The following is a 542507-nucleotide window of genomic DNA, read 5'->3' as shown; positions in this document are numbered from 1 at the left end:
TGGATTTCATATCAGTGACATTACACCTTGTTCTCTCCATCAGATTCTACACAGCAGAGATTGTGTGTGGCCTCCAGTTCCTCCATGGACACAACATCGTCCACCGGTAAGAACTTCCCCACATCTTCCTGATTTTTTTTATAATAATGAAAATAATGCACCCAGCTTTCCCAGAGTTATGATGTGACTGTCCCATGTCTGCATCACTGGACACATTTACCATTCTCCTTTCTTCATGCGTCATCTTATTTCATTACAGAGACATAAAGCCAGAGAACATCATGCTGGATAAAGATGGACACATCCGCATCATAGACCTAGGGCTGGCCCAAGATGGTGTCACCTCCTCCAATAAGACCAGTGGAGTGACGGGTACACACTGTTTTATGGCCCCTGAGGTATTTGTCGGAATGGAGTATGACACAGCAGTTGACTGGTGGGGCCTGGGGATTGTAGTGTCCAGGATGTCATCAGGACGCTCCCCATTTTACTATGGCCCCATCAGGAAAGAGGCGTATAAATCCATCACCAGAGCCAAGCCATACATCCCATCTTGGCTGGACGCCGACGTGCAACATCTTATAAAAAAAACTGCTGCGTAAAAACCCTGACAAGCGGCTGGGTGTCTAGAAGAACACCAGACACCATCCATTCTTTAACAGCATTGTCTGGGAGGAACTGGAGGAGAGCACAGCCGCCATGTATACCATTCAGGGCAGCTCTGGAGAACAAATATCTGCAGTGGCCGAAGGATACAACACCACTTCACCCTGTGGCTGGATTCTCCTATATGTCACCAAGCTTAGCCCGGTAAGATCCCCCTCCTATACTGATGATGTCATCAGTCATATCTCTGCTATGTGGTAATCATCATTTTTCCTGTGGACCTGTTGATATCAGGCAAAACATAAGGTCCTATAAAATCCTGTCCCACGTCACCTATACACTGCGTGCAGAATTATTAGGAAAATGAGTATTTTGACCACATCATCCTCTTTATGCATGTTGTCTTACTCCAAGCTGTATAGGCTCGAAAGCCTACTGCCAATTAAGCATATTAGGTGATGTGCATCTCTGTAATGAGAAGGGGTGTGGTCTAATGACATCAACACCCTATATCAGGTGTGCATAATTATTAGGCAACTTCCTTTCCTTTGGCAAAATGGGTCAAAAGAAGGACTTGACAGGCTCAGAAAAGTCAAAAATAGTGAGATATCTTGCAGAGGGATGCAGCACTCTTAAAATTGCAAAGCTTCTGAAGCGTGATCATCGAACAATCAAGCGTTTCATTCAAAATAGTCAACAGGGTCGCAAGAAGCGTGTGGAAAAACCAAGGCGCAAAATAACTGCCCATGAACTGAGAAAAGTCAAGCGTGCAGCTGCCAAGAGGCCACTTGCCACCAGTTTGGCCATATTTCAGAGCTGCAACATCACTGGAGTGCCCAAAAGCACAAGGTGTGCAATACTCAGAGACATGGCCAAGGTAAGAAAGGCTGAAAGACGACCACCACTGAACAAGACACACAAGCTGAAACGTCAAGACTGGGCCAAGAAATATCTCAAGACTGATTTTTCTAAGGTTTTATGGACTGATGAAATGAGAGTGAGTCTTGATGGGCCAGATGGATGGGCCCGTGGCTGGATTGGTAAAGGGCAGAGAGCTCCAGTCCGACTCAGACGCCAGCAAGGTGGAGGTGGAGTACTGGTTTGGGCTGGTATCATCAAAGATGAGCTTGTGGGGCCTTTTCGGGTTGAGGATGGAGTCAAGCTCAACTCCCAGTCCTACTGCCAGTTTCTGGAAGACACTTTCTTCAAGCAGTGGTACAGGAAGAAGTCTGCATCCTTCAAGAAAAACATGATTTTCATGCAGGACAATGCTCCATCACACGCGTCCAAGTACTCCACAGCGTGGCTGGCAAGAAAGGGTATAAAAGAAGAAAATCTAATGACATGGCCTCCTTGTTCACCTGATCTGAACCCCATTGAGAACCTGTGGTCCATCATCAAATGTGAGATTTACAAGGAGGGAAAACAGTACACCTCTCTGAACAGTGTCTGGGAGGCTGTGGTTGCTGCTGCACGCAATGTTGATGGTGAACAGATCAAAACACTGACAGAATCCATGGATGGCAGGCTTTTGGGTGTCCTTGCAAAGAAAGGTGGCTATATTGGTCACTGATTTGTTTTTGTTTTGTTTTTGAATGTCAGAAATGTATATTTGTGAATGTTGAGATGTTATATTGGTTTCACTGGTAAAAATAAATAATTGAAATGGGTATATATTTGTTTTTTGTTAAGTTGCCTAATAATTATGCACAGTAATAGTCACCTGCACACACAGATATCCCCCTAAAATAGCTAAAACTAAAAACAAACTAAAAACTACTTCCAAAAATATTCAGCTTTGATATTAATGAGTTTTTTGGGTTCATTGAGAACATGGTTGTTGTTCAATAATAAAATTAATCCTTAAAAATACAACTTGCCTAATAATTCTGCACTCCCTGTACTGATGATATAATAAAGACATTACTTATCAGTATGTTACTCCCTGTACTGGGAGAAATATGTAATAGAAGTGACATTCTACAGTTCCAGCTAGGGAAGTCCAGGACCAGACCAGTATGCAATGATAGTAATTCCCCTGGTGTCGTCTGGTCCGTAGTTTTCTAGTCCCTCATGTACTTCGTTCTGATTGCTCCTGCTAATTACTATGTGTCCGCTTCTTCTTAGGGTGATGAAAAGATCCAAATTGTGAAGGGATCCACGACCATCTGGTGAGCACCCCCTAAACATATCTATACATATATATCTATACAACTTTACATACTTTCTATATACACAGACACCCACCACTATACCCCACTGTAACTACATTTCACATACCTTGGAGAGTTTATTAGAAAGAACATTTCGACTAAAATATCAGAAATCTTTGATTCCTACTCTCCTGGCGTATATCTGTTTTCTGATAATTCTGGTTTATAACTATTATGGTATTCATTATGGCTCTCATATTTTCATAACTCCTATAATCTCATAGTAAATCTATATTTTGGGCCTTATTCAGAGATTCACACTTTTATATTTCAGGTAGATGTCTGATTAGGATAAGTTTTTATGTTACAGTAGTCATATGTCTATATCCACAATAGGTAAAACTAACAGTTCTCTCATGTCCTGCAGGATCAGCCCGTGCCTACTGCCCAGTGCTTTGTGCCTCCTGATACACATCTCTGCTGCTGTATAACACCTCGGCTTGCCTACAACATCCTCTCTCTACCATCCTAATGCTGCTGATTTTACATATTCTTGTTGCCCTGGACCTTGACTTGGCATCCTCCAATATCTGGCTGGCATCAGACGTCATCAACTCCTGAAGACCCTCTACGCCCCAGGAGTGGCCTGTGCTTGATTCCATCTGGCATCTGGTGAGTTCAGGAAAAACAGCTGCATATTCTAGCCCTGGGGTAGATAGTAGTGATCTTACCGGAGCGGCTGTTATCCCTGAACTCACAGATTTCTTGTAACATCTCTTCACAGGCCTGGTAAGTAGCACACCTCACACACACAATACACACAGATAGATAGATAGATAGATAGATAGATAGATAGATAGATAGATAGATACACAAGTAGAGACACATAGACACAACTATAGACACACATATAGACACAAACAGATAGGACAGATAGAAATTGGCTTTGGTCCTGGGACTTGTTCTGATCGCCATATTTGGGGTCGGGAAGGAATTTTCCCCCCTTATAAAGAGGACAATTGGCTCATTCCTCAAAGGGGTTTTCGCCTTCCTCTGGATCAACAGTCTATAAATAGGTTTAGTTACATACATTTTACATTTCACACATAAACATTAAGTAAATAGCAATAAAATAGATTCACAAAATACAATTTTATATTAATATAAAATTTTTAAAAAATCAGATAGGATAGGTAGTGACTTTTGATCCTGGGACTTGTTCTGATCGCCATATTTGGGGTCGGGAAGGAATTTTCCCCCCTTATAAAGAGGACAATTGGCTCATTCCTCAAGGGGGTTTTCGCCTTCCTCTGGATCAACAGTCTATAAATAGGTTTAGTTACATACATTTTACATTTCACACATAAACATTAAGTAAATAGCAATAAAATAGATTTGCAAAATACAATTTTATATTAATATTAAATCTCAAAAAATCTGATAGGTTAGGTAGTGACTTTTGATCCTGGGATTTTTCTGGTCACCATATTTGGGGTTGGGAAGGAATTTTCCCTCCTTAAAAAGAGGACAATTGGCTCATTCCTCAAGGGGGTTTTCGCCTTCCTCTGGATCAACAGTTTATAAATAGGAAACAAAAAACAATATAATAAACCGCGCTGGCTATCCAGTGTAAAACTTCAGGTTTTGTGCTTGGAACAAGGTATATCTGTTATTAACTTGCCTTACTACCGCTGGCTGTTGAGGATTCCTTACGGAGCTTCCTGGTGCTTGTATTCAGAGGTAGTGGTGACGGCTCTGTCTTCAGGTTTCCACTTTCAAACGCGCGCGGTCCTGGCCGGTGACTCGTGCGCGTGAGGGAAACCCAGGCTGGTGATCAAGGAGGACGCTGCTTCCGTGTGACGTCACACTGAGTATGGATACTCTCTTAGACCAAAAGACTTTTGGTCTAAGAGAGTATCCATACTCAGTGTGACGTCACACGGAGGCAGCGTCCTCCTTGATCACCAGCCTGGGTTTCCCTCACGCGCACGAGTCACCGGCCGGGACCGCGCGCGTTTGAAAGTGGAAACCTAAAGACAGAGCCGTCACCACTACCTCTGAATACAAGCACCAGGAAGCTCCGTAAGGAATCCTCAACAGCCAGCGGTAGTAAGGCAAGTTAATAACAGATATACCTTGTTCCAGGCACAAAACCTGTAGTTTTACACTGGATAGCCAGCGCGGTTTATTATATTGTTTTTTTATTTCACTCACTTGTTTTAGGGTTTAGGCATTTTTCCCTATTTTTAAACCAGCAGCGGCACACTCCAAGGAGTGTTACCCAGTGCACTGTAGATTATACTCTGTTCCATTAAAGAAGGCAGCGCGGGTTCCCTTTGATAGTTTATAAATAGGTTTAGTTACATACATTTTACATATCACACTTTAATATACAGTATATAGCACTAAAATAGATTTATAATCTAAAATTTAATATTAAAATCAAATGTATAGAAATCAGATATAATGGGATTTATTCTGATCGCCATATTTGGGGTCGGGAAGGAATTTTCCCCCTTACATGAGGATAATTGGCTCATTCCTCTTAGGGGTTTTGCCTTCCTCTGGATCAAATCAGCCTTAAAATCCCACCTCCTATAACTAGTAAAAATAAAATGTTGGTTTTTGCCCCCTCCCTTACATCTGTGTGTCCGTGTCTTTATTTCCATTAGATGCGTGGTCTTCTGATAAATGTGGTTAATGTCCCCAATGTTGTATTCCCCAAAAAGTCAAGGAGACGTGCAGATTATTTGGAAAGTAATCCTATTTGAATCTGACATCCTACATCGCCTCAGAAGCTATAGGGAAAATTACAGTAATTTTAGGGAAAGGTTTTGGTCACCTTAGCATTTCTGAAGTCTTAAAGTGAATCTGTCACCACATTCCTTCATATCAACGTAAATAAATTGTTAGATGTGCACTAGTCTCCTGAGTAAACCGCTGTTGATCCCATCAGTGGCGTGTGTAAGTGCCCCATAGCAAGGATCAAACCAGGCCCCCCACACAGGACAGAAGGGTTTACTCCTAAACCCCTTTCAGTGACCATTGGGCCATTTTTTCTACTGCCTCATTTGCTAAAAGTTGTTTCTTTAGCGCAAGCATGCCCTCCAGCTGTTGCAAAAATACAACTCCCAGCATGCCCAAACAGCCTACAGCAGGGCATTGTGGGAGTTGAAGTTTTACAACAGCTGGAGGGCCGCAGGATGAGCGTGCCTGCTATAGAGGGTAGAGTCCTGACCAAGTTTTCACCCCAAGTAGAAGAGGAGATGATCCCAACTGGGCCCCCTCTTGCCCTGGGCCCCATAGCAGTCGCATGGTCTGCCGCTATGGTAGTTACGCCCCTAGATCCTATCCTGATTTCGAAGAAATTTGTCTTTTTCTCATATGCTATTTTACTGGTCTGTGGTACGAGTGTGTCACCATTGCAACTTCTAGCACTGACAGCCAGGCTCCTTACTCCTCTTCACTATTGCTTCAGCTCTGTGCCCTGGGTCACTTTCCGCCATCATCCAACTTTTTAACTCACAACCAGGTATGGACATGGTCATGTGCACCACTGCACCAATGACTGGTTTCAGTGGTGATGTGTCCCCAAGTGGCATGTGACTGCCGAGTAAGAATTTTTCATTAGGTGATCCACACCAGAGACCATGGTTAATAATTCCTGGGAAACCCTTCTAAAGAACTACACCTCCCAGTATGCCATGCGGTGCAGCTTCTCATTTTCTCTTACTCCTGTGTAGGTCACCAACTGGATATCTATCCCCGATCTGTCCCAATATCGAATATTGATTTATCTTTTTTGTCCCCCTCCAGAATTACCAATGATTAGGGTGTGGGTCACTCTATGGGGAGAGCTGACTGTCAAAGTCCTCCTGTTGGTGCCCCCCTCAGACTTCCCTGCTGATGCCCATACAGCTTACCTGTCCTAGATGTAGCATGACAGTCCTGAGTTTCGGGCACTGTCCTGCTGTTTCCAGAAGCCTACCACATGTCCTGATATGTTCCATGAAATCCCATCTGGACACCACACGGTCAGGGTGGTTTCAACGTGCCGGGACTAATTAATAAAGTAGTAGTAGGACTGGTATATAGCTGCCTGCTCTCATGAGACCACAGAACATGATGCTGTATTGTCCTGTAGTCTTCTGAGAACTGAGAGAAAGTAATAATAGCAGTTACTGTAAGGAAAAATTGGCTTGTTTTGGCACCGATCCACCAGGTACCCCCTTACTAATAATATGTAGGAGAGCGGGAGGGGAAATGGCAGTCCGGTATCCCCCTAAACAGGTAGGTCAGAGCTGCAACCTTTTAGATGCTGGCAACCTCGAATTAATGAGCTAGCATAAGTGTAGTATGAAGATATATAGCAGTCACCTTGAATCTCATACAATAATTACAGAATTAGGGTTCCTTAATACCAAGATATACAGCAAGGCCCGGACTGGTCCACAGGGGAACAGGTGGGCCCCTGAGCTAGGGAGGGCCACCAGTTCTCCACCCTTTTTAAAAGTGGCACATGGCACAGTAGATTGACTGCATTACATATGAAGAGGCAGCGTACAGAATGTCAACCAGTCTATGAATTCATATTGTAGATGCCTCAGGTGGCAGAGAAGACTTCTAGGCCCAGAGAAATGCCAGCCAGTATCCTCTTTCCCAGGGCCATGCCTTTTTGAAGTTGCTGGGGAGGCCCCTATAATCAATCACCTTGAGCATCTTGGTGCTGCCTGCCTCTGTGTGAGTGTAAGCCATGTACCGGGGTGGGCTCCCCAGGATACGAACCGGGGTGGGCTCCCTCACGAACGAGGAAAGCAACCCCAACACCAGCTTTTGCCGAAACTTTTACTTGAATGTGGCAATAAACACAACCACAAATGCTGAGAATATACAATAAGTTAACATACACCCAGCCCGAAGGCTGAGATCCTTGTGCTGCACAGCACGGCACCCTCCGATGGATGCGGGAGGAAAGAGCAGTAATTTACCTACTGGCGGGCACAACTAACCTGCCACACCTTACCTGTTATTACCCTAAAAGAACAAGAATAACTGTATGGGTGTGTGTTACGGGCTATCCTGCGGTGCAGCACAACAGCTTACAATCTTACCAAGTTCTACATTACTCCCCCTCTCTTAACTGGTCCTGTAGCACGTGCCTGAGTATTCCTTATGAGCAAAACGCCAGCCTGGCCTGAGTTTGTGGGAATTTTATCAGCTCTCCAATGTAAAATGTCACTTTAAGTTACGGAGTCCTTGCAATGAACAGTAGTAACACTTGTGGCCTGACACAAACAGAGACCCTAACTAACTATCTACAGGCCTGGTCTCAGTCCCTAGGCGCCAACACTGTAGTGAGGTGCGTGCACGATCTTACTGACCCGGGTCTGCTCTGCATCCGCTGGTGACTCTGAACAGAACAAATGCCTCTCCAACAAGCATGCGGTACCGTAGTGTATGTAGCTTTGCTCCTCAGCTCTCATCAGTGTTCCTAGATGCAATCCATGTTCCTCTGGACAGGATCAGGGTCTTGAACATGATCAGCCTCACTTAGCTGCAGCTCTGGTCACTCTCACACCTGGATGCCGTTGAATTCACTGCTCACACAGTTCCTCAGTGTCTCTCACAGCCTCACTCTAAGATGGCTGGTGCCTTCCTCTCCAGACTTGTAACTCTACCCCCTGAGAGTTACCAACATCACATGAAATGCAGTCTCTTGCTGTGCTTAGGAAACAGCGGCATCTTGTGACCAAACAGCAGAGTGTCAGTCCAGATAATTTAACTTCATTTAAACAAACACAATGTTCAGACAGTAAGAGCTGTTTCCCCATCTCACATGAGCATGTAGAATTTGCATGTAGCTGTGTATTGGGCCTCCAAAATGAATTTTACTGGTGGGTCCTAGACACCACAGTTCAACACTGCATATGGCCTCCGTGTCCCTCCACAAAGGCACTGATAGTCTGCACATGTGAGGGGATACTCTCCTCTAAAAGCAAGTCGTTTTGATTTCCATTTCCATTCTTTGACAGTTGGGAGTTATGGAAAAAATAAATGACAATCCCCCCGCAAAAAAAACTAAAAAACAACTAAGACACATTTACACTTTGCTTTTTCTGATCCTATCAGCACAGTGTGCAAATTAAGGTGTTTAATTTAGCCCCATACGCCATTTAACGTTTTGGACTCCCACCTATTGAAAAAATGGAGATCCTGTGACCCCTGCCAAGGCCAGATATAATACGGAGCAAATGAGCAAGTTCCACGTATCGAAAGGTCTCTGAATTACAGTCTATGGGAGTTAGGGGGACAGTCAAGCCAAGGCACTCACTGTTTTCATGAACCATCATCTATCAGACAAGGTGTGACAACTCCAAGTAGATATGTAACCCCCGAGCTGCAAGACAACAGTACTGACCACTGAGCCTACATGCTATGGATGTAATTGTAATAAGGTTCCTTACATAGGTACCCCCTTTTTTGAACCAGAGTGGAAAACCGCTGAAAAACTTGCTCTGGGGCATCTGGCAAGTCTATTCATCTGAATGGATGCTATGTAATACTTAATTTGCATCCCCTTCCACCTGCTGCGGCGACCAGACAGGGTAAATGTCCAGCTGATCATAACAGCAATTCCCAGGTGAAAGGGTCTGTGTGGTGAGACAACCCATTTAAAGAAGTTTTCCAGGCTTTTAATATTGATGACCTGTCCTCAGGATAGGTCATCAATATCGGATCGGCGGGGGTCCGACACCCTGCACCCCACACGTGCCATCTCCCGTCTCTCTTCCTGCTCGCTGCTGCTATGTTGACAGTAAGACAAACCCTTTTTAAGATCTTCCTAGAAATTAGAGTTGATATAATTTCCATTCTAAAATGCCCTAGTCAACCCAAGACAAATAATCCATTTTTTACTTGATCACACCAGTTACATTAGCTGTAAGTAATATTGATCTCAACCACAACTAGTCTGGAGGGCAGGGTCTATACCTGGTGAAAGAAGGGTTAAGAGTACAAATGAGCAAATTTCATATTCATGTTTCATAATACAATTCTGCTTGTTGATTTTATTGTATTGTCAATTTTTATTAATTTTATTATTGTAGGAGTCAAATTTTAGATAGGGCATATAACTTTCTGTATGGTGAACTTTTTGTATGGTGACCATTGTTCATTCATTGCTATGAACTTTTTATGTATGCTATTAATAAATTAGTGTCGCTTTACCAACTGTGTGGTCCAGGTATAAGAGTGCCCATTCTTTTTATATTACAATTGTCTTTTTGGTGGTCGGGGTACGACATCTGATTGGTGCACCTTGCCATCTTGAATCAGGGGTGAGCCGTCCTTCCCTCTGTTTACTTACTCAAATTTCATATCATGAAATTCGCTCATCCCTATTGTATGGGATCGCTCTCTCTCAGGGGATTGCAATCAAAGACATCTCGTCAGACAACGGATTTAAAGTCCAAATGATGCTTTATTTTGGCACCAGCACAAACATAAACATAATGAAATAAACTCCTGCCCGTCTGGGCTCTAACTAACACAAAGTTCTTTTCCCTGACTCACCTCTAAGCACAGCTTATACACAGGGTCTCAGGCTCAAACCCTTAGCAGGTCCGCTTATCAAACACAAGTCCAGACAGTGAAGAGATCCGGTTTCACACAGCCTCTTGGTCCCTCAGCCCTCTTGGCTGAGACCACCCAGAACCTCTGCAGGCCTCTGTTTCCAAGTCCTCTCTCCACAGACTGACACACAGAGGGTTGGTTTTATCCCACCTTGATTACAGCAGGCCTCACCTGCGATCCCCTCAGCCCTTGTATTAACAAACAAAAATAGCTCCAGCAACTATATTTGCTGAAACCAGCGCCATCTTCCTGGATGTTACTTATCTGACACCCCTTTCAGGATGTTTACTGTACACATCACCACACCACACATCACCACAAGAGCATGAAAATCTCCTATGGGCCATTTCATATATGATGTCCTGAAATCACCAGTGCGTTAGGAGCTATCAATGACATAGTTGCATTATTTTTATTTTGTAGCATTTAGTATTTTTCCAGGTATGTGTGGCTGTATGTGTATTTAGTTTTTTTTAAAGTCCTATAGAGAAGTCTATAGGAACCACGTCAAGAAAAAAACAGCACACCATTGACACCAGAAACACACCAAAAATGGCAAAAACACAACGAGAAAGCCACAAAATGTGTTAAATGTGGTGTGCGAATCTCCAATTTGCCTTGTCTCTGCTTTGCTATTTTGGTAGCTCCTGGATATGAGCAGTGTATAATGTGATGGAAAAATTATTTATTCAGCAATAGATTATTGCTGGAATAGAGTGTATGAAACAAAAATAAAAAATGGCTGAGTTAATTGCAGATAAAGTCAGTCTGTCACTGGTTGGCTAAAAACGATCATTCATTGTTAAGTTTCTGCCAAAAGATCGTCATGCACCAATTACAGGGGTATTCAAGAGGTTCAGGAAGGCAGGTTAGACACGCCCCTTCAGAAAGTGGAGCGAAATGCGCGTCCGGGTGCGCTCCCTAGAGGTTTAGGCTCGTTCCCCCTACTCCACTTTATCTGGTATTGATCCGGTATTTGTTGTTATTTGGCTGTATATGGGTTGTACTACATGCAATTGGATTTCCATGCTATTATCTCTTCACCCTTTTTTGGCTTATGTAGCCCTTGTGGTTTTTACCTGTACCATTTGGAATAGACTTCCTCTTTTGGTCTTTGAGGAGTCCTTTTATGTCTTTTCATGCAATGTGCTGTTAAGCCAAAATGATTATTTCCGAGGGGGGATTTTTTACCTTGTGTACCTACTGGGGAGCTGCTTATTCGCAGCTCTTACTGAATTGCTGCTATATATTTATTCATATCTTCAATTATTCATATATACTGTATGTTGTCTTTTATGATGTCATTTAATAAAATGTCATGATTATACATGTGTGTTGTTCTTTTTTTTTGGTAATACAAAAGATCGTCATGGTAGAAACTGTCCTTTTGTAATGATCAATTGTAATGTGTTGGGCCACCTCACGGCTATGTAAATTGCAGCAGAAAATAATCAGATGCAAATTCGCCACAGAATTTGCAAAGAATTTCAAACCAATACCAAAATAATCGTTGTTAGCACAGCGGCCTGTGCCGGCGCTGCTGCCCCTATCAGCAGGCACGGGCGCCGGGCTCCCTCTTTCCCCTCCTGCCGCCCAGATTACAAACACGGGCAGCAACTAACTTAACTCTGCTACATATGTTCCATGCCAGAGTTTCCTTCCTGCTGGAGACTTGCATTAGTGTTGAAGCTTGCATGGGTGTGTCTCTCTTAACCTAAGAGGCAACACACACACACGCCCAGGGGCGTACATGCAGGGGTCGCAGTTGCAACTGGGCCCGGCACTCCAGGGGGCCCGGTCGCCTGTGGACCCCTGGCCCCGCCCTGCAGTAGTGCTGTGCCTGCCTGTATAACCCAGGCGGCCGACCCGGGGCCCGCCGCCCAGTGTTGCGTTTCTGCGCTGCAGTGCCAGGCCAGGCCAGTCCTACCCTCCGTGAATGAGAGTCTCCTCCCCCTGATTCTCCTGGGTGCGGCGTTGCGGCGTGCCTCGTCATTTGCTGTTGGGCAGGCTATATTTCTGTAGCCTGCAACCTCTGACTGCCCAGTTGGGCTTTAACTACTACACCCAACATGTTCTGGCAGTAATAGTAAATGGATATTGGTGCAATTCTGAGCTACTAGTCTATATAATACAGAATTGCACCAATATCTATTTTCTATTACTACCAGAACATGTTGGGTGTAGTAGTTTCAGCCCAACTGGGCAGTCAGAGGTTGCAGGCTACAGAAATATAGCAGAGTTAGGCTAGGTCTACACGACGACATTTGTCGCGCAACATTTTGTTGCACCAATGTTGCGCAACAATTTTTAGAATGGTGGTCTATGGTGTCGCATTGCGACATGCTGCGACTGCGACCAAATGAGATTTTGTTGGATTTTCTGTCGTATGGCGCATGTCGCATGCGACATTTTGGCCATAGGTTTCAATGGGAATCTCGTGCGACTTCAATGCGACATACATGCGACAAACCGTTGTTTGGGTGTCTGATTTTGGCACCAGACTCAAGTTTATAAAAAGGCCACATGGGATATTCATTCTTCAGATGTCATTTTGGATTTGGAGAGGAAGCTTATGTCACATTTGTGCTTGCCAAAGGAAATTACCCCTTCAAGTGTGCCAGGTATGTTTTGTGAAGCCTTTTTTATATACAGAGTGTAAGAAACACGTTTTGTGTGAAAATATAGTGTATTTTATTAGTTATGTAATGACCAAGTAATGTATGTAATGTCAGACATATTTTTAACCATTTACAGTTCCAGGTATAGCATGTGTATTTTTGTTTCACCTATCTACTGTTTTACAAGTGAAACACACTGTGGAATCCATATTTGGCAGCCTATAAAGTTCCCATTGTGTTTCTTTACATGTATTTTTAATTTTTACCTTTGTATCTCGGACCAGCTTATGTATATGAAAATATTTCTTATACAGCTTATAAATTTGGCCCTTCATACATTTGGATTATCAAAGTTTTTGGCCTCAGTCATGTTTTATTTATCATTTTTTTTATATAGTAGTCTGTGTCTGGTTGTTTCCTAATGAGGGTGGCCAGACCTACTGTCTCTCCTCCTGCTACTTGTCCCATACGTGGCCCATTAATGTAATGTGAGCTGGTGTTTGTAATGTTATTTAATTTAGTCAGCTTTATTAACACTTACTTAACAGTGTTTTAAATGGTTCAAAACAATATATTTCTCTCAGTTTGTGATAAATAGGTTGATGTATAATAAGGTTTGTAGACAATGACTTTGATTGTGTGACTGTAATTGATGCACATTGTATTTGTAGTTATCTTGGAGTTGGCTGTCTGTGTAGTTGAGTAGTGTATGCAGTGGTGTTGAAGGTGTGTATGTAGTTGAGTAGTGTATGCAGTGGTGCTGAATGTGTGTATGTAGTTGAGTAGTGTATGCTTTTATTTATTTTTTTCAGTAAAAGTATCTGAAAGTAGTAATTTAATTTATTTTATTGCGTTAGGTTATACAAACCGGATTCCAAAAAAGTTGGGACACTATACAAATCGTGAATAAAAACTGAATGCAATGATGTGGAGGTGCCAACTTCTAATATTTTATTCAGAATAGAACATAAATCACGGAACAAAAGTTTAAACTGAGAAAATGTACAATTTTAAGGGAAAAATATGTTGAATCAGAATTTTATGGTGTCAACAAATCCCCAAAAAGTTGGGACAAGGCCATTTTCACCACTGTGTGGCATCTCCCCTTCTTCTTACAACACTCAACAGACGTCTGGGGACCGAGGAGACCAGTTTCTCAAGTTTAGAAATAGGAATGCTCTCCCATTCTTGTCTAATACAGGCCTCTAACTGTTCAATCGTCTTGGGCCTTCTTTGTTGCACCTTCCTCTTTATGATGCGCCAAATGTTCTCTATAGGTGAAAGATCTGGACTGCAGACTGGCCATTTCAGTACCCGGATCCTTCTCCTACGCAGCCATGATGTTGTGATTGATGCAGAATGTGGTCTGGCATTATATTGTTGAAAAATGCAGGGTCTTCCCTAAAAGAGATGACGTCTGGATGGGAGCATATGTTGTTCTAGAACCTGAATATATTTTTCTGCATTGATGGTGCCTTTCCAGACATGCAAGCTGCCCATGCCACACGCACTCATGCAACCCCATACCATGAGAGATGCAGGCTTCTGAACTGAGCGTTGATAACAACTTGGGTTGTCCTTGTCCTCTTTGGTCCGGATGACATGGCGTCCCAGATTTCCAAAAAGAACTTCGAATCGTGACTTGTCTGACCACAGAACAGTCTTCCATTTTGCCACACTCCATTTTAAATGATTCCTGGCCCAGTGAAAACGCCTGAGCTTGTGGATCTTGCTTAGAAATGGCTTCTTCTTTGCACTGTAGAGTTTCAGCTGGCAACGGCGGATGGCACGGTGGATTGTGTTCACTGGCAATGGTTTCTGGAAGTATTCCTGAGCCCATTCTGTGATTTCCTTTACAGCAGCATTCCTGTTTGTGGTGCAGTGTCGTTTAAGGGCCCGGAGATCACGGGCATCCAGTATGGTTTTACGGCCATGACCCTTACGCACAGAGATTGTTCCAGATTCTCAGAATCTTCGGATGATGTTATGCACAGTTGATGATGATAGATGCAAAGTCTTTGCAATTTTTCGCTGGGTAACACCTTTCTGATATTGCTCCACTATCTTTCTGCGCAACATTGTGGGAATTGGTGATCCTCTACCCATCTTGGCTTCTGAGAGACACTGCCACTCTGAGAAGCTCTTTTTATACCCAATCATGTTGCCAATTGACCTAATTAGTGTTAATTGGTCTTCCAGCTCTTCGTTATGCTCAAATTTACTTTTTCCAGCCTCTTATTGCTACTTGTCCCAACTTTTTGGGGATTTGTTGACACCGTGAAAATTGGAATCAACGTATTTTTCCTTTAAAATTATACATTTACTCGGATTAAACGTTTGATCTGTCATCTACGTTCTATTACAAATAAAATATTGACATTTGCCATCTCCACATCATTGCATTCAGTTTTTATTCACAATTTGTTTAGTGTCCTAACTTTTTTGGAATCCGGTTTGTATAAATATAACATCTATATTGTCATTATTTTCCAGAATGGCTGCGTCCCGACGCGAAATTGATGAGGAAACGGTCATTGCTGCTGTCCAGGAAAGACCATGTATATGGGACAGCAGAGATGTCAGCTATGCAGATCGTGTTAAAAGAAATAAAGCTTGGGATGAAGTTGTTACTGCAGTCTATCTGGAATGGCCATCCCTGTCATCCACCCAACAAAGTGTTAAAAGTAAGATTGACTGTAAAAATGGATTGTATAATTACAGTGTTTGCAGAGATGTATATTGTTTTTAATTCAAGGGTCTACTTAAATAGTAATCTGCCCTGGACCACATAAAGTACACATGCTGGCATGTAGTATAGTAGTGTGGTCCCAAAGGAGAAGTTATGTGACACTTTACTGTGGTCCATAAAGGGCCAATCAATGACATCCTGCTGCTATATATAGTTATGTCAAGACAAACTACATGTTCTTCATATTGTCATTTTTCTCAAACTATAGGGAAGGCAGTGCAAACCCGATGGCGATCTTTAAAGGACTGCTACACTCGGGAGTTGCGGCAAATTAGAGATGATGGAAGAAGTGGGAGTTCACCTTGTAAGAGGAAGCAATATTTTTTTTTTGAGCAACTTGATTTTTTTGAGACCAGTACTGGAACCAAGAAGGTAATTTGTGTTAAAAAATTCTACATAGTATTTCTTTGGATGTCCTATTTGTAAATCACATGTGATGGAATATGAACCGTTGATTTATATCAGGGATTGTGAGCAATAACTGGGAGTCGAGGCTGCACAGACATATAATAATGGGCCATGTAAAGATATGCAAGTGTTTTATGTTTCGAGTTGCACCTGTTTTTGCGTCACAATCAATGATGGACATCACAGCACAAACCCTGACATGTGATGTAGTATTTTTGGTTTCTGATTACTGTCATTTGCAGTTCCAGCGGAAACTTCAAGATCCACAAAGGCCCGTTCTGCAACTTCTGCTCGTGAAAGAAGGAGACGACCCAATGAGCCCAATATACCACTTTCTGGCCAGATAACCTCACTTCTCGATGAGAGTAGGGGACTAATGGATGATCTCAACTACCATTTTACTATGTTTGCCTACACTGTCCTAAAAAAGCTAGCCAAAGATCAAATGGATGCATGTCGAAAAGAGTTATGGGAGGTTGTAACCAAATATATTGCTATGTCTGAAAAAGCCACAGGAAACCAAACTAATCCAACACAAACAACTACCTTAACCCAAAACCAAATTCCAACTTCTGCACCAATCCATTACTACCCTGCACCACAAAACACCTACCAAAATACCTATGCATCCACAACAAAAGCACACAGCCAATATAATAACCCAACACCTCATGATTTCCCAACTATGCATCAACCAACATATGCTCAAAACTTCCAGAGTAACCCATATCCTAGCCAATTTCCAACATACCATGCACAGTACTCAGCACCATTACCAAACCCAATGCCACAAACATCCACCATTGTTCCACCACCCAGCATGCAAACATTTGGCCAAGCACAGCAATTTGAGGCACTCCATCCTAATCCCGCCCAACACACATCTGTGCAATCAAGCCAGCCTTGGAGTCAACCCACAACTCAAGAGACCCGTCCTGCATCCACACACTTGACAGCTGGTGGCTCACATTCAACTTCATCACTTGGCCAATCGCGGACACCATCAGCTCGAACCACACCTGAGCCAGATTTTGCACAGTTTTCTGATTAGAGTAAAAAAATAAGAAGACATTACCTGCATATCACATGCTTAGAAATGTTGCCAATGTGTTGGTTTGTGTTGCATTATGTAATTTAATGGCAATATTTCAATGGCTGACACAGCATACAATTGTGTGCATGGAAGTGTTTCATACAGGCCAAGCCCTGCTACCTAGTGGATGAGGTCAAATATTGCTATTACTTTACAGCTAGTTAGTTAAAACACTCAACTGGTTCACAGCACTCGGCATTCTTGTTACAGTTTGCAGGCAAGTTAGTCCTAAGTTTGAGTAGGAATAATTAAAGAGGATCTTTTATCTGCCAAAACATTGTGAAGTAAGTATCATGAGATATAGTGAGGCGCCCAGGCAGGGCCGGACTGGCCATAGGGCAGACCGGGCATTTGCCCGGTGGGCCGGGCCGCCTGGTGGGCCGGGCCGAACACAATCAGCTGGGCAGGAGTGGAGATGAACGCTTCCCAGTAACTATCAGGGAAGCAGCTGCTTCGGGGCCCGAGAGCAGTCACTGTACTTCGTCACCCCGGCCCCTGTCAGAGCAGCTGACTTCTCCTGCACCACTTGCACTCTGTCACTGACCTCCTGACATCAGTGACATTGCTCCGCCTCTCCCCTCCTTAGTTCTTATGATGGACAGTGGTGACCAGCATCAGGACGGCCGATGTGGGCGGAGCTATAATAGCCCCGCCCCCTTTTATGCCCGCGATTCCTGCAGCCTGAACTTTCCTGCCCACCATGCTGAACATCAGTTGGATTGTCACAACTGCACCAGTGATGTGAGTAGCAGGGGAACTGGGGTTATATTCAGAGTGCATCCATGTATGTGGAGAGTGTGTGTATGACTGCGTCCATGTATGTGGAGAGTGCATCCATGTATGTGGAGAGTGTGTGTATGACTGCGTCCATGTATGTGGAGAGTGCATCCATGTATGTGGAGAGTGTGTGTATGACTGCATCCATGTATGTGGAGACTGCGTTCATGTATGTAGAGAGTACGTGTATGACTGCGTCCATGTATGTGGAGAGTGCGTGTATGACTGCGTCCATGTATGTGGATAGTGCGTGTATGACTGCGTCCATGTATCTAGAGAGTGCGTGTATGACTGCGTCCATGTATGTGGAGAGTGCGTGTATGACTGCGTCCATGTATGTGGAGAGTGCGTGTATGACTGCGTCCATGTATCTGAAGAGTGCGTGTATGACTGCGTCCATGTATGTAGAGAGTGCGTGTATGACTGCGTCCATGTATGTGGAGAGTGCGTGTATGACTGCGTCCATGTATGTGGAGAGTGCGTGTATGACTGCGTCCATGTATCTGGAGAGTGCGTGTATGACTGCGTCCATTTTTGTGGAGAGTGCGTGTATGACTGCGTCCATGTATCTGGAGAGTGCGTGTATGACTACGTCCATGTATGTAGAGAGTGCGTGTATGACTGCGTCCATGTATGTGGAGAGTGCGTGTATGACTGCGTCCATGTATGTGGAGAGTGCGTGTATGACTGCGTCCATGTATGTGGAGAGTGCGTGTATGACTGCGTCCATGTATGTAGAGAGTGCTTGTATGACTGCGTCCATGTATGTGGAGAGTGCGTGTATGACTGCGTCCATGTATGTGGAGAGTGCGTGTATGACTGCGTCCATTTATGTGGAGAGTGCGTGTATGACTGCGTCCATGTATGTGGAGAGTGCGTGTATGACTGCGTCCATGTATGTGGAGAGTGCGTGTATGACTGCCTCCATGTATGTGGAGAGTGCGTGTATGACTGCGTCCATGTATGTGGAGAGTGCGTGTATGACTGCATCCATGTATGTGGAGAGTGCGTGTATGACTGCGTCCATGTATGTGGAGAGTGCGTGTATGACTGTGTCCATGTATGTGGAGAGTGTGTGTATGACTGCATCCATGTATGTGGAGAGTGCGTGTATGACTGCGTCCATGTATGTGGAGAGTGCGTGTATGACTGCATCCATGTATGTGGAGAGTGTGTGTATGAGTGCATCTATGTATCTGGTGAGCGCATGTATGAGTGCGTTCATGTATGTGGAGAGTGTGTGTATGACTGCGTCCATGTATGTGGAGAGTGTGTGTATGACTGCGTCCATGTATGTGGAGAGTGCGTGTATGACTGCACTATGGGGGCATCTACTGGGGGCCCTGTATACTGGCACGCATTATAGGTGGGCACTATGGAGAAGTGGGGGACAAGAGCACTATGAGGGCATTATATAGGGGCATTTAATACTGGCACCCATTTTGATGCCACTATGGGGAAGGGAGGAAAGGAGCATTATGGGGGTATCTATGTGGGGCAGTCTATAGGGGCATTTTATAGTGCCACATTATGGAGGGCACTATGGAGACGGGGAAGGAGCACTATGGGGGCATCTTCTGGGGGGACTATATGGGAGTATTTTATACTGGCACAAATTATAAGGTCACTATGGGCACCTAAGCTCAACTGGGGGCACTAAGTGTTTTTTGTAGTGGCACACAGTACGGGTCATTGGAACACATGAGGGCACTCTGGGGACATTGGCTCTACTGGGGGCACTAAGAGGAGGTATTTGTTTTTTTTACTGCCACACAACGGGGCATTTTTTGTACTGGTGCACATTATAAGGGGGGGGGGGGGTTCTACTGTCACACATTATAAAGATAATTATTACTATCGGGGCATTATGGTGGGCTTTATTACAACTGGGGGACTATGGGAGCATTATTACTTGTGGGACACAATTACTGTTGGGGGCACTGTAGGAGCACTATTACTACTAAATGCACTCTGGCAAATAAATAATTACTATAGTTGGGACTTTGGGAGCACCATTACTTTGGGGGCACCCTGGCACAGCATCAGCTTAGCACAGTTCTTTTTGCAGTATAGTTTTGGGGAGCACAGCTTCTCAGTATTGGGGGTGCATGATGAGATGTTAATTGGAGGATGATGGAAAAGTAGGAAACTAAGATGTCTGTCAAACTCTGCAGAGATGAGAGATGGCTGAAAGAAATTATCACGGCGGTCTGGTCTGAATGAAGAAGATGAAGAAAGAGAACATCTACATCAGAGGAGACGTCACTGGATATAAGAGGTATGGGGCGCTGTATGAGGCTACCTTCACATCTGCGTTAGTGATCCTGCCGGCTGTTCCAGCTGAGAATTCACTGGATCCGGCACTGCTGGATGCAGACAGAATGCCCGCCGGCCCCATTAACTATAATGGGGTACGGCAGAGATCCGGCCACAATCTGGGAAGAATGCAGAGAATCAGCGGGACATAAACCGCTGCATGCTGTGCTTTGTGTCCAGTCGATTCCTTGCATTTTCTGCTGGATTAGGTGGCCGGATCGTACTAAGACCCCTAATGTCACCTGGGGACCCCCAAAGAATCTTGTGTGTTGACTGAAGCCTTCCTATCTTACTGGTGGCTGGCCCTGCCTCTCAATTGTGCTTCCGGTTTTGGGTCCGCCCCTAGACTGCAAGGGGGTGGGGCCTGTTGGGGGTCATGTGATTGGGCTGCTCAGTCAAAAATGCCCGGGCCTATTTTTTGTCCCAGTCCGGCCCTGCGCCCAGGGATCTCACTGCACTTACTATTATCCCTGGGCGCCACTGATCCGTTCTTCTGCTATGCCCTCCAGTATGTTCGGTCCCTTGTTTATAGTAGGAGGAGACTGCCCTTGTTCTCCTGGGCGTCTCCTTCTCCTAGGCTGTAGCGCTGGCCAATCGCAGCTCAGAGATCACTGCCTGGGAGAAAAAAACTCCCAGGCTGTGAGCTCTGCACTGTGATTGGCCAGCGCTACAGCGTAGGAGAAGGAGACGCCCAGCAGAACAAGGGCAGACTCCGCCTACTATAACCAAGTCCCCTATATCTCCTCCTACTATAACCAAGTGACCAAACATACCGGAGGACACAGCGGGAGAACAGAGTGGCGCCCAGGGATAATAGTAAGTGCAGTGTGATCCCTGTGCGCCGCTGTACAGATCATGATACAATTTGTTGCCAGATGAAAGGTCCTCTTTAAGTAATGGCGCTAAATAGAGGTTCCAAACTAGATGCACCATATTTGTTCTTAAATGCAGAACGCAACGAGATATTTACAAAACTATGACCCAGAGAGTACAACCGTAAACACAAGGTCAAGGATGTGTTGAAAGGGAACCTGTCATCAACTTTATGCAGACCATACCACCACCACCATAAAGTTGAGACAGGTGAGTTGATTTCAGCGTTATGCCATTTCTAGGTTAATAAAAGTAAGTCTGGGCCACTAACAAACATCACAATCATTGCAGACTGGGCCTAGAAAAGAGTCACGGCCACCTGAGAAGAGTCATGGTCATTCATGAATTCCTGCTCTCCCTGACCACCTGCTGATGACTGACAGTCTTCTACCTAATTGTCTTCCTTTCTCTCTAGGAGAGAACTGCCAATCATCAGCAGATAGGAGAGCAGGCGATTATGAATGATCAGGACTCTTCTCAGGTAGACTGGACGATTTGTCTGGGCTGGCCTGCAATGATTAGGACGTTTGTTCTGGACAACCACTAACTTTTCTAGCTCATGAGTGACACACCGCTGAAATCTGCATTTTGGACAGTATTTTAAGCTGCCCTCAGTGAGGTCAGCATAACGGTGATGCCAGGATTCCTTTAAAGAAACATTTTGAACTAAGTCATGTTTCAAAGGTTCACTAACAAAAGTTAATAGATCTGTTAGACATACAACCACAAAGAGAAACCAAAAACGTTATTTATTTTCCTTAAAAAAAAAGAAATTAATGCACAAGTCATGCTTAGTTGACAGATAACATAATGCTTAATTGTCAACATTATTTTTGTTATTTATGAATAAATAAAATGTGTCAAAAGTGTCCACTTGTATCCCTTGGGAATAAATGCATTGGACGATTAAAAAAATAAGTCTGTGCATAATTTTTAACACTCATACACATTGCTACAGTAGCCCACAAGATGACATTAATAACAATGAATTATTAAATGGATTCAAGCTGCCAGGGTACCGAGCCTTCAGGCGACATAAAATAGGCTGCAAATTGCTCTCTAACCAACATTGATTGTCGTGTTGAATGGTAAGGCTGATGTACTAATCCTGGGAATGGATTGGTTAACGTGTCAGAATCCGCCCTTTCATCATCCAGCCGAACCAAATTATGCAATACACATGCACATTTGACTATAATCTCAGCAGTATCAACGGAAATGTTCATTGCTGTGTGAAAAATTCGCCATTTTGCTGCTAAGATCCCAAAAGCGCATTCCACCACCCTACGTGCTCGACTTAGCCGATAATTAAATACCCGCTTGACAAGAGATACATTTCTTTGAGGGTAGGGGAGCATAATATGTTGGGATAAAGCAAATGCCTCATCCCCAGCAAAAATATATGGCATTGCTGGTTCCAAAGTCCCTGGGAGAGCAGCATTTGGTGGAATGTGAAGGGAACCTTCCTGCAGTCGACTTCCAAATGCAGATAGGTTGAGAAGATTAGAGTCACTACTGCTGCCATATCCCCCTACTTCTATAACTGTAAAACAGTAGGTGCTGTCCACCAGGGCCAGAAGAACAATGGAAAAAAAATTCTTAAAATTAAGAAAACGAGAACCACTTAAAGGTGGCTTTTGAAGTCTAATGTGCTTCCCATCTAAGGCACCCAAACAATTTGGAAAATTGGTTTTGGCAAAAAAAACGGCAGCTTTGTCCAACCACATTGCTTCTGTGGGCTCCCGCATCACTTCATCTTTCATGGTCATCCAAATAGACTCAGATGTTCCTTTATTATTACCTGAACTGTGGATTTGCCACACAAATACTTAAAATGTAAAGAGGAATAACTCATTCCCGTTGCTAAATACCTGTTGGTTTAAAAAAACTGTATCAGATTTCTTTATAAAAATGCATAAATCAACATAAATTAGATATGAACATACCTCAAAGTAATACTGAGTCTCTCCTCAGGAGAAATAGGCCGCCTCATATTTGTATCTTGGCGTGTCAAATGCACACGCACATTATCCAGTAAGTAATCAAAAACCATTATGTTCATGCGATAATAGTTTTTAAATTCTCAAAATGGCCTTTACTTAATCGCTGGTAATTTAGAGGATGCACCTCTAAGCACGTCCCTTCAAAGCCCGCATCCTTCTTCTTTGCTCATAATGCAGAAGATGAGAACAGAAAATCAAAGACAAAAGAACTTCACTATCCATTTCCTAAAATAACAACACTTGCAAAGGGACTGACACTGGAGACAGGCATCATTCTTGTGCCCATGAGCTCCTCTTTTTAAACAAAGCTTAGTAGTTTGTCGCGCGACAAACTAAGCAAAAAATGTTGCGCAACAGCGTGTTGCATGCAAGCCGCAATACATTTTTGTCGCGCGACATTGGTGCAACAAAATGTCACGCGACAAATGTCGTCGTGTAGACCTAGCCTTAGGCTACTTTCACACCTGCGTTAGGTGCGGATCCGTCTGGTATCCGTTTGGCTGCAAGCAGCGTTTTGGTGTCCCCTACAGAGCGGAATGGAGGCTGAACAGAGGCAAACTGATGCATTCTGAACAGATCCTTATCCATTCAGAATGCATTGGGGCTAAACTGATCCGTTTTGGGCCGCTTGTGAGAGCCCTGAAATGGATCTTACAGGCGGACCCAGAAACGCATGTGTGAAAGTAGCCTTAGGCCCCTTTCACACGTGCGAGTATTCCGCGTGGATGCGATGCGTGAGTTGAACGCATTGCACCCGCACTGAATCCCGACCCATTCATTTCTATGGGGCTGTTCACATGAGCGGTGAATTTCATGCATCACTTGTGCGTTGCGTGGAAAATTGCAACATGCTCTATATTCAGCGTTTTTCACGCAACGCAGGCCCCATAGAAGTGAATGGGGTTGCGTGAAAATCGCAAGCATCCGCAAGCAAGTGCTAGGAGACGATCGGGATGGAGACCTGATCATTATTATTTCCCCTTATAACATGGTTATAAGGGAAAATAATAGCATTCTGAATACAGAATGCATAGTAAAATAGCGCTGGAGGGGTTAAATAAAAAAAATATATATTTAACTCACCTTAATCCACTTGATCGCGCAGCCCGGCATCTCCTTCTGTCTTCATCTTAGCTGTGTGCAGGAACAGGACCTGTGGTGACGTCACTCCGGTCATCACATGATCCATCACATGATCTTTTACCATGGTGATGGATCATGTGATGGACCATGTGATGACCGGAGTGACGTCACCACAGGTCATGTTCCTACAATCAGCAAAGAAGGAGACAGAAGGAGATGCCAGGCTGCGCGATCAAGTGGACTAAGGTTTATTATTATAATTTTTTTTAACCCCTCCAGCCCTATTTTACTTAGCATTCTGTATTCAGAATGCTATTATTTTCCCTTATAACCATGTTATAAGGTAAAATAATACAATCTACAGAACATCGATCCCAAGCCCGAACTTCTGTGAAGAAGTTCGGGTTTGGGTACCAAACATGCGCGATTTTTCTCATGGGCGTTTAAAACGCATTACAATGTTTTGCACTCGCGCGAAAAAATCGCGCATGTTCCCGAAACGCACCCGCACCTTTTCCCGCAACGCCCATGTGAAACCAGCCTTAGGCTACTTTCACACTGGCGTTTCTGGGTCCGCTTGTGAGATCTGTTTCAGGGCTCTCACAAACAGTTCAAAACGGATCAGTTTAGCCCCAATGCATTCTGAATGAATAAGGATCCGTTCAGAATGCATCAGTTTGCCTCTGTTCAGCCCCCATTCCGCTCTGGAGGCGGACACCAAAACGCTGCTTGCAGCCAAACGGATCCGTTCTGAACGGATACAAGCATTTACATTATAGGTGCGGATCCGTCTGTGCAGATTCGTTTTGGTGTCTGCCTGGCGATGCGGAGCCAAACGGATCCGTCCTGACTTACAATGTAAGTCAATGGGGACGGATCCGTTTTCACTGACACAATATGGTGCAATTGAAAATGGATCCGCCTGCCATTGACTTTTAGTGTAAGTCAAAACGGATCCGTTTGCATTATCTTTTTTTTTTTTTTATCTTGGTAATACAAACGGATCCGTTCAGAACGGATACAAGCATTTGCATTATAGGTGCGGATCCGTCTGGGCAGATACCAGATGGATCCACACCTAACGCAGGTGTGAAAGTAGCCTAACTCTGCTGCTGGTGGAGGGAGGTTTGGGGGGCGGTGACGGGGAGGGGGGCCCCATGGTTCAGTTTTGCACCGGTGCCCTATGGATTGTGTGTACGCCACTGCACACGCCCTCTGTCTCAGCAGCCTATGGCTGGATTGCAGCAGGTATTTAAAAGGCACTTCCTACTACAGGAAGTTGCCTGAGCAACCCCAGTGTCTAGTTTGCCTAGTCCCTGTGCAAAGGTGTTTATCTTGTCTGCCTTCCTGTGTACCGAATCCTGCTATTGTACTCCTGGACTTTGCTTTCTGCCGCCTGCATTTGACCTCAGACTTCGTTTATGGACTTTGCCTGTTTGCTGCTTGCCCCTGACCTCGGCTCTTGTTTGCTGACTTCGCTTGATTGCCACCTGTCCTGACCCGTACCTCCAGGCCTCATACGTCCCCTTGGTGCTTGCACCGAGCACTCTGACCCCCTGGTCAGCTGCCACTGACTTGGGGACTACTCTGGAGTGGCACCTGGCAGCTACTCTACGGCCCAAGCCTATCCCCACCATCAGGGGCTCTAGTGAATACCAGGTAGCTGCTTAGTTACGCCCCTCCGGAGTATACCCAGTCAGTAGCGCAGTGGGTCCACACCCGCTTGCATAACAGTTTGCTCAGGCCATGGACCCCGCTGATCCGAACCTGCCCAGTAACATTGAGTTACACCAGGAGTTGGCCCAGCAGCGTGAGCGTCAGGATCAAATATTGTCCTACCTACGCAATGTGAATATGCGTCTAAATGACCTGACATCTGCTAAACCAGAGTCATCAAGCTTCTCTGCCCAGGTTAATTCGGCTCCTGCTCCGTCCTCTTCCTACGTACCCGGATCTGGACCTCGTCTCTCTGCTCCTCCACGTTTCAACTGTGAGGGTCAGCAGTGCTGGGGGTTCATAAATCAATGCACCCTTCATTTTGAACTTTTGCCTCATCAATTTGCCTCGGACCGAGCCAAAGTGGCTTTTCTTATGTCACACCTTACTGGGGAGGCACTGGCCTGGATCAATCCCCTCTGGGAAAGGAACGACCCAGTCATAATGAATCTACAGGCTTTCCTAGAGGCCTTCCGCAAGGTGTTCGACGAGCCCAGACGCACCTCCTCCGCCACATTCTCCCTACTGCGGTTGAGTCAAGTGAACCAATCTGTGGGCCGGTATGCAGTCTAGTTCCGTACGCTAGCCTCTGAACTCGGCTGGAATAATGAGGCACTTGTGGCCACCTTTTGGGAGGGCCTCTGTGGGAGAATTAAAGATGAATTGGCCGGACGGGATGTTCCTTCCACCCTGGATGACCTCATCTCCCTGGCTACTCGAATTGATTTACGGTTCCATGAACGTGACAGAGAAGTGGCATGTGAGAAGAAGCCTTGTCATCTGGCATCTTCCCTTCCCCTGTCTGCAGTTCCTGAACCCATGCAGGTCGACCGAGTTAGGCTGTCTGAACAGGAACGTGATCACTGCCGTGCCAAAGGACTTTGTTTCTATTGTGGTGGTTCTGATCATGTGCTCTGTGCTTGTCCCCTGAAGCCGGGAAACTCCCAAGCCTAGGGTCCATTGGAGAGGCGGCTCTAGGTGAAGATAATTCCTCTCCACCCCTGACTCTGCCGGAAAACTTGTAGTTTGGAGATAATCGGTTCACGAAGACGGCTCTTCTGGATTCTGGATCAGCAGGAAACTTCCTGCAGCAAGTCATAGTGGATCAATATCGTATTCCAGTCCGACGCCTGTAGAGACCATTGATGGTACCATCCGTCGATGGAAGGGCTCTATCTGAGTCCGTACAATTTTGTACTGAACCTGTAAGACTACAAGTGGGAGCTCTTCATACAGAAGAGATTTCATTCCTGGTTCTTCGAAGTCTTTCTCACCCTCTCCTTTTGGGGCTTCTATGGCTCCGCACCCATGAACCTGTTCTTGATTGGAGGTCTGGAGAGGTGCTTCGTTGGGGACAGTACTGCCTTGGAAAGTGTCTTTCTCCTGTTCGGCCTGCTCGGTTACCCCGGGTACCACCAAATCTTGAAAATCTGCCTGCAGCATACCATGCCTATGCCGACGTCTTTGATAAGAAGGAGGCTGAGACGTTACCTCCACACAGGCCTTATGATTGTCCAATTGATCTCATTCCTGGTTCTTCACCTCCCCGTGGTTGCATTCATCCTCTGTCACCAGCCGAGACACAAGCTATGTCTGAGTACATCAAAGAAAATCTTGACAGAGGATTTATCCGGAAATCATCTTCTCCAGCTGGTGCTGGCTTCTTCTTTGTAAAGAAAAAAGATGGTTCTCTCCGCCCCTTCAATGCATCGATTATAGGGGCCTAAATAAAATCACTATCAAGAACAAATACCCCCTTCCCCTTATTCCAGAGATGTTTGACAGCCTTAGAGGAGCTAAAATCGTCTTCAAATTAGATCTGCATGGGGCCTGCAACTTGATCCGAATTCGTCAAGGGGACGAGTGGAAGACCGCCTTCAACACCCGTGACGGTCACTATGAATATCTGGTGATGCCGTTTGGACTAAGCAATGCTCCTGCAGTGTTCTAAGAATTCGTTAATTATATTTTCAGAGACTTGTTATATTCTTGTGTTGTGGTTTATCTAGATGATATCCTTGTCTTTTCTCCAGATTTGGCAACGCACCAGAGTCAGGTTCGCCTGGTCCTTCAAAGGCTAAAAAAAAAAATTGTCTGTATGCCAAGTTTGAAAAATGTCTCTTCGAACAAACCTCGCTTCCATTTTTGGGGTGCATAATATTTGATACTGGTCTGCAGATGGATCCTGAAAAGCTGTCTGCGATTTTGAAGTGGCCCCGTCCTTCTGGTTTAAAGGCTATTTAACGCTTCCTGGGGTTCGCTAACTACTACCGCCAGTTCGTGCCACACTTCTCTTCTTTGACAGCCCCCATCTCAGCCTTGACACGTAAAGGGGCGAATCCCAAAAATTGGACTGCTGAGGCTGAATCAGCCTTCCAAGCCTTGAAACAGGCCTTCTCTGCGGCTCCAGTACTCCATCGTCCTGATGCCAGTAAGCAATTTTTCTTGGAGGTGGATCCATTGTCTATTGGAGCTGGGGCGGTGCTTTCACAAAGATCTCCCTCAGGTAAGATGACATCATGTGGCTTCTTCTCCAGGGCCTTCTCCACTTCGGAGCGCAACTACTCGATCGGGGACAGAGAGTTGTTGGCCATAAAAATGGCATTGGAGGAATGGCGATACCTTCTGGAGGGAGCCAGTCATCCGGTAGTGATCTATACTGACCACAAGAATCTCACCTACCTACAGTCTGCACAGAGACTTAATCCACGCCAAGCTCGATGGTCCCTCTTCTTTGCTCATTTTGATTTTGTTCTTTACTTTCGTGCTGCAGATAAGAACATCAAAGCAGATGCTCTTTCAAGATCCTTTGATTCCACTGACCAGGAGGAGGAGCCCCAATTCATCATTGATCCCGCTAAAATCTTGGCCTGTCCAGTCAAGCTATCCGAAATTCCTCCTGGAAAAACCTTTGTTGCAGAATCTCTCAGAAAGCGAATCTTACTATGGGGTCATTCATCTAAAGTGGCAGGTCATCCCGGTCAGAGAAAGACCTTCAGGTTCATTGCACAGCGGTACTGGTGGCCAACCATGCGACAAGACATCCTAGAATTTGTAGCTGCTTGTCCATCCTGCGCGCAAAATAAAACTTCCAAACAGCGTCCAGCCGGCCTTCTGCTTCCCGTTCCAGTTCCTGAGGTTCCCTGGCAACAAATAGCCATGGACTTTATCACAGATCTACCCACGTCCTTCCGTTGTTCTGTAATTTGGGTAGTGGTTGACCTCTTCTCCAAAATGGCACATTTCGTCTCTCTGCCTGGTCTTCCTTCTGCTCCCCAACTGGCCAAGAAATTTATTGAACACATTTTTCGTCTCCATGGCTTTCCACTCCGTATTGTGTCCGATAGAGGCGTACAGTTCACGTCTAAATTCTGGAGAGCTTTCTGCAAGCTATTAAATGTATCTCTGGACTTCTCGTCAGCATATCATCCTCAGTCCAACGGTCAGGTGGAGCGTGTTAACCAAATTCTGACAAACTTCTTGCGCCACTTCACTAACAGTCATCACGACAACTGGGTCGAACTATTGCCTTGGGCTGAGTTCTCATACAACAATCATGTCAGCGAGTCTTCCAAGAAATCTCAATTTTTTGTTGTTTATGGCCAACAACCAAATATCCTATTCCCGGTGTCTCCTTCTTCCGGTATCCTTGCTGCAGACGCTACCTCAAGAGAGTTCTCTAAAATCTGGGAGGAAACTAGGGGGCTTCTGTGCGCATGAAAGAGTCCACGGATAAAAAACGTAGAAATTCTCAAAACTTCCGTCCTGGTGATAAAGTCTGGCTTGCTTCCAAATACATCCGGCTCAAAATACCCTCCTACAAATTGGGTCCTCGCTTCATCGATCCATTTGAAATTCTTGAACAAATCAATGATGTTTCCTACAAGCTTAAGCCTCCCTCCGGGTACCGAATTCCTTCCATGTCTCCCTGCTGAAGCCCGTCATCCTGAATAGTTTTTTCAAGAAACCGGTCTCTGCTCCTGTTGCGGTCAGTGATGAGAATGTCTATGAGGTAAAGGCCATTCTGGGAATGAAGAAGAGTAGAGGGAAAACCCTGTTTCTGGTGGATTGGAAGGGTTTTGGCCCTGAGGAGAGATCTTGAGAACCCAGGGAGAACATCAATGCCCCTCTTCTGCTGAAAAAATTCTCATCTAGGACCAGGCCTGAAGAGAGGGGGCGTAAGGCGGGGGTGGGGGGGTACTGTTAGCCCAGCGGCCAGTGCTGGCGCCGCTGCCTCTATCAGCAGGCACGGGCGCCGGGCTCCCTCTTTCCCCTCCTGCCGCCCAGCTGACAAACACGGGCAGCAACAAACTTAACTCTGCTACATATGTTCCATGCCAGAGTTTCCTTCCTGCTGGAGACTTGCATTAGTGTTGAAGCTTGCATGGGTGTGTGTCTCTTCAACTAAGAGGAAACACACACACGCCCTCTGTCTCAGCAGCCTATGGCTGGATTGCAGCAGGTATTTAAAGGCACTTCCTACTACAGGAAGTTGCCTGAGCAACCTCAGTGTCTAACTTGCCTAGTCCCTGTGCAAAGGTGTTTATCTTGTCTGCCTTCCTGTGTACCGAATCCTGCTATTGTACTCCTGGACTTTGTTTTCTGCCGCCTGCCTTTGACCTCGGACTTCGTTTATGGACTTTGCCTGTTTGCCGCTTGCCCCTGACCTCGGATCTTGTTTGCTGACTTCGCTTGATTGCCGCCTCTCCTGACCCGTACCTCCAGGCTTCGTACGTCCCCTTGGTGCTTGCACCAAGCACTCTGACCCCCTGGTCAGCTGCCACTGACTTGGGGACTACTCTGGAGTGGCACCTGGCAGCTACTCTACGGCCCAAGCCTATCCCCACCATCAGGGGCTCTAGTGAATACCAGGTAGCTGCTTAGTTACGCCCCTCCGGAGTATACCCAGTCAGTGGCGCAGTGGGTCCACACCCGCTTGCATAACAATCGTTTGGCAGGAATTTTACAAGGAATGAATGATAATTTTTAGTCAACCAGGGACAGACTGGCTAAATTATTTTGCTGATAATATGTGCTGTGGACTATCCACCCTCAATTTCATAGCGGAAGCTCGACAGTGTATCCTTCCCATGTGGACGTACCCTAAGAATTTTCAGGCTAAATTCACACAGCAAAATCCGCAGCAGAAAATCAGTGGCAGATTACCAGCTGAAAATAGGGCATTTCTGGTGGGAAATTTCTAATTTAGTGGGGGATTTAGAGGAGTATTAGATGCGTTTTAGAGGAGTATTTTGTTGAGGATTTGGTGGAGTATTTAGAAGAGGATGTAGAAAAGGATTTCGCAGCGTTTTTATTATCCAGCTCTTGGCTGGGATATAATTCAAAAGCATTTTTGGTGGCAGAAACGCAGCTAAAACCACTTCTAAAACGGCTAGCTTTTTTTCCCACTTCCTCATTGACTTCAATACAAAATCCTCTGTCAATCTGTTTCTAGGAAGTAACACGCCACTTCATAAGCGGATTACAATTTAGTGGCGGAAAAAAATGCCACTGTGTGCACATGGTGACTTTTTTTCCATTGAAGTCAATGAAAAGCTATAGATGGCGTTTTGATGTGGATTTCACAGCAGACTAAATTTGTGTGAGCTGCATTTCTCCGCCCGTGTGAGGGTCAGTTTACTTGCCTGCTTGTTTCTAATGCTTTAATCATTCTGAATAATCAGGAATAAATGTGAACGCACGCCAAAAAGATTCTGGTACAGATTTATTTATCCTATAGATGGAGTTGCCGTAGGCCTAGTTCACACTTCAGTGATATCAGTGATTTCCATCAGTGATTGTGAGCCAAAACCAGGAGTGGAGGCTACACAGAGATAAGGTATAAGGGAAAGATATGCACCTGTTCTGTGTTTCTGACACGTTTCTGGTTTTGGCTCACAATAACTGATGTAAATGACTGACTGACTGACTGAACTAGGCCTAAGCCAGTCAAGACCTGCACCAGATTTATCACAGGGGCTCAGACTGGATGATAAATCTGGTGCAGGGATAGACACTTTTGTCTAGCTCTATAACAATTATTGATTGGCTTACATTGAGACAGAATTTTACGGCAGAATTCTGACATAATTTGGGTGCAATATGTTTCTTCTTAGGTGTCCCCTTTTCACAAAGCTACACCCTTCCAGTAAGCCTCAACCCCTTTTTGAGCAAGTAAAAAATATTGGAGAATGTGCCAAAATTATACACCAATTTTCACCACTTTTTAGACAGATTCTATGTGCAGACACATTAGTAAATCTGGGCCCATGTTACCAGAAATAGTAGAATATGACAGTATCTATCCAGGTGTTGTCATTTCCATTGAGCTTTATAAATTCGGCATAAAGTATTATACGATAATCCTTAAAGGCGTAATGCTATGATTAACGTAAAAAAATTTAAAATCAGACAACATATAGTACATCACAAGCTCTAACAAAACTAGAACCAGCCCTGTACCGCACATGGATCCAAAGATCCCCCCCATTCATTTCTCCAACTGTTCTGCTAATTTCAGGCTGGTACCTCAGGGGCATGTCCTTTCACAGAGCGTGTCCTTTATGCTGTGAGACTGTGAACCGAGGAGGGACCCCCAAGATACAGCGAAGTCACAGACGAGGAAAGCGACAACACCCGAAGCATACCCATCTTTCTGCACTGGTCTTGGGTTAGGGTGTACCACCTGTCCCATGCACTCCCCCACAACCTTGTGGACCGCTATCAGCCAGAGGCGGTGCTCTTGCACCCATGCGGTGGTACTTCTCGGTGGTGGCTCCATCGGGTTGGGCATGTGGAGATCTTCAATCTCCCGTCCGGCTCTTCCAAACATGAGCATATATGGAGAGTATCAGGTGGTACTGTGTACCCTGTTGTTATAGGCCCACATCAGTTCAGGTAGGTATTCGGGCCACCGAGCCTTTTGGCTATACTCCAGAGTCCGCAGCATCTGGAGCAAGGTGCGGTTAAAGCGTTCGCACACACCGTTTCCTTGGGGGTGATACGGGGTAGTACGAGACATTTGATCCCATACAGCTGATACAGTTCATTCATTAGAGTACCCTGAAAACACGCCCCCTGGTCCGAATATATTCTCCGTTGACACCCGATTACCTGTATAAAGTGTTTGCAGACCGCTTCAGCGGCTGACTCTGCTTTCTGGTCTCTGGTAGGTACAGCCACTGCATACTTTGTGAAGTGATCTGTCATGACTAGACAGTACGAGTGTCCTGAGGTAGAGTATCCAATCTGCACATATTCAATCATGAGAAGTTCTAGCGGCACTGAAGTCCGGATGGCCTGGACAGGAGCCCGCTGTTCAGTACTCTTACTCAGCCCGCAGGGTCGACACTTAAGACATACCTCGGCCACCATGTCGGCCAGATCTGGACAGTACACCAACCTTTGGAGCCACTTGAATGTTTTGACGCTCCCAAAATGGGCTCCCTTTTCATGGGCTTCCCTGACTGCCTCTGGTCCCAATGACATGGGAATGACAATCTGTTGTTGGTACTGCAGCTCCGACTAAGTTTATGGTCCGGCACAGGAGACCCTGGGTAACGGTCAGCTTATCCCACTGCCTCAACAATTTTTGGCCCTTTCGGGTCAGATGGGCCCGCTCCTCTGGCCGAGGCCATATCTTACTCTGAACCTATTCTTTCACTTTCCACAAGTCCAGGCAGCCATTCTGGACTCTGTCCCAATCGGCCAATGTCTTTCCCAGCACCAGGGACTGGCCACCGGTACCTGCCAATACCCACTGGCCAGATCAAGAGTCAAGAAGAACTTTGCGTGGCTCAGGGCTGACAATGACTCCTCAATCCACGGAAGTGGGTAAGCATCCCGGACGGTCTCAGCATTCAGCTTCCGATAATCCACGCAGAACCGGAGACTCCCATCTTTCTTCCGCACCAAGACTACTGGAGCAGCCCAAGGACTTTGACTCTCTTGGATCACCCGGTTTTCCAACATGCTGGCTACCATATCCTTCACCTCCTGGTACATTTTTGGTGGGATTTGCCGGTAACGTTCCCTGATCGGTGCCGCATCGCCGGTAGGGATTTCGTGTTCAATGGCGGAAGCACACCTGAAGTTCTCATCATGTCGCGAGAATGCCTCTTGATATCCTCAGAGGGTGTCTTCCAGCAACTTCTGTTGTCCAGGAGTCTTGCAGTCCAGCCCTATCCGGGCCATGATCACTCGACCATTCCACTCCGCTGTCGGGGTCTCCCTTTGATGAACCTCTACAGCATAGGTCCAGGCTGATCTCCTATCAGGCTGTAGCATGAAACTCCGTCGTCGAGAGACATCCCCTTCAGACACATAGACTTTGGCCAGCAAGGTGCTTCCGGGAATGGTCAACTCACAGTCTTCAACATTGAAGCAGCATACAGGCACACACCCATCCTTAACAATGGTGAGGGCCCGGGCTACCAGCGGGCGAGTCTGCATTTCTTCTTGATAAGCAGGCTCGATCAGGACCTCCAATCTATTCAGTCGTCGTCCAGCCCCCACCGGCAGCATCAATATTTGTTCTTGTTGAGGTGGTAAGTTAAGCAGTAACTTGGCTGTAACCAACTGAGAACCAGCGGCCTCCTGTGACCGAAAAGCAAAATGACAATCCTAAAGTTTAATTATGCACCAGCATTATACAGGAAGAGCTGTTCCACAATCTCACAATGCTGGGAGAGTCACTTGTAGAGAAGGAATTGGGTGTCCTTTTAGATCGCAGATAAATAACAGCATACAATGTCAATCAGCTGCTTCTAAGGCTACCAGGATATTGTCATGTATTAAATGAGGCATGGACTTGCGGGGGACAGGGATGTAATATCACCACTTTACAAAGCGTTGGTGCCATCTTGTCTGGAATATGCACTTCAGTTCTGGGCACCAGTCCAAAGAAAGGATGCACTGCAGCTGGAAAAAGTACATAGGAGAGCGACTAAACTGATAAGGGGCATGGAGGGTCTTAGTTATGAAGAAAGATTAAAATAATTGAAGGGGTTCTCCAGGCTTTTAATATTGATGACCTATCTTCAGGATAGGTCATCAATATCAGATCAGTGGGGGTCTGATACCCGGCACCCCCGCCCACCAGCTGTAGGAGGAGACGGCGTGCGCAGTGTGCATGTGCCGTCTCCCTTCTCTCTTCCTGCTCTGACATAGACATAGCAGCAGGAGGAAGAGAGAAGGGAGACGGTGCATACACACTGCGCACGCCATCTCCTCATACAGCTGATCGGCGGGGGTGTCGGGTGTTGGACCCCCGCTGATCTGATATTGATAACCTATCCTGAGGATAGGTCATTAATATGAAAACAGCACATAACAAGAGGTACTGAGGGCACCGTCCTCCCACCTGGGAATTGAAGGAACGCAATCCTGGCCTAATCCGACCGTCCAAGAAATCGGGGTGCAGGGCTTGAACAGAATGAAATAGAGAACAAGATGCAAAGATAAGCCGCACTCACCATTCGTGTTCACGCTTCTTTATTGCAGGGCATGTTGCGGGGGCAGACTCACATGGAGTATCAATCCACAGCGACGGCCGTTTCGCGGTATGATCGCTTCCTCCGGCTGTTTGATCCACTCTGGGAATCAAGTGTGTGCTAGTTATAGCCTCATATGGGGGAGGGTCAACTGACCCATCACTCAAACACCCTTGAGGCTACACCCACTGCACACACCTGAAACACAGGTGCATTGATACATTAGTGCAAGTTTAAGTTTAAAAACAATACTGACACATGAGTGATGGGTCAGTTGACCCTCCCCCATATGAGGCTATAACTAGCACACACTTGATTCCCAGAGTGGATCAAACAGCCGGAGGAAGCGGTCATACCGCGAAACGGCCGTCGCTGTGGATTGATACTCCATGTGAGTCTGCCCCCGCAACATGCCCTGCAATAAAGAAGCGTGAACACGAATGGTGAGTGCGGCTTATCTTTGCATCTTGTTCTCTATTTCATTCTGTTCAAGCCCTGCACCCCGATTTCTTGGACGGTCGGATTAGGCCAGGATTGCGTTCCTTCAATTCCCAGGTGGGAGGACGGTGCCCTCAGTACCTCTTGTTATGTGCTGCTGTCTGCTTATTTCTCCTGAGAGAGCACGCCTGATTGTTTAGCACCTGTTTTGTTTTTGGAACCATGGCTGAAGACACGACTCCCAGTGTCACGACGGGCAGAGTGGGGGCAGACTCATATTTCTTGGAGTGCAACTCTAAGGACTTGCTTGAGTCCTGTAGTACAAGCAGGGCTGGGACAAGGTCCACCACCAACAGAGGCTGAGCTGCCCAAGTGTGCCCCCCCCCCCTTGCCTGCGCCCAGGGCCGGTGCAAGGTTTTTTACCAACACAAGCAAACTTACATTTTGGCGCCCCCTCCCACCCTCCCCCTTCAGCTCACCTGGGGGAAGGGGGGGTGCGCCAAAATGTAGGTTCGTCCCATAAGACGCACCTAGGTTTTAGAGGAGGATAATAGGAAACAATATTTTTCATTCCACCTCAGGTCAGACCAGCCATCAGACCCCAGCTCACAGGCACAGCCCCAATGCCTCAGATCAGACCCCCATGTCAGCCTTCAGCCCTCCATGTCATATTTCTCCCCATCCATGGCACAGACAGACTACAGACATTGTCTCCGGCCCATCATGTAACCCCATCTCACCCATGTCACATTTCTCCCCCTCCATTTGATTGCTCTGACACCTAAAGAATTTTTTTTTTTTTTTTAAAAACCTGTTTCTCCAGACGATCTTATGCTAAAAGTCATGGTAATAGAATCTCAAAGGTCTATAGAAGCAGGTACACTATTTTTACAAACCTTTGAGACTCTATTAACACTACTATCAACATCAGGTCATTTAGAGAAACAGCAGGTTTTTTTAATTATTTTTTTTTTAGGTGTTAAAACATAACTTTCATTTGATTGCTGTAACACCTAAAGGAAAAATCATTTTAAAAACCTGCTGTGTCTCTAGATGACCTTATGTTGATAGTAGTGTTAATAGAGCCTCAAAGGTCTGTAAAAATAGGGTAACTGCTTCTATAGACCTTTCAGACTCTATTAACACTGCTATCGACATAAGGTCATCTTGAGAAACAGCAGGTTTTTAATTTGTTTTCCTTTAGGTGTTCAAGAAATCAAATAAGTTATGTTTTAACACCTAAAGGGAAAAAATAATTTTAAAAACTTGCTCTTTCTCTAGGTGACCTTATATTTATAGTAGTGTTAATAGAGTCTCAAGGGTCTATAAAAGCAGTTACCCTATTTTTACAGACCTTTGAGACTCTATTAACACAACTATCAGCATAAGGTCACCTTCTAGAGAAACAGCAGGCTTTAAAAAAAAATCCCTTTAGGTGTTAGGGTAGATTGCAATCAAATGGACGTTATGTGTTAAGATTAGGGTCAGAAGCAGACAAGCAGGGCTTTCTTTAGCCTCTTGGCTATTAGTTTTTACATTCATAAAGCTCCACATTGAGCTTCCAGCAGCAGACAGATGCCAGGGCACTTCTGTGGTCACCTCACCTGGGCACATGGTCTTTGCTCAGCAGAGTCCTGCCATACATGCTGGGTAGATGCTAGAATGGATTTGTTAGAAGGAGGTCTGTGACGTCACTGGTCACATGCTCCTTCATGGTCACATGATCCACTGTGAGAACGCCTGCCTCCTGCTGTGTTCAGCTCCAGGGAGAAGGGGGTGTGAAAGGATGGACCAATGGCAGGGCAGCTAGCTGATACTGGCCAATCAGAAGCCTCCTGCTCCTATCTACAAGCGCAGCTTAGAGTGAACACTGGCAGGGGAGGGCGCCCGGCAGCAAGTAAGTGATAAAAAAAAAAAAAAGAGGTTTGTTTTTCCGCCCACCCCAGGCTGCACCCTGAGGCTGGAGCCTCCCCAGCCTCTGTGTCGGCCCGGCCCTGGGTACAAGGACATTAGAATACAAAGTTACACAACTCGCTGATAAAGAAGTGCGGCTCTTTTGGACCATTAACTCACTTAGGTCCTATAATGAAAGTGGACGGGTCCCACGTGGACTCCGTACCTATAAAGAGCTGGCACAATTTGAAGACGATACACTGTTTGTGAATGAATGGAAGGAGCTACATAAGGACTTCTCAATGAAAATTTTCCAAGCGGTTATGAATAGAAACGAAATGGAATATGATACAGTCAATATGGAGTTAAAAAGAGCAAAAAAAGAATTAAAATCGCGTATATCAGAGGTCCAATTTGTTGCTTTTGAGAAACGCCTTAACAGGAAACTTGTGGTAACACAGACTGAGATCAAAGAAAAAAAGAAGGATAAATTCCTACGAGACAAAGCTGACTATGATACGGGGCGTATCTTCGATTGGAATAGGAAGAGGTTCAAGAAACGCCGCCCATTCCGGAGACCCAAAAGCGACTATTGGACAACGGAGTCGGAATCTAGTGCGTCTGATGACTCAACTAATCTATCCACCAAACCCCGCAGTAATATCCCTTTAGGAGGAGAACCCGGAGAGGGGGGCGGGGAAGAAGAAAGCGTGCGCAGGTCGGCACGCAGGAAAAAACAGGTCTCATGGAGGAGTTAACAGAAGGGGACAGTGTCATTTCTTCTAACCTTGTCATTAACATCAGTGGTGTCGAGTTGCCCTCGGACTGCACCTCGGTCCTCAATTTGGGACTGGGGTTCAGTCCGACGGAACAATTCGACAGGACCACATTTGAAATTGATCTATTTAAAAATGTACGTAAGCTGTATTTAAAGAAGCATTTTAATAAGGCCTCGATCTCCCAGTATATTACAAGGGAAGGAGACAAACCTGTGGATATTCATCCTCTGGGTTACAATATCTCTGAACCCTTTAATGCACAAGAAGTAGCCTGTCTGGAATTTATGGCAGACACGGATCTAAGCCCGGACTCTGCACCACCCACCCCACATAGCAGTTTCAGAGGAGGTATTCCATCCTCTTTTTGCCCCCCTATGCCCGCCGGCTCGATAATTGATGTATTTTATAAGAGGATTCTGAGAGATACAAAGGCCTTAATATATCCAAAAGGGAAGGAGAATTTGAATAAGAGGCAACTCAATGCCATACAATGGCTGCGTAACTCAGACCTCATTATCAAGCCGGCGGACAAGGGGGGTAACGTTGTTGTTATGTCACGTGATTTTTATGCCACTGAGGCGGAAAGACAGTTGAATGATGGTTTGACATACAAGAAATTACTCTCTGATCCCATTCCCGAAATTAGGTCCAAATTGGTGGACCTGTTGCAGAGGTACATTGAGGCAGGTGTCCTCCATGGATCTACCATTGACAAATTGGTTCCTTCCTTTCCGAATAGACCCTCTTGGTATTTTCTCCCTAAGGTGCACAAGTCACTGACCCATCCCCCTGGACGTCCTATTGTGGCGGGGGTTGGGTCAGTGACTGAACCCTTATCGAGGTACCTAGATTGGTTACTGCGTCCTGTTTTATTCAGGTTTCCCACGTATCTCGGTGACACCAACGACTTCCTCCTGGCCCTTGATGGCTTCCAGTGGCAGGAGGGTTGGAGTTTGGTGTCCCTGGATGTGGTTAATCTTTACACCCGAATCCCACAACGTGGAGGTGTAAACGCAGTTCTTGAACTTATTGAACATTTGGGAAGGGACTGTCAGTTCAGTGAATTTGTAGAAGAATCACTTTTGTTCATTTTGGAAAACAATACGTTTCTCTTCAATGACGAGTGGTATAGGCAAATCTTTGGAACGGCCATGGGGACACCTGTCTCATGTACCTTTGCAAATATATTCCTGGGCAGATTTGAAGATAGGTATATATTCTCAACGTCTAACCCCACAAATACCCTGCTGCACCATGAGAGCTATCATCCACGTAGCGTAACCAAATCAGTCCCTTATGGACAGTTTTTAAGACTTAGACGTATTAACAGTCAGGATACAATATTCCTGAGACAGGCGGATGAACTGAGGAACAGATTGATCCAGCGCGGATATCCACCAGAGCAGTTAGATACAGCCCTAGAGAGGGCTAAAACCCACACACAGCAATCACTAATGAAACGCAGGAAAATAAAAAGTGGGATGGACAGTGGTGCAGAGAAGGACAGATTTGTGTTCGTGTTCAAGCATAGTCCTATGGCAGACTATATTAAGAAAACAATATTAAATAACTGGGAAATCCTAAAGGCAGAGGATGATTTGGGTGAATTCACAGTTTAAAAACCCATATTAGCCTTTAAACGATGTCGCACGTTTAGGGACATTCTGGTGCGTAGCCGTTACAGCGAGCAAAAACCACGCGATTGGTTGTCACTCGGTAAGCCGGTTGGCAACCATCGCTGTGGTGACTGCTCCCTGTGCGGATACATGTTTAGAGGCCACCATTTTTTCTTTGGAGGTCTGGAACACTGTGTGCATCAATTTATCAATTGCAGAACGACGCACGTAGTCTATGTGTTAATTTGTGTATGTGGATCCTTCTATATAGGAAAAACCAAGAGATCCTTAATGGAGAGGGTACGAGAACATCGTAACTCAATCAAAACAGGCAAGGGACGTACTCGCCTAATTGAGCATGTACGGTGCCAACATGGGGGAGATGCAAATGTCTTGCGATTTGCGGGCCTAGGAACATGTCCCCCCACCAGTTCAGGGAGGTGATAGACACCGCACCCTGCTCCAGAAGGAAGCTCGGTATATTATTAAAACGGACGCCACAGGTTGTTTAGGCTTAAACGAACGCAATGATTTGGCAGCATTCATTGAATAGGACGCTATATAAATATGATTCTCCTATGTATACACCTTAGATTATCTTTAGTCACTGTACATATATTTATACGTTTTTGTATTTATATATCATTGCATTAACTTTTGCATCCCTTTAATTTATATTTATGTACCCTTCCATGTGTGTAGATACTATTCGCAGACTATGTGTCACTTTTTGTAACTATTGTTTCATTTGTGTCAGTATTGTTTTTAAACTTAAACTTGCACTAATGTATCAATGCACCTGTGTTTCAGGTGTGTGCAGTGGGTGTAGCCTCAAGGGTGTTTGAGTGATGGGTCAGTTGACCCTCCCCCATATGAGGCTATAACTAGCACACACTTGATTCCCAAAGTGGATCAAACAGCCGGAGGAAGCGGTCATACCGCGAAACGGCCGTCGCTGTGGATTGATACTCCATGTGAGTCTGCCCCCGCAACATGCTCTGCAATAAAGAAGCGTGAACACGAATGGTAAGTGCGGCTTATCTTTGCATCTTGTTCTCCATTAATATGAAAAGCTTGGAGAACCCCCTCGTGATGAGACCTCTAGGGGGGACATACCGGTAATTAACCTATACAAATATATAAATGGGCCGTACAAAAAATATGGTGAAAAGATGTTCCATGTAAAATCACCTCAGAAGACAAGGGGGCACTGCCTCCGACTGGAGAAGAAAAAGTTCAGTCTCCAGAAGCGTCAAAGCTTCTTTACTGTAAGAATCTGTGGAATAGACACCTCAGGACGTGGTCACAGCAGGCAGGGCCGGATTAACGTAGGGGCTGATGGAGCTGCAGCTCCAGGCCCCTACCATAAAATAGGCCCATCTGCCAGACAAAAGGCCGTCGGGAGGGTTAAAGTCCTCTGTTGTACACAGCGCAGCGTCACATAGAGCACAGACAATGCAGAGACGCTCACCTCACGCTGGCAGCAGGGAGCCTGAGGGCGGGACTCGGGAGGAGTGTAATATGATCCTAGAGTGGAAGCTGCTTCTGCCAGCCCCTCCCCTCCCCGCCCACCAACCAATCAGAGCTGAGGCAAGGCAAGCACTAGCAGCTCTGAGTCGTCTGAGTAGTACAGGGAGTCTTCACAGGTCCTGTAAGGGAACTGCACAGTGTAAAGTGTAGTTCCCAGGTTAGAACAGTGCATCTGCCAGGACCTGTGATGACATCATCTTCAACATCACAGGTCCTGCAGAATCTAGCAAAGGAACTGCACCAAAAATGGTGTAGTTCCTAGGTTTGAAAGGTACATCTGACAGGACCTGTGATGACATCATCACAGGTCCTTCAACCCCTAACAGCAAGTATTAGAAGTTCACAATCAGCTCTGCATTGATCCACATACAGACTGGAATAGAGTGGTAAGAGGAGGTCCTCCACTTTTCATCATTTACCCCCCCTCCATGCCCTGTTTTTACTCATTGCTCACTCATGTATAATACTTCAGACAGGTACAGTGACCACAACCTCATGTACTTCACACACACAGTGACTATAATGCATAACTGACCACATATTTCTATAAACACTGCATCTACAGTATTATACCTTGTATGCCTCACATCTATATATATATATATATATATATATATATATATACACACCCACACTGCATATATTAAACAGTATTATAGATGCAATATGTACAGATATATAATATATATTGCAGTGTACTGATATGTGAGGTACAAGGTATAATATATGCAGTGTGTATAGATATATTGTATATACAGCAGTGTACTGATATGTTAGGTACGAGGTATAATAGATGGTGTGTACAGGTATATTGTATATACAGTATTGGATTGATATGTGAGGTACGAGCTGTAATTTATACCTCATATATCAGTACACTGCTGTATATACTATATACCTGAACACACTGCATATATTATACCACGTTCCTCACATATCAGTACACTGCTGTATACACTATACATCTGTACACACTGTATCTATTATGCCTCTTTTGTGTGCCAGGCCTGTTTTGTAATCCCAATCCGGCCCTGATGGCATAAGGCCTCTTTCACACTTGCGTTGTCCGGATCCGGCGTGTACTCCACTTGCCGGAATTACACGCCGGATCCGGAAAAACGCAAGTGTACTGAAAGCATTTGAAGACGGAACCGTCTTCCAAATGCGTTCAGTGTTACTATGGCACCCAGGACGCTATTAAAGTCCTGGTTGCCATAGTAGTAGTGGGGAGCGGGGGAGCAGCATACTTACCGTCCGTGCGGCTCCCCGGGCGCTCCAGAGTGACGTCAGAGCGCCCCATGCGCATGGATGACATGATCCATGTGATCACATGATCCATGCGCTTGGGGCGCCCTGACGTCACTCTGGAGCGCCCGGGGAGCCGCACGGACGGTAAGTATGCTGCTCCCCCGCTCCCCGCTACACTTTACCATGGCTGCCAGGACTTTAGCGTCCCGGCAGCCATGGTAACCACTCTGAAAAAGCTAAATGTCGGCTCCGGCAATGCGCCGAAACGACGTTTAGCTTAAGGCCGGATCCGGATCAATGCCTTTCAATGGGCATTAATTCCGGATCCGGCCTTGCGGCAAGTGTTCCGGATTTTTGGCCGGAGCAAAAAGCGCAGCATGCTGCGGTATTTTCTCCGGCCAAAAAACGTTCCGTTCCGGAACTGAAGACATCCTGATGCATCCTGAACGGATTTCTCTCCATTCAGAATGCATTAGGATAATCCTGATCAGGATTCTTCCGGCATAGAGCCCCGACGACGGAACTCTATGCCGGAAGACAAGAACGCAAGTGTGAAAGAGCCCTAAATTATAAAACAGCAGCGAACATAGTTTATGGAACAAAGAGAGAGGCCTGGAATGGGTAGTGGGAGGGGCTATAAAAGGGGAATGGGGGCCCAATTTAGATTCTTGCTATGGGGCCCAGTGATTTCTATGTACGCCTTTGACAGGAGCAGAGAGATAAGAGAAGTGACAAATGACACAGAGTTTAGATTACAGGTTGAATTAACCCTTTAGGATCAAATTGGCTTCTCAGGAGATAAATATGTTAAAGGCATCTCATTCAGTAGCTATATAACTAAGGGTGGGTTCACATCTCCTTTATGGATTCCGTTAAGTGGGGACTGTGGGGACTATTTTATTATCAGCCAGTGACTGTGTTACTGTAATACTGTTATCAATTCAACACATAGTTTTCCCTGTGCGTGCATTCACATTTCACTTCACTTGGTTGGTTGTACTACTGTCAGTGTCAGACTGTTGTCACTGTGGGTAACAATGCACAACAGACAACAATGCACACCACAGTGACAGCTCCTGACTCCTGTCCGGCATCAGCCTCAGCCTCCCTTCACTATCACTATAATCAATCACTCTTCCTGATCCTGACTCACTCATTAGAGAGCTGAAGAGCCGACTGAGTCAGCAGCAGCAAGTGAATAGAATAGATAGCATATGCGCATCGGCACCTAGAGTCTTCGGTTCACTTGTGAGTCAGCTCAGCAGTCAGTGACTCAGCAAGTGAACCGAAGATCCGATTCATGAATCGGTTCATTTGAATGAGCTGATTCAAATGAACCGATTCATCTGAAAGATCCGAACTTCCTATCACTACTGAGGTCATATCCGGCGGGCCGCGGCATTACAGGAACAGCACCAGCTGCTCTGACGTCCTGCCGCCGGATATACGTCACAGGATATCCGGCGGCAGGACGTCAGAGCAGCTTGTGCGGTTCCTGTAATGCCGGCCCGCCGGATATGACCTCAGTGCGCCCGCGGTTATCCCTCCTTCACGCTGCGCTGTGTACAACCTGCTCAGCAGTTTCGACCAGCACACGGCCCACAGCGCTCAGCCACACCAGCCCGTGAGACAGCAGGAGCTTCTGGAGCAGGGCAGGTATCAGATAAACTCATCCAGTTGGAAGGGAGGGCAATCATAGTGCTGTTATGATTTATGGACACAGCTCTCAGCATGCTTAGCCAGCCCTCTATATGGCTGTTTCTGAGCCTGTGACTCTCAAGAAGCACAGCCAGATAGAAGGCTGGCTAAGCATGCTGAGAGCTGTGTCCATAAATCATAACAGCACTATGAAAATTACTGACTGGCTAAGCATGCTGAGAGCTCAGTCTAAATAACATAACATATTAAAGAAATTACTGTTTCTAGCTTCTAGTCCACAGCAGCTAGAAACAGTAATTTCTTTAAAGGGATTCTGTCACCAGGTTTGACCCCTGTCAGCTAAAAATATGCTGATGTTCAGGGCGTCTTCACGATTCCTAATGTGGGCTTATAAATGTCATCTGTGGGCTTATTTAGCTAAAAAACAGCTATTACTAACCTGTCAGTCAAACAAAGAAGGTGCCCAAGGGGATGTTAATAGATGCAAGGTGCCGGCCGCACCCACCGCCGTTCGTGCCCAGCGCCGCCTTTCCTGACTTCTGCACCGCCTCCTAATCCTCTGTGCCGCCTCTAGCTCTCCCTCCATCCCCCCTCCTTCTGCTGTAAGATCTCGCGCTTGCGCACAGGGCTCTGCCTGATTCCCCCTGTGCAGACTTCTCCATTTGGCTTCTTACAGCGAAGTGCGCATGCGCCGGCACTTCGCTCAACCCCTGTATGCGCGAGATCTTACAGCAGGAGGAGGGGGGAGGGAGGGAGAGCGAGAGGCGGCGCAGAAGTCCGGAAAGGCGGCGCTGGGCACGAACGGCGGCGGGTGTGGCCGATACCTTGCATTCATTAACATCCCCTTGGGCACCTTATTTGTTTGACTGACAGGTTAGTAAAAGCAGTTTTTTAGCTAAATAAGCCCACAGATGACATTTATAAGCCCACATTAGGAATCGTGAAGACGCCCTGAACATCAGCATATTTTTAGCTGACAGGGGTGAAACCTGGTGACAGAATTCCTTTAATGTGTTATGTTATTTAGACACAGCTCTCAGCATGCTTAGCCAGCCTTCTATCTGACTGGCTAAGCATGCTGAGTGCTGTGTCCATAAATCATAACACAGCTCTATGAAAATTACTGTTTCTAGCTGCTGTTGTCCACAGTCCACAGCAGCTAGAAAACAGTAATCTTCATGTTAAATGATCACTATAGTGTCAGGAAAACAAAGCGGTTTTCCTGACACTATAGTGCCCTGAGGGTGCCCCCACCCTCAGGGTCCCCCTCCCGTGGTCCCCCTCCATGTTGCCAAGATAGACGCCAAATGAAGGGGTAGTTGCAGGAACAAAATACTTTAATGGTATCGATAAAATATATATGTAATTAAGACACTGAGTGCAGTTCCATAAAAAGGCCCAGCAAAATCCTCAGCACCAGGCCCATGATGCTCTTAATCCGGCCCTGACAGCAGGAACAGTAGACAGTTTTAAATAAAGTGTAGATTAATTATTTTCATTAAAATGCTTATGAAAGTGTGTAGAAATCTGAGTCTCACTTCCTTCTGGGATTTGCATCCCCACCTATCCCTTGGTTGAACTGGATGGACATATGTCTTTTTTTTTTGCCTTATACAAACTATGCTACTATGTTCCTATTTAACCTGAGTGTGTACGACCATCTCAGTGAGGTAGGGCAACTAAGGCTACTTTCACACTAGCGTTTTTTTGTGGATCCGTCATGGAGCTGCAAAAACGCTTCCATTACAATAATACAACCATCTGCATCCATCAGGAACGGATCCGGATGTATTATGTCTTATATAGCCAAGATGGATCCGTCATGAATACCATTGAAAGTCAATGGGGGACAGATCCGTTTTCTATTGTGTCAGAGAAAACGGATCCGTCCCTATTAACTTACATTGTGTGTCAGGACGGATGCGTCTTGCTCCGCACCACATCGCGGACAGAAAAATGCTGCTTGCAGAGTTATTCTGTCCTCTATGGGGACGCAACCAAACGGTACGGAATGCATTCTGGTGCATTCCGTTTCGTTCAGTTCAGTTTTGTCCCCATTGACAATGAATGGGGACAAAATTGAAGCGTTTTCCTCCGCTATTGAGATCCTATAACGGATCTCAATAGCAGAATTGAAAAAACGCTAGTGTGAAAGTAGCCTAATAAGGAAAAGAACAAACAGATTTACAGATATAGTAATAAGGTAATGGGTGAGCACTCTGGCACTTGGACGTAAATGTAAAATTTTATTAAATCAATTGGTTAGTACATGTACAAATTGTAAAATAAGTTAAAATAGATTAAAATATCAAGGTGCTGTTACCAACGGAGAAACAATGTAATAAAATCTAGCTCTTCAGATATACAAAGTCCAAACAATGTCCAAACAATGCAAGCTATCAGAATAGTTATTATTGGACGCGAAAATCCACTGGTTAGAGTATCAGATTTTTGATATGGACGTAGATTCCTGTCCCATATATATCAATCCGCGTCAGGAGCAGGTGAATATCCAAAATATAGTTATAGTGGTAGTTGTCTCTTTCTCAGAGTTTGCAGAGTATGAATCTCTGATATAGTCGCAACCTTGGTAGCCGTAGATGGTATTTATAACCTCATGGGTAGCTCAATATATTAGGAAGGAATATCTCTTACCTTCCTTCTTATCCAAACGAGGGTTGAGCGGTGCGGGTTGATACCAGCGTCACGCTCCCTGCTTCTCTTGCCGGCTATCCCGAACTATCGCGGGAGTTGGGGCGGGACTTGGTTTGTTCGTACCTGTTACTCTTCCGGCATGGAACAAAGCGAGATACCTCTTTGGTCTGTGATTTCTTGTTCCAGTAGTGTTTGCTTTATCTTGCAACTCCAGTATTCGTAGCGTGGCCACGCTAATAGTCACGGAGGTGCTTTTTACAGGTGTCCGATCCGGTTCAGACGCGTTTCGGGAATTGACCTTCCCTTCATCAGTGGTATCGTGACACCTGTATGCCTCAGCCTTTTATATCCAAGATAGCACCCAAAGTATGGAAAACTGGATTTCTATTTTGAAATGCGATTTTTTGCCAGCGTTTTTTTCTGCATGCGTTTTCCATGCGATTTTTTAGACACATATGCGTTTTTTGTGCTGCATATTGCTTATGTTCTTGTAAACTTGGGGTATAAGTGGATTTGTTATACGTGATTGGTTTATGGAGATATATCATTTTATAGTTTCTCACTAATGAATAAATACATTCTCTGATATCTACAGTCAGGACCATAAATATTGGGACATCGACACAATTCTAACATTTTTGGCTCTATACACCACCACAATGGATTTGAAATGAAACAAACAAGATGTGCTCTAACTGCAGACTGTCAGCTTTAATTTGAGGGTATTTACATCCAGATCAGGTGAACGATGTAGGAATTACAACAGTTTGCATATGTGCCTCCCACTTGTTAAGGGACCAAAAGTAATGGGACAGAATAATAATCATAAATCAAACTTTCAATTTTTAATACTTGGTTGCAAATCCTTTGCAGTCAACTAGAGCCTGAAGTCTGGAATGGATAGACATCACCAGACGCTGGGTTTCATCCCTGGTGATGCTCTGCCAGGCCTCTACTGCAACTGTCTTCAGTTCCTGCTTGTTCTTGGGTCATTTTCCCTTCAGTTTTGTCTTCAGCAAGTGAAATGCATGCTCAATCGGATTCAGGCCAGGTGATTGACTTGGCCATTGCATAACATTCCACTTCTTTCCCTTAAAAAACTCAGTGGTTGCTTTTGCAGTATGCTTTGGGTCATTGTCCATCTGCACTGTGAAGTGCCGTCCAATGAGTTCTGAAGCATTTGGCTGAATATGAGCAGATAATATTGCCGAAACACTTCAGAATTCATCCTGCTGCTTTTGTCAGCAGTCACATCATCAATAAATACAAGAGAACCAGTTCCATTGGCAGCCATACATGCCCACGCCATGACACTACCACCACCATGCTTCACTGATGAGGTGGTATGCTTAGGATCATGAGCAGTTCCTTTCCTTCTCCATACTCTTCTCTTCCCATCACTCTGGTACAAGTTGATCTTGGTCTTATCTGTCCATAGGATGTTGTTCCAGAACTGTGAAGGATTTTTTAGATGTTGTTTGGCAAACTCTAATCTGGCCTTCCTGTTTTTGAGGCTCACCAATGGTTTACATCTTGTGGTGAACCCTCTGTATTCACTCTGGTAAAGTCTTCTTTTGATTGTTGACTTTGACACACATACACCTACCTCCTAGAGAGTGTTCATGATCTGGCCAACTGTTGTGAAGGGTGTTTTCTTCACCAGGGAAAGAATTCTTCGGCCATCCACCCCAGTTGTTTTCCGTGGTCTTCCGGGTCTTTTGGTGTTGCTCAGCAGACCGGTGCATTCCTTATTTTTAAGAATGTTCCAAGCAGTTGTTTTGGCCACGCCTAATGCTTTTGCTATCTCTCTGATGGGTTTGTTTTGTTTTTTCAGCCTAATGATGGCTTGCTTCACTGATAGTGACAGCTCTTTGGATCTCATCTTGAGAGTTGACAGCAACAGATTCCAAATGCAAATAGCACACTTGAAATTAACTCTAGACCTTTTATCTGCTCATTGTAATTAGGATAATGAGGGGATAACACACACCTGGCCATGGAACAGCTGAGAAGCCAGTTGTCCCATTACTTTTGGTCCCTTAACAAGTGGGAGGCACATATGCAAACTGTTGTAATTCCTACACCGTTCACCTGATTTGGATGTAAATACCCTCAAATTAAAGCTAACAGTCTGCAGTTAGAGCACATCTTGTTTGTTTCATTTCAAATCCATTGTGGTGGTGTATAGAGCCAAAAATGTTAGAATTGTGTCAGTGTCCCAATATTTATGGACCTGACTGTATGTATGGATAGAATTTGGCACCTCTTATTCTAGCCATCACAGATTATACTGAATCATCTCGGACATATACATAATTGGTTAAGGTATATAATGTGAATATAAAATATATAATAAATATATAAATATAAATATAAAAATTTTAAATATATAAAACATTCAAATAATTAATATATCTTGTCGCAGCATACATTTTATGAGAATCTTGCATGGACCCCAGAGATATGGTCGATCTTCATATTATATTATGATCCAATCTTTCTTATCCCATTATAACCAATTCCACTATATCTATGGCTAATCTGCTGTCAGATGGATGTATAGTGGATGTGTAGTTGATCGACATATAGATTGGATGCTAGAGGGCTGGGGGCCCCAGTCCGAGTCCACGACGCAGTGTCGATAACCGACCAAACTGCGGCGTGTGAGTCGGATCTGGGGCACCCAGCCTACAAGAACCCAAAGATTTCAAGTTCAGCATTTAGACCCGCTGGTAGCATTGATCCGAACTCATAAATGCGTCTTGATTCTATCCTGGACATCTGTTTGATATAATTCCCTCCACGCCAGTGTATATCCACCTTCTCCAGTGCCATGAAAACCAGATTGGACGGATCCTTGTTATGAACATCTCTGTAGTGTTTTGAAAGGCAATGTTTATCATATCCCTTACGTATATTTGAGATATGTTCCGCCAGTCTGGTTTTCAAAGGTCATTTAGTACGTCCTATATACTGTCTTTTACAAGGACACTGGATCAGGTAGATAACTCAGGCGGTATTACAAGTCAGACATTCTTTCATCTCCCATTTATATATATTTTGAGTTGAGGAAATTGTTGATATTTTCCTTGGTGTTGGGGTGATCTTACATGCCATACATCTACCGCATTTAAAGAAGCCTTTCAGTTTCATCCAGGTGCCCATGATTGTATTATCTTGTTTTATTGGTTTCTTAATCGATGGGGCTATTTGGAGTCCCAGATTAGGGGCTTTGGTAAATGTTAAAGATGGCCTAGTCGGCATTAGATGACCAATCACCCGATTACTCAAAATATGGTGCCAATGAGTTTTTATAATTTTCTGCACTCTCTTATGATTATTATTAAATGGGAGTATCATTCTGGTATTAATTATACCGCTTTCTTGTCTATCTTTACTTGCTGGTTGTTTGTCTTGGAACCAAATTTGTCTATCTTTGCTTCTTTTTTTTTCTAGCGCTTCGTCCAGGATTTTTTCTGGATATTTCCTGTCTAAAAATTGATTCTTCATTTTTATAGCTTCTGTCTCAAAATCACCCTCTTGTGTACAGTTTCTTCTAATTCTGCCAAACTGGCCAAAAGGGATATTAATCAGCCAGTTTGGCAGATGACAGCTGGAAAACTGGATGAAACAGTTTTTAGATGTAGGTTTGGTAAATGTGCTACATATATATTAATTTCCTTCTTTCCTGATTTTTAGGTCTAAAAATTCAGTTTCTTTTATGATCTTGGTGGTAAACCTTAAGTTCATTAGGTTATTATTTATATCATTCAGTAATAGTTCCAGTGTCTCTCTACTGCCCTTCCAGACAAAAATGATATCGTCTATGAATCTTTGCCATAGGGCCAGATCCGCCCCGAGTTTGGGTCTAATGATGTTTTCTTCCCATTCTGCCAAAAACAAATTTGCATAACTCGGGGCGAATCTGGTCCCCATGGCGGTTCCACATTTCTGTAGATAAAACTGGCCTTCAAAATAAAAATTGTTATGGGCTAAGATGTACCCAATACCATCTATAATAAACTCTATATGTTTCTCATTTATTGTTCCATCCCTGTTTATTTGTTCTCGTACAGCTGACATCCCTTGTTGGTGGTCAATTATCGTATATAGAGATTGTATATCGAGTGTCCCCATAATCCACTCTGGTTCTACTTCCAGTTCTTCTAGTATTTGTATAATATGGGTAGTGTCTTTAATATACGAACTGGTCTTTTTCACAATTGGTTGTAGCTGTACGTCAATGTATTTTGACAGATTTGAAGATATCGAACCTATACCCGAGACAATTGGTCTACCGGGTGGTTTTATCATACATTTATGAACTTTGGGAAGACAGTAGAAGACAGGTAGTCTCCTCTGTGTCCCCAAGATAAAATCATGTTCTTGATTTGAAATGACAGCCCAGCCCTCTAGCATCAAATCAATATGTCAATCAACTACACATCCACTATACATCCATCTGACAGCAGATTAGCCATAGATATAGTGGAATTGGTTATAATGGGATAAGAAAAATTGGATCATAATATAATATGAAGATCGACCATATCTCTGGGGTCCATGCAAGATTCTCATAAAATGTATACTGCGACAAGATATATTAATTATTTGAATGTTTTATATATTTTACATTTTTATATTTATATATTTATTATATATTTTATATTCACATTATATACCTTAACCAATTATGTATATGTCCGAGATGATTCAGTATAATCTGTGATGGCTGGAATAAGAGGTGCTAAATTCTATCCATACATAGATATCAGAGAATGTATTTATTCATTAGTGAGAAACTATAAAATGATATATCTCCATAAAGCAATCACGTATAACAAATCCACTTATACCCCAAGTTTACAAGAACATAAGCAATATGCAGCACAAAAAACGCATATGTGTCTAAAAAATCGCATGGAAAACGCATGCAGAAAAAAACGCTGGCAAAAAATCGCATTTCAAAATAGAAATCCAGTTTTCCATACTTTCGGTGCTATCTTGAATATAAAAGGCGGAGGCATACAGGTGTCACGATACCACTGATGAAGGGAAGGTCAATTCCCGATACGCGTCTGGGCCGGATCGGACACCTGTAAAAAGCACCTCCGTGACTATTAGCGTGGCCATGCTACGAATACTGGAGTTGCAAGATAAAGCAAACACTACTGGAACAAGAAATCACAGACCAAAGAGGTATCTCGCTTTGTTCCATGCCGGAAGAGTAACAGGTACGGACAAACCAAGTCTCGCCCCAACTCCCGCGATAGTTCGGGATAGCCGGCAAGAGAAGCACGGAGCGTGACGCTGGTATCAACCCGCACAGCTCGACCCTCGTTTGGATAAGAAGGAAGATAAGAGATATTCCTTCCTAATATATTGACCTACCCATGAGGTTATAAATACCATCTACGGCTACCAAGGTTGCGACTATATCAGAGATTCATACTCTGTAAACTCTGAGAAAGAGACAATTACCACTATAACTATATTTTGGATATTCACCTGCTCCTGACGCGGATTGATATATATATATGGGAAAGGAATCTACGTCCATATAAAAAATCTGATACTCTAACCAGTGGATTTTCGCGTCCAATAATAACTATTCTGATAGCTTGCATTGTTTGGACATTGTTTGGACTTTGTATATCTGAAGAGCTAGATTTTATTACATTGTTTCTCCGTTGGTAACAGCACCTTGATATTTTAATCTATTTTAACTTATTTTACAATTTGTACATGTACTAACCAATTGATTTAATAAAATTTTACATTTAAGTCCAAGTGCCAGAGTGCTCACCCATTACCTTATTACTTTATTAGCTACACCTGACCAGAGGGTGGGTGTCCCTCTAATTTGGGTTAGCAGCACCTGATTCCATAATCCGCTTGGAGTGAGCCACCATATTGTAATCACAGATTTACAGATATGCTATACAGCCATTTTATTGAATAGCTCAGTAGCTATACAATTTTTTTTTACTTTATAAGTGGGGGGGGGGGGGGGGAAATGGCAGTGCATCTTATAAAGTAAATACTAATGAGCACTACCATTATTGAAATGATCATTAGTATGCTGGAGGAGGTTCAGCTCTCTCTGCAACTGCCGAGTCCTCTGCACTTTGATTGACAGGGCGAGGTGTGATCACATTTAGGCTAGGGCTGCATGGCGACATGTGTTGTGCAACTTGTAGAAAAGTTGCACAATATTTTTTATAATGATAGTCCATGATGTGCAACTGCAACATGCTGCGACTGCTACACAACAGTATTGTTATAATACAGCTTGCCAGCAGATGGCGACATTAATTAACAGACTGCTGATGGAAATGCATTTACATGTCCCTTCTATGTACAGTCGTGGCCAAAAGGTTTGAGAATGACAAAAATATTAGTTTTCACAAAGTTTGCTGCTAAACTGCTTTTAGATCTTTGTTTCAGTTGTTTCTGTGATGTAGTGAAATATAATTACACGCACTTCATACGTTTCAAAGGCTTTTATCGACAATTACATGACATTTATGCAAAGAGTCAGTATTTGCAGTGTTGGCCCTTCTTTTTCAGGACCTCTGCAACTCGACTGGGCATGCTCTTAATCAACTTCTGGGCCAATTCCTGACTGATAGCAACCCATTCTTTCATAATCACTTCTTGGAGTTTGTCAGAATTAGTGGGGTTTTGTTTGTCCACCCGCCTCTTGAGGATTGACCACAAGTTCTCAATGGGATTAATATCTGGGGAGTTTCCAGGCCATGGACCCAAAATGTCAACGTTTTTGTCCCCGAGCCACTTAGTTATCATTTTTGCCTTATGGCACGGTGCTCCATCGTGCTGGAAAATGCATTGTTCTTCACAGAACTGTTGTTGGATTGTTGGAAGAAGTTGCTGTTGGAGGGTGTTTTGGTACCATTCTTTATTCATGGCTGTGTTTTGGGGCAAAATTGTGAGTGAGCCCACTCCCTTGGATGAGAAGCAACCCCACACATGAATGGTCTCAGGATGCTTTACTGTTGGCATGACACAGGACTGATGGTAGCGCTCAACTTTTCTTCTCCGGAAAAGCCTTTTTCCAGATGCCCCAAACAATCGGAAAGAGGCTTCATTGGAGAATATGACTTTGCCCCAGTCCTCAGCAGTCCATTCACCATACTTTCTGCAGAAGATCAATCTGTCCCTGATGTTTTTTTTGGAGAGAAGTGGCTTCTTTGCTGCCCTTCTTGACACCAGGCCATCTTCCAAAAGTCTTCGCCTCACTGTGCGTGCAGATGCGCTCACACCTGCCTGCTGCCATTCCTGAGCAAGCTCTGCACTGGTGGCACTCCGATCCCGCAGCTGAATCCTCTTTAGGAGACGATCCTGGCGCTTGCTGGACTTTCTTGGACGCCCTGAAGCCTTCTTAACAAGAATTGAACCTCTTTCTTTGAAGTTCTTGATGATCTTATAAATTGTTGATTGAGGTGCAATCTTAGTAGCCACAATATCCTTGCCTGTGAAGCCATTTTTATGCAACGCAATGATGGCTGCATGCGTTTCTTTGCAGGTCACCATGGTTAACAATGGAAGAACAATGATTTCAAGCATCACCCTCCTTTAAACATGTCAAGTCTGCCATTTTAACCCAATCAGCCTGACATAATGATCTCCAGCCTTGTGCTCGTCAACATTCTCACCTGAGTTAACAAGACGATTACTGAAATGATCTCAGCAGGTCCTTTAATGACAGCAATGAAATGCAGTGGAAAGTTTTTTTTGGGATTAAGTTAATTTTCATGGCAAAGAAGGACTATGCAATTCATCTGATCACTCTTCATAACATTCTGGAGTATATTCAAATTGCTATTATAAAAACTTAAGCAGCAACTTTTCCAATTTCCAATATTTATGTAATTCTCAAAACTTTTGGCCACGACTGTACAGAAAAGCATGAAACATGGTGTCATAGGTTGAAAAAAAAAACACACGTTCACAACCTTTCTATATGTTTAGAATGCTTGGACTTCACAACAGCAGAAGTTAGATGTTGCTAAACCTATCTGTGAATATATTTATCAAAAATTATCAGGGATTTTTTTGCAGGACTATTTATTTGTAGGTTTTATTGCAACCATTTGGAGACACGTATAATTTGGTGATTAAGTTTTATGAATTTTTTTTGGTGATGGAATGTAAAAAAAAGTTAATTCTACAATAACTTATTGGTTAACTTTTATGATTTTTTGTGAAGATGAGAATAAACTGCAAATTTTCCGTAGTTTTTTGCTTATTTTCACACCATGCACCGTGCAATATGTATATGTAAAATCATTTTAAATCACAAAATTTGGGGGGAGGGGGAGAGAAAGACTTTAAAAGAGATTTTTTTTTCAGGAACCCAAATATTCAGGATGAAGGAATGTTAGAAAGTAAATTATGAAGCCTTAAGCCCCTTGCAGAAGAGCCTGGGCGGATTAGGTCCAGATGCGTTGCAGATGCATTCAGTGAAAAATGCATGATTTCGCAAGCAATTTCATTCAATTTTGCCTGCGATTGCGTTCAGTTGTTCATTTTTTATTGCGTGGGTGCAATGCACATTGATGCGTTTTTCACACGCGTGATAAAAAACTGAAAGTTTACAAACAACATCTCTTAGCAACCATCCGTGAAAAACGCATCGCATCCGCACTTGCTTGTGGATGCGATTTTCACGCAGCCCCATTCACTTCTATGGGGCCAGCGTTGTGTGAAAAAAGCTGTATATAGAACATGCTACGATTTGCACGCAATGCAGAAGTGATGCGCAAAAAACAACGCTTATGTACACAGACCCATTGAAATGAATGGGTCCGGATTCGTTGCATCACGCATTGCACCCGCACAAAATACTCGCTTGTGTGAAAGGGGCCTTACTCAATCTCCAGCTTTCTAGTGCTGCCATTCCAGTGTTCCCAGTGGCCAATGTTTCCAGGATTTGTTTCCAGATTTTCATCCCTCTAGGGATGCTTTGATGTCTGGAATACCAGAGCATTACTGCCTGTCAATGTTTAATTGCAGGCAGTCATCATTGTCTGACCTAGGGGCCCTTATTAGGCCCCTACTGCCATGAATTGCGGACCTATTCATTTCTATGGGGCCGTACTTCCGGGTCCGCATTTCCGTTCCCGAAAAAATAGAACACATCCTATTCTTGTCCGCAATTGCCGACAAGAAAAGGCATATTCTATTAGTGCCGGCGATGTGCGGCCGGCAAAATGGGGAACGCACATTGCCATGTTCGTGTTTTGCGGATCCGCAGATCCGTGGATCCACAAAACACGCTACGGAGTGTGAATGGAACCTTAGGCAATGAATGGATAAGGTAACTTGTCACCACCACCATATTATGGGGCTCTTTAATAGCTCTGCTGCTGAAATCTCATGAATCTTCCATAGATTTCTGCTTTCCAGGCATGTGTAGTGTAGTCGGGTGTTCTTGCTATGACTTTTACTGTACACTGCTCAGAGTACACCAGGCTTCACTGCGCATGCCCTGGAAGACAGCATGCGCGAGATTTCACCAGTGATTTTTCTGACGTTATACCCTGTTCAATAAGTGTGATTACAGCAGGAACTGCGTGAATATTGACAGATGACTTCTCAGTTAGTAATTATAATATGGCACGTGCATTATTAAGGCTGGGGCTATATGCCAACTATGCCAACCCATGTTGCACGTATAAAAATCATTTTGTAGCACTGACTGTATCACAATAATTGATAAAGAAACTTCAGCACAAAGAATATTTGGTGACTTAGTAGTGAAGACAAACGGCCTTCTTCAGACTAATGCCGCTGGTCAAAATAGGCAAAGGAGTAGAGGAGAAAGTGGTGAGGAGAAAGCAGCTGAAACGTCACTAACTGTTGAAGCAGCCGCTTACGAATAACATTCACTACTAAGTCACCAAATATTCTTTGTGCTGAAGTTTCTTTATCAATTAACGATGGGGTGGGAACCCTACGTTCAGCACCAAAGCAGAGTGCGACAAGGACTTAAATCACCTGTATCACAATTATGAAAGGGAACGTGGTCACGTTGCAGCCCGCAAGCTGTCCAGACCACCCAAGCCCTGCTAGATTTCTTGTGACGGCTGGTTTGCAGCAATTTGTGGGTCACAACTCAACCCAGTTCACATTGCAGAGATGCAGACTATGCCACACTGCGATCCTTGGTTGGGCATCATGTTTGGCGCCCAAAGTTGTTGCGTCACCCTATTTCTGCATTATTCCTCATTAACCAACATAACTAAAAGTTTGCTGGTAGAGTTAGTAAAAATTCCCATAATGTGACATTTTTCATTTAAAAGGTTTTTCCGAGTTGTTAAAAAGATGTATCCCAAAGGGCGGGGGGGAGGGGGGATTTTCAAAATTAAAGAACGTAAACAGCAGCTTTCCAGCACTTCCACTACAGTCTGTGTTTCCATAGTAGCCAATCACTGGCCTCAGTGGTATATGGTGCAGAACTGCAGCAACGCAGACCGCCAGGGAGACCGAGACAGGGGATGGCGGGGGAATAAATGGTAAGTACAAGTTCTTTCATTTTTTAGAACATATGCTTCGCAGCTCATGAAAAAACCCTTTCACTCGTCCGTATGATGTCTAAGGTATTAAAAGAAAGGACATTATCCTGTCCATAGGAGCTTACAGCTAGCAGAATTGTGCTGCATGAACGCTGAGTCGCAATTATTACACAACTTAATAAAAACCCTATCTAGTACAACATCAGTGCTAAGAAACATTGTATGGCTGCATGGACTCTACATAGTGCTAGCCTACATGTATTTTATGTGCTGTTTTGTCTTGTTAAAATAAAGTTGATTCAAAAGGGCCATAAAAAAGTGAAGGCCCAGGACTGTGCCCTCCCTTCCTCGCTCCCTCCTCCTCCTCCTCCTCCTCAGTCTGGGCGGTGTGAGAGGCCTCTTTGTGTCTGGCTGTGACACTGGAGCAGCAGCAGCAGGAGGAGGAGGTCTGTGTATGCGAGAGAGAAAGAGAGGGGAGGTGAGTCGGTGCCTTCCTCATCAACACTTCAGCCTCCAGCCCCCTCCTCCTTCTCCTCCTCAAGCCTCTCTCATTAGCAGGACACCCCTTTAGGTGGCTTCCCCAAGGGAGGAGTAGGGGAGCTGCTGCTTCCTTGTCTAAGGGTCCTGAGATGGCTTATTCCTTGTAAGATCCTGCACTGTGACACTCTCATCCAGCTGGAAAAACTGCAAAACCCATCCTACTGCAAGCCTGAGCAGGGCCTCATCTTGGACGGATAACTCCAAGCAAGCTGGGAATATCTTGGATTTGAGACCGGCAGCTGCCTACTCTGATGAGCTTGATTTGTTATATTTTTTGCTGGAGAATGAAATTTGGCATCTGACTTCTGCAACGACATCACGGGAGAAGATCTGCAGATCACGCAAAAGGAATTTATGGGTCATGAAGACAATCTTTTTACAGGCAGGAAGGAAGAAAATTGAGTAACGTGGAAAAGAGAAGGAAATCTTACATTACAGAGGCTGAAATCTTATATAAGGATAATATAAAGCACAAACCCAAAGGCATGAACTGCTTGAGAAATCAAAATTATTAAAAGATTAGGGATATATTTTCAGTTGGTCGTAGGTTGTCTAGATTTTATCTGAGAGGACAAAGTATCACCATAGAGGCAGAATGGTATTTATTTTTACCCCTACGAGGGGGAAGACTTGGATGTAGACTCACCAGTAGTGGTATTTTTGCTCTAGGATATGTTATTAATAGGACCTTGTTGTAAGTTTGTTAGGATGCTGTAGAAGAGTGGGAATATCATTGGTTTTCTCAGGGATTACAGCCTCCACCAAGCAGAACATCTTCCAAGGAATGAGCATTCTCCAGTGGAAGAAGAGGATCTAGTCCACTGAGGATCCTGTGTTTCAAGGCCCTCAGCCCCCCATGGATTAGCAGTTACAATCACGTTTATAGTAAAATCGGATTACACCCAGAAGACTTGGATACCCTCTAATTTTTACTTAGTCTCCATAAAATCTCCCCTAGCTGTGGGATTACCCAAATTATGGCTCCAAATCAGAGTCTGGTCCTTCTCCTCCTTGGCTTACACTCGAGTCTGCTGCTGGTCACAGCTGCCGGTAAGTGGTACATTTCTTGGCACAGGTGGACAACTTCATTGTCATATACGGTTCTAAATATATTGACCAGCCAAAAAGTAGAATGTGTTTTGGGTTTTGCTTATGGCATTATGTCATTTTTTACACTCTCATATCAACGTTCATCTTAATATTTGAAAATAAAATCAAAAATATTTAAGACTGTCTGAGAGTGTTGTAAATGGAGGATAATGATTGAATAAGGGGTTGAGAGCTCGTAGGATGTTTCACACCACGCTATGGTACATACTGTGGGTTGCATGTTGCAATAGATAGGGTGGGAGTGGCAGCCAGTGGGTACCTCAATAGCCGCACCATGTAGCAGTCATTGCAGACACGTCAGATATACGTTCAGGCGGAATGAGTCTGTACGTCGTGCTGCTTTGCTGCAGTCTTGGTTATGGATCACAGTTTTATTTCTTGTTGGAAATATACCCGTATACCTCTGTAATGGTGCCGCTTTCTACAGTGCGGTCTTTTTGTAGCATGAGGTGCCAGCGTAGAAGCTGCATGCTGCTCTGCAGTTCTAGGCCCCTCAGGTTTTATTGTGTATCGTCATCTTTAACCAAATGATTAACTACAGACAGAGCTGAGTGTACAGTGAACTGTATCAATGTGGTGAAATATTCCAGATTACTTTGACTTTTTATAGTACTGCTTTAATTTAATTAAATTTTTTTAATATACTATTTTAAATTATTTCCCATTTCTTATTTTTACACCAATGCTTTTATGTCATAATGAATACAAGATCTTACGATTTTTATTACCTGCTTTAAAGTATAGCACATTGTATGATGTAAGATAAAAGAGGTGGTAGAAGTCACAACTGCACTTTATTTTGACTACTACACCAGCATTATCTAAAAAAAAAAAACTGTGCAGATCTATCTGTATATCTATCCTATCTTGCCTTCTCTCTATTAGTTGTCTATTTAGAGCTAGTTGTCTTGCCAATAGTTATCTGTCTGTCTGACGATCCATCTAGCCATCATTCTATCTTGCTTTCTCTTTATTAGTTGTTTATCTACCTATCTCTACTAAACTGAAGAAACAACAATTGCGACATTTTTACTTACTCTGTTTACTGATCATCATACAAAATGTGATTACTATATTTTATCTATCTTTCTTTCTTTCTTTCTGTCTATTATCTATCAATCTATCTTTCTTTCTATCTATCCATCCGTCTATCTATCTAACTACACTGCTCAAAAAAATAAAGGGAACACTTAAACAACACAATGTAACTCCAAGTCAATCACACTTCTGTGAAATCAAACTGTCCACTTAGGAAGCAACACTGAGTGACAATCAATTTCCCATGCTGTTGTGCAAATGGGATAGACAACAGGTGGAAATTATAGGCAATTAACAAGACACCCCCAATAAAGGAGTGGTTCTGCAGGTGGGATCACAGACCACTTCTCAGTTCCTATGCTTCCTGGCTGATGTTTTGGTCACTTTTGAATGCTGGCGGTGCTTTCACTCTAGTGGTAGCATGAGACGGAGTCTACAACCCACACAAGTGGCTCAGGTAGTGCAGCTTATCCAGGATGGCACATCAATGTGAGCTGTGGCAAGAAGGTTTGCTGTGTCTGTCAGCGTAGTGTCCAGAGCATGGAGGCGCTACCAGGAGACAGGCCAGTACATCGGGAGACGTGGAGGAGGCCGTAGGAGGGCAACAACCCAGCAGCAGGACCGCTACCTCCGCCTTTGTGCAAGGAGGAACAGGAGGAGCACTGCCAGAGCCCTGCAAAATGACCTCTAGCTGGCCACAAATGTGCATGTGTCTGCTCAAACGGTCAGAAACTGACTCCATAAGGGTGATATGAGGGCCCGACGTCCACAGGTGGGGGTTGTGCTTACAGCCCTCCATGTGCTCGCCAGAGGTAGCCTGACTGCCATTAGGTACCGAGATGAGATCCTCAGACCCCTTGTGAGACCATATGCTGGTGCTGTTGGCCCTGGGTTCCTCCTAATGCAAGACAATGCTAGACCTCATGTGGCTGGAGTGTGTCAGCAGTTCCTGCAAGACGAAGGCATTGATGCTATGGACTGGCCCGCCCGTTCCCCAGACCTGAATCCAATTGAGCACATCTGGGACATCATGTCTCGCTCTATCCACCAACGTCACGTTGCACCACAGACTATCTAGGAGTTGGCAGATGCTTTAGTCCAGGTCTGGGAGGAGATCCCTCAGGAGACCGTCCGCCACCTCATCAGGAGCATGCACAGGCGTTGTAGGGAGGTCATACAGGCACGTGGAGGCCACACACACTACTGAGACTCATTTTGACTTGTTTTAATGACATTACATCAAAGTTGGATCAGCCTGTAGTGTGTTTTTCCACTTTAATTTTGAGGGTGACTCCAAATCCAGACCTCCATGGGTTGAAAATTTGATTTCCATTTTTTTTTTTTTGTGTGATTTTGTTGTCAGCACATTCAACTATGTAAAGAACAAAGTATTTCAGAAGAATATTTAATTAATTCAGATCTAGGATGTGTTATTTTTGTGTTCCCTTTATTTTTTTGAGCAGTGTATCTATGTGTCTATCAATCTATATTTCTGTCTATCTATCTGTCTTTCTGTCTATCTTTCCACCTATCTATCTATCTATCTATCTTTCTTTCTTTCTGTCTGTCTATCTATCTATTATCTGTCTATCAATCTATCATTCTGTCTATCTATCTCTCTGTCTATCTTTCTATCTATCTTTCTGTCTGTCTATCTAATCTTCATGTATCTATTTTTCTCATTCTTTCTCTATTCATCTATCTATCCACCTTCTATTTTACTGTCTGTTTATCTGTCCATGCATCTATATCTATCTATCTATCTATCTATTTACAAGCACAATGAGCCTTCACACACTTACCATGCAGGAGATTTTGCCCAAGTACAATTTGGATGGATCAACACTGAAATAGGTTAATTATAATGTCTGCAAGTAAATTGCACCGTTGAGTGTGAAAGAAGGCTGAATTGCATGAAATGGTCTTGATTACCATTTGAGAAGATTTACTCAGGCCAGATTACTCTGTAAAGGAAACACTTGGATGAATGAATAAACCAAATGTTTTTGCAGGAACCCCTGATTTTGTTAACCAAAAATTGCTTTAAAAAGGGTGAAACCATCTGTAGAAGGGCCGATAACATGGAATTAATTTACATCACTCAACAATATCAGTGCATAGCTGGCAAAGGCATGTTCTCCAAGCATGAGGAGCACTGAAAAGCATCCTGTGGCCTGCACCCTAAAGAGTATATGGCAGTAGAAAAGCAGGGATTTTGCACGTATATGAATAGTATATGCTTAAAGGGATTCTGTCATGACATTTTAGGCCTATAACCTAAACATATGGCCAGGTTCGTCCAAATAGCATGAATCCGAAACTGTACTTATTAAATGTGCCTGTGGCTCTATTAGCACATAAAGTAGTTTTATAACCTGTCATTCACCTACCTAAGGTGCCCAAGGGGATGTCGCTTCATACTGGGTGCCCGGCTGCAGCCATCTCCATCTGGTGCCCAACGCCGCAGTCCCAGTTGAAATCGCCGCCTTCCTCACCTCAGCCCCGCCTTCGTAATCGTCCGGTCCCTCAGGTTATGCCTAGTGCGCACGCGCGGGATCTGGCAGAAGGGCCTGGACGATTGCGGAGGCGGGGCTGAGGTGAGGAAGGCGGCGATTTCAACTGGGAAGGCGGCGCTGGGCACCAGACGGAGATGGCTGCAGCCGGGCACCCTATATAAAGCGACGTCCCCTTGGGCACCTTAGGTAGGTGAATGACAGGTTATAAAAACCTGTTTTATGTGCTAATAGAGCCACAGGCACATTTACCGTAATAAGTACAGTTTCGGATTCATGCTATTTGGACGGACCTGGCCATATGTTTAGGTTATAGGCCTAAAATGTCATGACAGAATCCCTTTAATACTTAATCAGGCTCCAATGTCTTTAAACAAGTTTGACCATAAATAGCATTGCACAGGATAAATGCTTGATCACTGGAGCCCCGACTGCTGGGTCCCCACTTGTCATTTCTCATGAAGTTAGGGTTTCCTTTGTGAATGGAACAGTAGTGAATATGCCTGACCACTGCTACATTCACTTTTAAGGGACTGACGGAGCACTGTACTCAGCTACCTCTGTCAGTCCCATAAAAATGTGGGACTCAGGGTCCCGTAAAAAAGGGCATGACAAGGTAGACTATAGGGTAGTACTACATGGACTACCAAACATTTGAGGAAGTCTAGATAGATCAGAAAAGACAAGAAGCTGAGATTCTAGTCATTAAGACATTTCAAGTCATTGAAATCCCTGAACTGCACCAAAGGAGACAGCTGTGCCCTATCATTGCACGCATCATTGGGGGCTGCCTGTCTACAGACATCTCACAACATTGAGCCTTTGAATCATTGTTCAGAGAGGAAAACCAATTTAAAGAGGACCTGTCACCACAAAATACAGTGCAATCTTCAGGCAGCATAACCTTCAGCAGGAGGAGACGAGCATATACAGATATATAGTTTTGTAGGAAAAGATTTTGTAAAACATGTATAACATTTATACATTTAAGTCTCTGCATTTTATGAGCTCGGTTCTACATGGAGGAGGTGTTATCAGTGCCTGACAGCTATCTTTCTATACACCCTTGCAGTGAACCAGCGGATCACTGCTTAAAAGCTAATTTGGTGCTAAAGGGTTAATGTATTACGTTATGCACTGTGTAATCCCAAATAGCTAAATATAGGCATGCAAATAGTTAACATCTGGCAGTTCTTAGGCATGATTGCCGTGAAGACAGACAGGCCCTGCTCCCTCTGGCTTGTTGTGACTGGGTTTTACAGATCAGTCTGGCTCGGGCCGTGGGTAAAGCTTCAGCTTATGAACCTGGAAGAAGCTAATAGCAAGGAAAGAGAATTTTTATCCAGGAAAAACACCATCCTTGTGGAGTGGGAAGCTGCCAGAGCAAGAGCAACTGGCTAGGAGAACCCCCCGGAGGAAAGAAAACAGACATCTGCAGACTATTTAGGATGACAAGGGACTGTGCATGGTAGAAAGGTTAACAGTTGTTTATGGCTATAGACTTTGCTGCTTTTTGAGAGGGTATATTGGCTCCGGGACCCACCACACTTCTATAATGGAGTGGCCGTCCGTTTGAAGGCCTGCACCCTGCTTTGGGAACTTCAGTACTGATTGTGAGAGTTTTGCACACTTGTGTTCAATTGGGAAGATTTCTAACACTTATAGAAATAAACTCAGGGACAACTACTGCCATCATTGCTGCTTTCTTACACAACCATTGAGAAAAATAAGCTCTGTGTTTTACCTCAGAACTGTGCCTATTTTTGCTATCTGCACTGTAACTCCCATCACCCTGAGTAAACTGGGCCTGGTCATTGACTCCACCATTCGTTAGCCCTCACTATACCTGACCTCCTGCCTAGCCCATCAAGGACACCCCAACTACCATCCAGCAGTAGCACCATAAATGTCCAGGTTGTGCCCCAAGGGAAGAAAGGGTGCACCCTCCATTCATTGCATGGCTCAGGAACAGCCAGGGTAAGGACTGCCATCGTGAACTGTGGGTACTACTATCACCATCATAGCCACTACCACTCCTTCCATCTTTGGCTCCCCTCTGGGTCACTTGCACCCTTTTACCATAAAGCTAAACACCTGCCCAGCTTCTCCTGCTCTATAACGTGCTATCCACAGATTGCATTGCATTTCGTGGTGACAGCTCCTCTTTAAGATTTGAATTTCTTTTTACCAAAACAGCCCTTGGTTCTTGTAATTTATGTATTGTATTGCACTGCTGTTGCTTGCTCATATATTTGCTTGTCTTTGAGTGATGTGGTCGTAATCATCTATGGATTCACTTTGTGTGCTTTCTACAACAATGAGAATTGTTCTATGCCCTGAACGTTTACATTCCCAAACTGTAAATCACGAATGGTGTTTGAATGTATGTGAAAATATCACAAATCTCTCCTTGTGTTCACTTGTATGTGCTAACAGTAGTTGGCAACTCCCCAGAAATAAATCACAGAACCCCCTGGCGACATTGTCGGTTGATTTTGCTCTTAACATTGGAACCTCCCAGTCTTCTACATCAAAGGGACGTCTTTTACCACCTCTAATAACGACACAGTCTTAATCTGCTAGGACAGTGGTGGGCAACCTTTTTTTTCAACTGAGCCAAATCTCGCCAAAACCACGATTGAAATTTATTTTGAGAGCCACATTTTTAAAACCGAAAATACATAGGATGGTACACTGTTTTTAGTTTCAATAAGTTTTTATTGAGAATATTGTGCATGCAAGTATCCACATAGGTCGGGTACTGTGGGACTCTTTGCACCGGCCCTGTCACGTGGACGTGACCAGAGCCTGTGCAAGGATTTTTTGGCAACACAAGCGAAGCTACATCTCGGTGACCCCCCCGCTCCCCCCGCCCCGCCCGCAGCTCACCTGGTCCTGGTTCTGTCTGCAGCAGCTGGCTTCTCCTCTGTGTGGTCCTGAAATCTTCGCTCTGCTTCAATCTGGTTTGAGGACTGTACTTTTCGCCCTATAAGATGCACATAGGTTTTAGAGGAGTATAATAAGAAACAATATTTTCCATTATACCTCAGGTCAGACCACCAATGTTAATCATACCTCAGATCAGCCCCCCATATCAGCCATCAGCACCCCATCCATCATGCCCATGTCAGCCGTCAGCCCCCATCCATCATGCCCCCATGTCAGCCGTCATGCCCCTATGTCAGCCGTCAGCACCCCATCCATCAGGCCCAGGTCAACCGTCAGCACCCCATCCATCATGCCCATGTCAGCCGTCAGCACCCCATCCATCATGCCCATGTCAGCCGTCAGCACCCCATCCATCATGCCCATGTCAGCCGTCAGCACCCCATCATGCCCATGTCAGCCCCCATCCATCATTACCCCCCATGTCAGCCATCAGCCCCCCATGTCAGCCATCATGCCCCCCATGTCAGCCGTCAGCACCCCATCCATCATGCACATGTCAGCTGTCAGCCCCCATCCATCATGCCCCCCATGTCAGCCGTCATGCCCCTATGTCAGCCATCAGCACCCCATGTCAGCCGTCAGCCATCAGCCCCCATGTCAGCACTCCATCCATCATGTCCATGTCAGCCGTCAGCCCCCATCCATCATGCCCCCCATGTCAGCCATCATGACCTTATGTCAGCCGTCAGCCGTCCATGTCAGCACCCCATCTATCATGCCCATGTCAGCCCCCATCCATCATTACCCCCCATGTCAGCCATCAGCCCCCCATGTCAGCCATCATGCCCCTCATGTCAGCCGTCAGCACCCCATCCATCATGCCCATGTCAGCTGTCAGCCCCCATCCATCATGCCCCCCATGTCAGCCGTCATGCCCCTATGTCAGCACCCCATGTCAGCCGTCAGCCATCAGCCCCCCATGTCAGCACTCCATGCATCATGTCCATGTCAGCCGTCAGCCCCCATCCATTATGCCCCCCATGTCAGCCATCATGACCTTATGTCAGCCGTCAGCCCCCCATCCATCATGCCCATGTCAGCCGTCAGCACCCCATCCATCATGCCCATGTCAGCCGTCAGCACCCCATCATGTCCATGTCAGCCCCCATCCATCATTACCCCCCATGTCAGCCATTAGCCCCCCATGTCAGCCATCATGCCCCCCATGTCAGCCGTCAGCACCCCATCCATCATGCCCATGTCAGCTGTCAGCCCCCATCCATCATGCCCCCCATGTCAGCCGTCATGCCCCTATGTCAGCCGTCAGCACCCCATGTCAGCCGTCAGCCATCAGCCCCCCATGTCAGCACTCCATCCATCATGCCCATGTCAACCGTCAGCCCCCATCCATCATGCCCCCCATGTCAGCCATCATGACCTTATGTCAGCCGTCAGCCCCCCATGTCAGCACCCCATCCATCATGCCCATGTCAGCCGTCAGCACCCCATCCATCATGCCCATGTCAGCCGTCAGCACCCATCCATCATTACTCCCATGTCAGCCATCATGCCCCCCATGACAGCCGTCAGCCCCCATCCATTATGCTCCCTAATGGGGGACAATGTTGGAGTCTGCACCATCGGGGGGGTGACATGATGAGGGACAATGTTGGAGTCGGTACCTGATATATCACTGGGGTCTGGCTGGAGTGGGGTCGGTCTGGTCCTGGCTCCAATCTCAGCTGGCTCTGCCTTAAGGTGTCTTCTCCAGAGTCCAGACTAGAGTCCAGCAGGGTCGGCCAAGTTCCAACAAGTCGTGCCTCAGTGTTACTCTGTGACTGTGTTCTTCTGCTGCCAGCCTGGAGGGGCAGCTTTTACAGGCCATAGCAGACAGAGCAGCTCCGCCTCCTCGCCTCCCTCCGCCGCGGCCCCACTGACAGTCAGTGACGCCTCCTTTGGCCTGAGCGCCGCACGGCACACATGTAGGCAGGGCAGCCGCAGGCTGCCGCCCCCGAGAGGAGGGAGGGGAGCGGGCGCCCGGCACACAGAACAGTGCTCCAGACTAAAAAAAATTCCTAGTAGCCATTGGCTCCTGAACTGAAAAATTTAGGAGCCAAATCAAATTTTTAGTCGCCAAATCTAAACTGAATCAAAATTTTGGTATCGTGACAACGGTACGCTGATCAGATCGGCGTAGGGTTGTTTTGAAACCAAAATTTTGATTCGCTTTCGTCACCATAAAAAAGTATTGTGATACTCAATACCGCGCAAAAAAAAAAAAACACCAAAAAAAGCTGCGTGCATTTCGCATTTTATGAAACATTCGGCCCATAATAGAACAGTCCTATGCTATTTTTTGGGGTGACAAGGTGACTAAAAAGGCTATGTAATATGTTTATTTATTTATTGTTTATATATTTTATATGTAAAATTGGGAAAGGGGGGATTTAAACTTAATATTTTAAAGTACTTTCACATTAGCGTTTTTCATTTCCGGCACTGAGTTCCGTCACAGGGGCTCTATACCGGAAAAGAACTGATCAGTTTTATCCCCATGCATTCTGAATGGAGAGTAATCCGTTCAGGATGCATCAGGATGTCTTCAGTTCAGTCATTTTGACTGATCAGGCAAAAGATAAAACCGTAGCATGCTACGGTTTTATCTCCGGCGAAAAAAAATGAAGATTTGTCTGAATGCCGGATCCGGCATTTTTCCCCATAGGAATGTATTAGTGCTGGATCCGGCATTCAAAATACTGGAATGCACCCGCACTAAATCCGGACCCATTCATTTCTATGGGGCTGTGCACATGAGCGGTGATTTTCACACATCACTTGTGCGTTGCGTGAAAATCGCAGCATGCTCTGTTGTGCGTTTTTCGCGCAACGCAGGCCCCATAGAAGTTAATGGGGCTGTGTGAAAATCGCAAGCAAGTACGATTTTCACGCATGGTTGCTAGGATGAAAGTCTATTCACTGTATTATTTTCCCTTATAACATGGTTATAAGGGAAAATAATAGCATTCTGAATACTGAAAGCATAGTAGAAGGTCAATATAATAAACATTGGTGGCGCAGTGCGCCCCCCCTCAATATAATAAACATTGGTGGTGCAGTGCGCCCCCCCTCAATATAATAAACATTGGTGGCGCAGTGCGCCCCCCTCCCATCACCCCAATATAATAAACATTGGTGGCGCAGTGCGCCCCCCCTCAATATAATAAACATTGGTGGCGCAGTGCGCCCCCCCATCACCCCAGTATAATAAACATTGGTGGCGCAGTGCGCCCCCCCAACACCCCAGTATAATAAACATTGGTGGCGCAGTGCGCCCCCCCATCACCCCAATATAATAAACATTGGTGACGCAGTGCGCCCCCCCTCAATATAATAAACATTGGTGGCGCAGTGCGCCCCCCCTCAATATAATAAACATTGGTGGCGCAGTGCGCCCCCCCTCAATATAATAAACATTGGTGGCGCAGTGGGCAGTGCCAATGAGGGTTAAAAAATAAAAAAATAATTAACTCACCTCCTCCAATTGATCGTCTCCTGTTCTTACTTCTTTCTAGTTTCTTCAGGACGCAGGACCTGTGGTGACATCACTGCTCTCATCACATGATCCATCACCATGGTAATGGGCCATGTGATGAGCTCAGTGACGTCACCACAGGTCCTGAAGAAACTAGAAAGAAGTAAGAACAGGAGACCGGCAGCTACCTGATCAACTGGAGGAGGAGAGTTAATTTTCTTTTATTATTTTTAACCCTCATTGGCACTTCCCACTGTGCCACCAACGTTTATTATACTGGGGGGGGGGGCGCACTGTGCCACCAACGTTTATTATACTGGGGGGGGGGCGCACTGTGCCACCAACGTTTCTTATACAAATACAGGAGGCGGGTGCCGATATCAAATAGCCGGCACCCGACCTCTGTGACAGGGGGCTGCGATCAGCGGCAGTTAACCCCTCAGGTACCGCACCTGAAGGGTTAACTCAACTGCAGCGGATCGCAGCTCCCTGTCATAGAGGTCGGGTGTCGGCTATTTGATTCCGGCACCCGCCTCCTGTATTTGTATTAACAGGTCAGTTTTCTTCATTGGTGGCGCAGTGGCCACAGCCCCTCCCCTCCTCCTCCCGTCTCTTCTTATTGGCAGCGGCGGGGGCAGCAGCACAGGGGGGGGGGAGAGACTCCTCCTGCGCTGCTGAGAACGATCATCTCCTGTGCCCGCCGCTGTATTGAGCAGAGCTGCGGCGGCGGGTCCAGTCGCAAATGGCTTCTGGAGCCCTGCAGAAGAGCCGCATTAAAGTGTGTAAAGAGCCGCATGTGGCTCGCGAGCCGCGGCTTGCCGACCACTGTGCTAGGACAAGCTCTGACTTTCAAAAGGAGGGCAGAGAAGCCTTCCTGTTTGCTCCTGGCGTGCTAGTAAACTTGGTGACCTCGCTACAAATCAAGGCTTGGCAAATGAGTGTGATAGACCATCACATACCTAGTGTGGTCCTTGTAGAAATATTCAGTGGGAAAAAAAACAGCACTGTGATAATTTATGTCTAAAAGGAGCAACAAGGATGAGACAGAGATGGATTAGTATATTGTAAATCCTTTGTCTGAAACGACTGCTAGACTTATATTGGATTATCTACTTCTGCTGTTTTTGTACCAGGATCTGAAGGCAATCTAATATCTATGATGATGTTTGGGCTACAGGGATCAGAAAGGCTGGATTCTAATCTATGCAATTCTTTTGTTCCTGGAAGATAAGTGCCTGTATAGGTGTTTGGTAGCCACTTATCTCCCTGCTCTACCCTGAGCTCCATGTATATGAAAATGAGGAGTCAGTGCAATAGCTATGAAACAACTGTTTGGCCAGCATCAAATGCCAATGGCCTGCTTTAGGGTGGTTTGAAAGGATCCTGGCATCCAGTTTGATTTCTTAACATTTAAGCTGGCCATACACATATCATTTCTGCTGGTCCACAGATTTCTTTGGGAGTGGCCAACCATGTATAGCGGCCTCTCGACTCTCCCCTAATGGCTGAAAAATAAGATTCAGGCATGTTGGATTTCAACTGCCTGCTCCTTTTGTTCTTGGGGAGATAAGCTGCTGCTAGAGGTGTCTGTATGTTTCCCCCCTCTCCATGTCCAGAATGCATGCATGGTCAGATGAGCCAAATTTGCCTGTGCATGGAGGAATCGGGAGAAATAGCTCCCTGTATGGCAAGACATAGGCTGGTCATACACATTCAATAGCTGTCGGGCCAAATGATAGTTATGCCAGCAGCTATCTCTACTGACTCCCTCCCGACTCCCCCATATACATACACTTTTGAATGTGTATTTAATGGGGAAAGAGGAGAAATCGATTGCCATACACTTCTAGCTGAGGCTTATCTCCTGGGAGAGCAAAAGGACCGGGTGAAAATATTCACTTCCCCGATCTTTCTCTCCCCTGACATCTATGCTTCCAGTACTCCTGGGGAGATTTTTTCACCCAAAACTTTTGTTTTTCCCTTGAGATAAGTGGTGCAATGGGTAAGTGGCCATTGTTTACCCAGATTAACACATATTAATGTGAGGAACTACCTAAACATTTTTATGTCCATGGACATGAGATGGAACCAGTGGTCACATGAAGTCCTGATAAGTCTACAAAGATTGCCAAAAATGCACAGAGACCTTGGTGCTTTTTTTATGTCTAATCAATAGAAAATTGGTTGACCATATCATAAACTTCAGATTATAACGTACTACGGCTGAACAATCCATTAGCGGAGGCAGGATGGACAAGACGAATCTGCTACATTCCTAATTTCATGATTTGTATATCACTGAGAGGTATTTGGCAGGGAACACGTGTACTAACATTCAAGTCCTCTGTCAGAAATATCCATGTATATCAGGAGACTTATACCTCCGATGGAGTGTCATAGGCCAGCCATGGGCTTCCATATATAACCCATGTATAACGCACAGTATACTGTATAAAAATACCTAATCAACTATACCTTTCTGTACAGTAAAAAAGGTATGATGACTTATACCACTGAAATGGAGGCTAATAGGACACTCTTTTGGCCTGGTCACATATCTGGTGAATGAGGGCCTATGGCTACGTTCGGTGTGTTCACATAAGGTGATGTGAACAGAGCCTTTGCCAAATACCTCTCTTTAATATTCATAGGACAGCTTTGGCTCTGTCACCTGAAGTGTTTCTCGATTATTTCTACGTTAGTAATGGGCAGCAGATAATGAAGAGCCCGCTTTATTCTACATTGTGTAATCGCCTCCCACCCTATCATGTACATTGCGTGGATAAGTAGAGCTGTAAATCTCCATGAGAACAAACTGTGTCATACTGAAGGACAGTCACCTCCGACGAGCATCCTTCAGATGTAGATGTTTTTTACAAGAGTGAAACACAACACCATCCTATGCGCCGTACTCCTTACATTTGGATTAACAATTTTTCATATCAAGGGCTCTCATAGAGCTTTGGGCTTTTAGTATTAACACCCACTTCTATCACTAATTCTGCCACAGGTTTACAGAGTGGATCCTTTAACACATGAATGTTGTGATGACGTTGTTATTTCATATTTCATTATATAAAATGAAATCAAATTATATTGTATCCTACAGTCACAAATCTTTGCATAGAGGCAACAAAATCGCCCTGAGACAGTTTTACTTATATGGTCTATAGTCTCAACTAGGGATGAGTGAACTTGTGTTTTCAAGTTCGGCGTACAAGGGTTCGGGTTATCTAAGAATTCTGTTATGGATTCTGCTACAGCGGGCCACAACTTATGGTCCGTGGTAGCGGAATCCATAACGGAATTCTTAGAAAACCCAAACCTTGTACTCCAAACTTGAAAACACAAGTTTAGCTCAACACTACTGTCAACATATAATCAAGTGTCATTCAGATAATTTTTATGTTGTATTGAAGATCATAATCTATTGGTAAATCATAATCCTATTTCAACTCTGCGTTGGCTTTTTAACCTATAATGTCACCAGTGTGAAAATGGGCACATGGGGTGACAGGTAGTCACATCAAAAGATATAAAAAAAAAAGTAAAAACAGAAATAAATATGCCAAAATAGTATGCCAAATGTATCAAGTATCACTCCATGTTTTATCCTAGATAAATGGGTTTAGACAACCGTCGAATATGTATGCGGGATACTCCCGACTCTCCAGACCAGGCGCATTGCTAGGGTCTGAAAACATCCGGGGCACAAGCCCATTGTATCACGCCCCTGTGAAGCCACGCCCCCACCCCATGAAGCCACGCCCCCATGGGCCTTTCAGCAGTCCCCCCCTTCACAGTAGTTATTAACCCTTTTCAGCAGTCCTCCCTTCACAGTAGTTATTAACCCCTTTCAGCAGTCCCCCCTTCAGTGAATGGAGGACTGCTGAAAGGGGTTAATAACTACTGTGAAGGGCCTAGCCGTCTGGGCAACCCCACAGATCATCCCCTCAGTAATCTGTATCCTGCAGTAACTGAACTATAAATCAGCGCTCATCTCATTACTATCCTGACTTAGACACTCAGCTCCAGTAACAGGCAGTGCGGGCGGCGCTTAATCACTGACGTCACGCGCCTGCGCCGCCTAGTGGGAGGAGCAGGCGCATGACGTCAGTGAGCGAGCGCCGCCCGCACTGCATGTTTCCGGAGCTGAGTGTGTAAGTTAGCAATTAGATCATAAGCGCTGTTTTAAAGTTCAGTTACTGCAGGATATGGATTAGGATGGCGGGGCTGCGCAGCGCAGGAGAGTCAGAGCGGTCGGCCCTGCCAGCCAGGGGCGTAGCTAGAACTGACTGGGCCCCACAGCAAAATTTTGTATGGGGCCCCCCCCTCCATGACTATCCTGGCATCCTATATGTGCATATGTAAGGGAGAGTTCACATCACATTTTTGCCATCCGTTTGATGTTTACGTTGGAAAATGGGATACAAAAGCGCAGCACACTACGCTTTTGTATCCTGCAAAGTCTGTTAAAAAAAAAAAATTATACATTAACGGATCATTTTTTTTGATGGTGTCAGTCTGAGTCACCTGTTAACATATACATTTAATGTATACATTACCAGGGGTCAGCAACCTTCGGCACTCCAGCTGTTGTAAAACCACAATTCCCAGCATGTTCCATTAATTTCTATAGGAGTTATGAGAAGAGCAGAGCAATAATGCATGCTGGGAGTTGTAGTTTCACAACAGCTGGAGTGCCGTAGGTTGCCTGCATTAGACGAATGGCAAAACGTGATGTGAAACCGGCCTTAGTGTGCCATGATAGTGCCAAGTACTAGAGACAGAGAAGGGAGGCTGCAATGTACAGGGCACAGTATAGTATAGGGGGTACAGTACAGGGCAAGGGGGGGGGGGACGCACAGTGCAGCATAGAGGGTACAATGCAGCATAGGGGGCACACTAAAGGGCAAGGGGGAACAGTACAGCATAGCGGGCACAATACAGGGCAGGGGGCACACACAGTGCAGCATAGGGGGCACAGTGCATTGTAGGGGGTACAGTATAAGGCAGGGGGCACACACAGTGCAGCATAGGGGGCACAGTACAGGTCAGGAGCCACACACACAGTGCAGCATAGGGCAGGGGACAGAATACAGCATGGGGTGCACAGTACAGGGCAGGGGGCAAAATACAGCATAGGGGGTACAGTACAGGGCAGGGGGTATACACAGTGCAGCATGGGGGGGTACAGTACAGGGCAGGAGGCACACACAGTGCAGTATAGGGGGTACAGTACAGGGCAGGGGGCAGAATACAGCCAAAACATGCACCTAGAAATGCTCCATTCACATGTCCTCAGGAGATGATAGAAAAGGACCTTTCATGATGTCAGGAGCACAAGATCAGTCACATGAGTGGGCGGAGTCAGGCTCCAGGCTGTGCAGGAGATTGTGTGGAAATTACTGCCAGCATAACATTCGGGGCACTGGTCAAAACATCCGGGGCTCAAGCCCCGAATGTTTTGACCTAATGACGCCCCTGCGAGTCCAGACAGTTGATATTGAGGAAGAAAAAGATCAGGTGAAATACATTTTTTCACCCAATCTTTCCAAACTCTCAGGAGCCACCACCAGAGGTGTCCTCTTTAAGTGACATAGGGGGGCACTATTTCTACTTTATACCTATTTTGTTCAAATATAATACCTTTATTCTTTGTCATTAGGTAGGTCATCTGATAATATTGTTATTGGTTTTAGACACAAAAGTTGTTTGGCCATGAGTTATTAACCTCAGTCCCCCATTTATACTCATCTTCAGCTAAGCTGAATGTTCACATCACTTTCTATGGAGAAAGCAATTAAGGTGCATTTAGACAGCCCGGGGAGCAGCCGATTGTCGGGAAGGAATGCTTCTTTCCCAACATTTGGCTGCTCGTTAAGTGAAGGTGAAGCGCTGCATTTACATGCAAAATCGCCTCCATTGCGATTACTCGTCCTCATACAGCTGCATTGATTCTGGGCAGCAGATCACTGTTTAGACTGCATGATCTGCTGCCCAGAAATGATCATTTAGGTGCCTGCACTAACCATCATTTCACCTGAAGATCGAGCGTTGTTCCTAATAATGTTTTTTTTTCAGAATTTCACAAGTTCAAACAAAGTTCCTGAAGCTTTCAGTAAAATCCCGGTATATCAACGTGCCATTATTGCTCTACTTGAACTGGTTCTACAAGAACGTTTCCAGTAAAAATAATATTGTATATATAGAACATTGTTCATTGTAATTATCATAATCCTTAATTAAGACCATTGTAGAGAACCTAACACAGTCTCATATTTGCCGATTGTACCTACTGAAGTCCCCTGAACTAGAGTTCCCTTTCACGGTGCATTTAGCATGTAGAACTTAGTACTGCATGTAAAAATGAAAAAGTCTATACACCAGTAAAGCACTGGGTAATCTTCTCCATGTTGCGGACGTGGGCAGGCAGATCCCGATGAATGACATCTCCAGCCCCTGCTTGCCTGCTCCATAGAGATGACTTGACTGTGGTAAAGTCTAATATTAGGCATGAGCACAGTCTCAGGAGGCGGTTTCAGACTACCGCTTACTCCTATGTACCATGCAGGAAAGCTGTGGTGACATCAGTCTCCCTAACTACCACTATAATTAGAGACATTAGGTTGGATAACAAGAAGGGTGTGTGACAAAAGGCAGCGAATATGACTGCAGGATCAGGCTAAATGGGGTTAATCTGCAAACAATAGTCTGCACACGAATTGGGGACACAAAACGGTCCTATATTTTCATCATGTTGCTTCATCTATTCTTTAAGATGCATTGGTAGATACACCATTTACACGCTGGAGAAACTATGCAACCTTCCACAGATGGCAATTCTCACATGCCAATATTTAGAAGTAAAATATCTGCTTTCTCTGCAGGGATACATATACACTCTTCAGTATCATTCATGTTAGCATTCAATGCGAAGAATATTAACATGAACATTGGCCACGTGGAGGCTGAAAAGGGAGACAGGAGGTTGTTAGTGTGAGTCTGGACTTCAAGACAAGTAGGTCTGAGGCTCTACTACAAGTAGCCACAGATAAGCCAATATTAGGGAAAGGAGAACCACCATTCTCACATTATATTTGTGAGGTCTGACTGTTTCATTAACTTTTAAGAACTGTCCCTCTCCATATGGAAAAACTGTGTGTACTCCTATAATTAGTCAGACTATTCTTCCCGATCTGGTCATCTTGTTAAATTTCTGTACTGTTCAGGAGATCTGACCTGAGTGTTGCCCCATTTGCAACTGGGAGTCGCCTGCACCCACACTGAACTTGGCTTATACTGGGAGAAAAAGCCATCCGCATAAGTGCCTGCCAACAGCTTGTCCCCCTCTCCCCTTTGGAATAAAGATGGGGAGTTCTAAGGAGCATAGCCGACAGCTAAGCAAGCGTTCAGACTACTACTATCTTATGTGCATGAATATCTTTAAGAGGTTTCTAGTTATAATGATTTTTAAGCAAGTACCCGCAGCCTGTCTGCTGAAACAGACGTTTCATGGTTACCTGCTCCATGTTCCTCCAGTCCTCCGTGCTGCCTCCGCTCTCCATATTCTGGTCACCGCAATGTTTATATCTAGTGGTACATTAGCATGGCCACATGCACCATTCCAGCCAATGATTGGCTTCAGCGGTGACGCGCTGCTTGTGGCCAAATCACCGCTAATGCCAATCATTGGCTGGAGCGGTGTCTGTGACCATACCCATGCACCTCCTGAATAAAACTGTGCAGGGTCCAGAAGATGGAGGCAACGTGGAGCCAGTAAGTATGAATCATCTCTATCAGTAGGCAGGATGCAGGCACTTGCTTAAAATCCAGTTATAAAGGGGTGTTCTCGTCCCATGAATTTGCCATAAATGAAATATGTCATAAATGTCTGATAAATTCGGTCACCCCTCTGGGACCCACACCTAATTCAAGTATGGGGCCTCGGCTTGTGCAAATGGAGAGGAAGACGAACATGCGCGGCTCTCTCTCCATTCACTTCTACAAGAGTTCCTAAAATAGCTGAGCAAGCTTACTTAGCTATTTTTGGAATTCCCATAGAGGTGAGTGGAGAAGGGTGCACATAAGTGGGCACCTCTCCTATTCGCAGCAATGCAAGACAGGGTTGAGATATGTGCAGTCCCAGAGATATACAGTTCAAGTTACTGCTAAATCAGAGGTTTTGGGGGGATTAGTAAACACATGCTGCAGGTCACCCAGATACGTATGAAAGCAGGAAAAATTGTGTAATGACCCATGTCTATGGGACTGATGGTGTTATTTAAACTATTTCTGAAGAAATTAAAATAGTTTCACCCTCTCAAGTGGTTCAAGTTTTTTTGTAAGTATCTGATAAGTTATTTTAGTACACCATAAAATCTTAGAGCAAAAATGAAAGTCATAAGTAGCTTGTAGATCCTGATACTATCACGACCGGCGTGCCGATCACATACGTGACGCAAAGGGAGGGAAAAGGAAGGCCCTGTCCAAGGGAGAGGGAAAGATGGTGACCCCTAACTCACCTTGAGGCTGGCACCTGACTGCCCTGACGTCCCTAGTCGGGTTTCTCACCTGTACGCCGATCACGTGTCTAAACCCTGGCTTTCCCTAAGATGAGCCCTACGTAGTGAATAGGGCGGTGGGAACACTAGTCCGCACCACTAACACTAAAGGAAAACACCAGGGAGAGGACAGACAATACTGACGAAACATATAGTCCCAGGTGGGCGACAACAAACAACCAACAGGGATCCGGAGGGTAATGCTCTGGTACGACAACCAGGGATAACAGCAACTCAGCTCCAGTGGGTCAGTATAGAAGTCCAGGCAGGAAGCTCTATATCTGGCAACCAAAGAAGTGGGAGAGGGGAATATAAGGAGGTTGGGAGTGCCGGACAAGAAACAGCTCAGGAGAAGAAGCTATGGATCCCTGAGTGAGACAAAAAGGATTGCAAGGCAAACCCAGAAAGCTACCATTAAGTAACAGCGCAATTTTTAGACATAGAGCGTGCAGCCACCCGCTGCGACTTCCTGACCCCGGGTACAACTGAGTCAGACGTGGCTCTTGACACCCTCGTGACAGATACCTTACCCACACCATGAATTACTGAAAGATGGTGGCAGATATGCAAGGTGTGCATTTAGCCAGCCATATGTGGAGGAATGTGAGAGAAATTTAGTCTGTGTTTGGGCAGAGTAAATGGATCTTTGCCAGTTGCAGGGTATTCAAATACAGACAGGTGTGACCGAGTAAGTTATATCGGCAAGGTTCCCAGCAGGTTTTGGCATCCCTTTGAAAGGTATACTTTTTCCAGATTAGAAAAAAAAAAAAAGATGCAATAGGTAACCCATCACCTTGGAAATGCAGTGTAGTCTGCAGGAGAAGCTGAGCAGATGATATATTGTTTTGTGGGAAAAGACTCAAGTATAACTAGTATTTCATTTCCTGCTCTTTCTATGCTTAGAAGTCCAGTGGGCAGTCTTATGTAGTGATTGACAGGACCACCCACTGGATTTTATCAATGCAAGCTACCTCTATTGCACCAAAATTGCATTTCTGAGCTATATCCTTACTACACACAAAGGCTGGGTATACACATTGGATTAATGTCAGTTGAACCCATCAATTTGGGCAGGATCGGCAAACCCTCTAATTAGTATAGGGGACTCCAGACTTTCCATGTTTGGCGAAAGAAGGGTCAACATGCCCAATCCTTTTGTAGACAAACCGCCAGAGGGGTCTGACAGCAGCGTACTCCCCTTTACCTATTGAAAACGCTTGCATGCTGGACTGAGCTGAGAGTTCATATCTATGGGAGGTTCATGAGGAAAGCTGAAGGCCGAATGGTCAGCCTAAGGCTATAGCTTTAGCAGTTTCCACTCAAGATCTTTTTTTGCTACAGACGATTTTATAGCATTTACATTAAATTATCATGGTGTAGTGCCTATTTCCAATAATGTTCTTGGGGTATTTTTTTCCTAGACACAGGGACAAATGGCCTATTTTCACAGACTGTCCAGGAATTTATGGACAGTTCTCAACCCTGTTTTGCATATATTGGTAACTGCTGCTATATATGACTATGTGGTAAACCATGTGGAGCAGTACAAATGTCACGATTCTATAGGGATAGTGCAGCCCTAAGCTCTACCCACTCCACTATCCCTATCTACTTGCACGGTCTGTCCTAACCGACGCTGCACAACTGGACGACAGTCCCTAGCTTAAGTAGGTGGGAGAAAACAAAAGACTAAGACAGAAACGTAAGCTACCAGGCTGGGTAGTAACCAAACAAGCAAATAACCAACCATAAGCAAAACCAGAATAAAATGGAAGCCGAGGTCAAGTACCAGGAGGTCACGTCAGTACAAAGGAATAACACAGGATCAAGGTCAAATACAAGCCGAGGTCAGGAGCCAGGAGATCACGTCAGTACAAAAGGATTACAGAGGATCGAGGTCAAAATACAAATCAAGGTCAGGAGCCAGGAGGTCACGTTAGTACAAAGGGATTACGCAGGATCAAGAGTCAAATACAAGCCGAGGTCGAGTTCACAAAATCACACAGGCAGGAAAACGCTAGTGGAGAGGTAAGACCAATCACAGGCAACTTGTGGCCAGCAAGTTGACTGTTAAATAGGCCAGACTGAATGATCACGTGACGTGGCCAGCAACACGTGACCCTGCAACACGTGACCCTGCGTCAGCCCCAGCCAAAACCCTGACCGCCGACTCATATCCGTCGGCGCTCGTTCCTGCCCCTGCTCGTTGCCTAGGGGATGGAGGATGCCGGCTGCGCTAAGGAAGTGTGCGCCGCCGGATCCTCCCCACCCCCTGGTTGCCAGGGAGATGAGGACGCAGGCCACGTCCGACGCCGGCTCCTCCTCCCTCTTTATCAGCGGGACACCGGTGATGCTGCAAGGAGGGAGCTCAGCACCGGTTCCCTGTTACAAGAAACCTGTCAAAGAAACAGATGTCACACACAGCGCAGGACAGGTTTGGGTATGGCAGCGCATAGATTTTTTTGCTTTTTGCTCTTATTGTTCTTATTTTCTGGAATTGCCCTTTCAAGATCAGCAGAGCAAATTAATAGTGTGATCAATAGAACTGCAAGCAGAAAGAATGGATTAATCTGCTCTGAACAATGAGAGGTTTCAGCCACATTGATTTATACCACCATACTAAATAAAAAAAACTCATCACGTCATTTTGCTTTTCACAGGTTACAATCAGTTTTGACTCTATAACCCAAAATTTGTCACAGTTATCCAGTGTATCATAGAAGCATACTTGGCTTAATGTGCACAAAAATGCTACAATTTTAATGTTGATCTGTAAACAAAACAGGCAGGCATTATTATAGTAAGGAAAATATTGTTTTCAATATGAACATAATAAAAAAATATAAAACAATTCTCTAATGTATTTCCATCAACAAAAATGTTCTGTCTTGCTTACTGTGGTGTCCAGGCAAGATTCCAAAATGTATGTATTATCTGCTCATCTTCTGCAGTCTGTTTGAAGCAATTTACAACAGTCTGGAGTCCTTTAATGTGACTATCCAGTCAGAAGCTTAAAGATAATACACAAGTTAATACTTACAGGGGATGATTGCCTGCTGTGTATTTTCTTCACATTTTGTTGCTTGGCTGCTTTTTTAGCTAATTTTCTTCAGGGAAGAGCTGTAATCCATGACTACAGTTTAGCTACAATGCCTCCAGGGAGTGTGAGGTAGTCTGAGACATAACTCCTGTCTTCTGATTGGTTCATGCTTCTGTTCTCTCCCCAACTCTCCCCTGACAGATGATGTTCGGGGAGAGAAGGATTGGGCGAAATGAGTATTTCCGTTTGTTCTCTGGGGAGATAAGCCGCTTCCAGAAGTGTAAGGCAGCAGCTTTCTCCCCTTTTTCCATAGGATATACATTCAGTCGAGCCGAACATGTATGTGTATAACGAAGTTGTGGGCGAGCCAGAAAAGATAGTTGTGTTCTCTCCATCTACTAACCAGATATCTCCATTTCAGTGTGTGGCACTACTATCATGCCTAGGCAGCACGCCCGCTGTCTCTGTGTTATGTTTGTCGCTGATCTTTCCTTCACCACTTATATTAAATCTCTCACCCACTTATGTCGCCTGCACCTTAAAAACATCTCTAGAATCTGACCCTTTCTCACTGTGGAAAAAACAAAAACTTTCATTGTTGCCCTGATCCATTCCTGCATCGATTACTGGAACTCATTATTAGTTGGTACCCCCTCACCAGACTTTCCCCTCTCCAAGCTATCCTTTATGCAGCAGCAGGGGTCACCTATCTGTCTAGAGGGCTACTCTGTTGCCTCTGCCCTGTGCCAGACATTGCACTGGCTGCCCCTACAGTACAGAATCCATTTTAGGCTGCTCATTCTCACCCACAAAGCTCTCCATAGTGCTGCACCCCCTACATCTCTTCTTTCATCTCTGTCTACCGCCCTTCCCGTACTCTTTACTCTGCAAACGATTTACAACTGACATCCACCATAATCCGAACCTCTCACTCCCGGCTCCAAGACTTCTCCTGAGCTGCACCAGTTCTCTGGAATGCCCTATCCCATGGGTGGCCAACCTTACAGACACAAAGAGTCAAACATATGACTACCAGGAGCCACAAGCTATACATTTACACAAGACTCACCGTATTTTTCACCCTACAAGATGTACCTAGGTTTCAACAAAGAAAAATAAGAGAAATTTTTTTTTTCATCTGATCTGAGGTCTGATAAAAATATTTTCTTCTTATTTTTCATTAGCAGAGAAAAAAAGAAAAAATATATTTTTCATCAGACCTCCGATCAGACTCCTAAATCAGATCCACAATCCTCATCTGACCTAAAATAAGATCTCCAAACCTCATCAGACCTCCAAATCAGACCCCGAAAATAAGACCCCCCAATGCTCAGATCAGACCACACTAATCAGACTCCAATTTCAGACCCTCATTGCTTAGATCCCCCCCCCCTTGCTCAGATCTGACCCCCATGCTCATACCTGACCAACCCATGCTCAAACAAGACCCCCATGCTCAGATCTGCCCCCCTATGCTCAGATCTGCCTTCCATGCTCAAATCTGAACCCTGATGCTCAGATCTTCCCCTCATGCTCAGATCTGACCCTCATGCTCAAATCAGACCCCCATTGCTCAGATCAGGATTCCCCCATGCTCAGATCAGTACCTCCCATGCACAGTTCTATAATAAATAAATAAAATCTCTTCCCTTTCCTGATCAGGCATTGGGCTCCTGCTCGGGCAGCTGCTACTCTGCAGGTCTGACACGCTCTCCATTGTGTTTTGATTACCACAACGTACGGTCATAGTGCGTGTCTCCACGTACTACGTTCTCACACTGTGTGTATCAGGACGTAGTGGAGAGTGAGCTGGAGCTGCAAAGTAGCAACAGTGCCCGATCAGGAAAAGAGATCTGAGCATGGGGTGGAGAGTGAGCCGACCTGGCTGCTTCCGGGTCTACAGCTAGAGCCGCACTTGAAGACGCAAAGAGCCACGTGCGGCTCAAGAGCCACAGGTTGGCCACCCCTGCCATATCCCAAGAAATTAAGTTAAATCACAATATATACCGTTTTAGCCGCTCCCTAAAAACACATCTTTTAAGGGAGCCTATCACATCCACTGATCTAACTCCTCTCCATGTATAGACCATTTATCATCAGTTCCTGATCTTCCACCAAACTCCACTGCACCCATGCACCCAAAATCACCACAGATATCAGCTGGTGACTGGCTCATGCAGCTTTATATCTGGTCCTCTATTTTCTCAAGATGGCCGGACCATTGTATAAAACAAGCACTTTTACATTTTGTGTCACCCTTTTCTCCTCATAGATTGTAAGCTCTTGCGAGCAGGGCCCTCAGTCCTCTTGTTCTAATTATTGACTTGTCTGTTGCTATGTTATTTATGACTGTTTGTACAGTCGTGGCCAAAAGTTTTGAGAATGACACAAATATTAGTTTTCACAAAGTTTGCTGCTAAACTGCTTTTAGATCTTTGTTTCAGTTGTTTCTGTGATGTAGTGAAATATAATTACACGCACTTCATACGTTTCAAAGGCTTTTATCGGCAATTACATGACATTTATGCAAAGAGTCAGTATTTGCAGTGTTGGCCCTTCTTTTTCAGGACCTCTGCAATTCAACTGGGCATGCTCTCAATCAACTTCTGGGCCAATTCCTGACTGATAGCAACCCATTCTTTCATAATCACTTCTTGGAGTTTGTCAGAATTAGTGGGTTTTTGTTTGTCCACCCGCCTCTTGAGGATTGACCACAAGTTCTCCATGGGATTAAGATCTGGGGAGCTTCCAGGCCATGGACCCAAAATGTCAACGTTTTGGTCCCCGAGCCACTTAGTTATCACTTTTGCCTTATGGCACAGTGCTCCATCGTGCTGGAAAATGCATTGTTCTTCACCAAACTGTTGTTGGATTGTTGGAAGACGTTGCTGTTGGAGGGTGTTTTGGTACCATTCTTTATTCATGGCTGTGTTTTTGGGCAAAATTGCGAGTGAGCCCACTCCCTTGGATGAGAAGCAACCCCACACATGAATGGTCTCAGGATGCTTTACTGTTGGCATGACACAGGACTGATGGTAGCGCTCACCTTTTCTTCTCTGGACAAGCCTTTTTCCAGATGCCCCAAACAATCGGAAAGAGGCTTCATCGGAGAATATGACTTTGCCCCAGTCCTCAGCAGTCCATTCACCAAACTTTTTGCTGAAGATCAATCTGTCCCTGATGTTTTTTTTGGAGAGAAGTGGCTTTTTTGCTGCCCTTCTTGACACCAGGCCATCTTCCAAAAGTCTTCGCCTCACTGTGCGTGCAGATGCGCTCACACCTGCCTGCTGCCATTCCTGAGCAAGCTCTGCACTGGTGGCACTCCGATCCCGCAGCTGAATCCTCTTTAGGAGACGATCCTGTCGCTTGCTGGACTTTCTTGGACGCCGTGAAGACTTCTTAACAAGAATCGAACCTCTTTCCTTGAAGTTCTTGATGATCCTATAAATTGTTGATTGAGGTGCAATCTTAGCCACAATATCCTTGCCTGTGAAGCCATTTTTATGCAACGCAATGATGACTGCACGCGTTTCTTTGCAGGTCACCATGGTTAACAATGGAAGAACAATGATTTCAAGCATCACCCTCCTTTTAACATGTCAAGTCTGCCATTTTAACCCAATCAGCCTGACATAATGATCTCCAGCCTTGTGCTCGTCAACATTCTCACCTGAGTTAACAAGACGATTACTGAAATGATCTCAGCAGGTCCTTTAATGACAGCAATGAAATGCAGTGGAAAGGTTTTTTTTGGGATTTAGTTAATTTTCATGGCAAAGAAGGACTATGCAATTCATCTGATCACTCTTCATAACATTCTGGAGTATATGCAAATTGCTATTATAAAAACTTAAGCAGCAAATTTTCCAATTTCCAATATTTATGTAATTCTCAAAACTTTTGGCCACGACTGTACATGAACCCCTGAAAAGTAAAACACTGCGGAATATGTAGGCGCTATATAAATAAAGATTATTATTATATTATAGATAGTTGTCGGCCGAACAACAGCTATTGCATGTGTATGGCCACCTTAAAGGGAATTTGTCAGCTCCAAAACACCCCCCACACAAGAGTAAGCTGAGTCCAGTTGTGTAATTTTTATTTTCATATTCACTGGTATTCTGACGCTGTGCTTCCACAAACCAACAGTAAAATGCATTGAGAAGACTCCTCTTTGAGTCCTGTCCATTATGTGTATGAGCTCAGGAGTCCTCTTAATGCATTTTACTGTTGGTTTGTGGGAGCACAGCGTGAGTATGAAGATAAATATGGTACAACTAAACTCAGCATCACTTACACTATACACCATTTACTCTAGTTTGGGGGCAGTTTCAGAGCTGACAGATTCCCTTCTGTCTTTTGTTTTGTACATGAACCCTCTGAATTGTAACGCGCTGCGGAATATGGTGGCGCTGTATAAATATTATTATTTACTTTAAGATACTAGAAAAAAATATAAACATTAAGGAATTACTAAACCTGTACTGACACAAATAGGCCCCAGTAAGGGGAACCTGAGGGGTCACTTTAATGTGTATCTGACTGAAGCACTGAGTTCAGTTGGGGCTTCCTGAAAAATGAGTGAGTTATGAACCCCCTTCCTTTTAACAGATTTGTAATACTGTGCTTAAATACTATTGCCATACAGTACCCAAATCAATGGCCAACTTACCAAACTTGCCATAATGTGGCATAAATACTAGTTTGTATTCAAGGGGTTGGCTGCTGCAAACAATTACTGGACTCAGCCATCCCATGCCATATATGCTAGCATTATTGCTGAGGCCAGGGCTTTGGCTGCAGTGGTCAAGGAACATTATTGCTGCAGGAAAAACAAACAAAGAGCCGCGGGGACTACAAGAGAATCAGAGGTGGATTTGTTAAGTGATTAATGGCTGGTTTGCTATTTACTGCAGGTACTTTTATTTATTACCAGGCTGTATTTACAACTTACGCTGCCCTAGGCACTGAGCATAGACGCATCCCATTTACCTCATTTAGGACACAGCTGTTTTGGTCCTATAAGACTGATTTTTGAACTTTTTTGCATTGCTGTGTTCTGAGAGCCATAACTAATTCTATTTTTCTGTAGATATTGCAGCACGAGGGCCCCTGCATGGCGTTGCCCTAGGCAATGGACCTACAGAGCCTAGTGGCAAATACCAACCCTGCTTATCATACTCTCGGAGAAATACAGCCCTGTTTATTATACTCTTGGAAAACCCCTTTACCTTGGACCAGGCTTTGTTGCATCTCCTCATACAATCAATGGGTTTTATAGTATCTGAAGCTATAAAAATGTCAATCAGAAAAAATTGGCACATACGGTAATAACTAGCGATGCCACATGTACAGATAAAATACACCCTCAACCACTAACCACATTTAGATGTACTAAAAACGTACGCGATTGTTTGGTTGAGTGGTCAAAATTTAGGATTTAATAATAGTAGGAAAAAAGAGGGGGTGTTAAACTTCCTCCCTAACGGAATTATAGAGGTGGGCAATGTCGTTTTTGCTTGAAACTAAATTTTGCTAATTAGGAGGCCAAGAATTTACAAACAGGGATTCTATCACATGTAAATCGCATTTGGTTTATGCGCAGTTACGTTCTTTTCTATATAAAAAAAACATACACCCTATGCAGGTCAGGTTTGGTGAGCATGTCAGATCCATAGGTTCAGGATCTGGGGCACCCAGGCTGATCTTGCATATGAGGTCCACACATGTGCGGACATTAGACAGATGCGTTTCCTGGGCCTATTACATGTTGCCCCTTTAAAAACGGGGGTGACAGACATCAGGAACTATTAAGAAAAGAAGCAGGGATAATTCTACGGACAGAGGCTATGGGACCGCTGGGTCTAAATGACAAAATCTGTGTCTTTTTGGACTGAATTCAGACACGGATCTGTGCTCTATAATAATGGGAATGTGATACATGCATTTTTAGATGAATTTTAAATCACTGCTCTTGATGTTGTTTGTAATTATGTTGTAACCATCCAAATATGTGTATACACTGTGAGGGGGTTAAAAAGTGCGGTACCAGATTCATTGTGTCGGCCAGACGAAGTGCAATGTAGCACGAAGCGGTCGGTGCCTGTGTTTCTGCACTCCATATATACCAGCTTTGTAATACAGAATTTGTACCGGATGGTGAGTGCCACGGATTCCTTGCTGCTTCTCCATATAATCCACGGGTTTTGCTTCTCTGAATCTGTAAAAACACCGCAAAACACTGAAAAAGACATATGGTCGTGTGAACGAGCCCTTAATATGGGCTCGTTCACACGACCATATGTCTTTTTCAGTGTTTTGCAGGCTGTTTTTTCCAGATCTGTTTTTCCATTTTTTTTTTCAGTAGTGTTTCCAGTTCCGTTCCGTTTTTGCGTATGGCATATACAGTATACAGTAACCACAATAGATGGTTCCGCAAATACGGAATGTATACTGAACGCAAAAAACTTTTGTGTGAACGAGCCCTAAGGTGGATGCACATTTGGAAATGGTAGAGGCCTCAAAATTATGTAATCCCCACTTGTCCCTTCCGTAATCCAAGCTTGGGGCCTATTGTAAAATATATTATGGGCCATAAGTAAAATCTAGTGATAGCAGCGTTATTATGACAGCCAGTAAAATGACAGATTGCTAGTTCTAAATATAAGCAGGCACCTGATTGGTCGCCATTGACAGCGGCACTGTTGATTTCTTGGCATTCAGTTGCATAGATGACACTCAGCATGCTGTTTTTCTTTCTCCCTAAGGCTACTGTCACACAAGCTGGATCCGGCAGGTTCAGCAAAAACACTTCCGTTACTGATAATACAACCATCTGCATCCGTTATGAACGGATCCGTTTGTATTATCTCTAACATAGCCAAGACGGATCCATCATGAACTCCATTTAAAGTCAATGGGGTACGGATTCGTTTTCTATTGTGTCAGATTGCGTTTTGCTCCGCATCCCAGGACGGAAAGCAAACCACAGCATGTTGGGGGTTGCTCTCCGGTATGGGAACGGAATGCATTTTGGAGCACTCTGTTCTGTTCAGTTACATTTTGTCCTCATTGACAATGAATGGGGACAAAACGATAGCGTTTTTTCCAGTATTGAGACCCTATGACGGATCTCAATACCAGAAAGTATTAATGTTAGTGTGAAAGTAGCCTTAGTCATGTTAGCTTCCTTACCCTGTATGGTATAATTATTCTCCGCCACAGTAAAACCTGCGTGATCTGCTCTTGTGCTTGCTACAATTAAGCAAATTAAAACATGGAAAAAATAAACCGTCTCTGCCTGACTTTCCTGTTTTGCCTTTGTAATGAAGTGCACGATGATTAGAATGACATGATGAAATGTCACCGGAGAGAGAGGCAGGTTTCCATGACAACGCCAAACGCCTTTTCTGCAGATTCACAGGAGTCTGCATCTTTGTGCAGTGAGGACTGCAACGCTGATCAGTCCTGCCATGCCAGAGAATTCAGGATACTGATGTGTGGGCAATCACTAGAGGGTTATCTCTAGATATATATACACTCACCTAAAGAATTATTAGGAACACCTGTTCTATTTCTCATTAATGCAATTATCTAGTCAACCAATCACATGGCAGTTGCGTCAATGCATTTAGAAGGGTGTTCCTGGTCAAGACAATCTCCTGAACTCCAAACTGAATGTCAGAATGGGAAAGAAAGGGTTATTTAAGCAATTTTGAGCGTGGCGTGGTTGTTGGTGCCAGACGGGCCGGTCTGAGTATTTCACAATCTGCTCAGTTACTGGGATTTTCACGCACAACCATTTCTAGGGTTTACAAAGAATGGTGTGAAAAGGGAAAAACATCCAGTATGCGGCAGTCCTGTGGGCAAAAATGCCTTGCGGATGCTAGAGGTCAGAGGAGAATGGGCCGACTGATTCAAGCTGATAGAAGAGCAACGTTGACTGTAATAACCACTTGTTACAACCGAGGTATGCACCAAAGCATTTGTGAAGCCACAACACGCACAACCTTGAGGCGGATGGGTTACAACAGCAGAAGACCCCACCGGGTACCACTCATCTCCACTACAAATAAGAAAAAGAGGCTACAATTTGCACGAGCTCACCAAAATTGGACTGTTGAAGACTGGAAAAATGTTGCCTGGTCTGATGAGTCTCGATTTCTGTTGAGACATTCAAATGGTAGAGTCCGAATTTGGCGTAAACAGAATGAGAACATGTATCCATCCTCTGATGGCTAGTTCCAGCAGGATAATGCACCATGTCACAAAGCTCAAATCATTTCAAATTGGTTTCTTGAACATGACAATGAGTTCACTGTACTAAAATGGCCCCCACAGTCACCAGATCTCAACCCAATAGAGCATCTCTGGGATGTGGTGGAACGGGAGCTTCGTGCCCTGGATGTGCATCCCTCAAATCTCCATCAACTGCAAGATGCTATCCTATCAATATGGGCCAACATTTCTAAAGAATGCTATCAGCACCTTGTTGAATCAATGCCACGTAGAATTAAGCCAGATCTGAAGGCAAAAGGGGGTCCAACACCGTATTAGTATGGTGTTCCTAATAATTCTTTAGGTGAGTGTATATAGGATTAGGTTTTGATCTTTTTAGCTGGTACCATTTGTAGAATATGTGTTGAGGATCATATAGATATATCTTCACTGTGGTGCAAGGGCAGAACTGCAATACTGGGTGACAACCACTATTAACAGTCAGGGTCCGGCCACACTGTCAGGGTTCCTGATGAAAATTAGGAGTGGATCATAAAAGGAGAGAAAGTAAAAAAGAAAAGATACCACGTCTCCTCTTTTTTGAATTCACTCCTGGTTTTTAATGTGTGGCTGTACTCTTAAAGGGGTTATCCCATGGTTAATGTAAAAAAATTAAAATCAGACGTCATATAGTATGTGACAATCCGTTTCAAACAAAGCTAGAACCAGCCCTGTACTGCACATGGATCCAGAGATCTTCTCATTCATTGATCCAATTGCTCTGCTAGATGTATATCAAGCTGGCAGCTCAGGGGGATGTCCTTTCTCACGGTGTGTGTCCTTTCTGCTGCTGGTCATTCTCCCTATCACAGCTCTGAATGTAGCTGAGAGATGGAACTGATCATGTGTGTCCACCACAGTGAGGTGGACAGAGAAATAAGAAAGGGGCAGTATACAGATACAATTTATTGAATAACTCAGTGGCTATAATATATTTTTATTTACATGCAGTTACAAAAGTATTCCGATCCAGGTGCAGAATATTTTTCATGGAAGAATCCCTATAATGTGCTCACTCAAGTTGTCACCTATATTTCAATAAGCCATCACTAGCAAATCTGCACTTTTAAGCAGAATATCATACTACTAAAATGAAGATTTCTGTGTTATTCAGGATAAGAAGAAGAAAATCCCTTTATTGTCCCTCAGTGGGGAAATTTTTGGAAAAAAGTGTAAGGGGTGGTGACCTCTATGGGCACTGAAACTGCCGCCATTAGTGGTTGGACATGAAGCATCTGATACACAACAATAATGGAGAAAAAGTCTGAAAAATATGCATTTCTCCAAGGTGGCTTATATATCATAATTTTCCATTCAAGGGGAGATAAAAGACAAAATCTTGTAATCCGATGTCTCATCAGTAATAGGGTGCTGATTGTAATGAAGGTTAAATGGAAGCCACAGTGCCACAATTAGAAGTGGTGACGGAATAGGCAATCAATACATTTGTTCTTGACTGGAGGCAATCATATACGTAATTCCATGGTGTAACTTTACAGCATTTTTTTCAGTGTCCACAGAATTTGTAAACGCTTAGGAATATTGAATGTTGCTGCATAAGGGAGAGCTAATAAAGGGCATCTGTCAGCAGATTTGTACCTATGACACTGGCTGACCTGTGACATGTGCACTTGGCAGCTGAAGGCATCTGTGTTGGTCCCATGTTCATATGTGCCCGCATTTCTGAGAAAAACGATGTTTTAATATATGCAAATGAGCCTCTAGGAGCAACGGGGGCATTTCCATTACACCTAGAAGCTCAGCTCTCTCTTCAACTGCCAAGCCCTCTCCACTTTGATTAACAGAGCCAGGCAGTGGAAACATCATCACACATGGCCCTGACTTCTTTTAAAGTTATTGAATGTGCAGAGGGTGTGACAGTTGCAGAGAGAGCTGAGCCTCTAGGAGTAATGGCAACACCCCCGTTGCTCCTAGAGGCTCCTGTTGCTCCTGAGGGTGCACGTTGGACAGTCCCTTTTTTTTCTTAGAACGGTTCCCTGACAATGGGCTGATCATCAAGTATCCGGCTAAGAGACCTTCATCAATAAGCTGTAATGTGTGCCAGAATTTTAAAAGTAGTGTTCAATTCACTTTCAGCGCCTCCACAGGGGAAATGAAGTATTACACGGTTAATACTGAAATAAAATGGACTGTCCATGTAATGCACATATGGACGGGGTCCTCCAGAGGGAGAGATGTTCTATGCAGCTGCCCTCCACTTTGGATAAAAGATGAGGAGGGGTCCTGAATGACTATTTAGTTATGTGTGAAGCATTTTTTAGCATTTTATGCCACAGTAAGTGGGAACTTTTAATGTAATTCACACAGCAAAAACTGATATCTCTCATTGTATAATATTTATTGGGCAGAAAAGTGAAAATGTTTATCCTGTGTTATCACCACTCAGTCGCAGTGTCCTTCAGCGGAAGGACGCCTCGTGTATAGCAAAATATATCGCTCTGTCATCAAGTAATGCTTTACTTTACAGTATAATGTAAGAGAAATCTGCTCAATAAAGCCTGTGGTCCTCACCATGTATTGATAACTTAAAGGGGTTATCTGAACATGGCTCTTTGTGTCTCTGTGGTCTACTTCTAGCGAAACATACTGTAAGAGGCCAGCCAGGGGAGGTTGCAGTCATAGCACAAACATGTAGCTGCTAGCATCACATGGTCACCGGTACTGCTGCTCTCGGACAGCACACTTCACAAACAGGGGGGGTATAAATGTCCCTTCAAGAGCTGGCAAAGGGGTCCATATTGTCTCACGGGTGCATGTACTGAGACAAGGGCTCAGGCATGTAGCGGTAGTTGTCCAGCCAAAATCCGGCATTTAATGCCGGAAAGTCGCATCCCTTTATAGTCAATAGAGATCTGGTGTGTGGCAGTATTCGGCTATGCCAGATACGGTAAACTCCGGCAGTCTGTTACTCTACTGGAATAGACTACAGGAGTGGCTTGCCACAGATGTGAAAGGAGCAATTAGTCATCCATTGGATCATTTGTAGGAATGATCCCCATCAACACACCAGATTAATCTGGCACACCAGGGGCACGGTTTAACAAAAACAGTGGGGTTGCTAAAAAAAAAGAAAGGGAAATTACCAGCTGAATTTCCAAGCCTTACGCTACTAGTTTCAGCAAGTAACAGTCAAATAAATCCAACCTGACAGATCGCGTTTTCGGCTGTCGGCCATCTCAAAGGATCGGTCGGCTGACCAGGGGCACAGTTTAACAAAAACAGTGGGGTTGCTAAAAAAAAAAAAAAAAAAAAAAAGGGAAATTACCAGCTGAATTTCCAAGCCTTACGCTACTAGTTTCAGCAAATGACAGTCAAATAAATTCAACCTGACAGATCGCGTTTTCGGGTGTCAGACATCTCGAAGGATCGGTTGGCCGAAATAGTCCACATCGTCTGACTTTTATCTTATACTGTGGACAGCTTTACCTGTTAGTCTTTCCGCACACAAACTGTGTAATGGTGTAATGACAGCCTGGGTCTGCTGCTTTATGGGGAGAATATAGGCTATACTAATGGCAGTCTGTATTCTGCTGATGTATTTTCACAGCCACAGCTGAGAAATTGAATTCCATGCTGCTGTCATGCTCTATTATTATATTAGCCCTAAAGGGAGCGGTTCCCTATATTAGAGTATTGCTATTTATTCAATTACTGGAGAGCTCAAATCCATTATTGCTAGGAATCTTTTTGTGTATGAGGCAAAATGCTAAATTTAAAGATTTAGGATTGAATGCAGAGCCCAGGGTAGCTGGGATTAATGTTCCGAGTTTTCTGAATCCAGTTTGGAGTATAACAAGAGAGCACAAAATGCTATAAAGAAGAAATGATAACTGCGTTGTGCCTGTCCCTGCAGTGTGTGGATCATAGGCTGTGCAAACAGAGATGTAAGTATTAGACAGCAACTGCAGTGACTAGCAATTAGGTTTACACAGGCAATGGTCAGAAGCCTGGTGGGTGTCTAGTACCATTTGTTCTGTTTTTTAAGACAGCTGAATAGTGCCAGGCTAAATGCCATTTGGTACCCCGCAGCAAGCTTCAGGTGGATGGCTTTGCAGCTTGGGTTGCTTAGGCAACATTATAATGTAATCTAATCTCTCTGCTTTTCAGAGTGTTAGCAATGTGTTGTAGTCAATTTTCACAGCAAAAATTTAGGACATTCATAAGAAGTAGTTTGCATCAGAGGACACAACTTTGTGGGTTATTCAGATTTTTTTAAATTGTTTTCAAACATTTTAAATAAAGCAAGAACAAATCCACCTCCCCAATCCCGACCTCTGCTGTAATCAAGTCCTAAATTGATCAGCTAACCAAATGCATACAGAAGCGCACTAACCAAAAAGAAGAAAAGTCACTATTTCCAGGTTGGTCCAAGTCCAAGGAACTGAGGTCTTCAGAAGGGTTGCAAATCTTAAAAAAAGTTACAACAATAAGTAGTCCATCTCGATACTTTTCCTCGATAATAGTCATCCTCCACCCAATCATGCTCTTACATAATCAACCTTCCCACCACTTTCCACACAGGAATAGTTACTTAGCCATGAACAGGAACATAGCGAGCAGGGGCAATAAAGGAGAGCCACGGATTGGATTTACGCTCTGCCTCAGCATGTCAAATATTAGACCAGAAGCCAAGTGCAAGGGGGAATGCCCAGAGGTATCTAGCCACTCGGACCAAATCTGATCGAATTTGCGAGCTGTCCCCCACCTTCAATACCTTTAATTTTAAAGTCTAACAGTCATATTGACCCTAATTATAAAAATATATAGATATAGGTATAGATATAGTTATTAAACTATATCTATACCATACCAGTATTTACTGGAGACTCCAAACTGATGGGAGACCTCAATAAGGGGAGAACTTCCAACAGAGAAGACAATTCTCCTGCACAATGGCAGTTTGACCAGTAAATCATCAAAGGTTTTTTCTGTGAAAGTTCCTGTTGGGCAAATAACCATCTTCCCATTCGCAAGTTCTGGAGAGGAGGTAACGGTACGCAATAGTAAGTCACTTTCTATTAAAAGAGCAACATATGGACCAATACCCTGGCTATCTGCTATGGGGCACTGCAAATATCATGTAATGAGGCATTGTAGCTGTTGTTATAGGGCAATGGGGCTGCTCCTGTTATAGAGTCACTGGACAGGAATTAGTGGGCTTTGGAGACCTGGTGATTTAGTAGACATTTACCAGTAAACGTGTGCAGGTTCAGAACGATTGCTTAGGTTAGGTCTCATCCAGGTCACTGTGGGCAGAGACGAAAATGGGGGTAAGCGACTCAATTAGAACATCACACGTTACCCTGATAAGTGCAGAACTCTTCTGTGGGCCTATCAAAATAACAATAGAGTATCCATACAGTTATCCCAGGTCTATACCTACTATTATCATGAGGATTAACCTTCTGATAATTCTTTAACTCATAGCAGCAGTACATTGGCAATGGATTACCTACCTATATAGGATTTTTACTTCATATTTACACTACTCCTGCTGATAAAAGATCCACAAAAGGTATGTTTGTACTGCTCTCCCCAGCACCTACATAATGCTGTTAGCAGCTTAGCATGAGCAAAACCGCTGACATACTCTCTTTAAGGGATATCCTGGGTACACATGCAGAATTCAGCCAGGATCGCAGCTGTTTACTGCATAGTCTCTTTCTGTATTGGTGTCCTGGTTGGCGTGCCAAGTTAGTGATGGATTCACAAGTGGACGAACAAGGCATTTAATGGATGGCTAGATACTACCTTGGCAAAGATTAGTATGGATGAATCCTGCTCTGCACAAGATGTCAGTAAATAATGAAGAATAGCTCATTGTGGAGCTATTTGTGGCCAAATAACGTCCATAATAAGGATCGGCTTTATTTCATTTAACACAGAACAGAATATTTATTACATGGCTAGTCAGATGCTTATCATATACAAGACATTTAAAAATGCTAACTTCCATTTTGTTCTAGTGACACGGATATAGGATATTGCTGAACACAGCAGATCTAGAGATTTTTCATTATATAGAGCCCAGCCCAACAGTTCATAGATTGTGACCTATCAGTAGATTGGGGATGGGTGGCAATTAGATCACAAGGTCAGTCTTTATTACAAAAATAAAAAGTATTCAGTTTACAGCATTGACCTAATTCTAAAAGATCCCCCAGTATGTGAGCTGCAGCTGCATACCTCCCTGTCTCCCTTTTTTATGCTTCTCCTCTCCTGTCCAGCAAAGGGAGAAGTCTCCCACTTAGGCTGCATTCACACGTCTGTGGTTTGTTGCGGACCCGCAAATTGCGGGTCCGCAACACACTAGCCCGGCACCCCCATAGAAATGCCTATTCTTGTCCGCAAGCTGCGGACAAGAATAGGACATGCTCTATCTTTTTGCGGAGCTGCGGACCCAAAGATCGGGGCCACGCACTGTGTGCTGTCCGCATCCATTCTGTCCCCATAGAGAATGAATGGGTCCGCACCCGTTCCGCAAAATTGCAGAACGGATGCGGACCCATTTTGCGGACGTGTTAATGGAGCCTAAGGCTCTGTTCACACCTGTGTCGTGGTTTCCTTCATAAATAGAAACTGTGCTGGGTTCTTCTGACCAACCCAACTCTTAATTTCATTTTACACACATAAGTTTTCTTTTATAAAAAATGTTAATGATTTGGCATCACAGAGTGTAAACCAATTCATACAGTCAATATCAGAATACATTGCAATGCTCATTTACCACATTCCCAAAGATTCTCCTTACCGATCAATGTCTGCCAATGTCCTGGATCTCCCTTCATGTCACGGATTGGCACTGCCACAACCATTAATTTGCCACCTGATGTGATTTTGCTGTTGATGAGATGTCAGCATGCGTATACAAATTTATTATATAAATGAGCCTCTAGGAGCAACGGGGGCGTTGCCGTTACACCTAGAGGCTCTGCTCTCTCTGCAACTGCCGCACCCTCTAAACTTTGAGTGACAGGGCCAGGCAGTGATCACATTATAACGACTAGTTCTCTCAATCAAAATGCAGAGGGTGCGGCCGTTGCAGAGAGAGCTGAGCCTCTAGGTGTAACAGCAACTCCCCCCATTGCTCATTTGCATATATTAAAACATAATTTTTCTCAGCAATGCGAACACATATGAACATGGGACCAACACAGATGTTGTCAGCTGACAAGCACACATAGAACAGGTCAGCCAGTGTCATCGGTACAAATCTGCTGACAGATGCCCTTTAAATTAAGAAAGTTACACAGAATCTTTTCCCCCCTCCTGCTCTATATCATGCTCTCTATTTTAGACTATATATACAATGTGACAGTTTCTCCCCCTGCTGAAACAACGCAATGATTGGTTGATGTAAATTTGGCTGACAAACAGTGAATAGTAGGAACTAATGAACCTGCATTCAGCTGCATGTGACTTTCATCGTTTGGCTGGGGCTGGGGGAGAGGGGGTTACATCTGCAGGAAATTCTCGTAAAACGTGCTTTGTAGTCTAGGCCATTAAAATGAGCAAGAGACAGAATACAATATACAGTTGGTGCATAGACAGAGAATAAGAGGCCTGACCTGACTGCAGTTATCCTCCAATCGCACATCAAGCTGCCATAAATCCTGCAGTAAAGTGGCTCATAAAGGCCCAGGCTTTCCCGTCTGTCATCAAAAATTGCTACGTGAGTCGTATGACCTTTGCGCTGATCTTGCCCTAAAAGGCTTGATTTTAAAGTGACCTTCATAATTACTAAGACATTCACTACTTCGTGCGTTAGATTTATTAAGTTGACGTTGCCAAGTTTCATCTTTTATTTTTTTTCAGAGCCTTAGGGCTCATGCACACGACCGTGTGCTGGCCGGGCCCGTGCTGCGGGCCTCAAATTGCGGTCCGCAATGCACGGGCACCAACCATGCGGACCGCGGACCTATTCACTTGAATGCGGTCCATGATCCACATCCCACGGTCCGCACCGCAAAAAAGTAGTACATGCACTACTTTTTTGCGGTGCTGAGGCACGGCCACAAACACCACGGAAGCACTCCGTAGTGCTTCCGTGGGGTTCCAATCCGTGCTTCCGCACAGCATCTCCGGGTTTGCGGACGCATTCAATTGAATAGGTCCGCTTTCCGTGATGCGGGGTGCACATGGCCACGGCGGGGCAACGGCCGTGTGCATGAGTCCTTAGGCTAAGGGTACTTTCACACTAGCGTTTTTCTTTTCCGGCGCTGAGTTCCGTCCTAAGGGCTCAAATCCGGCAAAGAACTGATCAGTTTTATCCGAATGCATTCTGAATGTAGAGTAATCTGTTCAGGATGCATCAGGATGTCTTCAGTTCAGTCTTTTTGACTGGTCAGGCTTTTCAGAAAACCTTAGCATGTTGTATTTTTACCTCCGGACAAAAATCTGGAACACTTTGACTGAACGGCGGATCCGGCCTTTTTCCCATTGACTTGCATTAACGCCGGATCCGGCACAGTGTGTTCCGTCAAACCGGATCCGGCTTTTGCATGTTAAACCCGAAAAATTAGAAAAAAAAGTTAAAGTCCATTAATGGCGGATCTGTTTTTTCCAATGCATTTTTTCATTGTGATCAAAATCCTGATCAGGATTCAAATGTAATCCGTTTTCACACGTTTTTCCGGATCCGGCGGGCAGTTCCGGTGTCGGTATTTAACGCCGGATTCAAACAACGCTAGTGTGAAAGTAGTCTAAATTCACAGTTTGCAGATCTCGCACCTCAAATCTGCAGCAAAGTGCAGCACAAGTCTGTGGGATTTTCCAATCTCTCTCACATGCAGCTGGATTTTTTAGATGAGGATTTCTTCATGCGGATCGGGTTTTCAAATCTGCAGCATGCTCATTGTCATGCAGATTGTTTGTGGATTAAATCTATGTTTAAATCAGCAAGTAAATCTGCAGTTTACCCATTGTGTTGCAGATATCCTTAGGGATTTGTTGGGGATTTCACCCGCTAAAATCTGCTTCTTTTTTTTTACACAGAAAATACACACACATACAGAACCAGCTAAGTACGGTAGATGTGATTTTCAAAATCTCAGCTGCATGCTGGGGGTCGCACATAGTTTTTTTTTCTGGTGGGGTTTTTAGGGGTTTTGGCGTCTGCTGTTTTTTTTTTTTTTTGTTTTTATGTGCATTGTTTTCTAGCCAAAATATGATGCCAGCTCCTGAAGTCTATGGGAAATATAGATTTTTTTGTAGTGGTGGGTTTTTTAATCTTGAGGTGCATTTTTTGGTTCAAAATGCAATTTTGTTGAAATCGCAGCATGATCTGATCCTTTTTTTTTTTTTTAGCAGTTTATCATAGATTTTTCTACAAAGGAAAAAAATGTCTGACAAAAAAAACGCCAAGAGAAGCTGTAAAAAACAACACCCCGAGAACTGCTTGCAAACAAAAACTCCAGAATTTTCTTTTACAAACCCAAAAAGGCTACAAAAAAGATTGTTAGCGACAGCACCCATGTGGTGAGGACATTTTTTGTACGTAAATTGACCTCTAGTGCAGATTTTGAAGTCAAAAAGTGTTTGGGCGGACTTTGAGTGCTTTCTTGGCAGTTGCAGAGAGAGCTGAGCCTCCAGGTGTAACGGCAACGCCCTAATTGCTCCTAGAGGCTAATTTCCATAAAACATCATATTTCTCAGCTATGCAGGCACATCTGAACATGGGACCAACACAGAGGCCTTCAGCTTCCAAGAGCACATGGAACAGGTCAGCCAGTTTCATAGTACAAACCTGCTGACAGATGCCTTTTAAATACACTGTAGCCATACATGTAACCACGTTTGCACGTATTCTTGTATGTTCATCAAGTCTTCAATTTTCTAGGGGATTTTTTGGGGGATCCAATATGGTACAACGTCCCTTCTGTGCTCTGTAAAGAAGCTTGATACATAATTTAAAAGCAGAGCTAGTCTGGCAAGGGCTTTCCCTGTCGCAGAAGGAAAGCAGCCTGAGGCTGAGGAACAATGGAAGGTGGTTTAGGAAGGGAATGTAAAGAGAGATTGTTGGCTGATTTCCAGCAGACAGACTGGGCTCTGTCTACTCAACCTGAGGCAAATTCGCTACACTTCTTTAACCCTTTCAGAAGCGCTGTTTTAGGCTTTGTTCTTTGCATATTATTGTATAGGTTGTCATTAGAGATGAGCGAATTGTATGTTATGAAATTCGTTCACGCTTCATTTGGTGGCAACAGCAGAATTGAGGTATGGATTCCATTACCACTGACCATAACGCAATTCTATGACCTGCATAATGAATCCGTCCAGTTTCCGTTATGCAGGAGAGGGCTCCCCTGCATAACGGAAACAGGAGGCAGCCCATAGACTTCTGTTATGACGGAATGAATAACGGAATGCCTCTAAAGGCATTCCGTTATACATTCCGTCATAGAATTGCGTTATGGTCCGTGGTAACGGAATCCATAACGCAATTCACCTTTTACCACCAAACAGAGTGTGAAAGAATTTCAAAATATGAAATTCGCTCATCTCTAGTTGTCATTGAGTTTGATTGTCATGAATTCTGCGGTATGATTTTACACTGAATAAACTCTTCTCTTTATGCTCTGGCTCTCCACCACTGATCAAAAACATACTGAAAGAATATAATTGGCATTCTGTGAGAAACTGGACCTAAGGGCTCATACACATGAACGTATTTTTTGTCTGTTACGTTTTTTTGGGGCCCGTATGCGGAACCATTCATTTCAATGGGACCACAATAAAAACGGAAATTACTCTGTGTGCGTTCCGTGTCCATATGTCCGCCTGTCCGTTCTGCAAAAACAAAAAACATGTCCTATTATTGTCTGCATTACAGACAAAGATAGGACTGTTCTATTATGGGCTGGCCTTTCCATTCTGCAAACTACAGAATGCACACGGCTGGTATCCGTGTTTTGCAGATCCGCAATTTGCGATCTAGACATCTTCACAGATGTTATCACAGATACAGATGTGTGTGCCGCAACACTGTCATGGACCAAAGATCACTGTGTAGCAATGCTGCCGCACAAGTGAATAGGGTTGCAGCACAACTCACAAGTTGCTGCAACCCTAGAATTGCAGAAAAAACAGCACTAAAGGGATAGGTCATCAGTATTTAAAGGCTATGTACACCTTCTGAGGCAAAATAAATGTATGATTGCATTTTACTCATTTTGGGCTAAAAATTATTTTTTTAATTGGTCTTAATTAAAAATATTGAGATGTTTTGTCAAAAAGGGTTAACTGTAAAAAGGAGTAGTCAATCATAACAGGAACTGTCATTTTAGTAAAACCGCCTGCAGAATGCCATAATACTGTGCCACAAAACCCCAACAAATTGCGGTCCCCAATGCATGGGCAACGTCCGTGCGGCGGCCGGGACTGATCGAGATCCATTTAACTTGAATGGGTCCGTGATCCCTCCGCACCGCAAAAAAATAGAACATGTTCAATTTTTTTGCGGTACAGAGGCACGGACAGAAACACCACGGAAGCACTCCGTAGTGCTTCCGTGGGGTTCCGTGCCTCTGTTCCGCACCACAGCTCCGGATTGCGGACCCGTTCAAGTAAACTGTTTGTTTAGCTGTGTGAATCTACTTTTTACTTTCACTTTGTCAGTCATCTAATAACCCTGATCTCTTATTTACTAAGAGGTCATAAACACTTATTTAAGCCACATTCTTATCAGTAAAGATAAGAACTGAGACTGAGCTATAATGAGTGTTTAGAATGTCAGAGAGCAGAGATAAGGAGCCCGTCAGATTAGCTGGCTGACGGAGCAGAGAGAAAATTTAGATCCCTCTATTATAGCATCTCGGCCCTGTCCAGAAAAAAGGCTTCCATATTTGTAATAAAGAAAGACCAATTTAAAAAAATTATTTTTAGCTCAAAATGAGTACAATGCAATAATAATAATAATAATAATAAAAAAATAAAATAAAAAAAACTGCCACCAAAGGTGTAAGTAGCCTTTAAGTCTCGGAAAACTTCTTTAATTCAAGGGGACTGCAGTAGCAGAGTGTGTCGGCCATAAAAATGTACTTCTAGCTAAGGCTGTTCTCCAACACCCTTGAAGGCTTGAGATGTAGCCAGAGCTGAAACAACCTGCCAAGGGACTACATGCCAATGTTGTCAGGGGATGGATGATATTTATTAAGGCCAAAAAAACCTTTTTAGCCATAAGTAGAAATATCTGTTATGGCTATGTACTGTAAAGAGATAATGGATTCTTTACATTTGTCATGAGCATTTATTTCCTGTACTGCGGGTAATATTTCCCATTTAGCTAATGCATATTTAAAAGAGTCAGTCGATGCTCAATGGCGGCGTTAATGCAGAGAGAATCATTGTCCGTTTCATATGTATTATTTAATCATACTACTGTTAAAAGATCTGCACAGAGCGCTGCGGAAATTATTCATGAGATGGCCGAGGGAAGAACACACATCATAACTCATTAGGAGATAAATGTTGTCAAAATTGGAAGCTTCAAATTGACAACATATGAATATTAAAAAGGAGTAGTCAATCATAACAGGAACTGTCATTTTGGTAAAACCGCCTGCAGAATGCCATAATACTGTGCCACAAAACCGCAGCAAAATTTGCGGTCCCCAATGCACGGGCAACGTCCGTGCGGCGGCCGGGACTGATCGAGATCCATTTAACTTGAATGGGTCCGTGATCCATCCGCACCGCCAAAAAATAGAACATGTTCTATTTTTTTGCGGTGCGGAGGCACGGACAGAAACACCACGGAAGCACTCCATAGTGTTTCCGTGGGGTTCCGTGCCTCTGTTCCACACCACAGCTCCGGATTGCGGACCCGTTCAAGTGAATGGCTCCACATCTGTGATTTGGGGAGCACCCAGCTGGTTCCCGCATATTGGGAGCCACAAAACGGCCATGTGTATGAGGCCTTAAGGTGTGTTGTATTTTCTAGGTGTTATTAATGTCTGGTGTGGCTTTTGAAAGTTGCTAATCTAATGGTTTAATAAGTCGCATTTTCTCAGAAAAGTCACATATATGTTTTAAAAAGGCACAAAATAAATAAACAGAGTCCTATTTCACACATTTGTGACAGTTTTCCATTTGTGAAAAAAATGGTTTTCATCTGTGACAATGTCCATGTTGCATCTATTTTTAAGCCCTTTGTGTGTCATCCATTTTGCGCAAAAAAAAAAGGGAAGGTGAGCCATTTGCACTGATCTGTATCCTGCTAGGCTGAAGAGAGGATTTGCAGAGTGTCCCCTAGCAATAGTCCATGAAAAATGGACTGAACACGAACGTCATCCGTGTGCGTGAGATTATCACAGACCCATAGACTTAAGTGGCCATGTTTTGTCCGGAAAACGGACCAAAGTAGTCCAGGCTGAAGCTGCTTTTCTGCAGACTAAAAGTCAGTAGAAAAGAAGAGATGACTGACTGTACCAACTGAATTAAATGGATCCGTGTGTTGCCCTTGGAGACAGCACATTTTGCATTTTGAGTGGCTTTTCTGCACCAGCTATTTAAAAATGCAACATGCACCAAAAAACTGCAAGGCAAGTCACACATGCAATTGCAGTTTTTGTTACAACTGAGATCTACAGTGCAAACTGAATTTGGGGGAAAAAAATACCAGCAGGGCCAAAAATCTCCCCACTGTGTGCAGAAACGTCATATTCTCCTGTTGACCACCAGCAAATGTCTGGCTGCTGCGCTTTTAGAAATGCCAATAAAACTGAATGCGAAACCTGGCATAGATGATGTGTATGAATCCAGCCTAGGACCTCATTCACACAGGGAGTTTTTTGATCAATACTTGTAAGCTCAAAAAAAAAGTATGATGGAAACATTTTCTCTTCTTCTGTGTTTTGGATCCATTTCAGGTTTTGTTCATAAACAAAAGCAAATATGAGAAATGATATCAATGGGTCTCAAATATATAGAATATATATTCCGGGTTTTGGTTTACCGAAATGGTGCCGTGGGAGTCTGCGTAATGTTATTGCTAACCAGTGAGCAAATAAGCAAATAAAAGGCAGTTGTAGATGCTGTAAAATATACATTAGTCAAGACCTTACACCCCCATGTCTGTTGAAAGCAGCCACTATGCAGGCATGTAATCATTTCATTCATCAGGCAAGTCTCTCACACTAAAATCCTCCAGGCTCCTTCTCACATGGCAAGATTAAAAGCTGAGCTGTGCTGGGGCACGTCCAGGAGGGCTGTCAACACCACATAACCTCTATTTGGAGAACACAGAGTCACAACAATAATTGTTCCTGACTCCTGAGGCCTTTACCTCTCTACACAGTGAGCACCGTTCAGCTTGGAGGTGTTGCTTTATTTGGCCTGCCAAAGACAGCTTTCCGAAAAACCCAACTTATCTAAAAATGTTTATTTGTATTTGAGTAAATATCTTAAAAACACAAATGGAGACATTTAGTAAGACTGGAGTATTGTAAGCCAGTCTTGGTTCCCCCCCCCCCCTGTGCTGTGCAGGTGGATGCTCCATATTTATGCAGAGACACACGCCTCTCTAATACCGGGCGCATCTTCCAGCCGCGTGGCACACTTAAATCTACGGCAGCGTCCAAGCTGCCATAGATTTAGATCTTTATTTCCGCCAGAAAACTGTTCTAAATAAAGATGAATGTGGTGTCCTGTTGAGCCAGGTTATCTTTGCCGATGGCCCACTCCTTTTTCTCGCCACTTCTGAAAAATGGTGTAACAGGGGAAATGTTGCAAAATTTCCGACGCAAATGGCGGGCAACAAAATTTGCTACCTGTTTATGCCACAAAAGTGGCTTCATTAGATTAGTAAATGTCCCCCAAAGATTTCCACCAAGAATGAAGCAAATCTCCAATAAATATAAGTAGTTTTAGGCTACATTCACACAATCGTATTTTGTTTTCATGTCCGTTCCGTTTTTTTTGCGGATTGGATGAGGACCCATTCATTTCAATGGGTCCGCAAAAAATGCGGACAGCACACCGTGTGCTGTCCTAATCCGTATGTTCGTTCTATAGTTCCGCAAAAAAGATAAAACATGTCTTATTCTTGTCCATTTTGCGGATTGGGATGGGCATTGTTACAATGGATTCGAAAAAAAAAACGATTGCAACATGGATGTCACACAGACGTCATCCGTATTTTTGGCACATCCACATTCTTTAAGAGGAGGCAGATTCTGTTGCAGACATTTTTGCGACTGAAAATCTGTTCTATTCATCTGAATGTAGCACGCAGAAATTCATGTGTTTGCCACCAAAACAACCCCATTCAGATGAATGGAAATTAATTTCAGAAATTTTTTCAATAAACTGCCACGTGTGAAGCTACCCTTTGGGCACTGCCACACGGTCAGGTTTCCTATTGCAGATTTGGAAGCCAAAACCAAGAATGAATTAAAAAGAGAAGTCATATCTGTCCTTCATACTTTCCCTCTTTTTATGATCCATTCCTGATTTTGGTTTCCAAAATTGCACCAGGAACCCTGATCATTTGGCTGTACCCTTAGTTGTTTCTTAATTAGAACTATTTGTACTCTAATTTGATCTAGATGCTTAGAGCAGATAGAGCAGACGATTTTCGGGAAGGAGGTGTTCACCCCCCGTCAATCGCCTGCTTGCTAGAGGAGGAGACTGCTGCTATTATATGTAGCGATCTCCTCCTCAGTATAGGGACGAGCGATCGCTAATGCATCTCTTGTCCCTATACTGTCTCATTGTTTGCCGGCAACAGAACGCCTATTACACAGAGCGATCTGACGCTGGCACACCAGGATTTTTTAACATGTTCAAGATCCCGATTACCCCCGCGTTTGCTCGTTCATCGGCTAACCGCCGGCAGTATTACACTGCCAGATGATCGCTAACGATAGCTACAATAATCTGTCCGAGTAATAGGGCATTTAGGCCTCTGGAACATGACACCACTGTATACAGAGGCAGATAGAGCACCTGCAGCTTATGACAGATTAGGGTGAGTTCACACTAGCTTTAGGGATTCCGTTATAACATGGTTATAACTGAAAATAACGGAATACCCAGACAGAATGCAAAATGGAAGCCTTTAAAAGGCAATCCGTTTGCTTTCTGTCCTAATAAAAGTCTATGGGAAAGCATAACGAATCCGTCTGGGTCCCTTTATGCAAGACGGAAAACAAAGTCCTGTCGACAGGACTTTGTTTTCCGTCTTGCATAACGGGACCAAGACGGATCAGTTTTGATTCCCATAGACTTCTATAAGGGCGGAAAGCAAACGGAATGCCTTTTAAGGGCTTCCATTTTGCATTCTGTCTGGGTATTCCGTTATTTTCAGTTATAACCATGTTATAACGGAATCCCTAACGCTAGTGTGAACTCACCCTAATCTGTAGGCAAAAATGCCTTTTAAAGGCTTCCGTTTTGCATTCCGTCATAAATACAAGTCTATAGGCAGAAGAACGGATCCGTCCTTCCATCTTATGGATTCCATTATTTTCTGTTATAAACATGTTATAACGGAAAGCCATAACGGAATCCTTGACGCTAGTGTGATCCCACCCTTACTTATAACTGGCAGGGGGGAAAACTTGATGCTTTACCATACATTACTGCATTCAGTAGTCAGATGATAACCCCTATATGAGCTGTAATGACAACACTTACCAAAGCTGTAATGGTTGCCGTTTCTTCCTTTTGTTTGATGGATCATGTGACGGACCATGTGATGAACGTAGTGACGTCATCAAAGGTCCTATTCTTCACAAAAGAAGACAGAAGAGATGCCAGCTGCGCGAACAAGTGGATTAAGGTGAGTTAAATTTTTTTTTATTATTTTTTAACCCCTCCAGCCCTATTGTACTATGCAATCTGTATTCAGAATGCTATTATTTCCCCTTATAACCATGTTATAAGGGAAAATAATAATGATCGGGTCCCCATCCCGATCGTCACCTAGCAACCGTGCGTGAAAATCGCACCGCATCCGCACTTGCTTGCGGATGCTTGCGATTTTCACGTAACCCCATTCATTTCTATGGGGCCTGCGTTACATGAAAAACGCACAAAGAGGAGCATGCTGCGATTTTCACGCAACGCACAAGTGATGCATGAAAATCACCGCTCGTGTGCACAGCCCCATAGAAATGAATGGGTCAGGATTCAGTGCGGGTGCAATGCGTTCAACTCACGCATTGCACCCACGCGGAATACTCGACCCGTGTGAAAGGGGCCTAACGGTAATTCATAGGGTTACTATGGGGTCCTTGGAGAGAGTGGACCCAGCACTTCTTCTAAGGAACTCCTTTATATATAAACTTGGGGGTTAGAATTGGCCCACAGTTCATGGGAATGGAGTGGAGAGGGAACACAGTGACTCAGTGGCAAGTACTGTTGCCTGGGTTTAAATCTTACCAAGGACAACATACGCTTTGGACTGTGTGTTGGATTTCCTGTGTTTGCGTGGGTTTTCTCCATTTACTACAGTTTCCTACCCCCTTAAAACATACCGATAGGTAAATTAGCTTCCTTTGAAATTCATCCTAGGGTGTGTGTGCCTGACGTAGAGGATTTAGATTTTCAGCCCAATTAGGACAGGCGCAGATGTGAGTGATTACAAACTGTGTACAGCGCTGTAGATTATGTTGCTGCTATGTAAGCTGGATTGCGGGGTGGTCGTAACCATGGAAACGAGCAGTGTAAAATGTGATGGAAAAATGAATCAAGCCAGCAAAGGAAGCAATATGGACAATCACAATACATTAGTAAGTGGCTTGTATTAACTTTCTCTACATGATAAATGCCATTTGCTGAAGTGAGACAACCCCTTTAAATTAGGTTGATGCAGATGAAGAACTTTTTTTTTGTCTGCCAAAGAAATATGATGGCACTGTGGTGTTTTTGGGGAATTAGAGATAGACAGTAAATACTCTGCCCTTTTCTGTAGCACATCATACAGGTCCAACCCCCTGCCAGAGGCTTCTGTTTGACTGTTGGATACATCAGATCGAATTTGTCATGGCACATTGCTTTGTCATCGGGGAAACAAAGACTTGGTTTTGAAGAAAAAGCACAAGACACATGGAGTTAACTTCAATATTTGTCATTTGCATTGAACTTGCGGATTCAGTCGACAAGTTGTGGCACTGAATTATGTGTCTTTTGCTCTTTTTCTTGAACATAAAGGCTATACATTGCTTCACGCTGCTACTAAATAGGAACGTCTACTACATACACAAATGGTGGTGAGCACCCAGAAGTAAGACAAGATGGATACAAATTGTGATATAAGCTTACTCTAGTATTCATTCATATCAGATGAATGTCTCATGATATACAGTTGTGTTAAAAATAATAAAAGAGTTTGAAAAAGTTAATAAAGCTTAAAATCCTTCTAATAGCTTTTATTTCCATACACACAAATGCATTGGGAACACTACACATTCTATTCCAAATCAAAACATGAAGAAAAATATATCAAATTTGTGTTGTTCCTCTAAAAAGAATTGAAGAAAAGTGAATATTAGACTGTTCAAAAAAATAGCAGTGTTTGTATTCTTCTTTACAAACTCAAACATTCACTATATAAACTGAAAAATGTTTGAAGATTTTGCTTTCCTTTGAATCACTTAACTAATATTTAGTTGTATAACCACTGTTTCTGAGAACTTCTGTACATCTGTGTTGCATGGAGTCAACAAACTTCTGGCCCCTGTGAACAGGTATTCCAGCCCAGGATGATAGGACTACATTCCACAGTTCTTCTCTTTTTCTTGATTTTTGCCTCAGAAACTGCATTTTTTATGTCACCCCACAAGTTTTCTATTGGATTAAGATCCGGGGATTGGGCTGGCCGCTCCATAATGTCAATCTTGTTGGTCTGGAACCAAGATGTTGCACGTTTACTGGTGTGTTTGGGGTCGTTGTCTTGTTGGAACACCCATTTCAAGGGCATTTCCTCTTCACCATAAGGCAGCATGACCTCTTCAAGTATTCTGATTTATTCAAACTGATCCATGATCCCTGGTATGCGATAAATAGGCCCAACACCGTAGAATGAGAAACATCCCCATATCATGATGCTTGCGCCACCATGCTTCACTGTCTTCACAGTGTACTGTGACTTGAATTCAGTGTTTGGAGGTCGTCTGACAAACTGTCTCCGGCCACTAGACCCAAAAAGAACAATCTTACTATCATCAGTCCACAAAATGTTGCGCCGTTTCTCTTTAGGCCGGTCAATGTGCTCTTTGGCAAATTGTAACCTCTTCAGCACATGTCTTATTTCAACAGTGGGACTTTGCTGGGGCTTCTTGCAGATATCTTGGCTTCACATAGGCGTCTTCTAATTGTAACAGTACTCACAGGTAGAGTTGGCCTTGCGGTTCGCCCGGCGGTCGTTTCGCGGCGAACTTTGTGAGTTCGCGATTCGCCAAACATGCGAACATATGGAGATATTCGCGCCCGCAATATTCTTTTACATTGTGAAGAACTTTGACCCATGACACATCCATCAGGTGGTACAGGACAGCCAATTGGGACGTTTTTAGCACATGGACATACGCCCTACCTTATAAATAAACCTGATCTGGGCACCATTTTACATTCAGTGTTTTGCCAGTGTACGCTAGCTAATAGAGCCACAAAAGCCGCGGCCTTCTCGCTGTTTACCGCAGGCTCAGTGACGTCACGACTAGTATCACTGGCCTGGGTGCGGCTAAACTCCATTCAAGTGAACAGAGATTAGCCCCGTCCAGACCATTGATACTAGTCGTGACGTCACCAGGCCTGCGGTAAACAGCAAGAAGGCCACGGTGCTACTGCCTTCTCAAACAGCTGATCGGCAGGAGTCCCGGGTGTCGGACCCCCGCCGATCAGATGCTGATGATCTATCCAGAGGATTGATCATCAGTTTAAAAAAACTGCAGAACCCCTATAACTTTTAATATCCAATTAAAATAATAGCCCATTAAAGACAATAAACAAACAATCAATAGCACACAGTGGTGCAGACACACATAACACACAATAGTGCAACCTCAAAATTGCTGAACCATATCAAAGGAGTATAATCTGAGGTAATTGAGCCTTGATTAGGATATAGGTAGGGATATGAGGGGATCCACGTGCTGGGTCTCTTCCCCTACAAGTCCCTACTTCAATTACTCTATCTTCTATCCCTACACAAAAACGCTCACCCCCCCAAACGGGCGACCCCCCCCCCCCCCCCCCCCAGTGTCACTCCTGACTCCTTAGATGTCCTTTCTTGTCCCTACGCCACGCCAGTTGACTGCCCAGCTTCGTCAGAGGGAAGGAAACAACCACAAGGGCCCTGGGGGAATCACAACAATATGTCAGCAGTTTATAAACAAACTAGATGTTCAACTTAGCTTCAGAGTGGAGATGATGGCTCAATTGGATGCAGAGGTATAGTCTGGAAGTCGCAATCCATTCCACCCCACAAAGGGAGGCCCTCTGTTTTCACATGCTTTATGCCATATTTATCATATCATTTATTTTTTTTTAAGTCAAAGAATTACTCCAGTAGGAAACATCAAGTAGCATTGCTATAGAAAAGTGTAAGGTTTAAAGATGCACCAAACTTAAAGAGGACCTTTCACCTTGAAAAACATTGTGAACTAAGTATGCTGCCATGGAGAGCGGCGCCCAGCGATCTCACTGCACTAACTATTATCCCCGGGCGCCGCTCAGTTCTCCCGTTCTCCCCTCCGGTATCTTCTCTCACTAAGTTATAGTAGGGGGAGTCTGCCCTTGTCCTGTGGGCGTCTCCTTCTCCTAGGCTGCAGCGCTGGCCAATCGCAGCGCACAGCTCACAGCCTGGGAGTTTTTTTCTTCCAGGCTGTGAGCTGTGCGCTGCGATTGGCCAGCACTCCAGCCTAGGAGAAGGAGACGCCCACAGGACAAGGGCAGACACCGCCTACTATAACTTAGTGAGCAAAGATACCGGAGGGGATAACGGGAGAACGGAGCGGCGCCCAGGGATAATAGTAAGTGCAGTGAGATCCCCGGGCGCCGCTCTCCATGGCAGCATTCTTAGTTCACAATGTTTTTCAAGGTGAAAGGTCCTCTTTAACAATCATTATGCGATTTTGGATACATCTGGTGCATCTTTTGCCAACTCAAAGTCAAATGAAAACTGAAATTAAAAGCTGCATCCATCATCTTGTCTGTTCTTCACACATTCGTCTACAAGATTTCTCAAGTGCATCCCCCAGCACATCAGATGTCTTCTCCAACATCCAAACCTTCAAAAGCAACCTGAAAACCTACCACCTGCAATGAGCATGATGCCACCATACAACCAGATGAGCAGCTTTTACCTTCACCCTGCTGTGTCCTTCCCCTTCCCTTTGTAGATTGTAAGCTCTCACGGGCAGGGCCGGGCCGACACAGAGGCTGGGGAGGCTCCAGCCTCAGGGCACAGGCCAGCTCCCCAGCCTCTGGGCGGCAGGCAGGCCACTGACCACGTCGCTGCTGCTGCCGCGCCTGCCGGGCTGCCGGCCGCGCTGGAGGACGGAGGGAGTAGTGAGCACTTGGCACTGACTTACGTGCTCCCTCCCCGCTCTGCCTCCTGGCTCGGCCACTCCGCTGCTCTGGTCTCTGCTCAGTCGATTGTCTGACTGGCTGCGTACAGCGCGCACTTTGACCTGACGCGCTGTACGCAGTCAGGTCACATGTGTGCCCTCTGGAGACCAGGAGCAGCGCGAGCAGCAGTAGGCAGCAGCACAGCACTGTGTCATGACCCAGCCCAGGCCCCAGCAGGGATAGAGCGTGGGAGTCTGCCCTGAAGTGAAGTAAGATAGTTCTTAAATAAAGATAATATTCTTTTCCGTCTGATCGGAGGTCTGATGGGGTTCTGGATGGGGTAAAATTACAAGGAACGCCCCGGGGTCGGGTTGGGGTAGATGTCTGATTAATAAAAAACATACATATCTAAATGACGGGGGGGCGCACTTGGGCAGCTCAGCCTCTGTTGGTGGTGGACCTTGTCCCAGCCCTGCTCATGGGCAGGGTCCTCCTCTCCTCTGTACCAGTTTATTAATAGTTTCATCTTTATCGTATTTGTATTTTTTATACTATGTATGTGTGGCCCTCTCTTGATGTCAAGTGCCATGGAATTAATGGCCCTTCCAAATAACTACTAATAGTAATATATTCCCCCCTTAATTTTCTCTTTTGGTAAAATAATAGGCAAATCAGTTATCCCATTGTATTCTATGGATTGGTGAGCCCCTGAATCAGGTGAAATAATTTTCTATATATGTATATGATTATCAAAGCTTCTATCTGTTCTTGCAAACACTGGTAGACTGAAAATTATGTACAGGCAGGTTGCTTAACTGTATGCACTGTTCTATGGCTTCTATAGAAATATCATCCAGTATATTATAATATTAATACTGCTTTGGAATCGTGCCATGATTATCGTGTTCATGAGGACGTAGTTGCTGACTCAGGTCCTGTGTGCCATTGAGGGTTGGACAACATTAACCCTTGTTAATTATATTGAACATTTAATTAACTAGCATTTCCTGTGTCTGTTTGTTCTCTTATTTCCTGCTTGTTCTAAGGTTAAATGAAGGGGTGATTTCATATGAGAAAAATCTTCTGTATTCATCTGTAAGCTGTGTTCACATCACATTTTTGTCCTAGGTTTAAGGTGGCATATATCACCATTGAGTTCCTTTGTAAAAAAAAAAGTATAGGTTAATGAATACATTTTTTACTGGGCTCTGCAGGATAGAAAACCATACTGTACTACACTTTTGCATCCTCCCCCCCCCTCAATGTATATATGTTAGACATAGGACAAAAAACGGGATGTGAACCCAGCCTTAGAATTCGAGACGCAAGGGGTACAGTATGGTTCTATAGAGTTTTATAGAAATCCATATGCTCTGCCTGTGACGCGATGTCACGTCCCTGTCCGGATCTTATTAAAAAATGACTGTCAGTTTAGAAAAATTAACCACGTCTAATCTGGGAACAGGACGTCCATATATGGTCGCTCCTGTAGCCCTTTGGAGACCACAGACTCTAATCACCCCCTGCTGAGATCACCTCACACCTTGGAGAGCTTCTAAGGACAGACCCCAGCCCATGCGTCTCCTGCCCACCTTGAAACCATGAAAGCTAAACACATGCTAGTTGGCCCTTCCTTGCAGCCTGCTCAATTTACACATCAGAAGCAGAGATAGCTGGGAGGGGGGAGCGCATAGGAGAGACATGTGAACCGTGCTCTGAGAACCCCAAAAAGCATATTGGGGCTATATGGAATTATGACCCAAAAATGTAGGTACCCTCAAAGTGCACCTCTCACCCAGAGGAACCAGGAGAGTCCAAACTTGGCAGCTCTGGGGTCTTCCCAGACTGGGAAATGGGTTACTAGTCACCTGGAGGGGAGAGAGGTGGGGTGTCACCCATAGAATCGTCCATAAATTCATGGGGGACCCCGCACAAGTGCCCGGTTTTTCATATTTATTACGCCGGCAAAGTTATGGGCCTCTTTTGTAAAATTAGGGAAAAGTGGCCTGGCCAGCAGCAGGGAGGAGCGAATAAGCCCTCCCAAACCCTCCTTCAGGAACACCCACCGTGCAGCCCTTGGCCAGCGATTGGCTGGGCCAACCCCCCTTACCCTCCCACAGAATGGGGCATAAAGGTCAGTGCGCAATGGGAGAGGGGAGCTTTTTGCCGTGTGGTCACATCGCCGATAGGCTGTCCGTTGGAACGTAAGTTTGTGCCTGGATTTTGCATAGGCAAAATCCAAGATAGTATTTCTCTTTTTATCCCTGTTTATTTTCCACATGATTCCAGCTTGCTATTGTAATATTTTTCTGTAAATTTTTGTATGCATTGTTTGTTTCACTTCTGTGTTACTTATAGTAAAAGATATTTTCATATCTTTTAAATTGTCTCTCTCTTATTGCTCTAAGCCCCACTGCAACAAAGTACTCGTACGCCCTGAAGAGACCTACCTGTTTTATAGTAGCCTGATATTAGAGACATAACTGTTTTATGACTCGATTGGGTTAGCTTGTAGCGTGATAGTGGGGCTGATCTGTGAGTGGTCCGAACCCCTATCCCTACAATTATAGAGTCGTTCACTCACGAACGTGGTGGCAGCAGAAAATAAGGGGGGTGCAGGATTGACTGTTTGGGTAATTCTGAATCTCCCCCCTGTCGCGGTCCACCCTCGGTTGGGCTTTTCCTCACGCTGGGGCGTCCTGGCGGTCAGAAGTCTGATTTAAACGGGGGTGGTCGTGACACTGCCCATTTGTTATAGAAGACTCAACTCAAGGGCTTATATCTGCTGGTGCTTATTTTTTTAGTTTAAAGGTCCTTGTAGACCTTCAAAAGCTGTGGGATGAAAGCTCAGACATTTTTCCTGACTTAACCATTTATGTTTGCTTTGGCTGAGCATTCATGTGTTGTCCATGGGGAAAGGGGGATAAATGACTGCCAAATACTTCTGATGCTGGTTTATCTCCACAAAGGATAAAAGGGTCAGGCACTGGAATTCAACATGGCAGACCCTTCCTTACCCTGGTCAGCACACCCTGATACATATAAGACAGCTGGCAGGTCGCACCAAGGCGTATGTATGCAGAAGGCCTAAAGCTGGAATCACATATACAGTGGATCTTAAAGGAATGAAAAGTAGAATTATTTAGATCTCCTTTTCCTTTGTATGTCAAACTGCACCAAAAAGTACATACCGTATGTGCAGGCAGCTTATATTATTATTAAATGTTGCAGGATGTTTAATAAATTTGGTGCCTCGTTAAGTCTGTCTTGAGATATTACTCCACTTTCTATGCCACACCTTTGCCGGTGTAAGATTGCAACAATTTTCATGACTTTAAAAAGTAAAAAATGATAAATCTGGCATAAATCAGCTCCATAGGCTAACCAAGCCCACTTTCCCATTCACTTTTCAAAATCGGAACGAGTAGTATAAAAATGCAAGATGACGCAAAAATTTGGCGCTGATAAATTCAAAAAGTTACAAAGCCCTCTTGTGACTTTTTGAAGCCAGAATTCTGGAGTGCAGGGCTTTATAAATTTATAAATTTAAATCATCTATAAAAGATATCACTGAAGAATATAGCTTTCACCCTAGTTTTAACCAGGGAACCAACAGAACACTTAGGCCTCATGCACACGACCGTTTTTTTTTGCGGTCCGCAAAACGGATTTCCGTTGTTCCGTGATCCGTGACCGTTTTTTCTTCCGTGGGTCTTCCTTGATTTTTGGAGGATCCACGGACATGAAAAGTGAAAAAAAAAACTAAGTCAAGTTTGCATTGAAAATGATAGGAAAAACGGACACGGATCACGGACGCGGATGACTATCTTGTGTGCATCCGTGAAAGTCAATGGGTCCGCGAAAAAAAAAACGGAAAATGGAAAAACGGCCGCGGATGCACACAACGGTCGTGTGCATGAGGCCTTACATGGTGCCCTTCTTTTCAACGTATTAGTTGAAGATCCACCATTTCTTGGACTCCCCTTCTGCCATCCAAGATGGCCGTACTTCTTCTCAGACTATCTGATACACACTGCACATCAGTAGTCTAAGACACTGCCTAGTGCTGGCCAACCCAAAGGCAGTAAGAGGTTTCTTGGACCAGAAAATGTAACTAAAAGGAAGAAAAGGAAGAAACAATGTTTTATACATTTCTGATTTAATGTGAATTTTTTTCTTGAACTGGAAGCTCGCTATTATGTAGTTCTGCGTTTAGTGCCAAGTTCTAGTATTCCTATGACGTCCTTGGTGCCTTTAGTGACTAATGCCCAGCAGGGGCCATCGGATTCAGAGCCACAGTGTCTAGGAGAATCAGCCTGGACTGAATGCAGGAAAAGAGTACGTTCCAGACTCGTATATGTGCGAGTTGTGTGCAAACTGTAGCCCATGGACAAGTCTGGTACAATTGGTAGGAGACTGATGTCACACCGGAGGGAAGACCGTAATCTTCACAATCTCAGTATAGAGTGACGATGAGATGTCACCCATCTCAGGCAGAACCACACCCGGACTGGCAGGGAGACAATGGCTATAGGAGAAATGTAGATGGTATGACCACTTGGTTCATTTTGTAAAGGAAATGTGTCACCAAAAATGTTATCTGGAGTTAAAACCAGATAGTAGCACATATCCTTTTTCTCTAATGTGTTTTTATTTTCTGATTGCAGATTTTTATTCTATTTTCTGAACATGATTATAGGGGCCGCCATTATGCCTGAGCTGTTAGAAAGCATTAAGAAAATTTCTTTATGCAACCCCATGGGCCATAGACACAATGGACAGAATGGGACCTCATTGACTTCTATGGGAGAGTTTTCTAAGCATGCTGTGTGCCCTGTGCAGAGGTCATTGTACAAGGAAAGAATAGATAAGCTTTGATAATCACCTATTGTGAATGGAGGATATTGTCTTATCTATACACAGAGGTGATATCATTACAGGCAGGCTTAGAATGACAGATAAGCAGATAACTGCAGTAAAGTGATCTGTACAGATCAAAAAGTGGCGTCTATTATTAGGCTTATTGGCCAGTGTGAAAACCATAGGATTTTATGGATTTTTATATAGATATTGATATGGGAAATTAAAAACAACATGACCAAAAATTCTTAAAAAATATGTTAAATATAAAAATGTAATTTAAACAATATGTAATTTTCTGACCTATGTCAAGATATGTATCTTCTGCTGATATTTGATAGATACCATCTATGCATGATTAACGATCTAAAGGGCAGATGACCACAATATTTAGTTCCAAACATCAAAACTAAAGCAGAAATCATGAATGATTATAAGATTTACTGTTTTTTAGGCTGAGTTTCTGCATTTAGGTTTTCTGATACAGTTTTTGAAGCCAAAACAAAAGGTGTGGATCAAAAAGAGGTATTTAAAAGGATACTCCTGATTTGACTTCAAAAACTTCATAAAAAATGATTGTGTAAATCTAGCCTCAAATCATGACCCGATCTCGATTAAACTTGTACTACTGTTGGTTGATTGAAGGGGTTGTCCAGGATGTTACTACTGATGGCCTATTCTCAGGACAAGCCATTAATATGTCGTTAGTGGGGGTCCAAGCAGGAACTACACAGCTCATTTCAATGGGAGCAACGCAGCAGCAACCCAGCTCCGTCCACTACAAAATGGATGGGGCTGTGTAGTTCCAGCGGTGACTTCCGGAATATATAGTCAATAGAAAAATCCTGGAAACCCCTTTAAGGTTTTCCAAGGATGTGAATCCCTTTTGTGATTGGATTGCCATGCAATTCTATATTATTAATTTTGTTGTAAAAAGTTAGATCATAACAGAATCTAAAGATTGATTGGTCGCCTTGTACAAGTAAAGGAAACTCATAGCCTAATAATGTCAATAATTGGACGAATTCTATGATGGTACATAGAGGCAAGTGCAGCCTGAGGGAGACTGTACTTGGCATATGCTTAGACAAGGTAGAGGTCACCTAATGTAAGAGTCCTATTGGACGCAAGTCATTTTCGTCCAGAAAACGATCAATTATATGGAAAAACAATATTTTCACTGTTTGGTCATCATTGTGATTTGTCTTTATGGTTATCTCTCATTACAGTTATCTGCTCATCCACGGGAATGTTATAATACCTCTTAGGCTACACACTTTCCTTAAAGCTATCTGGCAGGCTGTTCCAGGGGTCTGGCAGGCACGCGGCTCAATAGCAATCATATATTTATCACCTATCCACAGGATAGGTAAGAAATGTATGATCGCCAGGGCCCCTTGATCATTAGAATTGCTGTACTCGGCTACCACTGTCAGCCCCATAGCCACTGATTAAAGTGCTAGGGCACGACCGCTGCATTCAAACTCCGTCTCACTTCTGTCATGCAGAGAAGATCAACAGGGCTCATTCATTCAGGACCCTAGCAATCATACATTTATATTTAAAAAAAAAAGGTTTTCTGCAGGATAACCCCTTTAATGACACAGTAGCTGACAGAGGACATGTATTTTTTGTTACGTATTTATGATTATAATGATTGTGTAGTTCATGTAAAGCTTCAGTTTTTGCACATTGTTAGTGATCATTCAACCTACAGAAGTCTAATGGATTTTATTATTTTATCCTTTTCATATGAACATATGTATAATGTTACTAGCTGTCTTTCGGCAGCACAATAGTTAAAAATGAAGCTTTGCAACAGAAGAACAAGAGAACAGACTGGATGAGGGTAAAGTGACTATATTTTGTCTCCAACACCCATTAGGAATTCCGTCATAGTCAAAACACTGGCCTTAGACAGAAGTCTGCTCTCTGCAGAGACGGGTAGCAGGCAGATAGTGCTCTCCTTGTTGAAGTCCGAATGGTCCTTGAGCCTGGCAGCATTACAACCACATCTGGGAATAATTATGTCATGTGTTCAGTGAACGAGACCTCAGCAGATTTAGCTTCTTTCTGTATGTGACCAAAATGAAAGCAAATAATTGGACACAGGCATCAATATGGGCATGACACAAAAATACTCAAAAATGAGGCATGACCACTAGTTATCAGTATATTGCTGGGCCATCCCACACCTCCAAAACTGACACCTCTGATTAATTTTAGTATGTTAAATATTGAAACATCTGTATCATCTTATTTTTTGGAAAAAACTGCATATATCTACAAAAAAGTTTAGATTAGTTATAAGAACTTTCCTGTCATTTGAAGGTGAAATGTGTTTATAAAGTTATGTTGCATATATCACCTTTGTATGTACATTATACAGATGGCATTTCACCTCTTCCACGATACTACCACTGTTATTATTGGCTTGTCATAGCCCCCTATATAGAGTACAGGCATATTCCCACCGCATACCCCATATGCAGTGCAGGTTCATGCCACACCATATACAATTCAAATACATGTCCCCGATAAGTGAAAACTACAGTGTAATATTTTAAGCTTAAAGTTTTAAACTGGCAATAGTCCTGATCTCGGTGTGTCCACTCAACGTACTCTTGTCCATTGCCCTTGGTGCCACGCACTGGCATCTCTTGACCAGCCACCATCTACTAATGACTGGCAGTTCTCTCCTAGAGAGAAAGGGAGAAAACTAGGTAGAAGCCTGTCAGTCATCAGCAGGTGGGTAAGGAGAGCAGGAATTCATGAATAACCATGACTCTTCTCAGGTGGCCGGGACTCTTTTCCAGGCCCAGTCTGCAATGATTGTGATGTTGGTTCTCGGCAACCACTTACTTTTATCTTTTTAATAAAAGACCGCTGAAATCAACTCATCTGTCTCTACTTTATGCTACCAATAATTAGAGATGTCCCGAATAGTTCGCCGGCAAATAGTTCCCGGCGAACATAGCTTGTTCGCGTTCGCCACGGCGGGCGAACATATGCGATGTTCAGTCCGCCCCCTATTCGTCATCATTGAGTAAACTTTTACCCTGTACCTCACAGTCAGCAGACACATTCCAGCCAATCAGCAGCAGACCCTCCCAGACCCTCCCACCTCCTGGACAGCATCCATTTTAGATTAATTCGGAAGCTGCATTCTTAGTGAGAGGAGGGACAGTGTAGCTGCTGCTGATTTAATAGGGAAATCGATAGCTAGGCAAGTGTATTCAGTGTCCACTGCAGTCCTGAAGGACTCATCTGATCTCTGCTGTAAGGACAGCACCCCAAAAAGCCCTTTTTAGGGCTAGAACATCAGTCTGCTTTTTTTTTTTTTCCTGTGTAATCAAATAGCAGTTGCCTGCCAGTGTGTGTGTCAGGCTCACAGCCCTGCAAGTGCATAGTGTCACCAGCGTAACTCATATCTGGTGTCACATTCGATTCCATTTAAATAAAAATAAAAAATATATTTGACTGAATAAATAGCAGTCAGTTACACACGTGTTTGTGTGTTTAAGGCCCAGTGCAGTGCATAGTGTCACTTCAGCGCCATTCATATCTGGTGTCACATTCGATTCCATTTAAAGAAAAAAAACAATTTTGACTGAATAAATAGCAGTCAGTTACACACATGTTTGTGTGTTTAAGGCCCAGTGCAGTGCATAGTGTCACTTCAGCGCCATTCATATCTGGTGTCACATTCGATTTCATTTAAATAAAAAAAACTTTTTTGACTGAATAAATAGCAGTCAGTTACACACGTGTTTGTGTGTTTAAGGCCCAGTGCAGTGCATAGTGTCACTTCAGCGCAACTCATATCTTGTGTCACAGTAGCTTGCACGCATAGTACAACTTAACTAATCTAAAAAAATGACAGGCAGAGGCAGGCCACCCCGCAGGGGCAGTCGTGGTCGTGGTGCTGTGATTCCCTTTGGCCCTAGACTAATGCCCAGTGTTCAGAGGCCACGTACCCTGAACTCGAAAAGTTCTGAGGACATAGTTGACTGGCTAACACAGGACACCCAATCTTCTACAGCTTCCGCTCGTAACCTTGACGCACCATCCCCCTCCAGCTCAGCTTTGGACACCTCTCAAGTTACCACTCGCCCGCCTGCCGCCACGACCAACAATAGCACCACAGCCGCTTCACTTGATCTGTCAGAGGAGTTATTTACACATCAGTTGGAAGAAATGAGTGATGCGCAACCATTATTGCCAGAGGATGTAGATAACAGGGATATGTCTCAGTCAGGCAGCATTACACACATGGATGTACGGTGTGATGATGATGATGTTGTACCCGCTGCTGCTTCCTTTGCTGAGTTGTCAGATACAAGTGAAGCGGTTGATGATGACGATGTGTCCGTGGATGTCACGTGGGTGCCCGCTCGAACAGAAGAAGAACAGGGGGAAAGTTCTGATGGGGAGACAGAGAAGAGGAGGAGGCGAGTTGGAAGCAGGGGGAGGTCGTCGCAAGGAGCTAGTGGCACAGTCAGACAGCATGCATCGGCACCCGGGGTCAGCCAGACAGCACGCCAATCAACGCATGCTGTTGCCACCACCAGAATGCTGTCATTGGAGAGCTCAGCAGTGTGGCATTTTTTTGGTGTGTCTGCCTCTGACAACAGCGATGCCATTTGCAACCTGTGCCAAAAGAAACTGAGTCGAGGGAAGTCCAACACCCACCTAGGTACAATTGCTTTGCGAAGGCACATGATCGCACATCACAAACGCCTATGGGATCAACACATGAGTACAAGCAGCACACAAACTCAAAGCCGCCATCCTCCTCCTGGTCCAGCATCTTCAGCCACATCAACCACTGCTGTCCTCCTTGCCCCCTCTCAACCATCCGCCACTCCGTCTCTCGCCTTGAGCAGTTCCTGCTTATCTGCCCACAGTCAGGTGTCTGTCAAGGACATGTTTGAGAGTAAGAAGTCAATGTCACAAAGTCACCCCCTTGCCCGGCGTCTGACAGCTGGCTTGTCTGAACTCTTAGCCCGCCAGCTTTTACCATACAAGCTGGTGGAGTCTGAGGCGTTCCAGGGGGACGTAACGGGGATTAAACTGATAAGAATAGAACAACATAACACACCACAACTATCTGGCGGCACATTAGATTGCACGCGCAGTGCCCCAAATTTGAAGTAGGAGGACCAACCAAGCATCTTTTTCCATCTCCCCGTTCCTAAAATCGATGCCATATACACATCCCCTGATAGGGGACATAACAGGGATTAAACTGATAAGAATAGAACAACATAACACACCACAACTATCTGGCGGCACATTAGATTGCATGCGCAGTGCCCCAAATTTGAAGTAGGAGGACCGACCAAGCATCTTTTTCCATCTCCCCGTTCCTAAAATCGATGCCATATACACGTCCCCTGATAGGGGATGTAACAGGGATTAAACTGATAAGAATAGAACAACATAACACACCACAACTATCTGGCGGCACATTAGATTGCACGCGCAGTGCCCCAAATTTGAAGTAGGAGGACCGACCAAGCATCTTTTTCCATCTCCCCGTTCCTAAAATCGATGCCATATACACGTCCCCTGATAGGGGACATAACAGGGATTAAACTGATAGGAATAGTACTACTTAACACACCTTATAATAACGCAGAGAGAGGCAACGCAGAGAGAGGAGACTGAAGAAGAGGAGTCAGAGGAGGAAGGTGGCTTTGAGGAGGTGGAAGACCAACCACAGCAGGCGCCCCAGGGGGCTTGTTGTCACCTTTCGGGGACCCTTGGTGTTGTACGTGGCTGGGTGGAGGAAGAGACCTTCAATGACATCAGTGAGGACAAGGAACGGGACATGGCTAGCTTGGTATCCAACCTTGTGCAAATGGGGAGTTTGCGGTTGTGCAAATGGACTGTTTGCGGTACGTTAAACGTGGAGTTTGGTCTGTCACTGTGAAGCGGGCGTAACTCTTACACTACCTGATCGATACAACATCATACCTGATGTTTTAAAGCACGTTATTCCAAACAATTTAGGAATGTTAGGTGATTTATGCCCTTTATGGATTAAAACCAGACTCTGCGTCAACTATGTAATTTTCCATGGGAGTTTTGTCATGGATCCCCCTCCGGCATGCCACAGTCCAGGTGTTAGTCCCCTTGAAACAACTTTTCCATCACTATTGTGGCCAGAAAGAGTCCCTGTGGGTTTTAAAATTCGCCTGCCTATTGAAGTCTATGGCGGTTCGCCCGTTCGCAAACATTTGCAAAAATTCGCGAACGGAAAATTTTATGTTCGCGACATCTCTACCAATAATACGGGCAGCATGAAGTTGATGACAGGTTCCCTTTAAACCCAGTGTTCAGCACCCTATTGAATGTGAAAAACTGCCCTAATTCTATTTTGGAATGGTGAAGAAAGGTAAATTTGGAACAGGACTGAGGTTCAAAAAAGGCATTGGAAATTTGGTAGCACAATTAGTGTTTCTAGCCTGATGTGCAATATGTGCCTTGTGGCCTCGGAAGAGTTAATGTTTCCTCCTCTGCTGTGGCTGCTCTATAGACTAGAGCCAGGTTTTACCTCCTGCCTGGAATGTCTGTGTTTTGTCTAATAGTAGTGAGAAATATTCTGCCTTTCCTCCAGCCCTGCTGCCTGTCACTTGATCCCAGTTTCATAGCTTCATTTAGTAACTGGCAAGTCACATATTTTTTTCCCCAGGCATTTTTCAGTGATGTCATGATAAAAGAAAGCACTGAGTTCATGTTTTTTACAACGTGCAGTATATTAAAGAACACGTAATATGAATAGGAGCCAGAAAAAACAATTTATGGTCTTTTTAAAGGCTGTACATATGCAGTGCTACATGCATAAGGTAGGATCACACTTGGGATCATCAGCTTTGCGTCTGAACATTACTACAAGCATTAAAGGGGTTATATTTAAAAAAAAATGTTGGTGGAGTAAAATGGAAATTATCCTATTACTTGTGTTTCACCTATAAATTGAAACAGTTAACGTACATTTTTCTACAGGAATGTCATATAAAGGTCCCGAGATGCAGCGGCATGTAATGTGCATTTCATGGTACTATTTCGGGTTGTTTTTTGTCTTCACTCCACAGTATGGCTGAAGAGTAACTCTTGTTTCATTTTTTTCCTTACATGCAAGCGAAAATAAGAAACTTTGTATTATATCTCATGAGAAACATAACTATTATCAGAGTCCTCACCTGCTCCCCATCCTCTTTACTAACTCTCAATTAATTGCTTAGATCTGTCTTTCCTGAAGACAGGCTGCCTGCTCACTGAAGGATCAGTTTACATAGAAGTCTATGTAGAGGGGAGATAGGAAGAGGAAGAACAGGGAGGAGCTGCTGGAGGCTAGCAGAGGCAAAGAGGCTGTGTGCCGAAATGCGTTATATTAATGTTGATTAATTGATATGGAATAAAGAATAAAAAAAATTTCAAGCATATTAGCGGTTGCTGGGATTTTTTACCTGTTCCCCGTGGAGCCACTCTCCTTCCCGCTGCAACGCTAGGAAACAGCGAGTGGCGGCTGGATTTGTTTCAACCAAAGAGAAAAAAGACTGCTGCCAGTTTGTGACTTATGCTAGATTTATATGGCCTGACCTGGCAGGCAATTATCAGGAAGAAACCTAACCCTGCTCATCAGTGAAGCTTAAGAGCTGCATTTATATGCAGCGTTCACCTCCACTGTATGAAAATGGGTGATGGCTACTGCACAGCAGATCATTGTTCACATGTTCCACCTACCAGCTAAGAAAAAATTACAGATTGCAGATGAAAAAAAACTGCTAAAAAATAACAGAAGTACAGAAGTAAAGTGCTTATACATACTGCATATGCCAAAAGATAGCAATGAACAGTGTATATGGACTTGGTAAAAGAGGTAAAGACAGGATGGAGACCAGATGCTACATGAAAGCGCACTGTCCAAAAATGTTACAGATACTGGATAGCAGGATAAAGTAATCACACCCTCCTAATCATGTGTAACATACAGGATCCTGTAGTTGTACATGCGGGAAACACATCTAGTTGTGGAAAATATCTGGCACGCTGTTCTGGCAGAGAGCAGCCTGCCGGAGTTCACCGGATCCAGCATTGCCGGATTCTACACTTCAGCCCCAGATTCCCATTGACTATACTGTGATCCGGAGGCGATCCGGCTGCTTCCCAGCATTAATGCCAGCTTTTGGCCTGGGCAAATACCACTGCATGTAGCTGTTTAAGGCTACTTTCACACTAGCGTTCGGAGCGGGTCCGTCTGATGTTTCATCAGACGGATCCGCTCCTATAATGCAGACGTTTGCATCCGTTCAGAACGGATCCGTCTGCATTATAACTTAGAAAAGTTTCTAAGTGTGAAAGTAGCCTGAGCGGATCCGTTCAGACTTTACATTGAAAGTCAATGGGGGACGGATCCGCTTGAAGATTGAGCCACATGGTGTCATCTTCAAGCGGATCCGTCCCCATTGACTTCCATTATAAGTCTGGACGGATCCGCTCGCCTCCGTACGGCCAGGCGGACACCAGAACGCTGCAAGCAGCGTTCAGGTGTCCGCTCACTGAGCGGAGCGGAGGCTGAGCGCTGGCAGGCGGATGCATTCTCAGTGGATCCACCTCCACTGAGAATGCATTAGGGCCGGACGGCTGCGTTCAGGACCACTTGTGAGCCCCTTCAAACGGAGCTCACGAGCGGACACCTGAACGCAGGTGTGAAAGTAGCCTTAGCCAGCCAACACTTGTGCCAGAACAGCCCGCCGGATCAGATATGCAAGAGATGTGGACATGGCCGGCTCCAGGTTCATGTGGGCCCTTGGGCGATAAAGTCTCAGTGAGCCCCCTTACACAGTGATAACTCTCTGAGTACTCTTTGTGGGAAGTTGCGGATGATCATGATGATGCCTATTGTTTTTCCTGAGATAAGCAGTGGCAGAGGTAGCCTGCTATCTTCTGCCTTGTATTGAAATAGCATGCACTTTTGGCAAGTTGCCCCAGACATGTCTGCGGGTGTTGGGGCCGATTGCTGCACTCAGTAGTGATCCCCTGTCTGTTGCCATTATACTGCTTCTTGTACTGCTTGCATGAAATGCACTGCAGCCTGGCTGTTCTGGATACCAGACAGACCAGACCTCTCACCCAATATATTTGTACAATTCTGGAGTTATTTGTGGTTGCTGCCCTATTTTCAGACCAGTGCTTAAAGCCAAGTCTGTGTTCTCACGCTTTCTGAGAAATGAACGTGCTTCTGACTCACAAACATTTCTAGAAATCACCACCTCTGAGATTAACAATGAAATATTTAATATGGTACAAATTCGCAAATGGTCCTGTGTTTTGAACAAAATGGACTTAGATTGCCTTAATCAAATGTGAGAAGATTCGGTATGAGCGAAACAAGCTCTATGCCTGTGAGATTATAAGCGGGGTTGTCACTGCTTGATGGTCTTCAAAGGAAATCTCATTAAAGTCTGCATCGCTCAATACACCAACACATTGCACTAATTACCTTTAAAGGGAAATACAAACTTTTATCTACACAACACACAATAGGATCTCTAGTGTCTTAGTTTTATGCAATTTCAGCGGCAATCTGGGTGGCATTTCCATATCTGCCCATGTAAAAGAGTACGGAGCAACTAGATTGCATTTTCTATAAAATACAGTTGCACCTAGCCTCTGAATTTGGGAACATAGCACTGGAAACTGTCTCATGTTGACTATGTATGGTGGTATATTCAATGCCAGGTACAAATGTTTATTCACCCATAAAGAAAGCAAAATTTAGTAAAGGGGTTTACTAGAAAAGTATGGTAGATAATCAACTCTGTACAGACTCTACGAGGGAATACAGACTATAGACTCAGCCCAGCCGAGGGAGGTACAGGTTGGCCTATTTTACCTTCACTTGTTCCCCTTTTCTACCATTTGTGAACACTGAAGGCAGTACCTAGACACAGATCGATACACTGGGTCAATAATAGGAACAATTTTTTTTGTTCCCCATCATTGACCACTCGATAGCTGCATTTGCAGCCAACAATTATTTGCTTGTATAAATGGGCCCTAAGCTTCAAGCCAAGCTGTCATTTTCTTCCCATATGATTGGAGAGATTAGTGGAATAAGGAATCACCAATGAAAAATTAGGGTGGTATGGTGGCATGACCCAGAACTAAAAGCAGCCTCTTTTTGACAAGGGAGCAATTACTCACCGTTTCCAATTACTCACCTTTTCCAAGCTCAGGAAGTACTCCCACCTAGCTTCAGTTCTTTGAGGTGCAGTATATTTGGAAGTGTGCTCCATTAATCCACGTGTGCCCTGAGCCTCATAAGGTTGTTTCTGAGCCTGAGCAATAAGGTCCATTGGTTCCAGGCAATTTAGGTATGCATTGGTTTCTTAGGACCCTATTTCACTGACTGATGTTCGGGCAGTGCGAGCGCCAATGGATGATATACACAGGTCGATGAAAACTCAACGCGGTAGGAATGATTGCTGCCACAGGCGTTCTCCCTCCTTCTATTCATTATCAGCAGCACATCACGGATTACACAAGGAGATGTGCTGCCGATAATCGTGTATTTTTCATCCTAATGAAACATGCCCATCAGCCGACAAACGAGCGGTTACTCGTTCATCACCTAATCGATTATATGGGCCAATTATCCGGAATGCTGCTCCTGGGGTTAGCCCTAAATCTTTTAGTGGGTTCATGTCTCCAGTCGGCAATTGTTACAGATTATTACTGCTTTACTACCTTGTTTTCCAGTACTCTACCATCCTGGGTAATAAAAAAAAAATATTTGAGCTTTTTATACACACAGAATTCAGTATAAGCATTTTCCTCATGTAGAAAAGAAAGTTGCGTATTAGGTTACTTTGGACTTTGCCCATATGATTGCACAGCAGGCATCTGATCTAACATCTGCTGTATAGAAGACTTATAATAGCACATATATTAACTTTCATCATATCGTTATTACAAGTGATCTGTTACTAGAGAAACTTGATGTCTCTCATGACCTAATGTGGCTTAAAATGGAATCTATCAAACTCAGTACTGCTGTACGTTTTAATTAATCTTATACATAATTTGAACATGCAGAGCCACTTTCTGTCAGGAGTGTCAATAGAGAAGATAAGTTGTATTCATCCAGTGTATACTGACCTATCTGAGGGCAGCATAAAGTAGTGACAGAGACCCTGATTCCAGCCTGGGGTCACTTACTTTTGTTTCTTGCTGCGCTTTTTATAAGACCTTAGTTTATCTGCTGTAGCTAGAGCCATGTAGTCCTGTTATTCATGAGTAGCGGTCTCCCCTAGACCTCCCTTTCTCTCTATACTGAGCATAGGGAGAAAGCTGTCAATCAGTAATGGGTGTGGGCTCAACAGCTTACGCATAGCATTAGGAGGGCTCCAGCCTCAGCTTGCGCTGCACCAGATACAGTGGTTTTCTAAAAAGCATTCAGGGTCTTTCTTACTACTTTACGCTACCTTCAGACAGGGCACCATAAACCTGGCGACAATTTCCCTTTAACATGGCATTATACTACTTTTATCCTTAAATTCACCGTTTTAAAATGCAGTTGTTGTTTGTGTTGATACAGTGAGCCATGTCCTTCAATATGGCCTTCAGTAAGGAAACTGCCATAAGTGCAATACAAAATTTACCCCAGCGTTTCTGCACAAAGTGGTAGTAATAGTAGTAGCAGTAGTAGTAGTATCAGCAGCATCAGTGTGGAGACTCCATTAAACAACTCCACATATTTCTGCTTCCAAAACACTTTTGAGAGTGACATGGGGATGAGCCATATTGAAGTTAAAGGGAATGTCTAATTATAAAGTGAAATTTTTATTTTTTGTAACCATTTAAATACAAATCTTGATATATTACACTTTTTTTTATACTAGCCATAATAGGCCGACATTTCCATTTCACTGCACATTTCTTGTGAGCTTTGCTGTGTAGACCAGGACATACGAATAGAGACATCTCATTATCATTAAAGGGCAGAGGATTTCATTACAGCTATATTTTACTGCTGGGGGCCAAGCAATATTCTATAACATTTCGCTGTCAATTAACATCTGCTCATTGCAGCAACCATAAAACGCACACATTGTTTATACAGAAAGTACTGGAAAGAAATGGGTGTCTCCAATATGGCAGCCCCCAGGGATGGTATTAAAATCAAAACTTTAATAACTGTAACATAAAAAAAAAATAAAAAATGTTTTACCTATAATAAATGAAACTACAATTAAATTCATTAGACACTCTTTGTAATACTTATCCTAAGGCTCATATACATAAAGCAGACAATGCCTTGTTATGTGGCCTTTTAGTGTATATTTATCTAATAGGTGGAGTCAGCTAATGACGCTGTGAGATGTATATATTATTTTGGTGTCCTTGCTTTACTTATGAGCTCTACAGGCTTTACACTACAAGACACAAGAATGCACATACATAGAAACATTATCTCAGTCGGCTCTCCACAAGTGTTAACATGCCTGCTTGTCGGTTGATGCAATTAAACCATTGAAATGTACTTTTGTGTTTTACTAGAAATGCTAGGGAGTGTCTCTTGTGGAGGTGGCAAGCTATCTTACTTAGCTTTCCATAACACATGGCCTTTGCAGGGTTTTTTACAGCTATGCTTGGAAAATCCCTTTTTTTTGTGAATCTCTGTGTAGTGGCCGGTTTGTGGTGGTTATCAAAGGTACACTGGGGCCCCCCAGACCCTACATGTTGCTGCACTCTGGAGAGGATGGTAAGGTGTGGTGCACCCCAATAGGAAATAAGTCCAGAGAGTCGGGGTATGCAGTAAACCAGTGTGCTTCTTTACTGGAGGAACTCAAGTGCAAGACAACTCACGCACTGAAGTAGCTTTTCAAGTCTCTTCCCTGGCAATGATATCGAATATTATATTGGAAGGGGTGAAGCTGAAGAAGCACAGCCTAACAGAAACAATGTTGCAGTTCAAGATTGCCATAGGCTTGTATTTGGCCTCAGTACAAGTCAGTTGGAATGAACAAGCAGACAACAGTCTGACAGAGCTAAACCAGTCTGTCAAAAGTTCATAGAGTCTGGCTTTTCCCTCCAAAACTCACCTCTGCATAGTCCCTTATGACAGCAGTGGAAAATCACTAGCTTCTCAGTGCACACGCTGGAAATTCCCAAAGTTTCTTAGTGTGAAAGTGCTATGCAGTGAGTGAATTAGAATTGCTCACCATAGGAAAATAATCTGATCTTTTGCCATATACAATATCCTATATAGGGCAGAGGTCTCAAACCTTCTGTAGACTGTCAACCACTTTCAGATGTGACAGGTGAGCTACACTGAGTATTAAAGGGATTTACCAGAAGTACAATATTGATGACCTGTCTTGAGGCAGGTCTTCAGTATCACATTGGTGGGGGTCAGACTCCCAGGAATGTGACGTCACAAGAGTTCCTCTTCAATCAGTTGATCATCAGGAAGTTCCGGAAGTTGGACCCACACAAATCAGATATCAATTACCTACACTGATAACAGAAATAACAAAATGGTACTGCTCAACTCTTGTTGGAAGACAGAGAAGGACTCTTCAGTCTGGAAATTGTGCAGGTAAAGTTGTGGCATGTTTACATGAAGTGAGGATAGATCATCAATATTTTACTCCTGGAAAAAAAACCTTTAATAGGAAAAAAAAAATTCCTAAAAATAGGGGAAAAGTCTAGACTTTTTTCCCAAATTGTATGACTGTTTCCCTAATGATAGCTGCCAATGAGATGGTGTTGACCCTAGTAATAGTTTCAGTAATGCTGTAGCATGAATAGAGTTATTAAACTTTACTGCAGTGGGTGGTTTAAAGAAAATGACTCAGAAAAGCCCAAAAAATGTGGCTCATGTTACTTCCTCGCTTTCACCATCTAGCGACATATGAATGTGTTATTCGGCCTTGTCCTAATCATTATATTCTCCAGGATGCAGACTTCCTGTGTCTTAGAGCAGACATGTTAATTTTACCATTTAGATAATGCAATTCCCAGGAGACGGTCAATGTAGCAAAGTCCATGGACTCCGAAGATAAGACTAGTTCTCCTTTACCCGCTCCTAATGAACCTAATTTGCTACTGGAAAAACAGGCTGTAGCCTCAGGGACAAGAGCTTACTGTTGTTACATTGTGCCTGCAGACTGGAGGCTGTCACACTAATGAGAGAGTTATTTCGCCTGTTTTTCCAGCCTGCCCCCAAACTATTACAAGCTTAAAATAGCCGCCAATGGTCTCGAATCTTAGGGAAAGAACATGCAGGAATCCCAGTGAGGAAAAGTGGATTGTGTGTAGAGTAGAAATTGTCATATAAATGGAAACTGTCACAGCAGATTGATACATAGCTTTGTGGGGAAAAGATTCAGTGTAACTTGCCATTTTTACATTTTTATGCCGCCTCACTCTCGGTTTAGAAGTCCAGTGGGTAAATATTTTCAATAATTGACAGCTTTCTCAGTATGTACACTGGTACCAGAATAGATTACTGATAAGACTGAACTCTTAAAGGATGCAAGGATGGGGTTTAATTTTTTTGGGCAACCCGCCATTCTGCTGGACCTGCATAGTGAAGATTACTTACCTGCTTCCCAGCGCTGGCTCCCCACTCCTTCTCCAGGAGGCCTGCAATGCTCTGCTGGGCTCCATTGATGTTAACATCCAGTTTGACATCCCCGCAGCCAATCACTGGACACCTCTGTGGCCTGTAGGAGAAGTAGTGGGGAGCCAGTGCTGGGAAGCAGGTAAATCATCTTTCCTTTTCAGGTCAGACAGAATGGGAGGGGGGGGGGAAAGGTTTGCAAAAATACCCATTAAAGGGGTTATCTAATGTCATAAACAGCCCCCCCATGTGCCAGGCCCCGCACATGGAATATACTTACCCCACTCCCAGCGCCGCATCGGCGCTGCTGCTTCTCCCTGCACACGGATGAAAACATCCGGTGTCGGGATGCTAGGGAGGCTCGTCCCTGCCTGCCATTGGCTGCTCCCCCCGACCCCGGATGTTTTCATCCGTATACAGGGAGAGGCGGCGGTGCACGGACCAGAAGCAGCGCCAGGAGCGGGGTAATTATATTCCGTGTGAGGAGCCTGGCACATGGGGGGATGTTTATGACATTGGATAACCCCTTTAACGCTGAAGTCAGCAGGAATGTAATGTATGGAAATACAATTTTTACTGACTCTTTTCCCACAAAGCTATTAATCTAAAACTGCTTGTTCAGTGTGACAGGTTCCCTTAAAGGCCAGGATTACATCTGTGTTGTCAACTCTGATCTGGTCACACAAAACTATTTTTCTCCAAAAAGCTTTCCTCCAAAAAGTTATAGTGAATGGGGATCCGGCAGTCAGGGCCGTCTTTAACAAGAGGGCAAAAGGGGCAGTTGCCCCGGGCCCAGTTGCTCCTGGGGGGCCCAAGGCAGCTGCCTCTTGAGCCCTGCTAGCCACTGCCCTGGGTGTCAGGCTGTCAGCTACACAGGGGGTGCTGCCATGCCATGCCTGCCGGCACTCCAGGCAGCGTACTGTGAGAGCTGTGATTTTCTAGGACCTTAGATGACATCATCACCATGTGACCAGTAACCTAGCAATATTACTGGTCACATGGCTATGAGGTCATCAAGGTCCTACCAGGAGTGTTGCTGTAGAAGTTTGCCTTAACTGTAAACTGCAAAGGATTGGTGGCTCACTCTCTGTTCCACTATTGGGTAGGTGCACTGCCAACAGCACTCCCTATTGCTGGTAAGGTAAAGAGATAATTAGTTGGATTGGGCGTCACTCTTTATCAGGCAACACAGACAAGCTGGATGGTATATCAGATTTCTTTATATAAAACACTTAAAATGATTTACATGTTGCATAAAATTCATACACTGGACAGTATTAAAACTTAGACTAAAATACAACAATTCTGTACACTGAAAATCCTTAGGGGGGGGGGGGGGGGGGCTGTTAAGCCAAAATAGTCCAAAGGCACTTGTAGTTTTGAATTATACTTGTATCTATGAACTTGCGCCAGTTGTGAAGGACAATGTTCAAAAACAATATAATATTCAAGAGAAAGTCATTATCATCTACAGATTTAGCAATAATCAATGACTGTACTTCGTACAGAGTACTTTACCAGTCCTGTATTCGGCCCGTTTGTGCACTAGCAGATTCAGTGCGGTGCTTTACTTGTGAGCTTCCAGGACCTGTCGGTAAAGTCTATGAGGTTTACCCTTTTGCCTGGATAGCAGTGCAGTTTCTTTCACTCCTTTGACCTTCCAGGACCTGTGTGGCGTCCCACGTGATTGGCTGGGCGGTCAGGTGACTTGAGTTTCAGGCGGGGTTTTCAAAATGTTCTGTAGATATTCGTGATTCTGTTGAAAATAGATGATTCCCACGTGTTGCTTCTTGGTATTCCCTCACTGTCTTTACCATACGCGTTTCGGGGTAACAAGGCCCCTTCCTCAGTGGTGTAGACAGTGATGGCTAGTGCTCTTTTTATATCGTCCATAGTCAGCGCATTGCATATTGGGACAGCGAGGGAAACAGAAGTCCTGGATGTGGATTCCGGATTACTCTTTCATAGATCGTCATGCTTTGGTATTTTGTATAGTTTATGCAGATTTTCAAAAAACGCATATGCGATTTATTGTGCCAGCTGTAGTATCATGTATAAGGACAAATATATCCCCCATTTTAATTCAATAAAATATACATATAATATACATATTCCTAAAATCATGGATGCTTTTAGTTTCCATATCAATATATAATAAACTCTTAGTGCATTATTTATGAAATAGGTATATTAATACTAAAAATTCCACATAAATATGATTAAAAACAATAAAGACAATAAAATATACTTAAGAACAATAAAAAAGCATTAAAAAAACAAAAAACAAAAAAAAACGCACATGCGGTTTCAATGCGTTTTTTGTAAAAATGTTAAAATTTATGAAATTAGTGAGGTAGGAGACTATTTATATCGTTCTGGATGTCTTTATTTCCATGTAGTAATATATATGGTATAAACTGTAATATGAGGTAAAGTGATGTTTAAGTTTTAATACTGTTCAGTGTATGAATTTTATGCAACATGTTGTAAATCATTTTAAGTGTTATATATAAAGAAATCTGATATACCATCCAGCTTGTCTGTGTTGCCTGATAAAGAGTGACGCCCAATCCAACTAATTATCTCTTAACTGTAAACTACTGTATAGTGGGCACCAAAAAAAATTAAACTAACTTTCGTATGTATGAAAATCCAAAAAGCTTTATTGTAAATATATATAAACAGTACATACATGTATTATAAAACAGGCAGCACGAGGCGGGACACGCCGTTTTGCCAGTAGATCTGGCTTCCCCGGAAGAAGCCAGATCTACTGGCGAAACGACGTTGGGTCAGGAGTTGGCCGAGAGATCTTTGCACCATTCAGGGTATGTTTAATTGTGTTCCTTTGTGTTCCTTCCATCTTAAACCTCAGTCTCCACAATCGCCTCTGTTGCATTGTGTTTGGGGCGTTGCTGCTATGAGACTCTGAGGTATGCTCTTTCAGCTAGTATTCTTTTTCCCTGTATTTTTTTGCACTGATCTCCCGGCCTCTCCTTGGGTCCTGCTCCTCATCTGTGTGTCCCGCCTCGTGCTGCCTGTTTTATAATACATGTATGTACTTTTTATATATATTTACAATAAAGCTTTTTGGATTTTCATACATACGAAAGTTAGTTTCTTTTTTTGGGTGATTATTATGACTCCTTGGGGGTCCGATGTTTTGATATCATTCTGTCCGGTTAATATTGGTTGACTACTGTATAGTGGGGTTCTGTATAGTGTGGGGGCCTGTATACTGTGGGGGGCTGTATACTGTGGGGGCCTGTATACTGTGGGGGCCTGTATACTGTATATTGTGGGTGCTGTATATTGTGGAGTGCTATACTGCTGTACTGTATAGTGTGGGGGGCTGTATACTGTGGGTGCTATATATTGTGGAGTGCTATACTGCTGTACTGTATAGGGTGGGGGCTGTATACTGTATACTGTGGGTGCTGTATATTGTGGAGTGCTATACTGCTGTACTGTATAGTGTGGGGGCTGTATACTGTGGGGGGCTGTATACTGTATACTGTGGGTGCTGTATATTGTGGAGTGCTATACTGCTGTACTGTATACTGTGGGTGCTGTATATTGTGGAGTGCTATACTGCTGTACTGTATACTGTGGGGTCTGTATACTGTGGGGGGCTGTATACTGTATACTGTGGGTGCTGTATATTGTGGAGTGCTATACTGCTGTACTGTATAGTGTGGGGGGCTGTATAGTGTGGGGTGCTGTATTGTGTATAGTTTGGGGTGCTGTATACGGTGAGGTGCTATACTGCTCTACTGTATACTGTGAGGTGTTGTATACTGTGGGCTGCTATACTGCTCTACTATATACTGTGGGGTACTGTATAGTCTGGGGTGCTATGCTGCATACTGTGTGGTGCTGTATACTATAGGGTGCTATACTGCATACTGTGGGTTGCTGTATACTATAGGGTGCTATACTGCATACTGTGGGGTGCTGGGGTGCACTGTAACGCTAGGGTGAGCCGAGCCCTGGTCTCCTTCCTGCAGAGCGGTGCCCACTTCCAGCCTGAGCCCAGCTGCCCAGAGCACTGATCCCGAGTCATTCACTGTACTCTACCAGATGTGTGGATTTTTTGTGTGTGTGTTGTGGTAAAGGGCGTGATTGCCTGCTAGGGTGTGGGAAGGCTGGATCCAGGGGGCCCAAGTAAATTTTTGCCCAGGGTCCAATCAATATTAAAGACGGCCCTGCCGGCGGTGCATGGTGGTATCCAAGTATGCCGAATACAGTAAACTCCAGCAGTCTGTTCCTCGACTGGAACAGACTTCCAGAGCTCCCAGTGCAGATGTCAACGTGGTCTAACCCTTTCACGTAGAAGGAAGAATGTAAGACATCATGAAGATAGAACATGAAGTCTATAGCTTAGATCTTGGTATCTTTCATGCAAAACTGCCAATGGTTGTAAAATACTAGTTGGCATTTTCAGTGTGCCAGGTGTCAACGTAAAAATAAGTGGGGGATATGATTTTTTAAAATAATTTTTTATTTGAATTCGTCAGAAGTGTGAAATTTGCCCTGATAAAGACATGATAAGAAAAAAGTATTTTTTTCGCAAGAGAAACAGCACTACTTTTGCAAATGGACTGACATTGTGGCTTAACTCATTCAACGGAATAGCGCTGTGCTGCAATATCAGGAGAAGACCTGTTTCTAGAAAACAACAGTGAACTATGTTTCTGATTCTGAACAGCCCCTTTAATCTTATTGACTACACACATTTGAAAAAAATTGCATTCCAACAGGTATAACTTTTTTGTTTTTTCTTCAATGTACTTGTATGAGGTCTTATTTTTTGCAGAACAAGTTATATTTTTTAATGCACCATTTTGGGTACATGTAATGATTGAATAAAGCCAGCTGTTTTTGCTAAAACCCCCTTTGTTTATGTCAGTAAAAAGGCATATTAGTGGTCACTAAGGGGTTCAATCTTTCCATTAGCTATGCATGGGGTTATGCAGTGCATTTTGATTCATAGTCTGACAGAAAGCTACTCATGATCTCATGATGTGTGGTGCCAAGTAACTGAAGTTCGAATGAGGTTCTACTTGGGTGGCAAACCCAGCACTGCCGTGCCCATACACTTGTCTCAATGGTGCCCAAACAAATGCCAGTCGTTGGATGGTCTATAATTTGCTGTAAACAGCAGAATGCATTTTGCTGATGGTTTACAGGGAAACTACAGGAAATTTGGAATTTCCAGTAGCTCTGTAAACTATTATGGGAGCACTCCAGCAGCTACCTAGAATTATATAATATGAACTTCTAAAATATAGCATTTCAGTTGACTCCAAAGGTTGATTTTTGCTTAAATAAATCTTTAATCCACCTGCAGTTACAGTGGTGCAATGCAAACAGCCATATTTGCAAGGCATATTTCGGAAAGGGAGCACTCATGGCAGTACAGATAGATCATAGTCACCTTCTTCCTCTTCGGTTGTCTCCATATTTTGTTCCATCAATGTGGTGGAGAATATAGCTTATAGCTTCTTTCTGCCATGTATCCAAGATTTCCATACTGTACCACCAGTTTATGTAAAATGAATTATCCAAAAAGAAAGCCTTCAGGTATGAAAACCATTGTAAGGAATTTACAGTACTTTGTGGCTACAGAGGTGATTTCAGATATTGTGTGTACACATCAAAGTGAGCAGGCAACAGGTTCATTAAGATCTTGTCATGTTCCAAAATATTGTAGTTGTCATTCTGATGTTTGCTTGGAGCAAGCTGGGAAGCTGGGTAAAGCAATGCATTTTTTATGAGCATTTCATTCAGTCTACCGGATTAACTATGTCATGACCTGATAGTATTGGGTAATATTTCCAATTCATATGCTCAAAGAAGAATGGGCAAATCTGTGTCATGAAATCCAAGCTGTCAGAGACAATCAAGCTATTGTCTGCATTATTCCTCACATTGGTTTTACATGAACTGATGTGACATTTTGCTGGAATTGGTAGATATATATATATATATATATATATACACACACACACACAGTATAATTACACAGCCCCCTTCTCCCTGCCAAATTTTGGAAGCATCTTGGAGAACCCCATTAAAAACAAATTTAGCAGATCCTAAGGAATGGAGACATTCCACCAGGCTGTATTATAAATGCACAGTGAATTAGTGGTTACAACTGTTATCTTGTACATGACTATGGTCCAACATGGGATGCCATGAATGATTCTAGGGACTAGACTAGGGTCTCATGCTATGGTGCATGTATGTCATAGAATACATTCCATGTACACAATATGATCATAGTGCTGATCATAACGTTGAGGCTACTTCGATGTAATTTATTTTAATAGGGGGCACTAGAAACACTGATCTAGATCAAGTGCAAGCAATCTGTCACCAGCGACCTTCCAATAGGACTGTTTGCATAGACAGAGCTATGGTTCATCAGATTAAAACTCTGGTTTTCTTTTGTTGATCTGAGGCTCTGTTACCAAATTATGATACTTTGTCCTAATATGCAAATTAGGTCTTTGGTGCAATGAGGGCATCACCATTGCTTGTGTTGTACCCAAGCTCCGTTCCTTTCTGTGGTCAGCCCCTCCCTTGCTACTTTGCCACTGCCTGGCCCTATCAATCAAAGCAGCGAGGGAGGAGTGGTTGACCACAGAAAAGAGCAGAGATCGGGTGTAACAAGGACAATGGTGACAACTTTGTTGCACCAAAGGCTTAATTAGCATATTGGGAAAGATTGGGGGAGATTTGGATTCATGTCCTAAAGTTGACCTGGCAGTGGCCAGATTATTCAAAAGATCTAAAATCACTCTTTCCTCGGTTTCGGTGGGTAGGCTCTGTCAACTAGGCCATGACATTAAAGATGGAGTACCTGGAGAAGCTCTTCTAGGAAATAAATTTGCCCCTACTCAAGGCAGCTTCAGAATTCCTCTGTGATGCCTTTTTTAGAATGTGAGAAGTTCTGCTCCAGGGCTGTGGCCCTGTCCAACTCTGTCAGACATTCTTTATGGATCAAACAATGGCCTGGGGATATTTTATAAAAATAAAAAAATATATCATTTCTGTAACCTGCCCTTTCATCCAGGGCCATATTCGGTCCACAGTTGGACAAGATATTGATAGACCTGAATGAGAGAAAAGGAGCAAAATTTCCAGATTTAAAAGACGTTTTAGAATTTTTTACAACAAAGAAGATTTAGATCCAAAATAAAAGGCTCCCCATTCAAGAGAATGGGCAGCAATAAAAAAATCTGCTGATCTATTACGCCAATCCTCCTGTAGGCGCTGTCTACAAAAATTCTGTTGCCAGTGGGCAGCCACCTCCTCAGACACCTGGGTGGTTTCCACACCACAAGAAAGCTACTCACTAGAGTTCATTTCTCCTCCTCCGGACAAGCTCACAGTAATAAGGGTTAGGCCACCAGTGGTGCCCAGACTAATCTCACAATGCATTCAAAAGTCAGCCTTAGGGCTGTTTCACACGTGCGGATGCCGTACGTGTCATCTGCTGCGTGAAAGACAGCCAAGCCCTGCACTGGACAGTAGACACACGGAGCATTAACATGATTGATAATGCTCCGTGCTTCTCTGTGACCTTTTTACTATAAAATCACAGTGACAACTTTATCTCACTGTGATTTTGTAGTAAAAAGATCACAGAAAGGCACGGAGCATTATCAATCATGTTAATGCTCCGTGTCTCTGATATCCAGAGAGCGGCTTGGCTGTCTTTCATGCAGCGGATGACACGCACGGCATCCGCTCGTGTGAAACAGCCCTTAGAGAAAGTTTTGCCATCAGAAAGAGAAAAAGGAGTAGACTCCAAGGTGTTCCTAGTTCCCAAGCCAGTAAGAAAATGGAGGCTCATAGCTCTTACCTACCTGAACAGATTTCTGGTCAGATAAAAGTTCAAGATGGAGACAATCCGATCAGGGATGCTCCTATTATACAATGGAGATTATCTTGTAACATTACACCTAATGGATGCATATCTACACATACCAATACTTCCCCAGCATCTCAAATATATTAAGATAGCTCTACACTCAAGAACAGGTCTGCAACATCTCCAATTCAAATGTATGCCTTTTGGGATTGTGGTAGCCCCAAGAGTAACTCTATCAGTCCTGAGATGGAGAGGAGTTACTGTGGCTCCCTACCTAGACGACCGGCTACTGAGAGCATCTTCTGCAACTATACTGTCGATGTATCTGTAGATAACAATACAAGTTTTACAAGAACACGGTTTTCTGATAGATTTCAAGAAACCACACCTGACCCCCAAAAAAGAACATAAAGGTTTTTGGGCTTCATGCAGCACTCTCACAATATGTTTGTGAAACTTTCAGTAGAGAGGAGATGAAAGATTGTACGAGAAATCAGTCACCTCACCACATGCCACACGATCTCCATCAGAAAAGCAATTAGAGTGCTACGTATCCTTATATCAATCGATGCAGTCCCATGGGCCAAGGCTCACATGAGATAAGCTCCAGAGCAACATCTTGGCATTATGGAATGGTGCTCTCAAAGACCTGGACAAGATGGTGTCCATTCATTCCTCGACCTGTTAAGACCTTCAGTGGTGGTTGATTCCGTCTCATCTTCAGAGAGGTCATTGTCTGTTTCCTCAGCCCTGGACTCTCCTCACCAAGGATACCTCATCATGGGGTTAGGTTGCCCATGTTGGCAATCATTGGGTAAAGAGCATCGCAAACAAGCCCTTATCCTCAAAGATGAAGTTAAGAGCAGTAACTTTAGCTGCAAAGCATTTTCAGCATCACTTGCAGGGAAATCATGTTCAAGTTCAATCAGACACCCTTACGGCTGTCTTCTATATAAACAAACAGGGGGGTACTGGGAGTCCCCTACTGTCATTGGAATGCAAATAGCCCCCAGGGAATGTAGTCTGAACTCGGAGGTCTTCAATCAATCTGTCCAGAAGATGGAAATGCCAGACTTGGATGCCGTGGCATCAACGGAGTATGCAAAACTACAACAGTTCTGGTCTCTCCATTGGGAGAAGAAAGCATTGGCTGCAGATGGTCTATCTATCGGCTGGATGGGAAAACTGATATGTTTCCTTCCTTTAATCCCCAAGGTCAGAAGCAATAACAGTACTCCCATTCTTTTGGATCTTCTGGAAACTCCCACTGCGGCCCAATCTTCTATCTCAGAGAGGAATCCCTCATCCCAATTTGAAGATGCTCCATCTAACAGCCTGGAGGCGCAGAGGCAAGCCTTATTAGTTAGGCCTCTCTTCTGAAGTTGTCAGCATAATTCTAGCCTCCAGAAGACCTGCAACCATTAAAACCTATAATAGAGTCTGGAAGATCTTCAAGCTATGGTGTACCAGGCAATCTTGGTATCCTAAAGCTATAACCACAATTTTTCAGTTCTTACAAGAGGGTGTCAAAAAAGGCCTCAAATTCAACATTCTGAAGTTACAGTTTATAGCCATAAACACTCAGCTTCAGGGATTATTCTCCAATAACTGCCTGGTAAAGTCGTTCTTCAGAGCCCTAAAGATCGCTAATCCAGCGGTTCATCCTCCGCTTCCTTCCTTGGCAGATCAACGTCAACTTCATGGGCAGAGCTAGCGCAGGTGTCCCTTCACCAGATCTTCTTGGCGGCAACCTGTTCCTCGAATTCCACCTTCATGAAACATTATCAACTGGATCTGGGCTCTACTTTTGGCAAAACAGTGCTGGAGTTAGCATCTTCTATACCCCCCCATTCATTTTTTTGCTTTTCATATGTATTTGTGCTGCCGTAGGACGTCCAGGAAACGGAAAATTTACCCACCTGAAATTTTTGTTTCCTGTAGTCCTTAGGCAGCACAACTTTCCCTCCCTTAATAATTTAATTTATTGCTTCATTATAATACAAGGAGGCTTCACTGGTGTCAGGGTTTTATGGGTGGACCTGGAAAGTGATTGATTGATTAATTTAGTTTTTTAATTAAGCTTGTTAACCTGTCTCTTCTGGTTGCACCTAGGGGAATAAAACCATATGTATTTGCCTAAGGACTACAGGAAACGAAAATTTAAGGTGTTTAAATTTTCATTTTATATATATATATATATATATATATATATATATTGTGCGGTTTCGCTCTGGTAGTTGGGATAAGTGGGTGCAGTACAGAGGCAAAGTACAAGTTCGTAATTCAAATGTCCGGGTTTATTCACATATAAGGTCAAACAAAAAACACTCTTTGCAGGGTTGATGTTTGTTCACACCATCAAGAAAGTTCATGCATAACAAAAAACATCACCTTGTTGGTGGTTCTGCCTCCAGCAGTCTAAATGCAGTCTTTAGGTGGCCTGCTCTCCCAACCCACGGGTCTCAGCTTTTCAGCTCAGCACAGGGCTCAGATCACAACACACAGGGCGTTCCCTGCTGCTGAGCCCAGCTGCCTTTTTAAGGATAGCCAGGTGCTGTCAAAACCCGACCTGGAACGTGGGGAGTAGTGACCCACCCAGCACTTTGACTACTCCCAATAAGAGCCGTCCCGGATCAGCTATTTACAGCCATACTAAATAGCAAAAGTGTCAATCAGCATTAGCTGCCGCTGACACATGAAAATACCGGCTCTTACTTCACCGAGGCCAGGAACCTCGGTGACACATACCTACCATCAATGACGACCCATTGTACCTTCCTACTATATATATATATATATATATATATATATATATATACACACACACCCTGAGCAAAAATATAAAGGCAACACTTTCGGTTTTGCTCCCATTTTGCATGAGCTGAACTCAAAGATCTGAAACATTTTCTACATACACAAGAGACCCATTGCTCTTAAATATTGTTCACAAATCTGTCTAAATCTGTGTTAGTGAGCACTTCTCCTTTGCCGAGATAATCCATCCCACCTCACAGGTGTGGAATATCAAGGTGCTGATTTGACAGCATGAATATTGCACAGGTGTGCCTTAGACTGCCCACAATAAAAGTTTGTATCTGGCGTGACCACCATTTGCCTCACGCAGTACAACACATCTCCGTCGCATAGAATTGATCAGGTTGTTGATTGTGGTCTGTGGAATGTTGGTCCACTCCTCTTCAATAGCTGTGCGAAGTTGCAGAATATTGGGGGGAACTGGAACACGCAGTCATATATGCCGATCCAGAGCATCCCAAACATGCTCAATGGGTGACATGTTCGGTGAGTATGCTGGCCATGCAAGAACTGGGATGATTTCAGCTTCCAGGAATTGTGTACAGATCCTTGCAATATGGGGCATGCATTATCATGCTGCAACATGAGGTGATGGTCGTGGATGAATGGCACAACAATGGGCCTCAGGATCTCATCACGGTATCTCTGTGCATTCAAAATGCCATCAATAAATTGCACCTGTGTTCGTTGTCCATAGCATACGCCTGCCCATACCATAACCCCACAGCCACCATGGGCCACTCGATCCACAACGTTGACGTTAGCAAACTGCTCACCAACACTACGCGACACAGGCTGTCTGCCATCTGCCCTGAACAGTGAAAATCCGTGAACAGAATGCCTCTCCAACGTGCCAGACGCCATCGAATGTGAGCATTTGACCACACAAGTCGGTTGCGACGAGCATGCAGATGAGCTTCCCTGAGACAGTTTCTGACAGTTTGTGCAGAAATTCTTTGGTTATGCAAACCGATTGTTGCTGCAGCTGTCCGGGTGGCTGGTTTCAGACGATCATGGAGGTGAACATGCTGGATGTGGAGGTCCTGGGCTGGTGTGGTTACACGTGGTCTGCTGTTGTGAGGCTGGTTAGATGTACTGCCAAATTCTCTGAAACGCCTTTGGAGACGACTTATGGTAGAGAAATGAACATTCATTGCACGGGCAACAGCTTTGGTAGATATTCCTGCAGTCAGCATGCCAATTGCACGCTCCCTCAAACGTTGCGACATCTGTGGCACTGTGGTGTGTGATCAAACTGCACATTTCAGAGTGGCCTTTTATTGTGGGCAATCTAAGGCACACCTGTGCAATATTCATGCTGACTAATCAGCACCTTGATATGCCACACTTGTGAGGTGGGATGGATTATCTCTGTAAAGGAGAAGTGCTCACTAACACAGATTTAGACAGATTTGTGAACAATATTTGAGAGTAATGGGTCTTTTGTGTATGTAGAAAATGTTTCAGATGGGAGCAAAACCAAAAGTGTTGCGTTTATATTTTTGCTCAGTGTATATAAACCTTACCTTAACGTAAGTTTATTTTTCTTTTTTTCTGTGTTAAAGCACCAGCTGCTCCATTTCAGATTTCAAAGAATGTTGGAGAACCCCTTTAAGATTGACACTCTGACCCCTGAAAAGTTATATCCTTACGTGCCTATGGGCAAAATATTCAGCCCACAAATCTACAGACTGACTACTACAGAACAAGATGCATCTATTGACATTTGTAGAGCAAACAGAGTATTATCTCTCCAGGAATAGTTGTACTCTTATCTAGGTCACAGGTAACATGAAGGTCAAAGGTTTACAGGTCACTACACAGTAGTCTGCAGTGTAAACATTGGGGAAACCTGGAGTGCGGCAACCTGTCAAGACACAGGAACCACAATTCAACATTAAAATGAATAAAGGCAACTGGAAAGCAATATTATGTTACATGTATATGCTCTCACTCATCACTTTGCATGTCATTTTTAGTATACAGTTTATAATTTGGTGCTTCCAGTCTTTTCTGAGACACAGTCTAAAAATCTATAGAAAGCAATTGCAATAGTCAAACAATTCCAATAGTCATATTTTACTTTTAAATGACATCAATTTCAGGTACATCCTAATTCTTGCAGTATTTCAACACATTAATTTTTTCCTGTGTGTTGGTTTTTGGGAGTCTGGTTTTCCGCCTTTAGGGTCATTATGAAACTTTTGTCCATTCTAAGAATGACACTGCTGCGACTGCATCTCCCGCCCATCCCCATTATAGTCAATGGGGCCGGAGCAGACTTACGGCAGGACACATGGGCTAGCATTAGTACGGATCCGGCAGGGTGTTCCGGCAGGGTAACGCTGCCTGCTAAAGCTAATGTGAAAGAAGCCTAAATACAATAATTACGAAAAAAGGGTATAATAAAATATTATATTTTTATCTGCAAACTGATGAAAATTTTACAAAGAAATAAACTAGAAACAGATAAATATATTTGATTCAGTTGTTCATTTTACATATACAGTATAGATATAGTTCAGGACTTTAATGCTACAGTACACTGGTTTATTAAAATGTCTACAAATATTCTAGCAATGGGTCAGCATATGAGAGATATGGCCAGGCCTCCTGGGAGATATTTTCATTTTTTTTATTCCTGTAAATGACAAGTTAGGAAGATATTTTTAATGGCATCGAATATTCCATGAAAACACTTATTGATAGGAGCCAGTATTTCGCAATGACAATGTTTTCATCTTTTCAAATATTAATAACAGGGGAATATTTCACCTAGAACATATTGTAAGGCTGTTACCAGCCTGCATTTGTGGGAGGGGCGTCTGGCTACTTAGTCACCCCCCTCCGTTTCAGCCGGGCGCCCGAGTCTCACGCATCACAGCGTATCGCGCTCCTTCTTCCGACCAGTGTCCTTACTTCCGGTATACTGTGATCACGTGCCGCCGACATCCGCATCGCTACACGCCAGCCTGCCAGGTAATCGGGGCTCAGCTGGCTCCGTTCCAGCTGTGCCTCACGCCCGTCCTGGTCTCCAGCCCCCGGGGTGCGCGGTTGTGATGCCGCTCTCCCCCAGTTTGTTCCGCTCACAGAAGTGCGCGCGGCTGGGTTGGGGGAGCGGCATCCTAGCTTCAGTGATCTGCCGGTCACATGCCGGCTCAGGATGAGTTCCTTTGAATGTATAACATGCTCGTTCAGCATATACTGATTCCTGAATCTTACCTGGGAACCAGTTATGCTCCTAGGGCTTCCAGCACAGGAGGTGTTCTCAATTGTGGTTTTATGATGCAGGCAGTATTCCTGTGTCTCAGGGGGGGCGCAGTTTTATTAGTGCTCCCCACCTACAGCAGTGTTTCTGCGGGCTAAAGCACCAGCCCTTAATGCACGTGACCATTTAAACTCAGAGCAGCTATACTTAGGCTGTTCAAAAAAAAAAAAAAAAAAAAAGGCAGCATCATAATACCAGAATTTGCGGTTCAGGTGCAAGGGATGTTTTCACTTTTACTGTTTTGTGACAGCGGGTTTTGTTGTCTGTCTCGATCTGCTTCTGTTTCCTGGTCTTTTCGTTTCCAGGGTCCCTGGTTCACCCCTATTTTCAATGTTCCTGGATCGCCCAGGTTTTCAATGTTCCTGGATCGCCCAGGTTGTCAGTGTTCCTGGATCGCCCAGGTTGTCAGTGTTCCTGGATCGCCCAGGTTGTCAGTGTTCCTGGATCGCCCAGGTTATCAATGTTCCTGGATCGCCCAGGTTGTCAGTGTTCCTGGATCGCCCAGGTTGTCAGTGTTCCTGGATCGCCCAGGTTGTCAGTGTTCCTGGATCGCCCAGGTTGTCAGTGTTCCTGGATCGCCCAGGTTGTCAGTGTTCCTGGATCGCCCAGGTTGTCAGTGTTCCTGGATCGCCCAGGTTGTCTATGTTCCTGGATCGCCCAGGTTGTCAGTGTTCCTGGATCACCCAGGTTGTCTATGTTCCTGGATCGCCCAGGTTGTCAGTGTTCCTGGATCACCCAGGTTGTCTATGTTCCTGGATCACCCAGGTTGTCTATGTTCCTGGATCGCCCAGGTTGTCAGTGTTCCTGGATCGCCCAGGTTGTCTATGTTCCTGGATCGCCCAGGTTGTCAGTGTTCCTGGATCGCCCAGGTTGTCAGTGTTCCTGTTTCGCCCAGGTTGTCAGTGTTCCTGGATCGCCCAGGTTGTCAGTGTTCCTGGATCGCCCAGGTTGTCAGTGTTCCTGGATCGCCCAGGTTGTCAGTGTTCCTGGATCGCCCAGGTTGTCAGTGTTCCTGGATCGCCCAGGTTGTCAATGTTCCTGGATCGCCCAGGTTGTCAGTGTTCCTGGATCGCCCAGGTTGTCAATGTTCCTGGATCGCCCAGGTTGTCAGTGTTCCTGGATCGCCCAGGTTGTCAATGTTCCTGGATCGCCCAGGTTGTCAATGTTCCTGGTTCGCCCAGGTTTTCGTCTGCATTTTCTTAGGTTTTTACATCTATGTCGATTGTTCCTTCCTTTAGATTGGGCAGTTGTTATTTTTCCTTCGTTTCATCTAGGGATCTCGAGGCAATTCCAGGTAAGTCGGCTCAGAGACGGTCACTGGGGTAGGGTTAACTCTCAGTTTGATACTCAAGTCCGTTCTTTTTGTTAGTTCCCACTTAATCGTTTGGGGTTTTTGGAAATCAGCATTCTAAACCGTTCACATTCCCGTCAGGTAGGTTTTTCGTTGGTCACTTTTCACACAATTCAGTCTCTCACCTTCTTTCGGCCGCTACCACCGCTTCCGTCTGTGCTTCTTTTTTGTTTTCCGGTAGACATAAGTCCCCTTTCTTTCCCAGGTCGTCATGTCTCACATGTCCGATATGGAGGACAATCTCTCCATGCCAGGATCATCCGTCTCGGGGCATCTTAGCAACACGTCTCTGAGGAGTTGGACCGTGCCAAAGTTAATCGCCGAACTCAATCGCAGGGGGATTCGGCATCCCGCGACGGCCCGCAAGGCCGAATTATTCCGGCTCCTGATGACCACTCCGGGTCCGTCAGCTGAGCAGTCCGACAGCGACTCCATCCGGCTGGCTCTAGCCCAGATCCAGTCATCCATCACCGGACTTGTTAGCTCAGTCACGGACATTCAGAACAGGGTCGCGGTTTTAGAATCCAGGCCAGCAGCCTCACCGCAATCTCCAGGTTCGGCAGTCATTTCTGCCATTCCTCCGGACGTTGCAGGTAGGCCTTCTGCCACCCCCCAAATTGCTCCTTCCCATTTCGTTCCGGAGCATATTAAGAAGGATATCCTGGCAGGCAAGGACGTTAATTTAGCATCCATTTTGATTGCCTCCCAGGATATCTCCGAAAACCGGGTGATTAATTGCGGAGAGGTTTCCGTGGTCTTGAAGGCCAAGGATGCTCGGTTAAATAGGAAGCTGTCGGTTTCCGAGTTTGTCCTGGCCTTCAGTCTCTACAGGGATGTAATATGCTCCGCCCATCCCACTCGTAGGGAGGAATTGGATACTTACTTGTACCGGATTGCGGATTTGGGGCACAAGTACGGCGGCTCGGCATTTTACGATTATCATCGTTCGTTTTCTGCCAAAGCCGCTGCAGCCCTGAATCAATTCCAGTTCATGTCCAACTGGGCAGACTTGGACATGGAATTATTCTGCCGGCACTTCGCAGGTCTGAAGGCTCCCCTGTGTGCCATCTGCCAGTCCATCTTTCATTCCACGGAATGGTGCCCTAATCCGGTGCAAGATCCTCAGTCAGCGCCCACTCCAGGTCCGTCCGGGTCCTCCAGGTCTTCCTCATCATTAGATAAATTGGGTAGGCCCATTGTGTACCTTGGCAGTAGCCAGGTGTGCAATAATTTTAATGCTAAGGGCTGTGCTTTCAATGCGTGCCGGGCACTACACATCTGCTCCCTTTGTTTTCGGGCCCACCCCCGTTCCTCCTGTCCCAGGAAGTCAGCCAGGGACTCCTGACTAGCCGACCTCAACTTGGAGTTACTGGCTACACTCCTGCAGGACCACCCTGATCGTTCCTTTGTCGCCTTCTTATTGGATGGGTGCAGAGACGGGTTTCACACCGGCATTATCACGCCCCCTCAGGGCTGCTGGTTGGGCCCCAATCTGCTATCCGCCTCCAGTGACCCTGAGGCGGTGTCCACTCTCATTCAGGCAGAGGTCGACAAAGGGTTCGTCATTGGTCCTTTCCTTCAGATCCCATTCCGGTCGTGGCGCATCAACCCTATCGGTCTGGTCACGAAGTCATCTTCAAATAAAAAACGTCTCATTTATGATCTCTCCGCGCCTCATATGTCCTCCATCCCCAGTCTTAATTCACTCATTCCGTCTGAAGAATATTCCATGCAATATTCCTCAGTTGACGAAGCCATCCAGTACATTCTTCAAGCAGGTGTCGGGGCTTGGTTGGCCAAGGTAGATATTGCCGATGCCTTTAAGCTGCTTCCAATACACCCGCAGCTTTGGAAGTACTACGGCATCCAGTGGGCAGGTAAATTTTATTTTGCCAACCGGCTTACTTTTGGCTCCAAGAGCAGCCCCTGGCTTTTTGAACAGCTTGCTAAAGCTTTGCACTGGATTCTCAACCATCACGGTGGCTTATCCATGGTCGTTCACTACCTGGACGATTTTCTCCTCGTTGAAAGGCCCAGTCAGGTCCCTTCTATTCCCCATTCACTTCTGGACATTTTTTCCCGACTCCAGGTTCCCGTGGCCACGGCCAAGACTGAGGGTCCGGCCACTACAGTCACCTTCCTGGGCATTATTCTTGATACCGTTAGAATGGAAGCTAGCCTCCCCAGCGAGAAGTTGCTCAGGATTCGCTCAGCCATCTCCCGGGCAGTCCAGTCTCACTCACTGTCCAGGGCGGAGCTCCAATCCTTGCTGGGGATGCTTAATTTCGCCACCAGAATCATGCCTCAAGGTAGGGCCTTCCTTTCCAGGTTGCTATGTCTCCTGCCCTCGGCCCCGGAACAAGATTCTGTCGTCCATTTGGACAGCCAGGCCATTGCAGATCTCGACATGTGGAGCAGTTTTCTCGCTAACTGGAACGGCATTTCCTTGTTCGTTCCGCAGTGGGATTCCTCTTCCCCCATGGTTTTCTCAGACGCCGCCGGTTCCTCCGGGTTCGCTGCCATCTTCAGATCTCATTGGCTGGCTGCCGGATGGCCGCCAGAATTAGCCTCGGACTCTGCAGCTCTAAAATCTTCCCCCCTTTTGGAACTATATCCCATAGTGGCGGCTGCTCAGGCCTGGGGTCACCTCTGGTCTAACTCTTCTGTGACGTTCGTTACGGATAGCCAGACCTTGGTGGACATCGTCAACAAGGGCAGAGCCCAGTCCCTCAGGATCATGGCGTTATTACGCAAATTAGTGTGGTTATCCCTCCACCATAATTTTCACATGCGCTGCGTACACATCCCAGGCGAGCAGAATAGGGCTGCGGACGCGCTTTCCCGTGCTAACTTTGCAATTTTCTTTCAGGAAATGCCCGACGCGGATCGGTCAGGCACGCCGGTGCCTCAATTCAGCACCCTCACTCTGGTTTAAGCTCACTCTTAGAGGAGGCCAAGGGCCTGGTCGCCAAATCCTTGTCACGTAATACGGCGAGGAATTATCAGGCTGGTCTAAGGGCGTTCGATAAATTCTCTAGGAATCATCCGAGGGGTCAACTCTCCGAGATCTCCCACATCATGGCCTTCCTGGCCTATTGTCATTCGCATCTCTCCCTGTCGTATGGTACCATCAGACTTTATTTGGCCGGACTTCAACATCACGCTATGCTGGCCAATCCTCGTCACAGGTCCTATTTTTCCATCCAAGCTATTAAAGCCACCCTTCGGGGCATTCAAAAGGAAGGGAAGGGATCCGTGGGCCATAGGCAGCCAGTATCCGGCCAGTTGTTCAGGGATCTCTCCTCGTCATTGGATGGTAATCCTTTTGGGCCCTCCACTAGCCTGATTCTGAAAGCGGCTATGTATCTCGCTTTTTATGGGTTCCTCCGGCCCGGTGAGGTTCTGGCTGGTCCAAATCGGAAAAACCATCCTCTGAAGCAACATCTGTCCTGGGGCCAGGGCCACTACACTCTGCTTCTACCCTCCACCAAAACCAATCAGACGGGTCCTCCCTCTGAAATCAAGTTCTACCCGTCCTTGAACAATTGGTGCCCAGTTCACGTGCTGCACCAACTGACGGCACTCATCCAAGGTTCATTGCCCGACAGTCCACTCTTGCCGCACGCAGGCAAGCCTCTCAGCACCTCGCAATTCATAGCTTATATCCGTGCTCTCGCCCAGGGTTTAGGCTATGACCCCAAGGTAATCTCAGGGCACTCATTTCGTATAGGGGCAGCCTCCGCTGCTTCCCGTCATCGGGTGCCGGCCCACGTCATCCGGTCTATGGGGCGGTGGCGATCCTCCTGCTTTACCAGGTACATACCCAATCCCCAAACGGAGATATCCCATGCCTTTCGTTCTCTGGCTTTGTAATTTGTAAATAAAAGTGTTGTACCTACCTGTTGTTTTTTGCCCCCTTTTTCCCTCACTGGTGTACCCGCGCCCGTGGCTTCCGGCACAATTCAGCCACTATGTTCAGGGCAGGTTTCTCTGCGTACGCCGATGTTGTCCTAGCCCTGACCATAAATTGTAAGGCTGTTACCAGCCTGCATTTGTGGGAGGGGCGTCTGGCTACTTAGTCACCCCCCTCCGTTTCAGCCGGGCGCCCGAGTCTCACGCCCCTCCCTCCCGACCCCTTTTTTCTCAGGTTTCCATCAGGTATGCCCCCTTTTTCCCTCACTGGTGTACCCGCGCCCGTGGCTTCCGGCACAATTCAGCCACTATGTTCAGGGCAGGTTTCTCTGCGTACGCCGATGTTGTCCTAGCCCTGACCATAAATAGGAAAATGAAAGCCTATCTCAGTAACAAATAGCCTTATAAACCATTCCTTTCCATCCTGAACCTTTTTACCTCTTGTCTTGGTTGTTTTTCACTCTGATGGAACATTTACATATGTTAGAGGAGCAGGCAATAATCATGAAGGAACTGACTCTTCCCGATCATTGCCTGCTCATCAGAGGAGGTGAGAGCCCCATTTATATGCTGCAGTCACCTCCACTGTATGGGGGAGGAACATTCTTGATATTTTCCCTGTGTAAAGATGCTGCCAATCATCTGATGAATGAGCAAAGGCTCTTTTATTGGGAGAAAGCATCTTAGTTGCAGACATCAACATCTTAATTTCTGAGCAGCAGATCGTCCTGTGTAAACAGGGATCTGCTTCCCAGAAACAAATACAATATACACTCACCTAAAGAATTATTAGGAACACCATACTAATACGGTGTTGGACCCCCTTTTGCCTTCAGAACTGCCTTAATTCTACGTGGCATTGATTCAACAAGGTGCTGATAGCATTCTTTAGAAATGTTGGCCCATATTGATAGGATAGCATCTTGCAGTTGATGGAGATTTGAGGGATGCACATCCAGGGCATGAGGCTCCTGTTCCACCACATTCCAAAGATGCTCTATTGGGTTGAGATCTGGTGACTGTGGGGGCCATTTTAGTACAGTGAACTCATTGTCATGTTCAAGAAACCAATTTGAAATTATTCGAGCTTTGTGACATGGTGCATTATCCTGCTGGAAGTAGCCATCAGAGGATGGATGCATGTTCTCATTCTGTTTATGCCAAATTCGGACTCTACCATTTGAATGTCTCAACAGAAATCGAGACTCATCAGACCAGGCAACATTTTTCCAGTCTTCAACAGTCCAATTTTGGTGAGCTCGTGCAAATTGTAGCCTCTTTTTCTTATTTGTAGTGGAGATGAGTGGTACCCGGTGGGGTCTTCTGCTGCTGTAGCCCATCTGCCTCAAGGTTGTGCGTGTTGTGGCTTCACAAATGCTTTGCTGCATACCTCGGTTGTAACGAGTGGTTATTTCAGTCAACGTTGCTCTTCTATCAGCTTGAATCAGTCGGCCCATTCTCCTCTGACCTCTAGCATCCACAAGGCATTTTTGCCCACAGGACTGCCGCATACTGGATGTTTTTCCCTTTTCACACTATTCTTTGTAAACCCTAGAAATGGTTGTGCGTGAAAATCCCAGTAACTGAGCAGATTGTGAAATACTCAGACCGGCCCGTCTGGCACCAACAACCATGCCACACTCAAAATTGCTTAAATCACCTTTCTTTCCCATTCTGACATTCAGTTTGGAGTTCAGGAGATTGTCTTGACCAGGACCACACCCCTAAATGCATTGAAGCAACTGCCATGTGATTGGTTGACTAGATAATTGCATTAATGAAAAATAGAACAGGTGTTCCTAATAATTCTTTAGGTGAGTGTATAGAAGTACAAACGATCATAGTATCAACCACTCATCCCCATACAGCAGAGGTGATTGCTGCATGTAAATACAGCTATCAATCACTCACAATCAAGTAATTATCGGGAACAAACAGTTGCCGATAACTGTCTATACAGTTGCACTGTGTAAAGGGACCTTAAAGGGCATCTGTCAGCAGATTTGTACCTATGACACTGGCTGACCTGTTCCATGTGCACTTGGCAGCTGAAGGCAGCTGTGTTGGTCCCATGTTCATATGTGTCCGCATTGCTGAGAAAAATGAAGTTTTAATATATGCAAATGAGCCTCTAGGAGCAATGGAGGCATTACCATTACACCTACAGACTCTGCTCTTTTTCTCTGCAACTGCCGTGCCCTCTGCATTTTGGCAGTGTCAGGCAGTGTAAAAGTCATCATGTCTGGTCCTGTCAATCAAAGTGAAGACAGCGCAGCAGATGCAGAGAGAGCAGAGCCTGTAGGTGTAATGGCAACACCCCCGGTGCTCCTAAAGGCTCATTTGCATGTATTAAACCATGAGTTTTCTCAGCAATGCGAGCACATATAAACATGGCACAACCCAGATGCCTTCAGCTGCCAAGCACACATGCTTATGGTCATGCACATGGACAGCCAGTTTCATAGGTACAAATCTGCTGACAGATGCCTTTTAAAACACTTTGTACACATACTGGTATTACTAGAAACAGCATTTTCTAAAATATAGGGTAATGCCTTTTGTTGACTTGGACTTCTGCCTTATTCTGTTTGTTGAGTACAGGACAGTACATCTTGTCTATTTATCCACAGCAGAAATGTAAGGTTACTGCTTGACCTTACTGGGAAATATTTGGAATTTATACCCATTTTGGCAGAAAAGTCAAGTTTCCAGTTCAGCTAGTAGCCAGAGAAATTTGTATCATGGTTGGTGATTTGGCTACAATGTGGGGATGTGTTGATGAAAGTGGTGCATAGTACATGTCTTGTCCATTAGGACACCAACATTGTTAAAAATAAAATAAAACAAAACACATAAAATAGAAGGTCCTGTTAATATATGTGTATTTTTTCCGCTAACTAAATAATTGCTATAACTCATTTCGGATTAAAATTTGATTAAATAATAAAGCTCATATTTTCATAGGCTTCAGAATTCTCTTCTCCTGTAGTGACTCGCCATAGTAAGAACACCCAAGTATTCCAGCTTAGACATCTGTCACTGGGAGTGAAATGTAATCAGGTGACTTAGGCCTCTTTCACACGAGCGTGTCCGGATAAGGTCCGGATGCGTTGCGGCAAACCCGCGCGAGTAGGTACCCAATTGCAGTCAGTTTTGGCTGCGATTGCGTTCCGTTGTTCAGTTTTTATCGTGCGGGTGCAATGCGTTTTGCACGCGCGTGATAAAAAACTGAATGTGGTACCCAGACCCGAACTTCTTCACAGAAGTTCAGGTTTGGGTTCAAGGTTGTGTAGATTGTATTATTTTCCCTTATAACATGGTTATAAGGGAAAATAATAGCATTCTGAATACAGAATGCATAGTACAATAGGGCTGGAGGGGTTAAAAAAATATAAATAATAATTTAACTCACCTTAATCCACTTGTTCGCGCAGCCGGCATCTCTTCTGTCTTGTTCTGTGAGGAATAGGACCTTTGATGACGTCACTACGCTCATCACATGGTCCGTCACATGATCTTTTTTACCATGGTGATAGATCATGTGACGGACCATGTGATGAACGTAGTGACGACATCAAAGGTCCTATTCCTCACAAAACAAGACAGAAGAGATGCCGGCTGCGCGAACAAGTGGATTAAGGCGAGTTAAATTATTATTATTTTTTAACCCCAACCAGCTCTATTGTACTATGCATTCTGTATTCAGAATGCTATTATTTTCCCTTATAACCATGTTATAAGGGAAAATAATAAAGATCGGGTCCCCATCCCGATCGTTTCCTAGCAACCGTGCGTGAAAATCGTACCGCATCCGCACTTGCTTTCGGATGCTTGCGATTTTCACGCAGCCCCATTCACTTCTATGGGGCCTGCGTTGCGTGAAAAACGCACAAAATAGAGATTGTGGTCTGTGGAATGTTGGTCCACTCCTCTTCAATAGCTGTGCGAAGTTGCAGAATATTGGGGGGAACTGGAACACGCAGTCATATATGCCGATCCAGAGCATCCCAAACATGCTCAATGGGTGACATGTTCGGTGAGTATGCTGGCCATGCAAGAACTGGGATGATTTCAGCTTCCAGGAATTGTGTACAGATCCTTGCAATATGGGGCATGCATTATCATGCTGCAACATGAGGTGATGGTCGTGGATGAATGGCACAACAATGGGCCTCAGGATCTCATCACGGTATCTCTGTGCATTCAAAATGCCATCAATAAATTGCACCTGTGTTCGTTGTCCATAGCATACGCCTGCCCATACCATAACCCCACAGCCACCATGGGCCACTCGATCCACAACGTTGACGTTAGCAAACTGCTCACCAACACTACGCGACACAGGCTGTCTGCCATCTGCCCTGAACAGTGAAAATCCGTGAACAGAATGCCTCTCCAACGTGCCAGACGCCATCGAATGTGAGCATTTGACCACACAAGTCGGTTGCGACGAGCATGCAGATGAGCTTCCCTGAGACAGTTTCTGACAGTTTGTGCAGAAATTCTTTGGTTATGCAAACCGATTGTTGCTGCAGCTGTCCGGGTGGCTGGTTTCAGACGATCATGGAGGTGAACATGCTGGATGTGGAGGTCCTGGGCTGGTGTGGTTACACGTGGTCTGCTGTTGTGAGGCTGGTTAGATGTACTGCCAAATTCTCTGAAACGCCTTTGGAGACGACTTATGGTAGAGAAATGAACATTCATTGCACGGGCAACAGCTTTGGTAGATATTCCTGCAGTCAGCATGCCAATTGCACGCTCCCTCAAACGTTGCGACATCTGTGGCACTGTGGTGTGTGATCAAACTGCACATTTCAGAGTGGCCTTTTATTGTGGGCAATCTAAGGCACACCTGTGCAATATTCATGCTGACTAATCAGCACCTTGATATGCCACACTTGTGAGGTGGGATGGATTATCTCTGTAAAGGAGAAGTGCTCACTAACACAGATTTAGACAGATTTGTGAACAATATTTGAGAGTAATGGGTCTTTTGTGTATGTAGAAAATGTTTCAGATGGGAGCAAAACCAAAAGTGTTGCGTTTATATTTTTGCTCAGTGTATATAAACCTTACCTTAACGTAAGTTTATTTTTCTTTTTTTCTGTGTTAAAGCACCAGCTGCTCCATTTCAGATTTCAAAGAATGTTGGAGAACCCCTTTAAGATTGACACTCTGACCCCTGAAAAGTTATATCCTTACGTGCCTATGGGCAAAATATTCAGCCCACAAATCTACAGACTGACTACTACAGAACAAGATGCATCTATTGACATTTGTAGAGCAAACAGAGTATTATCTCTCCAGGAATAGTTGTACTCTTATCTAGGTCACAGGTAACATGAAGGTCAAAGGTTTACAGGTCACTACACAGTAGTCTGCAGTGTAAACATTGGGGAAACCTGGAGTGCGGCAACCTGTCAAGACACAGGAACCACAATTCAACATTAAAATGAATAAAGGCAACTGGAAAGCAATATTATGTTACATGTATATGCTCTCACTCATCACTTTGCATGTCATTTTTAGTATACAGTTTATAATTTGGTGCTTCCAGTCTTTTCTGAGACACAGTCTAAAAATCTATAGAAAGCAATTGCAATAGTCAAACAATTCCAATAGTCATATTTTACTTTTAAATGACATCAATTTCAGGTACATCCTAATTCTTGCAGTATTTCAACACATTAATTTTTTCCTGTGTGTTGGTTTTTGGGAGTCTGGTTTTCCGCCTTTAGGGTCATTATGAAACTTTTGTCCATTCTAAGAATGACACTGCTGCGACTGCATCTCCCGCCCATCCCCATTATAGTCAATGGGGCCGGAGCAGACTTACGGCAGGACACATGGGCTAGCATTAGTACGGATCCGGCAGGGTGTTCCGGCAGGGTAACGCTGCCTGCTAAAGCTAATGTGAAAGAAGCCTAAATACAATAATTACGAAAAAAGGGTATAATAAAATATTATATTTTTATCTGCAAACTGATGAAAATTTTACAAAGAAATAAACTAGAAACAGATAAATATATTTGATTCAGTTGTTCATTTTACATATACAGTATAGATATAGTTCAGGACTTTAATGCTACAGTACACTGGTTTATTAAAATGTCTACAAATATTCTAGCAATGGGTCAGCATATGAGAGATATGGCCAGGCCTCCTGGGAGATATTTTCATTTTTTTTATTCCTGTAAATGACAAGTTAGGAAGATATTTTTAATGGCATCGAATATTCCATGAAAACACTTATTGATAGGAGCCAGTATTTCGCAATGACAATGTTTTCATCTTTTCAAATATTAATAACAGGGGAATATTTCACCTAGAACATATTGTAAGGCTGTTACCAGCCTGCATTTGTGGGAGGGGCGTCTGGCTACTTAGTCACCCCCCTCCGTTTCAGCCGGGCGCCCGAGTCTCACGCATCACAGCGTATCGCGCTCCTTCTTCCGACCAGTGTCCTTACTTCCGGTATACTGTGATCACGTGCCGCCGACATCCGCATCGCTACACGCCAGCCTGCCAGGTAATCGGGGCTCAGCTGGCTCCGTTCCAGCTGTGCCTCACGCCCGTCCTGGTCTCCAGCCCCCGGGGTGCGCGGTTGTGATGCCGCTCTCCCCCAGTTTGTTCCGCTCACAGAAGTGCGCGCGGCTGGGTTGGGGGAGCGGCATCCTAGCTTCAGTGATCTGCCGGTCACATGCCGGCTCAGGATGAGTTCCTTTGAATGTATAACATGCTCGTTCAGCATATACTGATTCCTGAATCTTACCTGGGAACCAGTTATGCTCCTAGGGCTTCCAGCACAGGAGGTGTTCTCAATTGTGGTTTTATGATGCAGGCAGTATTCCTGTGTCTCAGGGGGGGCGCAGTTTTATTAGTGCTCCCCACCTACAGCAGTGTTTCTGCGGGCTAAAGCACCAGCCCTTAATGCACGTGACCATTTAAACTCAGAGCAGCTATACTTAGGCTGTTCAAAAAAAAAAAAAAAAAAAAGGCAGCATCATAATACCAGAATTTGCGGTTCAGGTGCAAGGGATGTTTTCACTTTTACTGTTTTGTGACAGCGGGTTTTGTTGTCTGTCTCGATCTGCTTCTGTTTCCTGGTCTTTTCGTTTCCAGGGTCCCTGGTTCACCCCTATTTTCAATGTTCCTGGATCGCCCAGGTTTTCAATGTTCCTGGATCGCCCAGGTTGTCAGTGTTCCTGGATCGCCCAGGTTGTCAGTGTTCCTGGATCGCCCAGGTTGTCAGTGTTCCTGGATCGCCCAGGTTATCAATGTTCCTGGATCGCCCAGGTTGTCAGTGTTCCTGGATCGCCCAGGTTGTCAGTGTTCCTGGATCGCCCAGGTTGTCAGTGTTCCTGGATCGCCCAGGTTGTCAGTGTTCCTGGATCGCCCAGGTTGTCAGTGTTCCTGGATCGCCCAGGTTGTCAGTGTTCCTGGATCGCCCAGGTTGTCTATGTTCCTGGATCGCCCAGGTTGTCAGTGTTCCTGGATCACCCAGGTTGTCTATGTTCCTGGATCGCCCAGGTTGTCAGTGTTCCTGGATCACCCAGGTTGTCTATGTTCCTGGATCACCCAGGTTGTCTATGTTCCTGGATCGCCCAGGTTGTCAGTGTTCCTGGATCGCCCAGGTTGTCTATGTTCCTGGATCGCCCAGGTTGTCAGTGTTCCTGGATCGCCCAGGTTGTCAGTGTTCCTGTTTCGCCCAGGTTGTCAGTGTTCCTGGATCGCCCAGGTTGTCAGTGTTCCTGGATCGCCCAGGTTGTCAGTGTTCCTGGATCGCCCAGGTTGTCAGTGTTCCTGGATCGCCCAGGTTGTCAGTGTTCCTGGATCGCCCAGGTTGTCAATGTTCCTGGATCGCCCAGGTTGTCAGTGTTCCTGGATCGCCCAGGTTGTCAATGTTCCTGGATCGCCCAGGTTGTCAGTGTTCCTGGATCGCCCAGGTTGTCAATGTTCCTGGATCGCCCAGGTTGTCAATGTTCCTGGTTCGCCCAGGTTTTCGTCTGCATTTTCTTAGGTTTTTACATCTATGTCGATTGTTCCTTCCTTTAGATTGGGCAGTTGTTATTTTTCCTTCGTTTCATCTAGGGATCTCGAGGCAATTCCAGGTAAGTCGGCTCAGAGACGGTCACTGGGGTAGGGTTAACTCTCAGTTTGATACTCAAGTCCGTTCTTTTTGTTAGTTCCCACTTAATCGTTTGGGGTTTTTGGAAATCAGCATTCTAAACCGTTCACATTCCCGTCAGGTAGGTTTTTCGTTGGTCACTTTTCACACAATTCAGTCTCTCACCTTCTTTCGGCCGCTACCACCGCTTCCGTCTGTGCTTCTTTTTTGTTTTCCGGTAGACATAAGTCCCCTTTCTTTCCCAGGTCGTCATGTCTCACATGTCCGATATGGAGGACAATCTCTCCATGCCAGGATCATCCGTCTCGGGGCATCTTAGCAACACGTCTCTGAGGAGTTGGACCGTGCCAAAGTTAATCGCCGAACTCAATCGCAGGGGGATTCGGCATCCCGCGACGGCCCGCAAGGCCGAATTATTCCGGCTCCTGATGACCACTCCGGGTCCGTCAGCTGAGCAGTCCGACAGCGACTCCATCCGGCTGGCTCTAGCCCAGATCCAGTCATCCATCACCGGACTTGTTAGCTCAGTCACGGACATTCAGAACAGGGTCGCGGTTTTAGAATCCAGGCCAGCAGCCTCACCGCAATCTCCAGGTTCGGCAGTCATTTCTGCCATTCCTCCGGACGTTGCAGGTAGGCCTTCTGCCACCCCCCAAATTGCTCCTTCCCATTTCGTTCCGGAGCATATTAAGAAGGATATCCTGGCAGGCAAGGACGTTAATTTAGCATCCATTTTGATTGCCTCCCAGGATATCTCCGAAAACCGGGTGATTAATTGCGGAGAGGTTTCCGTGGTCTTGAAGGCCAAGGATGCTCGGTTAAATAGGAAGCTGTCGGTTTCCGAGTTTGTCCTGGCCTTCAGTCTCTACAGGGATGTAATATGCTCCGCCCATCCCACTCGTAGGGAGGAATTGGATACTTACTTGTACCGGATTGCGGATTTGGGGCACAAGTACGGCGGCTCGGCATTTTACGATTATCATCGTTCGTTTTCTGCCAAAGCCGCTGCAGCCCTGAATCAATTCCAGTTCATGTCCAACTGGGCAGACTTGGACATGGAATTATTCTGCCGGCACTTCGCAGGTCTGAAGGCTCCCCTGTGTGCCATCTGCCAGTCCATCTTTCATTCCACGGAATGGTGCCCTAATCCGGTGCAAGATCCTCAGTCAGCGCCCACTCCAGGTCCGTCCGGGTCCTCCAGGTCTTCCTCATCATTAGATAAATTGGGTAGGCCCATTGTGTACCTTGGCAGTAGCCAGGTGTGCAATAATTTTAATGCTAAGGGCTGTGCTTTCAATGCGTGCCGGGCACTACACATCTGCTCCCTTTGTTTTCGGGCCCACCCCCGTTCCTCCTGTCCCAGGAAGTCAGCCAGGGACTCCTGACTAGCCGACCTCAACTTGGAGTTACTGGCTACACTCCTGCAGGACCACCCTGATCGTTCCTTTGTCGCCTTCTTATTGGATGGGTGCAGAGACGGGTTTCACACCGGCATTATCACGCCCCCTCAGGGCTGCTGGTTGGGCCCCAATCTGCTATCCGCCTCCAGTGACCCTGAGGCGGTGTCCACTCTCATTCAGGCAGAGGTCGACAAAGGGTTCGTCATTGGTCCTTTCCTTCAGATCCCATTCCGGTCGTGGCGCATCAACCCTATCGGTCTGGTCACGAAGTCATCTTCAAATAAAAAACGTCTCATTTATGATCTCTCCGCGCCTCATATGTCCTCCATCCCCAGTCTTAATTCACTCATTCCGTCTGAAGAATATTCCATGCAATATTCCTCAGTTGACGAAGCCATCCAGTACATTCTTCAAGCAGGTGTCGGGGCTTGGTTGGCCAAGGTAGATATTGCCGATGCCTTTAAGCTGCTTCCAATACACCCGCAGCTTTGGAAGTACTACGGCATCCAGTGGGCAGGTAAATTTTATTTTGCCAACCGGCTTACTTTTGGCTCCAAGAGCAGCCCCTGGCTTTTTGAACAGCTTGCTAAAGCTTTGCACTGGATTCTCAACCATCACGGTGGCTTATCCATGGTCGTTCACTACCTGGACGATTTTCTCCTCGTTGAAAGGCCCAGTCAGGTCCCTTCTATTCCCCATTCACTTCTGGACATTTTTTCCCGACTCCAGGTTCCCGTGGCCACGGCCAAGACTGAGGGTCCGGCCACTACAGTCACCTTCCTGGGCATTATTCTTGATACCGTTAGAATGGAAGCTAGCCTCCCCAGCGAGAAGTTGCTCAGGATTCGCTCAGCCATCTCCCGGGCAGTCCAGTCTCACTCACTGTCCAGGGCGGAGCTCCAATCCTTGCTGGGGATGCTTAATTTCGCCACCAGAATCATGCCTCAAGGTAGGGCCTTCCTTTCCAGGTTGCTATGTCTCCTGCCCTCGGCCCCGGAACAAGATTCTGTCGTCCATTTGGACAGCCAGGCCATTGCAGATCTCGACATGTGGAGCAGTTTTCTCGCTAACTGGAACGGCATTTCCTTGTTCGTTCCGCAGTGGGATTCCTCTTCCCCCATGGTTTTCTCAGACGCCGCCGGTTCCTCCGGGTTCGCTGCCATCTTCAGATCTCATTGGCTGGCTGCCGGATGGCCGCCAGAATTAGCCTCGGACTCTGCAGCTCTAAAATCTTCCCCCCTTTTGGAACTATATCCCATAGTGGCGGCTGCTCAGGCCTGGGGTCACCTCTGGTCTAACTCTTCTGTGACGTTCGTTACGGATAGCCAGACCTTGGTGGACATCGTCAACAAGGGCAGAGCCCAGTCCCTCAGGATCATGGCGTTATTACGCAAATTAGTGTGGTTATCCCTCCACCATAATTTTCACATGCGCTGCGTACACATCCCAGGCGAGCAGAATAGGGCTGCGGACGCGCTTTCCCGTGCTAACTTTGCAATTTTCTTTCAGGAAATGCCCGACGCGGATCGGTCAGGCACGCCGGTGCCTCAATTCAGCACCCTCACTCTGGTTTAAGCTCACTCTTAGAGGAGGCCAAGGGCCTGGTCGCCAAATCCTTGTCACGTAATACGGCGAGGAATTATCAGGCTGGTCTAAGGGCGTTCGATAAATTCTCTAGGAATCATCCGAGGGGTCAACTCTCCGAGATCTCCCACATCATGGCCTTCCTGGCCTATTGTCATTCGCATCTCTCCCTGTCGTATGGTACCATCAGACTTTATTTGGCCGGACTTCAACATCACGCTATGCTGGCCAATCCTCGTCACAGGTCCTATTTTTCCATCCAAGCTATTAAAGCCACCCTTCGGGGCATTCAAAAGGAAGGGAAGGGATCCGTGGGCCATAGGCAGCCAGTATCCGGCCAGTTGTTCAGGGATCTCTCCTCGTCATTGGATGGTAATCCTTTTGGGCCCTCCACTAGCCTGATTCTGAAAGCGGCTATGTATCTCGCTTTTTATGGGTTCCTCCGGCCCGGTGAGGTTCTGGCTGGTCCAAATCGGAAAAACCATCCTCTGAAGCAACATCTGTCCTGGGGCCAGGGCCACTACACTCTGCTTCTACCCTCCACCAAAACCAATCAGACGGGTCCTCCCTCTGAAATCAAGTTCTACCCGTCCTTGAACAATTGGTGCCCAGTTCACGTGCTGCACCAACTGACGGCACTCATCCAAGGTTCATTGCCCGACAGTCCACTCTTGCCGCACGCAGGCAAGCCTCTCAGCACCTCGCAATTCATAGCTTATATCCGTGCTCTCGCCCAGGGTTTAGGCTATGACCCCAAGGTAATCTCAGGGCACTCATTTCGTATAGGGGCAGCCTCCGCTGCTTCCCGTCATCGGGTGCCGGCCCACGTCATCCGGTCTATGGGGCGGTGGCGATCCTCCTGCTTTACCAGGTACATACCCAATCCCCAAACGGAGATATCCCATGCCTTTCGTTCTCTGGCTTTGTAATTTGTAAATAAAAGTGTTGTACCTACCTGTTGTTTTTTGCCCCCTTTTTCCCTCACTGGTGTACCCGCGCCCGTGGCTTCCGGCACAATTCAGCCACTATGTTCAGGGCAGGTTTCTCTGCGTACGCCGATGTTGTCCTAGCCCTGACCATAAATTGTAAGGCTGTTACCAGCCTGCATTTGTGGGAGGGGCGTCTGGCTACTTAGTCACCCCCCTCCGTTTCAGCCGGGCGCCCGAGTCTCACGCCCCTCCCTCCCGACCCCTTTTTTCTCAGGTTTCCATCAGGTATGCCCCCTTTTTCCCTCACTGGTGTACCCGCGCCCGTGGCTTCCGGCACAATTCAGCCACTATGTTCAGGGCAGGTTTCTCTGCGTACGCCGATGTTGTCCTAGCCCTGACCATAAATAGGAAAATGAAAGCCTATCTCAGTAACAAATAGCCTTATAAACCATTCCTTTCCATCCTGAACCTTTTTACCTCTTGTCTTGGTTGTTTTTCACTCTGATGGAACATTTACATATGTTAGAGGAGCAGGCAATAATCATGAAGGAACTGACTCTTCCCGATCATTGCCTGCTCATCAGAGGAGGTGAGAGCCCCATTTATATGCTGCAGTCACCTCCACTGTATGGGGGAGGAACATTCTTGATATTTTCCCTGTGTAAAGATGCTGCCAATCATCTGATGAATGAGCAAAGGCTCTTTTATTGGGAGAAAGCATCTTAGTTGCAGACATCAACATCTTAATTTCTGAGCAGCAGATCGTCCTGTGTAAACAGGGATCTGCTTCCCAGAAACAAATACAATATACACTCACCTAAAGAATTATTAGGAACACCATACTAATACGGTGTTGGACCCCCTTTTGCCTTCAGAACTGCCTTAATTCTACGTGGCATTGATTCAACAAGGTGCTGATAGCATTCTTTAGAAATGTTGGCCCATATTGATAGGATAGCATCTTGCAGTTGATGGAGATTTGAGGGATGCACATCCAGGGCATGAGGCTCCTGTTCCACCACATTCCAAAGATGCTCTATTGGGTTGAGATCTGGTGACTGTGGGGGCCATTTTAGTACAGTGAACTCATTGTCATGTTCAAGAAACCAATTTGAAATTATTCGAGCTTTGTGACATGGTGCATTATCCTGCTGGAAGTAGCCATCAGAGGATGGATGCATGTTCTCATTCTGTTTATGCCAAATTCGGACTCTACCATTTGAATGTCTCAACAGAAATCGAGACTCATCAGACCAGGCAACATTTTTCCAGTCTTCAACAGTCCAATTTTGGTGAGCTCGTGCAAATTGTAGCCTCTTTTTCTTATTTGTAGTGGAGATGAGTGGTACCCGGTGGGGTCTTCTGCTGCTGTAGCCCATCTGCCTCAAGGTTGTGCGTGTTGTGGCTTCACAAATGCTTTGCTGCATACCTCGGTTGTAACGAGTGGTTATTTCAGTCAACGTTGCTCTTCTATCAGCTTGAATCAGTCGGCCCATTCTCCTCTGACCTCTAGCATCCACAAGGCATTTTTGCCCACAGGACTGCCGCATACTGGATGTTTTTCCCTTTTCACACTATTCTTTGTAAACCCTAGAAATGGTTGTGCGTGAAAATCCCAGTAACTGAGCAGATTGTGAAATACTCAGACCGGCCCGTCTGGCACCAACAACCATGCCACACTCAAAATTGCTTAAATCACCTTTCTTTCCCATTCTGACATTCAGTTTGGAGTTCAGGAGATTGTCTTGACCAGGACCACACCCCTAAATGCATTGAAGCAACTGCCATGTGATTGGTTGACTAGATAATTGCATTAATGAAAAATAGAACAGGTGTTCCTAATAATTCTTTAGGTGAGTGTATAGAAGTACAAACGATCATAGTATCAACCACTCATCCCCATACAGCAGAGGTGATTGCTGCATGTAAATACAGCTATCAATCACTCACAATCAAGTAATTATCGGGAACAAACAGTTGCCGATAACTGTCTATACAGTTGCACTGTGTAAAGGGACCTTAAAGGGCATCTGTCAGCAGATTTGTACCTATGACACTGGCTGACCTGTTCCATGTGCACTTGGCAGCTGAAGGCAGCTGTGTTGGTCCCATGTTCATATGTGTCCGCATTGCTGAGAAAAATGAAGTTTTAATATATGCAAATGAGCCTCTAGGAGCAATGGAGGCATTACCATTACACCTACAGACTCTGCTCTTTTTCTCTGCAACTGCCGTGCCCTCTGCATTTTGGCAGTGTCAGGCAGTGTAAAAGTCATCATGTCTGGTCCTGTCAATCAAAGTGAAGACAGCGCAGCAGATGCAGAGAGAGCAGAGCCTGTAGGTGTAATGGCAACACCCCCGGTGCTCCTAAAGGCTCATTTGCATGTATTAAACCATGAGTTTTCTCAGCAATGCGAGCACATATAAACATGGCACAACCCAGATGCCTTCAGCTGCCAAGCACACATGCTTATGGTCATGCACATGGACAGCCAGTTTCATAGGTACAAATCTGCTGACAGATGCCTTTTAAAACACTTTGTACACATACTGGTATTACTAGAAACAGCATTTTCTAAAATATAGGGTAATGCCTTTTGTTGACTTGGACTTCTGCCTTATTCTGTTTGTTGAGTACAGGACAGTACATCTTGTCTATTTATCCACAGCAGAAATGTAAGGTTACTGCTTGACCTTACTGGGAAATATTTGGAATTTATACCCATTTTGGCAGAAAAGTCAAGTTTCCAGTTCAGCTAGTAGCCAGAGAAATTTGTATCATGGTTGGTGATTTGGCTACAATGTGGGGATGTGTTGATGAAAGTGGTGCATAGTACATGTCTTGTCCATTAGGACACCAACATTGTTAAAAATAAAATAAAACAAAACACATAAAATAGAAGGTCCTGTTAATATATGTGTATTTTTTCCGCTAACTAAATAATTGCTATAACTCATTTCGGATTAAAATTTGATTAAATAATAAAGCTCATATTTTCATAGGCTTCAGAATTCTCTTCTCCTGTAGTGACTCGCCATAGTAAGAACACCCAAGTATTCCAGCTTAGACATCTGTCACTGGGAGTGAAATGTAATCAGGTGACTTAGGCCTCTTTCACACGAGCGTGTCCGGATAAGGTCCGGATGCGTTGCGGCAAACCCGCGCGAGTAGGTACCCAATTGCAGTCAGTTTTGGCTGCGATTGCGTTCCGTTGTTCAGTTTTTATCGTGCGGGTGCAATGCGTTTTGCACGCGCGTGATAAAAAACTGAATGTGGTACCCAGACCCGAACTTCTTCACAGAAGTTCAGGTTTGGGTTCAAGGTTGTGTAGATTGTATTATTTTCCCTTATAACATGGTTATAAGGGAAAATAATAGCATTCTGAATACAGAATGCATAGTACAATAGGGCTGGAGGGGTTAAAAAAATATAAATAATAATTTAACTCACCTTAATCCACTTGTTCGCGCAGCCGGCATCTCTTCTGTCTTGTTCTGTGAGGAATAGGACCTTTGATGACGTCACTACGCTCATCACATGGTCCGTCACATGATCTTTTTTACCATGGTGATAGATCATGTGACGGACCATGTGATGAACGTAGTGACGACATCAAAGGTCCTATTCCTCACAAAACAAGACAGAAGAGATGCCGGCTGCGCGAACAAGTGGATTAAGGCGAGTTAAATTATTATTATTTTTTAACCCCAACCAGCTCTATTGTACTATGCATTCTGTATTCAGAATGCTATTATTTTCCCTTATAACCATGTTATAAGGGAAAATAATAAAGATCGGGTCCCCATCCCGATCGTTTCCTAGCAACCGTGCGTGAAAATCGTACCGCATCCGCACTTGCTTTCGGATGCTTGCGATTTTCACGCAGCCCCATTCACTTCTATGGGGCCTGCGTTGCGTGAAAAACGCACAAAATAGAGCTTGCTGCGATTTTCACGCAACGCACAAGTGATGCGTGAAAATCACCGCTCATGTGCACAGCCCCATAGAAATGAATGGGTCCGGATTCAGTGCGGGTGCAATGCGTTCAACTCACGCATTGCACCCGCGCGGAAAACTCGCCCGTGTGAAAGGGTCCTTAGTGTGCACAGCACAGTGTCTGACTATGGCTCACTTTATTTAAAGGATCAAGTATAAACTATTTTTTTTTATGAGGACCATGTGTCTTGTTGGACCTAGAAGTTTACATAATTGTCTCTTTCATTTTGTCTTGATGAGACATCTGCCTGTACTCCTATCTGCTGTCAGTTAGAGTCCATAGAAACTCATAGGTAGTTTATAAGTGTTGAATATCGTAACGAGCATTGCAAAATCTTTGCCTGCAAAAATGTGTAATTCAAAATCTCATGCATCACCTAATTCTCAATCATCAAACTAACCATAAAATCTTTTTTTTTTTAATAAAGGAAACATATTGTGTAAGATAAAATAAGTCATCCTCTGCGATCCTCTGCTACCTCCATTCTGAGACTTCCCAGTCCCCTGCCTCTCACTACTTCCTGGTCACTCTCAACACAGTAAAGGTGAAGCTGGGACTCACCCCAGCCAACATCAGGTAAAGCTGGGACTCACCCCAGCCAACATCAGGTGAAGCTGGGACTCACCCCAGCCAACATCAGGTGAAGCTGGGACTCACCCCAGCCAACATCAGGTGAAGCTGGGACTCACCCCAGCCAACATCAGGTGAAGCTGGGACTCACCCCAGCCAACATCAGGTGAAGCTGGGACTCAACCCAGCCAACATCAGGTGAAGCTGGGACTCACCCCAGCCAACATCAGGTGAAGCTGGGACTCACCCCAGCCAACATCAGGTGAAGCTGGGACTCACCCCAGCCAACATCAGGTGAAGCTGGGACTCAACCCAGCCAACATCAGGTGAAGCTGGGACTCACCCCATCCAACATCAGGTGAAGCTGGGACTCACCCCAGCCAACATCAGGTGAAGCTGGGACTCACCCCAGCCAACATCAGGTGAAGCTGGGACTCACCCCAGCCAACATCAGGTGAAGCTGGGACTCAACCCAGCCAACATCAGGTGAAGCTGGGACTCACCCCAGCCAACATCAGGTGAAGCTGGGACTCACCCCAGCCAACATCAGGTGAAGCTGGGACTCACCCCAGCCAACATCAGGTGAAGCTGGGACTCAACCCAGCCAACATCAGGTGAAGCTGGGACTCACCCCAGCCAACATCAGGTGAAGCTGGGACTCACCCCAGCCAACATCAGGTGAAGCTGGGTCTCGCCACAACCAACATCAGTTGAAACTGGGACTTGCCCTTGCCAACATCACTTGTTGAAGCGTGGACTGGCCCCAGCCAATGATTAGCTGAGCTGTCAGATTTCCAGTCAAGAGGGACATGGAAGAAGAGACCTGCCAGGGACCTGGGAAGCATCAGAATGGGAGTAATGGGGGATAGCTGAGGTATTACGTCTGTTACTACATTACAGCATCAAGAACCTTTTTTCTTAAATATAAAAATAATTAAATTAGTCAAACTCTTTTATACTAGTGGCTATTTCATACCCCCTGTGCTGTGACATAGTCCATAAACATTAGAGATTTGCAGACAATATAATCTTGGGTTGCTGGAAAATCTTCCCAATACCTTATGCTCGCACCTAGAGAATTAGCATGCATGTTAGAAGTTTTTTTTTTTGCGGGACTTGCCTACTGATGACCTATCCTTACGATAAGTCATCAATATCAGATCAGATAGGATTTAGTGGCGGTAACCAGACATGGCCACTCAGCCTACCGAGCTGTGTATTTCCGGTTCCTTGTTCCGGTGCCTGGCTCCAGTGCTCCAACTAGTAAAAGCAGTGGGATCCTAGGGATAGATCATCAATAAGTAAATTCTGGAAAACTGAACATGTCCAAGAAATGAGAGGGAACTTCTCTTACATTTATTGATATAGTACTTGTTTTTCAAAAGGACATATGTTTTAATAACTGTGATGCCTAACTGGGTTGACACAAAAAGGTATGCAAAAACATGCATAGCTATGTGAAAGTGTTTATTTTCTGGACTTTCATAAGCATTTTGCGGGCTCCTAACCGAGGGTCCATAAAATACGGAAGTGGTCCGTGTGCCATCTGCTTTTTTTTGCGGACCCATTGACGCATCTGTATATTCATTCTGCAAATGATAGAACATATCCTATACTCGTCCGCAAAATAGAGACCGCAAACCCACTGAAGTCAATGGGGCCACAAAAGAAATGTAGATGGCACAAGGACCGCTTTCCGTATTTGCGGATCAGTGATTTGTGGACTGCAAAATACTTACGGTCATGTGCATAAGGCCTAATTTTCAGTTAATATATGGCAACCTTATATTTTATTATAAAAATTGTAAATTAACCTGTCCTCTGGCCCTTTTCTTGCAGCTGCTCACAATGAAGAGCGTTTGTGTGCCTACAAAGATCCTAACCACTTGGAACATGGGGTCAGTGAAAACCAGATCTCCCCAGAGAATGGCACAGTGGAATGTTCTAAGGGCAATACCTGCTTTGGATTATGGGAAAAAACAAGAGATGGTGAAATCAATCTTGTCAAACAAGGTAAGTAAAATGGAATTTATTAATTTACAACTACATACTGTACATACTGGATAAAGCATCATTCACATCTGCAGTTACATGACATACATGACATATTTTATTATTAATAGTGTTATTATCAATGGCATTCTCTTTAAAAAGGCCAGAATTTTTAAAGGAATGTCACATGCAAAGAGAATGAGGAAGCAACAAACTCAGTGGTATCATAGCAAAGACTCACAGATCCTATATAGGTCTTATTATGCACACTACCGTATCTGTTTTGCGGTCTGCAAATCGTAGATCCACAAAACATGGTTCACGGTAGTGTGTGCATGCCACCATTTTTTTGAAGACTCTTCTAGAAATGTCCTATCCTTGTCGCAGAACGGACATACGGATGTGGACAGCACATGGTTTGCTCTATACAATTTTTGCATTGAAATGAATCGGTCATGTGCATGAGGCCTTCGAAAAATTTGCCCTTAGTTGATGCCTAATATCAAATTAAAGGGGTTTTCCCAGGATTTTTATAATGATGACCTATCCTCAAGATACCAGATCAGTCATCAATACCAGATCAGCCGAGGTCCAACACCCGGCACCCCCGCCGATCAGCTGGTTGAAGAGAAGGCGCGCTCCGTGCGAATGCTGCCTTCCCTTCATTGTTTACCTGCTCGCCGTTGACATTGGAGCGGTGAGAAGGTGTAATTACAAGCCATCCCATTTACTTCAATGGGATGGCTCGTTCCTATGCACTTGAATAGGAAGGAGCCATCCCATAGAAGTGAATGGAACGGCTTGTAATTACACCTGCTCACCTCTGCGATGTTAATGGTGAGCCGGTAAACAATGAAAAGAAGGCTGCGCTGGCACGGCTTTATCAACCAGCTGATGGGTGGGGGTGCCGGGTGTCGGACCCCCGCTGATCTGATATGGATTACAGCTAATTTGCTAAAGTAAAAAAAAAGTTAAAAAAAATGACTATAACACATCATTAAACAGCACACCGTTCCAGTGCGGATGATATGGTGGGCCCCAACGGTTTTGTTTACTCGTCCTGCAGTGATGATATCATATACACTGCGTGCAGAATTATTAGGCAAATGAGTATTTTGACCACATCATCCTCTTTATGCATGTTGTCTTACTCCAAGCTGTATAGGCTCGAAAGCCTACTACCAATTAAGCATATTAGGTGATGTGCATCTCTGTAATGAGAAGGGGTGTGGTCTAATGACATCAACACCCTATATTAGGTGTGCATAATTATTAGGCAACTTCCTTTCCTTTGGCAAAATGGGTCAAAAGAAGGACTTGACAGGCTCAGAAAAGTCAAAAATAGTGAGATATCTTGCAGAGGGATGCAGCACTCTTAAAATTGCAAAGCTTCTGAAGCGTGATCATCGAACAATCAAGCGTTTCATTCAAAATAGTCAACAGGGTCGCAAGAAGCGTGTGGAAAAACCAAGGCGCAAAATAACTGCCCATGAACTGAGAAAAGTCAAGCGTGCAGCTGCCAAGATGCCACTTGCCACCAGTTTGGCCATATTTCAGAGCTGCAACATCACTGAAGTGCCCAAAAGCACAAGGTGTGCAATACTCAGAGACATGGCCAAGGTAAGAAAGGCTGAAAGACGACCACCACTGAACAAGACACACAAGCTGAAACGTCAAGACTGGGCCAAGAAATATCTCAAGACTGATTTTTCTAAGGTTTTATGGACTGATGAAATGAGAGTGAGTCTTGATGGGCCAGATGGATGGGCCCGTGGCTGGATTGGTAAAGGGCAGAGAGCTCCAGTCCGACTCAGACGCCAGCAAGGTGGAGGTGGAGTACTGGTTTGGGCTGGTATCATCAAAGATGAGCTTGTGGGGCCTTTTCGGGTTGAGGATGGAGTCAAGCTTAACTCCCAGTCCTACTGCAAGTTTCTGGAAGACACCTTTTTCAAGCAGTGGTACAGGAAGAAGTCTGCATCCTTCAAGAAAAACATGATTTTCATGCAGGACAATGCTCCATCACACGCGTCCAAGTACTCCACAGCGTGGCTGGCAAGAAAGGGTATAAAAGAAGAAAATCTAATGACATGGCCTCCTTGTTCACCTGATCTGAACCCCATTGAGAACCTGTGGTCCATCATCAAATGTGAGATTTACAAGGAGGGAAAACAGTACACCTCTCTGAACAGTGTCTGGGAGGCTGTGGTTGCTGCTGCACGCAATGTTGATGGTGAACAGATCAAAACACTGACAGAATCCATGGATGGCAGGCTTTTGAGTGTCCTTGCAAAGAAAGGTGGCTATATTGGTCACTGATTTGTTTTTGTTTTGTTTTTGAATGTCAGAAATGTATATTTGTGAATGTTGAGATGTTATATTGGTTTCACTGGTAAAAATAAATAATTGAAATGGGTATATATTTGTTTTTTGTTAAGTTGCCTAATAATTATGCACAGTAATAGTCACCTGCACACACAGATATCCCCCTAAAATAGCTAAAACTAAAAACAAACTAAAAACTACTTCCAAAAATATTCAGCTTTGATATTAATGAGTTTTTTGGGTTCATTGAGAACATGGTTGTTGTTCAATAATAAAATTAATCCTCAAAAATACAACTTGCCTAATAATTCTGCACTCCCTGTACATCTACATGACCATTGCCTTACATGCTAACTACAAATGGATGAATGGCATGTCATTGGTGGAGTAAACAAAGATCTTTGAGGACCACCGGAGCTTCAATGCTGGAACAGTGGGGGATCTAGCATGTGAATTTTGTTGATTTTTATTTTTAATCACAGCAGCTGCTGTTACGGGCATTTCACAAGGCCCAATGCAAAGTAAACGGGTGACATTCCACTTTTTTCATCCCACTTTCACTTTGTGTATCGTTGGCAGCTCTTCCCATATACAGAGGGTAATATGCTGCTGACAGGGAATGATTTTAGGTCACAAATGAGAGATGCAATCATCTGACAATGAACATCTTGCTGTTTGTCAAATGATTGACAGCACCATAAAACAGCCCAGTTTTCTGGAACAAGCATTTGTGCAAACGTTTATTCCGATCATTGTCCCAATCCTTGGCAGTATAAAATGGTCCTAGGTCCTGTAAAAAAAATATTCAGGACCCATTTACATGGGCCGATACAAAGGGTGATAATTGGGAACGAACTGTTTGTTCCCAGTCATTGCCCACTCATTTATCTGCATTAGAAATCGCCCCTCTATGTAGGGATGAATGATTGTTCATCCCATAGAGCAGGGATGGCCAACCTGTGGCTCTCCAGCTGTTGCAAAACTACAACTCCCAGCATGCTCAGACTGCCTACAGCTATCTGCCTACAGCAGGGCATGGTGGGAACTGTAGTTTTACAACAGCTGGAGAGCCGCAGGTTGGCCATTCCTGCCATAGAGCTTCATTGTTTGTTAGCAGCACATCCCCGTTTATCCAGGATGATATGCTGCCAACAAGCGATGATGTTATGTGCTCGTTAAATGTGTGCATCCCACGACAAGCAATTGTTTTGCTCATTTGTCAGGTTATTGTGACACATTTACTATTTATTATTGTGAACGAGTGTTCATAGGAGTGTTTGTCCCCAAAAATTTGCATAATGATCTTCCAATATCAGTGGACCCTAGGCTAACTACTGGACAACTCTATTAAGTAAAGAGCTGTTCACAGAAGTAGCACCTATCACATGTTTTAAGAGTTACTCCAATAGGGCTCTGAGAATCAAATTAGATATGTTTACTCAGGATCTTAATTTACTGTCAAATCCTTTAGGTTGCTGGTCATACACAGGTGACCCACATGACTGTCACCATGAAGAATGCATAGCCAATAGCAACCCATCACTCCAAAATGGGACTTATCGCTTCTGTTGCTGTAGTACAGATATGTGCAATGTCAACTTCACAGAGAACTTCACATCACCAGATCCTCCAGATACAACACCCATCAGTAAGTAAAAAGCTTTATTTGCCACTGAGTGCTGGATTCATGTGTGAGACCAGATAACTATCTGCATACTAGGCAATACATTCATTAGGAGGGGGTGCGACATCCGGGACCCCTGCCGATCAGCTGTTTGAGTAGGAACCTGCACTTCTGTGAGCTCCGCTGCCTCTCACAGCTCACCAAGCACAGCGCCAGACATTCTATAGTGGCTATGCTTGCTATGGCAGCTCAACCCCATTCACTTCAATAAGGCTGAGCTGTTCCTAGGCCACATGACTAATGAATGTGTCGTGACTCGGCCTAGGAAAATCTAGAGAAGGATGTAGCGCTACTGCGAGCACCTCTGCCTTCTCAAACAGCTGATTGGTGGGGGTCCCAGGTATTGGACCCCTTTAAGATTTTCATATGTTCCACTGATCTCTGTGCAGAAATGACCACTCAGTTGTCTGCTTCTTAGATGCAAACCAATGTGACCCTTTTGACTGCCTGGTTGGCATTTTAGGGTATGGCCACACATTCAGTCGTATCTGTCCATTATACTTTCTCTACTTTTATGATCCACTCCTGATTTTGGTTTCCAAAACTGCAACAGAAACCCTGACCATGTGGCCATACCCTTAGAAAACTATACCTTTTGAGTCCCCTTTTCTGGGGAGCTGCCATTGATGTAGACAGGTTGTGACCTCAAGAATTGGCCCACACTGTGGTTGTTGGGTGGATGCACAGGAACTTGTATAACTCAGTAGAGCGTGAAGAGACTTATCTATTCTTTAGATCTATATGGCAGAGCTTTGTTATGGTGCATCATGTTGTTGTTTCCTACCGGTGTCTTCCCCAAACAGCCCGTCCAAGCTAAAAACCAAAATTGGTACTTCGCTTTTACTCCTGACTCCAGCTGTAGATAATGATGCCAATTTTCCGTTTGTAGATCCCCATTGTGCAAGTGCTGTTGTCTATCACTTTTCTGTTCTACCTACTGGAAGGTGGAATCAAAAGAAGTAAAGCAGTATAGCACTGTCACCTCCTAAAGGGGTACTCTGGAACTTTATTATTGATGACCTATCCTACGGATAGGTCATCAGTATCAGAAAAGTGGGCACCATACTCCTGGAACCCCACCAATCAGTTATTCACCTGTTCACTTGAATGGGACTGAGTTGCAGTAACCTGGTACACCTACTACACAGTATATGGAGCCATACTTGGTTCTGGCACACTGCAGCTCCTACAAACAGTTGATTGGTGGGTTGCCATAAGTCAGGCCCCTGCCGAGCTGATATTAATAATCTAGATCATCAAAATTACAGCCACATATTTGGCTCCATTTGGAAAGAAAAGCACCTAAAATATTTACAAGGGAGCCAGAAGACCACCCCAATGATTAACTATAATAGGATACTTGTCTTTTCCTTATTGGAGTTTCTCTCTAACTTTGCCTGCACTATGTTTAATTGAAATAAATGCTAATATGTTAAATACTGTATAACATTACTTGACCATCCCAAAAAATGCCATCAAATGTTAATTTAAACCTTGAGATATTGTAAATAATTTTTCTGCCCTGACTCATCATATTACACATTCCAGTCCTGTAATACGCACAGTCAACTATGATTTATGAATAGGTTCTGTCTACATTCTGGGTTTGCCAAAGCCTTGTAGGTTCTCTAAAGCACTATTGTATACTTTTCCACTCTTTACAAAACTACGCATGAAGTCATTGCTCCACATTTCCTAATGTGAGTATGACAAATCTTTGTTATAACATGCACTAAAATCTGGCGAATTTCTGATGCATAATGACGCATCACCTATTTATGAATTTGCAAAGAATACTCCACTGCACCTCCATTAACCCCCTTTATGACCAAGCACTATACATTTATGCCGCTTGGTGCGCCATATGGCATGTACTTAAATTGCAGGAGCTTAATCCTGTGCCATATAGCAGGAGCAGGTCGGGTGACTGGCTGTCACTGACATCCGGGGACCACGAGGAGAAGACAGAAGAGGATTTTATCATTTCTGTCCTCTCCTTTCATTGGTGCATAGCGCTCAATGAGTTCTATGCAGTGAATGAAGGGAGCTGCTATGTGTCTCGGGGATACGAGAACTGCAGGGTTTTAGCAGACCCTGATCAGCTATGCCTGTGTAGAATGCCCCTCACAGGGGCTGTTTTTCCCTGTTAAGCCTCATGCAGACGTCTGTGGAACACGGTCCGTAAGATACCGGACTGGCATTGCAGGAGCGCACGGCGTCATAGCAACCTTTACTGGAGCTCCTATGGATGCCCCAGTTACAATGGAAATGTTGCAAAATGCAAAAAAAAAATGTCCCCCAGAGTTGTTTTAATGACTTCTTAGGTGATATGTTATGTGCCAAAAAAAATAATAATGTAAAAATCTAATAAAATACAAATAAAATAGAAAATAAAATACAAACAACCCACTACAACTGACATCATAGCCATTACCACCCATTTACGCAAAACTATATATTTTATATATCAAAATGAAATACGAAACACAAAACAGGGAACTCATTTTAATAATTTATTTTGGTCTCAGTTTGCATATTTAAAGGACAAAGAGCTATGTTTTTTTATAATTACTATTTGACATTTTTGCACAGTTTTCCCTAAATAAAACTAAAAAGAGAAAAAAATTGTAAAAACGTGTTAATAAAAAGCCCAGTGTGTCAAGTAAAAAAAATTATTTTGGTAGTCCGAAACATAAAAAAAAGTTACAACTGTTAAACCATCACATCAAAATTACAAAAAGTGACCAGGCTTCTTCAGCCTGCTCATTAAGGGGTTAATGAGAGGCATGGCTTAGCTGGGAAATGCATTTAGTTTAGTGCAAGGGCGTTTCTCAAGATGCAACAACATGAACCCTGTGATAGATTTGGTTCATTTTAGACTGAGGGACATTTATTGATTTATGCCACTGTTAGGGCATTAAACATTCACAAACTATGAGTTGGGCCATAATTTGCAACTTTTTGAGCTTCTTGACACTTTTCTAAAGTGGCGGGAATGGGACATAGTGGGAGGGGTGGAGCCTAGCATGAACAATGGATTTGCTATAATTTACCCCAAAAACTAATGTAAATTATAGCTCAAGCAGCTGGCGTAGATTTGAGTTTCTGGCGCTTGAAGTGCCAGAGATGCACCTAATGTATTAAGAGCCATCTGCCTCCTAATAAATTAGGTGCATCTTACTCCAGAGCCCAGGGGATCAAGATTGGCATATGGGAATGCCAGTCTAGATAAATGTTCATTGCTTACAATGTCTACATTTTAGACAGGATAAATTAATCTGCCCTCTGTTTTTCAGTATTTACCTATAACCACACAGATGTGAAATAAAGTCAGTTCACAGTCTAAATACTTGAAAAGTGCTATTGTAGTCCAAGACATCAGTCTGGACAAGGCTAATAAGGCTACTTTCACACCTGCGTTAGGTGCGGATCCGTCTGGTATCTGCACAGACGGATCCGCACCTATAATGCAAACAATTGTATCCGTTCATAACGGATCCGTTTGCATTACCATGAACATTACCATGTTCATGATAATGCAAACGGATCCGTTTTGACTTACACTAAAAGTCAATGGGAGGCGGATCCGTTTTCAATTGCACCAATTGTGTCAGTGAAAACGGATCCGTCCCCATTGACTTTCATTGTAAGTCAGGACGGATCCGTTTGGCTCCGCATCGTCAGGCGTTTTTGTGTCCGCCTCCAGAGCGGAATGGAGACAGAACGGAGCCAAACTGATGCATTCTGAACGGATCCTTATCCATTCAGAATGTATTGGGGCTAAACTGATCCGTTTTGGGCCGCTTGTGAGAGCCCTGAAACGGATCTCACAAGTGGACCCAGAAACGGAAGTGTGAAAGTAGCCTTAATAGAAACATTAATGTTCTTGTTCAACATTTTTGTGGCTTGGATTACTGAAGCCTTAGGCCTCATGCACACGACCGTATTTTGTTTCCGTGTCCGATCAGTTTTTTTTGCGGATAGGATGCGGACACATTCATTTCAATGGGTCCGCAAAAAACGCGGACAGCACACCGTGTGCTGTCCGCATCAGTATGTCCGTTCCGTTGCTCCGCAAAAAAAATAGTGCATGTCCTATTTTTTTCTAGTTTGCGGACAAGGATAGGCATTATTACAATGGATCCGCAAAAAAAACGAATGCCATACGGAACGTCATCCGTTTTTTTTTGCGGATCTGCAATTTGCGGGCCGCAAAACACATACGGTCGTGTGCATGTAGCCTTAAAGGAAACAATAGCGAAAAGAGAAGTTGCTCAGCTTATCATCTTCTATATGATAATCAAGGGACCATACAACATAAATTCCAGGAGATATTTACTGACAGCAGTATGATCATAACCATACAAAGACGTTTTACCATAGTAAAAGTACTAGAATATCATGTCGCTTTGAATTTCTTTTCTTTTTGGGAAAGCTGGAAGATAATATTTTCACTGTTAAGGCCTCATGCACGCGGCCCGCAAACAGCAGGTCCCCAATATGCGGGCACCGGCCGGGTGCTCCCTGCATCACAGATGCGGACCCATTCACTTGAATGGGTTCGCAATCCGGAGCTGTAGTGAGGAACGGAGTGCTTCCGTGGTGTTTGTCCGTGCCTCCGCACCGCAAAAAAAAAAATCATGTTCTATTTTTTTGCGGTAGGATCACGGACCCATTCTAGTTGAATAGGTCTCGATCCGTCCCGGCCGCTGCACGGACATTGCCCGTGCATTAGGGACCACAAATTGCGGTCCCTAATGCACGGAACGGCCGCACAACAGCCGTATGCATGAGGCCTTAGGGTCCCGCAATCGTCAGATTATTTTCCAGACTATTACATAGCAATACAATGATACAGCCACAATGTCCACAATGCAGCACAGGCAGGTAAATTCACCATTTTGAGCTCTTAATGACATATTGTTTCTTGCTTTTACAAAACATAAGGCCTCATGCACACGACCGTTGTTGTGTACCGTTCCGCAAAATGGGGTTCCGGTGTTCCGTGATCCGTTTTGTTTCCGTGTGTCTTCCTTTATTTTTGGAGGACCACCAGACATAAAGGAATGTAAAAAAAAGTCTAAGACAGGTTTGCCATGCAAATGATAGGAAAAAAAACGGACGCAGATGACAATCTTGTGTGCCTCCGCGTTTTTTAGCGGTCCCATTGACTTGAATGGGTCCGCAAACCGTTTTCCGCGAAAATAATAGGACAGGTTATATCTTTTTGACGGACTGGAACCACGGATCACGGACGCGGATGGCAAACGGTGCATTAGCCGAGTTTTCAACGGACCCATTGATGGGTCCGCAGAAAATCACGAAAAACGGCGCAACGGACACGGAATAAAAACAATGGTCGTGTGCATGAGGCCTAAATAAGTGAGAAACAGCCAAACAGTATTTTTTGGGGGGGAAAAAGAATAACTTCTATTTTTCATACAGTTGCTGGTAATTTATGGATTTTGGAATATTCCTTTAATAGTTGACAACCAGATGATCATTCAGCCAACAGCTATCTCTCCTGACTCCCCCATACATATACCGTACACATTTAGTTCTGCGGAGCGTGAATGTATTTTTAAGCAGAGACAGGAGAAAGCCGCTGCCAGACGGTGGCTTATCTCCCAGGAGAGCAAAAGGATTCGGCAAAATAATTCATCCAATAATTCTCCCAGGGGTTCAGCTGACAATACACTAACATATGCGGTTATGCTTAGTTATTCTGCCATACTCAGCAGGAATAGGGCTGGACCTGCCCCTTCTGAGGAAGGAGCTGTGTAGTCTGATTGCATCAGCCTTTGAGTCTGGCCTTGGCAGCCGAGGTGTGAGGAGCTGCATAGGTTTGTGCAGTGTGAGGCCACTACAAAGGGCCCTACATGCTGAGGACAAGTGCCAAACTTCTGAAAGAAAGAGAACAAATATTCATAGATTATTTAGGACTATAACAGACAGTGTGTCTCTGATTTTGGACTTTGGATTTTTTTGTTTGTAGAAGGTTATATTGCTTCAGCGCCCACCACACTTTGAAAACGGATTGGTCATCTGATCTAAGATCTGCACCCTTCAAACCGAGAATCAAAGAAAGCGTTAATAAGAATGGAATTGTATGGCTTTAGTCAATTTCACCTCTGGGATCTGCTTGGACCTGCAGCATGGGCGACCTATAATAAAGGAGATCACACTGCACAAGCGCGGCCACCTCATTCACTCAAGCACTGGCTCAGCTATTTCTAACAGTCACTTAGCAGTGAATGGAGAGGTTGTCATGCATGCATGATGCATTCTCTATTTACCTCTATGGACTTCCAAAATTAGCCAAGCACTCTCGCTTGGCTATTTTTGAAACTCCCAAATGTAGTGCACTCTCCTTCGCTTCAGGGGCACCCTCCTGTCATCAATGTCTGAGATGGGCATGACCCTTTCAATATTGATTACTAGAGATGAGCAAATTTCACAAAAATTCAATTTGGCCGATTCGCAGAATTTTTCAGAAAAATTCGATACCAATTTATTTGTGGCGAATCGCGTTAAAAAACAGCTATTTCCTGGTTGCAGAGAGCCTTTATAGTGGTGTAAAACACTGGTGCCTTGCAGTAACACGCATAGGGAGTCTGCTGTGGTAGTGAAACAATACTGTGAGTCAGTATGCAGCCAGCCAGTAGCGCAGGGGCAACACGTGAGGTGCACGGTGGACCGATGAGGGGCCAAATAATAACACACAGTTCATCAGTTTACTCACGGTTAGCAGAAAGCCTCCCTGGGCTGGAAGCACAGTGTTGAGGTGGACAGCACAAAATCCTTCGGGGCACACTCTGTGTAGGGAAGCATCAGCCAAGATGGTGGTTGAGGTGCCCTTGATGTTAGGGGTGCTTAGGGTGCTTGTTGCGGCTGAGTCCCTTGATGGTTCTTGTCGTGACGCCAGTACAGTTAATGGTGGTACAACCAATAGTGATACTAATGAGGTAGACAGTGGTAAAATGCAACTCACAACTTTTACTTTTGATGTCTTTGGTTGCACCAGTACAAAAATGCAGTTTCTTGATGGTACAGAGTTGATTCTGCAAATCCACTGTTTCTAGGCTTTTCAGGTTTTAGTTTGAAGCAGGGGGTTAGGTGTACCTGGTTCCTTTTGATGTGTGGGATCCTATTCCTTATCCTTTCCCTACAAGCTGAATATTTAGACAGGAAAACTCAACTGTCTCTCAGAAGCATGGTGTGGCTGCCGGAAGCTATAAATCCTCCACCATGCAAAGGTGTCTGTGGCCCTCAATAATGGCTCTTATCACCGATGATTCCTTAGGAAAGCTTGTTTCTTTTCCAGGGAGGCAAACTCTTCTCCTACTGGTCAGGGATGCAAGTCTATAGTCTGGCCACAGAAGGAAAACGCTCTTCTGCGCCTCACATCTAAGTATCACCTCCTAGCGAAGTTGGCTCCACTCACTAATCTGTGTCATGGAGTCTTCACCCTACATTTTCTCCCACTAATCTGATCTGACCTCCTCAGATCTGCTCTCTTCTGAACTACATTTTTCCAACTGCCTACTCCTAGTCTCAACTGACTAACTAGGCCTAACCTAGGTATAAATAAGACCTGAACTATATCCCCATCTAGTGGTGGGATGTATAAATTACACCTAATCTGCCTGGCAACAGGTATTTTGCAGATACATAAATACAAAATCATACATTACAACCTAATACTGTTGACAAGGTAAAAAGTGCTTTTAAGCAGTGCCCACACACACGTAGTGGGACGCTGCAAGTATGACATGCAGATGAGAGGTGTCGCACGTAGAATCACTGCACACTTCACTTATTTGGGCAGTTACGGGGCCAAAACTGACCAAATAACTCAAGTGTGAACTCAGCCTTACAGGTCAATGTTAGCGTCTAGAAGAAGCAGACTCCATTTACACCGTCGGCAGCTGATTCCACATAGATGTCTACAGAACCTGTTCTATTAAACGCTTATACAAGTAGAGCCCCCCGACAGAGTGGAGAGGGTGTCAGCAGTAAGTTTGTGTTGACGTCACTGATTATTTTGCCCTTTCTCTGATCCGTCAGAACAATAATCCACAAAAAATGGATCCTGTCTGTGGAGCATCCGCCTTCACTCGGTCAACATTTGGTCAGTAATCCATCAGTATTGCTAAAGCCCAAAAAAAACTGGAGTGGATCCAAAACAGAGATGACACTTGAATGGTATATTTGCAGGTCTTCTGTGTTTTGTACCCACTCCTATCCAACAAGGTGGAGAGCCAGAAGTCATCCCTCTGCCGAATGGTGACAATTCGGCTGTCACTACACAAGCGAGCATGCATCGGGCCACGGTTCTACCAGGCCACTTTATGGTGACGCTGCATATGTTGACGCAGGGCTGGCACCCTGGCCACACTTCACATTCTGCCCACAGATTCTACAATGGTCATGTTCACCTGCTCCAGCGGCTTAACAAAAAACTGCCACACCGCCGAGTAGGTGATTTTCCACCCAACAATCCGCACTGACTGACTGCTACTGCCACTGCTTCCGTCAACCCCTGCACCACTACTTTCCGGGCAAGTAGGCTCCTGCGAAACTGGTGGTGTACCCCGGGCATGTTTAGCTCCCGACCTCCCACTGCTGCTACCCTGCTGACTTCTGGCCACGCTAGCGAATGGCTCGCTCCGCTGCTGCCTCACGGGCAAGCTGCCACCATCTTCTCCCGCTCCCAAGTGCGATCTGCAACATCATCATCATCGAGTACTGTCTGCACGTCACTGATGTCCTCCTCAACGGTCTGTGGGTCAGCAGCCTGACCGCTCGCAACAACTACTACCACGCCACTCTCCTCATCACTACTTGCCCGCCTACCGGAGGAAGCGGCGGATGTCTCCTCCACATCTTGGCTGGCCAGTAGCTGCTGACTGTCCTCTATAGTAGCTCGTCCTCACTGTATAGTGGGGCTGAGCCCACAGCATATAATACTTGTCTAGCTGAGGGAACAGAAAAGGACAGAGGCAGATTGAGGACAGGTGAGGGCACAGGGCCTGCTCCCGGGCCATGCCAACTAAGGGTTGTGTCTGACGAACCTACCGACTCTTGGCTGGGGGTGTCTGATGTCACTTGGGACAAAGTGGATGATCGAGTCAACCATTTAAGAACCGCTGGGTTGCTAGACAAGACAAGACCGCTAGATGACACGGGAGCTCAGGCCTCTCACTGCGACTCCTGCTGCCACGCTCCCTTACTCTGCTGCGACCTGTGCCTGCACCAGAAACATTTAGGCCTCTGCCACTCCCCTGTGCCTGGGCCTGGCACTTCTCTGTCTGACATACTTTTAGATCATAAATAAATAAAAATTTAAATTAAAACACCCCAAAAAAGTCTGTTATTTTCTCACTTCACCACACAATAGCTAATAAGCCCTTTTTTTCCCCACTAATACACGCCAAAAAGGGCTTTAGAACATATAACTGCATAGCTGAACGGCAAATAGGCCCTTATTTTCTTCCACTTATACACGCTGAACAACAAATATATATATTTGCCACTAATACACGCTAAAGAGGGCTTTAGAAAACATAACTGCACCGCTGAACGGCAAATATATATATTTTTGCCACTAATACACGCCAAAAAGGGCTGTAATTTTCTCACTTCACCACACAACAGCAAAAATAAATTTGGTGCCACTAATACACGCAAAAAAGTGCTTTAGAACATATAACTGCACCGCTGAACAGCAAATATATATATTTTTGCCACTAATACATGCCAAAAAGGGCTGTAATTTTCTCACTTCACCACACAATGGCAAATACTTTTTTTATGCCACTAATACATGCCAAAAAGGGCTTTAGAACATATGACTGCACCGCTGAACGGCAAATAATACATATTTTTTGCCACTGATACACGCCAAAAACGGCTTTAGAACATATAACTGCACTGCTGAACTGCAAATAGGCTCTTATTTTTTTCCACTTATACAAGCCACAAAAAGCTTTAGAACATATAACTGCACAGCTGAACGGCAAATAGATTTTTTTTGGCCACTAATACATGCCAAAAAGAGCTTTAGAACATATAACTGCACTGCTGAATGACAAACATCTTTTTTTTTGCCACTAATACACGCCAAAAAGGGCTGTAATTTTCTCACTTCACCACACAACGGCAAATACTTTTTTTGTTCCACTAATACACGCTAAAAAGGGTTTTAGAACATATAACTGCACAGTTGAACGGCAAATAATATATATTTTTTTGCAACTAATACACGCCAAAAAGGTCTTTAGAACATATAACTGCACTGCTGAACGGCAAATAGGCCCTTACTTCTTCCACTTATACACTCCACAAAAGGCTTTAGAACATATAACTGCACTGCTGAACGGCAAGTGGAATTATATACATAACAAACAAGTGTGAAACAACTGAAAATATGTCATATTCTAGGTTCTTCAAAGTAGCCACCTTTTGATTTGATTACTGCTTTGCACACTCTTGGCATTCTCTTGATGAGCTTCAAGAGGTAGTCCCCTGAAATGGTCTTCCAACAGTCTTGAAGGAGTTCCCAGAGATGCTTAGCACTTGTTGGCCCTTTTGCCTTCACTCTGCGGTCCAGCTCACCCCAAACCATCTTGATTGGGTTCAGGTCCGGTGACTGTGGAGGCCAGGTCATCTGGCGCAGCACCCCATCACTCTCCTTCATGGTCAAATAGCCCTTACTTTCAAAGTTTTCCCAATTTCTCGGCTGACTGACTGACCTTCATTTCTTAAAGTAATGATGGCCACTCGTTTTTCTTTACTTAGCTGCTTTTTTCTTGCCATAATACAAATTCTAACAGTCTATTCAGTAGGACTATCAGCTGTGTATCCACCTGACTTCTCCTCAATGCAACTGATGGTCCCAACCCCATTTATAAGGCAAGAAATCCCACTTATTAAACCTGACAGGGCACACCTGTGAAGTGAAAACCATTTCAGGGGACTACCTCTTGAAGCTCATCAAGAGAATGCCAAGAGTATGCAAAGCAGTAATCAAAGCAAAAGGTGGCTACTTTGAAGAACCTAGAATATGACATATTTTCAGTTGTTCCACATGTGTTAATTCATAGTTTTTATGCCTTCATAGTCATGAAAATAAAGAAAACTCTTTGAATGAGAAGGTGTGTCCAAACTTTTGGTTTGTACTGTATATATTTTTTTGCCATTAATACACGCCAAAAATGGCTTTAGAACATATAACTGCACCGCTGAGCGGAGAATATATATTTTTTTGCCACTAATACAAGCCAAAAAGGGCTTTAGAAAACATAACTATACCGCTGAACGGCAAATATATGTTTTTTTGTCACTAATACACGCCAAAAATGGCTTTAGAACATATAACTGCACCGCTGAGCGGAGAATATATATTTTTTTGCCACTAATACACGCCAAAAAGGGCTTTAGAACATATAACTGCACCGCTGAACGGCAAATAATATATATATATTTTTGCCACTAATACACTCCAAAAAGGGCTGTAATTTTCTCACTTCACTACACAATGGCAAATACATATTTTGTGCCACTAATACACACACAATAGCTAATAAGCCCTTTTTCCCCCACTAATACACTCCAAATAGGGCTTTAGAACATATAACTGCACCGCTGAACGGCAAATAATATATATATTTTTGCCACTAATACACTCTAAAAAGGGCTTTAGAACATATAACTGCACTGCTGAATGGCAAATAGGCCCTTACTTTTTTCCACTTATACACTCCACAAAAGGCTTTAGAACATATAACTGCACCGCTGAATGGCAAATAATATATATTTTTCTGCCACTAATACACGCCAAAAAGGGCTTTAGAACATATAACTGCACTGCTGAACGGCAAATAGGCCTTATTTTTTTCCACTTATACACGCCACAAAAGGCTTTAGAACATATAACTGCACTGCTGAACGGCAAATAATATAAAAAAAAATTGTCAATGATACACCCCAAAAAGGGCTTTAGAATATAAGTGCACCGCTGAATGGCAAATAATATATATATTTTTTGGCACTAATACACGCCAAAAAGGGCTTCAGAACATAGAACTGCACCGCTGAATGGCAAATAGGCCCTTACTTTTTTCCACTTATACACTCCACAAAAGGCTTTAGAACATATAACTGCACCGCTGAACGGCAAATAATATATTTTTTGCTACTAATACACGCCAAAAAGGGCTGTAATTTTCTCACTTCACCACACAACGGCTAATAAGTCCTTTTTTTCCCACTAATAAAAGTCAAAAAATGCTTTAAAACATATAACTGCACCGGACAAGGGCAAATAAGACGTATATTTCCTTGTAATAAACCCTGTTAATAGCTGTATCAAACAGCACTTGCATCCTAATAACAAGAACGGTCTGCTGGAATTACAGAGCTGTAGAATGGTAATTTGGATCCACAGTCAGTGCAGCAAGATGTAATAGGATTGTTCCTATTACCCAGGCTGTAAACTCCCCTACTGAACCCTGTTCTGCTTCAATACTGTGGAATGATTCCTCCCTATCCTTCTCTGAACTTCTATACAGCGAAATAAAAGTTTTAAAGTCTTTTCTACCACTGTGCCTAGCGCCTGCTGCCGTCTCTCCCTGTACTAAGTACACCTGAAAATGGCTGAATCCAACATGGCTGAGGCTATTTATAGGGCTGTGACATCACAGGTCTGGCTGGCTGCTGATTGGCTGCATGCATGGCATTGTGGGTGATCCCTCGTGATGTCACAGTCTGAGGAGTAGTGATGAGCGGCAGGTGCCATATTCGATTTCAACGAAATTCGCGAATATTCGATAGAATATTCGTTTCATATTCGTCGAAATCGAATATTCGTCATTATTCTAGTTATCGCGATTATTATGCGATTTAAATAATCGCGTATTGCGATTTAACTTAAGGCTACTTTCCTATTGGTTTGATATCTAGAATTAGCCAATATGACGCTATGCGATTATATTACTTTGCTTTTTTTTTTTTTATTGAATAGTTAAATGCTTGATTATTATAATGATTCTATTTATAAAAAAAAAAAGCTAAGTAATATAATCGCACATTCGTCATATTCGCTAATTCTACCAAGCCAACCATAGTAAACCAGGTCCAAGTTGAAATCGCAATTCGATTAATTCAAGTTATAATAATCGAATTTCGATTTCAACTTAGCACTGCTATATTCCATATTCGTTAATTCTAGCCTAATATGGAATATAGCAGTGCTAAGTTGAAATCGCAATTCGATTATTATAACTTGAATTAATCGAATTGCTATTTCAACTTGGACCTGGTTTACTATGGTTGGCTTGGTAGAATTAGCGAATGTGACGAATGTATTCGTCATATTCCTTAAAACGAAGATAACAAAGTATTCTACATCTTCGTTTTAGCTCCATATTCGTCAACTTCGCTAATTCTAGCAATCAAATAGGAAGGTTGACGAAGACAGCTGTGTTTAATTCGCTATGCGATTATATTACTTTACTTTTATTTATTTATTTTTATAAATAGAATCATTATAATAATCAAGCATTTAACTATTCAATTTAAAAAAGCAAAGTAATATAATTGCATAGCGAATTAAACTTAGCTGTCTCTATAGTCAACTTTCCTAGTTTTCAAGTTGACGAATATGGAGCTAAAACGAAGATGTAGAATACTTTGTTATCTTCGTTTTGAGGAATATGACGAATACATAAGTTATAATAATTGAATTTCGATTTCAACTTAGCACTGCTATATTCCATATTAGGCTAGAATTAACGAATATGGAATATAGCAGTGCTAAGTTGAAATCGAAATTCGATTATTATAACTTGAATTAATCGAATATGCGATTTCAACGTAATTCTCAAATCCGACAGTACATTCTAGTATGGAGACGTTCCCATGAGCACGGAAGTCGTCAGAAGCGGCAACGGGCACTGACTGGAGCAGCCAGGAAGCCAGGAATCCTAAGGACAGGTAAGAACTACTTTTGGGAAGTGGGAAAGAAATATAACAATAAAATAAAAAAAAATAAAAAACAATATTCGAAATATCGAATTTATAGCACTATATTCGAAATATTCGCAAAAAAAAATCGATATTCGAATATTCGCGCTCAACACTACTGAGGAGGAGGCCACAGTGTTCGCTCAAGCACATTGACCCAATCCAACAGCAGATCAGCTGGTGTTTTGGGAGTCAGACCCCCATGATTAGATATTGATGTCTTATCAATATTTAAGTCATGGAAAGTCCCTGCAATGTGGAATGATGAGGTGTGTTTCAGACTAAAGACTTCTTTTGTAGTTTAGGCCACCATAGAGCTAAGCTGTAGTCACTGATCGCTGCTCTGCCCTAGTGAAACACAGCAAACTCTGAAGGAAATAGCAGCTAAGGCCTCGTTCACATTTCTGTGTCAGTTTGATGCCTGTGAAAAATTCAGTCCATGTTTCATCTGTGAAGGATCAATGCTTGGTCCATGTGTCTTTTATTTGCCCTCCATATGTTATTTATATTTCACGTTCACTGCTCAGCTGAAAATAAATTTCAAGAGCATCTCCTAGCAGCGATCTGTGAAACACGGACGAAACACAGATGCCATCCGTGTTGTGTCCGTGTTTTTTCACTAACCCATAGACCACAATAGGCGTGTTTGATCAACATCAAAGACCAAAGTAGCAGGCCTTCATGATTTTTTCACTGACCCACAGTAAAACAGACACATTAAAATCAATGGGTACGTGTTCTGTCTGCATAAAATGCTGTTAAAAAGTTGGAAATATGTAAAAGGACTAAGCGTGATAAACTGGAAACTGGTATGATTTCTTTTTTTTTTTTTTTTGGCTTCATGAAATGTATTTTTAATGGTATGAGGCGGCAGTAAACCCACAGGGGCAGTTTACCCCTCATGCATTCTTTCTTCTGTGCTGTGTACAGTATTAGGGCTCATTCACATGACCATGGTTTGGTTCCGCATCCGAGTCGCTTTTTTTGCGGCTCAGGTGCAGATTCATTCACTTCAATTGGGCCGCAAAAGATGCAGACAGCACTCCGTGTGCTGTCCGCATCCGTTGCTCCGTTCCGTGGCCCCGCAAAAATTATGAGTCATGTCCTATTCTTGTCTGTCTTGCAGGCAAGAATAGGCATTTCTATAAAGGACCATCCGTTCCGCAAATTGCCGAAGGCACAAGGGCGGCATCCGTGTTTTGCGGATCTGCAATTTGCGGACTGCAAAATACGGCACGTTCGTGTGAACAAGCCCTTACAGTGTTTTTCATATGTCACAGTTATAAGCACTTCATTTATACAAGCAAGTAATTCGTTTTCAATTGCACCATATTGTGTCAGTGAAAACGGATCTGTCCCTATTGACCTTCATTGTAAGTCAGGACGGATCCGTTTGGCTCCGCATCGTCAGGCGGACACCAAAACGCTGCAAGCAGCGTTTTGGTGTCCGCCTCCAGAGCTGAATGAAGGCTGAACGGAGGCAAAATGATCCTTATCCATTCAGAATGCATTGGGGCTAAACTGATCCGTTTTGGGCCGCTTGTGAGAGCCCTGAAACGGATCTCGCAAGCGGACCCAGAAACGCCAGTGTGAAAGTAGCCTAAACTATTAGACCTAAATGTATTCCATCTGACAGCGTTTTGGTGCTTCTCTGGGTTTAATAAAATGCTTTAATCTATGTAGGGCCCATAGACGTGCTTGTGTAAACTAGTGCAGTACTCTCCAGCAGTGACGGACCCCAACATCTCAACCCAAAGAACATATTTTCATAGGAGAAATGTTGCTGAGCTTTTAGGGCTCGGTTTAAATAAAGTTTTGTCAGTCCGTAACGTTTTGGATCTTGCTGAGGTAATGTAATCCCTCCGGATTTTTGTTCTATGTTAGATTGATGTCGCAAGAGAGATGTTTTTGCCTTTTTCATGTTTGGTTAATTTTTACTCTGGTACCAGTGATTGTCTTTTATGTACCCTCCCTACGGAGAGCTAATTTGTGCCGTCTCTAGACTGTCTGTAGAAATCACTCCCTCATGTTCCCATTTGGGCCCATGCTTAGATAATTAAAAACACATGCTTTATGATGCGTCTCCATTCACCATAAATATGGTTACATTCCTGCCATCATCCCCCACTGTTCTCACTCTAAACTTAGAACAGCAGACAGGAAAAGCAAACAGATTCCTGTCACCATTCAAAACTGGTGTAAAGGAGAACTGGCTTAGTTGCCCATAGCAACCAATCAGATTCCACCTTTTATTTTTCAGAGCTCCTTTGGAAAATGAAAGGTGGAATCTGATTGGTTGCTATGGGCACCTAAGCTAGTTTTCCCTTACACCATTTTGATATATCTTCCTCATTAAGGTTTCGAGCAGAAAGGTTACTTGATTTACATGTGAACATGCTTAATCCTTGCCATTGTACATGAAGGTTTAAAGAGGACCTGTCACCTCTCCTCACACGTCTGTTTCCCTAAATAAATTAATTCCCCATGAAAATAAGGATTTTGGACCATCTTTTCATATAACTCTATTATTCCTATGAGAAGCGTGGGGGTGTACACAGTGCCAGACTGTGAAGGGACACACCCTTGCTTGTAAAACCCAGTTGCAGATTCATTAATAAACTTCTAGCAGCAGTAACTGAGGAACACAACATACTGTAATATGAAAAGATGCCCCAGGATCGTTATTACATAGGGATACAACAAGTTAGTAAAACAGACATGTCAGCAATGGTGAGGGTTAAGGGTTTTATTATGCCAACGCACATTGGATAAATGTCCGCCAAACTGACTATCTAACGTGCATGGGTTATCCCAACTCGCCCTATGTAGCGTTTTCCACTGCAAAATCTGTTTGCCATTGAATTGAATGGAGAGATTCACATACAGGAAATCTGCACGATAATTCACACCGAAAAAAATAATCAACTTTGTAAATATCTGCACTTGTGGATTTTCTGGCGGAATTTTCCACCACGTGTGAAGGCACCTTGAAGGTAGTCATACTTATCAGACAGGACCAGGTGTCTATTGGATGTTCATCGCTGTTTATTTAACCTGTGTCAGAGGAAAAAAGGATCAGGCATGTTGAGTTTCGGCATGCCTGATCCTTTGTTCTCACACTACTAGAGGTGTCTACTCCTTTCTCCCCATTCAGCACACGTGTATTCTTGGCCAAATTGGGTAGGCACATGTATGTAGAGGTTGGGAGTGATAGTTTGTTCAGCAGGCAGCTAATTTTTGTGTACTTTGAACATTGTGGACCAACGCCATTCTCTAATGGACATTTGTCACGTTGTAGTGCCTACTTACTGGAGCCAGATTGCACCTCAAGGATTGTTTTGGGCTTTTGTGGGCACTGTTTGTGGGGGCTTTTCATTAAGGGTCCATTCACACTTCCGTGGAATGGGTCCGCATCAGTTCCGCAAATATCCGGAACGGGTGCTGACCCATTTATTCTCAATGGGGCAGGAATGGATGCGGAGAACACAATATGTGCTCTCCGCATCCGCATTTCCGGAGCGCGACCCCGATCTTCCAGTCTGCAGGTCCGGAAAAAAATAGAACATGTCCTATTCTTGTCTGCAATTGTGGACAAGAATAGGCAGTTCTATGGGGGTGTGGGCAGGGTGTATTGCAGATCCGCAATACACTACGGACGTGTGAATGGAAAAAGGGTTGTCCCACTATAATAACTTGCAGATAGGGGATAAGTATCTGAGCCAAGTGCAGTTCTTGGCTATCTCTGGCAGTCCCCTAGATAATGAATGGAGTGGCAGTGTGCATTCAGGCAGTCTGAGACCTTGTTCTCGTGCTCGTTGGGGGTTCCAGCAGTTGGACCCCCACTAATAAAATACTATTTACCTATCCTGTGGGACCTCTCTACTCTCCTGACATTTGTTTTAGTAACTAGTTGCATTCTCCATGCAATAGCAATTCTGACACATTTTTTTCTTATAACTATAGGTCGTGCTATTCCTTTATTAATCCTGCCAGTAGTTTTGTTTCTGAATAAGGGCTCATGCACACAACCGTATGCCCTCCGAGACATACGGTCCGTGAGCGGGCCATATGTCCCGGAGCAGCGGCATACATCATGCGCACGGGAGCACACAGCATAATAGGTTACTATGATTCTGTGTGCATCGGGCCGCCCGCGGGACTATTGTCCTACACTCATATGATATTATGAGTGCGGGACAATAGCCCCGCGGGTGGCCCAATGCGCACAGCATCATAGTAACCTATGATGCTGTGTGCTCCCGTGCGCATAATGTATGCCGCTCCGGGACATATGGCCCGCTCACGGACCGTATGTCTCGGAGGGCATACGGTCGTGTGCATGAGCCCTAAAGCTACACCTCGGTGTTACCAGTTGGGGGCACAGTGCCAGCATTGATTGGATAGTGTCAGATTGTGCACGGATACACTCTGAACTGGTAACAGCTAGTTGCACTTTTATTCACAAATTTCTAGTAGAAATAATAGAGGAACAGCACCGTCTACAGTTAGGCGCCTTGCACACAAGCAAGTTTTCCGCGCGGGTGCACTGCGTGACGTGAACGCATAGCACCCGCACTGAATCCTGACCCATTCATTTCAATGGGTCTGTGTACATGAGCGTTGTTTTTCACACATCACTTGTGTGTTGCGTGAAAATCGCAGCATGTTCTATATTCTGCGTTTTTCACGCAACGCTGGCCCCATAAAAGTGAATAGGGCTGCCTGAAAAACGCATTGCGTCCGCAAGCCAGTGTGGATGCAATGCAATTTTCACTGATGGTTGCTAAGAGATGTTAGTAAACATTCATTTTTTTTATCACGCGCGTCCAAAACGTATTAAAACGCATTGCACTCGTGTGGAAAAAACTGAACAATGGAACACAATCGCAGACAAAACTCACTGAACTTGCTTGCAGAATCGCGCTATTTTCCCGGAACGCACCTGCAACGCATCCGGACCTAATCCGCGACATTCGTCTGCAAGGGGCTTTAGAGGAAAAGATGCTCCAGAATTGTCATATCATGTCAGGAGAGGATAGCTGCCTCTATAAACTGCCCTGGCCTGCAGTGCTTCTGTTATATACTTGTAGGATGGGTAAGCGCATCTTTGAATATAATGATGCTGGCAATACTTTGTATTATGATCTTTTGGGAGTACAGGGAGGTCAGCATAGGCAGTGTTTGTTTATGGGACTTTAATGAAGCTTTTAAGTGATATGGTGAATTCTGTACAGCCATTTACTTCCCATTGCTCCGCCATGCGTCTTGTGCCCTGTCTTGGGCTGATGAACATTCTTTCACATAACACTGCGGTGAATGGGCACGTATTCATTCTGTGCGCCCTGAATGCCTTAGGAAGCGTGGATAACTATGCCGTTTGAATGCTCGCTGAACCGATAAGGTCAAGTTCTTGAACACACAATGACATGCAAAGCAGTCATTAAATGCATTCATAATCAGCGCATTCTATACACATGTTAAATGTGCCTTGACAGGAGGAATATTAGGGGGTCCAGGACAAAGACTGCCTTAATATGAACCCCATGCTAATGTTCCTTATCATTTTTGTAATGGATAGCCAGAATACCTAAGCAACAAGTAAAAGCTCCAGAAGGGATTAAACGGGTGGTAAGCGTGCAGAATAGTAAGTGTGACTTTCTGGCAAAGGCCTGTTTTTTTCTTCTTCTTTTCCAAAATAGCCTTTTATATAGCAAATTCAATGGCTTCTTCTACAGGGCGACATGACTGGAAACATTATTAAGCCTGCTAATTGGAACAAAATGTCTTTTCATAGTGTGAAGGCACTAAACAAGTTAAAAGGAGTCTGTCACCTGCAAATTAGGCCTTTGGTGCAATGAGGGTGTTACCAATGCTCTTGTTGCACCCAAGCTCTGCTCCTCTCTGTGGCCAGCCCCTCCCTCACTGCTTTGCCCTGCCTGGTCCTGTCAATCCAAGCAGCGAAGGAGGAGCTGACCACAGAAAGCACAGGAGCATGGGTGCAACAAGATCAATGGGGGCACCCTCATTGCACCAAAGGCTTAATTTGCAGGTGACAAACTTCTTTTAACCTGTTTAGTGCCTTCACACTATGAAAAGACATTTTGTTCCAATTAGCAGGCTTAATAATGTTTCCAGTCATGTCGCCCTGTAGAAGAAAATATCACAAATCAGGAATGGAGCCTCATATCAATGAAAGAAAAACAGGTGAACCACAGCTATGTGTCTATGCAAGCAGACGGTTAGCGAGATTCCCTTTAATAATTTGCCTTATAGCGTCCACAGTACCTCCAGTCACAAGGAGCCACCACATTCTGTAAGTACTGTATAGACATAAGTATGAACGTATCATCGTGGTTGAGAAGGCTACATGGCTAATCTTACTATATAATAACTATATATAGAGAGAGAGAAACCTATAGGATTAAAGGGGTTGTCGGAATTACATTTAAATAACAGTAGGGACACTTTTGGAATAATAAAAAAAATTATACTCATTGCTCCAAGCCTCCTTCGTTCCAGTGCCGCTGCGCCCATCTTCCCCGTCACTGCAGCCAAGATGTCATGTTTTAGCGGCAGCAATGATGTGCCTGTATACTGTGGAACAGGAGGAGTTCAGGAAGGTAAGTATCATTTAGTTTAGTCCCTGCCATATAAAACAATAAAAATAACGTGGACACCCCCTTTAACAACTTTCATGTGGATCTTCTGCACATAAATCTGCACTGTGTGCAGTCACCCTTTAGGCCCCTTTCACACGGGCGAGTATTCTGCGCGGATGCGAGGCGTGAGTTGAACGCATTGCACCCGCACTGAATACCGACCCATTCATTTTTATGGGGATGTTCACATGAGCGGTGATTTTCACTCATCACTTGTGCGTTGCGTGAAAATCGCAGCATGCTCTATATTCTGCGTTTTTCACGCAACGCAGGCCCCATAGAATTGAATGGGGTTGCGTGAAAATCGCAAGCATCCGCAAGCAAGTGCGGATGCGGTGCGATTTTCACGCACGGTTGCTAGGAGACGATCGGGATGGAGACCTGATCATTATTATTTTCCCTTATAACATGGTTATAAGGGAAAATAATAGCATTCTGAATACAGAATGCATAGTAAAACATCGCTGGAGGGGTTAAATTAAAAAAAATAATAATTTAACTGACCTTAGTCCACTTGTTCGCGCAGCCCGGCATCTCCTTATGTCTTCATCTGATCTCTGTGCAGCAATAGGACCTGTGGTGACGTCACTTCGGTCATCACATGATCTTTTACCATGGTGATGGATCATGTGATGACCGGAATGACGTCACCACAGGTCCTGTTGCTGCACAGAGATCAGATGAAGACTGAAGGAGATGCCGGGCTGCGCGAACAGGTGGACTAAGGTCAGTTACATTTTTTATATATTTTTTTTAACCCCTCCAGCGATGTTTTACTATGCATTCTGTATACAGAATGCTATTATTTTCCCTTATAACCATGTTATAAGGGAAAATAATTCAATCTACAGAACACCGATCCCAAGCCCGAACTTCTGTGAAGAAGTTCGGGTTTGGGTACCAAACATGCGCAAGTTTTCTCACGCGAGTGCAAAACGCATTACAATGTTTTGCACTCGCGTGGAAAAATCGCGGGTGTTCCTGTAACGCACCCGCACATTTTCCCGCAACGCCCGTCTGAAAGGGGCCTTAGGGTTCATGCACACAAAATTATTTTTGTCCGCATCCGATCCGCATTTTTTTGAGGGTCGGATGCGGACCCATTCACTTCAGTGGAGTCACAAAATATGAGGACAGCACACAGTGTTCCGTCCGCATCCGTATGTCCGTTCCGTGGCACCCGCAAAAATATAGAACATGTCCTATTCTTGTCTGCATTACGGACAAGGATAGGACTGTTCTATTATGGCTCGGACGTTCAGTTTCTCAAAATGCAAAACAGACAACCCTATTAATTTCTATGGAATCACTGCTACCCTGTGATCCTGGCCGTGACCAGCGTCACCGTGCAGCTCTACCCTTACATGCACTTGTAGATCTATGTAGTTTATGTTTGGGGCCATCTTTTTACAGGTTTGGTGTAAAGCTGCTAGAGAGGGACTCGACAAAGCAAGCTGCTTCCTGAGTGCAGGAGGAGGGGAGGTGGCGATGGGGGAAATAGTAACGTGTGGGGGTGTAGCACTCCTTATTGGAGCCGGGGATGTTTATGAACGCTGGAGCCTGGATATGGCCCAGCCTGGAGGCAGGCTGTCTGCTTCCTCAGTGGCTCTATCTTTTACACGTCAGAGGAGAGAAATACAATTGATTAACCCGTATGCTGAGGAGCTTTGTAACGCCGGGAAAGGCAATTAAGTTAGATTGTTACAGGCATAACTAAACCAGGGGTGGTTCCTGAGACTAGTTTTGTTATAAGTATATACCACTGTGTTTTTTTTTGTGACATATTAATTTTTAACATTTTTTAGGTCAAACATGAGGTGGCCAGATGTTACTTCAAAGTCTATAGAAAATTCCTAAAAAGTCTACCTACAAAATGTTTTTGTTTGTTTTTCGTGGTGTTATTAAAAGGATATTTGCATTTTGGACATTGGGGGCATATCTCTAGGATATTCCCCCATAGTCTGATTGGTTCGGGTCCCACCTCTGGGACCCCCACCAATACTTAGTTAGAATGGAGCCCACAAAGTGTCGGGGGGTGCATGTGGCAGGCGCAGCACTATGAAGTGCCTTTTGCGCTGTGGCATTAGAAGAATTCGGATATCTCTGACCTTTTAGTCTAACCAGACTGTCTGTTAGGGCTCATGCACACGACCGTATGGCTTTTTCAGTGTTTTGTGGTCTGTTTTTTACGGATCCGTTGTTCCGTTTTTTGTTTCCGTTGTGCTTCTGTTTCCGTTCAGTTTTCCATATGCCATATACATTATATAGTAATTACATAGAAAAAATTGGGCTGGCATAACATTTTCAATAGGTGGTTCCGCACAAACGGAACGGATACGGAAGACATCCGGATGCATTTCCGTATGTGTTCCGTTTTTTTGCGGACCCATTGACTTGAATGGAGCCAAGCACTGTGATTTGCGGACAAGAATAGGACATGTTCTATCTTTTCACGGTACGGAAATACTGAAACGGAATGCGCACGGAGACACTTCAGTTTTTTTGCTGAACCATTGAAATGAATGGTTCAGTATATGTACCGCATACTGAACTCAAAAAACGAAGCAGCAGATAGTCCATGTACAAAACACCTATTGAAAAGATATCACAAAATGGCGGTATGCATAAGATGGTGGTTAAACTGTTCAATCTTGTCATTCAACATAAAATGGTAGATATATTTCTCTCTTGAGTATCTGTACTCTCACTTTAAGTTATTTAAGCACTTTATGATCTCTCTGAGAGGTATATCTGAGGTCTAACTAATAGTTCACTTGCTGAATTTGGTCGCAATTTACAATATGCAGTTAGCAGTAACTATTTGCAGATGGGTTTAGTATGATCCGGTATGGTTGTATGCAATTTGGATTGCAATATGGAATTTGAATTTGGAATGTGAACTTTGTAGTTTGCAATTGGTGGAACTGTAAGTAAACACACATAACTGGTTCAGTAGTCCAGGAGGGGACAAGCAACCATATAGGCTTTGCAGGCAGGGCCTGCCGGCCCAGCAGAGCAGACAGTGCTCTGCTAGCCAACACACAACTTGTCCTTAGGAGGGGGTAGGCTAGACTGACTAACACTGGCTAAACTCCTCCCTCTCTAAAGAGGGCTGGAATGGAACTAGAAGGTTCCTGTCCAGGGAAACTAGCTCTGCACATATTGCTGCCATCTGCTGGTGAACCAGGCACATAACATGTTAACATTAGTTGTTAAGGAAATAGGAATACACACATTGCAATAAATATAAATGATGACACAGGATGCACCAATAAAGATAGTGGGGGGTCCAAAAGAGGTGGAAATGCCACTCTGGGGTATTACAGATAGCACTGATTGGATAGAGTGGTACACTCCCCCAACTGGTTACCTCCCCTCTGTACCCTTACTGCAGACTGCTAGTAATTCATTCATAACTTCTAGTAGAAATAATACAGGAATGGCACAACATACAGACATAAGAATAGATGCTCCAGAATTGTTATTACATGGGGAATGCATGAAGCTATTAAAACAGGCATGTCAGGAGCGGTGAAAGGTCCTCTTTAAGTATAGGTGCAGGTCCCAGAGGTGGGACCCGCACCTATCAGACATTTCGGGTAAATCCAAGCAATATGTCCCCCAATGTCCAAGATGGGAATACCCCTTTAAGGCTGGGTTCAAACATGAATGAAAATACAGCGGAAAAATCCGCTGCTGTTTTTGCTACATTTCCGCAGCACAAAACGTGACAAAACCAAATGTTTTGGGTGACATTTATTAAAACTGGTGTAACGAAAAACTGACTTAGTTGCCCATAGCAACCAATCAGATTTCACCTTTCATTTTCCAAAGGAGCTTAAAAACGAAAGGTGGAATCTGATTGGTTGCTATGTAACTAAGCCAGTTTTCCTTACACTAGTTTTGATAAATCTCCCCATTACAAGCAATGGCCGGACTGGGGGGGGGGGGGGGGGGGGGGGGAAGCCCCCTTTAGGGGAGGCCCCCATGATGGGGCGTTTGGTTAGAGAGCCCCAGAGTTAGTGGGATTGGAGGACAAGGTTAGAGGGGGGAGGTGGCTAAAGGGGGGCAATGGGTTAGGATAGGTCAGTTTAAGTAAGGGGGAGGAGTTAAGGGGTTAAATACGGCAGGGAAGAGGAAGGCAGGGAGCCATTTTAGGTTAGAAAGAAGCTGGCTGGTACCTGTGGCGACATGGAGCAGTTGGAGGCGGCAATATGCGAGTTGCGGGCAGCAGCGGAGGTGAGGGGCTCGGCGTGGGTCCAAGTTCAGCTGCTACTGAGGGGGGCGGGTGAGGTTCCCGTTCCGCCTCACCCACCCGTTGCACGGCCGCGGCGGGCCAGGCCGCCAGCACGCTTATCCCCATCCTCTCCCCCCCCCCTCGGGCTCAGCGCCGTATTCGGAGACCCTCGCGGGACCCTCCACGTCGGGTGCCGCCGGTGCCAGCTCCATCCATGCCCCGACGTGGAAGGAATCCTACCAGTAGGCGGAGCCTTGGGGGTGGCCGGGCCCGGCCATCTCAGTCAGCGAGCGGCGACATCGGGGGACCAGGACCTGGTACTGCGGGCGCCTCTGTAACTCCGGGCACGGAGGCGGCCCCTTGGCGTGGGAGGCGGGGGTCTGTCGGGCCAGGGGCCAGGGGACAGGAGACAGCAAGACACAGCAGGAGTCCAGAGGCAAGGCCAGCAGGGGGGACATGCTGCAGATTGAGTTCCTGCCTTGCCAGGAGGCAAGGCGAAGATGGGAATTCCAGCTTCATCGGCCAGCCTGAAGATGACGTCCCTGGTCTTAGCGTGCCCAGGGGACAGCAGGATGTTGGCGGCGTTGCGGGATCGGACGGCGCAGCGCAGAGGAAAGGTCATCCGGATTCAGGACTTGCGGCTGATGGGCACACAGCACCCAGGCAGCCAGGCAGTGAGATTGCTTGGGGACCACTTGCGCAGGTAGTGCAGGGTATGGGGGCTGGGGCGGGGGGTGGCCCCCAGTTAGATTTAAGCAAGGGCCTGGGGCAACTGTTTGGCGGGGTTGGTGGCTAGTTGGGGGATGAGCGGGGGGCACCTTTACGGGCTTGGGGGGTGCAGGGTTTAGTGGCAGGCGCGGGGTTGGTGGGGGAGCAGCGGCGGGGGTTACCAGGCGTTGGGGTGTCGGTGCAGATGCAGGCGGGGGCGGATGTGGAGGAAGATAACGTACAGGTGGATGATAAGGCAAAAGGGGAGGTTTACGTCTGTTTTGGGGGTCCGTTGGGGGCTCATTTGAAGCCTGAGGTTAGGGAGAGGATTTGGAAGGGAGAATATATTGAGATATTTTCCCTGCTTCCCTTAGAGCGCTTCAATTTGGATAGAGGCTTGTCAGCATTGTCGCCTTTAGTGGTGCGGCTGCTGCAGTGCTTGGTGTTGGAGTGTTTGTCGCTTAATGCTTGGATTGTAGCGGTGCAGGTGCCAGGGGTGGACAATTGTATTGCTGACGCCCTTTCTCGTTCGCAGTGGAATCGATTTTGGCAATTGACTCCGGAGGCAGACGCGGTTGGCCTGGAGTGTCCGGCTTGCCTGTGGGATCTGTTGGAGGAACCGTAACGGGGCTCATCCAAGCGTCATTGGTGCATGGGCTATGTATATGAGGGCTTGGGGTGCTTGGGAGGATTGGTGTACCGGTTTGGGAGGGGGGAATGAGGAGTTGGAGTTTTCTTTGTTAATATTTTTGGGCCACTGTAAGGAGGAGGGTTGGTTAGTATGTAAGATTAACAGTTATATGGCGGGGTTGGCGTTTGGTTTTAGGGCTCGGCGTATGGTGGATGTTACAAAATCGTTTTTGGTGGTTCAGGCACTGAAAGGGTGGCTAAGGATGGGTACGGGGGTGGATGGTAGGAGGCCTGTATCGTTCGCGTTATTGCTTTAGTTGGGTAGTCAATTGCGGGGGGTTTGTAGGTCGGAGTGGGAAGTCCGGTTGTTTCGTTTGGCATTCTCTTTTGTGTTTTTTGGGGCAATGCGTTTGGGTGAACTGGTTTGTCCATCGGTGAGTAGGGGGGGCTTTTGAGGGAAGATGTTGACTTGTTTGCGGACAGAGTTGAGTTTGTGATTCGTCGGTCAAAGACAGATGTGGTGGGTCGGGGTCGGAGAGTGGTGCTTTTCAGGATTGGGGGTTGTGATATGTGCCCGGTTCAATGTTTGCAGGACTATGGGGCAGGGACTGGTGGGGCATTGTCCCCTTTGTTGGTGCACGCCGATGGCACTTATTTGTCTTGTTTTCAGTTTTCAGCTGTATTTTATAAGTGTTTGAACCAGGTGGGGTTGGACAGGGAGGGGTACTCCAGCCACTCCTTCAGGATCGGGGTGGCGACGGAAGCGGCAAGATTGGGCCTGGGAGAGGAGGTTATTAAGCGGATTGGCCGGTGGGAATCGGCCAGGTTTCGGTCGTACGTTCGGTTAGATCGCTTATAGGAGTTTCGTGGGTGGGGGGAGATTGTTGGTTAGGGGATTTTTGTGTTTTGTGCATGCAAAAGCTGCGGTATTGTTCTTGTAATCTTCTCATTGCAGATGCGGCACCCGCTCTGGTGTGGATCATGGGGCATTCATACGTTTTCTGGGGGGCCGTCCGGGCAGCGGTTCGGCCGGACGGCCAGCAGTTGGGTTTTGACAGAGAATCTACGGTGGTAAGATGGATTGGGCGCCGGGTATGGTTTGGAAAGGGGTATTGCCAGAGATACATCGGTTTGTGTGAATGGACAGGGCGCCTGATGTGTTAGTGGTCCATGCAGGAGGAAATGATTTGGCGGCAAGGCCTATTCGGGAGTTGATTAAGGAGGTCAAGTGGGATTTTTTGCGGCTATGGTCATTGTTCCCTGGTATGGTGACCGTGTTGTCGGACATAGTCCCGAGGCGGGTTTGGAGGGACGCTCGGACAGTGGAGGCAGTTAACAAGGCGCGGGTGAAGGTAAATAGAGCGATAGGGCGTTTTATGGCTCGGAACGGGGCGTTGGTGGTCAGACACAGGGAGTTGGAGAGTGGAGTGGGGGCCTTTTGCCGGAGTTGAGTTGGTCAAGTCCGGACGTCGGTGGCGGTGGGGGGGGGGGGTCCTTTGAGTTGGTCATGGTGGAATCTGAGGACATTGGGGGGGCCCCACGGTTGGGGCTGGACTCCCAGGTGGACCGAGCGGTTGTGGTGAATTGAGGGGGGGTCATTCGGTGGTGCCTTTTAGCTGGGGGTAACGGCTGGAGGCAAGAATGGCTCACCCTGGTTCGGCAGCTCGATGTTTTTGGGGCTTCAAGGACCTTCCCCCATTGGGTTAAGTTATTAGGTCATTTTATTATTATCAGTATTATTGTTGTGGTTATTTGTGTTATTTAATAAACGGCTGCTGTGGCCATTACATTCCAGTCGGTGGTCCGAGTCTTATGTGGGTTCGGGGGATGGTGACGGAGAGATGTAATGGTGGTGGGGGGGGAATACAGGGAAGTGTATTGAGGTAAGTAAAGGGGGCGAACTATGCATAACCAATACCCCCGTCAAGCAATGGCCGGACTGGGGGGGGGCAAAGCCCCCTTTAGGGGAGGCCCCCATGACGGGGGGTTTGGTTAGAGAGCCCCAGAGTTAGTGGGATTGGAGGACGAGGTTAGAGGTGGGGGAGGTGGCTAAAGGGGGGCAATGGGTTAGGATAGGTCAGTTTAAGTAAGGGGGGGGAGTTAAGGGGTTAAATACGTCAGGGAAGAAGAAGGCAGGGAGCCATTTTAGGTTAGAAAGAAGCTCCCACCCACCCTTTCCTTTGTTTTGGGGAGTTGGTTGGAGCAGGGGGAGGGGATATTTTGTGGAGCTTGATTATGTCACGGCGGCTAGGGGCGGTGGGGGGGGGGTCCTTTGAGTTGGTCATGGTGGAATCTGAGGACATTGGGGGGGCCCGGTTGGGGCTGGACCGAGCGGTTGTGGTGAATTGAGGGGGGTCATTCGGTGGTGCCTTTGAGCTGGGGGTAACGGCTGGAGGCAAGAATGGCTCACCCTGGTTCGGCAGCTCGATGTTTTTGGGGCTTCAAGGACCTTCCCCCATTGGGTTAAGTTATTAGGTCATTTTATTATTATCAGTATTATTGTTGTGGTTATTTGTGTATTTGTTATTTAATAAACGGCTGCTGTGGCCATTACATTCCAGTCGGTGGTCCGAGTCTTATGTGGGTTCGGGGGATGGTGACGGAGAGATGTAATGGTGGTGGGGGAAAATACAGGGAAGTGTATTGAGGTAAGTAAAGGGGGCGAACTATGCATAACCAATACCCCCCATCATGCAAAAGGTGAAATCTGCAGGACAGATCTGAAGCATAAATTGACATTTTACAGATTTTGAAATCCGCACCAAACCTCAAGTCTCATCCACTTTGCTGGAACTGTACAACGTTGCAGATTTGCAGTAGCAAATTCTCAGCTAATTAGTCACGTTTGAACGCGGCCTAAGGCTACATTCACACAACTGTAAAAAACGGATGTGTGACAGACGTTTTTGTAACAACTGTCACACGTCCGTTTTACGAACAATGGTAGTCTACGGGGTTATTCACACTGTAGTTTTTCTGATGGCCAGTGAATAACGGACATCAAAAAATAAAATATTCTATTTTGTCCATTTTCACTGACCGACAGCCCCTATAGAATTGAAGGGGACCATGAAAAGTGTGAAATCCGAGCTAAAACAGCAAACATAATTGACGTGGTGCGGATTTGGAAATCCAAACAGCAGGTCAAATTCCCCACGGGAACAATTTGCAAAGTGTACATTTTATGTAATCTCATACACTTTGCTGGTATGGTACTACTCTGTGGTATTTCTGCATGGGAAAAAAAAACTCATATTCCTCAGCATGTGCAGGTGGTCTTAGTCTGAACCCGGACAACCCCTTTAAGTGAATGAATAAAAGAAATGTAAGAAAAAAAAATAAAAAAAATTAATAAAAGGGTATGTTCACATTGCTAAAATCCAGCGCAGAAAAATCTGTAGCAGATCAGTATCTGAAAACAGGATGCTTATGGTGTCAAATCTATAATTTAGTGGAAGTGTTAGAGGAGGTTTGAAAAGTTTTAGAAGACTTTTTGGTTGAGGTTTTCCTGCATCCCCACTGACTTCTATGAAATCCATAATCAGATCTGCATCAAAGAAGTATGGGTACGTTCACATATGCAGCAGCATATCCGACAGACTGTTCTGGAAGAGAACAGCCTGCCGGATTTTGCCAGATCTGGCAATGCCGGATTTTACAGTCTACCACTGGATCACCATTGATTATAATGGGATCTGCCGGTGATCTGACTGATTTCCGTCTATGTAAACGTACCCTAACATATCACTTAGGGCTCATGCACACAACCATATGTATACGGATGACGTCCGTGTGCATTCCATATTTTGCGGAACGGAACAGTTGGCCCCTGATAGAACAGTACTATTCTTGTCTGTAATGTGGACAATAATAGGACAAGTTCTATTTTTTTGCGGAATGGACATGTGGACATACGGAAACGGAATGCACACGAAGTAACTTCCGTGTTTTTTTTTCGGACCCATTGAAATGAATTGTTCTGCATACAGTCCGCAAAAAAAAAAACGGAACGGGCACAGAAAGAAAATACGTTCATGTGCATGACCCCTTAGATTTCCTTCTTGTGCAGATCCAGCACGCCTTGATCCTTGCACATCCCATGCACATATACCCAAGCCAAACTATCCGGGCTTATTCACACGTGGCTGTCATATCACAGTTTTTACGCTGGTTTGCAAAATATACAATATGGTGGTCATTTTTTGGTGATCTTTTACGCCGGCGGTCCTGCTAGAAGAGGCACCTAATTTATGACAGGGTGGGCCCCGACCTGGTCGCCGCCATTCCCTCAAAACTCCTATGTGTTGAACACGGCGTAAATACGCCTTTGCAACAAATATTGTTGCACGGGTGTTTAAAAAGTCACAAAAAAGCGGTTGTGTGACAATTTTACGCCAAACAGACGCATAAAACTGTTTGTAAATGACCTCCCATGTGCGAATCCACAAAAAAATTACAACTGATCCTTAGCCAGCATTCATTTCTTCTCAGCTTTAGTTCCTGATATATTGCATTACAGTTCACAGTTCTTCCATTTAATCTGAAATCATACATTATAATCATATCGTACATGATACAGAAAAATATCCTCTTCTGTGTTTTATGTGGAGCGGAGGGGCTATTTTTAATCTTGTTTTTAACCATTTTTTTTTAACCAACACTGCAATCATTGGGCAGCACAGAAAACCATTGAAGGGATTTACAGATGTATAAATAGCACATGCCGGTTATTTTTATGCTATGATGAATGTGGTCTGTATAGCAGCACCGAAACCTCTTTCCCTGAACCTTCCCTTCACCGCTATAGCCTAAGGCTACCGCAACATGGGTGCCAGCAGTCGTGCAGAGATTCTGCACAAATCTCCATGTGGATTTCTGTGTTTTTCTGCACCCCATCTGCACCAAAATGTTATCTCTTAAATCTTAATGTACCTTTACACGAGGCGATTATCGTGTAAATTATCGTTAAATGGAGAGAAACTGCAAGATTATCGAGCAGTGTAAAAGCAATGAACAATAGAGCGACAATCGGTAGTTTTCTCGTTGGTTCGATGGTTTGTGTGTCAAAAGGGTTGTGTAACATCCAGTTGTAACTCTAATTATTCATTACATGGAGGAATAATAGAGGACCTGTATAATGCAAAGATTTAAGAAAAGATTATCCAGAATAGTTTTTTGGTGGGGAATGCAAATATCTATTAAAACAGACATGTCAGGAGAGCAAACAGGTTGTCTTTAAGAGTCTGACAGATGTCACAGATTCATAAATACACAGAATACAGAGTAAGGGTGGGTTCACAATAGCGTTAGGGATTCCAACCATGTTATAACGGAAAATAACGGAATCCATGAGACAGAAGGACGGATCCGTTCTTCTGCCCATAGACTTGTATTATGACGGAATGCAAAATGGAAGCCTTTAAAAGGCATTCTGTTTGCTCTCCGTCCTAATAGAAGTCTACGGGAATCAAAATGGATCCGTCTGGGTCCTGTTATGCAAGACGGAAAACAAAGTCATGTCAGACTTTGTTTTCCGTCTTGCATAACGGGACCCAGACGGATCCGTTATGCTTTCCCATAGACTTCTATTAGGACGGAAAGCAAACGGAATGCCTTTTAAAGGCTTCCATTTTGCATTCTGTCTGGGCATTCCGTTAACCATGTTATAACGGAATCCCTAACGCTAGTGTGAACCCACCCTAAAGCTACATTTACACGACTGTATCTGTTTTGCAGTTTGCAAACTGCGGATCCACAAAATATGGAGGCGTCCGTGAGCATCTCACATTTTGCGCTGGACCCATTGTAAAAATGCCTATGCCTGTCCATAAAACAGACAAGATTAGAATGTTCTATAATGTGCAGCACGGCTGCATGGATGCGGACAGCACACAAATTGCATTTTTTGCAGCCCCATAGAAAGGAAAGATTATGTGAGCACCCAGAGTTTTGTGTGAAAAACTGACTAGGGCTCATGCACACTAATGTGAATTGCGGTCCCCAATGTACGGGCACCATCCGTATGCAGACCTATTCAACTTGAATCTGTCCGTTTTTCTATTTTTTTTGTGGTGCGGAGGCATAGACAGAAAACCAAAGATACACTCCGTAGTCCTTCCGTGGGGTTCCGTGCCTTCGTTCTGCACCGCACCTTCCGAACTGCGGACCCATTCAAGTGAGCGGGTCGGCATCCGTGATGCAGTGCACAAACAGCCTGTTCCCGTATATGTAAGGTTTTATTATTTAGCTAGTGGCATGGTGGTGACAGTGCTAGTAAATCCACAAGATACATGTGACTCTGTAGATGCAGGATATTGCAGCACCTTTGGGAATCTTAAACCACGGAACTATGCTTCCACAGATACATGAGGTTTTCTACATTAGAGGGGCTTTTAGGTGACCTCATACAGCAAGTCTAGCTGGAAACCCAAACTCTCCAGACTCCATTAGTCATCATATGTGCAGCTCTTGTTATTTTTTACATCTGGGAGGCCCCGATTCAGACTTTGCACTTGGCTCAGATCCCTGCACCTATTAAACAACATGTTCCCTTTCTACCTTGTTTCTGCTCCAAAACAAGAATAGAGGTGGAGAAATGAGTAGTGGGGAATGCACGGAGAATTAGGCCGTGCTGTCAGGTGGCAGATTCGTTGCAGATTTTTGATGCGGATTCAGCTTTGAAAATCCATGACAAATTATACTACATAACATATAAATAGGCTTTTAAACCCTATCTACGTGCAGCTGAAAACATCTGCAGAATCCTTATTAGGCCTCATGCACTCGACCGTTCCGTTTTTTTGCGGTCCGCAAATTTTGTATCCGCAAAACACAGAAGCCGCCCGTGTGCTTACGCAATTTGCGGAACGGAACAGGCGGCCCATTGTAGAAATGTAGAAAGAATAGGACATGTTATATTTTTTTTGCGGGGCCACGGAACGGAGCAACGGATGCGGACAGCACACGGAGTGATGTCCGCATCTTTTGCGGCCTCATTGAAGTGAATGTGTCCGCACCCGAGCTGCAAAAACTGCGGCTCGGATGCGGACCAGAATAACGGTTGTGTGCAAGAGGCCTTAAACAGAGTCTGTCAGCAGTTTTGACCCTCCAAAACTACTGATAGCAGTAGGTAGAGGCCATGGAGAACTGGGCGAAACACGCCTATATCACAGCTTTTAGTATCTGCATCAGGCCTCATGCACACGACTGTTGTTTTGGTCCGCATCCGAGCCGCAGTTTTCAATGGGGCCGTAAAAGATGCAGACAGCACTGCGTGTGCTGTCCGCATCCGTTGCTCCGTTCCGTGATCCGCAAAAAAAAATATAACCTGTCCTATTCTTGTCCGTTTTGTGGATAAGAATAGGCAGTTATATCAATGGCTGTCCATGCCGTTCCGCAAATCGCGAACCACAAAACACACAACGGTAGTGTGCATGAGGCCTCACTGTAAGGGCTCACGCACACAAACGTATTTTTTGTCCGCATCCGATCCATTTTTTGCAGGTCGGATGCGGACTCATTCACTTCAATGGGGCCACAAAAGATGCGGAAAGCACACTGCCATAGGACTGTTCTATTGAAACTCAGATGTTCCGGGTTTGGGACCGCACGCGGCCAGTATCCATGCTTTGTGGATCTGAAATTTGCGGACTGCAAAAACATATGAGCCCTAATAGAAACTGTGGCAGTCTTCGGGCTGAATGTTTTTAAACTAAGCATCGACCACCTCAGTGGACAAGCGTATTACTATACAGATTATACACCAGAGGGCGCCATTATAACAAATTAAAGCAAATATCTCACAACTGCAGCATTTTTGTATCAGAAACTAAATTACAAAGGTAACTAGCTTTTCATGCTGAACTATATTAAAATCACATTTAATAGTTTTTTTTTTCTGTTCTTCTAAAGGATCAGAAGAGCATAAATGAAACAGAGATGTGAACTCTCCCTTAGTGCTCATGCCCATGCAAGGGCACGACCGTGGGGCAGCCGCATGCGGATCGTGGACCCATTCACTTAAATGTGGTCCGCGATCCGCATCCGACGGTCTGCACCACAAAAAAGTATGCGTGCACTATATTTTGCCTAATGGAAGCACGGAACGGAACCCCACGGAAACACTCTGTAGTGCTAACGCTCCGTGGTTCCGTTCCGCACCGCATCTCCGGATTTGCAGACCCATTCAAGTGAATAGGTCTGCATCCGTGATGCGGAATATACACGGCCGGTGCCCCGGCGGGGCAACAGTCGTGGGCATGAGGCCTTAAAGTGTCTCCTAAGTCTATGTAACTATGTAGCTACGTCTAGATAACCTGAAAGGGGCTGAGCTGCAATACCAAGCACAGCCACTATCTAATGGATGGTGCTGTGCTTGGTAAGCTCTGAGGAGACCACAGCACTCACCAGAGCCCCAGTGAGCATCAAAACTATCTCAAACAGCTGATCGGTGGGGGTGCCAGAAGTTGGGCCTATGGGCGTCCGCAGAAATTTTTCCGGGGGGGGGCATAGTTTTATTGACATTGAAACGGGCACGTGTATGAAGCCTAACTGCAGATATAAGAGGGTGGAACGGAACCCCGTTTGTGTACAGGGACTAAACTTTAAAATAGGAAGTCACCACAAAAGGAAAGACCAATTCTTCTTATTTCACTTGAATGTCTATTAATTTGATATTATTTTTGCACCCCTTTGTTATAGTCTCAGCATTCAGCAATATGTTAATTTGCATTTTGTCGCCAACAAATGAAATGTTGTGTCTGTACCTGAACGTTTCCAGGCTTTTGTCATATGTAACTTACAAGCAGATGGTCTGCAGAATACCAGGCCTACCACCAGTATAACCGCCTGCCTGCCTGCTCACCCTGACCAGGCGGGCAGGCGGTATATGATTGAAGGGGCAATACTGCCTGGTATATGGACAGCAGAGATGGCATCCTCTGGGCAGTACTGTCTATGGTCATCGTTCACCAGCACCCTGACTGCCACCTGCTTGGCCTGGCTCTCATGGCACTTCACTGCCTGCTGCTTGGCTATCAGTGACTCAGCCCACACCTAACACTCAGGGTCAGGGAGTGACTCAGTAGTCACACTGTGACACTGACTGACTGTCACTCACTGATAGCCAAGCAGGTGGCAGTCAGGGTGCTTGTGAAGGATGAATTGACCATAGACAGTACTGCCCAGAGGATGCCATATCTGCTGTCCATATAATACCAGGCAGTATTGCCCCTTCATATGCCGCCTGGTCACCCCACACCTAACACTCAGGGAGTACTGTCACACTGACTGGTCTGTGACACTGACTGTCAGTCACTCACTGTGTTAGTGTCGCTCTCGCTCATTCATTCAGGCTGCCTGTGGTTGTGGAGTCCTGAAGCGGCCGGCACACTGCGGGCAGCTCTTCTTCTTGCTCCGGCTCCGCAATGTCTTTACCGCCCGGAATGTGGGCGGAGCTTCGTACTTCCGTGCGCGCCCGGCCCTGGTGATTCATCAGGGCGCGTGCATGCTCCTGATAGATACTGCTCCTCACTCTGCGGCGCTGCGCAGTGCAGCAGCTGCAGAGCAGAGGCAGAACTCAGTTCACAGATTTCCAGGGCCCCATGGTTGGGCCCCCAACTATCTATATAGATGGCATAACCTGAGTATTTTGATTTCCTGTAGCTGCTGGCTCTGACCCTGGTGGTTCCCCCATTAGTACACTCCCTGCTTATGTGTCCTAATACTGTAAGTCTGAAGCCGTAGAGGGGGTGCCCCTGCTCAGGACCCTTCTCTGTTGGTCAGATCAGAGACTTACTATAAAGACTGCATGCTCTGCAGGACTCAGCCTTGTTTTACATGGTTGTCCATTAATTTAAATTGACATAATGAATAACATATTTCCCCAATTAACAAGTGTTGTATGAGAAATATGTGGCCCTCTGTATAATCCTCCAGATATCGCCAAGGGTTTCCACAACCGGACCCAGATGATCTCTGGGTCTGCTGCATTTTGAAAAGACCTTGGTCAGCTGTGACAACCCCATTATGGGGATCATATTTGCAAATAGATGTATATTGGGAACCAAGTTTGATAAAATCATAATCAAAATGTAGCCACAAAGTGCAAGTCTTAGGTCTTGTGCAACCAAAAACATGAGCTTGATCCAATTGAGAAAAAATCCACCATGGCTCCCGTTCACTAGCAGAAAACAAGTCTTAATTCCTTCTAGAGAATATTTCCTTTACTTTTAGCGTTTATTTGCTTTTTAAAAATCCGGTTTCTGTGCCCTGCGACAAACAGAATCTATCTTTCCTCTCCACGGTCTGCTGCCACACATTTATATTTCTCATCTGCATGAAGTCTCTCCTCTGATAGGGACGATGACAGATGAAAGAGGTTTTTCTTTTCAAATCAAAGCTCAGGAATGTATTTGAAAAGCCACAGCCTATAGAAACAGACAGACTACACTGGAAATCATCCAGAACAAGGAAAACACCGTTTTTTTTTTTTCCGCTATGCTGCTTTTTTAACCCATGAAATCCTAATTGTACTCTTGATGAATGGTGTAGCAGAGATGGACCTGTCGCCTCGCCTGACATGTCTAGTTTAGTACATACTTGTATTCCCCATGAAAAAAAAACTATTCTGGAGGGTATTTTCATAGAATTTTGCATTGTGCCATTCCTCTTTTATTTCTTCTAGAAATTCTCAAATAAACTGACAACTGTAGGTGTGTCCAATCAGTGCCGAGAGTGTCAGAATGCAAAAGGGGAATGGTACCGCCCAGTTCATAGATTTCTAGGAGGAATAAAAAAGGAACAGCACAAAGCCATGTTAAGAGGAATGATCCTAGGAATATTTACTAAAACTGACATGTCAGGGGAGGTGATCGGTCCGCTTTAACTGCCCCTCTGAGCACCATGACAACTCAAGTGAGCTATGACAACTCAGCAGATTTACCTGGAGTCCTATGGAAAACCACATATTGTGATATAATGATGAGGAGAGCCAGTTCAGCTCTGCTATGTTTGTCTACAGATAGTAGTGTAAATGTTGCTGGGCAGTGTAGAACAATATTTAAAGTCAATGCAGAAATATGACACCTCCATTCATTTCAAAGTCAATGTGCTGTGCAGTGAGCAATAATCCGGTTTGCTGTGTTCACAGACTTGTCAAGCCACAAGGTCAGGAAAAACCACAAATATGAGGCACGTCAGGAAAGGGCGTCTGTTATTATGTCTGGGGAGCAAAGATCAGCCAAGGATATTTTATAGGAATATAAAAGTTCTTCTTGACTTAAATGAAGTGACACATTGGGTGGATGGATATTGTCTTCAGCATCATTTTCTGGAAATGTCCAAGAAACAAAATTGAGATCATTATTATGACCAGGACAGTAAATGTCAAGACGGGATGAATAATGCATTGAAGGCCTGCTTTGTGTAACTTTTGTCCTGCTGAAGAATAATGGAGAGAGACTGAATGGCTTTAACTCAATTGTGCAATCTCATGCCGTGAATAGGGGAAGGGAAGCAGAAAGTGCTCCTCTTTATGATACTGAATTATTTGCATGCTATTAATAGTCAGACTCTGCCATATCTGCCTGGCATTGACTGCTCTGACAACCAGATTCCTGTTGGTTGCCAATAGTTCTTGTTCTCACAGCCAGGTTCACACGTTACATCTTAGTGCACTACAAAACCCGCATATCAGAAACCAGGAATTCACACAAGCGTAATACAGGTGCATTTCTGTCCCTGACCCCAACTAGCAACATCATAGGTCCCTACGGTGCTATTAGTTTGGGTCATTAGACCCACTGATATTTCTGCTCCCGAATTACGCTCACGTGAAACTAGCCATACCTGCAGTACCGCCGTGACTTATAATGATATAAATGTACCGCACTACCATGTATATGCTTCACTTTCACACTGCTATGGCACTACTGATATCGTTTTCCACCATAAATACAGTAGTACACGAAGATAGGTATTACCTTTTTTCCACTGTTCTCGTCTTTCACACAATGCTGTGATAGACGTTCCCCGTGGTTCTTCTTTCTTCAGTAGTGTAAATCCGGGGGTAGTAAAGGCAAGTATCTGCTAGTGTGTTATCTCGGAGTCTGCCCTGGATGGCGATACTACTCCAGAGCTGCACTGAAAGCTCACGCTCTGTGAGAGTTTTTTGTGACATCACTAGTAAAGCTATGAGTGCTGCTATAAACCATAAAACCCAACCCCAAAAAGAGTTTTCCTACCATAAAATGCAGGCTTAGGAACCTTTTATACATTTGTCCAAATGAACGGCTGCATTAATGATCGTTCACTACTTGATTGTTCATGCAGCCATTGGCCGCTGACATTTTTACCCCTGACACTGACACCACACTACCTGGTAAGGCAGTATTACACTACCCAACGGCGCTCGTTTGCACCAGCCGGATAACACAGCCCGATGCAAACTGAATGTGTGAGGAACTATTGCTACCGCAGTCATTCCTCCCTCATTCAATTCTAATGATTACACAGGGAGACGTGCTGACATTAATCGGGCATCTCTCATCCTGATGAAACATGCCCATCAGCCGACAAACGAGCAAATACTTGTTCATCGACTGGTTAATTATATATGCCAGCTATAAGGAATGAGCGTTTCTATGAATGCTTGTTTCTGATAACTGGGCTGAAAATAGTGCCGTCTAATAGTGCCCTTAACTTCCTGATGAGTCTGATGATTTCCCTGGCAAAATGCATCAGAGGATCGGGTGTAGGGTGCATTAGTCAGGGTAGGGAGTAGGTTCAGTACTGGACTGGGGTTTCCCTTCTCATGGTGGTCGCTCCATTTTGCTGGTGTTAGGGCATAGCGTACCGGGGAGCAACACCCAGCAAGATAGAGCTGGTCAGAGACCCCAATGATCGGGTTTGAGATATACAGTGTGAGCACTTAAAGAGGACCTGTCACCATCAAATGCAATCCGAAAGCACCATGTTATAGAGCAGGAGGGGCTGAGCAGATTGATATATATTTTTGTGGGAAAAGATCCAGTAAAACTTGTAATTTTTACATTCTTTGTTTTTTTTTACCTCCTGTGACTACTTATCGGTACAGGGAGGATCCATTTTTGCCTGATCCTGTAGGGATCAGCAAAAACGCTTCCGTTTCAGATAATACAACCATCTGCATCCGTTATGTACGAATTCGGTTGTATTATCCTTAAAATAGCAATGACGGATCCGGCATGAACACCATTGAAAGCCAATGGGGGACGGATCGGTTTTCTATTGTGTCCGAGAAAACGCATCCGCCACCATTGACTTGCATTGTGTGTCATGCCGGATCAGTTTTGATCCGCATCCCATGCCGCACAGAAAACCGCAGCTCTCTGGTATGGGAACGCAACCAAACGGAACGGAATGCATTTTGGAGCACTCTGTTCTGTTCAGTTCAGCTTTTTCTCCAGTATTGAGGAAGCGTTTTTCTCCAGTATTGAGATCCTCTGCCGGAGGAAAAGTTAAACGCAAGTGTGAAAGTAGCCTAATACTGATACTATCCTTGTACTTTTGTAGATACCCTTGTATGTATCATTTGTAACTGAATATTTGTAAGCACAATGACATAAAGACTACATTTTAGATAAATACCACTCCATTCTAGGATACATTTCGTGCAGCTATTCATTTACGTTTTTGCCATCGCACATCCCCTGTTTATATGGGACAATGTGCTGCCAATAATTGAGTTTTTTTTATGCCAGGATAAAAGATCCGATCCAGTGACAAACAAGCATTTGTTGGCGATCAGGTAGATGAGTGGACAAATGGGCATATGGGCCGAAGATGGGCAAATAAAGCACCAGCGATTCCCTGCCTGGTCTTTAGACTTATAAATGAAAAATAAATAATTTCCCCTTACACAGTATAACGCACACTGGTGATAGACAGTCACATAATCCTGTCCCTTACTTGTGACAGGAATGTCACTCTGAATATAATCAGCCAGTTCTGAAGCCCAATGGAAAGCTTTCATGGTGTAAGCACAACAGAAATGCGGCTTACCCAGTTAAATGTCTGGCTTCCCACTTAAGCTTTCTGTCTATGAATTCTTGTCATTTACATCCAGCTTAAAAGAAAGCTGCTTGCTGATCTTTCATAGAAGTCCGTCCTACCCCGGCTGTTGGGAAACAGACAATTGCAGCCCTCCCTTCATTCCAATGAAGGGCTGTGGTGTTGGGACCCGTCCAGACAAAGTGGACTCCGTGTCTGCATCCGGAATAGAATCTGCTCTCAGTTCTATTTAAAGGGCAGTCCCACGTACCATGCCAAAAATAAATTAAAGGGACATCGACATGTTGTATGCGTGCAGTGTATCTCAGCAGTCTTATCTGGGTTGGATATTTCACAGCTTAGCATTATTCTAGATCAGTAAGCAAATAGATAACCATGTATTCACCTCCCTGCAAAGTGACTTCCTTCATATCTCTCATCATTGCTGTACATGTGTCCTTTCAAAAGTAGTCATTCACCCCTTTTGGTTTTGTACAGTGATCCCTGAAGATACAATGGTCTCAGGATACAATATTTTTAACATACGATGGTCTTTCCTCAGCCAGTTAACAGCTGTAGTGGTTCCAGGCTAGATCTTATATTGAGAGAAATGCATTTATCTCAAGGCAATTCCTTGTGTTTGGACCTGGCTCCATCACTGAAGGGAGAGGTCTGAGAGGTGTAACAGAAAGAACCCGAGAGTGTCGGGTATGGAGAACGGGAAAATACTAGTGAGAGTCAGATGGATGGTCTCTCAAAAGTGTTTGAGCTTACTACAATGTCCAAAAATATGAAGGAACAAGCCCTCTGCAGAATCGCAACGCCAACACAGCATGAGGTGGATGGCAACATTTTGTGCAGGCACGTTGGGGCGTAGTACCATCTAGACAGTAATTTACCAAATCAGTTATTGTCTCTTTGGTATTCCTGCAGGAAAACTGATTATATATTCTGAATGGCTGGATTTGCTTATACAAGAGAGAGAGATGTGTGCCACAATATACACTCACCTAAAGAATTATTAGGATCACCATACTAATACGGTGTTAGACCCCCTTTTGCCTTCAGAACTGGCTTAATTCTACGTGGCATTGATTCAACAAGGTGCTGATAGCATTCTTTAGAAATGTTGGCCCATATTGATAGGATAGCATCTTGCAGTTGATGGAGATTTGAGGGATGTACATCCAGGGCACGAAGCTCCCGTTCCACCACATCCCAAAGATGCTCTATTGGGTTGAGATCTGGTGACTGTGGGGGCCATTTTAGTACAGTGAACTCATTGTCATGTTCAAGAAACCAATTTGAAATGATTCGAGCTTTGTGACATGATGCATTATCCTGCTGGAAGTAGCCATCAGAGGATGGATACATGTTCTCATTCTGTTTACGCCAAATTCGAACTCTACCATTTGAATGTCTCAACAGAAATCAGACCAGGCAACATTTTTCCAGTCTTCAACAGTCCAATTTTGGTGAGCTCGTGCAAATTGTAGCCTCTTTTTCCTATTTGTAGTGGAGATGAGTGGTACCCGGAGAGGTCTTCTGCTGTTGTAGCCCATCCGCCTCAAGGTTGTGCATGTTGTGGCTTCACAAATGCTTTGCTGCATACCTCGGTTGTAACGAGTGGTTATTTCAGTCAACGTTGCTCTTCTATCAGCTTGAATCAGTCGGCCCATTCTCCTCTGACCTCTAGCATCCACAAGGCATTTTTGCCCACAGGACTGCCACATACTGGATGTTTTTCGCTTTTCACACCATTCTTTGTAAACCCTAGAAATGGTTGTGCGTGAAAATCCCAGTAACTGAGCAGATTGTGAAATACTCAGACCGGCCCGTCTGCACCAACAACCATGCCACGCTCAAAATTGCTTAAATCACCTTTCTTTCCCATTCTGACATTCAGTTTGGAGTTCAGGAGATTGTCTTGACCAGGAACACCCCCCTAAATGCATTGAAGCAACTGCCATGTGATTGGTTGACTAGATAATTGCATTAATGAGAAATAGAACAGGTGTTCCTAATAATTCTTTAGGTGAGTGTATAACACATTAATACACCAATTTCATGGAAATTATTTCTTCTTGTATTGTTCCAGTGGCTCAAGGACAGTATCACTTGGCATATAATCAGCAGCACATTCCATGTCAAGGCAATCTGATGCCAACGAATGATTTTTGGTGACGCATGAAATGCAATCTTTAATAGCTGTAGTGGTTCAAGGCTAGATTTTGTATTGAGAGAGATGCATTTATGTCAAGGCAATTCCTTGTGTTTTGGACCTGGCTGCAACTGCTTCCTCTGAAGCACCTATGGCTGATACTCCTCTTTTACTTGCACCATGGGCCCATGCACAAGACTGTACCTTGGGTTTGCGTCCAATCTGCATTTTCTTTGTGGATTGCACACAGACCTATTCATTTATATTAGTCTGCAAAGAATACGCACAGCACGCAGATGTCATTCATGTGTTGTTTGCATCCATGTGGTTGTTGCAGAAATTATAAAAAATTATATTTTTGTCCGTTTTGCAAACAAGAATAGCCATTTCTATAAGGAAATTGTGGCATGCACATGGACATTATCCGTATTTTGGAAATCTGCGGTGTGCAGACCGCAAAATGGATATGGTCGCATGCATGAGGCCTAGTACATAGGGCTATAAACATGTTTGTTAATTGGCATTGGTGAATGAATAATAGCCAGCAGTATGCCTAACACACAGACAGTGCACACGACTGCTATGGTGCAAGAGGAAGGAGGAGACCTGGATAGGTCATCAGTATCTGATTGGTGGACCCTCGCCAATCAGCTGTTTGAGAAGGCAGTGGCTCTCCTGTGAGTGCCGCAGCCTTCTCTGTACCTACCAAGCACATCGCCGTACATTGTATAGCAGCTGTGCTTGGTATTGCAGCTCAGCCCCATTGACTTCTATAGGATTGAGCTGCGCCTAGGCCACGTGACTGATTAATGTGTCGTCACTGGCCTAGGAAAAGCTGAGAGAAGGCTGCGACGCTCACAAGAGCGCCGCTGCCTTCTCAAACAGCTGATCAGTGGGGGTCCTGGGGGTCGGACCCCCACCAATCACATACTGATGACCTATCCAAAGGATAGGTCAGCAGTATTAAAATCTCAGAAAACCCCTTTAAAAGTCTTCTTTGTTTGCAACTTGCATAAAACAGGTGGATGTGGCACTGAGAATAATAATACAAGACATTATAATCTGTACCTGACACCTTGACTTTCAAGAAAAGGACTAAAACCATTGAGATCATTAAAGGGATTCTGTCATCAGAAATGAGCCCTATAAGCTAAACATATGGCGATGTCCCTTGTAAAAGACAGAATCCTAAAGTGAGTTTATCAAATGCCCCTGTGGCTCTATATTCCTAAAAAAGCGGTTTATATCACCTGTCAATCACTTAAAAATGTGTCCAAGGGGACGTCTCATGGTGAAAGGTGCCCAGCTGCAGCCATGTCGTTTAGGTGCCCAGCGCCGCCTTCTGAGCTGAAATCGCCGCCCTCCCTTTCATGCGATCCGCCTACCTCACGTCATCACTGCTTCTCTAAACACCGCTCGCTTCATCCAGATCCCGAGCGTGCGCACTAGGTATATCCTGATGCGCCCGTGCGGACTACTGGCAGCGGCCTCGTATAGTGAAGTGCGCATGCGCCGGCCGGCGCACTTCGCCCGAACCTCCACTGACTGCCCATCCCAGCCATCCAACCTCCTACAGCCTGGTTCAAAGCTCACGGGATCTGGATGAAGCGAGCGGTGGTTAGAGAGGCAGTGATGACGTGAGGTAGGCGGATCGCATGAAAGGGAGGGCGGCAATTTCAGCTGAGAAGGTGGCGCTGGGCACCTAAACGACATGGCTGCAGCTGGGCACATTTCACCATGAGACGTCCCCTTGGACACATTTTTAAGTGATTGACAGGTGATATAAACCGCTTTTTTAGGAATATAGAGCCACAGGGGCATTTGATAAACTCACTTTAGGATTCTGTGTTTTACAAGGGACATCGCCATATGTTTAGCTTATAGGGCTCATTTCTGATGACAGAATCCCTTTAAATCCACTTGGACGGAGTGCCTCACACTTCAGGATCCAGTCGTCTTCATGCTTCAGTAACACATTTAATCCCTTTATTGTGCCTCAGTGTGGAAATTTTGGCATAACAGCAGCAATCACATTCACAACAAGAGCAAAAATAAGAGTAATTAGAAATTAAAGAGTAAAAAATACAAGAAAAACATAACAGAATTTACTTAAAAAAATCACTACTGGGTTTTTTGGAAACAGTGGTGGTTATAAATCCTAACCGCTGCTGGGAGGAAGGACCTACGATAACGTTCCTTCGTGCACCTAGGATGCAGCAGTCTGTCACTGAAGGAGCTCTCCAGCTCCACAACAGCTTCATGCATGGGGTGGAAGACATTGTCTAACAGTAATGTTCATTTTGCTAGACTTCTTCTGTCACCCACCTCCTGCACTGGATCAAGGAGACAACCTAGGACAGAGCTGGCCTTCTTAATGAGCTTATCTAATCTCTGTCTCTCAGCCACAGATAAGCTGCTCCCCCAACAAACCACACCATAGAATATGGCTGATGCCACCATTGAGTCAAAGGTCTTTAGGAGCGTCCCCTGCACTCCAAAGGACCTCAGTCTCCTCAACAGATAGAGTCTGCTCTGACCCTTTTTGAAAAGAGCATCAGTGTTATGGCTCCACTCCAGTTTGTTGTTCTGGTGAACACCCAGGAACTTATAAGAGTCCACCACCTCAATGTCTGTTCCCTGTATGTTCACAGGAACCAAAGCAGAGGGCCTGTGTCTGCGGATATCCACCACCAGCTCCTTGGTTTTGCCCGCGTTGATCTGGAACTGGTTCCGCTGACACCAGTCCACAAAATCCTGTGTCCCCTGTCTGTACTCTGAGTCGTCCTCACCTGTGATAAGGCCGATTATGGCAGAATAATCAGAGAACTTCTGTGGGTGGCAGCCCGGGGAGTTGATGGAGAAGTCTGCAGTGTAGAGGGTGAAGAGGAACGGTGCCAGCACCGTTCCCTGTGGTGCCCCCGCACTGCAGAACAGCTTGTCAGAGACACAAGCCTGAAATTTAACAAACTGTGGATGTTCTGTGAGGTAGTCAAGTATCCAATGTGACATGTGGTAGTCCACTCCTGCCATCTCCAGCTTGTCCCTCAGAAGTCCAGGTTGGATGGTGTTAAAAGCACTGGAGAAATAAAAAAACATGATCCTCACAGTGCTTCCAGGCCTCTCCAGGTGAGTTAGATAGAGCTCAGTTTAGTAGGTAAATGATGGCATCATCCATCCCGATGCTAGGCTGGTAGGCAAACTGCAGTGGATCCAATGAAGACCTCACCAGGGGGCGAAGATGGTTGAGAACCAGCCTCTCGAGGGTCCATTAAGTGTGAGGTCAGTGCTACCAGCCTGTAGCTGCTGAGGTCTTTCGGGTGTGAGGTCTTTGGCACTGGTACTACACAGGAGGTCTTCCACAGCTGTGGTACCTTCCCCAGCCTCATGTTTAACAAGTGACCCATAATGCCACACAGTTGGTCTGAGCAGCACTTCAGGAGCCTGGAGCTGATGGCGTCTGGTCCTGCAGCTTTACACACCTTGATTTTCTGTAGTTCCTTCCTCACCTGGAGTGTGGTGAAGGACAGGGTGGGCGAACGATGGAGTCCTCTGGTGTAGGGGGGGAGAGTGGTGGTAGGTTGCTGAGAGGTGAACAGTGGGGAGTTTGTAGCAGCATGGGGGATTGGGTCGGGGGGGTATCTGGTCAAACCTATTGAAGAACTGGTTCAACTCATTAACCCACCCCAAGTCACCTGCAGTCTGGATTTGATCCAGTTTGTGACCTAAGATGGTTTTCAGGCTTTTCCAGATCCTGCGTGTGTTATTCTGCTGCGGCTGGTCCTCCATCTTCTTCCTGTAGATGGTTTTTCCCCTCTCTGATCTTCCTTCTTAGCTCCCCCTGCACAGTTTTAAGCTTCTCCTTGTTTCCAGATTTAAAGTCTCTTTTCTTTTCCTTGAGGAGAGCCTTCCTAACTCCCCCTTGTGGTAATGGTCCTATCTGCTCTAAGCCAGCAAATCTCAAAACCTTTGTGTCTGTGTTAAGGCTGGGTTCACATCACGTTTTTCCCATCCGTTTAACGTACCGTATACAAAAAACGTATACGTTAAATGGATGTCTCAGACTGATACCATACAGTGGCATCCTTTTACCATAGAGTTCCTCTGTAAAATAAAACATATACTTTTTTTTTTATCGGACTCTGCAGGGTACAAGAATGTGGTGTGCTGTGTTTTTGTATCCTTTTCCCCCCCAATGTAGATGTCAAACGGAGGCATAAAACTTGATTGCCATTCGATTAACGTATATATGTTAGGAAAAAAAGGATACAAAAGCTTAGCACACCACGATTTTTTTATCCTGCAGAGTCTGGTAAAATAAAAAGTGTACGTTAATGTATAATGACATCAGTCTGAACCAAAAGATCTTTAAGGGTACTTGCACGTGGCGCAGAATACACACATTTTTTCTGCATGGAAGTAAATTTGTCACATCTTCTGTTGTCTGTGCACCAGAACTGACATCTACCCCAGCCAGGAGATGGGATAGATTTCTGATGTAATGTCCACCAGTTTCCTGGTATATATACAGTATTTTACTATGATATAGAGTTTTTTCACTAATATTGTGCCAGCAGATGCTCAGATGCCAACGTCATAGTGTAATTTTTCAATGCCAGATCATCAGATAATTTCACACAAATATCCTCATTACCAGATTTCCTTCCTGGACGCTTCCTTTGTATTATTATTTGGGATTCCTGAATGGGGAACAGCCGAACAGTCTGGAGCCAGGAACACTTTGCTGTAATGTGTACTTGGAACACAAATAGTCACTCCCTTGTCATATTGCCCCAGCGTACATTCTTCATTTTAAGACTTGGCATGTCAAGTATGGTTTTGGTTTTTAAGAAATAATACTGACATTATGTTTCTCCCGGTGTTGTACAAAATAGTGGTTTGCAACAACCAATGACTGTGTGCCATGGTGACATTTCTTTCCTAGAGATGCAATTTACTATGACCTTTGGACACACTAAGGAAAACACATGGGTCATATGCCAATTGTATACAAACGTATAACTTTTTGATAGCGAGCTCTGCTATGCTGTTTCGGTAACTCATATAGAAGTGAAATTACGGAAACAGCACAGCCTGCTTAGGTTTCTTCTCGTAACGCTAGTCTCTGACCGCTGCATACACTGGGTATTCTGGTCACTGCCATGAATGGTTGCAATGGGAATATCCCTTCAACCTTCCCTAAATGCAATGCAGCAATGTTAGGAATATGGCTACTGACCAGTAGCAACCAGCAGAATTGTGAATGCAGCTCTGGACTACAAGATAAGGAAAGTAATGCATGTACAAAGTGTATACTTGTGGAGTATTCCATGAGGTATACCTCCAACAAAAGCGACTGATGAGTTAATTGCCCAAAATTCATTTCGTGTCCGATTCAGTCGAATGAGCCATCAGATTCGATTTGTTCTAATTGAAAGTGCCCCAATTGAAACTCTGAGGTCTCCTAGGACTGTACCCAACCCCAAATCTTTTGGGAAATTCCTAACAAATTAGATTTTACAATCAATTTGCTTATCTCTTCAACAAGTTATGTCACTATATACGGTACATAGGCCATTGACTACTATTATCAAAAAATATATGTATAAAGATATATATGTATATGTTATTTAACTGTGTCCCTCTGCATAGGAAATCATAGTAGATTATTCTTTCACACGTAGTGGGAAAAAAAAAGCAGATATATACACTAGCCCAGTGATGGTGAACCTTTTAGAGACCGAGTGCTCAAACTGCAACCTAAAACCCACTTATTTATCACAAGGTGCCAACACGACAATTTAACCTGAATACTACAGTCCAATATAGTATATCTTCCATGTACTTTATCATTTAGCTATAATAGCCTGCCTACATTCAATGCACTGCCTGTGCCGTTCATAGTGCGTCTTATGCTAATGAATGGCAGGAAAAGTCTAAGGCATATTGGTACACCATAGACTTTTTCCAGGGTGCAGGTGCCACAGAGAGGGATCTGAGTGCCGCCTCTGGCGCCTGTGCCATAGGTTCGTCACCACTGCACTAGCCCAACTCATTCTAAAAGAACACAGATTTGACATGTGGGAGGTGTACATCAATGATATAACCTCCAGCACAGCTATGACGCAGTCAGCTGTGGTCACGGCCGGACCGTGCACACTTGTGTGAATCAGCCATTAGTGTTATCAGTTTATGTTATTTCTATTGTGTGCCATTCTGTTTCATTGTGAAGATCTGTCAAGTGTTATATCTAATCATTATTATGTATCTAACCCCATGGTAAAGAAAAATCTCTAACTTAATCCAACATTAAGTCATACTTTTATTGTGTTTCTATACCATTAAGCAGCTACATATGCATTTCAGCTTTTTGCTTGTTTCACCGCAGAAATAGTGTTACCATCACATTGTGTACAATGTAGAATAACATGCCTTTTTCTCTTTTTTAAGCTCACACAGGTTGGGATCATCGTGAGATGACAGTAATTATTGCTCTTACTTCTGTGCTGTTCCTGGCTGTAGTGATTGCCGTCTTCTTCTTTCTATACAGATTATTTGGAGGTATGTAACACTGGATATTAAAAGTATACCTGGTTCACTTTGCTTTTGTATGTTCCTCTGTAATTGTAATAAAATTATTTGCATTTGTTTTCTCAAAATCTTTAGCTTATGCTGTGTAGACATTGTGTGTGTGTGTGTGTGTATATATATATATATATATATATATATATATAGTGGGGGTTTCGCTCTGGCAGATAGGGTAAGCAGGCGCAGTACAGGGGCAAAATACAAGTTCTTAACTCAAAACGTCAGTGTTTATTCACACTTGAGGCAATTGCACAAAACAGCACGTAACTTTGCAGTCTTGGTGTTAATTCACACACAACGGAAAGTTCATATAACACAAGTCACCTTGCTGGCAGTTCTGCCTCCAATAGTCCACAGAAGGCTTTAGGGGGCCTGTTTCCTCAGCATGCGGCTCTCAGCCCTCCAGCACGGCACAAAGCCTCAGATCCTAAAAACAGAGACCTCTCTGCTCAGCCCAGCTGCCTATTTAAGGACAGCCAGGTGCTGCCAAAACCCAGAACGGTATAAGTTCTAGGTATAAGTTCTAAGAAACACCTGTGGGGTCAAAGTGCTCGCTACACCGAAATTCCTGAAGGGGTGTAGTTTCTGAAATGGGGTCACTTTTAGGAGGTTTCCACTAGGGGTACCTCTGCGTCTCTTTTAAAAGCACCATGGCACCCAAAAACTATTCCAGCAAAATCTGCCCTCCAAAAGCCATGTGGCGCTTCTTCCCTTCTGGGCCCTGCTGTGTGCCTATACAGCATTTTACGACAGCGTATTTATCCCTAGCAAACTATTCCAACCTTCTTATTTCTATCCACAGATGATTTTATTTGTTAAATGAAGAATGACACAAGGCTCATCTCTAGATATGTAAAAACTCAATATAGAAGGAACAACACAGTATTTCAAAGTACTAAATATATACAGATTTTGCTGGAATAGTTTTTGGGTGCCTTGTGTCCAGCTGGTGCCATCTGAGATTCGCACTACACTACTTTAATTTATAGGCAAGTTCTACTGGGTGCGGAAATGCCATAAATGTGGACATAAGCTGCTCTATGGGCACACAGCAGGACTCAAAAGGGGCACCATTAGGCCTTTGCAGTGTGGATTTTGCTGGAATGGTTTTCAGCCCCTACATCACATTTGCAGAGACCCTGTACCCATATAGTGGAAACCCCAATGAGTAACCCCCTTTTGGAAACTATACCCCTCAAGTTATTTATCAAGGGCTGGAGTGAGAATTCCTGTATCTGCCAGTGTGCCTGGAGGATTTTTGTATGAAACACTGCACTTTGTTGAATACTGACCTGTGTGTATTATATACGGGGTATGCTATTTGACCTGCATCCTAACGCAATGACCTGAAGAAGTGCTGCTCACTAAAGCTTAGGCCTAGTTCACACAAACGTTTTTTTTGCGAGTGTACGGGCCGTTTTTTTGTGTTCCGTATACAGTCCGTATACGGAACCATTCATTTCAATGGTTCCGCATTAAAAACGGAATGTGTTCCGTAAGCATTCCATTTCCATATTTCCGTTTTTCCGTTCCGTACAAATATAGAGCTTGTCCTATATTTGGCCGTAAATCACGGGTCGTGGCTCCATTAAAGTCAATGGGTCCGCAAAAAAAACGGAATGCATACGGAACACATCCGTATGTCATCCGTTTTTTGCGGATCACTAATTTAGAAATGCTAGGCCCAGCCTACTTTAGCCATGTGTTGTGTGTTTACAAACTTTGCCAAGAGCACATGTGCAGGTGCTGAAACCGGCCCCAGCCTGTCTGACTTGCAAGATACCAGCATCTCAACATGGATGTTGAAAAGTTGATCTTGCTGATCCAGGAACGTCCCCTGCTTTGGGACACTCGAACAGAGGAATATCATGACCGCATCTGCAAGGAGCGGGCATGGGACGAGGTGACCCGTGACATGTTGCCCAGAGAGTGGGAGAAGGCCAGTTCCTCCAAACGGCGAAAATTAGGTATGAGAACCCATGTTGATGTGTTTTATGTATAAAATGCCTATAATGTAATTGTTACTTGTCAAGCAATGGTGTATATTGGAGTATATTAGAGAAGCAGGTAAATCAGTATCTGTTTATTTTAATAGGCACCATGAGGATGTTGTGTACCACTTGTTTTTTTGAAATGTGAAAGTGCTCAGCACTATATATTGTTTGATTATTCATCAGCCATGGCCACCGGTGGCTCACCTGCTGTAGTAAAACGTCAATTATAATCATGACCTGCTGCAGTCTGATATATATTTTATGTGTGGACATGCTTAGAGGTATACATTTTAAACTGCTTTATAGCTTCATATTGTGTATCCCTGTAATGTCAAAATATCAAGTCTGAATAATGTTTAAAGGCCTTTTATGATTACCGGGTTACAACAACCCTGCTATCTCGCAGTGGTGGCCATGCTTACATATTATTCAAAAATGTTCCTCACTCTCTGTTGGCTGGGATCACTGAAGCTGGGTTAGTTCATCTTTTTTTTTGTGTACTGGTCAAGCGCAGTCCATGTGGATGGATTAGATAGTATTTACAACAATAGAAACAAGAAGTTTGTGAAGTGATGTGAACATAAGGTTATTCAGCCTAGGAAGATAGAAAATCTCCTGTATATGGTATACAAAATTAAGTATTTGCTGGTTTTAATGTAGTAGTAACCATATTTGGTGATGTGATTTTATACGTGTGATGACATTTTTTAAGTTAGAATTGTTGTTATGTTATATTTCTAGAGTCCAACGCTGGCAGTCGTGCCGGGATCAGTTCCGCCGGGAACGAGTCCAGGCCATGGGAAAAAGTGGCGATGGAGGCGTCCGAAAGAAGCCCTATATTTATACCTGCCAGTTGGGTTTCTTAAAACCGGTGCTGGACCTATGAAATGTATAGATTATTTTTTATGTTATCTTCGAAATGTCCCCAAATATATTTGTAGTGGCTTTTTTTTGGTAAAATAGTTCTCATTTTACCAGTAATGTTTTATAGCCTAGTATACAACTAGGGCTGGAGTGCACAAGCCAGGTACATGTTGTTATAATATCTTGTGGGAATATACTGGCCTTGTCACCACAATGATCGCTAAAGTATTCCAGCTACCATTGTTTATCCTGATATGACCTGCACAAATGGCTGACATTATAAACAGGTGAGGATAGCGATAAGGGACAACCATCTGTGCAGGTCTATATTACATAATAAGGATCTCCGAACGCCTTTTCATATTGATTAGCTATCCTGATAATCAATATGTGACACGTCTACTGGACCCATGTCATCCAGTGTGGTTTGTGAAATGTGGCTTATATGTTCATACAATGTATGTATATATATATATATATATATATATACCAATGTTATTTACATTACTCTCTCATTCCACAGCACCGTTGACAGCCTGGAAGAGCAGAGGGGCCATGAGTCGACCACCAATAAGGAGGAGCGTGTGGCTGCTCCCCGGGATTTCCCTTCTCTGGCCACTGAAGAGCGATAACTATCGCAACAGTTGAATCCGACAGAGAGGGAGGAGTCCTCTGCTGTGGAGGTTGGGGCTGAGGTTCAGTCGAGCCCCGAACCTTTATTAAGGAGACCAGCACGGCGGAGAAGGGTCGCACCACAGCCTCTCGAACCTGCCTTAAATACTCGAGCCATTGTAGAAAGTCAGGTGCTCGAGTATTTAAGGCAGAGAAGGGCTGAGGGCAAAGAAGAGCGAATGCTCAGTGGCCTAGCGCCACTTATGGAACCATTGTCTGCCGAAAAGCAAGACATTTTTGTTTCGGTAATGGCTACTGTAGCCAACATTTTAAAAAGCCCTATGGACCCAATGGAGCTAGTGCGGGCCGTCCATAATGTCCATTGTCGTGCTTTAACAATAAGCAGTGGCACACCAGCCCAACCTGGGCCCAGTATGTTTTACCGGCAGCCCATCCAACCAACATATTCCCAGCCCCTATTTACGCAAGAACCAGATTTTGGCCCTTGCCCCCCTTGTCCTGTACCAAGGATGAGATACCAACCACCCCCTAATGTCGCTGGCCCTAGCACACAGGGCCTTTTTTTTGTGGGAATTAACCAAACTTTAATTTGTGTTATGTCTTATTATGTTTTTTATTGCTGAATATTAAGCACTTTTATTTTTTACCTGGGAAATGTTCGTTCTAAATATAAACAAAGAATCCAAAAATCTCTAGCCTTTTATTTGCAAACCATCAACATTTTTACGGTATACAACATTACATGTATTATTTATATCACTACACTCCAAACGTCATACACATCTTTTTATTGGTGAATCATTACAACTCGGGCTGGCAATATACGTAAAGTCAACGCTGCTCAACCTTCCGCCATCCAGTTGTATAAAAATTGCAACTCCAAGCATGCCCTGAGAGCTCTAGAATATCAACCCAGACTGGGAATTGTAGTTTGTATACAGTTGCAGGGACACAGGATGGCGAGACCAGCTTAACCCAAAAAAAACATATTCAACATCTATTCGAAGCATGTTGTATGTGCTTGAATAATCTCCGAATCCGGGACCTTGGACAACATCTTGAAGTCTTCTGCATGCCTATGGAAAAACGACAAGTTTGGAATAAGTATTGCAACATATGGGTGCGTATGCAATCATAACATAGGTCCGATTTAGTTATGGTTTTTACGAGGTATTAGAGGGTTGTTGTAGACAATCAAATATAAGATTTCTGTAGTCATGAAAATGACCTAATTTACCAATTTCGACTACACGAATGTTATTTGACAATTCATACAATATAACCCCAGCCCACAAGCCCACGTCAAGGGTCCTCTTTGTCTTGTGAGTCCCTACACTATCAACATATAACCCCACCACCAAAAAAAATAAAAAAATAGGAAAATAAAGTTACTAGGACTACCAGAGTCCAGATTAATTTACACTCTGCCATGAACTACGCCCATCTGCCACGGCACTGCTCCCTCAGGACTTGAAAAATATTCTTCATAGAGGGCCCGAACTGCAAGGGCTGCAGTTCCGGGTTGTCCGTGAAGGGTCTGGTCCAATCCTCCTGATGAAGAAGATGTACCAGATTCCAATTCATCAACTTCTGAGGGACCATCATTAATCCTGACAAAGTTATGCAGGATTACACACGCTTGAATAACCCGGGTGGCATTCTCCGGTGCCATCTGTAAGGATGACAGGAATACTCTCCACTTCTGTGTGAGTATTCCAAACGCACACTCAACATACTGACGAGCTCTACTCAGCCGATAGTTGAAGATACGTCTGCTGTCATCCAGGTTGCGTCTGGGGAAGGGTCACATGACATGTGGTGCCAAAGCAAACCCTTCATCAGCCACAATTACAAATGGAGCCGGTGGTCCCGCAGAACCTGGCAGCAATCTGGGCTCTGGTAGGGCAAGCTGGTTGGCTTGAAGTCTCTCACACATTCTGGAAGCACTGAAAATGCGCGCACCTGCAGTGCTCCCATATGCCCCAATATCCACAATTATAAACTTGTAATTACTGTCAGCCAAGGCCATTAGCATGACAGATAAATATTGTTTATAATTGTAGTGCAGGGACCCTGAGTGAGGCGGCTTCTTAACACAAATGTGTTTGCCATCCAGTGCCCCAATGCAGTTTGGAAACTGCGCATCACCATAAAAACCCTCAGCAATTTGGATCCAATCCTCAGCCTTGGGCACTGGCATCACCGCTTCCCTGAGTCGCTGCCAAATCACATCACATGTTTGACGAACTATCATAGAAATCGTTGAGACTCCCAGCAGGAACTCAAAATGCAGACATACAAATGAATTCCCTGTTGCCAAAAATCTGGGGAAAAAAATATATAAATAAATAAAGATTAGATACTATAACAACCACCATTTACAACTAATCTAACCAAAGAAGTGGTTGGTCACCCGCTCTGTAAATATGTATAGGTGCTCGACGTCTAGCCTGAATCACCCAGTCAGATAAAATGGAAAATAGAAAAATAGTAGTGTAGACGTGCACTCTATATCTACATGTGTGTGTCTCCTGATAAAGAGTGCCCGTCTACACTACTATTTCTCTATTTTCCATTTTACACTTTGGCGCGACACTATCACACATATAACAACATGATAACATTAATAACATGTAATACTATGCACATTCTATAACATAAACGATGCATACCTCAACGTAACGATGAGCCGTTCCTCTGGAGAAATGCAGCGCCTCATATTTGTGTCCTGGTAGGTGAGGCCAGGGCGCAGAGTCGCTAACAACAAGTCAAAGCTGTTCACAGACATACGACAATACCGATGAAATTTATCAGGATGCTGTCGCATATCCATGTACAGCGTGTGGAAATGACCCTTCCTGTGCCGCTGAGAGACAATAGGGTGAACCCACTGCCTCCTCCTCCTCGGTTCCATGTTCCAATAGGGTGAACCAGTTCCTCCTCAGCCATGATACAGCTGAAAATTGTAGCCAGAAACCAATGTCTGCCAAACACAGGATTCCAAATACGCTCTCAATGCTGAAACAAGCTGATGAAAATGGAGTCACAACTATCACATGACCAAGTTCAATAGGGGGATTGAAAAAGGGATGTGGCCTAAACTGATGATGTCAAACCTTTCTGATCCGCAAAAAATGGATTGTAAACTGAAACCAATACGGCTTTTTTTTGCGGACATATGGAACGGAAACGGAATGGAAACACAACGGAACTCAAAAACGGAACAACGGATCAGTGAAAAACGGACCGCAAAAAACTATAAAAGCCATACGTTCGTGTGAACTAGGCCTTAGGCTGGTCAAACTCTAGATTCTCCAGTCTGCACATTGTCGTCATATTTGCTTTATAAAGGTTGTTGCTCCTTGTCATAACTTAAAATGATAAACAATCGATCTCTGCCTTGAGCTGTAACCTGCATTGGAATTCTATTGCTCAGGTGCACATGAATGGTTTGGCATAAGCACTTTTAAGTATTGCGAACAACTGTTCCAGACAACTACTGAAAAATATCATGTCATATCGAAATTTTCACAAAATTCTGTTGTTATCTAGCATGGTTTTCGTTGTCTTGAATAAATGACAACTTACAGCCATAAATGGCTAAATTAATTTAGATGATAAAAATAACTAATCTATGGATAGCTTTAAGGGGTTGTCTCACTTCAGCAAATGGCATTTATCATGTAAAAAAAGTTAACATAAGGCACTTACTAATGTATTGTGATTGGCCATATTGCCTCCTTTGCTGGCTTAATTCACTTTTCCATAGTATTATACGTAGATATGAGGTGGCCAGGATGGAAACTGCTGCGCATGTGTTCCTATGTGCACTCCCACGGTCCTGGCCATCAGAGAGGGCGGCGCTTTTTCCTATAATGTGCAAGCACAGGCACTATTGCTGGATTGCAAGGTGGTCATAACCCCTGGATATGAGCAGTGTATAATGTGATGGAAAAATTAATCAAACCAGCAAAGGAGGCAAATTGGACAATCACAATACATCAGTAAGTGCCTGGTATTAACTTTGTCTACATGATAAATGCCATTTACTGAAGTGAGACAATCCCTTTAAGGTTTATATCCTGTGTTAAGGTCTATTCACACTTCCGTAGAATGGGTCTGGATCCGTTCCGCAACGTTGCGGAACGAATCCGGACCCATTCATTTTCTATGGGGCCGGAAGAGATGCGGACAGCACACAGTGTGCTGTCCGCATCCGCATTTCCGGAGCGCGGTCCCGATCTTCCGGTCTGCGGCTCACGAAAAAAATAGAACATGTCCTATTCTTGTCCGCAATTTAGGCAGATCTATGGGGGTGCCGGCCGGGTGTATTGCGGATCCGCAATACACTACGGACGTGTGAATGGACCCTTAATATGATTGTAAGTGTAGTGTACTGCTTCCTTCATTTAATCATTCATCTCCTTTCTTTAGAAGACCGTAAACAAGGTCTTCACAGTATGAATATGATGGAAGCTGCAACCTCAGAGCCATCCCTGGACCTAGACAATCTGAAGCTATTGGAGGTAAAACATCTTTGCACTTTCTATTCTTATGAAACTATAGGAATAGTGATAACATGATTGTTAGAGAAGAATGTTAAAAGGGTTGTCTCACTGGTGAGTGACTGGTTTGTTTGAATATAAGCACTGTTGTCCAGTGTAAAGCAGTGGAGACTTCTTTCTTATGTTCTGAAGGACTTGTGGACTTTTCTTCTTCACAATGCTGCTCCTCTGGAATCTGGATTCCTACCGCCATAATTGGAAAAGGGGACTTGGAATCCCTGATTTAGCAATTGGTGGGGGTCCCAGCAGTGATCCCCCTGTGATTACATATTTATCATGTATCCTGTGGATAGATTAGAAATGTTCTTGCTAGGAATAGCCTTTTTAGACAGTTAAAAGGGTTGTCCCAAGACAAAGACTTAAGTGTGGATAGGGATAAGTGTCTGATCGGTGGGGTCTGACCACTGGGGACCTCAACAATCACGATAATGGGGGCCCCAATTCCCTTGTTGAGTGGGGGTCACCCACGTGTTCTACCGTTCCATTCAACTCCTTAGGACTGTTCTGGTTAAGCTGCCAGTTCGGTTGATGTACTGCTCCAAATTAATGAATGTTAACCACCTCAGCCCCCAGTGCTTAAACACCCTGAAAGACCAGGCCACTTTTTACACTTCTGACCTACACTACTTTCACCGTTTATTGCTCGGTCATGCAACTTACCACCCAAATGAATTTTACCTCCTTTTCTTCTCACTAATAGAGCTTTCATTTGGTGGTATTTCATTGCTGCTGACATTTTTACTTTTTTTGTTATTAATCGAAATTTAACGATTTTTTGCAAAAAAATGACATTTTTCACTTTCAGTTGTAAAATTTTGCAAAAAAAATGACAGCCATATATAAATTTTGCTCTAAATTTATTGTTCTACATGTCTTGATAAAAAAAAAAAATGTTTGGGTAAAAAAAAAATGGGTTTGGGTAAAATTATAGCGTTTACAAACTATGGTACAAAAAATGTGAATTTCCGCTTTTTGAAGCAGCTCTGACTTTCTGAGCACCTGTCATGTTTCCTGAGGTTCTACAATGCCCAGACAGTACAAACACCCCACAAATGACCCCATTTCGGAAAGTACACACCCTAAGGTATTCGCTGATGGGGATAGTGAGTTCATAGAACTTTTTATTTTTTGTCACAAGTTAGCGGAAAATGATGATTTTTTTTTTTTTTTTTTTTTCTTACAAAGTCTCATATTCCACTAACTTGTGACAAAAAATAAAAACTTCCATGAACTCACTATGCCCATGACGAAATACCTTGGGGTCTCTTCTTTCCAAAATGGGGTCACTTGTGGGGTAGTTATACTGCCCTGGCATTCTAGGGGCCCAAATGTGTGGTAAGGAGTTTGAAATCAAATTCTGTAAAAACTGACCAGTGAAATCCGAAAGGTGCTCTTTGGAATGTGGGCCCCTTTGCCCACCTAGGCTGCAAAAAAGTGTCACACATCTGGTATCTCCGTATTCAGTAGAAGTTGGGGGAAGTGTTTTGGGGTGTCATTTTACATATACCCATGCTGGGTGAGATAAATATCTTGGTCAAATGCCAACTTTGTATAAAAAAATGGGAAAAGTTGTCTTTTGCCAAGATATTTCTCTCACCCAGCATGGGTATATGTAAAAGACACCCCAAAACACATTCCCCAACTTCTCCTGAATACGGAGATACCAGATGGTGACACTTTTTTGCAGCCTAGGTGGGCAAAGGGGCCCATATTCCAAAGAGCACCTTTCGGATTTCACTCGTCATTTTTTACAGAATTTGATTTCAAACTCCTTACCACACATTTGAGCCCCTAGAATGCAGGGCAGTATAACTACCCCACAAGTGACCCCAGTTTGGAAAGAAAGACCCCAAGGTATTCGCTGATGGGCATAGTGAGTCATGGAAGTTTTTTATTTTTTGTCACAAGTTAGTGGAATATGAGACTTTGTATGAAAAAAAAATATATAAAAAAAATCATCATTTCCACTAACTTTGTGACAAAAAAATAAAAAATTCTAGGGGGAACTCGCCATGCCCCTCACGGAATACCTTGGGGTGTCTTCTTTCCCAAAATGGGTCACTTGTGGGTAGTTATACTGCCCTGTCATTTTCCAGGGCCCTAATGTGTGTAAGTAGGTAAATGACCAGTGAAATCCAAAAGGTGGCGCTTTGGAATATGGGCCCCTTTGCCCACCTAGCTGCAAAAAAGTGCCACACATGTGTATCTCCGTACTCAGGAGAAGGTTGGGAATGTTTTTTGGGGTGTCTTTTTACATATACCCATGCTGGTGAGAGAAATATCTTGGCAAAAGACAACTTTTCCCATTTTTTTATACAAAGTTGGCATTTGACCAAGATATTTATCTCACCCACATGGGTATATGTAAAATGCACACCCCAAAACACATTCCCCACCTTCTCCTGAGTACGGAGATACCAGATGTGTGACACTTTTTTGCAGCCTAGGTGGGCAAAGGGGCCCATAGTCCAAAGAGGACCTTTCGGATTTCACTGGTCATTTTTTACAGAATTTGATTCAAACTCCTTACCAACACATTTGGGGCCCCTAAAATACCAGGCATTATACCTACCCCACAAGTGACCCCATTTGGAAAGAATAGACCCCAAGGTATTCGCGATGGGCATATTAGTAAGTTCATGGAAGTTTTTATTTTTTGTCACAAGTTAGTGGAATATGAGACTTTGTATGAAAAAACAAAAAAAAAAAAAAATTCATCATTTCCACTAACTTGTGACAAAAAATAAAAAATTCTAGGAACTCGCCATGGCCCCTCACGGAATACCTTGGGTGTCTTCTTCCAAAATGGGGTCACTTGTGGGGTAGTTATACTGCCCTGGCATTTTCCAGGGGCCCTAATGTGTGGTAAGTAGGTAAATGACCATGAAATCCGAAAGGTGCTCTTTGAATATGGGCCCCTTTGCCCACCTAGGCTCAAAAAAGTGTCACACATCTGGTATCTCCGTACTCGGGGAGAAGTTGGGGAATGTGTTTTGGGTGTCCTTTTTACATATACCCATGCTAGGGTGAGAGAAATATCTTGGCAAAAGAGCACTTTTCCCCATTTTTTTATACAAAGTTGGGCATTTGACCAAGATATTTATCTCACCCAGCATGGTATATGTAAAAAGGACACCCCAAAACACATTCTCAACTTCTCCTGAGTACGGCGATACCAGATGTGGTGAGCGACTTTTTGCAGCCTAGGATGCGCAAAGGGGCCCAAATTCCTTTTAGGAGGGCATTTTTTAGACATTGGATACCAGACTTCTTCTCACGCTTTGGGCCCCAAGAATGCCAGGGCAGGTATAAATACCCCACATGTGACCCCATTTTGGAAAGAAGACACCCCAAGGTATTCAATGAGGGGCATGGCGAGTTCATAGAATTTTTTTTTTTTGGCACAAGTTAGCGGAAATTTATATTTTTTATTTTTTTCTCACAAAGTCTCCCGTTCCGCTAACTTGGGACAAAAATTTCAATCTTTCATGACTCAATATGCCCCTCACGAATACCTGGGGTGTCTTCTTTCCGAAATGGGGTCACATGTGGTATTTATACTGCCCTGGCATGCGAGGGCCCTAAAGCGTGAGAAGAAGTCTGGAATATAAATTCTAAAAAATTTACCGCATTTGATTCCCGTAGGGTATGGTGAGTTCATGTGAGATTTTATTTTTTTGTCACAAGTTTAGTGGAATATGAGACTTTGTAAGAAAAAAAAAAAATAATTCCGCTAACTGGGCCAAAAAAAATGTCTGAATGGAGCCTTACAGGGGTGATCAATGACAGGGGGGTGATCAATGACAGGGGGGTTGATCAATGACAGGGGGGTGATCAATGACAGGGGGGTGATCAATGACAGGGGGGTGATCAATGACAGGGGGTGATCAATGACAGGGGGGGGTGATCAATGACAGGGGGGTGATCAATGACAGGGGGGTGATCAATGACAGGGGGGGTGATCAATGACAGGGGGGTGATCAATGACAGGGGGGTGATCAATGACTGGGGGGGTGATCAATGACAGGGGGGGTGATCAATGACAGGGGTGGTGATCAATGACAGGGGTGGTGATCAATGACAGGGGTGGTGATCAATGACAGGGGGGTGATCAGGGAGTCTATATGGGGTGATCACCACAGTCATTGATCATGCCCCTGTAAGGCTTCATTCAGACGTCCGGATGCGTTTTGCGGATCCGGACGTCTGAATGAAGCCTTACAGGGGGGTGATCAATGACAGGGGGGTAATCAATGACAGGGGGGTGATCAGGGAGTCTATATGGGGTGATAACCACAGTCATTGATCATGCCCCTGTAAGGCTTCATTCAGACGTCCGGATGCGTTTTGCGGATCCGATCCATCTATCAGTGGATCCGTAAAAATCATGCGGACATCTGAATGGATCTTTACAGGGGGTGATCAGGGAGTCTATATGGGGTGATCACCACAGTCATTGATCATGCCCCTGTAAGGCTTCATTCAGACGTCCGGATGCCGTTTTGCGGATCCGATCCATCTATCAGTGGATCCGTAAAAATCATGCGGACGTCTGAATGGAGCTTTACAGGGGGGTAATCAATGACAGGGGGTGATCAATGACAGGGGGGGTGATCAGGGGAGTCTATATGGGGTGATCACCACAGTCATTGATCATGCCCCTGTAAGGCTTCATTCAGACGTCCGGATGCGTTTTGCGGATCCGATCCATCTATCAGTGGATCCGTAAAAATCATGCGGACATCTGAATGGAGCTTTACAGGGGGTTGATCAATGACAGGGGGGTGTAATCAATGACAGGGGGTGATCAGGGAGTCTATATGGGGTGATCAGGGGTGATTAGGGGTGATCAGGGGGCTAATAAGGGGGTTAATAAGTGACGGGGGGGGTGTAGGTGTAGTGTAGTGGTGCTTGGTGGACTTTACTGAGCTACCTGTGTCCCTCTGGTGGTCGATCCAAACAAATGGGACCACCAGAGGACCAGGTAGCAGGTATATTAGACGCTGTTATCAAAACAGCGTCTAATATACCTGTTAGGGGTTAAAAAAAAACACATCTCCAGCCTGCCAGCGAACGATCGCCGCTGGCAGGCTGGAGATCAACTCTCTTACCTTCCGTTCCTGTGAGCGCGCGCGCCTGTGTGCGCGCGTTCACAGGAAATCTCGCGTCTCGCGAGAGGACGCGCCGGCGCGTCCAGGAGGAATGAATCAACCACCTCCAGGACGCGTCTGTGCGTACAGCGGTCCGGAGGTGGTTAAAGTATACGTATACTGAGAGATCAATACTCAGACAACACACAGCTGGGTTATAACAGGATCTCTGTTTATTTGCGGAACAGCAGACAGTATAGAGGACGGAAAGGAGTGGGGGGTGTAAGGTGGCGTGTATCTTTTCTATTGGCTATAAACTCTGTATTTTCTGTCACATCAATGACAAGAGGAAGTCCCCCCCCCCTCCCCCCTTGCTGGTGGGTGAAGCCGTTACTTCTTCTTTCTTTGAAGCTGCTTGCTTGAGCTGAACGGAAACCGTCTTGTGACACATGATAAAGCAAAGAGCAAGATTCTTGTTATAGGCATTGGCTGGGTACCTGACCGCCATTTTAACTACAGTATAGTTCTCAACAAGCAAGTATCCATTTTGTATCAATAGTCCATAACAGTTCCCCCTTGGAAACTTGATTGTAGACTTTCCCTTACCTAATGAATCCCCTGGCATACCATTCGCATCCTCTTCACCCACAGTGGCGACAACCTATCCCTAATGGATAAGTTCACGTTTAATCGGACTTGTGGTAATACCCTGGGATTCATCTCACCCTATCTCAGCCAGGCATCTTAGTGAGGAGGGGAAGCTGTGTTGAGCGATATTTCCTTCTGTTCTTCCTCATCGTAGAGAAGCATGATAGGGTGTTCATCAGTTTTCTTCATTCTTTTTTAAAAGGCGGGTCACACAAGTAAGAACAAGCTTAATCACTACATATATCACCAATATTATTAGGGCTACCTGCAATATTACTTGGACAATTCCCATGAGCCAACCTCCAATACCTTTAAACCAGTTGTCGGTGTTAAGGAAAGAGAAGGTATCAGACCACCATATCAGCTTTATGTGCGTCCAGCCATTTATCCCTTAGATCCGCCATTTTCTCTAGACCCACCTTAACTTGCAAATTACCCTGGCACATACCTCCACCTTTAGCTGTAACATAGTCTAGAACTAATGTGTGTTGGTTGGTGACAATGATCAACTGGTTTTGCACACTGTTCGAGGTATTCATTAGTCTCATCACTTCCCATATTTGATCATCTAGATAATCAGTTGCCACCACCAAATGATCCCACATCTGCACTATCATGGGATATATGAAAATGCTACTAAGAATTTTATTGGAAATGCTCATTTCTACAACATGTGGCTTACCGTTTGGTCTGGGTGTGTTATCTTTGGCCCTGAGGTACAAGGTGTGTTTAGGAATAGCATTTATGTCAATTTCAGAGTGTGGTACTATAAAGCCAGCAGGAGTAAGCCTGGCGATGGTGCACAGTCCTGTGACATTCTCGAATAACCATTTGTACACTTTGTATCCACAAACTAAGTATATGTCTTCTGGAACTGCCACTGCTGTGCTATTGAATAATTGGGTAATTAATTGTTATCCCTTTCGCCAGCTCATATCCTTTTAACTGACCTTCGGTGTTGTTAGCTAATATACCTACGATAAGGTCCTGTACAGTATGGCCGTTACAGGGTAGGTCTTTTCCGTTCACAGCATCTACACCAATACACTGCACATGGTTGTCTGTTTTTGAGTCATTGCAACCTGGAGGTGTATGTGCGGACTAAATGTCATACCTTTGGTTTGTACTTGGAGACAATAACAGTGTGTCCAGCTAGGAAAACATGTGACATTAGCCCAGTGTCCCTCTTGCCAGGGGATAGAGCTATAATCTATCGAGGGTCGCTGATCTGTTTATCAGAGCCATGGGGCATCTGCCCACCTTGCGGACAGGTAAGGACACTTCCCTGTCCTTATCTTTTCGGGATTTAACTCAGTATATGCTAGTGAGAAACATAGTAGAGTTAGGACAGGTCAATCAGTTCAGAAAGTTCCAGGGGTATTCAACATAAGCATACTGGCTGAACTCACAGGACTGTGGGTACAGATCAACAATCTCTGAGTTTCAGTCTCATTCAACCCCTGACTAGAATTTTATGGTGCCGTATCAGTGATTGTCCCATTCATCACCCAGTGGCGTGAATACGCTGATATGCCTACAGTCAAAGTTATAAGTAGGGTGGACCCCATGGCTTATTGTTCCAGGGTCGTCAGGACAGCCTTTACTCTTTTACAATGTGAGGCGTGGATCGAGGTAAGCCTCCCTTCAAGTTTCACAGAGGTCGGGGTAGTCAGCAACATCTGGTAAGGCCCCTTGTATCGTGGTTCGAGGGTGTTTCTGATGTGTTTCTTGACCACCACCCACTCTCCAGGTTTGAGAGTGTGGCTTCCCTCTACGGAGTCAGGATCTGGAATGGAAGAGAAAACTTGTGCACGTATGTTAGACAATTGTTTACTCGGGTCAATCACATATTTTGCAACAGATTCATAATGTATTTGCAATTGCTGTGGGAAGTACTGCCCCATCCTAGGCCCTGTCCCAAACAAAATTTCATATGGAGTCAGTTTGTGTGGAGGCCTAGGGGTGTGTCTAACTGAAAATAGTGCTATCGGCAGGCATTGTACCCAACTGAGCCCTGTCTCCCTAGTCATTTTCAGCATCTTGGACTTCAGTACCCTGTTCAGTCGTTTGACTTTGTAGCTGCTTTGGGGTCTGTAGGGCGTGTGATAGGCTAAGTGTGACCCTACCATCTTCCAGACTTCTTGGGTTAAGCTAGCAGTGAATGCTGGGCCCTGATCACTCTCAATGACTTCAGGTACTCCGAACCTACAAACAGTTTCCTGCATTAGTTTCTTAGCAGTTGTTGTGGCGGTCTGATTTCGGAGAGGGTAGGCTTCTGGCCACCCAGAGAACAAGTCTACCACTACTAGCACATATTGAAACCCTTGGCACATTGGCATCTGGATGTGGTCAATTTGAATCCGTTAGAACGAGTACTGGGCTTTGGTGAGACATTTGGTTGGTGCAGGCTCAGTTCTTGCCAGGTTGCACTGCGCACAGATGAGGCAAGACTGAGTATGCCTTACCAGGACAGGGGTTATCCCTGGGGCCACCCATATTTTGTCAATTAGTTCATTCATGATGGTCTTAGATTGGTAGGTGGGCCCATGAGCTATTGAAGCTATCAGAGGATAGAGAGCTTTGGGCGGGAAGAGGGAGAAGAGCAGCAGGATTGAGGATGTGACATCTTTGAATAGTGACATTATCAGGTAGGAGCAGGCTACCTTGCAACCATAGGTGACGTTGATTAGTCAGATGCTTAGATTGTGTTTGTTGGAGAATGGCAGAAATGTCATGTGGTGCTAGGATAGTGAGGGGGTGGCCTAGTACCATATCAGAAGTGGTGTCCAGCAGGGCACTGGCTGCATGTACAGCTCTGACACAGGAAGGGGCTGCCCTGGCTACTGGGTCCAGTCTCTTTGTATGGTAGGACTTGGGGGTCCTTCAGGGTCACAGTGACTGGTGGACATTGAGGCATCCGGATATCCTGGGGTTCTCTGGCCCAGAGAGTATCGGGGATGAGGTGCAAAATGGTTTGCAGCGAATCCCCTTGCTCATATGAATCAGTGGCAGAATTTTATTGTCAGACATCCGGGCAGGCCGTGGTGTCACATAATTTGATGCGAAAACCACAAAGACCAAGAAGCGACACAGTTTTCTTATCAGAAAGAGGATCTTAAACTAACACAGCAGGAAACTAACATTTCTGTGAAAAGAAAAAAGGTGGGGGTCAACTGATCCCCCGTAGCTGTCCTGCAATGTGGTGGAATGATCTGCTAATTTTGCTTTTGCCCATTTCTCTATAAAGTATTCCAGAGACTCATGATCCCAGGGGTCAAAGTTATGACCCCTCAGCTCAGGGATGGGAATGTGGTCCATTACTCTCTGGCTCAGTGGTTAGCACTGGTGCCTTTCAGCGCTGGGGTCCTAGGTTCAAATCCGACCAAGGACAACATCTGCATGGAGTTTGTATGTTCTCCCTGTGTTTGTGTGGGTTTCCTCCGGGTACTTCGGTTTCCTCCCACACTCCAAAGACATACTGATAAGGAACTTAAATTGTGAGCCCCATTAGGGACAGTTGGTTGCTAATGTCCGTAAAGCGCTGCGAAATATAGTAGTGCTATATAAGTGCATTAAATAAATAAATTATCAGTGAGCAGTATTCACTGGTCTTATTCTCCACTATACTTTACAAATCAGACCACGTACATCCATAGGTTTGGTGCACTTGAGACAATTTCCTGTGAAATGGCGTTGGGTGGGTCTCAGGGTCAGGCAGTAAATTCACTATAGTGAATAACTGTTGTGGAGTGAAAGACACAATTTTTGGAGGTCCCTGTGGCCGGTTAAGTGGTAGTGCTTCTCTAAGGGTTTTGTAATTGCCCCTCTCTAGATCTTGCATGTTTCTTTGCAATGCAGTAATCTGAGACTGGCGTTGTTAGGGTTCTGTGCATCAGGACTACCCCCGTTCCATGGTGCCAATTGGGGAAGGGTGGGAGTCCTTGTGCCCGACACAGATTCTACCACCTCGTTAGACTGCTTTGATCGGGCTCTTCTGTTTGACCTCCCACCATTATGGGTGTGTTGGTCATGATCTAACGCGGAGTCATAAAAGTGCCATCCAAGTTTATCATTGGGTACAGCATAGAGATCACCGGGACACTAGGGGTGACATAGGAGTAGTGATGTCGCGAACATAAAATTTTCAGTTCGCGAACAGCGAACGCGAACTTCCGCAAATGTTCGCGAACTGGCGAACCGGGCGAACCGCCATAGACTTCAATAGACAGGCGAATTTTAAAACCCACAGGGACTCTTTCTGGCCACAATAGTGATGAGAAAGTTGTTTCAAGGGGTCTAACACCTGGACTGTGGCATGGCCGAGGGGATCTATGGCAAAACTCCCATGGAAAATTACGTAGTGACGCAGAGTCGGGTTTTAATCCATAAAGGGCATAAATCAACTAACATTCCTAAATTGTTTGGAATAACGTGCTTTAAAACATCCAGTGTGTGTATACGATCAGGTATGATGTTGTATCGATCAGGTAGTGTAAGGGTTACGCCCGCATCACAGACATTGACAGACCAAACTCCCCTTTTAATGCACCGCAAACAGTTCATTTGCACAACCGCAAACTCCCCATTTGCACAAGGTTGGATACCAAGCTAGCCACGTCCCGGTGATGTCATTGAAGGTTTCTTCCTCCACCAGCCACGTACAACACCAAGGGTCCCCGAAAGGTCAATTGAATTGATTTTTCGAACGGGGAGATGGTTAAAAAAAAACGCTGGCTCCCTCCCCTTTGTTTTTATCCACGGTGACTGCGTCTGCGCCGTGCAATTTACTGTCACACCCGATATGAGTGGTATTTTCTGTAGTACTATTCTCATCAGTTTAATCCCTCTAACGTCCCCGACTCCCCAATCTGGGGGCCATTTATTAAACAGATTTTTCGGACGGGGAGATGGTTAAAAAACGCTGGCTCCCTCCACTCTGTTTTAATCCACGGTGACTGCGTCTGCGCCGTGCAATTTACTGTCACACCCGATATGAGTGGTATTTTCTGTAGTACTATTCTCATCAGTTTAATCCCTCTAACGTCCCCAATCTGGGTGCCATTTATTGAATAGATTTTTCGAACGGGGAGATGGTTAAAAAAAACCTGGCTCCCTCCACTCTGTTTTAAACCACGGTGACTGCGTCTGCGCCGTGCAATTTACTGTCACACCCGATATGAGTGGTATTTTCTGTAGTACTATTCTCATCAGTTTAATCCCTCTAACGTCCCCAATCTGGGTGCCATTTATTGAATAGATTTTTTCGAACGGGGAGATGGTTAAAAAACGCTGGGCTCCCTCCACTCTGTTTTAAACCACGGTGACTGCATCTGCGCCGTGCAATTTACTGTCACACCCGATATGAGTGGTATTTTCTGTAGTACTATTCTCATCAGTTTAATCCCTCTAACATCCCCAATCTGGGGGGCCATTTATTAAATAGATTTTTTGAACGGGGAGATGGTTAAAAAAACGCTGGCTCCCTCCACCGATATGAGTGGTATTTTCTGTAGTATTATTCTCATCAGTTTAATCCCTGTTACGTCCCATATCAGGAATTGCCTTTTATGAAAAAAAATTTAGGCCGGGTACCTTCGACTGCCTTCACAGTGACAGACCAAACTCTCATACACTAAACTGAATTGATTTCAGGAACCGGGAGATGAAAAAGCAGCTTGGTCGGTCCTCTTACTCCCAAATTGGGGCACTGCGCGTGCACAGAGCAATGTGCTGTGACACCCTATATGAGTGGTGTCTTAACTAGTACTATTGCTATCAGTTTAATCCCTGTTACGGACCCTATCCGGTCGAATTGATTAACCATTGTCGAATCCCCCATTGACATCCCCCTTATAAGCTGTGATAAAGCATATTTTTTAGTTTGGTTTTGAACTGCTGCATCCTTTCCGACTTTTGGTAATTTGGTAACATTTCTGCCACTTTCTGCTTATACCGGGGGTCTAGTAGCGTGGCCACCCGATCGCTTTTGGTCTGACCATAATGAAGCAACGGCCCTTATCATCTGGGGTGTGGCAACATTGCCAACACACTTTTATAGAGGTGATGATGATTGCTTCATTGTGATACGCAAGCCCCTTCACCACAACAAGGTAACGATCACGAAGGGGAATTGACACTTGTATGTGCCTTTTTTTTTTGGTTTGTTTTTGCAGCCACAGTGCTGCACCATAGGAACAGAAAAATTAGGCATGTACACATGCCCTGAAAAATAATGGCACTGTTGCAGACGCTATTGTAGCAGCGGCCCGGAAAAATTTATGTTTTCCAGGCAGAAAAGTGACTAAAACATTACGGCTTGAACCCTAGTTGGTGGTGGAGAATTCACGAAAGTCATCCGGTATGCAGACATTAAATACAGCAGCGTGGGGGACCATTTTGAGGCCAAGGCATGTAATCAGGCCTTTTGTTAGTCAAACGTATCCCCCACTGTCAGTCCCTTCGGGATCCATGCCTCATTCATCTTTATGAAGGTGAGGTAATCAACACTTTTTTGACCGAGGCGACTTCTCTTGTCAGTGACAATGCCTCCTGCTGCACTGAAGCTCCTTTCTGACAGGACACTTGAAGCAGGGCAGGCCAGAAGTTCTATCGCAAACTGGGATAGCTCAGGCCACAGGTCAAGCCTGCACACCCAGTAGTGAAGGGGTTCATTGCTCCTCAGAGTGTCGATATCTGCTGTTAAGGCGAGGTAGTCTGCTACCTGTCGGTCGAGTCGTTCTCTAAGGCTGGATTCCCGAAGGGCTGTGGCGATGAGTAGGACTGAAAAGCTCCGCATGTCCTCCATCAACAACACATCTGTAAATCGTCCAGTCCTTGCCGCCGTGGGTAGGAGGAGGATTACACTCACCTCTTCCCCTGTTAGATTCCCGTTGTGCTGTGACATCTCCCTTATAAGCTGTGTAAAGCATATTTTTTAGTTTGGTTTTGAACTGCTGCATCCTTTCCGACTTTCGGTAATTTTGTAACATTTCTGCCACTTTCTGCTTATACCGGGGTCTAGTAGCGTGGTCACCCAGTACAGATCGTTCTCCTTTATCCTTTTTTATACGTGGGTCCCTCAACAGACATGACAGCATGAAAGACCCCATTTGAACAAGGTTGGATGCAGAGCTTCTCATTTCCCGTTCCTCGTCCTCACTGATGTCATTGACGGTCTGTTCTTCCCCCCAGCCACGTACAACACCATGGGTCCCAGATAGGTGACAACAACGAGCACCCTGGGGTGCCTGCTGTGGTTGGTCTTCCTCCTCCTCAAAGCCGCCACATTCCTCCTCTGACTCCTCTTCCTCATACTCCTCTTCCAGCGTTGCTGCAGGTCCGGCAAGCGATGATGACAAGGCTGTTTCTGGTGGTGATGGTGACCACAACTCTTCCTCTTCACGCTCATCTACAGCCTGATCCAGAACTCTTCGCAGGGCACGCTCCAGGAAGAAACAAATGGGATGAGGTCGCTGATGGTTGGCTTCGGTGCGACTGACTAGGTTTGTCACCTCCTCAAAAGGACGCATAAGCCTACAGGCATTGCGCATGAGTGTCCAGTAACGTGGCAAAAAGATTCCCAGCTCCGCAGAGGCTGTCCTAGCACCCCGGTCATACAAATACTCGTTGACGGCTTTTTCTTGTTGGAGCAGGCGGTCGAACATTAGGAGTGTTGAATTCCAACGTGTCGGGCTGTCGCATATCAAGCGCCTCACTGGCATGTTGTTTCGCCGCTGAATATCGGAAAAGTGCGCCATGGCCGTGTAGGAACGCCTGAAATGGCCACACACCTTCCTGGCCTGCTTGAGGACGTCCTGTAAGCCTGGGTACTTAGACACAAAACGTTGTACGATGAGATTCAACACATGTGCCATGCACGGCACATGTGACAACTTGCCCAAATTTAATGCCGCCAACAGATTGCTTCCATTGTCACACACCACTTTGCCGATCTCCAGTTGGTGCGGGGGTCAGCCACTGATCCACCTGTGCGTTCAGGGCGGACAGGAGTGCTGGTCCTGTGTGGCTCTCTGCTTTCAGGCAAGTCAACCCCAAGATAGCGTTACACTGTCGTATCCGGGATGTGGAATAGCCCCTGGGGAGCTGGGGGGAATCAGTTGATGTGCAGCCAGACGCCGCAGCAGAAGAGGACTCAGCCCGAGGAGGAAATTTAAAGAGGATGGAGTAGGAGTAGAGGAGGTGGCAGTAGGTCTGCCTGCAAGTCGTGGTGGTGTCACCAACTCCGCTGCAGAGCCACGCATTCCATGCTTGTCAGCCGTCAGCAGGTTGACCCAATGCGCAGTATACGTGATATACCTGCCCTGACCGTGCTTTGCAGACCAGGTATCAGTGGTCAGATGGACCCTTGCCCCAACACTGTATGCCAGAGATGCCATGACTTCCTTTTCAATGACATGGTAGAGGTTTGGGATTGCCTTTTTTTGAAAAAAAATTTCGTCCGGGTACCTTCCACTGTGGTGTCCCAATAGCGACAAATTTTTTGAAGGCCTCAGACTCTACCAGCTGGTATGGTAAAAGCTGGCGGGCTAAGAGTTCCGTCAAGCCAGCTGTCAGTCGCCGGGCAAGGGGGTGACTTTGTGACATTGGCTTCTTATGCTCAAACATGTCCTTGACAGACACCTGACTGTGGGCAGATGAGCAGGAACTGCTGAAGGTGAGAGATGGAGTGGCGGGTGGTTGAGAGGGGGCAGGGAGGACAGCAGTGGTTGACGTGGCTGAAGATGCAGGACCAGGAGGAGCATGGTGGCTTTGAGTTTGTGTGCTGCTTGTACTCATGTGTTGATCCCATAGGCGTTTGTGATGTGAGATCATGTGCCTTCGCAAAGCAGTTGTACCAAGGTGGGTGTTGGACTTCCCACGACTCAGTTTCTTTTGGCACAGGTTGCAAATGGCATTGCTTTTATCAGAGGCAGACACACAAAAAAAAATGCCACACTGCTGAGCTTTGCAATGACGGCATTCTAGTGGTGGCAACAGCATGCGTTGACTGGCGTGCTGTCTGGCTGACCCCAGGTGCCGATACATGCTGTCTGACTGTGCCACTAACTCCTTGCGACGACCTCCCCCTGCTTCCAACTCGTCTCCTCATTCTCTCTGTCTCCCCTCAGAACTTTCCCCCTCTTCTTCTCTTCGAGCAGGCACCCACGTGGCATCCGTGGACACATCGTCATCATCAACCGCTTCACTTGTATCTGACACCTCAGCAAAGGAAGCAGCAGCGGGTACAACATCATCATCATCACACTGTACGTCCATGTGTGTAATCCTGCCTGACTGAGACATATCCCCGTAATCTACATCATCTGGCAATAATGGTTGCGCATCACTAATTGCATCCAACTGATGTGTAAATAACTCCTCTGACGGATCAAGTGAAGCGGCTGTGGTGGCTGTGGTGGTAGTGGCGACGGGCGGGTGCGTGGTAACTTGAGAGCAGGTGACCGAAGCTGAGTTGGAGGAGGATGGTGCGTCAAGGTTCTTAGCGGAAGCTGTTGAAGATTGGGTGTCCTGTCTAAGCCAGTCAACTACGTCCTCTGAATTTTTCGGGTTCAGGGTACGTGGCCTCTGAAAACTGGGCATTATTCCAGGGACAGTGGAAATCACAGCACCACGACCACGACGGCCCCTGCGGGGTGGCCTGCCTCTGCCTGTCATTTTTTTTTTAGATAAGTGGTACTACGCGTGCTAGGTACTGTGCCACCCGGTATGAGTGGTTGGCACTGGCAGTGGGCACACTACAGTCTGTGGAAGTGGGCCTGACACACACTGGCAGCAGGCAAGCAACTGAAATTACACTAAAGTGTAAAAATTAAATGCCTTATTTATCGGCAAGCTACTGTGCCACCCGGTATGAATGGTTGGCACTGGCAGTGGGCACACTACAGTCAGTGGAAGCGGGCCTGACACACACTGGCAGCAGGCAAGCAACTGAATTTAGACTACTGTCTAAAAATTAAATGCCTTATTTATCGGCAAGCTACTGTGCCACCCGGTATCAGTGGTTGGCACTGGCAGTGGGCACACTACAGTCAGTAGAAGCGGGCCTGACACACACTGGCAGCAGGCAAGCAACTGAAATTACACTAAAGTGTAAAAATTAAATGCCTTATTTATCGACAAGCTACTGTGCCACCCGGTATCAGTGGTTGGCACTGGCAGTGGGCACACTACAGTCAGTGGAAGCGGGCCTGACACACACTGGCAGCAGGCAAGCAACTGAATTTAGACTACTGTCTAAAAATTAAATGCCTTATTTATCGGCAAGCTACTGTGCCACCCGGTATCAGTGGTTGGCACTGGCAGTGGGCACACTACAGTCAGTAGAAGCGGGCCTGACACACACTGGCAGCAGGCAAGCAACTGAAATTACACTAAAGTGTAAAAATTAAATGCCTTATTTATCGGCAAGCTACTGTGCCACCCGGTATGAGTGGTTGGCACTGGCAGTGGGCACACTACAGTCAGTAGAAGCGGGCCTGACACACACTGGCAGCAGGCAAGCAACTGAAATTACACTAAAGTGTAAAAATTAAATGCCTTATTTATCGGCAAGCTACTGTGCCACCCGGTATGAGTGGTTGGCACTGGCAGTGGGCACACTACAGTCAGTGGAAGAGGGCCTGACACACTGACTGGCAGCAGGCAAGCAACTGAATTTAGACTACTGTCTAAAAATTAAATGCCTTATTTATCGGCAAGCTACTGTGCCACCCGGTATCAGTGGTTGGCACTGGCAGTGGGCACACTACAGTCAGTGGAAGCGGGCCTGACACACACTGGCAGCAGGCAAGCAACTGAAATTACACTAAAGTGTAAAAATTAAATGCCTTATTTATCGGCAAGCTACTGTGCCACCCGGTATCAGTGGTTGGCACTGGCAGTGGGCACACTACAGTCAGTAGAAGCGGGCCTGACACACACTGGCAGCAGGCAAGCAACTGAAATTACACTAAAGTGTAAAAATTAAATGCCTTATTTATCGGCAAGCTACTGTGCCACCCGGTATGAGTGGTTGGCACTGGCAGTGGGCACACTACAGTCAGTGGAAGAGGGCCTGACACACTGACTGGCAGCAGGCAAGCAACTGAATTTAGACTACTGTCTAAAAATTAAATGCCTTATTTATCGGCAAGCTACTGTGCCACCCGGTATCAGTGGTTGGCACTGGCAGTGGGCACACTACAGTCAGTGGAAGCGGGCCTGACACACACTGGCAGCAGGCAAGCAACTGAAATTACACTAAAGTGTAAAAATTAAATGCCTTATTTATCGGCAAGCTACTGTGCCACCCGGTATCAGTGGTTGGCACTGGCAGTGGGCACACTACAGTCAGTGGAAGAGGGCCTGACACACACTGGCAGCAGGCAAGCAACTGAATTTAGACTACTGTCTAAAAATTAAATGCCTTATTTATCGGCAAGCTACTGTGCCACCCGGTATCAGTGGTTGGCACTGGCAGTGGGCACACTACAGTCAGTGGAAGCGGGCCTGACACACACTGGCAGCAGGCAAGCAACTGAATTTAGACTACTGTCTAAAAATTAAATGCCTTATTTATCGGCAAGCTACTGTGCCACCCGGTATCAGTGGTTGGCACTGGCAGTGGGCACACTACAGTCAGTTGAAGTCGGCCTGACACACACTAGCAGCAGGCAAGCAGCTGAAATTACACTAAAGTGTAAAAATTAAATGCCTTTTTTATGCAAAGTCCTGTGCCAGCCGGTATGAGTGGTGGGCACTGGCAGTGGGCACACTACAGTCAGTGGAAGTCAGCCTGACACACACTGGCAGGCAACTAACCTTAGATTAAAGTGTAAAAATTAAGTGCCTATTTTTTAAGCAAAGTCCTGTGCCACTCGGTATGACAGGGGTGGGCACTGGCAGTGGGCACACTACAGTCAGTTGAAGTCGGCCTGACACACACTAGCAGCAGGCAAGCAGCTGAAATTACATTAAAGTGTAAAAATTAAATGCCTTTTTTAAGCAAAGTCCTGTGCCAGCCGGTATGAGTGGTGGGCACTGGCAGTGGGCACACTACAGTCAGTGGAAGTCAGCCTGACACACACTGGCAGGCAACTAACCTTAGATTAAAGTGTAAAAATTAAGTGCCTATTTTTTAAGCAAAGTCCTGTGCCACTCGGTATGACAGGGGTGGGCACTGGCAGTGGGCACACTACAGTCAGTTGAAGTCGGCCTGACACACACTAGCAGCAGGCAAGCAGCTGAAATTACACTAAAGTGTAAAAATTAAATGCCTTTTTTATGCAAAGTCCTGTGCCAGCCGGTATGAGTGGTGGGCACTGGCAGTGGGCACACTACAGTCAGTGGAAGTCAGCCTGACACACACTGGCAGGCAACTAACCTTAGATTAAAGTGTAAAAATTAAGTGCCTATTTTTTAAGCAAAGTCCTGTGCCACTCGGTATGACAGGGGTGGGCACTGGCAGTGGGCACACTACAGTCAGTTGAAGTCGGCCTGACACACACTAGCAGCAGGCAAGCAGCTGAAATTACATTAAAGTGTAAAAATTAAATGCCTTTTTTAAGCAAAGTCCTGTGCCAGCCGGTATGAGTGGTGGGCACTGGCAGTGGGCACACTACAGTCAGTGGAAGTCAGCCTGACACACACTGGCAGGCAACTAACCTTAGATTAAAGTGTAAAAATTAAGTGCCTATTTTTTAAGCAAAGTCCTGTGCCACTCGGTATGACAGGGGTGGGCACTGGCAGTGGGCACACTACAGTCAGTTGAAGTCGGCCTGACACACACTAGCAGCAGGCAAGCAGCTGAAATTACATTAAAGTGTAAAAATTAAATGCCTTTTTTAAGCAAAGTCCTGTGCCAGCCGGTATGAGTGGTGGGCACTGGCAGTGGGCACACTACAGTCAGTGGAAGTCAGCCTGACACACACTGGCAGGCAACTAACCTTAGATTAAAGTGTAAAAATTAAGTGCCTATTTTTTAAGCAAAGTCCTGTGCCACTCGGGATGACAGGGGTGGGCACTGGCAGTGGGCACACTACAGTCAGTTGAAGTCGGCCTGACACACACTGGCAGGCAACTAACCTTAGATTAAAGTGTAAAAATGAAGTGCCTTTTTTTTAAGCAAAGTCCTGTGCCACACGGGATGACAGGGGTGGGCACTGGCAGTGGGCACACTACAGTCAGTTGAAGTCGGCCTGACACACACTAGCAGCAGGCAAGCAGCTGAAATTACACTAAAGTGTAAAAATTAAATGCCTTTTTTATGCAAAGTCCTGTGCCAGCCGGTATGAGTGGTGGGCACTGGCAGTGGGCACACTACAGTCAGTGGAAGTCAGCCTGACACACACTGGCAGGCAACTAACCTTAGATTAAAGTGTAAAAATTAAGTGCCTTTTTTTAAGCAAAGTCCTGTGCCACACGGAATGACAGGGGTGAGCACTGGCAGTGGGCACACTACAGTCTGTGGGCCTGCAGCTCCTCACACACAGGCAGGCCAGGCAACTGCAATATGTATATAAAGGAAAAAAAAAAAGCAGACTAATGTTGCAGCCCTAAAAAGGGCTTTTTGGGGTGCTGTCAGGACGCTGTCCTTACAGCAGAGATCAGATGAGTCTTTCAGGACTGGAGTGGACACTGAATTCACTAGCCTAGCTATCGATTTCCCAATTAAATCAGCAGCAGTTACAGTCTCCCTCCTCTCACTAAGACTGCAGCTTCAGAATGAATCTAAAATGGATGCTGTGCAGGAGGTGGGAGGGTCTGGGAGGGAGGGTATGCTGCTGATTGGCTGGAATGTGTCTGCTGACTGTGAGGTACAGGGTCAAAGTTTGCTCAATGATGATGTATAGGGGGCGGACCGAACATCGCATGTGTTCGCCCGGCAGAGGCGAACGCGAACAAGCTATGTTCGCCGGGAACTGTTCGCCGTCGGATAGTTCGGGCCATCTCTACATAGGAGTGACGGGGGGGGTCCGGACCGAATGATATTAAAGGTCCGTTCATGGGCGTTGGCTGGGGACAAGATGGCGCTGTAGCTAGCACGGGAAGTAATGGCACATGCTGGGGAGTAGTTACCAAGGTGTGGTTTTGTGGGTGGGGAGCCCCACAGGCAAGGCACGTATCACGGGAGAAGGGATTCTGTTGACCACATGTTTTGCAGGTCCACCCACCTGCTTTCTTCCCGGCGCCATTATAGGGCGGTGGCAAGTCATGTATCAATGCAACACCAGGTTTACAGAAATATCTCTGTCTTTTCTCATCAAAATTTTGTTCTCCCCCCGTCTGTTCAAATTCTTTACTACAGTCCAACCACACACGGACCATGTCTGTCAATTTATCATCCTCTAACTTCCCTCTTTTCTCATTCAACAATGTCTGCCACATAACAGGGCAGTGTGCCACCTTTTGGTATGTTATACAGATGTAGCAGGGTTAGCACTCAAACTCTTAACTCAAATTTCTTAAATCATCATGTTATCTTGAAACAAAAGCCATTGAAAAGCAATTGAAGGTGTTTGCTTCTCCGGTCCGCCACGTACTGTTCGGGTGAACAGTAGACCTTCGGGACACTTTCCTAATTTCCCATCTTCTGGATCCTTCACCTTGTTCTGGACAACACAGAAACCTGATATAACACGTTGAGCCTAATGTCCCACACACTCTTGGTAGACACTGGCCGGTCTCCTCCCTTCTGTCATCTCTCGGTCACAACACCGGGGTGACCAATTGACACAGGCACTTTAGAAGACCTTTGGCTTTCTATCAGTCTGTGTTTCCATTACAAAGGGTGGCACATTAAAAACAATAAACCACAATACATCAAGGAAGAACCCTTGCGTACTGTCCCATCGTCTCTCGCACCTACTGGAGCCATCTAAAGGCCTCTGTATAGCGTAATCACTGGACGTGAAGACCTTTGAGTCCCGTCAGCACACTCTGGGCTACCGCGGACCGCTCTCCCCCCTTCTGTGATAGTCCCCTTTATGGAGATTTGAGTCAGACGCCGGGCTGAACTCCGATACAGGCACATAGGAGAACTCCGTGTCTCAGTCAGTGATACTTGTCAACAGGGTCATCACAACTTATAGGCACGACACAGTACATCAAGACTTTAAAAAACATATGGGGTTCTTACTTTCATGCCCTCGAGGACGTCTCAGACTGCTGCCGCACCCCTCCCTCAGACGAACACCAAGAGGCTACACCAGGGGACACTTTATAGGCAAGATGACTCAATTTTCCTACCTCGTATTACGGGTCGCGATCCCGGTGTCCGTTAGTGCGCCTCTCCTTGTCTAGTCTCTGGGGGTACGGGAACAGAGGGTCCAATCCTCGAGCCCCACATTGGGCGCCAAATTTGTTCTAGTTCTGGTCAAGCTGCCAGTTCTGTTGATGTACTGCTCCAAATTAATTAATGTTAAAGTATACGTATACTGAGAGATCAATACTGAGACAACACACAGCTGGGTTATAACAGGATCTCTGGTTTATTTGCGGAACAGCAGACAGTATATAGGACGGAAAGAAGTGGGGGGTGTAAGGTGGCGTGTATCTTTTCTATTGGCTATAAACTCTGTATTTTCTGTCACATCAATGACAAGAGGATATCCCCCCCCTCCCCCCTTGCTGGTGGGTGAAGCAGTTACTTCTTCTTTCTTTGAAGCCGCTTGCTTGAGCTCAACGGAAACCATCTTGTGACACATGATAAAGCAAAGAGCAAGATTCTTGTTATAGGCATTGGCTGGGTACCTGACCGCCATTTTAACTACAGTATAGTTCTCAACAAGCAAGTTTCCATTTTGTATCAATAGTCCATAACAGGACTTCCATAGACAGCTGAGTACAAAAGCTTGGCTATCTCCAAAGCTAGTTCCATAGAGTGTGAACACCACTCCATTTGAACAGGGAATAATAGGGTTCTCTTGATTTGTGAAGGCCCTAGTGGTCCCTGATAGAAGAACTTAGAGGGTCATTTATGTGGGTTGGACATATGGTTTTAATAGGGACTTGTGAAAAACATTATGGATCTTCCAAGTCTGAGGAAGATCAAGACGGTAGGCAACGGGATTGATGACGGACAAGATTTTATAAGGCCCGATAAACTTAGGACCCAACTTCCAGGAGGGAACCTTCAATTTGATATTCTAAGTAGACAACCACACCAGATCACCAACATTCAGGTCCGGACCAGGCACACGTCTCTTATCCGCCACACGCTTATATCTCTCACTCATGCTCTTTAGATTATCCTGAATCTTTTGCCAAATAGATGACAAAGACGAGGAGAATCTCTCCTCATCAGGTAAACCAGAAGCCCCCTCTCCAGAGAATGTCCCAAACTGCGGATGAAACCCATATGCACCAAAAAATGGTGACTTATCAGAGGACTCCTGACGGTTATTTAAAGAAAAATCAGCAAGGGAGAGAAAAGAACACCAATCCTCCTGATTCTCCGCCACAAAACAGCGCAGATATGTCTCCAGATTCTGATTGACGCGCTCTGTCTGGCCATTCGACTGCAGGTGGAAAGCAGAAGAGAATGACAACCGAACCCCCAAGCGAGAACAGAAAGCCTTCCAGAATCTGGAAACAAACTGCGTGCCCGTTTAAGAGACTATGTCTGAAGGAATACGATGCAATTTGACAATGTGATCAATAAATGCCTGCGCCAGCGTTTTAGCATTGGGCAACCCAGGAAAAGGAATAAAATGTGCCATTTTGCTAAAACGGTCCACCACCACCAGAATCACAGTCTTCCTTGAGGAACGAGGCAGGTCCGTAATGAAATCCATGGACAGATGTGTCCAAGGACGGGAAGGAATGGGTAACGGAAGGAGAGAACCTGATGGCCATGAATGAGGGACTTTGGCACGAGCGCAGGTCTCGCAGGCTGCCACCAGAGCCAGCCACCAGAATCTCAGAGCTATGAGATCCACTGTGGCTCTACCCCCCGGGTACCCTGCAAGGACAGTATCGTGGTGCTCCTTAAAAACCTTGTGTCGTAAAGTGAGAGGCACAAACAACCTCCCAGGGGGACAAAGATCAGGAGCCTCTGCCTGGGCTGCCTGAACCTCTGCCTCCAAATCAGGATAAAGAGCAGAGACGACCACCCCTTCAGCCAAAATGGGACCCGGGTCTTCAAAGTTCCCCCCTCCCAGGAAACAACGTGACAGGGCATCAGCCTTCACATTTTTAACCCCAGGGCGGAACGTGACAACAAAATTAAACCTAGAAAAGAATAAAGACCATCTGGCCTGTCTCGGGTTCAGACGCTTGGCTGACTCCAAGTAGGCCAGATTCTTATGGTCGGTAAACACGGTAATAGGGTGTCTGGCTCCCTCTAGCCAATGGCGCCATTCCTCAAAAGCTAACTTGATGGCCAACAACTCCCTATCTCCCACATGGTAATTTTTCTCTGCGGAGGAGAGGTTCTTCGAGAAAAAGGCACACGGTCGCCATTTGGCAGGAGAGGGACCCTGAGACAAGACCGCACCCACACCCACCTCAGAAGCGTCCACCTCAACAATGAAGGGCAGAGAGATATCAGGTTGTACCAAGATGGGAGCGGAAGCAAAACTCTCTTTGATACTAGAAAAGGCTTTACGCGCCTCTACCGACCAGGAGGAAAAATCTACCCCCTTTCTAGTCATATCAGTCAGTGGCTTAACAACAGAGGAATAATTCAAAATGAACTTCCTGTAATAATTGGCAAAACCTAAAAAGCGCATCAGCGCCTTCTGAATCTCAGGAAGCTCCCAATCAAGTACAGCGCGGACCTTCTCGGGGTCCATGCGAAAACCAGAAGCGGAGAGAAGAAAACCCAGAAATTGAACTTCTGGAACCGCAAACACACATTTCTCCAGTTTAGCGTACAATTTATTCTCCCACAGAATGAGCAAGACCTGACGTAGGTGGTACCTATGAGTTTTGAAATCAGGAGAAAAAAATCTAAATGTCATCTAGATACACTAGTACAAATCTCCCCATTAAATGATAAAAAATGCTGTTCACAAAATGTTGGAAGACGGCTGGAGCATTCATCAAACCAAAAGGCATAACCAAATTCTCAAAATGGCCCTCAGGGGTATTGAAGGTTGTCTTCCATTCGTCCCCTTCTCTGACCCTGACCAGGTTGTATGCCCCTCTTAAATCCAACTTGGAAAAAACTTTAGCCCCAACAATCTGGTTAAACAGGTCCAGGATCAGAGGAAGCGGATAAGGGTCACGAATTGTGATACTGTTCAGCTCCCTGAAATCCAGACATGGTCTTAAAGAACCATCTTTTTTCTTAACAAAAAAGAAACCAGTGGCAACAGGTGACTTCGAGGGTCGTATGTGTCCCTTTCTCAGGCTCTCAGAGATATAAGAATGCATAGCGACCCTTTCAGGTTGGGAGAGATTGTATAAACGAGATTTAGGCAACTTGGCGCCTGGGATGAGATTAATAGGGCAATCGTACTCCCGGTGAGGGGGGAGCTCCTGAACACCACTCTCAGAAAACACATCCGAAAATTCAGAAAGAAAAGATGGTACAGTCTTAGTAGAAACCTCTGAAAGAGACGTCGGGAGGCAATTCTCTCTGCAAAAGTCACTCCAACCATTTATTTGCCTCGCTTGCCAATCAATGGTGGGGTTATGTTTAGTGAGCCAGGGTAGCCCCAACACTAGAGGAGTAGGTAACCCGCCTAGGACAAAACATGACACATCCTCAACATGAGCATCACCCACAGTCAAACGGATATTGTGAACTATGCCCTTTAATGATTTTTGAGAAAGTGGAGCGGAATCAATAGCAAAAACAGGTATGTCCTTTCCCAAAGTGCATACCTGGAAGCCATGTGTTATAGCAAATTGATTATCAATGAGATTGACAGCTGCTCCACTATCTACAAAAATCTCACAAACAATGTTCTTGCTCTCTAGCGCCACCCTGGCAGGAAGGACAAAACAGGAATTACAAGCAAACGGAAAACCTTCAATTTCCGCATCAACCTTGCCAATAGTAACAGATGGAACGTTTTTAGAGGACTTTTTTCTTTTTGTTTCTTTATTATTCTCTAAAAACTCCCTGAATCTCCTAGAGGGACAAACATTTGCCAAATGATTTATACCTCCACAACAGAATCAAACCCTCCTCTGAGAGCTGAATCCTCTATTGTTAGAGGCAAGCAAACCCAGCTGCATGGGCTCCGGCTCAGCGAGGATTGAGAGAGACTGAGGCTCCTGCGCACTGAATGAGACCACCCCATGTCCTTGGACTGAGTATGACAGGAAGGAGTGATCTCTCCTCTCTCTCTAAGACGCCTGTGAATACGAACAGCCCGAGACATGGCAGACTCCAAAGAGGTAGGTCTCTCATGAAAGGCAAATGCATCTTTTAATCCCTCTGAAAGACCATGGCAAAATTGACTTCGGAGTGCAGCATCATTCCAACCAGTATCAGCTGCCCATCTCCGAAATTCTGAACAGTATATCTCTGCGGACTGTTTACCCTGGCACAAAAGACGCAGTTTAGACTCATCCAGAGCAATACAATCCGGATCATCATATATCTGACCCAGGGCTACAAAAAATTAATCCACTAAACGGAGGGGCCGTGCCCCCACCGGCAGCGAAAAGGCCCAGGACTGAGCGTTATCCCTGAGCAGCGAGATGATGATCCCCACCCTCCGCTCATCATCACCAGAGGAATGGGGAAGTAGGCGAAAATGGAGTTTGCAAGCCTCTCTAAAACAAACAAAATTCTCACTACCCCCGGAGAACATATCCGGAAGCGAGATTTTAGGCTCAGAACAAATTCCATGAACGCAAGCAGAAACGGTCACCTGAAACTGAGAGACAGTTTTACAGAGATCTGCTACCTCCAGTGAAAGACCCTGCATGTGGTCAATCAAGGCTGAAACCGGATTCATGCTTAAGACGGTTTTGGCGGTTTATAATGTCACGGATGGTGTTGCAGAAAACAAGAAGTAACAAATAAAGATCCGACTGACTTGATCCCAAACTAAGGAACAAGAGCCCTAGAGCTCTCCCTGGCTGCTCAGCCCATGCAAAGATCTCAATGATAGAAAGTTGCATGTCCACGTACCTCGACTGTGTGACACCTGCACACCCTATAATAGTGAGGGGACACGACCACCGGCTCCCTACACTTAATACGGAGGAAGTCAGGGTCACCTTGGATAAAGCCAACAGGAAAACACAAATAAAGAAATAGACTTATCTGAGGAACCAGCAATAGCAACTTCAAGCAGTGAACAGAATCCAGGAAGTAGTATAAACCGCAAAGTGAAGCAGTATGGGAGGAGTTATATAGGGAGGCAATCACTGCTAATAGATGACAGCTGGGAGAGGGAGAAGAGATGTCAAAGCGAAACCAAAACAAAAGAACATCATGCAGGAGGTACTGAAGAACGTCTATCAGAACTTCTCACAGATCTGGCGGTGACAGCACCAGAGCCGAGAGCCAGTGTCAGCAGGTAAGGCTCAGTTCACACTTCAGTTATTTGGTCAGCTATTTCCATCAGTTATTGTGAGCCCAAACCTGTAGTGAAGGCTACTCAGACATAAGGTATAATGGAAAGATTTCCTCCTGTTCTGTGTTTTTGACCTGCATCTGGTTTTGACTCTCAACAATTGATGGAAATAACTGAAGTGTGAACTCAGCCTGAGGGCTCGTGCAGACGGACATTGCTCGTCTGCAATGTGTGGGCACCGACAATGTCCCCCCCATCACGGATACGGATCCATTCATATGAATGGGTCCGCAATCCAAAAGGAGCAGTATGGAACGGAGGCACGGAAGCCCACGGAAGCACTACGGAGTCCTTCCATGGTATTTCTCTTCGTGCCTCCGCACCGCAAAAAATAGAACATGTGGACAGGTCATGGACCCATTCAAGTTGAATGGGTCTGTTTCCATCTGCAGCAACCGCATGGATGGTTCCCCTGCTTTGGAACGGCTGGCACACGTTTGTGTGCATGAGCCCTAAGTGTGCTTCCCTTAGCAAGTTTGCCAGGAGACTTGCTTAACTCTCTTATTCTACTTTCACACTAGCGTTTTTTGCAGATCCGTCATGGATCAGCAAAATCGCTTCCGTTCTGATAATACAACCATCTGCATCCGTTATGAACGGATCCTGTTGTATTATCTTTAACATAGCCATGACGGATCCCTCGTGAACACCATTAAAAGTCAATGGGGAACGGATCAGTTTTCTATAGTGTCAGAGAAAACGGATCCGTCCCCACTGACTTACATTTTGAGTTAGGACAGATCCATCTTTCTCCGCACCACATCGCGGACAAAAAAACTCTGCTTGCAGTGTTATTCTGTCCGCGATGGGAGCGCAAAAAAACGGAACGGAATGCATTTTGGTGCATTCCATTTCGTTCAGTTCAGTTTTGTCCCCATTGACAATGAATTGGGACAAAACTGAAGCGTTTTTCCCTACTATATCCCATGATGGATCTCAATAGCGGAAATGAAAACGCTAATGTGAAAGTAGCCTTAAATAATCAGAAAACACCTGAAAATAGTCACTGTTACCATTGCTCTGTATATAGAGACAGAAGGTACATGTAGATAATGTAGATAATGTGCTCTGCATTCAAAGTAAAAAAGTAAATAACGAATAGAAAGAAATATGAAAAAAAAATAAAAAATGCAAGTAAAAATGAAAAAATGTGAATTTCTTTATTTACCCAAATGCTCAATGGCATTGAGTGTTGGGTAAATAAAGGAATCAACTTGTTTCTCTGTATGCTGCCTTTCTTCCATAATTTTAGATAGATATATAGACAGACAGATAGATAGGAGATAGATAGATAGATAGATAGATAGATAGATACCGTATATACTCAAGTATAAGCCGACCCGAGTATAAGCCGAGCCCCTAATTTTACCCCAAAAAAATGGGAAAAATTATTGACTCGAGTATAAGACTAGGGTGGGAAATGCAGCTACAATGCAGAGTGTATGTGTATATAATGCACACACTCTACATTATATACACACATCTGAAAGAGGGTGACTCCCTGTATTTAATGCAGAGTGTGTGCATTATATACACACACACTCTGCATTAAATACAGGGAGCCATCCACAGATCTCCCCCCTAAACAGTGCCATCAACAGATCCCCCCTAAACAGTGCCATCCACAGATCCCCCCTCCCCTAAACAGTGCCATGATGGCACTGTTTAGGGGAGGGGGATCTGTGGATGGCACTGTAGGGGGATCTGTGGATGGCACTGCCATCCACAGATCCCCCTACAGTGCCATCCACAGATCCCCCTACAGTGCCATCCACAGATCCCCCTACAGTGCCATCCACAGATCCCCCTACAGTGCCATCCACAGATCCCCCTACAGTGCCATCCACAGATCCCCCTCCCCGACGCTCACAGCAGTATATTTAAACTAATCAGTAACCTTTAACTTTGGATATCTTACTTTGTCTTTGCTTCGGTAATACAGGCAGTGCGGGGAGCGGCGCTCACTCACTGTTGTCACGCGCCTGCTCCCACTAGGCGGCGCAGGTGCGTGACGTCAGTGAGTGAGCGCCGCCCCCCGCACTGCCTGCTATTACCGGAGCTAAGACCTAGACTCGAGTATAAGACGAAGAGGCTTTTTGAGCACAAAAATATATGTGCCAAAAAACTCGTCTTATACTCGAGTATATACGGTAGATAGATAGATAGATAGATAGATAGATAGATAGATAGAGAAATTCAGCACCACATGGGCCCTTCCCATCAATTTAAAAAAGACCAACACTATGGTGTTCCAGAGAAGGAAAACAAAGTTAGCCAGGCCCCCTACCTTCAAGCTACAGAACCGCCCTCTTACAGCCACCAACAGGTACACCTACCTGGGCCTGATAATTGACCAAACTGAGAGCTTCAAATCAGCCATTGAGGAGCTGAAAGACAAAGCATGCAAGACCTTCTACAACATCAGAAGACGACTTTGCCACCTTAAAGCACCCGTGAGGGTCTGGCTTAATATCTTTGACTCCGTCATTGCACCAATCCTCCTGTATGGCAGTGAAGTCTGGGTCCCTTACACATACCCCGACTGGTCAAGATGAGATTCCAGCCCAACAGAAATATTCCACCTGGAATTCTGTAAGCATCTCCTACAGGTCCATCGGAGTACCTCTAACAGTGCCTGTCGAGGGGAGCTGGGCAGATTCCCTCTACACTTTACAATCCAGAAGAGGGCGCTATCATTCATGGTAGTAGTGAAGGCTCCCATCACTATAAAGCCTTGCTACACCAAGGTATCCCAGGCAAGGCAAAGCTCTAAAATCACTTTACTGAAACCCAGCCCGACCAGAAAATCACCCCACACCACCTCACAAAAGCCGGTATCAGAACCCCCCCCCCCCTCATGATACGTCACATTTGATAGATAGATAGATATGAGATAGATAGATAGATAGATAGATAGATAGAAAGATATGAGATAGATAGATAGATAGATAGATAGATAGAAGATATCTAATAGATAGAAGATAGATAGATAATAGATAGATATGAGATAGATAGATGATAGAAGGGAGATTGATTGATTGATTGATTGATTGATTGATAGATAGATAGATAGATAGATAGATAGATAGATATGAGATCTATCACATTATATTTAGACAACTGTGTTCCAGGCAGCAAATAGTAAAAAAAAAAAAAACAGCTAAAGTGGGAGGGTGCAGAGGACAGGTCCTGTATATTCTCTGCAGGCTGTCTCCCCTCCTGTTAGTCTGGGGTCTGGACTGTCCAGCTGCACCTATCAGGGAACATCAGCCAACAAGTAGCCCTTGTCATTTATTGCAGCACAGAGAGAGGAGAGAGGGGCAGTCAGCAAATATGTTAGGTCATTAGAGGGTGACATTCTGAACTCACCAGTAAACCCCTGGAGCAGAGGAGGCCATTACATTCACAGTGCAGGGCCTCCGCGGGGCCAAGGTCTGTCTGACTGCTGTGGAGCCGGTGCTATGGATGCAGCACCCAGCTCCTCACTACAGCATAAGGACCCTGCGGGCTACAGTGGGCGGGAGACCAGGGACCAGCGCTGCTTGCTGTGCTGTCTGTCCACTTACACATCTGTCTGGGCAGCCCCATTTAGGGATGGGGGCCCTGGGCAATTGCCCTGTTTGCCCCCAACCGCCCCCGCCCACCGACCCCACTAACGCCGGCCCTGGCTGACACACAGAGCTTATGCATTTTTGATTCAATATATTGTATTTCATTTTATTTATCCGATTAATCCTAGTAATTCATGAGTCACACTAGAAACATTGCTTAGAGTGGGAATTACTAGACAATTAATCCTAAAAGTCATAACAATTTCCTTCTCTCTTTAATGTCCTTCTAGCTCATTGGCCGAGGCCGATATGGCTCAGTGTACAAAGGATCGTTAGACGAGCGGCCTGTGGCAGTGAAAGTCTTCTCTTTCAACAACCGTCAGAACTTCATCAATGAAAGGAGTATTTACCGCACTCCTTTACTGGAACATGATAACATAGCCCATTTCATTGTGGCTGACGAGAGAGTGACTTCAGATGGGCGTCTGGAATACCTTCTAGTAATGGAGTATTACGCAAATGTAAGTCTTGTTTTGTCTTCATCGCTTGTTATGTTTTTATGCGGCCATGCAATATGCGCAGTGGACTGGATTTTACAATGACCTGTGATACATACAGACAATTTGTGCCATGGATGCTTAACACACAGGGCCGTCTTTAATATTGATTGGACCCTGTGCAAGGATTTCCTTGGGCCCCCTGGATCCCGCCTTCCCACACCCTAGCATGCAATCACGCCCTCCACATGCAGTCTCATGATTGGTCCACACCCCTGCCTTGCAGCCTCACAGGAGTACAGGACCAGTATCTGCACACGTATGTATGGCATAATTGGGATGTACATCACACATGACATGACACGGGTGACACATTATTATTGCCACATGTGTCACATGCCACTACCGACTGTACAGCCGTTCAGAGTTCAGACAGTTCAGAGTTCCACTTCCTTCAGAAAAGCGAGCCTGCCGTGCACTCCAGCGACTTACAGATAGAGGCAGTGGCGTTGCTATGGCTGGTGTCACCCTTTGCTCAGGGGGGGCCCTCATGGTGTGGACTTGTCATTTTTTTCTAAGGAATATAGTTTAACCGTTTATGTTCAAAAGAGAAAAAAAGAGGTCACTAAGTCAGCTCCAATCAGATATCTGCATAGACCCAGAGTCTTGGTCTATGTGCAGATATCTGATTGGAGCTGACTTCTTATCTTCTCTTTTGCACATAAATGGTTAAACTATTCCTTAGTGAAAATGACCAGTCCAGTCCACACCATGAGGGCCCCCCTGAGCAAAGATTAGTAAATGTGGCAAGTGATGGCCCCAGGCCACAGTTCAGCAGCAGAGTCAGACAGAGAGAAGAACCCAACCCCTGCCCTTGTCGCCTGGGGCTCTCTATAATAATACCCCACAAATTTATGAATGGTCGGATCTGGTGACCTGAGTCCTGACCGGTTTCTTCAAATATAAAATAAAGTCAATATATATATATATATATATATATATAATGCCTATGCGCAGCGTGCCACTGCTTTTTGCTTACCTCCTCCTCAGTCTTGTCCTCCCCTCCTGGCGCGGCAGTGGCAGGTCGACTCTGGCTGGCTGCCTGACTGTCTGTACTATTAGGTAGGTCAGGTCAGCAGGTCAGTGAGACTGGTCTGGACTTCTTGTCTGGTAAGTGGTCACAACTCACATCACGTGAGGCTGTGTGTGACTCACTCACCACCGCCAGCCAATCCCTTTAGCCTCTGGACCGGAGGCGGGGACTTAGTCCCTGCTGGTGCCTGCTCCGCCGTGGCGCTTCACCAGGCTGCGGTGATGACTCACACAAGACACTCACACCCCCTTTTACCACGTGAGTGACGGGGGCGGGGGGCCGAAGTGCTTCGCCTTCGGCGCTGTAAGTTCAAGTTGTCTAGACATCTGTGGTGATGAGTAGACTGTCTGTGCTGCGCTGAAGCGCTTCTGCATATTAGATTATAGATAGAGACTGAGTCAGAGTCGCGAGTTGGGCCAGCCGCCAGGGCCCCCATGAGCAACTGGGCCCGGGGCAGCTGCCCCTTTTGCCCTGCGGCAAAGACGGCCCTGTTAACACATATGTTATATAAGATACTGTATCTATGTGCAAACACTTAAAAGAGGTTATGACATGACTGATGTAAAAAATGAAAATAAGATATGTAAGAAGGTTCAAGGAATCATCATGGATGGAAGGTATGTGTCACCGAGGTTCCTGGCCTCGGTGGAGTAAGAGCCAGTGTTTATGTGTCAGCAGCAGTTGCTGTTTGACACCTTGATACTTAGTATGGCTATAATAGCTGATCCAGGACGGCTCTTACTGGGAGCAGTCAAAGTGCTGGGTGGGTGACTACTCCCCATGTTCCAAGCCGGTTTTTGCTGGGCATAAAAACCAGCCAGCACTGCCAGGTGGAGAGGATTACCTCCGTCTGACAGTGGAGCTCAGGAGTCTGTGTGCTGTGAACTGAGGGCTGTGCTGGGATTTGACATTTGAGCCGGGCTGGAGGACTCAGGCCCCTCTAAAGGCTAACAGGCCGCCTATGGACTTGATGAGGCTGATGGGAAGGACTGGGACCTCCTTCTGCCCTATCTTATGTTTGCAGTGCGAGAAGTGCCCCAGGCCTCTACTCGGTTCTTGGAACTTCTATATGGCAGACATCCATGTGGTCTGTTAGATATAGCCAAAGAGGCGTGGGAGCAACAACCCACACCATATAAAAGTGTTATTGAATATGTTACCCAGATGCAGGAATGTATGAAAACTGTGTTGCCGCTGGTAAAGGAACATATGGTGGCAGCTCAGCGAGCTCAAATTCGGCAGGCTCGGGTCCGGATCTTTAACCCGGGAGATCGGGTTTTGGTTCTGGTACCGACAGTGGACAGTAAGTTACTGGCTAGGTGGCAGGGACCCTACAAGGTACTCAAAAAGGTTGGAGAAGTAAACTACAAGGTACACCAGCCAAGGAGGCAGAAGCCAGAGAAGGTGTACCATGTGAGTTTGCTCAAACCTTGGAAAGATAGGGAGACCAGTACTGACGATATCCCGCGACCAAGTTTTCTAGGAGTAGAGGTTCCGGCCCTTCAGTCTGATGTAAGGGAAGCGGTTGCCACAGTGAATATTGCTGACAGCCTCTCCTCTAAACAGACTCAGGAGGCCAGGGAGTTCGTCAACAGGAACACGGACGTGTTCTCAGACCTCCCTGGACGCACTTCCATAATCCAGCATGACATTGTCACTGAGCCTCAAGCCAAAATCCGGTTGAAACCATACCGGGGACCTGAGGCTCGGCGACAAGCCATCTCGGAGGAAGTGCAGCTAATGCTGCAACTAAACGTCACTGAGGAGTCCAAAAGTGAGTGGGCCAGTCCGACGGACGGTTCGTTACGATTCTGTAACGATTTCTGGAAACTAAATGAAATCTCCAAGTTCGATGCATATCTCATGCACCGGGTAGACGAGCTGATTGAGAGGTTAGGACAAACCTGGTATTTTTCTGTTTTGGACCTCACCAAAGGGTACTGGCAGGTACCCCTAATGGAGGCTGCCAAAGAGAAAAAGGCCTTCATCACACCGGAGGGGCTATACCAGTATAAGGTGTTACCCTTTGGTCTGCATGGCGCCCCCTGCCACTTTCCAAAGGCTAATGGACATTGTGCTGCGATAACATCGTCAGTACGCTTCGACTTACCTGGACGATATTGTCATCCACAGTACCGACTGGGAAAGTCACCTGCCCAAAGTGCAGGCTGTAGTAGACTCCCTTCGAAAAGCTGGACTAACCGCTAACCCAAAAAAATGTGCGATAGGGTTAGAGGAGACAAAATACCTGGGGTATGTCATTGGGTGCGGAGTGATCAAACCCCAAGTAAACAATAAGAAATTGGCCTCGACCTGTCACCACTAAACAAGTAAAGTCATTCCTAGGAATGATAGGCTATTACATTAAATTTATTTTCCACTTTGCTACTGTAGCCGCGCCATTGACAGGGTTATTGAAGGGACGCAAGTCAGTGATGGTTCACTGGAATGACCGGGCGGAAGAGGTTTTCTCCACCCTGTGTCGGTACCCGGTTTTGGTGACGCCCGACTTCAAGCGAGAATTCATAGTACAGATGGACGCCTCTAAAGTAGGCCTCCGTGCTGTACTGTCTCAGGAAGTTAACGGGGAGGAGCATTCCTTTGTCTTCCTAAGCCGCAAGCTCACCCCAGCCAAGACCAGGTACAGTATAGTGGAGAGAGAGTGCCTGGCTATCAAGTGGGCACTGGAGTCTCTCCACTATTATTTGTTGGGGAGAACATTTCACCTGGTGACTGACCACTCCCCTCTCAAGTGGATGAGCCAGGCCAAAGAGAGAAATGCCCGAGTCACCAGGTGGTTCCTGTCCTTACAAAACTTTAAGTTCTTCGTAGAACATAGGGCAGGCCGGTTGCAGGGAAACACGGATGCCCTGTCCCGAGTATACTGTATGGCATGTGTTCACCCCCTCAGGGTTGAACAAAGGGGGGAGGTATGTAAAAAGGTACAAGGAATCATCGTGGACGATAGGTGTCACCGAGGTTCCTGGCCTCGGTGGAGTTAGAGACGGTTTTGATGTGTCAGCAGCAGTTGCTGTTTGACACCTTGATACTTAGTATGGCTATAGCTGATCCAGGATGGCTCTTACTGGGAGTAGTCAAAGTGCTGGGTGGGTGACTACTCCCCATGTTCCAGGCCAGGTTTTGCGAGGCATAGAAACCAGCCAGCATTGCCAGGTGGAGATGATTACCTCCCTCTGACAGTAGAGCTCAGGAGTCTGTGTGCTGTGAACTGAGGGCTGTGCTGGGATTTGAGGTTTGAGCCGGGCTGGAGGACTCAGGCCCCACTAAAGGTGAACAAGCCGCCTATGGACTTGATGAGGCTGAACTGCTAACAGGGTGTGAATTAACACCCAGGAAAAAAAGGTGACTTTTATTGTTTATGGACTTTCCTTGTGTGTTAAACACCAAGCCATCTGCGTTTTGTGATACACCTTATCTGCATTTTGTTATACACCAATGTGTGAATAAACACCGCTGTTTGATTCAAGAATTGTGTGCTTTGCCTCTACACTGCATCCGCTAGTCCTAACTACCAGTGCGAATCCCCACAGATGTCATATAGTACATGAAAATCTTTTTCTAACAAAGCTAGAACCAGCCCTGTACCTCTTACCCTGTAACTGCCACATCTTCTAGCAGAACATATGGAAGCTTTAAACTGAGCATATGCGACCACCTCAGTGAGGTGGACAGAGAAATAAGGAAAATAATAAACAGCAGGTAGAGCTATACAGATGCATTTTATTGAATAGCTCAGTGGCTGTACTAAATTTTAAATTAAATGCAATTACAAAAGTATTCAGATCTAGGCACTGATTTGAAAATTGTAGAATATTTTTTGTGACACAACCCCTTTAAAAGGCATTAAAGGAGTTATCCTGGAAAATATAACGATGACTTATCTTCAGGATAGGTCATCATTATCACATCAGCAGGGGTCCAAATCCCGGTAAATGAAAAAAAAGCCCAAAATTCTTAATCCACCACACCAGCCGAAAACATGGTGAATACAAGAGTGTGAAAGACTCTTCAGGAGCTTCACAAGCACAAATGGACAAGTGCTATATACATCTGGGGTATATGTCTAATTCAAGCAGATTACACAGTCCTAACACTTTTTCACCTGGCCTAACTCAGTTATGTATCCAGTTTAGTGCATCTCTCTTCCATATTTTGAATGTTATCACCAGACTATGCAATTTAGCTCATATCAGCCAAATGAGATCAGTAGACAGCACTGCTTTGGGGTTATTTCCCTCATCAAAAGTTGATTAAAACAGGTGATTTCAACCAAAATTATCGTTTGTCACATAAAATTTAACAACAAATGATCGTTTTAACCAACAATAGACAGACCACCATCTGAAAAATAGCTGGCCATGTTTAAAGGTTTAATCCAAACATTGGACGAAAGATCTTTCATTCATAGAAATATGGTCTGTGCACAAAAGATCTTTCTTTGAAAGATCATTCCCAGAAAGATCTTTTGTCCATTGCCCAGTTTCATTGAACATGTATGGCCAGTTCAAATAACTGTAATGGCTAAAATGTGTATGATCATGTCTGCGGAAAGTCCATTCATCAGATGATTGTTTGTTCGATTAATGTTCAACCATCAATCTACTTCAGTCTAATGTGTATGGCCAGCTTTTTAGATACAGTTAATGATCTACTGTCTCTCATTGAAAATACTCAGTGGTGTACGGACACTTTGTCACAGATGCGGTGTGGGTGGGAAACTCCACACCGAGCACAGGAGGAAAGGGGATAGGAACTAGGCCTGGAAACTAGGGTAAAGGAGAAGGTCACCTCCTAGAACAACCCTAATCCAAGTCCTGACTAACTATCAGTATGCAAAGGAAAGAGATCGGCACTTGTTTTTATGGCCTACCTCCTCTATGTGGCAATAAAAACAAGCATCACATCTATTTTTTGTCAATGCCAGTCTCTTTCCTTTGTATATTGACGGGACGCCAACCCTGGACACATGCACTGCGCAGCGGCAGCTGTGGATTGTAACTATCAGTATGAACTGACCTCGATGGTAGGAATACACAGGAACCTAGAGCCCTAACACACCTTGTAGGGCCCTGGTATAGTGACAGGACTTGAGACAACCTCTTCCTCCACCAGAAGGATGAACAGGAGTCTCCCTCAGGCCTAGATCCAAAAGACAGGGAAATACAACAAATAAAATACAAACAGGGAAGACGACACTTAACTTCACGTGGAGCAAAGGCAGCGCCATGAGCTCAACCGAGATCCAACAACCAGCTAGCCCAGAGTCCAGAACCTGAAGCTATAAACCACACCCCCATAAGGGGTAAGCAGTAATAAATAGGGGAAGTTAAATGACCAAAACAACATCTGCCAGAGGTGTGGTCATTACCAAAACCACACAGACACAAATGATCCACAAGGAACCATTCAGATTAATCCACGTGTTGCCATTCTCTCTGATCTCCTGACACCTGTCATGGGAGTGTCCGTGACACACTTGTTTTCAGGCAATGTTTTATGGTTAGAAAGTATGCAAATTAGCTTACATCAGCCAAACCAGAGATTGTAGACATTTGTAAATACCCAATCATTTGCAGACTATGAAATGAGCTGCTCAAGTTACAAACCAATCCTAAGCCATGGCACGAAATACCCCATACACCTTCGCAAACTACCACAAATGTATTACAGAAAAACATAAAAGGAACCAGTTCTATGCCTCCTCCCCAAATGCCACACTTCAGACCCTTAACATACAAAATACTAAAGGAGAGCAGGGGGTACTCAGATTTTTCTGCCCACAAAATGGTTTCACTGCCTGCCCCAGTATATAATCACCCACTAGTCTGTTCCACCCAAACATTAAGACAACCTATCTACCACATCTAAAGGCGCATTTACACTGGGCCGATGAGCAGACAATTTTCAGGAAGGAAGTGTTCCTTTCTGGCAATTGTCTGCTCATTAGTGGAGGTGAAGAGCTACATATAGATGCAGCAATCACCTCCACAGTATGAGTGCGAGAAATGGCTACTGCTTTCGCTCGCCCTTATACAGTTGCCTTACACAATCTGCTTCCCAGAAATGAAGAAGTGTTTTGCTTGTTCATCTGGTAATCTGCGGCACGTTTAGATGGGCAAATTGTCCGGAGACAAGAGTTCGTAAGAACGTGCATTCCCAATAATCGGCCTGAATGTTGGACCGTGTAAATCCAGCATACAATATTCCCACCCAAATTCTTCCGCAAGCCACCCTCCAGTGATTTAACAGCCCTACTTTAAGCATCCTACCAAGAGCCATGCTCCGAGGATAGGCTCATGTTTTAAAAAAAACTGTGACTGTTTGGCACAAATCTACAGTGGTGGAACCATTTGGTTACATGCAGTGTATCCACTGACATGAGTAGCTGGGGTCTAGACGTTGGATCTGACAAGGACAACACGTGCACAGTTTCTACGTCCCCTTAACACTCAGTGTCCTTCTTATTACCCATTCAGTTATTTGGAGAGGGGCTACATATACAGTTGCAAGAAAAAGTATGTGAACCCTTTGGAATGATATGGATTTCTGCACAAATTGGTCATAAAATGTGATCTGATCTTCATCTAAGTCACAACAATAGACAATCACAGTCTGCTTAAACTAATAACACACAAATAATTAAATGTTACCATGTTTTTATTGAACACACCATGTAAACATTCACAGTGCAGGTGGAAAAAGTATGTGAACCGTTGTATTTGATAACTGGTTGAACCTCCTTTGGCAGCAATAACTTCAACAAAACGTTTCCTGTAGTTGCAGATCAGACGTGCACAATGGTCAGGAGTAATTCAGTTCAGTAATATTCTTGGGATGTCTGGTGTGAATCGCTTTCTTGAGGTCATGCCACAGCATCTCAATCGGGTTGAGGTCAGGACTCTGACTGGGCCACTCCAGAAGGCGTATTTTCTTCTGTTTAAGCCATTCTATTGTTGATTTACTTCTATGCTTTGGGTCGTTGTCCTGTTGCAACACCCATCTTCTGTTGAGCTTCAGCTGGTGGACAGATGGCCTTAAGTTCTCCTGCAAAACATGGGAATTCATTTTTCCTTCGATGATAGCAATCCGTCGAGACCCTGATGCAGCAAAGCAGCCCCAAACCATGATGCCCCCACCACCATACTTCACAGTTGGGATGAGGTTTTGATGTTGGTGTGCTGTGCCTCTTTTTCTCCACACATAGTGTTGTGTGTTTCTTCTAAAGAACTCAACTTTAGTTTCATCTGTCCACAGAATATTTTGCCAGTACTGCTGTGGAACATCCAGGTGCTCTTGTGCAAAGTGTAAACGTGCAGCGATGTTTTTTTTGGACAGCAGTGGCTTCCTCTGTGGTATCCTCCATGAAATCCATTCTTGTTTAGTGTTTTACGTATCGTAGATTCGCTAACAGGGATGTTAGCATATGCCAGAGACTTTTGTAAGTCTTTAGCTAACACTCTAGGATTCTTCTTCACCTTATTGAGCAGTCTGCGCTGTGCTCTTGCAGTCATCTTTATAGGACGCCCACTCCTAGGGAGAGTAGCAGCCGTGCTGAACTTTCTCCATTTATAGACAATTTGTCTTACCGTGGACTGATGAACAGCAAGGCTTTTGGAACTACTTTTAGTTTCAAAAATCATTTATTTGAAGTTTTGTGGTACAGGTAATGAAAGTTACAGTGTAGAATACATTATAGATCAATAATGTAATACAAAACATTATCATAAAGTTTTGTCAGAGAAGAAAGTAAAAGAAAATAAACATGTAAAAGCAATAAAAAACAAACAAACATACAAACGATTCGGATCGATTGTTCTAGGTAGGTATGAGTAAATACAGTATACAACTGTACAAATTTGTACAAGCACTTTATAGCGTGAAGGTGTATCTGAGGTCTACAGAGAAAGAAGACAACATCCATGGTTCCCATACCTTCTCAAAGACACTGATCGTGTCCGTCCTGATTGCTATGAGTCTTTCGGAAAGAAGCAATTTGTTAATCCTATCTATGACCGCTTGTTTGTTAAGTGAGGGAGTGCGCCACTTGAAAGCGACATAGATTCTTGCCGCTAGTAAGATAAATTGCGACAATTTAAAGTTGGGCATGGACAATCCTGAGGGTTTATCGCCCAATAAACAGAGAGAAATCGTAGCCAAATACCTACAACCTAAGACAGAAGCAATCAGTGAACAGATCTGGTCCCAAAACCGCCTCACTACTGGGCAACCCCACCAAATGTGTAGCATCGTACCATCGGCATCACATCCTCTAAAGCATTTCTGGGAAACCTCTGGATACATCAGATGTAACCTTGCTGGCACCATGTATGTCCTATGTAGAATTTTTATAGAGGTTTCTGCTAAGGTGACCTGCCAGGAACCTTTAGTTAGTGTTTGTGATCTTTGGAACCATGTAGGGACAGAGGATTCAACACCCATATCACTTTCCCAAGCCAACATATAGGGTAATTTTATCCCTTCTGGGTGAACGTCAAGATATCTGTATATTCTAGACAGAAGGCCTTGTTTGTATAGGGAATATGTGATCATTCTCTCAAAGGGGGCAAATTCTAGGTTTTGGGCTGATCCAGCCAAAGACCTTAAGAATGAGAATATTCTATTGACGTTAAAAAGTTCTCCATCCGGAGGAGAATGCTTTCCCAAAAAATCACTTTTAGACTCTAGGGTGCCTCTACGGAGGAATTTATGTAGTATACAGAGATTCTTACTGGTCCACCAATGGAAGGACATGGGATGTAAGCCTGGACGAAACAGCGGATTGCCAAAAATCGGGGTCAGTGGTGATGGTGTAGATTGCATCTTATACTTGAACCGCACCGACCTCCAGAGTAACAATGAATAATGTGATAAAAGAGATGTGCTACGGACAGTCGACGGCAGAGATGGAGCCATCCATATCAAGGCGGTCCAAGTATAAGGCGCCATGTTAGCCATCTCTAAAGAGACCCATAGTGGTTGTTTTTTCCTATCTAGGTGTGTTAGAAAGAGTTGTGCCAGTCTCGCTGCTCTGTAATATTTCAGAAAGTCTGGTACAGATAGGCCCCCTTGGGATTTATGTTTACACATGATGGACTTAGAAATGCGTGGTCTTTTGTTAGCCCATATAAACTTCATGACGTCTTTTTGTAGGGATTTTAGGTCGGCCGAAGGGACTGGGACAGGAAGAGTCCTAAATAAATACAAGAGTCTTGGGAGTACTACCATTTTAATTATATGAATCTTGCCTACCCAAGATACCGGCAAAGAGGTCCAAGATTTCAAATCTTGTTTAATCTTAGTATACATCGGGGGAAAATTAAATTTGTATACTAGTTCAGGTTTGGTCGGCAGTAATGTCCCTAGGTAGGAAATGTATTGCAATTTAAGCTGGAATGGGAAGTTATATATCAGTTGGTCTTTCAGCTGGGGAGGGACATTGCAGGGAAGAAGTTCTGATTTACTGTGGTTGATTCTGAGGCCCGAGATTTCTGAAAAGGATTTTAACAATTGTAACAGGTTGGGGAGGGACACTATGGGGTTTGTGATGGACATCAACAGATCATCAGCAAATAGGCTCAGTTTGTACTCCGTCCCACCTATAGTCGCTCCGCTAATGTCAGGGTTGTTTCTGATGTGAATAGCTAAAGGCTCCATTGCTATGGCAAAGAGAGCAGGGGATAAGGGACAACCCTGTCGTGTACCTCTGTGGATCCGTATAGGGGAGGGACTAGAGGTGGGGAGTTTAAGATTTGCTTCAGGGCAAGAGTACAACGAGCCAATCGCTGTAAGGAAAGGGCCAGTTATACCCATCTTAGTCAGAACTTTGTTTATATAATCCCAGGTGACCGAATCGAATGCCTTCTCTATATCTAGTGCTAGCAGAGTTAGGGGGGAATTGTGTCGATTAGCTTCTTGCACAAGGTTCAGTACTTTTCTAATATTGTCTGGGGCCTCTCTCTCAGGAATGAACCCTACCTGGTCCTTATGTATTAAATCAGGTAGAATGTTGTTCAGTCTCCTGGCCAGTATGGAGGTGAAAATTTTATTATCTAAATTAAGGAGGGAGATTGGTCTATAATTTGATGGGTTTAGAGGATCTTTGTTGGGTTTGGGAATAACAGTAATGTTAGCTTGCAGAAATTCTATTGGGGGTGTGTGACCCTGTAGGAGGAGGTTGCAGTATTTTGCAATATGGGCAGGAAGTAATGGGGCAAATTTTTTATAATATAGGGCCGAAAATCCGTCTGGACCAGGGGCTTTACCTAGTTTTAGGTCTTTTATAATTACTTCCACCTCCTCTTCAGATATTGGTCTGCCAAGCGACGACGAGACCTCCGGTGTCACTCGGGGGATAGGGATCGAGGAAAGGAAGCTTTGTAGGTGGGACTCGGGGGGGAGGCTGGGGGTGGAGTAAAGTTTTTGATAAAAAGAGTGAAATGTCTGATGAATCATGTCTGGGTTAGAAGTGAGATGACCTGAGGTCGAACGTAACTGGAATACCTGATTTAGTCTCTGTTTGGCTTTAAGTTGTGAGGCTAACATTTTGTCAGGTTTGTTGGCATACCGGTAGTAATACGAAGCTGTCCAACGCAAGGCCCTTTCCGTGTTGTTGGAGAGTATGGTGTTCAATTGTGTTTTAGTGTCCTTTATAGCTTTTAATAGATACATGGAGGGAGAGCGTTGATGGGCCCTTACTAGTCTTTCTAGTTTAGCTTCTAAAGCTCTCTGAGCTACAGTACGTTCGCGTTTCAGGCGTGAGGCTGCACTAATAAGTTTCCCCCTCATAAATGCCTTGTGGGTTAACCAAACATTCAGTGGGTCAGAGTCCACCGTGGTGTTCTCACTAAAAAATTCACGGATGTCTATTTGTAATTTGTCAACTAGACCAGGTCGGGACAGTAAAGATTCGTTCAACCTCCAGTTAAAAGACATAGATGTTCTGCCTGGGCTATCTATTTCGGCTAATATCATATCATGGTCAGACCAGGAGGAAAGGATATGCCTTGAATAAGAAATAAATGGGAGAAGACTCAAGGAGGACAGGATCATGTCAATCCGCGTGTATATTCGATGTATGGGCGAGTAATAGGTGTAGCTCCTTTGTGACCCGTTATGTTCTCTCCATGTGTCTGCTATATTTATTGACTCAAGAACCTTGCGAATTTTAGTATCATGAGTACGTGGGCGCATTTGGGTGGGAGGGGATGAACGATCCAGTAAGGGGTTAATAGTGAAATTAAAGTCCCCGCACCAAATAATCTTATGAAATGTGAGTGACTCAATAACGGAGCCCATCTCACCAAAAAATGAGATAGGGTCCTCATTAGGTGCATATATGTTGACTAAACATAGAGTTTCCTCCTGGTATGTCCCCAGCAAAATGACAAATCTCCCATTAGGATCAAGGATTGTTTGTGTGACAGTCATGGGGAAGGAATTTCTTAGTAGCGTTATTACACCCCTGCTTTTTGACTGGAAGGTAGATGAGAAGAATCTAGTGTATTGTGGGTGAAAAAACTTTGGGTGGGACCCCGGTGTATAATGAGACTCCTGAAGGCAGAGAACGTCTGGTTTATGTTTCAAATAAACTGTGAATGCTGTCTTCCGCTTTCTAGGGGAGTTTAGACCCCTTACATTATGTGACAATACTTTATACATGGCCCTTGACATTTAAGGGGATCTGATGTGTGCTAAGTGCAGTAACGTTCTCCGTTTCAGTTACCTCAGCATACCCCTCCACTCCTATTATCAAGTTCTCGTTGATACTGTGAAATAGTTGATCCATAACATAAAAACCGAACATCAAAACAAATAAAATTGTGACTGATGCATAAAAAGCATAGTCTAACATTGACTGACTCAAGTCAGCTGACATTGACAGGTTGGATGAGGGGAGACCTCGCCCAAAAATGGCGCGAATCTCCATCTCCGTCAACCTATTCAGGTGAGGCAACATGGAAGTCCACTAGGCCGTACCCCTGGGCTTGGACTCCAAGATAGGGTAAGAAAACCAGTTAAACATCCGGTGAGGATAACCCGGTATGGTGAAAGTCATCCAGGAAGTAAATCTGGCTTACAAATAAATCAGGGCACAACAAAACAGGGGTAATGATAGCCCTTAAAAACAATAGAACAATAAGATCAGTTCTGTAGGGTAACCTGACATCTTGATCCAAACTGATCAGCTTCTTGGAGAGCGACCCGCAGCACCGGAGGACGGAGCAACTGTGGTCCAAACTCTAGCTGGTCTTTGAGGCATGGGAGCCGGCTCAGGTCCATCTCTTTGATCATGCGGTATTCCTACCCTATGTAAGGTCTCCAGACCTTCCGATAGTGAGCGGATTACATGGGACCTGGAGTTGATCTGGAAGGAGAGTGTGAAGGGGAATCCCCATCTGTACTTGACTTGTGCCCTCTGTAGTGCTTGGGTAACAGGCCGCATCTCACGGCGACGTCGGAGGGTTGATGGCGCCAAATCTGCATAGAGGTGCACAGATGAAGGAAGGCCCGGTAATTCAGGGATGTTTCTGGCCGCCATTAGGATCAAATCCCTGACTTCAGGGTGGTGAAATTTCAGAATAACATCCCTGGGAAGTTCATTTGAGCGCGGTTTGCCCAAGGCCCTGTGGACTCTGTCCATTTTCAAGCGGCTCTGATCCTCCTGTGGGAGAAGGGCGGTAAATAGTGCCGTCATTGTGGTAGGCAAGTCTGTGAATAACTCCGGCAGACCTCTCACCCGGAGATTACCTCTGCGGGATCTGTTCTCGAGATCCTCGATCTTGAGCTCGAGTGCTTCTAGTTGTGCAGTATGTGCATCTATGTCCACTCTGTCTGCCCCTAGCGCGTCCGCTACGTCATCAGACCGGGACTCAAGGTCCGAGACCCGTTGCCCCAGATCATGTATCTGGCGTGTAAATTCGGCAACTGCTTGCGAAAGCTCCGTCCGGAACAGAGAGGCTATGTTGTTGAAAAGCTCAGTCTGACCTGGTTGCTGGTCTCGAGGCTCCACGATGGCTCCACTGGCAGTGGAGGAGGCGGGGCTAGATGGAGCTGGAGAGGGGTCCGCCATTGCTGTTCTCCCGGCACTTCTGAAAAGTTCAGGTAAAGTCTGTGAAGGGGTCATAATATTCTCCGACCTCGTCTTCCCTCTGTTGCGGGACATCCTCACACGACTTGCTGCAAAGTATGAAGGCTTGTGGAGCCGATATAACGGCGCTTATGAGGGGATTTCCACGACCCGCGGCACGGAGCTCAGAGAAGCATGTCTTTCTCCTCCGGCTACGCGCATGCGCCTCTGGAACTACTTTTATAACCCTTTCCAGCTTTATGCAAGTCAACAATTCTTAATCGTAGGTCTTCTGAGAGCTCTTTTGTGTGAGGCATCATTCACATCAGGCAATGCTTCTTGTGAAAAGCAAACCCAGAACTGTTGTGTGTTTTTTTTATAGGGCAGGGCAGCTGTAACCAACACCTCCAATCTCATCTCATTGATTGGACTCCAGTTAGCTGACACTTCACTCCAATTAGCTCTTGGAGATGTCATTAGTCTAGGGGTTCACATACTTTTTCCACCTGCACTGTGAATGTTTACATGGTGTGTTCAATAAAAACATGGTAACATTTAATTCTTTGTGTGTTATTAGTTTAAGCAGACTGTGATTGTCTATTGTTGTGACTTAGATAAAGATCAGATCACATTTTATGACCAATTTGTGCAGAAATCCATATCATTCGAAAGGGTTCACATAGTTTTTCTTGCAACTGTATGTATCTACCTTCCTCTGCTAAGAATGATGATAGGGTCCTCCTATTTTAGTGATCAGTTCAGGTATCTGGACATGTATGACCTCACCACACATAATATTCACGTTCATGTTATTAGTAAAGGAAGCTGATACAGTCTCCAGATGTAGGCAATTTATCGGTGGCCAGCTAAAAGTAGTGTCTGCATCTTATGACAGGTCTGGTTTTGTGACAGCCAAAGAAATCCTGCAAATTTCCTGTTTACACAATTACAGTACTGGGTGCACAGACGTTTAACAGGCATTGAACAGATAAGGCAGAGAGCGCTGAGAACAAGCACATTTGGCACATGTTCTGTTTATATTCTGGTGCCAGTCTGCTGCTGAGTTTAGCTCGTTTCACAGAAACCTACAGAATGCGGCTACTCTATTTTATTTGGGAACACTTTGAGAAAGATAAGATTTGTTTTCACTTTTGTTAAAATACATTTTACCTTTTAGAGCTGGATGTTAGACTGCAATGAGGGAACTTCAGGAATATTGGGCTGAATAGCAATGAGGGAATCATCTACCATTGACTCTTATATAAAAATAAAATGTGTATCACTCATATCTTTTCTTTCTTGTATACAGTTGTATTGAAAAGTACAGTCAACTGTGTTTTTCAATACAAGAACCCAATGTATCGCAGCCAAACATATGCCTAAAGGACACCTGTTCCTGTACGCCATGCCTGTGTATAACATTTTACACAGTCAGCTTGACCTTACCTCCCAAGTTTCCCATTTTTGGAGGGACATGGTCTACTTTTGACTCTAATGACTCTGTTCCACTTTGCTCTCTATGTGTGCTTCTTTTTCTCCAGAGAAATAAAAATAGCATTCATTTAAGCGTAAAGATATGCATGGAAAATAATGGACCTTTCAAGCAGCAAGTCATAAAGGTTCATTTATACAATTTTTCGTGATTGTTGGTAGCATATCCCATTTCACACGGGCGACGTGCGTTCCACAACCAATCATTTTCATGCCGGAATATAAATTGCAATCAATGACAAAAGAGCAATTGCTTGTTTGTTGGTTGATTGCTGTCAGATTCACAGAAATAGATTTGCCTTATTAATACTTAACTTTTAATAATAGACAATATTTTAAAATAATGGACAAAAATAATACTAAAATGCAACATATGATGCCAATGCACTAAAGAAAAAGAACGGTCTTACAGCTGCTGTAGAGTGCTTGGTAAGCAGAAGTAGAGAGATGGTCAGGGGTCCTCTGAGGAGGTCCTCTGTGGAGGACCCCTGACCATCTCTCTGCTTCTGCTTACCAAGCACTCTACAGCCTCGGTAAGTTATTTTCTTTAAGTGCACTGTTACAGAAAATAATGCACTATAAGGCTTAGTCCATATGTTATGCTTGCATCTATTATTATAATGCATTATTTTGTGTGACTGTATAAATGTAGCCATCGTGCAGGATGTTTTATAAAAAAAAAAATCCATGATTTCTTTAAGTGCATTGGCATCATATGTTGAACTTTAGTATTATTTTTGTTAACAATTATGTAATTTTGGGCCATTATTTTAAAATATTGTTTATTATTAAAAGCTAAGTATTAATAAGGCAAACCTATTTCTGTTAATCTGACTGTAGTACCGGCTGCCCAATATTTATGCATCATTGCTGACCAAGAGACACTGTGGTTGAGTCATATTAGTGGTTGATTGCAGACCATATTTACATGGGGCAGTGGTCGGGGAACAAGCATTCATAAATGTGATCATTCACTCAATCGTAGGCCCTTGTAAATGCCCTTAAGTATCTATCTTTGACCATTCAAAAAGGTGAGTCCACTTACATTGGCATAGTTATAGGACAGCCCTGAGAGCCTTCACAATGTCAGGGTTCAGGGTAAGGAAGCAGGGTGGGCACAGCATGTCACCCGAATGTAGATATGTATTGAATTTTGGGCTCTCCTCCCTGCCTGTGGCTTAATATACTGTACATGTTTGTGGTGGTAATGTTACATGACTTACTATAGCAGTGTTGTATGCATTTATGAGAGCAGTTCATGAAGATCCTGTAGTTCAGCACTGGTCACATACACTACTGGGTATACATAGCATATAAACATGGAACTGGCCACCAATGGATCCTTACCTTTCTTTCCTCATGTTGGTGGCAACATGAATTTAGCTGCTGCTGAAGGATGAACCTGCAAAGAAGTATTATAGCGCTTCTTCTGATAACCACTTACATGTCCACAATTTTCTGCTCCATCAGTATGCCAATCACAATGGAGCTCCTGTATACAACAGTTTTATAGTCTTCTATACATGTTCCCTCCTTTTTTGTTTAGCTATTGCTGCATTTTAATAGAGGTCAGCTCAAGTCGAATAATCACGTTCCTTAGTGTACATTAGTTCACTGCTCCATATCAGTTATACAATAGTCGTGCCAAAGCATCAGCTTTAGGGCTTATTCACACGGCCGTTGGCCCTCCGTTGCCGTATTGCGGCCCGCATATGGCGGGTCCGCATTACACGGGGCCCCGGCCGTGTGCATTCAGCATCACGGATGCGGACCCATTCACTTGAATGGGTCGGCAAATCTGACGATGCGGTGTGGAACAGAAGCACGGAACGGAACCCTATGGAAGCACTTACGGAGGGCTTCAGTGGGTTCCGTTCTATGCCTCCGCACTGCAAAAAGATAGAACTTGCTCTATCTTTTTGTGGAACGGTCGGATCGCGGACCCCATTCAAGTGAATGGGGTCGCGATCTGCATGCGGCAGCCCCGCGGCCGGTGCCCGTGCATTGCCCTTAGGTAAACAGGATTTGCATAACTTATGCAACTTAATGCAGCTCTGACAGCTGATCTCACCAAAGACGGATATGACAACTGCAAAAATGGAGAAAAACATGGAAGTACAGTAAAGCCACGTGCAGTGCAATCAGAGATCTATTAGAGCTCTGTACAAAATGGTACCTGAGGCCTAACAGAAACAACAATTTCATTTATATATCATTACATAATAAAGTAACACCTTCAATAACTGGTTTATAGTGGATTATTGTCATTAGACTTCATACGCCCATCAGTTGTGTTTTTACATTGTTTAATATTTCTCTAGGGTTCATCTTTTGATGCTAATATGTTTTCCTTAATTTGTATAAAGTACAAATGCAATGATGTTTTTTGCCCACAGGGATCTCTGTGCAAGTATTTAAGTGTACACACTAATGACTGGCTCAGCTCCTGTCGCCTGGCACACTCGGTAACCAGGGGACTGGCATATCTGCATACAGAGTTATTACGAGGAGGTAATTACAGATTAATTTTTTTTGCTTGCAATAAAGAAATATAAGAAAAAGTCACATTCCAATTAGGAATAAAATTGATAAATGCACATAGTCTAATCTGTATAAGCCCTCTTTCACACGAGCGAGTTTTCTGTGTGGGTGCAATGCATGACGTGAACGCATAGCACCCGCACTGAATCCTGACCCATTCATTTCAATGGGTCTGTGCCCATGAGCGTTTTTTTCACGCATCAGTTCTACATTGTGGGAAAAACACAGCATGTTCTATATTCAGCGTTTTTCACGCAGCCCTAGCCCCATAGAAGCGAATGGGGCTTCAGTGAAAAACGCATTGCATCCGGAAGCAGGTGCGGATGCAATTCGTTTTCCACTGATGGTTGCTAAGAGATGTTGTTTGTAAACCTTCATTTTTTATGACGCATGTGAAAAACGCATCAAAACGCATTGCACCCGCCCAGGGAAAAATGAAGAACTGAGCGCAATTGCAGACAAAACTGACTGAACTTGCTTGCAAAATGGTTTCACTGAACGCATCCGGAGCTAATCCGTATCGTTCGTGCGAAAGAGGCCTAAGGCTGCGTTCACACGGGCGAGATTTCCGCGCGGGTGCAATGCGGTAGGTGAACGCATTGCACCCGCACTGAATCTGGACCCATTCATTTCTATGGGGCTGTTCAGATGAGCGATGATTTTCACGCATCACTTATGCGTTGCGTGAAAATCGCAGCAAGCTCTATATTCTGTGTTTTTCACGCAACGCAGGCCCCATAGAAGTGAATGGGGTTGCGTGAAAATCGCAAGCATCCGCAAGCAAGTGCGGATGCGGTGCGATTTTCACGCATGGTTGCTAGGTGACAGTCTATAAACTGTATTACTTTCCCTTATAACATGGTTATAAGGGAAAATAATAGCATTCTGAATACAGAATGCATAGTACAATAGGGCTGTAGGGGTTTAAAAAAATAAACTCATTAACTCACCTTCTCCTCTTGATCTCGAAGTTCCCGGTCTCTTCTTTACTTCAGTTGTGGGCTAAAGGACCTTTGAGTTGAGTTTACTGATGAGTTGTGGGCTAAAAGACCTTTGGTGACGTCAGATCACATGCTCCAATCACATGATGATGTACCATGTGATTGGAGCATGTGATCTGACGTCACCAAAGGTCTTTTAGCCCACAACTCATCAGTAAACTCAACTCAAAGGTCCTTTAGCCCACAACTGAAGTAAAGAAGAGACCGGGAACTTCGAGATCAAGAGGAGAAGGTGAGTTAATGAGTTTATTTTTTTAAACCCCTACAGCCCTATTGTACTATGCATTCTGTATTCAGAATGCTATTATTTTCCCTTATAACCATGTTATAAGGGAAAGTAATACAATCTACACTACAACCAACCCAAACCTGAACTTCTGTGAAGAAGTTCGGGTCTGGGTACCAGTGTCGGTTTTTTATCACGCGCGTGCAGAACACATTGCACCCGCGCGATAAAAACTGAACATCGGAACGCAATTGCAGTCAAAACTGACTGCAATTGCATTCCTACTCGCGCGGTTTTGCCGCAACACACCGGGACGCATCCGGACCTAATCCGGACACGCTCGTGTGAACCCAGCCTAATAGTAGTGCTTGGATACTATAGCGGATAGTATGCAATTAATTCCAATCAATACCCAAATGTAAAATAAAGTATTGTAATAGTACAAACCGGATTCCAAAAAAGTTGGGACACTATACAAATCGTGAATAAAAACTGAATGCAATGATGTGGAGGTGCCAACTTCTAATATTTTATTCAGAATAGAACATAAATCACGGAACAAAAGTTTAAACTGAGAAAATGTACCATTTTAAGGGAAAAATATGTTGAATCAGAATTTCATGGTGTCAACAAATCCCAAAAAAGTTGGGACAAGGCCATTTTCACCACTGTGTGGCATCTCCCCTTCTTCTTACAACACTCAACAGACGTCTGGGGACCGAGGAGACCAGTTTCTCAAGTTTAAAAATAGGAATGCTCTCCCATTCTTGTCTAATACAGGCCTCTAACTGTTCAATCGTCTTGGGCCTTCTTTGTTGCACCTTCCTCTTTATGATGCGCCAAATGTTCTCTATAGGTGAAAGATCTGGACTGCAGACTGGCCATTTCAGTACCCGGATCCTTCTCCTACTCAGCCATGATGTTGTGAGTGATGCAGAATGTGGTCTGGCATTATCTTGTTGAAAAATGCAGGGTCTTCCCTGAAAGAGATGACGTCTGGATGGGAGCATATGTTGTTCTAGAACCTGAATATATTTTTCTGCATTGATGGTGACTTTCCAGACATGCAAGCTGCCCATGCCACACGCACTCATGCAACCCCATACCATCAGAGATGCAGGCTTAGGAGCAACACTGGAAAATGTCGCGCTCATCCACAGGAAGCCAGGAGCCCGGACCTCGCCCTGAACCTTAGGCGCACAACAGATCCCAATAAAAAGAAAGACGGTCCAGCTTCACTGAAAAATACTTGAGGCTTTATTTGATCACCTTGCAGATAAAAACCAACATACAGCATAGCAGAAAATCGACCAGTTTCGGATCACTATAGATGCGGATCCTTAGTCATGATGTGCAGAGCTTCTGTCAGAGATGCAGGCTTCTGAACTGAGCGTTGATAACAACTTGGGTTGTCCTTGTCATCTTTGGTCCGGATGACATGGCGTCCCAGATTTCCAAAAAGAACTTCGAATCGTGACTCGTCTGACCACGAACAGTCTTCCATTTTGCCACACTCCATTTTAAATGATCCCTGGCCCAGTGAAAACGCCTGAGCTTGTGGATCTTGCTTAGAAATGGCTTCTTCTTTGCACTGTAGAGTTTCAGCTGGCAACGGCGGATGGCACGGTGGATTGTGTTCACTGACAATGGTTTCTGGAAGTATTCCTGAGCCCATTCTGTGATTTCCTTTACAGTAGCATTCCTGTTTGTGGTGCAGTGTCGTTTAAGGGCCCGGAGATCACGGGCATCCAGTATGGTTTTACGGCCTTGACCCTTACGCACAGAGATTGTTCCAGATTCTCTGAATCTTCGGATGATGTTATGCACAGTTGATGATGATAGATGCAAAGTCTTTGCAATTTTTGGCTGGGTAACACCTTTCTGATATTGCTCCACTATCTTTCTGCGCAACATTGTGGGAATTGGTGATCCTCTACCCATCTTGGCTTCTGAGAGACACTGCCACTCTGAGAAGCTCTTTTTTTTACCCAATCATGTTGCCAATTGACCTAATTAGTGTTAATTGGTCTTCCAGCTCTTCATTGTGCTCAAATTTACTTTTTCCAGCCTCTTATTGCTACTTGTCCCAACTTTTTGGGGATTTGTTGACACCGTGAAAAGTGGAATCAACGTATTTTTCCTTTAAAATGATACATTTACTCGGATTAAACGTTTGATCTGTCATCTACGTTCTATTACAAATAAAATATTGACATTTGCCATCTCCACATCATTGCATTTAGTTTGTATTCACAATTTGTTTAGTGTCCCAACTTTTTTGGAATCCGGTTTGTAATAAAAAAAAGTTATTGGTCATTACTATACTGCATTGTGAAGTATTTTTGCATGTATGTAATTTTGGACTGTTCATATGATCAGGGAAAATGTTCCCTAAAGACATAGGTGGCATATAGAGACAAAAAACTGTCATGAAGTGAGTTTGCAATCTCTTTCCAAACAGATCACTACAAACCTGCAATTTCTCACCGTGACCTCAACAGCCGTAATGTTCTGGTGAAAAGTGATGGGTCCTGTGTTATCAGTGACTTTGGCTTGTCCATGCGCCTGACAGGAAACAGGCTGGTGAGGCCAGGAGATGAAGATAACGCAGCCATCAGTGAGGTAGGACTTCTTCATAAATAAGTACACTTAATGTTTTTGTCCTCAGCTTCCTTTTAGTGATGGTCTAAGCAATTATTGCTCCGATTCGTTCCAGTAAATGCATGATAAAATCAATAAAACTATGGCTTACCAGTCATCAGGATTGATTGTTTCGACTTAAAAATATCAGTGGCGACATCTGTAAATGCTGCTTATAGCACATATAAATTACATGTATGGTTTTAAATGGCTGCACATATATAATGACTATACTGATAGAAATGTCCATCAGATATTCAGAATGATTTGTCGTTTGCTTGAAAGAATGTTTCTTCTGCATATGCAGGGAATCTGAAACAAAGAAATAATACCCACTTACCTATTGTTAGATACTCGCTCTGTTCCAACTCCAAGACTCCCATCCCTGCTCCTTTATGTCTACAGATACGAAAGTGATGATGTCCCATCCGTGGTCACGTGTCCAAAGTAGCACATGAATACAGAGTTCAGTGGTCTTATGTGACCTCAACAGTCATGTGTGCTTCCTACATTTTTTTGGGGGGGGGAAGGGGGGGTTAGAGAAACCCTTTCCGGGTGTCTACTTTCAGAGATTACTTACTGCCTGCACCCAATGCAGTTTCTTCAGGAAGCTTCTCTGCAGGGATGGGTTGTGTACATTGAAGTTCTACCAGATGTATGGATGAGCATCCCTGCAGCATGTGTAAAGAAATATTCTCTGCAAGTAGCAGTCTCCCAGGAACCACTTTGTAACACATTGATCGTAGTATATTTGTTTCTCTTATTATTATAATACCTGAGCTCCTATACATACACTAAGGTCCATAAATATTGGGACATCGACACAATTCTAACATTTTTGGCTCTATACACCACCACAATGGATTTGAAATTAAACGAACAAGATATACTTTAACTGCAGACTGTCAGCTTTAATTTGAGGGTATTTACATCCAAACCAGGTGAACGGTGTAGGAATTACAACAGTTTGCATATGTGCCTCCCACTTGTTAAGGGACCAAAAGTAATGGGACAATTGGCTTCTAAGCTGTTCCATGGCCAGGTGTGTGTTATTCCCTCATTATCCCAACTACAATGAGCAGATAAAAGGTCCAGAGTTCATTTCAAGTGTGCTATTTGCATTTGGAATCTGTTGCTGTCAACTCTCAAGATGAGATCCAAAGAGCTGTCACTATCAGTGAAGCAAGCTATCATTAGGCTGAAAAAACACAACAAACCCATCCGAGAGATAGCAAAAACATTGGGCGTGGCCAAAACAACTGTTTGGAACATTCTTAAAAAGAAGGAATGCATCGGTGAGCTCAGCAACACCAAAAGACCCGGAAGACCATGGAAAACAACAGTGGTGGATGACCAAAGAATTATTTCCCTGGTGAAGAAAACACCCTTCACAACAGTTGGCCAGATCAAGAACACTCTCCAGGAGGTAGGTGTATGTGTGTCAAAGTCAACAATCAAGAGAAGACTTCACCAGAGTGAATACAGAGGGTTCACCACAAGATGTAAACCATTGGTGAGCCTCAAAAACAGGAAGGCCAGATTAGAGTTTGCCAAACAACATCTAAAAAAGCCTTCACAGTTCTGGAACAACATCCTATGGACAGATAAGACCAAGATCAACTTGTACCAGAGTGATGGGAAGAGAAGAGTATGGAGAAGGAAAGGAACTGCTCATGATCCTAAGCATACCACCTCATCAGTGAAGCATGGTGGTGGTAGTGCCATGGCGTGGGCATGTATGGCTGCCAATGGAACTGGTTCTCTTGTATTTATTGATGATGTGACTGCTGACAAAAGCAGCAGGATGATTTCTGAAGTGTTTCGAGCAATATTATCTACTCATATTCAGCCAAATGCTTCAGAACTCATTGGACAGCGCTTCACAGTGCAGATGGACAATGACCCAAAGCATACTGCAAAAGCAACCAAAGAGTTTTTGAAGGGAAAGAAGTGGAATGTTATGCAATGGCCAAGTCAATTACCTGACCTGAATCCGATTGAGCATGCATTTCACTTGCTGAAGACAAAACTGAAGGGAAAATGCCCCAAGAACAAGCAGGAACTGAAGACAGTTGCAGTAGAGGCCTGGCAGAGCATCACCAGGGATGAAACCCAGCATCTGGTGATGTCTATGCGTTCCAGACTTCAGGCTGTAATTGGCTGCAAAGGATTTGCAACCAAGTATTAAAAAGTGAAAGTTTGATTTATGATTATTATTCTGTCCCATTACTTTTGGTCCATTAACAAGTGGGAGGCACATATGCAAACTGTTGTAATTCCTACACCGTTCACCTGATTTGGATGTAAATGCCCTCAAATACAAGCTGACAGTCTGCAGTTAAAGCACATCTTGTTCGTTTCATTTCAAATCCATTGTGGTGGTGTATAGAGCCAAAAATGTTAGAATTGTCGATGTCCCAATATTTATGGACCTGACTGTACATGACACTCACAAAATGAGTTCTATTAATTTGTACTACTGAAGACATTTACCTTAGATGGATCATGCAATGGGTCCACTTCTAGTGAACAAAAAGCTTAGGCTACTTTCACACTCGTGAACGCATCCGTTCAGATAATACAACCGCATGCATCCGTTTAGAACTAATTTGTTTGTATTATCTTTAACATAGCTAAAACAGATCCGTCTTGAACAACATTGAAAGTCAATGGGGGATGGATCCGTTTTCTATTGTGCCATATTGTGTCAGTGAAAACGGATCCGTCCCCATTGACTTACATTGTGTGTCAGAACGGATCCGTTTGCCTCCGCATCGTCAGGCGGACACCAAAACGCTGTAAGCAGTGTTTTGGTGTCTGCCTCCAGAGCGGAAAGGAGGCAGAACAAAGGAAAACTGATGCATTCTGAGAGGATCCTTTTCCATTCAGAATGCATTAGGGCTAAACTGATCCGTTTTGGACCACTTGTGAGAGCCCTGAAACGGATCTCGTAAACGAAAACCAAAACGCCAGTGTGAAAGTAGCCTTATTTGTGTGTTCATAGAATCAAGATCACTTTTTTATGCAATATTTTAGTGTTGAGGTTCTTCCTACAGAAGACAATGGGAGAGGACCATAGTAAAATCTGAAATGAACCAGCAATGAATAGTGTGCGATGTGGTATTTTACAATTACCACCAATTGCAAAAATTGTGGTACTGCAAACAAGTTAGGTAAAAATTGGTGTTTACTTTTGGTACTTTGATGCAGTTTTAAATTAAATTCATTTTAAAGAGGTTATCCCATGATTAATGTAAAAAATTAAAATCAGACATCATATGGTACATAACAATCTCTTTCTAAGGCCTCATGCACACGACCGTTGTGTGCATCCGTGGCCGTTGTGCCGTTTTCCGTTTTATTTCGCGGACCCATTGACTTTCAATGGGTCCGTGGAAAAATCGGAAAATGCACCGTTTTGCAGCCGCATCCGTGATCCGTGTTTCCTGTCCGTCAAAAAAATATGACCTTCGTGAAAACTCATATCCGACAGTATATTCTAACACAGAGGCCTTCCCATAGTGATGGGGACGCTTCTAGTTAGAATATACTATGAACTGTGTACATGACTGTCCCCTGCTGCCTGGCAGCACCCGATCTCTTAGAGGGGGCTGTGGGGCCGCACACTGGCCACCAATAAAATTAATACAATAGAGGGAGGGGGGGCTGAGGGGGGTCTGCCCCCTCCTGCCTGGCAGCCCCTCATCTCTTACAGGGGACTATAATACGCACAATTAACCCCCCTCAGGTGTGGCACCCTGTAAGAGATCGGGTGCTGCCAGGCAACAGGGGGAAGTCATGTACACAGTTCTTAGTATATTCTAACTTGAAGCGTCCCCATCACCATGGGAACGCCTCTGTGTTAGAATATACTGTCGGATCTGAGTTTCACGATCTAACTCATATCCGACAGTATATTCTAACATAGAGGCGTTCCCATGGTGATGGGGACGCTTCAAGTTAAAGTATACCATCGGATTGCAGAAAACTCTGATCCGATGGTATAATAGGGACTCCTGACTTTACATTGAAAGTCAATGGGGGACGGATCCGTTTGCAATTGCACCATATTGTGTCAACGTCAAACGGATCCGTCCCCATTGACTTGCATTGTAAGTCAGGACAGATCCGTTTGGGTCCGCACGGCCAGGCGGACACCAAAACGACTTTTTTTTCATGTCCGTGGATCCTCCAAAAATCAAGGAAGACCCACGGACGAAAAAACGGTCACGGATCACGGACCTACGGACCCCGTTTTTGCAGACCTTAAAAAAAAACGGTCGTGTGCATGAGGCCTAAGAAAGCTAAGACCTGCCCCGTACCTCAGATGGATCCAGAGATCTCCCTATTCATTGCTCCAGTTGCTCTGCTAGATTTATATCAAACTGGCAGCTCAGGGGGCATGTCCTTTCTAAGGGGTGTGTTCTTTCTGCTGTCGCTCTCTCCCTATCACGGCTCAGAATGCAGCTGAGGGATGTAATTGAGCATGTGCGTCCAGAGTGGACAGAGAAGTAACAAAGAACAAACAGCAGGTGGTGCTATACAGATACATTTTATTGAATAACTCAGTGGCTATACTAAATTTTGAATTACTTGCAATTACAAAAGTAATCTGAAGAATATTTTTTCACAACCCCTTTAAGGACGTTTCCTATAACGGCTTCTTTAAGAAAGAAGGTTTTATTACGGCTGAAGTGTATTCTTCAATCTAGTTCAGATTAGCTAGTTCTAGGAATTGTTTTATAATTAAAAACAGTTATATCTTGGTTTTTTGAGATAAAGCCTCATAGATAAAATCCAGTTTCACATAGTGCTCAGCTTCAACATTCATTGTCATGTACTGAGATTAGGCTATCTTCTCAGAACATGTCCTTGGAGGGGTTGTTCTGCCCCATCTTTACATTTATTTTAGCACACACAAGATCACATTTATCTTGTTATGTTGTATCCCCTTCTGAAGGTGGCCATACACATTAGATAGACATAGAATGGTTGAAGAACTGTTGAATGAATGTTTGTCTACTGAACAATCAGTTCACAGGCGCAGCCATACACTTTTAGTCCATAATGGCTGTTAATCCGCCCATACACATTCAAAAGCTGTTGGCCAAACGATCTTTTGTTTGACGGCTATCTCTTTGGCATTCACTCTCCCACCCCTCACGGTATCCACACATAAATACATCTTCATCAGCATCCACATCAGGCTGAAAAAGCAGCATGCCACACAGATGTCCACCCATATTTTCCCATTGGTACAATCCAGGTAAATATTGAGCTTGAATGAAGCACTTTAGTTCCCCCTGCTGAAAGGATGGTTCCTCTGTCGAGGCGGGCTGCTTGATTCCTGCCCTTCTGCTGGGTGGAACAGTCTTTTCCCTCTCCAGGGCAGGTGCTCAGTACATGAAGCACAAATCCAAGATGGCCTATTAACCCCTATTTTGCTAAAGTGGTGCAACTGATGCAGATTCACACTTTTCAGCAGAAAATAAACCTTAGATACTGCAAGAAAGTCACTTTTAGGGGGGTTTTCACATCAATTTAGGCCAATAGTAGTAAGGCCCAATCCTGTTTGTGATGTCAGCGAGCCACCATGGGAGCAAATATAGAGAATGGGAGTGGTAGTGGCCCTGATGTAGTTTAGTTGTGTCATGGGGTCCTACCTCAGGCCATCGCTCCCTGGGGTTCAGTGCAGTGAAAGAGATGATGATAAAAGGAACCAGACAGACATGGTTGAACAAATAACATCTTCTTTTACTTAATGCAAAAACGGATAGCAGCACATCCATCAAGTGCAATTTCTCCTCCCAGATGATGCGGTATGATGGCTGGCAATGCGGCAAGGATGACACTCACTTGCTAGCTGGGCTACCTCTCTTTGAATTCCCTTCCCTACATCTTTACTCTGACACCTGTGACTGCAGGTGTCCACTGTATGATTCAGGCCTCTAGCTGTGCCTAGCCTAACTGTCGTGATGGTGTCTTAACGTGTTTCCCACCACTTTTGGCAGTGGAGTCTTGATAGCTCAGATGCTTAATCACTCTGCCGACTAATGCGCCATAGCTTGCTATTCTTCTGTGGCCTAGGACCCTCCAGGCTCTCTGGAGTAGTGGTCCTCACAGATGAGCTGCCTCTGGGGAACTTATGGTCCAGAGGAGCAGGAGATGGATCACATCCGCCCTCACTCTCCCTCTTTAGACTGACGGTGCATTTTGACGCATTTAGATCCTGCAAATGTTCATTCCCAATCAACTGTCCGTCTAAACGTGCCACCGATCACCCGATGAACGAGCAAAATGCTTGTACATTGGGTGATCCTGTCGCTCATGCAGGCACCACCAATCATACCTTCTGAGCAGCAGATCGTGCTGTCTAAAAAGCGATCTGCTGCTCAGAAGCCATGATTCTGTATAAGGACAAGGGAACGCTATAGCGATCCCTTGTCATACAGTGAAGGAGATTGCTGCATAAAAATGTACAGTCTCCTTCACTGAATGAGCAGCCGACTGTCGGGAAGGAAAGCTTACTTCCCGACAATCAGCCGCTCAGTCGGCACGTCTAAATCCACCTTGACTCTCCCTAGCTCAGCCCCACCAATGGCAGGAAGTTGTACCAATCCACTCCTACCAAGAGGGGAGGAATGGAATGGTAAGTTTCATTCCAATTACCAAACATTGCCAACCCTACTCTATCTGCTGGTGAACCAAGTGCATAACATGTCATTATATTCACATTGCATAAGAAATATGTCAAATAAAGAGTAACCAAGTATAAAATAATAATACCCCAAACTCTAAGGTATTTCACCAGCTGCACAGGGATCTGCAGCCAGCCATGGTATAGCAACACCTGGGCCATGTGCTATACAGGGAGGAACTGTGAAGGGGACACAGTGCTACACCAGCACTGCTCCCCCTTCATTCTCAGGAACAGTGGTGGTCTCAGATTCTGTACCCCCCAGCAATATTAAATTGATGACATACCCTAGCAATTTTTAATATGGGAAGACAACTTAATTTTAACTGGTGTCTACAACATATTATTTAAAGGGGTTGTCTGGGTTCAGAGCTGAACCCAGACATATGACCATTTTCACCCAGGCAGCCCCCCTGATATGAGCATATAGCGCAGGGCAAAAGCTCATTGTTTATATTTTTTACACTGCTAGGTGGAGGCTTCCGCCTGCAGGGAAAAGGAGAGCATCGGAGCATTAAATGCTCTGAGTCTCATATCAGGGATGCTGCCTGGGTGAAAATGAGGATATGTCCAGCTTCAGCTCTGAACGCGGACAACCCCTTTAATTTTTCTCAAAATACATGATAAATGTCAATGGTTGACAGAAGGCAGTTTGGTATATTTTATCTATTTTTTATTTATTTTTTGCTTATTTAAAGGAGCAGCTACTAAAGAGATATGTAGCTTCTTCACCAGGTCTGACCTGTCGCATACTCTTTACCTATCAGAAATGTTCACTACAAACTATAGACATGTTTGTGACTTTGCATTTTGCCTAGACAGGAGTGACATAATGAAGCTGGCAATTTCCTCACTTTGGATGGATTACGGCAATGTATTTATTGTTTATGTGCAGGTTGGCACTATCCGATACATGGCACCCGAGGTCTTAGAAGGGGCAGTGAACCTGAGAGACTGCGAGTCTGCATTGAAGCAAGTGGACATGTATGCTCTGGGTTTGATCTACTGGGAGATCTTCATGAGATGCACTGACCTCTTCCCAGGTGAGATATTCGGTCAAGATACCTGAATTCAATACCTGTTTCATATATCTCTTCGATGGTGTTATTGCTAGGATCAGTTACTGCAATGCTGTGATGATAAAAAGGTGTAAATGGGATAACACAGTGGTAATGGATGTGTATAGCTAACTAATGTAACAGCAAGAAAAGTCTTTATAGGCTGTATGATAGATTATAGAGCTCAAATACACGACAAATACAGAATATTTTGTATTTCAGCAATGCCTTATTAGCTCTTTAGAATTTATTGACTTTACTTGTAGCATGCAGTTATAAAGTTAGTTTGCCTTTAGAACTACAATAAATATAGAGCAATTCTCAATGTATACCTATAATTGTGATGAGGGGCTGAGCGCCTTGTACCTGCGCTGCAGTGGTGGCCGGGACGGAAGCTGCTGCATATGCATGTCTTCCATGGTCCCGGCCACCAGGGAGGCCAGACCTTTTTCCTACAGTGTGCAAGCACTGAAAACGAGCAGTGTAGAATAAATAAATAGTCAAAAATGAAAAAAATATAATCAAAGGAGGCAATATGGACAATCACAATACATTAGTAAGTGCCTTGTATTAACTTTCTCTACATGATAGATGCCATTTGCATCTATCATGTAGCATAGCAGCGGTTTATGTTCAGCCGGTTATCTGATTGTCTCCTGGAACGCGTATGGATCTTCGCCGGAGAACGTTATACTTAATGGGGCCGGCAGACATTCTGTCTGCATCCAGCAATGCCGGATACAGTAAATTCCGTCAGGCTGTTCTCTGTCGGAACAGTCTGCCGGAGTTCACACCAGAAGTGTGAAAGTAGCCTAACACAGGAAATACAAAAACGGGAAGTACAGGAACAGAAAATGCAACAACATAAGATTACACTAAAAACAACAATTCATTTTATTTAGAGTGGGTTCACACTAGCGTTAGGGATTCCGTTATGGCTTTCCATTATAACATGGAAATAACGGAAAATAAGGGAATGCCCAGACAGAATGCAAAACTGAAGCCTTTAAAACATCCTCAAGTTTAGGTTTCTGGATTCAGTTTTGGAAAGTCAAAATCAGGAGTGTATCATAAAAGAGGAGACAGTATAAAGGACAGATAGTAGTTCTGCTGCTTTTTAATTCACTCCTGGTTTTGGCTTCTAAAACTGCATCAGGGCACCTGAACATATGGCCGTACCTTTTCAAAGTAAAAAAATGGGTAGGTGTCAATCTGCTGTGACTGCAATACACAGACAAGCAAACAATGACACGGCAGTATTCAGCGGGCTCTTAGATGTATGCAAACATTGAATATTTCAATTAATTTTATTTAAATTACTGCTATGTTTATTGTACTAACTAAATTTGCAGCCTGCTGGCGGATTCACAGTGAAGCAGCAAGGAATTTGATTGTCTTACCCATAATAAACCTCATAGATTGTAAGCTCTTGGGAGCAGGGCCCTGACTCCTAGTCTTTCAGTTGTACATTAGCCAGTTACATTGTGATGTCTTTTGTTTTGTACATGAACCCTCTGAATTGTAAAGCGCTGCAGAATATGGTGGTGCTATATAAATATTATTATTATTACCTCTACTTCCAAAATGAGTCATTTCCACAACCGACATATACTAGGAAATTGTTGTATGATACGATAACCCTTTACATCAGTACCTTAATGGCAGGTGTGTTTGCATCAGTTTGTATGTCTTCCTGCCCTTATCTAACTCCTTCTGTTTCACCATGGCAAGATGTAGATCTAATCTTCCTCTCGTTTAGCTGTCAGCTGCACTAACGTTTCTTCGATACCCCTATCATAGAGGTCAGGTAACTGTATATGCCTTGTACTAAAGAGAATAGCAGCCCATGACCACAAAATCTGCACTGCAGTCCTCATATTTCCCAGACAGTGTCAATTTTTTTTAATTTGATCTGAAATCATCATATTCCATAAAGACAGGTATAACATTACCTCCTATATGGACTAGATTTTATCACGTAGGAAAATCTCACTTGAGGAGTAAATCTGACATACAGATGAAGCATGCATGGTGTGCACCTGTATACAGTACACAATCTCTGCCTCTTACTGTATTCATGGGGAGTCAATCAATGTACATCATAGAGAGTTCACAGTGAATATGGAAGCTAAAGGCCATTTACACTGGCCCATGACTGGCTGAACAATCATTCATTCATTGAATGTTCATTCCAAATTTCTGTTGCATGTCGACATGTCCATCAATGAAACAGCAAACGCTCATTTATCATGGACCACATATCTAATGTGGACATTATAATCATGGTTTGTCTGTGCTGATGACAATAATGGAAACTCTGAAGGACAATCGTTCATACAAAAACCCCACAATAGTCGCAGCAAGTAAATGTAACTAAGGCCTCTTGCACACAAATGTTTTTTTTTCCTTTTACGTTCCGTTTTTTGCGTTCCGTATACGGACCGTATACGGAACCATTAATTTCAATGGATCCGCAAAAAAAAAATGGAAGGTACTCCGTATGTTTTCCGTTTCCGTATTTCCGTTCCGTTCTCAGATAGAACATGTCCTATTATTGTCCGCATAACGGACAAGGATAGTATTGTTCTATCAGGGGCCAGCTGTTCCTTTCCGCAAAATACGGAATGCACACGGACGTCATCCTTATTTTTTGCGGATCCGTTTTTTGCGGACTGCAAAACACTGAAAAAGCCCTACGGTCGTGTGCAAGAGGCCTAAAGGACTGCAGATTGACTTGCTGTATTGTGTAAATGGGTCCTCATAAAGCAGGGAAGACGCTTTGTGATGATATGTACAGCGTGTCGCAGAGGAACAGGTAGAACTGCTGTAACTAAACAGGTTTAGGCTACTTTCACACTAGCGTTTTTGCTGGATCCGACAGGGTTCAGCAAAAACGCTTCCGTTACTGATAATACAACCGCCTGCATCCGTTATGAACGTATCTGGTTGTATTATCTTTAACATAGCCAAGACAGATCCGTCATTAACTCTATTGAAAGTCAATGGGGGACAGATCGGTTTTCTATGGTGTCAGAGAAAACGGATCCGTCCCCGTTGACTTACATTGTGAGTCATGACGGATCCGCCTTGCTCCGCACTACATCGCGGACAGAAAAACACTGCTTGCAGCGTTATTCTGTCCGCGATGGGAACGTAACCCAAAGGAATGGAATGCATTCTGATACATTCCGTTTCATTCAGTTCAGTTTTGTCCCCATGGACAATGAATGGGGACAAAACGGAAGCGTTTTCTTCCGCTATTGAGATCCTATGACTGATCTCAATAGCGTAATTAAAAACTCTAATGTGAAAGCAGCCTTATTCACATTTGGTATCCATTTTAGCCATTTCCATCTGATATCAATTTTTTTTTTTAGATGGGGAAAAATGTCCTGCATGCAGTACTTTTTTTTCTATCCAGAAAAATAGATCTCAGATGGGAATGGCTCAAACAGATGCCAAATGTGCATAAGACCTCATGCACACGAGTGTGTGCCGCTGTGACCGTGCTGCGGACCGCAGATGCACCGACCGTGAGCCCGCCGTGGACCAATTCACTTGAATGGGGTCCGCGATCTGCATCTGACGGTCTGCACTGCAAAAAATGTAGTGCATGCTTTTTTGCGGTGGCACAAACAGAGAACTCACAGAAGCACTCATAATGCTTTTGTGGGCTTCAGATCCGTGCCTCCATTCCGCAAGTAAATATGGTTGGCACGCGGCCGGGGACCCTATATTGCGGACCCGCTTTTTGCAGGCTGCAATATGAGGCCTTACTACTGATGCACAGTATCCTTTTCTTTTTTTTTTTTTTTAAGGATCCGTTTTTTTTACAGGATTCAGTTTTTTTTTCTGTTCTGGTAAACTTTCTCTTAATTGCATATTGCCCTTTGCAAGCATATTTATTATAGCTCCAAAGCTTCCAAAGTAAAAAAAAAAAAAAAAAACCTTGATAAAAATATCCTAGTTTCTCGTATACAGCCCCTATGCAGACCTATTTGTTTCTATGGTTACAGATGACAAAAAGTGTGCATTTTGATCCTGCAGTCATATGATGCTACATAGAGCATCCTATGGCAGTGGTGCCTATGGCTTTTCTGTTGCTGAACATCTAATGTCTGTGGGCAGGTTTACACAAGTTAGTGTCATTTCCCTATTTTACTGTTCGTAGGCCTAATTCAGATGGCTGTTCTTATTTCCTTATGTAAGAATGGATGTATCTGGATGTCCGTATGACGTCCTGGGATGTCATTTTTTTCCGGACCCATTCATTGGTTCCTAGAGGGAAAAGAGACAACAGTGGTACATACTGGGGTGGCCCATGCTGAAAAAAAACCTGCATACAGACAGAAATTATTGTTGTCTGAATCAGGCATCATTCTTAGAGGGGTTTTATGAGAGTACAAAATTGATGACCTATTATGATCAAGACAGGTTATCAATATCTGATTGGTAGGGGCCTGACTCTGCTGTTTGAAGAAGCCATGGTGCCCTGGTGAGTGCCACGGCCTCTTCCTAGGCCAGTAACATCCCGTTCATCCACAGGACGCAGAGACAGTTGCCTGTAATGGTGAAGCAGGGAGCCGTCCTCTCCCCATTAGGCCTCATGCACACGACCGTAGTTATGGTCCGCATCGGCTCGGATGCTGACCTATTCACTTCAATGGGGCCACAAAAGATGCAGACAGCACTCCGTGTGCTGTCCGCATCCGTTGCTCCGTTCCGAGGCCACGCCCAAAAAATATAGCATGTCCTATTCTTGTCCGTTTTGCAGACAAAAATAGGCAAGTCTACAATGGGCCGCAAATTTCAGAAAGCACACGGGCGGCTTCTGTTTTTTGCGGATCCGCGGTTTGCGGACCACAAAAAATGGCACGGTCGTGTGCATGAGGCCTAACTCTCAGCTGTCGGCACTCTCCAGAGGCAGGATGCGGTCAGACATACCTCTGCTCGTCTCTGGTCTGGGATGAGCATGTGGACTACATCTACACAGCCAGCAGTGAGATGTGTGACCGCATGCTGCTGCTGGGGAGCACAGATCAGCTGAGCAACTAGGTGAGTATTTAATGTTTTTTTTTTCTTCTTCTTCTATGAAAGGGACACATATCTGGGCATTACTGTGAAGGGGGCACCTATCTGGGCATTACTTTGAAAGGCGAACATATCTGGGCATAACTAGTGCGTAGGGGCACATATCAGGACATTACTGTGAAGGGGGTGCATATTTGGGCATAACTAGTGTGCAGGGGCACATATCTGGGCATAACTAGTGTAAAGCGCCACATATCCAGCCATTACTACTGTGAGGGGGCACATATCTGGCCATTACTACTGTGAAGGGGGCACATGTGGACATAACTACTGTGAATGGGCACTTGTGGGCATAACTACTGTGAAGAAGGCATATCTGGCCATTACTACTGTGAAGGGGGCACATCTGGGTATAACTACTGTAAAGGGCACAATGTAGGCATAACTAAATTTAAAAAAATTTGCTGTGGCGTGATAAGCGCTGCACATATTGTCCCTCTTTGTGCTTTTCAAAAGTTGGGAGGAATGTCGATGGCGATGTGTTGGATCCTCACCCATCAAATGCTGATGACCTATCCTAAGAATAGGTAATCAAAAATGTATTCAAAGAAAACCTCATTAAATAAACCAAATACATCCATGGAGCTAAAATAGCATAGTGCTGCATTGTATTGATACATTAAAGGGACACTGACAGGTCAAATCAGCATATATAGTTAGATATATGACATTACAGGTCTTATAGAGTCTTTTAAAAGCATATAAGTATCCCCCCTGTCCACCTTATAAAGAGCGAAATATAAAGTTTTATAACCTGCTTCTCCGGTCAGCAATCTGCCCAAGGGGCGGCGTTTCATGTGAAAATGCGCCCAGCCAGCCTTCCAAACTGCCGTTCTTAAGCCCCGCCCAGCTCATCATTATTCACTTCGCTGGGCGGCGGCTAGAACTCTCCCCAGTCCCGATCCTGCGCATGGGCAATTCAATCCTCTGGGACGCACTATTAACCCCTTTGACGATGTGAGTGAGCAGCGCTCTGAAGCGCTGCTCTGAACAGTGCATGGCTGAGGCTGCAGCTGCCTCCAAAACGCAGGCAGGCTGTGTGTGTATGCATGCGCGATCTAACCACGGCGGGGCGCAGGCGCAGAAGATTGGGCATGAACGATGCCCGGAGGATTGAATTGCCCATGCGCAGGATCGGGACTGGGGAGAGTTCTAGCCGCCGCCCAGCGAAGTGAATAATGATGAGCTGGGCGGGGCTTAAGAACGGCAGTTGGGAAGGCTGGCTGGGCGCATTTTCACATGAAACGCCGCCCCTTGGGCAGATTGCTGACCGGAGAAGCAGGTTATAAAACTTTATATTTCGCTCTTTATAAGGTGGACAGGGGGGATACTTATATGCTTTTAAAAGACTCTATAAGACCTGTAATGTCATATCTAACTATATATGCTGATTTGGCCTGTCAGTGTCCCTTTAAATCCTTCAGAAACAATTTTTTTGAAAGAGAAATGTAACAATTCTTTTGAAAGAGAAATGTAACATTGTGCTATCCGTTAAGTGTCAAGATCTAATGTTACACTGCCATCTTGTGTTGAAAATCAGTAGTACACCATGTCAGACTCCATAGTGTAACTTTTCAGTGCCACCATAGCTGAACCGATTGGCAGGACAACCTGTGTACTTTTTTTTCTCAGACATATTAATCCTTGAGATTAAAAATATTTAGGTAATAAATGAATAATTCTACCTTTAATAATCTAAGTTCTAATTCTAACAATTTGGCCCACATGTACTAATCTGAATGCACCTATATTGTGGCATAAATTGAGCAAAAAGTGCAATTAGGGTCATTTAGGTTTAGGTCTCTTGCACATGAACGTATTGGTTCCGTTCCGTGCATTGGGGACCGCAATTTGCGGTGGTCGGGACGGATCCAGACCCATTCAACTTGAACGTGATCCGTCCGTTCCGCAAAAAGATAGAACAAGTTCTATTTTTTTGCAGAATGGAATCACGGATCGGAACCCCACGGAAGCACTCCATAGTGCTTCCATGGGGTTCCGTTCCATGCTTCCGTTCCGCACAGCATATCCGGATTTGCGGACCCATTCAAGTGAATGGGTCCGCATCCGTGACGCGGAATGCACACGGCCGGGGCCCCATGTATTGCAGAAACGCACGGCCACGGGAGCACTACGGCCATGTGCAAGAGGCCTTAGGGTAATTATCTGTGCCTAGCCTGACAAGGGCTACTAGAAAGGGACATGGTTTAGCTGGAAGGGGCGTGAACTAATTTGCAACATTTAGGCCTAAAATTGCTCCACAATTCTGGCATAAAATTCTGTCTCAAACTAAGGCAACCATTAAAGTGAGATATAATTGTCTAGCCATGCACTAGATTTATTATCCAGCCTGAGACACTAAGAAAAATATGGTGCAGGTCTAGACAGCCTTTCTGAGTTTACACCATCTACAGGATAGGATTAGGATCTGCCCTGTTGACTGCATTCTCAAATAACGTGGTGCTAAGACTCTATGGAACAGATATACTAAGGAGTTACAAGAGCCAGTCTTAGTGCAAAGTTTGTCAGAGCAGAATGAACCAAATTTATTAAGAGGCACAGGCATTTCCAGGCAGGCGCATGGGGATCGCAGACCCATTCACTTGAATGGGTCCGAAATCCCTCCATTCCGCAAAAAGATAGAGCATGTTCTATCTTTTTGTGGTCCGGAGGCACGGAACGGGACCCCAGAAAGCACTCCGTAGTGATTCCGTAGTGTTCTGTTCCGCACTTCCGTTCCGCATCTCCGGATTTTCAGACCCATTGAAATGAATGGAACCGCATACATGATGTGGAATGACAACGGAATGGTGCCCGTGTATTGCGGATCCACAATACGGGAACGGGACACCAACGGTCGTGTGAACGAGCCCTAAGTTCATGATTTATCCAAGTCCTCCTGGCATTGTTCAGTATTATTTGCAGTATCCGCCAACTTTTTGCAAGGTAAGGCCCATGCCACACTACTAAAGTCAACTGTTGCACCCAAGGGCCGGTATATCAGTATTAGTAATCTCCTCTTTAAAGGGAATGTGTCATCAAAAAATGACCTATTGTTAACCACCAAAATTTCTTTAAAATGTGTGTTTTTTTATTTTCCAATATTTATATTTAAACAAAAACTATACAAATCCTGCAGTTTTCACACTGGCCACTAGGCCTAATAATAGGTGCTACTTCTTGATCTGTAGAGATCACTTTACTGCAGCTATCTCCTTATCATTGCAGACAGGTTTAGAATGGCATATATCACCTCTGTGCATAGATAGTTGATGGCTTATAGGAAATCTGTCACCTGGATCATCGCTATTCATATAAAAATATTGCCTAATAGCGCACAGTACCTCATTTCCAGATGTACCTTTCTTTTTACGATTATTGTTTTCTATCTTCAGAAAATCCACTTTGTTTGGTATACAAATCAGAGGGGCATTACTTTCTCTTGAAGGAGCCCAGGCATGCCTCCATCTCTAGTGCCCAAGCCCGCAGTCATGCAGAGCCTAAGCATGCCTCCTCCTCACTCAGATGTGATGCCCCTGCTACACTGTGTCCGCCCACCCCGCCGCTCAGTCACAATCACACCACAACCCCGCCGACCATCTCCTTGCTCGGCGCATGCCCAGGTCCATAGTTGAGGCAGATGCCTTCAGTTGGAGACGAGGAGTGCAGGCATGGCAGTGTTGGAAGAGATGATTTGGAAGAGATGATGCAAGGAGATGGTGGACGGGGTTATGGTGGGATTGTGACTGAGCGGCGGGTTATGCTGACGCGGTGCAGCAGCGGCATCATATCTGTGTGAGGAGAAGGCGTGCCTGGGCTCTGCATGAAGAAGGGCTTGGGCACTAAATGGAGGCACGCCTGGGCTCCTTCAAATGGCACCTTACTGGCTGATTTGCAAAGTGGATTTTCTGAAGATAGAAATCAAGAATCGCAGAAAGAAAGGTACATCTGGAAAAGAGGTACTCTGTGCTATTAGACAATATTTTTACTTGAATAGCAATGATCCAGGTGACAGATTTCCTTTATCTATTTCTTCCTAACCTCTGCACAGGTCACAGGGCATGCTTTGAACATTCTCCCATAAAAGCCAAAGAGATCAGCTCCTGTCCATTGTCTATGGCCCATGTGGCTGCAGTAAAGCAATTCTAAATGCTGTTAAGAGCAGGTCAGGCAAGATGTCAGCCTCCATAATCATGTTCAGGAAATAGATTTAAAAAATATGTAATCAGAAAATAAAAACGGATTTAAAAAAAAGGATATATTTGCTATCTGGTTTTAACTAGAAAAAAATTGGTGACACATTTTATTTAAAGTGGTTGTCTAAGTAAAAAAAAAAAATGTAAAGACATGGCAAGATATTACAATTATTAAAAAATAACCTAAACTCTGTAGTGACTCTTCTGATCCCCCTCTGTTCCTGTACTGTACTTCCATCCTCTCAACTGGACTCTGCTTTCATGACTGCATTGATGTTTTGCCTATACTGCATATAACCACTGCAGCCAATCACTGGCCTCAGCAGTCTTGTGCCATATACAGCTGAAGCCAGTTATTAGCTGCAGCATTTGCTTGCGGTATATGAATCACTGCAGCCGAAAACATGATGCCTTGGCTACAGCAGCAGGGAGGATCAAAGAGGTAGCGCTGAAGCAGAGATTTTCAGTACAGTGAGTTATACTTTCCCTGCCTTTTACAATTAAAGGGAACCTGTCATGTGGATATTTGATTATAATCTAACTAATTATATACAATCATTAACTACTAAAAAGTGCCTTAGATGTATTCACCTACTGGTGTGACAGATGGTTACCTCATAATATACACACAAAGATGCCACATGCCAATGAGCTGATTTGAGTCCAGCGTGATGTCAGTGAGTCCGGCGTTTTTTTAATTCAGAGCTATAGCCACTCCCCTGCCCACCTGCTGCTGATTCATATGGAAAAAAAACTGTCATTCAGCAGCAGGTGGGCGGGGAGAGTCAGGAGCTCGTGAATATTCATGACTGATCATTATCAGCTGGAGCTTTTCAATACAAGATGTTGGCAGATTGACTGGGTCAATTAAAGAAAGTGACCCAGCATTGTGCTAAGAGAATCAGTCACTTATTTATGTTGCCCTTAGTTAGGACACCATAAAACTGGTGACAGGTTCCCTTTAAGTCGGACAATCCCTTTAAAGGGGTTGCCTCGCTACAGCAAATAGTATTTATTATATAGAGGAAGTTAATACAAGCCGCTTACTAATGTATTGTTATTGTCCATATTGCTTCCTTTGCTGGCTGAATTAATTTTTCCATCACATTATGCACTGCTCGTTTCCATGGTTACGACCACCCTGCAATCCATCAGTGGTGGCCGTGCTTGCACACTATAGGAAAAAGCACTGTCCTCTCTGCACTCCCATGGTCCTGGCCATCAGAGAGGCCTTCTTTTTTCCCTATAGTGTGCAAACATGACCACCACTGATGGATCGGAGGGGGGTCTTAACCATGGAAACAAGCAGTGTATAATGTGATGTAAAACTGCATCCATCCAGCAAAGGAGGCAATATAGATAATAACAATACAGCTACTTTCACACTAGCGTTCGGAGCTGGTCTGTCTGATGTTTCATCAGACGGATCCGCTCCTATAATGCAGACGTTCGCATCCGTTCAGAACGGATGCGTCTGCATTAAAACTTAGAAAATTTTCTAAGTGTGAAAGTTGTCTGAGCGGATCCGTTCAGACTTTACATTGAAAGTCAATGGGGAACGGATCCGCTTGAAGATTGAGCCATATTGTGTCATCTTCAAGCGGATCTGTCCCCATTGACTTACATTGTAAGTGTGGACGGATCCGCTCGCCTCCGCACGGCCAGGCGGACACCCGAACGCTGCAAGCAGCGTTCAGGTGTCCGCTCACTGAGCGGAGGCTGAACGCTGGCAGGCTGATGCATTCTCAGTGGATCCGCCTCCACTGAGAATGCATTGGGGCCAGACGGATGCGTTCGGGGCCGCTCGTGAGCCCCTTCAAACGGTGCGCACGAGCGGACACCCGAACGCTAGTGTGAAAGTAGCCTAAGGCTACATGGACATTTGTAACGGACGTTTATTTCACTGATGTCTTTCTGAGAGACGGACGCATTCAATTATATGGGGGCAGTCTGTCAATGAAAAACGGACAATATAGAACATGTTCTATTTTTTTACGTCCGTTTTTCACTGACAGTCAAAAAAAATGTGTGAATAACCCCATAGACTACCATTGGTCTTAAAACAGACGTGTGATGGCCGTTAAAAAAATGTGTGTATGTAGCCTAAGTGTCTTTACATAATAAATGTTATTTGCTGAAGTGACAACAACTTTAAGTAATTAGGCAAAAATTTAAATATTTATGTGTATGATTTATTTACAGGCAATTATTAATATAAAAAAAACCTGAAAATGTCAGTATGCACTGGTGTAAAGTCCAGTTATATCAGGCACTTGGATTATATAAATCTGACTCAGGAGCCAAGTGACAGTGATACGGTTTGTAGCCTGTTGTCAGCTGCTGCTTCTGGTGCCAGGTTTTAATGCTGTGACATCTCTAGATGCCAAATACAAGAAGGTCACACGCAGCCTCTAAGCTGCTACTGGGCAAAATGTAAGGGTCCCTGCATAAGGGTTCCCTACACTCACAGATTTGCATTGGCATTTTTTTCTGGGGAGTGGGGCTTTAAAAAAAAAAAAAAACGAGAATAAGCACATGCTTTTTTTTAACCGCCTGTGCTTTTGCCACACTTTTGTGCCATTTTTTTGCGTCTTTTTTTCCCCAGTGTGTTTACCCACTAACATTTTTCATTCATGGTGTTTTCCCTTAGAGAGATGGTGTAAAAATGCCTTTAAAAACTACAGCACGTCTTCAGTACCATCTTTGAAAAGGAGGCAGAAGGCAAAGGCTACTTTCACACTGGCGTTTTTGTTTCCGTTTGCGAGATCCGTTTCAGGGCTCTCACAAGTTTTGCCCTAATGCATTCTGAATGGATAAGGATCCATTCAGAATGCATCAGATGCCTCCGTTCCGTCTCCATTCTGCTCTGGAGGCGGACACCAAAACGCTGCTTGCAGCGTTTTGGTGTCCGCCTGACGATGCGGAGGCAAACGGATCCATCCTGGCACACAATGTAAGTCAATGGGGACGGATCAGTTTTCACTGACACAATATGGCACAATAGAAAACGGATCCGTCCCCCATTGACTTTCAATGGTGTTCAAGACAGATCCATTTTGGCTATGTTACAGATAATACAAACGGATCCGTTCTAAACGGATGCATGCGGTTGTATTATCTGAACGGAAGCGTTTGTGCAGATCCATGACGGATCCGCACCAAACGCGAGTGTGAAAGTAGCCAAAAAATTGCACCTAATGAACAAAGACAAGTAGCCCAAAGAAACACAAGAGCAAAAAAGCACAAAAATGGGTACTGTATGCTGCAGTATTTTAAATGCAGTACAAAAATGCGTATGATCCAGGGAGAAATGAAAGCTTCTATTCACACTGAGAATGACAGAGCTCCTGAACCCAGTCTGGATCAGCCCTTTCATAATCCTTGATGGGTTCTGCAGGAAACATTGTTTTCATGGAGGAATCTTGACTTCCGTGAATCTTTGAGTTTTGAATTTTTGAAGGATTGTATTATTTTTATTATTGATATGTTATGGATTGTAAAATCCGGTATACCAGAGCTATTGTAAATCCATAATGAACTGCAGCTAGAGATGTGTTGTCAGTAACAGGTCCTGTTTATGTTCTTGTTAAACAGCACTGCTCTCTACTGTACTATATCATTAATACAATCATTTGTGTACAGGAGAATCTGTGCCCGAATATCAGATGGCATTTCAGGCAGAAGCGGGTAATCACCCTACATTTGAAGACATGCAAGTATTGGTATCCAGAGAAAAGCAAAGGCCGAAGTTTCCAGAGGCATGGAAGGAGAACAGCCTGGTAAGCTCATACCTGGAGACACGTTCTTCTCATGTATATATGCATTTATAGTTACACGGGGCTATGCATTGATTGTATATATTTGTATAGGATAAATATTTTTATATTTTAATAGTACAGCGTTTTCGCACACGGTGATACCCATTTTTCTACCTCACAGGGCTTTTTTGCCTTCCTCTGGATCAACTTGTAGGGTAACAGGCTGAACTGGATGGACAAATGTCTTTTTTCAGCCTTATAAACTATGTTACTATGTATTTTTATTTTAAGTAAAGAGGGTGATTTGAATTTTTTTATTTTTAAAAACGTATTTCTCATAGGAAACTATAACAAGCAATCATCAGATTGCTGCTTCTCTCATACACTCTAATGCATTAGCATTGGAGTTTATTAGAATTACACTGTGTCCCTATGGAGCCCTGCCACAGGCAGGCTGTCCATAGGAACTAATGTGCAGCTGCCTCGAATCACTCAAGGCTACAGAGTCTGCCGCACACACCATCTGGCTCCCCCGATCCTCGCTAGGGGGAGCAGGTACACACCCTGAAGTGCATGCTTCCGGGATTTTGCGCTCCCAGATGCCATGGTCACATTTGACTGCCGGTCATGGACATTAGGCCCGGATGTCTGCTGGGCGCCATTTTTAAAGACCCAACATGTGATGTAATAGTACGTCATATGTTAGGAAGGGGTTAAAATCAATGAACAGGTGTGCTGACCATGGAAAACACTGACAGCACATCTGTGATTCACGGCCATGTGAAAGAGGCCTTAGGCCACCTGCACACGTTGCGGAATACATTTGGTTTTTCCACGCTGCTTCTGTGATGGGCACCTCCCCACAGGGCCCTTAATAGAACATATGCCGCGCATCCCAGGTGTAGGAATGCCGAGTGGTATAGTGCTGCCTAAAATGTCCCTTTATGTGTGTCACGGTGCTCCTACCTGGATACGGCTGGAACCCAGGCATTGGCTCCGAAGCAATAAATAGGGGGAATAATTGAGGGATTTGAAAGAAAGATTGAGTCCAGACCTTGTATGTAGTTGAACAGCAGCTTTACTTTGGTAAACTTTCATTAGAAACAATCTTCAAGCTTTGTCTTAGTCCCATCAGGCTTTAGCATTCAAACTTGTCAGGCAAACTCGTCTCTGCTACACTTGTTTCTCTCTGGCTCTGCTGTACTGACAGGCTGACTGTATAACTCAGATTCTTCTGTCTGCTGCAACTTCTCTCTTTGTAGTCTGACTGTAGGTTATGCCAGGGAACTATACTCCTGGCTCCTGAGGCTTCATGCTTTGGCCTCCATGGCCAGCATAGCTGAAGGTGCTCTGGCTGGCTTAGGCATGTCCAGAAGAGACGTGCCCAGCACATCCTCCCTTGGCAGGGGGTAAGCTGGAACTCACTGACTCTGGTCCCCACCCTTCCTGCAGGAAGTGGGGAGAGACCACTCCTTCACAGAGGGGGGTTAGAATGGAATGGAAGGTTCCATTCTCTTTAAGTACAGCTCTGCCGTATTTGCTGCCACCTTCTGGTGAACCAGACACATTATATTTGAACATAACAGTTACATTAGAAATAGGAATGCACAGTGTAGTGGACCTGAAATAAATACACAAGATGACATTATATTAGCCCATTAAAGACAGTAGCGGGGTGAAGAAGTGGTAATGCCACTCTGGGGCATTACACTTCCCATCTGAAAAAAATGCTGCGTAATACTGTACCAGCAAAGTGTATGAGATTACACTAATCTAGTGTACACTTTGTGGATTTTTTTCTATGCGAAAATTGACCTGCATTGTGGTTTTAAAATTTCATAGCATGTCAATTAAGTTTGTGGTTTTCAATTGAAGGGTGAGAGATCTGCGGCAAAACCGCATCAAATCCGCGGATATGCTGCAGAAACACGTATAAGTCCACATGGAAATTCATGCGGATCTTATGTGCGTTCACTGTACCCGAGAGAGACAATGGGGGCATGTTGCTAAGATATGCCCCCATTGTCTGATAGGTGTGGGTCCTAGTGGTGTACGGAGAACGGAGCAGGCAAAAGTGGTGGCTGGGGGACTCCGGTCCGGCCACCACCAAACGCTCTCCCCGTAGAAGTGAATAGGAGCGCACCGCGCATGAACGGCCACCGCTCACATTCACTTCTAGGGGCCCGACAGAAATAGCCGAGCCAGTGCTCGGCTATTTTTGGCGGTCCCATAGAAATAAATGGAGGGCGGCTGCGCATGCGCCCTCCACCACTTTCGGGGCACCGTTCTCGATATAGAGATATGCCCCCATTGTCTCAGATGAGGCAACCCCTTTAAGATTCACAGATATGGCAGATATGGTGCATTTGATGATTTCTACATCTCTCACAGTTTTACCTGTATGGAGGTGCAGAAGTCTATGCACCTGCTGCAGAGACAAACAAATTCACTTGTATGAAATGGATTCTTCAGTAGCAAAAATTTCTGCAATGTACCGCATTAAAAGTTACAGCAGGCATTGAGAATACATCCTGTAAATTCCCTTGGTAAGTACTGTAAGGCCCCTTTCACACGGGCGAGTTTTCCGCGCGGGTGCAATGCGTGAGGTGAACGCATTGCACCTGCACTGAATCCGGACCCATTCACTTCAATGGGGCTGTGCACATGAGCGGTGATTTTCACGCATCACTTGTGCGTTGCGTGAAAATCACAGCAAGCTCTATATTGTGCGTTTTTGACGCAACGCAGGCCACATAGAAGTGAATGGGGCTGCGTGAAAATCGCAAGCATCCGCAAGTAAGTGCGGATGCGGTGCGATTTTCACGCATGGTTGCTAGGAGACGATCGGGATGCGGACCCGATTCATTATTATTTTACCTTATAACATGGTTATAAGGGAAAATAATAGCATTCTTAATACAGAATGCTAAGTAAATTAGCGCATCCCGGCTTGTCTTCTTTCTTCCTCTTTGAGGACCTGGGAGGAAAAGGACCTTTGGTGACGTCACTGCGCTTATCACATGGTCCATCACCAGTGCAAGCGGGGCTGCACGAACAAGTGGATGAGGTGAGTTTAATTATTTTTTAACCCCTCCATCCCGAATTTTCCCTTATAACCATGTTATAAGGGAAAATAATAAAATCTACACACCTAACCCAAACCTGAACTTCTGTGAAGAAGTCCGGGTTCGGGTCTGGGTACCAAACATGCCGATTTTTCTCACGTGCGTGCAAAACGCATTAAAACGCTTTGCACTCGCGTGGAAAAATCACACATTTTCCCGCAACGCACCCGCATCTTGTCCGGCCCTCACATTCGACGCCCGTGTGAAAGAGGCCTAAGGTATTATTCTTGAAAATAAGGCAGCATACTTGCACTCCTGAAAGTTTAATCCTGCTATTCAAGTGAGAATCCAGCCCCACCCAACACTCAATGATTGACTTCTACACAACATACTATACAGAGGAAAATGTCAATCATTCTATGGTGGGCATAGGTGAACTCTTTTGTTATGACTTTGAAATTGAGCTATAAAGAATCACTAAAAAGGATCCGCAAAACAAGGTTACCAGCCGAAAACCTGTCGCCATTTTATTTTCTCAATCAGAAATGTCCTATCCTTGTCCGCAGATACGGACAGCACATGGTGTGCCGTCCGCATTATTGGAGCCCCATTGAAGTAAATGGGTCCGCATCTGAACTGAAAAAAATGCGGATTGGATGCGGACCAAAACCACGGTCATGTGCATGAGCCCTTACCCATATACATTATATTACATTATACTCTGTGCCAATGGTGCAGTTTCAGGGGAAATAAAGCATATTATACTGGCTCTAGAGTATGTCGTTCTTCTGGAAGTTCATATGAGGCTACTTTCACACTAGCGTTCGGGTGTCCGCTTGTGAGCTCCGTTTGAAGGGGCTCACAAGCGGCCCCGAACGCATCCGTCCAGCCCTAATGCATTCTGAGTGGACGCGGATCTGCTCAGAATGCATCCGTTTGGCACCGTTTGTCCTCCGCTCTGCTCAGCAGGCGGACCCCTGAACGCAGCTTGCAGCGTTCGGGTGTCCGCCTGGCCGTGCGGAGGCAAGCGGATCCGTCCAGACTTACAATGTAAGTCAATGGGGGCGGATCCGTTTGAAGATGACACAATATGGCTCAATCTTCAAACGGATCCGTCCCCCATTGACTTTCAATGTAAAGTCTGAACGGATCCGTTCAGGCTACTTTCACACTTAGAATTTTTTTTAAACTATAATGCAGACGGATCCGTTCTGAACGGATACAAACGTCTGCATTAGGCTGCATTCACACGTCCGTGGTGTGTTGCGGACCCACAAATTGCGGGTCCGCAACACACCAGCCCGGCACCCCCATTGAAATGCCTATTCTTGTCCGCAAGCTGCGGACAAGAATAGGACATGCTCTATCTTTTTGCGGAGCTGCGGACCCAAAGATCGGGGCCGCGCACCGCAAATGCGGATGCGGACAGCACACTGTGTGCTGTCTGCATCCATTCCGTCCCCATAGAGAATGAATGAGTCCGCACCCGTTCCGCAAAATTGTGGAATGGATGCGGACCCATTTTGCGGACGTGTGAATGGAGCCTTATAGGAGCGGATCCGTCTGAGCAGACGTCAGACCGACCCGCTCTGAACGGTAGTGTGAAAGTAGCCTGAGGCTGGTGTGACAGATTTTCCTGGTGTTTTTGCGGAATTTTGTGGCTTTTGGCATGTTTTTTTCTGATGGGATTTTCTGCCACTTTCTTTAGGCAAAAATGCCAGTTTCACATGTTGCATTGTAGTAAATAGAAGATACTAAACAGAGCTGGATTTTTTTGGGTCAATGACTTTTTCTTCATATTAATGCATGCTCTGGGTCGGATGTTTTTTACCCCGTTGCTTGCCATTTTTCTCCCATAGACCATTGTTTTTTGCAGCTTCCAAAAAATCCATGTGCAGTGCATGTTGGCATTTCTAATGGCATTTTGGTATGGCTTTTTCTTACCAGTGCTTTTTTTTTTCCCTATACAGCTCTACAGAGTAAGGCCTCATGCACACGACTGTATGTATTTTGTGGTCCGCAAAAAATACGGATGACGTCCGTGTGCATTCCATATATTGCAGAACGGAACAGCTGGCCCTTAATAGAACAGTACTATCCTTGTCCGTAATGCGGCCAATAATAGGACATGTTCTATTTTTTGGCGGAACGGAAATACTGACATACGGAAACAGAATGCACACGGAGTTACTACCGTTTTTTTTTGAGGACCTATTGAAATAAATGGTTCCATATACGGTCCGCAAAAAAAACGGAACAGACACAGAAAGAAAATACGTTCATGCGCATGAGCCCTAAGTGACATTACAGGGGGGCACATACTTTCCTCTTAAAAAAAAAAGAAGCTCTAGGCATGCAAAAAAACTCCCAAAACATGCTTCCTCTTCAAAATTATTTGTTTTTGCTGTCTCGCTTACAGCAGTGGCACAGTATAAGGCCTTATGCACACGACCGTATGTTTGGTCCGAATCTGAACTGCATTTTTTTGTGGACAGGATGCAAACCCCTTTATTTCAATGGGGCAGCAAAAAATGTGGGCAGCACACGTGTACTGTCCGCATCTGTATGTCCGTTCCATACCCCGCAAAAAAGATTTAACATGTCTTATACTTGTCCTATATTGCGAACAAGGATTGGACATTTCTACAGGAGTTAAAAAAGAAATGGCAGCATGCACTCGGCCAGTATCTGTGTTTTGCGGATCCTTGATTTGCAAACCTCTAGACAGATGTGGTCGTGTGCATGAGCCCTTATTACCTTACTTAATTAACTGTTCGTTCCATTCACTTGAATAGGATGTGCGGTCGTAATTACACTGCACCGCATCTACAAGCAAGACAATGCATGAGCGACGCTACCTCTTCAAACAGCTGATTGGACCCCCACCAATCTGATATTGATAAGGATAGGTCATCAATATATTTGCACTGCACAACACCTTTAACCAATAAAAAAAAAAATCTATAAATGTGCAACTGTATACAAAAACCAAAGCTAGCATTCTTAAAGATGACCTTTCACCATTCCTGACATGCCTGTTTTAATACCGGTAGCTTTAATTGCTACAGAGGGGTGGTAACCAGTTGCACAGTCTCACTCTACCCAATCAGACTGTGCAGGAACACACACCCAACTTGTTACCTCCCCTCTGTACCCTTACTACAGACTGCTAGAAATTAATTCATAACTTCTATTAGAAATAATAAAGGAATGGCACAACATAGAGCCATACGATTAGATGCTCTAGAACTGTTATTACATGTAGCTATTAAATAGGCATGTCAGGAGAGGTGAAAGGTCCTCTTTAAGTCTGTAGTCCTCATAGATCATCAGATGGCACTTCCTCTGCATAGCATACATCTCAGTCCTATTCTTTGTCATGGCACACTTAGGAAGGAAAGCATCCTTCTCCAAATTATGGTAAATATCTTTCTATAAACCAAGTCACCAATGTTGGCCTTCTGATGAATGGTGAGTTATGGTATAGCCAGCTGATCAACTCAATTAAGGTAGATTCAGATGTCCAATAAAGCAGGCAATTATCGGGAATGGACTGTTTCTTCCAAATGACTGTCTGCTTGTCAGTGGAGGTGAAGAGCTGCATTTACATACAGTGATCTCCTCCACTGTACGGGGACAAGCAATGGCTACTGCTATCTCTCCTCCTCAGATTCATTGTTTCTAGTTTGTAGTAACATTCATTCCCAATAATCTGTCCAACAATCAGGTAGTGTAAACCAGCCATTCAGGCTTGGACTGTCCCACAGGGAACTGGTAAGCCCCTGAGCAAGGTTGGCCCTAGTCTGCCATCCCCTGCACACGTGGCATATGATACATTAGACTGACTGCATTATATATACACAGGCAGCACACAGACCCTCAACCAGCCTATGCTCATATAAAAAACTGGGTAGATTATTTAGAAAACTGATAGAAAGACAACGGCCGGGATGATTCACGAACGTGCGTTCCAGATCAAATGTTCGCGAACTGCACGTTCGCGGCTGGGCCCATTAGACTTTAATGGCAGGCGAACCTGAAAAACCTTCAGGTCATATTTGCAGCCACCAAATACTTACTAGAAGTGCAAAAATAGTCCCACAACATAGACAGTGACATACCAGAGGGGGATCATTGGCAAAAATTCCCACAAAAAATATGTATTTTAATCAGGGGCCATTTTTATGCGTCTTAAAGGGAAACTCTCAAAAATGTGCCCTGCTTGAGCCTATACATTTTTTATTTTAGGCCACGGGAGTACAGGCCCCCAAAATTAGGCATTCACCTGACAGAAAATAACTTTAATGCCGCTATATATACATAAGACAAGGACCATTCTTTGTTCTGGGTGGTGGCGGATATGTGTGGGCTGTGTGGGGATTCACTCTGGTAGACAGGGTGTGCAGACGCAGTACAGAGGCAAATTACCAGTTCTTAAATCAAACTTCCGTGTTTTTTCACACATAAAACAAAAACAAAACATCACTTTGCAGTCTTGGTGTTAGTTCACACACAATGGAAAGTCCACATAGCAGAAATCACCTTGTTGGCAGTTCTGCCTCCAGCAGTCCATAGCAGGCTTTTAGGGGGCCCTTTTCCCTTACAGACGGGTCTCAGCCCTCCAGCACGGCACAAGCCTCAGATCCCAGCACACACACCTCCTGAGCCCCACTGTCAGACTAAGGCAATCCTCCTCATCTGGCAGTGCTGGTTGGTTTTTAGGCCTGGCAAAACCTGGCCTGGAACATGGGGAGTAGTCACCCACCCAGCACTCCCAGTGAGAGCCATACCGGATCAGCTATACAGCCATACTCAGTATTAAGGTGTCAAACACATAAACCAGCTCTTATTCCACCGAGGCCAGGAACCTCGGTGACACGTACCTATCATACACAATGATTCCTTGTACCTTCTTATAGCTGGCATGAGGAAATTCAATTACACGTGGTCGTCACAGGTCTTGAATTCCTCCGAGATCCATGCCTCATTAATTTTTAGAAATGTGAGGTAGTCCACACTGTCGTGAGCTAGGCGAGTGTGCTTATCGGTCACGATCCCCCCTGCTGCGCTGAACGTCCTTTCAGACAGGACACTCGATGAGGGGCAAGCCAAGAGTACCATGGCAAATTGTGCCAGCTCTGGCCACAGGTCAAGCCTGCACACCCAGTAGTCCAGGGGTTCCTCGCTTCTCAGAGCGTCCACATTGGCCGTTAACCCAATGTAGTCAGACACCTGTCGGTCTAGGCGTTCCCTGAGGCTGGATCCGGAGGGCGGCTGTCGATGGGTTGGCTGCAAGAATGATCTTATATCCGAAGTGACCAACAGATCTTCAAACCGCCCTTTTCTTGCAGGCGCGGTAGGATTGGTACCCGCACCTGTTTCGCTGTGGGTGGAAATTCCTCTGCCAGAGCCCGCAACAGCATAATGCAGTATCTCTCGCAACCAAGCCTGGAAATGCTGCATTCTGCCAGCCCTCTGTGATGCTGGTAACATGTCCGTCATTTTGTGTTTGTACTGGGGGTCTAAGTACGTTGCCACCCAGCACTGGTCCTTGCCCTTTATGCTTTTTATACGGGGTCCCTCTTCAAACACTGGAGCATTAAGGCCCCTATTTTCACTAAATTGGAAGCGGTGAAGCGCCCTGGTTCCTTCTCATCGCCCAGGAGAATGTCGTCCTCGGTCTCTTCCCCCAGCCACGGGCAACACCAGGGATACCCGAAATGTTTAAAGTCCCCTCAAACCCTGCTAATCTAGCTCCTCCTCCTCCCCCCAGCCACCATCATCCTCTGACTCCTCCTCAGACTCCTGCTGACTTGTCTCAGATGGAGTAGCCCCCCCTGGGAATTCATTCAACATTGCGACTTCCTCATCTTCCAGCTCCTGCTCCTCGACAGCTTGATCAATGACACAATGCAATGCATGCTCCAGAAAGAAGGCGTAAGGTACGATGTCACTGATGGCGCCCTGGCTGTGACTGACCAGTTTGGTGATCTCATCAAATGGCCACAGAAGTCTGCATGCGTCGCGCATGAGCAGCCACTGGCACGGTGAAAAGAAGCTCCCAGAACCTGTCCTTCTGCAGAGTTTGTACAGGTAGTTGTTAACGGCACGTTGCTGCTGGAGCAGCCTATCAAGCATATACAAGGTGGAATTCCAGCGCGTCGGGCTGTCACAAATGAGACGTCTGACAGGCAAGTGGTGTCGCCGTTGAACCTCAGCAAGGCGAGCCATGGCCATGTAAGATCTTCTAGATTTTCCTGGCCTGCCGCAAGACGTCCTGGACCCCGGGTTTTTTGGCAACGAATCGCTGCACGACTAAGTTCAGGACGTGTGTCATGCACGGCACGTGTGTCATTTTGCCCTGTTTCTGCACGCTCAGCAGATTGGCACCATTGGCACACACCGGCATAGCCACTGATCGGCATGTGATCGCAGAGCTGAAAGCAGTGCAGGACTGGTGTGGCTCTTAGCTTCCAGGCACAACAGCCGCAGCACAGCATGGCAACGTCTCATCTGGGACGTCAAATAGGTTCTGGGGAGCTTGGCGGGCGCAGCGGAAAAGGGGGTAGCAGTGGAAAAGGAGTCAGCCGAGAAGGAGAAAGAGGATGGAGTAGGAGGAGGAGGAGGAGAAGAGGCAGGCCTGCATGCAATCCTTGGCGGTAACACCAAATCCACACAGGAGCCACGGGTTACATGCTTGACGGCCGTCAAAAGGTTCACCCAATGGGCAGTAAAAGTTATGTACCTTCCCTGCCTGTTTTTGCTAGACCACATGTCTGTGGTCAGATGTATCTTGGCACCGACACTGTGTGCCAGAGATATATTCAATTGCCGCTGAACAAGGCCATATAGCTCTGAGATGCCCTTCTGGGAGAAATATTTCCTTCCGGGGACCTTCCATTGCGGTGTGCCAATGGCCACAAATTTTCTAAAGGCCTCCAAATCCACCAGTTTATATGGCAGTATTTGGCGGGCTAGCAGTTCCGACAAGCTAGCGGTCAGCCGTTGGGCAAGAGGGTTATCCAGCGTCATCAACTTTTTACGCTCGAACATTTGAGCCACGGAAGCCTGCCTTTTGCCAGATGAACGCGACGAAGGCACGGTGGAAGGTGGAGTGGAGGACAAATGGGAGGAGAGAGGAGAAGAGGCAGGAAGTGGAGCGCCGGGAGTGTGGCTTTGTGGGTTCTGACGGCGTTGCTCCCACTGGGCTCGGTGATGGGAGGCCACGTGCCTTCTTAAGGCGGTCGTCCATAGGTGAGTGTTGGGCTTACCGCAACTTATGCGTTGACAGCACAGGCTTCTGATGGCAACACTATTGTCAGCAGCTGACATGTTAAAAAAAAGCCCACACTGCAGAGCCATGTGCCGGCGTCCTGGGAGCGCCAGAAGTGACCGTGCATGGTGGATGGCTCGCTCCAGATACATTTGCAGTCTGCTTTTTGCCTCCTGTGCCCTGCTAGCTCTGCCTGCTTCTCCTCCCTCTCTGCTGCTCCATCTCTCCCCTCCTCTTCCTCTCTTGTGGGCACCCACATGACATCCATTGACACGTCATCATCGTCACCTTCACCACCACTTTGAGATCTCGGAGTAGGCAGAAACAGCGGGGACCTCCCTCCTTGGGCTGATCTGGGTACTGTCGTCAGACCGCTAGTTGGCGGCCGTTGCTACCTCCTCTTCCTCATCCGATGTCAAAAATGGCTGCACATCGGTAAGGTCTGGGAATGGATTTGAAAATAATTCCTCTGACTTGAGTGGTGGGGCTACGGTGGTGGTGGTGTATTTGGGGTTGCACACAGCAGGGAGTGAGGAGGGTGCAGATACAGAGGATAAGGAGGATGCAGAAGAGGAAGGCTGAGTGAGCCACTCAACCAAATCTGGTGCGCCCTTTGAAGTAATCACACGCGCCTTCTCCAACTTCCAACTTAGGCTCCGGCCTGGTGCACCTGCCCGACCCCTACCACCACTGCGGAACGGCCTGCCTCTTCCCCTGCCTGTTATTTTCAAAATGACCCTGTGCCTAAGTCCTTAGAGAAGAGCAGTATTTGTGGAAGCAGGTATATCGCAGGCCTCAATCAGTATTTTGTGGAAGCAGGTATATCGCAGGCCTCAATCAGTATTTTGTGGAAGCAGGTATATCAAACCCCTTAATCAGTATTTTGTGGAAGCAGGTATATCGGACCCATCAATCAGTATTTTGTGGAAGCAGGTATATCAAACCCCTTAATCAGTATTATGTGGAAGCAGGTATATCGCAGGCCTCAATCAATATTTGGTGGAAACAGGTATATCGAACCCCTTAATCGGTATTTTGTGGAAGCAGGTATATCGCAGGCCTCAATCATTATTTGGTAGAAACAGGTATATCGAACCCCTTAATCGGTATTTTGTGGAAGCAGGTATATCGCAGCCCTAAATCAGTATTTTGTGGAAGCAGATATATCAAACCCCTTAATCAGTATTTTGTGGAAGCAGGTATATCGCAGGCCTCAATTAATATTTGGTAGAAACAGGTATATCGAACCCCTTAATCAGTATTTTCTGGAAGCAGGTATATCGCACCCATCAATCAGTATTTTGTGGAAGCAGGTATATCAAACCCCTTAATCAGCATTATTTGGAAGCAGGTATATCGCAGGCCTCAATCAATATTTGGTAGAAACAGGTATATCGAACCCCTTAATCAGTATTTTCTGGAAGCAGGTATATCGCACCCATCAATCAGTATTTTGTGGAAGCAGGTATATCAAACCCCTTAATCAGCATTATTTGGAAGCAGGTATATCGCAGGCCTCAATCAATATTTGGTAGAAACAGGTATATCGAACCCCTTAAAGGGAGTCTGTCACCTCCATATGGCCATATACAGTGCTTACATGGCTCTGTAGCACACCTATACAGGATTGTAACGGTACCTTTGTTCTTTTCTTTAGACTTGCACAAACAGGAAAAACGAAGTGTAATTCATATGCAAATGAGCACTCGCAAGTGCCCAGGGGCGGCGTTCAGTGTGTAGGTGCCCAGGCTGCTCTGCCTTCTTTTCACTTTACTCCTCCCCAGCCTCTTCCTTTGCCCGCCCTCCAAGTCCGGACCTATCGATGAGGCAAGAGACTTGGAGGGCGGGCAAAGGAAGAGGCTGGGGAGGAGTGAAGTGAAAAGAAGGCAGAGCATCCTGGGCACCTACACACAGGGCCGTCTTTAATATTGATTGGACCCTGGGCAAGAATTTACTTGGGCCCCCTGGATTCCCCCCCCCCCCCCCGCATTTTACTGTACTTGCTATACAGAAGCACTTACCTGTCACGTCCAGGGCCTCCAGGTGACGTCTCCTCTCTGTCATCATCTTCTCTGTAGATCTTCTCTCTCATCATCTTCTCCACTCGGTCTGGACAACTTCTCTCAGCCGCCTCGTCTCTGCAGAGTGTGACACACAGACATCTTAGCTTCCTCACATTCTATCATTATCCCCCAACTGGAGTCCCCACAGTGTTATCCTGCTGCTTGCTGTGCCCCCCCCCCCCCCCCAGGGGTGTAGCTATAGGGGGTGCAGAGGTAGCAGTCGCTACCGGGCCCAGGAGCATGAAGGGGCCCAAAGACCCTTGTGCCACATAAGACACACAAAGCACTGAGGGAAGGGGGGCCCAAGCTGAACTCTTGCACCGGGGCCCATGAGCCTTTAGTTGCGCCCCTGCCCCCCCCCCCAATACCCCCAAATACTATCCTGAAGAAACATTACTGCCCCCCATAGTAATAGTGCTCCTCATAGTCCCACCAATCCACCAATAGTAATTCCCTTCTAGAATGCCCTCATTAAGTAACACTGCCCCAACCATGATAATGCTCCTCAACAATGCCCCCATTATTAGAAGAGCCCTCCCATATTAATAATACCCTCACAGAGCCCCCCAGTAGAAATAAGGCCCCCCCTATTGTTCCCCCAGTGGTAATAAAGCTCCCTACAGACCCCTCAGTAGTAATAAGGCCCCCATAGTGCGCTTAGTAGAAATAAGGCGGATCTATAAGACCCTCCTATAGAGCCCCCAGTAGTAATAAGACCGCCTATAATGTCCCCTGGATCTGCAGTGCCCCCTGCAGTTTTAATCCTCCCTCCACCATACAGTCCCATGTAAATAACATCACCACCTCCCCAGCCGCCTCCAACGCACAATCCCATGTAAACATCACCTCCTAAGGCTACTTTCACACTTGCGTTCGTGCGGATCTGTCCTGTACTTGTACAGGACGGAGCCGCACCGATAATACAAACTAATGCATCCGTTCAGGACCGATTCGTTTGTATTAGATTTGAATTTCTAAGTCCCAATACGGATCCGTCCTGACTTACATTGAAAGTCAATGGGGGACGGATCCGTTTACAATTGCACCATTTTGTGTCAATGCAAAGGGATCCGTCCCCATTTACATACATTGTAAGTCAGGACGGATCCGTTTGGCTGCGCAAGGCCATGCGGACACAAAAACGCTGCTTGCAGCATTTTGGGGTCCGCCTCCAAAACGGAACGGGGAGCCGTACGGAGCCGAACGAATGCATTCTGAATGGATCCGCATCCATTCAGAATGCATTGGGGTTAAACTGATGCATTTGTGGCTGCTTGTGAGAGCCTTGAAACGGATCTCACAAGCGGATCCCCAAACGCAAGTGTGAACGTAGCCTAAACATTAAGTCCCATGTACATAAACATCATTCCCCCCCACCATCCACTTTCAACATACAGTCCCATGTAAATAACATCACTCCCTCCCCCAGCCACCTCAAGCACACAGTTCCATGTCAATAACATCCCTCGGCATGTGATCGCAGAGCTGAAAGCAGTGCAGGACTGGTGTGGCTCTTAGCTTCCAGGCACAACAGCCGCAGCACAGCATGGCAACGTCTCATCTGGGACGTCAAATAGGTTCTGGGGAGCTTGGCGGGCGCAGCGGAAAAGGGGGTAGCAGTGGAAAAGGAGTCAGCCGAGAAGGAGAAAGAGGATGGAGTAGGAGGAGGAGGAGGAGAAGAGGCAGGCCTGCATGCAATCCTTGGCGGTAACACCAAATCCACACAGGAGCCACGGGTTACATGCTTGACGGCCGTCAAAAGGTTCACCCAATGGGCAGTAAAAGTTATGTACCTTCCCTGCCTGTTTTTGCTAGACCACATGTCTGTGGTCAGATGTATCTTGGCACCGACACTGTGTGCCAGAGATATATTCAATTGCCGCTGAACAAGGCCATATAGCTCTGAGATGCCCTTCTGGGAGAAATATTTCCTTCCGGGGACCTTCCATTGCGGTGTGCCAATGGCCACAAATTTTCTAAAGGCCTCCAAATCCACCAGTTTATATGGCAGTATTTGGCGGGCTAGCAGTTCCGACAAGCTAGCGGTCAGCCGTTGGGCAAGAGGGTTATCCAGCGTCATCAACTTTTTACGCTCGAACATTTGAGCCACGGAAGCCTGCCTTTTGCCAGATGAACGCGACGAAGGCACGGTGGAAGGTGGAGTGGAGGACAAATGGGAGGAGAGAGGAGAAGAGGCAGGAAGTGGAGCGCCGGGAGTGTGGCTTTGTGGGTTCTGACGGCGTTGCTCCCACTGGGCTCGGTGATGGGAGGCCACGTGCCTTCTTAAGGCGGTCGTCCATAGGTGAGTGTTGGGCTTACCGCAACTTATGCGTTGACAGCACAGGCTTCTGATGGCAACACTATTGTCAGCAGCTGACATGTTAAAAAAAAGCCCACACTGCAGAGCCATGTGCCGGCGTCCTGGGAGCGCCAGAAGTGACCGTGCATGGTGGATGGCTCGCTCCAGATACATTTGCAGTCTGCTTTTTGCCTCCTGTGCCCTGCTAGCTCTGCCTGCTTCTCCTCCCTCTCTGCTGCTCCATCTCTCCCCTCCTCTTCCTCTCTTGTGGGCACCCACATGACATCCATTGACACGTCATCATCGTCACCTTCACCACCACTTTGAGATCTCGGAGTAGGCAGAAACAGCGGGGACCTCCCTCCTTGGGCTGATCTGGGTACTGTCGTCAGACCGCTAGTTGGCGGCCGTTGCTACCTCCTCTTCCTCATCCGATGTCAAAAATGGCTGCACATCGGTAAGGTCTGGGAATGGATTTGAAAATAATTCCTCTGACTTGAGTGGTGGGGCTACGGTGGTGGTGGTGTATTTGGGGTTGCACACAGCAGGGAGTGAGGAGGGTGCAGATACAGAGGATAAGGAGGATGCAGAAGAGGAAGGCTGAGTGAGCCACTCAACCAAATCTGGTGCGCCCTTTGAAGTAATCACACGCACCTTCTCCAACTTCCAACTTAGGCTCCGGCCTGGTGCACCTGCCCGACCCCTACCACCACTGCGGAACGGCCTGCCTCTTCCCCTGCCTGTTATTTTCAAAATGACCCTGTGCCTAAGTCCTTAGAGAAGAGCAGTATTTGTGGAAGCAGGTATATCGCAGGCCTCAATCAGTATTTTGTGGAAGCAGGTATATCGCAGGCCTCAATCAGTATTTTGTGGAAGCAGGTATATCAAACCCCTTAATCAGTATTTTGTGGAAGCAGGTATATCGGACCCATCAATCAGTATTTTGTGGAAGCAGGTATATCAAACCCCTTAATCAGTATTATGTGGAAGCAGGTATATCGCAGGCCTCAATCAATATTTGGTGGAAACAGGTATATCGAACCCCTTAATCGGTATTTTGTGGAAGCAGGTATATCGCAGGCCTCAATCATTATTTGGTAGAAACAGGTATATCGAACCCCTTAATCGGTATTTTGTGGAAGCAGGTATATCGCAGCCCTAAATCAGTATTTTGTGGAAGCAGATATATCAAACCCCTTAATCAGTATTTTGTGGAAGCAGGTATATCGCAGGCCTCAATTAATATTTGGTAGAAACAGGTATATCGAACCCCTTAATCAGTATTTTCTGGAAGCAGGTATATCGCACCCATCAATCAGTATTTTGTGGAAGCAGGTATATCAAACCCCTTAATCAGCATTATTTGGAAGCAGGTATATCGCAGGCCTCAATCAATATTTGGTAGAAACAGGTATATCGAACCCCTTAATCAGTATTTTCTGGAAGCAGGTATATCGCACCCATCAATCAGTATTTTGTGGAAGCAGGTATATCAAACCCCTTAATCAGCATTATTTGGAAGCAGGTATATCGCAGGCCTCAATCAATATTTGGTAGAAACAGGTATATCGAACCCCTTAAAGGGAGTCTGTCACCTCCATATGGCCATATACAGTGCTTACATGGCTCTGTAGCACACCTATACAGGATTGTAACGGTACCTTTGTTCTTTTCTTTAGACTTGCACAAACAGGAAAAACGAAGTGTAATTCATATGCAAATGAGCACTCGCAAGTGCCCAGGGGCGGCGTTCAGTGTGTAGGTGCCCAGGCTGCTCTGCCTTCTTTTCACTTTACTCCTCCCCAGCCTCTTCCTTTGCCCGCCCTCCAAGTCCGGACCTATCGATGAGGCAAGAGACTTGGAGGGCGGGCAAAGGAAGAGGCTGGGGAGGAGTGAAGTGAAAAGAAGGCAGAGCATCCTGGGCACCTACACACAGGGCCGTCTTTAATATTGATTGGACCCTGGGCAAGAATTTACTTGGGCCCCCTGGATTCCCCCCCCCCCCCCGCATTTTACTGTACTTGCTATACAGAAGCACTTACCTGTCACGTCCAGGGCCTCCAGGTGACGTCTCCTCTCTGTCATCATCTTCTCTGTAGATCTTCTCTCTCATCATCTTCTCCACTCGGTCTGGACAACTTCTCTCAGCCGCCTCGTCTCTGCAGAGTGTGACACACAGACATCTTAGCTTCCTCACATTCTATCATTATCCCCCAACTGGAGTCCCCACAGTGTTATCCTGCTGCTTGCTGTGCCCCCCCCCCCCCCCCCGGGGTGTAGCTATAGGGGGTGCAGAGGTAGCAGTCGCTACCGGGCCCAGGAGCATGAAGGGGCCCAAAGACCCTTGTGCCACATAAGACACACAAAGCACTGAGGGAAGGGGGGCCCAAGCTGAACTCTTGCACCGGGGCCCATGAGCCTTTAGTTGCGCCCCTGCCCCCCCCCCCCCCAATACCCCCAAATACTATCCTGAAGAAACATTACTGCCCCCCATAGTAATAGTGCTCCTCATAGTCCCACCAATCCACCAATAGTAATTCCCTTCTAGAATGCCCTCATTAAGTAACACTGCCCCAACCATGATAATGCTCCTCAACAATGCCCCCATTATTAGAAGAGCCCTCCCATATTAATAATACCCTCACAGAGCCCCCCAGTAGAAATAAGGCCCCCCCTATTGTTCCCCCAGTGGTAATAAAGCTCCCTACAGACCCCTCAGTAGTAATAAGGCCCCCATAGTGCGCTTAGTAGAAATAAGGCGGATCTATAAGACCCTCCTATAGAGCCCCCAGTAGTAATAAGACCGCCTATAATGTCCCCTGGATCTGCAGTGCCCCCTGCAGTTTTAATCCTCCCTCCACCATACAGTCCCATGTAAATAACATCACCACCTCCCCAGCCGCCTCCAACGCACAATCCCATGTAAACATCACCTCCTAAGGCTACTTTCACACTTGCGTTCGTGCGGATCTGTCCTGTACTTGTACAGGACGGAGCCGCACCGATAATACAAACTAATGCATCCGTTCAGGACCGATTCGTTTGTATTAGATTTGAATTTCTAAGTCCCAATACGGATCCGTCCTGACTTACATTGAAAGTCAATGGGGGACGGATCCGTTTACAATTGCACCATTTTGTGTCAATGCAAAGGGATCCGTCCCCATTTACATACATTGTAAGTCAGGACGGATCCGTTTGGCTGCGCAAGGCCATGCGGACACAAAAACGCTGCTTGCAGCATTTTGGGGTCCGCCTCCAAAACGGAACGGGGAGCCGTACGGAGCCGAACGAATGCATTCTGAATGGATCCGCATCCATTCAGAATGCATTGGGGTTAAACTGATGCATTTGTGGCTGCTTGTGAGAGCCTTGAAACGGATCTCACAAGCGGATCCCCAAACGCAAGTGTGAACGTAGCCTAAACATTAAGTCCCATGTACATAAACATCATTCCCCCCCACCATCCACTTTCAACATACAGTCCCATGTAAATAACATCACTCCCTCCCCCAGCCACCTCAAGCACACAGTTCCATGTCAATAACATCCCTCCCTTCAGCCCTAACATACATCCTAGTTAAATAACTACAACTCCCATCATTGCTCTGCCTCTCCCTTAACTTACCTCTCCAGTCATCATATACAGACATCAGCATTAGGCTCCTTCTCCTCTTCACCCCGGTCCAATCCTGCACTGGTCACATGATGGTGACATCATCCAGGTCATCCTATCACAGCCTGTTTTGCTGATCACATGACCTGTGATGTCACCACAGGTCCTTCTCCTCTTCCCAGTGTATTAGATTCAATTGTATTGCCGTTCTCTGTACGGCAATACAGTTGTATCTATCTAGCAGGCAGGACATTCGGGGCCTGGGACAAAACATCAGGGGCACAGGCCCCGAATGTTTTAACTAGTGATTGGGAGTCGGGAAACGGAGCTCCCTTGGGCCCCCAGGAGCAACTGTGCCCGGGGCAGCTGCCCCTTTTGCCCTGCGGCAAAGACGGCCCTGCCTACACATTGAACGCCCCCCCCTGGGCACTTGCGAGTGCTCATTTGCATATGAATTAAACTTGGTTTTTCCTGTTTGTCTAAAGAAAAGAACAAAGATACCGTTACAATATTGTATAGGTGTGCTACAGAGTCATGTAAGCACTGTATATGGCCATATGGAGGTGACAGACTCCCTTTAATCAGTATTTTGTAAAAGCAGGTATCTCGCAGGCCTCAATCAATATTTTGTGGAAGCAGGTATATCAAACCCCTCAATCAGTATTTTGTGGAAGCAGGTATATCAAACCCCTTAATCAGCATTTTGTGGACGCAGATATATTGCAGCCCTCAATAAATATTTGGTGGAAGCAGGTATATCGAACCCCTTAATCAGTATTTTGTGGAAGCAGGTATATTACACCCCTCAATTATTTTTTTTCCCACAACAGTTATATAACACCATCCTGTTTATTTGGGGCAGCAGCCCTCAATCAGTATTTTGTGGAAGAAGGTATATCACACCACTCAATCAGTTTTTTTTTGGGGCAACAGGTATATCACATCCGTTGCAATTAGTTGTTCCAATAGCGTTTGTCCCCCTATATAGCTGCGGTATCGCAGCAGAACCACACACAACTGCTGCACAATATAAATGCACTATAATATACTTTATATGTTAGAAAGTATAAGTATATCACACCCCTCAGTATATCACCTATCGATAGCACACCTATACCAGTCCTTAAAAGGACTTTTGTGGCCCTATTAGCTAGCGTTTGGTGTTCATAACAGCCTGTCCCTGCTCCACAAAGCAACCTCTCCCTACACTGGCAAAACACATAATGTAAAATGGCTACCAGATCGGGTTCTTCTATAGGGTGGGGGTGTGTCCATGTGCTGAAACATCTCAACTGGCTGTCCTGTCCCACCTGATGGTTGTGTCATGGGTCAAAGTTCAGTGCAATGCAAAAGAATATGGCACCGGCGGACATCGCCATATGTTCGCATGTTTGGCTAATCGCAAACGCGCAAAGTTTGCAGCGAAACACCCGCCGGGTGGACATCAAGGCCATCTCTATTTATCGGGTTACTGAGAGGACTTCTTGGTACAAAGGTAGGCCAGCCAGTATATTCTTTCCCTAGGGACCTGCCTTCTCGAACTTGCTGCAGGGACACCCATATATTCAATCATCTTGTAGCATCTTGCTGCTGCCTGCCACTGTGTGAGCAGGTGTTATTTGCATGTAGCTGTTCAGTGGGCCCCCAGAATGTATTTTACTGGGGGGCCTTAGGCATCCCAGTCCAACACTGACACCATTAATGTAAAGTATCTGAAAGGAATATACAGAAATCCATTATGGACCCGAAACAAACCATGTTGCTGCTGCTATCGGGCCCTTGGAGAGAGATGGTTGCCCCATTCCCTTTGTAACCAGTTGGCAAGCACTTGTGCTGAGCTCCCCCTCTGTTGGCGAGCCTGTCTTGTTGACATTATATTCTGCTGCTGGTTGTTTTTCTTCCTCTCATGTTGCTGTAAGAAGCTTAGACATGAGATTACTGCTCAGCCTCCAAATTATGTTTTGCTCCTATCATCCATTTTCCACTCCACTCTACTAATGCCATAATAAATGCTTTGTACACAATCCAAACAACATCCATTAGAAATGTCCTAAAATCTTCAAAATCATTGCATAAATATCACCAATTGTGACAGAATAGCTTCAATACATTTCTTATGTTTATTAAGCTTTCAGTGTAAGTATCATAGAATTACGTCTCTAGTCATGGCATGTCTAAATTTACAGGCATTTCCTTAGATTCTTATAATAAATGGGGTTTTCTGGGACTTGAATAGATCTATCCTCAGGACAGGTCGTCAATATTAGATTGGTTGGGGTTCGACTCCCCAGCTGTTAGAAGGGGCCGCAGTGTTGCCATTACATCCATGGGCCATGTGGCTTTTCAGCAGCTCACACCCATTCAAGTGAACAAATAATTCCTAACAATACTAACCCGTTCCCAACCTCTGCCGTACATGAACAGCGGAGTTCGGTTCTTTCAAGGCAGAGCCCGTTCTGGAGCAGAGTGAGCACCATAGCTACCAGGTGACTGCTGTTTAACACAGTAGACACCTGGGACTAATGTCTGCGATCGGCAGTAATGCCAATGGCTGATGTTTAACCCCTCAAATGTGACCAAGGCATCTGAAAGGCCAAATACCTGTAAGCGCATGCTTGCCGGGCAGGAACGCCTCTCTCGTGCTGAGATTGGGGAAGGCGTTCCATTAAAGTAATAAGCCAGAGCCTGTGCTAGGCTTCTAGGCTCACTACTTGTATATTACAATTCAGACCTGCAGGTGGCAGCACTAAATTGTAATATACCAATCTTTGTATATGGTAATTCAAACATTCCATTACTTTATGCAAATAGCAATCTAATGATTGCATGTTGGGGTCCAATTGGAGACCTAAAAAATTTTTTTTTTAAAGTGAACAAAAAGTTTTTTTTAAATATAAAAAATAAAAATAAAAAAAATCAAATCACCTCCCTTTCCCTATAATTAAAATAAAAATAAACAATAAAAAAAAACATCAAAGGGCATTGGCACTTAAAATATAAAAAAAATAAATGTACGATTCGACATTTTTTCATCACTTCACATCCAACAAAAAATTTAACAGTCATAGATATCCCAAAATATCAATAAAAACTGCAGATCGTCCCACAAAAAATGAACTTTAACACAGCTCCATAGATATAACTATAAAAAATATATGAGGGTCAAAATATGGCAATGAAAATAGTTTATCTTTTTTTGTTTGTTATTAATACACAAGAAAAACTATACAAATGTGGTATTGCCATAATTGTACGGACTTAGAGAAGGAAGGTGACAGGGCAGTTTTACTGCATAGCAAATGCCATTAAAAAAAAATCCATAAAACTGTGGCCGAATTGCATTTGTGTCCAATTCCACTTCCAAGCCCTCACATATCTGTCTAAATGGAAAAATAAAAAAGTTCTGGCTCTGGGAAGGCAGAGAGTAAAAAACGAAAAATTGCCTCGTCAGTGAAGGAGACCTATGCATTTACATACAACAATCTCCTCAATGTTTGCTGGCAGCAGAGTGCTAGACGGTAATGATCTGCTGCTGCCAGCAAACGATGATTTACATGACAGCACAAACAATCTTATTACCCAATGTACAAGCGTTTCGCTCATTCACCGGGTAACTGGCTGCAGATGATGGCTGACGAACGTTCCTACGAATGCCCCGGCAGTGTAAAGAGACCAAGATTATCTGACAGATTTTCTGACCAATCATTGTTCAGATGGTCGTTTACACACACAGATCTTTTGTTATACACACCAACTAATGGTCTGATTGGACAGATATTGGTCAGGTAATCTGTTGGTGTAAATGCACTCAACATTGTGAACCCCACATGTACTAATTCTCATATTTGACTTGATCCCTTTAAGAGACATAAAGACTCCACTGAAGTAGAAAAACAAAGATTAGGATGTGCCTGCAGTTACATTGTAATCCTTGTAGTCTTTCTGGTTCTTGCTACACCCTGCATATTATCAGTACTGGAGTTCTGGTGGTGACACCACCTTATAATACACAGGGAGGGGAGCTAGGTTGTGTGGCAGCTTAAGTGCTCCCTGAGGCAAAACAAAGGACACAAGAACATGTCTGCATCTCATGTTTCCTTGCCTTATGAAGCCTGATTTTGCAGATTATGGAATAATTACCTCTAATTATGTATTGATTGACTTGCCTGTTGGATATAAGGCTGGTAATCACTGCGGCAAGGAGTAACTTGTACTGCATAAAGCAAAGATCAGTGGGGGCACTTTTACCATTCTTGATAGAATTATGCCATGAGAAAACTTGTGCAAGTGTTAACAGCTATTTGCACTGAGATTTGGAGCTGCTCTATTCAAGATGAATTATTCCACAGAACCTGATTTAGTTTAATTCCATTGTATTTGTTTTCCACAGGCTGTGAGGTCATTAAAGGAAACCATCGATGATTGCTGGGATCAGGATGCAGAGGCCCGTCTGACAGCACAATGTGCAGAAGAGAGAATGGCTGAGCTTATGATGATCTGGGAGAGGAACAAGTCAGTGAGCCCAACCATCAACCCAACATCTACAGCAGTGCAGAACGAACGGTAGGTGCACTAAATCAGAGCCAAGGAAAGAGCTGTACCATTTGTTGTATTAAAGGGTATCTGTCAACACATTTATCAGCATTAATCTAGCTGGCATGCAAGATGTGTGCACGGCGGCCTCCATCCCTGTACAGCGCATGCTCCAAGCTCATTACCGCAAGACTATCATTGCCTGGCCTGTCAGCCTTAGCAGTCGGGGGGCGGTATAGGAAATAGGCAGCTGAACCTCTGGCTGCAACAAAGAGCGGTTCAAGGGACTAATTATTTATTTTTTTACAGCTTCTGGTCAACTAAGGAGATAGGACCAACAGCATTTGCATTCAGCTGACATGCCGCTGATAAATGTGGTGACAGATGCCCTTTGAATAAGAATTCCCACATATATGTGGTTTCTTGGCAGTAAACTATAAAACACATTGTAGACTGTGTCACGATGTGTCAACACTGTCTCTGGCAACAGCAATCATAAGACAGATGTTTAATTTGGAAACAAGTTTGTTCTCATGTATTTGTGTAATAATACACAACTGAAACAAAAAAAATAAGATACATTACTGTATATTACATTATAATGAAATGCAAGCTAATAAAAAATGTAACTATAAGGATTAAACAATTCTATCTAATATATATCTATGAATCTAATATCTATTATCTATCTACTGTATCTTATATTCTATCTATCTATTCATTTATCTAATATCTGTCTATCTATCCTAATGCAAAGAAAAAAATGTTGGTTAATGAGCACATCCCAATGCGCAGGTCCACATTGCCATGGCTGAAAGCACAAAAACAAACACAATGCAACAGCACTCTGCAAACACAAATGATAAAGTAAATACAATGGTGCCATAATCATCATAGAAAAGATACTAATGCTACGTTATAAATGTGAGATTCTTGGCAAATACACATTATTTGTGCCTGTCCGCCAACGACAAGGCATTCTCTAGGACAGGAACCTACACTAAATACTATCTCCTCTGGTGTTATACTGGCCTCCATTAAATTCAGGGAATGCAGGCTCCACATGCATACTGAGCCTGCATTCCCTGAATTTAATGGAGGCCATTGTGGCACCAAAAGAAATATAATACAGTGTGGGCCCAGCATGCATGTGGAACCTGCATTCCCTAAAATTAATGGAGGCCAGTATGGCAACAGACGAGGTAGTATTTAGTGTAGGTTCCTGTCCTAAAGAGATCGTCTTGTCGTTGGCGGACAAGTACAAATAAATGTATTTGCCAAGAATCTCACATTTATAACATATCATTAGCAGTAGTATATTTTCTATAGAGAGTATTGTATTTAGAATATATGTAGGGCGGCTCACTAGGACCCAAAAAATGGAGTAAGGTGCTCAATCCAAACAGAGCGTACCCGACGCTTGTAGTAGGGAGGAGAGAAATATAAGTAAAGGGGATGGCACGCTAATCATAAGTTATGCATGGAAAAGAATATTTATTATGAGAGCCAAATAACATCAATGTACAATAGTAAAAGTGATAGAAATAAATTGGATAAAATAGTAGTAAATCCTAGGATATACAAAAAATGATGTAAAAATATATACACAAAGATGTAATGAAAGGTATTAAAACTATGTAGAAGCCTAAAATATAAAAAGTCTTGTAAACCTACTGGAGGTAGGTGTAAATGTCCAGTCCAATAATATGGTATCCGGGAAATAAATGTGGTATCCAAGAATTAGGTAAAAGATGGGTACCTTCTTTGGGAAGTAAGGTAACGTCCAATTTTAATTAGATAGTAATAGAGTAATGAGCGAGCACTCATACACTTGGCAACCAGATTGACATGTGCAGAAAATATTTATTATATCCCCATAAAATACAAGTAATAAAATTTATAAGAACAATGTAGCAATAATATACAACATTACAGTCACATATTGTGGTAGATATGATCAACACTATATTCATATGACTCAATAGTGTCGATAAATTCAAAAATATATATCACACCAAGAAACTTCAAGTATATGCTGTTATTTGGGAAGAGGGGGTATTATCTTCTAGCGCTCTATCCCAATTTGGGAAACTGAATGTCACTGAAAATGTTGTAGGTGTATTCACTGGGAGCGCAATATGTTCATAAAGTGTCCACAGGAATCCTGATAATGTGAAAAGTCTCTTATAGCATATCCTTTTAAGCTCGATATGAGCTTTGGATTGGAGAAAACTTTAAATCGATGTTTGGCTTACCGTCTAGCGTCTGCTGTCTCCCTATTGCTTCAATGGAGCTTTAAATATTTGCCGGCTTATTCAGTCGCTCCATACAGCAAGCTGGTTTAAATTTCGCAGGAGTTCCAAAGATCGCAGGAGTTGCCACTCTGTTCCGCAATTTCCTTTGGTGCAGCTTTCGACGATAAGAATAGTTAATCCTTTACTGTAGAGATTTTCTTCTGTATGGCCATACAGTATTATCGGAGGCTTTTCAATGCAGGTACATCACTTGTTTCACCATACGCGTTACGGGTAGATTCACTCTCCCTTCACCGTAACGCGTATGGTGAAACAAGTGATGTACCTGCATTGAAAAGCCTCCGATAATACTGTATGGCCATACAGAAGAAAATCTCTACAGTAAAGGATTAACTATTCTTATCGTCGAAAGCTGCACCAAAGGAAATTGCGGAACAGAGTGGCAACTCCTGCGATCTTTGGAACTCCTGCGAAATTTAAACCAGCTTGCTGTATGGAGCGACTGAATAAGCCGGCAAATATTTAAAGCTCCATTGAAGCAATAGGGAGACAGCAGACGCTAGACGGTAAGCCAAACATCGATTTAAAGTTTTCTCCAATCCAAAGCTCATATCGAGCTTAAAAGGATATGCTATAAGAGACTTTTCACATTATCAGGATTCCTGTGGACACTTTATGAACATATTGCGCTCCCAGTGAATACACCTACAACATTTTCAGTGACATTCAGTTTCCCAAATTGGGATAGAGCGCTAGAAGATAATACCCCCTCTTCCCAAATAACAGCATATACTTGAAGTTTCTTGGTGTGATATATATTTTTGAATTTATCGACACTATTGAGTCATATGAATATAGTGTTGATCATATCTACCACAATATGTGACTGTAATGTTGTATATTATTGCTACATTGTTCTTATAAATTTTATTACTTGTATTTTATGGGGATATAATAAATATTTTCTGCACATGTCAATCTGGTTGCCAAGTGTATGAGTGCTCGCTCATTACTCTATTACTACATTTGCCTTTAAGAGAGGGTGGGGTGATTCCCTCTATATGAGCTTGCAGCACCATACCTTAACTACTTGCTAGTGAGCCACCACAACCTACCACTATTTAATTAGATAGCCCTCTTATCCAAGACATAAATATGGTATCCAGGAATAAGAGATGGGTAACTTCTTTATAAAGTAAGGTAACAACTAGTTTTCATTAGATTGTTCTCTTAATCATAGTCCAGTAGTGGTAGATTGTAATATGTAATACTGCTGTAATAGCAGGTACGTTACCCTCCTGGTGACCAATGGTAGGCTGGTGAGCGGCTCCTGGCGGGAGGATGGCGTCCTCGTGTGATATTCCCGCCCGCGGGGATGTTCGCTCTGCCTGTTGGTTTCTGCGGCTTTTCGTCACTTCTGGTGACGTCACTTCCGCTCACTCGCTCTCCCGTTCGATTTTTGTCGCCGTTCCACGTGGAGGCTGATGGCGGGAAAATGGTGAAGCTTTTGAAAGAGAAATTTGCTCCGGAGCTTTTAGAACTTTAGGATCCTTTTAGGTATCACTAGCTAGTTTGAGTATGGCTAACTCAATACCCCACACTGCTCCTTCTTCAGTGGGAATGAGTAGCCTGTCTTTCCTTGGTCTAGATATATGGACTTAAAGGGAACCTGTCACCAGGATTTTGTGCACAGAGCTGGGGACATGGGCTGCTAGATGGCCGCTAGCACATCTGCAATACCCAGTCCCCATAGCTCTGTGTGCTTTTATTGTGTTAAAAAAAACGTTTTGATCCATATGCAAATGAACCTGATATGTGTCCTGTGTCCGGAGATGAGTCCAGCGGAAAGGAGCCCAGCACCGCCCGCGTCCTCCGAATCTCCTCCTTGCTGGCTGATTTCACAGAGCTGGAGCGCCGAAATCTGCTAGCTAGCGCATGCGCAGTGTCGGCATCATGTTCATTCCCTGTGCCGGCATCAGCACAGGGAACGAACTACGCATGGTTTTTTAACACAATAAAAGCACACAGAGCTATGGGGACTGGGTATTGCAGATGTGCTAGCGGCCATCTAGCAGCCCATGTCCCCAGCTCTATGCACAAAATCCTGGTGACAGGTTCCCTTTAATAAGATCCAATTAGTGATTGGGGGAGTGGTCTTAGGCGTTATTCCTTGACGTTTGGTAACACTTGTACTGGATGGGATCCCAATATGGTGTCTGTGACATATATAGGTATAAGATACAGCGATAAAATGGACAAATGTGGTGTCTGTGACATATATAGGTATAAGATACAATGATAAAATGAATAAGTATCATATAAATAAATAAATAAATATAAAGCAAATACGATATAATAAAAATGGTATAAGAGAGAAATTGGAAATAAATATATAGAAATTACGTGTCTGCAGCTAGCATTTTGATGACAGACAGAGGTAGTCTGTCCGAAGGCAGTAGGGATCAATAGTGGTTTTAGTTAAATATTTTAATTTAGTCAGATATTGTATTTACTTTGTTATTTGTATTTGCAGAGTGCTGTTGCATTGTGTTTGTTTTTGCTTTTATCTATCCTACTGTCAGTGCTCATACATTTGGTATTTCTTTAGCTTTGTTTTAAACTAACAGTTTTTTGCTTTATTTTTTCCCCCAGAAATCTTTCACAAAGCCGACGAATCCCAAAGATTGGACCATATCCTGATTATTCATCATCTTCTTTTATTGAAGACTCGGTGCACAATTCAGACAGTATACTGAAGAACATCTCATCTGAGACCTCAATGTCCAGCACTCCTCTGACCTCTGGTGAGAAGAACCGGAACTCCATTAACTATGAGCGTCAGCAGGCTCAAGCTCGCCTTCCCAGCCCAGAGACTAGTGTTACCAGCTTGTCAACCAACACTAACACTACCAACACTACCGGACTCACACCAAGCACTGGTATGACCACAATTTCTGAGGTTCAACACTCAGATGAAGCCATGCATGGCATGCCGCCCACTGGGCCTACTCCTGTGTGTCTGCAGCTAACAGAGGAAGATTTAGAAACCAACAAGCTGGATCCAAAAGAGGTAGATAAGAATCTGAAGGAAAGTTCAGATGAGAACCTTATGGAACATTCCCTCAAACAGTTCAGTGGGTCTGATCCTTTGGGTAGCACAAGCTCCAACTTGTTTTACCCACTGATAAAGCTAGCAGTGGAGTCTACAGGACAACAGGACTTTACACTAGCAGGGAACAGCCAATCTTGCTTAGTTCAGGATGTTCACCCTGCACAACTTTATCCTCTTCCTAAGCAACAAAACCTTCCCAAGAGACCTACCACCCTGCCACTTAACACTAAATCATCTGGTAAAGAGTCCAGGCTCAAGTTTGGCAGCAAACACAAATCTAACTTGAAGCATGTGGAAACAGGAGTAGCCAAAATGAACACAGTGAGTGCCGCAGAACCTCATGTTGTGACAGTTACCACAACAACAATCGGGGGCAGGACGGGCTATGTGAACTGTCAAGGTACTTTAGCCCAAAATTCCAACACAGCCTTAGGAACCAGTACAAACTCAATGGCCCAAAGGGCCCAGGAGATGCTACAGAGCCAATTTAGAGGTGAGGACAGCCGATTGAATATCAACTCCAGCCCTGATGAGAACGAGCCTCTACTAAGACGAGAGCAGCAGGCTGGACAGGACGAATCTGTGCTGGACCGACTAGTTGAAAGAAGGGATCACCCTTCAGAGAGCAGGGTGAACTCAAATAATAATAATAACAGCAGCCAATGTATTCTACAAGACCCAGGGACGCAGGTTGCAGCTGTAGAATCCAGGCAACGTCACACAAGAAGAGCACAGAGACCAAACTCTCTAGACTTGTCCACCTCCAGTATTATGGATAACTGCAGCATGCATAGTAAGTGACGTCTATTGTAATATGAGTTTTCAGCTCAGTGCCCTAGTGTAAACATATTTCTTTATAATTGTCTACCTTCTGAGCATCTTATTACACTTTTTTTTTGATGTATGTATAACCCTAATACTTCCAGCTCGACAGCACTTAGTAATGGTTAATGTGAGCACTGCAACCACAGGATAAAGCTTATTGTACGTGGCCCGCAAGAGTAAATTATACAGCAACCCAGACCTCCAATTTTTGTACACATCCACTTGTAATAGCCTTGCAAACATTGTTGAGGAAGGACATGACATTAGCATGGTGAAATTGTCTTATTCCAGGATCTCCTTGGTTTCTACAACATGTTTGACCTAATACCAGAATCATGCTCACCTGTTCCCCGCTACTCTGGTCCTGTGCCCAGACTTTAGGCGGTCTGCAGATGGGGTCATGTGCACTTCTGCAGCCAATGACTGGTCTCAGAGGTGACGTGTCCCCAAGTGGCATACGACCATGCAGTGATGTGCTGCTTGGGGACATGTCACCACAGAGGCCAGTCATTGACTGCAGCAGCACATGTGACCTCTTCTGCAGCCTGTCTGGAAGTAAACATGCCTGGGACTGGAAGATCACCAAACACAGCTGCTCTTATTTGCAGCAGGAGAAATCTTAACCCGTAGAGGACCCTTGCCGTACATGTACGGCACTGGTGGACGTAACTTAAGGACCAGTGCAGTACATGTACGGAGGGCTGATCGGGTGGATGCAGGAGCTGCACCTGCCTGATCAGCAGCACGGATCTGGCAGTCACTTACAGCCGGGCCCCTGCTGCATACGCTGGCATCGGTGAAAACACAGATTCCAGCGTATTAACCCCTCGTATACCGCGGTCAAAGCTGATCACGGCATGCAGAGGGTTTGCGGAGGGTACGGGTGCCCTCCACATCTCCATCGGGTCCCCATGCTGCAGTGACTGGGACCCGATGGCAGAGAAGGCAGCCTGATGCCTTCCACAGGCATCGGGGCTTGCCTTCTACAGAAGCCTGTGGGATCCATCCTTTAGGCAGGGTCTCACAGGCAGGCTGTCAGTTTAAAGACTGTAAAGGATATATTGTAATGCATTGCAGAGGGGTCAGACCCCAGAAGTTGAAGTCCCAGAGTGGGCCAAAAATAAAAAGTAAAAAAAAAAGTTAAAAAAAGTGTTTTTCATAATAAAAATAAAGTAAAAAAAAAAAATTCCCAAAATAAAACACATAAAATTGTAAAGAAAAAAAAAAGAAAACCAGACATATTGGTTATTGCCGCATCTGTAACAACCAGCTCTAGAAAAATATTACATGATTCACTCCCTCACCTGAACGCCGTAGGAAAAATGAAATAAAACCTGTGCTAAAAACAATCATTTTTGTCACCTTACATCACAGAAAGTGCAACACCAAGCGATCAAAAAGGTGTATGCCCCCCAAAATAGTACCAATCAAACTGTCACCTCATCCCACAAAAAATTAGCCCCTACATAAAACAATCGGGCAAAAATGTAAAAAAAACTATGGCTCTCAGAATATGGAGACACTCAAACATGATTTTTTTTTATTTCAAAAATGCTTTTATTGTGTTAAAACTGATAAAAATTAAAAAAGTTCACATATTAGGTATTGCCGTGTCCGTAATAACCAGGTCTATTGGAATATCACATGACCTAACCTCTCAGGTGAACACCGTAAAAAAAAAAAAAAAACGTTGTCAAAAAAGCCATTTTTTGCCACCTTACATCACAAAAAGTGTAAAGCCAAGCAATCAAAAAGTCATACGCACCCCAAAATAGTACCAATTAAACAGTCATCTCATCCTGAAAAAAATTAGCCCCTACATAAGACAGTTGTCCAAAAAATAAAAATAAACTATGGCTTTCAGAATATGGAGACACTAAAAAAATCTGTCATATTTGGTATTGTCACGTCTGTAACAAATAGCACATGATCGAACCTGTCAGATGAACATTGTAGATAACAAAAAATAAAAACGGTGCCAAAACAGCTATTTTTTTGTTACCTTGCCTCACAAAAAGTGTAATATAGAACAACCAAAAATCATATGTATCGTATTTTTCGCCCTATAAGACGCACCTGCCCAAAGGACGCACCTAGGCTTTTGAGGAGGAAAATAAGAAAATAAATATTTTTAACCAAAAGGTGTGCTTTTGGTGGGTTTTGAACTAATGGTGGTCTGTGGATGACACTATTATGGGGGATCTGTGGATGACACTGCAATGGGGACATCTGTGGATGACACTGCTATGGGGGGATCTGTGGATGACACATATATAGCATCTTATGCTATGTGCCATCCACAGATCCCCCTATAACAGTGTCCGGCTGGGTGCCGGCATCTGGATTAGGAATGACAGCGGGGACCGGTGCAGTCCCTGTACTCCAATGCATCGGCCCCGCTCACTGTTGTATAATTTTATCTAACCTGTAGGCATTGTTAAGATATAATATATAATAATCATGTGTAATCCATCTGTATTACTTACAACATTAAGTTCCGTAGCAGAGCGGAGGGAGCAGGGAGGAGGCAGGCTGGGAGGACGGGCGGGCGGCGCGTCACTCACTACGTCACGCGCCCATGCTGCCTGCTTCAAGTAGGCGCCGCAGGCTCATGACGCGTTGCCCGCCCTCCCTCCCGGCCTGCCTCCTCTCTGCTACGGAACTTAATGTTGTAAGTAATACAGATGGATTACACATGATTATTATATCTTAACAATGCCTACAGGTTACATAAGATTATACAACAGTGAGCGGGGCCAGTGCAATAGAATACAGGGACTGCACCGATCCCCGCTGCCATTCCTAATCCAGATGCCGGCCCCCAGCCCCTTCTCCCTCTCAGTTGATACACCCGCTGACCGCGCTGCACGGCATCGCGGCGGCCGTGCATCATTGTAAATTGCAGCATTCGCCCCATAAGACACACTGCTATTTTCCCCCCACTTATAAGACGAAAAATACGGTACTCTAAAATAGTACCAACAAAACTGCCACCTTATCCCGTAGTTTCCAAAATGGAGTCACTTTTTTGGAGTTTATACTCTAGGGGTGCATCAGGGGGTCTTCAAATGTGACATAGCAATTTAAAATTATCCCAGTCAAATCTGCCCTCCAAAAACCGTATGGCGTTCCTTTCCTTCTGCCCCCTTCCGTGTGCCCGTACAGCAGTTTACGACCACATGTGGGGTGTTTCTGTAAACTACAGAATCAGGGCAATAAATATTGAGTTTTGTTTGGCTGTTAACCCTTGCTTTGTTACTGGAAAAAATGTCTCAGAGTCAGGCTTGAAGTCAAGGGGGCAGCGGCCTCCTTGCTTCAAGTAAAGCTAAGCCCGCCCCTTACCACTCCTCTCTACAATTAGATGGACATGCTGCCGTGATGCCGGGATCGCGCTCTTCTAGTGCATGCGCAGTACGCTGCCTGTTACAGCGTGACGGCCGGGCACGCGCGCGATCGAACTGTCCGGCACATCCGCAGTCAGCAAAATGCAGGCGGGTGAGTGAGGATCTGTAACAGGCAGCGTACCGCGCATGCGTTAGAAGAGCGCGATCACGGCAGCATGTCCATCTAATTGTAGAGAGGAGGGGTAAGGGGCGGGCTTAGCTTTAGAAGCAGAACAGTTGCACAGACTGAATGTTTAGATAAATGCATCCATTAATATTTCATATGTTTCTTTAAAAGGGGTTCTCCAGTAATGGTATAAACATGGCCTCCAGCAACCCATCCTAGAATGTATGTGAAGGTTTTCATTTATTCAGGTCATGGTATCTCAGTAGTAATAAGTCAGAGCAACTGGATTTGTTGTATTTTCTCTAGTCATTTGATTGGCTTTCTCAATTAGTATGACTTGTACAAGAAATCGCCAGCATTAAATACTGGTGACTCATGTTTCATTTGGCATAATCTGTTTATCAAATCCACATGAGTTCATGGGCCTTATGGAGGTTAGATGTTGATTGCAGTTTGCATAATTGAAGTTATTAGGTGTGATTAAACTGCCTCCAGAGAGGTGCTAGAACAACATTGTAAGAGGCAGGCAATAGATTTACCTGAATAGTATAGCTAGTTTACCTACATCTTAAGGTCAAAGGACAGTTGTTTGATAGCTTTGAGGTTCACATCTTAGACACAGAGGAGGACTGGTTCAAAAGAGGTGTGAAAGAAGCTATTTTTGTCTAATTGGAGAAATAGAGTTTGAATAGAGTTGGGGGGGGGGGGGTGCAATATCTATTGTCTGCCACTTACAATGCTGTTCTAACACATCTCCCGAGGCACTTTAATCAAACCATTATGGGCAGAGGACCAGGTAGTTGGCACGAGATCTGGGAGGGAGAGGAGGAGGTAATAATAGGAAACAAGGGCGGGCCAAAGGGGTGAAAGAGGTGTGGTTTTCTGGGCACATCGCCGAGGGGCCTGAGCACTTGCTGCAATAACTCCGCTCCTGGGCACTTGACAAACCTAATTAGCATAAGTTTAAAAAGTCTTTTTTTTTTAAGATCTCGGCGAGGGACAGAACAAATAAAGGTACAATTGTAATGAGGGCACAGGAGTCTATAACCTGATCTGAGCAGTCTAAAAGGCTCAGATTAGGTGACAGACTCCCTTTAAAGGGGTTATCCAATAGTACAAAAACTCCCCACAATGCCCGGGCCCCTCCTATAGACGATACTTAACAGGTCCCCGGGACCTGCATCCCTCCAGATTCCTGCATGGACACCACTGCATCTCCCTGTTGCGCGGATCAAAACATCTGGAGACAGGCCGCGACAGTGACCAGCCTCCCTAGCATCACGAGTGACGCTAGTAAGGCTGGTCACCGTCGTGGCTAGCGTTTGGCTGTTCCCCCCTGTTGCCGGATGTTTTAATCCGCACGATGGGGAGATGCAGCAGTGGCCATACAGGGATCCAGAAGGATGCGGGTCCCAGGGACTGGGTAAGTATCATTTATAGAAAGAGCCCAGGCATTGTGGGGGGTATTTGTACTATTGGATAACCCCTTTAAAGGGAACCTGTCACCAGTTTTATGGTGTCCTAACTAAGGGCAACATAAATAAGTGACTGATTCTCTTAGCAAAATGCTGGGTCACTTTCTTTAATTGAGCCAACATCTTGTATTGAAAAGCTCAGCAGCAGGTGGGCAGGGGAGTGGCTATATCTCTGAATTAAAAAAACGCTGGACTCACTGACATCACGCTGGACTCAAATCAGCTCATTAGCATGCGGCATTCGGCATCTTTGTGTGTATATTATGAGGTAACCATCTGTCACACCAGTAAATGAATACATCTAAGGTACTTTTTAGTAGTTAATGATTGTATATAATTAGTTAGATTATAATCAAATATCCACATGACAGTAAAAGTATCATAACTCAGGAAGGGAGCCTCGGATCAACAAAAGAAAAACTGCTTTTTAATTAGGTGAACTACAGCTATAGGTGGATGTACACGGCCCGCATATCGGGCAGATTTTTGGGAACAAATGTTCCTGAGATTGCACATTCATGAAAATCTGCCCATGTAAATGTGCTGCCAAATACCTGATGAATGAGTAAAAGGCTTGTTTATTTGGTGATCCTGTCGTTCGTGCAGGAACAGTCACCAATTATGTTTTCTGAGCAGCAGATTGTGCAGTCTAAACAGTGATCTGCTGCCCAGAAACAGTGCAGTTGTATGGGGACAAGCAATCGCAATAGCAATCCCTCATCCTCATACTGTAAAGGAGATGGCTGCATGAAGGAACGCTTCCTTCCGGACAGTCATCTGTATATTGCAGCACGTAAACCCGCCTTATGTGTCTATGCAAACAGTTTGATAGGGAGACCGCTAGTGACAGATTCCTTTTAACAATGCTGGACTGTCAACAGTACATCCTGTGAAACTCACATCATCGCCTCTATTCACCAACATAAGCTATTGTGATTAGGGGTGCACCGAAATGAAAATTCTGGTCTGAAACTGAAACCGAAAATTCAGGATGCCCTTGACCGAAAACCGAAACCGAAACTGCCTTTTTGCCCAAATACTTTTAAAATACTTTTTTTTTAATGATTGGCGCTGTTATGGAGAGGGGGATCTGTGGGTGGCGCTGTTATGGAGAGAGGGATCTGTGGGTGGCGCTGTTATAGAGAGGGGGATCTGTGGGTGGCTCTGTTATAGAGAGGGAGATCTGTGGGTGGCGCTGTTATGGAGAGGGGGATCTGTGGGTGGCGCTGTTATGGAGAGGGGGATCTGTGGGTGGCGCTGTTATGGAGAGGGGGATCTGTGGGTGGCGCTGTTATGGAGAGGGGTATCTGTGGGTGGCGCTGTTATGGAGAGGGGGATCTGTGGGTGGCGCTGTTATGGAGAGGGGGATCTGTGGGTGGCGCTGTTATGGAGAGGGGGATCTGTGGGTGGCGCTGTTATGGAGAGGGGGATCTGTGGGTGGCTCTGTTATGGAGAGGGGGATCTGTGGGTGGCGCTGTTATGGAGGGGGGGGGATATGTGCACTGTTATGGGCATAACAGTGCACAGATCCCTTTCCCCATAACAGTGCACAGATCCCTTTCCCCATAACAGTGCACAGATCCCCCCTCCCCATAGCAGTGCACAGATCCCCCCTCCCCATAGCAGTGCCATAGACCGATCCCCCTACCCATAACAGCCCCGGCCCTGCTGCTCACAGCATCACTCACTGCATCTTTATTTTACCTTACAATCGTGACGCTCCAGTAAGAACTCTGCAGGCAGAGAGGAGGGCGGCGTAACGTCACTTACTCACGTGACGCACCTGCTCCGCCCACTTTATGAATGAAGGAGGCGGAGCAGGCGCGTCACGTGAGTAAGTGACGTTACGCCGCCCTCCGCTCTGCCTGCAGAGTTCTTACTGGAGCGTCACGATTGTAAGGTAAAATAAAGATGCAGTAAACCGCCCGCCCGCAGATGGTGGGTGACAAATCCTACACCCCATATTTTCGGCCGATATGTAACAATATCGGCCGAAATGGATTAGGTACATTTTCGGCCGATATTTTCGGCTGCCGGAATTTCGGTGCACCCCTAATTGTGATATTATAAGTCTGTGTCAGAAAATCTCATGTGATGTCACAAATGAGTTTAAGTCAGGTAAGATACTGGGACTTCTCAACTTCTGTCAGGTAATCTGCTGTCAGGGGTTTCTGCTATGTAAGCTATTGTGACAAGAGGGTTATAGTCAGATAAGGAGCCATGACATCACAAGTGTTTCAGTCAAGTAAGCTACAGCAACAACATAAGTAAGCTTCAGTCAGGTAAGGTGCTCTGACATCACAACTGTGTTTCCATGAGGTAACCAGTTGTGACATCACAAGTGGGTTTCAGTCAAGTGAGCTGTTTTCAGTTTCAGTGATATCACAAGTGTTCGAAGGGGCTTATTCTCATGTAGACACTTATGGTACATCCACGGGATATGCATAAATGTCCATTAGGTGCAAGTCCCACCTGTGAGATCCATTCCTATCTCAAGAACAGGACCCCATCACACTATGCCATGAATGGAAAGCAGGCCATACATGTGCAGCTCTCTGCATTCACTGCTACGAGACTTCCGAAAGTAGCCAAGTAAGTGCGCCTAGCTACACTCATTGACAAAAAAATAACACACCAAGAAGGAGTTGTTGAAATCGAATGAAACTTTATGTGTGAATGTAATAATGATATATGTGATATATGTAATATGTGAGTACAAAATTCAAGTGAAAGGATAAGTTTATTGGGGAAAACTATACAATTGAAAAGGGACTCTAGAACCCTGTAGACTGGATACTATATGGTATCCTGTGGCACATTTTGTTGGCGGCTCAAGTGATTCGCTCTACTGGTGGTCTGTGTCTGACATCTGGAGCCTGTTCGCAATGTGTGCATGCCCTCACAATACCACTGCTCCTAACACCTCCTAACAGCTAGGTCTAGAATGGCCTAGATGGCGAGCAATTCATGAAACAACCTTCCTGCTTCTCTCAGTCCGATTATGCGCCCCCTCTCAGAGTCTGTCAACTGGGCCAAATGTCTTGTGTCAGTCGTAGAGGCATGTCAACAGTCAACGATCTCTCACCAAGAGGTACAATATCCAAAAGTAGCCCCTGAGAGCCTTTTTATAAAGCGAAGAGAAACACTTTTACACCCTCTTGTGGCAAGACCCAGTGTCTAATCACAACTGTAAGCATTTACATATCTACCTGAGACATAACTGCCTGGCGAGTTCTCCAGAAATATGACCTCCATTCCCTGCAGCACATGACAGGGTTCCATTCTTGAGGTAGGAGCAGGTCCCAGAAGTGGAAATGCATAGGAATAACCCTTTAAAGTAAGGTACAACTGTGTCATCACAAGTGAGTTTCAGACACCTAACATGCTGTGACATCACAGCTAATTTTTAATCAGGTTACCATGCTTTTTATAAGTGTGTTTCAGTAAGTAGCTGTGACATCACAAAGCTGTTGTGACATCATAGATGAAATGCAGTAAAACACACTGCTGTGTTTTCACAACTGTCATTCTGCCAGGTAATCTGTACATCACAAGTGTGTTTTAGTCAGGTTAGCTACTATGACATCAGACTTAGGCTCATGCACAAAACCATATTTTCCATCAGCGTGCCATCTGCATTTCTGCAGATGGCACACGGACCCATTCATTTCTATGGGTCCGCAAAAAAAAGGACAGCAAACGGAAGTCATCCACAAATTATAGAACATGTCCTAATGTGGTCTGCATTGCGTACAAGTATAGCCATTTCTATTGATGGGAGTGAGAAAATTGCGGAATGCACATGGAAGGTGTCTGTATATAGTGGGGTCATGGTTTGCAGACCTAAATATGGATAGGGTCGTGTGCATGAGCCCTTAGTTTCAGTCAGGCAAACTCAGTAGCAGACATACCATATGCAGTTGGAAAGGAGTCCACTGTCCTTGCAAAGGGGCCCCTACTGTTGGTGTCCATCCCTGACTGATGACGAGTTTGATCCATTAGAGAAGACAAGAAAGCATGGAGAAATATTGCAGACATGGTATTAATGTCCATAAAACAAAGCTAGTCATAAAGGGGAAGAAATCCAGTCAAAATTATCTTCTGATATGTTACAGGTATGTTTGCCAAGATCACATTTGGGAAGTCTGTGGTCTTACACCACCCAGGGGCTCTATGGCAATACTCATACATGTGTTGGCAGGCTGACACAATATGATAAGCGCACAGAAGATTGTATTTTCCAGTAACAGAAATCTATAAGCCATGCTAAAGGGGTTTGAGCTGTCTATTTTCATTGTGGAAATTGGTGTGGTCTGACATTACAGACTTCAGCGATGTGGTCTTCTCACATGTACCTTTGACATATGAGAATGTTCTTGACTTGATTTCCCCTTCTTTTTTTATGTTCAAAGTTGAATTGTAGGTTAGCCTTATAGACACGTATTTTAATGACTTAAAGGGCTTGGACCATCCCGCAATTTGGTAGCATATTGCTAGAATATGCCACCAATGTCTGATATCTCTAGAATGGGGCCCCCAAAGTGAACAAGAGTGCACTGGGCAAGCACGGTCACTCTCCCTTCACCTCTATGGGAGTGCCAAAAATAGCCAAGCTCCCTTGCACGGCTCTTTTTCAGGAACTACCATAAAAGTGAATAGAGAGCATATTGTGCATGTGCGACGCACTCTCCTTCGCTCTTTTGGGACCCACCGCTATCGTATGTTGGTGGCATAGCCAAGTCTGATTGATTTGTGAATTGAGACCAATCTCAAAGAGCTACTTCTACTTGTATAAAGCAATCATAGATTGCTTGGAGCTCTCTTCACTTCTATGGGAGTTCTGGAAATAGCTGAGCTTGCTTGCTCAGCTCTTTTTGGGAACTCCCATCGAAGTGAATGGAGAGCACACTGTGTATGCACGGTGTGCTCTCTTTCAATTTGATGGGACCCACACCTATCAGATGTTGGTGGCATATCCTATATCCGAGATGGGCCAATCTCATAGATTTTTTAATTGAAACCAATCTGAATGAACTACTTGTATAAAGCAATCATAGACCAAATAAAGCAATTTGCATCCATCTACTAGACTGAATTTCTTCTTCTTTTTTATATATAGGTGAGACATTATCTGATAGTCGGGCTGGCTCAGGGGAGAAGATTAAGAAGAGAGTGAAGACACCTTACTCCCTTAAAAGGTGGCGTCCTTCTACATGGGTCATCCCCACTGAACGCCAGGACTGTGAGGTCAACAACAATGGCGGCAATGAATCTTTCAGCCACTCAAAATCGAGCACAGCTGTTTACCTTATGGATGGTGGCACTGCCACCGCTGCCCTTTCTAAGGATGCTAGAATGAGCTGCTTGTAAATAATCCAGTCATCTCTTTTTCCTTGTTCTTTTTTTAAGTTGAATTCTGAATGCCTCCAAATCCAGTTCTTTTTGTATCATCCAATGAGAAAGAAGACACAGAACCTATTTCTACCATCAAATATTTAAAGGACTTGATATAACTCTCATGGATTTGGAGGATATTGCATGCAGTTGCAGGTGCAAGTCCCTCCAAAGCCACAAGGGTCAGCTATGCAGAAAACACACAGAGAGACATTTTATGCTTCCACGATTTTATTTTGGCCAGTTTTGTTCTTTTAACTTTTGGAACACTTCTGCACGTATTGTTTGCCCAGAACATCATGTTATATGTATGAACATAAAATGAAAAAAAAAAATGAAAAAAAAACACGAGAAGGAAGACAAGAAAAACAAAAGAGCACCTGATATCTCTCTTGTTGACAAAGAAGAGGATACCTTTGACCCGTGTGGTCTCTAAAATATAAGCTGCAGGACAGGATAATCTGCAGCAGTCTTGTGCACGCAATTTTAATTTCTATGCTCTGTCTAGTCTGTATGTCGATGTATTGAGGGTCCGTTCGTTCAAAGAGAAATATACAAAGAAATGCTTATTTTCTGCCGTTTCTTTAAGTAGCAAGAACTTTGCACTTTTAGGTAAAAGCACTGCAAGTCATAGATATAATGGCTGCCTCCCCAGAATTTTCCAGCTCCAAATCCCCTTTGTTCCAGTTCTACTTCATACCTAGGACAGATTTTAGCCATTCATTATACAGAGCTGAAGTCTCCACAGGAATTGGAGACACAACTTGATAAAACTTAGTTCATCAACTTTGGGCTTTTAAGTAAAATGTTTCCTTTCGTCAGGCTTATTTGCGTATTGGACAACCATTCTTAGATGATGACACTTAGTGGGAGAGGGAGGATGCGTCTATTAAGGCTTTAAGGCGTATGTTTAAAAATAAGAAATAGATTAAAAGAATATATAAATATATATAAGTGACTATAACAAGAAAAGAACGTATAAAAGTGATATTTTAGCCTATCTGTGCAAGAGTGAAACCTGACTCTGGCTTTTGATGTACTTGGTTGAAATGTGCAATGGTTTATATATATTTTTTTGCCACGCTTTACTGGAAAATACACTTCACTAACACTAAATCACTTTCTGTCATGTTTGTGATTTTCTTTTTGTGGGTATTTTAGTTTTTTTTAATCATTTCCCACGAGCTGCTCTTTGTATCTGGAAGCCGCCCGTTGCTGGTTTTGTCCTGTGAATATGCTTTACTTTGTACTTTTAATATATACAGAATAAATGTATGCAAAATGCAGATTCCAAAACCCAGGTCTGTCCTCATACCTTTAAAGAAGCAGTGACACCAACTATAACGCTTATGGCTTGGAATTTGGGAAACAAATATTAACCATTTTATACTGTTTGTGACTTTTGCCGCTTAGACAGAATTTTTATTTCGCCCATTGACAGAAGGGTAAGAAATCATCCAAATAGTAATTTCCATGGGGCAATCTACATAGTCAAGTCACATTATTATGACCACTTCCTACTTCCTTCCAAAGTCTGCAGCTCGTAGCTCATGAAGGAAGTGCTGAGCTGGCTTGGTGGGTTTATAAGTGCGGACTTTTAATCCTTAGCAGGCCATATGTAAATACGATTCTTTAGGTCAAGGGGACAGTGTATCCTTGCTTGAAGTCAAGCTCGCCGCACCCCCTCCCCATCCCTTTGCATTTGATTGATGGCTTTTGATGAGGTGTGATTCTATCCTCAGATCTTGCGTATGCAATGTAAAATCGTGTTTCTGGCATCTGCACATTGATCCCCACTGCAGTGTCCAACCAAACCCATGATGCACTTCTCCTTTCTCTGCCACAGCTCCAGCACTGCCCCTAACAACACCCGGCTAGTTTATAGCTCCTCCCACCAGATAGTTACATAGACACTCCCCTATCACTGCCCCTAACAACCCCCAGCTAGTTTATAGCTCCTCCCACCAGATAGTTACATAGACACTCCCCTATCACTGCCCCTAACAACACCCAGCTAGTTTATAACATCTCCCACCCAGCTACTTACATAAACACTCCCCTATCACTGCCTCTAACAACGCCCAACTAGTTTATAGCTCCGCCCATCCAGTTTATAGCTCCTCTCACCCAGCTAGTTACATAGACACTCTCCTATCACAATGTATATAGAAAGGCTGAGCACTCTCCCAATGGACCACACACAGACTATTCAAAATTATTATATTTATTACACCGATATATAGATCAAGAACAAAGTAAACATATAACAAATTACACAATAAAAATACACCTTAAAAAATACAATATAAAAGTTATTTGAATAAAAAGCGTGCAGATAAAAAGCATTAATAATTCATCTGCGGTGGTATACAAAAGGTTAATATATGCAACCTGAATGAAGATATGCTGATTGGAAGAAAAAAAAAAGGAGTCGATATCAATTCAATATGTTCGATGTTGCGAAAAAATTTTTCGACCATAAGAAAATAAATGTTCGAATAAATATAAGAACAACAAGTTTTTTTTTTTTCTTTTTTTCCCCCTTTCGAATAAGTGTCCAAACTGGAATACGATATTCGATTAGAACTTGCAGTAATAATGTTGATTAAATATTATTCAATCAATATTCCCTGTGTGGCAATGCGAAAAGAATAAACATTCACTCTTGTGAAATGCCGTCTGGTTATAGCTCACGGTGGCGTCCCACGTGGCTAATGGAGTCAGATTCGGCTGGTACCTGTTAGTGATGATTCAACAGGAGCAATGTGAACGATGTAGCCCTCTGTGTAGAGATTCTTTAGTAGGAGAGTCTTTCAATGCAGCTCTGTCACTTCAAGGGTTTAAATGTTCGCTATATGCCATATGGATCCATCAGGGTAAAAAGAAGTCGATTCCAGTTATTGAAGTCAAAAACGTCCATCAGCTGATGTGCGGGTCTTTTGAAACCAGACGCGTTTCGGGGTCTTTTCCTAGCCCCTTCCTCAGTGGTACCAGTGGAATATCGTATTCCAGTTTGGACACTTATTCGAAAGGGGGAAAAAAAGAAAAAAAAAAAACTTGTTCTTATATTTATTCGAACATTTATTTTCTTATGGTCGAAATTTTTTTTCGCAACATCGAACATATTGAATTGATATCGACTCCTTTTTTTTTTCTTCCAATCAGCATATCTTCATTCAGGTTGCATATATTAACCTTTTGTATACCACCGCAGATGAATTATTAATGCTTTTTATCTGCACGCTTTTTATTCAAATAACTTTTATATTGTATTTTTTAAGGTGTATTTTTATTGTGTAATTTGTTATATGTTTACTTTGTTCTTGATCTATATATCGGTGTAATAAATATAATAATTTTGAATAGTCTGTGTGTGGTCCATTGGGAGAGTGCTCAGCCTTTCTATATACATTTTCAATTTATTTGACTGGGTGAGTCATCAGGCTTAGTAGCACCCATCCACAGTGAAAGGCGATAGAGAGCCACCATACTCTTTATATTACTCTCCTATCACAGCCCCTAACAATGTCCAACTAGTTTATAGCTCTTCCCACCCAGCTAATTACATAGACACTGCCCTATTACTGCTCCTAACAACCCACAGCTAGTTTATATCTCCTCCCACCAGATAGTTACATAGACACTCCCCTATCACTTCCCCTAACAACCCCAGCTAGTTTATAGCTCCTCCCACCCAGCTAGTTAATAGCTCCTCCCACCAGCTAGTTACATAGACACTCCCCTATCACTGCCCCTAACAACCCCCAGCTAGTTTATAGCTCCTCCCACCAGATAGTTACATAGACACTCCCCTATCACTGCCCCTAACAACACCCAGCTAGTTTATAACTCCTCCCACCCAGCTACTTACATAAACACTCCCCTATCACTGCCCCTAACAACGCCCAACTAGTTTATAGCTCCGCCCATCCAGTTTATAGCTCCTCCCACCCAGCTAGTTACATAGACACTCTCCTATCACGGCCCCTAACAATGTCCAACTAGTTTATAGCTCTTCCCGCCCAGCTAATTACATAGACACTGCCCTATTACTGCTCCTAACAACCCACAGCTAGTTTATAGCTCCTCCCACCAGATAGTTACATAGACACTCCCCTATCACTTCCCCTAACAACCCCAGCTAGTTTATAGCTCCTCCCACCCAGCTAGTTAATAGCTCCTCCCACCAGCTAGTTACATAGACACTCCCCTATCACTGATCCTAACACCCAGCTAGTTTATAGCTCCTCCCACCAGATAGTTACATAGACACTCCCCTATCACTTCCCCTAACAACCCCAGCTAGTTTATAGCTCCTCCCACCCAGCTAGTTTATATCTCCTCCCACCAGATAGTTACATAGACACTCCCCTATCACTGCCCCTAACAACACCCAGATAGTTTATAACTCCTCCCACCCAGTGTATAGCTCCTCCCACCCAGCTAGTTACATAGACACTCTCCTATCACTGCCCCTAACAATGTCCAACTAGTTTATAGCTCCTCCCACCAGCTAGTTACATAGACACTCCCCTATCACTGCTCCTAACAACCCACAGCTAGTTTATATCTCCTCCCACCAGATAGTTACATAGACACTGCCCTATCACTGCTCCTGTTGCTGCTTTGACACACCCATGAACCATGTACAGCGCAGAACGGGAGATAGGAGCAATAACTGATTATTTGAAGCAATCTAGTAAACTCCATTAAGTTAAACTAACAAGTTGCAATAAACTTTTAGGCCTCTTTCACACTTGCGTTGTCCGGATCCGTCGTGCACTCCATTTGCCGGAATTACACGCCGGATCCGTAACAACGCAAGTGAACTGAAAGCATTTGAAGACGGATCCGTCTTCAAAATGCGTTCAGTGTTACTATGGCAGCCAGGACGCTATTAAAGACTTTAGCGTCCTGGCAGCCATGGTAACCATTGAGAAAAAGCTAAACGTAGGTAAAATCGCCGGTAATGCGCCAAAACGACGTTTAGCTTAAGGCCGGATCCGGATTAATGCCTTTCAATGGGCATTAATTCCGGATCCGGCCTTGCGGCAAGTGTTCAGGATTTTTGGCCGTAGAAAAAAGCGCGGTATTTTCTCCGGCCAAAAAACGTTCCGTTCCGGAACTGAAGACATCCTGATGCATCCTGAACGGATTTCTCTCCATTCAGAATGCATGGGGATAATCCTGATCAGGATTCTTCCGGCATAGAGCCCCGACGACGGAACTCTATGCCGGAATACAACAACGCAAGTGTGAAAGAGCCCTTAGTTGACTTTTCCAATGGCTTTTGTTACAAGATATCAATTTGCAGCAACGTATCAGATTCCAGAGGGGACTGCTGCATCTGGTATGTGCCAGAGCCTTCCTGCCACATGTGACAGACCCTGCAAATGCAATGTCAATCCAGCCTAAGGATGGGTCTACAGGGTGACTTTGCAAGTAAAGGTCACTGTGCAGCAGTACAGCCATTGAACTGAAGGGGGCTGCAGTGTGAAAAACTAATTGCTGTGACCGCAACCACAGGATAGCAAAGCTCCGACAGTGTTGTGACCCCATTGAGATGAATGGCTTCCCTGCTACACAGCAGTCTGGAGGCACAACACTAGTCACGACCAAGGTCACCATGTTCCTGAACAACAATCTATTGATATACGCAGTTAGCTCAATGTACGCTGTTTCTTTGTTGTCTTATGTATGTTGGTGACTTGTCGGCTGAACTCATAAACACAATTTTTTGTTTCAAAAGTATTTATTGTGTGTCAAAAATCATATAGTGAACAAAGCACAACGTACTGTATCAAAAACACCTAAAAGACAGAACAAACAGATAACAATAACAGGAAAAGATAATGGGAGATGCAGGTACAAAGGAAAAGTGGAGCAGTTGCCAATAGCAACCAGTCAGATTCCAGCTCTTATTTTTTTTTATAATGTTTTTTTGAATACGGGAACTATTTCGCGTTTTCTTTGCATCAGTTTGGAGAAATCATTACAGAGACGTGTAGTGTCATCTCCAATACTGTAAGTGACAACAAATATATAAGCCCTTAAAGGGGCATTCCCATCTCAGACATTGGTGGCATATCGCTGCCTTTCTGGGACCCTCTCATATCTCCAGAATGAGACCCCTGAAGTGAACAGAGAGCAGCCACGCATGCACGACCCATAGCAGTGAATGGAGAGGTAGCTGTGCATGCGCAGTGCACTTTTCATTCACTGTTATGTGACTTCAGAAAATAGGCAAGTGCGCTCGCTGAGCATAGCAGCGAATACAGAGCAGTCGGGCCATTTGCAGCGAGCCCTCCTTCTCTTCATGGCCCCCCTTTTGGAGGTAGGAGCAGGCCCGAGCTAGGACTCACACCAATCTGACATTGATGGCATATACTAGCGATATGCCGTCTATGTCTGAGATGAGATTACCACTTTAATGACCAGCCCGTTTTTTGTGTGTTTAAGCAACCATAACCTTAATTTTTTTTTTTCATTCACATGAATGTTTAAGGCCAGACACAGACGAGCGAGTTCAGTGCGATTTCTCGTTCTGAGCTCTGCTCCTCTGACAGGATCGCACAGCATTTTAATGATTTATAATACTGTGTGTCCCTGTTAGGCTACTTTCACACTTGCGGCAGAGGATTCCGGCGGGCAGTTCCATCGCCGGAACTGCCTGCCGGATCCATCAAAATGTATGCAAACTGATGGCATTTGTAAGACGGATCAGAATCCTGATCCGTCTCTCCAGTGTGATCCAAAAAACGGATCCAGCATTTATTTTTTTCACATTTTTTGCGATCTGAGCATGCGCAGACCGCAAAAACTTATCCGTTTTGCCGGAACACTCGGGGCCGGATCCGGCATTAATACATTTCAATGGGAAAAATTGATCCGGCATTCCGGCACGTGTTCCAGAATTTTGGACGGAGATAAAACTGCAGCATGCTGTGGTATTATCTCCGTCCTGAAAAGGTGAAAAGACTGAACTGAAGACATCCTGATGCATCCTGAACGGATTGCTCTCCATTCAGAATTATCAGTTCTTTTCCGGTATTGAGCCCCTAGGACGGAACTCAGTGCTGGAAAAGAATAACGCTGGTGTGAAAGTGACCTTAGGCCTGAATCTACTGAATTTGGGCTCCTGCACACGACCAAAAGTTTGCTCCACATCGGATCCGCATTTTTGGAGGATCAGATACAGACTGCAAAATGTCCTATTCTTGTCAAGGATAGGACATTTCTATTGAAGTGAAAAAGAAAATGGCAGCATGCACACGGCCGGGATCCGTGTTTTACAGATCCGTGATTTGCGGACTGCAAAACCCTTATGGCTGTGTGCTTGAGCCCTTACACTGACAGCATTATGTTGCCCGGCCGTGGCAATATGCGGGCACCGGCAGTGTGCTCCCCGCATCATGGATGCGGACCCATTTACTTGAATAAGTCTGCAATCTGGAGCTGCGGTGCGGAACGGAGGCACGGAAGCACTATGGAGTACTTCCGTGGTGTTTCTGTTCGTGCCTCCGCAACGCAAAAAAATAGAACATGTTCTATTTTTTTTCGGTGCGGACGGATCACGGACCCATTCAAGTTGAATGGGTCTCGATCCGTCCCGGACGCCGCACGGATGTTGCCCGTGCATTGGGGATCACAAATTGTGGTCCCCAATGCACGGAACGGCCGTGTGCATAAGGCATAATTTAATACACTCGCAGGGACACACAGTATTATAAATCATTACAATGCTGTGGGATCCTGTCAGAGGAGGAGAGGTCAGAACGGGAACTCACGCTGTCACGCCAGCTTGTTTCTCACACTGAACCTGCTTTGTGTGTGTCTGACCTAAGGCCTAGTTTCATACAGGAGAAATGTTTGGTGCTGTTTGAAAGTACATCAAAAACTGATTGCATCAACATGGAATAGACTGAAACGCTGAATGCCATCGCAGACAAAACTGATTGAACTTGCGTGCAAAGCCATCATTCTATATCGCTCATGTGAAATAAGCCTAAACCTAAATTTCTTTCAGCATAATCCAAGGAGCAGGAAGAAATTTGGCACTCACTCCGCAATACAGTGCAGTCATCACCATCACATATAGGCCTCTTTCACACGGGCGTTGCGGGAAAATGTGCGTTGCGGGAACACCCGCGATTTTTCCGCGCGAGTGCAAAACATTGTAATGCGTTTTGCACTCGCGTGAGAAAAATCGCACATGTTTGGTACCCAAACCCGAACTTCTTCACAGAAGTTCGGGCTTGGGATCGGTGTTCTGTAGATTGTATTATTTCCCCTTATAACATGGTTATAAGGGAAAATAATAGCATTCTGAATACAGAATGTATAGTACAATAGCGCTGGAGGGGTTAAAAAAAAAAAATAAAATCATTTAACTCACCTTAGTCCACTTGTTCGCGATGCCGGCATCTCCTTCTGTCCCCTTTACTGAATAGGACCTGTGGTGAGCATTAATTATAGGTCAAGGACCTTTGATGACGTCACTCCGGTCATCACATGGTACGTCACATGATCTTTTACCATGGTGATTCCCTTACAACCACTTACTTTGACTTATAAATGACAGACCGCTGAAATCATCTCATCTGTCTCTACTTTATACTGCCGTTAGTATGGGCAGCACAAAGTTGATGACAGGTTCCCTTTAAGAAATCAGCGCTGAATTAGAGCAGATTTTTACGTCTCAAAAATACGCATTTTGTAAAACGTTTTTCAGGCAGATTTTAAATGGTATAGTACTTTTCCCACAAGTGTTTTTTGGTGCATTTACGCATGAAAAAAGGCGTGCATGTGTACATCACAAATGATGTGTATTTTATTGCCTCCCATTAATCTGAATTGGAAAATCAGCGCTGATTCTGCCTCAAGATAGGACATGCTGCAGCTTTTTTACACGCTTCTTTTTTATGGGAAAAAGAAGCAAGTGCTGCTTTCCATTTAAATGAATGGGAGGCTGTTTTGAGGCAGAAACACTCCAAAATCAGCGGAAAAAAACTCTGTGTGAACTGACCTTTAGCATTAGCCCTCTTGCACACGAACGTTGTGCATCCGTTCCGTGCATTCGAGACCGTAATTTGTGGTCCCCAATGCACGGGCAACGTCCGTGCGGCGGTTGGGACGGATTGAGACCCATTCAACTTGAATGGGTCCGTTATCCGTCTGCACCGCAAAAAAAATAGAACAAGTTCTATTTTTTTGCGGTTCGGAGGCACGGACAGAAACACCACGGAAGCATTCTGTAGTGCAGGGCTGGCCAACCTGCGGCTCTCCAGCTGTTGTCAAACTACAACTCCCACCATTCCCTGCTGTAGGCTAATAGCTGTAGGCAGACTGGGCATGCTGGGAGTTGTAGTTTTGCAACAGCTGGAGAGCCGCAGGTTGGCCAGCCCTGTGTTTCCGTTGGGTTCTGATCTGTGCTTCCGTTCCGCATCTCCATGATTGCGGACCCATTCAAGTGAATGGGTCCGCATCTGTGATGCGGAGTGCACACGGGCCGGTGCCCGTGTATTGTGGACCCGTATGCGGGCCGCAATACAGCCACGGACACACAGCGTTCGTATTGAAGTAAATGGTTCCACATATGGACTGCAAACGGACTGCAAAAAAACGGAACGGAAAAAAAATACAGGTGTGCAGGAGGCCTGAGGCCTTTTTTTTCCATTTACGTTCCGTTTTTTTGCGTTCCGTATACAGAACCATTCATTTCAATGGACCCGCAAAAAAACGGAAGGTGCTCCGTATGCCTTCCATTTCCATATTTCCGTTCAAAGATAGAACATCTCCTATTATTGTCCGCATAATGGACAAGAATAGTACTGTTCTATCAGGGGCCAGCTGTTCCGTTCCGCAAAAAACGGAATGCACACGGACGTCATCCGTATTTTTTGCGGATCCGTTTTTTGCAGACTGCAAAATACTGAAATAGCCATACGGTCGTGTGCAAGAGGCCTTATTCTGACACTCGTAGCTTTTGTATATTTCCATCTACAGAGCTGTGTAAGGGCTCTTTTTTGCAGGGCGATCTTTACTTTTTATTGATACCATTATGCACTATGGATGACTTTGTATGCTTATTTATTTTTATAGATAAAATGGGGGAAAGGGGTGATTTGAATTTTTTATTATTTTTGTTTTTTATGTTTCTATTTTTTTAAACTTTTTTTGACTTTGCTTTAACTTTGTATGTTCTCCCTGTGTTTGCGTGAGTGTCCTCTGGGTACTCCAGTTTCCACCCACAGACATACTGATAGGGACCTTAGATTGTGAGCCCCATTGGAGACAGCGTGATGCTAATGTCTAGGCTTCAGCAAACCGTAGATCCGAAGTCAATTTATTCAAACACTTAGTATTAAAGCTGTATGGATACCTGTCTCCGTATATCGTTAAAATGTATTGCCTCCGTGGAGGCAAAATTCGTTTTACCCAAAGTCACCCGAGACTTTGGTGAATAAATTCGGTATTCATTTCTACATCTTTAAAAATATTAAATCCGAAGTCGGGTTTGGTACCTCGGTACTAAACCCGACTTCGGATTGTTAATTTTATTTTTCACGCTTTTATTTAGTGCATAATGGCATCACAAGTTGTAATGCTATTATGCACTAAATAAAAGCATATCTTCATTTGCAAGAAAAGTGAGTGCTGGTCCTTCTTCTTATTTATCTGTGGGATGCCTTTCCTGGACGCGTGCACGATGTGGAAACCGCAGGGCAGACCCAGCTTCTTAGATATAGAAATGAATAGGTCAGTGTGCTATCTGCAAAAAAATGTAGATAGCACATGGGCAGTGGTGTACCTGCAATAGAGGTAGGCCATGCGCCTACTATGGGCCCGGAGGGAGGGGGGCCTGGCACAAAACTTGTTCTCTTCCCCATGTGAAAACACTGCATTTTCAGGCAGCTGCCACTAGGGGGAGCTCAATGCAAAGAGATTACAATAGCTTTCATGGTAGTTGCACTATTCACTGAGCTCCCCCTAGTGGTGGCTGCAGCCAGCTAGCTTTGTAATAAAAGGGAAGCAGGGGATCTATCAATGTATTTTTGTCAGTTTCTGGTGTAAATACATTGAGAAATATGGTGATCAGGATGAGTGCCATATATTTGAAACACCAGTACCAATTTTTGCAATATAAACGTCGGATAAAGTGGTTGAGGCCAAGGGCAACTTTAAAAAAAAATAATAATATATATTATTACAATTTGTGTCTAAAATGTATTCCAGTTGATAAAAAAAAAAAAAAAAAGGAATTCGCCCAAAATCTGGGGCGTTGAACATGTTCTTCATTGCCTGGGAGTGACTGATGCACGTACACTGGAAAACTAGAGAAAGGGGGCCCATACTGGCCCTATGAGATCTGTGTACACCCTGTGCACATGGATGAAAAATATGCTATTGTTCATGAAGCCTTATATAGCGAGCATGAGAATGGGACGGGTAATATTTCAACCTGGTCCCTTACCGGGAGTGACCAGAGGCTGTGAGATGACGGTGGGTGCCCCCATATTGTGGACTGATCAGTGATGTCTGGGCCATTTCTCCTGCGCAAGATGGCTGTCCTCACCACACCTAGTCACCTTGTAGATGACTCTTCTACAAATGTATTTGTAGCAATACTTCACATGAGGTAAATGATAGATATTTCCAGGCATACATGTCATTCCTATCTCTCCTCCATTTCCAGAAGGGACATTTTGTCAGGTCCACATGTCTTTCCCATGGCTGTAAGTGTATTTATCACTGACTCAGGCTCTGGTGGATTGTGGGCTGTAATTCTAGGAATATTCCGCCATAAATTATTTCACACTTTATTAAATGTCGGACAACCCCTTTATTGACTCTGACTCCAAATCTGAGGTGAAGAGACCTTCCTCCTCCTTTCCTGCAGCGGCTTTGGGTGTTTTCTACAGTAACGTGGGCTTAGGAAAAGCCATTCATAGACAGATGTTGTACTAGACGCCCTCCCCCTCACAAGCCGATGACAGAGGCATTCTCCTGTTACTACAGCCATGACGACAGAGGAGCTGCTGCTGCTGCTGCTCTTCGCCCAGCCTCCCTGCGCCATGACTGACAACCTCTGGCAGGTGACTGGATGCCGCTGAGCTGCCCAGAAGAGAGGTGAGGGCGCGCTTTCCCGCCTCCTCACTACTTCTGCCTCATACTCATTCCCCGAAGGCCTGGGAACCGCTAGCTCACTGGTCAGACGGCGTCTAGGAAACGCTCAGCAGCCAGTCAGCTACTGTTGCTCCGCAGAACGGCGCGCTGCTATTGGTGGAAGACGAGCGACCAATCAGGGAGGCCGTAGAGTGTCGGTGGGCGGGACGCAGGCGCACAGGGTGTTGTGTTGTCTCCAGACACAGCTGCCGCGGGCTCCACAGGTGCAGCAGCCGTTGCCCCGACACCGAGGGCCCTTCGCCCGCTACCTCACCACGTGACCGCTGCCGGTCTCTGGACTGTTTTCGCTGGCTGTCGGAACTGCCGCCTTTTTTTTTTTTTTTTTTACACAAGGGACTCTATAGAAAGAGAGGGCTATGTCCCAGCAGCGGGTGAGGAGAAATGGCTCCCCTACACCCCCGGCGACTCCCGCTAACGGCAGTACCGGAGGTGCACCAGGTAGCCGGCTGCAGCCCATGAGGGCCACGGTGCCCTTCCAGCTGAAGCAGCACGGCAGCCCCACACGGGTCAATAATAATAACAACGGATCCGCCCACCGCAATTCACCCCGCAGCAGCAGCCCCGGCAGAGGGAACGGGGGCAACGGCAACGGCCTGGAATCCCCGCCAGCTGTCACCAGCTCCCGGAGCAGCCCGACCGTGTCCACACAGACTGGGGCGTCTCCCACCCGGGGGCACCACCATCATCACCACCACCATCATCACCACCATCATTCCCATCACCATCATCACCACCACCAGCCAACCCTGGGCTCCCCTACCTCCACCTCTCCGGTCATCTCCAGCCCAGCAGCCGATCCCAGCACACCGGGGGCGCCCTCCTCCTCTTCCTCCCCGTCTCCGGTGTCCCTGTCTAACGTCAGCAGGTCTGGCTGGCAGCCGAGGAGCTCCCCAGAGAGCATCTCCCCAAAAGGTAACCCCTGGTGATGGAGCGCTCTTGTCTGCCCATTGTATTTGAGGTTCTGCTGGTTTTTTAACTGTTAGATGTCTTGTTGGACTGGAGGCTTCCTGTGGATGGCGCTGTGCCCCAGATGCCACAGTGACCGGCAGTGATTGGTCTGCGGGCCCAGTAATGGTTATAGTTCCGGTCACTGCTCGGCCTTGGTCACACAGCGTAGATTTGATGCAGAATTGGTTTTCTTTTTATTCGGTGTTGGATGGAAAAAATACAAGAGCGTCAAATCTTCACATTGCAGGAAATCTATTTTGTTAAAAAAAATATGGATGGGACTAATTGTTTAGAACAATGGTCCCCAACCTTTTATTGTACCAGGGACTTACCTCCTTCTATGCCCCCAGTAGTGCCCTCGGCACATATAATGCCCCCTAGTATTGCCTTATTTACATAAATCTGGCCTCTTTAATTATCATGCTCTAAAACATAGTGCCCCCCCCCCCCTCAAGTAGTGTTAGCCTCCCCCCATTAGTACCTCTTTACATACAGTGCCCACCCCTCCCAGTATATAATACTTACCCCTTCCCCGTAGTGCTCACAAAAAAACCGCTAAATGCCTCTGTTTGTCTGTCTGCGATTCAGGCTTCTTCTGGCCAGCTGTCTGCGTTACTGTACAGGAGCTTGCCAGGACCTTCTGCATGGGGTCTCTGGCGGCGTGATGATGTCATCGGTCCACCTATGACCTGGCACAGGAGGTAGCAATGATGTCATTATGGCGATCCTGCACCTTTGCACTGCCTTAGACCTCAGGCCTAGTGGCCTTCAGCCTTTGGCTTTATTATAGAATCTGTCCGGCTTGGACTACTTTCACACTAGCGTTACTTCCATTACTGATAATAATACAACCATCTGCATCTGTCATGAACGGATCCGGTTGTATTATCTGTAACATAGCCAAGACGGATCCGTCATGAGCTCCATTGAAAGTCAAAGGAGGACGGATCTGTTTTCTATTGCGTCAGAGAACACGGATCTGTCCCCATTGACTTGCATTGTGGGTCATGGCGTCCGTCTTGCTCTGCATCCCATGACGGAAAGAAAACCGCAACATGCTGCTCTCTGGTATGAGAACGGAATGCATTTTGGAGCACACCGTTCTGTTCTGTTACGTTTTGTCCCCATTGACAATGAATGGGGAAACAACGGAAGCGTTTTTTTCCGGTATTGAGTCCCTATGACGGATTTCAATACCAAAAAACTAAAACGCTGGTGTGAAAGTAGTCTGGGGCCTCTTTTACTTGTCTGACTCCATTGACTTTGGGTCACAGAGACATGCACTACTTTGGTATGTGATGCGGTGCAAACGCCCATTAAAGTCTGTGAAAACCGCTGATATAACAGGACAGCATCCAAGATCTGTCAGTGATTTTCACTGATGAGCTCTGGAAACCTTCAGCCTAGCATTGTACGTGGGATATGCATGACACACGGATCCTTCATGGACATCTTCATGCATGAACCACAGACTCTCTCGTCACCACAACACGGACGTGTGACAAAGGCCTTGGCAGGAGATACTGTGCTATTACCGGGTATCATGTTACCCCCTTTGGTGCCCTTTACACAAACCAGGAAGCCGCATGAATGGCAGTTGTAATCATGGGCGATATTCTCCAGGCTTGGGTTTGCAGGTTGTGGGCCTGTCCTGTTTCTGTACTGCAATTTATGTGAAAATCCTGCCGAAAAAGTGGTGACCGCAGTGTCAGTGTGTATACGCCCTAAATGAGGGCGGCTGGGGATCAGCTGATATCATGGGGAAATGGGACACGTGTGTGGACTGCAGCCAATGGAGGAGCCACGACTCCTATGTGTTTAGTCACAATTGCTTGGATTATTAGAATAGGGGCAGCTCTGAAAGAAATTTAGGTTGTTGTCACGGCCCTCTTAGGGTACGACCAAACAGTGCCGCCGTGTTGTGCTTGCTTTGCGCCCATGCTGCAGTCCTAATGGGACCGCACTGTTCAGTGGGTCTGTATAGTCAATGGCTGCCCAGCACCTTCAATACCTCTCGGCCATTAACAATACAGTCCCACTGAGCATGTTGCAGTGCGACACCATAGACTATCATTATATAAATTGTCGCGCGAAAAATGTCCTTATGTAGACCTAGCCTAAGGCTACATGCACACGTCGCAGATTGTATGCGGATTCTGGAGTGGAAAGACCGCAGCTTAATATGGTGTATGAGATCGGACAAAACTCAGGGACACTTTGCTTTTTTTCTTCTGTGCGGGGTTTGAAATGCGCAGAAAGCAGGCCGGATGTCTCTGTTTTTTTTTTTTTTTTTTCTTGGTAAATCCGCACCTATGTGTCCACATACACCTTGAGTAGCTGTCAGCGCATGCTTGTGTGGCCAGCAGCTCTCCCCCATACACAGTGTTCTGTATGAAGAGAGGAGACACTTCTGTCAGCAGCTTATCTCCCAGGAGAACAAAAGGATCAGGCGCCCTTCACGTCTCCTACATCATCTGGCGGGATCGGCCAGCTATAGTATAATGTGTATGGGGCTTGTCCACAAAGGGGGAGGTTTATCAAAACTGGAGCAGAGGGAAACTGGCTTTGTTGCCCATAGCAACCAGTCAGATTGATCCTTTCATTTTCCAAAGGTGCTGTGAAAAATGAGGTGGAATTCATTTATTGCTTGCTAGTTTTCTGTTGCACTCGTTTTGATAAATCTCCCCAAAAATGCCTGAGCCAAAGGGTTGGTTATAAGTGTCGGATCGTCGGGACTTCTAATGCTGGGGCCCCCACTGATCACTAGAACGCTTCTGAGCAGAGAGGCTGACACCCGGGTTTCTGCCATGGTTTTGCTTGCTGCGGATCCGCCTGCAGTTTTAGGCTACATGCACACGACCGTATGTGTTTTGTGGCACACAACATTTTTTATTTTATTTTTTTGCGGATCCATTCTAACAATGCCTAAAACGGACAAGAATAAGACGTGTCTTTTTTTTTTTTTTTTCCCCCCGTGGCTACAGAACGGACATATGGATGCGGATAGCACACTGTGTGCTGTCTGCATTTTTTGTGAACCCATTGAAATGAATGGGTCCACATCCTATCCGCAAAAAGAATGGACATGGAAACCAAATACGTTTGTGTGCATGTAGCCTTACCGTATGGACAGCGTGTGCAGAAATCTGTGTACAAAATCCTCTTTGTGAACAAGCCCTTAGGCCGCCTGCACGTGTATAGATCCACACTCATTTCCATGCAGATTTATGTGCGTTTCTGCAGCATATCCACACCAAAATCCGCAATTTCTAATCGCTAAGTTTGGTGCGGATTAGAGGTGGTTTTGCTGCAGATCTCACCCCTCTGTTGAAAAGGCTGAAATCTGCAATGCAGGTCAATTTCCGCTCGGAAACAATCCACAAAGTGCCCATGAGATTAGTGTAATATCCTACCCTTTGCTGGTACTGTCCTACGCTTTGGATTTTCCTCATGGAACTGCGCGTACTCCGCAATGTGTGCAGGGTACACAGGGCAGATTTGTGTGCAGAAAATCCAAGAAATCTGCACCAAAACCACACAAAGAAAATACATAAATCCGCACTATTTATCTCGTTTTTAGTGCATTTTTTTTATTTTATTTTTTATTTTAATGAGGATTTTCTGTTAATCTCAACCTTCTATTGAGAAGGGTGAAATACACGACAACTGATATGCTGCAGATTTCAACTCCCGCACCTAAGAAACAAGCAAAGTCTACATGAGATTTGTCTAGTCTGATACACATGGCTGGTTCTGTATTACTCTGTGGTTTTTCTGCACATAACTGCACCATGTGCAGGCAGCAAGTATCGTCCTATGGTGGGAAATACTGGCCAGAAGTCACCCGGGCCTAGTCTTAGCTGCTAGCACATGGCAGTCTTCTGGTCAGGCTTTTACTGCTGTATTTGAAAGTCAAAACTTGGAAAGGTGCTTGGAAAGGTGTTGTACATTCTCTTGCTTTTGCCTTACAGACACGTGAAAGTGGCCTCTTACTGCTTCTACACACATGTACAAACTGCGCCATTCACACGTCCGTAGAATGGGTCCGCATCCGTTCCGCAAATTGCGGAACGGGTGTGGACCCATTCATTCTCTATGGGGCAGGAATGGATGCTGTCCGCATCTGCATTTCCAGACCGTGCCCCCGATCTTCCTGTCCGCAGCTCCGGAAGAAAATAGAACATGTCCTATTCTTGTCTGCAATTGTGGACAGGAATAGGCGGTTCTATGGGGGTGCCAGCTGGGTGTATTGCGGATCTGCAGTACACTGCGGATGTGTGGACCCTATTAAGTGCATGGCGGTTTATGAAGTTGTTCAATCACTTGCTATGCACTTTGCCAAAGTCCAATTGATGAGGCCTCTAGTTCAGTTAAAGGGCTCATGTATCTTTTACTAAAGGGATTCTGTAACCAGCCACCTCCCTTGCAAACTGTTTGCACAGACACGTAGTTGCGGTTCACCTGTTTAAAATGCTGTTTTTCTCTTGTTGATCCGAGGCTCTGTTCCCAAGTTATGATACTTCATCTTAATATGCAAATGAGGCCTTTGGTGCAATTAGGGCGTCACCATTGCTCTTACTGCCCCCAAGCTGCGCTCCATTCTGTGTCAAGCTCCTCCCGCACTGCTTTAATTGACAGGGCCAGGCAGTGGCAAAGCAACCAGGGAGAGGCTGGCCGCAGTAAAGAGCAGAACTTGGGAGCAACAAGAGCAATGGTGATGCCCTTATTGCACCAAAGGCCTAAATTGCATATTAAAAGTATCATAATTTGGGAACGGAGCCACGGATACAAAAGAAAAGCAGCGTTTTAATCAGGTGAACCCCAGTATGTGTCTGTACAAACAGTTTGGTGGGGAGGGTGCAGGAGAACTGTGGTGTAAGCTGGTGTCACACACAGGTGTTTTTGGGCTTATTTGTGGACTTTTGCAGTTGTATCTTTAGCAATGTTTAGGCGAAAACAAATTGCTGCATGCTCTAGGTCTTTTTTTTCCTATTCGTGCTGTTCTTATTTTATTGACCTCCTGACTATTTGCATGGTGTGTTTTTTTTCTACCATTGTATTTTCCTCATACCGCTCTACAGAGGATGTGACGTGAGAGGGACGACATACTTTCCTAAGGCTACTTTCACACCAGTGTTTTTACTGGATCCGTTAGGATTCAGCAAAAACTCTTCCGTTACTGATAATACAACCATCTGCATCCATTATGAACGGATCCCGTTATATTATTTTTAACATAGCCAAGACGGATCCGTCATGAACTCCATTGAAAGTCAATGGAGGACGGATCAGTTTTGTATTGTGGGCGCATCCTAGGACGGAAAGCAAACTGCAACATGTTGGGGTTTGCTCTCCGGTATGAGAACGGAATGGAATGCATTTTGGAGCACTCTGTTCTGTTCAGTTACGTTTTGTCCCCATTGACAATGAATGGGGACAAAACGGAAGCGTTTTTTTTTCCGGTACTGAGACCCTATGGTGGATCTCAATACCGGAAAGTATTAATGTTAGTGTGAAAGTAGCCTAAACCTGATAGTTCAGATCAGCCCAATGTCTCCAGGATGAGGGCTCGCCTTGCTCTTATGAAGGCACTCCTTTTTCTGAATATGAACCTGTCCAGACCCCCCTTTCTTTTTGAAGCCAAAACCAGGAGTGGATAACAAATGAGACGAGAAATCTGTTCTTTATACAGGCAGTGCCCCATTTTTGGATGTGTCAAAATTTATTTAAAAAACGCATGTGGTTCTTTCCACAATGTACAGTCATGTGAAAAAATTAGGACACCCTTTGAAAGCATGTGGTTTTTTGTAACATTTTTAATAAATGGTTATTTCATCTCCGTTTCAACAATACAGAGAGATTAAAGTAATCCAACTAAACAAAGAAAACTGAAGAAAAGTCTTTTCAAGATCTTCTGTAAATGTCATTCTACAAAAATGCCTATTCTAACTGAGGAAAAAGATAGGACACCCTCACATGTATTCCCTCTTAAATTGGCTCAGATCTCACACAGGTATATCACACCAGGTGCACATAATTAGTAGATCGTTACTCTGCATGTTGAATGAGGCTTGCCCTATTTAAACCTCAGACATTTAGTTTGGTGTGCTCCTGACTGTTGAAGTGAGAGTGAGCACCATGGTGAGAGCAAAAGAGCTGTCAGAGGACTTCAGAAAAAAGATTGTAGCAGCCTATGAGTCTGGGAAGGGATTTAAAAAGATCTCAAAAGATTTTGAAATCAGCCATTCCACTGTCCGGAAGATAGTCTACAAGTGGAGGGCTTTCAAAACAACTGCCAACATGCCCAGGACTGGTCGCCCCAGCAAGTTCACCCCAAGAGCAGACCGCAAGATGCTAAAAGAGGTATCCAAAAACCCTAAAGTGTCATCTCGAGAACTACAGCAGGCTCTGGCTACTGTTGATGTAGAAGTACATGCCTCTACAATCAGAAAGAGACTGTACAAGTTTAACTTGCATGGGAGGTGTGCAAGGAGGAAACCTTTGCTTTCCAAGAGAAACATCGAGGCCAGACTGACATTTGCCAGCGATAAAGTTGACAAAGACCAGGACTTCTGGAATAATGTTCTTTGGACAGATGAGTCCAAAATTGAATTATTTGGACACAACAGCAGAGGACATGTTTGGCGTAAACCAAACACAGCATTCCAAGAAAAGAACCTCATACCAACTGTGAAGCATGGAGGTGGAAGTGTCATGGTTTGGGGCTGCTTTGCTGCAGCAGGACCTGGTCAGCTCACCATCATAGAATCCACGATGAATTCTACTGTGTATCAGAAGGTGCTTGAAGAACATGTGAGACCATCAGTTAGAAAATTAAAGCTGAAGCGGAACTGGACCATGCAACATGACAATGACCCAAAACATACTAGTAAATCAACCAAAGATTGGCTGAAAAAGAAGAAATGGAGAGTCCTGGAATGGCCAAGTCAAAGTCCAGATTTGAATCCCATTGAGATGCTGTGGGGTGACTTGAAAAGGGCTGTACGTGCAAGAAACCCCTCAAACATCTCACAGCTGAAAAAGTTCTGCATTGAGGAGTGGGGTAAAATTTCCTCAGACCGATGTCGAAGACTGGTAGATGGCTACAAGAACCGTCTCACTGCAGTTATTTCAGCCAAAGGAGGTAACACTCGCTATTAGGGGCAAGGGTGTCCTATCTTTTTCCTCAGTTAGAATAGGCATTTTTGTAGAATGACATTTACAGAAGATCTTGAAAAGACTTTTCTTCAGTTTTCTTTGTTTAGTCGGATTACTTTAATCTCTCTGTATTGTTGAAACGGAGATGAAATAACCATTTATTAAAAATGTTACAAAAAACCACATGCTTTCAAAGGGTGTCCTAATTTTTTCACATGACTGTATCTGCGTTTTATGCAGTGTTTCCTTCCAGCAAAGAAAAAAGAAAGTGAATCACACACGGCAAAACCGAATTACATTAATTGAGCTATAAAATATGGGGTAAGTCAGTCTAAGGCCCCATTCACTCGTCAGCAATTCTGTTCCGCATTTTGCGGACCCATTCATTTCTATGGGGACAGACTTTGTCCCGCTCGGATCCGGAATTGCGGATCTGCACTTCCGGGTCCGCACTTCCGTTCCGCTAAAATATAGAACATGTCCTATTCTTGTCCGCATATGCGGACAAGAAAAGGCATTTTCTATATAGTTCTGGCAATGTGTGGATCCGCAAAACACATACGGATGTCTGAATGGAGCCTAATAGTAACTGATTCTGGAATATCATGTTATTAGTAGCTACATATATGAAAATTAAAATTGGGGTCTAAATGTGACAGTTATCCTTTAAAGAAGCGATCCCACAAAAATGTATGTTCTCTGACCTGTTAGAAAAGCACATGATGTAAACTGTAGTGAAGGTAATCTTCTTACCAGTGACTGTATTTGTTAGTTATAACCTCCCTTCTGATCCTTGGCTGTGTCATGTGACCAACTCTCTGAACTTTCTATATAACAGCATTTTATGTGTGGACAGGAGGTCAGTTTCTTTGTGTGTTCCTATGGGAGCCTCAATGTCTGTCACATAGGACTGAATAGAGACGTAACGGACTTCCTGTCTTGTGTCAGTTGGAAATCTGAGTGCTGGTCACATGACACAGCTGAGGATCAGCAGGGAGGTTATTACTGAAATACAGTCACGGGTAAGAAAATTGCATTCACTATAGTTTACATCATGTACTTTTCTAACAGGTCAGAGAATACATTTTTTTGTGGGGGTGCTTCTTTAATATTGGCGCAGACTTATGGATGGAGTCTTGAGGAGTTACTATGTATCCAGCAGATATGACACGGTTCATGTTGTAGAGCTGTGGTAATGTGCAGTATACGGATGAGCTGAGGGAGGCGCAGCCGATCAGTCCTCTCCAAGAGCCTGCAGGCCCGGGGCTGGTGATGATTTCCTAGGCATAGCGTGAGATTTCTCACATTAGCACCAGAATGTACGCGGACATTTTGTCTGCAAAGAGGCATTTCACAGCCTGTCGCTCAGGAGCAGCGGAGACTTTCAGGTACCTGTGGGAATGTAGCGCTACACTAACCCCTTGGCCTCATGTACACGACTGTATCTGTTTTGGAGTCTGCAGATTGAAAATCCCGCATTTTTCCCTTGTGCACGTCCTGCCTATGGTTGTGAAAAACCAAACTCCGTTCAGGTATTCTGGGTTTATGACCATGACTACTTGCAGAACCGTTTTTGGCACTTTCTACATAAAACATTGCGCGTGACCCACCGATTTATCGGGAACGACCATTCCTGCAAACGGTTTCCGACAATCTGCCTGTCTGAATGTGCCGCTGATCACCCGATGAATGAGCGTTACTCGTGCAGGCACCACTGATCATAGTTTCAGGACAGCGATCTGCTGCTCAGAAGCCATGATTTTGTATGGGGACGATAGTGATCCCTCGTCCTCATACAGTGAAGGAGATCGCTGCATGTAAATGCACGGTCCTCTTCACCGAGCGAGCAACCCGACTGTTGGGAAGGATCGCTTCCTTCCCGACAATCGGCCGCTGCATCGCCCCATGTAAAACCAGCTTGGATTGTAATCCTGCCTGCGATGGTGATCGGTCATGTGATGGGATTTTCAGTGTTATAGATTTAAATGTGAACAGAGCCTTCCTGTCACTGATGAGGAGAATCACAAGTCGCTGATTTGGACTGTGCATCTGTCTCCAGAAGAGTCACATTTAGGTATTTTTACCTAATGAAACCTGTTTTTGCAGATTTTATAAAGTTGATTGCTGGCTACAAATTAGATTTTGATTTCAAAGTATCTGTCGTATGTTTGTGGGCCCATAAGCCCAGTCTGAAGTTTTATTAGGAAGACTATAGCAGTGACTTCCTGACCTAGAGCAACTTTCTTATGATGAAAGAATAATGTATTTTCCAGTTAGTGTACGTACAGTACAAGAGGAGTTGGCAATGAAAGCGGAGCTGCCGCTCTCCACATGCTCTTATGCAATCAGATTTTTATTCTTCTTAGTAGCAGTATTTTTCCAAGTTCAAGTTGCAGCTGTGTTATGAATTATGTAACAGTGAGATGCATTATAAGCTATAGTAGAAGAGCATTTGTGTGTTTTCTTGAAAACCTCTGTAGTGGGCTACTGTTATGTAGCCCCCCATTGTTTACTGTGCTGAGCAGCCCATTGTGGGTAGGACTTCAGCAGGCAGTGTATATAAAGAGGGAAGATGTGTAAGATACAGCAGTGCTCCGCTTGTCCTCATAACCCACGTTCTAGGCAACATACCATATTTTGCTTTGAAAATGTCATGTTTAGTAATACTGTTAGCCGCACCCTTTCGTTACTGTCATACATGTCATAGCGCCTTAAGCTCTGCACTTACTTGGTACTTACTGTCTGGAGCGTATTCATCGTTATTGGCTGCTCAGGCCTAAATATTTCAATGCAGACTTGTGCTGCCGCCAGGAGTGCAGTTATTACTACGTGTGCGCTCTCTAATGGTCTAACCTGACTTGTGTGTTTGCAGTGTCTGCATTGCTGTGCTACTCGTATGGCCTCTTCACACTCTTGATGTTGACGCTGGTAAAATCCGCTGCGTACTCTGCAGCAGAAACCGCCATGACTGCTACCCTTTGTAATGCCGCTGACCTGCACACAGCATCTCCCAGCAGTGAAAGGTGGACCGCGCACTAAAGGGCTCATGCACACAAACTTGTACAGCCCGTGCCCGTATTGCGGTCCGCAGTATACAAGAACTGGTTGTGTTCACTGGTTAGTAACATAGTACATAAGGCCAAAAAAAGACATTTGTCCATCCAGTTCGGCCTGTTATCCTGCAAGTTGATCCAGAGGAAGGCAAAAAAAAACCCTGTGAGGTAGAAGCCAATTTTCCCCACTTTAGGGGAATAAAAAATTCCTTCCCGACTCCAATCAGACTAACTCCCTGGATCAAACACCCCTCTCTAGTAGCTATAGCCTGTAATATTATTACGCTCCAGAAATACATCCAGGCCCCTCTTGAATTCCTTTATTGTACTCACCATCACCACCTCCTCAGGCAGAGAGTTCCATAGTCTCACTGCTCTTACCGTAAAGAATCCTCTTCTATGTTTGTGTACAAACCTTCTTTCCTCCAGACGCAGAGGATGTCCCCTCGTCACAGTCCTGGGGATAAATAGATGATGGGATAGATCTCTGTACTGACCCCTGATTATATATATATATATATATATATATATATATATATACATACAGTACAGACCAAAAGTTTGGACACACCTTCTCATTCAAAGAATTTTCTTTATTTTCATGACTATGAAAATTGTAGATTCACACTGAAGGCATCAAAACTATGAATTAACACATGTGGAATTATATACATAACAAACAAGTGTGAAACAACTGAAAATATGTCATATTCTAGGTTCTTTAAAGTAGCCACCTTTTGCATTTGGCATTCTCTTGATGAGCTTCAAGAGGTAGTCCCCGAAATGGTTTTCACTTCATAGGTGTGCCCTGTCAGGTTTAATAAGTGGTATTTCTTGCCTTATAAATGGGGTTGGGACCATTAGTTGCGTTGAGGAGAAGTCAGGTGGATACACAGCTGATAGTCCTACTGAATAGACTGTTAGAATTTGTATTATGGCAAGAAAAAAGCAGCTAAGTAAAGAAAAACGAGTGGCCATCATTACTTTAAGAAATGAAGGTCAGTCAGTCAGCAGAAAAATTGGGAAAACTTTGAAAGTAAGGGCTATTTGACCAAGAAGGAGAGTGATGGGGTGCTGCGCCAGATGACCTGGCCTCCACAGTCACCGGACCTGAACCCAATCGAGATGGTTTGGGGTGAGCTGGACCGCAGAGTGAAGGCAAAAGGGCCAACAAGTGCTAAGCATCTCTGGGAACTCCTTCAAGACTGTTGGAAGACCATTTCAGGGGACTACCTCTTGAAGCTCATCAAGAGAATGCCAAGAGTGTGCAAAGCAGTAATCAAAGCAAAAGGTGGCTACTTTGAAGAACCTAGAATATGACATATTTTCAGTTTTTTCACACTTGTTTGTTATGTATATAATTCCACATGTCTTAATTCATAGTTTTGATGCCTTCATAGTCATGAAAATAAAGAAAACTCTTTGAATGAGAAGGTTTGTCCAAACTTTTGGTCTGTACTGTATATGTATGTGTGTGTGTGTATATATATATATATATATATATATATATATATATATATATGAGTTGTTGCGATACCAAATTTTTGATTCGGTTTCGATACCATGAAAAAGTATTGCGATACTCGATACCATTCGATACCACGCGAAAAAAATAAACAAAAAAAGCCACGTGCATTCCTCATTTTTAAAAATGGCGAATCGCGCAGTTTTTATTTTATTTTTTCTGTTCCGGCATTCACCACCTAGATTTTTTTTTTATATTTTAATAGTTTGGACTTTTCTGACGTGGCGATGTAATATGTTTATTTATATATTTTATATGTGAAATTGGGAAAAGGGGGGTGATTTATACTTCATATTTTAGTGTTTTTTTTTTTTTCACTTTTTATTTAATAACTATTTCCCCCCTTAGGGGCTAGAACCTGGGATCTTTCATCCCTTTTCCTATTCACCCTGATAGATCTCTATCAGGGTGAATAGGACTCCACACTGTCCCTGCTGCTCTGTGCTTTGTGCACACAGCATCAGGGATGTTACCATGGCAACCAGGCCTTCTGTAGTGTCCTGGCTGCCATGGTAACCGATCGGAGCCCCAGGCTTACACAGCTGGGGCTCCGATCAGAAGCTGCCACTGCACCACCAATGAGGGGGAGTGGAGAGGTCCCTGTGGCCACTGCCACCAATGATTTTAATACTGGAGGGTTGAGAGGGGCCGGCGCACTGTGCCACCAATGATTTTAATGGGATGGGGGGATTGAGGGGGGGGGCACACTGCACCACCAATGATTTTACCCCTTTATACAGGAGGCGGGTACTAGCAGATCAGCGGCAGTTAACTGCCGCTGATCGCAGCTCCCTGTCAGGGGCAGGGTGCCGGCAATGCGATTCTGCTGCCGGCACCCGCCTCCTGTATGTGTTAAAGACTGACTACTGTATATGAGTCCAGACTTTCACTATTAGGCCACACAGAGCGGCGCCCAGCGATGTCTCAGCACTCACCATTTAGTCCTGGGCGCCGCTCCGTTCGCCCGCAGTGCCCCATTACTGTCTCCTCTCCTGCTCCACATGCTGCTGATTACTATCGGAGCGATGGGAGGAGACATCAGCTTCACTAGTGGGCGTTCCTTCTCCCTGGCTGTAGCGCTGTCCAATCGCAGCGCAGGGAAAAGGAACGCCCACTAGTGAAGCTGATGTCTCCTCCCATCGCTCCGATAGTAATCCTATCATTGGTGGCGCAGTGCGCCCGCCCCTCCTCCGCCCCTCTCTTCTCATTGCCGCCCCTCCTCCGCCCCTCTCTTCTCATTGGTGGCAGCGGCAGCAGCACAGGGGGAGGGAGGACAGCTTCCTTCTCCCCGTGCTGCTGAGAGAGAACATGAGCGCGCCGATAGCAGCGCGCTCATGTTCAGAGATACTAGACTGCGCAGAAGCGCAGCCCAGTATCGAAAAAACGGAAATCCCGGTATCGTATCGATACCGGGACAAAAGTATCGATTGGGTATCGAAATTTCGATACCCGCAACAACCCTATATATATATATATATATATATATATATATATATATATATATATATATATATATATATATATATATATATATTAAAGATTTCCACTCAGTTGTCTTTTTTTCTAAAGTGAATAACCCTAATTTTGATCTTTCAGGGTACTGTAGTTGCCCCATTCCAGTTATTACTTTAGTTGTCCTCCTCTTTACCTTCTCCAGCTCCGCTATGTCTGCCTTGTTCACAGGAGCCCAGAACTGTACACAGTACTCCATGTGTGGTCTGACTAGCGATTTGTAAAGTGGTAGGACTATGTTCTTATCATGGGCATCTATGCCCCTTTAGATGCAACCCATTATCTTATTGGCCTTGGCAGCAGCTGCCTGACACTGGTTTTTGCAGCTTAGTTTGCTGTTTATTATAACTTCCTAGATCCTTTTCCATGTCAGTGTTACCCAGTGTTTTATCATTTAGTATGTACGGGTGAGGCTACTTTCACACTAGCGTTCGGGTGTCCGCTCGTGCGCACCGTTTGAAGGGGCTCACGAGCGGCCCCGAACGCATCCGTCTGGCCCCAATGCATTCTCAGTGGAGGCGGATCCACTGAGAATGCATCCGCCTGCCAGCGCTCAGCCTCCGCTCCGTGAGCGGACACCTGAACGCTGCTTGCAGCGTTCGGGTGTCCGCCTGGCCGTGCGCAGGCGAGCGGATCCGTCCAGACTTATAATGGAAGTCAATGGGGACGGATCCGCTTGAAGATGACACAATATGGCTCAATCTTCAAGCGGATCCGTTCCCCATTGACTTTCAATGTAAAGTCTGAACGGATCCGCTCAGACAACTTTCACACTTAGAAAATTTTCTAAGTTTTAATGCAGACGCATCCGTTCTGAACGGATGCGAACGTCTGCATTATCGGAGCGGATCCGTCTGATGAAACATCAGACGGATCCGCTCCGAACGCTAGTGTGAAAGTAGCCTGACTTGCATTATTCCTTCCCATGTGCATAACTTTACATTTGTCAGTGTTAAACCTCATCTGCCACTTATCTGCCCAAGCCTCCAATCTATCCAGATCCCTCTGTAGTAGTATACTGTCCTCTTCAGTGTTAATTACTTTACACAGTTTAGTGTCATCTGCGAAAATTGATACTTTACTGTGCAAGCCTTCTACAAGATCATTAATAAATATATTGAAGAGAATAGGGCCCAATACTGACCCCTGAGGTACTCCACTAGTGACAGTGACCCAATCTGAGTATGTACCGTTAAGGCTACTTTCACACTAGCGTTCGGAGCGGATCCGTCTGATGTTTCATCAGACGGATCCGATCCGATAATGCAGACGTTTGCATCCGTTCAGAACGGATCCGTCTGCATTATAACTTAGAAAATTTTCTAAGTCAGAAAGTAGCCTGAGCGGATCCGTTCAGACTTTACATTGAAAGTCAATGGGGAACGGATCCGCTTGAAGATTGAGCCATATGGTGTCATCTTCAAGCGGATCCGTCCCCATTGACTTCCATTATAAGTCTGGACGGATCCGCTCGCCTCCGCACGGCCAGGCGGACACCCGAACGCTGCAAGCAGCGTTCAGGTGTCCGCTCACGGAGCGGAGGCTGAGCGCTGGCAGGCGGATGCATTCTCAGTGGATCCGCCTCCACTGAGAATGCATTGGGGCCGGACGGCTGCGTTCAGGACCGCTCGTGAGCCCCTTCAAACGGAGCTCACGAGCGGACACCTGAACGCAGGTGTGAAAGTAGCCTTATAACCACCCTCTGTTTTCTATCATTGAGCCAGTTACTTACCCACATACAGACGTTTTCTACCAGTCCGAGCATTCTCATTTTATATACTAACCTTTTATATGGTACAGTGTCAAATGCTTTGGAGAAGTCCAGATATACGACATCCATTGATTCGCCGCTGATTAAATGAGTTTGGCATGACAGATCCCTCACGAAGCCATGCTGATATGGTGTTATTTGCTTATTTCCGTTGAGATGCTCTAAGATAGCATCTCTCAGAAAACCTTCAAACAGTTTACCCACAACAGATGTTAAACTTACCGGCCTATAGTTTCCAGGCTCTGTTTTTGGACCCTTTTTGAATATTGGCACCACATTTGCCATACGCCAATCCTGTGGGGCATTCCCTGTCAGTATAGAGTCCGCAAATATCAGAAATAAGGGTCTGGCTATGACATTACTTAATTCCCTTAGGATACGGGGGTGTATGCCATCCGGTCCTGGCGATTTGTCTATTTTAATCGTTTTAAGTCGCTGATGTACTTCTTCCTGGGTCAGACAGGGCACTTTTAATGGGGAATTTTTTTTCTCTTACTTTTATCCATTGGGGACACAGACCATGGGTATAGCTTAGAGGTATTAGTAGGAGGGACACTATGCAAATACAAAAGAGCTCCTCCTCCTCGGGCTATACCCCCCGACTCCACCAGGAGGAACTCAGTCTTTGCTTAGTGTCCGGTGAAGGAGGTTGACACGATCACTATCTCTACTCCGGTTTGTTATTTCTAGATGGGGACACAGGTCAGCATAGCGCTTTTCTGGTCCCCCGTGGAGTGCCTGCTGCCGTCTTTGGGACGCTGCCTGGCTGCCTCCATTGCCCCCCAAAGAAGACAAGTGGATCCGGGCTCGACCTGCAGCTCTGGTATCCCACCAGCCACTGGGTCACCTGCTGCCACCCTCCACCAGAGCACTGCACTCCTGGGCAAGGAGTCAGAAGTCTGAAGAGGTGCATCCCTGCTGGTCCTGGAGTCGAGGGAGAAGTTCTGCAGGAGCAGATAAGTATTGCCTGCATCCCTGCCATTCCCCCCCCCCCCCCTCTCCTTCCTCCCTCTCTGCATCCTCTTTACTCCTGAGGCTGCCTGGGTGAAGCAGAGATAGGAGTTCTTCTGGAGGCACGTGGGACTCTTTATTAAAGGCACATATTGCCTGCCTTTATGGCAGGCTCTGCATCTGGCACGCTATGCGCGACTCTCCCCCCTCCCTAGGAAGAGAACAAGTTGTCGGCATCGCTCCTTTTCCTCCAGTCGGTTCAGGCCAGGGGACGCACCTCTGAGTTCGGCGGTAGTGCTCACCGCTGCAGCTGCCGGCAGCACTTCCTTCCTACACCCCAGGGATATTAGCCCCCTATATGCTGTGAGGGGACCCTGGTGGCGACGGATCAATTTTTTCATACAGCGCACGCGCTCTTTTTGCGCCATTATGACCCGGCCGAGGGGCGGAGCCTCAGTTCCGATCTGGCGCTTCCTCCTCGCTGTGTGCAGCCCCGAACTCTCGCGTGACTTCCCCTGCTCCTCGCCGCTGGAGCTCCTCTTCCGTTGCCTGAGTGGTGGGACATTTAAGACAACTGGTAGGAGAATTTCTAATTCTTATCTCAGCCATTTTGCCTAATTCACTCCTGCCTGTAGCAGATATAGATGGTCTTTGTCAGACCTTGCCGCTAGCCTAAAGCAGGTGTAGAGATAAAGTTAAAAAAAAAAAAAAAAAAAAAGAGATGAGGGAGGTCTCTGGGGTCTGCCATAGCCATTTCTCAGGCCCCATCGGGGTCCTGTCAGGTGTGCCATTCAGCCTATTTTCTGTCGCCTGTGCCTTGTGCCCTGCCCCTGGACAGGATAACTCCTTCTCAGCCCAGTCCTCCCTCTGCATGACGCAATCCTGCCTCTGCGGAGACAGCGGTACTCATCTAGGTTTTCAAAGACCTCCCCACTCCGTCTCTAGGCGCCTGCGGTCCCTGCTTGGGCATCGGCCATGTCCAGCGCGACCGCTGATTTGGTCTTAGTCGCCAAGGCAGCCGTGTCCTTTAATCCTGAGGCGCCAACCACTCAATCTCCTCTCAGTGGTTCCCACAGTGGGCGCCTGACTACGAAAAGGCAGCGTGAGCTGCAGCATCCCACCTCGGATGACTCCGTCCCCCCCCCCCCCCCCCCCCCCTCCTCGCCTGTGGCGTTTTCGGACGGCTCTCCCCCCTCCCTAGGGAGAGCAAGTCTAAAGGGGAATTGTCCGGCTCGGACCAGGTCATGGAGCGGGACCCCTCGCCTAAGCTCTCCACCATGGTGGCTGACTTAGTGGCGACTGTCCGTGACACCCTTATTCTCCAAAGGGATTCTCCTCCTTCATTAGTCAGGAGTTCCCCCCTTTTCCGCCCAGGGAGCCGGAAACTACCGCGTTCCCGGTCCATGTGGGATTTTTCCGCGGTCATATCTGGGGCCGTCCTAACAAGGTTCTTGGCCACCAAGCGCATGAATACACTTTATCCTTCCCTGCTGACGGCGAAGAGAGGTGTCTTCTCCCCCTAAGATGGATCCCCCAGTGGCCAGACTAGCCAATTATACGACCCTCCCTGTCTTAGACAGTTCCTCTTTGCAGGACGCTGTAGGCAGGTGCATAGACTCTTTTTGCAGGTCCATGTTTCACTGGCAGGCGCATCCCTGTGACCTACCTTTGACTCCGCGGGGGTGGCCAGTGCTCTCTCGGTGTGGTTACTCACATCTTGTTCCGCCAGTTCTTGGTGGTGGCGTCTACTGACACACTGTATTTGGTTCTCCAGATGTCTCGGGCTTCTAAGCTTCTTTGCGAAGCTTCTAGGGACATTGCTTCCCTCTTTGCCCGCATGTTAGCCATCTCGGTCTGATTAAATGTGTGGGATGCCAATGCCTCCTCCAGACGCTCCCTCGCTAATCTCCCCTTTGGGGTTTCCAGACCTTCTGGGGATCGGCTAGATGTGTTCATCTCTGCTTCCTCCGCCGGGGGTCTCACCAGCCTTCCTGGCGCTAGAGGGCCCAGTCCGCCCGCCCTGCTGCTCCTAAGCCTACTGCAGGCCCCGATCGCGGAATCCCACCAACGATTCCTGGGCTTCCCGGGATCCGAAGGCGTATGGGGGGGGGGACGTGCTGGTGTCTCCATGGCAGGGCTTCAGCCCCCTCTACGTCTTCCCTCCGCTTTCTCTACTACCGAGGGTTCTCCGCAAGATCGAGGCGGAAGGGATTTTGACCGTCCTCATCCCCCCAGAGTGGCCTCGCGTGGTTCTCAGATGTGGCTCGGATGTTGGCGGACGCCCCATGGCCTCTTCCCGACAGAAAGGATCTACTGTCCAAGGGCCCGCTCTTCCTCCGGAATTTACGGTCTCTTCGTTTAACGGTGTGGCTGTTGAAACCGCCATCCTGAAGAAGAGGGGGTTCTCGGTTTCAGTGATTAGAACCATGATCAGTGCGAGGAAGCCGGCTTCCTCCAGGATTTGCTATCGTGCCTGGAAGGCCTTACTGATTTTTTGGTGAGAACTCGGGGTTCCTCCCCTTCGTTTTTCCATCCCGATGGTGCTGTTGTTTCTTCAGTCCGGCCTTGAGATGGGACTGTCGTTGAGCTCCCTGATAGGTCAGGTTTTTCGGCGCTGGCCGTCTTTTTCAGAAGTCCCTTGCTCTTATGGGCCCTGTGAAGACCTTCTTCAGGGGGTGGCACATTCGGTTCCCCGTATGTTCCCCCCTTGCCTCCTTAGGATTTTAATTGGTCCTGTGCGCTCTGCAGATGACCCCTTTTGAGCCTCTGAGAGGGGTCTCCCTGACTTGTCTCACCTGGAATGTGGTCTTCCTTGTGGCCATAACTTCCATCAGACAGGTGTCTGAGCTGGCCGATCTTTCCGGCCAGGAGCCTTTTCTGTTTTTTTCTCCTGGATACGGTTGGGCTCCGTCCGGTTCCCTCCTTTTTGCCCAAGGTGGTCTCTCCCTTCCACCTTAACGAGGATCTTGTCTTGCCCTCCTTTTGCCCTTCCCCGGCAAACCCAGAGGAACGCGCTCTACATTCCCTGTATGTTGTACAGGCCCTGAAGGTGTATCTCGCGACTACCGCTTCTGGCCGCCGTTCAGATTCCCTCTTTGTGATTCCTGAGGGACCTCGTAGGGGTCTGGCGGCCTCCTAGGTCTCTGTGGCGCGACGGATCTGCTCGGCTATTTCCGCGGCTTGTCGCGCTCGTGGTAAGGTTCCCCCGGCTTAGTTTTCCGATCTCTCCACTAGGGGGGTGAGGGCTTCCTTGGCAAGGTGCACTCGTGCCTCTGCGTCTCAGCTGGGTAAGGCAGCCACCTGGTCGCCCTTGCATACCTTTACGAAGTTATATCAGTTGCATTCACTGGCTTCGGCTGATGCTGTCTTGACCGCAGGGTTTTGCAGGCTGTGGTTCCTGTTTGACCGTTGGATGTTCCTCCTGGCGGTGCTGAGATTTTTTTTCCCACCCCATGGACTGCTTTAGGACGTCCCATGGTCTGTGTCCCCCCAATGGATAAAAGTACGTGAAAAGGAGATTTTTTGTGAAACTCACCTGTAAAATCTTTTTCTCGACTTTTCCATTGGGGGACACAGCTCCCACCCATTCTGCCTGTTGCAGGAGGGGTCTTCAGTTCAGTTTCTGTTTGTGGTTGGACCTTATGGCTTGGTCCGATGGTTCCATACTTTTTTCTTGCTCCTTCTACTGCTTTTGTAACGCCTGAGTTCCTCCTGGTGGAGTCGGGGGGTATAGCCCGAGGAGGAGCTCTTTTGTATTTGCATAGTGTCCCTCCTACTAATACCTCTAAGCTATACCCATGGTCTGTGTTCCCCAATGAAAAATATTTTACAGGTGAGTTTCACAAAAAATCTCTTTTTACATATCTGACAGTTTATTTTCCTCAGTGAATACATTGGAGAAAAAAATATTTAACAGCTTTGCTTTCTCCTCGTCGCTCTCTGCGACTCCCCCCTCATTACTCTTTAAAGGGCCGACACCTTCAGATTTATACTTTTTAACATTTATATAATTGAAGATTATTTTAGGGTTAGTTTTACTCTTTGGCAATTAATCTCTCGGTCTCTAGTTTGGCCGCTTTTATTTGTTTTTTACATGTTCTATTTTTTTTCTTATAGTATTTCAGTGCTTCCGTGCTACTCTCCTGTTTTAGTGATTTATATGCTTTTTCTTTTTGCCATTTATTGCTTTCTTTACAGTTCTATGTATCCACATTGGTTTCTTTTTGTTCCTTAACCTTTTATTACCATACGGTATGTACCTCTCACAATGGCATTTTAGGATGTTTTTAAAGATATCCCATTTTGTGGCTGTATTTTTATTTTTGAGAACTTTGTCCCAGTTAGTTAGGCCTATGGCCTCCCTTAGTTGGCTAAATTTAGCTTTTTTTTGAAGTTTTGGTATTTTTGTTCCTGCCTGTAGAAACACTCTTTTGAATGATAATTGGAAGGTTATTACTTTATGGTCACTATTTCCCAGGTGTCCCCCAACCTGCACGTCTGTTGTTCTGTCAGGTCTATTGGTTAATACTAAGTCCAGTATGGCCGTCCCTCTAGTCGGGTCCTGAACCAGTTGGGAGAGGTAATTGTCTTTGGTTATTGCCAAGAACCTGTTTCCCTTATGAGATATACAAGTTTCAGTTTCCCAGTCTATATCTGGGTAGTTGAAGTCCCCCATAATAACCACCTCATTATGATTTGCCGCCTTGTCTATCTCGTTTAGTAGTAGATTTTCTGTGGACTCTGGTATATTAGGCGGTTTATAGTAAACTCCTATTAGTAATTTATTGTTGTTTTTAGCTCCATGTATCTCTACCCACAGTGACTCCACATGTTCATGTCCCTCACTTATATCTTCACGGAGTGTGGGCTTTAGACAAGTAGACAGTATTGTGGATGCTGACCCATTCTCTAACAGAGTAGAGACACTGAGCGGAAGCCCAGGGAAACACTATGGAGCGCTTCTGTGCCTCCTCATTGTTTGGCCCTAACCCATTGAGTTGAATGGGCTGGTCCTGCTGGACACACAGAGGAAGATAGAACATACTGGGGTTTTTCCTGAAAGGGCAGGTGGCCAGCGGAAAACAATGCTCATAGAACTGAATGGCTCAGTGTTCAGTCTGGATGCTGTCAGTTTTATTATTTATCAAACTGGTGTGAAGTAGAACTGGCTTAGTTGTCCATGGCAACCAATCAGATTCCACTTTTCATTTTCCAAATGAGCTGTGAAAAATGAAAGGTGGAATCTGTTTGGTTGCTATGTGCAACTAAGCCAGTTCTAATTTACACCAGTTTGATAAATCTACCCTATAGCGTTTTTTGTGGCATTTTTGGCCTAATAGTGTGTTTGAGCACATTTGTTTTGAATGATTTTTATTTATTTTTTTAAACTTTGCCTTCTTGTATCGGAAAGTATGTAGTCTCCTGTAATATCACTTCCTCTGTAGAGCAGTTTGTAAAAAAAAAAAAAATTACTTTTAACTAAAAAAAAAAAAAGTAATGCAAATACACAATTAAAAAAACGCAACTCATGTTGTCACTTGTGTTATTTGAAGTAGGGTCAAAATCAATGGGTGTCTATGGGACAAAATGGCAGAAAAAGATTACATATCCAGAGTATGGTGCAATTAAGTAAAATGCACCAAAAGAAAACGCCTAAAAAAAAAACCTTTAGGCCTCGTTCACATTTCCGTTTTTCACTGATGTATGCTCTCCGCATTTTTTACAGACGGCATAAGTACCCGTGGGTCAGTGGAAAAAAACAGACATGCATTACTTTGGTCATTGATGCAGACCAAACACACCCATTGAAGTCTATGGATCTGTGAAAAATAAATGGCACAACACGGATGGCATCTGGGTTTGGTCTGTTTTTCACTGATAGGAGATTAAAAGGATTTTCCAGGACTTTAATACTGATGACCTATCCTCGGGATAATCATCAGTATCGGATCGGTTGGGGTCTGACGCCCTCCGATCAGCTGTTTGAGAAGGAACTGGAGCTCCTGTGAGCGCTGCAGCCTTCTGTATGCTCGTCAAGCACATTGCCGTACATTGTATAGCAGCTGTACATGGTATCGCAGCGCTGCCTCGTCACTTTAATGGGGCTGAGCTGTGCCTAGGCCACGTGACCAATGAACATGACATCACTGGCCTAAGGAAAGCTGCAAGAAGGCCACGGCGCTGCTGCCGATACCTTCTCACACAGCAGATCAGCGGGGGTCCCAGGTGTCAGACCCCCACCGATCAGATACTGATGACCTATCCAGAGGATAGGTCATCAGTATTAAAAGCTCGGAAAACCCCTTTAATTTTTAGCTGAACAGTGTCCGTGGAATACAGATGAGATGACACACGGTCCAAGCATGGATCCTTCACGGATAAAACATGAACAGATTTTTCCATGGACGTCAAACAGACGCGGAAATGTGAACGAGGACTTGATGGGGTGTTCCCATCACATACAATGGGGGCATATCGCTAGGATATGTCCCTATTGGCTGATAGGAGCGGGTCCCACCTCTGAGACCCGCACCTACAACGAGAACGGAGCGGGGAGAGCTGTGGCTGGAGGACCCCGGATTTCCCGGGGTCCGTCCACCACCAAGCGCTGCTCCCAAAGAAGTGAATGGGCCCGGCTATTTTCTGGTGGCCCCATAGAAATGAATGGATGGCGGCTGTGCATGCGCATTGCGCCCTCCCTTCATTTCCCTGCTCCATTCTCATTGTAGGTGCAGGTCCCAGAGGTGGGACCCCTACCTATCAGACACTGGGATATGCTCCATTGTCTGAGATGGCAAAACCCCTTTAAAAAAGAACTCCTGCAAAAAATCTTAATCTCTGACCTGTTAGAAAGGTACATGATGTAATCTGTAGTGAGTGTAGTCTTCTCATCAGTGTCTGTATTTGTGAGCTATCCCCTCTCTTCTGATCCTCAGCTGTGTCATGTGACCAACTCTCTGATGTCCAACAGGAAGTCTGTTACGTCTATTCAGTCCTATGTAACAGACATTGAGGCTCCTATAGGAACACACGGAGAAACTGGCCTCCTGTCCACACATAAGACGCTGTGTCAGTTGGTGAGTCTGATTGCTGGTCACATGACACAGATGAGAAGCATTAGGGAGGTATAAGGCTATTTTCACACTAGCGTTAATATTTTCCGGTATTGAGATCCATCACAGGGTCTCAATACTGAAAAAAAAAAAACGCTTTTGTTGTGTCCCCATTCATTGTCAATGGGGACAAAACATAATTGAACAGAACAGAGTGCTCCAAAATACAGTCTGTTCTGTTCTCGTACTGGAGAGCAACCCCCAACATGCTACGGTTTTCCTTCAGTCCTGGGATGCGGAGCAAAACTGATCCGTCTCCATTGACTTGCATTGTAGGTCATGACGAATCCGTTTTGCTCCGCATCCCAGGACGGAAAGCAAACCGCTCTCCGGTATGAGAACAGAACAGAATGTATTTTGGAGCACTCCGTTCAGTTATGTTTTGTCCCCATTGACTTTCAATGGAGTTAATGACAGATCCATCTTGGCAATGTTAGACTACTTTCACACTAGTGTTTTTTTTATTTTTTTTTAACACCATTGAAAGTCAAAGGTGGATGGATCTGCTTTCTATGGTCTTCCTCCGCACCACATCGCAGACAGAAAAACGCTGCTTGCAGGGTTATTCTGTCCACGATGGGAGCGCAACCAAACGGAATGGAATGCATTTTAGTGCATACAGTTCAGTTTTGTCCCCATTGACAATGAATGGGGACAAAACGAAAGCGTTTTTTTCCGCTATTGAGACCCAATGACAGATCTCAATAGCGGAATTGAAAACTCTGGTGTGAAAGTAGCCTTAAAGATAATACAACCGGTTCCGTTTATGACGGATGCAGACGGTAGTATTATCAGTAACAGAAGCGGTTTTGCTGAACCCTGCCGGATCCAGTAAAAACGCTGGTGTGAAAGTAGCCTAACTCGCAAATACAGACACTGGTAAGAAAATGACATTCGCTACAAATTACATCATGCACCTTTCTAGCAGGTCGGAGAATAAATTTTTTTGCGGGAGTTCTTTAAACAGATATTTGACCATTTGTAGAGAATACGCTTAAAGGGATTCTGTCACCAGAATTAACCCTATTAAGCTAGCTGACATTAGCGATGTGCTAATGTCAGCTAAACCTAACTAGCCTATTCCTACTTTTATCTATGCCCCCGTTACTGCAGAAATATAACTTTTTTATAATATGCTAATTAGCCTCTAGTTCCTGCTCCTAGAGGCTCTGTTCTTCCACCTTTGTTGCCTCCCGTGTCGCCTCCCTCCAAGTCCTGATTGACAGGGCCAGGCAGCGCTCGCATCCGTCTGCCAGCCCTGTGCTCTGGTGAAATCTTGCGCCGTTCAGCATTCGACGCAGGCGCGGTGAGGGAAAGACGCTCACAGGCTGCCAGCTTCCTCATCGCGCCTGTGCCGAATACTGAACGGCGCGAGATTTCACCAGAGCACAGGGCTGGCAGACGGATGCGAGCGCTGCCTGGCCCTGTCAATCAGGACTTGGAGGGAGGCGACAAAGGTGGGAGAACTGAGCCTCTAGGAGCAGAACCAACGCCCCACCTGCTCCTAGAGGCTAATTTGCATATGATAAAAGTTAGATTTCTGACGTAACGGGGGCATAGATAAAAGTAGGAGTAGGCTAGTTAGGTTTAGCTGACATTAGCACATCACTAATGTCAGCTAGCTTAATGGGGTTAAATCTGATGACAAACACTTTAAGAGGGCATTTATCACCTGTACTCCAGAAAAGTGGCGACTAAAAGTCACTAAGTTTGGCGCACACCATCGTTGCACAAAATGTTACGATTTTGCGGAAGTCGCTGCAGAAAAATAATGCAGGATGACCTCGTGATGTCACTACACCCTCACATCCCTCTTGGCAGAGTATGTGGAAGGTGATGTAGTCTATTAAGTCGAATAGGACCTCAAGACCAGTGTGACATACTTTGGGGAGGGGGAATTTATCAAAGGTGACAAAACTATTGTGGTGTGAAAAGTTGCAAATTGTGGCACACAACATATCGGTGCCGTAATTTGTGACTTTTTGAGCGCCTCGCCACTTTTGTAAAGTGATGCAAAAATGGGGTGGGCTTAGCGGTGGCCTGCCAGACTTGCAGAAATCAGCATACTTTATAGCTGAAGTATACACCAGCCCCTGGCTTTTGTATATTTGAGTTTCTGGCGCTCGGAGTGTCGGAGATGGGCCTAATTTATTAAGAGGCATCTGTCAATAAACTAGGTGCATCTCACTGCGGCGCGCAGGGGATCAAGACTGGCGTATGGAAACACTGGTCGTGATGAATCTCCTCCATAGTGATTACTGTCAAGGTGGATTTGATTTAAATCACGATTTAAATCACTAGTCAGTAAGGCTTGATTTAAATCATAGTTTTCTACATAAAGACTAATTCTTGCTGGTATAACTTATAATATGCAAGTAGATGAAGATTTAAACAACTTTTCATATTAGTTTGATTAGGTTGATTCTGCATTCATAGGTTTGTAGAAGTTAGGATTAAGGTATTTTTCTCAACTCTGTTCATGTTATAACATTTTTGCTGTGAAGAGGCATGTGATCTCTGCTGAGTCAAATTCAGTTTTGAGAACTGCAAAAGTAAACCAAGCATCTGTGATAATATCTTGTAGGCAGAGAAACTGCCCAATAATCTTACAAAAACCTCTGGAAGAGCATGACATTGTGAATGGATTAATGGAATTTATTTACCAAAAAAATTACACATATAGAAACATAGAATGTGTCGGCAGATAAGAACCATTCAGCCCATCTAGTCTGCCCAATATACTGAATACTATGGCCCTATCTTATATGAAGGATGGCCTTATGCCTATCCCATGATTGCTTAAACTCCTTCACTGTATTTGCAGCTACCACTTCTGCAGGAAGGCTATTCCATGCATCCACTACTCTCTCAGTAAAGTAATACTTCCTGATATTACTTTTAAACCTTTGCCCCTCTAATTTAAAACGAGGTCCTCTTGTAGCAGTTTTTCTTCTTTTAAATATTCTCTCCTCTTTTACCTTGTTGATTCCCTTTATGTATTTAAAAGTTTCTATCATATCCCCTCTGTCTCGTCTTTCTTCCAAGCTATACATGTTAAGGTCCTTTAATCTTTCCTGGTAAGTTTTATCCTACAATCCATGTACTAGTTTAGTAGCTCTTCTCTGAACTCTCTCCAAAGTATCAATATCCTTCTGGAGATATGGTCTCCAGTACTGCGCACAATACTCCAAATGAGGTCTCACTAGTGCTCTGTAGAGCGGCATGAGCACCTCCCTCTTTCTACTGGTAATGCCTCTCCCTATACACCCAAGCATTCTGCTAGCATCTCCTGCTGCTCTATGACATTGTCTGCCTACCTTTAAGTCTTCTGAAATAATGACCCCTAAATCCCTTTCCTCAGATACTGAGGTTAGGACTGTATCACCGATTTTATATTCTGCTCTTGGGTTTTTACGCCCCAAGTGCATTATCTTGCACTTATCAACATTAAATTTTAGTTGCCAGATTTTTGACCATTCCTCTAGTTTTCCTAAATCCTTTTCCATTTGGTGTATCCCTCCAGGAACATCAACCCTGTTACAAATCTTTGTGTCATCAGAAAAAAGACACACCTTACCATCGAGTCCTTCTGCAATATATATTAAACAATATGGGTCCCAGAACAGATCCCTGAGGTACCCCCCTGGTAACAAGACCATGGTCTGAATATACTCCATTGACTACAACCCTCTGTCTGTCCCTCAGCCACTGCCTAATCCATTCAACAAGATGGGAGTCCACGTACAGCCTTATTTTACATAATTAAAAAACTAATCTTTATTTCATGATGGAATAACCTTTGGATGGTAATATATTTTCCTCAAAAAGCATTTTATATTAAAAAAATCTGATTTGATTTAAAGGGACACTGACAGGCCAAAACAGCATATATAGTTAGATATATGACATTACAGGTCTTATACAGTCTTTTAAAAGCATATAAGTATCCCCCCTGTCCACCTTATAAAGAGCGAAATATAAAGTTTTATAACCTGCTTCTTCGGTCAGCAATCTGCCCAAGGGGCGGCGTTTCATGTGAAAATGCGCCCAGCCAGCCTTCCCAACTGCCGTTCTTAAGCCCCGCCCAGCTCATCATTATTCACTTCGCTGGGCGGCGGCTAGAACTCTCCCCAGTCCCGATCCTGCGCAATTCAATCCTCCGGGCATCGTTCATGCCCAATCTTCTGCGCCTGCGCCCCGCCGTGCCGTTAGATCGCGCCTGCGTACACACACCAGCCTGCGTCTTCGAGGCAGCTGCAGCTGCCTCGAAGACGCAGGCTGGTGTGTGTACGCAGGCGCTCATCTAACGGCGGGGCGCAGGCGCAGAAGATTGGGCATGAACGATGCCCGGAGGATTGAATTGCGCAGGATCGGGACTGGGGAGAGTTCTAGCCGCCGCCCAGCGAAGTGAATAATGATGAGCTGGGCGGGGCTTAAGAACGGCAGTTGGGAAGGCTGGCTGGGCGCATTTTCACATGAAACGTCGCCCCTTGGGCAGATTGCTGACCGAAGAAGCAGGTTATAAAACTTTATATTTCGCTCTTTATAAGGTGGACAGGGGGGATACTTATATGCTTTTAAAAGACTGTATAAGACCTGTAATGTCATATATCTAACTATATATGCTGTTTTGGCCTGTCAGTGTCCCTTTAAATCAAATCAGATTTTTTTGTATTTATTTATTTTTAAATCATTGATTTTTATCCACCCTGATTACTGTGGTTGTCTCTGTAGGACCGATCTCCTCTAACAAAGTGTTTGAATAGATCCATTAGACCAAGAGACCTTTTGCATGTGACAGAAGTAACTAAAATATAGTTTAATATTTGTTATGAGTAGAGGATATCCCACCACTACCATCTTCATCTAGTCCACCCAGTTTACTTCAGTGCACTTTTTTCCTAGATACCCTGGCCGCACCGTATCTCTCTGGACAATGGCCCCGAGACCATGGGCAGGTGGCTCCTTGCATGAAAGATCAGTCTACACAGGTAACATATGTCTGTCCGTCATAACTCTGCTGTGTTTCATTATGAGCCATGTGTTCTTTGGGGGTGGAGGTACTGGACCTACTGTGCAAGTCTCACTGCATTCGAGTCTTCCATCAGAGACATACCTCGGAAAGATATTCCCACAATAGAAGGCTCTGACATTACCCCAAAAATGTATTCCAGGAGTTTTTTGTTTTTTTTTGTGGTGGCTGAATGTGTAGGAAAGTGCAGCCTGTAAAGTAGAGGAACTCCAACGTATAGCATCTCAAGGACTGAGGTTTTTGGCCTCCGTCAAGTGAGTGGAGCCCTTGGGATACGTTTGACAAGTATGCCGGGAGCTTTTCCTAATAAAAGTAGGGCCTTTTCTTCTAAGACATGACATTTGCACGCTCTGTCTCATGTATCAGAACTTCAGAAGGTAAAAGTGACCCTCCGGTTCAAGAGAAGTAAAAAATCTGGGGAACAAACAAAACACTTGCATGGTGAGCTCTTTTTCATTTTTTCGGCTAACCGATTCTCTGCGATTCTTTGCCTGGGTAGTGCAAGGTAGTCCTGATCTTCCAGCCCTGCTTTAGGTTGGCGAGCAGGAGGTGCACAGAGTGCCAGGCAGCCTGAGAAGCGGTGCCGCCATCTTGCATGCTGGCAGATCTGCAGCTGTAAAAGATGACTAGGAGGGCACCAGGTAAGTGTTCTGTTTGTTCTGAACTGGAGGGTCACTTTAATATTTGCATAGTCTTCTCTGGTAAAAGGCTTCTATTATGCCATAGCCTCATCACATCCAGTGTAATGTCATGGGAAACTTCTGCTTCTATTCAGAGATGTCACATGCCTGGCCCAGGCTGGAAACCTTTGCAGTGATGACGCTCATGCAATTTCTCATTTTATTTGACTGTGAAGAGAAGAAATGGCATGAAGCTTGTGCGAGCGATTTTACAGCTATCTTGCACTTAATTGTAATGACTGACCTAGCGAAGTGCCTAAGTAGGTGGATTATGGATGCAGGGTGGAGCTGCTTTTATTTAAAGTAGATTAACAGGCTTCTATCTGTCTATGATTCATATTACTATACTATGTACAGATACAAATACTGACCCGTGCTGAGCTTCACACAGGGTACATGATCTGTACTCAACCTAAGGATACGATTTATGGAAGGTATGCTCCATGAGACTGGTGAGAACTGTCATGTCAGCATGACGTCTACTGGTGCCATTGCCCCTTGATCACCCCAAAAATGTAAAGAGATGGATAAATCATTGTCAGCAAAAGGAGGTTATCAGTTATCTACACCTACAAGTGAGGTTTAGATGGTTTTCATTCAATGTGTAGTAATTCAGTATATATTGATGATCTGGCAAGTTCCATTTAAGCCATGACTATCAGAAACACTCTGCAACTTTCAGATCCTATTATCAGAACCCTCCAACTTGAAGCAATAATTAATCCATTTGCCAAATATCCAAGGGGTACGGTGACCAAAGGGGAAGCTATACATGGAAGCTGGTCACATTTCATTATACTGCTTTGTTTCTAAAACTATTTGGTAGACCTGTTTTATTCTACAGGACATACGTACTGTACGTTCCTTCTTTATGCTAGGATGCAGATTCAAATAAGTAATGCAAATGCTCTTCCCAATTAAGTCTTTTGTGAAGGCTGTAATTAAACAATTCTTGTAACTAGAATAGAAAATGTCAACTTTTCCCCCCTTCATCTATTATGCAGACGGAGAGTGCTTGGGCTGAAGAATACGCTGAAAAGAAGAAAAGCTCCCACAAGCGCTCTGCGTCCTGGGGCAGCAACGAGCAGCTGAAAGAGGTCAGACAGCTGCTGTGTGCAGATCAATGGTCACGTATCCGCTCTTGTGTGGTCACCTAGTCTTCAAAGACCGGCGGTTAGGGGAATGGCAACGAAGGCTGCCTATTGTCATGTCATAGATGCTCTTTTAAATGCAGTTTCTTTTTGCATCCTGTGGTTTTTCAGAAATTGTCTAAAATTGAGGTGAATTGTCAGTGATGAATGTTCTCTCCACAATAAAAAGCTAAAGTTGTCTGTGCAGCCTGTACCCTGACTGTGCTGACGCTGCACATAGGCTAGTAGATGGTCACTGCGTTCACCACGTATACCATATTCACTAAGACTTGTCTCATTGGTTTGCACATGGAAAAAATGTCGCAAGTTCCCCCTCAAAACAGATGGGGGGGGGGGGGGGGGGAAATCTGGTCAGTAGTGGAGTAGAAATAAGACAGGTTTTTGTTCCTTATTCAGGGGCAAAAAAGGTGCACCTACATAAATAGGTTGGAAAAAAGTCACAATTTTGAAAACTTCTGAATTTGGGTCCATTCACACGTCTAAGGCCTAGTTCACACGATCGTTTTTTTTTTTTTTGCGAGTGTGTGGGCATTTTTTCATGTGTTCCATATACGGAACCATTCATTTCAATGGTTCCACATTAAAAACGGAATGTGTTCCGTAAGCTTTCCATTTCCGTATTTCTGTTTTTCCGTTCCGTTGAAAGATAGAACACGTCCTATTATTGCAGGCAAATCACGATCCGTGGCTCCATTCAAATCAATGGGTCTGCAAAAAAAACGGAACACATACGGAAATGCATCCGTATGTCTTCCGTATCCGTTCTGTTTTTGCGGAACCATCTATTGAAAATGTTATGCCCAGCTCAATTTTTTTCTATGTAATTACTGTATACTGTATATGCCATACTGAAAAACAGAACGGAAACACAGCGGAACTCAAAACCGGAACAACATATCCGTGAAAAACGGACCGCAAAAAACTATAAAAGCCATACGTTCATGTGAACTAGGCCTAAGTGTCTTGCGGGACTGCACATGGCTGGCCCTATGATTATGGACAAGAATAGGACCTGCTCTATCTTTTTTGCGGCGCCGTGGAATGGAACTACAGATGAGGACTTTTGGGGCCCCATTGAAATGAATGGGTCCGAACCAGTTACGCAAAACTGTGGAACGGATGAGGACCCAGAACTACGGATGTGTGAATGGACCCTAAGTCTTATAACTCAAGATGGGTGCAACAGGCGCAAATGCTTCCAAAATAGGCACAAAATCAGTTGGTGAATGAGAATTTAAAAAGAATATAGTCAAAAACAGGCTTTTTACTCATGAAGACAGGTGCCGACACTATAGTAAATGTGCCCCACTGTGTATTAGCTTTTTGACAATTTAATGTGTATTGCGGCAGCTTGAGACTTTCATGAGGACTCGTTTTAGGGCTGTTTCACACGAGCGGATGCCGTGCGTGTCATCCGCAGCGTGAATGACAGCCAAGCCCGCTCCTGACAGCAGCGACATGGAGCAGTAACATTATTGATGATGCTCCGTGCCTCTCTGATCTTTTTAGTACAAAATCACAGTAACTTTATCTCAGTGTGATTTTGTAGTAAAAAAATCAGAGAGCCACGGAGCATTATCAATCATGTTACTGCTCCGTGTCGCTGCTGTCAGGAGCGGGGCTTGGCTGTCTTTCATGCTGCGGAGGACACACACGGCATCCGCTTGTGTGAAAGAGCCTTTAGGGGTACGTCTGCACTATAACATTTGTTGTGCGACAGTAGGCTTCAACTACACTGCGACTTGTGTTGCGCAACAGTTTTTGTAATGATAGTCTATGGTGTCACATGTTGTGACTACGACATGACAGTCGCACAAAAACCCAACTGGGTTGGATCTTTGTGTGTGCAATTGTCGTGTCCCAGCATGTTGCAGTGCAACACCATAGACTGTCTTTATGAAAAATGCTGCGTGACATTTTTGCGACTTTTGTTGTGTAGACCTACCCTTAGGGTTAACTTGGTATGGAATGATAACTTACCACCTATCCACAGGGTCCCCTATTTGAATGAAGTTGCAGTGGAGCATGAGCATTACTGCTCCATTCAAACTCTTTGGGACTGCCAGATAGCCAAGCAATATGCAGTCCCATAGACTAAGTTGTGGTTTTGGGCAAAATCTTTTAAAATAAGTGTTGGAAAGATTGTATTTAAGACTGTCTTCGCCTTTGTGGTGGTATCGGTGTCTGTCACCTGCTCCTCAAATTAACCCCCACAATGCACTTTTCTGAGAATGTGAAGCAGATCCTTTAGTGTAAGACCGGAATCTAGCTATTTGGGACCTAGGTCTAGTGTGTCATATTAAAATGTATGGAATCCTGTAGTAAACTTGACTTTGTCACATAGTTGTGTGTGTAATATACTGTACATACTTATTACCTAAATGTATCACTCAATTATGATGTGAATGGTGGATATAAATGTACTTTGTAATGAGTACAGTGATAAATGTCTGCTATCTTGATTTCACTTCAGATTGCAAAATTACGTCAGCAGCTTCAGAGGAGTAAACACAGCAGCAGGCATCATCGTGAAAAGGACAGGCAGTCTCCGTTCCATGGCAACCACACTGCTATTAACCAATGCCAGGTAAGCACTGGCACTGCCCTGCAAGCTAGACGTCTGACGCCACAGAAACCATACACTTTACAAAAATTACACCGCAGAATTGCAGTTCTCAAAAATTTTCAAATCTTATTCCAAGGAATTTAAATCATTTTGCTTCTAGCGGATATATTGTTGAAGGAAAAAAAAATAATTTTGAAAATATAATTGCCTAATGAAAAATAGTTTAACCCTTTAGTGACCAGCCTGTTTTGAGCCTTACGGATTAAGCGTTTTTCTTCCTTGGGAAGATGGGGGGGAAAAACAGCAATACTGCCACAGCGTTTTTACGTTATAAATTTTCTGGTGTTCATTTTTCGGTATAATAACATAATATCTTTATTTTCTGGGTCACTAAGATTACAGTGATGCCAAATACATATTTTTTTTTTCCCCCTCGTTTTACTACTTTTTTTGCAATAAAACCCCTTTTTTCAAGAAAAAAAGTTTTTGCATTGCCGCTTACCAACACCCATAACTTTTTTTTATTTTTCTTTATATGGAGTTGTGTGAGGGCTTGTTTTCTTGCGGGACGACTTGTGTTTTTCATTGGTATCATTTTAGAGTAAATGGCGCTTTTTGGTCCCTTGTTAGCAATTAGCAATTCTGTCTGTCATTGGGGAAAAAAATGTAATTTTTTGGGGGGATTTTTTTTAATTGAATGTTTTTGTTAGTTTTTTTTAAACACTTAATAGTCCCACAAGGGGACTATAACAGACAACATTCTGATTGATTTTAAAATGCAATGCATTATCCCTATAGTGCATTGCATTTTAATATCAGTGCTATTCTGAGAGGCGCAGCATGCTGGAAATTATTCAAGGCTAGTCTGGGGCCTACAGGAGACCCCAGCCAGCCTTCACACAAATTTGGCATCCCGCGGTCGCATTTGCGGTGGTGCCGATGGGAGACAGAGGGAGTCCGCTCCCTCTGTCAGCACTTTACATGCGGCGGGAGCTATTGCTCTCGGCACGTAAAGTGTTAAACAGCCCGGATCGGCACTCCTGCTAGAGCCGGGCCCCCATTCCCCACCCGTAAAAAAGCGTCGGCCCAGCCTAAGGCCCCTTAGTGACCGCCGTAAAAAGGCGTATGGGTGGTCACGAAGGGGTTAAGGTAGTATTGCGGTTTCAGAATATTGATGGGCCAACATCTGTCTAGGCCCTCAATATCTGATCATTCGGGGTCCCATTCAGGTGGACAGAATGAAGCTGTGATTACCTTGCACCGCCAGTACTATGTAGGCAGCGTGCGGGCCCCTTCAGACAGCTGATTGGTGGGTGAGGTAGTCGGACTCACATCATTGTGATATTTTTGGCCTATCCTAGGGATAGGCCATCAATATTGTGAAGCCAAAATACTCTTTTGAAAGGGTATTCCAACTTCAACATTTATGCCCACAGGATATGCCATGAATGTCTGATAGACCACCAACAATTGCTAGAGTGAGGATATCGCTCTTTCCTCACTGCAGAGGACGGAATCAGGACTGGCCCATAGGCTTCTGTTGGGCATGTCTCCTGTAATGAGGAGAGAGAGTGCGATATACGTGTGCTTCTCGCTCCTCATTATAGAGATTGGAGGGGTCTCGGAGCTCAGATTCATACAGATCAAAAGTTTTGACATGTTTTACCCAAACTCAGTGACCCTTAGGCCCCTTTCACATGAGCGAGTTTTCCACGCGGGTGCAATGCGTGACGTGAACGCATAGCACCCGCTAGCAATCCTGACCTATTCATTTTAATGGGTCTGTGTACATGAGTGTGTTTTTTATATTTTTTTTATTTTTTCATGCATCGGTTCTGCTATGCGTGAAAAATGCAGCATGTTCTATATTCTGCATTTTTCACGCAGCCCTGCAAGCAAGTGCGGATGCAATGCACTTTTTACTGATGGTTACTAAGAGATGTTGTTTGTAAACCTAAGTTTCACGCGTGTGAAAAACGCATCAAAACGCATTGCGCCCGCGCGGAAAAAACTGAACACAGTCGCAGGCAAAACTGACTGAACTTACTCTGAGTTTCACTGAACGCACCCTGAACGTATCCGGAGCCAATCTGTATAGTTCGTGTGAAAGAGGCCTAATAGTAAATCTTGAAAGTTCATCTCATTGATGTATTTTTTCCCCTCCTGAATAATTCACTCTAATTCAAATGAGGAGAAATTCAGCTGGAAAGTTGTAGCTAATGTATGGACACATCTGCCCCGCAAAGAATGGACATTTACTATTCTTCATTATTATTATTTTTACCACAGCACAGATTTAGTTTTGTGAGAACCCTTTGTGTTGTAGTCTGCTTTACCGTATGCAGATATCTTAACCTCCTGTTTCTGTTCCCCAAGCAGTGGGCCCCTAGACATGCTTGTCCCGTCTGCTTTGTATTCTGAAAGCGCTTACCCCCTGCCGGGTGCCACAGATTTACCACACACATAAGCCCTAAATGCAGGTTACCAGCTGCCACTTCTGTTAAGTCCAATCTGCTCCCCCAGCCCTGGAAGTGCACCCCTACAATGTATAGCAGGATTATTATGTAGATTGAGCTGCAGCTTGTGTGTACAGCTACATTTTAATTTGAGGTGACCTTAAACTTTGCATTATGAGGTTCTCTAGATGTTTTATCTGGACAGATGATCTTTTTTCTTCTTATTTTTTTAACCCCTTTACTGCCTGTAGGTTTTCAAATTTTTGACATAAATAGAACTTGAACTACAAAAAAAAATAAAAAATCTTTCTGGAAAGGCTCCTGCCATATTGTGAAAATGCCACCCACCACTTGACACTTTTAGGCGTGTTTGGCACAGTTTTTCATATAATCTCAACTTTAAAAAAAAAGAAAAAAAAAGCCTAAATATTCACTTTCAAGATGCTGACATGTTACATGGCTTAGGCTTCTTTCCCACTTGCAGCTGGGTGTTCAGCAAGCAGGTTCGGCACACAGTGCTGCACGCGGCAGTTTTTGTCCGGCTGGTTAGTGGCCGGACCCCATTATAGTCAATGGGGTCTGCTGGAAGGCGGTAGTATTCTGCAATTCCAGATTCCCTGCCACAAGTGTGAAACTAGCCGTAGCCTTTTCCAAATATTCTTCAATGGATGAGTTGTCTAGGAATTTTATTTAAAACAAAAATTCTTAGAATGCAGTAAAATAGAAGTAATACTGGCCTTACTGATCGTCACTTCCCGTGTTCCCATCCAGTTTATACTTCTTGTTCCTATTCAACACTGACATGTGATTGGCTGAAAGTCACTGGATCTCAACTCATGACTGTGTAGGAGTCATGCATATATTTAGTGTTTTGCACCAGTTAAAGTGGTTCTTCCACTCGTGTCCTGACCAGATGTGTTCCTTAGTCCTCCTGTTCAGCTGCTTTATTGTAAATGTCCGGAGAACCCTTTTAGCTTCTGATACCCTTCACCAGCACTTTATTGGTTTTCTTGTGTCTCCGTCTGCTAAATCATTGCTCTTTGCTGTAATCCTTTTCCCTGCAGACATCCCTATCTAAGAATGTACTTACTCCAATGACCATACCCATCACCAAATCATCGGGCTCACGATTCCGGAACAGTGTGGAAGGGCTGAACCAAGAGATTGAAATCATCATTAAGGAAACCGGAGAGAAGGAAGAGCAACTCATGGTAAGTGCATATTCCTTTCCACTACGGAGCCGTACCCCAGTTACTGGTTCTTGATGGTAATTTATGACTTACCATTGAGAAGGCTCTATTCACTTTTCTCCGCTGCACATGGAATCAAGAAGCATTTTTATTTTTTTTAAGTTTTCACCCTCCATATTATGGGTTTATTAAGGAGGGTGGGTTGCTCCAATATTCATCTTGAAGCATATATCCTTGTGGTTTCCCAGCATGGAGACTGTTCAGGCCTTCCTGATGTCAATGGGAACATTACAATGAGTTTCCAGCATCTGCACCCTGAGGTAAGTTCGCTGTGTGTGATATTATTTTACGTGTATACATTCAATTCTCTTGTTTTATTACTTTGGAGACAGAATTGCTTTTAAACTGAAAATGTTCATCTACTTTACATTTCTCCAAACTTCTTGATGTACTGAAGTGCCAGCAGTGTAGCTTGCTTTACCTAGTTTAACATGCTGTCTTTCCATATTTGATGAGCCGTGGTGTATAGTAGTTGCCTCAATTAGCATTACTATTAAAACAAATAATAATACAAGTGGCATAGCATCGTATAACATGGCATACTCAGCTCTGACAGGTCTTTGATGACTTGGCCAAACTACTATTCTCACCTACTTGACAGTTTCACAACTGCAGTAAGTTATCCATAGGAACCAATTAAGTTCATGTCCTTCATGTGTTCAAGTGCTGCATCACAGTGATATATGGTGCTGTGAGCTTCCGCTCCACTTGTCGTCTTATGCCCCGCTCTCACATGATGTGGTCATACGGTAAAAAGTAGATCCATGCTTGGGCTGAATCTCACAGCATTATAGATCCCTACAGTGAGTTTAGGTCTGCCGGGCCATTGTTTGTCCCGGGAATATGGCCACAAACTATTTCCCGCACCATGCGTGCTCATGTAAAACTGGCCTAAGTGAGTGTTTTTACATCCAGATTTAGGTTACATTTCCTCATTCAGGTGTGTGTTTTATTTTATTTAACGCATTTTGTTTTAAGCTAAAGCCAGGAACACAGGACACATATAAAGGAAGGAAAGACGGTCTCTTCTCCTCTTTTTTTCAATCCGTTACTGTTTTTTGTGTCAAAATCTGCCATTAAAAAAACCTGAACATGAAAACACAGCCTTTGAAAGGTTGATGGAGATTCCCAGTAAACTGATGCCACACTATTTTTGTGTGTTTATCATTGTGGGGGGGTGTTTTTTGTAAGGATATATCTAACTGCACATGTATGGAGGAAGCTTGGGTGGGATTTCTACATACCACCTCCCTTCCCATCCATTCATGTTAATGGGGTTTTCGAGAGATGGCTGTCAGTTGCATGCCATTTAAGAAGGAAGATGTCCATTTAGTCATAGTATACTGTGATGTGTTGGAGAGATGAACCCTAGTGGAAGGTAGAGTTGACCATAGCAGCAAGATGATGTCCAGCTCCAGTTTTACCATTTAACTGCGCCAACAAAAATCTTTCCAACTTGTAAAGGGGGTGGGGCTTAATAGGAATTGGCTTGAGCTTCACATGAAGGGAGAGGGCCTAAAAGGCCATTGTGGGCCATAATGTCAGTGCAATTCTAGTGTAAAGATCAGTCTCGGGGAAAGCTAACCAGTAGTTGGTAGAGAGTCAGAAAACTGTCTATTACATTTATCATCCAGTCTGTGGGAATTCTGGTGCAGTTCTAGACGGTCTAAGCCTGAACATGCTGACTCAACAGCTCATTCAGACATGACAACCAACATGGCTGCTCTTCTTGTCACTTTTCTCCCAAAAGACATGAAAAATTTCTGTGATGATGGCCACTGGTCTTACTTTTAACTGATGAATGGCTTTTTTGTGTGGTGGAAGTCATGTGACAAAAAGGGCAAGTTTATTAATCCTTTATAATTTTTAAACAGTGTAAACTTGGGGCCCGTGTACATGAGCGGACAGGGCAATGACTGGAAACGATCACATTCCTGTACAGATTCATTCTTTGGCAGCAGCACATCCCTGTAATATACTGCGATGTGCTGCCAACGATGATTTCATGTGCAGTTAGTTTCCAACAATTATCCCACTCCTTGGCCCATGAGAAAAGGTCTTAGGCAGTGTAAAGGTGTGCCAAATTTACTTCAGATGTTTGTGTAACTTTATATCACCTAGTAATTGGCTTACAGCCAAAATTCAGGCGCACTGCAAGTGCATCGTAAGCCACATTTTCTCTAAGCCATGCCACTTGGCGTTATTTTTTTTAAATTTTTTTTAATCTTTCTGGCACCTTTTTAGCTTAGCAAATATTCCCCACTGTCTTTGTGTTAAAGTTGCTAATTGCTACTAATCTGTTTTCTTATCTCCAGGGTATGTTATTTCATGTGCTTTACCTATTGCTATAATTTACTTATGTTCTGGATGGGCAGATGCAGCTTTGTTTGATAAAATGCATAATATAATCATGTTATATATACAAGTAATTTTTATAAATTTTTTGCCAGTTGATAACACTGTAACACTCCTGAACAGATCTCTAAGGTTGGGTTCACATCATTTTTATTATCATTCTGCTCAATTATAGGAGCAGAACAATGAAAATAACGGATGAGGACTTTACATTAAAAAACAAATGAACGGGATCCGACAGATACCATTAAGGGTCTATTCAGACGTCCGTAGTCCAGGGTTCACATCTGTTCCGCAATTTTCTCGCTGGTATCATTGGGGGACAGAGGACCGTGGGTATAGCTGCTTGCTGCCACTAGGAGGCGACACTAGGCTGTAAAGTGATAACTCCTCCCCTGCAGGCTATACCCCCTTCAGCCTGGAGAGAGCATATCAGTTTTTAGCTTAGTGTCGTAGGAGGCAGACCTCCCTGCTTTGCAGGGTGGCTCTTTTACAATTTTTGTTTTTATTTTATTTTTATTTCTTTAGGTTAAGGGGCACAGATTCTTATGCGTCTGTCTCCCTAGGAGGCTGGCCGGTGTTGCTTGTTCCACCGCCCTGCCTCCCCCTGTTTCCCGCCAACAAGAGGGCCACCTCCTCTCCAGCCCTTCTCTGCCCGGACCCCTGATGCCTGGTGCCAGCGGTCGTGGGGTGGCCCTGCTGGTACAAGACTAAGGGTGAAGAGCACAGATGAAGACAGGTGAGTATTACTGTCCCTCGCTGTCCCCCTCACACATGGTCCCCATCTTAAGGTGGTAGCGAATCCTCCACCCGTCGCCCATCTCACCTCAGAATGAAAGGGTTAATCCCATTCCACAGCGGCGGCATCTTATTTTCTGTCTCCCCACCCCTCCCCGATCTAGACATATCAGGACAGGGGACATTCAAGGGGATTCCTCAACAAACAGACTCCTTCTGCGCCCTATTCCGGGCCACCCGTTCTCCGACCGGGTGGGCTTCCCGGTCGGCCAAGCGACGCACCTTCTCGGCGGATCCTTCTTGGGTGCCCGCTAATGCTGTCCCAGGAGAGCAGGCAGAACGGATACCCTAGTCGGCCGGACGCCGCAAAATCTAGGCCCCGGCTTTATTCGGGCCTACCGATTTATTTATTTGCCCTCCGGCCGTGCTGTTTTCTCTTCCGATACACAGCATGGACTTCCGCGGTCAGTGGACACAGGCGGACGCATTCCATTTTTCTAGCGCGAATCTCTCCGGGAGCCCGCTGGCTCCGCCCCGGGTTTAACCCTTCCTGCACAGCCACCTCTTTAAGGCCGGCACCGGTTTACTCTAGGTTTCTATCTTCAGGCACAATGTGCCTTAATATTGCAGTATACAGCCCTTCCTGCCTCCTCTCCATATGAGGCTAGGTCCTCACCAAAAAAATAAAAAATTACGCGCCATACAGAACCTGCCCTCCTCAGCCCACATCACCGCAGGATCACCCTGTCTGGTGTACCAACTGGGCCTGTACCCCATCCCGGACAGTGGAGGATTTCTCTCAGTTCTCCCAATCGCACCCGGGGCAGTTTGGTTGATTATGCTCCAACTGCGCAAATCCAGTGGAGTATATCTGAGGGATTCCCAATCCGCCCTCCGGGCCGTTTGGTTGATAATGCTCCAACTGCGCAAATCCAGTTGAGGACAACTGAAACTTCCCAATCCACCCTCCTAGGTCGTCTGATTGATATTTCTTTTCCTGCGCAACACAACGGAGGACCTCTGGAAGTTCCCAATCCACCCTCCTGGGTCGTTTGGTTAATAGAGTACCGTCTGCGCAATCCGGTAAGCAGACCTTCAGTTCCATTCCACCTCCGGGGTAGTTTGGTTGTTATGTCAACACCGGCACAGCCTGCAACAGCCATGGGCTAGAGGCTGAGAGGTGGAACTGCGCACGAGCACGCCGAAGCAGGACAGTTATTCGGACTCTGACATGAATCCGGATCATTTTTCCAAAATTACGTCCGTGCTAGCCGGTTCTGGTGTATGCATTACCCCCTTCCTTAGGCACTATTTGCACTTCTACTGGATACAGTGCTTACCTTAGGTATTACCTCCTTCCTGATGTGGACTGACCGCACTAGCATTGGTCTTAATGCCAGCCATAGGTGTCCCTCGTTCTGTAAGTGGCGGAATTGCAGTTCCACTGGGCTCAGTATTGTTGGTATACATTAACCTCTTGTATAGGTGGCATTATGGCATTTTCACTGCTGTTGCAGTGTTTAGTACGCATTACCCCCTTACTGGGGTGGGATAATTGCACTTCCCACCGAGTACAGAACTCGTTATATGCAAGTCCCTTCTGGGTGCGTTACACCCTTTGATGGGTGATGTATTTGCACTACCTCGGGTTACAGTACTTACTGGATATGTTACTCCCTATCATAGGTGGAGTGATTGCACTGCCACTGAGCGCAGTGCTTACTGTAGGCATTTCCCCCCTCCATAGAGTGGGTAATTACACTTCCGTAGATTGCGGTTCTGACTATCGCGCTACCCCCTTCCCTAACCGGGGGATTGCACTACCATTGGTTGCTATTCCATCTCTCATTTGCCATCACATACTTCCTGTGGCATTACCCTCTACAAATGATCCATTAACGGGGGAATCACTATGCATCTTTGCATGCTATATTACAACTATGCCACGACACTAGATGCCTTGGCTTCCTTCACAGGTGGTCCATGGCAACAGTCGGTACCCACTGGTGCCTGGTACTCTCCAACTTGTGGCATATGGATACTGCCACTGGATACAATGGATACTCCCATATTGTATCCCTCTTTTCTTCCAGCACTGATTGGGGACACAAAAATGTCGACCTTTGTGCTCTCAGGGGGGTCACCCAGCAACGCTTATGTATCCTAGAGACCCCCCATCCCCATGAGCCTCCACCGTTCAGGTCAGTCACACTGCACAGAATACTGTGATCAAAATCCAGCAAGCAGAATATTCCACTGACTCTGGGTGCTTCGTCCACCACTCTTCCTTTTCTAGGTGAGGGTGTTATGCTGGCACTCTGCAGTGACTACTACAACGGGTTCTCCTTCGCAGGGTAGTCTTCACGCTAGGGCTAGATGCTCGTAATTGCTGTAGTGGGACAGCCCCCCTCAGGTAGGGGTTCTACCCTGGTACTACTTCGGCAGTTGCTCCTGTTTAGCGCCCTTTTCAGCTGGAGGGTTTAAGGTTAGCTCTACTAACTGGGCCAGCATGATACCATGACTTCTACTGGATGTCCTCTGGCCTTCCCCTCATGTCCACGCTGGCGGAGCATGCGGTAGCTCCTACTGCACAAGGGGTGTTTGGGTCACCATTACATGCTAAGGTTCCTACTGCACAGTTCTTTTGTCAGGTAACGGATTCTTCTAACACGAGAATCAGTGACCTCTACGGTGTGGCCTACTCCGCAGCTGGAGTATGGCGTGAGCATTACTCTTGGGGCTTCCCTTGTATGGCCTCATTTTCAGGCGGAGTGTCGCATGACCACTAGATTCTGTAGAGCGCCAGTCTCAGATGGGAATCTCACCACAAGCCTCTACGGCTAGAAGGGCATTGGTCTACCAATATTCCGCTCCCTAGGGGGCGTTCTCTTGACCAGAGGTGAATCCTACGGACTTGGCCTTTTAGTTCTACTTCCACAGTTGCGGCCAGGAGCCAGTTGTTTGGCGTTTTTTCGGAGTTTATACGTTTTCTTGTACGTACTTTTTTTTCTTTAATTAGGAACATAGGGCAGCGTTCCGTCCAGTATCCTCTTTCTTCGCAGAAGGCGGTCTCCTTTCCACGTCCTCACAGACAAGGGTTTCTCTTCTTTCTCCCTTGCATTACACAGACCGAGCTCTCCATCAGCCATGTGATTTGGCCTCTGAGCTTTGCTTGTCAATGACTAGCGCTTTCCGCCGTACGGACTTCTACCAATTTTTATCCTGGGGTCCTTGTCAAAGCTGACGGCCTCCAAAGGATGTTTTCCAGATATATCCGTTCAACAGTTGCTCGGGCATTCCGCTCTCGGGGTAAGACAACACCCAGGTGAGTCTTGGCCCACCCGACCAGCGGTCGGCACTTCTCGGGTCCATCGCCGTCATGCAGTAGCTTTCCAGTGTGGAAGGCAGTATCTTGGTCTTCCGGGCGCACGTTCATCAAGTTTTACCGCGTGCCTTCCTAGGCACCGGCGGATACTGCTCCAGGCAGCAAAGTCTTGCAGGCGGCAGTGAGTTACTCATCCTCGAGGGCGTTTTTCTCCATGGGCATGTGACTTGTTCCCTCCCCGTGGACTGCTTTAGGACGTCCCACGGTCCTGTGTCCCCCAATGATACCAGCGAGAAAACGAGATTTTTGTGAAACTCACCTGTAAAATATCTTTCTCGCTTAGTTCATTGGGGGACACAGCTCCCACCCAGTAATTTCTGTTTGCCGTAAATGTTGGCGGTTGTGGAGCCAGTATGGCCCCCGGTTCTGGTTTGATCCGACTGCCGTTGGTCAGTTGTTGGTTGTTTACCGTATGTGTTTTTTTTTTTTTTTTCCCCTTTCCTACTCCTATTGCTTGGCCACAAACTGATATGCTCTCTCCAGGCTGAAGGGGGTATAGCCTGCAGGGGAGGAGTTATCACTTTACAGCCTAGTGTCGCCTCCTAGTGGCAGCAAGCAGCTATACCCACGGTCCTGTGTTCCCCAATGAACTAAGCGAGAAAGAGATTTTACAGCTGAGTTTTACAAAAATCTCGTTTTGTGGGATGGGTGCGGACCCATTAATTTAAATGGGGCGCAAAAGATGCGGACAGTACACCGTGTGCAGTCCGCATCAGTAGTTTGGTTCTGCGGCCCCGCAAAAAAGATAGAACATGTCCTATTCTTGCCCGCAATCACAGACAAGTATAGGCATTTCTATCACAAAATGCGGAAAGGGCTGAAACTGTTACTCAATTGAATCGAGTAACTCGTCACAAGAAAAATACTCAATGCAAATTTTTTGCATCCAGGATTTGTTTGTCATATGACCAGGTAGCTCAGGTGAAGTGCTTGCTATTACTCGCCCTGCAGCTGATGGCACTGGGGGTGCGGGTGCAGCCTGATGGCACGGGGTAGATGGCACGGAGGTAGGGCTAATGAGTTTTTATAAAGAAAAACATTCTTTTAACTAGTTTTTTTGTTATTGGAGTACTCGATTAATCGATAGAATACTCTATTACAAAAATATTCGATAGCTGCAGCCCTACGCATGGCCAGTATTCGTGTTTTGTGGATCAGCAATTTGCGGACCGCCAAACACTTGTGGATATCTGAATGGACCCCAACTATAATGGGATTTCTATTAGAGCACCCGGCAGCTTACCAGACAGAATAGTGCAGCATGTTTCGCTATTTTGTCGCATATATTTTATGGAATCTGCAACGGAGGTCCCTAATGGAGCCTCCGACACAACCATGAACTGTAGCCTGAGATGATTAATGCCATAAAACTTCAACCTTGCTTTGGCATAAATCAACTTAGAGGTTTGTTAAAGGTAGGTCAGAGAGGGGCTAGAGAACGAGCCTCCAGACAAGACCTCTGATGGATTTATCACAGAACAGCTTTCTGCAGCTGTTATGTACTGTGAAACATAGATGCTTCTGAAAGCAAATTATTAGAATAAGAAATGGTTCCAAAGATTTACTTGTGTACAGCATTTCTCCTTTAGAGCCCCTTAGCCTTTTAGTACAACAACTTAGTGTCTAAAGTGATCTCAATCTGACTGGCTGATTGGACTAAATAATATGGCTCAGATTCATGCAAGTTAACGCAAGCATTGAATGGAGTACTTTGGTTAGTGTACAGAGCTTTTGTGACTACCTTGCAGTGAATAGAGAAGTTCACTTTAATATATAGAGCTTAACAGACTCACTTTTAGCGCTCACTTTTTTTTATGTAAAAAAAACAAAAACTATGTATTCTGTCCACTAATATTTTTACTTAGCAAAGAAAATTATCCGCATAATGTTTTTCCTTTTTTTTTTTTTTTTTCTTTCTTTCTTGTTTTGTATATGTTTTTATATTTTATAGCCGCAAGATATTCCAGATGGACACCGTGCTCCCCCACCTCTTTCTCTTAGGAGTGTAGATACTCAGACACCTGGAGGAAATGACCGTGGCAGTAACAACAGCAGCCGCTCCCAATCCATATCTCCTGCATCCTTCATAACCATCTCAAATGACTGCAGCGCGGAGAGCCCATGTTCAACTGATGACACACACACAGATCTCAGAGACAAAGGTATTACATAGTTACACAGATAACTAATATATAAATATATAATATATTGTGTCGGAGCAGTGCTTACGTGAACCTGGTGCATACAGAACTCTGGTCACATAATGTGGTGTTTAGTCCAGGAAATACAGCTCCCATATGGAGTGCGTTTACTGGACTGCATACGCTTCTTTGAAAATAGCCTTAAAGAGGACCGGTCACCGCTCCTGACATGCCTGTTTTAATATCTTCATGCATTCCCCATGTAATAACAATTCTGGAGGATCTATTTTTTATCTCTATATTGTGCCATTCCTGTATTATTTCTACTAGAAGTTAAGAATGAATTGCTAGCAGTCTGCAGTAAGGGTACAGAGGGGAGGTAACAAGTTGAGGGGGGTGTCCCTGCACAGTCTGAAAATGGCAGCACTGATTGGATAGAGTGAGTCTGTGCAGGTACACCCCCCCAACTGGTTATCGCCTTTCTGTACCCTTACTGCAGACTGCTAGCAATTCATTCTTAACTTCTAGTAGAAATAATACAGGAATGGTACAATATAGAGATAAAAGAATAGATGCTCCAGAATTGTTGTTACATGGGGAATACATGTAGCTATTAAAACAGGCATGTCAGGAGCGGTGAAAGGACCTCCTTTTTAATTTTATTTGGATATTTCAGAGGCCATCCTGGATATTTATTGCAAAGATCTGACTAAACGATCATCTCCTTGTCCTAGAACGGCCCTTAGTAGGGCATCCTATTTTCTCTGCTTGGAGGGTATGTGGTAGGATGGGATATTTGTACAACAAAGTGCCACTTTAACTCCTCAGTGGAAACTGAAATCTAGGTGGAACTATAATTTTTGGGAAACCTCTTCTCTGAGAGTCAAAAAAAAATTCCAGTAAGCTTGGCACACTGAAATTACAAAAGAAAACCTCTCTCTCTTCAAAGTGTTCCACGTCCAAAACCTTTCTACACTATGGACCAATAAGTGGCCTAAGTGGTGACCTGTGCAGGGAACAGCATATGATCTAGTCACCGATGACCTGCAGTGATGTGCGTGTTGACGTCACACTTCTGGTCCAGCAGAGACAAGAACTTGGTGCTGGATCTAAACACAGGCGTTTTTTTATTTTTTTTTATTTTTATTCTTACACTGTGCCCAGCCACTTGGAAATTGCTTTCCCTTTTAGATAACCCCATTAATGTGGTAATATGCATTAGATGAACCTGAGCCGTCTATTGAGGGTGTCCCATTTTCTTCGCCAATGACAGAAGCAGGGCTCCAGATGTCGACCAAAATGGTCGCCAATGCGACTTAGAATTGCTAAATGGCGATACGACTTTGTAGTCTTGTCGCCATTTGCGCCTAGACCCTCCGCTGCTCTGCCTCTCACACACGAGGAACTGACATGGGACGCGCTGCTGTCAGCGCGTGCCATGTTCTCCTCAACAGCACAGGGGAGAAGGAGGCAGTCCCTCTCCCCTGTGCCGCTGCCACCAATGGGCTGATAGAAGCGAGGAGGAGGGGAGGGACTGTGGCCACTGCACCACCACCTGAGGGGTTAATAGCGGCGCATCGCAGCGCACAGTCATAGAGGCTGGGTGTCGGGTATGGGATATGGTCGGCACCTGCAGCGCAGCCTGCGTTTGTATTAAGCATAAACTACAGGGTGGGCCATTTATATGGATACACCTTAATAAAATGGGAATGGTTGGTGATATTAACTTCCTGTTTGTGGCACATTAGTATATGTGAGGGGGGGAAACATTTCAAGATGGCTGGTGACCATGGCGGCCATTTTGAAGTCGGCCATTTTGAATCCAACTTTTGTTTCAATAGGAAGAGGGTCATGTGACACATCAAACTTATTGGGAATTTCACAAGAAAAACAATGGCGTGCTTGGTTTTAACGTAACTTTATTCTTTCATGAGTTATTTACAAGTTTCTGACCACTTATAAAATGTGTTCAATGTGCTGCCCATTGTGTTGGATTGTCAATGTAACCCTCTTCTCTCACTCTTCACACACTGATAGCAACACCGCAGGAGAAATGCTAGCACAGGCTTCCAGTATCCGTAGTTTCAGGTGCTGCACATCTCGTATCTTCACAGCATAGACTATTGCCTTCAGATGACCCCAAAGATAAAAGTCTAAGGGGGTCAGATCGGGAGACCTTGGGGGCCATTCAACTAGCCCACGACGACCAATCCACTTTTCAGGAACCTGTTCATCTAGGAATGCTCGGACCTGACACCCATAATGTGGTGGTGCACCATCCTGCTGGAAAAACTCAGGGAACATGCCAGCTTCAGTGCATAAAGAGGGAAACACATCATCATGTAGCAATTTCGCATATCCAGTGGCCTTGAGGTTTACATTGATGAAGAATGGCCCCACTATCTTTGTACCCCATATACCACACCATACCATCAATTTTTTTGTTTCAACCGTCTTGGAGGGATCTATCCAATGTGGGTTAGTGTCAGACCATTAGCGGTGGTTTTGTTTGTTAACTTCACCATTAACATAAAGGTTTGCCTCATCACTGAACAAAATCTTCTGCGTAAACTGAGGGTCCTGTTCCAATTTTTGTTTTGCCCATTCTGCAAATTCAGTGCGCCGATCTGGGTCATCCTCGTTGAGATGCTGGAGTTTGTAAGGGTGCCATTTGTGAGTAGCTAATATCCGCCGAAGGGATGTTCGACTAATGCCACTCTCCAGTGACATGCGGCGAGTGCTACTCTGTGGGCTCTTGCTGAATGAAGCTAGGACAGCCACGGATGTTTCTTCATTAGAGACAGATTTCATGCGTCCACATTTTGGCAAATCCAACACTGAACCAGTTTCACGAAACTTAGCAAGCATGGGAGATGGGTGTCTTGCATTGAAATCTGCTGCAATGACCCGGTTACTGCGTTCACCAGACATCAACACAATTTCTATCCGCTCCTCACGTGTTAACCTCGGCGACATGTCAATGGCTGTAAACAAAGAGAAACTTGTAAATAACTCATGAAAGAATAAAGTTACGTTAAAGCCAAGCTCACCATTGTTTTTCGTGTGAAATTCCCAATAAGTTTGTCACATGACCCTCTTCCTATTGAAAAAACAAAAGTTGGATTCAAAATGGCCGACTTCAAAATGGTCACCACCCATCTTGAAAAGTTTCCCCCCTCACATATACTAATGTGCCACAAACAGGAAGTTAATATCACCAACCATTCCCATTTTATTAAGGTGTATCCATATAAATGGCCCACCCTGTATATTCATTGATTGCACAGTGCACCCAACCCCAGTATTATAAAGTAGAATCATCGTGGCAGTGCCAGCCCATTAGTGTAAGTCTGGGGCTCCGATTGGTTACCATGGCAGCCAGGACGCTACTTAAGCCCTGGCTACCATAGTCGGCTCCCTGCTGCTGTGTGCACAAAGCACAGAGCAGCAGGTAGAGTGTAAAGTCCTATTCACCCTGATGGAGATCTATCAGGGTGAATAGGACAAGCGAAAGATCCCAGGTTCTAGCCCCAAAGGGAGGAAATAGTTATTAAATAAAAAGTAACAAAAACAATTACATATCGCCACGCACGAAAAAGTGCGAACTATTAAAATATTAAAAAATATCTCCTATGCGGTAAACACCGTAACAGAAAAAAAAAATGTAAAAACATGCATTTTGCCTTTTTTTTTTTTTTTTTTTTTAGTCACCTTGTCCCGACAAAAAATAGGTTAGGACTGTTCTATTATGGTCCAGACGTTCCATAAAATCTAGAATGCACGTGGCTTTTTTGGTGTTTTTTTTTTTTTTTTTTTTTCCCAAGTGGTTTAGAGTATCGCAATATTTTTTTATGGTATCGGAATCGAGTAAAAATTTGGGTATCGTGACAACCCTAGGTAAACGTGTTGTGTGTTTTTTTTTTTTTTTTTAATACCGTAATTTTTCAGGTTAGGAGCCAATGGCTCCTTGATATTTCTTTATTTTTTTATTCTGGAGCCCTGAGATGTGGATTAAAGATGGGTTGGGCATGTTGTAATTCAACATGCCCGATCCTTTGTTTTTTTTTCAGAAGATAAGCCACTTCTAGAGGTGTTTAGCAGTGGCATTTTCCACTGCCCTTATTAATAACAGCCACTCATAGCAAGTATGCATGTATATGGTGAGGGAGGTGAGAAGAATCTCCTTGCAGCCGCCAGCTACAGTATCTACGAGGTAGTGGAAATGCCAAAATAATGAACATGGCCAATGGAGACTGTAATAGGACTGCATTATAAATCTTTTCTTCTGGAGCCCCACGAGTCAGAACATGGTGGTCAACGTAAAATAGGACTTGGTTTACCTTCTCACATGTCTCTTGAACCAAGTATAATATTACAATAAACACAAAGGGTCAATTATGTCGAGAGGCCTGTACAGCCTATGATCTCTCCTGTCAGAACTGAGCCCTGAGATAGTGTATTTCTGGCACATAATCGTTTCTGTTCTGTCATTCACTTATGCAGTTTGTCATAAACGCCAAATTAAGTGCCTGGAACTCTTAAGAACTTAATGGATCGGTGGTGAAAAAGCGGTTTGTGGCTCTAGGAGATATATCCGTTGAACTTAAAGGGGTACTCCCAACTCAGACATTGATAGCATATCGCTAGGGACATAGGGATTCGCTGCTATGTCCATAACAGGCCCCCCGAAGTAAAGGGAGAGCAGCCGTGCATGCCCAGCCAGTCTCCATTTGAGAGTTCTGAAATTAGCTGAGCGCTGGCTTGGCTGTCTCCAGCAGTCTCGGAATGGTGACTGGAGAGGTGGCCATGCGTATGCTGTGGGTTTCCCATTCATCTCTATGGGACTAATGAAAGAAGTCTGGCATGCTTATTCGCCTATTTTCAGAACTCCCATAGCATTGAATGGAGAGCATGCCACGTATGTGTGGTATATACTCCTTAATTTCAGGGGCCTGGAGATAGGTGCGGGTCCCACCTCTGGGACCAGCTTCTATCTGACCTTGATGGCATATCCTAGTGATATACCATCCATGTCTGAGTTAGTAATACTCCTTTAACCTCTTAAGGACACATGACGTACCGGTACGTCATGATGTCCTGGTACTTAAGGACACATGACGTACCGGTACGTCATGAATGGTTCCGATCACTGCCGCTCGGCCGGCGGTGATCGGAACCCGGTGCCTGCTCAAATCATCGAGCAGGCACCTGGGGCAAATGCGTCGGGGGGTCCTGTGACCCCCCCATGTCGGCGATCGCAGAAAACCGCAGGTCAATTCAGACCTGCGGTTTTCTGCGTTTCCGGGATATTCGGGTCTCTGAAGACCCGATAACCCGGAACAGGATGGTGATGGTGGTGTGATTTCACTCCACCAATCACCATCCAGCGATCCTGAGTGGTGATGGTGACATCACCACTCAGGATCGCTCTCTGATTGGTCTGTGGGCGGTCCGGCGGCAAATTCAAAAGAGGCAGGCGCTCCTCTCCTCCTCCTTTTGTGTTCCGGAGCCGGAGGAGAGAGGAGCTGCCTGCACGTGTCTCTGCCAGCACCCCAGGACCCGATCTGTGCCCCCAGGACCCGATCTGTGCCCCAGCACCCCCCATCAGGTACATAGGGACAGCACAGGGAAAGTTTGGTTTAGGCAGGGAAAAAAAAAGGGAAAGTTAGTTTGTGAACTTTTATTGCATCACCCTAGTTAGGGTGTCTGGGGTCCACAGCACAGCTGTGTGACCCTAGACCCCCCAGGGGTGCTGCCACTTCCCCCCCCCACTCCCTGCCCCCCCCCCCCCACCTTTTTTGGGGTGCATTTTTTTCATTTTTTTTTTCTTATTTGGTGTACGCTGACTGTGGCCGGCACTTAGTGTCCGGCCGCTGTTAGCGCATCGCACACCTCACCGCTGATCAACTTCGGACGGTTGATCAGCGGTTTTGAATTTTTTTTTCCACATTTTTTGGCCTTTTTTTAGTTAGTTGTTTTTTTTTTTTTCTGTTAGTTTTAGGGTTAAGTCCGCGAACACCCGTGCCCCCACACACACGCACACAAAATAAAGAGTTACACACACGCACATATACACGCAGACACACACTCCCCTATGGCCCGCCGGACGTTCTCGGCCGAGGAGGCATACGCCCAGCTTGCCTCTGACTCCGAGAGTCCCAGTGAGGATGAGGATGACCCCACATTCCTGTTGTCATCCGCGTCCTCCTTATCATCTAGCGATGATGATGAGCCCCCAAGGCGGCGGAGACGCCGCCAGGCGGAGCAAGGGGACCGCCATGTTAGGGACCCTGTGGCCCAGCCTGGTACGAGCAGCTCTGGGGCTCGTACTGGTTTCCCGGCCCACCAGTTAAATCCACCGGAGCCCCCTGCCGGTGAACTTGTCTGGTGTAGCCCAGAGCGATACGAGCCTGTGATTCCTGATTTTGTAGGCCAATCAGGAATCCAGATTTCCACAGTGGGCTACACTGAATATGACTTTTTTTGTCATTTTTTCAGTGACCCACTGGTAAATCTGATGGTGGAGCAGACGAATCTGTACGCCCAACAGTTCGTCGCTCAACACCCGGGCTCCTTTTTGGCCAGGCCCGGTGGCTGGACGCCGGTCAGTGCAGCCGAAATGAGGACATTTTGGGGCCTCGTGCTGCATATGGGCCTGGTCAAGAAACCCAGTGTCAGGCTGTACTGGAGTGGGGACGTCCTATACCAGACCCCACTTTACAGTACAGCCATGACACGCTCCCGGTTTGAGGCCATCCGGAAATGTCTGCATTATTCAGATAATGCAGCATGTCCACCCCGAGGTGATCCTGCCCATGACCGTCTGTATAAGATACGGCCGGTCATCGATCACTTTGGGGCCAAATTCATGGAGGCCTATGTACCTGGAAGGGAGGTCGCAGTTGATGAGTCTCTCATTGCGTTCAAGGGGAGACTCATTTTCCGCCAGTATGTGCCCTCCAAGCGGGCGAGGTATGGCGTAAAGCTATACAAAATTTGTGAGAGTACCTCAGGGTACACTTACAAATTTCGTATATACGAGGGGCGAGATTCCCGGATTCAACCACCAGAATGTCCCCCCACTCTGGGTGTTACCGGGAAACTTGTGTGGGACCTTATGTACCCACTGCTGGATAAGGGTTACCACCTGTACGTGGATAACTTTTATACCAGTATCCCCTTGTTCCAGTCCCTTGCCGCCAGATCCACGTTCGCTTGTGGGACCGTGCGGAAAAATCAACGCGGCCTCCCTGCCCTCCCCCTCCAGGTACCTATCCCCAGGGGTGAGACCCGTGCCCTTACCACTGGAAACCTGTTGCTGGTCAGGTATAAGGACAAGAGGGATGTCCTTATGCTGTCCACAATTCATGGTAACGGCATCACCCCTGTCCCTGTGCGAGGTACCGCGGCAACGGTCCTCAAGCCCGATTGTATCGTCGCCTACAATCGGTATATGGGAGGAGTTGATCTCTCGGATCAAGTCCTCAAGCCATATAACGCCATGCGCAAAACCCGGACATGGTACAAAAAAGTTGCGGTCTACTTGGTGCAGGTTGCCATGTACAACTCTTTTGTACTATCCCGAAGCGCTGGCAGCACAGGGACATTCCTGCAGTTCTATGAGGCAGTCCTCATGGCCCTGATCTTTTCGGACCGGGAAAGAGCAGGCCGGAGTACCTCGGGAACTGTAGGTGCCCGGATCGTCCCTGGCCAACACTTTCCAGGTGTGGTCCCCCATACTGGAAAGAAGGGACGAACCCAAAAAAGGTGCAGAGTGTGTCACAGGAGGGGGATACGGAAGGACACCACTACTCAATGTGACACGTGCCCCGATCATCCGGGCCTCTGCATTATTGGTTGCTTCAGGGAGTATCACACTTCCATGGAGTACTAAATTTATATCCCAATTTAGCACTGACATCGGAAAAAAAAACTGGTTCTCAGACTTGAGACACCCAAAAAAATGAAAATAATTTATTAAAAGTAGACATGTTAGGTATTGCCGCGTCGGTAATAATCTCCTCTATAAAAATACCCCATGACCTAACCCCCCAGATTAACACGGTCAAGAAAAAAAAAAAAAAAAGGTGCAAAAAAGGATTTTTTTTTGTCACCTTACATAACAAAAAGTTTAATAGCAAGCGATCATAAAGTCCTATAGCCCCCAAAATAGTGCCAATAAAACCGTCCGCTCGTCCCGCAAAAAATGAGCCCCCACATAAGATAATCAGATAAAAAAAAAAAAAAAAAATGACACCTAGACTTTAGAGATACAAAAATTTTTTTTTTGTATCAATAAGGATAATATAGTCAAAAACCTAAATAATTGTAAAAAAAAAGTAGACTTATTAGGTATCGCCGCGTCCGTAAGAATCTCCTCTATAAAAATATCCCATGACCTAACCCCCCAGATTAACACGGTTAAAAAAAAAAAAAAAAAACGGTGCCAAAAACGCAATTTTTGGCACTTTTCCATTTCAATCCGTTTTTTCCGGTAACAAAACGAGGGTTAACAACCAAACAAAAGTTAAAATTTATTACCCTGATACTGCAGTTTACAGAAATGCCACATTTGTGGTCGTAAACTGCTGTATCAGTAAAAGGGAGGCCGCAAAAGGAAAGGACCGACATGGTTTCTGGAAGGCCGATTTTGATGGCCTTTTTTATTGACACCATGTCCCTTTTGAAGACCCCCTGATGCCCCCCTAGAGTAAAAACTCCCTAAAAGTGACCCCATCTAAGAAACTACACCCCTCAAGGTATTCAAAACTGATTATACAAACTTTATTAACCCTTTAGGTGTTTCTCAACAGTTAATGGCAAATGGAGATGAAATTTCAGAATTTCAATTTTTGGTAACCTTGCCTCACAAAAATGTAATATAGAGCAACCAAAAATCATATGTACCCTAAAAATAGTCCCCCAAAAAATGCCACCTTATCCCCTAGTTTCCAAAATGGGGTCACTTTTAGGGAGTTTCTACTCCAGGGGGGCATCAGGGGGGTTGAAACAGGACACGGTGTAAATAAACCGGTCCATAAAAATCAGCCCTCCAAAAACCAAACGGCGCACCTTTCACTCTACGCCCCGCTGTGTGGCCGTACAGTAGTTTACGGCCACATATTGGGTGTTTCTGTAAACGGCAGAGTCAGGGAAATAAAGATACAGTCTTGTTTGGCTGTTAACCCTTGCTTTGTTAGTGGAAAAAATGGGTTAAAATGGAAATTTAGACAAAAAAATGAAATTCTCAAATTTCATCCCCATTTGCCAATAACTCTTGTGCAACACCTAAAGGGTTAACGACGTATGTAAAATCAGTTTTGAATACCTTGAGGGGTGTAGTTTCTTAGATGGGGTCACTTTTAGGGAGTTTCTACTCTAGGGGTGCATCAGGGGGCTTCAAATGGGACATGGTGTAAATAAACCAGTCCATAAAAATCAGCCCTCCAAAAACCAAACGGCGCACCTTTCACTCTACGCCCCGCTGTGTGGCCGTACAGTAGTTTACGGCCACATATTGGGTGTTTCTGTAAACGGCAGAGTCAGGGCAATAAAGATACAGTCTTGTTTGGCTGTTAACCCTTGCTTTGTTAGTGGAAAAAATGGGTTAAAATGGAAATTTAGACAAAAAAATGAAATTCACAAATTTCATCCCCATTTGCCAATAACTCTTGTGCAACACCTAAAGGGTTAACGACGTATGTAAAATCAGTTTTGAATACCTTGAGGGGTGTAGTTTCTTAGATGGGGTCACTTTTAGGGAGTTTCTACTCTAGGGGTGCATCAGGGGGCTTCAAATGGGACATGGTGTAAATAAACCAGTCCATAAAAATCAGCCCTCCAAAAACCAAACGGCGCACCTTTCACTCTAGGCCCCGCTGTGTGGCCGTACAGTAGTTTACGGCCACATATTGGGTGTTTCTGTAAACGGCAGAGTCAGGGCAATAAAGATACAGTCTTGTTTGGCTGTTAACCCTTGCTTTGTTAGTGGAAAAAATGGGTTAAAATGGAAAATTAGACAAAAAAATGAAATTCACAAATTTCATCCCCATTTGCCAATAACTCTTGTGCAACACCTAAAGGGTTAACGACGTATGTAAAATCAGTTTTGAATACCTTGAGGGGTGTACTTTCTTAGATGGGGTCATTTTTGGGTGGTTTCTATTATGTAAGCCTCGCAAAGTGACTTCTGACCTGAACTGGTCCCTAAAAATTTAGTTTTTGTAAATTTCTGAAAAATTTCAAGATTTGCTTCTAAACTTCTAAGCCTTATAACATCCCCAAAAAATAAAATATCATTCCCAAAACAATTCACACATGAAGTAGACATATGGGGAATGTAAAGTCATCACAATTTTTGGGGGTATTACTATGTATTACAGAAGTAGAGAAACTGAAACTTTGAAATTTGCTAAATTTTTCCAAATTTTTGTTAAATTAGGTATTTTTTGGTGCAAAAAAAAATAATTTTTTGACTTCATTTTACCAGTGTCATGAAGTACAATATGTGACGAAAAAACAATCTCAGAACGGCCTGGATAAGTCAAAGCGTTTTAAAGTTATCAGCACTTAAAGGGACTCTGGTCAGATTTGCAAAAAATGGCCTGGTCCTAAGGTGTAAAAAGGCTGTGTCCTTAAGGGGTTAAGTGCAGGCAGTAGTTAAAGGAACACCCGTATTATTCGCCCCATAAGACGCACTCTCCCCCCCCCCCCCCCCAAAAATGGGGGATAAATGCCCCTGCGTCTTATGGGGCGAATGCTGACATTTTTACATCGCTGGTTGCGATGTATGCGAGAGCGGGGAGGCCCCGCCGCTCCACTGCTGCACTATACAAATATAAAATGTCTCATTCAATTAAAAGTGATTACACATGCCCCCCCCCACTCCTAATATTACCGTACATCCTAACCGCTTCTGTAGAATGCCGGCAGTCCGGGCGGCAGCGTAACTCCCTGATGTCACCTGCCTGCGCCGCCTACTTTATGAATGAAGCAGGTGGCGCAGGCAAGGTGCATCTTTATAGGGTGAAAAATACAGTAAATGAGGAATGAATAATAAAAGGGAAGGTAACTTGCCCCCAATGTCAATCTCCCAGGATTTTCTCCTTATTATGAGCCTTGTAGAATCTTGCAAAAAACTTTTTTTCTTTTCCTTCTAATCTTTTTTGACTTTGAGAGCCAGCCGAGGGAGAGTTGGCTACATTTAGGTGTGGGGCTTGATGTGTCTGGTCTCCTATAGCAGATAAAGCAATGGAGGTACAGCTCTCACTACAGCCAGTTTAAGCAAGTTTTATGGTATGTGAGAAGAAAGTGATTTGGGGTGATCCAGTTATGTTTGTTTCTTCCTGCAGAGAATGGAAATCACTCTCCCTTTCCCAAGTATGCTACATCTCCAAAACCGAACAACAGCTACATGTTCAAGCGAGAACCACCGGAAGGCTGTGAAAGGGTTAAAGTATTTGAGGAAAACGTGTAAGTGTAATCAACAGTGTAATTAAATGTGTTCACTTGTATATTGTCTTCTTAGATGTTAGGATGTAGTGGACTTTATTTTAAAGGGAACCTGTCATGTTAAGGCTACATGCACATATTGGGCCAGATTTATTTATGTATCTGCACTAAAAATCAGTCTAAAAAGTGGCGTGAGTTGGCTCATCAATTTTTTTTTTTTTATATTTTTTTTTTACTTTTTTCTGACATGAAGGGGGTAGGGGAAAGTGGGCAGAGCTTCACTGGAAGGGGGGGGGGTTCTTATTGCCATATTGCACAATTCTGGTGTAAAAATCTGTCTCAAAGTCAACCAACCGTTAGTTGGTATAGAGTCCAAGAAAAGTGTCCATCCCTGCACCAGATTTACCATCCAGCCTGAGCCCCTGTGATAAATCTGGGGCAGGTCTAGACTTGTTGTCTAAGCTTACACCATCTTTAGGATTAGTAAATTTGGGCCAGTGTGTATTACGTGTATCATAATACAGAGGCATTAAAGTCGAATACTTTTTGAAAATGTCATGTACACATTGTGGAATAATAATTTGACATGTGGTGCAGATTTTAAAAGGGTTTTCTGAGATTTTGAAACTGATGACCTATCCTCGTTGTGGAGGGGGGTCCAACTCCTTTGAGTGCTGAGGCCTTCTCGCAGCTTACTAACCACCGCGACATACATTGTATAGCGGCTCTGTTTGGTATCGCGCCCAGCCCCATTCACTTCTATGGTGCTGAGCGCAATCCCAAGCACAGCTGCTATACAATGCACGTCGCGCTGCTTGGTAAGCACAGAGCAGGCTGCAGTGCTCACAGGAGTGACGGTCCCTTCAGCAGCTGATCGGCGATTGTGCACAGGAATATACCACTACAAAGTGCAGTGTGGCCTTGTTGTGTCTGATCTGCAGGCATCATGTTAGAGAGCAGGAGATGCTGAGCAGGTTGGTTTGTGAGAAAGGATTCAGTAAAACTTGTATTTCTTTTATTTAGTTCTCTACTCATTCTATCCTCACCACCGACACCAAAAGAATGCACTCTACATATATAAATGTAAAAATGAAGATACTTTATTATGATGCAGAATTAAAACACGAATATAAGGTATTGACACACACCACAGATGAGGCACCAAATACGTGGTCATAAATGACACATTAATGACAGCAAGATATATAGTCAAGTAAAGCAGGACCTACATCAAAATTGATATACAAAACTGTACAAACAAGTACAGTATGGTGCCTCAAAACAACCCCAACACGTTTCACGTTGTGCTTCCTCAGGGAGTAGACTCTACAGTGGGCCCTATGTTTATGGGTCTTTCTATCCTTGGGAACCCAGTGGGCAGTCCTACCAGTGACTGACATTCTTCCCTATACCACTATGCATACAGGGAAAGCGGTCAGTCACGGAGTAGGCCCACCAATCAATGTCCAAAAAATAGAAAGAGCAAGGCTTTAAATGAAGGAAATACAAGTTATATGGATTATTTTCCCCAAAAACTATTTATCAATCTGCTCAGCTCCTCCTGCTCTAGAACATGCTGCCTGCGGATAGAACTATGTGCACAATGCAACAGGTTCCCTTTTAAATAACTAATTCACACATATAGCCAAATGCTGTGTTGGGCATGCTATACTTAAACAGGGGAGAAAATGAATTACAACATGTTAGCTTATAGAGGGAGTAGGGTGGTCTCCATGATTGGGACCCTGCTCATTTAGCAGGGGCCATCAGAGCGCAGCACGTTGCTCTACAGTAGTGCTGATGGTCACTGATTTTAATTGATTTCCTGAAATGATTGAATTTACATTTACTAAAAATCATTTTCATTCTTGGGCACACAAACAGTAACTGCTGTTCAAAGGGATTGTCTCATGAAGACGACCCTGTGCCATTAGCCATCATAGAGGAGGAGGTCTATAGGAGTGGCTCCCATTCTTGCAGACTTGAGCTGTCCTGGTATTACTTTTCTACAAGGAAAATGACTGACAGGTCAAGGCTTCTCTCAGCAAAATCAGCAGTATGCCAGTGGTGCCGGAGGCTGCATGTTGAAAGGGGTTGTCTCGAATTAGACAGCCCTTTTAATGAACAAGATGACCTGTAATCGCCCATTTGGTATATGCATTTTAATCACATAAAGCTTTGAAGTTCAACTGCTATTCACATAACACAGCCATTTCTCAAGACTTTCCTATAAATGTGCACATTCATGTCATCCAAACATGCATGTTTATTACCATGGGTAAGAGGCTGCCAGACACCTGGTGGCGGCTTATCTCCACATGGAATAGATACTTGCATGTTTAAAGCCCAAAAAAATTATACTTGGTCATATGTCATTTTTCCACTATGTACGCAGTCGAATCTCATTATTCTGACCACCAGTAACCGCTGTGTCTAGCACGGACAGCAGCTAGACGGGCTGGTAGGTTGTCACAGGTAGCTGGCGTCCTGCTGACTGCAGGGCATCCCACAGCTGCTGGAGAGGACGTGTAGGAGATTCCATAGACTCAACACAACGATTGAGGTGGTGCCACAAATGCTCAACTGAGTTGAAGTCTGGGGAATTATGGGGCCAGGGTAATATTTGGAAGTCTTGGTCATACTCTTCCAACCAATGTCAGACATTTCTAGTTGTGTGACGTCTCATTGTCTTTCTGGAAGATGCCATCGACCTTGGGGAAGACAATCAGCATGTATAGGTGTATGTGATCTATAAGGATGGGTTCATACCCAAATCGGTTGACAGTGCCTTCAACATGGATGAGTGGGCTCAGAGAATGCCACAAAAACATTCTCCAGACCATAACGCTGCCACCACCAGCTTGTGTACTTCCAGCAATGGTTGCAGGGTGTTCTCTGATGTTTCTCGTCTGACATGTCAATGTCCATCCATTCGATAAAGTAGAAAATGTTACTCATCAGAGAAGGCATGTCTTTGCCAGTCAGTGGCTATCCAATTCCAATACTGCTGCGAAAATTGAAGTAAAGTGGTCATAATAACGTGACTGGACTGTGTATGAGTGGCTTTAGGCTTTGTTTGAAGTGATCAGCTGAGTGTTTGAGTTCTGGAAAGCAGTTGTTCATTAAGGACCTGTCCAGAGTAATATAGGAAACGCATGCGCAGACCGGTACAAATGTTAAAAAGATAAAAATCAAAACGGATCCATTTGTCCGTATGACAAACGGACCAACTGATCCGTTCTTGCAATGCATTTGTAAGACAGATCCTGATCAGTCTTAAAATGCTATCAGTTGGCATACGTTTTTCCGGATCTGCCTGCCGGATTCCTCTGCCGCAAGTGTGAAAGTAGCCTTAGAAGAATAAAAGGAGCCATGTATGTTCACTCTTCCAGCTTATGTGCTGTATGTATTGTATTCAGATTCAGTTTAACATCTGCAAATATTTCCTGCAGGCCAAAGCCGTTACATGAAATCCCTCCTTTCTACTGCCCTGACAAGAACAAAGTGAACTTTATCCCAAAGAGTGGATCTGCCTTCTGCCTCGTCAGCATCCTCAAGCCTCTTCTGCCAAATCAGGAAATTGCTTTCAAAGCTTCCAGCCACAGCTTGACTGTTCCTTCTGGTATCCCAGCCTCACTAGTTCAGAATTTTAGCATGACCTCCATATCATCAAACCTAGAACAAGAACGTAATTCTCGTGGTACTAATACTCTTGCCTCTCCGATGTCTCTGCTGCACCCTACTGGCCAGATTGATGAAGAGGAGGACTAAGAGCCTGTATCAGTGCTCGATCTGCACTTACCTGATATTTAGACTCTCTAGATGCAGTATTGTCATAAGCTCGCTATATTATTATTCTGCTGTAACATGGACAGCATGCCTTACCATTGTTGGTATTAGTATCGGTAATCGATCTGCTCTTTGATACTAGAAAGGGCTTTCAGTTTGAGCTCAGAAACTTCTGTATTTAAGGAACTGCTGCAGCAATTGCAAATGGGAAACTAGTTAGCAACACTATGCTTTGTGTTCCTAAGATATGGCCACTTTGCTGTTATTACTCAGCTATTGGCCATTTAAAGCGTCAATAAACCTTCAGCAAACTTTGCATTAATCAGTAGTACATTGTGTGGCCCTTTTTGGCCATTATATGACTTGTATCTGACATTTTAGCAGTTTTCCCCTGTCCTTGCTGAATATCTGGTTTGCAGCTCTCTCATACATGGTTAGAGGAGACTAACTGCCATCCACAACAGACACAGAAAGTAGAGGAGAATCTCCTTCCTAACCTCCTCTTACTTAGTAGCAGCCTGAGGATAATGGAGTACAGAGAAGTACTGACCTGTATGCTTTTGAATTAAGCACTTGTGAGCTATAACCTTCCTATGTAGCTGTGCTGGTCTCCTCAGCTACTGCTCACTCCTTTCCCCTCTCCATAGACTTGCGTGTAATGCGGCCCTCTTTCTTGGATGGGAAAAAATGCATTTTTCAAAGTGAAAAGCAATTAGCTGGGGGAGTGGGGTCTGGTAAACAGCTGATAACAAAGACTAGACATTTTTCACTGATAGAACGCATTCTAAAGTTTCTTATGGTCGTTTGTACTATTGATTTATGCAAAGTTGTATGAAAAGTTGGTGACCATTTAACCATTGTGATACTGACAACATGGGTAAAGGGATAAGCAGCCTTCAACTATCCAGTTATTGCAAATAGGAATGATTGGTACATTGTGTGCCACTCATCCCATCTGGTAGGGGAGACGAAACGTATCATTGTGAATACATAAAGGTGCTGTCATACCAAATTCTTTTCAAATCTCATGCATGGGTATACAATTCTGAATGTTTTAAGAAAGTGGGGAAACGTGTTTTCAGTGGCTGTTGTTTTTCCTATTGTTTCAGCTGTTTTCCAGCTGTGGGGACCAAACATGGTATATACTCAAGTTCTAGTGGGATGAATGTCCCTTGTTAGGAATGGTACCATGTAAATAAAGGACAAAGATGTTGAGCTCTAGTTGATTAGTATTTGTGATATATGGCATTGTATGTGGCTGCTGCATTATCAGTGTACCATGGTTGGAAATGTCTATTCATACACTTATTTTTTTTAACCATACATAGACGCTTTTTGTTTTGATATAGTGTTTACTGTAAAAGTTTACAGGTTCTTTTATATACCAGTTAGGCTCTGGTTTTATTAGAGGGACTTCAGCCAAGTCTACATTATGTAATCCTGGAATTTCCTCTTACAGAACTGCCTGAGAATATCTCGCTATACTGACTTCTTCTGAGCACTACAGAAATAGAGCTGTGGGTCTATGAAACACAATGCACAAATGACTTACTAACCCCAACCCCATAACAGAGGCTTGTTTGATCTGGGATACATGTGGCATCTACTGATAAGACTAGCCGTGTTTATCTGAGCGGGACAAAGCTGTAATACCCCGCTCAGCCACTACTAAGTAGATGATGATGCCACAGCCCCTTCACACAGCTGATTGCAGGGTTGCTAAACGTTGGCCCCCCACTGATCAGATATTGATGGCCTATCCTTAGGATAGGCCATCAATGTTGTGAACCTATAAAACTTTCTTAGTCTTGGTTTCTTTTCAGCACTGCTATATTAGCACAGACTAAAAGAAGTCTTGGGGCTCGTTCACACGAACCTATTTTGCGTTCCGTATACGGGCCGTTTTCTGCGTTCCGTATACGGAACCATTCATTTCAATGGGTCCGCAAAGGATGCCGACAGCACTCTGTGTGCTGTCCGCATCCGTTGCTCCGTGGCCCCGCAAAAATTGAGTCCTGTCCTATTCTTGTCCATTTTGCGGACAAGAATTGGCATTTCTATAATAGGCCCCCTGTTCCGTTCCGCAAATTGCGGAAGGCACACGGGCGCCATCAGTGTTTTGCGGACCGCAAAAAACGGCAGGGTCGTGTGAATGAGCCCTTAGCCGAATACACACCTCCAGACTGATCAGTGCACCAGGCCGCTGCTCTGTCCCTACCTTTTGCCGGTTACTAATAATTTGCCTTAAAGATTCCCATACACTTTCAATGGCTGTCAGCCAGTTCAGCCAAGCATGTATGTGTTTCATTGGGGAGAGAGGCATTGCAGACATCTTTGGCTGCTTTTCTTTCGAGATCAAAAGCAGATCTTTAACATAATTGGGAGTCCGGAGCTCGCCATATACATTAGATTGTGAAACAGTGGGGCCGGCCCAACAATACTCTGTATGGGGAAGGACGTTAAGCAAATTTTACAGGCACAATTGCACTTCTTGAAATTCCCATAAAACAATATGAATATCTATATTGTGCGTGCATCATCTGTGAGCATACCTATAACAGATTTCATGTTAATTTTCTTATACTTGGTCTCAGGCTCATCAGGATATTGCCTGGAAAAGGTGCATTACTAGGCATTGTGGCCGAGGTGCAGTAGGGCTTATACTACAGGAGGAGACGTGTTCATTATTATTTCATTAGGCTCATTCTTTGGTGTAGAGTGAACTGACGTTCAGTGTTTTGTCCTTTTGGGTGACATGGAGGGCTTCTGTCTTATCAGTAGATTTTAAGGACCGTGATATGTATGCCAGTACATATAATGAGCAGACTGGCCAGTCTTTTCACCCCATTTGTATTCTGTAGGTGCGGTTACATTACCTGGTGGAGCTTCAGCAGAGAGCTGCACTATCGAATGTGGAAATCTGGAAAAAACAACAACTTGTCTCTGTATATTTACTACATTGTCTTTGCCCTTTTCTTCAGGGATAGGGCACGTAGTGGTACTAAAATTGAGCACCTCTGTGCCGTTTTGTTTTCCACCCAAGACACTGAACACTGTTCTAAAGATCTTCAGAGGCCAAAATGCTGTACACAGTCTTAGAATCCTGTAGGAGGCCAAAGCTTGGACATGTGAGAATCTGAAATCTGCTGCCATGGTTTGCAATCCCAAAGATTGTTGTGAAAACTTTACTCCTGTGCCTAATTTGCAGGATGAAGATCGGCCTGCTCCTCAGATCTACATCATGCTAATGCTGTTTACAGAAATATGGCAATGACTTTTGGCTAGGGCTTCCCCTGGATAGGAGGAAGCATCTAGAAACGTGTATGCATTATTATAGCTGTCCTTGTGATTCTGTCTTAGGCTATGCCCTCTTACGTTTATTTTATAGCAATAACTCTGGTTTCAAGAGTGAAGGAACTGCACCAGCCTTTAAAGCATCAGTAAAAAGAAAAAAAAGTTTTTACACTGTATCCCAAGCACGGAATAAGCAGTTTGTGTTTGTCACTATGTGTCATACATGGTGAAATGTAAATTTCAGACTTCTTCTGTTAATAAAACTCTACTTGAAAGCGTACATGTGTCTTTAATATAATAGTTTTAAAGGGTATACCTCCAACTAGGAACATTTTATTTAAGGTCCAAAACTCATTTCTGATTATTTTCATGATATACAGTAGCTTTAGGGTGGAGGGTATGCAAATAAACTTTTAAAAAGCTCTGCCTCTAATGCCACCAGATGTAAGGCAGCTATCCTATAAGTCAATGTTCAAGCTTTTGAAAGGCCTTGAGACATGACTTGGATAAATAAGCCAGCACCTCTGCAGACAGCTGTTTCTGGGTGATTTCCCCTCATCAGTGCAGAGCAGAGAGGACTTGCTTAACTGGGTGAGAGGCCTAGGTCAGGATTTGGGGATCACGGTGCGCCTGGCTGCATGCGACAAAGCTTACACCCACCTGCAGCAGCCAGTGGCCGTGTGATTTTATATATATATATATTTTTTTTTTACCTCAAAATTGTGCAACCATTTGTTGCAGGCGGGTGTGTGGCTTGGCTGCATGCAGCCAGTCGCACCGTGGGGTTTTACGAGGGTCAATTCTCTTCTCACAGAACAAAATAGTAAATGTCCAGCTCCTATTAAGTGGAACTTAAGGCATACAGAGTTAGGCCCCATTCACACCACAGTATTTTTGTTCCGCATCCGATCTGCAGTTTTTGCGGATCGCACACACCCATTCATTTCTATGGGTCTGCAAAAAAAGTCCATAATTCCATTCCGTAGTCCTGCAAAAAAGAGAGAACATGTCCTATTCTTGTCTGTTTTGTGGACCACAAAATACATACAGTATCTTGAATGCACCCTAACATAGCTCAATGAGAGCTGTATAAATCCAAATGTGGGTGCCCCCACCCCCTTCCCCAAAAGAAAAAAAATAAAGTTCTAATTTCTCTCTGGCTATAAAGAGGATATGGAGCTATAGACCACTTATGTAGATGCTGTAAAGAGAAACGCCAGTATCGCTTTGTGGACTCGTCACCGCTGCAGCTAATCATTTGCTGCAGTAGCAGACGTGTCACCCCCGTCCACTTCCAAAGTTGAAAAGCTGAATCTGAGCACAACAAACCAAAGGAGCTGGACAATACCTATAAGGACAGGTTCATGTCGCGTTTCATTCTTTCTGGAGAACAGAAAACAACAAAAAATCCTGTATTTTTAAGCATCCGTTATGCACATTTTGCATCTGTTTTAGACATTTCCATCTGAGAACCGTTATTTTAGATAGAACAAAATTCTGTCCGTTTTTTCCCCCCATCTAAAATAACAAATCTCAGATAGAAATGGCTAAAATAGTTGCAGAATCTGCATAATGCATGCAAATTCAGGATCCGTTTTTTTTTGTTCTATTCTGACGAATCAAAACGGAAAATGAAGGTGTTGTTCACTCCGGGGGGCCTTTCGTGCATATCCAAAGCATGTCCAAACCTGTGCTTACCTGATACCCGCCATTAGGTTATGGCTTTAGTTTCCTTCAGAGCCACTGCAGCTCTCTGCTCTCCATGTCTGATTTGATGCGGGTCACGTGGCCACTGCAGTGGCGACGTGTCTCCTGTGCATCATATTACTGGGTCATGGAACTAAGGTTGTTTCGATACCAACATTTTTATTTGGTTTCCATGCCATAAAGTATTGCGATACTCGATACCACGCAAAAAAAACACCCAAAAAAGCCTTCCGCATTTTCTGGAACGTCCGGCCCATAATGGAAGTCTGATCCTATTTTTTTGGGGGGGGGACAAGGTAACTAAAATGGCAAATCGTGCATAGGACATTTAAAATATATATTTTAAGGCCCCTTTCAAACGGGCGAGATTTCTGCGCTGGTGCAATGCGTGAGGTGAACGCCTTGCACCCGCACTGAATCTGGACCCATTCATTTCTATGGGGCTGTGCACATGAGCAGTGATTTTCACGCATCACTTGTGCGTTGTGTGAAAATCGCAGCATACTCCTCTTTGTGTGTTTTTCACGTAACGCAGGCCCTATAGAAATGAATGGTGTTGCGTGAAAATCGCAAGCGCGATTTTCACGCACAGTTGCTAAGGGAAAATAATAGCATTCTGAATACAGAATGCATAGTAAAATAGGGCTGGAGGGGTTAAAAAAAAAAATAATAATAATAATTTAACTCTCCTTAGTCCACTTGTTCGCGCAGCCGGCATCTCTTCTGTCTTCTTCTTTGAGGAATAGGATCTTTGACGTCACTACACATCACATGGTCCGTCACATGATCTTTTACCATGGTGATGGATCATGTGATGAGCCTAGTGATGTCATCAAAGGTCCTATTTTACTATGCATTCTGTATTCAGAATGCTATTATTTTCCCTTATAACAATGTTATAAGGGAAAATAATACAATCTACACAACCTTGAACCCAAACCTGAACACTTGCCTGAATTTTTTTTCCATAGGAATGTATTCGTGCCGGATCCGGCATTCAAAATACCAGAATGCCGGACCCGTTCTTCCGGTCTGCGCATGCGCAGACTGAAAAAAAAGGTGACAAAAATAAATGCCAGATCAGTTTTTCCAGACGGATCTGGAATTTCAATGCATTTATCAGACGGATCAGGATCCTGATCAGTCTTACAAATGCCATCAGTTGGCATACGTTTTGACGGATCCGGCAGGCAGTTCCGGCGAAGGAACTGCTCGCCGGATCACTCTGCCGCAAGTGTGAAAGTACCCTTACCTTTCAGTAATGGACTCATACTGGCAGCTTTATGTTTGTACGATTCTGTTACAGAAAGGTCACACGAGACACATTATCAATCATAATGCTGTGCTCTTCTGCAGTCCAGATCACAATAGGAACACTCTTGTGTTCCGCATGTCGCACGACAAAAAGGGTACAACTATATTGCGACATTGTGTCGTGCAGCATTTTTTGTAATAATAGTCAATTCACATGACCGTATGTATTTTGCAGACAAAACACGGATCTGCAAAAATGTCAGATGACATCTGTTACTTTTTTTTTTTTTTTGCAGACCCATTGTAACAATACCTATTCTTGTCCACAAAATGCATGCTCTATTTTTTTGGCGGAAGGGACATATGGATGCGGTGTGTGCTGTCTGCATTTTTTGCGGCCCCATTGAGATGAATGGATCCACATCCAATCCGCAAAAAATGCAGATCTGATGCAGACCAAAATTACAGTTGTGTAAATGGGGTCTTAAGGTGTACCTTTTAGTTCTTGGTTACTACTGTTAGTTCTGTGTTGCTATAACATGAGCAACAGACGGAAAATGAAACTACACAATTATAGCTGCTGTCACTTGAGAGGGCAGACAAGTTGCCCATACCAACCAATCAAATTGCAACTTTCATTTTCCAGAAGGGCTCTTAAAGGGGTATTCCCATCACAGACAATGGGTGCATATCGCTAGGATATGCCCCTATTCTCTGATAGGTGCGGGCCCCACCTCTGAGACCCGCACCTACGCCGAAAAAAGTGGTGGCTGGAGGACCCTGGGTTTCGGTCACTGACAATCACTCTCCTCGTACAAGTGAATGGAAGCGCACCGCGTTTGCGCAGCCACCGCTCCCATTCATTTCTATGGGGCCAACGGAAATAGGTGAGCCAGCTCTTGGCTATTTTGCAGTGGCTCCATAGAAATAAATGTAGGACTGCTGCGCTTGCGCAGTGTGCCCTCTGCCACTTTCCCCACTCTGTTCTGTTTCTAGAGCATCTTTTCATATATCTATACGTTGCGCCGTTCCTCAGTTTCCACTAGACATTTATTAATGACTCGCCAGCTGAGAACTAGTACATGGGGAATGCAACTAGTTACTAAAAACACACATGTCCGGAGAGGAGACAGGTTCTCTTTAAGGGTGAATTCCCTCCTGCAGATTTCTTGCAGAAATTTCTGTGACTGAAAATCCATTCCCTACATGTGAAAGGGTTTTTCTTTTTTCTCCAGCATGCACATGGATTTTGGTAAGCACCATTCAGGTAAATGGGACAGTCGCAGAATTTTGCATATATTCAGCATTCCTTGTGTGATGTTACCTTTATAATCAAGACTGCAATCTCATTCCTATGGTCAACTGTTCCAGTTTCCTTTGCGACAGTTTTGATAAATGTCCTCTTGTTCTGTGCCATTAGGTAGGCGCAAGAATTACAAATAAACCATCACAATCCAAAATATTCACTGCAACTCAGTGACTTCCTGACTTTGTATTTTATTTTTAGCTTCCTATGATTTAACTGCAATGTAGTCATATAAACATTCTGTTACCAAATATACCTGTAAGTGATTCTACGATTGTGAGTAACAAATACTGAAAATAAGGATGCTCTGGAAAAGCATTCCTGTGAAGCTTTAAAGGAGCTTTTTGAGATTTTGATACTGATGACCTATCCTCAGGTCATCAGTATCTGATCGGTGGGAGTCTGACACCCAGGACCTCTGCCGATCAGCTGTTTTTAGAAGGCACCGGCACTCCTGTGTGCGCCGTGGCCTTCTCCGCGCTCACCAAGCACAGTGCCGTACAATATATAGGGGCTGTGCTTGATATCGCACATTCATTACAGTGGGGCTGAGTGCGATACTAAGCACAGCTGCCATACAATGTACGGCACTGTGCCTGATCGTCAGGTGTCCCGGGTGTTGGAGCCCCACCGTTCAGATAGTGATGACCTATCCTGAGGATAGCGTTCAAAGAAACTGTAACGGCCGCATCTCCAGATATAATTTATTGGACGTGCTTCAACGAATGTGTACAAAAATTGCAACGTTTCGGCTACATGGTAGCCTTTATCAAGCAATGCATGAGAAAGGCTACCATGTAGTCGAAACTTTGCAATTTTTGTACACATTCGTTGAAGCACCTCTAATAAATTATATCTGGAGATGCGGCCGTTACAGTTTCTTTGAACGCTAATTTGTGGACTGCTGAGGATCTGCGGTCGGGGTTTGGCTGGTGCATTCTGGTAAGGCCTCCTGCACACGTCCGTTTTTTTTTTTCCGTTTACGGGCCATTTTTTGCGTTCCGTATATGGAACCATTCATTTCAATAGTTCCGCAAAAAAAAGGAATGTACTCAGTGTGCATTCCGTTTCCGTATTTACGTTCCGTTGAAAGATAGAACATGTCCTATTATTGCCCGCAAATCACTTCCGTGGCTCTATTCAAGTCAATGGGTCCGCAAAAAAAACGGACACATACGGAATGTACTCCATATGTCTTCTGTATACGTTCCGTTTGCGGAACCATCTATTGAAAATGTTATGCCCAGCCCAATTTTTTCTTTGTATTTACTGTATACGCCATACGGAAAAACGGAACGGAAACACAACTGAAACAAAAAGAAAAAAGACTGAACAATGGATTCGTAAAAAACAGACTGCAAAACACTGAAAAAGCCATACGGTCGTGTGCAGGAGGCCTAAGGTTGAGAAGGCACGTGGGTGCTGCTGTACATTATCTTTCACTATCCTGAGGATAGGTCGTCAGTATCAAAATCGATGGGGCCGCAAAAGATGCGGAGAGCACACCGTGTGCTTTCTGCATCCGTGGTTCCGTTCTGCGGAAAGAGCATGTCCTATTCTTGTCTGCAATCATGGACAAGAATAGGAATTTTCTATTATAGTTGGGGCCATGTGCGGTCCGCACGCGGCTGGTATGTGTGTTTTGTAGATCCGCAAAACAGTACGGCCGTCTGAATGAGGCCTTATTCTGCTGAAAAACGGCTCCCAAGTATCCAAGCTGGGCAGGCTTTGTTGTTCCAAAAGCCCAAGCCCACCTCTCCTCTCCCCAGAGCTGCTCTTTCACCGCCTGCGAGGTACATTCCCTTTGTGGGATATTGCCTCAGGGATATGTTCTGTGCAGGCGCTGCGGCCTACGCTTGTAAATATTGCTGGAAGCAGAGTGGCTTATTCCTTGGCAGCTAGCTGTGGTGACGTGACATCAGGGGAGAAGAAGCCTTGGGGGGTTAGGAGCGGCGGACTTGGGCACTTGGGAGACGGTTTTCAGCAGATAAGGGTACCCACACATGCTGCTGATTTTGATGCAGAATTTTCCGTAACTGAAAATCAGTGCCATTCACCTGAATGGGGTTTCAGAGATCTGTGTGCTTGCTGTCCCGTTCAATGAATGGAACTGATTTTCAGTCATGAAAAATTCGGCGACGTGTGAAGACATCCTAAAAGTGCTTTTCCTGGACATTGCAAAAAATACGCGAATTACACACAGGCATGTTTGGAATGCTTTCACAAACTTCTGAGGGGCAATGCTGTTCGTTATATCAGCGAAAATGATGTGACGGACTCCCTTTGATTGCAAATCTGCAGCGATACTTGAGAAAAGTGAAGTAAAATAAAAGCTCCTTGGAAGATGGGATCAAACTACAATACTGATAACTGGGGAGGGACAGGAACTTCATTAAAAGCACTTTAAGTAGTTTGCTCATCTCCTGCTGAGTTCAAAAAGTATTCTTAGATTGATGTTCAAGGCGCCACAACAACGATCCTTTCACATCACGCTTCATCTCGGCTCTTGTCACGCACTGAAAAGTTCATTGTCTGAGTGGCCGGTGGCACCAAGGCTTGCAAGTGGGTCAAGATCTGCAAACATGTTCAACCATGCCGACATGTCCGAATTTCCTGTATTTGGGACTGTAAGAAACACAAAATAAATTAACTGTAGCTAGTAGGAAATGGACAAACAATTGCTAGTTTCCCCACTGCTTGCATTGTCTAGAACTAACTTTGTCTGAAGACATGGACAAAACATTTAACTGGAGACAGCAGAAATGACAAGGTCTTGCATCTATCCCCTGCCATTGTTATCAGGTCATCTATATTTGCTTTACTAACCATTCACATGTTTCCACCCTTACCTCAACAGCTCACCACTAACATACAAAATCACGGGCGGACGGGCCACAGACCCTACAGCAGGTATCAGCAATCTCCGGCACTCCAGCTGTTCTGAAACTACAACTCCCAGAATCCTCCTTTCACTTTGCTGGGAGGTAAAATACAGCTGAGTAAGCGTGCATGCTGGGAGTTGTAGTTTCACAGTAGCTGCAGTGCCGAAGGTTGCTGATCCCTGTCCTACAGGGTATATTTCCCAATGGGCCGATGCCTGAGCCCTCCTCGCGGCCACCAGCTGGGTACATAATGACCTGGCAGTCTCAGCATTAATTAATGGAGGAGCATCAGGTACGTATGCACCTGGTTGGCATCCACAGGTGCCCTCCTGAATTCAACTGTATCACTGTCCTCAGGAGAGTGATACAGTTTAATACTGCAATGCAGATGGCTGCTGCACTGTGGTATTTGGTTCTGTTGGGACAGTATTATGTGCTGCACTGTGGTATTTGGTTCTGCTGGGGCAGTATTTTGTGCTGCATTGTGGTATTTGGTTCTGCTATGGCAGTATTTTGTCCTGCACTGTGGTATTTGGTTCTGCTGTGGCAGTATTCTGTGCCGCACTGTGGTATTTGGTTCTGCTGGGGCAGTATTTTATGCTGCACTGTGGTATTTGGTTCTGCTGGGGCAGTATTTTGTCCTGCATTGTGGTATTTGGTTCTGTTGTGGCAGTATTCTGTGCTGCACTGTGGTATTTGGTTCTGCTGGGGCAGTATTTTGTGCTGCACTGTGGTATTTGGTTCTGCTGTGGCAGTATTTTGTGCTGCACTGTGGTATTTGGTTCTGCTGTGGCGGTATTTTGTCCTGCATTGTGGTATTTGGTTCTGTTGTGGCAGTATTCTGTGCTGCACTGTGGTATTTGGTTCTGCTGGGGCAGTATTTTGTGCTGCACTGTGGTATTTGGTTCTGCTGTGGCGGTATTTTGTGCTGCACTATGGTTTTGCTGGCCCGCCTACTTGTATTGCCCCGCCTTCTGTCAATCTGGATCTCCCTACAACATAGGGCTACTTTAAGTTCCCATTCCTCCCCTGTACAAAATGGCTGATGTACACAAAATAAAGTTTATTTCCAGCCTTGTTCGTATCCAGTGATCCTCTCACATTTGCCTTCCATTAGACTACTAGCTTATGTTTTAAATTTCATGAACTGGGGTATATTACAGCCCTAACGCCTCAGTCATACAGAGCTATATACAGACTAAAAGTAAGGTGATGGGGTAGATATGCTGCAGATTTTCCAACGTGGAATTATGGGTGGAAAATATGCAGCATATTACAGTGGAGGCATCATAGAAGAGGTCATCACTGATTAATCTTATTACAGTAGTGGTAAAATTTGGATGGGATTTTAAATCCACAACATATCAATTTATGCTGCAGATTTTCCCCATGGTTTCACCCTTAGGCCTCATGCACACGACCGTTTTTTTTTTCCGTTTACGGGCCGTTTTTTGCGTTCCGTATACGGTCTTATACGGAACCATTCATTTCAATGGGTCCGCAAAAAAAAACGGAATGTACTCTGTATGCATTCCGTTTCCGTATGTCCGTTCCGTTGAAGGATAGAACATGTACTATTATTGCCCGCAAATCCTGATCCGTGGCTCCATTCAAGTCAATGGGTCCGGAAAAAAAAAACGGAACACATACAGAAATGCATCCGTATGTCTTCCGTATCTGTTCCGTTTTTGCGGAACCATCTATTAAAAATTTTATGCCCAGCCCAATTTTTTTTAATGTAATTACTGTATACGCCATACGGAAAAACGGAACAGAAACAAAAAACGGAACAACAAATCCTTAAAAATGGACCGCAAAACACTGAAAAAGCCATACGGTCGTGTGCAATAAGCCTTAGGGTGAATTCCACGGCAAATACACGTGCAGATATGTTGCGGTTTTTGCAATGGAAAATCTTCCCATTGTGGCTGTACCCTAAGGTGCCCTCTGCATGCCTGACGCATTACCTTTAGGGGGCAGTATCTCTGTAAAATGGTGCTGTACATAAGTACTGTAAAACGGCAAGTGGAGTGCTGTAGGGACTCCGTGTGCCACTGTACAGGCTCTATACGCACGGCTCTGCCAAACGCGTGAGACCTTTCATCTCCCAAAGTGTCTACACCTCCTACTGAGTTTCCAGCCTTCGGTGGAAGGTATACTTGATAATTTGTAGCATTCTGGTATTAGAAACTTGAACTTACTTTGGGTTGGAGGGTCTGGAGTTTTCTGTAGAGAACCGCCAGACTTGCTGCCATTTGAAGACAAACCTGGGAATGTCCAGTCTAAGATTAAAAAAGAAAATCAAAATCAGTTTAAAGTAGAAAATGCTGTAGGTAATTAAAGGTGTATTCCGGTTGGTTAAAGGATAGGGGATAACTATTAGATAGTGGGGGTCCTACCGCTGGTACACCCACTGATCATGAGGACAGGGCCCCGTACCCCCTGAAATGAGTGGAGCAGTTGGTCGGACATGACAATTTCAGAGATAGCTGGGCGTTGTAGTTGGCTGTCTCCAGAACTCCCGTAGAAACGAATGGAGCTGCCATGTCCATGTGCGACTGGCTGCTCTGTTCTTTTTAGGGGGCAGCAGGGAGTACGGGACCCCTGTTCTGATGATCAGTGGGGGTCCCAGCAGTAAGTGCACTGATTTATGTCACATGGATCCCTTACAGTTTTGGACATCTGGTAGGGATTAAGTGTCAATGTGGGAGGCGTTTAGCATATTGCACACAGAGCAGTGGGGGAGGTCTGCTACCCGGCCAGCTACCCGTCTGATATGAGATTTATAATAAAAGGAGGGAATAAAAGATTTCCTGGGATATCTTTTTTTTTTTTCAGATTCCTCAGTTTTGATTGAAATTTGATATATTGAAAACAAATGCCACTGTGCAACATGTTCACTTACTGCTGAGTCCCCCCACAGACTGAAGTCCCATATCAAGCAGCTGTGAAGGAAGAAATCCAGACAAACTCTCTGTCTGTTTTGTCCAAGTGTTCGATTGGCCACACTCAAAAATATCTTGTTCTTCTTGTGAAAACGCTGGAGACATGGTGGGCTGCAAACTTAGAAATGAGAACTCCTGATCAAAATCCTCCCCTTCAAAATTGTCCAACAATAGCTGCCGAGGTTCTGAAAAGAAAACAGACCATGCAAAAATTCATGAAGAAGGAGATAATAGAAGACAGATTGGATACACCTTTGTCTTCTGCATTCTACATGTGGGTGGTGACGCCGCCATCTTTGTTATGCACTTCTCCCATCTGTCCACGACTAATACCTATCCTCAGTTGTGTATTCCTAAACCCAACCGCTTACCCTTGTGTAGCTAGACCATGTACCCAAGGGACTCGTCTGAATAGGGGCGCAGATAGGGGCAGGAGTAAACACCCTCAAAACACTTTATATTGCATTTGCAGCAATTGGCTTTCTTTATCCTATAATAGGGATTCAAATACAGGTGAAAATCGAAAAATTTGAATATCGTGCAAAGTTCATTTATTTCTGTAAGGCCTCATGCACACGGCCGTGTTCCGCGGCCGAGAGCGGTCCGTGGTAACCCGGCCGGGATTCCTTCTGACAGCAGGAGCGCACGGCGTCATTGGTTGCTATGACGCCGTGCGCTTCATGCCAACGCTGCTGTACAGTGATACACTGGTATGATCTATACGAGTGTATCACTGTACAGCAGCGGCGGCATGAAGCGCACGGCGTCATAGCAACCAATGACGCCGTGCGCTCCTGCTGTCAGAAGGAATCCCGGCAGAGTTACCACGGACCGCTCTCGGCCGTGAGCATGAGGCCTAATGCAACTTAAAAGGTGGAACTAACATATGAGATAGAGTCATTACATGCAAAGCGAGATATTTCAAGCCTTTATTTGGTATAATTTGGATGATTACGGTTTACAGCTTATGAAACCCCAAAATCTCAATTTTGAGGTACCCTTTGCTCAGGGGGTATGGATTAATTCGCTGACTAGAGTGTGACACTTTGAGCCTAGAATATTGAACCTTTTCACAAAATTCTAATTTTAAGCAGCATTAATGCAATTCCTTTTAAGTTGCATTACTGAAATAAATGAACTTTGCACGATATTCTCATTTTTCACGTTTCACCTGTATATGCATACAAATGGCTTAAAATGATTACTGACTTTACAATATTTGCTATTCATGTATAGTTATTCTTATTTTATACTCATTCATTGCTTTGTTATCCCAGTTAACATACATTAGAAGGATTACATTACATGGACATGCGCACGACAAACGAGTGTGCGCGTTTCTTCTGGTCACGCACATCCCCACACTCTTGTTTGTCGTACGCATGTCCATTCCAGCAATGACATCAGCGGGAGGACACGAAGCTCCCAAGCGCAGGCGCACTAGAGAATTCTTAGTGCGCTTGCGCGAGAACGGAACGAGATGTCTCAACGCAGCAGGATGATGTGGGCACGGGGGAAGCAGCAAACATGGTGCAGGAGGCAGGATTAGGGCGCGGCAACAGTGACCTCAAGGAAGCGAAGCCGCTGCCCCCTTGACTTGAAACTGAAAAGTATAAAAATTTAAATCTCCAAAACCATGAGAAAGGATGCATCAGGGACTACATGATTCTAGCCTTAAAGGGGTATTCCGGTTACCATAAATATAACTTATGTTTTAGACTAATTCATCATCAATAATTACCTAATATAATGTAAATTTCACATATTTACCGTTGAGTAGTTATAAAAGTAGTTTTCTTTCTCTGCTACCCACTGTTTCCTCATAAATTACCATGACATCGACCTGTAGTTCTCAGCCCTTGTGTGGTCGAGCATGCCCAGTGTGTAGCTATCAATTCTATAGCTAAATGTCTTGTAAAAAAAAAAAAAGGGGCGTGTTAGTGTGCTGCTGATTACTGAGTAGAGGGGGCGTGACTGGGCTGTATATCAGGCAGCCAATCAGCAAACATCAACACTCACAGCTGGAAAGCTAGGGATTGTGGGGATTGTAGTTTTGTGAGGGAAGATCAGGCGCCATGATACTCTGTTATATGTATAGGTATGGGTTCTGCTTGGGTCAGATTGCAGCCTTAATGCAGTTTTTCAAAAATGAAGTTAATTTACCAGAATACCCCTTTAAGGTAATTATAATAACTAAAAATGACATAATGCCATGACAGGTTCCCTTTAATCTGCAGTGCCACCAAAGGGAAAATTAACCAGTACATCGTTTCCATGCACATGAATGGGTACTCTGTGTAATGCAGGACAGGTCCTCCAGACACCCTCTTTCTAACCGCTCTACATTGTGGCCGCAAGATGAGGATCCGAAACAGAAGATCCCCTTGATGAACTCAGAACTCTCTAATATAATATGTAAAATTGGGATTTTAAACTAGCCAACCCCTTTCAATAATTAGACACTTCCCCCTGTTGTTAGGACACACAGCCTTCCAAGGCCTAAACTTACTAATCGGCAAAAAAACTAAATTGCATAAGCTTTTTTTAATCTGCATGAATTGAGCTGAACAGTTTATCTGTCTCAATGAAATGGAGAACATTGCCTATTCTCCATATACACATTTGCTCAGACTGAGAAGCAAATAAATTCACAAATAATCTGTCCTCAGCATCTTGAGTTAACAGAAATGGGAAAACACAGCCGCAAATACCTAATGATCACATCAAAGTTTCACGGGAGATGTAATAAATTATTTTTCTCATAGTAACATGGAATCACTTTGATATAATTACCATTTTTCTCTCCGTTCCCTCTCACTGCATGACTGCAGCTTTCAGACCTGGAGTAGCCAGAATTTTTTTAGATAAGGTGCTCAGTTCAAAACATTCCCTTAAGGCCTCCTGCACACGAACGTTGTGTGCACCCGTGGCCGTTGTGCCGTTTTCCGCTTTTTTTCACGGACCCATTGACTTTCAATGGGTCCGTGGAAAAATCGGAAAATGCACCGTTTTGCAGCCGCATCCGTGATCCGTGTTTCCTGGCCGTGAAAAAAATATGACCTGTCCTATTTTTTTCACGGCCAACGGTTCACGGACCCATTCAAGTCAATGGGTCCGTGAAAGAACACGGATGCACACAAGATTGGCATCCGTGTCCGTGATCCGTGGCCGTAGGTTAGTTTTTATACAGACGGATCCGAAGATCCGTCTGTATAAAAGCTTTTTCAAAGCTGAGTTTTCGTGAAAACTCAGAACCGACAGTATATTCTAACACAGAAGCGTTCCCATGGTGATGGGGACGCTTCTAGTTAGAATACACTACAAACTGTGTACAAGACTGCCCCCTGCTGCCTGGCAGCACCCGATCTCTTACTGGGGGCCGTGATCAGCACAATTAACCCCTTCAGGTGCGGCACCTGAAGGGGTTAATTGTGCTGATCACGGCCCCCAGTAAGAGATCAGGGCTGCCAGGCAGCAGGGGGCAGACCCTTCCCCCCCCCCTCCCCAGTTTAAATATCATTGGTGGCCAGTGCGGCCCCCCCCCTCCCTCTATTGTAATTATTCGTTGGTGGCACAGTGTGCGCCCCCCCCTCCCTTCCTCTATTGTAATAATTCGTTGGTGGCACAGTGTGCGCCCCCCCCCCCCTCCCTCTATTGTAATAATTCGTTGGTGGCACAGTGTGCGCCCCCCATCGGCCCCCCCCCCCCCTCCCTCTATAGCATTAACAACATTGGTGGCCAGTGTGCGGCCTCCCATCTCCCCCCCCCCCCCCCCATCATTGGTGGCAGCGGAGTTCCGATCGGAGTCCCAGTTTAATCGCTGGGGCTCCGATCTGTAACCATGGCAACCAGGACGCTGGTTGCCATGGTTACTTAGCAATAGTACAATAGTAGAAGATTCATACTTACCGGGCCGGCTGCTGCGATGTTCGTGTCCGGCCGGGAGCTCCACCTACTGGTAAGTGTCATTGCTAAATGAACTGTCACTTACCAGTAGGAGGAGCTCCCGGCCGGAAGCAGAAATCGCAGCTCCCAGGTAAGTATGAATCACTACTGCTAGTAACCCGCTGCCACCAATGATGGGGGGGGGGGGGGGCTAGATGGGAGGCCGCACACTGGCCACCAATGTTGTTAATGCTATAGAGGGAGGGGGGCCAATGGGGGGCGCACACTGTGCCACCAACGATTACAATAGAGGGAGGAAGGGGGGGGGGGGGGGGGCGCACACTGTGCCACCAACGAATTATTACAATAGAGGGAGGAAGGGGGGGGGGCGCACACTGTGCCACCAAGGAATTATTACAATAGAGGGAGGAAGGGGGGGGGGGGGGCGCACACTGTGCCACCAAGGAATTATTACAATAGAGGGAGGAAGGGGAAGGGGGGGCGGGGGGGCGCACACTGTGCCACCAAGGAATTATTACAATAGAGGGAGGAAGGGGGGGGGGGGGGCCGCACACTGTGCCACCAAGGAATTATTACAATAGAGGGAGGAAGGGGGGGGGGGGGCTGCACTGGCCACCAATGATATTCAAAGGGGGGGGGGGGGGGGGGGGGGTCTGCCCCCTGCTGCCTGGCAGCCCTGATCTCTTACAGGGGGAGATGATAGCACAATTAACCCCTTCAGGTGCGGCACCTGAAGGGTTAATTGTGCTGATCACAGCCCCCTGTAAGAGATCGGATGCTGCTAGGCAGCAGGGGGCAGTCATGTACACAGTTTGTAGTATATTCTAACTAGAAGCGTCCCCATCACCATGGGAACGCCTCTGTGTTAGAATATACTGTCGGAAATGAGGTTTCACGATCTAACTCATATCCGACAGTATATTCTAACATAGAGGCGTTCCCATGGTGATGGGGACGCTTCAAGTTAAAATATACCATCGGATTGGAGAAAACTCCGATCCGATGGTATAAAAGGGACTCCAGACTTTACATTGAAAGTCAATAGGGACGGATCCGTTTGAAATGGCACCATATTGTGTCAACGTCAAACGGATCCGTCCCCATTGACTTGCATTGTAATTCAGGACGGATCCGTTTGGCTCCGCACGGCCAGGCGGACACCAAAACGACTTTTTTTTCATGTCCGTGGATCCTCCAAAAATCAAGGAAGACCCACGGACGAAAAAACGGTCACGGATCACGGAAAAACGGGACCCGTTTTTGCGGACCGCAAAAAAATACGTTCGTGTGCAGGAGGCCTAACTCTAGTTTATTTACTTCAATCTTCATTCCACATAAATTATCATCTATGCGATTCTTTACCCATTTGTAGATAAATTTACTACCCACCATTAACCATTAAGGTGTACCATAAGCGAAAAATATAAATAAATTCTCTCCTTTAAGGCTGGTTTCACACGGGCGTTGCGGGAAAAGGTGCGGGTGCGTTGCGGGAACATGCACGATTTTTCCGCGCGAAAAATCGCGCATGTTTGGTATCCAAACCTGAACTTCTTTACAGAAGTTCGGGCTTGGGATCGGTGTTCTGTAGATTGTATTATTTTCCCTTATAACATGGTTATAAGGGAAAATAATAGCATTCTGAATACAGAATGCATAGTAAAATAGCGCTGGAGGGGTTAAAAAAAATAAAAAATAATTAAATTCACCTTAATCCACTTGCTCGTGCAGCCCGGCTTCTCTTCTGTCTCCTCCTTTGCTGATTGCAGGAAAAGGACCTGTGGTGACGTCACTCCGGTCATCACATGATCCATCACCATGGTAAAAGATCATGTGAAGGACCATGTGATGACCGGAGTGACGTCACCACAGGTCCTTTTCCTGCAATCAGCAAAGAAGGAGACAGAAGAGAAGCCGGGCTGCGCGAGCAAGTGGATTAAGGTGAGTTTAGTTATTTTATTATTTTTTTAACCCCTCCAGCGCTATTTTACTATGCATTCTGTATTCAGAATGCTATTATTTTCCCTAATAACCATGTTATTAGGGAAAATAATAATGATCGGGTCCCCATCCCGATCGTCTCCTAGCAACCGTGCGTGAAAATCGCACCGCATCCGCACTTGCTTGCGGATGCTTGCGATTTTCACGCAGCCCCATTCACTTCTATGGGGCCTGCGTTGCGTGAAAAACGCAGAATATAGAACATGCTGCGATTTTCACGCAACGCACAAGTGATGCGTGAAAATCACTGCTCATGTCCACAGCCCCATAGAAATGAATGGGTCCGATTCAGTGAGGGTGCTTCTTGCTTAAAATAGTGCAGAGGCTGCAGTAATCAGAGGACTCTTAGGCCCCTTTCACACGAGCGAGTTTTCCGCGCGGGTGCAATGCGTGAAGTGAACGCATAGCACCCGCACTGAATCCTGACCCATTCATTTCAATGGGTCTGTGTACATGAGCGTTTTTTTTCACGCATCAGTTCTGCGTTGCGTGAAAATCGCAGCATGTTCTACACTCACCTAAAGAATTATTAGGAACACCATACTAATGGACCCCCTTTTGCCTTCAGAACTGCCTTACTTCTACGTGGCATTGATTCCACAAGGTGCTGATAGCATTCTTTAGAAATGTTGGCCCATATTGATAGGATAGCATCTTGCAGTTGATGGAGATTTGAGGGATGCACATCCAGGGCACGAAGCTCCTGTTCCACCACATCCCAAAGATGCTCTATTGGGTTGAGATCTGGTGACTGTGGGGGCCATTTTAGTACAGTGAACTCATTGTCATGTTCAAGAAACTAATGTGAAATGATTCGAGCTTTGTGACATGGTGCATTATCCTGCTGGAAGTAGCCATCAGAGGATGGATACATGTTCTCATTCTGTTTACGCCAAATTCGGACTCTACCATTTGAATGTCTCAACAGAAATCGAGACTCCTCAGACCAGGCAACATTTTTCCAGTCTTCAACAGTCCAATTTTGGTGAGCTCGTGCAAATTGTAGCCTCTTTTTCCTATTTGTAGTGGAGATGAGTGGTAACCGGTGGGGTCTTCTGCTGTTGTAGCCCATCCGCCTCAAGGTTGTGCGTGTTGTGGCTTCACAAATGCTTTGCTGCATACCTCGGTTGTAACGAGTGGTTATTTCAGTCAACGTTGCTCTTCTATCAGCTTGAATCAGTCGGCCCATTCTCCTCTGACCTCTAGCATCCACAAGGCATTTTTGCCCACAGGACTGCCCCATACTGGATGTTTTTCCCTTTTTACACCATTCTTTGTAAACCCTAGAAATGGTTGTGCGTGAAAATCCCAGTAACTGAGCAGATTGTGAAATACTCAGACCGGCCCGTCTGGCACCAACAACCATGCCACGCTCAAAATTGCTTAAATCACCTTTCTTTCCCATTCTGACATTCAGTTTAGGAGATTGTCTTGACCAGGACTCCCCCCCCCCCCCCCCCTAAATGCATTGAAGCAACTGCCATGTGATTGGTTGACTAGATAATTGCATTAATAAGAAATAGAACAGGTGTTCCTAATAATTCTTTAGGTGAGTGTATATTCAGCGTTTTTCACGCAGCCCTGGTCCCATAGAAGTGAATGGGGCTGCGTGAAAAACGCATTGCATCCGCAAGCAAGTGCGGGTGCGATGCGTTTTTCACTGATGGTTGCTAAGAGATGTTGTTCGTAAACATTCCGTTTTTTATCACGCGCGTGAAAAACGCATCAAAACGCTTTGCACCCGCGCGAAAAAAACTGAACCACTAAACGCAACCGCAGACAAAACTGACTGGTTTTCTCTGCGATTGCGTTCAGTTGTTCAGCGTTTTGATGCGTTTTTCACACGCGTGATAAAAAACAGAAGGTTTACAAACAACATCTCTTAGCAACCATCAGTGAAAAACTTGCTTGCGGATGCAATGCGTTTTTCACGCAGCCCCATTCACTTCTATGGGGCCAGGGCTGCGTGAAAAACGCAGAATATAGAACATGCTGCGATTTTCACGCAACGCAGAACTGATGCGTGAAAAACAACGCTCATGTACACAGACCCATTGAAATGAATGGGTCAGGATTCAGTGCGGGTGCTATGCGTTCACGTCATGCAATGCACCCCCGTTGCTCGTGTGAAAGGGGCCTTAGGCCTCTTTCACACGATCGAGTTTTCCCCGCGGGTACGATACGTTAGGAGAACGTATAGCACCCGCACTGAATCCTGACCCATTCATTTTATTCAATGGGTCTGTGTACATGAGCGTTTTTTTTTCACGCATTAGTTCTGCGTTGTGTGAAAAACGCAGCATGTTCTATATTCAGCATTTTTTTACGCAGCCCTGGCCCCATAGAAGTGAATGGTGCTTCAGTGAAAAACGCATTGCATCCGGACTCCGGATGCAATGCGTTTTTCACTGATGGTTGCTAGGAGATGTTGTTTGTAAACCTTCAGCTTTTTATCACTCGCGTGAAAAACGCATCAAAACGCATTGCACCCGCTCGAAAAAAACTGAACAAACGAACGCAATCGCAGACAAAACTGACTGAACTTGCTTGCAAAATAGTGCGAGTTTCCCTGAACGTACCCTGAATGCATCCAGAGCCAATCCGTCACGCTCCTGTGAAAGAGGCCTTAATTACCAAGTTCTCTCTATAGAGACACAGACTTTCAATTCCCTGTCTGTGTAAGATATTCAAGTTATTTAAGGTATAATATGTATATATAATTATATTTAGGTATCTATTGCTATAACTCCCTAATCTATCTGTCAGCAGGGAGGGAGTAAAGGACTGCAACAATTCAAGTGACCTCCTACTATACCTCCTGCAAATGTTTTTTATGTCTAGATTCTAAACTTGAGTTTAAATACTGAGAGATTAGTGAGGCTGGGTTCACACTTGAGCGTTTTACATCGCGTTTGAACGCGCTGTAAAACGCTCAACACATGAAAACCAATGCTTCCCTATGGCCCTGGTTCTCACTTAAGCGTTTTACAGCGCGTTTGAATGCGCTGAAAAACGCCCTGCGCTCAAACAAGTTCTTGAGCTTCTTTGGGGCGTTTTGACGCGCGTTTGTGGCCATAGGACACTGCTGTCAATCACACAAACGCGCGTCAAACGCGCGTTTACTATTGCAAAAAACGCGCATAAAAACGCGCGACAAAAACGCGCGTTAAACGCGCATATAAAATGCGCTCAAGTGTGAACCCAGCCTAAGAGGTTAGTAAATCAGCAGTCCTTCCTCCCAACAACATCTGAAATATTCGTCAATAAAGTCACCCAAATGATATTAAATATGCCAGATGTAGCAATCTGCTTGTTTCTAATAGCACAGACAATGCTTATTCAACATCACAGTGAGAGTGTGATTTTCTGTCCTAAAAAAAAAAAACTGTGGCAAAAGCAATATGGCCAGTCCAAGCTGTGGTTAGAGTGACTGGTTTCATATTCCCATGTCTGCAATCGGTCTGATGCTTCAGTTAATTGAGGTAATAATGCTTGAATTAGTCCCAGGCATGCTGGAGGATAGGTTTAAGCGCTTACTGTGCAAATACAGGGATTATTGGACAAAGAGATGAATCTGAACTTCTCAGCAGAGTTTGTGAAATTCTTGCAATTTAAAAATGAAAAACAACAAATGGTCTGGTAGAAATGACACACTGTGGCTGGCTGGTATGAAGGCACATACACAACATATCCTCAGGGAACCCAAATGCACTCACAATGGAGACTCTTCTCTAGTTTCGCACAGTCTGCGTCTAGCAAAAGCTACTTCTTAGGCCTCTTTCACACGACCGTATGGCTTTTTCAGTGTTTTGCGGGCTGCTTTTACCGGATCCATTTTTCCGTTTTGTTTCCATTTCTGTTCCGTTTTTCAGTATGGCGTATACAGTAATTACATAGAAAAAATTGGGCTGGGCATAAAATTTTCAATAGATGGTTCCGCAAAAACGGAACGGATACGGAAGACATACAGATGCATTTCCGTATGTGTTCCTTTTTTTTGCGGACCTATTGACTTGAATGGAGCCACAGAACGTGATTTGCGGGTAATAATAGGACATGTTCTATCTTTCAACTGAACGGAAATACGGAAACGGAATGCATACGGAGTACATTCCGTTTTTTGCAGGACCACTGAAGTGAATGGTTCTGTATACGGAACTCAAAAAACGGAACGTAAACAAAATAAAACGGTTGTGTGAAAGAGGCCTTACTCCTCACATTTTCATCATTACGATCCTCATGGCCAGATGAGGAGCATCATTATTTCCAATACAAGACTGCTTCTAAGGGGCAATGCCATGTGCGATGTAGATCAACTACAATCCGGTTTTATTGTCCATTCCTGTATATACACTGGGCAACGGTCATTAAAATCGCTTGGGAAAAAGAGAATCGTGACAAAAGATTAGCCAGTATGAATGATCCTTCAAGGGACTGACTGTTTAATACTGATGATGTATCCTCAGGATAGGTCATCAGTATGTGATCAGTTGGGGTTCATCAATCTGCTGTTTGAAGAGGGTGCAGCACTGCCTCCTCCCAGCTTTACACTGCCAGCACCATCTATTGAATTGTGGCTGTGCTTGGTATTGCAGGGCAGCTCCATTTACTTGAATGGGACTGAGCTACACCTAAGCCATGTGACCGATAGATGTGATGTCACTGACCATGGAGCAACATGGTCTCTTGAAAAACAGCTGATTAGTGGATAGGTCATAAATATTAAACATTCGGACAACCCCTTTAACTTGTTTGCATCACATGCTGCAAATGTACAGCGCGTGGTCCTGAGCTTTAAAACTTCACCACTGTAAATGGTTAAATCCCTGCGCATGGCAAGGAAAAGTAGTGGCATGCACAGTGCAGTTCATTGGAGGCCGCAGATCCGTAGGTCATATCACAACACCTGGCGCAACCATGGATACAGATGGCATACATTCTTTTACGTATATCTTTTGTTGTATTAGATGAGGTGTGCCTGGGACATGTACTGTCTTTGTTCTCACTTGCATCACGTGCAGTGACTAGTATGGCAGAGCTAAAGAACAGCTCGACCAGTGGAAAACTGCAAAAAAATGATAAACATTTCTTGTCCCAAGAGGTCTTTTATGACCCATGGGGGCACATTATGTTAAAAATATACACAAAAACATAAGGAAAAAGAAATCTATAAAGTGAAAATAAAGAAAAAAACACACCACCCTGTTCACCTGAGCCTATACTGTTTATGTATCAAAATGACTAAAACAGAATAGGGAATCAAGGTTAACACTTCATTTTAGTGTGAATTTGCCAATTTTTCCACTTTTTGTACTTTGCCCCCCCCCTAGAAGACCACTTTTCAGTGCAATTGTAAGTGACCGTCTCAGAGGTTACTGTATATACAGTAGTAAAATCTTTGCATGGCACAAATGGCCATTGTTCTTTCACTATCTATGGACTGTAATGATACATTATTATTAACAGCTGATAAACGCCACTTACCTTTCTGAGTATTAGTCTTCTCCGGATCCTCCAAGTCAAATAAATTGCTATTCATATTATCTGTAGGAGCAGGGATGGTCAACCTGAGGCTCTCCAGCTGTTGCAAAACTACAACTCCCATCATGCCCGGACAGTCTTCAGCTATCAGCCTACAGCAGGGCTTGGTGGGAGTTGTAGTTTTACAACAGCTGGAGAGCCGCAGGTTGGCCATGCCTGTATTAGAGGATAGTACGGTAGCTGTAAACAGTACAATACAATCTGTCATCAGGTGGTCTCTATGTCCCCTCTGTCCTGTCCGTGGAGCTAGTTGTCTTATATTTAGGGAGTATTAACCATCACCTTAATATTGCGATATGACCGTGATAGACAAATCCATCCTTACATGTAGACATCGCACTGCAGAGACTGATTATATGCCACACACATTAGGCCGAATGTACACGGCCGTGTTCCGCGGCCGAGAGCGGTCCGTGGTATGCCGGGCTGGATTCCCGTTCAGAGCAGGAGCGCACGGAGTCATTGGTTGCTATGACGCCGTGCGCTTCATGCCGCCGCTGCACTACAGTAATACACTCGTATAGTGTATTACTGTAGTGCAGCGGCGGCATGAAGCGCACGGCGTCATAGCAACAAACACGGCCGCGTGCATTCGGCCTTAGGCTAACTTCTGTCAACACCACCTGACTGGATGACCTTAGGCCCCTTTCACACGAGCGAGTTTTCCGCGTGGGTGCAATGCGTGACGTGAACACATAGCACCCGCACTGAATCCTGACCCATTCATTTCAATGGGTCTGTGTACATGAGCGTTTTTTTATCACACATCAGTTCTGCGTTGCGCGAAAAACGCAGCATGTTCTATATTCTGCATTTTTCACGCAGTCCTGGTCCCATAGAAGTGAATGGGGCTTCAGTGAAAAACTTATCACATCTGGAAGAAAGTGCGTTTTTCACTGATGGTTGCTAAGACATGTTGTTTGTAAACCTTCAGTTTTTTATCACGCGTGTGAAAAACGCGTCAAAACGTATTGCACCCGTGCGGAAAAAACTGAACAACTGAACGCAATCGCAGACAAGACTGACTGAACTTGCTTACAAAATGGTGCGAGTTTCACTGAACGCATCCGGACCTAATCTGTCAGGCTCGTGTGAAAGGGGCCTTAAAAGAAACTTTCCAATTAGTTATGAAAGGGGTTGTCCTACCAAAAAATAAATAAAATAAATAGAGGCAGAGGGTGTAAAAAATAGGGATGTCCCGATACCGATACCAGTATCGGTATCGGGGCCGATACCGGACATTTGAACGAGTACTTGTACTCGTGCAAATGTCGCCGATACAGCGGCCGATACCTCATGGCCCAGATCAGCGGTGGTGGTGGCTTGTCCCATCTTCTTCCGGGCGGCGGTGGCGCTGTTCCCAGCTGATCGGGGTGTGGGCGGGACTTCTTTGCAGCAGTGTTTTAAGTTCCATGTGGTTTCATGTCGACTACGCACAGACCTGGGGATGGCAGCGGATATTATCCACCTGGGGACGTGCTGGCTCGGCAGCGGCAGGAGGAGGCTGCCCCTGGCTGGGGTTCTGGATATTACCCTCAGGGAGTCAGGGGACTGCAAGAAGCTGGGCTGGAGGTGGAGAGATGGCAGGAGCTGCCGGAGCCCAGGTACTGCAGTCCATTCTTTTGTCTGCCAGCCACATCTGAGTCTGAGAAAGCTGGGTGACCAATATGGCCGCCTCTCATCCAGAGCAGGAGTGGGAGGAGCTGGCATTGAGAACTTCAGGGAAAGTGGGTGACAACCCCTGTGACTGCTGTGATGCTGTTTGCTGTGGTTGTCACCAAGGATCTACCAGACTGGGACCACTCCTACAGTCTGTGAATACTCAGTCGCCTTCATTATGCTAGCGTCGGATCCATCAAAACGTATACCAACTGATGGCATTTGTCAGATGGATCAGGATCCTGATCAGTCTTACAAATGCATTGAAATGCCGGATCCGCCTTTCCGGTGTCATCCGGAAAAACGGATCTGGCATTTCTTTTTTTTCTATTTTTTTGCGGTCTGACCGCAATGCCGGATCCGTTTTGCCGGAACACTGGCACTGGGAGGAAGTTAAAGCCACTTCCTCCCAGGTGCATCTGCATGGGAAGGATTGCAGCAGGCCAGGTGGGTACGGTGCATGAAATGGAGGAGAAATTCTGTTAATTTCTCTCCATTTCATGTTAAAACAGACAAACAATGAATAATAAAATAAGGTTGGGGGGGGGGGGGGAATGGGCATATAATAGTGATCCCCAACCAGTGTGCCAAACTACACCTCCCAGTTTGGCACACTGGTTGGGGATCACTATTATATGCCCATTCCCCCCCCCCCCCCAACCTGTTGCAAAACTACACTGTTGCAAAACTACACCTCCCAGCATGCCCGCACAGCCAAAGGCTGTCCGGGCATGCTGGGAGTTGTAGTTTTGTCACTTTTGCAATAGCTGGAGGCATGCTGGTTGGGAAACACTGGCCCATTCTCTCCCTTCATGTGCCCATTCCCCTCCTTATATGCCAGTGTTTCCCAACCAGTGTGCCTCCAGCTGTTGCAAAACTACACCTCCCAGCATGCCCGGATAGCCTTTGGCTGGGAGTTGTAGTTTTGCAACAGCTGGAGGCCCACTGGTTGGGAAACACTGTTATATGCCCATTTATTAACCCTTGTACAAAAGGAAAAGTAAAGCAGTTGTCCATAGCAACCAAATTCCAGCTTTAATTTTTTTCATTGCTATCAGCAACTGCGCCGCTGTTTCTTTGTACAAGGTTTGTAAATTTAATTAGAATTTGCTGTGAAAACATTACCACACCATAATTGGTATCGGTAATTGGTATCGGTGAGTACTTAAATAAAAGTATCGGTACTCGTACACGGTCTTAAAAAAATGGTATCGGGACATCCCTAGTAAAAAACATTATGAAGGTCACTTAGCGGTGATGACGTGCCGTTCATGTGAATGCCTCTGCAGTGCTGTTCTTGCACACGTGACATGGGCTTTCATAATTTGAGTGACTCTCATTTTGTTTAGTACACTTCCCCTGCCGCTGCTTAATACATTTTACTATTTGGTTGGACAACCCCATTAGGCAAAACTCAGTAATTGGAAGGTTAATGAGATCCACTCACCGGATATTGCTTCTTGGTTGTTTAGTGTTTCCTCTTGTAATGTAAGCAGCCTAGAGGTTGAAACATAGGGAAGAAAGAAAGGAATAAAGGACATACCAGTAAATTAAAATGAAACAGATGTGACTATATCCAGTGAAGTTCAGGAGACCAGCCACAAGATGGAATGACTTTCTACCTGAATGTCTCTGATTTGTGCCCATGGTAATGGGGAGAGCAGAAATGCCCTCTGTGTTTATTCTATGGAACTTGAAAGTTATAGGGTACTGGGTCCTGTCAATAAATTGGTGCCTATGGTGTGGCTGAAAATCTGTCGTTCCAAGGACTTTTTCAGAGGTATTCCTATGTTAGACATTTATGCTAAATCCAAATGCAACCCTCATGTAAAGAACTGATGTCCCATCTCTTACAGGTCAATTCAAGGCACTTGGCTCTTTTTGTAACTCCCACAGACCACAATGGAAAAAGTGGTCAATGATGTCCACTATGAATTAGGTTGTGGGCTTGATAGGTAAGTAATCCAGAGGTAGGACCTGCACCCATCAGGCACGTATGGCATACTTAAACAATGACTAACTTGGGTTTGCTTGGTTTTAGCAAGGCAAAGAAGATGAGGTTGTGGTCCAGTGGTGAGGACCCCTATTGTGAAAATTGTTGCAATTATTATTATTTTCTTTCCTGGTTTCTCTTACCTCATAACCTAGATTTCCTCTACCATAGAACCTAACATAAGGCTAAGAGGGGTCATAATTTGGATAAAGTACATATAGCAAACTGCCACTCTGAATGGGTTTACAGGTGCTGCTACTTTCTACCTAAAAAAAAATCTTGAAATGTTCCACTTTTCATGGCAACGCTCCAGTGGTCCCCTGCAGGTCCAACTTTACTGTGCCAGCACCTGACTACTGCAGTCAATTACTTAAGCTGGATTACACTGCCCAAATATTGGGAACAAACGTTCCTACGAACGCTCGATCCCAATAATCTGCCCATCTAAAGGTGCCGCAGATCACCTGATGAACAAGCAAAATAGTCATTCATTGGGTGAAATGATCGTTGGTGTGGACACCTCAATCATTGTTTCTGGGCAGCAGATCGTGCCGTCTAAACAGCACTCTGTATGGGATGGGGATGAGCGGCAGCAGCAGTGATCACTTGTCCTCATACTGTGGAGGTGATCGCTGCATGTAAATGCAGTGCTTCACCTCCACTTAATGAGCAGCCGACTGTCGAGAAGGAAAGCTAGCTTCCCAACAATCAGCTTCTCTTGGCCCCGTGTAAATCTACATTTACTGGCATCACCTTTAAATTCTTGTTTCCCTTGAATGCTGACTGTGCTTTCACACCACTTTGTATAAATTAATAGTATAAGCGACTATAAGAAACTTTGTTATCTATATTATCAGAGAAAAATGGCTAAAGTTATAGCAGTCTTCATCATCCCCTCTGCTTTTCTAAAATAATGTACACTCTATGGGAAGCAGCTGGTCTTCTCCACTCACCACCCACTGATAATTAGAGATGGAGCATTTAAAGGGGAAAACTAAAAAAACAAAAATGGCAGATACAAGTCCTACAATAGTTAGATATAGTGCTATACACATATGGCAGCTTATTCTGAAACGTTATCTGAAAAGACAGGTACGCTTTAACAGCAGACATCAGGGGACCCAAGTATGGGTACTAGGTAAGTAAGAAGACACTCCTATGTATTTTATTACAAAAGGACTGAAAAGGATTCAACATCACATATGGCTTTTCAGCTGTACTCACATATGGTTATCCACCTGACCATCCCCACAACTGTCCGTCTTCTCCACATTATCATGTTCAGAGTTTTGTTTTGGCGCCTATAAAATATTTACAAATGAAATAAGCTATCCATATTAAAAGGTAATAAAATATGTTGCTTTCTTCCATAAACAGCGCCACACTTGTCCATAGGTTGTGTCTGGTATTGCAGTTCAGCAGTTGGGCTGAGCTGCAATACCAAGTAGACAGGTTTTTCTATTCTGCAAAAGACTATGGAGACCTTTAGAGTCGTCAGCTGTTTTTTGTCCATATGAAACTTGACGTAGCTGCAGACATCAATGTCAGGGCTGAATAGCCCAATGGAATTTATACACTAGCATTGTTTGTAAAAAAAAAAAAAAAAAGATTTGAGGAGCTAGGCAACCCTAGAAAACCCTTTAATAAGCTAGGATTTATCAACCTGTATGAAAATGCGTTGTGAATACCTGGAGCTATTACAAATCACAGCCAGCTCAATCAGAAATCCCGGGGCATGGAGATGGTGTGGATTCATAAGAGTCAAACAGGCAAATGGGCACACAGTGGCACAACCGCTTGCTTCTGACGTTTTTCAAGTGGAGACCCCACTCTTTGACCTCATGCACACGACAGTTGTTTTTATCGGTCCGCAAAACGGGGTTCCGTTGTTCCGTGATCCGTTTTTGTTTCCGTCTGTCTTCCCTTATTTTTGGAGGACCACCAGACATAAAGGAAAGTAAAAAAAAAGGTCTAAGACAGGTTTGCCATGCAAATGATAGGAAAAAAACGGACACGGATGACAATCTTGTGTGCCTCCGCGTTTTTTAGCGGTCCCATTGACTTGAATGGGTCCGCAAACCGTTTTCCACGAAAAAATACCAGGACAGGTTATATTTTTTTGACGGACTGGAACCACGGATCATGGACGCGGATGGCAAACGGTGCATTAGCCGAGTTTTCAACGGACCCATTGAAAATCAATGGGTCCGCAGAAAATCACGGAAAACGGCACAACGGACACGGAATAAAACAACGGTCGTGTGCATGAGGCCTTAGTCGTAGTATAATAGCAAGCAAAATTCAGGCAACTAAGATAGCAGCATGGAGATTTGAAATTTCCTTGAACACAAAACATCTCAGTCTTTAACCCTTCACATGCCATACAGCAGTGAATATACAAACACATTGTAAAGTTAACTAACTTTGAGTGCCAATTCACACAACCCTATTTTTCTGTCCGCAGTTTGGCAGATCTTATGTGGACCCATTCATTTCAAGGGTGCCGTAAAAGATGTGGACATCGTACTGTGTGCTGTCTGCATCCGTACTTCTGTTCCACCGCCCCACAAAAAAGATAGAACATGTCTATCCGTCTTCCCTTATTGTGCGGCGTGTCGGCTGGTCCGGGGCCTCTGCTAATTGAGGCCCGGCTTCTCTGCGGCCTGCCCCCACGTGGTCCCCCCGCGGCTTCCTATACCCCAGCCGGCATCTCGGTTCGGCCAGGGCTGCAGTATGTGGTCCGGCAAGTGGGGGGTCATTTTTGGGGACGGGGCAGGAGTTCTCCACGCTGGCAGCTGGGTGGAATCTGATTGAGGCTTGCTGGCTCCGCCCACTTCCATTTTTTAAAGACACAGACGACGGTTCTCCGATTGGCAGGAGGGTTTCTTGTTAGGCCCACCCCAGGGACTGCTCTGTAACATCCCAAGGTCAAGCCTGTGTCCCCCAATGATACGGATGAGAAAACTAGACTTTTGTACTCATTGTAAAATCTGTTTCTCTTCTGTTCATTGGGGGACACGGCTTCCACCCATTCTCTTGTTTAGGGGCCTTTTCTGGCCTGTGTGGTTCTGGGTTTGTACATAATGTGATTTTCTTATGTCTGGCTTCTCCTACTGCTTTTGCACTAACTGATTTAGCTTAGTCCCTGTAGCTGAAGAGGAGGAGCTCACACCTTTGTGCTTAGTGTCCGCCTCCTAGCGGCAACAGCTATACCCTTGGTCAAGCCTGTGATTTTACGGTAAGTACAAAAATCTAGCTTTCCATCATAGAGAAGGAAGCTTCGATCCGCAAAATGTGGAACGCACAAGGCGGGTATCTAGATACGGTCATGTGAATGAGCCCTAACCCTTTCTTGGCTTCCGCTTTAAATGTACAATGGAAGTCTGGCCTTTAAAAATGGCACCCGCTTGCAAGCGCAGTGGGTGCCATAGCCTCAGGGATTCAGCAGACACTTGGGGTTAATGTCTGCAATTGGCAATAACGCCAATCGCAGACATTTAACCCTTCAGATGCTGTGGTCAATTGTGAATACAGCATCTGAAGTGGCTTTCCCTGGGAGCGATGCACTCCCGGGCCTGAATGGCTCCTCTGTGCCATGATCGGGGAGCTGTTGGTTATATTTGAAAGCCCTGGTCTCTGTGAAGACATATGGCAGACAGAGAAGTGCTAATAATGTAAAATTAAATCTTGTTTCCTGCTCAGGCCCCTAGGAACACAAGTGTTCAACTTAAATATCCATTGGGCCTCTTCATTCAGAAGTTTATGGTGAAGATGTCCCCCTGGTTAGAAGCGCTCACTCATTTTATACCTTGTGCCGCCAGGTGTGAAATGTCCCCATTGTGAACATGGAGTATATGATACAATACGGCAGATAAATACTGCAATGTTTTTTTACTTTTATTTTCTAACTTGGCTAAATCTGAAAGGTGTTTTCAGATCCTGGTTTTAAAGGACACGAAGTGCATCTCACATTTTGTAAATTGCGTGTCCTAAAAGTGATCAAGTAGACTACGTTAGAAGTATTACAGTTAATATGTTAAATTTTAAAAGTAGTGCCATTAACTGTAGAGGTAAATTAGTCTGAAACTCTGACCAGATTGCAACATGCAGATTTACTTTCTCCACATTAATAAAACCCCTTATGCCTCATGCACACGACCGTATTTTTTCACGGTCCGCAAAAAGGGGTTCCGTTTTTCCGTGATCCGTGACCGTTTTTTCGTCCGTGGGTCTTCCTTGATTTTTGGAGGATCCACGGACATGAAAAAAAAGTCGTTTTGGTGTCCGCCTGGCCGTGCGGAGCCAAACGGATCCGTCCTGAATTACAATGCAAGTCAATGGGGACGGATCCATTTGACGTTGTCACAATATGGTGCAATTTCAAACGGATCCGTCCCCCATTGACTTTCAATGTAAAGTCAGGAGTTAATATACCATAGGATCGGAGTTTTCTCCAATCCGATGGTATATTTTAACTTGAAGCGTCCCCATCACCATGGAACGCCTCTATGTTAGAATATACCGTCAGATTTGAGTTACATCTGAAACTCAAATCCGACAGTATATTCTAACACAGAGGCGTTCCCATAGTGATGGGGACGCTTCAGGTTAGAATATACTAAAAAGAACTGTGTACATGACTGCCCCCTGCTGCCTGGCAGGTGCTGCCAGGCAGCAGGGGGCAGCCCCCCCCTGTAGTTAACTCGTTAGTGGCCAGTGGGCCCCCCCCTCCCTCCCCTGTAGTTAACTCGTTGGTGGCCAGTGGGCCCCCCCCTCCCTCCCCTGTAGTTAACTCGTTGGTGGCCAGTGGGCCCCCCCCTCCCTCCCCTGTAGTTAACTCGTTGGTGGCCAGTGGGCCCCCCCCTCCCTCCCCTGTAGTTAACTCGTTGGTGGCCAGTGGGCCCCCCCCTCCCTCCCCTGTAGTTAACTCGTTGGTGGCCAGTGGGCCCCCCCCTCCCTCCCCTGTAGTTAACTCGTTGGTGGCCAGTGGGCCCCCCCCTCCCTCCCCTGTAGTTAACTCGTTGGTGGCCAGTGGGCCCCCCCCTCCCTCCCCTGTAGTTAACTCGTTGGTGGCCAGTGGGCCTCCCCCTCCCTCCCCTGTAGTTAACTCGTTGGTGGCCAGTGGGCCCCCCCCTCCCTCCCCTGTAGTTAACTCGTTGGTGGCCAGTGGGCTTTCTCCCCTCCCTCCCCTGTAGTTAACTCGTTGGTGGCCAGTGGGCCTTCTCCCCTCCCTCCCCCTCCTAATTAAAATCTCCCCCCTATCATTGGTGGCAGCGGAGTGTACCGATCGGAGTCCCAGTTTAATTGCTGGGGCTCCGATCGGTAACCATGGCAACCAGGACGCTACTGCAGTCCCGGTTGCCATGGTTACTTAGCAATTTGTAGAACCATTATACTTACCTGAAGAGCTGCGATGTCTGCGTCCGGCCGGGAGCTCCTCCTACCGGTAAGTGACAGGTCATGTCACTTACCAGTAGGAGGAGCTCCCGGCCGGACGCAGACATCGCAGCTCGCAGGTAAGTATAATGGCTCTACAAATTGCTAAGTAACCATGGCAACCGGGACTGCAGTAGCGTCCTGGTTGCCATGGTTACCGATCGGAGCCCCAGCGATTAAACTGGGACTCCGATCGGTACACTCCGCTGCCACCAATGATAGGGGAAAGATTTTAATTAGGAGGGGGAGAAGGCCCACTGGCCACCAACGAGTTAACTACAGGGGAGGGAGGGGGGGGCCCACTGGCCACCAACGAGTTAACTACAGGGGAGGGAGGGGGGGCCCACTGGCCACTAACGAGTTAACTACACGGGAGGGAGGGGGGCCGGCCGCACTGGCCACCAACGAGTTAACTACAGGGGAGGGAGGGGGGCCCACTGGCCACCAATGAGTTAACTACAGGGGAGGGGGGCCCACTGGCCACCAATGAGTTAACTACAGGGGACGGAGGGGGGGGCCGGCCGCACTGGCACTAATGTGTTAACTACAGGGGGGGGGGGGAACTGCCCCCTGCTGCCTGGCAGCACCTGCCAGGCAGCAGGGGGCAGTCATGTGCACAGTTCTTTTAGTATATTCTAACCTGAAGCGTCCCCATCACCATGGGAACGCCTCTGTGTTAGAATATACTGTCGGTTCTGAGTTTTCACGAAGTGAAAACTCAGCTATGAAAAAGCTTTTATGCAGACGGATCTTCGGATCCGTCTGTATAAAAACTAACCTACGGCCACGGATCACGGACACGGATGCCAATCTTGTGTGCATCCGTGTTCTTTCACGGACCCATTGACTTGAATGGGTCCATGAACCGTTGTCCGTCAAAAAAATAGGACAGGTCATATTTTTTTGACGGACAGGATACACGGATCACGGTCTCGGCTGCAAAACGGTGCATTTTCCGATTTTTCCACGGACCCATTGAAAGTACGGCCACGGATGCACACAACGGTCGTGTGCATGAGGCCTTACACTGTAACCAAGTCTTCCGAGTACTCTCATATTTATGTTCAACAAAAAGACTTGGTGATAGAATTTGGGCGAATGTTTTATCTTTACCCGATGAAAACTGTATTCCACTTTTGATGACATCTGCAAACCCAGGGTGGAAACTCGGCACAGTTTTATTATTTGACAAATATCTCCAAACTGGACTGTAAGCTGAAGAAAAAGGCGAAGGAGAACGTGCCAAAGAACTAATATTTCTAGTACTTGGGGTCATTGGGGATAATGTCCATTTTCTGCATGTAAACAATGAAGAGAATGCAGTGTTCGTATGATCGTCCGATCTGATATTGATGACCTATCCTGAGATAGGAATAAAAAAATAAAAATAAAATATAACAAAAGTGGACAACCCCTTTAAAGTCCACATATTTGGTAAATTCAAAGGGGAAAATTTATCACACCCTGCACTCCAGAATTCTGGCTTCAAAAAAATAATAGCTAAATATTGCGTTTGTAATTTTCTGAAATTATTTGCAGTAAAATTTTGCTCCTTTTTGCATTTTTACACCACTCCTGTTTTGAAAAATTGGGCAGGAAAGTGGGTGTGGTTATCTATGTTAATTGGTTTCACTCCAGATTTATCACTGCCCCTTTAAAAAAAATTTGCAAAATATACCAAACCCTACGCAACATTTGATAAATTTGGCTTATGAAGACTCAAGCAAAACTGACTTCACAAAACTGACTTCACATGATAAATTCCCCCATAGTCTACAACTGGTTCATTCAGTATGTAATACCCAAGTCCATGGGTTAGCGATCAGAGATGACTACTCTACACGCTGAAGCAAACATAGAAAACGGTACAGACGTCAAATAATGTCAGCCCTGTTTGCCGTCTCCTCCACTGAATACTAAAAACCCTGAGAAGGGGATCGTGTTTAGTTTTTGTCACATTTTGTACAGAGCTGCCATGACGTGATCTCACAGCAGAAACCTAGAGAGTGATTAACCCTGGGACCACCACAGGCACTATTTGCAACACAAGATGAGTAGTGGTGGTTCCAGTGGTTCCCATTACTGATTGCTTACACACACTGATTTATGTGCGGATAAGATAAATCAATTAAGCTATTTTCAATGGTAGCTTAAGGCAGGTGGAATGTCTGTGAGCAGTTGTCAGTACATTAGAAAATTAATATACGGTATAACAGAAAAGATTATAAACCTTCAGATACGATGGGGTGTATGGAAGCATCTCTTGAAATTCCTTCTGTATTTCAGACATTAATTGTGCTGTCTTTTTCCAAAAGTGCAAAAGTGTTGTCTATAAAAGCAGAAAGCAAGTAGATAAAGAACAATGACCACACAACAATAATAAATGCTTCTAGTCAAGAACAATGAATGCAGAATTATAGAGTTTTGGCAAGTGCAGGTGTAGATGATTTCTGGAGCTAGGGTCTGTAAGTGCTGGCCAAGTGGCCACACACATTGGCCAAGACGACTGGATACAATTCATTATATAATTACTGAGTGGAAAGTACAGATTTATTTCAGGCGATACATGGAAATATTAGGCCAATGACCCATACTGCCAATGGTAATATACTGTTTGTATATGTCATGAAGCTGAATCTTAGGGTGCTGAATCAAGGCACCCTCCTCTAGAGACTGGAAGAGGGTTTTTTGAAACAACAAAGCAGGGCGCCAAGAGGGAAACCACTAAAAGAGATATATATTGTAGGGTGAAAGTAGGGGCTGCCAAGGGTGGCTGGATGCGTACAACAAGCTACTGCATAAATGAAAAGTGGATGCATAAAAAACAGGGGTCCACCACCCAGACGGTGCCAAACCTTGTGGGGTCCCGGAACCAGGACTAAAAAGTGTAACAATAAAGTAAAATTAAAGGAGAATAGATATTAAAGTTCTAAAATGTCGTATTGTTCTTGCGGAATCAATAAAATCAATCTCGATCAGATGAGATAAAGGTGACTTACTTTACTGAGGAGGAGGTCAATGGGATGAAGCTCAAGACACCCAAGGACCAAAACCTCCCCTGCCATGATCGTTTGTAGTATTGTAGGAAATAAACACGGCTGTGTCCAACACTTCTGGTGCTTTTCCTCTTTTTATTTCTTCAAAAATCACAGGTGGGCTCAACGCGTTTTGGAGGAATACAAACCCCCTTCATCAGGAGCAGTGTGAGCAAGTATAAAACAGCTACAAGCAGTATTAAATATATAACTCACCATTGGGCTTTATATATCTGGCTTGATAATGCCATGTGCTGGGTAGGAGGTGGGAAAGATGTCACTTCCTGTTGGAGATAAATGTGCTGGAACGCACATTTAAATGGTGTAGGACATATAAAAAGAAAAAAATTAATTGGGGCTAAAATGGTGGAGGGCTAAAACATGGTGGCAGGGGTGGTGGGGAGTGTACAGGGTGATTGGGTAGTGTGTAGATGGCACTCTATCAGCGTATCGAGCAGGATCGTACAGGACTTCCGGTCCCGATCATAGTGGAATGCATTTGTGGAGCGCACCTACACTTCCGGTTTCCGGTGGTGTGACTTTCTGGTGGATGGAATGCACCAGTGGAACGCTTAGGATCGCGATCCTCTACTCCTATACTTGGGTTTGTGACCAGGGGGATCGAATTGTCCCCAAGTGTCTCTATTATCAAATAGGCAGTTGGATCTCGGACAATGTGAAAACATATTTTTTTTTTTAAGGCTTGGAAAAGATAAAAAAATAGTATATTCAAAAATAGTGTTAAGAAATGTAGTATTACAAAAATGCAAGGGTGGTGTTGCTGACTTGTCTGGATGCTTAGTGGTATATATAGCTCATTAGCATATATTCTGATAAATAAAGCTCATTTGCATACATTATGGTGAATAGAATAAGAACACAGGTTTCTGACATGACATGAAAAATCGATATAAAAATGTAGCACACTATATATTGTAGGGGTTTAGCTCTTCTCCGGGGGTGAATCACACAAATATCGTCGCCAGACACCAAGTTTCTGGTCCAAACATCACTTTATTTGGCTCCTCAGCAATCCAAACATAAATGGTACAAAATAAACACCTGCCCGGCTGGGCTCTAACTAAACATATGATATCCTGACTCACCTAAAGTCACAGTTCACACCCTGTGAACACATGCGGCTTTGTCAGCCAATGTCCCACAGCCTCCTGGCTGTACAGAGCACAGTACGCCCACTGTCTCCAGTTCAGTATTTCTTGTGGGGGATTGGGGCTCAGTAGTCTGCCTGACTATGGCCCTGCGACCCTCCCAGGCGTCGCTGCGCCCCCCAACTCCAGGCTATCTCCCAGCCTTGTGGTCCCTCAGCCTTGCCCAGCTGAGACCACACAGACAGAGCCTCCAGGCCTCTGTCCACAGGTAACACACTACCCCCTTTCTGACACTCTGGGAGGTGCCTTATGCCAGGCTGATTACCTCCAGCTTCTCTCACCTGTGGTGGAACAGGGGTGTGGACCACACTATCCATCCCTTCCTTGCCTCTAACCTGAGTGAGACCTGTCACTGTCTCACAATATATATATATATATATATATATATATATATATATACATACATACACACACACACACACACACACACACACACACACACACACACATAAATACATATAAAAATAAATACATAAATTTGATGATGAAATAAAAATATATATATACACTGCTCAAAAAAAATTAAGGGAACACTTAAACAACACAATGTAAGTCAATCACACTTCTGTATAATCAAACCTGAGTGAGACCTGTCACTGTCTCACATATCCCCCCCCTTTGTTCAAGCCCGTGAGGGTGAACACCTGCATAACCACGGGAGGCTGGTGAGAGTGTATCAACCTGGCCTGGACGTGGGGAACAGCCACCCACCCTGCTCTTTGGCTGCTCCCAATAAGAACCGGCCCAGATTGGCTTTACAGCCACACTAAGTAACCCAGTGTCAGCGAGCACTAGCTGCCGCTGACACAGAAAATTACCGGTTCTTATTTCACCGAGGCCAGGAACCTCGGTGACACGTACCTTCCCTTTGTTCTGCCAGACCCATGCCAGCAGAGCTTGGTTTATCACCAAAACCAACATCTTGCCTAACCGAAACTGCCTAAAGGCCTCATGTGCCCATCTCATGACCAGATACTCTTTTCCCATTCTTTCCCGAGTGATAATGATGCGCTGTCGTATATTTTGATCTCTCTCTCTTTTTAGATCCTCTGGCTCCTGTACATGCGCCTCACGTCCTTTCTTGGACTGCTGCAGCTCTTGCCTGAACTGTTCCCAGTCATGGTCATATCCCAACACTTTCTCCTTTGCTTTGCAGGGCTCCTTCAGCAGAGCATGCTTGCCCCTACTCGCTTTTACGTGCATCTGGGTCACTTCTTCCTTCTTTCCAACAGTAGTTACTCCAGCTACTATGGCAGTTTTAGAGACCTCTGCTTCTTTAGCGGCTTTTTCCACTTCAGCCGCGGCTCCCTTTGGCTTAACTTTGGTCTCTGTAGAACCTGGGGACTTCATGTCAACCAACATATCGGCCTTAACTTTTTCACTCTTTGTCTTCTTGAAGTCTCCAGTCTCTTTGACCGCCTTCTCATCATTCTCGGACATGGCACCATACACTTGCCCTGTTAACCCCTCCCCCTCTTTCTCATTGAGGCAGGAGGCACCAGGGTCTTCAGCAGACTCCTCGTCTTCTGTCATTTTCTCCAGAGGCTCACCCAGGACCCTGTTCTCATTTTGTGGAGAAGTCAGGAGATATAGCCCATTGTAATAACGCGGATCCGAAAACTGATCGTTCACCTCCTCGTACTTCTTCCCCAGCAGGCTGCTGGCTATTTGGAAGGCCTTGTATGCAGAGGGGACGTCTTCCAGGCCTAGGCTACACGCTACCACGGGTCTGTGGTCTTCGGCATCCACATCAGCCCCATCATCTATTTTAGCAGAAGCATCTTCCATCTTCTCTGCCACAGCCAGCACCACAGTGCCACCCTCTCCAGTCCCATTTTTAACAGGCTCTGGCTTCTTGACATCTTCCAGAGAACTCTCCTCTTCAGGTTTCTCACCTTCCACCTGCTGTTTGAGAGCACACTTAGATTTCTCCAACTCATCTTTTAAGCGCATGAGATTTTCAGTCTCTGCTCTGAGTTGCTTGTTCAGCCTCTCCAATTCAGCATGCTCCTCAAGTGCTTTTTCCAGGGCTTTAGCCAAGGAGAGGGCCCTGGTCTCCTTTTCCCAAGCATCAGTCTCTGTTTGGTCACGTTTTTCACCATATCGAGCCGAGATGTATTTCTCTTCAGCTAGGAGCCAGTCACATTTCTCCTGTTTCTTCGCTGGATTAGACATAACTTGCTTCTGGTGGTCCAGGTCCACCATCAGATCATCCAATCCTTGCTGAAGTTTGTTCTTGGTTTTCTCCACCTTTTTGTATGTCACACCCTGTTTCTCCAGGCGCTGAACCACCAACTCCATGTTTTTCAGCAGTTTCTTTTCAGCTTTTTGCACAAGCTTGTGGGAAGTGCCCCGCTTTTTGGCCTCCGGTTCCAGCTGCTCCTTGCTCGGCTCTGCTGCAGCAGATGTAGGAGTATCACCATTCTCTTTCTGGCTCTCCTTCTTTGCCCTTTCTGAAGCCTTCTTCAGTTGCTCTGTGAAGACAGCTAGTCCCGTCTCTAACGTTTCTAGGGAGCGTGAGGAGAGAGATCATCCTCCTGTTTGCAGCTGTACTGTCGTGTCAAGTCACCTACAACTGTCTGGATATGGGCTTCAGACCCTAGGCTGACGTCACCCGACTTAATTCTCATCTCGTCAGATATAACTGTCTGGTCGCTACTAGTAACCATCTTTGTTTCACAGGACCTTGACATGGTAGCTTCACTCTCTGGGTTGCTATCGGTCACAGCACATACGTCACCTATACCGCTCGTGTCATTATTAATTCTGACTTCTAGGGGCACCGATGAGCTAATCCCCACCTGGGACACTTCCTTAGTAACCAACCAACATTGTGGAGACTGCATTTCCCCCTCTGGTACGTGCGGTACACCCTCTAACCCTATCATATTCTCCGGCATCTTCAAACACTGAGCTGGAGCTGGGCTTTGCTCCACACTACTTATATACAGGTCTTCAAACTTTTTGATTACGTCATATCGCGCTTCATGAAACATAGCAGATGCAGAAAATAAAGTTTTATCATCATTTACATTTTTACCACCAGGGGGCGCTTCTCCCCTGACCACAACCTGCAACGGAAAAGTTATATCACTGTCACCACATATTTCATATGACATCATATTTTCCTTATGCATTTCTGCACTTTTGTTACCATCACTTTGCACTTGACCAGCACCATTGTTTCCAATGGTCAATATTCTTTCCCCATGCAGGTCAAAGTGCAGCTCCCTTAGATCCTCACTTAAAGGGACAGGTACAGGTTCTGCAGGAGTTTCGTCACTATCTGCAGAAGTGTCTACCTTACCCCACAGCAACAAACCGATATCACGGCCCAACACTCCCTCATGCATGAGCGTATCTGTAACATCAAGTTCATCAGTCTCTGTTCTCAATGGAGTCTCACGCTCAGTGAAAATCTGCGGATAGTCCTTATCCCCACGACTGTCCAGCACCTTTAATATTTTACCAGTCTCAGGTTTGAATATTGTGCTATCTCTTACCCGGGCTAGCATGGGATCCCGGATCCTTGTCATCCCAAAACTAGCTTTGGTCATGGGCAACTGAGGTAACACAGAAACCTTCTCCCCTGTAGATTTCTGCGAGGGAGCGATCACAGCAGGCTTATCCGCCTGTCCAGACACAGACTTATTACCTACCGGCCCAGCAGGTATCCCCTGCCGCCGGCTCACTGTCACTGGGTCTGCCACATAGTTAGTAACAGGAACAGTCTTACCCTTAGTTATCAACCATTCTGGTAAAGCAGTGACATTCTCTCCCGCAGACTCATCAAGGTTGTGGTTGCTCCTAGCAACAGCTTTACTGCACCTCCGCACTTCCTCTCTAAGACTCCGGACACAGTCGCAGGGAAGATATGCACTCCTGAGAACCACGCCGCTCTCCACCTCTTTGTCTTCCCGACGGTTGCCCTTGGCAACGGCATATCTTTGCCTTTTATCAGGAACTCCGCTCCACAACTGCCCAAACAACGGAAAGTCCTTGCCCAGTACAAATTCCACTTCCAGTGTCTCACATTTTAACAGCTCCCATTGCACAGAGCCATAGTCCGTCACAAAGGTCAGTGACACCGTAGTTTTTGTCTCTGGCCCCCTTTTTACAAAGTCCAGAATATTAGGCAGGACCCGAGACACTTGCTGGCGGGAGTCTAGACTGACCCCCAGCGGGATTCCGCCGATCACTAACTCGCAGGATTTCTCCCACGGGCTATACCATTTTGCAGCCATTTCCACTGCTCAGTCTCTTGTACTGGGCTTCTGGCCCTTTAAATCCTGCACGGTTTGCACCACAGAAAAAAAAAAGTCCAGTTTAACACCAGCAGTCTCTGCTCTGCAAACTAGCAGGCTTCCAGCACTTTTACTTATCAGCAGGGACACCTGCCCGCATCCGACACCAATTGTAGGGGTTTAGCTCTTCTCCGGGGGTGATTCACACAAATATCGTCGCCAGACACCAAGTTTCTGGTCCAAACATCACTTTATTTGGCTCCTCAGCAATCCAAACATAAATGGTACAAAATAAACACCTGCCCGGCTGGGCTCTAACTAAACATATGATATCCTGACTCACCTAAAGTCACAGTTCACACCCTGTGAACACATGCGGCTTTGTCAGCCAATGTCCCACAGCCTCCTGGCTGTACAGAGCACAGTACGCCCACTGTCTCCAGTTCAGTATTTCTTGTGGGGGATTGGGGCTCAGTAGTCTGCCTGACTATGGCCCTGCGACCCTCCCAGGCGTCGCTGCGCCCCCCAACTCCAGGCTATCTCCCAGCCTTGTGGTCCCTCAGCCTTGCCCAGCTGAGACCACACAGACAGAGCCTTCAGGCCTCTGTCCACAGGTAACACACTACCCCCTTTCTGACACTCTGGGAGGTGCCTTATGCCAGGCTGATTACATCCAGCTTCTCTCACCTGTGGTGGAACAGGGGTGTGGACCACACTATCCACCCCTTCCTTGCCTCTAACCTGAGTGAGACCTGTCACTGTCTCACAATATATATATATATATATATATATATATATATATATATATATATATATATATATATATATATATATATATATATACATACACACACACACACCTATAAATACATATAAAAATAAATACATAAATTTGATGATGAAATAAAAATATATATATACACTGCTCAAAAAAATTAAGGGAACACTTAAACAACACAATGTAAGTCAATCACACTTCTGTATAATCAAACTGTCCACTTAGGAAGCAACACTGAGTGACAATCAATTTCACATGCTGTTGTGCAAATGGGATAGACAACAGGTGGAAATTATAGGCAATTAGCAAGACACCCCCAATAAAGGAGTGGTTCTGCAGGTGGTGACCACAGACCACTTCTCAGTTCCTATGCTTACTGGCTGGTGTTTTGGTCACTTTTGAATGCTGGCGGTGCTTTCACTCTAGTGGTAGCATGGGACGGAGTCTACAACCCACACAAGTGGCTCAGGTAGTGCAGCTTATTCAGGATGGCACATCAATGCGAGCTGTGGCAAGAAGGTTTGCTGTGTCTGTCAGCGTAGTGTCCAGAGCATGAGATGCCGTGGAGAACGTTCTGCTGCCTGCAACATCCTCCAGCATGACCGGTTTGGCATTGGGTCAGTAATGGTGTGGGGTGGTATTTCTTTGGAGGGCCGCACAGCCCTCCATGTGCTCACCAGAGGTAGCCTGACTGCCATTAGGTACCGAGATGAGATCCTCAGACCCCCTGTGAGACCATATGCTGGTGCGGTTGGCCCTGGGTTCCTCCTAATGCAAGACAATGCTAGACCTCATGTGGCTGGAGTGTGTCAGCAGTTCCTGCAAGACGAAGGCATTGATGCTATGGACTGGCCCGCCCGTTCCCCAGACCTGAATCCAATTGAGCACATCTGGGACATCATGTCTCGCTCTATCCACCAACGTCACGTTGCACCACAGACTGTCCAGGAGTTGGCAGATGCTTTAGTCCAGGTCTGGGAGGAGATCCCTCAGGATACCGTCCGCCACCTCATCAGGGCATGCACAGGCCTTGTAGGGAGGTCATACAGGCACGTGGAGGCCACACACACTACTGAGCCTCATTCTGACTTGTTTTAAGGACATTACATCAAAGTTGGATCAGCCTGTAGTGTGTTTTTCCACTTTAATTTTGAGTGTGACTCCAAATCCAGACCTCCATGGGTTGAAAAATTGGATTTCCATTTTTTTATTTTTGTGTGATTTTGTTGTCAGCACATTCAACTATGTAAAGAACAAAGTATTTCAGAAGAATATTTAATTAATTCAGATCTAGGATGTGTTATTTTTGTGAGCAGTATATATATATATATATATATATATATATAAAAGAAAAAATAATTATATATAAGTACCATGTATCCTAATCATGATTGTTATATTATTTCTAAAGGCATTAATAACAAAAAGGAAAAGTGCTGGAGGTTAAAATGATGGTAAAAAGACCAGAAAAATAATTAAAAGACCATAGTGGTAAAAACTGTGATGATAAATAACCATAATGATAGACATATAGTTGTTGACATTCGTGAAAGGGATTATTAATGTTTATAGAGAGAATAAAGGGGCCTAGGTTCAATACTATTGTAATTCTCTTATACAGTACCAGCTAGTAGGTATACTCAAGGGGACTCATTCAACCCGAAAGGATGTATTCAGGCGGAAAATCCAGAACATCTCTTTCCTGCATAGGCCTTGATAGGATTGAGTGATCCATTCCAAGGGGGTGACACGGAGTAGGGAGGGATCGCCGTCATGATGAGTGGAGAAATGTCTTGAAACACTGTGTGAGAACCTTCCTATTGATATTAGAGCGGTGTTCATTCATTATTTCCCGTAAAGTCTGTGTGGTCCTGCCTACATGTAGTAAATAGCACGGGCACTGTAATAAATAGATGATGTTGCTGGTGCCACAATTCATATTATGTTTTAGGTGGAATGTTTCATTGGAGGATGTCTATATCTTTCCTGTTGTGAGTAATTATGTCGCAGCATTTACATTTTTTATTTTTACACCTGTAGGCCCCTTTTGAAATTGAATCTATTTTACCTTTTTCTTTAAACAGAGTAAGTTGTAGATTGTCTTTTGTGGTCTTGATTTTAGGAAGGGATGGAGCGATCAGGTTTGTTAGGGTCTGTGCTCTCCGGTATGTTACGATGGGATAGGGCAATAAATCTTTCTTTAGGATGGGGTCTTTCTTGAGTACACCCCAATGATTGTTTAATATCTGTCGGATTTTCGTATGTTCTGAGTTGTATCTTGTTATTAGGCTATATTGGAAATTCTTTTGGGAATGTTTGAGGATAATCCCTTGTGTTTGTGTGGTTTCTGTCTGTTTTGGTTGGAAGGCCTCATTTTGATTCATTTTAAAGGATAACTGTCACACTTAGACCCTAATTTCAATTTTCATATATGTAGTTGCTAATAACATGATATTCCAGAATCAGTTACTATTAGACTGACTTACCCCATATTTAATAAGATTCAGCCCTTAGCAACCAGTCTGCATAAAATTGCAATCTCACTATTCAGTTAAGATGGCCGCCACTGCCCTCACTCTGAGGCTAATCCCGCCTGCCCTTACTAGCCAGTAACAATAGCCCCCCAAAAGTGTCAGTAACCAGAGCCCTCCCCCCTAAAGGGTTAATCTCCTGCAGCACAGAGGGGTCCTCTTACCACATGTTGCTTTCATTTATACACTGAGCAGATGGCAGATCTCTCTTCCCTGCTCTGCGCTGTTTCAACTCTGCCTTCTCCAGCTCTGCTGAGTGAGGGAGCGTCTGCCAAGCGCAGGGACAGGGAGAAGTGCACACAGCCCAGGCACTGTTATCAGCTGCTGGGGAGGACCTGGCTTTAATCATTTACTTACAGTCCCTGGCTGTCAGTAATCTGACCTTGCACACAGCCTGCTTCTGTCTAAAAAAGAGCTGTCTATTAAGTTGGTGGGCAGGGCTAAAAAAAATTCAGAGGTGTTGCTAGAAACGGAATAGGTAGATATATTACAAGTGGATTTATATCCTACAGGGTTGGGCTGATCTAGCAAAGTGGGTGGGGTGGTGGGGAGGTACGATGGGGCTACAAAGTAGTGGGTATTGGGTTCCAGGAGATGTTTTGGTCCATGGATTAAGGAGTTACCTACAGAGGTTGGTGTGGCGTATGTTGATAGATTACCCAAATCCACAATTTCACCAGGAGCTGCGGAGTCTCTTGTAGGAGAGTTTGGAGTCTGTTGTTGATTTGGATTGGGTGCAGGGCTTCCGGTCGAAAGTGGTAAGGGGCTAGGTGTTTTAACTACTGTTTGTGGTTCAGAGTACATCCTAGAGGTGTTATGGATATTTTGGATTGATGAAGGAGATTTTAGTTTGGTTGGGTCTATGTCGTTTTTGCTAGAGATCTTGCTGTTGAAAAAGGTTCTCGTGTTTTGTAACTTATTATGGGGAGGGGCTTTGTGGTTGGTGCTGGGGCCAAAGGGGGGAGGAGGCTTGAAGGGTATCCTGGTATTGGTCGAGGTTATTAGGTGGGAGGGGATATGTTTGGGCCACTGTACTTCACTTTCATTCTTCTCTCCCAATTTCTAATTTTATTTGTTTGATAATCTATCATATCCCTCTCTAATTTTCTACACTTGGTCCTTACTTCCCCATACTCGAATTTCCTAAACATTTCTTTAGAGAAAAGGGCTACCCTAAAAATCTAATAACTGTATCAACCAAAAGAGCCCTTAAAATGAATCAAAAAGAGGCCTTCCAACCAAAACAGACAGAAACCACACAAACACAAAGGAATATCCTCAAACATTCCCAAAATAATTTCCAATATAGCCTGATAACAAGATACAACTCAGAACATACGAAAATCCGACAGATATTAAAACAAACATTGGGGCGTACTCAAGAAAGACCCCATCCTAAACAAAGATTTACCGACCCTAAAAAACCTGATAGCTCCATCCCTTCCTAAAAACAAGACCACAAAAGACAATGTAGAACTTACTCTGTTTAAAGGGAACCTGTTATCAACTTTATGCTGACCACACTGAGGTGAGGGCAGCATAAAATAGTGACAGAAATGCTGATGTCAGTGGTGTGTCACTCATCAGCTAAAAGTAAGTGGTTGCCGAGAACCAGCATCATAATCATTACAGGCCACGAAAAGAGTAAAATCTACCTGAGAAGAGTCATGGTTATTCATAATCTCCTGCTCTCCCCGTCCATCTGCTGATGATTGGCAGTTCTCTCCTAGAGAGAAAGGGAGAAAACTAGGTAGAAGACTGTCAGTCATCAGCAGGTGGGCAGGATTTCATGAATAACCATGACTCTTCTCAGGTGGCCGTGACTCTTTTCCAGGCCCAGTCTGCAATGATTGTGATGTTGGTTCTCGGCAACAACTTACTTTTAACTTTTAAATGACCGACCACTGAAATCAACTCACCTGTCTCTACTTTATTCTGCTGTTAGTATGGGCAGCATAAAGTTGATGACAGGTTCCCTTTAAAGAAAAAACGAGATTTTTGTATAACTTACCAGTAAAATCTCTTTCTCGCTCTTTCCTTGGGGGACACAGAAGACCTTGGGTATAGCTCATCTCCATAGGAGGCGTGACACTAAGTGAAAGCTGTTAAGCCCCTCCTCCACAGCTATACCCTCAGCCTGGAGAGAGAGACTGCCAGTTGCGTGTCCAAGCAGTGAGAAAAGGCAAAGTCCAACAAGGAACCAACAAGCCAACTACCCAACGGGTAACACAAACTCGGAAACCGTGTAGAGAAAAACAATGAATGGGTGGGTGCTGTGTCCCCCAAGGAAAGAGCGAGAAAGAGATTTTACTGGTAAGTTATACAAAAATCTCGTTTTCTCGCCCAGTTTCCTTGGGGGACACAGAAGACCTTAGGGCGTTCAAAAGCGGTCCAAAAGGGGAGGGACCACAGCTCCAAGGCGAAGCACCCGAAGGCATCAAGGAACCGCCGCCTGCAGACCCAGGCGGACCAAGGCAGCATACGCCGAAGCCAGAGTATGCACCCTGTAGAACTCTGTAAAGCGTGCAAGGAAGACCTGTGGCCGCCTTGCTCAATGCATGGCCGAAGCCCAATGCCTCCGGCCCAGGAGGCACCGACCGCTCTGGTGAAATGAACGGTGACAGCAAAGGCAGAATCCTGCCCTCGGTGCGGTAACCTCAGCAATAGCCAATCTGATAAAGCGGAGGAAAACCACCCTGGAGTCCGTCAACTCTAAGCGCGGACCTCCAGGAAACCCAAGAGACCGAACGTCGACAAGAGTCGGAGATCTCCAAGTAAAACCGGCAAGGCCCAAACAACGTCCAAATCGGTGAAGTGTTGAAGCGAAAGGCAACACCACCTTCAGAAGGAAGGCACGGGATGTAGAAACAGCCCTGTCCTGGGAAAAGACAGAAGGCTCAGAACAAAAAAGGGGCCATTCAGGCACCCGTCAGAGACACGACTGATACGGAAACACAACCGTACAGGACAGGCGGGGTAGAGAGAACTTCTGTAACGGCTCCAAGGAAAAAATTAGAGCGCCGAGAGCTCAGTATGTAGTTCCCAGGGCGGTACCGAAGTACAGTACAGAGGAACCCAAGAGCCATTTCGAGTAAGAAGGTCTTGACAGGCCCAGAGGGCCGGGGAACGCTGGAAGAGGAAGAACAGCGCTGACACTTGACACCTCAAGTAAAGGAATCCCAGTCCCAGGTCCAGGCCGGACTGGAAAAAAGACAGAACCATGGGGAGAGAAAAAGTCAGAGTGGGGAATGCACAGCTTCCCACAGAACCCCAGACAAAAAAACCATAAGTCTTACGACAGATCCTGGACGAAAATACAGCCAGGAGCGGACAATAGCGAACCCGCTGGAGTCGCCTGGCAAGCGGGCGAAAACCCAATGTGATCAGGCGCAGACCAGTAACACGGGCAGAAGTCGACAAAACTGGTCCCGTCGGCCCCCGAGCAATGTTGTCCCGTATCCACCCGAGTGGGGGAGCAGAAGGACAGACGGAACGGAACCAAAGGGTCCGCCCAGCATCCGCCAGATGCCAGGACAAGACAGGCTAAAGTCCATGCTGATGTAGCCATGTTCTACAGTCCCGGTGTGGGAGATCAAAGGACAATCTGGACCGAAAGGTAGTCCCCCCAAGTTACCGAGAAGGTAAGTCTACAGCAGGACCATTGTCTTAGAATGGACCACGCAATCTGCACTCAGCGGAAGGACAGAACGCGGTAGACTCGGTAAATAGGCACAGCTAATACAGCCAGTGTGAACAAGGAAGACAGTACGAGGCCAAAAGGAACACCGGAACCATCCACATGAACAACCATGCTCTCCCCAGAGGGGAGGACAGTGAAGGAACAGCCTCTGAAGTCTGGCGGGACAGAAGCCACATCGGAGTGATCTGTACCGAGCGGGAGCCAAACAGAGCCAGCGAGATAAGGTAGTCGAGACAGAGGCCGGCATAACACCCTCCAACCGAACGGAGGAGTGGGCAACAGGGAAGCCATAGGACAGCTCAAAAGCAGAACCCTGCTACACTGTGAGATGCCCGATTCACCGCCTCGCAGAAGGCGAATACCCTGAAGAACCCAAGGTGGAGGTCCTCCGACCTGGGTAATCGAGCACCCAAGAGAATTTGGGTGACCTTCCCGAGAAAAGCGGCCCGCACCTGGTAGCAGATCAGACTGAAGCGTAGAGGCGCCAAGAGGAAGGACTCATACCACACTACATCCGAAGAGGAGGAAATTTGAGCAGGCAAGGGAACCGCAGTCCTGCCAGAGCCAACGAAGAATTCGAGGGGCGCTCCAGACAACAGCACTCTCGACCATGTGACCACTAGCGCAGGGAAGCAATACCGCGGAAGGACGAATGGGCACGCATCTAGGAACCACGAACACTCCCTGGGATGAAGGGCCAACTAAATGAATGAGTACCACCCAGCTCTGTGCAGCATAGAGCAAGTAGAGCCCGTCCGGGTCAGGTGGACAGAATGAACTCCTTAGAGACGAGTGCAAGGCTTGCGGCAAGCATCGTATCCCAAGAAAACAAAAGTATGCCGCAGGAAACAGATGAGGCATATGTACGAGCAGCCCGTAAGCAGTGAAAAGGCCAACCCACCTACAAGAGGAGAAGGCATACACGGCCCAAACAACGCACAAGAACGTCCGCTCACTGCAAAAAGGTTAATTCAGCGAAAAAGGGGGCTCGCCACAGAGTGCCACAGCATGTACGTAATTGCAAAGTGCAACCTGCAAGGGAGTTATGCACAAGCCTAGTATAGCATGCGATGGAACGCAAGCAGTCCGCCCCGAAAGGGGGGAAATTGTATCTGGCAAACTGCAGTCGGCAAGAGTGCAAAGGCCGGTCCCAAAAGGGAGTGATGCCTAAGGCCATACCTACTTCAGAGAAGCAGGACATACCCTATAATCCAGCAGGAACGCAGGAGGTCCACCTAGTGAAAGGGGAACATGCACAGGGTTATCCTAGCATTAAGTGAGTGTGCAATAATACACCCAACACTGACTTAGCGAGAGTGCAACTACTCTGCCAATGAAGGGGGACATGTACAGGTCCAGCACAGCCATACAAGGACAGCCGTGAATCTCATGAGCGTGCCAAATTCTGCCCATGGACTGTGGGGTGGTCACGCACAAGGCCAGCACCGTATCCAATGGGAGTGCAAGCGTTCCACCCATGTTAGAGGGCCATGCTCATGGCCAGCAAGGTATCCGGTGAGAGTGTAGCATGCCGCCCAGAAAAAAAGGGGGGGTAATGCACATGGCCAGCATCTCATCCAGGGAGAGTGCGTGCACCCGCCATGTATGGGAGTCATACACATGGCCAGCAACGTACTGGTGAGAGACAAACACAGTCAGTGATAATGTGTGTATGTCACCTGAGGAAGGAAGGCATGCCCATGGCAGGCAGCGAATCCAGCGAGAGTGCGTACACCGCCCACGGAAGAGGGGTCATGCATATGGCCGACAGCGGATCCAGCGAGAGTGCAAGCACCCCGCCATGTATGGGGTACATGCACATGGCCAGTAACGTACCTGCGAGAAAACAACCACAGACAGAGGGATGTATGTATGCTGCCTGAGTCATGCCTATGGCTGGCAGCGAAACCAGTGAGAGTGCAGCATAGTAACATAGTACATAAGTACATCATAGCCCATCAGAGAGAGTGCAGCGTTCCGCCTATGGAAGGGGGTCGTGCACATAGCCAGTACCGTATCCGGTGAGAGTGCAGTATTCCGCCTAAAAAGGGGGGTCATGCACATGATCGGCAACCAATTCAGTGAGAGCGCTGCGTTCCGCCCATGGAAGGGGGTCACGCGCATGGCCGACAGCGAATCCAGTGAGAGCGCTGCGTTCCGCCCATGGAAGGGGGTCGTGCACATGGCCGGCAGCAAATCCATAGAGAGTGCAGCATTCCGCCTATGGAAGGGGGTCGTGCACATGGCCAGCACCGTATCCAGTGAAGGTGCAGTATTCCGCCTAAAAGGGGGTCATGCACATGGCCAGCCGGCAGCCAGGGAGAGTGCAGTATCCCGCCTAGGAGGGGGGGGATGCACATGGCAGGCACCATAACTGGAGAGATGATGAATGCTGCCTACGGAAGGGCCGCATGCACTTGGCCAGCGCCGTATCCTGGAAGAGGGCAGGAAAACCGCCTAAAAGGGGAAATGCCCTAGCAGCGACGCAGGTTGGGAGCGCAACACTATGCCGCCTGTGGAAAGAGGGCATGCAGACATGCAGCACTACTGATGAGGCTGCAGCGTCCTGCGCAGTCCAAAAGAAATCTGTTGTTAATATATATATATATATTTATTATTATTATTTTTTTTTTTTATTAAAAACACAGCCTCTCTGAGGCTAAAGGGGGCCACCATATAGGGGCACAGATAGTCAGGAAAAAGGAAAAAGGGGGGCCAGCCATACAGGCCCATTGGGATCCGGCCTGTACCCAAAGGGTTAACATGGATCCGGCCTGGAGGGCGGCGCTGCGATCCCCTGGGGGCGGAGGAACCTCCCGGCGGGACAAATTCGCGCCTGGAGAAGTTCCCGCCCCCTCCACCAGAGGCCGGAATTTTGCAGCCTAGTAGGCCGTGAAGCCGGGGTCTAAATTTGCGGCGCCCGGTATGTACCGCCGGGACCTGAGGCGGAGTGGCGCATCAAACCGGCCGCGGGTGCCCACCCCGCGGGCCGGTCGGAATTGCGGCCCAGCAGGCCGCGAAGCCTGGGCCAAAATTTGCGGAGCCCCACCGACCGGCACCGACGGTCGGCCGGGGCCTGCTGGGACAAGGCCAGCACCGTATCCACCTAGAAGTCAAGCCCAAAGCCGGCCGCGGGAGCCCACCCCGCCGGCCGGAAGAGTCAGGGGCCCAGAATGGCGGCTTGCCGGCCGCGGGAGCCCACCCCGCCGGCCGGAAGAGTCAGGGGCCCAGAATGGCGGCTTGCCGGCCGCGGGAGCCCACCCCGCCGGCCGGAAGAGTCAGGGGCTCGGAATGGCGGCTTGCCGGCCGCGGGAGCCCACCCCGCCGGCCGGAAAAGTAAGGGACCCGGAGTGGCGGCCTAGCAGGCCGCGGAGCCTAGGCTAAGATTTTTGCGGCGCCCGGCCGCACCGGAATACCAATGTCGGCCGGAGGCGAGGCCTTACTCCACAGCCGTCAGGAGCCTCAGGCCTGGAGCAACACTCCGGTAGGAGATGTAGGGGGGGACCCAGAGACCGGGTGCCTGTGCTGATAGAGAAATAAACTATGTTGCCGCTTCTGTAGCTGGCTGTGGAGACAGCCACTGGCTGCATGTCTATGGGAGCCAGGCAGGAGGGGGGTAAGGCAGAAGGAGATTGCCGCTCTGCGGCACCCCAGGGGCCAGCATAGATCCAGCAGGGGACTAGAGGCCCAATATGGGGGTCAGGCACGCAGGAGACCAGGGTGGGGGGGTGGGGGACGTAGGGCTGGAGAAGCCTCTCTTACCACAGCCGTCTTCACCCTCGGTCCATTCCAGCAGGGTCGCCCCTTCAGCTACTGGCACCGTAGTGGCAGGACGCTGGAAGAGGGACTTGGCGTGCGGGCGACCCTTGCGCTGGCGGGATGTAGGGATGCTGGGCTGCCCTGATCCACCTTGCCTTCTGTGGGGGAGGCAGCAGTGCGGGTGACCGGCACTGGCGCAGCTCAACCCCGGGAGAACAGAGAGGTCTAGTGCGTCTCTGTTATCCCTGATGATCTGGAACAAAAAGAAAATAAAAAAGTAAAAATCTAAAATTGAAACAAGGAGAAAGCAGCCCTGCAGAGCAGGGAGTGTCTTGCCTCCTTGGACACTAAGCAAAAAACTGGCAGTCTCTCTCTCCAGGCTGAGGGTATAGCTGTGGAGGAGGGGCTTAACAGCTTTCACTTAGTGTCACGCCTCCTATGGAGATGAGCTATACCCAAGGTCTTCTGTGTCCCCCAAGGAAACTGGGCGAGAAAGATAAAATATATTCAAATTCAAAAGGGGCCTACAGGTGTAAAAATAAAAAATTTAAATGCTGCGACATAATTACTCACAACAGGAAAGATATAGACATCCATTCCTCCAATGAAACATTCCACCTAAAACATAATATGAATTGTGGCACCAGCAACATCATCTATTTATTACAGTGCCCGTGCAAATTACTATATGTAGGGAAGGACCACACAGACTTTACGCAATAGAATGAATGAACACCGCTCTCATATCAATAGGAAGGTTCAAGACATTTCTCCACTCATCATGACGGCGATCCCTCAGTACTCCGTGTCACCCCCTTGGAATGGATCCCTCAATCCTATCAAGGCCTATGCAGGAAAGAGATGTTCTGGATTTTCCGCCTGAACACATTATCCCCTTTCAGGTTGAATAGAAACATAGAATGTGTTGGCAGATAAGAACCATTTGGCCCATCTAGTCTGCTCAATATACTAAATATTATGAATAGCCCCTGGCCCTATCTTATATGAAGGATGGCCTTATGCCTATCCCATGCATGCTTAAACTCCTTCAATGTATTTGCAGCTATCACTTCTGCAGGAAGGATATTCCATGCATCCACTACTCTCTCAGTAAAGTAATACTTCCTGATATTACTTTTAAACCTTTGCCCCTCTAATTTAAAACTATGTCCTTTTGTAGCAGTTTTTCTTCTTTTAAATATTCTCTCCTCTTTTACCTTGTTGATTCCCTTTATGTATTTAAAAGTTTCTATCATATCCCCTCTGTCTCGTCTTTCTTACAAGCTATACATGTTAAGGTCCTTTAACCTTTCCTGGTAAGTTTTATCCTATAATCCATGTACTAAGTTTAGTAGCTCTTCTCTGAACTCTCTCCAAAGTATCAATATCCTTCTGGAGATATGGTCTCCAGTACTGCGCACAATACTCCAAATGAGGTCTCACTAGTGCTCTGTAGAGCGGCATGAGCACCTCCCTCTTTCTACTGGTAATGCCTCTCCCTATACACCCAAGCATTCTGCTAGCATTTCCTGCTGCTCTATGACATTGTCTGCCTACCTTTAAGTCTTCTGAAATAATGACCCCTAAATCCCTTTCCTCAGATACTGAGGTTAGGACTGTATCACCGATTTTATATTCTGCTCTTGGGTTTTTTCGCCCCAGTTGCATTATCTTGCACTTATCAACATTTAGTTGGCAGATTTTTGACCATTCCTCTAGTTTTCCTAAATCCTTTTCCATTTGGTGTATCCCTCCAGGAACATCAACCCTGTTACAAATCTTTGTGTCATCAGCAAAAAGACACACCTTACCATCGAGCCCTTCTGCAATTTCGCCGATAAAGATATTAAACAATATGGGTCCGAGAACAGATCCCTGAGGTACCCCACTGGTAACAAGTCCATGGTCTGAATATACTCCATTGACTACAACCCTCTGTTGTCTGTCCCTCAGCCACTGCCTTATCCATTCAACAATATGGGAGTCTAAGCTCAAAGACTGCAATTTATTGATAAGCCTTCTATGTGGGACAGTATCAAAAGCCTTACTAAAGTCTAGATAAGCGATGTCTACTGCACCTCCGCCATCTATTTTAGTCACCCAATCAAAAAAAATATCAATAAGATTAGTTTGACATGATCTCCCTGAAGTAAACCCATGCTGTTTTTCAGCTTTCAATCCATGGGATTTTAGATGTTCCACAATCCTCTCCTTAAGTATGGTTTCTATTAATTTCCCCATTATTGATGTCAGGCTTACTGGCCTATAGTTGCCCAATTCCTCCCTACTACCTTTCTTGTGAATGGGCACAACATTTGCCAATTTCTTCCTCCCTAACTGAGGTCCTTTTCCTTCATTTTCCTTTGTAAAAACTGAGCAGAAGTATTCATTGAGGCAGTCAGCTAGTTCTTTATCTTCTTCCATATACCTTCCTTCTTTTGTTTTTAATTTGGTAATTCCTTGTTTTCATTTCCTTTTTTCATTTATGTATCTGCAGAATGCCTTATCGCCTTTTTTCACTGACTGAGTTAATTTCTCTTCTGCCTGTGCTTTAGAAGCTCTTAGAACTTGTTTGGCCTCTCTCTGCCTAATCTTATAAATTTCCCTGTCATCCTCGTTTAGTTTTTTTTATAATTACAATTTTTTTTTAATTATGATTTTGGCCACTTCTGCTGAATACCACAGTGGTCTCTTCCTTTTTTGCTTTTACTGACAAGCCTAATGCAATTATCTGTTGCCTTCAATAGTGCCACTTTTAAGTAGTCCCATTTCTCCTGGACTCCATTTAAACTGTTCCAGTCTGATAGGGGCTCATATACCACTAATCTAATTTTAGAAAAGTCAGTTTTTCTGAAATCTAAAACTTTTGTTTTTGTGTGGTGTGACTCAGTCACTGTACTTATAGTAAACCACACTGACTGGTGATCACTCGATCCCAAGCTTTCCCAATAATTTACAATAATATCAGATACCAAATTCCCATTTGTGAATACTAAATCTAAAATGGCCTCCTTGCGGGTTGGCTCCTCAACTACTTGCTGTAGAGATAATCCCAGTAGGGAGTTTAGAATATCTGTACTCCTGGCAGAACTAGCTATTTTGGTTTTCCAGTTTACATCAGGAAGATTAAAGTCTTCCATAATGATAACTTCCCCTTTCAATGTCATTTTAGCTATTTTCTCAACTAGTAGATCATCTAATTATTTTACTTGGCCAGGTGGTCTGTATATCACAACTACATGAGTTACCTTATGATTATCAAGCTGCAACATAACCCAAACTGACTCTAAATTGGTCTCGCTAACTTGTATTAGATTAGATTTTATGCTATCTTTCACATACAGGGTCAACCCTTCCCCCTTTCTTGCCTTCTCTGTCTTTCCTATATAGAGAGAACCCTGGTATTGTTATATCCCAGTCATTACTCTCATTGAACCATATCTCATTAACAGCCACTACATCTATATTCTCAGATGCCATTATAGACTCATGTTCATTGATCTTATTCCCTAAACTGCGAGCATTTGTAGACAAGACTCTGAGCTTGTCATTTCTTAACCTATGTGCTACTGGCATCTTCTGGCATTGTTCCGGGGGGCAGTCGGACTTCTGGATTATCACTCTTTTGCCCCCCTTTCCTAGTTTAAATGCTCCTTAGCAAATACTTTGAACTGTTCACTGAGGACATTCGTTCCCTTGAGAGAAAGATACAAACCATCTTTCTTGTACAGTTCTTTTCCATTCCAACTAGAGCTAACATGAGACACAAAGCCAAACCCTTGGTTCAGACACCATTCACCAAGCCATACATTGAATTCCTTAATGTGCATCTGCCTGTCATGCTGAAGGTTATGCACAGACAAATCTGCAGAGAATGAAACAGTCGATGCAACCTCCCGTATATCATTACCAAGTGTTTGAAAAGCTTCCTTCACCTTTGAAACCTCATTGCAAGCCAGGTCCCAAGATGGACAATGACATCCACCTCCCTTTCCTGCTTTGCTTGCTTAACAATATTAAGGATACGTTGTCTGTCCCTGCTAGCGGTAGCACCAGGGAGACATCTCACAAAACCATTTTCCTCAAACTTCACACCTCTTATGATAAAATCGCCCACCAACAGCTGCTTACTATCAGTCCTCACCTTATCCTTTTTGTCTCTGGCTGCAGTCTTGCATACCTTAGGCATAGGAGATGATTTTTCCTCACCCACTGTGCCTGAGCCATCCTCTATGTTGCTCTTGCGCTCGGTATGTGCTGCAAATTAATTTTGGAAAACCACAGACTGTAGGACATGTCTTCTATTATGTCCTCTATGAATGAGTCCCCCTGAGTATATCAACTACTAGCTGGTACTGTATAAGAGAATTACAATAGTATTTATTCTCTCTATAAAACATCAATAATACCTTTCACGAATGTCAACAACCATCTCTATCATTATGGTTATTTATCATCACAGTTTTTACCACTATGGTCTTTTAATTATTTTCTGGGTCTTTTTACCATCATTTTAACCTCCAGCACTTCTCCTTTTTTTTATTAATGCCTTTAGAAATAATATAACAATCATGATTAGGATACATGGTACTCATATATATAATTATTTAGTCTTATATATATATATATATATATATATATATATATATATATATATATATATATATATATATTTTAATATATTTATTCCATCATATACATATCTATGTATTTATTTATTTTTATACATATTTATAGGTATTTATATATATCGTGAGCTACATTTTTATATTGATTTTTTATAGATTGTAATAATTATGTTTCATGTCAGAAACCTGTGCTCTTATTCTATCCACCATAATGTATGCAAATGAGCTTTATTTATCAGATATATATGCCAATGAGCTCTATATACCACTAAGCATTCAGACAAATCAGCAACACCCCCATTGCATTTTTGTAACACTACATTTCTTAAAACTATTTTTGAATATACTATTTTTTAATCTTTTCCGAGCCCTAAAAATCCCACTGCCTCTTTGATAATAGAGAGACTTGGGGACAATTCGATCCCCCCGCTCACAAGCCCAAGTATAGGGGGAGAGGATTGCGATCCTAAGCGTTCCACTGGTGCGTTCCACCCACCGGAAACGCCCAGATCTCAGTGGACCGGAAACGCACCTCCACTGCAAACCGGAAGTGGTGGTGCGCTCCACATATGCATTCCACTATGATCGGGACCGGAAGTCCTGTACGATCCTGCTCGATACGCTGATAGAGTGCCATCTACACACTACCCAATCACCCTGGACACTCCCTACCACCCCTGCCACCATCTTTTAGCCCACCACCATTTTAGCCCCAATAAAAAAAAATTATATGTCCTACACCATTTAAATGTGCGTTCCAGCGTGGAACGCACACTTCCTATCTCCAACAGGAAGTGACATCTTTCCCACCTCCTACCCAGCACATGGCATTATCAAGCCAGATATATAAAGCCCAATGGTGAGTTATATCTTTAATACTGCTTGTAGCTGTTTAATACTTGCTTACACTGCTCCTGATGAAGGGGGTTTGTATTCCCCCAAAACGCGTTGAGCCCACCTGTGATTTTTGAAGAAATAAAAAGAGGAAAAACACTAGAAGTGTTGGAGACGGCGGTGTTTATTTCCTACAATACTACAAACGATCCTGGCGGGGAAGGTTTTTGTCCCTGGGTGTCTTGAGCTTCATCCCATTGACCTCCTCCTCAGTGAAGTAAGTCACCTTTATCTCATCTGATCAAGATTGATTTTATTGATTCCGCAAGAACAATTTTAGTACTTTAATATCTATTCTCCTTTGATTTTTACTTTATTGTTACACTTTTTAGTCCTGGTTCCAAGACCCCTCAAGGTTTGGCGCCATCTGGGTGGTGGACCTGTTTTTTTTATGCTTCCACATGGACAATCCAGTTACAGGGGTTGTCTGGCAGTTTTTTGTTTTTTTTTAACAAAAGGCTCAGAATTGGTTAACCCCTTCACCCTCTACCGGCCTCTCCTTCCAGGTCTCACTCGAAACACACGAAATGACTGTTTAGCCAATCCCAGCTGAGGTGAGAATTGCTACTTTTATGTTTTTAACCCACTCTAAGCAGTCTGTAAAATGTTTTACCTACCCACACACACACTTTTATTCTGCCAGGTTCTGCTCCTGCAAGTGCACTGTAGGCTAAGCTTCATTGTGAAGTGCTCTCTTCAGTGAGCTGGTTCACAACTCTTCCTCTCTGCTGAGTGACAGCTGTAGCATCCAACCAGGAGAGCACTGCAGCTGTCAGAGGGGCTGTGAAGCAGCTCAATGCAGACAGCACTTCAGGACACTTGCAAGAGCAGAACCTGGCAGAATAAAAGTTCATATTCACACTACTACTAATAATGAAGCTCCTGCTCTCTCCAGCTCCTACCTACTGCTGTCAGCAGTGCTCTCCAGCCCCTACATAGTGCTGTTTAATAATGAATGGCTCATGGAGGGACTGAATGACAGCGAAAACACTTAAAAGGGTTTTCCAAGATGTTTTATCCTCAGGAAAAGTCATCAGTATCTGATCGGTGGGGGGTCTGAAAAACGGGAACCCCGCCAATCAGCTGTTTGAGAAGGCACCAGCGCTCCTGTGAGCTCCTCGCAGCTTACCAAGCACAGCACCGTACATTGTACAGCGGCTGTGCTTGGCATCGCCACTCAGCCCTATTCACTTATATGGGGCTGAGCTGCGCCTAGGCCATGGAGAAGCAGTGGGAAGGCTGTGGCGCTACTGAAAGTTCCACTACCTTATCAAACAGCTGATTGGCGGGGTCCCAGGTGTCAGATACTAATAGGTCATCAGTTATAAAGTCTCAGAAAACCCCTTTAACACGTTTTCATAAGTCATTGTTGATCTCTTGTGCACTGAAATGAAATATGCCTAATTTATTAAGAGGTGCAGCCTTTAAAGGCCCTCTGGCCCGCTGTGTACCAGAAAATCAAAGCTACACCCGCTTGGGGGTTTGCTTAGACTTAATATATAATTTACGACAGTTTTTAGTTGATGGCATAAATTATAGTAATCACTTAAATAAAGACAGTTTTGTGGTCGGCACGACTCCTTAGTCAGGTTCCTGGACACACTGGCTCAACGGGTGGGGTAAAGAAACAGCGGTGCCCAGTGGAAAAAGAAAAGATCAAAAACCACAAAAACAGAAAAAAAAACACACCACGGTACTCTTATAAAGTGCACTGTACATCTGGGACAGGATAGCAGATGGCACCGGCTGGTCCAGTCCGCCATCTTGTCCCACATGTACATGCACTTTGAACTAATAAATGGGATTATAAGATCAGCGAGTGCCGTGGTGTGTTTTTTCTGTTTATGTAAATGATAGTAAACCCGGCTGACCACAGAAGGCTCCGTCCCCTCCTGCTAAGCCCTGTGTCCTTTTCTTAATGCTTTAAAAAAGTGGCAATAAGCGCAAAAAATGTCATGCTCCATAACTTCCAACTTTTCAATGCTGCTTTTGTAGTATAAAAGCCTAAATCAATTTCCCCCTTAGCACTTGTTAGCCCTCAAACGGACTTATAAATCAGGGTTCCCTCCATTATCAGTTAGGGATGGGGCTGTGGGAGTTTACCTATAGGTGTGTCCCTGTCCTCTTTTCCTTGCACTAGTACTGGAGTTGAAGAGGAAAAAGAGGGGATAAAACAGGTGTCAGTAGAAAAGACATAATGGTAAATGTTAGGCCTCATGTACATGAACGTTGTTTGGGTCCGTATCCAAGCCGCATTTTTTGAGGCTCAGATGCGGACCCCATCATTTCAATGGGGCCGCAAAAGATGCAGAGAGCACTCCGTGTGCTGTCCACATTCGTTGGTCCGTTCAGTGGCCCTGTAAAAAAAAAAAATATAGAACATGTCCTATTCTTGTCCGTTTTGCAGACAAGAATAGGCATTTCTTTTATGGGCGGCCCGTTCCGTGAAATGCAGAACGCACGCGGGCGGCATCCGTGTTTAGCGAATCTGCAATTTGCGGACCGCAAAACACGTGCCAGTCGTGTGCATGAGGCCTTAGGCTGTTGTTTTTTGGTCTGTACATTCTTGATATTCTTGGCCCTTGAGACGCAGCCAGTCAAATAGCCATAGACCCCCATTCCCCCGACGGAGGTCAAGAGAGTGTCCTTCTGGCCTCCAATGGCATGGTATGCCTTGGCGTACTTTTTTTTTTTTTTTAAACCGTACAGGAAAACCCAGTAAACTGCTTATACAGTGGCATATGTCAGCGCTATGCATAGAGGAATACCCCTGACCTATACCTCCCATGTATAACTAAAACACAATGTGAACAGAGCCTTCCATGTAGAATAGTAATGTACCTGATAAGAGGCGAGTGACTGTGATAGCAAGTTGCACCGGCTAGCTCCGAGAAGGTCTACCTTCTGGCACACATTCATTTTTGTCTTGTCGAAGTGACTCTTAGTATTTCGCACTTGAATTTGCACCTAGGCAAAAGGAACATGAATATGAGCTCAAATCTTCTTAAGCTGAATATAAAATGCAATCTATGAATCGTGACAAGCCATGACATTAGATTTTTTTTGTGTTGGCAGGACACCACTGCTGCACGGTGGGCAGTCCAAAAGTCTCACAACTGTAACCACCTACGGGCTCATACACAAGAACGCGTGTCGCCCGTACCGTGCATTGGGGACCGTGCACGAGCACCATCCGTGTGGCCAACGCTGACGGATACAGACCCATTCAACTTGAGCAGGTTCTATTTTTTTGTGTTGCGGAGGAATGGACTGAAATGCCACGGAAGCACTCCGTAGTGCTTCCATGGCCTTCCGCCCCGTGCCTCTTCACCATATCTTCCGGATTGCGGACCCGCTGTTGGCAAGCTGCAATACGGGCTCGGCGGGCACACGTTCATGTGTATGAGCCTTAACGCCTTCATACACATAGCGATCGCAGTCAATGATTAACCAAAACTTATTTCACTGTCATCTCAGGTGCAATGTCTGGTTTATGCAAAATAGACAGAAATATATTTGGCAAACTGTATTTTTTTCTTACAATTATGGAAACTGATATATTTGAGTCATTACTTGGAATAAAAGCCATTCCCCTATGAAGGAAATAGAAATATGGACTTACTATCCATTTTCTAACACATCTCTATGTACCCATGTACATTGTGAAAATAATCTGATCTAGTACTGGCTGATACAGTGTTCCTGTACAAAATGGTACCAAACCCAGATTATTATATATAGCATCAACATGGACAACTCCTACAAAAAAAAGATTGGTAGTTGGGCGGCATTAAAGGGGTTTTCCGGGAGTTTTACACTGATGACCTATGCTGTGGATAGGTCTTCAGTATCTGATCAATAGGGGTCTCACCATTCTTTTAGGAAACCAAGAACAGCGCCGTACATTGCAGGGCTCCAGACTAAAAAAAATATCAAGGAGCCATTGGCTCCTAACCTGAAAAATTTAGGAGCCAAATTAAATTTTTAGTCGCCAAACTTAAAATACGTATAATATAGCTGGGATGCTTAGGAGCATGGGGTTTTCTAAGCTACAGCCCACGCAGCTAAAGGGGTTGTGCACTCATTTCCATGACCTGTCGGACTAGCCGCTTTGGTAATCCCTAGGTGCTGGGTCCTGGCTCATTCGCTTCCCGACCTCTGCTGCTTGTCTTGGGTTTCTCCATGAAAACGTTTGGCTGCAGTGGCATCAAGACAATCGCTGGCCACAGTGTGAGGGGCAGATTTTCACCCAGCAGACGTCTGCAGCGTGTGTCTGCTGGAAGAAAGCCAGAGCAGAGCAGAGGGTCCAGGCGCAAATGGCGACAAGACAACAAAGTCTTGTTGCCATTCTGCAATTCTATTCAATTGCATTTTGGTCGCCATCTGCAGCACTGGCGTCCGCAAAATCCTATTTTTTGCGGATCTATTGCAACAATGTCTATCCTTGTCCGCAAAACGGACAATTTCTATCTTTTTTGCAGGGCTACGTAACGGACATACGGACACAAAAACAAAATACGTTCGTCTGAATGTTGCCTAAAGGTGTATTCACACGCAGCAGATTTGTTCTAGAAATTTCTGTGACCGAAACGCACTTCCAATCATCTGAATGGGGTTGTTCCTGCAGCAGGTGCATAGTTTACTGCCTTCAGTTGAATGGGACAGTCACAGAAATGTCTCCAATAAATCCGCCACGTGTGAACACACCCTGACACCAGAATTACTGTAAAGGATTTACTAAGAGCTAAGGGGGTTCATCAAACTGGTGTAAAGTAGAACTGGCTGAGTTGCCCATAGCAACCAATCAGATTCCTCCTCTCATTTTCCAAAGGAGCTGTCAAAAATGAAAGGTGGAATCTGATTGGTTGCTATGGGCAACTCAGCCAGTTCTACTTTATACCAGTTTGATAAATGAAAAAAAAAAAAAAAAACACCCTTCATAAGGCTGTATCCTTGCTGAGGGGCACCAAAAACTGCAGGTGTCCAGCCTAAACAGTCCCCCCCCAATTATTCTACCAGACAATAACATTTTGGGGCGTCATATCCTCTGTGTAGCAGTTGCCCATAGCAACTAGTCAGCCTGCAGCTCAGAGAACATGAACGGGTCCGATTGGTTGCCAAGGGCAACTGCTAACCGTCCTCTCCTACCTGCCGCAGTGAGCGCCTCACACGCCGCCACCTGGAGCTGTCGCTCTCCTCCTGTCCCGATGTGAGCGCGGCAGCCCGGACTTCAGCGGTCACCAGGAAGACGGCGCTGAGGAGGGAGAGAAGAGCGGACACCACAGACCTGGCACACACCGGGGCCATCCTCCGTTATCACCTCCTGGCCATTCACTTTACTGGCAGGCAGCATAACCATCCCGACCACAGCGCCCCCTGCAGGCAGGAGCTTACAGGTATCCCTCAGTATTTCCCGCCGCTGGCACTGTGATGCCGGGAGTACCAGCGATTACGGGCGGCACAGGAAGAATATCAGTCCGAAGCGAATAGTCTGGTTGAGGGGAGGCCGCGGCTGGTCTGGGCCCGGTTTCTCCCGCTTGCACTGGTTTTCATGTTTCGGGGTTCCATGCTGTGAGGCCCCCTGTTCAAAGAGGCAGAGCAGTGGAGGGTCTAGGCGCAAATGGCGACAAGACAACAAAGTCTTGTCGCCATTTTGCAATTATAAGTCGCATTGGCGACCATTTTGGTCGCCATCTGGAGCCCTGCATTGTGTAGTGGCTGTGCTTGGTATGGCAGCTCAGCCCCAATCATTTGGTCTAGAAAAAGCTGCAAAGGGACATGACGCTACTTCGAGCGCCGCTGCCTTCTCAAACAGCTGATTGGCGGGGGTCCCAGGTGGCGGACCCCCACCAATCAGGTACAAGAGGATAGGTCATCAGTGCAAAGCTCCTGGAAAAACCTCTTTAAAGCAACCATCTGGTTCAACAAACAAATTAACATTAACTGCGGAACAAACAACACCTGTCTTCCAAATGCAGATTAAGCGGGCGATTGTCAGCAGGGATCTCATCAGTGGAGGAGACTGCTGCTATTGCATGGGGAGGAGTGATCACTAATGCCATCACTCGTCCCCATACTGACGTGTTGTTTCCCGGCAGCAGATAGTGATTTTATTACATGACACGGAGGCTCCTATTGCATTCTCTTTCTTTACTGAAATTTATCATAGCAGCACAGAAAAAAAGAGAAAAAACCTTTACCACACAGGGTAACTATGGCAACAAGCCCCCCCTAACCCAGTATAAGAGTCCTGGTATCAAACAACTCCTCCTCTTTCTTTGCTGCTCCACACCAGATAAGTAGCACTTTTATCTTGTGTAGCCTTGATTTGTATATCTTGTGATATTATCGTATGGTTTTTTGTTATTGACGGGGGGTTTCTCCCCAATCTGGGTCTGGTATCTCTGTATACTTTTGTTTTTTCCAGTTTTCTTACTCTGGTTATTTCTCTAAAGATTCTTTATTGCGCTCCCCTGGGATTTTTTATCCCTCGGTTCTGCTTTCACTTTAATTGCGCTTCCCTGGGATATCTATCCCTCGGTTCTGCCCTCACTTGTTGTATCGCTACCCCTCCTGTAGCACCCGTTTGTCGCTTCCTCCCCTCACCTCATTCCGGCCGTCGCTCCTGTAGCCACTCCCCCTCGCCATCTTTGCCGGCCTTCTTCTTCCCTGCTCGCCTTTCCCGCGTCTGCTCTCGGCGGGACTGCGCGCTCCTTCCGGCTCTTACAGGAAGTCGCGTCAGTTCTCGCGAGACTACGGCCGTCTTTCCCCTACACTGCATCGGCTGCTCCGGTCCGGTTCTCTGTCTAGAATTTCGGCGATTACTGTTGCTAATTCGCTCAATTAAGCGCTTACTAATATATATATATATATTCTCCACTGTTATTATGGCTGAAGGTAATAATAATGTTAACCCTTCCTTACCTGGGGGCCCTGAGAATACATTATCCCCTCCTTCTCTGATTACCCCAGTGGGGTCCATTCCCCTTCAGGCCTCTGATTTGCAGCGCTCTGTGACTGCTGCGATTCAAGCAGCCATGGGCTCTGTGTCTAGCGCCATTTCCTCCTCTATATCGGAGGCGCTCAAGGGCCACTCTTCCAAACGCCATCATCGCCCTGCCCGTCAGCACAGTCACCCTGTGCCTGAGCCCACCGCCTCCAGAAAACCTATGACTGGTGTGAAGTTATCCACCACTGAGAGCGCGCATATATCGCGCTAGAGAGCCCATGCCCGCCGGGCAGAAAAGGCGAGGCCTTGGAAATGCGCCAGAGCGCAACCTGAACCCGATTCTGAATCGGATGTAGTATCTGATGAGGAGGCTAGTATACAAGATGTCTCTTCTGATGAAGAGGGGCTTGATTTCACAGACGAGGTCTTCCCGGGCAACTCTTCCACATTGACGGAGCCTATGGTCCCTACTTCAGTTCCCCCTACTCCTACTTCGGCGGTCCTTGACCCAGCCGGAGAGTCCCTATTTGACCCTGATGCACTGCATCACCCTCGCTCCGCTGAATGGTTGCCATCTGACCATGTGGCGAAATACTTAGAATCCCGGATTCGCCATCCCCTGTCCAAGGAGGCGAGAAATAAATTGCGGGCTGAATGTCCCAGGCCCATTATCCCGAACAAAGTGGCCGAGACCCCTTCGGTAGATCCGAAAATGACTCAGTTCCTGGCAAAGTCCGGATGGAACCCACGTAGGGGTTTGGAGTCGGCCCTGAAGGCCTGTCAAGATAAATTACTTGACGTATTGGGCCCTCTTACAAAAATCTTTGAAATGGCAGAAACTGCCAGGACCCAAAATCTGGCCATTGACCCAGAGGAACTTACTGGATGGGTTCAGAGAGCCGTGTGTATTACCGGCAATGTCAACACCTCTCTATCCATCGAGAGGAGAAAGGCCATACTATTTAAAATAGAGCCTAAGCTCTCTAATTTGGCCCTCACGGAGGCCGGCAAGGACGCCCAAGGCCTACTTTTCGGGGACTCCTTTATTAAGGACCTCGGCCGTTTTGTAGGGGCCTTCACTGCGCTGGATAAGGCCCAGTCATCCATGAGACGCGTCTTCCAGGGGCGGGTCTCTTCCAGGGCCAGCAGCTCCAGGGGCCGCCTGTCCGGCCGTGCTACATTTCAGTCCCGCGGTTCTGCGGGTCGAGGCTCCTACCCATTCCGTGCCTCCCAGGACTCAAGACAACCTCCGTCATTCTTCCCGTCCCGCGGTTCCTCTTGGAGATCCAGAGGCCCCAGAGGTTCTTCCTATCGTAGACCCCTCGGTAAGTCTAGCTCTATCTTCTTCAGCAATTTGGATAGGAGGCAGACTCCATCGTTTTTCCCATGTTTGGTTGACTGTCACCACAGACCCTTGGGTCTTATCTACGGTTCAAGGGTTCCATATAGAGTTGACTGTTCCATCTGTTCAGATTCCTTTGCCCCATCCCATTTGTCTTCCGTTTCAGAGACAACGTCTTCTGCACCTGGAACTGTATTCCCTTTATCAGAAAGGCGCGATAGAACGTGCTCCCTCCACTCCCGCAGGTGTTATCAGCAGCATCTTCCTGGTGGCGAAGAAGGACGGTCAGATGCGCCCGGTGATCAATCTCCGTCCCCTGAATCACTATGTCCGCTACCGCCATTTCAAAATGGAGGGCATTCACCTTCTCCGGGACATGCTCCTCTTGAACGATTGGATGGTCAAGCTCGACTTAAAAGATGCCTATTTGACGGTTCCAGTAGCGGATTCCTCCAGAGACCTACTGCGGTTTCATTGGTACGGAGAAACTTGGAGGTTCACTTGCCTTCCATTCGGCCTGTCATCAGCCCCTTGGTGTTTCACCAAGCTAATGCGACCGGTCGTGGCCTTCCTCCGCAGTCGTGGGATTCGTCTAATTATTTATCTAGACGACATCCTTCTCATGGCCCAGGATCGCAAATGTCTGCTGGAGCACCTGTCGACCTCTATGGATCTTCTGTCCCGATTGGGTTTTCTCACCAACCTGGAGAAATCTTGTCTCGTCCCATCCCGCTCCATGGAGTTTCTGGGTTTTCGGGTCGACTCTGCCTCAGAGTCCCTCAGCCTTCCTTCCACCAAGGTTCGTTCTATTTGCAGGGAACTCCTCCGGACGTTGATTCTTCCTCAAGTCTCTCTACGCCAACTTGCCCGTGTGATTGGCCTGCTATCCGCTTCCATTCAGGCAGTCTTCCCGGCTCCGTTACACTACCGTGCTCTTCAACATCTCAAGCTTGCGCACCTTCGTGCCGGTGCTACTTACGAGGACCTGATTGTTCTGGACAGAGAGACCAAGGACGAGCTTCAGTGGTGGATCCACAATCTGGATGCCTGGAACGGCAAGGCTATCTTCGGTCCACGTCCGGACTTCACGATAGAGTCGGACGCCAGTCTCTCGGGCTGGGGTGCCTACTGCAACGGCGTGACCACCGGCGGTCGTTGGTCCCCTGCGGAGGCGAATCTTCACATCAATTCCCTGGAACTTCTTGCTGGTTCTTTCGCTATTCGCAGCTTCACGAACGGTATAGCCTGCGCATGTGTGAGACTTCGGATGGACAATATCTCGGCTGTGCGTTATGTCAACGCCATGGGAGGAACACGCTCTTCAGCTCTTTCCCATCTGGCGAAGGACTTCTGGGAGTTTTGCCTGGAGAAGGACATCAATGTTGTAGCAGAATATCTTCCTGGTTTGCACAACACTCACGCGGACTGGTCCTCGCGTTTTCTGGTGGATTCCAGCGATTGGAGATTAGACGTGGGGATGTTCTCCTCCATTTCTTCTCGGTGGGGTCCTATGTGCATCGACCTTTTCGCTTCTCGCTTGAATACTCAGCTTCCGAGATTCTACAGCTGGAGGCCAGACCCGGACGCGGAAGCGGTGGACGCGTTCCTCCAGAAGTGGACCAGTCATCTGTCATATGCGTTCCCACCGTTCATGATGATCCCTCGAGTTCTTTCACAACTACGTATTCAGAGAGCAGAGATGGTACTTCTGGTTCCTTTCTGGACGGCCCAGTCGTGGTTTCCTCAGCTGCTGGAGTGTCTGATCCAGCCCCCCTTGTTGCTGCCGTCTCTCCCAGACCTTCTACTCGACCCGTCAGGTTGCCAACACCCGCTCGTGTTAGACGGGTCTCTACGCCTGATCGCATGCAGAGTTTCAGGAGTTCCTGGGACGTCTCTGAGGTTCCGGAAGCAACTAGACGTCTTCTGGAGAACATATGAAACACAGAGAGGAAATGCACCAAACAGAAATGCTACTGACTATACTGGGAAGTCATACATGCAGGTATTAAAAGCTGAGACTTTCGCCAATATGTTCCAGTCAGGAAGATATCGGAGCCCATCAATGCACCACGTCACGGTCACTCAGCATGGCAAAGGGTCCTAGCCGCTACTCTAACTATGGTGTGAACATGGTCTGGGGGTGATATAATTCAGCCCACAGCCAAGCCTCCACACAAAGGCCCAGCATGAATACTGTGGTAGTACAATGTGAATGAGGCCAGGCCGTGAGCCACACCTATGCCAGACCATGTGATGGAAGTTACCAGGTGCAACAGAGTGTCCAAACACACTCAAATCTAACAAGACAAAAACACAGAAATGAAGTGGCAATTCTGGAGGAGCTGCTCAGCCCCTGACACTGTGGCGTGTCTTTTATTGGGGGAGCAGCCCCACCGCATGTGGACCGCAATAATCGACTAACCCCAGCAAAATATGCATACAATGGAGGACGTCGACGCGGTCCACATGCACCACAAGAGCAAACTACACAGAATGTAGCAAATAAACATATGAAACACAGAGAGGAAATGCACCAAACAGAAATGCTACTGACTATACTGGGAAGTCATACATGCAGGTATTAAAAGCTGAGACTTTCGCCAATATGTTCCAGTCAGGAAGATATCGGAGCCCATCAATGCACCACGTCACGGTCACTCAGCATGGCAAAGGGTCCTAGCCGCTACTCTAACTATGGTGTGAACATGGTCTGGGGGTGATATAATTCAGCCCACAGCCAAGCCTCCACACAAAGGCCCAGCATGAATACTGTGGTAGTACAATGTGAATGAGGCCAGGCCGTGAGCCACACCTATGCCAGACCATGTGATGGAAGTTACCAGGTGCAACAGAGTGTCCAAACACACTCAAATCTAACAAGACAAAAACACAGAAATGAAGTGGCAATTCTGGAGGAGCTGCTCAGCCCCTGACACTGTGGCGTGTCTTTTATTGGGGGAGCAGCCCCACCGCATGTGGACCGCAATAATCGACTAACCCCAGCAAAATATGCATACAATGGAGGACGTCGACGCGGTCCACATGCACCACAAGAGCAAACTACACAGAATGTAGCAAATAAACATATGAAACACAGAGAGGAAATGCACCAAACAGAAATGCTACTGACTATACTGGGAAGTCATACATGCAGGTATTAAAAGCTGAGACTTTCGCCAATATGTTCCAGTCAGGAAGATATCGGAGCCCATCAATGCACCACGTCACGGTCACTCAGCATGGCAAAGGGTCCTAGCCGCTACTCTAACTATGGTGTGAACATGGTCTGGGGGTGATATAATTCAGCCCACAGCCAAGCCTCCACACAAAGGCCCAGCATGAATACTGTGGTAGTACAATGTGAATGAGGCCAGGCCGTGAGCCACACCTATGCCAGACCATGTGATGGAAGTTACCAGGTGCAACAGAGTGTCCAAACACACTCAAATCTAACAAGACAAAAACACAGAAATGAAGTGGCAATTCTGGAGGAGCTGCTCAGCCCCTGACACTGTGGCGTGTCTTTTATTGGGGGAGCAGCCCCACCGCATGTGGACCGCAATAATCGACTAACCCCAGCAAAATATGCATACAATGGAGGACGTCGACGCGGTCCACATGCACCACAAGAGCAAACTACACAGAATGTAGCAAATAAACATATGAAACATAGAGAGGAAATGCACCAAACAGAAATGCTACTGACTATACTGGGAAGTCATACATGCAGGTATTAAAAGCTGAGACTTTCGCCAATATGTTCCAGTCAGGAAGATATCGGAGCCCATCAATGCACCACGTCACGGTCACTCAGCATGGCAAAGGGTCCTAGCCGCTACTCTAACTATGGTGTGAACATGGTCTGGGGGTGATATAATTCAGCCCACAGCCAAGCCTCCACACAAAGGCCCAGCATGAATACTGTGGTAGTACAATGTGAATGAGGCCAGGCCGTGAGCCACACCTATGCCAGACCATGTGATGGAAGTTACCAGGTGCAACAGAGTGTCCAAACACACTCAAATCTAACAAGACAAAAACACAGAAATGAAGTGGCAATTCTGGAGGAGCTGCTCAGCCCCTGACACTGTGGCGTGTCTTTTATTGGGGGAGCAGCCCCACCGCATGTGGACCGCAATAATCGACTAACCCCAGCAAAATATGCATACAATGGAGGACGTCGACGCGGTCCACATGCACCACAAGAGCAAACTACACAGAATGTAGCAAATAAACATATGAAACACAGAGAGGAAATGCACCAAACAGAAATGCTACTGACTATACTGGGAAGTCATACATGCAGGTATTAAAAGCTGAGACTTTCGCCAATATGTTCCAGTCAGGAAGATATCGGAGCCCATCAATGCACCACGTCACGGTCACTCAGCATGGCAAAGGGTCCTAGCCGCTACTCTAACTATGGTGTGAACATGGTCTGGGGGTGATATAATTCAGCCCACAGCCAAGCCTCCACACAAAGGCCCAGCATGAATACTGTGGTAGTACAATGTGAATGAGGCCAGGCCGTGAGCCACACCTATGCCAGACCATGTGATGGAAGTTACCAGGTGCAACAGAGTGTCCAAACACACTCAAATCTAACAAGACAAAAACACAGAAATGAAGTGGCAATTCTGGAGGAGCTGCTCAGCCCCTGACACTGTGGCGTGTCTTTTATTGGGGGAGCAGCCCCACCGCATGTGGACCGCAATAATCGACTAACCCCAGCAAAATATGCATACAATGGAGGACGTCGACGCGGTCCACATGCACCACAAGAGCAAACTACACAGAATGTAGCAAATAAACATATGAAACACAGAGAGGAAATGCACCAAACAGAAATGCTACTGACTATACTGGGAAGTCATACATGCAGGTATTAAAAGCTGAGACTTTCGCCAATATGTTCCAGTCAGGAAGATATCGGAGCCCATCAATGCACCACGTCACGGTCACTCAGCATGGCAAAGGGTCCTAGCCGCTACTCTAACTATGGTGTGAACATGGTCTGGGGGTGATATAATTCAGCCCACAGCCAAGCCTCCACACAAAGGCCCAGCATGAATACTGTGGTAGTACAATGTGAATGAGGCCAGGCCGTGAGCCACACCTATGCCAGACCATGTGATGGAAGTTACCAGGTGCAACAGAGTGTCCAAACACACTCAAATCTAACAAGACAAAAACACAGAAATGAAGTGGCAATTCTGGAGGAGCTGCTCAGCCCCTGACACTGTGGCGTGTCTTTTATTGGGGGAGCAGCCCCACCGCATGTGGACCGCAATAATCGACTAACCCCAGCAAAATATGCATACAATGGAGGACGTCGACGCGGTCCACATGCACCACAAGAGCAAACTACACAGAATGTAGCAAATAAACATATGAAACACAGAGAGGAAATGCACCAAACAGAAATGCTACTGACTATACTGGGAAGTCATACATGCAGGTATTAAAAGCTGAGACTTTCGCCAATATGTTCCAGTCAGGAAGATATCGGAGCCCATCAATGCACCACGTCACGGTCACTCAGCATGGCAAAGGGTCCTAGCCGCTACTCTAACTATGGTGTGAACATGGTCTGGGGGTGATATAATTCAGCCCACAGCCAAGCCTCCACACAAAGGCCCAGCATGAATACTGTGGTAGTACAATGTGAATGAGGCCAGGCCGTGAGCCACACCTATGCCAGACCATGTGATGGAAGTTACCAGGTGCAACAGAGTGTCCAAACACACTCAAATCTAACAAGACAAAAACACAGAAATGAAGTGGCAATTCTGGAGGAGCTGCTCAGCCCCTGACACTGTGGCGTGTCTTTTATTGGGGGAGCAGCCCCACCGCATGTGGACCGCAATAATCGACTAACCCCAGCAAAATATGCATACAATGGAGGACGTCGACGCGGTCCACATGCACCACAAGAGCAAACTACACAGAATGTAGCAAATAAACATATGAAACACAGAGAGGAAATGCACCAAACAGAAATGCTACTGACTATACTGGGAAGTCATACATGCAGGTATTAAAAGCTGAGACTTTCGCCAATATGTTCCAGTCAGGAAGATATCGGAGCCCATCAATGCACCACGTCACGGTCACTCAGCATGGCAAAGGGTCCTAGCCGCTACTCTAACTATGGTGTGAACATGGTCTGGGGGTGATATAATTCAGCCCACAGCCAAGCCTCCACACAAAGGCCCAGCATGAATACTGTGGTAGTACAATGTGAATGAGGCCAGGCCGTGAGCCACACCTATGCCAGACCATGTGATGGAAGTTACCAGGTGCAACAGAGTGTCCAAACACACTCAAATCTAACAAGACAAAAACACAGAAATGAAGTGGCAATTCTGGAGGAGCTGCTCAGCCCCTGACACTGTGGCGTGTCTTTTATTGGGGGAGCAGCCCCACCGCATGTGGACCGCAATAATCGACTAACCCCAGCAAAATATGCATACAATGGAGGACGTCGACGCGGTCCACATGCACCACAAGAGCAAACTACACAGAATGTAGCAAATAAACATATGAAACACAGAGAGGAAATGCACCAAACAGAAATGCTACTGACTATACTGGGAAGTCATACATGCAGGTATTAAAAGCTGAGACTTTCGCCAATATGTTCCAGTCAGGAAGATATCGGAGCCCATCAATGCACCACGTCACGGTCACTCAGCATGGCAAAGGGTCCTAGCCGCTACTCTAACTATGGTGTGAACATGGTCTGGGGGTGATATAATTCAGCCCACAGCCAAGCCTCCACACAAAGGCCCAGCATGAATACTGTGGTAGTACAATGTGAATGAGGCCAGGCCGTGAGCCACACCTATGCCAGACCATGTGATGGAAGTTACCAGGTGCAACAGAGTGTCCAAACACACTCAAATCTAACAAGACAAAAACACAGAAATGAAGTGGCAATTCTGGAGGAGCTGCTCAGCCCCTGACACTGTGGCGTGTCTTTTATTGGGGGAGCAGCCCCACCGCATGTGGACCGCAATAATCGACTAACCCCAGCAAAATATGCATACAATGGAGGACGTCGACGCGGTCCACATGCACCACAAGAGCAAACTACACAGAATGTAGCAAATAAACATATGAAACACAGAGAGGAAATGCACCAAACAGAAATGCTACTGACTATACTGGGAAGTCATACATGCAGGTATTAAAAGCTGAGACTTTCGCCAATATGTTCCAGTCAGGAAGATATCGGAGCCCATCAATGCACCACGTCACGGTCACTCAGCATGGCAAAGGGTCCTAGCCGCTACTCTAACTATGGTGTGAACATGGTCTGGGGGTGATATAATTCAGCCCACAGCCAAGCCTCCACACAAAGGCCCAGCATGAATACTGTGGTAGTACAATGTGAATGAGGCCAGGCCGTGAGCCACACCTATGCCAGACCATGTGATGGAAGTTACCAGGTGCAACAGAGTGTCCAAACACACTCAAATCTAACAAGACAAAAACACAGAAATGAAGTGGCAATTCTGGAGGAGCTGCTCAGCCCCTGACACTGTGGCGTGTCTTTTATTGGGGGAGCAGCCCCACCGCATGTGGACCGCAATAATCGACTAACCCCAGCAAAATATGCATACAATGGAGGACGTCGACGCGGTCCACATGCACCACAAGAGCAAACTACACAGAATGTAGCAAATAAACATATGAAACACAGAGAGGAAATGCACCAAACAGAAATGCTACTGACTATACTGGGAAGTCATACATGCAGGTATTAAAAGCTGAGACTTTCGCCAATATGTTCCAGTCAGGAAGATATCGGAGCCCATCAATGCACCACGTCACGGTCACTCAGCATGGCAAAGGGTCCTAGCCGCTACTCTAACTATGGTGTGAACATGGTCTGGGGGTGATATAATTCAGCCCACAGCCAAGCCTCCACACAAAGGCCCAGCATGAATACTGTGGTAGTACAATGTGAATGAGGCCAGGCCGTGAGCCACACCTATGCCAGACCATGTGATGGAAGTTACCAGGTGCAACAGAGTGTCCAAACACACTCAAATCTAACAAGACAAAAACACAGAAATGAAGTGGCAATTCTGGAGGAGCTGCTCAGCCCCTGACACTGTGGCGTGTCTTTTATTGGGGGAGCAGCCCCACCGCATGTGGACCGCAATAATCGACTAACCCCAGCAAAATATGCATACAATGGAGGACGTCGACGCGGTCCACATGCACCACAAGAGCAAACTACACAGAATGTAGCAAATAAACATATGAAACACAGAGAGGAAATGCACCAAACAGAAATGCTACTGACTATACTGGGAAGTCATACATGCAGGTATTAAAAGCTGAGACTTTCGCCAATATGTTCCAGTCAGGAAGATATCGGAGCCCATCAATGCACCACGTCACGGTCACTCAGCATGGCAAAGGGTCCTAGCCGCTACTCTAACTATGGTGTGAACATGGTCTGGGGGTGATATAATTCAGCCCACAGCCAAGCCTCCACACAAAGGCCCAGCATGAATACTGTGGTAGTACAATGTGAATGAGGCCAGGCCGTGAGCCACACCTATGCCAGACCATGTGATGGAAGTTACCAGGTGCAACAGAGTGTCCAAACACACTCAAATCTAACAAGACAAAAACACAGAAATGAAGTGGCAATTCTGGAGGAGCTGCTCAGCCCCTGACACTGTGGCGTGTCTTTTATTGGGGGAGCAGCCCCACCGCATGTGGACCGCAATAATCGACTAACCCCAGCAAAATATGCATACAATGGAGGACGTCGACGCGGTCCACATGCACCACAAGAGCAAACTACACAGAATGTAGCAAATAAACATATGAAACACAGAGAGGAAATGCACCAAACAGAAATGCTACTGACTATACTGGGAAGTCATACATGCAGGTATTAAAAGCTGAGACTTTCGCCAATATGTTCCAGTCAGGAAGATATCGGAGCCCATCAATGCACCACGTCACGGTCACTCAGCATGGCAAAGGGTCCTAGCCGCTACTCTAACTATGGTGTGAACATGGTCTGGGGGTGATATAATTCAGCCCACAGCCAAGCCTCCACACAAAGGCCCAGCATGAATACTGTGGTAGTACAATGTGAATGAGGCCAGGCCGTGAGCCACACCTATGCCAGACCATGTGATGGAAGTTACCAGGTGCAACAGAGTGTCCAAACACACTCAAATCTAACAAGACAAAAACACAGAAATGAAGTGGCAATTCTGGAGGAGCTGCTCAGCCCCTGACACTGTGGCGTGTCTTTTATTGGGGGAGCAGCCCCACCGCATGTGGACCGCAATAATCGACTAACCCCAGCAAAATATGCATACAATGGAGGACGTCGACGCGGTCCACATGCACCACAAGAGCAAACTACACAGAATGTAGCAAATAAACATATGAAACACAGAGAGGAAATGCACCAAACAGAAATGCTACTGACTATACTGGGAAGTCATACATGCAGGTATTAAAAGCTGAGACTTTCGCCAATATGTTCCAGTCAGGAAGATATCGGAGCCCATCAATGCACCACGTCACGGTCACTCAGCATGGCAAAGGGTCCTAGCCGCTACTCTAACTATGGTGTGAACATGGTCTGGGGGTGATATAATTCAGCCCACAGCCAAGCCTCCACACAAAGGCCCAGCATGAATACTGTGGTAGTACAATGTGAATGAGGCCAGGCCGTGAGCCACACCTATGCCAGACCATGTGATGGAAGTTACCAGGTGCAACAGAGTGTCCAAACACACTCAAATCTAACAAGACAAAAACACAGAAATGAAGTGGCAATTCTGGAGGAGCTGCTCAGCCCCTGACACTGTGGCGTGTCTTTTATTGGGGGAGCAGCCCCACCGCATGTGGACCGCAATAATCGACTAACCCCAGCAAAATATGCATACAATGGAGGACGTCGACGCGGTCCACATGCACCACAAGAGCAAACTACACAGAATGTAGCAAATAAACATATGAAACACAGAGAGGAAATGCACCAAACAGAAATGCTACTGACTATACTGGGAAGTCATACATGCAGGTATTAAAAGCTGAGACTTTCGCCAATATGTTCCAGTCAGGAAGATATCGGAGCCCATCAATGCACCACGTCACGGTCACTCAGCATGGCAAAGGGTCCTAGCCGCTACTCTAACTATGGTGTGAACATGGTCTGGGGGTGATATAATTCAGCCCACAGCCAAGCCTCCACACAAAGGCCCAGCATGAATACTGTGGTAGTACAATGTGAATGAGGCCAGGCCGTGAGCCACACCTATGCCAGACCATGTGATGGAAGTTACCAGGTGCAACAGAGTGTCCAAACACACTCAAATCTAACAAGACAAAAACACAGAAATGAAGTGGCAATTCTGGAGGAGCTGCTCAGCCCCTGACACTGTGGCGTGTCTTTTATTGGGGGAGCAGCCCCACCGCATGTGGACCGCAATAATCGACTAACCCCAGCAAAATATGCATACAATGGAGGACGTCGACGCGGTCCACATGCACCACAAGAGCAAACTACACAGAATGTAGCAAATAAACATATGAAACACAGAGAGGAAATGCACCAAACAGAAATGCTACTGACTATACTGGGAAGTCATACATGCAGGTATTAAAAGCTGAGACTTTCGCCAATATGTTCCAGTCAGGAAGATATCGGAGCCCATCAATGCACCACGTCACGGTCACTCAGCATGGCAAAGGGTCCTAGCCGCTACTCTAACTATGGTGTGAACATGGTCTGGGGGTGATATAATTCAGCCCACAGCCAAGCCTCCACACAAAGGCCCAGCATGAATACTGTGGTAGTACAATGTGAATGAGGCCAGGCCGTGAGCCACACCTATGCCAGACCATGTGATGGAAGTTACCAGGTGCAACAGAGTGTCCAAACACACTCAAATCTAACAAGACAAAAACACAGAAATGAAGTGGCAATTCTGGAGGAGCTGCTCAGCCCCTGACACTGTGGCGTGTCTTTTATTGGGGGAGCAGCCCCACCGCATGTGGACCGCAATAATCGACTAACCCCAGCAAAATATGCATACAATGGAGGACGTCGACGCGGTCCACATGCACCACAAGAGCAAACTACACAGAATGTAGCAAATAAACATATGAAACACAGAGAGGAAATGCACCAAACAGAAATGCTACTGACTATACTGGGAAGTCATACATGCAGGTATTAAAAGCTGAGACTTTCGCCAATATGTTCCAGTCAGGAAGATATCGGAGCCCATCAATGCACCACGTCACGGTCACTCAGCATGGCAAAGGGTCCTAGCCGCTACTCTAACTATGGTGTGAACATGGTCTGGGGGTGATATAATTCAGCCCACAGCCAAGCCTCCACACAAAGGCCCAGCATGAATACTGTGGTAGTACAATGTGAATGAGGCCAGGCCGTGAGCCACACCTATGCCAGACCATGTGATGGAAGTTACCAGGTGCAACAGAGTGTCCAAACACACTCAAATCTAACAAGACAAAAACACAGAAATGAAGTGGCAATTCTGGAGGAGCTGCTCAGCCCCTGACACTGTGGCGTGTCTTTTATTGGGGGAGCAGCCCCACCGCATGTGGACCGCAATAATCGACTAACCCCAGCAAAATATGCATACAATGGAGGACGTCGACGCGGTCCACATGCACCACAAGAGCAAACTACACAGAATGTAGCAAATAAACATATGAAACACAGAGAGGAAATGCACCAAACAGAAATGCTACTGACTATACTGGGAAGTCATACATGCAGGTATTAAAAGCTGAGACTTTCGCCAATATGTTCCAGTCAGGAAGATATCGGAGCCCATCAATGCACCACGTCACGGTCACTCAGCATGGCAAAGGGTCCTAGCCGCTACTCTAACTATGGTGTGAACATGGTCTGGGGGTGATATAATTCAGCCCACAGCCAAGCCTCCACACAAAGGCCCAGCATGAATACTGTGGTAGTACAATGTGAATGAGGCCAGGCCGTGAGCCACACCTATGCCAGACCATGTGATGGAAGTTACCAGGTGCAACAGAGTGTCCAAACACACTCAAATCTAACAAGACAAAAACACAGAAATGAAGTGGCAATTCTGGAGGAGCTGCTCAGCCCCTGACACTGTGGCGTGTCTTTTATTGGGGGAGCAGCCCCACCGCATGTGGACCGCAATAATCGACTAACCCCAGCAAAATATGCATACAATGGAGGACGTCGACGCGGTCCACATGCACCACAAGAGCAAACTACACAGAATGTAGCAAATAAACATATGAAACACAGAGAGGAAATGCACCAAACAGAAATGCTACTGACTATACTGGGAAGTCATACATGCAGGTATTAAAAGCTGAGACTTTCGCCAATATGTTCCAGTCAGGAAGATATCGGAGCCCATCAATGCACCACGTCACGGTCACTCAGCATGGCAAAGGGTCCTAGCCGCTACTCTAACTATGGTGTGAACATGGTCTGGGGGTGATATAATTCAGCCCACAGCCAAGCCTCCACACAAAGGCCCAGCATGAATACTGTGGTAGTACAATGTGAATGAGGCCAGGCCGTGAGCCACACCTATGCCAGACCATGTGATGGAAGTTACCAGGTGCAACAGAGTGTCCAAACACACTCAAATCTAACAAGACAAAAACACAGAAATGAAGTGGCAATTCTGGAGGAGCTGCTCAGCCCCTGACACTGTGGCGTGTCTTTTATTGGGGGAGCAGCCCCACCGCATGTGGACCGCAATAATCGACTAACCCCAGCAAAATATGCATACAATGGAGGACGTCGACGCGGTCCACATGCACCACAAGAGCAAACTACACAGAATGTAGCAAATAAACATATGAAACACAGAGAGGAAATGCACCAAACAGAAATGCTACTGACTATACTGGGAAGTCATACATGCAGGTATTAAAAGCTGAGACTTTCGCCAATATGTTCCAGTCAGGAAGATATCGGAGCCCATCAATGCACCACGTCACGGTCACTCAGCATGGCAAAGGGTCCTAGCCGCTACTCTAACTATGGTGTGAACATGGTCTGGGGGTGATATAATTCAGCCCACAGCCAAGCCTCCACACAAAGGCCCAGCATGAATACTGTGGTAGTACAATGTGAATGAGGCCAGGCCGTGAGCCACACCTATGCCAGACCATGTGATGGAAGTTACCAGGTGCAACAGAGTGTCCAAACACACTCAAATCTAACAAGACAAAAACACAGAAATGAAGTGGCAATTCTGGAGGAGCTGCTCAGCCCCTGACACTGTGGCGTGTCTTTTATTGGGGGAGCAGCCCCACCGCATGTGGACCGCAATAATCGACTAACCCCAGCAAAATATGCATACAATGGAGGACGTCGACGCGGTCCACATGCACCACAAGAGCAAACTACACAGAATGTAGCAAATAAACATATGAAACACAGAGAGGAAATGCACCAAACAGAAATGCTACTGACTATACTGGGAAGTCATACATGCAGGTATTAAAAGCTGAGACTTTCGCCAATATGTTCCAGTCAGGAAGATATCGGAGCCCATCAATGCACCACGTCACGGTCACTCAGCATGGCAAAGGGTCCTAGCCGCTACTCTAACTATGGTGTGAACATGGTCTGGGGGTGATATAATTCAGCCCACAGCCAAGCCTCCACACAAAGGCCCAGCATGAATACTGTGGTAGTACAATGTGAATGAGGCCAGGCCGTGAGCCACACCTATGCCAGACCATGTGATGGAAGTTACCAGGTGCAACAGAGTGTCCAAACACACTCAAATCTAACAAGACAAAAACACAGAAATGAAGTGGCAATTCTGGAGGAGCTGCTCAGCCCCTGACACTGTGGCGTGTCTTTTATTGGGGGAGCAGCCCCACCGCATGTGGACCGCAATAATCGACTAACCCCAGCAAAATATGCATACAATGGAGGACGTCGACGCGGTCCACATGCACCACAAGAGCAAACTACACAGAATGTAGCAAATAAACATATGAAACACAGAGAGGAAATGCACCAAACAGAAATGCTACTGACTATACTGGGAAGTCATACATGCAGGTATTAAAAGCTGAGACTTTCGCCAATATGTTCCAGTCAGGAAGATATCGGAGCCCATCAATGCACCACGTCACGGTCACTCAGCATGGCAAAGGGTCCTAGCCGCTACTCTAACTATGGTGTGAACATGGTCTGGGGGTGATATAATTCAGCCCACAGCCAAGCCTCCACACAAAGGCCCAGCATGAATACTGTGGTAGTACAATGTGAATGAGGCCAGGCCTCCATTGTATGACGTCCTCCATTGTATGCATATTTTGCTGGGGTTAGTCGATTATTGCGGTCCACATGCGGTGGGGCTGCTCCCCCAATAAAAGACACGCCACAGTGTCAGGGGCTGAGCAGCTCCTCCAGAATTGCCACTTCATTTCTGTGTTTTTGTCTTCTGGAGAACGCATGGGCCCCGGGGACTAGAAGATCCTACCGTGCTGCCTGGCGATCTTGGACTGACTGGTGCCTGGCAGGGAACTTGGATCCCGTATCAGCCCCTGTAACGGAGATCTTGAAATTCCTCACCTCTCTGTTTGAGTCAGGTAAAGCTTACCGAACAATTAATTTGTTCCGTTCTTCCATTTCTGCTTATCATTCAGGCTTTGAGGGTCGCCCGGCTGGGCAACACCCCTTAGTCTGTCGACTTCTTAGGGGTTCCCGTCTTTCACGTCCTCCTCGCCCTCGTTTTTCTTGTACCTGGGACGTTTCCTTGGTTCTTTCCCTTTTTTCTTCCTGGCCCTCTAATGAACAGCTATCCTTGCGGCAATTGTCTGCGAAATTAGTCACTTTGTTTTGTTTGATTTCATGTAAACGGGTTTCCGATGTCAGGGCATTGGATTATGATGCTAGGTCTTTTACGCCAGAGGGTGTTGTTTTTAACATTTCTCGGCGTACCAAGACCAACATTAGATCTGTTTCTTACCCTAGCTTTCCCGAGGTTCCTGCCCTTTGTCCAGTTGCATGCCTTCAGATATATGAGGCCCGCACGTTGCCTCATCGTTCTTCGGCAGCTCCGGAATTGTTTCTGTCATATCGGCGTCCATTTGCTCCAGTCACTTGTGTTACCTTATCCAGATGGGTTAAGTGGGTTATGTCCTTAGCTGGAGTCGATACTTCTGTGTTCACGGCTCATTCCACTAGAGGCGCTGCTTCTACATCGATGGCGGTCGCTGGTGCCCGGTTGGAGGATATTCTTCGTGTGGCTAACTGGTCTCGTGTGTCCACATTTCGTGAGTTTTATTTCCGTCCATCCACTCATGTTTTTTCTTCTGTTATTCAACAACTTTAAACTTGCAATAGGAGCCTCCGTGTCATGTAATAAAATTGCATGATTTTCCTAGTTTATGACGTAAAGTCATGATTTTATTAAGGACACGGAGGCGAGTATTGCCCCACCCATATTATATTAACCCACCCTTATTGTCTATTTTATGGTATTTTATTATTATTATTATTATTATTATTATGATATTCTTGTTATTACTATTATGCTCTATCGTGCATCATTTTTCTTAATATTTATTGATATATATGATTCTGCTTTAGTGCAGTATTGATCTGTTCTTCTTGCTATGCAGTACGTTTGACTTGCATTGATCTTACATTATCTATGTTCTCTTGTCTGTTTTTTCCTTAGGATAATAGCACTGTCGTCCTTGGTGCCTGAGGTCAAGTTTGGCTCTGTTGCCTTGTTTATACAATCATCCCGGTGGGATGCTTTCGGATGGGATTCTTCGTGATTGGATTCGGTCCTGTTGTCATCACGGTTTCTCAGGATGTCGCTTCGTCAAAGAAAGAGGAGGAGTTGTTTGATACCAGGACTCTTATACTGGGTTAGGGGGGGCTTGTTGCCATAGTTACCCTGTGTGGTAAAGGTTTTTTCTCTTTTTTCTGTGCTGCTATGATAAATTTCAGTAAAGAAAGAGAATGCAATACTCGCCTCCGTGTCCTTAATAAAATCATGACTTTACGTCATAAACTAGGAAAATCATGCAATTACACAGCACAATCCGCTACCAGCAAACGATGCTTTTTGATCCTGTTGAAAGATTTGGATTGCCCGATGAATGAGTAATCTGCGGCAGTATTGCACTGCCATAACATCGCTAACGAGGACGCTTGTTAGCGATGATCTGGCAGACTATCTGCCAGTCTAATACACCCTTAAGGCTTTACCACTGTTCAGAGCGAGGTCATAAATCACTTACTAGCTGGCAGCAGCCTCCTCATCGCTCCTCCTCTCTCCATAAACCTTTGTGCATTAGGCAGGAGATGGAGAGACCATTGGAGAAAGCATAATTCTTTAACCCTTTCAAGACCCTGGAATTTTGAGTTTAGCCACAACTTTTTTACTTTTCAGTTCACATAGCCATATGAGGCTTGTTTTTTGCAAGACAAGTTGCGTTTTTTAATGGCACCATTTACTATTGCATACGATGTAATGGGAAGCTGAAAAAAAATCCAAATGGGATAAAATTGGAAAAATAAAACGCAATTCTATGGATTTCATTTTTACAGCATTTACTACGAAGTAAAACTAACCCGTTACCTTCATTCTCAGTGTCAGTACAATTATAGCGTTATTTCACATTTACCGGTATATAGTTTTTCTTGTGTTTTAATACTGAAAAAAAATAAAACTTTGTAAAAAAAAAAAAAATTCTCTTTGCATTGCTACATATTCTGACCCACATACCTTACTTATAGTTATGTCTATGAAGTTATGTGGGAGCTCATTTTTTACGGGAGATCTGTACTTTTTATTGATACCATTTTGGAGTGTGTATGACTTTTTGATCACTTTTTATTACATTTTTTGGGGGAGTTGAAGAGACAAAAAAATGGTGAATCAGCCTTTTTGATTTTTTGTTCAATGTAGGGGATAAATACATTTATATTTTAATAGTACAGGCATTTTGGGACACGGCAGTGCAAATAATCTTTATTTTTTATTATTTATTTTTATTATGGGGAAAGGGGAGTAAATTTTTATATTTTTTTAAATATTTCTAAAAACACTTTTTAAATTTTTACACAAGCAATTGTTAGATCACTTGCGGCATACATATACAAAACAGATTGGGAAGGGGTTAATAAGATATATTACAAAGTTTATTATAGTCAATTGTACTGTGTTTTTACACAAGCAATTGTTTGATCACTTGTCCCACAGACTGCAATGAATTACCATAACCGCTAATGGTAGTCGAGCTCTGTTCCTATGGAGCCCTGCCACCTGCAGTCCTCCATAGGATCTTCTGTTGTGGCAGCCTTGGATCCTTTAGTGGGACCAAGGCTATCACAAAGAACAACCAGTTCTACCGCAGGGTCGGGGAGCTGTTCAGGCCGAGGAGCGCTTTAGATGCTGTAGTCGCAACTGATCACAGTATCTGAGAGGTTATATACCGACACTCTGCATTATCGCCTGTTGCACAAATTAGCCACGGGTGTCTGCTGTGTTAAACAGAGAGGAGCGGGCACCATCTTTAAAGATCCGAATGCCGCCATACATATACGCCACAAATTGGGAAGGGGTTAATAACATATATTACAAAGTTTATTATGGTCACCTGTACTGTTCATTTATGAAAAAGTGTTTATAACTGGAGGTTCCCTTTAAGTGCATTGATAACTACAACTATCAGGCCCTATTCACAAAAGCAAATCTGCTGTTTATTTTTAGTTGCTTAAATCCAGGATTTCTAACACAGACTTGCATGCTAATTTGGAATGAAATTCTCAAGAATAATAAAGATGCAGCAACAATTACTGATTTTTTTCCTGGTATTAATATATTTATTATGCTCCATTCATATCCATTACTGGTGCAGTAACTGCAGATTCTATGTACAGTAGATTAAAGGAGTTATCCCACAAACCGCATTTATTACCTATCTGCCTATTGAGGACCCCCGTTCTCGGAACTGCGCAGGTTGGACCCCCAGCAATCATACATTTAGCACCTATGCTGTGGGTAGGTGATAAATGCAGTTCATGGGATAACCCTTTTAAAGGGGTTGTTCGCCCCCTGCGTACCTTTTGGGCAGACCGCCCCCAGCGTGGCTGGACTTGTGGACATAATCATACGTACCTGATCCCCGTCTCTGGGTTCCAGCTCCTTCGCCAGGGCTGCAGATCTGCAGTGATGTATTCTCCATGCGTCATATGACCCAGTGGCATGGCACATGGGGGGAAACGTCACTACTGCAGCCGGATGTTGATGTGGGGAGACTGGAGATCTGCAGCCGTAGCAGGGGAGCGAAGGAGCTGCAACCCAGTGACAGAGATCAGGTACGTAGGATTCCTTCCACAGGGGGTTCTGCCTAAAAGGCCCCCAGGGGTGATCAGCCCTTTTAATGTGTAAAATCTGGACAAAACCAATAAATTGTAAACACATCCTAAAGATTACGGCTACTTTCACACTAACATTTTTGATGGATCCGGCAGGGTTCAGCAAAATCTCTTCCGTTACTGATAATAAAGCCATCTGCATCCGTTATAAGAACAGAACGGAATGCATTCTGGTGCACTCCGGTCTGTTTAGTTACGTTTTGTCCCTATTGACAATGAATTGGGACAAAACGGAAGTGTATTTTCCCAGTATGGAGAACCTATGACGGATCTCAATACCGGAAAATATTAACGCAAGTGTGAAAGTAGCCTTAGGTGCAAAAATACCTGGTATTGCAATCCTACTTTGGTATACGAAGAAGAAGCACAACCAGTGGCACATGTAATTCGTTATATTAGAGACTACAAGAACAATAACCTGTAACTGTGAAACTAAGAAGCCAGCATAAATAGGAAGCAGTGGCAGAAATGACAACATACTAAGCAGATGCAGAAAGCAGGAAACCAGGACTGGAAAAGCCACACTTTATAATCAAGCATCTCCAAGCAGTAGCACCTATAATGTGAAGGTGACAGTGGTGCAGATCCCTAAGGTGGTGCTTTACAACTGTATTGCATGTGCTTTGGTTGCATGCGACGGTAAATTGTATACAGTCTGAAGTACTGTCATTATCCCTACCTATGCTATTAAGTGCAATCACTTTTTTTTTTTAACACCAAAGAAAACTGCCCCCCCCCCCCTCCCCATTGTGGTTGTGCCTAAATTCTGGCGTAATTTGTGCCAAAATTTGGTGCATTTGTGGCGCAACTCATTTTAGACATATTTATAAATAAAGTAAACCAAAAAGAATAATGCAATGTCTCATCCATCCAGGGGCCATTGCTTCAGGGTAAAGGGGTATGACTTAAGCTACTTTCACACCTGAGTTCGGTGTGGATCCGTCTTGTATCTGCACAGACGGATCCGCACTGATAATGCAAACGCTTGTATCCGTTCAGAACGGATCCGTTTGCATCATTCTTTCAAAAAAAAGTCCAAGTCAAAACGGATCCGTCCTGACTTACACTGAAAGTCAATGGGGGACGGATCCATTTTCAATTGCACCATATTGTGTCAGTGAAAACGGATCCGTCCTCATTGACTTACATTGTAAGTCAGGACGGATCCGTTTGGCTCTGTATCGTCAGGCGGCCATCAAAACTCTCCAAGCAGTGTTTTGGTGTCTGCCTCCAGAGCGGAATACAGGCACAACGGAGCCAAACGGATGCATTCTGAACGGATCCTTATCCTTTCAGAATGCATTGGAGCTGAACTGATCCGTTTTGGGCCGCTTGTGAGAGCCCTGAACCGGATCTCACAGGCGGACCCAGAAACGCCAGTGTGAAAGTAGCCTTAAGATGCACCATTTTGTGCAAAATTTTTTACACGAAATTCTGTTGCAAAGTAAGCCAACCAATAAATGGTGAAAAAATTGATTAACCAGTTTGACAGTTAGAATTTCTAACAGACAGGATTAGTAAATGTGCCCCACTGACAACAAAATGGAGTATTTTATATAAAAACTGATTACAATTTGGGTGATCATTTTGTTTGCATTCCTGATGTAATGCTTTCCTGCTTTTCTGACCTTTCTGAATTTCTCCATCTGCTTATAGGTGTCAGGGTCTAGCTCTTGGGAGACGTCTTTCATCCATAACAGGGCTCCTCTGTATTCGGTCCGTGCCTTTTCCATTTGGTTGATGGTCAGTAAGGTATCCGAGACTGCTCGGTTAGTAAAAGTGGCCATTTCTTGCTGAAGCCGTGAAAGCGGAGCACACAGGCCTAACCTGAAAATGCACAAAATGGAATGCCAAAGATGACATGAGCTTAAAACAATACTCCCATCTCAGCTGTTCATGGCGGAGACCAGAATAACCCTCCTAAGCAGTGGCCAGGGTGGGCGAAGTTACACAAACTGTTTCCGTAACTCGCATAGAAGTGAACTCCTGAGTTACGGAAATAGTGTTACTTGCTGTGGTACATTCACTGCTATGGGAGTTTGCCTGACTGTTTCCATTACTCTGCCAAACACCTGGTTGCTGCCTACAAGGGATATTCCAATTTAAGCCATGAAAGGTTGAGATGAGAATAACCCATTAAAAAAATTGATCTTTTAGAACTGATGAGGCTCGTGTGCTTACTGTAAAGTGTTTTTTTTTACTGATGACCTATTCTCTGGATAAGTCTTCAGCATCAGATCGGTGGAGGTCCGATACCTGGGAAGGCACTGGCGCAGCCTTCTCCCTGCTTATCAAGCACAGAACCATACATTGTATAGAGGCTGTGCTTGGTATCACAGCCCCTATCCTAGCCCCAGTCACTTCAATGGGTCGGAGCTGTGCGTAGGTCATGTGACTGAAGAATGTAATGTCACACGGCCTAGGAAAAGCTGGATAAGGCCGTACTGCTACTGCGAGCACAACTTCCTTCTCAAACAGCTGATAGGTGGGTGTCCCGGGTGGTGGACACCCATCAATCAGATACTGATGACCTCTCCAGAGGAAAAAATACTTGGAAAACTCCTTTAAAAACCCATGTTAGAATACGGTAATCTTTTTTGAACATTAGAGCTTCTTCATTTGGATGGACGTATAAAATACTCATTTTAATATCAGTAACTACATTTTTTTTAATGGATTTCTAAAGTAAGTACACCAGCCTTATCAGGTCTAAAAATCTATTTAATAATGTATTCAGTTTGTGCATTGTGTTACTAGCTAAGTCCTGTACATTGGGTCACTTAGCCTTGTATCTAATACTATCGTGTGTGATACCGTCTGCCAAGTTGCTGTATCTAATCGTATCATGTTTGATACTGTCTGCCGTCTCATGCAACTAATCCTATCCTGTGTGATACTGTCTGCTGAGCTGTGTATCTAATCCTATCCTGTGTAATACTGTCTGCTGAGCTGTGTATCTAATCCTATCATGTTTGATACTGTCTGCTGAGCTTTGTATCTATTTATATCATGTGTGATACTGTCTAATGAGCTGCTGTATCTAATCCAACATTGTATTATACTGTCTGCTGTCTCATGTATCTAATCCTATCATGTGTGATACTATTTGCTTACTGCTCTGTCTAATCCTATCCTGTGTGATACTGTATGCTGAGATGTATATCTCATCATGTCATGTACTGAGCTGTGTATCTAATCCTATTATGTGTGATGTCTTCTTGGTTGCTATATCTAATCATATCACATGTAATACTGTCTCCTGAGCTGTGTATCTAATCCTTTACGTCTGATACTGTCGGCTTAGTTGCTGCATCTCATCCTATCATGTGTGATACTGTCTGCTGAACTGCTGTATCTAACCCTATTCTGTGTGATAATGTCCACTGAGTTTTGTATCTCATCCTGTCATGTATGATACTGTCTGCTGAGTTGTGTAGCTAACACTGTCCTGTGTGATACTGTCTGCTGAGTTGTGTATCTCATCCTGTCATGTATGATACTGTCTGCAGAGTTGTGTAGCTAACACTGTCCTGTGTGATACTGTCTGCAGAGTTGTGTATCTCATCCTGTCATGTGTGATACTGTCTGCTGAACTGTGTATCTAATCCTGTCCTTTGTGATACTGTCTGCTGAGTTGTGTATCTAATACTGTCCTGTGTGATACTGTCCGCTGAGCTTTGTATCTATGTAACACATTTTATTATATTCACCATATACAATCATGAATACAGGACATGTCAGATATAAAAGGTGATAATAACAAAAGAAACAGGCTGCAAGAAAAGGGAAGAGAAGCGCCCATCGGGAGGACCATATGAAAAAGGTATATAGCTTGCTGCATGGCCGTTCGGGTCCCGGACAGGCCGACTGGTGACTTGAAAGCAGTAGATGAATGAAGTGCAGTGATATATTTTCCTTGATCACACCTTTCTTATTAGGGCTCATTCAGGTGGCTGTATGTTGCTTTCCACATCTGATCCACAATTTTGCAGATTAGATGCGGACCCATTCACTTCTATGGGGCCCCAAAAAATGCGGACATCAGTCCGTGTGCTGTCCGCATCTTTTCTCTCATTCCACGGCCCCGCAAAACAAATAAAACATGTCCTATACTTGTCAGTGAAAATCGGGAAGTGGCACCATTGAAGTCTATGGGTCGGCAAAAATGCATAATGCAATACGCAGGTGTCTCTAATAAAGTGGCCATTTAGTCATATATAATAAATAAATAAAATTTGCAAAGTTTAACGTCTAAAGTATTCTGAAAGAAAAAATAAAAGTAATGGCATACCTCTGGCCAGCAGATGAGCACAACGCATTGCCAGTGACTTTCATCATTTTCCCAGCTCTTGTGCTGTTTTGCTGAGCATGTACTTTCAAGTGCAAGCCAAAGTCATTTTCTTCCAGGGACAGGGCTAGGGGAGAGAGTATAAAATATTGTTTTCTGAACTTTCAAGAAACATAAAGGGTAGGTTCACACTAAGGATTTTGTACGCAACAAAACCCTCCGTGTATTCCACGGCAGAGACCGCTGCACTGCGCTGCGGCTTCTGCCATGGGTTTTCATGCAGACCCGCTCTAGGTTTAGCTCCACTGAATGAAGCTAAACCGCCAGCATGCTCCCGCTGTAGCTTTGCAAGAGGTCAGTGCGGTAATCGCGCTAAGAACGGTACTGTACATTCTTGGCGCGGTCATGAAAACCAAAGAGCAAGAAAACCTCACCAAAATTAACAATGGGAGGCGGTTTCAGTGCAGATTCGGCCCGATGCTGAAACCCGCGTCCAGAATCCTCTGTTTGAACCTACCCAAAAGATGACTAGTTACACCCATATGTTAAGTGAGGTCTGCATATGATATACTTCCCTCTGATTACAATATGAACTCATCTATTATAAATACATTGTATTAGTCATATGTAATGTGATTTGTATATACATACCATTGAGAGCTTGATGATATTTTTCAATAATTTTAAGCAGTTCGGATCCTGTTGTTTGAATTGAATGAAATATCTGGAGATTATAGAGAAGATCAGAAATATACAATGCACCATTATTTGGGTTTTATTGTATAGATTCTCATTGCAGTTACAGTAATTCCACAGGAATTAAAGCAAAATGGAGCAATGGAGCTTTTCTATTTTAATAAATTTTTCTAGTAACATCAAGGATTAACAGCAAAACAAACCTCAATATTTATTTCCCTAATTCTGCAGTTTACATATGTGGTTGTAAACCGCTGTATGGACACACGGCAGCGCTAAGAAGGCAGGGAACACCATATAGTTTTTGGAGGGTAGAATGGTTTTTGGGCACCATGTTGCATTTGAGGAGACCCTGAGGTACCCTGACAGTGGAAACCCCTAAAAAGTGACCACATTTTGGAAACGACACCACCCAAGGAATTTTAAGGGGTGCAGTAAGCACTTTGACCCAACAGGGATTTCATAGAATGTATAACTTTTGTTCTGTGAAAATGAAAAATGAAATTTCTATTTTACAAGAAAATGGTGCTTTAAGTCCAAGCTCTCTTTTTCACAAGGGATAACAGGAGAAAATCACTCCACAATTTGCTACCCATTTTCTCCTGAATACAGTAACACCCCATTTGTGGTCGTACACTGCTGTTTGGGGATACACCAGGGCTCAGAAGGGAAGGAGCGACATCTTTCTAACATGGAATTTGCTGAAATGGTTTTTAAGAGCCATAACTTTTTGTGTTGACTTTGCTGTGTGAGGGCTTATTTTTTGCTGAACAAGCTATAGTTTTTATTGGCACGATTTGGGAGTACATCTGGCTTTTTATCTCATTTTTTTGGAAGGTGAGGAGGGCAAAAATAGAAATTCTATCAGCATTTCTTATTTTTAATGAGCTTCACTATTTGGCAGCCAGAAGAGCTGACAATTCACTATAAAGAGAAGCAGGACGGGAAAGATTTACAGATATAATCATGTGTTATATCTAAGGAAGAGAACTTTCTCTGCTCTTTGAGAGCACAAGCATTACATGGTAAACATTGACTACAGGGTAGCTACTTCCACTAGGTGGCACTAGGGAGACAGATCTGTTTCTCTTGGAGAAGAGCTACTGTATTCTCCATGTCACTGGACATGCACACACAGGGGGTCATTTACTATGCTGCAGATAGCGGCGCAATGGTTAGTCTAAAATTGTGGGTGTGGCATTAGAGGGGAAGAGGGTGGGCCGGCAGGCTTGTCTCATTCACCATTTCCTATGCCTGCTTTAGGTGTACAAAATGGTCTAAATGTAACACAGCTCGGAAGCCGTCTTACATTTAGAACTGGCGCTGGATGCGCTGAAGTTATGGAGAGGCCCGTCCCTCTTCATAACTGCGGAGGATCCACCGCCTGTTTAGGGCTTTATTAAGACCGACGTCTAAAAAGCCAGACTTAAGAAAAATGCGCCACAGTTTATAACTTTAGGCCCAAGGCAAAAATCCACCGTGCAAAAAACAGTGGCATATCCGTAGGCTGGTCTGCCTCTGTGAGCAGGGCACTTTTTGTGCTCCCAAAAACGTGCACAAAAAAGACTAGCTATTTTATCCCTTCCCCATTGATTTTAATTAGGGAACGCAGGTAAAATCTGCTTCAAAGAAGTAACATCCGGGAAAAAAAATCTCCAGCACATCTTAAAAATCTTAATCCTTCCCTGCCACATTCTTAAAATCATTGCAGGGTCATTAAAACAGACGCTTACGCTTTTCAAACAACAAGATGTGCGATTGTTGAGCAGAGTTTTAGGAATAAATGTTACTAGGAAAGCTCATTCCCGATAATAGTCCGGTGTAAATGTGCCGCAGATCCCCTGATGAGAGAGCAAAACGCTCATTAATCGGCTGACATGATGTTTTATACAGCACATTAAATCATTGTTTCTGGGCAGCAGTACTATGTGAACAGAGTGCCCAGAAACAATGAATCTGAAGCCATTGCTTGTCCCCATCCGTTTTGGGCTCAGTCCTGTAAGCACTGTGGTCCTACTGACTGACTTATGGAAAACAACGTTACAATTCCTGTACCTCAAGTTTGACATCCAGCTCAGCATCTGACGCAACCACATGTTCATCCTCCTTCTTCCCCGTAACCTTAATTAACACTTGTTTAGTTTCCCAAAACTTCTTCTGCATGCGGCTGACCATCGATCGGTCTTCTCCTGCCCATAGCTGCCCGTTGCTGTACATGGAAAAGCTGCAAGGAATCAGAGAGTGAATTATATTGTCCTCCCCGGGGCATCTCTGTCTGCTTACACCAGACCACTGAACCTTGCATTCACTTCTGTCTTTCTGAAGTAACCTTTATGAATAAATAAAAACCTCATCAAGTAGCAGATTGTGGTCTGAAGCCAATAAATAAAACATTTAAACAGTTTATGGTTTAATGCAATTTGATGAGGGCCACAATAAGCTCTCGGAAAGGTGTATGATAGCAAGCTATAACCTGGTAGATAGACACAAGGAATTATATCTGCTAGGTTTAGAAGAAGAAGAACTTAGGGCTGTGAAACAGGATCTATTATTACAAGCCTCTACAGAGTTACCTGATAAGCTCATGCTATTAACCCCTTAAGGACCAGGCCATATTTCACCTTAAGGACCAGGCCATTTTTTGCGGTGATAACTTTAAAACGCTTTGACTTATCCAGGCCATTCTGAGATTGTTTTTTCGTCACATATTGTACTTCATGACACTGGTAAAATGAAGTCAAAAAAATAAATTTTTATTTATTAAAAAAAATACCAAATTTGCCAAAAATTTGGGAAAATTTGCAAAGTTTCAATTTCTCTACTTCTATAACACATAGTAATACCTACAAAAATAGCTCTTACTTTACATTCCCCATATGTCTACTTCATGTTTGGATCATTTTGGGAATGACATTTTATTTTCGGGGGACGTTACAAGGCTTCTCAGAAATTTTCAAAAACCAACTTTTTAAGGACCAGTTCAGGTCTGAAGTTACTTTGTGAGGCTTACATAATAGAAACCACCCAAAAATGACCCCATTCTAGAATCTACGGTTTTTGGAAGGCAGATTTTGCTGGACTGTTTTTTTTTTACACCATGTCCCATTTGAAGCCCCCCTGATGCACTCCTAGAGTAGAAACTCCATAAAAGTGACCCCATCTAAGAAACTACACCCCTCAAGGTATTCAAAACTGATTTTACAAACGTTGTTAACCCTTTAGGTGTTCCACAAGAATTAATGGAAAATAGAGATACAATTTCAAAATTTCAAATTTTTGGCAGATTTTCCATTTTAATATTTTTTTTCCAGTTACAAAGCAAGGGTTAACAGCCAAACAAAACTCAATATTTATGGCCCTGATTCTGTAGTTTACAGAAACACCCCATATGTGGTCACGGGACCCCCCCTCGCATTTAGCCAAGGTGCCTGCTCAATGATTTGAGCAGGCACCTTGTTCCGATCACTGCCCGCCACGCGGCAGTGATCAGAAATACACAGGACGTACCGGTACTCCCTGTGTCCTGAACAGGTTAAATAGCACAAGAAGTAGACATACATACATACATTACATAGTGGTTGTAGTTTTATGCCATAGGCATTTAAAGACTATGTACACCATTGGAGGCAACCTTTGTTTATGACTGCATTTTACTCATTTTTGGCTTGAAATCATATTTTCAATTGGCCTTTATTAAAAATATTGAGCCGTTCTGTCACAAAGGGTGAATAGTTTTTGTACTTTCCCTTTTGTGCCGGTTATCTAATAACTTTTATCTCTAAACTACTGAGAGGTCATAAGCACTTATTTAAGCCACATTAATATCAGTAAGATAAGAACTGAGCTATAAGTGTTTATAAGGTCAGAGAGCAGAGATAAGGAGTTTGTCTGCTCCTCGGATGACGGAAAATACAGAAAATCCACAGGCAGCTAGTAGAGCATGTCAGCTCTGTACAGAAAAAAGGATGCCATATTGTTAATAAAGACCAATTTAAAAAAATGATCTTTAGCTCAAAATTAGTGCAATGCAATAATATCTAAAATGCCCCCAAAGGCGTGCATAGCCTTTAAACATGAGCCTGCTCTAAAGCATGTACATAGCAAGCTGTGTAGGTCATCAACAGGTAAAGGCCCATTTACACAAGCCATCCATCAGGGCAATTATTGGGAAGGAGCATTGCTAGTGACAGTGTGAGCGGAGCCTCCAGGTGTAATAGCAACGCCCCCGTTGCTCCTAGAGGCTCATTGCCATACATTAGAACATCATATTTCTCAGCAATGTGGACACATATGAACATGGGACCAACACAGATGTCTTCAGCTGCCAAGCGCACATGAAACAGGTCAGCCAGTGTCATAGGTACAAATCTGCTGACAGATGTCCTATAGCAGTGATGGCGAACCTTTTAGAGACCGAGTGCCCAAACTGCAATCCAAAACCCACTTATTTATTGCAAAGTGCCGACACGGTAATTAACCCTGAATACTACAGTCATTTAGCTATAATACCCTGCCTACATTCAGTGCGCTGCCTGCGCTGTTCATACTGCGCCCTGCGCTGATGAATGGCAGGAAAAGTCTAAGCCATATTGGTACACCACAGACTTATTCCAGGATGTGGGTGCCCACAGGGAGGGCTATGAGTGCCACCTCTGGCACCCGTGCCATAGATTCGCCACCACTGTCCTATAGGAACAAGATGTTCTATGCGCTGCACGTGTAAAGAGAAACACCATCCAACTGATAAGTAGGTTACATAAGTAGGTTACATTTCCATTTACCACTATCATGGCCGGACTACATGGTGGCAGAAGGCGCTGTTTTTCTATAAACTGCCAATGCACCAAGACATTTTCTTCCCCAATCCATCCATACGGAGCTAACAATACAGATTATAGGGGAAAAAAAGATAAAAAAAACTTTAAAAAAGTCAAATATACCTTATACATGCATACCTTATTATAGTTCTTTATTAAGTCCACAGCAATCCAAGTCTTGCTACACGGGATGTGACAACTTATATTTTTCTTGACATGACCTTTGTTCTTTGCTGGTCCTTGAATTATTATTGCTGTACAGACCTTAAAAAGCTGAAGACATGAAAAAATAATAACTGCTACTATTAGATTAAAGTTCAATCATTACTCCTATATAATACATTACAATCCAGATACCTAACTCAAGTGAAGCCTATGTGTATTAGGAAATTGCACTACGAGCAGTGCCATAATAATGGCTTCCTTTACAAGCAGGGGCAATCTGTGTAGTACAGAAGAGAACTCAATGTGCCTGTGTGACCACTGATAGTGAGGGGGAATGGTAGGCTTGGGACCCCCATTCTAGTATACTGCCCATGGCCCATACTGTACTTCCGTGTGTTCTTGTGATTTTATACAGGTTTTTTGTCACGCATTCATTGGTAATCTTAGATAAGCAAAGCCCGCTATATTACAGAAGTATTCTCCCCCCGGAGCGCTGAAGCGCGCAGGCACCATGTGGCAGCACAAAGGCCCCGAACATCAAGACCAGCGCAGCAGTCTTGGCATAACCTGCGCTGCCGGAGGAGCCATGTCATTTATGACGGGGTTCAGGACTCATCATAAATTAACATGGCTCCTCTGCCCCACACCCAAACATTTTTGCAGAGGGTGGCGTAAAATGCCAATATCGACAAGAAAAGTTGCAGTGGCATTGAACCTTGTAAATTGTAAGCCCGGCAGATTTGTGACTTTTCTATCCCAAAAACAGGCGTAGGGGGATTATGAATTCCACCCAAAGTGTCTACAGCTTCATAAGACAGGATGTGATGTGCCATCATGCAGGGTCCCACACATGTCGCATGGCTTTGTGCTTGGACTCTGGGCTATTCCCAGATGTAGTAGAAATCTTAAAGGGGTTGTCCGGGTTCAGAGCTGAACCCGGACATACCCAGAATTTCACCCAGGCAGCCCCCCTGACAAGAGCATCGGAGCAGTTTGCGCAGGAAAAGGAATTTTGTGGAGTTCTGGTGACATACCGGGCTCTCCTTCGGGCTGCCAGGCAGAAGCTTCCGCCCAGCAGTGAGCCCGGTGACATCACCGGTAGTGATGGGTAGGCTTTAGAGCTGCTAAAGCCCGCCCATCAGAGCCGGTGACGTCACCGAACACACTGCTGGGCGGAAGCTTCTGCCCAGCAGTGTGTTATTGTAATTAAAAGAGCCCTTGCCCTGTGTGATCCTGCGCAGGGCAAGGGAGCGCATCGGAGCATGAACTCAAGTCAGGGGGGCTGACTGGGTGAAATTATGGGTACGTCCAGGTTCAGCTCTGAACCCGGACAACCCCTTTAAGGACTTTTCAACTGACAATCCACAAAGGAATACAGCAGCAGCAAATGGATAAGATTTCAACAAATCTCAGCCACATGCAGTGCACAGAAAATAATCTGTGGTGGGGCTTTTTCAATATGCAACAGGTCAATTTCTGCGGCAGATTTCAGTTCAGAGTCCACCCCTAATTAGTTCAAGTATAAAACCTCATTCACACATCAGTGCTTCGGTCGGTCAGATGCAGATCTTTCCCTTATGTCTGTGGAGGCTCCAGTCCTGGTTTTGGCTCACAATCACTGACCAAAACACTGAAGTGTAAATGAGGCTTAAAGGGACACTGACAGGCCAAATCAGCATATATAGTTAGATATATGACATTACAGGTCTTATACAGTCTTTTAAAAGCATATAAGTATCCCCCCTGTCCACCTTATAAAGAGCGAAATATAAAGTTTTATAACCTGCTTCTTCGGTCAGCAATCTGCCCAAGTGCCGGCGTTTCATGTGAAAATGCGCCCAGCCAGCCTTCCCAACTGTCGTTCTTAAGCCCCGCCCAGCTCATCATTATTCACTTCGCTGGGCGGCGGCTAGAACTCTCCCCAGTCCCGATCCTGCGCAATTCAATCCTCCGGGCATCGTTCATGCCCAATCTTCTGCGCCTGCGCCCCGCCGTGCCGTTAGATCGCGCCTGCGTACACACACCAGCCTGCGTCTTCGAGGCAGCTGCCTCGAAGACGCAGGCTGGTGTGTGTACGCAGGCGCGATCTAACGGCACGGCGGGGCGCAGGCGCAGAAGATTGGGCATGAACGATGCCTGGAGGATTGAATTGCGCAGGCGCAGGATCGGGACTGGGGAGAGTTCTAGCCGCCGCCCAGCGAAGTGAATAATGATGAGCTGGGCGGGGCTTAAGAACGACAGTTGGGAAGGCTGGCTGGGCGCATTTTCACATGAAACGCCGCCCCTTGGGCAGATTGCTGACCGAAGAAGCAGGTTATAAAACTTTATATTTCGCTCTTTATAAGGTGGACAGGGGGGATACTTATATGCTTTCAAAAGACTGTATAAGACCTGTAATGTCATATATCTAACTATATATGCTGTTTTGGCCTGTCAGTGTCCCTTTAAGCCTCATCAGCTTTGTGTTGTCCGGTTTTGAGATCCGGCACAGGCTCTCAAAACTAGGGATCGACCGATTATCGGAAGTACCGATTTTATCGGCCGATATTCAGGATTTTGTACATTATGGGTATTGGCATCTAACCTTGCCGATATACCGATAATGCGTATAAAGCGAATACTAGTAAGCGTTTCCATTATGTAAGCGCACGCTAGTAGGCATCGGGTGCCGGGAGCGGGGAAGAAGCGCATCAAGCTCTTCCGATACTCACCCTCCCTGATCTTCTTTGATGGGGCCCGCGCTGCACTGTCCTGACCCCGTACAGCGGGCCGGAGAACACAGGGGAGCGAGACGCCGGACCCGGAGGTGAAGAGGAGCCGCGGCGCAGGAGAGGTGAGGAGTTTTTTATTTCATTCATCTGAGGTCTGATAGGGGTTAATAAAGTCAGTGAGGAGGGGGGGATGGGGTGTTAATCAGCATTTGGCACTAGCATATTATAAATGTAAATTATAAATTGACTACCAACTAAGGGCTTTATTAATTTTTAATTTACATTTATAATATACTAGTGCCAAATGCAAATTTCCACCACCTTAGTGACTACCAACTAATATAATATATATTATGAGATATAAAATATCGGTATAAATTATCGGCTATTGGCCCTTAAAGTTCACAAATTATCGATATCGGCTCTAAAAAAATCAATATCGGTCGATCCCTACTCAAAACCGCAGCACAACGCTTCAGTTTTGTCCCCGTTCATTGTCAATCGGGACAGAACTGAACAAACCGGAAGGAAGTGCTCCAGAATGCATTCCCATGCCAGACACAACACCGCTGCACGCGCTTTCTTCATTTTCAATATAATACAATATAATATGTTCTGAACGGATGCAGTCAGTTGTATTATTCAAACGGATGCGTTTTTCTGTCATTTGCTGTGGGAAATATGGCAAGAAGCGGCCGGACTGCTGCAATGACCAGTATTTGTCCGGCTGCTCCTCAGCATATTTGTCGGGTAGCAGCCGGATCTCGGCCGTTCCCCATTATAGTGAATGGGGCTGGACGGGATCTTGGCGAAGAGAATCCTTTGTGCACGCGCCAAGGAGAGGAAAAGTTCTGACCCCGTCCACAGCAGAAGTGATCTCCTGTCCATAGCCCAGGCCAGAAACCTGGTAAGGCCTCATGCACACGACGGTATTTTTTCACGGTCCGCAAATCGGGGATCCGTAGGTCCGTGATCTGTGACCGTTTTTTCGTCCGTGGGTCTTCCTTGATTTTTGGAGGATCCACGGACATGAAAAAAAAGTCGTTTTGGTGTCCCCCTGGCCATGCGGAGCCAAACTGATCCGTCCTGATTTACAATGCAAGTCAATGGGGACGGATCCGTTTGACGTTGACACAATATGGTGCAATTGCAAACGGATCCGTCCCGCATTGACTTTCAATGTAAAGTCAGGAGTCCCTATTAATATACCATTGGAACGGAGTTTTCTCCAATCCGATGGTATATTTTAACTTGAAGCGTCCCCATCACCATGGGAACGCCTCTATGTTAGAATATACCATCGGATTTGAGTTAGATCGTGAAACTCAGATCCGACAGTATATTGTAACACAGAGGCGTTGCCTATATATTGTAACACAGAGGCATTGCCTATAGCACAGACCTGTCACTTACCAGTAGGAGGAGCGCCGGCCGGTCACAGACATCACAGCTCGCAGGTAAGTATAATGCTTCTAAAAATTGCTAAGTAACCATGGCAACAAGGACTGCAGTAGCGTCCTGGTTGCCATGGTTACCGATCGGAGCCCCAGCGATTAAACTGGGACTCCCATCGGAACTCTCCACTGCCACCAATGATGGGGGAACGTGATTTTAACTGGGGGGGGGGGAGATGTGAGGCCGCACTGGCCACCAATGATGGGGGATTCGGAACGTGATTTTAACTAGGGGGGGGGAGAGGTGAGGCCGCACTGGCCACCAATGATGGGGGATTTGAAACGTGATTTTAACTAGGGGGGGGGGAGAGGTGAGGCCGCACTGGCCACCAATGATGGGGGATTTGAAACGTGATTTTAACTAGGGGGGGGGGAGAGGTGAGGCCGCACTGGCCACCAATGATGGGGGATTTGAAACGTGATTTTAACTGGGGGGGGAGAGGGGAGGCCGCACTGGCCACCAATGAATATAATATTGGGGAGGGAGGGGGTCTGCCCCCTCCTGCCTGGCAGCACCTGATCTCTTACAGGGGGCTATGATATGCACAATTAACCCTTAAGGTGCGGCACCTGAGGGGTTAATTGTGCGGATCACAGCCCCCTGTAAGAGATCGGGTGCTGCCAGGCAGCAGGGGGCAGTCATGTACACAGTTCTCAGCATAGTCTAACTTGAAGCGTCCCCATCATTATATCATTATGGGAACGCCTCTGTGTTAGAATATGCTGTCGGATATGAGTTTTCACAAAGTGAAAACTCATATCTGAAAAAGCTTTTATGCGATCCGTCTGTGTGAAAGTTGCCAACGGATCACGGACGCGGATGCCAATCTTGTGTGCATCCGTGTTTTTTTTTTCACGGACACATTGACTTGAATGGGTCCGTGAACCGTTGTCCGTCAAAAAATAAGACAGGTCATATTTTTTGGACGGACAGGAAACACGGATCACGGCCGCGGATAAACAACATTGCATTTTCCGAGTTTTCAACGGACCCATTTAAAGTCAACGGGTCCGCAGAAAATCACGGAAAACGGAACAACGGCCACGGATGCACACAACGGTCGTGTGCATGAGGCCTAAGGCTGGTTTCACACGGGCGTTGCGGATTGGGGCCGGATGCGTTCAGAGTGCGTTCAGTCAGTTTTGTCTGCGGTTGCGTTTAGTTGTTCAGTTTTTTCCGCGCGGGTGCAATGCGTTTTGATGCGTTTTTCACGCGAGTTATAAAAAACTGAATGTTTACAAACAACATCTCTTAGCAACCATCAGTGAAAAACGCATCGCACCCGCACTTGCTTCCGGATACAATGCGTTTTTCACGCAGCACCATTCGCTAAGGCCCCTTTCACACGAGCGAGTTTTCCGCGCGGATGCATTGCGGGAGGTGAACGCATTGCATCCGCACGGAATCCTGACCCATTCATTTCTATGGGGCTGTTCACATGAGCGGTGATTTTCACGCATCACTTGTGCGTTGCGTGAAAATCGCAGCATGCTCCTCTTTGTGCGTTTTTCACGTAACGCAAGCCCCATAGAAATGAATGGGGTTGCGTGAAAATCGCAAGCATCCGCAAGCAAGTGCGGATGCGGTGCGATTTTCACGCATGGTTGCTAGGTGACAGTCTATTCACTGTATTATTTTCCCTTATAACATGGTTATAAGGGAAAATAATAGCATTCTGAATACAGAATGCATAGTAAGTGATCAATTGTTCCCGGTCTCTTCTTTACTTCTTAAAAGATGAACTACCGGCTAGGACCTGTGGTGACGTCCATCACCACGGTGATGGACCATGTGATTGGAGCATGTGATCTGACGTCACCAAAGGTCCTTTAGCCGACAGCTCATCATTAAAAGAAGTAAAGAAGAGACCGGGAACTACGCGAACAAGAGGATCGTCTCCTAGCAACCGTGCGTGAAAATCGCACCGCATCCGCACTTGCTTGCGGATGCTTGCGATTTTCACGCAACCCCATTCATTTCTATGGGGCCTGCGTTACGTGAAAAACGCACAAAGAGGAACATGCTGCGATTTTCACGCATTGCAAAAGTGATGCGTGAAAATCACCGCTCGTGTGCACAGCCCCATAGAAATGGATGGGTCGGTATTCAGTGTGGGTGCAATGCGTTCACCTCCCGCATCGCATCTGCGCGGAATACTCGCCCGTGTGAAAGGGGCCTAAAGGACGTGACATCAGTGAAAGAAGAATTTTCAGAAAAGGGGCGCCACATGAAAGTCCTAAGAGGCTGATCCAACATTTAGTACATTAGAAAGTTTCTCCTACAAATGTGTTATGAGTAATTAGGCTGGGACTGCAGGATGCGCTGGGTACCAGGAAACCCCTTTAGGCCTCATGCACATGACCATATGTATCTTGCAGTCTGCAAAATACAGATCTGCAAAATACAGATACCCTCTGTATGCTATCCACATATTTTCATGGACCTATTGACTTCAATGGGTCAGTGGACGGTATTCGGAGGACAAGAACAGGACATGTTCTATAATCTGCAGAATGGACATATGGATGCAGACAGCACCGATCCATGTGACGCATAGGAAGGTTTTGGGTACAAATGTAAAGTGACCTTCTAACTGGAGGGGCGCACCCTTCAAACCCACTGATACAAAGTGCGGCAATGCAGATATAATCCCTTCTTCTCCATTAGGGAGATGTTTAACCATTGCTTGACTGCAGCAATAGCCCTCTAGCTTTTGGCGATTTCATCCTGGGTAGAGATATTCCAATCTTATTGTATATATTTTACCTTTTTTTACTTTTTAGACCTAGGGGTAGGGATCTAATTAATAATGGCAGCACATCATCACAGGGTGGTATTGGGAACCTGATGAGGACACTATGAGGATGATACTGGGGAACACTGGCAATCACTGGTCTGGGCTGATGCATCCAGTGCTCTGTTCCTCTGGTAATAGAGATGACTGCGCTGGGGGAAGGGAAGCCTTCCTCCATCACCACCAGCCTGCATCTCTCATCAGCAGTTGCCATGACAACCTTGCCGTGTACCAACCCTGGAAATGGCAACGCATCGCCAGCAATGAAAGGTTTACAGTAAAAGACGACGAGAGGGACCTTACCGGAGGAGTCTGCAGGCGGGAGTCTCCGGTCCTCCGAGAAGACACACTGTCCAAGAGCAGGCAAGCGGGATGAAGGAGAGCGCAGGGAAACCCAGTGCGCATGCGCCACCAGTCCCGCCCGGCCACCGTCCAGTAACAGGAAGTGTCTGAACTGTAGTCCATAGCAACCAGAATGGGGCCCGCAGCGAGAACGGTTGTGTCTAAACTCCAGACACCAAACAGACCTGGTCCTTTTGCAGTATGGGAAATGGCCAGGTCTCTAAGAGCTGTCTAAACTCCAGACACGGTACGGACCTCTTAGCCCCCTAGTGGACGGGTCCGGAACAGAGCTAGTGTTTAGCCAGCTCACAGTGATTTGGCTAAACTCCATACACGGTACGGACCTCTCAGCCCCCTGGTGGTCAGGTCCGGAACTATGATGGTTTTAGCAGATTCAAAGTGAATTGACTAAACTCCATACTCCGTAAGGACCTTCTTAACCCTTTGTGGTATGTGATCCATTACAATTAATTTTGCCAAATAAAGTTGAACAGATGAGTGGTAGAAAATCTCTTTTTTATTTTTAATCCTTATAAGGCCTCCTGCAGAAGACCGGATGGTTTTGCGGTCCGTTTTAAAGGATCCGTTTTTACACTTTTTTTGTTTCAGTACTGTCTCAGTTTCCGTTCCATTTTTTCGTTTGGTTTGCGTTTTTTGAGCAACTTAAACAAGGCATATACAGTAATTACATTCTAAAATTCGGCTGGGCATAACATTTTTAATAGACTGTTCCACAAAAAATTGAACAAATACGGAAAACATACAGATGCATTCTGTATCCGTTCATTTCACAGCCCCATTGACTTGAATGGAGCCACGGGACATGATTTGCGGGCAATAATATGACCTGTTCTATCTTTGAACTGAAAAACGGAAACTGAATGCATACGGAGTACATTCCGTTTTGTTGCGGACCCATTGAAATGAATGGTTCCATATATGGGATTGAAAAAGCGTTCTGCCAAACGGAAACAAAAAACGTTTGTGTGCAGGAGGCATAACTGTTTAATATCACCATAAAACATGAATCCGTATCATGGACGCACTTCACCCCGAGTCCTGTGAGAACAGGGTGGGAGCTCAGATGATGCTGCAGAGGAGCCTCTAATCACGGAGAAATGTCCGCCGTCCAGTGTCCGAGAAAACTAAAGTATCGGCTCAAATTTTCTATTCATCAAGAGTTATCTGTGAAATGTTCCCATCAAAGTATACATTCAGATCGCAAGACTCTGGCGGTAACCTGTGATCTCACCGTCATCATGGTCAAAGGAAAGATCAGCATGTGGCCCCATCATTTTTCCTGCTGGTGAGGTCCTCTTCAGGTATGGAGTTTATCCTGCTCACAGTGAACTGTCTATTCCCCATACACCAGACGGACCTTTTCTATGTGTTATGTACAGAGAAGTTCTCCAGCTGGTGGGGTCCTCTTCAGGTATGGAGTGTAGCCTGCTCACAGTGTACTGTCTATTTCCCATACACCAGACGGACCTTTACTATGTGTTATGTACAGAGAAGTTCTCCAGCTGGTGGGGTCCTCTTCAGGTATGGAGTGTAGCCTGCTCACAGTGTACTGTCTATTTCCCATACACCAGACGGACCTTTTCTATGTGTTATGTACAGAGAAGTTCTCCAGCTGGTGAGGTCCTCTTCAGGTATGGAGTGTAGCCTGCTCACAGTGTACTGTCTATTTCCCATACACCAGATGGACCTTTTCTATGTGTTACCTACAGAGAGGTTCTCCTGCTGGTGGGGTCCTCTTCAGGTATGGAGTTTATCCTGCTCACAGTGAACTGTCTATTCCCCATACACCAGACGGACCTTTTCTATGTGTTATATACAGAGAGGTTCTCCTGCTGGTGAGGTCCTCTTCAGTTATGGAGTTTAGCCTGCTCACAGTGAACTGTCTATTTCCCATACACCAGATGGACCTTTTCTATGTGTTATGTACAGAGAAGTTCTCCTGCTGGTGGGGTCCTCTTTAGGTATGGAGTGTAGCCTGCTAACAGTGTACTGTCTATTTCCCATACACCAGATGGACCTTTTCTATGTGTTATCTACAGAGAGGTTCTCCTGCTGGTGAGGTCCTCTTCAGGTATGGAGTTTAGCCTACTCACAGTGAACTGTCTATTTCCCATACACCAGACGGACCTTTTCTATGTGTTATATACAGAGCGGTTCTCCTGCTGGTGAGGTCCTCTTCAGTTATGGAGTTTAGCCTGCTCACAGTGAACTGTGTATTTTCCATACACCAGACGGACCTTTTCTATGTGTTACCTACAGAGAGGTTCTTCTGCTGGTGAGGTCCTCTTCAGGTATGGAGTTTAGCCTGCTCACAGTGAACTGTCTATTTCCCATACACCAGATGGACCTTTTCTATGTGTTATCTACAGAGAAGTTCTCCTGCTGGTGGGGTCCTCTTCAGGTATGGAGTGTAGTAGCCTGCTCACAGTGAACTGTCTATTTCCCATACACCAGATGGACCTTTTCTATGTGTTATCTACAGAGAGGTTCTCCTGCTGGTGAGGTCCTCTTCAGTTATGGAGTTTAGCCTGCTCACAGTGAACTGTCTATTTCCCATACACCAGATGGACCTTTTCTATGTGTTATCTACAGAGAAGTTCTCCTGCTGGTGGGGTCCTCTTCAGGTATGGAGTGTAGTAGCCTGCTCACAGTGAACTGTCTATTTCCCATACACCAGATGGACCTTTTCTATGTGTTATCTACAGAGAGGTTCTCCTGCTGGTGAGGTCCTCTTCAGTTATGGAGTTTAGCCTGCTCACAGTGAACTGTCTATTTCCCATACACCAGATGGACCTTTTCTATGTGTTACCTACAGAGAGGTTCTCCTGCTGGTGAGGTCCTCTTCAGGTATGGAGTTTAGCCTGCTCACAGTGAACTGTCTATTTCCCATAAACCAGATGGACCTTTTCTATGTGTTACCTACAGAGAGGTTCTCCTGCTGGTGAGGTCCTCTTCAGGTATGGAGTTTAGCCTGCTCACAGTGAACTGTCTATTTCCCATACACCAGATGGACCTTTTCTATGTGTTACCTACAGAAAGGTTCTCCTGCTGGTGAGGTCCTCTTCAGGTATGGAGTTTAGCCTGCTCACAGTGAAATGTTTATTTCCCATACATCAGATGGACCTTTTCTATGTGTTACCTACAGAGAGGTTCTCCTGCTGGTGAGGTCCTCTACAGACATGTTTATCCTGCTCACAGTGAACTGTCTATTCCCCATACACCAGACGGACCTTTTCTATGTGTTATATACAGAGAAGTTCTCCTGCTGGTGAGGTCCTCTTCAGATATGGAGTTTAGCCTGCTCACAGTGAACTGTCTATTTCCCATACACCAGACGGCAATACAGGTGCAGAAGATGTCCGGCCTTGCAGTTGTAGAAGCAGTTGGTTGCAGCAGTGACGGTGTGGAACATGATGGACAAGGTGCAGGAGATAATGTCTGGCTGTGGTGGGTTTGCAGTGGCAGCAGGAGCAGACATGTTACTAGTGGACGAACCTAGAAATGATTTTATTTTGCCAAACATTTGCTAACCAAATCTACCTCTGTCTACCACACACAATTTTTTCTAGAAACAGTTGCTTTACACACACATTTTTCACTTTCACAAGGGGTAACAGGACAAAATGCACCCCACATGATGTATAGCTGCACGGCAAGCTTCAGAGTGGAAGGAGCACCATATGGCGGTTAGGAGAGAGGATTTAGCTGGAATGGTAATTGGGAGCTATGTCGCATATGAAGACACCCAGAGGTGGCCCTAGAGTGGAAACCCCCAAAAGTGACCCCATTCCAGAATCTACACCCCCGTACAAACATTTTAAGTGGTGGAAAGGGTACTTTTTACCAAACAGAGAGAGGATTTCAAAGCACACATTTGTAAAAATGAAAAAAATTCTAGCAGACCCCAATTTTTCACTAACACAAGGGGTTAAAGGAGAAAATGCACTTCAGATATGTTCCCCAATTTGCGATCACCCCATATGTGCTCGTAGTCTGCTGTATTGGCGCCCCCCCCAATCCAATATGGCAGCCCCCCTCTCACACCGTAGTCCCCCCATCCCACATGGCAGCCCCCCCATCATACAATCTCACATCGTAGTCCCCCCCATCCCACATGGCAGCCCCCCATCATACAATCCCACACCATAGTCCCCCCATCCCACATGGCAGCCCCGCATCATACAATCCCACACCATAGTCCCCCCCATGGCAGCCCCCCATCATACAATCTCACATCGTAGTCCCCCCATCCCACATGGCAGCCCCCCATCATACAATCCCACACCATAGTCGTCGTCCCCCATGGCAGCCCCACCATCATACAATCCCACACAGCAGCCCCCCATCATACAATCTCACACGGCAGTCCCCCCCATCCAATCCCACATGGCAGCCCCCCATCATACAATCTCAAATCATAGTCCCCCCATCCCACATGGCAGCCCCCATCATACAATCCCACACCATAGTCCCCCCCATCATACAATCCCACACAGCAGCCTCCCCCCATCATACAATCTCACACGGCAGTCCCCCCCATCCCACACGGCAGCCCCCCCATCATACGATTCCACACCATAGTCCCCCTCCCCATGACAGCCCCCCCATCATACAATCCCACATCATAGTCCCCCCATTTCATATGGCAGCCCCCCATCATACAATCCCACATCATAGTCCCCCCCATTTCATATGGCAGCCCCCCATCATACAATCCCACACCATAGTCCCCCCATCCCACATGGCAGCCCCGCATCATACAATCCCACACCATAGTCCCCCCCATGGCAGCCCCCCATCATACAATCCCACACAGCAGCCCCCCCAATCATACAATCTCACACGGCAGTCCCCCCAATCCAATCCCATCCCACATGGCAGCCCCCCTCTCACACCGTAGTCCCCCCATCCCACATGGCAGCCCCCCATCATACAATCTCACATCGTAGTCCCCCCCCATCCCACACGGCAGCCCCCCATCATACAATCCCACACCATAGTCGTCGTCCCCATCCCCCATGACAGCCCCCCCATCATACATTCTCACACGGAAGTCCCCCCCCATCCAATCCCACATGGCAGCCCCCCTCTCACACCATAGTCCCCCCATCCCACATGGCAGCCCCCCATCATACAATCTCAAATCGTAGTCCCCCCCATCCCACACGGCAGCCCCCCCATCATACAATCCCACACCATAGTCGTCCCCCTCATCCCCCATGACAGCCCCCCATCATACAATCCCACTTCATAGTCCCCCCTCCCCCATGGCAGCCCCCCATCATACAATCCCACACCATAGTCCCCCCTCCCCCATGGCACCCCCCCCATCATACAATCCCACACCATAGTCCCCCCATCATACAATCCCACACCATAGTCCCCCCCCATCCCCCATGGCAGCCCCCCCCCCATCATACAGTCCCACACCATAGTCCCCCCCCCATCCCCCATGGCAGCCCCCCCATCATACAATCCCACATCATAGTCCCCCCATCCCCCATGGCAGCCCCCCATCATACAATCCCACATCATAGTCCCCCCCCATCATAGTCCCTCCCATCCCACATGGCAGCCCTCCATCATACAATCTCACACCATAGTCCCGACTCCCCCCCATCATACAATCCCACACAGCAGCCCCCCATCATACAATCTCACACCGTAGTCCCCCCCTCATCCCCCATGGCAGCCCCCCATCATACAATCCCACACCATAGTCCCCCCCATCATACAATCCCACACCATAGTCCCCCCCCCATCCCCCATGGCAGCCCCCCCATCATACAATCCCACACCATAGTCCTCCCCATCATACAATCCCACACCATAGTCCCCCCATCCCCTATGGCAGCCCCCCATTATACAATCCCACATCATAGTCCCCCCCCCATCATACAATCCCACATCATAGTCCCTCCCATCCCACATGGCAGCCCCCCATCATACAATCTCACACCATAGTCCCCCCCATCCCCCATGGCAGCCCCCCATCATACAATCCCACATCATAGTCCCACCCATCATACAATCCCACATCATAGTCCCTCCCATCCCACATGGCAGCCCCCCATCATACAATCTCACACAGCAGCCCCCCATCATACAATCTCACACCGTAGTCCCCCCCCATAATCCCACAGGACAGTCCCCCCTCACAGAATTGTCAGCCCCCAAGCTTCACATGTACCTGTCTGTGCTAAAGACGCTGGTGCGCAGAGCAGCCATGCCTAACCTTCCTACTGTAATGGTAGCAGCACTGTAATACTAAGCGCGCGCTGGCTGCCGACCCACGTGACCTAGAAAGGTCACGTGATAATGTGACGTCAGAAGGTCCGTTTCGTGTCTGGAGTTTAGTCGCTACCCAGCGAGAACGAAGGAAAGGGTTTCAGACACAGATAGCCTTTCGTTTGTGTGTATCAAGAAGGAATATTATGCCTCATCAGCCATTGTGCCAGACTGAGCTACGCCTATAAATATTGTCACCCTGCATGTCCTGTCTGCCGGGCACATAAACAGTGCCAGACAGAAAAGGGGGAATCCCAGCACCAACATGTACCACCTGTCCACAGGATACATAAGTGCTGGCACCCCACTGATCACTAGAGCAGGGGTCTCAAGGAAGACAGCACTCAGCAATCTCTAGCAGTGGGGGAGGGGAGCACCATTCTAGTGATCAGTGGGGTCCCAGTGGTCAGACCCCAAAGCTGATACAAGTTTACTTTGGGATAATGTAACCCCTTTAAATGATGACACCCGGAGTACCTTCTATAAGCAATACCATGTGGCAGCCAGAGTTCCCCCGTACAGTATGTCAGATAGCATACCTCCAGAGTGTTAACCTCCTATAATAGTGGCAGCCATGGATCGCCCACATATGTGATACCCAAGACCTGGGTGTATAACAAGTCGGTAATTGTTAGGCTACTTTCACACCTGCGCTTTCCCTTTCCGCTATTGAGATCCGTCATAGGATAGTGGGGGAAACGCTACAGTTTTGTCCCCATTCATGTCTGTGTGTTTGGCACGACTAATCTGAGGCTGTGATCTGGACGCTGGTAAATGTCTGGGTCGTGGCATCAATAAAACCATAAAATTAGCTCCCTACGGGATTGGATGGCGAGTGATCATCTTCTAGTTATCTGGAATGAAGGACCCCTATATGTGACAACCAGAGAACAGGTATGCTGTGTAATAGCCTTGCCAGTGTACGCAGCTTGAAACGGGGTGGTGCTGCCCCTTTAAACAATTTCATCCACTCTTTGAGGGGTGTCCCTGAGAGGACAAGTAGTGTATGATGTCTGTCCTCTATAGTGCCTGCATTCTTGGGTCTGATTGAGCCGACCACCAATCAGTTAGGAGAAGGGAAGAGAAAGGGGGAGATTTATCAAGACTGGTGTAAAGGAAATCCGGCATAGTTGTCCATAGCAACCAATCAGATTCCACCTTTCATTTTTCAGAGCTCCTTTGGAAAATGAAAGGACGACTCTCATTGGTTGCCATGGGCAACTAAGCCGGTTTTCCTTTGCATCAGTCTTGATAAAATCTCCAACATATCCCTAGTAGTACTGACAAGAGAGCCCTGAACCACATGCCCCACCTTATCTGTGGTCATAAACTTTTGTCAGGGCGAGACTTATAACCATGTCCATTCACACGTCCGTATCCGTTCCGCAATTTTGCGGAATGGGTGCAGACCCATTAATTTTCAATTGGGCCCGAATGTGCTGTCTGCATCCGCATTTGCGGATCCGCACTTCCGCATCTATGCTTCAGTTTCCGCACAAAAAATCGAACATGTCCTAATCTTGTCCGCAATTGCGGACAAGATTAGGCATTTTCTATTAGGGTCTATTCACACGTCTGTAAGTGTTCTGCGGATCCGCAAATTACGGATCCGCAAAACACGGACACCGGCAATGTGCATTCCGCAATTTGCGGACCGCACAACACCGGCACTATAATAGAAAATTATAGTGCCGGTGATGTGCGGTCCGCAAATTGCGGAATGCACATTGCCAGTGTCCGTGTTTTGCGGATCCGCAGAACACTTACAGACGTGTAAATGGAGCCTAATGCTGTGTGCTCAGTGAAAGACTGTCACTATTAATTTCCTGGATACCTCTATATCCAAGGATTCTAGTGGACTATTAAAAATAGATATTTATACAAAACCGACGAATAGGAACACATTACTTCTACACTGCTCAAAAAAATAAAGGGAACACTTAAACAACACAATGTAACTCCAAGTCAATCACACTTCTATGAAATCAAACTGTCCACTTAGGAAGCAACACTGAGTGACAATCAATTTCACATGCTGTTGTGCAAATGGGATAGACAACAGGTGGAAATTATAGGCAATTAGCAAGACACCCCCAATAAAGGAGTGGTTCTGCAGGTGGTGACCACAGACCACTTCTCAGTTCCTATGATTCCTGGCTGATGTTTTGGTCACTTTTGAATGCTGGCGGTGCTTTCACTCTAGTGGTAGCATGAGACGGAGTCTACAACCCACACAAGTGGCTCAGGTAGTGCAGCTTATCCAGGATGGCACATCAATGCGAGCTGTGGCAAGAAGGTTTGCTGTGTCTGTCAGCGTAGTGTCCAGAGCATGGAGGCGCTACCAGGAGACAGGCCAGTACATCAGGAGACGTGGAGGAGGCCAACAACCCAGCAGCAGGACCGCTACCTCCGCCTTTGTGCAAGGAGGAACAGGAGGAGCACTGCCAGAGCCCTGCAAAATGACCTCCAGCAGGCCACAAATGTGCATGTGTCTGCTCAAACGGTCAGAAACAGACTCCATGAGGGTGATATGAGGGCCCGACGTCCACAGGTGGGGGTTGTGCTTACAGCCCAACACCGTGCAGGACGTTTGGCATTTGCCAGAGAACACCAAGATTGGCAAATTCGCCACCGGCGCCCTGTGCTCTTCACAGATGAATGCAGGTTCACACTGAGCACATGTGACAGACGTGACAGAGTCTGGAGACGCCGTGGAGAACGTTCTGCTGCCTGCAACATCCTAAAGCATGACCGGTTTGGCATTGGGTCAGTAATGGTGTGGGGTGGCATTTCTTTGGAGGTAGAAGGTAAATATTTTTAACAACTGTTAAACATTTTTTTTGTGAAGGGGCTGTCTGAGACAGCGGAGCGTTTGGCTCCCCTGTTTTGGCCAGCCCCCTACAGTCAGAGGGACAACTGTTCTCTCCTTCTGAGTGTAAGGGGCTGTCTGAGACAGCGGAGCGTTTGGCTCCCCTGTTTTGGCCAGTCCCCTACAGTCAGAGGGGCAACTGTTCTCTCCGTCTGAGTTTAAGGGGCTGTCTGAGACAGCTGAGCGTTTGGCTCCCCTGTTTTGGCCAGCCCCCTATGGTATACGGTAGACATAGCATAGAACATGGATGTTTTATTTAAAGAACAATTCCTAACTTTCCTTATTTTTTTCCTACAGAAGTGCCAGCAGCACTCGGGAGCCTGAACAACCACCTGAGGCGGAACCGGAACAGATCGCCAGCGCCAGCCCTCCTGTCCCTCATGTATCGGCTCAGGATAATCTGGGTCCCCTACCGAATCCCTCCGCTCAACAGAGGCTCTTAGGTTTTCGGCAAAATTTGAAAGCCCTGGTGAGCGGGCAGAGATCCGGTAGGCCAAATCGAGCTGATTATGCGAACCTTGTAGAGGTCGTTTCCGACGCTCTAGAAGGTTTTGCCAAACATCAGATGGAGTTTGGTGCTGACTTGATTCGCCGCTGGGAGGGGGCGGAGTCGACGTTTCAACGCAGCCGAAACTACCATTATGGGCTAAGCATGATCAGTTTGATGGACTCAATGACGCTCGAGCAGTTGCATGAGTTCAAGATCATGCTAGAGAACAAGTCATGGAAAATTATGCAGAGCCCCCAACCCCCACCTCCACCCCACACCTATCCCCCATCCCACTCCAGTGGCCAGTACCGCCAACCTTTCCCTTCCCACCCCCCCCCCCCCACCCCCCCGAGCATGTGTTACCTTCTGTTTCTTATTTTTCTCCTTCTCAGTATTTTCCTCCTACTTCTTTTCAAACTCCCTCCACCTCTACACATGCTCGGGTCCCCTCCTCCTCAGACCCTTCCTTTATCCACACCCCACAATTACGCCCTGCATCCTTTCCCGTGGCCCGTAGTTTCACCTCGGTAGATCGCCAGGACAGGAGGGCTACCATCGCCAGCCCCAGACCATCAAGTCCACCTCCCCTCACCAGTTTGAACAATTATAAATACATTTTATGTTTATATTTATTTTATTTTTTTATTGTTCAAAAAATAAAACATTATTTATGGTTTAGTATACAAACTGTGTCTGTCTTATAATTGTCCTGTACAGGGTAACCTTGGCACTACAGCTGTGTTGAAATAAAAACTACCCTAGTCTCACTACTGTGCGTTTATTATAACACCCTTGGTAGTTTTTATATCAAAACCGCATTAGTGCCGATGTTGTAAGAAGCATTAACATGACCATCAATATTGAGCTATCTTTTGGCTCTTTATTGATCGTAGACCCTATGATTGGCACATGAACAAGCAAATGCTTGTTCATTGTTCAATCTTGTGCCCTTTCATATGAGCCCTTGTGGGAGTCACGGTTCATCAGCATCATCAGGAATTCATTAATAAATTGTAATTTTACCGTTTAATGATTTCCCGATGACGCTCTAATATAACTAGTGTGATTACCACAAGAGACACGCAAGGGACATACAGTTTTTAAAGGGGCATTCACATAGACAATGGGGGGATTCCGCCCCCATTGTCTGATAGGTGTGGGTAACATTGGTAGGACCCGCACCTATATCGAGAACGGAGCGGGGAGCACTGTAGCTGGAGGACAACAAATTTCCCGTGGTACGTCCACCACCAATCGCTAATCCCCGCCTCTCCCATAGAAATGAATGGAGGGCGGCGGCGCAGTGCGACCTCATCCACTTTCTTGGCTCCGTTCTCAATATATGTGAGGGTACCAGCGGTGGGACCCGCACCTATAAGACAATGTGGGCATATCTTAGTGGTATGCCCCCATTGTATGAGATGAGAAAACCCCTTTAAGGCCTCTTGCACACGACTGTATGCTCCAAGAGACATACGGTCCCTGAGCGGGCCATATGTCCCGTAGTGGCATTGATCGTGCGCACGAGAGTACACAGCATCATAGTGTACAATGATTCTGTGCAAGTCGAGCTGCCCACGGGGATATAGTCTTGCACTAATAGATCATATAAGTGCGGGACAATAGCCCAGTTTGCGGCACAACATGGTCAGCATCATGATGCTCTGTACTCCCGTACGCACGATCAAGGACGATCAGGGACATATGGCCCACTAACGAACACTATACATCTTTAAGGTGCGGTCCATTATCAAAGCCGGACCAACTTTGAATTTCAACAAGATAGCCCTGGAGAAATATAGGAGCATTACAACCCTGGGGATCTGAATACATGAAGATGGAACCTAGAGATGCTACTCCTTCCAAAACGGATCCGCTAAATGGATGGCAAAACGGAAACGAACGTAACAAACGGATCCGCAATACAGACCGATCCGTTTGAACGACTTCCGTTTGTCTCCGTTTAGTCAGTTTATTGACGGATCCGTTTGAAATGCATTTCAAACGGATCTGTGAAACGCAAGTGTTATAAGGGAAAACCTTGTTAAATAATAACATCTACACACCACCTAACCCAAACCTGAACTTCAGTGAAGAAGTTCGGGTCTGGGTACCACAGTTAGTTTTTTATCACGCGCGTGCAAAACGCACCCGCGCGATAAAAACTGAACAACGGAACGCAATCGCAGTCAAAACTGACTGCAATTGGGTACCTACTCGCACGGGTTTGCCGCAGTGCACCCGGGACGCATCCTGAACAAATCCGTCACTCCCGTGTGAACTCAGCCTTATGCAGGCTCCTGCTAATTAACCACCTCCGGACCGCCTAACGCAGATTCGCGTTCCGGAGGTGGCAGCCCTGCGCTCAGCGACGCATATACGCGTCATCTCGCGTGAGCCGAGATTTCCTGTGAACGCGCGCACACAGGCGCGCGCGCTCACAGGAACGGAAGGTAAGCGAGTGGATCTCCTGCCTGCCAGCGGCGATAGTTCGCTGGCAGGCTGGAGATGTGATTTTTTTAACCCCTAACAGGTATATTAGACGCTGTTTTGATAACAGCGTCTAATATACCTGCTACCTGGTCCTCTGGTGGTCCCTTTTGTTTGGATCGACCAGCAGAGGACACAGGTAGCTCAGTAATATGTAGCACCAAACACCACTACACTACACCCCCCCCTGTTACTTATTAACCCCTTATTCACCCTTGATCACCCCTGATCACCCCATATAGACTCCCTGATCACCCCCCTGTCATTGATCACCCCCCTGTCATTGATCACCCCCCTGTAAGGCTCCATTCAGACGTCCGTATGATTTTTACGGATCCACTGATAAATGGATCGGATCCGCAAAATGCATACGGACGTCTGAATGGAGCCTTACAGGGGGGTGATCAATGACGGGGGTGATCACCCCATATAGACTCCCTGATCACCCCCCTGTCATTGATCACCCCCCTGTAAGGCTGCATTCAGATGTCCGTATGTTTTTTACGGATCCACTGATACATGGATCGGATCCGCAAAACACATACAGGCGTCTGAATGGAGCCTTACAGGGGGGTGATCACCCCATATAGACTCCCTGATCACCCCCCTGTCATTGATCACCCCCTTGTAAGGCTCCATTCAGACGTCCGTATGATTTTTACGGATCCACTGATACATGGATCGGATCCGCAAAACACATACGGACGTCTGAATGGAGCCTTATAGGGGGGTGATCAATCACAGGGGGGTGATCACCCCATATAGACTCCCTGATCACCCCCCTGTCATTGATCACCCCCCTGTCATTGATCACCCCCCTGTAAGGCTGCATTCAGATGTCCGTATGTTTTTTACGGATCCACTGATACATGGATCGGATCCGCAAAACACATACAGGCGTCTGAATGGAGCCTTACACGGGGGTGATCACCCCATATAGACTCCCTGATCACCCCCCTGTCATTGATCACCCCCTTGTAAGGCTCCATTCAGACGTCCGTATGATTTTTACGGATCCACTAATACATGGATCGGATCCGCAAAACACATACGGACGTCTGAATGGAGCCTTATAGGGGGGTGATCAATGACAGGGGGGTGATCACCCCATATAGACTCCCTGATCACCCCCCTGTAAGGCTGCATTCAGATGTCCGTATGTTTTTTACGGATCCACTGATACATGGATCGGATCCGCAAAACACATACAGGCGTCTGAATGGAGCCTTACAGGGGGGTGATCACCCCATATAGACTCCCTGATCACCCCCCTGTCATTGATCACCCCCTTGTAAGGTTCCATTCAGACGTCCGCATGATTTTTACGGATCCACTGATACATGGATCGGATCCGCAAAACACATACGGACGTCTGAATGGAGCCTTATAGGGAGGTGATCAATGACAGGGGGGTGATCACCCCATATAGACTCCCTGATCACCCCCCTGTCATTGATCACCCCCCTGTCATTGATGACCTCCCTGTAAGGCTGCATTCACATGTCTGTATGTTTTTTACGGATCCACGGATACATGGATCGGATCCGCAAAACACATACGGACATCTGAATGGAGCCTTATAGGGGGGTGATCAATGACAGGGGGGTGATCACCCCATATAGACTCCCTGATCACCCCCCTGTCATTGATCACCCCCATGTCATTGATCACCCCCCTGTAAGGCTGCATTCAGATGTCCGTATGTTTTTTACGAATACATGGATCGGATCCGCAAAACACATACGGACGTCTGAATGGAGCCTTATAGGGAGGTGATCAATGACAGGGGGGTGATCACCCCATATAGACTCCCTGATCACCCCCCTGTCATTGATCACCCCCCTGTCATTGATAACCTCCCTGTAAGGCTGCATTCACATGTCTGTATGTTTTTTACGGATCCACGGATACATGGATCGGATCCGCAAAACACATACGGACATCTGAATGGAGCCTTATAGGGGGGTGATCAATGATAGGGGGGTGATCACCCCATATAGACTCCCTGATCACCCCCCTGTCATTGATCACCCCCCTGTCATTGATAACCTCCCTGTAAGGCTGCATTCACATGTCTGTATGTTTTTTACGGATCCACGGATACATGGATCGGATCCGCAAAACACATACGGACATCTAAATGGAGCCTTATAGGGGGGTGATCAATGACAGGGGGATGATCACCCCATATAGACTCCCTGATCACCCCCTGTCATTGATCACCCCCCTGTCATTGATCACCCCCCTGTAAGGCTCCATTCAGACATTTTTTTGGCTCAAGTTAGCGGAATTTTTATTTTTTTTCTTACAAAGTCTCATATTTCACTAACTTGTGTCAAAAAATAAAATCTCACATGAACTCACCATACCCCTCACGGAATCCAAATGCGTAAAATTTTTTAGACATTTATATTCCAGACTTCTTCTCACGCTTTAGGGCCCCTAGAATGCCAGGGCAGTATAAATACCCCACATGTGACCCCATTTCGGCAAGAAGATACCCCAAGGTATTCGCTGAGGGGCATATTGAGTCCATGAAAGATTGAAATTTTTGTCCCAAGTTAGCGGAAAGGGAGACTTTGTGAGAAAAAAAAATTAAAAATCAATTTCCGCTAACTTGTGCCAAAAAAAAAAAAATTCTATGAACTCGCCATGCCCCTCATTGAATACCTTGGGGTGTCTTCTTTCCAAAAAGGGGTCACATGTGGGGTATTTATACTGTCCTGGCTTTTTAGGGGCCCTAAAGCGTGAGAAGAAGTCTGAGATCCAAATGTCTAAAAATGCCCTCATAAAAGGAATGTGGGCCCCTTTGCGCATCTAGGCTGCAAAAAAGTGTCACACATCTGGTATCGCCGTACTCAGGAGAAGTTGGGCAATGTGTTTTGGGGTGTCATTTTACATATACCCATGCTGGGTGAGAGAAATATCTTGGTCAAATGCCAACTTTGTATAAAAAATGGGAAAAGTTGTCTTTTGCCGAGATATTTCTCTCACCCAGCATGAGTATATGTAAAAAGACACCCCAAAACGCATTGCCCAACTTCTCCTGAATACGGCGATACCACATGTGTGACACTTTTTTGCAGCCTAGGTGGGCAAAGGGGCCCACATTCCAAAGAGCACCTTTCGGATTTCACAGGTCATTTACCTACTTACCACACATTAGGGCCCCTAGAATGCCAGGGCAGTATAACTACCCCACAAGTGACCCCATTTTGGAAAGAAGACATCCCAAGGTATTCCGTGAGGGGCATGGCGAGTTCCTAGAATTTTTTATTTTTTGTCACAAGTTAGCGGAAAATGATGATTTTTTTTATTTATTTTTTCTTACAAAGTCTCATATTCTACTAACTTGTGACAAAAAAGAAAAACTTCCATGAACTCACTATGCCCATCAGTGAATACCTTGGGGTGTCTTCTTTCCAAAATGGGGTCACTTGTGGGGTAGTTATACTGCCCCGGGATTCTAGGGGCCCTAAGGTGTGGTAAGTAGTTTGAAATCAAAATCTGTAAAAAATGGCCGGTGAAATCCGAAAGGTGCTCTTTGGAATGTGGGCCCCTTTGCCCACCTAGGCTGCAAAAAAGTGTCACACATGTGGTATCTCCGTACTCAGGAGAAGTTGGGCAATGTGTTTTGGGGTGTCATTTTACATATACCCATGCTGGGTGAGAGAAATATCTTGGCAAAAGACAACTTTTCCAATTTTTTTATACAAAGTTGGCATTTGACCAAGATATTTATCTATGAGCTGAGCGCAGCGATTGGCCAGCGCTACAGCCTGGGAGAAGGAGACGCCGGCAGGTTCCCCTGGGTGGGGCCTAACATGTGAAGATACCGGAGGCTATACCGGGCGAACGGAGCGGCGCCCAGGTATAACAGTAAGTGCAGGTGGATCCCTGGGCGCCGCTCACTTGCTTGCGGATGCTTGCGATTTTTACGCAACCTCATTCATTTCTATGGGGCCTGCGTTACGTGAAAAACGCACAAAGAGGAGCATGCTGCGATTTTCACGCAACGCACAAGTGATGCGTGAAAATCACCGCTCATGTGAACAGCCCCATAGAAATGAATGGGTCGGTATTCAGTGCGGGTGTAATGCGTTCACCTCACGCATCGCATCCGCGCGGAATACTCGCCCCCGTGTGAAAGGGGCCTAAGTGCAGTCAGTGCACTGTGCCATTTATGTAGGGGGTGGGGGGCTAGGGTTCCACCTTGCTCAGGGACCCCCGGGGGACTCACCTGTTCTGCTGTGGGCCAGTCCGAGCCTGACTGTAACTGCTAAGCACTGTGCCCGCATCTACAGTAAAGTCAAGATGCAAGTGTCCATCCTCATGTGGGTTAAAGGGGTATTCCCATCACAATGATCACTGTTAAATCTGTTAATGATTTGACAGTGATCATTTTTGTAAATACATTTAATTACCCAATTCCCACCCTTTTTGAGAAAATAAGTCCCCTCTTACCTGATCATTGTCTTTCGTCTCCAATGGTTACGGCCACCTCTCCTGTCGAATCCCGCCGGGCCGCGATTGCGCAGAAGACTGAAGATTTTCTCCCGTCCGGGCAATGTCCTGAATGCGCACGCCGCCGCGCATGCGCCATGATGACTTCTTCCTGGCCAGTATAGTACAGAGCCGCGAACGCGCACGGCGGCTCTGTACTATACAGGCCAGGAATAAGTCACCATGGCGCATGCGTGGCGGCGTGCGCGTTCAGGACATTGCGCGGCCCGGACGGGAGAAAATCTTCAGTCTTCTGCGCAAGTGCGGCCTGGCCAGGAGAAGACGTCAATCAAGCTAGCCGAATCCAGGAAGTGAACGTCACGCTCAACGAAGGTAAGTATGAAAAGTGAAGATGGGAATACCCCTTTAAGGCCCCTTTCACACGGGCGAGTATTCCGCGCGGATGCGATGCGTGAGGTGAACGCATTGCACCCGCACTGAATACCGACCCATTCATTTCTATGGGGCTGTTCACATGAGCAGTGATTTTCACGCATCACTTGTGCGTTGCGTGAAAATCGCAGCATGCTCTATATTCTGCGTTTTTCACGCAACGCAGGCCCCATAGAAGTGAATGGGGTTGCGAGAAAATCGCAAGCATCCGCAAGCAAGTGCGGATGCGGTGCGATTTTCACGCATGGTTGCTAGGTGACAGTATATTCACTGTATTATTTTCCCTTATTACATGGTTATAAGGGAAAATAATAGCATTCTGAATACAGAATGCATAGTAGGTGATCAATTGAGGGTTAAAAAAAAATAAAAAAAATTAACTCACCTTCTCCTCTTGTTCGCGTAATTCCCGGTCTCTTTTTTACTTCTTTAATGATGAACTAGCGGCTAGGACCTGTGGTGACGTCAGATCACATGCTCCAATCACATGGTCCATCACCACGGGTCCTTTAGCCCACAGCTCATCATTAAAGAAGTAAAGAAGAGACCGGGAACTACGCGAACAAGAGGAGAAGGTGAGTTCATTTTATAAATTTTTTTTAACCCTCAATTGATCACCTACTAACTACAACCATGTTATAAGGGAAAATAATAACATCTACACAACACCTAACCCAAGCCCGAACTTCTGTGAAGAAGTTCGGGTTGGTACCAAACATGCGTTATTTTTCTCACGCGAGTGCAAAACGCATTACAATGTTTTGCACTCGCGCGGAAAAATTGCGGGTGTTCCCGCAACGCACCCGCACATTTTCCCGAAACGCCCGTGTGAAAGAGGCCTATGGGTCGCATATAAAACTGACTGGGTCCATGCCATTAGTTTGTTAATTTACAATGATGCGGTCCGGAAGGGGTGGAATAAGAGCCACTCGTCCGGGTGCCCAGTTTCGCCACCTGGACCATTGGCTGTCAGTTACAGAACATACTTGCTCCCCTGAAGCAGGAAACCCTCCGATTGTTCGGGACAGTAAATATACTGCCGTATGCTGACGCTATGCGGTTGGGATCAGTAGCGATCTCTGTACATACAAGTCGTTCCCTCTCCAGCTCTGTCACCGCTGATTTCGAGGCTGGAAACACTTCAGACTATGAACACAGTGATTTACTGTTTTGGGTGTCCAGGGATACAGCAGGTGGCATCTCCCGGGCATCGTGCCCTCCCAGATATTCTGTATACACTACATGCAGCTGAATTGTATCTCCCTGTATAGAGCGGTGCTCACCAGCTGTTGCTGAACTACCACTCTCATTATGTCCCTACAGCTGCAGGCTGCCACATTATGATGAGAGCTGCCATTTTCTGCAGCTGGAGAGCCACAGGTGACGATCACTATCCTAATGCATTCACTAATCATTGGTAATAATTGTCATCTTGTTTCTTGTGGTTATTAAAATGATGATGGGAGTTGCAGTATTGCCACAGCTGGAGAACAACCAGTACTGAGTATAGATACAGTACCTATACATAGTATTCACCCCCTCAATACTGTCCAAGACCACAAAGGATGATGGCATTAACCTCTATAATACACTAGACCTCCAGGGAAGCAGCCCCATTCACTATCCTTGACCACCAGGGAAGCAGGCATTAACGCTTTCACTACCCTAGATGATAGCATCAATCTCTTTACTTCCTTTGACAGCTGGCTTTTTATTCTTAACTAACCTAGACCACCAGTGATAACAGCATTAATCCTTTCACTAACCTAGACCACCAGGGATAACAGCATTAATCCTTTCACTACCCTAGACCATCAGGAACAGAGGCCTCAACTCTTTCACTAACCTAGATCATAGTAATAACCCCTTCAGGACCTTGCAATTTCCCTTTTTTGCGTTTTTCGTGTTTTATTCCCTGCCTTCCTGAACTTACATAACTTGATGATTCTGGAACTGTTTTGTTCAGGAGTATTCACCCACCTTGTGACTGTAACCATTAAAGGGGTTGTGCAGCCAGTACATATGGATGATCTATTACCAGGATAGCTCATCAATATCTGATCGTGGGGGTCCGAGTCCCGGCGCCCCTGCCGATCAGCAGTTTGAAGAGGAGGTGGCGCTTTCTCTTGTGTCATTACAAGTACTAGTCCCATTCCAGTGAGACCTAAAAGACAACGAGCAGTGTAATCTTCAAACAACTGTTTGGAGGAGATGCCAGGAGTCTGACCCCCACCAATCAGATATTGATGACCTATCCAAAAGATAGGTCATAAGTATGTACTGACTGCACTACCCCTTTAAGGCCTCTTTCACACGGGCGTTGCGGGAAAATGTGCGTTACGGGAACACCCGCGATTTTTCCGCGCGAGTGCAAAACATTGTAATGCTTTTTGCTCTCGCGTGAGAAAAATCGCGCGTGTTTGGTACCCAAACCCGAACTTCTTCACAGAAGTTCGGGCTTGGGATCGGCGTTCTTTAAATAGTATTATTTTCCCTTATAACATGGTTATAAGGGAAAATAATAGCATTCTGAATACAGAATGCATAGTAAAACAGCGCTGGAGGGGTTAAAAAAAAATTACATTTTTTTTTAACTCACCTTAGTCCACTTGTTCGTGGCCCGGCATCTCCTTCTGGCTTCATCTGATCTCTGTGCAGCAACAGGACCTGTGGTCATCACATGGTACCTCACATGATCTTTTACTATAGTGATTCACCATGGTAAAAGATCATGTGACGTACCATGTGATGACCGGAGTGACGTCATCAAAGGTCCTTGACTATAATTAATGCTCACCACAGGTCCTATTCAGTAAAGGGGACAGGGTTGATGTTCCTGGAGGGATACACCAAATGGAAAAGTATTTAGGAAAACTAGAGGAATAGTCAAAAATCTGGCAACTAAAATTTAATGTGGATAAGTGCAAAATAATGCACCTGGGTCGTAAAAACCCAAGAGCAGAATATAAAATCAGTGATACAGTCCTAACCTCAGTATCTGAGGAAAAGGATTTAGGTGTCATTATTTCAGAAGACTTAAAGGTAGGCAGACAATGTCATAGAGCAGCAGGAAATGCTAGCAGAATGCTTGGGTGTATAGGGAGAGGCATTACTAGTAGAAAGAGGGAGGTGCTCATGCCGCCAGTGGCGTCGCCAGGGGGGGGGGGCAGAGGGGGCCACGGCCCCCCCTACATCATGCTGTGCCCCCCCAGCTAAAATGCCCCCCGCCCTAAGTGAGCCGCTGCCGCCGGGCACAGGGAGATGAGCGCTTCCATTGCGCTCATCTCCATTGTAATCTGCCTGTGCCAGCAGAGGTGCAGGGGAGGGAGAGGCGTGTCCCTTCCCCTTCCTCTGATAGGCTGCCGGCCTAGTGCCTGCAGCCTATCAGAGGCCGGCGCAGGCGGAGCGATGACGTCATCGCGCCGCCTGAGCCTTACAGCGCGGGACACAGGAAGAGTCTGCATCGCATCGCTGACACTGAGGTAAGTATAAGTGTTTTTTTTTTGTTTTTTTTTTACAATAGTGTTACTGGCACATTGGGGGGGCTTATTACAATGGGGGGGACTTAATACTGGCACATGATGATGGGGGGACTTAAAACTGGCACATGATGATGGGGGGACTTAAAACTGGCACATGATGATGGGGAGGGACTTAATACTAGCACATGATGATGGAGGGGACTTAATACTGGCACATGATGGGGGGGACTTAATACTGGCACATGATGATGGGGGGGACTTAATGCTGGCACATGATGATGGGGGGACTTAATACTGGCACATGATGGGGGGGACTTAATACTGGCACATGATGGGGGGGCTTAATACTGTCACATGATGGGGGGGCTTAATACTGGCACGATGGGGGGGTTAATACTGGAACATGGGGGGCTTAATACTGGCACATGATGGGGGGCTTATTACTGGCACGTAATGGGGGGGCTTATTACTAGCACGTAATGGGGGGCTTATTACTGGCACGTGATGGGGGGCTTATTACTGGCATGTGATGGGGGGCTTATTACTGGCACATTGGGGGGCTTATTGCTGGCACGTGATGGGGGCTTATTACTGGCACGTGATGGGGGGCTTATTACTGGCACGTAATGGGGGGGCTTATTACTAGCACGTAATGGGGGGGCTTATTACTGGCACTTGATGGGGGCTCTTGTTACTGGCACGTGATGGGGGCTTATTATTGGCACATTGGAGGGCTCTTGTTACTGGCAGTGGCACGTTATTGAGGGCACTTATTGCTGGCACATTATTGGTGGGCACTATAGGGGCATCTACTGAGGCCGCAAAGAAGGGGTGTTTTATATGGAGGGCTCTGTACAGTAGCATTTTATACTGGGACACATTATGGTGGGTACTATGGAGAAGGGGAGACAGGAGTACTATGGAGTCATCTACAGGGGGCACTAAGAAGGGGTATTTTATACTTGCAAATTATGGGGGACACTGAGGGCATCTACTGGGGCGCGATATATGGGGCATTTTATACTGGTACATTATGGGGGGCACTAGCAGGAAGGGGGGAGAGGAGCACTATGGGGGCATTTACTGGGGCACTATATAGGGGTATTTTATACTGGCACATTATGGGGGACATTAGCTCAACTGGGGGCATAAGGGGGTATATTTTGCACATTATAAGGAGAATTATTTCTACTGAGGGGCATTATGGTGGGTTTTATTACTCCCCATGGTATGACCCCCTAGTAGCAGCACCAGCCTCTCTCTGCTCTACTATCCCTCTGCCCCTTCTCCAAATCCTTATTATGAAATCTTTCTCATTAGGATAAAACACAACATCAGCTCCGCCGAGCCCCCGGTCAAGTGTTGAAGTGGCGTCCGAGATCCCCAAGGGCCAAGCCAAGTAACTGTAAGTGTTCATGTGAAATATGTTTATTTTATATATGTACACTCCTGTGAGAGGCGGGGAGGGAGATCTGTGGATGACACTGTTATGGAGGGGGAAATGGGGATGACACTGTCATGGGGTGGATCTGTGGATGACACATATAGCATAAGGTGCTATATACGGTATGTGGCATCCACAGATCCCCCCCCCATAGCAGTGTCATCCACAGATCCCCCTCTCTATAAAAGTGTCATCCATAGACAGCTGGACTTTTCTTCCCTGTTGCGGTTTTAGGTATTGGGTAAAGTATTGCAGCATTTCTAAGCGCACTTGTGTAAATGTATCGTTGTTATAGCTGCCCCCCCTACTTTTGTCCTGGCCCCCAGTGTGCCCCCCCAAAATTTGAAAGCTAGAGACGCCACTGCATGCCGCTCTACAGAGCACTAGTGAGACCTCATTTGGAGTATTGTGCTCAGTACTGGAGACCATATCTCCAGAAGGATATTGATACTTTGGAGAGAGTTCAGAGAAGAGCTACTAAACTGGTACATGGATTGTAGGATAAAACTTACCAGGAAAGGTTAAAGGACCTTAACATGTATAGCTTGTAAGAAAGACGAGACAGAGGGGATATGATAGAAACTTTTAAATACATAAAGGGAATCAACAAGGTAAAAGAGGAGAGAATATTTAAAAGAAGAAAAACTGCTACAAGAGGACCTTGTTTTAAAGGGACTCTGTCACCACTTTCTAACCCCCCCTTTTAAAAGTATTGTTATCTCCATGGTGCCCCTGTGATTACAAAGGTGTTGTTAGAAGATAAATTCGCCGTCTCCTTTTGATAAAAAGAGCTTTTATCTAACCTGTCAATCTTCTTGATAAGGTGCCCAGGGCGTTTCTGTTGGTCTCAAGCTGCCGCCCGCCGCCGCCGCTGTTGGTGCCCAGCTCCTCCCCTGATGCTTTCAGCGCCGCCTGAATATAATGAAATACGCCTCCGGCTCTCGCTCAGTGCCCCCTCCTTTTAAAAGATCCCGCGCGTGCGCACAGGCCTGTGCCTGATGCGCCCGTGCGGACATTTACAATCAGCCTCATTGAGCGAAGTGCGCATGCGCGCACTTCGCTCAACCTCCTCATCAGACGAGCACTGCAGCCGGCCGGCTGCAGTGCTCGTCTGATGAGGAGGTTGAGCGAAGTGCGCGCATGCGCACTTCGCTCAATGAGGCTGATTGTAAATGTCCGCACGGGCGCATCAGGCACAGGCCTGTGCGCACGCGCGGGATCTTTTAAAAGGAGGGGGCACTGAGCGAGAGCCGGAGGCGTATTTCATTATATTCAGGCGGCGCTGAAAGCATCAGGGGAGGAGCTGGGCACCAACAGCGGCGGCGGCGGGCGGCAGCTTGAGACCAACAGAAACGCCCTGGGCACCTTATCAAGAAGATTGACAGGTTAGATAAAAGCTCTTTTTATCAAAAGGAGACGGCGAATTTATCTTCTAACAACACCTTTGTAATCACAGGGGCGCCATGGAGATAACAATACTTTTAAAAGGGGGGGTTAGAAAGTGGTGACAGAGTCCCTTTAAATTAGAGGGGCAAAGGCTTAAAAGTAATATCAGGAAGTATTACTTTACTGAGAGAGTAGTGGATGCATGGAATAGCCTTCCTGCAGAAGTGGTAGCTGCAAATACAGTGAAGGAGTTTAAGCATGCATGGGATAGGCATAAGGCCATCCTTCATATAAGATAGGGCCAAGGGCTATTCAGAGTATTCAGTATATTGGGCAGACTAGATGGGCCAAATGGTTCTTATCTGCCGACACATTCTATGTTTCTTTAAGGAGATGCCGACATCGCGATCAAGTGGATTAAGGTGAGTTACCGTAAATGATTTTTTATTTTTTTTAACCCCTCCAGCGCTAGTTTACTATGCATTCTGTATTCAGAATGCTATTATTTTCCCTTATAACCATGTTATAAGGGAAAATAATAATGATCAGGTCTCCATCCTGATCGTCTCCTAGCAACCGTGCGTGAAAATCGCACCGCATCCGCACTTGCTTGCGGATGCTTGCGATTTTCACGCAACCCCATTCATTTCTATGGCCCCTTTCACACGGGCGAGTATTCCGCGCGGATGCGTTGCGGGAGGTGAACGCATTGCATCCGCACGGAATCCTGACCAATTCATTTCTATGGGGCTGTTCACATGAGCGGTGATTTTCACGCATCACTTGTGCGTTGCGTGAAAATCGCAGCATGCTCCTCTTTGTGCGTTTTTCACGTAACGCAAGCCCCATAGAAATGAATGGGGTTGCGTGAAAATCGCAAGCATCCGCAAGCAAGTGCGGATGCAGTGCGATTTTCACGCATGGTTGCTAGGAGACGATCGGGATGGAGACCCGATCATTATTATTTTCCCTTATAACATGGTTATAAGGGAAAATAATAGCATTCTGAATACAGAATGCATAGTAAAACAGCGCTGGAGGGGTAAAAAAAAAAAAAAAAATCATTTAACTCACCTTAGTCCACTTGATCGCGTAGCCCGGCATCTGCTTCTGTCCCCTTTACTGAATAGGACCTGTGGTGAGCATTAATTATAGTTCAAGGACCTGTGATGACGTCACTCCGGTCATCACATGGTACGTCACATGATCTTTTACTATAGTGATTCACCATGGTAAAAGATCATGTGACGTACCATGTGATGACCGGAGTGACGTCATCACAGGTCCTTGAACTATAATTAATGCTCACCACAGGTC

General features: G+C 45.2%; 3 protein-coding genes across 6 annotated transcripts; 2 read left to right on the top strand and 1 right to left on the bottom strand.

The window, feature by feature from the left end:
• Window positions 1-58268: 58268 nt before the first annotated feature.
• Window positions 58269-342654, top strand: BMPR2 (bone morphogenetic protein receptor type 2). 2 transcript variants are annotated; one of them, XM_040441941.1, is made up of 13 exons: window positions 58269-59464; window positions 168085-168258; window positions 172031-172207; window positions 221139-221249; window positions 229205-229293; window positions 259449-259679; window positions 277723-277837; window positions 281556-281716; window positions 289327-289474; window positions 302419-302555; window positions 325241-325413; window positions 330291-331543; window positions 341680-342654. In XM_040441941.1, exons 1-13 carry the CDS (start codon window positions 59392-59394, stop codon window positions 341928-341930), a joined length of 3093 nt encoding a protein of 1030 aa, XP_040297875.1. In that variant the 5' UTR covers window positions 58269-59391; the 3' UTR covers window positions 341931-342654. The 2 variants fall into 2 exon arrangements, with proteins under 2 accessions (XP_040297875.1, XP_040297874.1); XM_040441940.1 differs by having other exon boundaries at window positions 229202-229293.
• Window positions 342655-354279: 11625 nt separating this feature from the next.
• On the top strand, window positions 354280-417114 carry FAM117B (family with sequence similarity 117 member B). Of its 2 annotated transcripts, XM_040439385.1 has the most exons (9): window positions 354280-355052; window positions 383076-383161; window positions 384887-384979; window positions 387507-387620; window positions 391120-391266; window positions 391494-391565; window positions 399735-399945; window positions 411276-411396; window positions 414828-417114. In XM_040439385.1, exons 1-9 carry the CDS (start codon window positions 354497-354499, stop codon window positions 415144-415146), a joined length of 1719 nt encoding a protein of 572 aa, XP_040295319.1. In that variant the 5' UTR covers window positions 354280-354496; the 3' UTR covers window positions 415147-417114. The 2 variants fall into 2 exon arrangements, with proteins under 2 accessions (XP_040295319.1, XP_040295320.1); XM_040439386.1 differs by lacking the exon at window positions 391494-391565 and having other exon boundaries at window positions 354281-355052.
• A 7182-nt stretch (window positions 417115-424296) lies between these two features.
• ICA1L (islet cell autoantigen 1 like) lies at window positions 424297-517854 on the bottom strand. Of its 2 annotated transcripts, XM_040441257.1 has the most exons (14): window positions 517786-517854; window positions 510496-510630; window positions 507596-507764; window positions 505496-505568; window positions 504848-504971; window positions 502185-502383; window positions 476668-476793; window positions 451319-451417; window positions 444877-444953; window positions 443107-443156; window positions 439944-440003; window positions 428513-428737; window positions 427809-427889; window positions 424297-425350 (listed from the first exon to the last, which is right to left on the bottom strand). In XM_040441257.1, exons 3-14 carry the CDS (start codon window positions 507755-507757, stop codon window positions 425235-425237), a joined length of 1392 nt encoding a protein of 463 aa, XP_040297191.1. In that variant the 5' UTR covers window positions 507758-507764; window positions 510496-510630; window positions 517786-517854; the 3' UTR covers window positions 424297-425234. The 2 variants fall into 2 exon arrangements, with proteins under 2 accessions (XP_040297191.1, XP_040297192.1); XM_040441258.1 differs by lacking the exon at window positions 439944-440003.
• Between the last annotated feature and the right edge of the window lie 24653 nt (window positions 517855-542507).

Source organism: Bufo bufo, chromosome 7 (assembly GCF_905171765.1).
Source record: "Bufo bufo chromosome 7, aBufBuf1.1, whole genome shotgun sequence".
Classification (NCBI taxonomy): Eukaryota; Metazoa; Chordata; class Amphibia; order Anura; family Bufonidae; genus Bufo; species Bufo bufo.
This window is presented reverse-complemented; position numbering and strand designations above follow the sequence as displayed.

Coding starts and splice junctions, on each gene's coding strand:
- BMPR2 (XM_040441940.1), top strand. CDS start 59,392: ATGGCTCCAAATCAGAGTCTGGTCCTTCTCCTCCTTGGCTTACACTCG. Junction 168,259..172,030: donor AATCAATCTTGTCAAACAAG/GTAAGTAAAATG, acceptor CAAATCCTTTAG/GTTGCTGGTCATACACAGGT. Junction 302,556..325,240: donor CATGGAAGGAGAACAGCCTG/GTAAGCTCATAC, acceptor TGTTTTCCACAG/GCTGTGAGGTCATTAAAGGA.
- FAM117B (XM_040439385.1), top strand. CDS start 354,497: ATGTCCCAGCAGCGGGTGAGGAGAAATGGCTCCCCTACACCCCCGGCG. Junction 383,162..384,886: donor TGAAAGATCAGTCTACACAG/GTAACATATGTC, acceptor TCTATTATGCAG/ACGGAGAGTGCTTGGGCTGA. Junction 391,566..399,734: donor TCCAGCATCTGCACCCTGAG/GTAAGTTCGCTG, acceptor TATATTTTATAG/CCGCAAGATATTCCAGATGG.
- ICA1L (XM_040441257.1), bottom strand. CDS start 507,757: ATGTACAGCAACGGGCAGCTATGGGCAGGAGAAGACCGATCGATGGTC. Junction 440,004..443,106: donor CAACCAAGAAGCAATATCCG/GTGAGTGGATCT, acceptor CTGCTCCTACAG/ATAATATGAATAGCAATTTA. Junction 427,890..428,512: donor GTCTGTGGGGGGACTCAGCA/GTAAGTGAACAT, acceptor TTTTAATCTTAG/ACTGGACATTCCCAGGTTTG.